This window comes from Pristiophorus japonicus, chromosome 11 (genome assembly GCF_044704955.1).
Source record: "Pristiophorus japonicus isolate sPriJap1 chromosome 11, sPriJap1.hap1, whole genome shotgun sequence".
NCBI lineage: Eukaryota > Metazoa > Chordata > Chondrichthyes > Pristiophoridae > Pristiophorus > Pristiophorus japonicus.
Genome location: NC_091987.1, coordinates 75,222,986 through 75,709,745, shown reverse-complemented (window position 1 = coordinate 75,709,745; position 486,760 = coordinate 75,222,986). Strand labels below are relative to the sequence as shown.

The 486,760-nt window shown below is 46.5% G+C and overlaps 2 protein-coding genes across 2 annotated transcripts; one reads left to right on the top strand and one right to left on the bottom strand.

Annotated features, from left to right (window-relative positions):
* Positions 1-46,879: 46,879 nt before the first annotated feature.
* Positions 46,880-382,304, bottom strand: LOC139276094 (potassium/sodium hyperpolarization-activated cyclic nucleotide-gated channel 2-like). The gene is made up of 11 exons (XM_070893567.1): positions 381,374-382,304; positions 304,564-304,759; positions 239,529-239,636; positions 222,717-222,851; positions 195,802-195,963; positions 131,563-131,656; positions 124,824-124,951; positions 72,069-72,215; positions 62,095-62,332; positions 54,321-54,488; positions 46,880-47,000 (listed from the first exon to the last, which is right to left on the bottom strand). The coding sequence occupies exons 1-11, from the start codon at positions 381,679-381,681 to the stop codon at positions 46,963-46,965; spliced, it is 1,722 nt and encodes a 573-aa protein (XP_070749668.1). The 5' UTR covers positions 381,682-382,304; the 3' UTR covers positions 46,880-46,962.
* Positions 382,305-401,451: 19,147 nt separating this feature from the next.
* cox17 (cytochrome c oxidase copper chaperone COX17) lies at positions 401,452-414,994 on the top strand. Its single transcript, XM_070893566.1, has 3 exons — positions 401,452-401,709; positions 412,690-412,799; positions 414,743-414,994. The coding sequence occupies exons 1-2, from the start codon at positions 401,591-401,593 to the stop codon at positions 412,772-412,774; spliced, it is 204 nt and encodes a 67-aa protein (XP_070749667.1). The 5' UTR covers positions 401,452-401,590; the 3' UTR covers positions 412,775-412,799; positions 414,743-414,994.
* The last annotated feature ends 71,766 nt before the right edge of the window (positions 414,995-486,760 follow it).

Sequence of the window (486,760 nt, the reverse complement as noted above, 5' to 3'; positions counted from 1 at the left end):
CTCAGGGGAATACCCCCTTCGGAGTGGACAGGTACATGGGAACATATCCAACAACTCGACAAGTTTCTTTCTTGAGCATACTTATGACTCAATGCCATAAATACGTTTATTTGCAGTTCCCTTCGGTGGCGTGTCTGTACCCCTGGTATAATCAATAATGCAAAGTAAAACCCTGTCAAGCCCAGCACCATCTGTCCCCATAGTCCATACAGTTCCTTATTCAGTCTTCCTTTTTCTGTTCCTCTGGTTCCTTCTTCTCTTCCTCCTGGTCGGGTGCCCTTTTGTAATGGGACGCATGGATCCATGTTGGTCTTTCCTTTATCTTGATTGCAGTATTAGTCGCCAGCAAGACCTGGTATGATCCTTCAAATCTTGGCTGTAGACTGCTTTTTCTTTTAAAGATTTTGATGTAAACGAATTCCCCAGGCTCCAGGTTATGACACTTCCCTTCCACTGGCTTGACTTGAGCTTCCTTTACCTGTGAATGAAAGCTGGAAATACATTTGGTTAGTGCAATACAATAATTCAACATATTTTCCTCCATTTTGTGGATGTTCATTTGTTTTGCAGTAAATGGTGCTGTAAAAGGTAGTCGTTGGGGACGTCCCATAACTATCTCATGCGGTGACAGGCCTGTTGTTCTGTTGGTTGCAGATCGCATTACCATCAAAGCTAAGGGCAGCAGTTCTGTCCATTTCAGTCCAGTGTCATTGCATAGTTTTGCCAGCTTATTTTTAAGCATTCCATTATATCTTTCAACAAGTCCAGCTGACTGTGGATTATAACTGCAATGAAAACATTGATTAATCTGTAAAGCTTTACACATTTCTCTTATAACAGTTCCCGTGAAATGTGACCCGTTATCACTAGAAAGCTTAGCAGGGATTCCGAAGCGCGGTACGATTTCTTTTAACAAACATTTAGCAACAGTAGTGGCATCGGCCTTTTTACATGGAAAAGCTTCAATCCATCTAGAGAACACATCTACAATAACTAATACATACTTGAATCCCATACACATAGGTAATTCAATAAAATCCATTTGTAAATGTACAAAAGGCCTTACTGGATTTGGGTGGGAGGCAGATTCTACATTTTCCATCTTACCCGGATTCATTGTCTGACAGGTAACACAATTTTCACAGATTTGTTTTGCAATTGCCAAAATACCTGGTGCATACCAAGTTGCCAAAATATAATCTGCCATCCCCCCCCCCCTTTGCCTGCATGTGTGAATGTATGAACACATCGGGCAATCCATGGAAGTAAGGATCTGGGCGCCATCACGCAGCCGTCGTGGTGAACCCATATTCCTTCTTGATTTTTATAACATTGATCCTTCATCCAGGTCACCACCTCCTCTGTACTGGCCTGTGTCTGAAAGGCCAGCACGTCATTAATAATGGGTGGCGGGTCTGAGCAATTATCTTTTCTTCGTGGGAACAATGACACCTGCATCCCCCCTTTTGACAGAGCTGCTGACTTAGCTGCATTATCGGCTCTGGCGTTCCCAAGTGACACTTCATTCGACTGGCCTGTACGTGCTTGGCATTTTATAATGGCAAGTTTCAAGGGGCATTGAATGGCTCACAGGAGATTTTCCACTTGTTCTGCATTTTTGATAGTGGTTCCTGAAGAAGTCAGGTACCCGCGAATCTTCCAAATTTGTCCATAGTCATGTGATACCCCAAAAGCATACCTGGAGTCAGTGTAGATATTAACTGTGTTTCCTTCAGCCAGAATACAGGCTCGAGTTAACGCAAACAATTCGGCTTGTTGGACTGAAAAGGAGTCTGGAAGAGAGGCTGTTTCGACAACATTAAACTGGGTTACAATTGCATAAGCCGCTCTAGGTTGGTCCCTATCATTTCGTAGGGCTGATCCATCAACATAGTACACTAGATCAGGGTTACACATTGGTACACCTGTTAGATTGATACATGGTTTAGTCACTAATTCGGTTACCATTTCACATGAATGGGGTTCACCGTCTTCTTCCGTGGGGAGTAGAGTGGCTGGATTTAAGGTAGTACATCTTTTAATGATAAGGTTCGGATTTGATAACAGTTCGACTTCATACTTAGTGGTTCTTGCAGAAGTTAGATGTTGGGTGGCACATTTAGTAAGTAAAATCTCGACAGAGTGTAGGATGTATAGAATGGTCTGATGATTTAGAGTTATTGTCTGAGCCTGTTGTATAGCATAATAAGCTGCTGCCAACAAAGGAAGACATCCTGGTAGTCTGCGTGCCACTGGGTCTAGTTCGGTACTGAAATACGCTACCGGTCGCTGCCTGTCCCCATGCAACTGAGTCAAAACAGATTGTGCAAAACCCAACTTGTGATGAACAAATAAGGTGAATGGCTTAGTGTAATCTGGTAATCCCAAAGCTGGTGCTGAAGTGAGGGACTGCTTAAGATTCTGGAAAGCATTCCGGGATACTTCATTCCAAATCCTTCTTTAAGCATTGTGAGAATATAGTAGATTCATTCACAGCTCGTAGGTCTTGGACAAATCTCCATGTGTCACTATTGGGCTTCTGAACCGGAAGAATCGGTGTGTTACACGGTCTTCTCATTTATGCTTATAGTGATTCACAGATCACAGAATGTAAAGTACTTGTTTTATAATTTTATTAAAAGGCTTCCAAACCCAAGATTTTTCCAATACACCCAAAGTGTTGATCGAGGAGATCACCTGAAATACCTCAAAATCCCAATTCAAATATTGTACTGCCACTCTTTATCTAAAAAACAAATCCTCTTACTGAGCTAGAAGCTTTCACATCAAGATTTTACGCCAAGGATAATGGGAGCGTACTCCCCCAGCCTGCAGCCTCGAGAGACCCACAAAGGCTTTTTAAAAAAAAAAGGCATTACAACTTCCCTTCCCCGTTCTTTATCTTACTCCTAGACTAAATTTATGTCTTTCATACCAATGTAATCAATGATTGCGTGTCTTCTTTCGACAAGTAAGTGAGCGTGTCAAATAAATTCTCTTTTTTTTAAAAACCGGGACCATGTCTCAACAAACCTATCCTTTGTGCATTTCCTAGCTCCGTAACTTCTCATCCGAATAAATCCACACCTGCGTTTCTAACTTAAAATGTCTTAAACTTCTCACATACAGGACAACACTATGAAGGGTTAAAAAAAACTTCACTCTGTTTGAAAAAGTGGGTGGAGCTAAAACAAACAGGCAGTTCCACCACCTTTCCAAACAGGTTTCCAGACACATGAAAAAAAACACAGAATCACTCTCATTCAAAGACAGACATTCACAAAAATCTCTCTTCATTCAATAAAGCTTTTTTTTTGTTGGCCAGCTTTATTTTTTTTTGAATCCATAAGTCACTATCAGGTTCTCTTTTTTTTTACATATTGATTTACTTCCTCTGTTAATTTTACATGGGCTTGAAGAATCGGAACCCAGGCCTTTTCTATTACTTCCCTTTTTTTCTTTACCTCTTCTACCTGGGTCTCTGTTCATAAGACACTCCTCTAGACATGTTGTCTCTCTAAATTAAATGAACCATCGGGTGGAAATGGCCTGTTTCACCCTTAGTCCACTTTACCCAATTGAAGACTGACCACAATTCTGGAGCATAAAATAGACTGGTGTGCCCTTTTGTGGTGTTTTAACTTGTTCCGGCACCCATTCTGGATAATTAAGATTTTCCACAGTTTCTGATCTCACAATCCTTTCGGCCAACTGAGTTCTCTACGCCCACTTCTCCTGGCCGTTACGTGGCCTGAAAAGGCTCTTAATTCGGGCTCAGTCTGGGTGTGTGAGATATGTTGGCACGAACCAACCGTAGTTGATCAATCAGTTACTGTTTTTTTTCTCAATCAATCCTTGTTTTTTCCGAATCATAATTTTCCCTAGTGACTCTTCCCGTTTCTCTAATTGCAATGTTGCACAAAAGTATTGCACACAACAGTATAACAAGGACAACTAGGACAAACAACATTCACACGAGTACACAAATCATAACCTTAAACTCTATCTAAACAAATAATCAATTCTCAGTTTGCGTTGTACGCCACTACAGACCGAGTCCTTAACTTATCCTAATAAAACTTATAAAACTTATGGCCCCATTACCTTAACTCTTATCACATAAGAACCTTCGATCGATTAGCGCTTTTTTCCCTAATCTTATCACATAAGAACCTTTTTTCCCCTAATCTTATCACATAAGAACCTTCGATCGACTAGCGCTCTTTTTACCTTACCTACTGAAACCTTCCCCGGGCTGTTTCAAGATATTTCCAGAACCAGATCACTTCTGCCTGCGAGCTGAGAAAGATTGCAGTACCTCCCCTGTGGACAACAGATTACATATGCAATTCAACAGTGAAGAAACCTCTTGAGAGCAAAAGGCTCACCTTGTTTTGGCCACTGAAGCCTTTCACTGGAGAGGCACTATGCCTGTATCCGTTTTACTCACAGGGCAGAGAGTATGCATCTCGGTGGAACCTCCAAAAAGTAACTGTCGAAATCTCGACCCCCGATAAACGATTCAGACACCTTCAGCTCCGGCAGAAGTTTCTTTAATTTACTTGCTAGCAAGGGAAAGGTCACACTCAGTCAATGGCTAAGTGAACACCTTCGCAATGGTACAATTTCACGAGATATTTATACAGTAAAACCCAAGTTATGGCCTCTCCCTGTGTATTGGCTCTGTCTCGCAGTCAGTGAATACAGATAAAGATTTAATTACTACATCCTTGTCCTGACATGGTTTCCAGATATTTCCTTTTGTCAGGGTTATTAGTTGGCCAGCCGGCCATTACTCGATTAGAGTGTGATAATGAGCTATTACCTGCCTTGCATTGTGTCAGGATGGTCCAGTTTCCTGGTCAGTTATCTTTTTGCATCAAATGGATGAGGTCTGTACAAGAGATAATGGTTGGTGGTTTGAGTACTTCGAAAAGGGTGGGGTGGAGTGGAACTGGTGTCGTATAGACAATAGGAGAGAACCATGGGTGGTACTTATCTTCAGCAGGACTTGTCTCCTAGCTGTCTGGTGGCTATCAGTCATTTCAAGCCAGGTTTAGCTCTTTATGCAAGCCGACTGCTTTATGCAGAAATTTCTGGAAGGACCAGGACTCCATTTTGTTTTATATTAAAAAGGGCACAAAAATAACATGTGGTACAGCTTAGATAAAAATACATTTCCACATGACTCAGCTGGTGTTGTTCTTTACACTCACGGTTTCTGTCATGTATTCAACTATCATTGCAACCCATGTATAAGCTGACCGAAGTTGTATACCTTGAGAACATTGACCACAAAGGGCAAACTTGTGGGAGACACTCCTAACCTGGACTTTCAGGTATAAAAGGGGAAGCTCCACCCACCTACTTCACTTGAGGTCTTGGTAATAAAGGTAACTGGTCACAGAGTGACCTTCTCTCAAGTATGGGCCTCGTGTGCATTTATACTGTATAGTAAGGACATATCATTGGCGACAAGAAACTGGGATTTAAACCACGCGAGTATGGCCACGCGCAGCACAGAAGAGAGGTACTGTGTTGGTGATGATTGGGACGACTTTATTGAGAGACTACAGCAAAGTTTTGTCACGAAGGAATGGTTGGGAGGATTCAGCCGACAAACGCAGGGCTCATCTCCTGACGGTTTGTGGATCCAGAACGTACTCCCTGATGAAGGATCTTCTAGCGCCAGAGAAGCCGGCGGACAAGACGTTCGAAGAGCTCAGTAAGTTGATCAGGGAATGCCTTAAACCAGCGAGCAGCAGGCACATGGCGAGACACCGGTTTTACACGCACCGGCGGCGAGAAGGGCAAAGCGTTCCAGACTTCATAGCAGATCTCCGGCGACTGGCGAGCCTATGTAAGTTCCCAGATGCATGCAGAGCGGAGATGCTGCGAGATTTTTTTATTGAGCACATTGGGCACGCTGGGGTTTTCACGAAACTGATTGAGACCAAAGACTTGACCTTAGAAGCGGCGGCTCTGATAGCCCAGACATTTATATCAGGGGAGGAAGAGACCAGAATGACATATGACAAAAATCTTGGCTCAAATGTGGCAAACAACCAGGGAGTCAACATTGTTAATGCGGCACACAGTTCTCTAGGCAGACAAGGGCAATCGGACATGCCCCAGCATGTAGTCGAACCCAAAGAGGGAATTCAACAGAGACAATGGCTAGCTGGACGGCAATTCATGCCATCGCAATGGACAATGCAGCCAGTAATGGGGCCATCAACACATGTTAATGGTGCGCTTAAGGACAGTCACAGATACAGTCAGAGACGATTGACTGGTAATGGACCTTTTGTTTCCAACAACGGGGCTTCCAGCTCATGCTGGAGGTGTGGAGGCAAACACCCAGCCAGAGCTTGCAGGTATCAGCAATATCCCTGCAGGAACTGCAACGTTAGCGGTCACTTGGCGCGTATGTGCAGGAAGCCTGCAGCCAGGTTGATGTACGAGGAGGACGGGCCTGATATAAGTCCTACGAGGCCAAATGAATACTGGGGGAAATCGCTGGAAGCTGAAGTTCAGCGAGTTCATGTGGAGCACATATACAGTTCATATACCAGGACGCCACCGATAATGATGAAAGTGCTCCTCAGTGGCATCCCAGTATTAATGGAGCTAGACATGGAGGCCAGCCAGTCCCTGATGAGTATCAAACAGTTCGAAAGGTTGTGGGTGTCCAAGGCCAGGAGGCCAAAATTATTGCCGATTGATGCATCGCTACGAACATATACAAAGGAGATAATTCCGGTGCTAGGCAACGCCACGGTAGTCATGACCCACAAAGATTCAGAGAACAGGTTGCCACTCTGGATTGTCCCGGGGGACGGTCCCGCACTACTGGGGAGGAGTTGACTTGCTGTCATCAACTGGAAATGGGGTGATGTCAATGCAATTTCTTCTGTGGAGCGAGTATCATGCTCACAGATCCTGGACAAATTTCACTCATTATTTCAACCCGGCATCGGCACTTTCATGGGGGCCAAGGTAGTGATTCACATAAACCCGGACGCCAGGCCAGTACACCACAAAGCCAGAGTGGTGCCGGACGTGATGCGGGAAAAGATAAAATGTGAATTGGACCGCCTGCTGAGGGAAGGCATCATCTCGCCAGTCGCATTCAGTGATTGGGTGAGCCCGATCGTGCCAGTGCTGAAGGCGGATGGTCGGTCAGGATACATGGCAATTACAAGGCCACCATCAATCGGGTGTCACTCCAAGACCAGTACCCGCTACCGAGAGCGGAGGACCTCTTTGCAACGCTATCGGGTGGCAAACATTTTTCAAAATTGGACCTGACCTCAGCTTACATGACCCAGGAGCTGGTGAGTGAGTCGAAGAAGCAGGCCATCATCACGAGGGGTTGTTTGAGTATAACAGATGTCCGTTCGGGATTCGTTCGGCCACCGCGATCTTTCAGCGAAATATGGAAAGCCTCCTCAAGTCAATTACAAGGATGGTGGTTTTTGAAGACGACATCCTCATCACGGGTCTCGATACAGAAGAACACCTCCACAACCTGGAGGAGGTGCTACGCAGATTGGACCGGGTAGGGCTGCGACTGAAAAAGGCGAAGTGCGTCTTCTTAGCTCCAGAGGTAGAATTCCTGGGGCGGAGGGTAGCAGCAGATGGGATCAGACATACTGCGTCCAAAACGGAAGTGTTCCAGAGAGCACCCAGACCCCGTAACACGATGGAGTTGCATTCGTTCCTGGGGCTCCTGAACTATTTTGGTAAATTTCTTCCCAAATTGAGCATGCTGTTAGAGCCGCTACACATGCTCCTACGCAAAGGTCACGATTGGGCCTGGGGGGACAGCCAGGAAAGGGCTTTTGGTAGAGCACGCAATTTGTTATGCTCCAACAAACTGTGAACGTTATATGACCGTTTTAATGTGCGATACGTCGTCCTATGGGGTCGGTGTGTGTTGCAGCAGGTGAATGCCAATGGTCAGTTACAGCCGGTAGCTTATGCCTCCAGAAGTCTGTCCCAGGCAGAAAGGGGCTACGGGATGGTAGAAAAGGAAGCGCTAGCATGTATATATGCAGTAAAGAAAATGCACCAGTACCTGATGGGCAGGAAATTTGAGCTGGAGACAGATCACAAACCCCTAACATCCCTTTTGGCCGACAACAAGGCCATAAATGCGAATGCATCGGCCCGCATACAGAGGTGGGCACTCATGTTAGCCGCCTATGACTACACAATTCGGTACAGACCGGGCACTGAAAACTGCGCCAATGCACTCAGCAGGCTCCCACTAGCCACCACTGAAGGGGCAACTGAGCATGATGCTGAGATGGTCATGGCTGTTGAAGCTTTTGAAAGCAAAGGCTCACCTGTGACAGCCCGTCAGATTAAAGTCTGGACAAATAAAGACCCGTTACTGTCTTTAGTTAAGAAATGTGTCCTGAATGGGGACTGGACAGCCACGTACGGGGCATTCCCTGAGGAATTTAAACCGTTTCATAGGCACAAGGATGAACTCTCGATTCAGGCCGATTGCCTATTGTGGGGAAACCGAGTAGTCATGTCCCAGATGGGCAGTGAGGTGTTTATCAGAGAAATTCACAATGAGCACCCGGGCATTGTCATGATGAAGGCAATTGCCAGGTCACACGTTTGGTGGCCAGGGATAGATGCAGACCTGGAACTTTGTGTTCGCAGGTGCAACACGTGTGCTCAGCTGGGCAACGCACCCAGGGAAGCCCCCCTTCGCCCCTGGTCCTGGCCCGCCAAGCCATAGTCACGCATCCATGTGGACTACATAGGTCCTTTCATGGGAAAAATGTTTTTGGTTGTAGTAGACGCCTACTCTAAATGGATTATGTCATGTATCTCACATTACTGTATATAACTGTATCTTACCATGCTATACATGACTGTAACTGGATATGACCTGTAACAATAAGCATACCTTACCACCAGGGGTGCACTTGCAGGAGACACTCCATACCTGTCTCACTGTGGTATATAAAGGGAGGTCTCAGGCAAGTGCAGGACTGGAGAGCTGGAATTAAAGGTGCAGGACCTGAGTGACTTTAACTTCAGCATGTGTCTCGTGTAAGTCAGTACATTAGAGTCAGGACTTAACAGTGGCGACGAGTTACGGAATCACAGAATCCACAGAATGGCTACCAACAGCTCAGTTGAGAAATACAATGCTGGAGACAATTGCGATGACTTTATAGAAAGGCTCCAGCAAAGCTTTGTGACCAAAGACTGGCTGGGCAACGATAAGGCAGACAAGAGAAGAGCCCATCTCTTGACCAGCTGTGGCTCGAAAACATACACTTTAATGAAAGACCTGCTGGCACCCGAGAAACCAGCAAGCAAGTCATTTGAGGAGTTGAGCACACTGGTGAGAGACCACCTGAAGCCAGCAAGCAGCCTACACATGGCCTGACACAGGTTCTACAACTACAGACGCTGTGTGGGCCAAAGCATACCTGACTTCATGGCGGAACTTCGGAGGCTGGCTAGTTCATGTGAGTTCCCCGATGAACTAAGGAGAGAAGTACTGAGAGACTTTTTTATTGAAGGAATAGGCCACGCAGGCATATTCCGAAAGCTTATGGAGACTAAGAACTTGACTTTAGGGGCAGCAGCACTGGTCGCACAGACGTTCTTGGCAGGCGAAGAAGAAACGAGGCTGATCTATACTTCGGGTACAACAACCAACAAGGCATCGGAACAAGGGGTTCACATTGTGAAACAAATTGCTACTCCCACACACAGACAAAGGCAGGAGAGCAGGCCTTCAACAGCAGACAGTGGCGCCAGAAGCCATCAAAATCAAGGGCCACATGAATGGCCGATCACACCTCATCAACCCACAATGCGAGCAATCAACAACAGATTGAGAGAAGCTCAAGAGAGATCAGCCAGACGCAGTTCATCCTTTGGAAACAATGGAAACGGTCTGTGTTGAAGATGTGGAGGAAGGCACTCAACCAGGGTGTGTCAATTTCAGCATGCCGTTTGCAGAAACTGCAACTACAGAGGGCATCTGGCTCGCATGTGCAGAAAAACAGCAGCTCGGCTGGTATACGAATCGGAAGGGTCGGAAAGCGGACTAGAAGATGGTTGGTACAGTGCACGGGACACCGTGGTACAGTGGGTTAACACGATCAATGTCCACTGTTCTTACACCAAGACGCCTCCAATTATGATGAGGGTTCTACTCAATGGGATACCCGTCAACATGGAACTGGACACGGGGGCCAGTCAATCCCTCATGAGCGTTCAACAATTTGAACAGCTGTGGCTGCACAAAAGCAACAGGCCAAAACTCACAAAGATCGACACCAAACTAAGGACCTATACTAAAGAAATCGTCCCAGTCCTTGGCAGCGGCATGCTCTCAGTCACACACAAAGGGATGGTGCACCGACTTTCCCTGTGGATTGTCCCCGGGGATCTCCCAGCCCTATTGGGGAGAAGCTGGCTAGCAGAACTTAATTGGAAATGGGATGATGTTCACGCCATGTCGTCAGAGGAACGGACCTCCTGCTCAACAGTTCTAAGCCATTTTGAACATCTCTTTCAGCCAGGTGTGTGCACCTTCAAAGGGGCTTAAGTTAGAATCTACATCACACAGAATGCCAGACCGGTCCATCACAAGGCTAGAGATGTGCCTTATGTGATGAGGGAAAAGATTGAAAATGAACTGGACTATCTTCTGCGGGAAGGCATAATTTCTCCCGTGGAATTCAGCGACTGGGCAAGCCCCATCGTCACCATCATGAAGCCTGATGGATCCGTGCGAATCTGTGGGGATTACAAGTCTACCATAAATAGAGTCTCCCTACAGGACCAATACCCGCTGCCCAGAGCGGAGGACCTATTTGCCACAATGGCTGGAGGAAAACTTTTCTCGAAACTTGACCTCACATCTGCGTATATGACGCAAGAACTGACCGAAGAGTCTAAGCTACTCACCACCATCAACACACCTCAAGGCCTTTTTGTGTACAATTGATGCCCATTCGGCATCAGGTCGGCAGCTGCTATATTCCAGCGCAACATGGAGAGTCTGCTCAAGTCCATCCCAGGGACGGTTGTGTTTCAAGATGACATGCTCATCACGGGCAGGGACACCAACTCTCATCTCCGCAATCTTGAGGAAGCACTAAGTCGATTTGATCGGGTAGGCCGAAGAGTTCAGAAATCCAAGTCTCTGTTTCTCACACCTGAGGTTGAATTTTTGGGCAGAAGGATTGCCGCTGATGGAATCCGCCCAACCGAATCCAAAACCGAAGCGATTCGCCTGGCACCCAGGCCTCGGAATGTCTCGGAACTGCGCGCCTTTCTCGGGCTACTCAATTACTTTGGGAACTTCATGCAGAACTTGAGCACGCTGCTGGAGCCTCTCCATGTGCTACTCAGAAAGGGGTGCGATTAGTTTTGGGGGTCGCCCAAACGCGCCTTCAATAAGGCACGCAACCTTCTATGTTCCAAGAGTGTCTTAGCCTTTTTTGACCCAGGTAAAAAGTTAATCCTTACGTATGATGCGTCAGCATACGGGGTCAGGTGCGTTTTACAGCACGTCAATGATGCGGGTAAATTACAGCCCGTTGCTTATGCCTCCAGGTCACTTTCGCGGGCGGAGCGCGGGTACGGTATGGTTGAGAAGGAGGCACTCGCTTGCGTGTACGGTGTCAAAAAGATGCACTAATACCTTTTCGGGGCCAAGTTTGCATTAGAAACCGACCACAAACCCCTCACGTCCCTACTATCCGAATGCAAGGCAATCAACGGCAACGCCTTGGCGCACATTCAGCGGTGAGCACTCATGCTGGCGGCTTACGACTACACGATAAGGCACAGACCAGGCACAGACAACTGTGCTGACGCGCTTAGCAGACTACCCCTGGTGACCACAGAAGGGTCCGACGAACAGGACTGTGAGATGGTCATGGCAATCAATGCCTTTGAATCCACAGGTTCGCCCATGATGGCTCGCCAAATCAGAGCCTGGACGACCAGCGACCCCAGGTTATTTCTAGTTAAAAGATGCGTTTTAACCGGTGACTGGGCAGAGGCTTGCGATGCCTGCCCCGAGGAGGTCAGACCCTTCCATAGGTGCATGCATGAACTCTCGCTACAGGGAGACTGCCTGATGTGGGGCAGCTGAGTATGCCCTTACGAGGCAGGGAGACGTTTGTCCGGGAGCTCCATCGCGATCACCCGGAGATCATCCTTATGAAGGCCATAGCCAGATCTCATGTCTGGTGGCCTGGCATGGACAAGAACTTGGAGCTCTGCATCCGTCGGTGCACCATTTGTGGCCAGCTCAGTAATGCCTCCAGGGAGGCCCCCCTAAGCCCCTGGCCCTGGCCCACCAAACCGTGGTCGCGGGTGGATGTAGACTATGCGGGCCCATTCATGGGCAAAATGTTCCTCGTAGTCATCAATGCATTTTCAAAATGGATCGAGTGCACCATTTTAAACTCGAGCACCACCTCCACCACTGTGGAGAGCCTTAGAACCATGTTTGCAACACACGGCATTCCTAACATATTGGTCAGTGATAATGGTCTGTGCTTCACCAGCGCAGAATTTCACAATTTTATAGTTGACCATGGTATAAATCATGTTAAGACGGCACCTTTCAAGCCGGCCTCCAATGGCCAGGTGGAGCGAGCAGTGCAGATCATTAAACAAGGCATGCTCGGAATCCAAGGTCCCACGCTGCAGAGCCGCCTGTCGCGACTGCTGCTGGCATACAGATCACGTCCGCATTCATTGACTGGGGTTCCCCCCGCCCAACTATTGATGAAACGAACCTTGAAGACCAGGCTCTCGTTAATCCTCCCAGACATGCAGAAATTGTTGAGGCTAAGCGTCAAAACCTAACTGAGTACCATGACCGAAATTCGAGGGGAAGGTGGAATGAGATAGGGAACAAAGTGTTTGTGCTAAACTATGGCCGGGGTCCCAAATGGCTTGCAGGGACAGTAACAGACAAAGAGGGAAACAGGCTACTGGTTGTACAAATGGACAATGGCCAAATCTGCCGGAGGTATGTAGACCAAGTAAAAAATAGATTCACTGATAACACTGAAGAACCGGAGGCAGACTACAATGTGGAACTCACACCACACCTGGTGGACAGACAGATGAAACAACCTGAGGAAAGAGCAGTCTCAACAGACAGCCCAGGCGAGATACCAGCAATCACACCGAACGAAACAGACAGCCCAAGCGAGATACCAGCAATCACACCGAACGAAAAACACGCACCAAGGCAAACAACTGAACCACAACTAAGACGCTCCACACGAGAGCGCAGACCACCTGAGAGACTGGATCTATAAAGGCAATAAGACCTTGGGGGAGGGTGATGTCATGTATCTCACATTACTGTATATAACTGTATCCCACCATGCTATACATGACTGTAACTGGATATGACCTGTAACAATAAGCATACCTTACCACCAGGGGTGCACTTGCAGGAGACACTCCATACCTGTCCCACTGTGGTATATAAAGGGAGGTCTCAGGCTGGAGAGCTGGAATGAAAGGTGCAGGTCCTGAGTGACCTTGACTTCAGCATGTGTCTCATGTAAGTCAGTACATTAGAGTCAGGTCTTAACAGATTGAGTGTGCCATTTTAAATTCAAGCACATCCTCTGCCACGGTAGAAAGTCTATGGGCAATGTTTTCCGCCCATGGTCTACTGGATGTCTTGGTCAGCAACAATGGCCCGTGCTTCACAAGCACTGAATTCCAGGACTTCATCGCAGGCAATGGAATCAACCATGTCAGAACGGCACCGTTCAAGCCGGCCTCAAACGGCCAGGCGGAACGAGCAGTGCAGATAATCAAACAGGGAATGCTCAGAATCCAAGGGGATTCCCTACAAAGCCGCTTATCACGCCTCCTGTTGGCCAATAGACCCCGACCACACTCATTTAGAGGGGTTCCACCCACAGAGCTGCTAATGAAAAGGACGCTCAAAACCAGGTTATCCCTTATACACCCTACTATGAAAGAAATTGTTGAGAGCAGGCATCAGTCACAATGTGACTACCATGACAGGAATGCGAGGGCGCGATGTATTGATGTCAATGATCCTGTTTTTGTCCTTAATTACGCTGCAGGGCCCAAATGGCTTGCAGGCACTGTGATTGCCAAAGAGGGGAATAGGGTTTTGGTAGTTAAACTTACCAATGGACAAATCTGCCGCAAACATGTGGATCAAACTAAAAGGAGGTTCAGCAACCCCATAGAAGAAGCAGAGGAAGAACACGACGTAGAGTTTACTCCACCACAGGTGACCGAACACCGGAACCAAGTGGAGGAGACCACAGTCACTGTAGGCAGTCCGGACAGGCCTGAGGCAACGCAAACAGCAGACACTCAGGCCAGTGCCCAACAACCGGAGCCGCAACTCAGGCGCTCTACAAGGCAGCGTAAACCACCAGAGAGACTTAACCTGTGATCCCAATAAGACTTTGGGGGGGAGGTGATGTCATGTATTCAACTATCATTATAACCCATGTATAAGCTGACCTAAGTTGTACCCCTTGAGAACATTGACCACAAGGGACGAACTTGTGGGAGACACTCCTAACCTGGACTTTCAGGTATAAAAGGGAAAGCTCCACCCACCTTCTTCACTTGAGGTCTTGGTAATAAAGGTAACTGGTCACAGAGTGACCACCTCTCAAGTATGGGCCTCGTGTGCATTTATACTGTATAGTAAGGACATATCAGTTTCAGCAGGAAGGAACAAGAATTTTAGCATCCAACCCGATCCGTCGTAGGAAGTTGTACGAAAAATACAAAAAGAAAATAAGGGAAATGGAAAGTGGAAAAAAAGTATTTACTACATCTCTTGCCAGCAGTATCAGGCACTGAAAAATCCTTTCAAAAGACAAATATGTTACGATTTGTTTGACATTGTAATATATCAGCACACCTTATTCTAACTGATTTTTTTCCCTGACAGAATTATTTGTTATTTTCCCAAGTCCAATGTTTTTTTAATATTTAAGTAGTATAAGAGCCCAGAGGGACCCTGGTTCCAAATGATTCAAAGTTGATCCGTATTGGAGACAGTGATTTAATTTTATTCAGCACAAACAAGACTTAATACATTGCAGTATATGAGCAGCAGTTTACAGAGAATAATTGAGACTTATATTACCCCGTTAAACACAACCACAAGTAAGCACCCTATGTCTCTTGTTTCTCGTTTCTGTCTCACAGGTGTCTCCTTGATTCTGCTTGAAATCTTCTACTCTTTCTGAAATCTGCTCTTTGTGGCTGTTGAGATCTCCTTCTTATATCCTTACTCTCATTCAAAACCAATCACTGGCTTACACACAAAACCCAAATCAAACTGTAAAGATGCCATATGTACAACAGCTTGACTTATGCAGGTTCTAGTCTTATGACACCATTACATCATCTATTTTTACCTTCTAGTCTCATACATCTGGGGTAGTTATTGGTATATATGCAACCCAAAGTAACCAGTATTGTACCGCCACCTGAGCACGTACCTGTTGGAGTCCCAAGGGATCCCAGCATCCCTTGGGAGCACTGTATATAAGCAGGCATCCCATGCTGTACAGGCACTCTGGAGTAGAATAAAGGAACTAAGGTCACACTTACATCTACAGTACTCTGTTACACCACTTTATTCTGAACATAACAACTGGCGACGAGATAACGAACCATCACGCGAAAATGCAGAGAACTGTTGGTATCCTGGAGAAATTCTCAGAAGAGGACAATTGGAAGGCCTTTGTGGAGCAACTCGACCAATACTTCATGGCCAACGAGCTGGAAGGAAATGAGAACGCTGGCAAACGAAGGCCGATCCTCCTCACCGTCTGCGGGGCAACAACCTATGGCCTCATGAATAATTTTCTTGTTCCGGTGAAACCAACAACCAAATTGTAAGAAGAACTGTGCACACTGGTCTGGGAGCACCTAAATCCGAAGGAGAGCGTTCTGATGGCAAGGTATCAATTTTATACATGTCAACCGTCTAAAGGCCAGGAAGTGGCGAGCTATGTCGCCGAACTAAGGCACCTTGCAGGTCATTGCGAATTCGATGGATTCCTAGAGCAAATGCTAAGAGACGTTTTTGTGCTTGGCATTGGCCATGAGGTTATCCTTCGCAAACTATTGACTGTTAAAACACCGAACCTGAGCAAAGCCATAACGATAGCCCAGTCATTTATGTCCACCAGCGATAACACCAAATAAATTTTGCAGCATAAAGAGGTTTCAGCTAGTACTGTACACAAAGTAATGTTGTTTTCAGGCAGGAATGCATATGGCAGAACGTACATGCCCGCAGCTGCACGACCTCAGATGACCCAGAGTCCGCCATCAAACATTAATGCGAGGCAGTTAGCATCTTGTTGGCGCTGCGGAGGTGATCATCAAGCCTATCAATGTCGCTTCAACACTATGCGTACAAAGGCTGTGGAACAATGGGACACCTCCAGTGAATGTGCAGATGAGCTGCAAACCCTGCAAACCACCATGTTGCAGAGGAAGATCGATCCATGGCGTATCACACTGAACTAGAGACTCGAACCGAGGAGGCAGAAGTGTACGGGGTACACACCTTCACCACGAAATGTCCACCGATCATGTTGAAAGTCGAACTGGATGGAATTCCAGTATCCATGGAACTGGACATGGTTGCAGGTCAGTCCAACATGAGCAAAAAGGCCTTCGACAGGCTGTGGTGTAACAAGGCACACAGGCCCAAGCTTAGCCCGATTCACACCAGGTTCTGAGCAAGTTTCCGTCGTTGTTTTAGCCAGGCATCAGAAGTTTCTCGGAGGCGAAGGTGCAGATCCACTTGGACCCACCTACCACAAGGCACGGGCGGTGCCATATATGATGCAAGAGAAAGTGGAAATTGAGCTGGACTGGCTGCAATGAGAGGGCATCATCGCGCCGGTGGAGTTCAACGAGTGGGCCAGTCTGATTGTTCCAGTTCTCAAGGGTGATGGCACGGTCAGAATTTGTGGGGACTATAAAGTAACGATTAACTGTTTCTCGCTGCAGGACCAGTACCCACTACCCAAGGCAGATGACCTATTTGCAACCCTGGCAGGAGGAAAGTCGTTCACCAAGTTGGACCTGACCTCAGGCTACATAACGCAGGAGCTGGCAGAATCGTCGAAAGGCCTCACCTACATCATAGAAACATAGAAACATAGGAGTAGGCCATTCGGCCCTTCGAGCCTGCCCCACCATTCAATAAGATCATGGCTGATCATTCCTTCAGTACCCCTTTCCTGCTTTCTCTCCATACCCCTTGATTTCTTTAACCGTAAGGGCCATATCTAACTCCCTCTTGAATATATCCAATGAACTGGCATCAACAACTCTGTGGCAGGGAATTCCACAGGTTAACAACTCTCTGAGTGAAGAAGTTTCTCCTCATCTCAGTCCTAAATGGCCTGCCCCTTATCCAAAGACTGTGTCCCCTGGTTCTAGACTTCCCCAACATCGGGAACATTCTTCCTGCATCTAACCTGTCCAGTCCAGTCAGAATCTTGTATGTTCCTATGAGATCCCCTCTCATCCTTTTAAACTCCAGTGTATAAAGGCCCAGTTGATCCAGTCTCTCCTCATATGTCAGTCCAGCCATATTTGGACTTTCAGAAGGCGTTCGACAAGGTCCCACACAAGAGATTGATGTGCAAAGTTAGAGCACATGGGATTGGGGGTAGTGTACTGACATGGATTGAGAACTGGTTGTCAGACAGGAAGCAAAGAGTAGGAGTAAATGGGTACTTTTCAGAATGGCAGGCAGTGACTAGTGGGGTACCGCAAGGTTCTGTGCTGGGGCCCCAGCTGTTTACACTGTACATTAATGATTTAGATGAGGGGATTAAATGTAGTATCTCCAAATTTGCGGATGACACTAAGTTGGGTGGCAGTGTGAGCTGCGAGGAGGATGCTGTGAGGCTGCAGAGCGACTTGGATAGGTTAGGTGAGTGGGCAAATGCATGGCAGATGAAGTATAATGTGGATAAATGTGAGGTTATCCACTTTGGTGGTAAAAACAGAGAGACAGACTATTATCTGAATGGTGACAGATTAGGAAAAGGGGAGGTGCAAAGAGACCTGGGTGTCATGGTACATCAGTCATTGAAGGTTGGCATGCAGGTGCAGCAGGCGGTTAAGAAAGCAAATGGCATGTTGGCCTTCATAGCAAGGGGATTTGAGTACAGGGGCAGGGAGGTGTTGCTACAGTTGTACAGGGCATTGGTGAGGCCACACCTGGAGTATTGTGTACAGTTTTGGTCTCCTAACCTGAGGAAGGACATTCTTGCTATTGAGGGAGTGCAGCGAAGGTTCACCAGACTGATTCCCGGGATGGCGGGACTGACCTATCAAGAAAGACTGGATCAACTGGGCTTGTATTCACTGGAGTTCAGAAGAATGAGAGGGGACCTCATAGAAACATATAAAATTCTGACGGGGTTAGACAGGTTAGATGCAGGAAGAATGTTCCCAATGTTGGGGAAGTCCAGAACCAGGGGTCACAGTCTAAGGATAAGGGGTAAGCCATTTAGGACCGAGATGCGGAGGAACTTCTTCACCCAGAGAGTGGTGAACCTGTGGAATTCTCTACCACAGAAAGTTGTTGAGGCCAATTCACTAAATATATTCAAAAAGGAGTTAGATGAGGTCCTTACTGCTAGGGGGATCAAGGGGTATGGCGAGAAAGCAGGAATGGGGTACTGAAGTTGAATGTTCAGCCATGAACTCATTGAATGGCGGTGCGGGCTAGAAGGGCCGAATGGCCTACTCCTGCACCTATTTTCTATGTTTCTATGTTTCTATGTTTCTATCCCTGGAATCAGTCTGGTGAACCTTCGCTGCACTCCCTCAATAGCAAGAACGTCCTTCCTCAGATTAGGAGACCAAAACTGAACACAATATTCCAGGTGGGGCCTCACCAAGGCCCTGTACAACTGTAGCAAGACTTCCCTGCTCCTATACTCAAATCCCCTTGCTATGAAGGCCAACATACCATTTGCCTTCTTCACCGCCTGCTATACCTGCATGCCAACTTTCAATGACTGATGATCCATTACACCCAGGTCTCGCTGCACCTCCCCTTTTCCTAATCTGCCGCCATTCAGATAATATTCTGCCTTTGTGTTTTTGGCCCCAAAGTGGATAACCTCACATTTATCCACATTATACTGCATCTGCCATGTATTTGCCCACTCGCCTAACCTTTCCAAGTCACCCTGCAGCCTCTTAGCGTCCTCCTCACAGCTCACACCACCAACCAGTCATCTGCAAACTTGGAGATATTACACTCAATTCCATCATCTAAATCATTAATATATATTGTAAAGAGCTGGAGTCCCAGCACTGAGCCCTGCGGCACTCCACTAATCGCTGCCTGCTATTCTGAAAAGGACCCGTTAATCCCAACTCTCTGCTTCCTGACTGCCAACCAGTTCTCTATCCACATCAGTACATTACCCCCAATACCATGTGCTTTGATTTTGCACACCAATCTCCTGTGTGGGTCCTTGTCAAAAGCCTTTTGAAAGTCCAAATACACCACATCCACTGGTTCTCCACTGGTTCTCCCTTGTCCACTCTACTAGTTACATCCTCAAAAAATTCCAGAAGATTTGTCAAGCATGATTTCCCTTTCATAAATCCATGCTGACTTGGACCAATCCTATCACTGCTCTCCAAATGCGCTGCTATTTCATCCTTAATGATTGATTCCAACATTTTCCCCACCACCGATGTCAGGCTACCCGATCTATAATTACCCGTTTTCTCTCTCCCTCCTTTTTAAAAAAGTGGTGTTACATTAGCAACCCTCCAGTCCATAGGAACTGATCCAGAGTCAATAAACTGTTGGAAAATTATCACCAATGCATCCACTATTTCTAGGGCCTTAAGTACTCTGGGATGTAGACTATCAGGCCCTGGGGATTTATCGACCTTCAATCCCTTCAATTTCACGCACAAAGGTCTGTTCATCTACAATAGATGCCCATTTGGGATTCGATCAGCTGCGGCGGGTTTTCAAAGGAACATGGAGGCCCTGCTAAAGTCAGTTCCGCGCACCGTGGTTTTCCAGGACAACATATTGATCACAGGTCAGGACATCATCGAACACTTGAAGAATCTGGAAGAGGTTCTAAGTCGGCTAGATCATGTGGGGCTCAGGTTGAAACGCTCGAAGTGTGTTTTCCTGGCGCCAGAGGTCACGTTCTCAGGGAGAAAAATCACGGCAGACGGCATCAGACCCACCGACGCCAAGATGGAGGTCATCAAGAACGCGCCGAGACCACAGAACGTGACGGAGCTGCGGTCGTGCCTGGGACTCCTCAATTATTTTGGTAATTTCCTACCCGGGTTAAGCACCTTGCTAGAACCCCGACATGTGTTGTTATGCAAGGGAGATGACTGGGTATGTGGGAAATCACAAGCGGCTGCCTTTGAGAAAGCCAGAAATTTGTTATGTTCCAACAAACTGTTTGTTCTGTATAACTCATGTAACTGTTTAGTGCTAGCTTGCGATGTGTCTTCGTACGGGGTTGGGTGTGTGTTACAACAAGCAAATGAATCGGGAACATTGCAACCGTCGCCTATGCGTCCAGGAGTTTGTCCAAGGCTGAAAGGGCCTACAGCATGATTGAAAAAGAAGCTCTGGCATGCGTTTACGGGTTAAAAAAAAATTGGTCTTAAGTTTGAGTTAGAAACTGACCATAAGCCGCTCATAGCTATTTTCAGAGAGCAAAGGGATTAATACCAATGCCTCTGCTCACATCCAAAGATGGGCGCTCACGCTGTCTGCATACAACTATGTAATCCGCCACAGACCAGGCACAGAGAACTGTGCTGATGCTCTCAGTCGGCTAACATTGCCCATCACCGGTGTGGAAATGGCACAGCTTGCAGACTTGCTCTTGGTGATGGATGCATTTGAAAACGAAAAGTCACCCGTTACAGCCCGCCAGATTAGGACCTGGACCAGCCAGGATCCCCTACTGTACCTTGCAAAAAACTGTGTCCTCCATGGGAGCTGGTCCAGCATCCCAGTGGAGATGCATGAAGAGATCAAGCCGTTCCAGTAGTGTTGATTTCTGGATTCTTTTACCTCAATCTGGTTCAGCAAAATTATTGAAACGAATACCGTTTGTGCTTTAAACAAAGCAAGCTTTTATTTAAAAAGCAAATCCCGATTGGGGACTTTATCAGACAGAAGGAATGCAAGTCTGTTCGAACGCACCCACTTCCTATGGACAAAGTGACGTTACATTGTAAAGGGACGATGGTTATACATTTTCGGCAAAAGATAACAAGATAGGGCTAGAGTGACATCCTAGATCAGCCTATCTCTTTGGATCCCTCTTTCCCTTTGTCCACTCATAAGCCGACCTAAGTATGGTCTGATTTTAAACAAAGACCTTCTGTTAATGTTTCAGGTTAATAACATGATTTAATAAGACCTTGAGGTTTTTCTGCAAGCTGTGGGTTTTGTTTCAATACGTGTTAGTGTTGTAACATTTCGCAGTCTCGAGTCTGAGATGTCATGGCTATTCCGCCATGAATTCTTTGTTAGCTTATACTGTCCCTATACAATTCCCACGTTCTCAACTTCAATGTCTCTATACATTTTTAAACATTCATATTCCCCCCTTTTATCATTCCGTGATAACCCTGGTGACTATTCCAGGAGTATCGCATTCAGCCGTTCGCACTCTTTCCTGATCCATATTGTTGTTATTGTCGAGTAATTCTTTACTTCGTTGGATCATAATTCGGGAGCCCTTGACCACAAGAGGGTTTGCTAACCTTGCCATCATTACTTTACAACAAAGGTTAAGGCAACCAACAATTAGATAGGATCTCCAAGATCCATCTGGTAGCCAATCAAACCAGCTAGATCCTTCTGCTGGTGTGGATAACTTCTTCACCTCCCTTCTTATGTGATCAGCGAGATTGGTTATGTTTTCTGAACTCTCAGGAATGTAAGTGCAACATTCAGACCCTATCAGGGCACACGTTCCCCCTTTCTCAGCTAACAGGTAATCGAGGGCCATTCGGTTTTGTAATGCTACGGTCTTTATTGCTACCATTTCAGCTGTGATGCCCTCCAGAGCTTCAGCAGTATTGTATTGGCACCCCTCCTCTCGTGATAGTTTGGCTCTGAATCCATCTGACAGTCTCAGTTAGGGTTAGTGGAACGGGGCGCAAAGGAATTCCCCCTTTGGAATGTATAGGGAATGTATAGGGAATGTGAACACACCCAACATCTAGAAAAGTTCCCATTTTGCGCATAAACATAAGACATGTACAAAAAGGTGTTTACATGTAGCTCTCGTCTCTGTCTCCCCTCCCATGCGCCGAAATTGTCATATATCAACACTATTATACAGACTGTGGCATACAGACAGTTTCATCTTATGGCTCAGGATTCAGATAAATAGTCCAATTATTTTGCTGATTAAAAGAGTTCAGTTTTCCCGTCTCTCTTCTCAGGTCACCGTCGGTGTAGCTGGCTGTCTATCACTACGGGTAAAAGTTCAAACTGGTCCACATTCCAATTAGGATGCCAACGGCCTTGTTCAGCTATGGAGAAGAGGAAGTCTGGAACAGAAACAGGAGTTAGAATAACCAGTAAAATAGGTTCGTTAGAGGGTGGTGAGCTTGCAGTGGTGCAGGTGAACCCAGGCACTTTTCCCCTCAACCTTGGCTGCAGTGGGGTAAGTGAGTAACACCTGAAAAGGCCCCTCCCATTGTGGCTCTAATCCCTTCCGAATCCATACTTCCCTGGTGCCACGAGGGACAATTCGGGTAAAACTGGGAGGTCGAGGTGAGCATCTTGAACCTGGTTGTGAGCTAGTCGCAGAGCCTGAGTCAGAGAAAGAACATAGGTGGTCATCAGTCGAGCTGAGATACCATATCTAGGAATAATTTCCCTCATTAACACCTTAACAACAGTTTGAGCCTTATTGTCCAGGGTAGGGTAGGCTTCAATCCATCTGCTAAACACATCTACTATTACTAACACATATTTGTAACACTGAACTTTTTGCAACTCAATGTAGTCCAACTGAAATGTCTCAAAGGGACCTTCGGGTAGGGGCGTTTTACCCCAATCACAGGGGACTCCCTTCCCTGGATTATGTTGCTGGCAAACCAGGCAACGACTACTGATGTTCTGGGTGAGCGCCTGGAGTCTAGGGTGCCACCAAGTAGCCAAAAGTGTGTCACTCGTGGTCCTTGCCCACAATGAGTAGCAAAATGCATACATTCAATAACCCATAGAGCCAACTCGTCAGACATACAAGTCTGTTCCGCGGGAGTGGTCCAGAGTTTAGAAACATTGTCATAAGTACATCCATAATATTTCCACAACAGTTTATCTTTTTCAGGAGCGTCCTCCTGTGCTTTGATAACATCTTGGATGGTTGGCATTGGTTTTTCCGAGGCTAACTTATCCTTCGCAGGATTTTTAGTCTGACTCATCATTTTGGGCACTACCATCTGTTGGTCACGAGAGGCCTGTTTAGCCTCTTTGTCAGCACAGTGGTTCCCTATATCAACCGGGGATTTCCGGTAGTGTGGGCGGTACATTTAACAACGGCAATGTGCTTGGGGAGCATAAGGGCTTGCAACAAATCAGATACTAGTTGCTTATGGGATATCTCATTCCCCTGTGAGGTTAGGAATCCCCTATTTTTCCATAATTGTCCGAAATCATGGGCCACCCCAAAGGCATACCTAGAGTCGGTATAGATATTGACTTTGAGGTCTTTAGCCAAGATACAGGCTCGGATGAGGGCGAATAGTTCAGCTTGTTGGGCGGAATAGGCGGTCTCAAAGGCGGCAGATTCCACGGCCTGATTCTCCTGGTTTACTATAGTGTATCCAGAATTTCGTTTGCCTTCTGGGTCAATGGAAGAACTTCCGTCTACCATACATAATACAGTCTGGATCTTCCATTGATACATCAACTAAATCCTCCCTGACTGATGTGGCCTCCTGAATTAAAGATAAACAATCATGACTGGGTTCTTCCTCATCTTGGGGTGGCTCGGTAAGAAAACAGGCCGGATTGATGGCAGTACAGTGCCGAAAGGTCAGCCTTGGATTGCCTGTGATTTCAGTGGGTTCTGTCGGATAGAGGGCCAGTTCACATTGCCCTGCACTGGGATCTCAATTGGATCAATGGGAGTATAACCCACTTGGGAGTGGTCCTCTGCCCACACATGAGGATCCACATAGTCAGGTATTTGCACATCCCGGCTGGTAGGGTCAGCCTCGTCTATAGCCTGGCACACCATAACTTCCAAATCTTTAGCGTGGTGGGGCTCTTTTTTCAACCACGCTGCCCCTCGCTGCAGCAGGAACGCCATCTTGCCTCTGTCCTCGAGGTCGACTGCCTTGATCCTTCTCTCCCGCGATTCTGCCACAACCGCTGGAAGGGTACCTATGAAATTGATCTTCTTCCCCAGGAGTCCTGCCACTGGAGCTGGGAAGGTATTTTTAGATCGTTCCAGTCGGATCATTGCCACGCAGTCGTGATGGATAGTCTGTGCCTCAGGTGCTGCACTGGTCTGATCTCTGGTGCCTGGCCCAAGCAAAGGTGAGGTTTTGCTCTGCCTCTGAGCATGGGGGACATCGATTGCTGGAGTGAAGAGGTCTTCCCATTTCCACTGGGATCGTATGCTAGGGTCACGTGATAGGGTGCCTGCGGCAGGTCCAGAGACCACCACTGAGGGGTTCTAGTGGTATACTGCCGCTTAAGGGTTCCCTGTTTTACAATAATCCCATCGTCTCCACACTCCAAATGCAACTGGAATTTGCAGAGGAGGTCTCTAGCCATCAAGTTACAGTCCAGATTGGTTGTGATAACAAATCGATATTCCACCGATTCTTCCTGCTAACCCATTTTAACCGGTTCTGACACCGGGAATGTAGAGACTTGTCCCAGGAATCCTGAAAGTTCCTGTGTTTCAGTAGAGGCAGGGAGTTTAAGCTTTGATTGTACAGAAGACATGAAGGCTCCCATACCTATCAAAAAGGGTTGCCACTCATTCAGAATTGGTTCGTCGTCCGGGGAGGAACTCTGCACAATCAAGCTGCGTAGTCAATCGGGGGACAATTGACCAAAGGGGTTGTTCTGGGAGAAGTTAGTGTAAGATCCTCCTCTCCCCACTTGCCCCCCTCCTCTTCCTCCTCTTCCTTTTCCATGCTGACGGTAGGGGCAATTTTTATTCCAATGTCCTTCCTGCCCACAATTAAAACAGTTAATTCCTCTTACCCAGTCCCGGCCTCTTCCCATACCATGCCGGGGACAATAGGGAGGTTTATTAGCAGGGCTCGGGCCGTTTGTTTGTTTAGTATAACCGTATCCTTGCTTATCCATCCAATCCTGTATGCAACACTGCGGTTCTATTGGTCCTTCCTCCCGAGATGGCTCTTCCTTTCTAGTCACGTATTCAGTCTTGACCCGGGTTGGGGGCGCACCTCCCCCTCCCCCTTCTTTTCCTGCCAATATCTAACCGCCCTTTCCATCTGGGCTTTACTATTATCTGCCCAATTCATATTATTTGTCCGGATAGCGTGAGCAATCGAATAGGGCAGGCACTGAAGTAGGATAGCGCAGAATTGAGGGGTTTAGTTTCTAATACTGTGGCCATACTGATGGGCTTCTGAAGGGTCGGGGTGAGAGAATTGAAGATAGTGTTTAGGCGATCCTGGATATCGTTAGGGTGAGCAACCAACAATGCATCATGAGTAGCACGTCCTAGGTGAGTTAGAAATCGGGTGTGTTCAGTTGGGCTCAAGGTTTGCTTTACCAAGGCCCACAGGTCCCTTGATTCTGCATTATAAACTGAAATAGTTGTTCGAAGATCACATAGACATCTATAGTGGGGTGGTCTGCAGCTTGTTGTGCATCAGTGTTTGGCATTGGTCTGACAGGGAATTGGTGTCGGGACTTTGGGATCTTGGAAATTATTTCTAGGTCGGAGGATGTTTCGGAGCTGTCTGACTGCTTGACAGTTCTGCGTCTCGATCGGCGGGGGTGTTTGCTATGTCTTTCACAACTTGGACTGGTAGATTGACTAGAAGATTTACGGGACTGTCTGTGATATCGAGATATAGTTCTGCCCTTTCGAGTGTGAGATCTGGTCCTTCGGCTATATCGCTTGTGAACTGGGGATCCGAATCGCTATCAGAGGATGAGGAGTCAGTTTGGGTTTGTTGCTTTGGTGGTATGGGGTTATTTTTAACTCCTCTCGCCGGAGTGTAAGGTGGAGGGTGTTGGGAAGAGGACTGGAGCAAGGGGCCAGGGGGTGCGGGAGGCGCCGTTGGGCGCTGAGTCAGTGACCACTCATCAATTTCATCATCAGCCTCGGTTAACACAAAGCCAGCCATTTGACTACGTAGTCGGTCAATACCTTTCTCAGAGGTCCCAGAGGATCTCTTAGTAAGTTTCTCGTGCGCACATTTTTTTTTAAGACGTCTACAGTTTTAACATGTGTTCCCTCTGTCAATGAGAGTCCCAATTTAATAGCATTTATTTGCCAACTTGACAGAAGTGATGCATCTTTTAATTTTTGACAATCCCTGTGCTTTTTTTGCTACCTTTACACTTCTAGTGCCACCTAGAGGCCACTGGTCATCTCCTAATAATTTGTTCAGGGCTCCTGATAATTTTCTAAAGTCTTCAGCTCTTTCAGGGAATTCCTCACATAACTTTTGTAGCGGACTATCCGCATCCGTTGTTTTATCCAACTGATTACCCATTTGTACGCTGCCCCTCGTATTTAAACTGACTCTAATTGCCGTGTCGTTACGCGTTCGCGCCGTCGTGCGATTTGAACAAACTTAAAATAAACACAGACTTTACTGAAACTAACACTGATTTTGAACAAACTCAAAATAAACAGACTTTACTAAAGCTAACACTGACTTCCGCATCACCCCGCGGTTCACGTCGCCGCGCGATTTGAAACACTTAAAATAAACAGAGACTTTACTAAAGCTAACACTGATTTCCGCGTCGCCCCGCAGTTCGCGTCGCCGCGCGATTTAAAACACTTAAAATAAACACGGACTCCCGCGTCGCCCCGCGGTTCGCGTTGCCACGCGATTTAAAACACTTAAAATAAACACGGACTCCCGCGTCACCCCGCGGTTCGCGTCGCCGCGCGATTTAAAACACTAAAAATAAACAGAGACTTACTGAAACCAGCACTGACTTTGATATCACCCCGCGGTTCGCGTTGCTGCGCGTTCGCGTCGTCCCACGTTCACTCAGCCGCACGCTCGCGCTGCTACGCATTCCACGCTGCTGCGCGTCTGCGTCAGCCCTCCTTCACTCAGCCGCACGCTCGCGCCGCCGCATGTCTCGCGTCGCTACGCATTTTACGCTGCTGCGCGTCTGCGTCAGCCCTCCTTTCGAGTTGCTGCGTGATTTAAATTCAATCAGTGCCTAGACGGGCCAAGTGATATATGAGGTTGATGTCACACCTGACTTGAACACCTATCCTCTATTTAATTCCCCATAAGCCTTACTTAATTCCCTGTGAGCCTAATTTTCTAAATTTGATTTCTTATGAGCCTTATTTAATTTCTTTTAGTCTCCAAATTTCCCTATCCTTTCGCGTCACTGCGCAGTTTAAATCCAATCAGTCAATGAAAGCCCTAATTTAATGGAGTTTTTCTGCCAACTGGACAGGAGTGATTTTTTTTTTTAGACTGCAGTGGAATTTTTCTCATAATTTAAAATCTCAGAACATTTTTTTTTCAGCACCTATTTAGTACGTTACTTTTTTTTTTGTCTTTTCCATAACTAGAGTGAAGTCTGGCACGTAGGCTGTGGACTGCTTTTCGTTATCTCAATTGTTCCAGCCTCAAGGTCGTGTTATTTAATATCATATATTTTTTTAAAAATCCTTTTGAATCCATCTCAGTTGTTTTGCTGTGCCTTCTCTGAATGTTTTCTTTCGACAAGTAAGTGAGCATGTTAAATCCTTTTTTTTTAACCACCGGGACCATGTATTTTTTTTTTACTCAACAAACCCATCCTTTGTGCATTTCCTGGCTCCGTAACTTATCATCCGAATATAAGTAATTCAATAAGGTTCACACTCTTAAACTTCCCACCTACAGGACAACACTACGAAGGGTTAAAAAAAACTTTCATTCTGTTTGAAAAAGTAGGTGGAGCTAAAACAAACCACAACTCCCCGGCTTTTTTTTACAGTAAAAATCACAGAAGCATTTCTCATTTAAACAGACGTTCACAAGAGTCTCTTTTCTTTCCTATTAATTTTTGGATCCATGATTGATCATCTATCCCTATCTAGCTCTAACTATAACCTATCTTTCCAAGTCGCCGCTTGGTTTGTGTCACCGCGCAATTTCCCTATCTCTATCCCTATTCTAAGTTGAAAGGTATTCACCAGATTGTCCTGGATCTCATTTAGACACTACCTGAGAACCAGCGAGTGGCTAAACTTTCCTCAGACTTTTGAAACCGGGGGAAACTGGAGCAGTATTGAAATCATACTCACTCCAGTGGCCACTTTCCCCTCGTCTCGTTCAAGGCTAGTCTGGCTCTTAATTCGCAAGTTTTCGGCAGTCGTCCGTTGAGATCCCACTTCTGACACCAAATGTTGATTTCTGGATTCTTTTACCTCAATCTGGTTCAGCAAAATTACTGAAACGAATACCGTTTGTGCTTTAAACAAAGCAAGCTTTTATTTAAAAAGCAAATCCCGATCGGGGACTTTATCAGACAGAAGGAATGCAAGTCTGTTCAAACGCACCCACTTCCTACGGACAAAGTGACGTTACATTGTAAAGAGACGATGGTTATACATTTTCGGCAAAAGATAACAAGATAGGGCTAGAGTGACATCCTAGTTCAGCCTATCTCTTTGGATCCCTCTTTCCCTTTGTCCACTCATAAGCCGACCTATGTATGGTCTGATTTTAAACAAAGACCTTCTGTTAATGTTTCAGGTTAATAACATGATTTAATAAGACCTTGAGGTTTTTCTGCAAGCTGTGGGTTTTGTTTCAATACGTGTTAGTGTTGTAACATTTCGCAGTCTCGAGTCTGAGATGTCATGGCTATTCCGCCATGAATTCTTTGTTAGCTTATACTGTCCCTATACAATTCCCACGTTCTCAACTTCAATGTCTCTATACATTTTTAAACATTCACATTGGCGTAAAGACGAAATGTCCATACAGGCGGAGTAATCGCATGGTTTTGCCTAAGAAAGGCAGGGAAATGTTCATACGCGACCTACACAGTACCCATCCAGGCATAGTAATGATGAAAGCTACAGCCAGATCCCATGTGTGGTGACCCGGCATCGACTCAGATTTGGAGTCTTGCGTGCGCCAATGCAACACTTGCTCTCAACTGAGCAATGCATCCAGGGAAGCACTGCTAAGTTTGTGGTCATGGCCCTCCAAACCGTGGTCCAGGATCCACGTTGACTTTGCTGGCCCGTTTCTAGGCCAAATGTTTTTGGTTGTTGTGGATGCTTATTCAAAATGGATTGAGTGTATAATAATGTCGGTAAGCACGTCCACTGCCACCATCGAAAGCCTACGAGCCATGTTTGCCACGCAAGGCCTGCCTGATGTCTTTGTCAGCGACAATGGGCCGTGCTTCACCAGTGCTAAATTCAAGGAATTCATGACCCGCAATGGGATCAAGCACATTACATCTGCCCCGTTCAAGCCCGCATCCAACGGCCAGGCAGAACAGGCAGTCCAAACCATCAAGCAAAGCTTGAAACGCATGTTGGAAGGCTCCCTGCAGACCCGCCTGTCCCGAGTCCTGCTCAGCTACCGCACCAGACCCCACTCGCTCATTGGAGTTCCCCCAGCCGAGCTGCTCATGAAAAGGGCGCTCAAAACAAGGCTCTCTCTTGTCCACCCTGAACTCCATTATCACGTCGAGGACAGACGGCATCAACAAAGCATGTATCACGATCGCGCAAATTTGTCACACGATATGAAGTCAATGACCCTATGTTTGTACTCAACTATGGACATGGTCCCAAATGGCTTGCTGGCATGGTCATAGCCAAAGAAGGGAGTAGGGTGCTCCAGGTCAAATTGGCCAATGGACTAACGTGCAGAAAAAATTTGGACCAAACCAAACTGCGATTCACAGACAGCCACGAGCATCCCGAAGAGGACACCACCAGCTTTGACCCTCCGATACATACACAAGTGGCAACCGATATCACAGTTGACCACAAAGCTGAACTCACCATCTCCAGCAACCCAACAAAGAACCAACTACACCTGCATTTGTACTGAGATGATCGACTAGGGAGCGAAAGGCCTCAGATCGTCTCACCCTCCAAATAAGTGTACTATTGACTTTGGGAATGAGTGATGTTATGTATGCAACCCTATGTAACCAGTATTGTACCGCCACCTGAGGGCGTACCTGTTGGAGTCCCAAGGGATCCCAGCATCCCTTGGGAGCACTGTATATAAGCAGGCCCACCATGCTGTATAGGCACTCTGGAGTAGAATAAAGGAACTAAGGTCACACTTACTCACGTCTACAGTACTCAGTTACACCGCGTTATTATGAACATAACAGTTATGGCAACACGAAAGGAACATGTCTCCATGGTGTAAAGATATGGCGCCCTTGCTGTTCCTGTGAAAGGCCTATGTTTTTAGACATCATAACATTCCATCACAATGGCAGCTTCCCAGGCTAACTGCACTCTTATGCCTCATCCTTACTGTTGGCTAATATCCAACCTTCACCCACAGCCTCGCTATTCAACCATAGCAGTCCTCTTTCTCACCCCAGGATGTCTGGTTACAGCTTACTCAAAAGGGTTCCATGTCATATATAATTCAGGTTATGATTGCATACAATTGATGATTGCAAACTGCTACATTCAATTATTATACTGTACAAGATTATAAATCTATTCCTGATGATAAGATATTGAGGATTATAAGATAGTAATGATAAGATATTAAAACAAGTATTCTAAAAATCAACTAATCCATGATAATCTTACAGTCGTGATTAATAGTATTGTAAATAAGTGCAAGCTGAGCTTGTCAAAATCAAATATTTTTGTCTAATAAGCTAAAAGAAATTGGAAAGAAAATCCACCTCCATGAAACCTTCCATTAATTTTCAAAAAGTTACATTTTACAAAGTTTTTATAACAATGTTAGTGTCTATACAAAAACAACCTGAGCATACAGTTCTATCGCTGCTGCCAGGATTATTTTATTTAAAATGGACTGGAAACTGGACTTATGAATTCAAGAGGTCTGTTTCACAATGATCCTGATAGCACCCATGGTCTCAATGAACCTATTTTCAGTCTCTGTTCTTGGATTTCGAAAAGGATGTCAATCAGGTACCCATGGTCCCCTAAATGTCTCAAATGAAGTGGTGACCATCAACCTATCTGCACGTTCAGGAAATTAAATCCCTATGAATTAAGTTGATGGGGCTTTCAAACAGAGCTTTTATAGCTATATAGGCAGCATCAATGGCATCCTCCATTTGTAGCAGTCCAGCCACTTGGAAGAAGTTGATGGCTCTCTCTTTTTGCTTTGATGGGTCCATGAGAAACTGAACACACTCAGAGGCATTCTGAACAGCACATCATGACATGTCCAATGCTGAGATGAACTACTGACTGATTAATATGTCTAATGCCACCAGCGGTCATCTGGAAGCATCCAGGTGCATGGAAGTTAAATACTGCTGTCACCTTAATAGCCAGACAATGCAGTACTCCTGCATTGATTCAAGAAAATCAAGTCTGATTCCAGTAGCTGGCAGATCTGCCATGGTGTCAGGAGAAATGCAACCTTCTGCCTTTAGGAAAAATCCAGATAGGTCCTCCATGGTCTGTGGATCCTACCTGTGGGTTGGTTATTGCCTGCTTGCATGAGGTTACTTGCTTCTAGTTTTCATCCTTTGCTTCTCTATATTCTCATCATCTTTCTCGCACAGAAACAATGCAATCCCCAGAGGGAAATCCATTACAGAGGTCTCTTTAAATTTGCAGCAGGTTTAATTTCAGAGGTTCCTTTAAATGCTCAGAAATTGAGGCACCAGCCTCAGTGCCACCACTTTAATCGGGGCAGTAATTTTCAGGGGTGGTAAGTGAATGGAAATGCGAAGAAATCTCGAGGGACTCTTGATTATACCCTCAATACTTTATTTAAATACGTCAAGCCATGTTTCCACCGGTGGAGCAGAGTCACTGTGAGGTCACAGGAGGAAAATCAAGGTGGCCATTATTAGGGATGGAGTTTTGAAGGGGGGGCCGCTCTGCCCAAATTTACTCACTAGTCTGCCTGAAGATCACCCTTTTAGAAAGAGAATTCAGATCTTGGAGTTAATAATCCTAAGTGTTTTATGGCCGCATTTATAATGGAAACAGCCTATGTAGACTTGCCACTGTCCTGCCAATGGACGTGCTCCAGCACCACCAATGGTGGAAGTCCAATACATCATGAAAAATTTACATTGTCCATTATAAATGTGGACAAAGGAGTTTATAACGGAAAAGTTGACAGAAAGCGCATGCAGCCGTAACATTTTAATATATTATGTAGATGTCAATTTCCTGTGAAAGTGACTTGAAATAACATTTCAAAAAATTATGCCTTACATTGTTTTGATGTTTCTAGATTTAAAAAATTGCAAATTACTGTAGTTAGTTCTAATGTTGGTTCAGTTCCGCGTTTGGGGGAGGGGAGGTTAGTTCGAGTCCTGGACGATCCATAGACCGTAGTCGAGGAGGAGGTTGGGCTTACAAAATTGAATCCTGGCATGCTCTGAATATCGATTAATAGTCTATTTTTAACATCCAAGAGTTGATAAAAAAAAAAATTAAGAAATGTCAAAATACATGGGCCTAGAAATTTGTGAATGCCACCGCGAGCGCTGGGGAATAATTAACAGTGCAACTCCGTCCTGGTGGCGTTTGTCCTAACAGGAAGCCCCAGTGTAGCATGGCAGAAGCGTCATTGCAGCTAGAACAGCCTGCTATTAAAGCGAAGATGTCATTTCGGAAAACATCTCTTAAAGGGGCAATGCCTTCTGAAATGAAAAAAAATGATGTAAATAAGGCAGCTTTTAGCATTTACATGTCTGCACTCCTCAAACTCTGGCCTCTTGAACATCCCTCATTACAACTGCTCAACCATCAGTGGCCGTGCCTTCAGCTGTTTGGGCCCTAAGCTCTGGAACTCTCTCCCTGAATCTCTCCGCCTCTACTTCTATCTCCTCCTTTAAGACGGTCCTTAAACCTACCTCTGTAAACATGCTTTTGGTCATCTGCCTTAAATTCTTCTTTTGGGACTCAATGTCAAATTTATCTGTTTTATCTTGTAACACTGTTGCAAAATGCCTTGGGACATTTTACTACTTTAAAGGCGCTATGTAAATAAAAGTTATTATTATTATTTATAGCTCAACTGCCTTCTGAAAAAAAATTTACATTAAAAAAATTGCCTTCCGTACCTAACAATGGGAAAAGTGCTTCAGTACTAACACAAATGGCTCAGCAAGTCAGAGAAGGGGCATCTGGGGTCTCGCATGTAACAATCCAGCTTTTTACAGGGGGTCAACACTGCAAGAGAGGTCCTCTATCCACAGGGACCAGGAGGCCCTTCAGAAAAACGATGTGGGACCACAACACTGAGGCCATCACTGCCATTAGGGTTGCCCCCACAAACTGGCTCCAGTGTCCAAAGAAGCTTCATGACCTCAGACCAGTAGTCAAGGTCAGTGAATGCATCTCCAACAGCTGCCTCCTACCAATTGGACTATTAGTCTCACACACTGCTGAATGCACAACTCAACCCCCAATCACTCACCTACCAACAATCTGTACCAAACATGAGGCAAATTTCTCATTCCTAGCTTCACCTCACCCCCTTGGAGGAGGCATGGCTGAACCCTTGGCCAGCGGCGGGGGAGAAAGGATATAAGATGTTGGTATTCTCATACGTTACCTTCATTCTGACATACACCTCTTGCTTTCCCACCCTCCCCTCACCATAACTCCACCCTTGTGCCTTCCTCATTTCACACTAAGAAATGTAGTCTGCCCAGACAGTGGATGACCAAGAAGAGGGAGATGAGAGTCACTTAATTTCACACTCCCAGCCAACAGCTCCTCAAGGTCGACCAGCAAGGCCATTTACATCGTTCCCCCACTGAAAGTCATCAGCCTTCCACCAGCCATGCTGCAGCCACTGGGGTAGCACTGTGCGACATCAGTAGGATAGGCAAAAGCACACACAAGACAGTCACTAAAGGAATGCACAAGGATGATGAGTTGATTTCTTGATGTCATATTGGATGGATAAATGTATAAAGTTAGATTGGAAAGTTTGCTTCACAGTGGCTTCTATTTTAGCATTGTGGCCAAGAGGATGCTGTGATGGTCAGTAATAACAGAGGGAAGGTAAGATGTGGGACAAATGTTGAAAGGGGAATTGGGGTTGTAGTCACTGGTACAGCAGGTGGATGATTACATCCCGGAAAAGGGCTGCCTGGGTTGCTTCCTTCCTTCTGCTTCCTCCTCTTCTGCTTCCTCAACTTCTGCGTCTTCCTCTCCCTCTGCGATCAGATGCTGTAAATCTGAAATGAAAGCATAAAATACTCAACAGGCCAGGCAGCATCTTGATGTGAGACGTGAACTCTGTTTCTCTCTCCATCGGTGCTGCCTGACCTGCTGAGAATTTCCAGCATTTTCTGTCTTCTCAGAGGCCTTCCTTCACCATCCGAGGCTCTGCAAGCATCAGCAGCCTACACACTTAAAAAAACATTTAACATGTATTGCACTATGTAAATAAAATTATTCATCATCATAGGTAGTCCCTCGAAATCGAGGAAGACTCGCTTCCATTCTAAAATTGAGTTCTTAGGTGACTGAACAGTCCAATACGGGAATTACAGTCCCTGTCACAGGTGGGGCAGACAGTCATTGAAGGAAAGGATGGGTGGGGAGTCTGGTTTGCCACAAACTGCCTGCACTTGCTTTCTGCATGCTCTTGGCGACGAGACTCGAGGTGCTCAGCGGCCTCCCGGATGCTCTTCCTCCATTTAGGGCGGTCTTTGGCCAGGGTCTCCCAGGTGTCGGGGATGTTGCATTTTATCAAGGAGGCTTTGAGGGTGTTCTTGAAACATTTCCTCTGCCCATCTGGGGTTTGTTATGTATTTAATCCTTGGCAACCTGTATCACATTACCACCAGAGGGCCTACCTGTTGGAGTCCCAAGGGATCCCAGCATCCCTTGGGAGCACTGTATATAAGCAGGCCACCCACGAGGTACCTGCACACTGGAGTCTTATTAAAAGAGCTAAGGTCACACTTACTCATTGCTCACAGTACTCAGTTTCATCCTTTATTATGAGTGTATCAATTGGCAACGAAGTAGCGAACAACCGTGCGAAAATGCAAAGAACAGTTGTTATCCTGGAGAAGTTCTCAGAAGGGGATGATTGGGAGGCCTTCGTGGCCAACGAGCTGGAAGGGGATGAGAACGCTGCCAAACGAAGGGCGATCCTCCTTACTGTCTGTGGGGCAACAACCTATAGCCTCATGAAGAATCTTCTAGCTCCGGTAAAACCAACAACTAAATCCTATGAAGAATTGTGTACGCTGGTCCAGGAGCACCTAAATCCTAAAGAAAGCGTTCTGATGGTGAGGTATCGGTTCTACACGTGTCAACGGTCGGAGGGCAAGGAAGTGGCAAGCTACGTCGCCGAATGAAGGCGCCTCGCAGGACATTGCGAATTTGATGGATTCCTAGAACAAATGCTGAGAGACTTTTTTGTACTTGGCATTGGCCATGAGGTAATCCTTCACAAACTGTTGACTGTTGAAACACCAAATCTGAGCAAAGCTATAATGGTAGCCCGGGCATTTATGTCCACCAGCGACAACACAAAACAAATTTCGCAGCATAAAGAGGTTTCGGCCAGTACTGTGCACAAAGTAACGTCGTTTTTGAGCAGGAATATACATGGCAGAATGTACACGCTGGCTGCTGCATGACCTCAGATGACCCAGAGTCCACCATCAATCGTTAATGCAAGGCAGTTAACACCCTGCTGGCGTGGAGATGATCATCGGGCCCATCAATACTGCTTCAAGCACTATGCGTGCAACGGCTGCAGAACAATGGGACACCTCCAGCAAGTGTGCAGGCAAGCTGCAAACCACCACATTGCAGAGGAAGATCGATCCACTGTGGATCAGGCTGAATTGGAGACTCGAACCGAGGAGGCAGAAGTGTACGGGGTACACACCTTCACCACGAAATGTCCACCAATAATGTTGAAAGTTGAACTGAACGGAATTCCAATATCCAAGGAACTGGACATGGGTGCGAGTCGGTCCATAATGAGCAAAAAGGCCTTCGACAGGCTGTAGTGCAACAAGGCACACAGGCCCAAGCTCAGCCCCATTCACACCAAGCTAAGAACTTACATCAAGGAACTTATCCCTGTAATTGGCAGTGCAGAAGTCAAAGTTTGCAATGATGGAGCAGTGCACGAGCTTCCACTGTGGATTGTGCCAGGGGATGGCCCCACACTGTTTGGCAGCAGCTGGCTGAGAAAAATCCACTGGAACTGGGACAACATCTGAGCGCTTTCGTCCGTCAACGACGCCTCATGTGCCCAGGTTCTGAGCAGATTTCCATCGTTGTTCGAGCCAGATATTGGAAGCTTCTCGGGGGCGAAAGTGCAGATCTATTTGGTTCCCGGTACGCGACCCATCCACCACAAGGCACAAGTGGTACCATATATAATGCGTGAGAAAGTGGAAATTGAGCTGAGAGAAGGCCGGTGGAGTTCATCGAGTGGGCTAGTCCGATTGTCACAGTACTTAAAGGTAGCGGTACGGTCAGAATTTGTGGGGACTATAAAGTAACGATTAACCGTTTTTCGCCAGTAACAGGACCAGTACCCATTACCCAAGGCAGACGACCTATTTACGACCCTGGCTGGAGGGAAGATGTTCACCAAGCTGGATCTGACCTCGGCCTACAGGAGCTGGAGGAATCTTCGAAAGGCCTCAACTGCATCAACACGCAGAAAGGTTTGTTCATCTATAACAGATGCCCGTTCGCGATTCGGTTGGCTGCAGCAATCTTCCAATGAAACATGGAGAGCCTGCTAAAGTCGGTCCCTCGCACCGTGGTTTTCCAGGACGACATACTGGTTACAGGTCAGGACACCATTGAGCACTTGAAGAATCTGGAAGAGGTTCTTAGTTGGTTGGATCGCGTGGGACTCAGGTTGAAACACTTAAAATGTGTTTTCCTGGCGCAGGAGGTCGAGTTCTAGGGAAGAAGAATCACAGCAGACGGCATCAGACCCACCGCGCCAAGAAGAAGGCCATCAAGAACGCGCCGAGACCACAGAATGAGACGGAGCTGCGGTCGTTCCTGGGACTATTCAACTATTTCGGTAATTTCCTACCCGGGTTAAGCACTAGAACCCCTACATATGCTACTGCGCAAGGGAGCCGACTGGGTATGGGGGAATTCACAAGAGTCTGCCTTTGAGAAAGCCAGAAATCTGTTATGTAGTATCCCTGCACCTTACTACAAACTCACACGAGGCATGTATATATTAGACACGGTCACTTTATTCCCAGGACCAAGGAACGCTGACCCTGGGTGGGACCTCCCCTTTTATACCTGGAAACCCAGGTGAGGAGTGTTTCCCGCAAGTTCACCCGCTGTGGTCAGGATGTGCATTTCTAGGGTACAGGTACAGTGTACATGAGTTACAGTTACATGACTATGTCATTGCAAGATGGTTAAATACATGACATCACCTCTCCCCCTAAGTCTTTTTGTTTCAGAGGTTAAGTCTGTCAGGTGGTCGACACTCTCTCGTGGAGCGCCGCAGTTGTGGCTTTGGTGGCTGAGCCTCGGCACGCGTCTCTGTCACTTGAGATGATTCCGGCCTGTCCGGACTGGCCGCAGGGACTGTGCTGAGGACTGTCTTTGTTGCTCGTCCGCTGGCAGTGGTGTGGGTGCCATCTCATGCTCTTCTTCAGGTTCCTCTGTGTCTATGCTGAACCTTTTCTTAACTTGGTCCAAGTGTTTGCGGCATATCTGCCCATTGTTTAGTCGGACCACCATGACTCTATTTCCTTCTTTGCCAATTGTCCTCAAGCCACTTGGGTCCCAAAGCATGGTTAAGAACAAATACCGTGTCATCTACTTCTATATACCTCCCCCTTGAGTTTCGATCATGGAGCTCGGTTTGGGACTGGCGCTTGCCCTCAATAATGTCTGCCAGGGCTGGGTGAATGAGGTACAGCCGCGTCTTGGTGTGTTTCATGAGGAATTCCGCTGGCGGGACTCCCGTGAGCGAGTCTGGGCGGGACCTGTAGGCCAGCAGGAGACGTGATAGGTGGTACTGAAGGGAGGGTCCTTGGATGCGTAGCATGCCTTGTTTTACGACTTGGACCGCCCGTTCCGCCTGGCCATTGGAAGCCAGCTTGGACGGCGCTGTCCGGACGTGCTTGATACCATTGCCCGACATAAACTCCTGAAATTCATGGCTGGTGAAACACGGGCCATTGTCGCTGACCAGGATGTCCGGCAAGCCATGGATCGCGAAAACCGTACGCAGACTCTCCGCGGTAATGGATGTCGTGCACGAGTTCAATATGATGCACTCGATCCACTTCGAGTATGCATCGACAACGATCAGGAACATTTTCCCCATGAACGGCCCCGCATAGTCTACGTGAATACGTGGCCATGGTCTGGTGGGCCAGGGCCACGGGCTGAGTGGGGTCTCCCGGGGGGCATTGCCCAGCTGGGCACATGTCGTGCACCTGCGAACCCATTGTTCCAGATCTGAGTCAATCCCCAGCCACCATACATGTGACCGGGCAATGGCCTTCATTAACACGATGCCAGGGTACTCGCTGTGGAGTTCCCTGATGAATGCTTCCCCTCCTTTCTGGGGCATGACTACCCGGCTGCCCCATAAAAGGCAGTCGGCTTGGATGGAGAGCTGATCCATCCGTCTCTGAAACGGTCTGACTTTCTCGGGGCATGCCCTGTGTGCGGGCACCCAATCCCCAGTCAGGACACATTTCTTTATCATGGATAAAGGGGGTCTCTGTTGGTCAAGAGTTTGATCTGGCGGGCTGTGATGGGGGAGCCAGCAGTGTCAAAAGCCTCAACGGCCATGGCCATCTTGGCACTCTGCTCCGATGCCCCCTCGGTGGTGGCCACTGGGAGCCTGCTGAGCATGTCAGCGCAATTTTCGGTGCCTGGCCGGTGCCGTATGGTGTAGTCATACGCAGCCAGCGTGAGGGCCCAGCACTGTATGTGAGCTGACACATTGGCGTGCACAGCCTTGCTGTCGGACAACAAGGATGTTAACGGCTTGTAGTCCGTCTCTAGCTCAAACTGTCTACCAAAAAGGTACTGGTGCATCTTTTTCACACCGTAAACACACGCGAGTGCTTCCTTCTCGACTATGCCGTATCCATGCTCTGTCTGGGAGAACGACCTGGAGGCGTAGGCCACCGGTTGGAGTCGGCCGTCATCGTTACCCTGCTGTAACACACACCCAACCCCGTAGGATGACGCATCGCATGTTAAGACCAGTTTTTTACAGGGGTCATACAAAGTCAACAATTTGTTGGAGCACAGCAGGTTCCTCGCCTTATTGAAAGCCCGTTCTTGACAGTCCCCCCAAAACCATTCACAACCTTTACGCAGGAGCATGTGTAACAGCTCCAACAATGTGCTTAAGTTCGGCAGAAAGTTCCCAAAATAGTTCAAAAGTCCCCGGAACGATCGCAACTCCAACATGTTGCCGGGCCTGGGCACCCGGCGGATCGTCTCCGTTTTTGATTCAGTGGGCCGGATCCCGTCTGCGGCAACCCTCTTGTCCAAAAACTCGACCTCTGGGGCCAAAAACACACACTTGGCCTTTTTCAGCCGCAAGCCTACCCAATCCAATCGGTGTAGCACCTCCTCCAGGTTGTGGAGGTGTTCTTTGGTGTCTCGACCCATTATGAGAATGTCGTCTTGGAATACGATCGTTCCAGGAATGGTTTTGAGCAAGCTTTCCATGTTTCTCTGAAAGGTGGCTGCTGCCGAACGACTGCCAAACGGACACCTGTTGTAGACAAATAATCCCTTGTGCGTCGTGATGGTGGTCAGAAGCTTGGATTCTTCAGCCAGTTCCTGAGTCATGTAGGCCGGTGAGGTCCAGCTTCGTGAACAGCTTGCCACCTGCCAGCGTGGCAAAAAGGTCCTCCGCTCTCGGAAGCGGGTATTGGTCTTGCAGCGATACTCAGTTGATGGTGGCTTTGTAGTCGCCACAAATCCTAACTGAGCCATCTGCTTTGAGGACGGGAATGATGGGACTTGCCCAGTCGCTGAATTCAACGGCCCAAATTATGCCCTCTCTGAGCAACCTGTCCAGTTCACATTTAAATTTTTCACGCATCACATACGGCACCGCTCTGGCTTTGTGGTGCACTGGTCTGGCGTCCGGAGTGATGCGTGTCATTACTTTAGTGCCCTTGAACGTTCCGACACCAGGTTGAAACAGTGACCCAAATTTTTGCAGGACCTGTGAGCATGAACTTCGCTCCACGGATGAAATAGCATGCACAACCCCCCATTTCCAATTCATCTCAGCTAGTCAACTCCTCCCCAAAAGCACGGGGCCATTTCCCGGAATGATCCAGAGTGGCAGCCGATTCCATAGTCCATTATGTGTTACCACCAAGTTTGCACTGCCCAGCACTAGGATGATCTCTTTGGTGTACGTCCGTAGCTGCGTCTCAATGCATTCCAGTTTGGTTCTGCTAGCTCTGTGTGGCCATAGTCTCTCAAATTGTTGGGTGCTCATGAGTGACTGGCTAGCTCCCGTATCCAGCTCCATGTGCACCGGGATGCCATTCAGTAAGACTTTCATCATCATGGGTGGCGTTTTAGTGTATGAGCTGTGGACATCAGCCACATGAACCCGCTGAACTTCAGCATCTATGGCTTTATCCCAGGCCTCATCCTGCATTGCAGACTCCTCGTCTGGTTCCTCTGTCTCGCAGATTAGCCTCGCTACTGCCTTTTTGCACATCCTGGCCAAGTGTCCACTGACATTACAAATCCTACAGGTATATTGCTGGAACCTGCAGCTTTTCGCAGTGTGTCTGCCCCCGCACCTCCAGCATGAGCTGAGATTGAGATTGATGTTAACAAAAGGGCTATTACCAGGCATTCCTCTCTGATTGCTCATTTGGCTGTTTCTAAGCACTCTGATGGTGGGTGTTAATGGTCCCATCGCGGGACGCATTGTTCCTCGAGATGGCCTTCCCCTTCCCATTGTCCTTGTTGCGGGCCCACCATGGAGCCTGTTACTGCCTGGGTGGTTTCAAAATGCCCTTGCCTACCTGCGGGGTCCCAAGCCGCGTTCACCATGTTAACTCCCTGGTCCATCGCCACGTTTGGACCAGGGCTGCGTGCGTAAATTAGCTTGGTCTCCTCTTCCCCTGCCATAAAGGTCTGAGCTATCAATGCCGCCCCTTCTAAAGTCAAGTCCTTAGTCTTTATGAGCTTCCTGAAAATGCCGGCATGATTAATGCCCTCGATGAAAAAGTCCCTTAACATCTCCCCGCTGCAGGCATCAGAGAACTTACAGAGACTGGCCAAGCGCCGCAGTTCCGCCACAAAGTCCGAGTCGTTTTGTCCCTCCCGACGCCGGTGAGAGTAGAACCGGTGCCGGGCCATGTGTACGCTACTCGCCGGCTTGGGATGCTCACTGATCAGCTGGCTGAGCTCTTCAAAGGACTTGTCCACCGGCATTTGGGGTGCGAGCAGGTCTTTCATCAGCACATACGTCTATGGTCTGCAGCTGGTCAGTAGATGTGCCCTCCGCTTGTCACCTGCTGTCTTTTCTAGCCAGTCCTTTGTGACAAGGCTCTGCTGGAGTCTTTCCACGAAGTTGTCCCAGTCCTCGCCCACACAGTAACGTTCCTCTGTGCCACCGGTGGCCATCCTCGTGGTTCGGTGATTCCCGTTTCTTGTCGCCAAATGTAGTGTCCCTGTACCTTACTACAAACTCACACAAGGCATGTATATATCAGACACGGTCACCCTGTGACCTTCACCTTTATTCCCAGGACCAAGGAGCGCTGACCCTGGGTGGGACCTGCCCTTTTATACCTGGAAACCCAGGTGAGGAGTGTCTCCCGCAAGTTCACCCCCTGTGGCCATGGTGTGCATTTCTAGGGTACAGGTACAGTGTACATGAGTTACAGTTACATGACTATGTCATTGCAAGATGGTTAAATACATGACATGTTATGTTCAAACAAACTGCTTGTCCTGTATAACTCATGTAAATGATTAGTGCTAGCTTGCGATGCGTCTTCATACGGGGTCGGGTGTGTGTTACAACAGGCTAACGAATGGAGGATTTTGCAACCGGTCACTTATGCATCCAGGAGTCTGTCCAAGGCCGAAAGGGCCTACAGCATGATTGAAAAAGAGGCTCTGGCTTGCATTTAAGGGGTGAAAAAAATGCACCAGTACTTGTGTGGCTCAAGTTTGAGCTTGAAACTGACCACAAGCCACTCATAACACTAGTCTCTGAGAGCAAAAGGATTAACACCAATGCCTCTGCCCGGGTCCTTTTCAGAATGGCAGGCAGTGACCAGTGGGGTAACGCAGGACTCAGTGCTGGGACCCCAGCTATGTACAATATACATCAATAATTTAGATGAAGGAATTGAGTGTAATATCTCCAAGTTTGCAGAAGACACTAAGCTGGGTGACAGTGTGAGCTGTGAGGAGGATGCTAAGAGGCTGCAGGATGACTTGGACAGGTTAGGTGAGTGGGCCAATGTGGATAAATGTGAGGTTATCCACTTTGGGGGCAAAAACACGAAGGCAGAATATTATTTGAATGGCGGCAGATTAGGAAAAGGGGAGGTGCAACGAGACCTGGGTATCATGGTACATCAGTCATTGAAAGTTGGCATGCAGGTACAGCAGGCGGTGAAGAAGGCAAATGGTATGTTGGCCTTCATAGCTAGGGGATTTGAGTATAGGAGCAGGGAGGTCTTATTGCAGTTGTACAGGGCCTTGGTGAGGCCTCACCTGGAATATTTTCAGTTTTGGTCTCCTAATCTGAGGAAGGACGTTCTTGCTATTGAGGGAGTGCAGCGAAGGTTCCCGGGATGGCAGGACTGACATATGAAGAGAGACTGGATCGAGTGGGCCTGTATTCACTGGAATTTAGAATGAGAGGGGATCTCATAGAAACATATAAGATTCTGACAGGACTGGACAGGTTAGATGCAGGAAGAATCTTCCCGATGTTGGGGAAGTCCAGAACCAGGGAACACAGTCTAAGGATAAGGGGTAAGCCATTTAGGACTGAGAGGAGGAGAAACTTCTTCACTCAGAGAGTTGTTAACCTGTGGAATTCTCTACCACAGAGCGTTGTTGATGCCAGTTCATTGAATATATTCAAGAGGGAGTTAAATATGGCCCTTACGGCTAAGGGGATCAAGGGGTATGGAGAGAAAGCAGGAAAGATGTACTGAGGTGAATGATCAGCCATGATCTTATTGAATGGTGGTGCAGGTTCGAAGGGCCGAAAGGCCTACTCCTGCACCTATTTTCTATGTTTCTATGTTCAAAGATGGGCGCTCAGGTTGTCGGCATATAACTTTGTAATCCGCCACAGACCGGGCCCAGAGAACTGTGCTGATGCTCGCAGTCGGCTACCATTGCCCATCACCGGGGTGGAAATGGCACAGCCCGCAGACTTGCTCATGGTAATGGATGCATTCGAAAACGAAAAGTCATCCGTTACAGCCCACCAGATCAAGACCTGGACCAGCCAGGATCCTTTACTGTCCTTGGTAAAAAACTGTGTCCTCCATGGCAGCTGGTCCAGTGTCCCAGTGGAGATGCAGGAGGCGATTAAGCTGTTCCACAGACGCAAAGACGAAATGTCCTTGCAGGCAGACTGTCTGTTGTGGGGTAATCGCGTGGTCTTGCCCAAGAAAGGCAGAGAAACGTTCATTTGTGACCTACACAGCAACCACCCAGGCATTGTAATGATGAAAGCCATAGCCAGATCCCATGTGTGGTTGTCCGGCATCGACTCAGATTTAGAGTCATGCATGCGCCAGTGCAACACTTGCTCTCAGCTAAGCAATGCACCCAGAGAGGCACCACTAAGTTTGTGGTCGTGGCCCTCCAAACCCCGTGGTCGAGGATCCACGTGGACTATGCGGGCCCATTTCTAGACAAAATGTTTTTGGTTGTCGTGGATGCTTATTCAAAATGGATTGAATATGTAATAATGTCTGTAAGCACATCCACGGCCACCATCAAAAGCCTACGAGCCATGTTTGCCACACACGGCCTGCCTGATGCCCAAGTCAGCGACAATGGGCCGTGTTTCACCAGTGCTGAATTCAAGAATTCATGACCCGCAATGGGATCAAGCACATCACATTTGCCCCGTTCAAGCCTGCATCCAACGGCCAGGCAGAACGGGCAGTCCAAACCATCAAGCAAAGCTTGAAACGTGTGTCGGAAGACTCCCTGCAGACCCGGCTGTCCCGAGTGCTGCTCAGCTACCGCACCAGACCCCACTCACTCACCAGGGTTCCCCCAGCCGAGCTGCTCATGAAAAGGGTGCTCAAAACAAGGCTCTCTCTTGTCCACCCTGACCTCCATGATCATGTGGAAGGCAGGCGGCATCAACAAAGTATGTACCATGACCGCGCAAATTTGTCACGCGATATTGAGGTCAATCATCCTGTGTTTGTACTCAATTATGGACATGGTCCCAAATGGCTCGCTGGCATGGTCATAGCCAAAGAGGGGAGTAGGGCGTTTTAGGTCAAATTGGCCAATGGACTAACGTGCAGAAAACATTTGGACCAAATCAAATTACGGTTCACCAACAGCTACGAACAACCCGAAGAAGACACCACCAACTTTGACCCTCCAACACACACACAAATGACAACTGACATCATGGTTGACCTCTAAGCCGAACTCACCATCCCCAGCAGCCCGGCAAGACCGGCTGTCCAGCAGCCCAGTGAAGAATTAACCAACTCACCCACACCCGCATTTGTACCGAGACAATTGACAAGGGAGCAAAAAGCCCCAGATCGTCTCACCCTGTAAAAAAGTGTACTATTAACTTTACGAGGGAGTGATGTTATGTATTTAACCCTTGGCAACCTGTATCACACCACCACCAGAGGGCCTACCTGTTGGAGTCCCAAGGGATCCCAGCATCCCTTGGGAGCACTGTATATAAGCAGGCCACCCACGAGGTACCTGCACTCTGGAGTATTATTAAAGGAGCTAAGGTCACAATTACTCATTGCTCACAGTACTCAGTTTCATCCTTTATTATGAACATATCAGGGTTCGCTTGCCATGTAGGAGTACCGAGTAGAGTGCTTGCTTTGGGAGTCTTGTGTCAGGCATGCGAACAATGTGGCCCACCCAACGGAGCTGGTCGAGTGTGGTCAGTGCTTCAATGCTGGGGATGATGGCCTGATCGAGGACACTAACGTTCGTGCATCTGTCCTCCCAGGGGATTTGCAAGATCTTGCGGAGACATCGTTGGTGGTATTTCTCCAGCGATTTGAGGTGTCTACTGTATATGGTCCACATCTCTGAGCCATACAGGAGGGCGGGTATCACTACAGCCCTGTAGACCATTAGCTTGGTGCCAGATTTGAGGGCCTGATCTTCGAATACTCTCTTCCTCAGGCGGCTGATGTCTGCCCTTGCTGATAATAGGCTCCCGAGATATGGAAAGTGGTCCACGTTGTCCAAAGCCGCACCGTGGATCTTGATGACTGGGGGGCAGTGCTGTGTGGTGGGGTCAGGTTGGTGGAAGACCTTTGTCTTACGACTGTTTAGTGTAAGGCCCATGCTTTCGTACCCCTCAGTGAAGATGTTGACTATGACTTGTTCAGCCTCTGAATGTGCGCAGACGCAAGCTTCGTCCGCATACTGTAGCTCGACGACAGAGGATGGGACGGTCTTGGATCTGGCCTGTAGATGACGAAGGTTGAACAGGTTCCCACTGGTTTTGTAGCTTAGTCCCACTCCAGTGGGGAGCTTGCTGAGTGTGAGGTGGAGCATTGCAGTGATTCGTAAACCACATCTAATAACTTAAATTCAAACTTACCTGAAAGATGTGTGTGTCCCTTTTTAAGAGGCGCTGACAGCGACTCTTGTCAGTCTGCTGAATGCTCAGTTTTAAAGTGAGCTTAGGACACAGCACTGAACGCAGCGCTAAGGTTGAAGTTCGCTGAGGAGACATTCAAGTCGGTGTGATTTTATTTACATGTCCAGTACTATCGGCAGCGCTAAGGCCTTCACCAAAATGGCGACCACTGAGTCCTACACGAGAGAAGGTCGCCATTTTTCGCAAGGACAGAGGAGCAAATGGGTGGAGGTAAGTGGCCCAATTTCTAGGCCATTATCCATATGAAGGTTATGTGACCTTATGGCCTTCAGTGTCTTCGTGATGACAGCTATCATTAAGGGGAAGAGCTTTGGAATTTCTACAATTCATGTATATCCAGCTATCAAGCTATAACCATGAATCAGTAAGAGCAACAGTGATGTAGATGAGTTCAGACTTTGGAACATTGTCCAACCTATAACCAAATCATGTTCTTTGCAAAATACTTTTAAGGTTTAATGTAAGATTGCCAATATGATGCCATTCTAGTTGACAACTTAAAATGATCTATTCTTTAAAAAAAACAGTTGTGTTAATAAGGGACAAAGAATAACTATGCAGTTTATTATTTTTATTGTAGTTGATTTTCAAGTGATATACAAATACAAAATATACAGATTTATTAAGTCATCCTGTACGCTAAGGAGGTACTTCAGGCTTCCAGCGATCTATGGCTTCTGACAATGAAATAAAAAAAAAGGCAAATTAGCAAAACCAACAAAGAAACATTGTACGGTAACATAAAATGAAACTAAAAATAGGGAATAATTAAGGGGTGAAATTCATCTTGGGCGGTAGCATAAAATGAGTGAAAGCAATCGACAGCTTGCTTTACACAACGCTTGGCTTTCTTTTCCATTGAACACCAATTTCACTCCCATAATGCTCAGTTTTTAATTTTTTGTTCTCATCAAGGTCAGTGATGTTAGTGCCGTGGATTGAAGGGCATTCTCATTTCAAGCACTCAGTGTCAACATCAAGCACACCCAGGTCAGGTATAGCACAGTCCAGATACACTGTAAAGCTCTTTTTAATCAGTTCCAGTGATATGCCTTAGCTCAAACTTCAGAAGAGCGCCCCTACTGAACTATTATGACATTCCAATTTCTCACATCCTCTCAATTAGTAACAATTAATGCCAAGTTAAGGGAAGTTTTGTTCCGTGGTCTCAGGAACTGGGTTGTAACTGCCTAGTATCATTTCAGATAGCATCCTTACTGCCAGCAGAGGGAAAAAGACTATCCTAATGTCCTGCCTATTATCCTATCAGTCTAAGCTGGATGGAAACCTAGGATCCAAAGTAAAAAGCCAATGTCGAACACATTCCACTACCTAATCTCCAGAGTTTTTGTTTTTAATTTACATTTTAGTTGTTTATTTTAGGATTGAACTGATTTTAATGATATTTTCTTGTCAGGTGAGTAGATGCATTTTGCTCTTTTTAGTGCAGACAAAAAGTGAGGACATCATTGTTAAATGCTAGAAGATCCTGCAATCTATGAGAGATTATACATACAGGCTCTTTTAAAACAAAACGTAATGATCTACTTCAAAGGGTGCTACTCTGCCAAGATACAAAGGGGATGAAATTCAGGTCGTAATGGTTGTGGCGGCTAATCGATTGAAATTCAGTGATTTAAAAAAAAAATGGCACCCAGCGATATTGGCCGGCGGGAATCGGCACTTGCATCAGTGTGGATGGGGAGTTTGGAGCGGAATTTGAACAGGGAAATTCACCTTCTGTTGATTTGGCCTTAACGAGCCAGCTGCTCTCTGGAGAGAGGTAATTGTGGAGGTCTAAGGGACCTCCATTCATGATAGGACCACCACCCAATGCAGAAAAAGGATGTTCCACCAACTGCTGACCTTCCATCTGCAAGCCTCTCCTTCATCCTTCTCTCATTTCCCACCTTCACTATATAGTCACTGAAGCAGAATTTCATTGTTGTGGCCTCTATATATATATATATGTGTGTGTTCTCGCAATGGAGGCTCCCATTCATGTCAGTTACAGTTCCATGTCAGGGACATTGACTTGTGCACTAATTTTTGAAGCCTCATGACACTGCTACTCAGCAACCATTCTTTGTTTTGCAGGCCAAGGTTGTGCACAACCAATTGGAGCGAACATAGAAACATAGAAAAATAGAAATTTTAGCACAGAAGGAGGCCATTTCGGCCCATCGTGTCCGCGCCGGCCGATAAAGAGCCGCACGGCTCTTGGTCAGCAGCCCTAAAAAGGTTACATATAAACCTATGAACAATGACGGAAAGGCAATGAGCACCCAGCCCAACCAGTCCTCCTCACACAACTGTGACACCCCTTATACTGAAACATTCTACATTCCTCCCCAACCGGAGCCATGTGATCTCCTGGGAGAGGCAAAAACCAGTTAAAAACCCAGGCCAATTTAGGGAGAAAAAATTTGGGAAAATTCCTCTCCGACCCATCCAGGTGATCAACTCTGCAGTACTTAGCATTATATCTGCGCCATCCAACAAAAGATCATCCAGTCTAATCCTAATTATCAGCTCTAGGTCCATAACCCTGCAGGTTTCTGCACTTTAAGTGCCCATCCAACCATCTCTTAAAAGTGGAGAGGGTTTCTGCATCCACCACTCTTCCAGACAGCGACTTCCAGATCCCCACAACCCTCTGCGTAAAGAAGCTCCCCCTCAAATACCCTCTAAACCTTCCACCAACCACCTTAAAACTATGCCTCCTCATAATAGATCCCTCCACCAATGTAAATAGACCCTTACTATCCACTATGTCCAGGCCCCTCAATATTTTGTACATCTCAATGAGGTCTCCTCTCAACTTCGTCTGTTCCAATGAGAACAAAACCAGCCTATCCAATTTGTCTTCATAATTAACATTCTCCATTCCAGGCAGCATCCTAGTAAATCTCCTCTGCACCCTCTCTAGCGCAATCACATCCTTCCTATAATACGGCGACCAGAACTGCACGCAGTACTCCAGCCGTGGTCTAACCAAAGTATTATACAATTTACGCATAACCTCCCTGCTCTTATATTCTATGACCCAGCCAATAAAGGCAAGCATTCCGTATGCCTTCTTAACAACCTTATCCACCTGGCCTGCTATTTTCAGGGATCTGTGGACAAGCACTCCAAGGTCCCTTTGTTCATCTACACTATTAAGTGGCCTACCGCTTAATGTATATACCCATTCCTTATTAGCCCTCTCAAAGTGCATCACCTCACACTTCTCTGAATTAAATTCCATTTGCCACTGTTCTCCCCACCTAACCAGTAGATTGATATCCTCCTGCAGCCCATGACTTTCCTCTTCATTATCAACTACACAGCCAATTTTAGTGTCGTCTGCAAACTTTTTAATCATACTCCCTATATTCAAATCTAAATCGTTGATATATACCACAAAAAGCAAGGACCCAGTACTGAGCCCTGCTGAACCCCACTGGAAACATCCTTCCAGTCACAAAAACATCCATCAATCATTACCCTTTGCTACCCACCTCCAAGCCAATTTTGGATCCAACTTGCACTTTGCCCTGGATCCCATGGGCTTTAACCTTCATGACCAGTCTACCATGTGGGACCTTATCAAAAGCCTTGCTAAAATCCATATATACTACATCGTACGCACTACCCTCATCGACCCGCTTGGTTACCGCCTCAAAAAATTCAATCAGTTTAGTCAAACACGATCTTCCCTTAACAAATCCGTGCTGACTGTCCCTAATTAACCTTGCCTTTCCAAATGCAGATTTATCCTGTCTTTCAGGAATTTTTCCAATAATTTTCCCACCACTGAGGTTAGGTTGACAAGCCTGTAATTACTCGGCCTATTCCTTTTTCCCTTCTTAAACAAGGGTACTACATTAGCAGTCCTCCAAACCTCCAGAACCGTGCCCAGATCCAAAGAGGACTGGAAAATGATGGTCAAGGCCTCTACTATTTCCTCTTTTACTTTGCTCAACAGCCTGGGATGCATTTCATCCGGCCTGGGGACTTATCTACTTTCAAAGCTGCTAAACGTCTTAATACTTCCTCTCTCACTATATTTATTTCATCCAGAATATCACACTCCTCCTCGATAGCAATATCTGCATTACCCCTTTCCTTTGTGAAAACCGATGCAAAGTATTCATTAATGTCATGTATGTACATGCTGTTTGTAGCCACCAGATGGTGTCATTGTTGGAGGTTACTGAGCAGCACCCACATGATGCTGCTCTGGTATAAAAGGCCAGTCATTCTGTGAGTCAGGCACTTTGGGCCGTAATAAAGCAGAGCTAAGGATGTACCTTGTTCAGTTAAACAGTAGTCAGTTTGTACCTTTTTTGCATACATAACATTTGGTGATGAGAATACAAGAGCCTTTGTTTGCAAAATGAGCACGATTGGATTTTTAGAGCAATTCATGGAGGGAGAAGATTGGGAAGATTTTGTGAGCCATTTGAACCAGTACTTCGTGACTAACAAAATGAAGGAGATCGGCGCCGGGCCGTGTTCCTCATTGTGTGCGGTTCAAAGATCTACGGTCTGATAAAGAATTTACTCATGCCTAGTGATCCAACAGAGAAAACGTACGAGGAGTTGTGTACATTGATACGGGAGCACGTCAAACCAGACGACAGCATTATCATCGAGATTTGGTTTTATACACACGTTCGATCGGAGGGCCAGAGCGCGGCGGAATTTGTTGCCGACCTGAGACGTCTAGCGGGACCGTTCGGGCAGACATGCTGCGGGATTTCTTCGTTACTGGTATCAACCACGAGGTGATCCTGCACAAACTTTTGGTGGTGGAGGAGTTGAATTTAAAAAGGGCCATCCACATCGCTCAATCATGTACGACAATGGACAGGAGTTTAAAGCAAATATCGGTGAAGAACCGAATCTCGGCAAGTACTGTAAATGCGATTGATTCGGCGTTCGGCAGAGCGGCACGTGGCAGGGCCTATCCGGCTGCATTCGCGAAACCTGTGGCTGCCCAAAGTCCGCCAGCGGGAATGTATCCGACTTCTCCGTGTTGGCGTTGTGGGGGAAATCATTGGCACCAGCAGTGCCGATTTAAGCAATCTAGTTGCAAAGGCTGTCTGAGAGTGGGGCATCTCCAGCGCAAGTGTACACAGATGAGCAAGTGAGCTGCGACACACCATGTGGAGGATGAGAGTCAGACTAGCGCAGATCCGGATACGCAATCCGAGATGCCAGAGGAGGAAGTATATGGACTGTACTCTTTGATAACCAAGAGTAAACCAATTTTGATTAATGTGAAGTTTAACGGGATACTAGTATCGATGGAACTGGACATGGGGCGAGTCAAACGAGAGGGCATTTAATAAGCTGTGGGATACTAAGACTGTGAGGCCCAGGCTGAGCCCTGTTAATGCCAAGCTGCGCACGTACACCAAAGAACTGGTAAAAGTGACTGGCAGTGCACAAATTAATGTGTCATATAATGGTATGGTTCACGAGTTACCGCTGTGGATTGTTCCAGGCAATGGCCCAATGCTGCTCGGCAGGAGCTGGTTGGAGAAAATCAGATGCGACTGGAACGACATAAAAGCGTTGTCATCGGAGGAAGATGCACGTGCCCAAGTATTGAGCAAGTTCCCCTAGTTGTTAAAACCGGGTATTGCCAACTTCACGTGCAGATCCACATGGATGCTGATGCAAGACCCATCCATCATAAAGCTCGGACAGTGCCATATATGATGAGGGAGAAGGTAGAAATTGAAATGAACAGACTCCAGCGTGAAGGGATCATGTCACCGGTCGAATTTAATAAATGGGCCAGCCCCATTGTTCCTGTGCTGAAAAGTGATGGCACAGTCAGAATCTGTGGAGACTACAAGGCTACAATCAACAGGGTTTCGAAACAAGATCAGCACTCATTACCGAAGGCTGATGATTTGTTTGCGATGCTAGCCGGAGGGAAGTTGTTCACAAAACTGGACTTGACGTCGGCCTATATGACGCAGGAGTTGGTCGAGGTGTTGAAGAGATTTACGTGCATTAACACGTACAAAGGACTGTTTATTTACCACAGGTGCCCGTTTGTAATTCGCTCGGCTGCAGCTATATTCCAGAGGGATATGGAAAGTCTACCGAAGTCCATTCCCAGAACCGTCGTGTTCCAAGATGACACCCTGATCACCGGTCGTGACTCTAAGGAACATCTGAACAACCCGGAAGAGGTTCTACTGCGTTTGGACAGAGTGGGACTCAGACTTAAATGCTCGAAGTGCGTCTTCATGGCACCGGAGGTCGAATTCCTTGGGAGGAAAATTGCCGCTGATGGCATCAGGTCTACTGACGTGAAAACCAAAGCCGCAGAACGTGACGGAGCTGCGATCATTCCTGGGTCTACTCAACTCCTTTGGTAACTTCCTACCTAAATTGAGCACCTTACTTGAACCACTGCACATGCTATTGAGAAAAGGTAACAACTGGGTGTGGGGCGCATTGCAAGACAGAGTTTTCGAGAAAGCCACCAATCTGCTTTGCTCGAACAAGCTGCTGGTACATTATGACCCATGTAAACATTTAGTTTTGGCCTGTAACGCATCGTCATATGGAATTGGTTGCGTGTTACAACAAGCCAATGAGTCATGCATCCAAAAGTTTGTCTAAAGCAGAAAGAGCCTACAGTATGGTAGAAAAAGAAACTTTAACATGTGTGTACGGTGTTAAAAAGATGAATCAATACCTGTTCGGTCTGAGGTTTGAATTAAAGACTGATCACAAGCCGCTCATTTTGTTGTTTTCCAAGAGCAAAGGTATCAATACCAACGCTTCATCCCGCATCCAAAGGTGAACGCTGACATTATCTGCCTATGATTATGTCATTTGCCACAGACCTGGCACAGAGAATTGTGCCAATGCTTTGAGCCGGTTGCCGTTGCCCACACTGGAGGTGGAAACGCCACAACCAGCAGATTTAATGTTAATCATGGATGCTTTTGAGAGTCAAGGTACTCCTGTTACGGCTCAACAAGTTAAGACCTGGACCAGCCAGAACCCGATATTATCGGTGGTAAAGGGGATTAGTCTGCCAAACCTAAGCAAATGTGCGAGGAGGCCAAACCGTACATTCGTCGCAAGGACGAACTGTCTATTCAAGCAGATTGCATATTGTGGGGCAATCGAGTTGTAATGCCTAAGAAAGGGAGAGAGAAGTTTGTGCATGAGTTACACAGCACACATCCGGGTATAGTAATGATGAAGTCCAGGTCCCACGTATAGTAGCCAGGAATGATTCTGAGCTGGAAGCATGCGTGAATCAGTGTAACACCTGCATGCAGCTCAGCAAAGCACCAGCGGAATCACTGTTAAGTCTGTGGTCATGGCCATCCAAACCTTGGTCCAAGATCCATGTAAATTTTGTAGGTCCTTTCCTGGGTAAGATGTTTATAGTGGTGGTGGATGCTTATTCACAGTCACCTACGCAATCAGTGATTCATACACCTCCAATATTTAGCCATTTTGATACAAACATAAAAAAAAGAGAGTGAGGTACATCTGACTTAATAACAAAGTGCCACTAATATTATTTCCTCCAAATGCCATGCAAGCATACAGCTAAAATTCAGCCCCATTGAGGATAGGATTCCAGCCAGGATCTTACAAGGAAAGGTGGTTTGTAGTTTAAATAGGTGTTTCAATGATAAAGCTGCATCTTTTTTCCATTTTATTGAACCTGCTCATCCAAAGGTCTGTAATTCCTAGGTCTGACTGATGCACATACATGAACAAACCTATCCATTAATTCTTGCCAATCACATGATACATAGACAGATGGAACATAGTAATATTATTTTGCACGCCTGGTAGGCATATACATACACATATCAATAGATACCATCATTGGTTTGTGCTTCCAGATATCATAGCAGACACAGAAGCATTTTAGATACATCCAGACAGCCACTGGAATTATGGAGTATCCTCCCAGTATCACTTACAATTAACAAACAATGATCTACTGGATTGTCACTTACTTTTGAGGGCTTTTTGCCTTTTGGTTGCCATTATCATTACCTCCTGCCTGACAAAAGGAAATTGCTTCAACAACTCATTAAATTTGTCTGCTCTCAATGAATATAGTTTGCAGACAGTTATTGCTCGTACGGTTGCTTTCCGGTAACCTTTAGTGAGAAGACAGATCTCTGAAAATCAATAAGAATTTTAGTAAATAACATCAGCTATGTTTTATTTTTACAGTTTGTATCAATATTCCTATTGACACACAATACAATTTACAGTTCTGTGGAAAAATGTTATGGGTTTACCTCTGGCTAAAAAGATATTGGCCTGGATTTTGATCTCAGCAGCAAAGGAATGGTTTTTGCCGTTCACCTCGGTATAGTTGCCTAGAGACTTTTTGCGGGCTTGTCAGTGGAGATTTCTACTAATCTAATGCAATGCCCTTTACAGGGCATGTGTGAACAGCGAGGCTTTTTCAACCAATCAGATTGAAGAATCCTCACTGAGCCACGCAGACTGCAAACCAAGAATTAAAAAACAGGATTTACAGGATTACAAATATAATTTACATTTAACTCATGTACAAGAAATGAAATAAAGATTGGGACATACAGATTAGATTAAGGGAGAGAGATAAAAGAGAAAAACAAAAACTAAAAAAAAAAGATTTATATATTTTTTTTAAATCTTCATCATTCATTTTCTTCTGAGCCAATGAGACTCCATACTTGTAAAATTATGTTTACAGGGCCAGGGCGGTTCTTCAGCAGTAATTATTTATTACGCTGATAAAAACTCAATCACTCCCAAATGTGCTAGCCCTAATTTTTCCGCCATTTTTAGTACGAGACTAGTGTATTAATATCCTAAATTTATGCCATTACAGTGATTTCAGTGCCAAGTCTATCGACGAAGACAGCAACAGTGCACCCTGTGGAGGAGCAGAGTATCTCTGACAGGGGCTTCTGGATTTCCGCGTTTAACTGCGCATGTGCAGGCACCAGAAGTTGCTGACTGATTTGCGTTATAACAAGCGCCGTTAGTCTCGCCGTTATTATTTCAGCAAAATCTGGGCCATTATGGGGCCCATTATAGCTATTATTTTAATACATGCAGAAAATATATATTATATCTTAACCTGCACAATTGAGGCATTATAATGCTCAAAATAAATAATACCTTCACTGGAAAGGGAAGGGAGTAACAGTTGGCCCAGTGTGAAGTGCAGGTAAAGGGGACCATGCAATATTATTCCTCCCCAATTTGTGCCAACCTACTGGGAACAAGAGTGCAGGTGTGTATGTAAGAAAGCTTTTTACAATTTAAATGGTTTCAGACAGATATTCCATCTGGAAATAACTATAGCACCCACTTACCACAAGTAAATGATTTTCCAGGTAGTAAGATTATTTTGAGTAGTATTAATGAGCAGCATTAATATCAGTTTATATATTCCAATGTATAATTACCACAGTGATGAATGCTGGTGAACTAAAAACAACAATTTTGCAAATCAAAGATGGAGATGTGATGGAAATGCTTTGTATTCTTTAAATGTACCAAATACAAACTGACTACAGACACCAAACTATGTGAAATGCCTGAATTCTAAAATAGCAAACAGCTTCTTTATTAAGTTAAATTGGACTTCCTGATGCTGTAAAACAGTTGCTCATCATCTAATGTAAAATTGGCTATCATTTTTAAATGTATATAAAGCATTAATGACAGACCATGCCCTGCATGATAGTTGGCTGTGATAGGTAAATACTTAAATTATAATTGAGCAAGTAATTGAATATAACTGATGTCTTGTGATCCTGAATGCCTGCCAAAATTTATATAAGCTAACCATAATTATTTTTGTAATATTGTCTTTATTGAATTAGTCAGGTAAATATTGTCTGGAAATACTAGAAAGTTAGTATCTCTCTGATCGTCCAAGATTAACTGTTTGTTTAAAAAAACTACTTCAGCTGTTAATCTTATTATATTGTAAATCTGCAATATAGAGAGAAATATGAACACCAAATTTGCACAGGCCACAATCCTGGCAGTTGGACCAGGATTGCGCCCGCCGATGTCCTCTAGTGCCAAACCTGCTGGGGTATATGGAGGTCAACGGAACAGCGACTCATCTACATGGGGCTGGCAGATGCCAGAAGAGGGGAACACCGGCATAGGGTATCCCCACCCGTGCCTCCTGACATGGAGAAGTGTTTGCCGTAGTCAAAAGTTTCACCCCAAACACGACTACCCAAATACTCCTGGCATATCCGAGTCCTGGCCTATTTCTGGGTCCTTCCAGAGTTACGAACGGAATACACTAGAAGGCTCATGCAAATTCTGGGCCATCATTTATAAACTGTATGATTAAAGAGAAACCACCGGAGAGATCCATCATGTGGGGATGTGGATTGAAACTATTGTGTTCTTCAATCAATTTTGAGCAGAGGAAATCAGTTTGATATACTATTTACATTTTACTACACCTGTACTCAGTACTGGCACAGCAGGATGTTCCATAAGCATCATCTGTGTTTGAATTCTATGAAATGATAGCCAATCTATTTCATTACAGTATAAATGATAAAAACAGAAAATGCTGGAAATCTCAGTGGGTCAGGCAGCATCTGTGGAGAGAAAAACTGAGTTAACGTTTCAGGTCAATGACCCTTTGTCAGAACTGGTGAATGTTTGAAAAGAACAGATCTTCAGGAGCACTGAAGGGGGGGGGGAGGGTGAAGAATTAACAAAAGGAAAGGTCTGTGAAAGGGTGGAAGGCAGGAGAGATTAGAGACAAAAGGGATGATGGGCCGAATTGAAGTGGTAATGACAGAAGTTAGAAAAAGGTTAGTCTAGAAAGGGTGTGAATGGCGGAATAATGACCAGCTGCCATTGGAGACAGATTAAAAATAACATAAGATCGGGGGGGGGGTGGGGGGGCGGCGGGGGGAAGGGAGCCAAAAATGGGCCACAGGTTATGTTCTGAAATTGTTGAACTCGATGTTGAGTCCAGAAGGTTGTCAAATGCCTAAACGAAAGATGAGGTGTTGTTCCTCAAACTTGCGCTGAGCTTCATTGGAACAGTGTAGGAGACCAAGGACGGAGATGTCAGAGTGGGAGTGGAGCGGGAACTAAAGTGACAGGCAACTGGAAGCTCAGGGTCACATTTACGGACTCAACAGAGGTGCTCCGCAAAGCGGTTACCCAATATAATAACAGTTCTAGTTTGTTTATGTATTTGTGTTGGCAACATCTTGAAAATAAGTTGGTCAAATTATATGGCACCAATCAATGAACCATGCCTGCCTGACGTTCGTGATTTTGATTGACAGCTGTGAGTCAGGCTTGAGAGAAGGGGTGGGCTCAATGATTGGCTACATTTCTTGATTGCCAGCTCTGTGACCATAAGGTATTGATCAGAGGTTGCTTTAACACAACTAGACAGTCAGTTTGCAATTATCAGCTAAACTAGGCTATTTTGATTCCAAGGCAGGGGTGCACTACATAAAGGATTGAACGTTTCCTTTGTGTCTTGATGACCAAAACTGAGCAACAATATCATGGTGCTGTCTGACCAAAGCACTGTGCATTTTAAGCAAATCCTCTCTAACTTATACTACAATGATTTGGTAATATACTTTGTATTCTGTTTACTTTGTAAGTGTTGCTCTAGTGACTTGACATAAGTGTCAAATGGACACATTTTTTTTCAATCTCCCTTTTAGTTATTTCCACATAATATGTATGTCTCCAGTTGTTTCTTCAATGCTGCAGTACCTTATACTTATATTGCTTTTCAACTTTCATCTGTCACTGATCTGCCCATTTACAGATTTTATCTAAGACAAAAAGCAAAATACTGCAGATGCTGGAAATCTGTAAGAAAACAGAAAATGCTGGAAATACTCAGTAGGTCAGGAGAGAGCATCTGTGGAGAGAAAAACAGAGTTAACGGCCGCGATCTCTACACACGTGGCGGGATCGGTGCGGCCGGGGTAGGTGGTGTGTTGAAAGCCTGCTCCTGACTCAAGCCCGCGCTCTCTCCCGAATTTTCTGATGATTGGGCTTGTTAAGCCCGCCCTGCGGTCTTCCCAGCCAATTAAGAGTAAACCAGTCTGATGATGTCATTTGATGACGCGTCATTAGCTGGTTTTCTTAAAGGAACCATGCCCACAATGGTTTTGACAGTTCTTCTGTCACTGCTCTGCAGCATTGAGGCGCTGCAAACACTGAGAAGCACTGCATAGAGGTGCACGGCTGCACCCAGGCTCTCCCATCACTCCCTCCAGATACTTATGGAGAGAGTGACAGCATGCAGGGAGGTCCTCTTCCCTTCCCATGGGCGGAAGGGACCTACCCAGGACACCAACGTAGCCTAGTTGCACATTGCACAGGAGGGCACAAGCAGGGACGTCATCAGGATGACCAGGCTGCAGTGGCACAAACCTAACACTGATCTCAGTAGATCAAGAAGCGTTACTGCAAAGCCACACTCAACCTTATCCTGCTGTGCCACTCATCACATCCTTCCCTACTCTACCCCTGCACATCCTTTATCACACCAACTTACCTTGCACCTCCACCCATCCCTCTCTTTTTCTATCTACATTATCAGTTCCCCATTTCACTAGCCACCCCCCACCCTCATCTTTGTCCAATCATACCAACTAACAACACACAAGGGTAGGCACGGGTCCTTTAGCCGATGTTCATGTATAGTTAATGTTGATGTGTTGTCAAACATTGAAATCTTTATTTTCAGCACTTTGGCTTCTTGGACAGATTTCTGGGCACCTTTGGAAGTGGTTTAGTGAATTGTAGTGAATGGTGAGACATAAGGGTACCCTCACAATGGTGATGAGTATAAAAGGAATGGGTTGGACATTGCAGGGATGCTTTATGGGGCTGGTGTGGGGTGGTGCCAACCTGGCAGTTAGGGTGCACAGCATGAAGTGAAGTAAATGTGGCCATGGTGAGGCAATCCCTGGCCTCCCAGGCAGCAAAGTGGTCGGATGCTGATGCACTGTGTCCTGTGCAGCATCAGGTGATTGCGGAGAAGGTTGGTGTTGCTGTGCTGATGCTGGTGTGTTTAGTGATGTTGGTGATGGGGCTGATCGTGGTGGGATTCTAAGGACCAAGGTGAAATTTGTTCAAGGGCACCGATGCCGCTGGAATAGATGGCAGGTGAGGTTGAGATGACATAAGCGCTTTGTCAATGGTAAGAGAGGTGACAGTGTCCAAGGAGGTGACAGTGAATAGAAAGTTCACTGCAAACACTTCCAACCTGCATACAGCTGAATAGTCTCTTCCAAAACCTGTAGGCATCAGCTTCTGACATTGGAAAGTGAACAGCTGTGAAACTTCTGCAGCTGTCAACCAGCCAAAATGATGGAGAGTCACTGAGAACCCGACTCCATTTGTCTAGTGTGAAACCCGAGGCACGGCAAACCAGTCAAAAGGTTGGTAAAATTGTAATTGCCTGCTTTTAACCATCTTACTACCTTTTAATTATGTAAATGACATGTCCCGCTGCTTGCTGTCAGGTCTGCGATCCGAACGCAGATATGATAGTTTAGAAACTCACATGGAGGCAGGTTTAGAGCGGGATCCCAACTGCTGTCAATCAGGGCCATTTTGACAGCAGGCCCTCCTCCAAACCCGCACTCTTAGGGCTGGGAAGATTCCGGCCAATGTTTCAGGTCTGTGATCCTTCATCAGAACTGGTAAATGTTACAGATTTTAAGCAAGTACAGGTGCAGGGAAATGGTGAGCAGGGGGTGGAGTGTGGTGGAGAGAGGAGGAGGCAAGAACAAAAGGGAAGGTCTGTGATAGGGTGGAAGGCAGGAGTGATTTAAATGACAAAAGTGATGATGGAGCAAGACAAAAGGGGGTGGTAATGAGCAAGTCCAGGACCTGCTGTCCATTAAAATGGGAACAGTGGTTATGATCTGAATTTGTTGAACTCGATGTTAAGTACGGAAGTCTGCAAAGTGCTCAATCAAAAGATGAGGCATTGTTCCTTGAGCTTCCGTTCAGCTTCATTGGAACAGTGTAGGAGGCCGAGGACAGAGACTTCAGAGTGGGAGTGGGACGGAGAATTAAAATGGAAAATGACTGGAAGCTCAGGTTCATGCTTGTGGCTGAAAGGAGGTGTTCAGCAAATTGATCACCCAATCTATGTTTGGTCTCCTTGATGTAGAGGAGACCACATAGTCAGCACCGGATACAGTATACTAAATTGAAAGAAGTACAAGTAAATTGCTGTTTCACTTGAAAGGAGTGTTTGGGACCGTGGATGTTGGGAAGGAAAAAGGTGAAAGGACAGGTGTTGTATCTTCTGCGCTTCCATGTGAAGGTGTCATAGGAAGGGGAGTTGGTGTTCGGGATGATGAAAGAGTGGACCAGGATGTCGCAGAGTGAATGGTCTCTTTGGAATGGTAAAAAGGGTGTAGAATATGCATTTGGTGGTGACATCGTGCTTGAGGGTCACAGATCTAAAACATTAACTAAGTTTCTCTCTCCACAGATGCTGCCTGACCTGCTGAGTATTTCCAGTATTTTCTATTTATATTACAGATTTTATCCAGCTGGCTGTCTTCCCCAACTCAAATTTCCCCTGATTTAATGAACTTGACCATTTTGCATTGAGTCTTGCTCACAAGTAAATTATAAACAGTAAGGGTTTAGCACTGAACCCTGAGGCATTCCACTCATACTTCACTCCACTCCAATACCACGCCCCTAACTGTTACCTATTGCTTCATTTCCTTTAGCTATTTTCTCATCTATTTTCAGGTTTTACCTAGAATTCCCACTGCTTTAAGTTCAGCCTTTTATGAAGAAACTCGTCAAAGGTTTTGGAAATCAAGATACTCAAATATCACAGTCCATTTGGAATGCCACTAAAACGTCAGTAAGGTTATTGAAGCAGCCTTACCCTCCTGTGCTGGCTGCTATTAATTAGGTTAGTATTGCATAGATAATCTACGTATCAAGTTTGGTCCTCAAAGTTTCATATATTAGACTTACACTTTGGTCTAATATATGAATCAATGAAGAATATCGTTTCTGCTGGAGAACCGTCTCTTATTATCGTATCGTCCTTCTGAAAGACTTCATGGCACAGATTTGTGATAATAGCTTTCAAAAAATATAGATCCCCATTTTGAATCTGGGTATTTGGTGCTTGTTTCTACAACAACAACTAGCATTTAGTTTACATCTTTAATGTAGGAAAACATTTCAAGGACCAGTTACCAGGTCTAGATGAGAGCTGCCTCTTGTAGCTTTTAGCTTTCTTCACGCATTAGTTATGAAGCAGTTATGCATTACATTTACCAATTCAGATTTTAAATCACTTGGGCATTACTAATTTATAGTAAGTTGGTTAAAATCGCCTATTACCCATAAATTTTCTGTTTTCATGTATTTATTTCTCCATAAGGTATTATCCTGGTTCTGACTTTTAGTAGTAAATCCCAAATGTTATTTAAACTCTTCTTGAGTTAAAGCAAAATACAAGATGTTAATCCCGAAACTGAGAAGTATGGGGAAAAACAATTATGCACTTTAGATTTGTTTTATTCCCCTAACTCCTTTAACTCCAAGAATCAGGAATGCTGCTCTGAAGTTAGAACAGCCAGAATTGAAATTCGCATTAAAAATCAGAATGCCCCAATTAAATTGATGGATATGAATAGAATTCTAAAATTCTAGTTCAGGTACATTGTACTTCCCAGCCTCTTTAGCATTTTCACCACTGAAGATCTTGTGTTCACAAACCTCCAAAGTAAGCACCATCCGAAAGGTGCTTTTGATAATACGCTGTCTCTACTGAAACGATACCAGACTCAATGAAGAACATCCTTTCTGCCATAGCACCCTCTCTTATTATCACATCGTCCTTCTGAAAGACTTCGTAGTGCAGATTTGTGATAATAGCTTTCAAAAAATTTGGATCTCCATTTTGGAACATCGGCACATTATTGACCAGACTTCTGCATAAGTAACTTAGAACATCCTGGAATAAAATAACAAGGCAAACAACTATTCACAAATATTGCTTTTGAAGAAGAGATCGCAGATAACTTGTGATTGACAACTTGACAGTCAAATAAGTTTTTCATTATTAACATGCCTGTTTTAGTGGGGTGACCTTTTAAATTCTAGACTAGATTGCAAAATGGAACCCTTTATAGAAGTCAAACATTTCATCTACAGAGCAGAGTATATGAATGCCAGGAGCCTAACATCCAGGACATGGCTGCAATGCCAGAAGAAATTCATTCATTCATTTCAATAGCATTGTTAAGGTAAGAATCCAGAGGCTAGATTTTACACTTTTGTGCAGATCGCCCAAAAATGGGCAATATTTCCGGAGTGGGTGGAAAAAATGGGTTTTCAGATCGCCGGCTTGTTGCCCATTCTCAAAGCCCCGAATCTCCATTTTTGAAACTGGGCGTTACTGCGAGCGATATGCAATGGGCGTTAGCGTTAAATCTCTCTGACCTTCTGCCGTAAAGTGTTGCCATCCTTAGTAAATGCATGGCAACGCTCGATTCCTGTGATTCAGGAGATCAAGGGTCATCATGACATGCGCAGAAGAGGAGACAGACAGAGAGGGAGCTGAGAGGGACTGAAAGTGTGTATGGCTGTGATGTGTGCTTGTTTGGCTGAGGGAGATTCACCAGCAGCAAAAAGCCTACTAAGCACCAAGAACATAGTTGGCACCGAGTTTTTGTCCAACAAATAATATATAACATGGAAGGGACGTAGGAGGCCCTGGAGGTGGTAGCCAGGAACTCTGGTGGCAGAGGGCTCCCAGTGGTCCCGGAGCGCGGCACTGCACCCCAAGGTGATGCACCCCCATTGCCAACCACACATGAAAGCCAGCAGCATCATTTTGCTTCTGGCTCGGAGCACGTTCCCATCTCGGGACCGTCATCTTCCGTATCCGTCCAAGCAGCGGTTCGGCCGTCATCCAGCACCCCCCCCCAATGAAGCATCGTCTGAGGAGCTCCTCAGCCAGGCGGCTTGGAGTCAGGAGGGGAAGGGGCAGAGATGGGGAGGAGGAGCAGGGGGGTGGGGGGGTAGGGTTGGTTTTTTCAGAAATACTTATGATTTCAGACAAATGTTCGGTTTAAATGATTTTATTGAACAAAACCTTGTTGCGCATTGGCTCAGATAGCTGCAGCATTACACGCTGGTGATTCCTTAACATCTAAGGGTATAATTACACTTAACTTCAATTAACTTAAATTTTACTGTCACCAAGGTGATGCCCACAATTGATGTATGACCTGCACATCCAGCAGTGTGTCAGCCTTTAAATACCACCAACATTCTTTCAGGAAAAGCGCTCATTTATGAGCTCCTGATGTAAAAATCTTGCAGCTATCATGCCACCATGGCCCTTTCATGCAGTCTACAGGGGGGTGAGGGCATGGCTTCAGCGTCAGCCTGATTGTCTGGCCCGATGTCAGCGTCCGCCTCCTTGTCCTCCTCTTCCTCTCTCTGCTGAGGTGGATTGTCATACTCTTCTGGCAATTCTTATTCCCTCCTGATAGCCAAGTTGTGCAGCATGGAGCACACCACCATGAATTGAGCTACTTGCTCAGAGTGGTATTGGAGCTCGCCTCCTGAGTGGTCCAGACATCTAAAGCACTGCTTAAGCAGTCCAATGGTTTTCTCCACGATATTGCGAGTGGTTCTGTGGCTTTCGTTGTTTCGCTTCTCAGCTTCATTGCGGGTGTTGTGCAGGGGAGGTCATCAGCCAGGTGGCGAGGCCATATCCTTTGTCACCAAGCATCCAGCATTGACCTTGAGGCTGATTGTTAAACAAGATGCTGCCCAGAAATTTAGCATTCACTGCCATAATAATTTGCTGGTTTGACAACGAGTTGCACATTCAGGGAGTGGAATCCCTTGCGGTTCCCGAAAACATCTGCATCCTGAAAAGGTGCCCGCATCGCAATGTGCGTACAGTCTATTGCTCCCTGCACCTTGGGGAAGTTAGCAATTCGGTAGAATCCTAAGGCACTCTCAGTCTGAGCCACCCTGGTCATAGGGAAGCTGATAAAGTCCATCCTGCGTGCGTACAGGGCTTCAATGACCTGTCTAATGCAGCAATGTGTGGCGTGCTGAGACAGACCGCAAATGTCGCCAGCTGAGGCCTGAAAAGAACCCGCGCGTAGAATGACAGTGCAGTACTGATGGTGCTGGCAGGCTGTAGATCTCCCCTTATCAGCTGCCATACCTCAGTGATAACCTCTTTGTGGAAGCGCAGTCTCCGAAGGCAGGTGGCGTCGGGCAAGTTGAGGTAAAACTGCTTCTCCCTGTACTTGCGGCGGGTGTAATGTCTGGTCCTCCTCATCAGTCTGGCATGTCTTACATTGGGCATATAATGCTGTGGAACGTACCTTCTGCCATCTCGAGTCTGCAGCATGTAATTGGTCATCAAGAGAGGGTGAGAAAGGACAGGCCCCATTCCAATAGCTATCTGTTTTCCACCGATTGGTCACAAAGAATGAATGTCCCGACGGAGACCCCTTTTAAATTCCAATCATTCACAGTATGATAAAGATGTTTGTTCAGATGTTCACATCACCTCTAAAGACCTCCAGAGTACATCCGAACTCCTCGAGGTTGAAGCAGAGCAGTCTTTTAAATGACGCGACATGTGATTTAGAACATGGCGTCCATAACGTTGTGAGTAGTCCCGGTTAGTTCCACTTTTTCCCGGCAGTTTTTTGGGCAAGTGATATTGTGGGCGAGATGTGTGCGAGGTGGTGAAAGTGACGCTGGGCGATCTCCTGGGCATTAGTTTCAGCAACTGTGATCTTTACGACAAAATAAAATTGGCGGGCGGTATTATTGAATCTCGATGTTAATTACGTGCGGAAAGTAACGCTGGCCGATATTATGCGTTTTGTCCATTTTGATGATTACGCCCCAAAAAAGTGGGCAGGCGGTATTATTTTTTCCCGCATTACACACATGGGGAAAGTAAAGCTCGGCGATAAGTGTCTGAAAAATGGGCGTCAGTTTCCATTTTGTGGCTAAATGGGCGATATCTGGGCATGATACGTCATTTCAGCGTTAAAATGGATGTTACGTGGGCGTTATGCATGCAGAAAAAGTGGAAAATCTAGCCCCAGCTCTCTTACTCTCACAGCTGTACCACTTACAGCCTCACTAAACATAAGACTCACAGCACTCACAAGACGCCGCTCCCCACTTCCCATCATTCTCCTACAATCACTGCACCATACCTTCTTCATCTCATATTTACTACTTCTACAACCCTCAATTACCCAGCACTCACACCGACTCTCAGCTCTTCCACCATGAGAGGCACCTTCTCCAAACACCTCATAAGATTCTTACTAACACATTCCCTTCTTTCTTGCAGGAGAAGCCGGCACACAATTCAAGACAGAAGGCTGGCACCAGAGAAAGAAGAGCCCATCTGAACACCCAACCCACCTCAAAGAAAATGTGCTTACCATCATGGGCAGGGGCAGAGTTGAGGCCGTGGCGACTGGGAACATTGGAGAAGGCGTTGCACAGGGTTTCTTCATATCCAATCCTCCTTGTCCCTTCTGACCTTCTATCTCTGCATGACAAGCTGCAGAAGCTTTCACCACCCGCTTCTCTCTCTTTGTTCTCCCTTCAAACCACAAGCTAACCCTTGTCCGTCTCTTTCATTTCAGGTGCTGAGAATGTGGATGCCCTTGTGCCAATGCAAGAAAAGCAGGCGAGCCTTCAGGAAGAAGCACCATCACTCGATCTGACTCTCGCAAGCATCAGCTCAAATACTAGCACAGACTTCAGAGGCTAGGTTAGAGCAGGTGTTTACACATGGTGACTCACTTGTTCGCAGGAGCTAGCGCAGGAGGATAGGCCGTCACAAGTGCCAGCTCGCCTGAGCAAAGTTGCATACTAATTCTGCTGTAGAGGACTTAGATGGCCTCAAGGGCCCAAACTACCAAAGAAGTCTGATGAGCATTTATCTATCATTGCCTCCTCACCAGATACCTGGACGGCTTTCTGTCCCCAGGAGGAAGTGGATGTCCTGCCTCTTCTCCACATCCTGCACCATGGAAAACCTTGGTGCATGCTCTCTCCCTACTGTAGCCATTTCAATTGCAAATAGTAGAACAACAGATCTTGTAGCCAAAACCCACCTCCCCTTTAGAGGTGCTGGCTGCCTTTAAGAAATCACACCCCACCTCAAGTGGCATGCAGCCAATAAACAGTGCAGGCAGCACTGAGCACACTCATGAATAATCATAATTTGTGGAGCACGGATCATAATCATAGCACGGATTTTCCATTCTGCCTGTATTCCTCTCAACTGACACAGGTAATCCCCATCCCCGCACACATTTCCACTTGCTCCCGAAATTCTAGGCAGTAGCTGTAAGATGTTGAGTCTATAAGGGGCACATATAATGACAGACATGCAGTCCATTCTATATATAGTAACTGATCGTTAATCATATTTAATGACATTGTGTTACAATATGTCAGTGCGCCAAGGCTTCCAATTCTAAGCTGCAACTTGAATGTGTGTCCTGCATCCATGGTAATCAATGAGAATGCTGTAAAGCTGCTTGAGGGCTTTGCACCATTCAGAGGGCTGATACACATGCATATTAGAGCGTGCACATGGCTTTGCCAGGATAATGCGTTTCTCAGTGGTATAGGGCAGCATTGACTGCTCGCATATGGCTTTGCAGACGCTCCATCTAGATGCTGAGATGTACCACAACTGCAAAAGTTACAACTCGCAGAACGTGCAGTTGTTATGTGACCATGCTCACCACATCATGATGGTGAATACCCAGTATCCTGGCAGCAGTCATGATGCTTTTATTCTGCGCCGTCTGTTGTTCCCTCAGTCTTTGAGCCATCACGACAAACCAGAGGGTGGCTACTGGGCAACAAGGGCTATCTGCTGACCACTGCGCTTATTACTCCGCTCCACAACCCAACCACACGGGGGCAGCATGCGTACAATGAAAGCCATGCTGCCACACGGAATCTAATATAGCAGACCATTGGGGTCTTTAAACAATCTTACGGTGCCTGGACCGCTCTGGAGGAGCCCTGCAGTATTCACCAGAGCGCATCTCAAGATTCAACATGGTCTGCTGCATTCTCCACAACCTCACCATCATGAGGGCACAGCCCTTGCCACCAGACATACAGCGACCAGCTAAGGAGGGCGAGGAACATAAGAAATAGGAGCAAGTTGGCTATTTGGCCCTTTGAGCCTGTTTCATCATTCAATAAGATAATGGCTTATTTTCCACCTCAACTCCACCTTCCCGCATTATTCCCATATCTCTTGATTCCCTTAATATCCAAAAATCTGTTAATTTCTGTCTTGAATATACTCAATGGCTGAGCATCCACAGCCCTCTGGGGTAGAGAATTCCAAAAGATTCACAACCCTTTGAGTAAACAAACAGCGAACTTCAGGAATAAATGGCCAACCCCTTATTCTGAGACTGTGACCCCTAGTTCTAAACTTCCCAGCCAGGGGAAACATCCTCCCAGTATCTACCATAGAAACATAGAAACATAGAAAGTAGATGCAGGAGTAGGCCATTCGGCCCTTCGAGCCTGCACCACCATTCAATATGATCATGGCTGATCATTCAACTTCAGTACCCCATTCCTGCTCTCTCTCCATACCTCTTGATCCCTTTAACCATAAGGGCCACATCCAACTCCCTTTTGAATATATCTAACGATCTGGCCTCAACAACTTTCTGTAGTAGAGAATTCCACAGGTTCACAATTCTCTGAGTGAAGAAGTTTCTTCTCTTCTTAGTCCTAAATGTCTTACCTCTTATCCTTAGACTGTGACTCCTGGTTCTGGACTTCCCCAACATCTAACTTGTACAATCCCGTCAGAATTTTATATGTTTCTATGAGATCCCCTCTTATTCTTCTAAATTTCAGTGAAGCCTAATCGATCCAGTCTTTCTTCATGTGTCAGTCCTGCTATCCCGGGAATCAGTCTGGTGAACCTTCACTGCACTCCCTCAATAGCAAGAATGTCCTTCCTCAGATTAGGAGACCAAAACTGCACACAATATTCAAGGTGTGGCCTCACCAAGACTCTGTACAACTGCAGTAAGACCTCCCTGTTCCTATACTCAAGTCCCCTCGCTATGAAGGCCAGCATGCCATTTGCTTTCTTTACTGCCTGCTGTACCTGCATGCCTACCTTCAATGACTGATGTACCATGACACTCAGGTCTCGTTGCACCTCCCCTTTTACTAATCTGTCACCATTCAGATAATAATCTCCTTCCTGTTTTTACCACCAAAGTGGATAACCTCACACTTATCCACATTATACTGCATCTGCCATGCATTTGCCCACTCACCTAACCTGTCCAAGTCCTCCTGCAGCCTTCTAGCATCCTCCTCGCAGCTCGCACTACCACCCAGCTTAGTGTCATCTGCAAACTTGGAGCTATTACATTCAATTCCATCGTCTAAATCATTAATGTATGTTGTAAATAGCTGGGGTCCCAGCACTGAACCCTGCGGCACCCCACTAGTCACTGTCTGCCATTCTGAAAAGGACCTGTTTATTCCCACTCTTTGCTTCCTGTCTGCCAATCAGTTCTCTATCCACGTAAATACATTATCCCCAATACCATGTGCCTTAATTTTGCACACTAATCTCTTGTGTGGGACCTTGTCAAAAGCCTTTTGAAAGTCCAAATACACCACATCCACTAGTTCTCCCTTATCCACTCTACTAGTTACACCCTCAAAAAACTCTAGAAGATTTGTCAACCATGATTTCCCTTTCATAAATCCATGCTGACTTGGACCGATCCTGTCACTGCTTTCCAAATGCACTGCTATTACATCTTTAACAATTGATTCCAACATTTTCCCCACCACCGATGTCAGGCTAATCAGTATATAATTCCCTGTTTTCTCTCCCTCCTTTTTAAAAAAGTGGGGTTACATTAGCTACCCTCCAACCATAGGAACTGAACCAGAGTCCATGGAATGTTGGAAAATGACCACCAATGCATCTACTATTTCTAGGGCCACTTCTTTAAGTACTCTGGGATGCAGATTATCAGGCCCTGGGGATTTATCGGCCTTCAGTCCCTTCAATTTCCCTAACATCATTTCCTGACTAATAAGGATTTCCCTCAGGTGAGATCACTTCTCATTCTTCAAAATTCTAGGGAATATAGGCCTAGCCTCCTCAATCTCTCCTCAAAGAACAATCCCCCCATCCCAGGAATCCATCTGGTGAACCTTTGTTACACTCCCTCTAGGCAAGTATATCCTTACTTAGGTGAAGGGACCAAAATTGTACATAGTACTCCAGGTATGGTCTCACCAAGGCCCTATATAATTGTAGTAAAATTTATTTACTCTAAACTCCAATCCTTTTGTAATAAAGGCTAACATACCATTTGCTTTCTATTTGCTTGTTGTACTGCATATTAACTTTCAATGATTCGTATACAAAGGCATCCAGGTCCCTCTGAAAACATACAGTTTTGGTCTCCTTATTTAAGGAGGGATATACTTGCATTGGAGGCAGTTCAGAGAAGGTTCACTAGGTTGATTCCTGAGATGAAGGGGCTGACTTATGAAGAAAGGTTGAGCAGGTTGGGCCTGTACTCAGTGGAGTTCAGAAGAATGAGAGGTGATCTTATTGAAACATAAGATAATGAGGGGGCTCAACAAGGTAGATGCAGAGAGGATATTTCCACACATGGGAGAATCTAGAACTAGGGGGCACCTATTTAAAACTGAGTTGAGGAGGAATTTCTTCTCTCAGAGGGTTGTAAATCTGTGGAATTCTCTGTCCCAGAGAGCGGTGGAGGCTGGGTCATTGAATATATTTAAAGCGGAGATAGACAGATTTTTGAACGATAAGGGAGTAAAGGATTATGGGGAGAGAGCAGGGAAGTGGAGCTGAGCCCATGATCAGATCAGCCATGATCTTATTAAATGGCGGAGCAGGCTCGAGGGGCCAAATGGCCTACTCCTGCTTATGTTCTTATTTCCAAATCTCTCACCATTTAAAAGGAAGAGGAGGAGGAGGAAGAAGCAGAAGAGGACAGGGAGGAAGCGGAAGAGGAGGGAGCGAAAGAAGAAGTGTAAGAGGAGAAGTGGTAGTGGAAGAAGCAGAAGGGAGGAGGCAACCCGGACAGACCCTTTCTGCCCAGGCTGTCCGTGATCGACTCATTCAACTGTGGTACCAGTGAACACAACCCCAATTCCCCATTCAACAATAATCCCACACTTTACCTTCCTTCTGTTACTGACCATTACAGCGTCATCTTGGCCAAAATGCTGAAATAAAAGCCACCACAAAAGAAAAATTCCAATCCAACTTTGTACATCAATCCATCTAATATTACATAAAAAAATCAACTAATCATCCTTGTGCATTCCTTTAGTGACTATCTTGTTTGTACCCTTACCACGCCTACGAAGTGCTACACCAGTGGCTGCAGCATGGCTGGTGGAAAGCTGCTGACTTTCAGTGGGGGAAACTGCAGATGGCCTTGCCGGTGACCTTGAGCAGCTCTGGACCTAGTAGGCCCGGTTTCGGACTGCATCACCTCAGCATGGGTGGCAGCAGTCCCCCGGGAGGACAGATTGCTCGACTGGAGTGACACCCTGCAAGCCCCTTTCTACACTGGTAAGCACAGCCATGATAGCAGCAATCTGAGCTTGCTTGGCAGCAAGCTGAATCTGCATGAAAGCAGTCTGAGCTTGCATGACAAAAGTCTGAGCTCCCACTGCAGCACTTAGACATTTCTGCTTGTGCTACAATGGAAGCTGAGACATCAGCCATCAGACACTGCATCATGGTTGGGGTCCACAAGTGCGCTAATGGAGTTGCCCATCACTTCCATGTTGAAAATCATGGGCTCCAAGCTCTGTGCAAAGCCATGCAAAAGATTGGTGCTGGACTTTACCATATTCTTGACGTTGCATTCAGGCTTTCTAACTCATGCGCGATCTCGCCCTCTGGGGAGCTGGCACCTGAGCTACCTTTTTTCCCCTTGCCCTGGCTGCAGGCCACTTGTGCATGGGGTCTCACCATGTGCAGATCCCATCTATTCCTGCAAGTTGCAATCCCAAACAGTTGCAATCTAAACTGAACTTAGACTGGATGCTCATTTTCTAAGTTTAAATATGTAAAAGATACTAATCATTTGTTTTTTTCACTCATACTAGTTGACCAATAACAATTGGTGAATGTTCTCCTGTTAATAGAGAAACACACACTAGTGTTCCAGTACTTCTTAGGCCAGAAACGCATCCATGCCTTGTGGAAGGAGAGGATTTGATGGAATGCTGAACAAATTCATTGGAGCCAAAATAGACCAAGGATTTTTTTTGTGTTGCAACCATCCAATAACATTTAAACAAGGCTTAATGATATAAAACATTACAAAAATCTCAGTTTCTAGTTAATTGTGTGGAAACCAAGAGGTTCAGAGGAAAGGAATAAAATTTAGGGCTCTACAAAAATTAATTCACTGCATAGGTGAACAATAAATGACTCATTATTATCAAAAAATGTCTTAAAAAAATATTATTGTTTCCATGTTATTTTCAAATACAAAGAATTAATTATATTTTAAATGTTATAAATTACTTTAAGTATCATTTTATGCACATTTTTTAAAAACTTACTATTTCCTAGAGGTTCAACATTCTGCATGCATTTTGCCACAGTTCAATACCTCTCTCAGATACTCTGACATCTCAGCAACAATTCCTTCTTGATTAAACCATTTGCCATGATAACGTTCTTTGTAATAGTTTGAAATCTTCAACCGTAGAAGCCGAGGGAATCTCCTATTGCTCATGTACTCTTCTACTTGACACAACTAAATTATAAAATAAAGGATTATTATTTAAACTCTAATCCCTTAGTTAAACACTTCAATCCTTTAAAGTGGCCATAGATCCAATGATGTAATGAACTGGGCCTGTACTTGAGGATGTAACAAATTTGCAATTTTTTGTGTAATATATTTTAACTCTCAGCAAGTACTTGATAAGGTGCCTCAGTGTAGATTTATATCTAAAGTGTAAGGATAAAGGAGAAAGATAATAAACTGGATAAATGAGATTGATTGCTATTGAGATAAAGCATGGTGAGGCCCGCTTATGGTCACTGTACAGCAAATAAGTTTATGCCGTGCATCTTACCATCAGCCATATACTGAGAGGAACTGGCGGGGATTCTCTGATGCAGCACTGGAAGCATTGGTCCAGGAGGTCAACTCTAGTGGAGGGGTCTTTCTTCCACAGGGAGGCCAGGAGGCCCTCCAGAAAATAGACAAGAGTGCAGTGGGAGCAAATAGCCAATGTGGTCAATGCCAACAATATCGTTGCGAGGCTCTGGACTCAGTGCAGGAAGAAGTTTAATGACCTCACATGAGTAGTCAAGGTGAGTGAATTCATCTTCAAATGCCATATCTCACCATCTGCACCACTAGCCTCAAACACTGCTCAATGCACCACACCTCCATTATTCACCTACCAACAATCTCTACCAAACATGACTCATATCTCATGTTCATAGCTTCACCTTACCCTCACACACTTACAACTGCTACAAGACTCACACTCACATCTCACAGCTTGAACAAACTGTCAGCTATTCAACCGTGACAGGCACATCACCCATGCACCACACTTAATGACACATTTTCCTTGCTCTTGCAGGAAAAGGTGGCACATAACCACAGACAGCACAGCTTAACCAGCATGGGACAGGCTCGCTTGCATCAATACACCCCCTTGGAGCAGACAGTGCTGGCCATTCTTGACAGGAGCACGGCTGAGCCTGTGGCCAGCAGCGGGGCTGAAACAATACAAGATGTTGGTTTTCAATATACGTTATCCTCCTTCTCACATTCCACTTGTCCCTCATCCCACAATCTCTTCTGGTTTACAATCTGCACATGGTGTGTTAGAAATTAGGGATAACTAAAATATATATGGTTATGTGAATGAAATTGTGACACAGATAATACTGTGTTTAGCTGATTGTATTTGAGCTTGAGATAAGTAAGGGGTTAATGTATAAATGTTTTACTGGTTACGAAATGAGTATTATCGGACATTACAGTTATCCCAGGTGCAGGGGACTAATGATCTGTGATTAGTCCCAGAAAAGGGGCATGCCAAATGGTGCCTTCAACTAGTATTAGAGTTGCTGACGTACGGCGTGCAGAGACCCAGGAGCAGCGTGGAGGCCCCTACCTGTGGGAGAACACCAGCGGCAGGTCAGGGCCATAAAAGGAGTGGCGTGCGGAGGCCCAGGAGCAGCATGGAGGCATGCAACTTCAGGGAGCAGCGCGAGCTGCGAAGGCAGTGAAGAGTGACGTCATCAAGGTCCAGGTCGGTGATTGGAGCATGGGCAGATACAGCAGGAGTGGCAAGTTTGGGGTGAAGGAGCGGCGAGAGACTGTAGAGCGATGTGATTGGGGCCCAGGGAAGGCGTGAGTTCGGGGCCAGGGGCCCAGGGGTAGCACGGGCCAGCCCACACTGTGATACGTGTGCGCGCTAGGTCCGTGCAGCAGAGCAAGTCTCCAGTTTGTCTTGGGTAATCCTTGCCTGGACCAAGACCGAGCTCTGTCAAGCCCATGTGGTGGCTGGTGTGCAATGGTCACCACACGTTAAAAAAATCCAAGCACAGGCATCTTCCACCCTTCAGGATGTAGTTCAGGATCTGGAACTTTAGGTCCTTCATTGGAACACCTGTGAACTTATCCTTTTTTGGCGTGGAAGCAAGTCATCCTCATTTCGAGGGACTGCCTATGATGATGAGAATAGCTGGATAGATGCTTAAATAAATACCCATATTATAATGCTAAGTTAGGATTTTGACTCTATTTAACAAAATTGCTTGCTAAGATGCATAAGTTAGGCAGTGTGTGAGAATATAATAGAGGGTATGTTTGGGAATTTAATGATTCATTCCATGGTACAATAGTCTGATAATGGATTGAAATAGCTAGTTTCACAGCTAGCTGCATGAACAGCTTTGAACATAAATAACTGATAAGCAGCTACGAACAATCTGAAGGATGGGACTGGTATGTCAGAGTTGTTGACAGATGAGATAAGGAGAAAACAGTCCTCAGTATTTCGTAAGGCCACAAAATTTTCTTTTGTACTGAGCAGGCAACAAACTCCTTTGAGCGTGACCTTTACATCCGTGAGCAAACTTTACAACAACAACTGTCACAATAACAACTTTTACCACAACAACTTTTACAGCAACCACTTAAATGCATATATGCAGTAATGCCATATTATCACCCCACTGTCTCAAATCATGAGACAATCAGACAAGTTCTGTACAAGTTTAACATAACTTCTCTGCTTTTGAAATGAACCCTATGGCTTTTTTAAACTGTGTTGCTACTTTTAATGATTTGTGAATCTATACCCCTAGATCCCTTTGCACCTCTACCACTCCTTGGGCCGAATTTGGTCAAGGCCTCCGCCCACCCAAGTGCCACCTAAAGTGCCGCCGATGGCTGCTGAGGTACTGGACGGTACTTCTGGCAGGGTTTTCATCGCCGAGGTCCCTCGAAGGTCTATGGGTGGCAAATCAACGATGTATGCCGCCAATCTGGGTGACAGGTCTCATTCTCGGCAGTACAGCCGCTTGCTGCCCAAGTGCTGCTGAGGATGGAGTCGGGCCCACTGGAGGGTCGAAGAGGTAAAAATAAAAATCACCAACAAAAAAAAACATCTGAGGACCTTCAGGGGCCCCTATCCAGGTAAGAACCTGTAAAGAAATAATGTCAAAACATTCCACTTACCTCTTTTACAGGATCGTGACACTCACCATTCAGGACAGAGCAGCCTCCACACAACGGTCCACCACCGTCCTGCCGTCGACTCCTGCCAACTCCCGCCCGCACCAATCTGACATCTCAGCAGGCGGGAGTCGACTTACGCGCATCGGCCGTCCGTTGACGTCGGCGGGTGCTTCCCGGCGGCTCTCCCCTCTCGCCCGCTCCAGGTCATGTCGAAAGTGGCACTGGGCAGTTCGAGCAGAGGAATGTCGGCGGCAGTGGGCAGCAGTCGGCGGCAATGGACGGTAAGTTCATCAAAATTAGCCCCCTAGACTATTAGGGGGGAAAATTGCGTATCGCCCCAGTAACAGCTGAGAGGCGGGACTTCCTGTGGCGGGCACAAAAGTCCCGCCCCGGCAGCTAAGTTGGGCTTACCGCCCCCGAGAGGAAGTGGAGTGCAACGTCTCGCGCTCCACTTCCTCTTGGGGGCGTGACTGGGGCACTGACCTCGGGAATTTTCCAGCAAGAATCGGAGAGGTGCATAGCGCTGGCAGGAAAACAGGGTTCCTCCCCTTCCATTAAAGGCATGCTGCAGACTCTGCATTAGGGAGAAGGGGCCACCGCTACACCACTGGGAAGCGGAGTGCCGAGCTGCAACATCGCGGCATGGACCCCAAGATTTGAAAATGGTAAGGCCGTGACCGGTAAGTCAGCCATTTAAAAAAAATGTCAGCGCCGCACCTCCCCTTTAATGTTCGCCCCATGAGCAATCTAAAGCCTGGTATGTGTCCTTCGAAGCTGGCGTGGGCATTGCCCGCGGCGGCCTCACAGGGCACTGTTGAATCTTCGCTCCAAGACAAAAACGGGTCGATCCACATGGTGATGACATTGTCATCGCCAGCACAACGGCCCGGGGCGCTAACGGACAGAGCGGGGCGCTATCGGTTAACACTGCTCCTAAAGTCCCGCGGAATTTCGCAGGAATCAGTAGCGGTGCCTGGGCAAAAAGCCGTTGGCTTCCCGTTAGCGCCCCCTCCCCCCCCCAGGGGTACTAACGGGAGGCGCAGACAACCAGAATTTCTCCCCCTTATTTTCCAAGGATTAGGTAGCCTCCTTATTCCTCCTACCAAAATGCACCACCTCACACTTACGTTATTGAAATTCAATTGTCATATTACATGCCCATTCTGCAGGTTTGTTTATAGTAGAATTAATTAAAAGCTTTCAGTTCGTCATGTACAAATTCTATTTAAAAAAAATAACTGTCAGAAATGACTGGGTTATAAAAGAACTGCATAATACTGCATTAACACTTCAGAAACGTCACTCAGTTACATGGTTATGCATCGGCAAACAATCCAAAGGCCCAAGCTGAGCTGAAAGAGACATATCTATTCATCCAATTTGTAAGAATTTTAAAGTTTTCAACGTATTAGCCCATTCCTCATGTCATTATAGCAATGTACAAGCAGCAGGGGCAGTGGCTTTCCTATAGCACTGACGTATGCCCACATAAATAATTAGAATATTAATCACAATGCAACCAGACAACCAACAAATATAAAGTGCTGCAGTTCTTTAGTTCACAGTATCAAAAAGAATTGTACATAAACAGGTATCCGTATTTTCAACTTCAATCACTTCTTTAATAAATGTTGTCTTCTTGAACCAGCACACCTCCCCCCCCACCCACCCACCACCCCCCCCACCACCACCACCATGTAACATGTCAGAAATGCAGCACTTATTCACAAGTGCAGAAAAACACAAACACAATTTGCATCACCGAATTAAAAATAAAAAGCAGGAAAAACTATGCTTGAACAGAAATCAACATTAATTTTTCTTCCTGGACAGGAGAATCGGTCAGATTGACTTGGAAACTAATATGGTGACGTAAAAATGTTAATTTACAAATGGTTTTCTCTCAAACATTCTCCACAATATTACTCCTTGTTCTTATCACAAAAAGTGTCAAATTATTTTAGGTACTTCGCAATTAAATAGCGGGAAATAAACATCATTGTACTCTCAATTTTTAATCTTCTATTTCAAACATTTATACCAAATTAAAATTGTACATTATCAGTTTAATCAAAGTATTTTCTGTGTCTTTCTCAATAAACAAATACTGGTTTCTTCTAAAGTAGCTTTTTGCAATTTTTATACATCATTACACAACTCTTTTTTCTATTAACACTCCACTAAACGTTTAAGAGGAAATCTATATTTACATTATTCCTGGGACTTGTTCAGATTATAGAACAACAGATAAAATAAAATAGTTTGTGTTTTTCCACTTTTGTGGCTCTCTTCCTAAACGTCTTAATGATATATTATTTTTAAAGTCAATAAAAAGTAATATACAACTCCTACAAATCCTCTCCTGCCTTCCCCATCCTCAACAACATGGTTGCATGTTTGTATAAAGCTATTGGGGCTGAAATTCAGGATCCGGATAAGGCCCATTACTGCCATTTTGCGGCGGCCATGTGGTGGAATCAAGTGGCCGCAGCATTGCAGTCGATTAGCTGCCACAACCGATGTCATGTATTCAATCAGCATTGTAACCCATGTGTAATCCGACCTAAGTTGTACACTGAGAACAATGACCACTAGGTGGTGAACTTGTGGGAGACACTCCTAACCTAGACCTTCAGATATAAAAGGGGAAGCTCCACCCACTTCCAGCACTTGAGTGCTATGAAATGAAGGACAGGTCACAGACTGACCTTCTCTCAAGCATGGGCCTCGTGTGCATTTATACTGTATAGTAAGGACGTATCAATGGCGACGAGGATGGGATCCCAGTATCAATGGAGCTAGACACGGGGGCCAGCCAGTCCCTGATGGGTATCAAACAGTTCGAAAAGTTGTGGGCGTCCAAGGGCAGGAGGCCAAAATTATCGCTGATTGACGCACAGCTACGGACTTACACAAAGCAGATCATTCCGGTGCTAGGCAGCGCCACGGTAGTTGTGACCCACAAAGATTCGGAGAACAGACTGCCACTCTGGATTGTCCCAGGGGACAGTCCCGCACTACTGGGGAGGAGTTGGCTTGCTGTCATGAACTGGAAATGGAGCGATGTCAATGCAATTTCCTCTGTGGAGCGAGTATCATGCTCACAGATCCTGGACAAATTTGACTCATTATTTCAACCCGGCATTGGCACTTTCATGGGGGCCAAGGTAGTGATTCACATAAACCCGGACGCCAGGCCAGTACACCACAAGGCCAGAGCGGTGCCGTACGTGATGCGGGAAAAGATAGAAGATGAATTGGACCGCCTGCTGAGGGAAGGCATCATCTCGCCAGTCGAATTCAGTGACTGGGCGAACCCGATTGTGCCGGTGCTCAAGGCGGATGGGTCGGTCAGGATATGTGGCGATTACAAGGCCACCATCAATCGGGTGTCACTCCAAGACCAGTACCTGCGACTGAGAGCGGAGGACCTCTTTGCGACGCTATCCAGTGGCAAACTTTTTTCAAAATTGGACTTAATCTCAGCTTACATGACCCAGGAGCTGGCGAGTGAGTCGAACAAGCTGACCACCATCACGACACACAAGGGGTTGTTTGAGTACAACAGATGTCCGTTCGGGATTCGCTCAGCCGCCGCGATCTTCCAACGAAATATGGAAAGCCTCCTCAAGTCGATTCCAGGGACGGTGGTTTTTCAGGACGACATCTTCATTACGGGTTACGATACTGAAGAACACCTCCACAACCTGGAGGAGGTGCTACGCAGACTGGACCGGGTAGGGCTGCGACTGAAAAAGGCGAATTGCGTCTTCCTAGCTCCAGAGGTAGAATTCCTGGGGATGAGGGTAGCAGCAGATGGGATCAGCCCTACTGCGTCCAAGACGGAAGCGATCCAGAGAGCACCCAGACCCCGTAACACGATGGAGCTGCGTTCATTCCTGGGGCTCCTGAACTATTTTGGTAACTTTCTTCCCAAATTGAGCACGCTGCTAGAGCCGCTACACATGCTCCTACGCAAAGGTCGCGAATGGGTCTGGGGGGACAGCCAGGAAAGGGCTTTTAATAGAGCACTCAATTTGTTATGTTCCAACAATCTGTTAACGCTATATGACCCATGTAAGAAACTTGTGTTAACGTGCGATGTGTCGTCCTATGGTGTCGGGTGTGTGTTGCAGCATGTCAATGCCAAGGGTCAGTTACAGCCGGTAGCTTATGCCTCCAGAAGTCTGTCCCATGCAGAAAGGGGCTACGGGATGGTAGAAAAGGAGGCGCTCGCATGTGTATATGCAGTAAAGAAAATGCACCAGTACCTTTTTGGCAGGAAATTTGAGCTGGAGACAGATCAGAAACCCCTAACGTCCCTTTTGGCCGACAACAAGGCCATAAATGCAAACGCATCGGCCCGCATACAGAGGTGGGCACTCACGTTAGCCGCCTATGACTACACAATTCGGCACAGACCGGGCACCGAAAACTGCGCCGATGCACCCAGCAGGCTCCCACTAGCCACCACTGAGGGGGCTACCGAGCATGCTGCTGAGATGGTCATGGCTGTTGAAGCTTTCGTAAGCGAAGGCTCACCCGTGACAGCCCGTCAGATTAAAGTCTGGACAAATAGAGACCCGCTATTGTCTCTAGTCAAGAAATGTGTCCTGAATGGGGACTGGGCAGCCACATACAGGGCATGCCCTGAGAAATTTAAACCATTTCACAGGCGCAAGGATGAACTCTCGATTCAGGCTGATTGCCTACTGTGGGGAAACCGCGTAGTCATGCCCCAGATGGGCAGAGAGGTGTTCATCAGAGAACTCCACAATGGGCACCCGGGCATTGTCACGATGAAGGCAATTTCCAGGTCGCACGTTTGGTGGCCAGGGATAGACGCAGATCTGGAACTTTGTGTTCGCAGGTGCAACATGTGTGCCCAGCTGGGCAATGCGCCCAGGGAAGCCCCCCTTAGCCCCTGGCCATGGCCCGCCAAGCCTTGGTCACGCATCCATGTGGACTACACAGGTCCTTTCATGGGGAAAATGTTTTTAGTTGTAGTAGACGCCTACTCCAATAGGATCGAGTGTGATATTTTAAATTCAAGCGCATCCTCTGCCGTGGTAGAAAGCCTACGGGCAATGTTCACCGCCCACGGTCTACCGGACATCTTGGTCAGCGACAATGGCCCGTGCTTCACAAGCACTGAATTCCAGGACTTCATGGCAGGCAGTGGAATTAACCATGTTAGAACGGCACCGTTCAAGCCGGCCTCAAACGGCCAGGCAGAAGGAGCAGTGCATATAATAAAACAGGGGATGCTCAGAATCCAAGGGGGTTCCCTACAATGCCACTTATCACACCTCCTGTTGGCCTACAGATCCCGAACACACTCGCTCACAGGGGTTCCACCCGCAGAGCTGCTAATGAAAAGGACGCTCAAAACCCGGTTATCCCTTATACACCCCACCATGAAAGAAATTGTCGAGAGCAGGCGCCAGTCACAATATGATTACCGTGACAGGAATGCCATGATGTAAATGACCCTGTTTTTATCCTCAACTACGCTGCTGGGCCCAAATGGCTCACAGGCACTCTGGTTGCCAAAGAGGGAAATAGGATTCTGGTAGTTAAACTTACCAATGGACAAATCTGCCGCAAACATGTGGATCAAACAAAAAGGAGGTTCAGAGGAAGCAGAGGAAGAACACGATGTCGAGTTCACTCCACCACAGGTGACCGAACACAGGAACCAAAGGGAGGAGAGCCCAGTCACTGTGGGCAGTCCGGACAGGCCTGAGGCACCGCAAACAGCAGACACTCAGGCCAGCGCCCAACAACCGGAGCCCCAACTCAGGCGCTCTACAAGGGAGCGTAAATCACCAGAGAGACTTAACCTGTGATCCCAATAAGACTTTGGGGGGGGAGGTGATATCATGTATTCAACAAGCATTGTAACCAATGTGTAATCCGACCTAAGTTGTACACTGAGAACAATGACCACTAGGTGGTGAACTTGTGGGAGATACTCCTAACCTAGACCTTCAGATATAAAAGGGGAAGCTCCACCCACTTCCAGCACTTGAGTGCTATGAAATAAAGGACAGGTCACAGACTGACCTTCTCTCAAGCATGGGCCTCGTGTGCATTTATACTGTATAGTAAGGATGTATCAACCCAAATTCAGCTCGGGGATTTTTCGGCCTGTCCCCACTTCCGCCCCACTGCTGCCAACCATCGCAAGCACATCAGTGTGCACTGCCGATCTCCCGCACCTCCAGCACACTCCGGCCCAAATTTACCTGCCAAAATCTTTGCTCTGCCACGTGGTGCCCCCGACAGCTTTTTCTGTCGGTGCACCTTGTTCTGTGTGTGTGCGGCACGGCAGTGCGGCGGCCCTTCAAGGGGAGGGAGCACTGCTGCGGCCGCCATGTTTTAATTTTTGCCAGCTGACTTCCCTATCGGCCAGCCAATTATTGCCCCGGGTTCAGCCAGGCCGCCAACAGGCAGCCTGACAACCCATTTTGGGTGGCCTAGTGGCCGAACCTGCAGAGTCACCGATTCTCACCCCTTTAAATAAGGGGAGAGACGTGGTGACGCACATGCGCAGTGACGTCACTACCGCTCTGCCGCTGAGTGACAGCAGTGGAGACTCGGTCCCGCCCCAACTTCTGCCCCTCACCAGGACTTACCGCTGCACTTCCGCCCCCATTATAACCGACTTCTGGTCTTGTCGGAAAAAACCGACAAAGACCTGAATATCGATCAGGAGGCGACCTCTTCCCATGCGGTGGTAAAGACAGATAAGAAATTGTACATGCGGCAGGTTTCTGGCATGTCTGAATTTTGGCTCCACTCACTTCAGTCGATCGTTCAAAATCAAATATTGAGAAATTTCAATTTTAAAACGTCTTTAACAATTCAGAGCCGCTTTAAAAGCATTTGGACTTCAAAACCTGGTTGATAATTGTTTAGTTGAGGGGAAAATTGATTTTTGGTTGTTTCTACCAAAATCATTTCCGAAACTTACGGGGAAAAAGTTTTTTTATCACAAATTTTTGGTGAAAAGTTCATTAAAAATCTTTAAATTCTTTCAAGTCCCATTGCAGCTTTGACAGAAGAAGTTACTCCAAGTGTTTCTTTCCCTCTTCAATGCTGCCGTTAAACATACAACAAAATATAATAATATAAACTCTAATTCCAAACGGAGCTCAAATGAATAAAGTGGTTAAACTTCCTAAGAAAGCGGTGAGATTATCTATCCCCAGCCTTGGCGATGAGTTGGGATCAGTGTTGGAGAAATTATTTCCTCTCTTTTGAATGCTGTTCCCTCCATCTCTCACAGACTTTTAGGTACAAACGGCGGCACAAACATTTTCCCCTCTCTCATAACATGATTTAAATAACCCTGATAAACTCTTTCAAAAAGGGAACAACACCTGACAAAAATTAACTGAAACTTACTGTGGGACATTCAACATCACTTTTCCATATTTTCTTTCTGGCATTAAACAATATTCCAAATTAAACGTAGCCCTAAAAATTGTTTGCTTTAGCCTCCTTCCATTGTACATGTGCTGCGCCTCCATTTGTGTTGTTCCAAAGTGCAACCGCTGCTCAGTCCCCAGGAACGGACTACACGCGCCTGAAGTGGACCCTCACCCATCTCTCTCTCTCCCTCTTTCAATATATCTCTCTATCTGTCCTTCTCTTCCTCTGTTTCTCTCTCTCTCTGTCTTCCTCTCGTCCAGTCTCTACCTCTGTCCCAGTCTCTCTCCCTCTGTCCCAGTCTCTCTCTCTCTCTCCCAAGTCTCTCTCCCTCTGTCCCAGTCTCCCTTCGCATGCCCCTGTCTCTCACTCTATCTCTTTATGTCTCTGTCTTGCTGTCTCTCTCTGCAAAGAATATTAGAGCAAAACGAGAAGCAAAGAATCAGTGTTGGTTCAGGGGAGAGCTTTCCTCCCATTTTTTTAAACATTTCAAATCTAGTCAATGTTGAAAAATGAACAAAATTCTTTCCCTCTTAGGGGAACCATGTCTTGAGAATCCTTTACTTTTTGTGTTCGTGATAATAAAGGTGCTCATATCAGACATCAGATCCATTAACCTGTTCACAATTAATTGAATGCCCTTAGTGTCCCAGCTCAGTGTAATCCTGAGCGATAACTGCCTCTAGGTTTTAGGAGAAACGATTAAATGAGGCCCTGACAGTGGATGTTAGATTTTTTTTTACCACTATTGTAAGAAGTGCAAGGAATCTCTCTCGATGGTCACTCTCTCCCTCTCTTCCCCAATCTCTCTCTCTCCCCAGTCTCTCTCTCCAGTCTCATAGAAACATAGAAAATAGGTGCAGGAGGAGGCCATTCGGCCCTTAGAGCCTGCACCACCATTCAATAAGATCATGGCTGATCATTCACCCCAGTACCCATTTCCTGATTTCTCTCCATACCCCTTGATCCCTTTAGCCATCAGGGCCATATCTAACTCCCTCTTGAATATATCTAGCAAACTGGCATCAACAACTCTCTGCGGTAGAGAATTCCAGAGGTTAACAACTCTCTGAGTGAAGAAGTTTACATAGAAACATAGAAATATAGAAAATAGGTGCAGGAGTAGGCCATTCGGCCCTTCGAGCCTGCACCACCATTTGATAAGATCATGGCTGATCATTCACCTCAGTACCCCTTTCCTGCTTTCTCTCTATACCCCTTGATCCCTTTAGCCGTAAGGGCCATATCTAACCCCCTCTTGAATATATCCAATGAACTGGCATCTGCGGCAGAGAATTCCACAGGTTAACAACTCTCTGAGTGAAGAAGTTTCTCCTCATCTCAGTCCTAAATGACCTACCCCGTATCCTAAGACTGTGTCCCCTGGTTCTGGACTTCCCCAACATCGGGAACATTCTTCCCGCATCTAACCTGTCCCGTCCCGTCAGAATCTTATACGTTTCTATGAGATCCCCTCTCATCCTTCTAAACTCCAGTGTATAAAGTCCCAGTTGATTCAGTCTCTCCTCACATGTCAGTCCAGCCATCCCTGGAATCAGTCTGGTGAACCTTCGCTGCACTCCCTCAATAGCAAGAACGTCCTTCCTCAGATTAGGAGACCAAAAATGAACACAATATTCCAGGTGAGGCCTCACTAAGGCCCTGTACAATTGCAGTAAGACCTCCATGCTCCTATACTCAAATCCCCTAGCTATGAAGGCCAACATGCCATTTGCCTTCTTCACTGCCTGCAGTACCTGCATGCCAACTTTCAATGACTGATGAACCATGACACCTAGGTCCCGTTGCACCTCTCCTTTTCCTAATCTGCCACCATTCAGATAATATTCTGCCTTTGTGTTTTTGGCACCAAAATGGATAACCTCACATTTATTCACATTATACTGCATCTGCCATGTATTTGCCCACTCACCTAACCTGTCCAAATCACCCTGCAGCCTCTTCCTCCTCACAGCTCACTCCGCCACCCAGTTTAGTGTCATCTGCAAACTTGGAGAAATTACACTCAATTCCTTCATCCAAATCATTAATGTATATTGTAAAGAGCTGGGGTCCCAGCACTGAGCCCTGCAGCACTCCACTAGTCACTGGCTCCCATTCCGAAAAGGACCTGTGTATCCCGACTCTCTGCTTCCTGTCTGCCAACCAATTCTCTATCCACGCCAGTACATTACCCCCAATACCATGTGCTTTGATTTTACACACCAATCTCTTACGTGGGACCGTGTCAAAGACCTTTTGAAGGTCCAAATACACCACATCCACTGGTTCTCCCTTGTCCACTCTACTAGTTACATCCTCAAAAAATTCCAGAAGATTTGTCAAGCATGATTTCCCTTTCATAAATCCATGCTGACTTGGACCGATCCTGTCACTGCTTTCCAAATGCGCTGCTATTTCATCCTTAATAATTGATTCTAACATTTTCCCCACTACTGATGTCAGGCTAACCGGTCTATAATTACCTGTTTTCTCTCTCCCTCCTTTTTAAAAAAGTGGTGTTACATTAGCTACCCTCCAGTCCATAGGAACTGATCCAGAGTCGTAAGACTGTTGGAAAATGATCACCAATGCATCCACTATTTCTAGGGCCACTTCCTTAAGTACTCTGGGATGCAGACTATCAGGCCCCGGGGATTTATCGGCCTTCAATCCCATCAATTTCCCCAACACAATTTCCCGCCTGATAAGGATATCCTTCAGTTCCTCCCTCTCACTAGACCCTCGGTCCCTTCGTACATCCGGAAGGTTATTTGTATCTTCCTTCGTGAAGACAGAACCAAAGTATTTGTTCAATTGGTCTGCCATTTCTTGTTCCCCATTATAAATTCACCTGAGTCCAACTGCAGGGGACCTATGTTTGTCTTCACTAATCTTTTTCTCTTCACATATCTATAGAAGCTTTTGCAGTCAGTTTTTATGTTCCCGGCAAGCTTCCTCTCGTACTCTATTTTCCCCCATCTAATTAAACCCTTTGTCCTCCTCTGCTGAATTCTAAATTTCTCCCATTCCTCAGGTTTGCTGCTTTTTCTGGCCAATTTATATGCGTCTTCCTTGGATCTAACACTATCCTAATTTCCCTTGTTAGCCACGGTTGAGCCACCTTCCCTGTTTTATTATTACTCCAGACAGGGACATACAACTGTTGAAGTTCATCCATGTGATCTATCAATGTTTGCCATTGCCTATCGACCGTCAACCCTTTAAGTATCATTTGCCAGTCTATTCTAGCCAATTCACGCCTCATGCCATCGAAGTTAACTTTCTTTAAGTTCAGGACCCTAGTTTCTGAATTAATTGTGTCACTCTCCATCTTAATAAAGAATTCTACCATATTATGGTCACTCTTCCCCAAGGTGCCTCGCACAACAAGATTACTAATTAGTCCCTTCTCATTACACATCACCCAGTCTAGGATGGCCAGCTCTCTAGTTGGTTCCTCGACATATTGGTCAAGAAAACTATCCCGAATGCACTCCAGGAAATCCTCCACCACCACATTGCTACCAGTTTGGTTAGCCCAATCTATATGTAAATTAAAGTCGCCCATGATAACTGCTGTACCTTTATTGCACACATCCCTTATTTCCTATTTGATGCTGTCCCCAACCTCACTACTACTGTTTGGTGGCCTGTACACAACTCCTACCAGCGTTTTCTGCCCTTTGGTATTCCGTAGCTCCGTAGCTCCACCCATACCGATTCCACATCATCCAAGCCAATGTCCTTTCTTACTATTGCATTAATTTCCTCTTTAACCAGCTTCTCCTCATCTCGGTCCTAAATGGCTTACCCCTTATCCTTAGACTGTGTTCCCTGGTTCTGGACTTCCCCATCATCGGAAACATTCTTCCTGCATCTAAGCTGTTCAGTCCCATCAGAATTTTATATGTTTCTATGAGATACCCTCTCATTCTTCTAAGCTCCAGTGAATACAGGTCCAGTTGATCCAGTCTCTCCTCATATGTCAGTCCCGCCATCCGGGGAATCAGTCTGGTGAACCTTCGTTGCATTCTCTCAATAGCAAGAATGTCCTTCCTCAGATTAGGAGACCAAAACTGAACACAATATTCCAGGTGAGGCCTCACTAAGGCCCTGTACAACTGCATTAAGACCTCCCTGCTCCTATACTCAAATCCCCTAGCTATAAAGGCCAACATGCCATTTGCCTTCTTCACCGCCAGCTGTACCTGTATGCCAACTTTTAATGACTGATATACCATGACACCTAGGTTTGTTGCAACTCCCCCTTTCCTAATCTGCCACCATTCAGATAATATTCTGCCTTCATGTTTTTGCCACCAAGGTGGATAACCTCACATTTATCCACATTATACTGCATCTGCCATGCATTTGCCCACTCACCTAACTTGTCCAAGTCACCCTGCAGCCTCTTAGCATCCTCCTCACAGCTCACACCGCCACCCAGCTTAGTGTTGTCTGCAAACTTGGAGATATTACACTCAATTCCTTCATCTAAATCATTGATGTATATTGTAAATAGCTGGGGTCCCAGCAATGAGCCCTGCGGCACCCCACTAGTCACTGCCTGCCATTCTGAAAAGGACCCGTTTATCCCTACTCTCTGCTTCCTGTCTGCCAACCAGTTCTCTATCCACGTCAATACATTGCCGCCAATACCATGTGCTTTAATTTTGCACACTAATCTCTTATGTGGGACCATGTCAAAAGCCTTTTGAAAGTCCAAATACACCACATCCACTGATTCTCCCTTGTCCACTCTGCTAGTTACATCCTCAAAAAATTCTAGAAGATTTGTCAAGCATGATTTCCCTTTCATAAATCCATGCTGACTTGGACCGATCCTGTCACTGCTTTCCAAATGCGTTGCTATTTCATCTTTAATAATTGATTCCAACATTTTCCCTACTACTGATATCAGGCTAACCGGTCTGTAATTCCCAGTTTTCTCTTTCCCTCCTTTTTTTAAAAGTGGTGTTAAATTAGCTATCCTCCAATCCATAGGAACTGATCCTGAGTCGATAGACTGTTGGAAAATGATCAGCAATGCATCCACTATTTCTAGGGCCACTTCCTTAAGTACTCTGGGATGCAGATTATCAGGCCCTGGGGATTTATCTGCCTTCAATCCCATCAATTTCCCTAACATAATTTCCTGACTAATAAGGATTTCCTTCAGTTCCTCCTTCTTGCTAGACCCTCGGTCCCCTAGTATTTCCGGAAGGTTATATGTGTCTTCCTTCATGAAGACAGAACCAAAGTATTTATTCAATTGGTCTGCCATTTCTTTGTTCCCCATTATAAATTCATCTGATTCTGACTGCAAGGGACCTTCGTTTGTCTTCACTAATCTTTTTCTCTTCACATATCTATAGAAGCTTTTGCAGTCAGTTTTTATGTTCCCAGCAAGCTTCCTCTCATTCTCTATTTTCCCCCTCCTAATTAAACCCTTTGTCCTTCTCTGCTGAATTCTAAATTTCTCCCAGCCCTCAGGTTTGCTGCTTTTTCTGGCCAATTTATATACCTCTTCCTTGGATTTAACACTATCCTTAATTTCCCTTGTTAGCCACGGTTGAGTCACCTTCCCCGTTTTGTTTTTACTCCAGACAGGATGTACAATTGTTGAAGTTTATCCATGTGATCTTTAAATGTCTGCCATTGCCTATCCACTGTCAACCCTTTAAGTACCATTCGCCAGTCTATTCTAGCCAATTCACGTCTCATACCATCAAAGTTACCTTTCCTTAAGTTTCCTTAAGTTCTCTCTCTCTCTCACTCTCTCCAGTCTCTCTCTCCCTACCCCAGTTTCTCTCCTTCTCTCTCCCCCAGTCTCCCTCCCTACCCCTAGTCTCTCTCCCTACCCGCAGTCTGTCTGTCTCTCTCTCTCTCCCCCCACCCCAGTCTCTCTCTCTCTCTCTCTCTCTCTCCCCCACTCTCTCTCTCTCTCTCTCTCTCTTGCATAGACTCTAACTCTCTCTTTCCCCCCTTTCAATCCTTGCTCTCCACCCACCCCACCCTAATGGATACAGTCATTTTGTTGCAAAGCTTGGCCTGTACTGTAGGCCACAATGGTGGGGTACTGTGCGTGTACGCCTTCGGCAAAACCCACGCACACGCAGAAGGGGATTGGGTGCATGCGCATGCGCAGTGGGACACAAGGTCATTGGTGTTTTTATTGGGCCACTCCCCCGCTCCAGCTGATTTCTGGCAATGCGTGGCATTTCAATTCAACTACATGGTAGCTTGAGGATCAGTGCAGCCGTGCACCTTAGAGGGAACAGTGAAAAGAGTATAAACGAGTCCTAAAAAGCCTCCAGCACAGATGGAGTGGAGAGCTCTCAAGTGTGGATCCATGCTGATTTTGGTCTAACACTCTTGGGTAGTTCAAAAAGAGAGAGAGAAGAAGAGCTGTTCGTGCACACAAGCCGTTCTGTCTGACTTGTCACGTTTGTATGTTTTTGCTGTATAACTAGTGTATTATATTCGTCTTAAACTCCGATTAAACACAACACCCCTACCATTTTGGCTGCAGTCGATCCTGATTATTTGAAAGAACAAAGATAAGCTCATCTCAACAGGTGTAAGCAAGCAGCTATTGCTTTACCCCCTCCTCTCATCACAATCATACCCTTGTTGTCATATATGTAACCATTATGCAACAGTAATCTTCATGTAACTGTAACCTTCATGCAACTCCTGTACACTGTACTTATATCCTAGAAATGCACATCCTGACCACAGGGGGTGAACTTGTGGGAGACACTCCTCACCTGAGTTTCCAGGTATAAAAGAGGAGGTCCCATCCAGGGTCAGCACTCCTTGGTCCTGGGAATAAAGGTGAAGGTCACGTAGTGACTGTGTCTGCAGTACATGCCTCGTGTGAGTTTGTAGTACGGTGCAGGGACACCACATTTGGCGACGAGAAATGGGAATCACCAAACCATGAGGATGGCCACCGGTAGCACAGGTGAACGTTACTGTGTGGGTGAGGACTGGGACGACTTCATGGAAAGACTCCAGCAGAGCTCTGTCACGAAGGACTGGCTGGGAGCGACAGCGGCTGACAACTGTACAGGGTATTGGTGAGGCCGCACCTGGAGTACTGCATGCAGTTTTGGTCACCAAGGATATACTATAAGGAATGATATACTAGCTTTGGAGGGGCTACAGAGACGATTCACTAGGCTGATTCCGGAGATGAGGGGGTTACCTTATGATGATAGATTGAGTAGACTGGGTCTTTACTCCTTGGAGTTCAGAAGGATGAGGGGTGATCTTATAGAAACATTTAAAATAATGAAAGGGATAGACAAGATAGAGGCAGAGACGTTGTTTCCACTGGTCGGGGAGACTAAAACTAGGGGGCACAGCCTCAAAAAATGGGGGAGCCGATTTAAAATCGAGTTGAGAAGGAATTTCTTCTCCCAGAGGGTTGTGAATCTGTGGAATTCTCTGCCCAAGGAAGCAGTTGAGGCTAGCTCATTGAATGTATTCAAATCACAGATAGATAGATTTTTAAACAATAAGGGAATTAAAGGTTATGGGGAGTGGACGGGTAAGTGGAGCTGAGTCCACGGCCAGATCAGCCATGATCTTGTTGAGTGGCGGAGCAGGCTCGAGGGGCTAGATGGCCTACTCCTGTTCCTAATTCTTATGTTCTTATGTAAGCATCTACTGACCAGCTGCGGACCACAGGCGTATGCGCTGATGAAAGACCTGCTCGCACCCCAAAAGCCAGCGGACAAGTCCTTTGAAGAGCTCAGCCAGCTGATCAGTGAGCATCTCAAGCCGGCGAGCAGCATACACATGGCCCGGCACCGGTTCTACACACACTGGCGTCGGGAGGGACAATACATCTCGGACTTCGTTGCGGAACTGCGGCGCTTGGCCAGTCTGTGTAAGTTCACAGACGCCTGCAGGAGGGAGATGTTAAGGGACTTTTCCATTGAAGGCATTAATCATATCGGGATTTTCAGGAAGCTCATAGAGGCCAAGGATTTGACTTTAGCGGCGTTGATAGCTCAGACCTTCATGACAGGGGAAGAGGAGACCAAACTAATTTACCCACGCAGCTCTGGTCCCAACGTGGCGATGGACCAGGGACCACACAGGCAGGCGAGGGCATTTCAAAACCGCGCAGGCAGCAATAGACTCGAGGGTGGGCCCACAACAGGGACAATGGAAAGGGGATCGGCAATTCATGCCATCATGAGGAACAATGCGTCCCGCGATGGGACCATTAACACCCACCATCAGAGTGCTTAGAAACAACCAAATGGGCAATCAGAGAGGAATGCCTGGTAACAGTCCCTTTGTTAACAACAATCTCAGCTCGTGCTGGAGATGCGGGGGTAGACATACTGCGAAAAGCTGCAGGTTCCAGAAATATACCTGTAGGATTTGTAACGTCAGTGGACACTTGGCCAGGATGTGCAAAAAGGCTGTGGTGAGGCTAATCTGCGAGACAGAGAAACCAGATGAGGGATCTGCAATGCAGGATGATGCCTGGGGAAAAGCCATGGATGCTGAAGTTCAGCGGGTTCACGTGGCTGACGTCCACAGCTCATACACTAAAACGCCACCCATGATGATGAAAGTTTTATTGAATGCCATCTCGGTGCACATGGAGCTGGATACGGGAGCTAGCCAGTCACTTATGAGCGCCCAACAATTTGAGAGATTATGGCCACACAGAGCTAGCAGGCCCAAACTGGAATGCATCGACACGCAGCTACGGACATACACCAAAGAGATCATCCCAGTGCTAGGCAGTGCAAACTTGGTGGTAACACATACTGGATCACAGAACCGGCTGCCACTCTGGATCGTCCCAGGAAATGGCCCAGCGCTCTTGGGGAGGAGTTGGCTAGCCGAGATGAATTGGAAATGGGGTGATGTGCACGCCATTTCATCTGTGGAGCGAAGTTCATGCTCACAGGTCCTACAAAAATTCGGGTCACTGTTTCAACCCGGTGTCGGAACGTTCAAGGGCACTAAAGTAGTGATACGCATTACTCCGGACACCAGACCAGTGCACCACAAAGCCAGAGCGGTGCTGTATGTGATGAGTGAGAAAATTGAAAGTGAATTGGACAGGCTGCTCAGAGAGGGCATAATTTCGGCCGTTGAATTCAGCGACTGGGCAAGTCCCATCGTTCCTGTCCTTAAAGCAGATGGCTCGGTCAGGATTTGTGGCGATTACAAAGCCACCATGAACCGAGTGTCGCTGAAAGACCAATACCCGCTCCCGAGAGCGGAGGACCTTTTTGCCACGCTGGCAGGTGGCAAGCTGTTCACGAAGCTGGACCTCACTTCGGCCTACATGACTCAGGAACTGGCTGAATAATCCAAGCTTCTGGCCACCATCACGACGCACAAGGGATTATTTATCGACAACAGGAGTCTGTTTGGCATTCTTTCGGTGGCAGCTATCTTTCAGCGTAACATGGAAAGCTTGCTCAAATCCATTTCTGGAACAATCGTATTCCAAGACGGCATCCTTATAACGGGTCGAGACACCGGGGAACACCTGCACAACCTGGAGGAGGTGCTACGCCGACTGGACCGGGTAGGCTTGCGGCTGAAAAAGCCCAAGTGCGTGTTTTTGGCCCCAGAGGTGAAGTTTTTGGACAAGAGGGTTGCCGCAGACGGGATCCGGCTCACTGAATAAAAAATGGAGGCGATCCGCCGGGCGCCCAGGCCCGGCAACACGTCGGAGTTGCGATTATTCCTGGGACTTTTGAACTATTTCGGGAACTTTCTGCTGAACTTAAGCACATTGTTGGAGCCGTTACACATGCTCCTGTGTAAAGGTTGTGAATGGCTTTGGGGGACTGTCAAGAACGGGCTTTCAATAAGGCGAGGTGTTCTAACTGTTGACTTTGTATGACCCCTGTAAAAAACTGGTTTTAACGTGCGATGCATCGTCCTACGGGGTTAGGTATGTGTTGCAGCAGGGTAATGACGACGGCCGACTCCAACCGGTGACTTATGCCTCCAGGTCACTCTCCCAGGATACGACATGGTCGAAAAGGAAGCACTCGCTTGTGTTTACGGTGTGAAAAAGATGCACCAATACCTTTTCGGTAGACGGTTCGAGCTAGAGACGGACCACAAGCCGTTAACATCCCTGTTATCCAACAGCAAGTCAATGCCAATGCGTCAGCTCGCATATAGCGATGGGCTCTCACGCTGGCTGTGTATGACTACACCATATGGCACCGGCCAGGCACCGAAAATTGCGCTGACGCGCTCAGCAGGCTCCCACTGGCCACCACCGAGGGGGCAGCAGAGCAAAGCGCTGAGATGGTCATGGCCGTTGAGGCTTTTGACACCGCAGGCTCCCCCATCACAGCCCGCCAGATCAAACTCTGGACCAACAGAGATCCCCTCCTATCCATGATAAAGAAATGTGTCCTGACTGGGGATTGGGCGCCCGCACACAGGGCGTGCCCCGAGGAGGTCAGACCGTTTCAGAGACGGATAGATGAGCTCTCCATCCAAGCCGACTGCCTGCTATGGGGCAGCTGGGTAGTCATGCCCCAGAAAGGCAGGGAAGCATTCATCAGGGAGCTCCACAGCGAGCACCCTAGCATCGTGCTAATGAAGGCCATTGCCCGGTCACATGTATGGTGGCCAGGGATTGACTCAGACCTGGAACACTGGGTTCACAGGCGCACGGTGTGCCCAGCTGGGCAATGCCCCCAGGGAGGCCCCACTCCGCCCGTGGCCCTGACCCACCAGGCCATGGTCACGTATTCACATCGACTATGCGGGCTCGTTCATGGGGAAAATGTTCCTGATCGTTGTTGATGCATACTCGAAATGGATCGAGTGCATCATATTAAACTCGTGCACGACAGCCATTACCGTGGAGAGTCTGCATACGGTTTTTGCGACCCACGGCTTGCCGGACATCCTGGTCAGTGACAATGGCCTGTGTTTCACCAGCCATGAATTCCAGGAGTTTATGTCGGGCAATGGTATTAAGCACGTCCGGACAGCGCCGTTCAAGCCGGCTTCCAATGGCCAGGTGGAACGGGTGGTCCAAGTCATAAAACAGGGCATGCTACACATCCAAGGACCCTCCCTTCAGTACCGTCTATCGCGCCTCCTGCTGGCCTACAGGTCCCACCCACACTCACTCACAGGAGTCCCGCCAGCGGAACTCCTCATGAAACGCACGCTTAAAACACGGCTGTCCCTCATTCACCCAGCCCTGGCAGACATTGTTGAGGGCAAGCACCAGTCCCAAACCGAGTTCCATGATCGAAACTCAAGGGGGAGGTGTATAGAAATGGATGACCCGGTATTTGTTCTTAACCATGCTTTGGGATCCAAGTGGCTTGAGGGCACAGTAATTGGCAAAGAAGGGGTCATAGTGGTCAGACTAAACAATGGGCAGATATGCCGCAAACACTTGGACCAAGTAAAGAAAAGGTTCAGCATAGACACAGAGGAACCTGAAGAAGAGCATGAGAAGGTCTTACCGCATGAGAAGGATCCACAGCCAGCTAGGGAATGGAAGACCAGCAGGAAGAGTAGTACAAAGAAGGTAGTGCAGGGGTCCCCTGTGGTCATCCCCCTGCAAAACAGATACACTGTTTTGAGTGCTGTTGAGGGAGATGACTCATTAGGGGAGAGCAACAGCAGCCAAGTTCTTGGCACGGTGGCTGGCTCTGTTGTACAGGAGGGCAAGAAAAAGAGTGGGAGAGCGATAGTGATAGGGGATTCAATCATAAGGGGAATAGATAGGCGTTTCTGCGGCCGCAATCGAGAGTCCAGGATGGTATGTTGCCTCCCTGGTGCAAGGGTCAAGGATGTCTCCGAGCGAGTGCAGGACATTCTGAAAAGGGAGGGAGAACAGCCAGTTGTCGTGGTGCACATTGGTACCAACGACATAGGTAAAAAAAGGGATAAGGTCCTACGAGACGAATTTAAGGAGCTAGGAGTTAAATTAAAAAGTAGGACCTCAAAAGTAGTAATCTCGGGATTGCTACCAGTGCCACGTGCTAGTCAGAGTAGGAATCGCAGGATAGCACAGATGAATACGTGGCTTGAGCAGTGGTGCAGCAGGGAGGGATTCAAATTCCTGGGGCATTGGAACCAATTCTGGGGGAGGTGGGACCAGTACAAACCGGACGGTCTGCACTTGGGCAGGAACGGAACCAATGTCCTAGGGGGAGTGTTTGCTAGTGCTGTTGGTGAGGAGTTAAACTAATATGGCAGGGGGATGGGAACCAATACAGGGAGACAGAGGGAAACAAAAAGGAGACAAAAACAAAAGACAGAAAAGAGATGAGTAAAAGTGGAGGGCAGAGAAACCAAAGGCAAGAAACAAAAAGGACCACTGAATATAAAAGGGCTGCAGGGGGGGTAAAAACTAAAAATCATGGTTTAAAAACTAGGATGAAAACACTCTACCTAAATGCACGCAGCATTAGAAATAAAGTAAATGAGTTGACGGCACAAATCATTACAAATGGGTATGATTTGGTGGCCATTACAGAGACATGGTTGCAAGGTGGCCAGGACTGGGAATTAAACGTACAGGGGTATCTGACGATTCGGATGATAGGCAGGAAGGGAAGGGAGGTGGGGTAGCTCTGTTAATAAGGGATGATATCAGGGCAGTTGTGAGGGATGATATTGGCTCCAATGAACAAAATGTTGAATCATTGTGGGTGGAGATTAGAGATAGTAAGGGGAAAAAGTCACTGGTCGGCGTAGTTTATAGGCCCCCAAATAATAACTTCATGGTGTGGCGGGCAATAATCAAGGGAATAATGGAGGCATGTGAAAAAGGAACGGCAGTAGTTATGGGGGATTTTAACCTACATATCGATTGGTCAAATCAAATCGCAGGGGGTAGCCTGGAGGAGGAATTCATAGAATGCATACAGGATTGTTTCTTAGAACAGTATGTAACAGAGCCTACAAGGGAGCAAGCCATTTTGGATCTGGTCCTGTGTAACGAGACAGGAAAAATAAACGATCTCCTCGTAAAAGATCCTCTCGGAATGAGTGATCACAATATGGTTGAATTTGTAATACAGATTGAGGATGAGGAAGTTGTGTCAGAAACGAGAGTACTATGCTTAAACAAAGGGGACCACAGTGGGATGAGGGCAGAGTTGGCTAAAGTAGACTGGAAACAAGGACTAAACGGTGGCACAATTGAGGAACAGTGGAGGACTTTTAAGGAGCTCTTTCATAATGCGCAACAAAAATATATTCCAGTGAAAAAGAAGGGCGGCAAGAGAAGAGATAACCAGCCGTGGATAACCAAGGAAATAAAGGAAAATATCAAATCAAAGACCAATGCGTATAAGGTGGCCAAGGTTAGTGGGAAACTAGAGGATTGGGAAGATTTTAAGCAACAGCAAAGAATGACTAAAAAAGCAATAAAGAAAGGGAAGATAGATTACGAAGGTAAACTTGCGCAAAACATAAAAACAGATAGTAAAAGCTTTTACAGATATATAAAACGGAAAAGAGTGACTAAAGTAAATGTTGGTCCCTTAGAAGATGAAAAGGGGGATTTAATAATGGGAAATGTGGAAATGGCTGAGACCTTAAACAATTATTTTGCTTACGTCTTCACAGTGGAAGACACAAAAACCATGCCAAAAATTGCTGGTCATAGAAATGTGGGAAGGGAGGACCTTGAGATGATCACTATCACTTGGGAGGTAGTGCTGGACAGACTAATGGGACTGAAGGTAGACAAGTACCCTGGTCCTGATGAAATGCATCCCAGGGTATTAAAAGAGATGGCGGAAGTTATAGCAGATGCATTTGTTATAATCTACCAAAATTCTCTGGACTCTGGGGAGGTACCAGCGGATTGGAGAGCAGCTAATGTAACACCTCTGTTTGAAAAAGGGGGCAGGCAAAAGGCAGGTAACTATAGGCCGGTTAGTTTAACATCTGTAGTGGGGAAAATGCTTGAAACTATCATTAAGGAAGAAATAGCGGGACATCTGGATAGGAATAGTGCAATCAAGCAGACGCAGCATGGATTCATGAAAGGGAAATCATGTTTAACTAACTTACTGGAATTCTTTGAGGATATAACGAGCATGGTGGATAGAGGTGTACCGATGGATGTGGTGTATTTAGATTTCCAAAAGGCATTCGATAAGGTGCCACACAAAAGGTTACTGCAGAAGATAAAGGTACGCGGAGTCAGAGGAAATGTATTAGCATGGATAGAGAATTGGCTGGCGAACAGAAAGCAGAGAGTCAGGATAAATGGTTTTTTTTCCGGTTGGAAATCAGTGGTTAGTGGTGTGCCACAGGGATCAGTGCTGGGACCACAACTGTTTACAATATACATAGATGACCTAGAGGAGGGGACAGAGTGTAGTGTAACAAAATTTGCAGATGACACTAAGATTAGTGGGAAAGCGGGTTGTGTAGAGGACTCAGAGAGGCTACAAGGAGATTTGGATAGGTTAAGCGAATGGGCTAAGGTTTGGCAGATGGAATACAATGTCGGAAAGTGTGAGGTGATCCACCTTGGGAAAAAAAAAACAGTAAAAGGGAATATTATTTGAATGGGGAGAAATTACAACATGTTGTGGTGCAGAGGGACCTGGGGGTCCTTGTGCATGAATCCCAAAAGATTAGTTTGCAGGTGCAGCAGGTAATCAGGAAGGCAAATGGAATGTTGGCCTTCATTGCGAAAGGGATGGAGTACAAAAGCAGGGAGGTGTTGCTGCAACTGTATAAGGCCGCACCTGGAGTACTGCGTGCAGTTTTGGTCACCTTACTTAAGGAAGGATATACTAGCTTTGGAAGGGGTACAGAGACGATTCACTAGGCTGATTCGAGAAATGAGGGGGTTAACTTATGATGATAGATTGAGTAGACTGGGAGTTCAGAAGGATGAGGGGTGATCTTATAGAAACATTTAAAATCATGAAAGGGATAGACAAGATAGAGGCAGAGAGGTTGTTTCCATTGGTGGGGGAGACTAGAACTAGGGGGCACAGCCTCAAAATACAGAGGAGCCAATTTAAAACCGAGTTGAGAAGGAATTTCTTCTCCCAGAGGGTTGTGAATCTGTGGAATTCTCTGCCCAAGGAAGCAGTTGAGGCTGGCTCATTGAATGTTTTCAAGTCAAAGATAGATAGATTTTTAAGCAATAAGGGAATTAAGGGTTTACGGGGAGAGGGCGGGTAAGTGGAGCTGAGTCCACGACCAGATCAGCCATGATCTTGTTGAATGGCGGAGCAGGCTCGAGGGGCTAGATGGCCTACTCCTGTTCCTAATTCTTATGTTCTTATGTTCTTAAGAGCATGAGATGTTATTTACACTTACATTTCTGCTGGGCCGAGGCGGAACAATACCAGTAAGCTTCAATCCAGCGAGCTGCATCAGGACAACCATTTGGCGCACCACAACTTGTTTGCTCGATGTTAACGAGGCTGTGGCTCAAAATCATTGCCACTTCTTCACATTGCGTACAGGCTCCACCCGTCGGTCACCCAAAACTCAACATCAATCCCTTGGATAGACACACATGATGGACAGCACATTGTGTCGCTGCCGTAACACTACTGGGCCTCTCCAATGGCATCCAGTGTTCGATTTTTCTTTTTTCTGTGTTGTAGAGTAGCTTCCAGCAGTGTGGAAAATGCAAGGATCTTTCCTCTGGCCTTTCAACAGGCCCCATAGGTACTGAAGGTATCTTGGTAATTGGAGATTGTAGGTCTCTGTCTTTAGCATCACTTGTCCACTACCCAGCATCTTTTCAAGTGTACACCAGAATGGGTTGAATGGTGGGCCAGTTACTGTGATTACTCAGTTGGTAGTTCTTCCAGTCACTGCAGGGATTCCAATAATTCATCATAGGATCACAGAACTTTAGCCATTCGACCCATCGTGTCTGTCCAACCTAATCTCACTTTCTAGCTCTTGGTCCGGAGCCATGTTGGTTACGGCACTTCAAGTGCTTATCCAAGTACTTTTAAAATATGGTGAGCGTTTCTGCCGCTACCACCCTTTCAGGCAGTGATTTCCAGACCCACACCAGCCTCAGTGAAAAAAGTTCTCCTCAACTCCCCTCTAATCCTTCTACCAATTACTTTAAATTTATGCCACCTGGTTATTGACCTCTCTGCTAGAAGAAGTAGGTCCTTCCTATCCACTCTATCTCGGCCCCTCATAATTTTATGCACCTCAATCAAGTTTCCTCTCCGCCAACTCTGTTCCAAAGAAAACAAACCCAACCTATCCAATCTTTCCTCATAGATAAATTCTCCAGTGTTGGCAACTTCTGTGTAAATCTCCTCCAGTGCAATCACATCTTTCCTGTAATGTGGTGACCAAAACTGCACGCAGTACTCTAGCTGTGGCCTAAATAGTATTTTATACAGTTCAAACATAACCTCCTTGCTCTTATAGTCTATGCCTCGGCTAATAAAGGAAAGTATCCTGTATGCCTTCTTCGCCACCTTATCTATCTGTCCTGCTACCTTCAAGGATCTGTGGACATGCACTCCAAGGTCCCTCTGTTTCTCTACACGTCTCAGTATTCTACCATTTATTGTGCATTCCCTTCCCTTGCAAGCCCTCACTCTCCGGATTGACTTCCATTTACCAGTTTTCTGTCCACCTGACCAATCCATAGATATCTTCCTGCAGTTTACAGCTTTCTTCCTCACTATCAACCACACGGCCAATTTTTGCATCATCTGCAAACTTCTTAATCGTGTCCCCTACATTGAAGTCTAAATCATTGATATAAATCACAAAAAGCAAAGGACCTAGTATTGAGCCCTGCAGGACCCCACTGGAAACTGCTTTCCAGTCACATAAGCATCCATCAACCATTACCCTCTGCTTCTTGCCACTGAGCCAATTTTGGATCCAACTTGCCACTTTCCCTTGGATTCCATGGGCTTTTACTTTTCTGACCAGTCTGCCATGTGGGACCTTGTCAAAAGCCTTGCCAAAATCCATATACACTACATCCTACGCACTGCCCCCATCAACCCTCCTTGTTACTTCCTCAAAAAATGTAACCGAGTTAGTCAGACACGACCTTCCCTTAACAAATCCATGCCGACTGTTCTTGATTGATCCGTGCCTTTTTGAATGACGATTAATACTGTCCCTCAAAATTTTTTCAAAACAATTTTCCCACCACCGAGGTTAGGCTGACTGGCCTGTAATTACTCGGTCTATCCCTTCCTCCTTTTTTAAACAATGGTACAATGTTAGCAAGCCTCCAGTCCTCCGGCACCACACCTGCAGCCAGAGAGGATTGGAAAATAATGGTCAGAGCCTCCACTATTTCCTCCCTTCTCTTAAGAGCCAGGGATACATTTCATCTGAGCCTGGGTACTTATTTACTTTCAAAGATGCTAAACCCTTTAATAATTCCTCTCTCACTATGTTTATCTCATCTAATATTTCACACTCCTCCTTAACTAGAATGTCTGCATCGTCCTTCTCTTTTGTGAAGACAGACGCAAAATATTCATTAAGAACCATACCCATGTCTTCCGCCCTACTCTTTCTTTCGTTGTCCTCTTGCTCCTTATGTATTTATAAAACATCTTTGGGTTTTCCTTGATTTTACTTGTCAATATTTTTTCATGCCTTCTCTTTGCTTTCCTAATCTTTTTAATTTCACTCCTGAAATTTTTATACTCCTCTAGGCTTTCTGCAGTATTTAGCTCTTGGTATCTGACATAAGCTTCCCTTTTTTTACCTTATCCTACCCTGTATGCCCCTTGACATCCAGGGGGCTCTAAATTTGTGAGTCCCACCCTTTTTCTTTATGGGAACATATTTGCTCTGAACCCTCACTATCTCCTCCTCGAATGCCTTCCACTGCTCTGACTCAGATTTACCTTCAAATAACTGTTTCCAGTCCATCTGCTAAATCACATCTCGGCTTAGTAAAATTTTTACTCCTGATTTACCTTTGTCCTTTTCCAAACGCTAAATCTAACTGAATTATGATCATTATTAACTAAATGCTTCACTGATGCCCCTTCCACCTGCCCAGCTTCATTCCCTAAAACTAAGTCCAGAACCGCACCACTCTGTTGGTCTTGCCAAGTACTGGCTAAAAAAGCTCTCTTGAATGCATTTTAAGAATTCTGCACCCTCTATACCTTTTACACTGATGTTAGGATAGTTGAAATCCCCTACTATTACTGTCCTATTGTTTTTGCATTTCTCAGAAATGTGCATACATACTTGCTCTTCTATCTCCCTCTGACTATTTGGTGGTCTACAGTACACTCCCAGTAGTGTAATTGCCCCTTTTTTGTTTTTCAGTTCAACCCATGTGGCTTCATTTTGATGATCCTTCTAACATATCATCCCTCCTCACTGTAATTTCACTCCTGAAATTTTTATACTCCTCTAGACTTTCTGCAGTCTTTAGCTCTCGGTATCTGACATAAGCTTCCCTTTTTTTTTAACCTTATCCTACCCTGTATGCCCCTTGACATCCAGGGGGCTCTAAATTTGTGAGTCCCACCCTTTTCCTGTAATTGTTTCTTTACCTAATATTGCGACCCCCCCCTTTTTTATCCCCATCTCTATCTCATCTGAAAACCCTGTAACCAGGAATGTTGAGCTGCCATTCTTGCCCTTCTTTCAACCATGTTTCAGTAATATCTATGTTATCATACTTCCACATGTCTATCTGTGCCCTCAGCTCATCCGCCTTAGTCACTAGATTCCTTGCATTGACGTATATACCATTAAGCACTACCAAACCCCTTTGTTGTCTATTCTCTGGCCTTTGTTTCCTCTGGCTTACAAACTCACTTACTAAATTACTGCCTTCCATTTAAAGCTTTGCTTCTCTATCTTCTGAATCTACGCTCAGGTTCCCATTACCCTGCCAAGCTAGTTTTAAACCCTTCCCACCAGCACTAGCAAATCTCTTGAGGTGCTTAAAAACAGGAAATACACAGCAGGTTAGTCAGCAGCTGAAAATGAAGTTAGGTTAATGTTTAAGGTGGAACCCTTGCTCTTTCAGATGCAGACTGACTTGCTGTACATTGCCAATGTTTGTTGATTCTAGTTCAGAATACCAGCGTTAAAGTGTATGAGTTTTCCTTTTATTCCAATAATTCCACTTGTCTTCTGCCAATGCTTTCCATGATATCCTTCCACATTCCCTCAAAGTACAGCAGACTATCTTCCCTGTGTGCAATGATCTCGGCTAGTTATCCTCTTTTATCTGAATGATGACAGATTAGGAAAAGGGGAGGTGCAACGAGACCTGGGTGTCATGGTACATCAGTCATTGAAGGTTGGCATGCAGGTATAGCAGGCGGTGAAGAAGGCAAATGGCATGTTGGCCTTCATAGCTAGAGGATTTGAGTAAAGGAGCAGGGAGGTCTTACTGCTGTTGTACAGAACCTTGGTGAGGCCACACCTGGAATATTGTGTTCAGTTTTGGTCTCCTAATCTGAGGAAGGACATTCTTGCTATTGAGGGAGTACAGCGAAGGTTCACCAGACTGATTCCTGGGTTGGCAGGACTGACATATGAGGAGAGACTGGATCAACTGGGCTTGTATCCACTGGAGTTCAGAAGAATGAGAGGGGATCTTATAGAAACATATAAAATTCTGACGGGATTGGACAGGTTAGAAGCAGGAAGAATGTTCCCGTTGCTGGGGAGTTCCAGAACCAGGGGTCACAGTCTAAGAATAAGGGGTAAGCCATTTAGGACCGAGATGAGGAGAAACTTCTTCACTCAGAGAGTGGTTGACCTGTGGAATTCTCTACCGCAAAAAGTTGTTGAGGCCAGTTCGTTAGATATATTCAAAAGGGAGTTAGTTATGGCCCTTACGGCCAAAGGGATCAAGGGGTATGGAAAGAAAGCAGGAAAGGGGTACTGAGGTTGAATGATCAGCCATGATCTTATTGAATGGCGGTGCAGGCTCGAAGGGTTGAATGGCCTGCTCATGCACCTAATTTCTATGTTTCTATGTTTCTATGTCACCCACACCACTGCCAGTGGACGAGCAACGAGGACAATCCACAGCATGCACAGTCCCTGCGGCCAGCCCGGACAGGCCGGAATCACCTCAGGTGACAGAGACGCATGCCGAGGCTCAGCCACCAGAGCCACAACTGCGGCGCTCCACGAGAGAGCGTTGACCACCTGAAAGACTTAACCTTTGACACAAAAAGATGTAAGGAGGGAGGTGATGTCATGTATGTAACCATCATGCAACGGTAATCTTCATGTAACTGTAACCTTCATGCAACTCCTGTACACTGTACTTATACCCTAGAAATGCACACCCTGACCACAGGGGGTGAACTTATGGGAGACACTCCTCACCTGGGTTTCCAGGTATAAAAGGGGAGGTCCCACCCAGGGTCAGCACTCCTTGGTCCTGGGAATAAAGGTGAAGGTCATGCAGTGACTGTGTCTGCAGTACATGCCTCGTGTGAGTTTGTAGTATGGTGCAGCGAACGCACACTCGTGCTTTTCTCATTTTAGACATCCAGGAATTGCTGCCTTCCCAGCCAGTAGAGGAAGAGCAAGAGTGAGAGGAGAGTCCAGAAGCAGAAGAAAATCCGACACTTGATTTCACACTCCCAGCCACCAGCTCAGATATGGACACTGCGTATGTTAGAGGATAGGTTAGACATGGGATCTGCACATGGTGAGACACTATGCTCAAGCAGCCTGCAGCCAGGGCAAAAGGAAAGGGTAGCTCAGGAGCCAGCTCCCCAGAGGGCGAGGTCACACACGAGCTCTGATGCGCAGGACTCAGATGAAGACCTCGATGGGGTGGCCTACAGAAGAATGCTGTTGGATATTCATAATGAAATGCTTGGTGCTTTGGCAGGCCTACCAGAAAGCCTGAATTCAATGTCAAGGAGCATGGAGGAGTCCAGCTTCAGCTTTGGGCAGAGCTTGGAGCCCATCCTTTACAGTGTGGAAGGGGTGGGCACATCCATTAACGCAAGTAATGGTCGAAGTCTCAGCTTCCATTGCAGCACAAGCGCAAGCCACCCAACATCTGAGTGCTGCAATGGAAGCTCAGACTGAAGTCATGCAAGTCCAGATTGCTGCCATTATCATTAAGTTTGGCAGTGTGGAAAGGGCCTTGCAGGGTGTCATAGCAGTGCAGCAGTCTGTACTCCTGCAAATTAGTAGAATTGCTGAGGCGCTACACCTGGGGACTGGCAATGGATCCATGGAGACCAACCCTGCTGCCCTCTCTCAGGATGACAGCCTGTGGAGGATACAGCATTCCATGACGAATTAGAACTCCAGCTCCAGTGAGTACTGCAGGGCTCCTCCAGAGCAGACCAGGCACCGTAAGCATTGTTTAAGGAAGCCAATGGTTTGCTCTATGATGTTTCATGTGGCAGCATGCCTCTCATTGTAAGCATGCTGCCCACGTGTGTTTGGGTTACGGAGTGGAGTCATGAGCCAGGTGGGCAAGGGTGTCGCCCAGTAGCCACCCTCTGGTTTGTCTTCGTGGTTCAAAAACTGAGAGAACAGTAGGCTGGTGCAAAATAAAAGAATCGTGACTGCTGCTGGGATACTGGGCATTCACCATCATAATGTTTTTAGCACGGTCGTACACCAACTACAAGTTCAATGAGTGATACCCTTTGTGGTTGTGATACTATTCAACCTTTATATATGGTTCCACAAAGCCACATGTGTGCAGTCGATGGCAGCCTGCATCATGGGAAAGTCCACCATCCTGGCAAAGCCAAGTGCATGCTCCGTCTGCTTCTCAGTGGTCAGAGAGAAGACAATGAAGTCCCCTCTCCTGGCATAATGAGCTACTGTGACCCCTCTTTTGCAGCAGTAGACGGCGAACTGGGAGATGTTGGGGTTTGGGTGGAGATAAGGAATAATAAGGGGGAAAAGTCACTGGTGGGCATAGTCTATAGGCCCCCTAACAGTAGCAACTCTGTTGGTCGGAGCATAAAGCAGGAAATAGTGGGGGCTTGTAAAAAGAGATCAGCAATAGTCATGGGTGATTTTAACCTCCATATTGATTGGACAAATCAAATTAGTCAAGGTAACCTTGAGAAAGAGTTCATAGAGTGCATAAGGGACGGGTTCCTTGAGCAGTATGTAACAGAACCAACCAGGGGGCAGGCTATCTTAGATCTGGTCCTGTGTAATAAACAATCTCCTAGTAAAGGGTCCCCTTGGAATGAGTGATCATAGCATGATTAAATTTTAAATTCAGATGGAGGGTGAGAAAGTTTGATCTCTAACCAGCGTACTAAGCTTAAATAAAGGAGACTATGAAGGTAGACTGGGAAAATAGATTAAAGTGTAGGATGGTTGATGAACAGTGGTGTACATTTGAGGAGATATTTCACAACTCTCAAGAAAAATATATTCCAGTGAGGAGGAAAGGGTATAAGAGAAAAGATAGCCATCCATGGCTAACTAATGAAATAAAGTACGGTATCTGTTGTGTATGTATAATGTATGTATTGTAACATTAGACCACTGAATGTATCTTCACACTGTATACATCATACCTGTACCACCAGGGGGTGCTACTGGTGGAAACCTAAGGGTCACATGCACACTGCAGGTAACCAAGTATAAAAGGGAGCTCACCTCATTGTGTTCTCACTCAGGGAACTACAATAAATGGACTAAGGTCATACGAGTTCAAGTACAATACTCTACCTCGTGGAGTCAATACTAGAGTGCTTGCATACATAACAACTGGCGATGAGATTATGAATTTCCACGCGCAACATGGCTAATCTAAGCAACGTTCAACAATTCGCTGATGGAGAAGATTGGGATGCCTTTGTGGAAAGGCTCGAACACATCTTCATCGCGAACGACCTGGCTGGAGACACACCGACCTCGCTGGCTGATAAGCACTGAGCCATCCTGCTCAGCAGTTGTGGGCCCACTATACATGGCCTCGTCAGGGATCTGCTAGTCCCAGCGAAGACGACAACCAAAACGTACGCGTAGCTCATAACAATAATACAGGAACAGCTCAAACCTAAAGAGAGCATCCTCACAGCCAGACACCGGTTCTACACCCACCGGCGGCCCGAAGGCCAAGAAATTGCAAAATATGCTGCAGACCTGAGACGATTGGCTGCACCATGTGATTTTGGTGACCACCTCACCGAAGCACTGAGGAACATCTTTGTTATTGGAATCACCACGAGGACCTCCTCCACAAGCTGCTCTCTGCGGACACTATGGTCACCCCGCAGAAGGCAATTAAAGTGAGCCAGGCATTCATGATTTCGGCCTGCGATTCCAAGAGGATGATGACTCACCCCCAGGACTCTAACCCGACAAGTACAGTGAACCAAATGGCGCCTTTCAGAGGCAAGGCTGCTACCCCGAGTCCCGCAACCCTGAGTCTGCCACATGGGGCCAACCGTCTAGCCCCATGCTGGCGCTGTGGAGGAAATCACAGGGCCCACCAGTGCCGATACAGAGACTATACTTGCAAAGGCTGTAACACTAAAGGTCATCTCCAGCGGATGTGTAGAAGAAACTTTACTCACCGAGTCACTGAAGAGTTGGCCGATCACCTGGGCTCCAGCGCTGATGAAGATGAAGAGTCTATGAAGCGGCTCAGCCCCTGGAAGAGGTGTACGGAGTGTATACCTATTCCACTAAGAGTTCCCCGTGGAAAATAGAAGTAGAAATCAATGGTGTTCCAGTCTCGATGGAGGTCGACACAGGGGCGAGCCAATCGCTGATGAACCAGACAGCCTTTGAGAAACTCTTTGACAATCCCGCCGAACGACCCAAAATGCTCCCAATCCAGGTGAAGCTGCTCACTTACACAAAAGACACCATTCCAGTTGTTGGCAGAGTGAATGTCCAGGTGTCCCATGGCGGCACGATGCACAAGCTACCTTTGTGGATCATTGCTGGTGATGGTCCAACGTTGCTGGAAAAGCAGATGGATGAAACAAATCCAAAATTGAAACAAATCAACGTCCTACGCGGCCCCAAATTTGGATCCATCACAGCACCTGAAAATCCTACCATCCAACTCAACTGCGTGGCGACGACACAGACTGCACAATTCAACGGCGAGATGATCTAACCCAAACGACCAGACCTCACCTTCCGGGCTCCAGTGGCAGGACTCCGAGGGAAGAAGATCGGCGCAGAAGGTAGATTCTCGGCTTCCGTGGCAGAACCAGGGGAGAAAAGGATCACCGCAGCCTACCTCGTGGAGAGAAAGAAGATGGCGCCCTCATCAGGAGGTGAAGCACCTGAAATCAAGAGGGCCACGACTAGACCACGAGGGGCAGCGTTGAGGGAGCAGCACGTGATGCCAAGCAGCGAACCAGATTGGGGTAAAGATTGCAAGGTCCTTTTAAAGGAAACCAGCAACCCAGCACAATTAAAGGGACAATTCCACTCTTTGTATAGCGATGCTAATGAAAAAGATGTCATTAACAAATGCAAGTATACAAATGTACTGTTGAACAGCGATGCTGTTGATACCAATGAAAGAGATGCAATTAACAAATGCAGGTATCTAAATGTAACCTTGCACAGAGATGCTGATAGTACACAGGAAAGGGATGTAATTGACAAATGCAAAAGTGTAAAGACAAATAACAATGTCGAGTCGGCTGATTGCGGTCGGGGACAATGCATCATGAATGCTAATGATGAAATAAGATGTGATGTCGGGTTCTACATGCACGCCGACAAAGCCAAGGGCAACCTCCCGTGGGAAACACCCAGGTCCAGCGGGCTACCTGATCATGTAGCCTGCGCCTCCGGGACCAATGTGATGCCCCAGGGAGGGTGGCCACACACACAGTGGGAGCATACCCACTGCAAGGCCAGCGATCAATGGATGGCACAGGCACCACCACTGGCACCTTCCCCAGATCGGCCCTACCCCTCTGGCCACCAGGGCCTGCACTAGGAGCAAGAGGTCAGCACTCTCCAGCCCTCCCGATGGGACCTGGGATGACCAGACTCTCACCACCGCTGGAGGGCAGCAGGGAGACCCTGCAGCCCTCAAAGGAGGACAGGGAGGCCACACATTCCTGTGGCTCTGCCCACCACTAAACAACGACTAAGGCCCTGAGACACAGCCAGGTGAGCAAACCGAACCCACCCAGCTGGCAGGGGGCACAGTCCAGTTGCTCCTGAACAAGCATCCTCACCCACCTGCACCCTCACCCCAGGGGCAAGGCTATAATGCCACGTATGTACTTTACCTGTAAAATGTACTTGTTCCACTACTGCTGAACCCAAAAACAGCGATATAACCAATCCTATTCTTTATTCTCTGTACATCTACGCCAATGCAGATGTCAACCCACATATAAGGTCGATGAATGGGGGGACGGGGGGGTGGGGGGGAAATTAATGTATGTAGCCATGGACACACATGGATCACACTCAGAACCCACACAACCCTCACTACAACTTCCAACCGTCCACTGCTGACCATTTCCCAATGTCGTGGCAATAAGGACTTGGGGGTCCACAGGGAGAGAGCCATTCCCAAGAAAAGACAAAGTGCAAGGGCTTTGGGCACTCAACTTAAGGGCCAGAGCACACAGTGCAAAAGCCAGTGGCACAAGACTTATGGGGGAGTGTTGTTGTGCATGTATAATGTATGTACTGTAACATTAGACCACTGCATGTATCTTCACATTGTATACACCATACCTGTACCACCAGAGGGTGCTACTGGTGGAGACCTAAGGGTTATCTGCACACTGCAGGTAACCAAGTATAAAAGGGAGCTCACCTCATTGTGTCCTCACTCAGGGAGCTACAATAAATGGACTAAGGTCACAACAGTTCAGGTACAATACCCTACCTCGTGGAGTCATTACTATAGTGCTTGCATACATAACAGTATCCAATTAAAAACAAGGGCATACAAAGTGGCCAAAACTAGTGGGAGGACAGAAGATTGGGAAGCTTTTAAAAGCCAGCAAATGACTAAAAAAATGATTAAGAAAGGGAAGATAGACTATGAAAGTAAACCAGCATGAAATATAAAAACAGATAGCAAGAGTTTCTATAGGTATATAAAAAGGAAAAGAGTGGCTAAAGTAAATGCTGGTCCCTTAGAGGGCGAGACCGAGGAATTCGTAATGGGGAACATGGAGATGGCAGGAACTCTGAACAAATAATTTGTATCAGTCTTTACGGCAGAGGACACTAACAATATTCCAACAGTGGATAGTCAAGGGACTATAGGGCGGGAGGAACTAAACACAATCACAATCACTAAGGAGGTGATACTCAGTAAGATAATGGGACTATAGGCAGATAAATGCCCTGGACCTGATGGCTTGCATCCTAGGGTCTTAAGAGAAGTAGTGGCAGGGATTGTGGATGCATTGGCTGTAATTTACCAAAATTCCCTGGACTCTGGGGAGGTCCCAGCAGATTGGAAAACTGCAAATGTGATGCCCATATTTAAAAAAGGAGTCAGACAAAAAGCAGGAATCTATAGATCAGTTAGCCTAACATCTGTGGTTGGGAAAATGTTGGAGTCCATTATTAAATAAACAGTAGCAGGACATTTGGAAAAGCAAAATTCAGTCAGGCAGTCAGCATGGATTTATGAAGGGCAAGTCAAGTTTGACAAATATGCGGGGATTTTTTGAGGATGTAACGAACAGGGTGGATAAAGGGGAACCAGTGGATGTGGTCTATTTGGACTTCCAGAAGGCATTTGAAAAGGTGCCACATAAAAGGTTACTGCTCAAGATAAAAGTTCACTGGGTTGGGGGTAATATATTAGCATGGATAGAGGATTGGCTAACTGACAGAAAACAGAGAGTTGAGATAAAAGGTTCATTCTCGGGTTGGCAATCAGTAACTAGTGGTGTGCCACAGGGATCAGTGCTGGGACCCCAACTATTTACAATCCATATTAACGACTTGGAAGAAGGGACTGAGTGTAAAGTAGCCAAGTTTGCTGATGATACAAAGATGGGAGGAAAAGCAATATGTGAGGAGGACACAAAAAATCTGCAAAAAGACATAGACAGGCTAAGTGAGTGGGCAAAAATTTGGCAGATGGAGTATAATGTTGGAAAGTGTGAGGTCATGGAGTTGGGCAGAAAAAAAATCAAAGAGCAAGTTATTGTTTAAATGGAGAAAGATTGCAAAGTGCTATGGTACAGCGGGACCTGGGGGTACTTGTGCATGAAACACAAAAGAATAGTATGCAGGGACAGTAAGTGATTTGGAAGGCCAATGGAATCTTTGCCTTTATTGCAAAGGGGTTGGAGTATAAAAGCAGGGAAGTCTTGCTACAGTTATACAGGGTATTGGTGAGGCCATACCTGGAATACTGCATGCAGTTTTGGTTTCCATATTTACGAAAGGATATACTTGCTTTGGAGCAGTTCAGAGAAGGTTCACAAGGTTGATTCCGGAGATGAGGGGGTTGACTTATGAGGAAAGGTTGAGTAGGTTGGACCTCTACTCATTGGAATTCAGAAGAATGAGAGGTGATCTTATCGAAACATATAAGATTATGAGGGGGCTTGACAAGGTGGATGCAGAAAGGATGTTTTCACTGATAGGGGAGACTAGAACTAGGGGGCATGATCTTAGACTAAGGGGCTATCCATTTAAAACTGAGATGAGGAGAAATTTTTTCTCTCAGAGGGTTGTAAATCTGTGGAATTCGCTGCCTCAGAGAGCTGTGGAAGCTGGGACATTGAATAAATTTAAGACAGAAATAGACAGTTTCCTAAACGAAAAGGGAATTATGGGGAGCGGGCAGGGAAGTGGACCCGAGTCCATGATCGGATCAGCCATGATCATATTAAATGGCAGAGCAGACTTGAGAGGCCGTATGGCCTACTCCTGCTCCTATTTCTTATGTTCTTATGTTCTTATGTTACAGAGATCACATGGTCCAACCTGGAAGGATCCCGACGCAAGAAATTCAGGGCCATGGTCACTTTCACAGCCATTGGCATTGCTGGCGTTGCCCTGGTGTGAGGCAGCAGGTCTGGTTGCAAGAGGTAGCAGAGTTCTGTGAGCACCTCCTTCATAAATCACAGATGTTTCAGACACTGCTCCTGGCTCAGGTTGAATTAAGAGAATTACTCTCTGGAAGACTCTAGGTGGGTAAGACCTCCTGCTGAGAGGCCTTCTCGCACTTCTTCTCCTCCCTCAGCGAGTAGCTTGTCTTCTTTGCTGCCTCTGCTCCATCTCCCTGTCAAGTTGCAGGCCAAGAGGGATAACAACTAGAGCACTCATAACTGGGAGCAAGTGGTCTGACCAGAACCCTTGACTTCAGAACCAAGGCCATCTCCACTTGCAGGACCAATCCCTGTCTTCTCACTAAAGAACTCTAGAAAGTTCCAAAGTGTTCCTCAAACTCAACAGAGCCAATAGAAATCAAAAAGCAAGTTACTTGAAAGTTGTTGATGATCTCTTTAAATAGCACTGGTGGGAGGTCCTTCTTGCTGCTGAACACATGTTCATGAGGAGAGAGGGAGAGCCCTGGGCTCACACCCACCACATCAATACTAGCTCAGGGATGCTTGCCCAATGTACACGTACTGAACATTTGAAAAAAGATTCACTTTCCAATGAGGCAAGACTTGCACCCAGATCCAGAGCAGAACACACCATAATTTGTGGTCTCAGCTCATTTAAACATCCATTGACAGTTCTCTAGCGCAGATCCTAGTTAAAACGGCGGTTCTCTATCGCAGATCCCCGTACTGTGCTAGGGTTGCATGTAAATCAGAATTCAGCTTTTAAATTCAGCTCCTAGCTAAAATTCTCCAGTCCAGGCAACATACTTGTAAATCTCCTCTGTAACCTCTCTAGTGCAATCACATCTTTCCTGTAATGTGGTGACCAGAACTGCACACAGTACTCTGGCTAACTAGTGTTTCATACAGTTTTATACAGTTCAAGCATAATCTCCCTGCTCTTGTATTCTATGTCTTGGCTAATAAAGGCAAGTATTCCGTATGCCTTCTTAAGCACCTTATCTACCTGTTCTGCTATCTTCAGGGATATGTGGACATGCACTCCAAGGTCCCTTTGTTCCTCTAAACTTCTCAAGTGTCCTACCATTTAATGTGTATTCCCTTGCCTTGTTGGCCCTCTCCGAATGCATTACCTCACACTTCTCCGGATTTAATTACATTTGCCCACCTGACCAGTTCATTGATATCTTCCTGCAATCTACAGTTTTCTTCTTCATTATCAACTACACAGCCAATTTTTGTATTCTCTGCAAACTTCTTAATCATACCCCCTACATTCAAGTCTAGGGGTTAGAACCTCCACTATTTATGCATGCTTAAAGCCCACTTAACGCCCATTTTATGGTTGAAATGATGTATAACGCCTATCTATTGCCCATTTTGGCACAAAATGGAAACTGGCGGACATTTTTAGGAAACTCACTGCCGAGCATTACTTTTCCCATGTGCTTAACGCCGGGAAAAAATATTATCGCCCGCCCACTTTTTTGGGCGGAATCATCAGAATGGACGAAATCAATGGCCATAATATTGCTCAGCGTTACTTTTCACAAGGAATTAAAGCCGAGGTTCACTAATAGTGCCCGCCCATTTTTTTTGTTGTAAAGAGCACATCTGGTGAAACTAACACCCAAGAGATCGCCCACCGTCACTTTCACCACCTTGCACACATATCGCCCACAATATTGCTCACCCAAAAAACCACCCAGAAAAAGTGGGACTGTTCTGAACGAACGCCAGCGGTGTGGCTGGCATTTTAAAAATCGCAGGTCGCTTCATTTAAAAAGCTGCCTCAACTTCGGGGGAATTTGCATTGACTCTATAGAGTTCTTCTAAGGTGAAGTGAACATCTCAACAGACATATTTTCAGACTCTGGACTATTGGGGGTTTACTCTAGGTGTATTTAGTGAGGAAATCATTGCTTCTGATCAATCGCTATTATACTTTAAATGCAATGGGGCCACCAAACAATAACTGTGCTTAAGCAGCGCTTCAGATGTCTTGACCACTCAGGAGGGGAGCTACGATACAACCCTGAGCAAGTAGCTAAATTCATGGTCGTGTGCTCGATGCTGCACAACCTGGCTATCAGGAGCGGCCAAGAATTGCCAGTTAAAGTTTACGTTGATTGATGTTAAGTTGTATTTAACCCTTTCATGTTAAGGAATCACAAGTGTGTAACAGTGCAGCTATCTGCGACCATGCACAATAACGTTATGTTCAATAACAAAAATTTTATACCAACATTGGCCTGAAATCATAAGTTTCACAGGCAATAACACGCAGCCCCCGCCCACGCCCCACTTTTTCCACCATTTTCATCAATCAAATGTTCAACATGTCCAGCAACACAGAATACAAAGGCAAAGCAGGAGGGTGGTCCCCAGCCCCCATACATTACAACAAATTGCATACACCCAGATGGAGATATAACACAGCCATCACCTGTGGATAGGCACCTCACTTTCCTTCCCCCCTCCCCTTCTTCTCCCCACCTCTACCCCTTCCCCTCCTCGCTCCACGGCGCCTGGCCGAGGATCTCCTCAGGCGGTGCCTCATTGTGGGGGGATGAAGGCAGATGCGGTCGTTGCATGGGTACAGGAGCGGGGGGTGCCGAGGGGACAACATTCTCTGATGCAGAAGCAGGATCTTGGTCCTTGCTCTCATCTGTCGTTCGCAGTGGTAGTGCGGAACCTAGGGTGGGGTGCCGCGCTCAGGGACCACTGGGAGCCCTGTGCCAGCAGTATTCCTGGCTATCCAGGGCCTCCGCCATGCGCGGAATGTACTCGGTCATGGTGGCCAGCTGTCGGGATATGCCCCCCAATGGTTCGATGAGCTGGTCACCAATGTCTACAGTCGTCCTGGACAATTGTACCATCTCTCCGCTGTCATATGGCGCTCGTGGAACAGACCTGCTGCATCCACGTGACCTCCGCGGGGTCGGCGTTGTCCTGGGGATAAATGGGTGCCCTGTGGCGAGGTGCTTGGGGCCGGTATCTCCAGAGTGGAGGCAGGAATGACCGGAGGACCATTAGAGGGCATTGGGGTGGAATGACTTCTGGAGTGTGGTGATGCAGTTTCCTTGAAATCCACACTCTCATCCATGGAGAACAGAACCAGCGGATTGACAGGCGAGAATCGGAGCTGCTCAGCACCAGATGTTGGATCGCCCGGAGAGTCGGGCCCCGCACCCCCACCCTCTGGCCTCTGTAGTCTTGCCTTGGAATGCGCTGCTGGCTGAGCTGCAAAACACAAATGAGGTTATTAGAAGAGAAGGGGGTGCTAGGGTGACAAGGTGAGTCCAGTGCTACACACAGCATGTGCACGACTAAAGCACAACCGCTCTCAAAATCATCGCAGACATAACATTTCATGACCATCAACACATTTGCATTGCAATGATTTTCATTAGGCCATCATTATCTCTATAACAATTTTAGAAGTCATCTATCATATATGATTGTTGGATATGAGTGGGTGTGGCATCTATTGACTTCACATCGCAATGGTGTAAGCTTTACTCACGTGGCATCACTTCAGGGTCTGCAGATACATCCGTGGCTGTCCAGGGGTGCTTCCCCATGAGTGTGAGCACCTGCTCCTCCATTTCAGTGATGTCGCTGGGGAAGTGGTGGGCCCCCCCACCCACCTGTTTGCCTCTGCACGGATCTCATCATCGATAGCTTCTTCTGTAAAAGGCGACAGGACGACATGGCATGAGATCATTGCGTGATATCATTGTTAGGTACTGTTACAGTGACTGATACAACACAGATGTAATCATGATTATTATGAAAATGATCATTCTTTATCTAAAGACGTACACCGTGACCGCAGGCTTTGAGTAAAACATTCCCGGTAAAAGTGCAAGCCCTCACATCTGATGATAGTCACTCATGACTGTTACAAATCAAATTATTTAAATACATAAATACATGTAAATCAATGTAATACTTACTCTTGTGAATCCCACAATGTCGTTCCATCATTTGTGGCATTGGTTGCCCTCACGCACCTCGTTGGTCGCCGACGAGACCACCTCTGCTATCTCGGTCCATATCCTCTGGTATGCCTTTGGGGTGGGCTTCCCACACCCTCCCTGTGTCAAATCACTCCAGCGTGACTCGACCTCCTGCAGGAGGGAGGCATTTGTCTCGTCCGAGAACCTCCTGGCTCTTTTGCGCCCTCCAATGTGCTCCTCTCCCACCTCACTGTTCTCTCCAGTGTCAATCTCCACAGCACGCTGTGATGTCTCCTCCGCTCTCTCCATTATAGGCTAAATTCGGGCAATTATGTGGCTGGTAACAGCTAATTTGTGTTTGCCTACTTGCTGTGAAGCTCTAAAGTCTCCCTCCTTCCTCCCAAAGCAGCCACACCACACCCAGACACGCCTTCAGTCCCTCTGAGCTCCCTCTCTCTCTGTCTCCTCTTCTGCGCATGTCATGATGACCCTTGACTTCCTGAATTGCGGGAATCGAGGGTTGCCATGCAGTTGCTAAGGAGGGCCACACTTTACAGCAGAAGGTGAAAAAAATGTCATGCTACCGCCCATTTCATATCGCTCGCTGTAACGCCCATTTTCAAAAATGGGGGCCATGTGCTTTGAGAATGGGCGAGAAGCCGGCGATCTGAAAACCCTTTTTTATTGCCCACGCCGGAAATATCGCCCGTATTTGGGCGATAAGCACAAAAGTGGAGGTTCTAGCCCTAACTCATTGATATATACCACAAAAAGCAAGGGACCTAGTACTGAGCCCTGCAGAACCCGTGGAAACAGCCTTCCAGTCACAAAAACAGCCATCAACCATTACCCTTTGCTTCCTGCCCCCGAGCCAATTTTGGATCCAATTTACCACTTTGCCCTGGATCCCATGGGCTTTTACTTTCGTGGCCAGTCTGCCATGTGGGACCTTATCAAAAGCCTTGCTAAAAGCCATATACACTACATCAAACGCACTACCCTCATTGACCCTCCTTATTACCTCCTCAAACAATTCAATCAAGTTAGTCAGACGCGACCTTCCCTTAACAAATCCATGCTAACTGCCCTTGATTAATCTGTGTCTTTCGAAATGAAGATTTATCCTATCTCTCAGAATTTTCTCCAATAATTTTCCCACCACATCGGTATAGCCCTTTCTCCCTTTTTAAACATAGGCACAATGTTAACAGTCCTCCAGTCCTCCTACACAACACCTGCAGCCAGAGAGGATTGGAAAATGATGGTCAGAGCCTCCGCTATTTCCTTTTTTGCTTCTCTTAACAGCCTGGGATACATTTCATCTGGGTCTTGGGATTTATACATTTTCAAAGCTGCTAAACCCCTTAATACTTCCTCTCTCACTATGGTTATTTCATCTAATATTTCACACTCCTCCTCCCTCATTGCAATGTCTGCATCGCCCCTCTCTTTTGTGAAAACAGACGCAAAGTATTCATTAAGAACCATACCCATGTCTTCTGCCTCCACACACACATTATCTTTATGGACTCTAATAGGCCCTACTCTTTCTTTAGTTATCTTCTTGCTCTGAATGTATTTATAAAACATCTTGGGGTTTTCTTTGATTTTACTTGCCAACATTTTTTCACGCTCCCTCTTTGCTTTTCTAATTTCCTTTTTAATTTCACCTCTGCACTTCCTATACACCTCTAGGCTTTCTGCAGTATTGAGCCCTCGGTATCTGTCATAAGCCTCCCTTTTTTTCTTTATCCTACCCTGTATGCCCCTTGACATCCAGGGGACTCTAGATGTGTTAGTCCCACCCTTTTTCTTTAAGGGAACATACTTGCTTTGAACCCTCACGATCTCCTCCTTGAATGCCTCCCATTGCTCTAACACTGATTTACCTTCAAGTAGCTGTTTCCAGTCCATAGTAGATTAATTCTGGTGCCGTGAAAAAGGGCTTCTGGAACCTGGCAGATGCAGGCCCTTGAAGCTCCTTGGTTTATGTTACATAGACCTCACGTAACTGACTAAAAACATCCAGAGCCGCATAATTTCAAGATCATGGTGATCTTGCTCTCCACGGATAATGCCTGCAGCAAGTAAATTGTGGCTTGAGGTCTTCTTGCAGAACTGCAGATAGATGGCCGCTGGTTTCCTTTGTGAAGCCCAGTCTGCAGACACATAGCTCCTCTGATAGGTCCGGAAAGGACATGCACTGCTGATACACACTCTGGGGAAGGGGGTAATAACAAGTGGGATGCTGCCTCCAGCTAAGTGCTTCACTCAGGACCTCCTGCCTCTGTTACTCACCATCTTCTTTCATGATGATGCTGAACAGGGGTATGGCATTTGTGAAGGCTATTAGAGCTGTTGGATCCCTGTAGAAAGTGGGGAGTGTGGAGGATCCGAAAAATATCTGATTCAGAGACTGGCAGCACGTCTCAGTGACAAAATAATCAACAAAAATCAAAAGAAAAATTCCTGCAAGGCTGCAGAAATAATGCTACAAAGTTTGGGGCCTCTTCCAAAGCTGAAACTGCTGAATCACGCCATTATCAGATGAGCTATGTGTTGTGTATCTGTAAAGCATGCACTCCCATGTTCCACCACCAGGAAGCTCATCCCCTGAAGTCCCAAGGGACCCCAGCAACCCTTGGGAGCACTGTATATAAGCTGGCCCCTAAGGCCTATTCCTCACTCTGGAGTGTCTTATTAAAGACTGAGATCACTGTTACTTTAACCTCCATGGGTGCAGTCTCATCTGTGTTAGGAACACAATAACTGCCGACGAGAAAACAAATCCAACGCAAAGATGCAGCAAACTGTGGGCATCCTGGAGAAGTTCTCGGAGGGTGAGGACTGGGAAGCCTATGTCGAACGGCTAGACCAGTACTTTGGAGCCAACGAGCTGGACGGAGAAGGAAGCACTGCAAAAAGGAGAGCGGTCCTCCTCACAGTCTGCGGGGCACCGACCTACAGCCTCATGAAGAATCTTCTGGCTCCGGTGAACCCACAGATAAGTCATATGAGGAGCTGTGTACACCGGTTCGGGAGCATCTTAACCCCAGGGAGAGGGTGCTGATGGCGAAGTATCGGTTCTACACGTGCCAGCAATCTGAAGGTCAGGAAGTGGCGAGCTACGTCGCCGAGCTAAGCCGACTTGCAGGACAATGTGAGTTTGATGGCTACCTGGAGCAAATGCTCAGAGACGTTTTTGTACTGGGCATTGGCCACGAGACCATCCTACGAAAACTTTTGACTGTAGAGACACCGACCCTCAGTAAGGCCATTGCGATAGCACAGGCGTTTATGTCCACCAGTGATAACACCAAACAAATCTCTCAGTACACAAGTGCTAGCAATGTTCATAAATTAACTGGAACTGTGTTTGCGAGCAGAAATGAACAGGGCAGAACCCACGAGTCTGCAACTGCCAGCAGGCCTCAGGTGACCCAGGTGACTCAGAGTCCCCAAAAAAGGATGAATGCAAGGCAATTCACACCTTGTTGGCGTTGTGGAAGCTTCCATTCAGCCTATTCATGCCGCTTCAAAGGGTATGTTTGCAAGAGCTGTGGAACAATTGGGCACCTCCAACGAGCTTGCAAACGAGCTGCAAGCTCTGAAAAACCAACTAACCACCACGTGGCAGAGGAAGATTGGTCCATGGTGGATCAAAGCAATTTCGAGCCTCAGAGAGAGGAGGCAGATGCTTAAGTACATGGGGTGCACACATTTACGACGATTTGTCCACCTATAATGCTAAACTTAAAATTGAATGGCTTACCCGTAGCCATGGAACTGGACACTGGCGCTAGCCAATCCACCATAAGTAAAAAGATGTTTGAGAGACTGGTGCAACAAGGCATTCAGACCAGCCCTGAGCCCCATCCACACAAAACTGAGAACGTACACCAAAGAGCTTATCACTGTCCTGGGCAGCGCCATGGTCAAGGTCACCTACGAGGGCACGGTGCACGAACTGCACTCTAGATTGTCCCAGGCGATGGCCCCACACTGCTTGGAAGGAGCTGGCTGGGCAAAATCCGCTGGAACTGGGATGACATCCGAGCGCTATCACATGTCGATGAGGCCTCGTGTACCCAGGTTCTTAACAAATTTCCTTCCCTTTTTGAGCCAGGCATTGGAAACTTTTCCGGGGTGAAGGTGCGGATCCACTTGGTCCCAGAGGCACGACCCATTCACCACAAGGCGCGAGCGGTACCTCACATGATGAGGGAGAGAGTGGAAATCGAGCTGGACAGACTGCAACGCGAGGGCATCATCTCCCCAGTGGAATTCAGCGAGTGGGCCAGCCTGATTGTTCCAGTACTCAAAAGTGATGGCACGGTCAGGATTTGCGACGATTATAAAGTAACTATTAATCGTTTCTCGCTACAGGACCAATACCCGCTACCTAAGGAAGACGACCTATTTGTGACGCTGGCAAGATGTTCACCAAGCTCGACCTGACTTCGGCCTACATGACACAGGAGCTGGAGGATTCTTCGAAGGGCCTCACCTGCATCAACATGCACAAGGGGCTGTTCATCTACAACAGATGCCCGTTTGAAATTCGGTCGGCTACAGCGATCTTCCAGAGAAATATGGAGAGCCTACTCAAGTCGGTACCATATACGGTGGTCTTTCAGGACGACATATTGGTCACGGGTCGGGACACCGCCGAGCACCTACAAAACCTGGAGGAGGTCCTCCAGCGACTGGATCGCGTAAGGCTGCGGCTGAATAGGTCGAAATGCGTCTTCATGGCAACAGAAGTGGAGTTTTGGGGGAGAAAGATCGTGGCGGACAGCATTCGGCCCACAGACGCCAAGACTGAGGTTATCAGGAACGTGCCCAGGCCACAGAACGTCACGGAGCTGCGGTCGTTCAAGGACTCCTCATCTATTTTGGTAACTTTCTACCAGGGTTAAGCACCCTTTTAGAGCCCCTACATGTGTTATTGCGCAAAGGTGAGAATTGGGTATGAGGAAAAAAACAAGTAATTGCTTTTGAGAAAGCCAGAAACATTTTATGCTCCGACATGCTTGTATTGTATAAGCTGTGTAAAAGACTTGTGCTAGCATGTGACGCATCGTCGTATGGAGTCGGGTGTGTATTACAACAAGCTAATGTTGCAGGGAAGTTGCAACCTGTCGCCTATGCTTCCAGGAGCTTGGCTAAGGCCGAGAGGGCCTACAGCATGATTGAGAAAGAGGCATTAGCGTGTGTGTTCGGGGTAAAGAAAATGCATCAGTACCTGTTTGGCCTCAAATTTGAGCTGGAAACCAATCACAAGCCCCTCACATCCCTGTTCGCTGAAAACAAGGGGATAAATACTAATGCCTCAGCCCGCATACAAAGGTGGACACTCGCACTATCAGCGTATAACTATACCATCCGCCACAGGCCAGGCACCGAGAGCTGTGCGGATGCTCTCAGTCGGCTACCATTGCCCAACACAGGGGCGGAAATGGCACAGCCTGCAAACTTGTTGATGGTGGCGCAGCCCGCAGACTTGTTGATGGTCATGGAAGCGTTTGAAAATGATAAATCACCTGTCACGTCCCGCTAGATTAGGACTTGGACCAGCCAAGATCTTCTGCTGTCCCTCATAAACAACTGTATACTGCATGGGATTTGGGCCAGCATCCCCGTTGAAACGCAAGAGCCAATCAAGCCGTTCCAGCGGCGAAAGGACGAGCTGTCCATTCAGGCAGACTGCCTGTTGTGGGGTAACTGCGTAGTGCTCCCAAAAAAGGGCAGGGAGACATTCACCTCGGATCTCCACAGCACATACCCGGATATAGTAATGATGAAAGCGATAGCCAGATCCCACGTGTGGTGGCCCGGTATCGACTCTGACTTAAGAGTCCTGTGTACGGCAATGCAGCGTATGTGCTCAGTTGAGCAATGCGCCCAGAAAGGCACCACTAAGTTTGTGGTCCTGGCCCTCCAGACCATGGTCGAGGATTCATGTCGACTATGCGGGCCCGTTTCTCGGTAAAATGTTCCTGGTGGTGGTAGGTGCTTTTTCAAAATGGATTGAATGTGAAATAATGTCGGGAAGCACCGCCACCACCACCATTGAAAGCCTGAGGGCCATGTTTGCCACCCACGGCCTGCCTGACATACTGGTCAGTGACAACGGGCTATGTTTCACCAGTGTCGAATTTAAAGAATTCATGACCCGCAGTGGGATCAAACATGTCACCTCGGCCCCATTTAAACCAGCCTCCAATGGGCAGGCAGAGCGGGCAGTACAAACAATCAAACAGAGCTTTAAACGAGCCACAGAAGGCTCACTCCAAACCCGCCTGTCGTGAGTACTGCTCAGCCCCCGGCTGAGCTACTCATGAAAAGGACACTTAAAACCAGACTCTCGCTGGTTCACCCCAACCTGCATGATCACATGATCAGGTAGAGAGCAGGCGGCAGCAACAAAATGTAAATGATGGTCGCGCCACTGTGTCACTGGAAATTGATCTGAATGACCCTGTGTATGTGTTAAACTATGGACATGGTCCCAAGTGGATCGATGGCACAGTGATAGCTAAAGAAGGGAGTAGGCTGTTTGTAGTCAAACTAGACAATGGACAAATTTGCAGAAAGCGCCTGGACCAAACGAGGCTGCGGTTCACAGACTGTCCTGAACAACCCACAGCAGACACCACCTTTTTTGAGCCCACAACACACACCCAAAGGATCAACGACACCACGCCGGACCAGGAAATCGAACCCATCACGCCCAACAGCCCAGCAAGGCCAGGCTCACCCAGCAGCCCTGCAGGGCCAACAACATGCCAGCCCAGCGAGGGCACAGCCAACACACCAGAACAGACATTTGTACGAGGCGGTCCACCAGGGAAAGAAAGGCTCCCGACCGCCTCACCTTGTAAATAGTTTTCACTTTGACTTTGGGGGGGAGTGATGTTGTGTATCTGTAAAGCATGCACTTCCATGTTCCGCCAACAAGCTCATCCCCTGAAGTCCCAAGGGACCCCAGCATCCCTTGGGAGCACTGTATATAAGCCAGCCCCTAAGGCCTGTTCCTGACTCTGGAGTGTCTTATTAATTACTGAGGTCATTGTTACTTTAACCTCCCTGTGTGCAGCCTCATCTGTGTTAGGAACACAATACTATGGATCCTATTTTTAGGCGTAAATCTATGTTAGTGCATTATTGGCGTGAATGCAAGAAACTCAAGTCAACAACTCTTTTGCATTGGGACAGAGCTATGTCAATGATCGGCACAGAGTTTGAGATTCCAGAGTTTTTTTGAGATCGTGAAATATCAAGAATAGAACCAATTTAATTTTTTTTACCTAATTGCATGATGCTAATTATTCAGGCACTTGCATTTCTGGAGAATCATCACCTAAAACTGGAGTCAGTGAGGAAAACCCAAGGGCACTTTGACAAGCATAGATGTCAAGTTTAGATGAAAGACATACAAGACATTGACCATACCCCTCAATAATAGTAGATTCTGGGTAATTTCAATCAGAACTCTATTCAATATAATGTCAACCATGGCTCAGTTGGTAGGACTCTCACCTCTGAGTCAGATGGTTGTAGGTTCATGTCCCACTCCAGTGACTTAAGCACATAATCTAAGCTGACTTTTCTGTGCAGTACTAAGGGATTGCTGCATTATTAGAGGTACCGTGTTTCAGATGAGATGTTAAACCCTCTGGTTTATGTAAAAGATCATGGCACTATTCAAAGAAGAGCAGAGGAATCTCCCTTGTGTCCTGGTCAACATTTATCCCTCAACCAACAGATTATCTGGTCATTATCATTTTGCTATTTGTGTGACCTTGCTGGGTGGAAATTGGCTGCTGCATTTCTTACATTACAACATTGTCTACACTTCAAAAGTATGGAATGGCCACCGAGCCTCTGCAGAGGGCCACCATTTTAAACATTGCCCTTCCTCAGGGTTGGAGCTGTGTAGGGGACCGTTCTGCCCGTTTTGCCTTCGCAGCATGCATGCCCGACCCCTTACCAACTGGCGGCGACGCCTTGCTGACATTGCCCTGCTGGAAATTGCCCTTTTGTGGAATTGCCACGTGGGAGCGACACCACTGCCGGTCGGTGCCACTGACAACTTTTTCTGTCGGTGCACTTCTTGTTGGTCGGCTGCACGGTCACCCTTAAAGGGGAGGTGGCCTGCCGGTGACGCCATTTTATTTTTTATTATGCCCCCGGATTCGGTCGAGCCGCCAACAGGCAGCCTGGTACTTCTTCTTGGGTGCTAGGCCACTGGCCCAGCCGAAACCCTCCCTGGTGGCCCAGTGAACCTATGTGAAAAATATGCAGAGCTTGCAGAGGCCCTCCCCTTTAACTGAAGTGGACGAACGTTGTTACGTGTCAGCGCGGCGCGGCACGTCCACTTCGCGTTGACGCCATCAGCGATGCGCTGATGACTGGTCAGGGCAGACGACCCAGTGCAAGAGCATTTCCGGCCCGCAGCCGCCACAACATCCGCTTCGACCGGAAAAAATTCAAAGTGCCGAAAAACGGAGAGTGCGACTTGTTTTTTGGGCGGAGGGAAATTTCTATCTCACTGTCTTACTGAATAAGTAACTGATATAATAAAAATCATTGTGTCATTGTGTCATGTTTACAAAGGATGAAGTCTGAAAAACATTTTCATCAAGTGTTGCCCTTTAACTCCAACAGAACATTTTTGCATTATTCCCAATCCCAGCAACAACTTAACAGAGTAATTATATGCACAAACATTTTTATGTCCTTCGGCACAGGCGCGCCATGGACTCCGCCCCTTTTTGCGCAGGCGCATTCGATCTGGTCGGGCATGTGCAGTACGATATATGAGGAAGCCGCAAGTGGGGCTGAACCAGGCTGCAGCTCGAGCCTGAGCCTGCTACTGGGGATTTTGGGTTATCTCCAGGACTTTTGCGTGGAATATCGCTGTGATTAGATACACAAAACATTTTCACGGCCTTCTAAGAGAGAGTGGGACAGAGAGATAGACTGGGGGAGAGAGAGAGATTGGGGGAGACTGAGAGAGTAGGGGAGAGAGACTGGGGCAGAGAGAGAGAGAGAGAGGTAGTGGGAAGAGTGAGAGAGTGAGAGAGAGTGGGGGGAGAGAGAGAGAGAGAGAGAGAGTGAGGAGAGAGAGAGAGACTGGGTAGAGAGAGAGAGACTGGGGCAGAGAGTGAGAGGTAGTGGGGAGAGTGAGAGAGTGAGAGAGAGTGGGGGAGAGAGGGGCAGAGAGAGTGGGACAGAGAGAGGCAGAGAGAGAGTCTGGGGGGAGGCAGAGAGAGAGTGGACAGGGGAGAGGGGATTGGAGGGGAGCGACAGAGGGGACGGGGAGAGGGGATTGGAGGGGAGAGAGAAAAAGTGAATTCAGGGAGAGGAGGTCAGGAACTCTCTGGGGGGTGGGGTAAAGAACACGGAGAGCACAGTGGGAATGGGGGAAGAACATGATCCAGGTCCAAAGGTGAGGGGTGGGGGGGATATTGACAGCAAGAACGTGATCCAGATGGCAAGACGGATCATGTTTTTCCAATCCCACCCACTTTGCACCAGCACCATGTTCTCTCTCTCTCAATGCCCCATCTATGGCGGGGGGGGGGGGGGGGGGGGGAGGGGGGGAAGCGAAGGTTAGGAAACCTTGAGGGGGGGGTGGGGGTAAAGGTCATGAATCCGTGGGTGAGGAACTTGGGCAGGGGAGAAGGTCAGGAACCCGGGGGTGGTGAGTGGGAGTAGGTCTTATCCCGTGAGAGCGAGTCCTGTCTGTTCTAAATGAGCTCTGGTCTGCTGGAGTCGGCAATCAGGATGGCTCAAATTACACTTTGCAAAATCATTGATTATAAAGGCAGGACGGTTCTAATTACACATTCCACAGAAACTGTTGGGTATGTTTTATCCTCCAAGGGGACCAATCAGCGATCAGGTCTTGTGATCAACGGGACCTAATCAGAGCTTTAGGTGTTGCAAACTAACGCATCCATAAATTAAGCACCAGCCTTAAATAAATCCGACAATCTCACTGGGGCATATCTTTCTATAGCATCCTCTGAACTAACAAAAATGTTTGGAGAATAGGACACATTCAAAGATGAATTTCTACAGTTTAAATCTGATGGAGAGGGGACGAGTTTAAATGTAAGATATCAATTAAAAATGAAAGTTTACTGTAAGAAAATACTAAGATGACCTAAACTAAAAAAACTAATGAGCTGACATAGACAGAAAACTAAGTTTTGTTGTGCATGTCTATACATTATAACTAGACATAAGCATTTTTCATATTAAACTTCACAAACCTTTTCTTTGTACTTTCGTCCTGGAACATCTGCATTTAATACCAGAGCCGCCATATTTGCCACCATTATTGCATGTATCATAGCTCCAGAAATCATACTGACTACCGTGAATGCAACCTCTGTTAATTCTGTAAGAAAGTTCAATGAAAAATACCTTATTTCATGAATTATAATTACTAAAAAAAATAACCCTTTTAATATTAAATATTGCCTGCAACTTTTAATTTTTTTCCCCCTACTTTTGTTGATACTGACTGTAACAAAGTAGATTTGAGATTGATATCACTATACTGCAGTGCATTGGTGGACTGTAATTAGCATTGAGAGGAGGTTTGGTGCTCCCCTAAAAGGATGGAAGGAACATCGACTTTAATGACAATCCATCCTCAACTATTTTCATGCATGTTAACAAGAGAGCAGACAGGAGGACCTTAGAACAAGTTACTTGCTCACTGCCTCCTCAATTTTCAGTATAGATGCTTGACAATGGTATATGTGTATGTTATTAAAACATCAACCAGTAGGTCCAAATATTTCCATTCCTGAAGAACCTTTAAAGAGAAAATTTTAACTGACAGTCATTTGCTTTTTAGTCCATAAATTGTGTACACTAGTCCATCAGCCATATTTTAACTGTAGCTAATTGAGCTATAGTAATGGGAAGTTATCAGAAAGGGGAGCATGACTGCTACCTTGTGATTCCCTTCTGACTTTCTTGAGGAACGATGTATGGTTGTGTGGGAGGTGACTGCATTAATATAGCTCCACCTAGTGGAATACTATGGTAATGCAATTATTCATGTAAATACAATAAAAGCATCATGTGACAAGATCACCTGACAAGTTCCAGATTGAAGCCATAGAAACATAGAAACATAGAAAATAGGTGCAGGACAAGGCCATTCGGCCCTTCTAGCCTGCACCGCCATTCAATGAGTTCATGGCTGAACATGCAACTTCAGTACCCCATTCCTGCTTTCTCGCCATACCCCTTGATCCCCCTATTAGTAAAGACTTCATCTAACTCCCTTTTGAATATATTTAGTGAATTGGCCTCAACAACTTTCTGTGGTAGAGAATTCCACAGGTTCACCACTCTCTGGGTGAAGAAGTTTCTCCTCATCGCGGTCCTAAATGGCTTACCCCTTATCCTTAGACTGTGACCCCTGGTTCTGGACTTCCCCAACATTGGGAACATTCTTCCTGCATCTAACCTGTCTAAACCCGTCAGAATTTTAAATGTTTCTATGAAGTCCCCTCTCATTCTTCTGAACTCCAGTGAATACAAGCCCAGTTGATCCAGTCTTTCTTGATAGGTCAGTCCCACCATCCCGGGAATCAGTCTGGTGAACCTTCACTGCACTCCCTCAATAGCAAGAATGTCCTTCCTCAAGTTAGGAGACTAAAACTGTACACAATACTCCAGGTGTGGCCTCACCAAGGCCCTGTACAACTGTAGCAACACCTCCCTGCCCCTGTACTCAAATCCCCTCGCTATGAAGGCCAACATGCCATTTGTTTTTTTAACCGCCTGCTGTACCTGCATGCCAACCTTCAATGACTGATGTACCATGACACCCAGGTCTCGTTGCACCTCCCCTTTTCCTAATCTGTCACCATTCAGATAATAGTCTGTCTCTCTGTTTTTACCACCAAAGTGGATAACCTCACATTTATCCACATTATACTTCATCTGCCATGCATTTGCCCACTCACCTAACTTATCCAAGTCACTCTGCAGCCTCATAGCATTCTCCTCGCAGCTCACACTGCCACCCAACTTAGTGTCATCCGCAAATTGGGAGATACTACATTTAAGCCCCTTGTCTAAATCATTAATGTACAGTGTAAACAGCTGGGGCCCCAGCACAGAACCTTGCGGTACCCCACTAGTCACTGCCTGCCATTCTGAAAAGTACCCATTTACTCCTACTCATTGCTTCCTGTCTACCAATCGATCCACGTCAGCACACTACCCCCAATCCTATGTGCTTCAACTTTGCACATTAATCTCTTGTGTGGGACCTTGTCGAAAGCCTTCTGAAAGTCCAAATATACCACATCAACTGGTTCTCTCTTATCCACTCTACTGGAAACATCCTCAAAAAATTCCAGAAGATTTGTCAAGCATGATTTCCCTTTCACAAATCCATGCTGACTTGGACCTATCATGTCACCTCTTTCCAAATGCGCTGCTATGACATCCTTAATAATTGATTCCATCATTTTACCCACTACTGAGGTCAGGCTGACCGGTCTATAATTCCCTGTTTTCTCTCTCCCTCCTTTTTTAAAAAGTGGGGTTACATTGGCTACCCTCCACTCGATAGGAACTGATCCAGAGTCAATGGAATGTTGGAAAATGACTGTCAATGCATCCGCTATTTCCAAGGCCACCTCCTTAAGTACTCTGGGATGCAGTCCATCAGGCCCTGGGGATTTATCGGCCTTCAATCCCATCAATTTCCCCAACACAATTTCCTGACTAATAAAGATTTCCGTCAGTTCCTCCTCCTTACTAGACCCTCTGACCCCTTTATATCCGGAAGGTTGTTTGTGTTCTCCTTAGTCAATACCGAACCAAAGTACTTGTTCAATTGGTCTGCCATTTCTTTGTTCCCCGTTATGACTTCCCCTGATTCTGACTGCAGGGGACCTACGTTTGTCTTTACTAACCTTTTTCTCCTTACATACCTATAGAAACTTTTGCAATCCGTCTTAATGTTCCCTGCAAGCTTCTTCTCGTACTCCATTTTCCCTGCCCTAATCAAACCCTTTGTCCTCCTCTGCTGAGTTCTAAATTTCTCCCAGTCCCCGGGTTCGCTGCTATTTCTGGCCAATTTGTATGCCATTTCCTTGGCTTTAATACTATCCCTGATTTCCCTTGATAGCCACGGTTGAGCCACCTTCCCTTTTTTATTTTTACGCCAGACAGAAATGTACAATTGTTGTAGTTCATCCATGCGGTCTCTAAATGTCTGCCATTGCCCATCCACAGTCAACCCCTTAAGTATCATTCGCCAATCTATCCTAGCCAATTCACGCCTCATACCTTCAAAGTTACCCTTCTTTAAGTTCTGGACCATGGTCTCTGAATTAACTGTTTCATTCTCCATCCTAATGCAGAATTCCACCATATTATGGTCACTCTTCCCCAAGGGGCCTCGCACAACGAGATTGCTAATTAATCCTCTCTCATTACACAACACCCAGTCTAAGATGGCCTCCCCCCTAGTTGGTTCCTCGACATATTGGTCCAGAAAACCATCCCTTAAGCACTCCAGGAAATCCTCCTCCACCGTATTGCTTCCAGTTTGGCTAGCCCAATCTATGTGCATATTAAAGTCACCCATTATAACTGCTGCACCTTTATTGCATGCACCCCTAATTTCCTGTTTGATGCCCTCCCCAACATCACTACTACTGTTTGGAGGTCTGTACACAACTCCCACTTACGTTTTTTGCCCTTTGATGTTCTGCAGCTCTATCCTTATAGATTCCACATCATCCAAGCTAATGTCCTTCCTAACTATTGCATTAATCTCCTCTTTAACCAGCAATGCTACCCCACCTCCTTTTCCTTTTATTCTATCCTTCCTGAATGTTGAATACCCCTGGATGTTGAGTTCCCAGCCCTGATCATCCTGGAGCCACGTCTCCGTAATCCCAATCACATCATATTTGTTGACATCTATTTGCACAGTTAATTCATCCACCTTATTAAGGATACTCCTTGCATTAAGACACAAAGCCTTCAGGCTTGTTTTTTTAACACCCTTTGTCCTTTTAGAATTTTGCTGTACAGTGGCCCTTTTTGTTCTTTGCCTTGGGTTTCTCTGCCCTCCACTTTTCCTCATCTCCTTTCTGTCTTTTGCTTTTGTCTCCTTTTTGTTTCCCTCTGTCTCCCTGCATTGGTTCCCATCCCCCTGCCATATTAGTTTAACTCCTCCCCAACAGCACTAGCAAACACTCCACCTCGGACATTGGTTCCGGTCCTGTCCAGGTGCAGACCGTCTGGTTTGTACTGGTCCCACCTCCCCCAGAACCGGTTCCAATGCCCCAGGAATTTGAATCCCTCCCTGCTGCACCACTGCTCAAGCCACGTATTCATCTGCTCTAACCTGCGATTCCTACTCTGACTAGCACGTGGCACTGGTAGCAATCCCGAGATTACTACTTTTGAGGTCCTACTTTTTAATTTAGCTCCTAGCTCCTTAAATTCGTTTCGTAGGACCTCATCCCTTTTTTTACCTATGTCGTTGGTACCAATGTGCACCACGACAACTGGCTGTTCTCCCTCCCTTTTTAGAATGTCCTGCACCATCTTGAGTGTGATGTCGTAAAGAAGATATTACAACTGTGTTGTGTGGGATTTTTATTTCACTCCCTCTTCAGCCTTTATAAAGGCTGCTAACTGGATTGAGATGCCTTTGGAGCTCTCTAAAAGCTTTCAGAATTTCTGTTCCCAATTGTGACACTCCTTTTTAATTGTCTCCATTCCTAAAAATTGACTTACATGTTATTATATGCCCCCACCATTAGTATCCTATCTAAATTTTCCCCCAAATCATGCTACTGGGCTGACCTAGAAAAACTGGGTGTAACAGCAGCTTTCCATTCGAGTCTATCTAAACCTGCTAACATAAATTACACAAAAAGAGGAAACTCTAGGCTAACTGCTACACAAAATACTGACTATCTTATTGCACCAATGTATTCCTCTGTAGCTACCATGTGCCAACTATATAGTGACCATGCAATAAAGAAATGAAAAGAAAGAACTTGTATTTATATAGTGTCTCTCACAACTTCAAGGTTGCCCAAAGCGTTTCACAGCCAATTAAGTACAGGTTGAACCTCCATTATCCGGCACCCTGTGCCAAATAAGGGATTTTGCCGGATAACGGGAGGTCAGCCCGAGGGTAGAGGAGGCGGCCGAGGTCGGGGAGGCGGGGAGGAGGTTGGTGCCCCGGGCGGGCCGTGAAGTGTCGACAGGCCCTCAGCAGGCAGAGTGTCGGCGGGCCCCAAAGTCGGGGTGGAAGTCGGCCGCGTTCTGTGTATGCGCCCTTGGCCATCAGAATCATGCCAGATGAGGGATGGTGCCGGATAAGGGAGTCCCGAATAAGGGAGGTCCCAACTGTACTTCTAAAATGCAGTCACTGTTGTAATGTAGGAAACATGGCAGCCAATTTGCACACAGCAAGGTTCCACAAACTGCAATGTGATAATGACCAGATTAAGGGCCCAAGTTTCCACATGATTTGCGCCTGATTTTTAGGAGCAACTGGTGGAGAACGGACTATCTTAGAAATCGCAATTCTCCACATTTTTTTTTCTGCAGTTCTAGTCAGGTAGAACAGTTCTACTTTGGAACAGAATTTTTTCTTCAAAAGGGGGCGTTTCCGGCCACTGACGCCTGATTTCAAAGTTTCCACAGTGAAAACGTACTCCAAACTAAGTTAGAATGGAGCAAGTGAAGATTTTTGTAGAACTGAAAAAACCTGTTCTACACATTAAAAAATCAGGCGCAGGTTACAAATTAGGCGTCCAGAACGAGGTGGGGGGGGAGGGGGGGAAGGGAAGTCATTAAATTCTACAATAAATCCTTATTTATACTTCTACAAATATTATACAAATAAATCCAACCTGAATAAACATTTATAACCAAAGAAAAGATTAAATAAACCATCTTCCTACCTGTGTGAAGGCACAGAGAATGCTGCAGTCAGCCTGAGGCGCCCGTTCTTCCCGCGGCGGGGGGGGGTGGAGGGAGGAGGAGGCGCCCGTTCTTTCCTGCGGGGGGGGAGGAGACGCCCGTTCTTCCCGCGGGGGGGTAGGAGGCGCCCGTTCTTCCCCGCGGGGGGGGGGGGGGAGGCGCCATTTCTTCCCGCGGGGGTGGGAGGGGGAAGGAGACAGTGAGAAGGCTGCAAGTGCTGATGTGCTGATGGCATTTATTTTAAAAAATTTCAAAAATTAAACAGCTACAAAGAACTACAAAAATGGCCGAGTGCCAATGCTTTTTTCACACTGCGCGTGCGCGAACGCTCCAACGCGCACGCGCAGCGTTGCCGGCAGGAAAAAAACTAATTTAAATAGTACCCGCCCCCTCCCACTTACAAAATCGGCGCGACTGTAGGCTCCGCCCCCCTGGGCGCCACGCCAGGCAGACAAGGAGCTGCAGAACGCTCCAGAATTGCGATTTTTTTTTTTAGGAGCCGTTTTAGGCGTGAAAAACGGGCGCCCAGCTCGGAGGGGCACCCGTTTTTTATCGTGTGGAAACTTGGGCCCAATCTGTTTTAGTTTTTTGATTGAGAGATAAATATTGGCCAGGACACCAGGGATAACTCCCCTGCCCTTTTTGAATAGTGCCTTGTGATTATTTACGTTCACCTTAGAGAGCCTTGGTTTAACCTTGGTTTAACATTTCATCCGAAAGACAGCACCTCTGACAGTGCAGCACTCCCTTAGAACATGAATGTGCATGAATTGTAGTCCTGTAGATATTGAAGTTAATTCCTGTAATTGGACTACAAATTCCAATATACATAGGAGATTTATTACAGCAACGAATGCACAAGCTGATATTTGGTTTTCTTCATGCAGCAGTGTTCATTGCTCAATAATAAAATATATAAATTTTCTTCAGGGGACTTGGAAGGAAAATACAGCTTATCAGGGTATTTGAATTCTGTTTTAAGCTTAGATCTGATTGCTGATATACTTTGATACATTTTGGTACCTGTAGGTAGGCCTCCTGTCCCATAACTGTTTCCTAGTGTGTGAGAGATAGCACGAAACACTGCCGCTGAATACTGATCAGCCCACCAGGCATTCTGTAAAATAAAACAGAATTCTTCTGTACACAAATTTACAATATTAATATGACATTTAGGATATCTCAAATCAGGGAGTACTGTACAAGTTAACCCAGTTACTTTATATGTATAAAAAGCCTATATCATAATATTAAAAATGTACAGCATCTAATACACCGGATATGGTCGTGTAGTGGTTATGTCACCGGTCTAATAAACCTGGATTAATAATCTGGAGATGTGAGTTCAAGTCCCATCATAGAGTTTATGAATTTGAATTCAGTTTAAAAAAAACTCTGGAGTAAAAACTTAGTATCATTAATAGTGACCATGAAGTTATTGGATTATCACTAACGTCGTTTAGGAAGGAAACTTGCTGTCTGGTCTAAATGTGACTCTAGATCCACAGTAGCGTCAGCTGTGGCTCAGTGAGTAGCACTCTTGCCTCTGAGTTAGAAGGTTGTGGGTTCTAAATCCCACTCCAGGGAGCTTGAGCACAAAAAATCTAAGTTGACACTCCAGTGCAGTGCTACACTGTCAGAGGTGTTGTCTTTTGGATGAGATGTGAAACCAAGGCCCTGTCTGCTCTCAAGTGGATGTAAAAAATCCTATGGTGCTATTTTGAAGAAGAGCAGAGGAGTTATCCCTGGTGTCCTGGCCAATATTTATCCCTCAATCAACATAACAAAAAAACAGATTATCTGGTCATTATCACATTGCTGTTTGACTCCAAAAGAACTTCATTGGCTGTAAAACACTTTGAGACATTCGGTGGTCATGAAGAGCGCTACATAAATCCAAGTCTTTCTTTCTGTGACTCTTAACTGACCTCCGGAATGGCCTAACAAGCCAATCAGTTGTATGAAACTCCAAGAAAAAACTATAACAAGATTAAAAACTCATTACATAACAGCACTGCAGGAGTACCTTCACAACATGAACTGCAGCAGTTCAGAAATACAGCTCACAATCACCTTATCACCTTTTCAAGGTCAACTAGAGATGGGTAATAAATGATAGCCTTGCCAGCGACATCAACAAATAAATCTGTGCCCTCTGGTTACCAACACTTCTGCGACTGGAACCAGTTTCTCCTTATTTATTCTATCAAAATCAATCCTGATTTTCAACACCTCTATCAAATCTCCTCTCAACCTTCCCTGTTCTATGGAGAACAATTCCAGCTTCCCGGTCTCTCCATATAAGTGAAGCCCCTCATCCCTGGTCCATTCTAGTAAATCTCTCTAAGGCCTTGACATTCTTCCAAAAGAGTGGTTCCCAGAGTTGAACACAATACTCCAGCTGAGGCCGAATCAGTGTTTTATAAAGGTTTAGCTTAACATCCTTGCTTTTGTACTCTATGGGGGAGAAATTCATTCACGCCACTGTTGCAGCATTAATCCAGGCAAAGCGGTACTTTTAGCACTGTGAAAAAGTTTGTTCCCCCTGCCCGGAAATTCATCAGAATCGGTCGAAGAGCTGACAGGGACGCTAAATCAGCTATTGCACATCAGAGCTGGGGGGGGTGATTATTGTGTTTCTAACACAGATGAGGCTGCACACAGGGAGGTTAAAGGAACAGTGACCTCAGTCTTTAATAAGACACTCCAGAGTGAGGAACAGGCCTTAGGGGCTGGCTTATATACAGTGCTCCCAAGGAATGCTGGGTTCCCTTGCGACTTCAGGGGATGAGCTCCCTGGTGGCGGAACATGGGAGTGCATGCTTTGCAGATACACAACATCACTCCACCCCCCCCCCCCCCCCCCCCCCCCCCCAAAAAGTCAAAGTGAAAACTATTTACAAGGTGAGGCGGTCGGGAACCTTTCTTTCCCTGGTAGACCGCCTCGGTACAAATGTCTGTTCTGGTGTGTTGGCTGTGCCCTTGCTGGGCTGGCGTGTTGTTGGCCATGCAGGGCTGCTAGGTGATCCTGGCCTTGCTGGGCTGTTTGGCGTGATGGGTTCGATTTCCTGGTCCAGCGTGGTGTCATTGATCCTTTGAGTGTGTGTTGTGGGCTCGAAAAAGGCGGTGTCTGCTGTGGGTTGTTTAGGGCACTCTGTGAACCGCAGCCTCATTTGGTCCAGGTGCTTTCTGCAAATTTGTCCATTGTCCAGTTTGACTACAAACACCCTATTCCCTTCTTTAGCTATCACCGTGCCCGTGATCCACTTGGGACCATGTCCATAGTTTAGCACATACACAGGGTCATACAGATCAATTTCCCGTGACATAGTGGCGCGACCATCGTTTACATTTTGTTGCTGCTGCCTGCTCTCTACCTGATCATGCAGGTTGAGGTGAACCAGCGAGAGTCTGGTTTTAAGTGTCCTTTTTATGAGTAGCTCAGCCGGGGGCACCCCTGTGAGCGAGTGGGGTCTACGACAGGCGGGTTTGGAGTGAGCCTTCTGTGACTCGTTTAAGGCTCTGTTTGATGGTTTGTACTGCCTGCCCATTGGAGGCTGGTTTAAACGGGGCCGAGGTGACATGTTTGATCCCATTGCGGGTCATGAATTCTTTAAATTCGGCACTGGTGAAACATGGCCCATTGTCACGGACCAGTATGTCAGGCAGGCCGCGGGTGGCAAACATGGCCCTCAGGCTTTCAATGGTGGCGGTGGCGGTGCTTCCCGGCATTAGCATCCACCACCACCAGGAACATTTTACCGAGGAACGGGCCCGCATAGTCGACATGGATCCTCGACCATGGTCTGGAGGGCCAGGACCATAAACTTAGTGGTGCCTCTCTGGGCACGTTGCTCAACTGAGCACATATGCTGCATTGCCGTACACAGGACTCTAAGTCAGAGTCGATACCAGGCCACCACACGTGGGATCTGGCTATCGCTTTCATCATTACTATACCCGGGTGTGTGCTGTGGAGATCCGAGATAAACGTCTCCCTGCCCTTTTTTGGTAGCACTACGCGGTTACTCCACAACAGGCAGTCTGCCTGAATGGACAGCTCATCCTTTCGCCGCTGGAACGGCTTGATTGGCTCTTGCATTTCAACGGGGATGCTGGCCCAAATCCCATGCAGTACACAGTTTTTTATTAGGGACAGCAGAGGATCTTGGCTGGTCCAAGTCCTAATCTGGCGGGCTGTGACAGGTGATTTATCATTTTCAAATGCTTCCATGACCATCAACAAGTCTGTGGGCTGCGCTACCATCAACAAGTTTGCAGGTTGCGTCATTTCCACCCCCGTGGTGGGCAATGGCAGCCGACTGAGAGCATCCGCACAGTTCTCGGTGCCTGGCCTGTGGCGGATGCTGATAGTGCGAGTGCCCACCTTTGTATGCGGGCTGAGGCATTAGTATTTATCCCCTTGTTTTCAGCGAACAGGGATATGAGGGGCTTGTGATCGGTTTCCAGCTCAAATTTGAGGCCAAATAGGTACTGATTCATTTTCTTTACCCCGAACACACACGCTAATGCCTCTTTCTCAATCATGCTGTAGGCCCTCTCGGCCTTAGACAAGCTCCTGGAAGCATAGGCGACAGGTTGCAACTTCCCCGCAATGTTAGCTTGTTGTAATACACACCCAACTCCGTACGACGACGTACAGATACACAACAGTGATCATGAAAGTTTGGTCAGTAAATTTTACGGACCTATTGTGCATGCGCTGAATTTCGATTCTGATCCTGGAAAAATCCGAGTCTTAAAGGCGCGACAAGGTAAATTAGCGCATGAGCAGTTTAGGCTCCATAGTGTCTTCAGAGCACGAAAATGGAGGAGCAAGGAGGACGGCAGCTATTTCCCCACGTCGCTTACAATCCTTGATGCCCTGCTGGAGGCAGTGGAGAGTTGTTAGAATGCCCTGCAGCCTGCAGGGGGACGAAGGCCACCGCCTAGGTTTTTGACAAGGCTGTGATGGGAGGTGACACAGCACGTTGCAACCATAATCACAGTGGCCACAACAGCGATACAATGTCTCAATAAATTCAATGACCTTACTAGGGTCATCAGGGTGAGTACCCTTTCCATTCACCTTCCAATGCCTTCATGTGAACCTCACACAATGTAAAGATTTTTCAGTGCCTACCCCTATGCTCCTCCTTGCTAAAGCCAGCCTGAGACCTCTGTATTGCCTCACCAGACATGCCCTGCCCATCCAAGTATCTCTCACCTTCTAGTTCCTTACTCAGTCTGAGCCCACCTAGTAGCACCTTTCAACTCTTCATATGTGGTTACAGGCCTGAGCCTCATACTTACTGACAGTTGCTTGTGCCCCAGACTCACCGTTCACACATCCATTATGCGATGTCACGCAGGATGAAATGCAGATATGCATACTTCCTCATATTACTCGCGAGTACTGCAGACACATGTGGCACACCAGCACCTCCACAGCCACTAACAACATTTTGTTTTTGTCATTGCAGGTCAAACACGTGCATAATATGCGACAGCTGCATCGTTGGGGTGGAGGTGAGCCCTACCTCCAGGACCTCACCGAGGTGGAGGAGCGATGCCCACCCTCATGGGCCCTGCAGTCGTGGCAGTGGAGGGCGGTGAGGCAGAGCCCCCGTTCGACAGTGACGGTATGTGAGTGAGATGGGCATTTTGTGCGAGTCCCCTTAGCCTTGAGGCCAGATCATCTAGTCATTATCACATTGTTATTTGTCGGAGTTTGCTGTGCGCAAGTTAGCTGATATGTTTCCCACATTCCAACAGTGACTACACTCCAAAAAGTACTTCATTGGCTGTAGGCTTTGAGATGTCCAGTGGCCGTGAAAGGCGCTATATAAATGCAAGTTTTTCTTTCTTTTTTCCTGTCCCCTCCCCAGCTGATAAACTCACTTCTGTTGTTTAGTGCATACAGATGATGAGCCAGAAGAGCGGCAGCCTGGCCATGAGCGGACGTTTTCATATGACAGGGAAGAGGAGGAGGAGATGGAGAGCAGTGTGCTGGTACAGCGTGACACATCCTCATTGGGAGCAAGTGGAGAGAGGCCATCTTCCCGGGGTTCGATGAAGCTGAAGCTCCTGACCCCAGTGGCCTGCAGTAACGCCCAGCGCGAGGAGAAGCTCGGGGACCAGCTCTCCGGAGGGTAAGTCAGCCCATGAGTCCTACTCACAGACAGGCAGATGAGGACCTGACTTGGAGGCTATGTCTAGGGAGTCAATACAGATGCACCGCGTGCTAATGGGTGTATTGGCGAGGATCCCGCAGATCGTGGATACACTTTCTTTGAGTGTGGTGGAGGTCGCCTCAACCTTTGCTTTTGTGTCTCAGGAGCCCATCGAGCCCATCCTTGGTAGCTACCAACAAGTGACTATGAGGTCCCAGAGATTATGGCGGGACCATGGCTGATGTGGCAGTAGCATTTGAACGGCAGGCCGAGACCACGCTACACCTGCATTCTGCCATGTCGTCAGTGCGTGGTGGCATCAATGTGCTGCATGCTCTGATACAGGCTCAAATTGATGCCACGCAAGCACTGACTGCTGCCATCGTGTCTGGGGCACCATCAGTCCAACAGAGAGCTAACGGTACCGAAGTAGGGCAGCAATCTGTGCTCCAACAGATTGCTCCTGTTATGTATGCAAACCTCACCAATGTGTAAGACTTGCCACAAGGGGGCACACCTGTGGGAGATCTAAGGGTCACCTGTGCATCCTGGGCAAGCAAGTATAAAAGGCAATCCAGCATGCTGCTTCCTCACTTTGGAGTTACATTAAAGAGACCAAGGTCACTGGTTTGAGCTTACAACACAGTCTTGTGGAGTTATCCTGAACATAATAGCTCCAGATGCTGAGGCTCTGTCCCTGGGAGTGGCAGCCAGTTGGCCGAGATGGAACCCGATGTCCTCTCTCAGGAGAACATCATTCCGGCTCCCAACACTGCCATTCCACCTTTGCACCTGCCGCGGTCTGCATCCCAGCCATCCAAGACTGCTGCTGCCCATTCTCAAGCAGTGCTGTCAGCAGCTGGGCCTTCGAGGCCAAGAGCTAGTCCAGAGCATCGTGTTAGGCCATCTGTCCTGTCTCCCACAGACACATAGCAGCCCTCAAGCGGACCCATTGAGGAGGAGCAGTAGGTGAGGGAGGGGGGGTGAGGGAGAAGGGTGGGAAATGCTAGTGGAAGACCCACTGAGCAAATATGTTCCCATGGGACCTATATACATATGTTGGGAAGTTTCAGTACCTGTTGTGCTTTTTGAAGGGCCATTTTGTTTTATAGAAACATAGAAACATAGAAAAATAGGAGTAGTAGTAGGCCACTCGGCCCTTCGAGTTTGCACCGCTATTCAATATGATCATGACTGATCCTTTTTCTCAACACCATATTCCCGCATTTTCTCCATGCCCCTTGATGCTTTTTGTTTCAAGAAATCTATCCATCTCCCTCGTAAATATATTCAGTGACTTGGCCTCCACAGCCTTCTGTGGTAGAGAAATCCACAGGTTCACCACCCTCTGAGTGAAAGAATTTCTCCTCATCTTTGTAATATACGTAAACTTGTATTTACTTTGTACAGCCACCAGAGGGCTCATCCCCTGGAGTCCCAAGGGATCCCATAATCTCTTGGGAGCACAGGTATTTAAGGAGGCCTCACAGGTTGGAGAGGCACTCTGGAGACCTGCAATAAAACATTAAGGTCACACTTTACTTTGAGCTCACAGTGTTCAGTCTGACTCTTTCTCCATACATAATAACTGGCGATGAGATCCAGATAGCGAACACAAAGATTCAGAGAACAGTGGGTATCCTGGAGAAATTCTCAGAGGGAGATGATTGGGAAACCTTTGTGGAGCGACTCGACCAATACTTCATAGCCAATGAGCTAGATGGGGAAGAGAACGCTGCCAAACAAAGGGCGATCCTCCTCACAGTCTGTGGGGCATCAACGTATGGCCTCATGAAGAATCTGTTCACTCCAGCGAAACCCACGGAGAAATCGTACGAAGATTTGTGCACACTGGTCCGAGAGCATTTGAACTGGAAGGAAAGCATTCTGATGGCGAGGTACCGGTCCTACGCCTACAAAAGGTCTGAAGACCAGGAAGTGGCGCGTTATGTCGCCGAGCTAAGACGCCTTGCAGGACATTGCGAATTTGAAGGACATTTGGAGCACATGCCCAGAGACTTTTTCGTACTTGGCATTGGCCACGAAACCATACTTCGCAAACTTTTGACTGTGGAAACCCCAACCTTGAGTAAGGCCAAAGCGATAGCCCAGGCGTTCATTGCCACCAGTGACAATACGAAGCAAATCTCTCAGCACACAAGTGCTGCTACAAGTACTGTGAACAAAGTGATGTTGTTTTCAAATCGTAACGTACAGGGCAGGTCACATATACCTGCAGCTGCACGTCCATAAATGTCTCAGAGTCCACCATCAAGGGTGATGAATGCAAGGCCATTAACATCTTGTTGGCGCTGCGGGGGTGATCATCGTTTCCATTCATGCCGATTCAAAGAGTACGTTTACAAGGGCTGTGGAACAATGGGACACCTCCAACAAGTGTGCAGGCGAGCTGCAAATCCTGCTAAATCTGCAAACCACCATGTTGCAGAGGAGGACAGATGCACGGAGGATCACGACGAGGAGGCAGAGGTACACAATGCACACATTCACCACGAATTGTCCCCCAATAATGTTGAATGTTGAACTAAATGGACTCCTGATGTCAATGGAGCTGGACACCGACGTGAGCCAAAAGACTTTCAAAAGACTGTGGTGCAACAAGGCCTCAAGGCCAATCTTAACTCCAGTTCGCACGAAACTAAGAACTTACACAAAAAAACTGATTCCTGTCATTGGAAGTACTGCCGTAAAGGTCTCCTACAATGGAGCGGTGCACAAGCTACCACTCTGGGTGGTACCGGGCGATGGTCCCACGCTGCTCGGCAGGAGCTGGCTGGGAAAGATGCGCTGGAACTGGGATGACGTCCGAGCGCTATCATCCGCTGACGACACTTCGTGTGCCCAGGTCTTAAACAAATTTCCTTCGCTGTTCGAACCAGGCATTGGGAAATTCCAAGGAGCAAAAGTGCAGATCCATCTAATTCCAGGGGCGTGACCCATCCATCACAAGGCGAGAGCAGTACCATACATGATGAGAGAAAGGATAGATATCGAGCTAGACCAGCTGCAAAGAGAGGGCATCATTTCACCGATCGAGTTCAACGAGTGGACCAGTCCTATTGTCCCAGTCCTCAAGGGAGACGGCACCATCAGAATCTGTGGCAATTACAAGTAACTATCAATCGTTTCTCTCTGCAGGACCAATACCCACTACCAAAGGCTGACGACCTCTTTGCAACGCTGGCGGGAGGAAAGACGTTCATGAAGCTGGATCTGACTTCAGCCTATATGACGCAGGAACTGGAGGAATCATCGAAGGCCCTTACCTGCATCAACATCCACAAAGGTTTTTTTGTTTATAACAGATGCCCGTTTGGAATCCAATCAATGATGCGATATTCCAGAGAAACATGGAAAGTTGACTGAAGTCGATTCCGCACACCGTGATCTTCCAGGACGACATCTTGGTCACAGGTCGGAACACAGTCGAGCATCTGCAGCATCTGGAGGAGGTTCTTAGTCGACTCAACCGCGTGGGGCTCAGGTTAAAACGCTCAAAGTGCATTTTCCTGGCGCCTGATGTGGAGTTCTTGGGAAGGAGGATTCCGGCGGATGGCATCAGGCCCACCAACGTGAAGACGGAAACAATCGAGAACACACAGTGGCCACAGAACGTGACGGAGCTGTGGTCGTTTCTGGGACTCCTGAACTACTTTGGTAACTTCTTACTGGGTCTTAGCACACTGTTAGAACAACTGCATGTCTCACTACAGAAAGGGGACGAATAGGTTTAGGGCAAAAGCCAAGAAAATGCCTTTGTAAAAACGAGAAAATTGTTATGCTCAAACAAATTGATTGTGTTGTATGATTCATGTAAGCATTTGGTACTAGCATGTGATGCGTCGTCATATGGCATCGGGTGTGTATTGCAACAAGCTAATGATTTTGGGAAACTGCAACCAGTTGCTTATGCATCCAGGAGTCTGTCTAAGGCTGAGAGAGCCTATAGCATGATTGAGAAAGAAGCTTTAGCTTGTGTCTATGGAGTAAACAAAATGCATCAATACCCGTTTGGGCAAAAATTCAAATTGGAAACCAACTATAAGCCACATATATCCCTGTTTTCCGAGAGTAATGGGATAAATACCAACACATTGGCCTGCATCCAGAGATGGGCGCTCACGTAGTCCGCATACAACTACGCCATCCGCCACAGGCCTGGCACTGAAAACTGCGCTGATGCTCTCAGTAGGCTGCCATTGCCCACCACGGGGGTGGAAATGGCGCAGCCCGCAGATCTAGCCATGTTTCTCGAAGCATTTGAGAGTGAGCAATCACCCGTCACTGCCCGGCAGATCAAAACCTGGACAAGCCAGGACCCCTTATTATCGCTAGTCAATAGCTGTGTGCTTCACGGGAGCTGGTCCAGTGTCCCAGTGGAAATCAGGAAGATGAAATGTCTATACAAGCAGACTGCCTTCTATGGGGTAATCGAGTAGTGGTCCCCAAGAAGGGCAGAGACACCTTCATCAATGACCTCCACAGTACCCACCCAGGCATCGTGATGATGAAAGCGATAGCCAGATCCCAGTATCGATGCAGACTTAGAGAGTCCTGCATTCACAGATGTAATACATGCTTGTAGTTAAGCAATGTACCCAGAGTGGCGCCGCTAAGTTTATGGTCTTGGGCCTCCAAACAGTAGTCTAGGGTGCACATCAACTATGTTCCTTGTGGTTGTAGACGCGTATTCCAAGTGGATTGAATGGAGATAATGTCAGCTAGCACGTCCGCTGCCACTACCGTAAGCCCACAGGCCATATTTCCACTCATGGCCTACCCGATATCCTGGTGAGCGACAACGGGCCATGTTTTACCAGTGCTGAGTTCAAAGAATTCATGACCCGCAACGGGATCACACATGCCACATCTGCTTAAACCAGCATCCAATGGTCAGGCAGAGAGAGCAGTGCAAACCATCAAGCAAGGCTTGAAGAGGGTAACTGAAGGCTCACTGCAGACTCGCCTATCCCGAGTCCTGCTTAGCTACCGCACGAGGCCCCACTCACTCACTGGGATCCCACCTGCTGAACTGCTCATGAAAAGAGCACTTAAGACAAGGGTCTTGTTAATTCACCCTGATCTACATGAACAGGTAGAGACCAGGCGGCTTCAACATAGAAACATAGAAAACATAGAAAATAGGTGCAGGAGTAGGCCATTCAGCCCTTCTAGCCTGCACCGCCATTCAATGAGTTCATGGCTGAACATGCACTTCAGTACCCTCTTCCTGCTTTCTCGCCATACCCCTTGATCCCCCGAGTAGTAAGGACTTCATCTAACTCCCTTTTGAATATATTTAGTAAATTGGCCTCAACTACTTTCTGTGGTAGAGAATTCCACAGGTTCACCACTCTCTGGGTGAAGAAGTTTCTCCTCATCTCGGTCCTAAATGGCTTACCCCTTATCCTTAGACTGTGACCCCTGGTTCTGGACTTCCCCAACATTGGGAACATTCTTCCTGCATCGAACCTGTTTAAACCCGTCAGAATTTTAAACGTTTCTATGAGATCCCCTCTCATTCTTCTGAACTCCAGTGAATACAAGCCAGTTGATCCAGTCTTTCTTGATAGGTCAGTCCCACCATCCCAGGAATCAGTCTGGTGAATCTTTGCTGCACTCCCTCAATAGCAAGAATGTCCTTCCTCAAGTTAGGAGACCAAAACTGTACACAATACTCCAGGTGTGGCCTCACCAAGGCCCTGTACAACTGTAGCAACACCTCCCTGCCCCTGTACTCAAATCCCCTCGCTATGAAGGCCAACATGCCATTTGCTTTCTTAACCGCCTGCTGTACCTGCATGCCAACCTTCAATGACTGATGTACCATGACACCCAGGTCTCGTTGCACCTCCCCTTTTCCTAATCTGTCACCATTCAGATAATAGTCTGTCTCTCTGTTTTTACCACCAAAGTGGATAACCTCACATTTATCCACATTATACTGCATCTGCTATGCATTTGCCCACTCACCTAACCTATCCAAGTTACTCTGCAGCCTCATAGCATCCTCCTCGCAGCTCACACTGCCACCCAACTTAGTGTCATCCGCAAATTTGGAGATACTACATTTAATCCCCTCGTCTAAATCAGTTAATTAAATAAATCCGAAATAAAAAGGTGTCCATGAACTACTGATAAAAACTCATTTGGTTCATTAATGTCCTCAGGGAAGAATATCTGCCATCCTTACCCGGCCTGGCCTATATGTGACTCCAGACCCACAGCAATGTGGTTGACTCTTAACTGCCTTCTGAAATAGCCTTGCAAGCCACTCAGTTGTACCAAACCACTATGACAAAGTATAATAAGAATTGAAAAAAGAACGGATGGACCACCTGGCAACGACCTAGGCCCTAACAGCACTTTGGGAGCACCTTCATCACACAGACTGCAGCAGTTCAAGAAGGCACTCACCACCACCTTCTCGAGGGCAATTAGGGATGGACAATAAATGCTGGCCTTGCCAGCGATGCCCACATCCTGTGAACAAATGAAAAAAATAATGCACTTCTGGCCTATTTTCCAATCCAGGAGACCCATTAAAAGGGGTAATTCCAACCTAGCCTTCTATGTTCAAGCCACCAAGTAAGTTCTGTTTTTTCCTCTTAACTTTTTTATATGTGTTTTGCAAAAGGTGGGCAGGTCTTGTGCAGTCTGGAGCCCCTTTCTGGAGCCATATGCAGTAAGAAAAGCCTCGGGCCGAAATTGCCCTCCGCCCCAAACAGGACGCACTTACCGTTTTTTAAAGTGTTTGAGTGGGGAATCCGGCAAAATTCAGCACTTTCCTTTATTTTTTGCAGCGGGACAGTGCTCCAGGCTGGTGCGTGGGTCAGCCACTGCTCCAAGTCATCAGCATTGCTGATGACATCAACGCCACGCGGATGCGCCGCATCGCACTGACGCGTGACGACAACCCTCCCCTTCAGTTAAAGGGGAGGGCCGCTGCGAGCTCTGCAGCCACGTTAGTGGCACCCACTGGGCCACCAGGGAGGGTTTCGGTCGGGCGAACAGCCCGGTACCCAAGAGGGAGTGCCGGGCTGCCTGTTGGCGGCCCGGCCGAATTAATAGCTGCCATTGTCGGGCCAACTTTGGAGTCGGCCGACAATTAAAATAAAATGCCGGCTGAGGCAGTGCACCCTCGCCTTTAAGGGAGGACGCGCTGCCCGGCCACAAGAGCCTTCCCGCCGGGAAAAGCTGTTGGGGGCACCAAACGGTGGCTGATCCGCTCCTGCAGGGCAATTTCCCACGCGGGGTGGAAAGGGGGTCACCGCCGGTTGGTAACAGGTCAGTGCGTGCCCGATGGGGCAGGAAGACAGCCGGGGCGGTCCCGTACACCGTTGCAAAAATATTAGAGGACAATTTTCAAAATGTTGGCCCCTCCGTGCCGACTGAGTGGTGAGTTCTTACCAACTCGTGGCCGCCACTTTGAAGCGGTCACAGTTCTTATAGAAAGGGGCAATTTTGGCCCCCTCATCAATTCCACAACACAGTTTCACTGAAGGAAAGATAGGCTGACAGCAAATATGCCTCGCACTGACATATGTAGGCAAAGGAGGACAGTCCCTGTGCTTCTTTGCTGAGCTACATCCAATTATATCAAATGGCAGCAAAGCAACAGGAAGAGGAAAAGCAAGAGAAGGGAATGCCAGCTTGGACAGAAAAGTAAACTCCAGGGGCTGGACTTTCAGTTCATTGCTGCTTCTGTTTTCGTCCCAGAGGGGCGGTAATGGCGGTGGAAAGCATTTCTGGGCAGGCGACCAGCTTCCAGTGCCTCCGCCGGGACATTCGGTGCCGGGTTTGCAGGGATGTGGAGCAGTACCGCCGGGAGAGGCGAGCCGGTGTGCAATGCCCCCGGTTGTGACAACTGGTCGAAATTTGAAACTTGCCTGATCCGTAGTGCCTTGTGGCGCACTCTAGTGGGGCAGTCCGAGAGGCGGGAGTGCGTGGCGTTGGTGAGGCCTATAAAGGCCCAGGTGTGTGGTGAGGCGAGCCGGTGCAGCTTCAGCGGGGAGAGAAGGCAAAAGAGAAGTAGAAAGAAATCAAAAGGTGACGTCACAGCCAAGGGGGTAAGAGATTGGCTGGTGATTGGTGAGTAGCTTTTCTTTTTCTTTTTTTATATCAGTAAGTAACCTGTTAACATTGTTGTTGCCAATTTAAGTTAATCTAAGGGTTAAGTCATGGCAGGAGAGCTCGGAGACGTGATATGCTCCTCCTGTACCATGTGGAAACTCAGGGACACTTCCGGTGTCCCTGACGACTACATCTGCGGGAAGTGTATCCGCTGCCAACTCCTGACGGACCGCGTTGCGGATTTGGAGCTGAGGGTGGATTCACTCCGGAGCATCCACGATGCTGAGAATGACATGAGTAGCACGTGTAGCGAGTTGGTCTTACCGCAGGTGAAGGGCCCACAGCCAGCTAGGGAATGGAAGACCAGCAGGAAGAGCAGTGCAAGGAAGGTAGTGCAGGGGTCCCCTGCGGTCATCCCCCTGCTAAACAGATGCACTGCTTTGAGTACTGTTGAGGGGGATGACTCATCCGGGGAGGGCAGCAGCAGCCAAGATCATGGCACCGTGGCTGGCTCTGTTGCACAGGAGGGCAGGAAAAAGAGTGGGAGAGCGATAGTGATAGGGGATTCAATTGTAAGGGGAATAGATAGGCGTTTCTGCGGCCGCAACCGAGACTCCAGGATGGTATGTTGCCTCCCTGGTGCAAGGATCAAGGATATCTCGGAGTGGGTGCAGGACATTCTAAAAAGGAAGGGAGAACAGCCAGTTGTCGTGGTGCACATTGGTACCAACAACATAGGTAAAAAAAAGGGATGAGGTCCTACGAGACGAATTTAAGGAGCTAGGAGCTAAATTAAAAAGTAGGACCTCAAAAGTAATAATCTCAGGATTGCTACCAGTGCCACGTGCTAGTCAGAGTAGGAATCGCAGGATAGTGCAGATGAATACGTGGCTTGAGTAGTGGTGCAGCAGGGAGGGATTCAAATTCCTGGGGCATTGGAACAGGTTCTGGGGGAGGTGGGACCAGTACAAACCGGACGGTCTGCACCTGGGCAGGACTGGAACTAATGTCCTCGGGGGAGTGTTTGCTAGTGCTGTTGGGGAGGAGTTAAACTAATATGGCAGGGGGATGGGAACCAATGTAGGGAGACAGAGGGAAACAAAAAGGAGACAAAAGCAAAAGACAGAAAGGAGATGAGTAAAAGTGGAGGGCAGAGAAACCCAAAGCAAAAAACAAAAAGGGCCACTGAATATAAAGGGGCTGCAGGAGGGGTCAAAACTAGAAATCATGGTTTAAAAACTAGGATTAAAACACTCTACCTAAGCGCACGCAGCATTCGAAATAAAGTAAATGAGTTGACGGTACAAATCATTACAAATGGGTATGATTTGGTGGCCATTACAGAAACATGGTTGCAGGGTGGCCAAGACTGGGAATTAAACATACAGGGGTATCTGACGATTCGGAAAGATAGACAAGAAGGGAAAGGAGGTGGGGTAGATAGTAAGGGGAAAAAGTCACTGGTGGGCGTAGTTTATAGGCCCCCAAATAATAACTTCACGGTGGGGTGGGCAATAATCAAAGGAATAATGGAGGCATGTGAAAAAGGAATGGCAGTAGTCATGGGGGATTTTAACCTACATATCGATTGGTCAACTCAAATCGCACGGGGTAGCCTGGAGGAGGAATTCATAGAATGCATACGGAATTGTTTCTCAGAACAGTATGTTACAGAACCTACAAGGGAGCAAGCTATCTTAGATCTGGTCCTGTGTAATGAGACAGGAAAAATAAACGATCTCCTAGTAAAAGATCCTCTCGGAATTAGTGATCACAGTATGGTTGAATTTGTAATACAGATTGAGGGTGAGGAAGTTGTGTCAGAAACGAGCGTACTATGCTTAAACAAAGGGGACTACAGTGGGATGAGGGCAGAGTTGGCTAAAGTAGACTGGAAACACAGACTAAACGGTGGCACAATTGAGGAACAGTGGAGGACTTTTAAGGAGCTCTTTCATTGTGCGCAACAAAAATATATTCCAGTGAAAAAGAAGGGTGGTAAGAGAAGGGATAACCAGCCATGGATAACCAAGGAAATAAAGGAGAGTATCAAATCAAAGACCAATGCGTATAAGGTGGCCAAGGTTAGTGGGAAACTAGAAGATTGGGAAAATTTTAAACAACAGCAAAGAATGACTAAAAAAGCAATAAAGAAAGGAAAGATAGATTACGAAGGTAAACTTGCACAAAACATAAAAACAGATAGTAAAGGCTTTTACAGATATATAAAACGGAAAAGAGTGACTAAAGTAAATGTTAGTCCCTTATAAGATGAGAAGGGGGATTTAATAATGGGAAAGGTGGAACTGGCGGAGACCTTAAACAATTATTTTGCTTCGGTCTTCACAGTGGAAGACACAAAAACCATGCCAAAAATTGCTGGTCACAGGAATGTGGGAAGGGCGGACCTTGAGACAATCACTATCACTAGGGGGTAGTGCTGGACAGGCTAATGGGACTCATGGTAGACAAGTCCCCTGGTCCTGATGAAATGCATCCCAGGGTATTAAAAGAGATGGCAGAAGTTATAGCAGATGCATTCGTTATAATCTACCAAAATTCTCTGGACTCTGGGGAGGTGCCAGCGGATTGGAAAGCAGCTAATGTAACGCCTCTGATTAAAAAAGGGGGCAGACAAAAGGCAGGTAACTATAGGCTGTTTAGTTTAACATCTGTAGTGGGGAAAATGCTTGAAACTATCATTAAGAAATAGCGGGACATCTAGATAGGAATAGTGCAATCAAGCAGACGCAGCATGGATTCATGAAGGGGAAATCATGTTTAACTCATTTACTGGAATTCTTTGAGGATATAACGAGCATGGTGGATACAGGTGTACTGATGGATGTGGTGTATTTAGATTTCCAAAAGGCATTCGATAAGGTGCCACACAAAAGGTTACTGCAGAAGATAGAGGTATGCGGAGTCAGAGGAAATGTATTAGCATGGATAGAGAATTGGCTGGCGAACAGAAAGCAGAGAGTCGGGATAAATGGGTCCTTTTCGGGGTGGAAATCGGTGGTTAGTGGTGTGCCACAGGGATTGGTGCTGGGACCACAACGGTTTCAATATACATAGATGACCTGGAAGAGGGGACAGAGTGTAGTGCAACAAAATTTGCAGATGACACAAAGATTAATGGGAAAGCGGGTTGTGTAGAGGACACAGAGAGGCTGCAAAGAGATTTGGATAGGTTAAGCGAATGGGCTAAGGTTTGGCAGATGGAATACAATGTCGGAAAATGTGAGGTCATCCACCTTGGGAAAAAAAAGTTAAAGGGAATATTATTTGAATGGGGAGAAATTACAACATGCTGAGGTGCAGAGGGACCTGGGGGTCCTTGTGCATGAATCCCAAAAAGTTAGTTTGCAGGTGCAGCAGGTAATCAGGAAGGCGAATGGAATGTTGGCCTTCATTGCGAGAGAGATGGAGTACAAAAGCAGGGAGGTCCTGCTGCAACTGTATAGGGTATTGGTAAGGCCGCACCTGGAGTACTGCATGCAGTTTTGGTCACCTTACTTAAGGAAGGATATACTGGCTTTGGAGGGGGTACAGAGACGATTCACGAGGCTGATTCCTGGAGATGAGGGGGTTACCTTATGATGATAGATTGAGTAGACTGGGTCTTTACTCGTTGGAGTTCAGAAGGATGAGGGGTGATCTTATAGAAACATTTAAAATAATGAAAAGGATAGACAAGATAGAGGCGGAGAGGTTATTTCCACTGGTCGGGGAGACTAGAACTAGGGGGCACAGCCTCAAAATATGGGGGAGCCAATTTAAAACCGAGTTGAGAAGGAATTTCTTCTCCCAGAGGGTTGTGAATCTGTGGAATTCTCTGCCCAAGGAAGCAGTTGAGGCTAGCTCATTGAATGTATTCAAGTCACAGATAGATAGATTTTTAACCAATAAGGGAATTAAGGGTTACGGGGAGCGGGCGGCTAAGTGGATCTGAGTCCACGGCCAGATCAGCCATGATTTTATTGAATGGCGGAGCAGGCTCGAGGGGCTAGATGGCCTACTCCTGTTCCTAATTCTTATGTTCTTATGTTCTTATGACCGCCTGTGAAAGCTGGCGGTTCCAGCTGTAGCGGCCACCATGAGGGAAGGAATGTCTACCTGAGATAAGTGTGATTGTTTTAATTTTTTTTACTTTTGCGATTCATGTGGATGTGGTGTCAGTAAAGTATTAGGAATGTTTTTGGTGTTTTTCTTTTCAGATTTTTTCCATGGAGGCCAGCTGTTTACCTCAGGATTTTCATTTGCTCAGCTAGCCTTGTGCCCTAAAAGAGGTGTGAAACGCCTCCCTTAGTGCTCCACTCCACACTCAGGGCCGAGCTGGTGAATTTTGCGGCTGGAGACGCAAACCATTTCCCGGTGCAAAATTACCGCTCTGCCCAGGTTAACACTGCCATAGATGCATGACCAAATTTATTGTAAGCAATGAGGTAGAAAGGTTCAAAGATTGTAAAATTAAAAAAATCAGGACGTGGCTAGGCAATAAAAGGAAAATTGTCAAACCAAGGGTATACAAATTTAAAAAATGTACGCATATTAGCATATTAGTTTATAAAAAAGGTTAAGAACTAAAATCATAGATTAAAAGAGAAAATCATGATATAATGGCAATAGTTGAAATGAGGGTGCAGCTGGGTCAAGATTGGCAGTTAAATTATCCTGAGTTCGGATAATGAGCAGGAATAAGGAAGAAAGGGAGGAGGAAATCAGAATTCATTATAGATAATGTCATAGCGTAAGAAATTGAATAGAAGTGATCCAAACAGATTACTTTTGTACTGAGCTGAGAACTTGCTGGGAATATATTATGGACCACCAAAAATTAGGAAGAAAATTGAAGATGAAATTTGTATACAAATTAGAGAGATGTGAATTAACAGTCGTAATTGTTGGTGATTTTAGTTATCCATAAACTGAGATCAGAGAAAAGTTTGTGGGGAGAAAGGGAATGTTCCTTTGTAATGTGTTCCAGACTGTTTTCTAAGTCCAACAAGGAAGGAAGCACTTCTTGACCTGGTTCTCGGAAATGAGTAGTTGATCTAGAAGTAGGCAACATTTAAGAAATCAATATCATGTTAAGTTCAGTGTGAGAATAGAAAAGGATAAACATAAGTTGAAGACTCGACCAAAAAAAAGCTAATTATAGCAAGATAAAAGAAACCTTGTAAAGATTAAATGGAAGGAAAAATTGGCACATGGAAGCGTATATCAGCAATTGGAAATATTTAGCAGGAGATGGAAAGGGGTTTTTCTAATAAAGAAAAAAAAGGAGTGTCTCAAAGGCTGGGATTCCATGGAAGAAAGGGAGGTTAGATCAAACTTGAAAATAATTTAAAGTACTTTGAACTTGCAAGGCAGATAATAAATAGAAAAGGCAGGGCAAATATAAAAAAAAACAAGACAGCTACATAAATGGAAGTTAAAAAGACTAAGGGAATTTAGAAGAATGAGAGGGGATCTCATAGAAACATATAAAATTCTGACGGGATTGGACAGGTTAGATGCAGGAAGAATGTTCCCGATGTTGGGGAAGTCCAGAACCAGGAGTCACAGTCTAAGGATAAGAGGTAAGACATTTAGGACTAAGAAGAGAAGAAACTTCTTCACTCAGAGAATTGTGAACCTGTGGAATTCTCTACTACAGAAAGTTGTTGAGGCCAGATCGTTAGATATATTCAAAAGGGAGTTGGATGTGGCCCTTATGGTTAAAGGGATCAAGAGGTATGGAGAGAGAGCAGGAATGGGGTACTGAAGTTGAATGATCAGCCATGATCATATTGAATGGTGGTGCAGACTCGAATGGCCTACTCCTACACCTATTTTCTATGTTTCTATGTTTCTAAATATGAGAGAAATTATGGAAAAAACAAAAGGCAAGCTGTGGGTCAGCTGTGGCTTAGTTGGGAGCATACTCTGAGTCAGAAGGTTGAAGGTTCAAATCCCACTCCAGAGACTGGAGTACAAAATCTAAGCTCACTTTCCAGTGCTGTACAGAGGGAGCCCTGCACAGTTGGAGCAGCTATTTTTCAGATGAGATGTTAAACCGAGGCCCCATCTGTCCTCTCAGGTGGCACTATTTCGAAGAAGAGTGGTGTCCCATCCAATATTTATCCCTCAACCAAGACTTAAAATTGATGATTTTGTCATTTATCTCATTTCTATTTGTGGGACCTTGCTGTATCCAAATTGGCTGCATGTTTCCTATATTACAACAGTGACTATACATCAAAAAGTTCTTCATTGCCAATAAAGTGCTTTGGTATGTACTGAGGTCCTGAAAGGCGTTATATATGCACGTCTTTCTTCCTTTAAAATGCTTTCTATATGAACATTGGTAGTAAATGCATAATCAAGGTTAGTAAGGGATGAAGTGGAGAGTCTCGAAATAGTAGAAATGCTGAACAAGAGGAGGTAGTTATTGAGATTGTACAATTTTCAGAGGAGGATATAGAAGAACAGCAACAGCTTGTATTTATATGTACCATTAACATACTGAAACGTCCCAAGGCGCTTCACAGGAGTATTATGAGATAAAAATTTGACACCGAGCCGCATAATTAGAAATTAGCACAGGTGACTAAAAAAAGAGCTAGATTTTAAGGAGCATCTTGAAGGAGGAAAGTGAGGTAGAGAGGCGGTGAGGTTTAGACAGGGAGTTCCAGAGCTTGGGGCCTAGACAACAGAAGGCATGGCCACCAATGGTTGAGCGATTATAATCAGGGATGCTCAAGAGGGTAGAATTAGAGGAGCACAGCTATTTCGGGGGGTTGTGGGACTGGGGAAGATTACAGAGATAGGGAGGGGCGAGGCCATGATGGGATTTGAAAATAAGGATGAGAATTTTGAACCGGAAGCCAATGTAGGTCAGCGAGCACAGGAGTGATGGGTGAGCGGGAATTGATGCGAGTTAGGACACAGGCAGCCGAGTTTTGGATAACCTCTAGTTTACGTAGGGTAGAATGTGGGAGGCCAGCCTGGAGTACTTTGGAATAGTCAAGTCTAGAGGTAACAAAGGCATGGATGAGGGCTTCAGCGGCGGATGTGCTGAGGCAAAGGCAGAGACGGGCGATGTTACAGAGGTGGAAATAGGTGGTCTTAGTTATGCTGTGGGTATGTGGTCAAAAGCTCATTTCAGGGTCAAATATGACACCAAGGTTGCCAACAGTCTGGTTCAGCCTCAGACAGAAATTGGGGAGCGGAATGGAGTCAGTGGTGAAGGAACGGAGCTTGTGGAAGGGGACTGAAAACAATGGCTTTGGTCTTCCAAATATTCAATTGGAGAAAATTTCTGCTCATCCAGAACTGGATGTCGGAAAAGCAGTCTGACAATTTAGAGACCGTGGAGGGGTCGAGAGAAATGGTATTGAGGTAGAGCTGGATGTCATCAGCGTACATTTGGAAACTGATGCTATGTTTTTGGATGATGTCGCCAAGGAGCAACATGTAGATGAGAAATAGGAGGGGGCCAAGGATAGGTCCTTGGGGGACACCAGAGGTAACAATGTGGGGGCGGGAAGAGAAGCCGCTGCAGGTGATTCTCTTGCTACTATTAGATAGGTAAGAATGGAACCAGGCAATGCAGTCCCACCCAGCTGGACGACAGTGGAGAAGGATAGAGTGGTCAACCGTGTCTAAGGCTGCCGACATGTCAAGAAGGATGAGGAGAGATAGTTTGCCTTTGTCACAGTCACAAAGAATGTCATTTGTGATTGATGAAAGCCATTTCGGTACTGTGGCAGGTGCGGAAACCGGATTGGAGGGATTCAAACATGGAATTACGGGAAAGATGGGCACGGATTTGGGAGGTGACACGTTCAAGAACTTTGGGGAGGAAAGGGAGGTTTGAGATGGGGCAGTAGTTTACAAGGTTGGAGGGGTCGAGGGTTGTTTTTTTGAGGAGATGGGTGATGACGGCAGATTTGAGGGAGAGGGGGAAAGTACCCGAGGAGAGAAAACCATTAACAATGTCAGCTAACAAGGGAGCCAGAAAAGGAAGTTTGGTGGTCAGCAGTTTGGTGGGAATAGGAACAAGAGAGCAGGAAGTGGGTCTCATGGACAAGATGAGCTCGGGAAGGTCATGAGGGGAGATCAGAGAGAAACTGGAGAGAGATGTGAGGTCAGGGCTAGGGCAGGGGGATTCCTTAGAGGATGTTTGGCCCGGTGGGCTAGGGGAAGGAAGGGAAGAGGCAGAGGCTGCTGAACGGATAGTCTCAATCTTAGAGAAAAAGAAGTTCATGAGCTCCTCACACATTGTCGGAGGTGAAGGTAGAGACTGGGGAGAGGGGTATAAAAAGTCGGTTTGCAGTGAATAGAAGCCGGGGTTTATCTTTACATTCCAGAATGATTTTGGAATAGTGAGCGATTTTGGCAGACGAGAGCAGAATCCGATAGTGCTTTATGTGGTCCAGCCAAATCGGGCGGTGAATGGCTAAACCAGTTATCTGCCTTATTTGTTCAAGGCTGCATCCCTTGGACTTAAGGCTATACCAGGGGGAATGGCCAGAGTCAGAGAGAGTAATTGTTTTAACAGGGACTAGGGCATCAAAAGTGGTGGTAAGGGTGTGACTAAAGCAGATTGGTAGCTGTAGGAATGTCATGGTGAATGGAAGGCCAAAGCTGGACAGTATGAAGTTCCTAAGTGCAGTTGAAAGAGAGTCGGGAGAGAGATTTTTCCAGTGGCGGGCACAGAAGAAGGTAGGGTTGGTGGGGGGCGGGGGGCAGCGAGTAGAGAGCGATACGAGGAAGTGGTCAGAGATGGGCTTATCTGAGATTAACATGATGGGAATAACAATGCTACGAGAGAAGCCAACGTCAAGGGGCTGGCCGTGAATATGGGTTGGGGAGTTTACATGAAGGGAGCGATTAAGAGAGGATAGGAGGTTAGTGAACTCAGAGGAGAGAGAGCATGATGAATTGAGATGGAAGTGGAAATCACCGAGGATGAGAAATCGTTCGATGCAGAGGGAGGAAAGTAGTGAAGAAATATCGGTAATAAAATACTTATGGTACTTGGGTGGGCGGTAGAGAACGGGAATTTTAAATGAGAGGCGAGAGTTTGGAATAAGGTGAGATGCTCAAAGGAGAAGAAAGTGCTGGAGGAGTAGGGGGTCTGACCAAGGTGCAATTTGCTGATGAGAGCCACCAAGGCGGTCTGAGCAGGGCAAGTGATGGAAAGCATAGCCAGGCGGAAAGGCTTCATTTAAGGGTAAGGTGTGTCACCACCCCTCAACCAGGTTTCCATCAGGGCCACGATGTCGATGCCATCATCCACTATATGCTCATGGATGGGAAGGGCCTTGTTTGTAAGCGAACGGACATTCTGGAGGGAGACGCAGAGAGGGTCCATGATGGCTGCCCCACTGTATCCACAGGGTCAGCGCTGGGGGGGGGGCGCTGGGTGAGTTGGACTGGGAGGAGATTGGCAAGATTAGCCCCCAGTGGGCGTGCTGGGCAGGAAAGTCGGCGAGAGAGTAGGATGGCACAGTTGGGGTTGCTGCTCGTAAGGAGGCAGCGATGAGTGCCTCAATGGGCCCTTCATAAGATGCCAAGAGAGGCACAAAGGGAGGCAATAGGCTTATCTAGGAGGGAGTTAAGCCTGGGACGGCAGCAGGAGAGTAGGAAGGTCGAAGAGTAATGAAGGATTGGGGTAGGGATTTGGGAGAGCAGAGTATCCGAGAGAGGAAAGATAAAAGGAGGCATGACAACAGGAGAAACGGTCAGAGAGGGATAGAGAGAAAAAGGAAAGAGGGGGAAAAGTGGAAAAGTATTGAATGGCTCGGGTCCGGAGCGGCAGCCAAAGTGCGCACGCGAATGGACAGTGGAAAAGCTCAGGTTACATAGGCCTGTTTAAATGTAGAACATAAAATATTGATCGGTAGGAAACCACCCCACACTTCATGCTGGGTGGAGTATTTCAACTAGACACTTCCTACGTAATCCCTGTCCCGCTCGCACCTGGGAAAAGCACAAAACCAGAGTAAAAACACAAGTTTCGAATAGATCAAAAAATTGCTACATCCAGTACATTCTGTACCAGAATGTTACAATAAAATGTTACTATATATACTTCAGCAACTGTCAGCCCACAGGTGCAGACTTAATTGGAACAACAACCAAACCTTCTCAAAACAAAGACCATGGCCCTGATATCGGTGGCCTTACTGCCCACTGCCGCCAACTGCTGACATGTTTTGCTGCCGGTCTCCCCTCTTTGCCATTTTCCCCTTGGGCTGTATTGGGCGGGAGGCGAGTATCGCCGGGAACCGCCCGCTGACATCCTCTGGCGGCCAAGTAGCGACAGTGGCCTCCCGCTTGCCGAGTTGCCAGATTGGTGCGGGCGGGAGTCGGTAGGAGTAGCCAGCAGGACCTCTGCGTGGAGGTTGTTCTAACCCTGACGGTAAGTATGAAGAACGGAAAAAAAAGGTTAGTGAACATATTTTAAAATTTTTTTTACAGCGACTTACATGGGTCCCTTGAAGGTGTTGCAGTGGGTTTTTTTTGATATGATTTTTATTTGCAGGTCTTCTACTCTCCATGGGCCGTACTCCATTTGCCGCATTTGCTGCCGAGATTGAGAGCTAACGGCCGCCGCCGCCCAGATTGATGGCGTAAGTTGTTGTTTGGCTGCTGGGAGGTACTGCCACCTCTTTTAGAGGAATCTTCCAGGAAAAGTACCGCCCAGTCTCTCGGCGACCATCGGCGGTCCTTTGGGCGGCACTTGGGCGGGCCTTGGCTTCGACTGAGCTCGGGCCCCATAAATCCAACAAAAACTGTTCTTCTGTTTAAGTCATTATCCCTCTGCAGATTCAATGAGCATAGGCACTGAACCCTGATCTACTGATTCTCAGAAGGTTTACAGGATCAGGGAACCTCGGTGTGTAGTTCCCTCCCTCTCCTTCTCTCTCGGTCAGTGTAGCTCTCACTCTCTCTCTCGGTCGGTGTAGCTCTCTCTCTCTCTCCTCAATCAGTGTAGCTCTCTCTCTCTCCTCAATCAGTGTAGCTCTCGCTCTCTCTCCCTCGGTCGGTGTAGCTCTCGCTCTCTCTCCCTCGGTCGGTGTAGCTCTCTCTCTCTCTCCTCAATCAGTGTAGCTCTCGCTCTCTCTCCCTCGGTCGGTGTAGCTCTCTCTCTCTCTCCTCAATCAGTGTAGCTCTCGCTCTCTCCTCAATCAGTGTAGCTCTCGCTCTCTCTCCCTCGGTCGGTGTAGCTCTCGCTCTCTCTCCCTCGGTCAATGTAGCTCTCTCTCTCTCTCTCTCCTCAATCAGTGTAGCTCTCGCTCTCTCTCCCTCGGTCGGTGTAGCTCTCACTCTCTCTCCCTCGGTCGGTGTAGCTCTCACTCTCTCTCTCCTCAATCAGTGTAGCTCTCGCTCTCTCTTCCTCGGTCGGTGTAGCTCTCGCTCTCTCTCCCTCGGTCGGTGTAGCTCTCACTCTCTCTCCCTCGGTCGGTGTAGCTCTCACTCTCTCTCCCTCGGTCGGTGTAGCTCTCTCTCTCTCCTCAATCAGTGTAGCTCTCGCTCTCTCTCCCTCGGTCGGTGTAGCTCTCACTCTCTCTCCCTCGGTCGGTGTAGCTCTCTCTCTCTCCTCAATCAGTGTAGCTCTCGCTCTCTCTCCCTCGGTCAATGTAGCTCTCTCTCTCTCTCTCTCCTCAATCAGTGTAACTCTCGCTCTCTCTCCCTCGGTCGGTGTAGCTCTCTCGCTCTCCTCAATCAGTGTAGCTCTCTCTCTCTCCTCAATCAGTGTAGCTCTCGCTCTCTCTCCCTCAGTCAGTGTAGCTCTCACTCTCTCTCCTCAATCAGTGTAGCTCTCGCTCTCTCTCCCTCGGTCAATGTAGCTCTCTCTCTCTCTCTCCTCAATCAGTGTAGCTCTCGCTCTCTCTCCCTCGGTCAATGTAGCTCTCTCTCTCTCTCTCTCCTCAATCAGTGTAACTCTCGCTCTCTCTCCCTCGGTCAGTGTAGCTTTCTCTCTCTCTCTCCTCAATCAGTGTAGCTCTCGCTCTCTCTCCCTCGGTCAATGTAGCTCTCTCTCTCTCTCTCTCCTCAATCAGTGTAACTCTCGCTCTCTCTCCCTCGGTCAATGTAGCTCTCTCTCTCTCTCTCCTCAATCAGTGTAACTCTCGCTCTCTCTCCCTCGGTCGGTGTAGCTCTCTCGCTCTCCTCAATTAGTGTAACTCTCTCTCTCTCTCCCTCAGTCGGTGTAGCTCTCTCTCTCTCTCTCCTCAATCAGTGTAACTCTCGCTCTCTCTCGGTTGGTATAGCTCTCTCTCTCTCCCTCGGTCGGTGTAGCTCTCTCTCTCTCTCCTCAATCAGTGTAACTCTCGCTCTCTCTCCCTCGGTTGGTGTAGCTCTCTCTCTCCCTCGGTTGATGTCGCTCTCTCTCTCCCTTAATTAGTGTAGCTCTCTCTCTCTCTCTCTCGGTCAGTGTTGTCATGTATCCTACATGGTTACTATTTGTACTATTACAAGGTGTGCCACCAGAGGGCATAGCAGTGGGAAACTTATAGGTTACCTGTACAGGTATGCCTGGCCTAGTATAAAAGGTAGGCCACCATGTGTGATCCTCACTCTGGAGTTATCAATAAAGGACCAAGGTCACTACAGTTCAAGTACAACACATTGCCTCGTGGAGTCATTATCCGAGCATCTAAAGACATAAAAATTGGCAACGAGATTACGGACCTTCACGCGAAAATAGCTACCCTTGGTACGTTGCAGCAGTTCGCCGATGATGATGATTGGAACGCCTACGTGGAGAGGCTCGACCATTTCTTCATAGCAAACGACCTGGCAGGCGACGATCCGGCCACACTGGCTGATAAGCGCATGGCTATCCTGCTAACCAGTGGTGGGCCCACCGTCTATGGCCTCGTCAGGGACTTGCTGGCACCCGCGAAGACAATGACCAAGATGTACGAGGAGCTTGTAACGCTGACCCAAGAACAACTCAAGCCCAAAGAGAGCGTCATCACAGCCAGACACTGGTTTTATACTCACCGACGGCCCGAAGGCCAGGAAATCGCGAAATATGCTGCAGACCTCAGGAGGCTGGTGGCACTGTGTGATTTCGGCAACCACCTCACCGAAACGCTGCGAGATATCTTTGTCATTGGAATCAGCCATGAGGGCCTTCTTCATAAGCTACTGTCTGTGGATACCTATGGATACAGTCACGCTGCAGAAGGCCATCTCCGTGAGCCAGGCATTCATGACCTCGACCTGCGGCTCTAGGCAGATAACTCTTCCTCAGGACTCAAACCCGGCAAGTACTGTGCACAGAGTGGCGCCTTTTAGAAGCTGGACTGTAGAACGTGAACCTTCTCAGGGAAGTGAGAACAGACCCCCGAGTCTTTCAACTCACAGTCTGCCGAGGGGGGCTAACCGAGTAGCTCCATGCTGGCGTTGCGGAGGAAATCACAGGGCTCACCAGAGCCGCTTTAAAGACTATGTGTGTAAAGGCTGCAGCACAAAGGGCCACCTCCAGCAAATGTGTAAAAGAAATATGACTCACTGTGTTGATGAAGAGTCTGCAGATGGCCATGAATCCAGCGGGGATTATGCAACGATAGTCAGAAAGGCAGCTCAGCCTCACGATGAGGTATATGGCATGTTTACCTGCACTACCGAGTGTTCTCCGTTGAGGATGGAAGTCGAGACAAATGGCGTTTCAGTCTTCAAGGAAGTGGTCATGGGGGCGAGCCAGTCAGTAATGAATCAAGAAGCCTTTGAGAGGCTCTGGGACAATCAAACTGAATGACCCGAGTTGGTCCCGGTTCAGGCAAAGCTGCGCACCTACACCAATGAACTTATCCCAGTCGTTGGTAGTGCGGATGTAAAGGTACTCCATGAGGGCACGGTGCACAAGTTACCTCTGTGGATTGTTGCAGGTGATGGACCAACGCTACTCAGAAGAAGGTGGATGGAGAAGATCCATTGGAGCTGGGAAGATTTCATCCCTCCAGCCATCAGCGTCCTCCGCGCTCAGAGGCAAAGCAAGCCCTCAGCTGAGGGTGGATCCGGAACCAGAGAGCAGACCAGCACAGCACCTGAGGCACAGACCGCTCAGCACGACTGCATGGAGATGATCCAGCTGAGACGACCCGAACGCACCCTCCAGGCTCCAGTGCCAGGACTCCGCAGCCGACATCGTGGAGGGAGGAAAGATGGTGCCCAAACCATGAGGTGATGTGCTGAAGAAAAAGATGGCGGCAGCCAGACAACGAGGTGCAGCAATGATGGAGCAACATGTGGCACCAAACGGAGAAGCGGATTGGGGTAAAGATAGCAAGGGTCGCTTAAAGGAGGCCTGCAACCCACCACACTTAAAGGGACAGTTCCACATTCTAAATCAATGTAAGAGCAACTGTGAGTTAGATGTAAAATGTGCAATTGATGATCAGAGTTGAGTACATACAATAAGCAAAGAAAAGTCTCAATGTAACAGCAACTGTGAGTTCGATGTAAAATGTGTCATTAATGATCGGAATTGTGTACATACAATAAGCAAAGAAAAGTTGCGCGATCGCGGTCGGAGCTACAGGTTACTTACCATGAATAGTGAAAAGTTGTGCGATGTAGGATTTCAACTGCATTTAGTCAATGCAGTGGGCAATGCACCCATCGGGAGCACACCGGTCCAGTGAGCTACCCAATGCAGTAGCCAGCGTCTCTGGGACCAGAGTCATGCACTGTCATGTATTTAACCATCTTGCAATGACATAGTCATGTAACTGTAACTCATGTACACTGTACCTGTACCCTAGAAATGCACACCCTGACCACAGGGGGTGAACTTGCGGGAGACATTCCTCACCTGGGTTTCCAGGTATAAAAGGGGAGATCCCACCCAGGGTCAGCACTCCTTGGTCCTGGCAATAAAAGGTGAAGGTCACAGAGTGACCGTGTCTGATATATCTATGCCTCGTGTGAATTTGTAGTAAGGTGCAGGGACACTACATGCACCATGGAGTGTGGCCACAAGCAGCCAATACATACAAGCTGCAGAGCAAGCGATCTCAGGAGGGCAATGGCACCGGTATCGATACCTTGCACCTGATTGGCTCCACCTCTCAGGCATCCGATGGCACCAACCGCCACGAGCCTGAAAGAGCAAACTGTGCCAAGGTGCAGCCCCCAGACCCTATCGCCACCAAGGCCATACCCGGGAACGAAGGGTCACCCGCAACAGTTCTCCCAAATGGGACCGGGACCAGCCAGGATCCCAAATCAAATAACCCCCAGGCATGCGTGTCAACAGTTCCCTGTGCACTGCTAGACGCCTGCCCCTTAGGGAGCAGCAGCGACCCGGGGCGTAAGGAGAGGACAGGGAGGTCACAGATGCCGGTGAACCTGCCCGACTCTAGGAACAATGGCAAAAGCCCTGAGATTAGGCAATTTGAGCCAACCAGGTTCCCACTGCCAGCACTAGGCACCACGCCGTTACCAGACTACCTGGACACCATCCAGCAGTCCTGGCATTAGTTTGTCATCACCAAGAATGTACATTTTTTTTTCTTTGGACATGAATGTAATGAGCCAATGGCACCATCTGTATGTGGGTGTGGGGGGGTGGGGAGTGGTGGCGGGGTGGGTGAGAGAATGGAGTGGTCATGAACACACAAAAGAAACCACCAGCACTCTAATGCCAATGAAACACCACCCACTCACCCAAGTTGGAAACGCCCTGCCTAGGGTCAACCAGATAGAGCTAAGCCCAGAGCACAGTCAATGCAGAGGCGATTTGCACTAAAGGCTTGGGGGAGAGTGATGTCATGTATCCTACATGGTTACTGTTTGCACTATTACAAGATGTGCCACCAGAGGGCATTGCAGTGGGAGACTTGTAAGTTACCTGTACAGGTGTGCCTGGCCTAGTATAAAAGGCAGGCCACCATGTGTGATCCTCACTCTGGAGTTATCAATAAAGGACTAAAGTCACTACAGTTCAAGTTCAACACATTGCCTCGTGGAGTCATTATCCGAGCATCTAAAGACATAACAGGTGTAGCTCTCTCTCTCTCGGTCAGTATAGCTCTCTCTCCCTCAATCAGTGTAGCTCTCTCTCTCTCTCCCTCAATCAGTGTAGCTCTCTCTCTCCCTCAGTCAGTATAGCTCTCTCTCTCTCTCTGACTCTCTCTAGATCGGTGTAGCTTTCTCTCTCTCTCCCTCGGTCGGTATAGCTCTCTCTGCCTTGGTCAGTGTAACTCTCTCCTTCGGTCGGTGGAGCTCTCTCTCTCCCCCTCGCTCTCTCTCTCTCTCTCTCTCCCTCGGTTGGTGTAGCTCTCTCTCATCCTCAGTCAATGAGTAGCTCTCTCTCTCGGTTGGTCGGTGTTGTTCTCTCTCTCTCACTGTCTCGGTCGGTCGGTGCATAGAAACATAGAAAATAGGTGCAGGAGTAGGCCATTCGGCCCTTCGAGCCTGCATCGCCATTCAATAAGTTAATGGGTGAACATGCAACTTCAGTACCCCATTCCTGCTTTCTCGCCATACCCCTTGATCCCCCTAGTAGTAAGGACTACATCTAACTCCTTTTTGAATATATTTAATGAATTGGCCCCAACAACTTTCTGTGTAGAGAGTTCCACAGGTTCACCACTCTCTGGGTGAAGAAGTTTCTCCTCATCTCGGTTCTAAATGGCTTACCCCTTATCCTTAGACTGTGACCCCTGGTTCTGGACTTCCCCAACATTGGGAACATTCTTCCTGCATCTAACCTGTCTAAACCTGTCAGAATTTTAAACGTTTCTATGAGATCCCCTCGCATTCTTCTGGACTCCAGTGAATACAAGCCCAGTTGATCCAGTCTTTCTTGATATGTCAGTCCCGCCATCCTGGGTATCAGTCTGGTGAACCTTTGCTGCACTCCCTCAACAACAAGAATGTCCTTCCTCAAGTTAGGAGACCAAAACTGTACACAATACTCCAGGTGTGGCCTCACCAAGGCCCTGTACAACTGTAGCAACACCTCCCTGCCCCTGTACTCAAATCCCCTCGCTATGAAGGCCAACATGCCATTTGCTTTCTTAACCGCCTGCTGTACCTGTATGCCAACCTTCAATGACTGATGTACCATGACACCCAGGTCTTGTTGCACCTCCCCTTTTCCTAATCTGTCACCATTCAGATAATAGTCTGCCTCTCTGTTTTTACCACCAAAGTGGATAACCTCACATTTATCCACATTATACTGCATCTGCTATGCATTTGCCCACTCACCTAATCTATCCAAGTCACTCTGCAGCCTCATAGCATCCTCCTCGCAGCTCACACTGCCACCCAACTTAGTGTCATCCGCAAATTTTGAAATACTACATTTAATCCCCTCGTCTAAATCATTAATGTACAATGTGAACAGCTGGGGCCCCAGCACAGAACCTTGCGGTACCCCACTAGTCACTGCCTGCCATTCTGAAAAGTACCAATTTACTCCTACTCTTTGCTTCCTGTCTGCCAACCAGTTCTCAATCCACATCAGCACACTACCCCCAATCCCATGTGCTTTAACTTTGCACATTAATCTCTTGTGTCGCTCTCTCTCTCTCTCTCTCTCTTCCTCGGTCACAAGGGAGTCATAGAGACATTACAATTGGCCTCAGTACCCTGGGCTGGGGAAGCATACAAATCAGCAAACCGATCCTGGTCGCTATTCGATGAGACCTACGGAAGTGCGCGCCTACAGATTTCAGGCCAGGATATGATTGGACAGGTTAATATTAGGCTAAGCTGTGAAAATCCATGTAGTTCAATAAGCTTCTGACAATCCCCATCAAGTCCCTTCAGAAGGGAATCAGTCATATACTTGAAAAGGAACCATTTTCAGAGCTATGTGGAAAGAGAAGGGGAGTGGGACTAATTAAACAGTTCTTCCAAGCTTCGACTCTGGGGTGATTTGATTCAGGTCAATAAAATAATTAAGGGACTAAATTGTGTGTGCACTGACAAGTTATTTCAATTCGATAGGTTATGTGGAAAGACTAGAGGAGCCAGGATTGTTCCCTTAATTATTATATTGACCTAAATCAAATAGAGCAGAGATTTGATAGAGATGTTCAAAATTATGGAGGTAATTAATTAGATTGTTCTAAAGAAGGTTCTAAATCAGTTATCCAAACTTAAGTTAGACAGATCACAGGGACATGATGATTTACATCCAGTGACCGAGGGGAAAGTAGGAAAGAAACATCAGAAGCTCTGAATATAATTTTACAAAATTCTTTGGGAAGGAAAATCATGCCAGAGGTAAAGGTGGCAAAAAGGAAATAAGGACATACCAGGAACCAGTTCATCTTACTTCAGTTGTTGGTATACCTGCCACCAGCACCCAACCCCCCAAATCTAGAGCGAGGTGGAATTACCTCAGTCTGGCAGCTGTTGTACTGGTGGAGGCTCCTCTTTCCAGGAAAGCTGCGCTAGCATACTCCAGATGGCAAAAAAGATGTTGAGAGAGCGAAATAAAAATTGGGACACATTCATGGGGTTAAGGTAAAAGCTGAAATATCATAATCAAACTTAAAAATATATATTTTTTATTAATTTAAAAATCTAGTACTTTTTAATCATAATGGAGAAATTTGACATTCCACAAATATAAAATTTGTATTTCAGGGCCAGAACAATTGTTCAGCAGTCAATACACTTAAAACCCCAGTGACACCTCTTTCAACAAGGCTTAAATTTTTATCGGATGTTCAACAGCGATATTAGAGTGGAGAAGGGGAAGTTTTTGTCAGTTCAAGTGATTTCACTGATTGCCGGCTATGGGGAGTTCCACAGCGCAGCCTATGGCGGAGCAGGGAATGACTGACCGCAACTTCAGGATTTCTGCGTTTACCTGCACATGCGCTAAATCCTAAAGGTTTGGTCAGTTTCAGAGGGATAACGATGGCGAATACTGACAGTTTCGCCGTCATTACCACAGCAAAAATGTGTCTCATATCTTGTTTTGCATGGTACTGTATTAAAAAAGGCATGTCAGTGTGACCAAGAGCCAGCATTGCTTGATTAGCCATGCCTGCCAAGATGCGACCAAGCATTTCTGCAGCCCCTGGAACACCTATCTGGGAATTCTTGGAATCTGGATCAGCAAAGAGCCAGATGTTGAGCTGTGCCATTTGCTACAAGGACACCTGTGACTGCAATGCAACAGAGGGCTTGCACATTCCGGATAGTAATGGTCAACTGAAACTTGGCTGCACCTGACTGCAGACATGTTGCACTGTTGACCTATGGAGCTGATGCTGGGAATGGTGCACAGGTGAACCCTTCTCACAAGTACCCCCAGCCAGTGTCAACATTATTTCAGCAGTATAAATAGGAGTTTAGATGCTGGGCTGTTACATGACTTCCCTGCATGATCACACTACATTTAGGGTTCCCTTTCACTTCATTTTTGCCTCCCACGTGTTAATTATTAATCCTTGGCAAAAGCTGCTGATGAAATGAGATACCCTTTTACAATTCTCCAAAAGTTTGCTGAAATTTTCTCCTCCTATTTCAAACTCCCCTTTAGTTGTCAATCCCCTTAAATTTAATTTACACTATTTAACTCTTCTAACACTAATGGCTTTCCTAGACCTATCTGGATATTGCTTTCATGTTTGTGAATAATTATTCAAACTAACTTAGAGATTTTTTTAATCCATTCTTAGGATATGGTTGACATTGGCAAGGCTGGCATTTATTGTATTTTTTAAATTCATTCCTGGGATGTGAGCATCGCTGGCAAGGCCAGCATTTATTGCCCATCCATAATTGCCATTGAGGAGGTGGTGGTGAGCTGCTTTCTTGAACCACTGCAGTTTCCATAGTGCTGTTAGGGAGGGAGTTCCAGGATTTTGACCCAGTGACGCTGAAGTATACACTATGTAATCCTATGTATGTAATTTCCAAGTCAGGATGATGTGTAACTTGGAGGGAAACTTGGAGGTGATGGTGTTCCCATGCACTTGCTGCCCTTATCCTTCTAGGTGGTAGAGATCGCAGGATTGGGAGGTGCTGTCGAAGAAGCCTTGGTGAGTTACTGCAGTCCATCTTGTAGATGGTACACACTGCAGCCACGGTGTGTAGAGGGTGTGAAGGTTTAAGAACATAAGAACATAAGAATTAGGATCAGGAGCAGGCCATTCAGCTCCTTGAGTCTGCTCTGCCATTCAATGAGGTCATGGCTGATCTTCTACCTCAACTCCACTTACCTGCACTATTCCCATATCCCTTGATTTCCTCAATATCCAAAGGTCTATCGATCTCTGTCTTGAATATACTCAAAGATTGAGGGGCCGAAATTGCCCCTTTCTTTAAGAGCCATGACCGCCTCAAAGAGGCGGCCACGGGTCAGCAATGACTCTTTGCCTAGTTGGCGCGGAGTAAATTGCCCTAATCAGAGTCATTTTTTTAATTGCCCTACCTGGGTTTTGCAGCGGTAATCACTACTGCGCCGCCCATGCTCCCACCCCGTCGGGTATGCACGGATACCCCACCAACCAGCGGCGACCCCTTTTCCACCCATGCGGGAAATTGCCCCATAGGAGCGGATCAACCGCCGGTTGGTGCCCCCTATAGCTTTCCCCGGCGCACTGCCACGGACACCATTTTATTTTATTTGTCGGCCGACTGCCAGTTCGTTCCGACAATGTTGCCCACGGATTCGGCTGGGCAACAACAGGCAGCCTGGCACCTGCTTTTGGGTGCCAGGCCGCTGGCCCGACCAAAACCATATCTGGTGGCTCAGTGGATCTAACTAAACCCCAGGCAGAGTTCGCAGCGGATCTCCCCTTTAACTGAAGGGGAGGGATGTTGTGGCACGTCAGTGTGACGCGACACGTCAGCATGACGCGGCATGTCAGCGTGACACGGCACGTCCGCGACGCATTGATGTCATCAGCGACACACTGATGATTGGAAGGGACTGCCGATCCGACCGAAAATTAAGGCACATGGGGGTAATGTCTTGAAGTGGATAGAGAATTGGTTGGCAGATAGGAAGCAAAGAGTGGGAATAAACGTGTCCTTTTCAGAATGGCAGGCAGTGACTAGTGGGGTGCCGCAGGGTTCAGTGCTGGGACCCCAGCTATTTACAATATACATTAATGATTTAGACAAAGGAATTGAATGTAATATTTCCAAGTTTGCAGATGACACGAAGCTGGGTGGCAGTGCGAGCTGCGAGGAGGGGATGCTAGGAGGCTGCAGGGGGACTTGGACAGGTTAGGTGAATGGGCAAATGCATGGCAGATGCAGTATAATGTGGATAAGTATGAGGTTATCCACTTTGGTGGCAAAAACAGGAAGGCAGATTATTATCTGAATGGTGACAGATTATTAAAAGGGGAGGTGTAACGAGAACTGGGTGTCATGGTACATCAGTCATTGAAAGTTGGCATACAGGTACAGCAGGCAGTAAAGTAAGCTAATGGCATGCTGGCCTTCACAGCGAGGGGATTTGATTATAGGAGCAGGGAGATCTTACTGCAGCTGTACAGGGCCTTGGTGAGATCACACCTTGCGTATTGTGTGCACTTTTTGTCTCCTAACCTGAGGAAGGACATTCTTGCTATTGAGGGAGTGCAGCGAAGGTTCACCAGACTGCCCAGGATGGCAGGACTGACATATGAAGAAAGACTGGATCAACTAGGCTGGATTCACTGGAATTTAGAAGAATGAGAGGAGATCTCATAGAAACATATAATTGGACAGGTTAGATGCAGGAAGAATGTTCCCAATGTTGGGGAAGTCCAGAACCAGGGGTCACAGTCTAAGGATAAGGGGTAAGCCATTTAGGACCGAGATGAGGAGAAACTTCTTCACTCAGAGAATTGTAAACCTGTGGAATTCTCTCCCACAGAAAGTTGTTGAGGCCAGTTCGTTAGATATATTCAAAAGGGAGTTAGATGTGGACCTTACGGCTAAAGGAATCAAGGGGTATGGAAAGAAAGCAGGAATGGGGTACTGAAGTTGCATGATCAGCCATGATCATATTGAATGGTGGTACAGGCTCGAAGGGCCGAATGGCCTATACTGCACCAATTTTCTATGTTTCTATGATAGCTGCAAGACTCTTACGTCAGTAGCTCATAAATGAGCGCTTTGCCTGAAAGAAAGTTGGTGGCATTTGCAAGGCTGACGTACTGCTGGGTGTGCAGGTGATACATCAATGGTGGGCATCACCTTGGTAACAGTTAAAGTTTAAGTTGATTGAAGTTAAGTGTAATTATACCCTTTGATGTTAAGGAATAACCAGCATGTAACGGTGCAGCTATCTGAGCCAATGCGCAACAAGGTTTTGTTAAATAAAAACATTTAAACCGAACATTTGTCTGAAATCATAAGTATTTCTGTAAAAAACAACCCTCTCCCCACCCACCCGCCCCCCCCTCCCCCCGCTTCTCCTCCCCACCTCTACCCCTTCCCCTTTCCCTCCTGACTCCAAGCCGCCAGGCGATGCTTCATTGGCTGGGGGAATGACGGCCGAACTGCTGCTTAGACAGATACGGGAGAGGACGGTCCCAAGGTGGGAACGTGTTCCGAGCCAGAAGCATGATGTTGCTCTTGGCTCTCTGTGTCGTTGGCAAACATGGTGCGGCACCTTGGGGTGCAGTGCCGCGCTCCGGGACTACTCGGAACTCTTTGCCACCAGTGTTCCTGGCTACCAGCTCCAGGGCCTCCTCCATCCCTTCCATGTTATATATTATTTGTTGGACAAAAACTTGGTTCCAACTATGTTCTTGGTGCTTAGTAGGCTTTTCGCTGCTGGTGAATCTCCCTCGTTCCTCCCACAACAGCCAAACAAGCACACACTACAGCCACACACGCTTTCAGTCCCTCTCAGCTCCCTCTCTCTCTGTCTCCTCATCTGCGCATGTCTTGCGGTTTTCCAATCTGCTGGGACCTCCCCAGAATCCAGGAAATTTTGGTAGATTACAACCAATGTATCCACTATCTCTGCAGCCTCTTATTTTAAGACCCTAGGATATAGACCATCAGGTCCAAGGGACTTGTCCACCTTTAGTCCCATTATTTTATCGAGTACTTCTTCTTTAGTGATATAGTGATTGTTTTAAGTTCCTTCTTCCATATAGCTCCTTTATTATCCATTATTGGGATGTTTTTAGTGTCATCTACCATGAAGACCGAAGTTTCTACGGACCCGGGAAGGCATCTGAAAAGCAAGGACACTTGCAGGGCAAGATTTCCGATATTTACGAATATCTTGCCCTGCAAATGTGCTTTAAAATCTTGCGCCTGAAAAAGCAGGCATATAGCCTACTTTTACAGGCTCAAGTATTTAAAAATACACAAAAACATAAAAATTAAGTTATAAAAACACATTTTATTGTTAAAAACCCTCCCCACTACAGTAAGTTCATTTTAAGGCTTAATTAAAAAAAACTTTTTAAAAAGTCGGGAAAATATTTCTTTTTATAACAACTTTAATTTAAACGAATGTTAAATATGTAGTTCATTTTCTGTTTTTTATTGTGTTTTGGATGTTTGGGGGGGGTTCTCATTCATCGTAATAGGAGTTCAGGACTTACAGAACTCCTATTACTATGAATGAGAATCTATACTACAGCAGATTGGCTGCTGTCTCCAGCTCCCGGCCTGCGCACGTCCCCACGTGCACACACTGCGACACGCAGTCACGAGAGGCCTCAGGCTCGGAAGTTCCAATGGGCAACATGTAAGTGCGCATCTTTTTTCTCTTTTTCTGTCATTTGCCCACAGGAAGAGCTCAACCGGAATTTAAGGGCCATTACTTCACCAGTCTCATCCTCCAAGGGACCAACATTTACTTTAGCCACTCTCTTCCTTTTTATATACCTGTAGAAACTCTTACTATCTGTTTTTATATTTCTTGCTAATTTACTTTCATAATCTATCTTCCCTCTCTTTATTATATTTTTAGTCGTTCTTTGCTGGTTTTTAAAAGTTTCCCAATCCTCTGGCCTCCCACTAAACTTAGTCACTTTGTATGTCATTGTTTTCAATTTGATACCATCCTTTATTTCCTTAGTTAGCCACAGATGGTTATCCCTTTGTTTTTGTTGAAAGTTATGAAATATCTTCTTAAATGTCCCAGTGAGGTTTACGGCCAATGGAGTACTTTTTGAAGTGTAGTCACTGTTGTAATGTAGGAAACTGGTGCTCTCAGTGCATGAGGTGCTCTCAGACGGGGCACGGGAGATCATTGTTAATCTTAACTCTATTTTCAACTTGTGTTGGTAATTTTAGTGGTTTAAGCATATGAATTTCCAAATCCCTTTGTTCCTTTTGACAATTTTGTTTCTTACCGGTCGGACTGGACTAAAATTTGAGCGCCAAGCGGCCCCGACCCGATCGGCAAGCGGCCCGACCCGAGTGGCCCCTGTCATGTTTGTAACCTTCACATAACTGTAACCTTATGTAACAACACTGTACACTGTTTCCACCTGAGAAATGCACACCTTGACCACAGGGGGTGAACTTGTGGGAGACAATCCTCACCTGGTCATCCAGGTATATAGAGGGAGGTCCCACGCAGGGTCATCACTTCTTGGTCCTGTGAATAAAGGTACAGGTCACAGAGTGACCTTGTCTCCAGTATGTGCCTCGACTACAAGACCACCATCAACCGAGAGCGGAGGATCTTTTTGCCACGCTGGCAGGTGGCAAGCTGTTCACCAAGTTGGACCTCACTTCGGCCTACATGACCCAGGAACTGGCCGAAGAATCCAAGCTACTGACCACCATCACCACGTACAAGGGGCTGTTTGTCTACAACAGGTGTCCGTTTGGCATTCGTTCAGCAGCTGCTATCTTTCAGAGGAACATGGAAAGCTTGCTCAAATCCATCCCCGAAACAGTCGTATTTCAGGACGACATCCTTATCACGGGTCGAGACACTGAGAAACACCTCCACAACCTGGAGGAGGTGCTACGCCGACTGGACCAGGTAGGCCTGCGACTAAAGAAGTCCAAGTGCGTGTTTTTGGCCCCAGAGGTCGAGTTTTTGGGCAGGACGGTTGCCGCAGACGGGATCCGGCCCACTGAATCCAAAACGGAGGCGATTCGACGTGTGCCCAGGCCCGGCAACACATCGGAGTTGCGTTCATTTCTGGGACTATTGAACTATTTCGGGAACATTCTGCCGAACTTAAGTACATTGTTGGAGCCGCTGCACGTGCTCCTGCGTAAGGGTTGCGATTGGTTTTGGGGGGACTGTCAGGAACAGGCTTTCAATCGGGCGAGGAACCTGCTTTGTTCTAATAAGTTATTGACCTTGTACGACTCCTGTAAGAAATTGGTTTTGACATGCGATGCATCATCCTATGGGGTTGGGTGCGTGTTGCAGCAGAGTAATGATAAGGGCCAACTCCAACCTGTGGCTTATGCCTCCAGGTCGCTCTCCCAAGCAGAAAGGGGGTATGGGATGGCTGAAAAGGAAGCACTCGCATGTGTCTACGGGGTGAAAAAGATGCATCAGTATCTTTTTGGCAGAAGGTTCGAGTTAGAAACGGACCACAAGCCGTTAACATCCCTGTTGTCCGACAGCAAAGCTGTCAATGCCAATGTGTCAGCTTGCATACAGCGATGGGCTCTCACGCTGGCTGTTTATGACTACACCATACGGCACCGGCCAGGCACCGAAAATTGCGCTGATGCGCTCAGCAGGCTTCCACTGGCCACCACTGAGGGGGCAGCGGAGCAAAGCGCGGAAATGGTCTCGGCTGTCGATGCCTTTGACAGCGCAGGCTCCCCCATCACAGCCCGCCAGATCAAAATTGGACAAACAGAGATCCCCTCCTATCCCTGATTAAGAAATGTGTCCTGACTGGGGATTGGGCGTCCGCACACGGAGCATGCCCTGAAGAGGTCAGACCGTTCCACAGACAGATGGATGAGCTCTCCATCCAAGCCGACTGCCTACTATGGGGCAGCCGGGTAGTCATGCCCCAGAAGGGAAGGGAAGCATTCATCAGGGAACTCCACAGCGAGCACCCAGGCATCGTGCTAATGAAGGTCATTGCCTGGTCACATGTATGGTGGCTGGGAATTGATGCAGGCCTGGATCACTGTTCGCAGGTGCATGACGTGTGTCCAGCTGGGCAATGCCCCCAGGGAGGCCCCACTCAGCCCATGGCCCTGGCCCACCAGGCCATGGTCACGTATTCACGTAGACTACACGGGCCCATTCATGGGAAAAATGTTCCTCATTGACGTTGATGCGTACTCGAAATGGATCGAGTGCATCATATTGAATTCGTACACGACATCCACCACTGTGGAAAGTCTACGTGCGGTCTTTGCGACCCACGGCTTGCCGGACATCCTAGTTAGCGACAACGGCCCGTGTTTCACCAGCTATGAATTCCGGGAGTTCATGTTGGGTAATGGCATCAAATATGTCAGGACAGCGCCGTTCAAGCCGGCTTCCAATGGTCAGGCAGAACATGTGGTCCAAATCATAAAGCAAGGAATGCTCCGGATCCAAAGACCCTCCCTTCAATACCGTCTATCACACCTCCTGCTGGCCTACAGGTCCCGACCACACTCGCTCACGGGAGTTCCGCCAGCGGAACTACTCATGAAACGTACACTTAAAACTCGGCTGTCCCTCATTTATCCAGCCTTGTCAGACATTGTTGAGGGCAAGCGCCAGTCCCAAAATGAGTGCCACGACCGTAACTCAAAGGGGAGATAGATAGAAATCGATGACCCGATATTTGTTCTCAATCACGCTGTGGGGCCCAAGTGGCTCGAGGGTACTGTAATTGGTAAAGAGGGGAATAGGGTCATAGTGGTCAGGCTCAACAATGGGCAGATATGCCGCAAGCATCTGGACCAAGTAAAAAAAAGGTTCAGCATGGACACTGAGAAACCTGAGGAACATCATGAGATGCTGACCACACCACTGCCAGTGAACGAGCAACAAGAACCATCAGCAGCATGCACAGTCCCTGTGGCCAGCCCGGACGAGCCGGAATCACCACAGGTGACAGAGACACATGCCAAGGCTCAACAACCAGAGCCCCAACTGCGGCGCTCCACGAGAGAGCGTCGACCGCCTGAAAGACTCAATCTTTGACCCAAAGACGTTGGGGGGAGGTGATGTCATGTTTGTAACCTTCACATAACTGTAACCTTTATGTAACAACACTGTACACTGTATACACCTGAGAAATGCACACCTTGACCACAGGGGGTGAACTTGTGGGAGACACTCCTCACCTGGTCATCCAGGTATATAAAGGGAGGTCCCACGCAGGGTCATCACTTCTTAGTCCTGTGAATAAAGGTACAGGTCACAGAGTGACCTTGTCTCCAGTATGTGCCTCATGTTGATTTGCTGTAGTGTGTAAGGACACAACAGCCCTGACCCGAGAGGCACCGACCTCGGTGATTCCGAGAGGCTCCGACCCGAGCACCAAGCGGCCCAGTCCTGAGCACCAAGTGGCCCTGACCCAAGCAGCCCCGACCCGAACAACAAGCAGTCCCAAACCAAGCACCGAGCGGCCCCGACCCAGGCGGCCTCAACCCGAGCACCTAGATGCTCTGATCCAAGCGCCGAGCGGCCCTGACCTTGGTGAATCCGAGCGGCCCCGACCCGAGCGGCCCTGACCTCAGTGAATCCGAGCGGCCCCGACCTCAGTGAATCCGAGCGGCCCTGACCTCAGTGAGTCCGAGCGGCCCCGACCTCAGTGAGTCCGAGCGGCCCCGACCTCAGTGAGTCCGAGCGGTCCCGACCTCAGTGAGTCCGAGCGGCCCCGACCCGAGCGGCCCTGACCTCAGTGAGTCCGAGCGGTCCCGACCTCAGTGAGTCCGAGCGGCCCCGACCTGAGCGGCCCTGACCTCAGTGAGTCCGAGCGGCCCCGACCTCAGTGAGTCCGAGCGGCCCCTACCTGAGCGGCCCTGACCTCAGTGAGTCCGAGCGGCCCCGACCTCAGTGAGTCCGAGCGGTCCCGACCTCAGTGAGTCCGAGCGGCCCCGACCTGAGCGGCCCTGACCTCAGTGAGTCCGAGCAGCCTCGACCTCAGTGAGTCTGAGCGGTCCCGACCTCAGTGAGTCCGAGCGGCCCCGACCTCAATGAATCCAAGTGGCCCTGACCTCAGTGAGTCCGAGCGGCCCCGACCCGAGTGGTCCTGACCTCAGTGAGTCCGAGCGGTCCTGACCTCAATGAGTCCGAGCGGCCAGAGAGTTCGGTGAGTTCGGGAGGCCAGGAGTCCGAGGAGCAGGAGAGCCGGAGGTAGGCGAGGAGTTCACTTCTGGCGAGGAGCTCACAGCCCACATCCGGGCAGGTAAGTGGTTGGCTGTTTGGTTGGTAAGTCTATCACTCTCTTTTTCTTTTTAATTAGATTTTAATTAGATAAGTCTAATTAGGCAGATGGTAGGGCAGCTCAGTCCTGTGGACTGCACATCCTGTGGTCTGTGGAAAGTCCTGGACACTTCGCATGGCCTAGACAACCATGAGCAGGACGTGTCTCCGCGTTTCAGAGCTTCAGCAGCAGCTGGAGTCAATATGGTGCATCCACAAGGCTGAGAGCTACTTGCATAGCACATTTCAGGAGGTGGTCACCCCGCAGCTTAAAAGCATACAGGTAGAAAGGAAGTTAGTGACCATCAGATGGAGTAAGAACGCTAGGCAGGTAATGCAAAAGTCCTGCCATGAGTCCATCTCGCTTTCCAACCAATATTCTTTTCTGAGCACCAGTGAGGGCGATGGTACCTCTGGGGATGTAGCCAGAGCCAAGTCCAAGGCACCACGGGTGGCTCAGCTGTACAGCGGGGAGGGACGAAGAATAAAAGAGCTGTAGTGGTAGGGGATTCAATAGTTAGGGGAATAGAGAGGCGTTTCTGCGGCCGTAGACGTGACTCCAGAATTGTACCTGCCTGGTACCAGGGTCAAGGATGTCACAGAGCAGACACAGGGCATGCTGGGGGAGAGAGGGTAAACAGCTAGAGGTCGTGGTTCATATCGGGACCAGCGACATTGGTAGAAAGAGGGATGACGTCCCGCAGGCAGAATTTAGGGAGCTAGGAGAAAAATTAAAGGGTAGGACCTCAAAGGTAGTAATCTCCGGGTTACTACCGGTGTCACGTGCTAATGAGTATAAGAATAGAAGGATAGAGAGGATGAACGTGTGGCTGGAGAGTTGGTGTAGGAGGGACGGCTTTAAATTCTTGAGGCACTGGGACTTCTGGGGGAGATGGGACCTGTACAAACCGGACGGGTTGCACCTCAACAGCGATGGGACCAATATCTTCGCGGGGAGTTTTGCTAGTGCTGTTAGAACATAAGAACATAAGAATTAGGAACAGGAGTAGGCCATCTAGTTCCTCGAGCCTGCTCCGCCACTCAACAAGATCATGGCTTATCTGGCCGTGGACTCAGCTCCACTTACCCGCCCGCTCCCCGTAACCGTTAATTCCCTTATTGGTTAAAAATCTATCTATCTGTGACTTGAATACATTCAATGAGCTAGCCTCAACTGCTTCCTTGGGCAGAGAATTCCACAGATTCACAACCCTCTGGAAGAAGAAATTCCTTCTCAACTCGGTTTTAAATTGGCTACCCCGTATTTTGAGGCTGTGCCCCCTAGTTCTAGTCTCCCCGACCAGTGGAAACAACCTCTCTGCCTCTATCTTGTCTATCCCTTTCATTATTTTAAATGTTTCTATAAGATCACCCTCATCCTTCTGAACTCCAACGAGTAAAGACCCAGTCTACTCAATCTATCATCATAAGGTAACCCCCTCATCTCCGGAATCAGCCTAGTGAATCGTCTCTGTACCCCCTTCAAAGCTGGTATATCCTTCCTTAAGTAATGTGACCAAAACTGCACGCAGTACTCCACGTGCGGCCTCACCAATACCCTGTACAGTTGCAGCAGGACCTCCCTGCTTTTGTACTCCATCCTTCTCGCAATGAAGGCCAACATTCCATTCGCCTTCCTGATTACCTGCTGCACCTGCAAACTAACTTTTTGGGATTCATGCACAAGGACCCCCAGGTCCCTCTGCACCGCAGCATGTTGTAATTTCTCCCCATTCAAATAATATTCCCTTTTACTGTTTTTATTTCCAAGGTGGATGACCTCACATTTTCCGACATTGTATTCCATCTGCCAAACATTAGCCCATTCGCTTAACCTATCTAAATCTCTTTGCAGCCTCTCTGTGTCCTCGACACAACCCGCTTTCCCACTAATCTTTGTGTCATCTGCAAATTTTGTTACACTACACTCCGTCCCCTCTTCCAGGTCATCTATGTATATTGTAAACAGTTGTGGCCCCAGCACTGATCCCTGTGGCACACCACTAACCACCGATTTCCAACCCGAAAAGGATCCATTTATCCCGACTCTCTGCTTTCTGTTAGCCAGCCAATTCTCGATCCATGCTAATACATTTCCTCTGACTCCGCGTACCTCTATCTTCTGCAGCAACCTTTTGTGTGGCACTTTATCGAATGCCTTTTGGAAATCTAAATACACCACATCCATCGGTACACCTCTATCCACCATGCTCGTTATATCCTCAAAGAATTCCAGTAAATTAGTTAAACATGATTTCCCCTTCATGAATCCATGCTGCGTCTGCTTGATTGCACTATTCCTATCTAGATGTGCCGCTATTTCTTCTTTAATGATAGTTTCAAGCATTTTCCCCACTACAGATGTTAAACTAACCAGCCTATAGTTACCTGCCTTTTGTCTGCCCCCTTTTTTAAACAGAGGCGTTACATTAGCTGCTTTCCAATCCGCTGGCACCTCCCCAGAGTCCAGAGAATTTTGGTAGACTATAACGAATGCATCTGCTATAACTTCCGCCATCTCTTTTAATACCCTAGGATGCATTTCATCAGGACCAGGGGACTTGTCTACCTTGAGTCCCATTAGCCTGTCCAGCACTACCCCCTAGTGATAGTGATTGTCTCCAGGTCCTCCCTTCCCACATTCCCGTGACCAGTAATTTTTGGCATGGTTTTTGTGTCCTCCACTGTGAAGACCGAAGCAAAATAATTGTTTAAGGTCTCAGCTATTTCCACATTTCCCATTATTAAATCCCCCTTCTCATCTTATAAGGGACCAACATTTACTTTAGTCACTCTTTTCCGTTTTATATATTGGTAAAAGCTTTTACTATCTGTTTTTATGTTTTGCGCAAGTTTACATTCGTAATCCATCTTCCCCTTCTTTATTGCTTTCTTAGAAATTCTTTGCTGTCGTTTAAAATTTTCCCAATCTTCAAGTTTCCCACTAACCTTAGCCACCTTATATGCATTGGTTTTTAATTTGATACTTTCCTTTATTTCCTTGGTTATCCACGGCTGGTTATCCCTTCTCTTACCGCCCTTCTTTTTCACTGGAATATATTTTTGTTGTGCACTATGAAAGAGTTCCTTAAAAGTCCTCCACTGTTCCTCAATTGTGCCACTGTTTAGTCTGTGTTCCCAGTCTACTTTAGCCAACTCTGCCCTCATCCCACTGTAGTCTCTTTTGTTTAAGCATAGTACGCTCGTTTGAGACTCTACTTCCTCACCCTCAATCTGTATTACAAATTCAACCATACTGTGATCACTCATTCCAAGAGGATCTTTTACTTGGAGATCGTTTATTTTTCCTGTCTCATTACACAGGACCAGATCTAAGATAGCTTGCTCCCTTGTAGGTTCTGTAACATACTGTTCTAAGAAACAAACCCGTATGCATTCTATGAATTCCTCCTCAAGGCTACCCCGTGCGATTTGATTTGACCAATCAATATGTAGGTTAAAATCCTCCATGATTACTGCCGTTCCTTTTTCACAATGCCTCCCTTATTCCCTTGATTATTGTCTGCCCCACCATGAAGTTATTATTTGGGGGCCTATAAACTACGCCCACCAGTGACTGTTGGGGAGAGTTTAAACTAGCTTGGCAGGGGGATGGGAACCTGAGAACAAATTCAATAGGGAAGGAAGTAAAGCTGAAATGGGATCGCAAGAATTTAGACAGTGAATCTGTAAGACAGAGGAAACAAGGGGTAGTAGGTAGTAATCAAGGAGATCTTCCTGTGCTAAATAGTATATACTTTAATGCAAGGAGTATAGCGAATAAGGCGGATGAGCTAAGAGCACAGGTAGACAATTTGCTAAGTTGAGGAGTGATTTGGCCACAATGGACTGGAAACAGCTACTTGTAGGTAAATCAGTGTGGGAACAGTGGGAGGCATTCAAGGAAGAGATCTGGAGGGCTCAGGCCAAACATGTGCCCTTAAAGAAAAAGGGTGGAAATAATAATTCTAGAGCCCCCTGGATGTCTAGGGACTTACAGGGGAGGATAAATACTGTAGAATCTTTGGAGGAATATATAAAGTTCAGAGGTAAGATTAAAAAGGATATCAGGAATGCTAAGAGAGAGCATGAAAAATTCTTGGCAAGTAAAATTAAGGAAAACCCAAAGATGTTCTATAAATATATTTAGAGCAAGAGAATAACTAAAGCAAGGGTAGGGCCTATTAGAGACCATGAGGGTAATCTTTCTGTGGAGGCGGAAGATGTTGGTATGGTTCTTAATGAATACTTTGCATCTGTTTTCACAAAGGAAAGGGGCAAGGAAAGGAAAGATACTGCTATCGAGGATGAGTGTGAAATTCTGGATGAAATAAACATAGTGAGAGAGGAGGTATTAAGGGGTTTAGCAACTTTGAAAGTAGATAAATCCCCAGGCCAGGATGAAATGCATCCCAGGCTGTTGAGCGAAATAAAAGAGGAAATAGCAGAGGCCTGGACCATCATTTTCTAGTCCTCTTTGGATTTGGGTATGGTGCCGGAGGATTGGAGGACTGCTAATGTGGTACCCTTGTTTAAGAAGGGAGAAAGGGATAGGCCGATTAATTACAGGCCTGTCAGCCTAACCTCAGTGGTGGGAAAATTATTGGAAAAAATCCTGAAAGACAGGATCAATCTACATTTAGAAAGGCAAAGAATAATTAGGGTAAACCAGGAGGGTCGATGAGGGTAGTGTGTAGAGGGTAGTGTATATGGACTTTAGCAATGCTTTTGATAAGGTCCCACATGGTAGACTGGTCATGAAGGTTAAAGCCCATGGGATCCAGGGCAAAGTGACAAGTTGGATCCAAAATTGGCTTAGAGGTAGAAAGCAAAAGGTAATGGTTGCTGAATGTTTTTGTGACTGGATGGATGTTTCCAGTGGGGTTCCGCAGGGCTCAGTACTGGGTCCCTTGCTTTTTGTGGTATACATCAATGATATAGATTTGAATATAGGGAGTATGATTAAGAAGTTTGCAGATGACACTGAAATTGGCTGTGTGGTTGATAATGAAGAGGAAAGTCATGGACTGCAGGAGGATATCAATCTACTGGTCAGGTGGGCAGAACAAATGGCAAATGGAACTTAATTCAGAGAAGTATGAGGTAATGCACTTGGGGAGGGCTAATAAGGAAAGGGTATACACATTAAATGGTAGGCCACTTAAAAATGTAGATGAACAAAGGGACCTTGGAGTGCTTGTCCAGAGATCCCTGAAAGTAGCAGGCCAGATGGATAAGATGGTTAAGAAAGCATAAGGAATGCCTGCCTTTATTGGCCAAGACGTAGAATACAAGAGCAGGGAGGTTATGCTTAAATTGTATAATACTCTGGTTAGGCCACAACTGGAGTACTGCGTGCAGTTCTGGTCGCCGTATTATAGGAAGGACGTGATTGCACTAGAGAGGATGCAAAGGAAATTTACTAGGATGCTGCCTGGAATGGAGAATCTTAGCTGAGGGCAGATTGGATCGTCTGGGTTTGTTCTCATTGGAACAGAGGAGGCTGAGAGGAGACCTCATTGAGGTGTATAAAATTATGATGGGCCTGGATATAGTGGATAGCAAGAGCCTATTTTCCTAGGTGGAAGGGTCAATTACGAGGGGACATAGGTTTAAGGTGGTTGGTGGAAGGTTCAGAGGGGATTTGAGGGGAGGCTTCTTCACGCAGAGGATTGTGGGGCCTGGAACTCACTGCCTGGAAGGGTGGTGGATGCAGAAACCCTCACCACATTTAAAAGGTGCTTGGCTGGGCACTGGAAGTGCCGTAACCTTCAGGGTTATGGACCTAGAGCTGGTAAGTGGGATTAGACTGGATAACCTCTTGTTGGCTGGTGCAGGTACGATGGTAAGTACTGCAGGGAATCAAATATGGTCAGGATGATCTCCTGGACTAGTTTTGATCGCCTTGATTGGTTGGGGAGGAATTTTCCCAGATTTTATTTCCCCAATTGGCCCGGTTTTTTAAAAATCTGTTTTTTGCCTCTCCCAGGAGATCACATGGCTCCGATTGGAGTGGAGTGTAGAATTTTGCGGTGCGGGGGTGTCGCAGTTGTGTGGGACGGACTGGTTGGGCCGGATGCTCTTTACCTTTCCATCATTGTTCATTGTTCATAGGTTTATATGTAACCTTCAGGGCTGCTGATCGAGGTCCGTGTGGCTCTTTGTCGGCTGGCGCAGAGACGATGGGCCGAAATGGCCTCCTTCTGCGCTGTAGATTTCTATGTTTCTATGTCCACCACTGCTCATCAACCGTCCCACTCTTTAATCTATTTTTTCAGTCCACTTTAGCCAACTCTGCCTTCATACCTTTGTAGTCTCCTTTATTTAAGCTTAAGACACTGGTTTGAGATTCAACTTTCTCACCCTCCAACTGAATTTGAAATTCAACCATGCTATGATCACTCTTTCCTACAAAATCCTTTCCTAAGAGATCATTTATTAATCCTGTCTTATTACACAGTACCAGATCTAAGATTGCCTGCTCCCTGGTTGGTTCTGCAACGTATTGTTCATGGGAACTATCCCGGATACCCTCTATGAACTCTTCCTCAAGGCTACCTTGGCCAATTTGATTTGTCCAATCAATATGAAGATTAAAATCGCCCATGATTATGCCGTTCCTTTTTTACAAGCTTTGAACACAACCTTCTAAACTCCCGGTCGCGTCTGCAGAGAACAGTATCTATCCTTCTGACTATACTGTTCTCTACCACAACTAAATTCACTTTCACTCGCCCCACTTGAATGGCCTCCTGCACCATGGTGCCATGATCAGCCTGCTCATCCATCCTGCAGGCATTTCTTTCACTCACACAGGCAGCAAAGACTTCTTACCTGTTGGATAACGGCAAAGGCTGAGGCTCCTCTTACCTGAGTTGCAGTCACACTCTTCTGTCCCTGAACACTAACAAGACCTGCACCACTATCTAATCCAAGGGGTGTGACTGCCTCCTGGATCCCCCTCCCTGATACCCCACAATGTCTTCATCTCAGACTCCAGCTCACCAACTGTGAGCTGAAGTTCCTCAAAATGCAGGCACTTACTGCAAACGTGGTTGTCCAGGATCACAATACTCTCCACAATCTCTCACATGCTGCAGCTGCGGCACACCACCTACACTGACATCCCTATGTGACATTGTTCTATTTAATTTAATGTAATTAATTTTGCATTTAAGTAACTTAGTTTATAGTTTAGTTCACAGTTTAGTTCCTTGACTTCTTAATTGATCTGGATTAATTAATGGATAATGAAATTAAATATCTACCTGTAACACAAAGCACTATAAATAATCTGGACAAAAAGCTGCAACTCGTTCCCCTGCTCCGAATTCCCACTCTTTCCAAATTCCCAAATAAACCACTCTTTAAGTCCACTCTGTGCAGACCAAGGTGGTGGATGCGGTGTCAATCGAGCAGTCTGTTTTACCCTGGAAGGTATCAAGCTTCTTGAGTGTTGTTGGAGCTGCTCTCATCCAGGCAAGTGGAGAGTATTCCATCACACTCCTGACTTGCGCCTTGTAGATGGTGGAAAGGCTTTGGGGAGTCAGGAGGTGAGACAGTCGCAGCAGAATACCCAGCCTCTGACCTGCTCTTCCTGCCACAGTATTTATGTGGCTAGTCCAGTTAAGTTTCTAGTCAATGGTGACTCCCCAGGATGTTGATGGTTGGGGATTCAGTGATGGTAATGCCATTGAATATCAATGGGCAGTGGTTAGACTTTCACTTGTTGGAGATAGTCATTGCCTGGCATTTGTGTGACGTGAATGTTACTTGCCACTTATCAGTCCGAGCCTGAATGTCATCCAGTTCTTGTTGTATGCGGGTATGGATTGTTTCATTATCTGTGGAGTTGCAAATGGAACTGAACACTTTGCAATCATCAGCGAACATCCCCACTACATGACCTTATGATGGAGGGAAGGTCATTGATGAAGCAGCTGAAGATGTTTGGGCCTAGGGCACTGCCCTGAGGAACTCCTACAGCAACATACTGGACTGATATGATTGACCTCCAACAAACACAACCATCTTCCTTTGTGCTCGGTATGACTCCAGCCAGTGAAAAGTTTTCCCCTGATTCCCATTGACTTCAATTTTACTAGGGCTCCTTGATGCCACACTCGGTTAAATGCTGCCTTGATGTCAAGGGCAGTTACTCTCACCTCGCCTCTGGAATTCAGCTATATTGTTTATTTTTGCAACAAGGCTGTAATGAGGTCTGGAGCTGAGTGTTCTGGTGGAACCTAAACTGAGCATCAGTGCGCAGCTTATTGGTGAGTAAGTGCAGCTTGATAGCGCTGTCGACAACACTTTCCATTACGTTGCTGATGATTGAGAGTAAACTATTGTGAGGGTAATTGGATGGATGGGATTTGTCCTGCTTTTTGTGGACAGGACATACCTGGGTGATTTTCCACATTGTCAGGTAGATGCTGTGATATATGCTTACGACCATTAAGAAACACACTATACAAGATGGATCTAACAAAAACTGTCATCATGTGACCTTGCCACAAGATCCTTTATTATTTACATCAGTAGTTGCATACCACAGTAGACCACTAGGTGGAGCAGTAGTCCACTAGTGGGAGCTCTATTACACTTCTCCCTCCTTAATGAAAAAGTAATCACAACAAAATAATCATTATACATAACTTGCATGGTATACATAACTAAAGATTTGGGGCTCAATTTTCCCCATTGCCATTTTTTGGCGTATTTGAAAAATTACGGCAGTTTTATTTTTGGGCCCGACTATGCCAAAAAAAACTTGAAAGTTTCCCCATTCTAATTTTTGAAATTGATGCCGCACAGCCTGTCCTTTAGCTTTGGGGGGTGGAGCCTAAGGTCTGCGCCGAAAAAAGGATGCCTCTCCTTCTGTGCATGCGCGGGAAAAAAATTATGTTTTTTACATGACTGGTATGGACGCATTTGCCCAGTATACCTCCCAGTCTGCATTCAGCCATTTTTAAAAAGCCAGTTGTGTATGAGAACTTTGAATGGCGTGTGAGAACTGTAATTCTGAGTGGGAAAAATCAGAGCGATTCAAGAACCTAGAATTTCTCACAGGACAAAGTGGAGGCCCTGGTTACTGTAATTGAGGCCAGATGACACGAGCTGGACACCAGCAGAGGTCAAATAAAAGTTTCACCAAAAGAAATGAAGAAACACTGGAACCAACTTTCACAAGATTACTGTGCAATGGTGACCACCCCGAGGTCCGAAGGCCAGTGCACAAAGAACTGCTTGGTTAAGCAGTTAGTGTAAGTAATATTTTCATTTATTCACTGGAATTGCAATTGTAAATGTGACCATCTGTATATGTCCTACCCAGCAGAAAGACACCCTCTCTAAAATGTTATATTTTCATCTTTGCAGAGGAAGGTGGCACACAACAAAAGAGAGAACTCGAACAGGAGGAGGCCTGCACCCACTGATACACTTGGAAGAGAGGGTTGCTGCTTTGATGGGTCCTGCCTGGAGAAAAGCAACCACCACTGCACAAGCTGGGCCCACACTTGAGGGAGAGGGTAAGTCCTGCAAATTCCAATCTGGCTTTGCTAAATGTTAAGTACTGTGCGGACTAGCCATGCTTCGGTTCATGGGGATGTCTCCATCAGCTACGCTTCGGTTGATGCAATATTCATTGTGGTGCTTAAAATGAGCCTGCTGCCTGCGCTGTGTGACCCTATTCATGCCACCCTGCCCCCTCCTCTGCTGCTAAACATTTGTCTGTTCTGTTATATTTAGCAGAACTTGAGGCCAACCATGACGAGACTGAAGCCGATGCAGAAGAGGATTCAGACATGGAGGAGCCTGAAGAGGACAACATCTTCCAATCTGACCTTCCACACCAACAGAATGGGGGTGAGTGGGAGGGTGAGGTGGAGGATGAAGCCCCCACTGTTGTACTCACTCTGAAGGAGGTGCTGGTGCCGGCTATTGAGGTGCCAGTCCTTTTCCTGAGAGGTGTGAGTGTTGGGACATTTCCTGGTTTCACACAGTCCAAGACTGCGGGTTCCAGTGGGGTGCAGCAAGCCACATCCAGGGCCCCACCGTCCGAGGCTGTGGGTCCCAGTGGGGTTCAGCGAGCCACACACAAGGTGAGGAGGAGAAGGAGAGCTCAACAGCGCATTCCTGAGGTGCAGGATGTAACAGATGTGGTTCAGATGATGGCAATGAGTGGGGAGAGCACTGCCCTTACGTGATCACTCGTGGACACCATCAGCGGGGTGGGTGATGAGCTTTTGGGACTGTCAAGAGAGGTAACACCACTCTCGCGAGAAATGGGAACACTGTCCAGGCACATTAGGGAGGGAATGCCGCAGGTAGCTGATACACTGTCGGTGAACATTCGGGAGGGAATGTCGCAGGTAGCTGCTGCAATAAGGAAACACGCCCAGACCCAGCAGCCATTGATGGAATCAACTGGAGAAAAATTGCAAACTGCTGCAGTACAGAGGGACCTGGGGGTCCTTGTGCATGAAACACAAAAAGTAAGTATGCAGGTACAAGTAATCAGGAAGGCAAATGGAATGCTGGCCTTTATTGCAAGGGGAATAGAGTATAAAAGCAAAGAAATCCTGCTACAATTGTACAGGGTATTGGTGAGGCCACACCTGGGGTACTGCGTACAGTTTTGGTCTCTGTAGTTAAGGAAGGATATACTTGCATTGGGGGCTGTTCAGAGAAGGTTCACTAGGTTGATTCCAGAGTTGAGGGAGTTGATTATAGATTGAGTAGGTTGTACACATTAGAGTTCAGAAGAATGAGAGGTGATCTTATCAAAACATATAAGATAATGAGGGGGCTCGACAAGGTGGATGCAGAGCGGATATTTCCACTCATAGGGGAAACTAAAACTAGGAGACTTCGGGCTAGAACCTCCACTTTTTTTGCCGGCTTAACGCCCACTTAATGCCCATTTAACCGCTGAAATGACGTATAACGCCCAGATATCGCCCATTTTGGCACAAAATGGAAATTGACGGGCTTTTTTAGGAGACTTATCGCCGAGCGTTATTTTCCCGATGTGCTTAATGGCGAGAAAAAATATTACCGCCCGTCCACTTTTTTGGGGCGGAATCAGCAGAATGGGTGAATTCAAAGCCTATAATATCGCCCAGCGTTACTTTCCGAACGGAATTAATGCCGAGTTTCAATATTAACGCCCAGCGACTGTTTTTTGTCGTAAAGAGCATATTTATCCAAACTAGCCGCCCATCCACAATTTCACCACCTCGCACACATATCGCCCACAATATCGCTTGCTCAAAAAACTGCCCACAAAAAGTGTAACTAACCGGAACGAACGCCAGTGGTGTGGCTGGCATTTGTTAAATCCCACTCTTACGTAAGGAGCTGATATCAGAAAGATTTGACTGAAAGAGCGCTGATGTGAGTGACAACGCTGACACACTGCTGTGTGTGTGCAGCTCAGACATCAATGGTACCCATCACCTTGGTACCAATTAAAGTTTATGTTGATTGATGGTAAGTTGTATTTAACCCTTTCTTGGTAAGGAATCACCAGTGTGTAACGGTCCAGCCATCTGAGACAATGCGCAACAAGGTTATGTTCAATAACAAAAGTTTAATACCAACATTGGTCTCAAATCATAAGTATCACAGCCAATAACACCCAACCCTCGCCCACATCCCACTTTTTCCACCATTGACATCAATCACATGTTCAACATGTCCAGCAACATAGAATACAAAGGCAAAGCAGGAGCGTGGCCCCCAGCCCCTATACATTGCAACAAATTGCATACACCCAGATGGAGATATAACACAGCCATCACCTGCGCAAATGCACCTCACTTTCCTTCCCCCCTCTCCTTCTCCCCATCTCTGTCCCTTCCTCTCCTCGCTCCACTACACCTGGCCGAGGAGCTCCTCAGGCAGTGCCTCATTGGGGGGGATGAAAGTAGATGCATTGGTTGGACGGGTATGGGAGCGGAGGGTGCCGAGGGGGCAACATTCTCTGATGCAGAAGCGGGATCTTGGTCCTTTCTCTCATCTGACGTTTGCAGTGGTGGTGTAGAACTTAGGGGTGGAGTGCCACGCTCTGGGACCACTGGGAGGGCTGTGACAGCAGTGTTCCTGGCTATCGCATCCAGGGACTCCGCCATGCGTGGAATGTACTCGGTCATGGTGGCCAGGTGTCGGGATATGCCCCCCAAAGCTTCGATGAGCTCCTGGACAACTGTACCATCGCTCCGCTGTCATGTCGCGCTCGTGGAACAGACCTGACGCGTCCACGAGACCTCCGCGGGGTCGGCGTTGTCCTGGGGACAAATGAGGTGCCCTGTGGAGAGGTGCTTGGGGCCGGCACCTCCAGAGTGGAGACGGAAATGACCGGAGGATCAATAGATGGCCTCGGGGTGGAATGGGTTCAGGAGTGTGGTGATGTAGGTTCTTCGAAGTCCGCGCTCTCATCCGTCGAGAACAGACCCAGTGGATTGACGGGTAACAATCGGAGCTCCTCAACACCAGATGTAATATGATCGTCCGCCAACTCCTGCCCCGCGCCCCCACCTTCTGGCCTCTGTGGTCTTGTCTGAGGCCGTGCTACTGGCTGAGCTGCAAGACACAAATGAGGTTGTTAGAGGAGAAGGGGGTGCTAGGGTGACATGGTGAGTCCAGCGCTACACACAGCATATGCACAACAAAAGCACCACCGCTCTCAAAATCATCGCAGACATCACAGTTTCATCACCATCAACACATTGTGCATTGTAATGATTTTCATTAAGCCAGCATTATTTCTATGACACTTTTAGAAATAATCTATCATATAAGATATGAATTGGTGTGGCATCTATTGACTTTACATCATGCAATGGTGTAAGCTTTACTCATGTGGCATCACTTCAGGGTCTGCAGATGCATCTGTGGCTGTCCGGGGGTGCTTCCCCACCAGTGCTAGCACTCACTCCTCCATCTCTGTGATGTCGCTGGGGACTGGTAGCTTCTTCTGTAAAAAGTGACAGGACGATATAGCATGAGACCATTGCGGATATCATTGCTAGGTACTGTCACAGAGACTGATACAACACATAACCGACAGATGTAATCATGATTATTAAGATTATCATTCTTTACCTAAAGACTGTGACCGCAGGCTTTGAGTAAAACATTTCTAGTAAAAGTGCAAGACCTCACATCTGCTGATAGCCACTCATGATTGTTACAAATCAAATTATATAAATACATAAGTATATGTAAATCAATGTAATACGTACTCCTGCAGATCCCACAAGGTCGTTCCATCGTTTGCGGCATTGGTTGCCCTCATGCACCTCATTGGTCGCTGACGAGACCACCTCTGCTATCCTCTGGTAGGTCTTTAGGGTGGGCTTCCCACGCTTTCCCTGTGTCAAATCACCCCAGCGTAACTCGACCTCCTTCAGGAGGGAGGCATTTGCCTCATCTGAGAACCTCCTGGCTCTTTTGTGGCTTCCAATGTGCTCCTCTCCCATCTCACTGCTCTCTCCAACGTCAGTCTCCACAGCGTACTGTGATACCTCCTCCTCTCCCTCTATTATAGGGCAAATTCGGTCAAATATGTGGCTGGTAACAGCTAATTTTTGTTTGCCTACTTGCTGTGAAGTTCTAAAGTCTCCCTCCTTCCTCCCAAAGCAGCCACACCACACCCAGCCACACCTTCAGTCCCTCTGAGCTCCCTCTCTCTCTGTCTCCTCTTCTGCGCATGTCATGGTGATCTTTGACCTCCAGAATTACAGGAATCGCGCATTACCATGCCATTGCTAAGGATGGCCACACTTTATGGCAGAAGGTCAAAAAAATGTAACACTACCGCCCATTTGATATCACGGTAACGGCCATTTTCAAAAATGTAAACTAGGTGTTTTGAGAATGGGCGAGCAGCTGGCGATCTGAAAACCATTTTTACCACCCATGCCGGAAAATAACACTCATTTTTGAGCGATAAGCTCAAAAGTGGAAGTTCTAGCCCATAGTCTCAGAATAAGAGGCCGCCCATTTAAAACTGAGATGAGGAGGAATTACTTCTCTCAGAGGGTTGTAAATCTGTGGAATTCTCTGCCCAGAGAGCTGTGGAGGCTGGGTCATTGAATATATTTAAGGCAGAGATGGACAGATTTTTGAGCGATAAGGGAATAAAGGGTTATGGGGAGCAAGCAGGGAAGTGGAGCTGAGTCGATGATCAGATCAGCCATGATCTTATTAAATGGCGGAGCAGGCTCAAGGGGCCAGGTGGCCTATTCCTGCTCCTATTTCTTAGATTCTGATGTTCCTGCCCATCATCCTACATGCTCTGGGGTTCCTCAGGTGATGCTGCCTAATCAATCTTCTCCTCCACAGCACCATCATGCAGAAGGCTTGCACGAGGTATGGCATTGTCAATATTGCTCTCATAATTAAATTGTAGCTTTGCAGCACAAAGCACTCACACCTCTTCTTCCCTCTCTCTCTCCAAGGTGGATACCCTAGTATGAACCAAACCCTGGTCTGTGCATGCGCAATAGACTTGCTTAGAACGGGGAGCTAGGTATTCAATGAAGACATTTGGGGCAACAAAGTCTAATGCAATTCTTGAATTTTTGAACTTTTTTCAAAGTATCACCCCACCACTCGAGGGTCGGAGCGTCGGCCGGCAGAATCGTTCCCTCGCCCGGACACTGGGGCTCGGGGCTCAGCTTCCACACCCCCTCTCCCGGTCTTCTTTTGAACCTGCTGAGGTATGACAGTATTGAGGATGAAAACAAAGCTTTTAGAAATTGATAATTTATAGCCTAAGGGTTCTCATCTCTTATATAAGTGGCTGGCAGTTCAGTTTCACCCCACCCCTGGGCTTCTTTTGAAGCTGAGCTTTTGTGTCCGGGCGAAGGAGCGATTCTGCCGGCCGTCATTCCGACCCTCAAGCCCGCTGAGGAGACATTCAGTGGTGGGGTGGTACTTTGAAAAAAGTCAAAAATTCAAGAATTGCATTAGACTTCCAATTTCTCCCTTTTGACTTTGAAAAAATTAACATTTATTATGAATACTCTCTGACTTCTTGACTCCCTCCAAAACTTCGGCTAAAAACAATGGCGTCTTTCTGAGCCAATTTTGCAATGTGCGGTGCTTTTTCTTAAGTGCCCAGAAAGTTTTTTGGAATTGGTCGCATATGCCGCCCTCGGAAAAATGTAAATTGGCCAAACTTGCTTAAATGTGAAAAACTGGCACGGACATCAGGTCCCCTATGACGCAAAAAAATCATAACCTAAAAAAATCGTAACTAACTGAATTACACTGGTGCAGAAACTTTGAGGAAACTTGGGAGATTTTTTTTACTGCAAAAAAAAAACAGTGCATGCCAAAAAAACGACACAGATAATTGGGGAAAATTGAGCCCATGAACGTATTTTTCCATATTTACAAATCAAACTGAACCACTGGTTTTCTGTTTCACTCTTGAACAGAACCTTGCAAACTTGATGTTGAACTTAGACTAATTCTAGAATGAGCCTGAGAAGAGTTTTTCTCCAAGAACAATCCTTGATCTACATTTGGGCTCTTTACAACTTCAGACTGTTTGGCTGCCTGATTTGGACTCAGTCTTAAATTCTGACTTTCTCTTGGATTTGTTTCTAGAATATCTGATGTAGACTTTGTTACTGGTACTCTACTTATAACAAGACTATCTGACGCATCAAAAATAATTGAATCATTCCAACTTTCAACTCCTTCCACATCTTTGATAAAATATGATCAATATGAACAAACCTAACCTTTCCATGATCAAACATCTTGACCAAATATGCGCGAGGGCCACATATCTTCACTATTCTTCCTGGTAACCACTTTAACCATTTATGGTGATGGTTCTTCACTCTAACCTTCTGATATAATTTCACACTTCTCTCTCTTACTCTATCTCTATGATGATTCCCTTTCTGTCTTAATTGTTTCTCTTCTACTGACTATGCCAAGTTTGGCTTTAACAATGAGAACCTGGTTCATGGCTGTCGTTTGAGAAACAACTCTGCTGGTGTTCTACCAGTAGTTGTATGAGGATTATTACGATAAGTAATTAGAAAATTTGTCAATGTGTGGTCCAATGACAACTGCCATTTCTTTAGATTTGGATCCAACATTTGCTTGATGAGAGCACATTTTACAATTTGTACTGTGCGCTCTGCTGCACCATTTGAAGCAGGGTAGTATGGTGGAACTTTGGTATGTTTCACACCATTTCTGCTGATGAACTGTTCAAATTCCTCTGAACAAAATTGTGGCCCATTATGTGACACAATTTCTTCTGGGAGACCATATGAAGTAAACAATGGGGCCGAAATTCACCATCCCCGAATGGACTGCTACCGTGGGGTTTGGGCAGCCGATCGCAAAAATTGATCAGCCACCACAGTGAGGTACTTTTCCGAGCCATATTCAGCTCTGGGTGGTCGGAGGGGCGGTTGAGTGGTGCTCACTTCCACCGGAAACAGCGGGGTGAAGCCGCTATAAAGGTAAGTTTCCAGTGTTGAGGTCTGCAGCGTGTGGGCCGCTAAAAAGCGGCCAGGACAGAGATTTTAGCTCCAAAAAGGTAGGAGTTCTTCAGGCAGTGCCCCTGCAAGGTATTCGAGTCGGTGCTCGAACTCAACAGTGGTGGAGTGTTGCCTCGATTGGGGCACTTTGGTAGGGAAATAGTTTTATTAATTTTATTGTTTTTATGTCAGATTGCATCATCCACAGTATTTATGTTTTCATATCGTTTTATTAATGATTAGTGTTTTTATGTCAGATTGCATCATCTGCAGTATTTTGTTTTTTAAATAGTTTTATTAATTGTTTTGGCTCCATTAAACCTGCTGAGTACTGCTCAGAGGTTTTCACATACATTTGTACAACTTTCAGGTCCTGTGGGCTGCAGAGACCTGCTTGGCAGGGTTCACCCTGAGGATGGGAGGAGTGTTGGGAGGGCGGCACCTGGTACACCTGGTCAGAAGCAGGGAGGTACACAGGAGAAGGCGTCACCGTCAGCGTCGTGCAGACAGGCAGTGGGCAAGGGAGGCAGCAGCCATGATTTGTTCATTCTGCACCAGACCAGTGTGCCCACTGTCTTCACTGGCCCGAATCAGGATTGCGGTTAGCTGCTTGGGGATAAGGGATATCCCCTGTCCACTTGGCTGCTCACTCCACTGCGGAACCCCTGGACAGCGCCAGAGCATGCATACAATGATGCTCATTGTGCCACCAGGTGCATCATCAAGCAGTGCATAGGCATCCTTAAGCAGAGGTTCCAGTGACTGCACCGCTCTGGTAGAATCTTGCAGTACTCTCCTCAACGGGTCTCCAAAATCTGGCCATCATGAGGGGACAGCCGCTGGAGGTCATGCCAACAGTACCACTTGAGGAGGAGGTGCAGGAGGAGGAGGATCCCCATCGCCTTAGACCTAGAAGGCATGGGGCTATCACCATCCTGGAAGGGCTGGGTGCAGACAGGCCTGCACCCTCCTGGGAGGGTGCGTCCTTACGTACATGGAGGTGTTTGACACCTCCCCTGCAATCTCCCTCAATGCATTATGCACTGCCTGTCTGCCAGGTCTCCCCACGTCAGGAAATAGTATTCTTCTTCTGACCGCCACACCATCCATTAGTGTCTCCAGCTCCATATCAGTAAACCTGTTGGCTCTCCTTGCACCTCTTACACCAGCCATCCTTCAAAACTCCTTCCCCCCTCAGGGCCTTGCTGCAAACCCTGGCCTTTAAAAAGACCAGGGAGTAGCTGGCTCATTAGAAACCCTTACCTGCAAGCTGAATTTCTCAGTGGTGATATCGCTCAAATTAAGACAACCACACCGCTGAAAAATCCACTTTGGAAGGATTCATTAGTGCTGGAACCCATTTGTTCACTTTTGGAGCTGAATATGGGGTGGCCCAGCCACGAAAATTTTTTGGCACTAATGGCCACAAAAAGATGCGGGGAGCACCAGCTTTCCAGCGGTACTGAATTTCGGGCCCGATCTTTACAATTTGTCTAGTGTTTTACTTGTTATTTTCCGCATCGGAAACACCTCTACCCATTTCGAATGACTATCAAACACAATGAACAATTGTTGTCCTAGCTCAGCAAAATCTACATGTAACCTTTGTCACACCCTGGGAGGCCATTTCTATGGCTGTAATGGTGCTGATGGTGGTTTCTTGCTTACCGATTGACATGTTGTACACTGACTAACGATGTACTCTATATCTTTATCTAAACCTGGACACCATAAATAACTGTGTGCAAAACTCTTGGTTAAGCACATTCCCAGATGCTGGTCATGAAGATCTCTTAACAATTTGGACCTGAATTTATTTGGGATTATTACTTTTGTACCCCACATGATACAATCTTTATCCATTGATAATTCATTCCTACAAACGAAGTATGGTTGAATATCTTTCTCTGATACCTAGTTTGGCCATCCATTTGCTATATAATCATACACCTTTGACATAATTGGGTCACATTTGGTTGGTCTACCAATCTCTTCAGCTATGACTAGCAGCTCAGGAAAAATAGAACACTTCTTCTACCTTAGAGATAATGTTCTCAGTTTTTAGTCTTTTGAGTTCTTGCTCAACTTTCCCCTTGAGTGTATGGTACGGGATGCAGTAAACTGGTCTAGCATCCTTCTACACTCTGACACATGCCTTGAAGTCTTGGATCGGACTGCCTTTTTCATGGAACACCTTTGGATACTGCTTGATGATGTCATTTTTCGATGCAAATTTCGTTTCCACACGAGAAATCTCATTCAAATCACGCTTCAGTGATCCCAACCAATTTCTACCTATCAAGGCAGGCTTGTCTACTGCCACTACTATGAGAGGCAAGCTCTGAAGCTGATCCTTGTATTCACCAGAATGGTGATATCTCCCACAATAGGAATTTGCTCTCCTGAGTAGCCTTGCAGCTCTATCTTTGATTTCTCCAGTGGAAAATCACTCAACTTGTCGAGATATAACAATTCTGGTACTATGCTCACAGATGCACCAGTGTCGATTTCCATGGGCCTCCTGGTTCCTGCAACATCTCCTTCGATGATGATACATCATGAATTGTTGTTAGATACCCTCGTGCTCCTGATGACATGTATCTCCAGAACCTCCTCATCCTGTTGCTTCCCTTGAACGTTATGTAGTGTCTGGAAATTTCTACTTCGAGCATTGAACATTGGTTTACTCTTCAGTCAGCATGCCTTTCAAAGAGCCCAGTTTTCTTGCAGTAGAAACACTCTGTCTTCACATGTGGACAGCTTTGAGTGATGTATTGTCCAAGGCCCCTATATCATGACTTCAACGTACTGACTGCCTTTACTTACATGCGATTCTGACGACTGGAAATGTCGCAAAATTCTCTGGAGTATTGGTCAGCCATATCCAACAACATAGCTGTCTGATAAGCTAAATCAAAAGCCAAGTTAGGGGTTGTCAACAACTGATTGCTTAATTTTTTATCCCATAAACAAAGCGGTCACGCAATGCTCGGTCATGAAAGTTTCTGAAATGACAGTGAATGGACGGCTTTTTAAAATCTACAGTGTACTCACTGATAATGAATTGATCTTGTATTCCAAAACGATAACTTTCAGCAATTTCCAGGGGCTCAGGATTGTAGTGCTGTTTGTTCTCTGCATCAGTGGTGTATCCTTTGGCTTGACGGGAACAAGCAACTTTTTCACCTCGGGGCCGGCTTCAGTCAAGAAAATAGTCCGTTTTCTTTCTAAAACCACCTGGTTATGGTTTTCATCATTGGAGACTTCAACGATACTATTTGCAGTGAAAAATATTTCTACCCACTCCACATACACTCCGAAAGTCTCTCGGTCATGATGGAACTCACCCAAGTGCCCTATTATTTCCATAGGTAGGGCCATCTGGACTCTGAAATGTCAACAGTTCAGCCAAGTGTGCTTGAAATTTAGCTTGGATTTTTAGTTGTTCTCCAAAACAAAGAACCTCTCACAGTCTCTTTGTTGGTTGGCTGGATTATCCACCAACAAAAATTTCAGTTAGGGAATCCAGAAATCTTATCCTCATCACCAATGTGATATATTCTTATGATACCACTAAGAAACTACATAATATGGCTCTAACAGAAACTGTCATCATGTGTGATCCTTTATTATTTACATCAGTAGTTGCATTACTACAGTAGTCCATTAGGTGGAGGAGTAGTCCACAAGGGGGAGCTCTATTACAGATGGCAGTGCTGTAGCTGTACTGGAACAGCTTGGCTAGAGGCGCAGCTAGTTTTGGAGCACAAGTCTTCAGCACGACAGCCGGGATGTTGTCGGGGCCCATAGCTTTGCTGTATCCAGTGCACTCAGCATTTTCTTGATATCACGTGGAGTGAATCGAATTGGCTGAACACTGGCTTCTGTGATGGTGGGGATTTCAGCAGGAGGCTGAAATGGATCATCCACCTGGCACTTCTGGCTGAAGATGGTTGCACTCGTGTGCTGAGCTCTGCCATCATTGAGAATGTGGGTATTCACGATGCCTCCTCCTCCAGTTAGTTGTTTAATTGTTCACCACCATTCACGATTGGATGTGGCAGGACTGCAGAGCTTTAATCTGATCTGTTGATTGTGGGATCGCTTTTCCCTGTCTATAGCAAGCCACTTCCGCTGTTTAGCATGCATGTAGTCCTGTATTGTAGCTTCCCCAGATTGGCAATTCATTTTTAGGTACACCTGGGGCTGCGCCTGGAATGCTCTTCTGTCCATCCCTAGTTTCCCTGACAAAGTTTGAGACAACTGAATGGCATGGTAGCTCACTTCAGAGGACAGTTAAGAGTCAACCAGGTTGGTGTGAGACTGGAGTTACATATATGCCAGACCGAGCAAGGACAGTAGGCTTCCCTCCCTAAGGAACATTAATGAACCAGTGGGGTTTTTACGACAACCCATTTTATTTGGTCACTTTTTACTGATACCAGCTTTTATTTTAAAATTGTTAAACTGAATTCAAATTCTCAAACTGGCATAATGAGATTTTAATTTATGTTCTCTAAATTTTAGTCCAGGCCAATGGATTACTAGTCCAATAACATAACCACAACACTATCATATCCGATGAGTGGGAGTTTGAGTACTACTTGCACTAGGGAAGAGTGATCATAGCATGTTAGAATTTCAAATTCAAAATTCATCCCCGACAGTCTAGAACATGGAATTAAATTACTAAACATAAATTAATCTGGGTCAGTCGGCATGAATTTTTAAAAGGAAGGTCATGTTTGACTGACTTTATAGAATTATTTGAAGAAATAACAGAGAGGATCAGTAAAGGAAATACAATGGAAGTAGTTTATGTAAATGTTTTAAAAAGTATTTGATAAGGTACTACATACAAGACTCATGGCAAATATAATGGCACATAGACAATGTAATCACAAGGATAGAGAAATGGTTGAAGAGCATAAAGAAAAGTATAGAGGTAAAATTCAGTTTTGACAAGAGAGTGGTGTTCCACAAGGGTCTGTGTTGAGGCTACCCTTGTTTACTACATACATGATCTGCACTGAGAATTTAAGGGAAAAATATCAACATTTGTTAATGACATCAAATTGAAGAGGGTATGACAAAGGGCGCATCTGTCAGAGTAGAACTCGTCTGATTTCCAGCCCATTGAAATGATTCTACAACAGGTGGGCAATCTGCTCTGCCAGCTTACCACCCTAGGAATGAAGGTAACAATTTACCACCGTTGTATGGCAAAAGGGTATAAGGAGCAAGCAAGAGAATGGGATTAGACTCATGTGGAGATAAACACCTACATAGCTTTCATAGGTCAGATGGCCTGTTTCTGTGTCGTAACTTTCTATAGGGCCCATTTTAACTCGGCCTGCCTGGTGGAAATTTAGTGGCCCTAAATATGCCGTGCTGCACTTATTACCTCAATCCCCCTTGGACTAATCTATTAGTATATATAACTATGCCAGCAGACCTCTCCTATTGATGTAGCTGTCATATTTGGATTCAAGGTACAGAATACTGACAATAGTATTTTATTCTGAGATGTTTCTCTTAGTTTCTACTTGTCACCCCAGTCTGATGTGTGCTCCCAGTAAGCAATCTCTTTTGGCTGCCCTCCTGGGCTTTTCTTACATTACAAATAACTAACATAACCCTATATCATAAGTGGATAATTATACAATATGCCCCTTTAAATACTGTGGAAGTAAATTGAGCATATGCAACAACGTATAAACCAGCAAAAAAAAAATGGGGAAACACGCCATATTACTTATTTATTCTAAGAACTTTATTAAAGTTATGTAACCAACACAGTATCAAGAAACCTGTGCAGAACTTTGTTTAAACAAGAAGAAATATGGAAATAAAATATTAAATTCTTCAAGCTATATTTTATTGAACCAAGTACTTCAGACAATTTTCACAACTTCTCATCAATTTCCCAAGCATGCATATTAACTATTAAAAATTAATCTACCACATTTGATATATTCAGAAAATCTTCATATTGTTAATTAATTTTGTTTCAAGAATTTAGATTGAATCAGAGCTTACAAGAAGGTTGTGCAATATAATTCACCCACACAATACTGAGGTGAGAGTCTGGTGCTGTCACTAGGTATAACAATAGAAAATATTCCAACTAGTAGTGCTGTTATCTCTGACAAGAATCAGTTTAGATAATCAAGATATTACTTACTGTGAGATTTGCTTTCACCACCCAGCTATCCTTAGGAAATCCTTGTATCATAGGAATGAAAAACTGAAGGCAACCGTTCCAATGACACACGATTAGCATAATAAAGCAAACAGACATGGCACGCAGAAGCAACAGTAAAGGTTCCAGATTTAGGTTTGTTGCCTAAAGAAAACAAAAACACATTTTTTGAAAATTAGTGAAGCTCTACAGGAAAGTTTACCATTTTAGTCTATTCTGGTAAGGTTTTAATCAGTACCACATGTAATGCTAACTATCTGTAAATATAGCTCCTGAAAAGGAAAAGGAGATATAGAGCTGCTCAGAAAAAAGTCCATAGTATCAATTGTCCAGTTTCCTGGAAAGAAGCTGCAAAATTAATAAGCGTTTATTTATTAGTATTATTTCTATCAATATTAATTTCAGTTTATATCTTTCGGCACTGGTGGCACAAAGGTACAGTAGGTTGGCCCTAGAGTTTGTTCATCTAATGAGTTTCTGATCTCATTAATTCCATCAAGTGTAGATGCTGGGGACAAGCCAAGTGCTTTTCCAAAAAGAAGGAAAGAAAATTGAAAAACAAGTGATCTTAGGACAAGTTTGCATTCTTCCTAGTGGCCGGTTAAGGAGCAATATTGACAGAAGCCAATAAATAGATTGCCTGTTTGGGCAGGAAACTCTGAAAAAAGTTGAAGGTATGTGAAGCTGATAAAGTATCCAGCACCCATAGGGCTGATACGCATCAGGTGCCGACTTCCTACATTAGGGTGTGCTGAAGCTTGTGGCCTGTTCAGACATGTATGCACAGCATGCTAGAACCTACTTGTGAACCACTCAAAGCCACTCCTGTGCACTAGTCTTATTATGGCTCTTAATTTTATTCAGATTAGGAGATTGCCTCATAGTGTGCTTGGGGTACCTGAACAGCACTCTAAACACTCAGTGCTCACGTGAAATGAGCGTTGCAGAAGAATCCTGATTTCTCTTCAATACTCTTATGAATGACTCCACGAGGTCTAGTATTGTACTTGAGCTGTTGTGACCTTCGTCCCATTTATTGTAACTCCAGAGTGAGGCACAAGCATGGTGGGCAGCCTTTTATACTGGGCCCTGCACACCCATGCAGGTGACCCTCAGGTCTTCCACCGCCGAGCCCTCTGGTGGCACACCTTATGTGACTATACAGTTAGTATACATGGTCTACATACATGACAAATCCCTTTCCAACATGCTGACTTCTTGGTTTCACAGCAATGACTTGCTACCAGTAGCTACATTTGTCTCCAGCTATTTCTGTGATTCTTCCATTATATTTGTTTCCAGCTATTTCTGTGATTCCTTGGTGTTCTATCCAATTATTTTGTTTAGATACTTTGCAAAAATTCTAGAACACTATCAACCTCCATGCCGATGTGAGGTTTTTGAAATTTTGCTGTTCCCATTTAGGGGCAACCTGCAGCCCTTTATGAGGTTCTAGCACACCCTTTGTCTCTTTGGTGTGCCAGCATGTCAGATACTACACAACATGAGCACTGAATATTCAGATTAGGAGATTGCCCCATAGTGTGGTTGGGGTATCTGAACAGCACTCTCAACACTCAGTGCTCACATGAAATGAGTGTTGCAGAAGAATCCCTTTCCAACATGCTGCCTTCTTGGTTTAACAGCAGTGACTTGCTACCAGTAGCTACATTTGTTTCCAGCTATTTCTATGATGAGTAGACCTCACATTATGGAAGGTCATAATGTGAGGCCAACTCATTTCATTAAATATTCATTGTTCCTGGTGCATATTCATGTCCTGCATGTTCCTATTCATCGCGTCCTGCTGGAGTCAGCCCCTAAATATCTATTACTAAGCTGATGCTATCATACACATTTCTTCCTCGGACCTCTTATGACTTTATTGATTATGAGATCACAGCTGCACAATGTAAGTGAAGTTAATGTTTTAGAGTCAGAGTCACATTTTCTCCTTCCCACATGCAAATATGAATCTCTGTGCAGTCATATCCAATTATTTTACAAATTTGTGCAAAGTTATTATTTTCCTCAGTGTATATCACCGATTCTACATGTACCAGTAGAGAATCAAGATGTGAACTTTGGTATAATGATCTCACAAAGTGTTGTCAAACACCTGTAGGACATTCAATCTACATGTTGCTTAAGTTGTAGCGTAAATCACTGTGAGCTGTCAAGTATCTAAATGTGGTCCCAGAAACTTCCGTTCCTGTATTTCCCCAGCTTCCACAAATGGAGAAGTCTTCACAGTCAGATGAGTGCTCAATTGTCTAACATCTCTTTAGAACAGAAGAAAAAAATGTGAAACATCCAAAGGGATCAGTCTCAAGAAAAAAGTCAATGTAACCCTGAAAATAAGATTCAAAGGGCCCAAATTTCCCCACAAAGATAAAATGGCGCACCTCCGAGCCCCCCGCTGACATTGTAGAGCAAAAGCAGCGCCAAAAAATTACTTGCAATTATGGCCAATTCTCGGGCCGTCTGTCGAGGTAGCGTGGCGCAGAACACAGAGAGGGGGCAGAGCTAGGTCCGTGCTGGCCGCGCAGAGTGGGCAGGAGGCGGGGCCTAATCGGAGTGCCTGTGAGAGTGCCGGCAGCACACGCATGCGTGTTGCAGTGTTTGCGCATGCTCAGTGGGGCAATAACATTGGCAATCAGCCATTTTTAAAGGGAGAACCTCTCATTTAGTTTTGGATGCCTGCTATAGGAGTGCTGTTCGGAGTACTCTGCAAGAAATCAGCTGCTAAACTTTCACAAGGAGTGCTGCATAGGTGAGAATCATTCATTGCTGCAAGCAAAATAAGGACTTCGTGTTTTGAAAAATCACTGAGTGTCAATTCAATAGAGCAATGCAACACCGTGCGCCAAGAACTAAGAATTTCACGCATCACGAAGTGGAGGTACTAGTGAATGTAATCGAGGAAAGATGGCAGGAGCTGGATACGAGCAACAGAGGTCGCACAAAAGTGCCACCCAAAGAAATTAATGAACGCTGGAACAAAGTTGCAGAAGATAACTGCGCAGTGGTGAATACCATGAGAAGTGGAAGGCAGTGTAAAAAGAAATGGCAGGACCTTGGTCAAGCAGTTAGTGTAAGTAATATTTTCATTTGTCAATGGAATTGCATCTGTAAATGTGACCATCTGTATCTGTCCCACCCAGCAGAAAGACACCCTCTCTAACAAGTTATGTTTTCATCTTTGCAGAAGAAATTGGCCCGCAACAAAAGGGAAAGAACTCGAACAGGAGGAGGCCCAGCAAATCTGCACCCACTGACATCCTTGGAACAGTGAGTCGCTGCTTTGATGAGTCCTAGCTGGAGAAAAGCAATCAGTATTGCACAAGCTGGGCCCACACGCGAGGGAGAGGGTAAGTACTGAAAATTACTTGTGGCCCTTCAACCTGCTGCCTGGCCTGCTATGTGTGAGCCTACTCATGCCACCCATCCTGCCCCCTCCTCTGATGCTAACCATTTGACTGTTCTGTTATATTTTGCAGAACCTGATGCCAATCCTGAAGATACAGAAGAAGATTCAGACGCGGGCGAGCCAGATCAACTTTGTAGGAGGGAGGGGGTGGCCATGGAGAGGTATGAAGGGGAGAATCTTGAACTTGCATTACCAAGCACTTCCATGATTTCTGATTCCGTGGTTTGAGCACGGCCCAGTCCCTGCATAGTGGTTTAGGGTCTGGTTCGACATTCCGTGGTTTCAGCTCGTCCCAGTCCCTGCATAGAAGTTTAAGTTTTGGTCCAACATTGGATGCTTTCGAAAGTCCAGAGATTGCGGGTTCCAGTGCTGCTGAACTGCAGTATGGAACAATCAGTGCCCCAATATCCCAGCCTGCGCCTCCCGGGGTGTTGCAGGAATGCAGTATGGATTGTTCAGTGCCCCAATATCTCAGCCTGAGCCTCCCATTGCTGCTGGAATGCAGTATGGATCATTCAGTGCCCCAATATTCCAGCCTGCGCCTCCCAGTGCTGCTGGAATGCAGTATGGAACAATCAGTGCCCCTCCGTCCGAGGTTCCGGGTCCCACTCCTGCTGGAATGCAGTATGGAACACTCAATGCCCTATCGTCCGAGGTTTCGGATCCCAGTGCTGCTGGAATGGAGCATGGAACACCCAAGGCCCCACCGTCCCAGCCTGCAACTCCCAGTGCTGGTGGAATGCAGCCTGTAACATGCATGGCCACACCGTCCCAGCCTACGCCTCACACTGGAGGGGTTCCGCAAGACAGACCCAGGGCGAGGCCAAGGAGAAATGTACCACACTGTCCTGAGATGGAGGGTACAACAGATGTGGCTCAGGTGATGGCATTGGGTGTGGAGACCAATGAGCTTATCCGATCACTCATGAACACTGTCAGTAGGGTGGGTGATGAGGTGACGGCACTTGCTTACTTATGATGGACACGGGACATGAGGGAGGAAATTTCAGAGGCAGCGGGAACGACGGCACAGGCCATCAGGGAGGGAATGTCACAGGCAGCTGAAACAACGGCACAGGCTATCAGGGAGGTAGCTGCTGCAATAAGGGAACACAGCCAGGCCAATCCACTGCCACTCCCACAGCAATCCTCGCACTAGTCTCTGTAGAGACTATTGTGTCCTTAGATGCTCTAGTAATGACTCCACGAGGCAATGTGTTGTACTTGAACTGTAGTGACCTCCAGAGTGAGGATCACGCCTGGTGGCCTGCCTTTTATACTAGGCCGGACACACCTATACAGGTAACTTACAAGACTCCCACTGCTGTGCCCTCTGGTGGCACACCTTGAGATAGTACCAACAGTAGCCATATAGGATACATGACATCACTCTCCCCTGAGTCTTTAGTGCAAATCGCCTCTGCATTGACTGTGCTCTGGGCTTAGCTCTATGTGGGCTCTATCTGATTGACCCTTGGCAGGTCATTTCAATCTTGGGTGAGTGGTTGGCGCAGTAGATTGCTGGTGCTTGCTGTTTGTGTGTGTCCCTGACCACTCCATTCTTCCCTCCCCGCCACATATAGATTATGTTGGAGGCTCATAGCATTCATATACAGTCAAGTTCAGGGAAAATGTTGCATTTGTGGTTCCGTTGTGAGACAAGTACATTAGACTGGTGAGATGCCTTATTGATGCAGTGACCGGTGCGTGAGGACAAACTAGTTCCAGGACTGCTGGATTCAGTCCCTGCAGTCTGGTGGTGGCTCAGTGCCCAGTGTTGGCAGTGGGAGCCCGGTTGGCTCGAGTTGCCTGTTCTTGGGGCTGTTGCCGTGGTCCCTAGCGGTCGGGCCAGTTCACAGGTGCCTGTGACCTCCCTGTCCTTTCTTTGCGCCCTGGGTCACTGCTGCTTCTTGAGGAACTGTCGCCTAGCAGTGCACAGGGGACTGCTGACTCGCTGGCCTGGGCGTTGTTTGGTTTGGGATCCTGGCTAGTCCCAGTCCCCTTTGGGGGAGCTGTGGCGGGTGACCCTTCGTTTACAGGTATGGCCCTGGTGGCGATGGGGTCTGGGGGCTGCGCCTTAGCACAGTCTGCTCCTTCAGGCTCGTGGCAGTCGGTGCCATCGGGTGCCTGAGAGGTAGAGCCGATCAGGGGCATGGTATCGATACCGGTGCCATTGCCCTGCTGAGTTCGCTTGCTCTGCAGCTCGTGTGTGTTGGCTGCTTGTGGCTACACTCCATGGTGCATAACTCTGGTCCCAGGAATGCAGGCTACAGCATTGGGTAGCTCGCTGGACCTGTGTGTCTGCCTGCTGCATTGGCTGCATGCAGTTGAAATCCTGCATCGCACAACTTTTCCTTACTTATGATGGACACTCTGTGGGTCCGATCGTGATCACGCGACTTTTCCTCGCTGGTTGTATGTGCACAATTCAGGTCATCAATTACACATTTTACATAATCGCGTGACTTTTCCTCGCTGGTTGTATGTGCACAATTCAGATCATCAATTACACATTTTACATAATCGCGCGACTTTTCCTCGCTGATTGCATGTACACAATTCAGATTATCAGTTACACATTTTACATGATCAGTTACACATTTTGTCTCTGACTTACAGTTACTATTATATTGCTTGGGTGTGTGGAACTGTTCCTTTAATCTTCTCAAACTTCCTCGCCGCCATGCTCCACCTCACAATACACAAGCTCCCCGCTGGAGTGGAATTAAACTACAGAACCAGTGGGAAGCTGTTTAACCTACACCGCCTCCAGGCCAGGTCCAAGATCACACCAATCTCTGTCATTGAGCTGCAGTATGCAGACGATGCCTGCGTCTGTGCACATTCAGAGGCTGAACTCCAGGATATAGTCAATGTATTCACTGAGGCATATGAAAGCAATGGCCTTACGCTTAACATCCGTAAGACAAAGGTCCTTCACCAGCCTGTCATCGCCACACAGCACTGCCCTCCAATCATCAAGATCCACGGCGCGGCCCTGGACAACGTGGCCCATTTCCCTTATCTCGGGAGCCTCTTATCAACAAAGGCAGACATTGATGCAGAGATTCAGCATCGCCACCAGTGCACTAGGGCAGACTTCGGCCGCCTGTGGGAAAGAGTGTTTGAAGACCAAGCCCTCAAATCTACCACCAAACTCATGGTCTACAGGGCTGTAGTAATACCCACCCTCCTGTATGGGTCTGAAGCATGGACGATGTACAGAAGACACCTCAAGTCGCTGGAGATATATCACCAACGATGTCTCCGCAAGATCCTGCAAATCTCCTGGGAGGACAGGTGCACCAACATCATTGTCCTCGTCCAGGTTAACATCCCCAGTGTTGAAGCACTGACCACACTCGATCAGCTTTGCTGGGCAGGCCACATAGTATGCATGCCAGATACGAGAGTCCCTAAGCAAATGCTTTATTCGGAGCTCCTTTATGGTAAATGAGCCAAAGGAGGACAGCGGAAACGTTATAAGGACACCCTCAAAGCCTCCCTGGTAAAGTGCAACATCACTATTGACACCTGGGAGACCCTGGCCGCAGACCGCCTGTTGTGGAAAAAGTCCATCCGGGAGGGCGTTGAGCTCTTTGAGTCTCGACGCAAGGAGCATGAAGAGGCCAGGCGCAGGCAGCGGAAGGAGCACGCGGCAAACCAGCCTTACCGACCCCGTCCCCTGACGAATGTCTGTCCCACCTGTAACAGGGTCTGTGGCTCTCATATCAGACTGTTCAGCCATCAAAGAACTCACTTTGGGAATGGAACCAAGTTTTCCTCAATTCCGAGGGACTGCCTATGATATGATGATGAGTGGGTTGCAGGCCTCCTTTCAGAGAGCCTTGCTTTCTTTACCCCAATCCGCTTCTCCGTTTGGTGCCACGTATTGCTCCATCAGCGCTGCACCTCGTGGGCTGGCCGCGGCCATCTTTTTCTTCAGCGCCTTACCTCGTGGTTTGCGCGCCATCTTTCCTCCATCCACAATGTCAACTGCTGTGATCCTCTTCTCCCCTGGTTCTGCCACTAAAACTGGTAAGTCACCTTTGGATCTGAATTTCTTCCTCTGGAGTCCTGCCACTGGAGCCTGGAAGGTACGTTCGGGTCGTTTCAGCTGGATCATCTCCACGCAGTCGTGCTGAGTGGTCTGTGTCTCGGGTGCTGTGCTGGTCTGCTCTCCGATGCCGGATCCAACCTCAGGTGAGGGCTTGCTTTGCCTCTGAGCGCAGAGGATGTTGATCGCTGGAGGGGTGAAGTCTTCCCACTTCCAATGGATCTTCTCCATCCCCCTTCTGCCGAGCAGCGTTGGTGCATCACCTGCAACAATCCACAGGGGTAACTTGTGCACCGCGCCATCATGGAGTACCTTGACATTCGCACTACCAACGACTGGGATGATTTCATCAGTGTAGGTACGCAGCTTTGCCTGAACCAGGACCAACTTGGTCGTTCAGCTTGATTGTCCCATAGCCTCTCAAAGGCTTCTTGATTCATCACTAACTGGCTCGCCCCTGTGTCCACTTCCATGAAGACTGTAACGCCATCTATCTCAACTTCCATCTTCAGCGGGGAACACTCGGTGGTGCAGGTAAACATGCTATGTACTTCCCCGTGGGGCTGGGCTGCCTCTCTGCCTATCGATTCATAATCCGCGCTGGATTCCTGGCCATCTGCAGACTCTTCATTGACACAGCGAGTCATATTTCGTTTACACATTCACTGGAGGTGGCCCTTTGTGCTGCAGCCTTTGCATACATAGTCTTTAAAGCGGCACTGGTGAGCCCTGTGATTCCCTCCGCACGCCAGCATGGTGCTACACGATTAGCCCCCCTCGGTGGACTCTTGAGTTAAGAGACTCGTGGGCCTGCTCTCTCTTCCCTGAGAGAATTCGCGCTCTACAGTCCAGCCTCTATACGGCGCCACTCTGTGCACAGCACCTGCCGGGTTTGAGTCCTGAGGGTGAGTCATCTGCCTAGAGCCGCAGGTCGAGGTCATGAGTGACTGGATCATAGAGATGGCCTTCTGCAGTGTGACTGTGGTATCCGCCAACAGTAGCTTATGAAGAAGGCCCTCATGGCCAATTCCAATGACAAAATTTCCCGCAGCGCTTCGTTCAGGTGGGTGCCGAACTCGCACGGTGTCGCCAGCCTCCTGAGGTCTGTGGCGTACTTCGCGATTTCCTGGCCTTTGGGCCGTCGGTGGGTATAGAACCGGTGGTCTGGCTGTGAGGATGCTTTCCTTGGGCTTGAGTTGCTCATGGATTAGGGTTACGAGCTTCTTGTACATCTTGGTCGTGCCAGCAAGACCCTGACGAGGCCATAGACGGTGGGATCCACAACTAGTTAGCAAGATAGCTCTGCGCTTATCAGCCAGTGTGGTCGGGTTGTCTCCCGCCAGGTCATTTGCTGTGAAGAAATGTTCCAGCCTCTCCAAAAACGTGTTGCAATCATCACCATCGGCAAACTGCTGCAACGTACCAAGGGTAGCCATTTTCGTGTGAAAGTTCGTAATCTCGTTGCCAATTATTGTGTCCTTAGATGCTCTAGTAATGACTCCACGAGGCAATGTGTTGTACTTGAACTGTAGTGACCTTAGTCCTTTATTCGTTAACTCCAGAGTGAAGATCACACCTGGTGGCCTACCTTTTATACTAGGCCAGGCACACCTATACAGGTAACCTACAAGTCTCCCACTGCTGTGTCCTCTGGTGGCACACCTTGAGATAGTACCTGTCATGTATGTAACCACAATGTAACACCACTGTATTACTGTATACACTCAACCTAGATGCACACCTTGACCACAAGGGGTGAACTTGTGGGAGACACTCCTTACCTGATTACACAGGTATAAAAAGGGAGGTCCCACGCAGGGTCATCGTCTTTGGAGTCCTGTGAATAAAGTGTTAAGTGCACAGAGTGACCTTGTCCCCAGAATGTGCCTCGTGTGGTTTCATACTGTAAGGACTTTACATTGTCGACGAGAAACGGGAATTCACGACCCACGAGAATGGCCACCGGTAGAACAGAGGAGCGGTACTGTGTTGGGGAAGACTGGGACGATTTTGTTGAGAGGCTTCAGCAAAGCTTCATTACGAAAGATTGGCTGGGGGATGCAGCGGCCGACAAGCGAAGGGCTCATCTTTTGACCAGCTGCGGACCAAAGACTTACGCGCTCATGAAGGACTTACTAACACCCGAAAAGCCAGCGGACAAAACTTTTGAAGAACTTAGCAAATTGATCGGGGAGCAACTCAAACCAGTGAGTAGCATACATTTGGCCCGACACAGATTCTACACCCACCGACATCATGAAGGACAGAGCATACCGGACTTCGTACCGGACTTCCGTCATTTAGCCAGCCTCTGTAAGTTCACAGATGCCTGCAGGGGGGAGATGCTCAGGGACTTCTTTATCGAGGGCATAGGTCATGCGGGAATTTCCCGCAAATTAATTGAGACCAAAGATTTGATCTTGGAAGCGGTGGCGTTGATAGCTCAAACTTTCATGGCGGGGGAGGAAGAGACGAAAATAATATACGTGCGCAATTCTGCCTCTAACGCGGCGATGGATCAGGGAGTCAACATCATCAATGCGACACAGAGCCCCGCAGGCAGGCAGGAGCAGTCCGACACTTCCCAGGCAGCAATAGACCCCAGAGTAGGACTTCCAACAGAGACAATGGCAGGCTGAACGGACATTCACGCCATCACAGTGGACAATGCGGCCTGGGATGGGCCATTGACACCCACTAATAGGGTACTTAAGAGCAGTCAAAGGGACAGTCAGCGCGGAATGCCTGGCCATAGTCCCTTTGTTCCCAACAATGGAAACTTTAACTCATGCTGGAGGTGTGGGAGAAAACACTCAGCTAGATCTTGCAGATTTCAACCGTTTGTCTGCAGGAGCTGCAATCTCAGTGGCCACTTAGCTCGAATGTGCAGGAAGTCTGCAACCAGACTAATTTATGAGGCGGAAGGATCAGAAGAGGGTTCTTTGAGGCAGAATGACTTTTGGGGCAAACCGATGGACGCCGAGGTTCAGCGGGTCCATGTGGCGAATATTCACAGTTCATGCACCAAAAGCGCTTCCTTTATTAAACGGTGTCCCAGTATGCATGGAGCTGGACACTGGGGCCAGCCAGTCACTCATGAGCATTCAGCAATTTGAGAAGCTATGGCCACTTAAAGCCAGTAGACCCAAATTAGCACGTATTGAGACACAATTACGGACTTACACTAAATAAATCATTCCGGTGCTAGGCAGTGCAATGTTGGCTGTCACACACAATGGGTTAGTGAATCGGCTGCCGCTCTGGATTGTCCCGGGCAATGGTCCCGCACTGTTGGGGAGGAGCTGGTTAGCCGAGATGAACTGGAAATGGGGGGATGTTCACGCAATGTCATCTGTGGAGCGAAGTTCGTGCTCACAAGTCCTACAACAATTCGATTCACTATTCCAACCTGGCATCGGGACTTTCAAAGGCACTAAAGTAGTGATACACATCACCCCGGACGCCAGGCCAGTGCACCACAAAGCCAGAGCGGTGCCGTACGTGATGCGGGAAAAGATCGTGAGCGAATTGGACCGGCTGTTGAGAGAGGGCATCATCTCGCCTGTTGAATTCAGCGACTGGGCGAGCCCCATCATTCTCGTCTAAAAGCGGATGGCTCTGTCAGGATCTGTGGCGACTACAAGGCCACCATCAATTGGGTGTCCCTACAAGATCAATACCCGCTCCCGAGGGCGGCAAGCTGTTCACCAAGTTAGACCTCACTTCAGCCTATATGACCCAGGAACTGGCCGACGAATCTAAACTACTGCCCACCATCACCACGCACAAGGGACTGTTCATATATAACAGGTGCCCGTTTGGCGTTCGATCAGTGGCCTCGATTTTTCAACGAAACATGGAAAGCCTGCTTAAATCCATTCCTGGAACGACATCCTTATCACGGGTCGAGACACCGAGGAACACCTCCACAACCTGGAGGAGGCGCTATGCCGACTGGACCGGGTAGGCCTGCGACTCAAGAAGTCTCAATGTGTGTTCTTAGCTCCTGAGGTTGAGTTTCTGGGCAGGAGGGTTGCTGCAGATGGGATTCAGCCCACCGAATCCAAAACAGAGGCGATTCGATGAGCACCAAAGCCCTGCAACACATCAGAGTTGCGTTCATTCCTGGGACTGTTGAACTATTTCGGGAACTTTCTGCCGAACTTGAGCACGTTGTTGGAGCCGCTACACGTGCTCCTGCGTAAGGGTTGCGATTGGTTTTGGGGGGACTGTCAGGAACGGGCTTTTGATCGGGCGCGAAACCTACTTTGTTCAAACAAGTTGTTGACCCTGTACGACACATGTAAAAAATTGTTTCTGACATGTGATGCATCGTCCTATGGGGTTGGGTGCGTGTTGCAGCAGGGCAATGCTGAGGGTCAACTACAACCTGTGGCTTATGCCTCCAGGTCGCTCTCTCAAGCAAAACGGGGATATGGGATGGTCGAGAAGGAAGCGCTTGCATGTGTCTATGGTGTAAAAAAAATGCATCAGTACCTCTTTGGTCAGAAGTTTGAATTAGAGACGGACCATAAGCCATTAACATTCCTGTTGTCAGACAGCAAGGCCATCAATGCCAATGCATCAGCTCATATACAGCGATGGGCTCTCACACTGGCTGCTTATGACTACTCCATCCGGCACCGGCCCAGCACTGAAAAACGCTCAGCAGGCTCCCACTGGCCACCACTGAGGGGGCAGCAGAGCAAAGCGCTGAGAGGATCATGGCTGTCGATGCCTTTGACAGCGAAGGCTCCCCCATCACAGCCCGCCAGATCAAAATCTGGACAAACCAAGATCCCCTCCTATCCTTGATTAAGAAATGTGTCCTGTCTGGGGATTGGGCGCCCGCACACGGAGCATGCCCTGAGGAGTTCAGACCGTTCCACAAACGGATGGATGAGCTCTCCAACTAAGCCGACTGCCTACTATGGGGCAGCCGGGTAGTTATGCCCCAGAAGGGCAGGGAGGCATTCATCAGGGAACTCCACAGCGAGCACCTAGGCATTGTGCTGATGAAGGCCATTGCCCGGTCACACGTTTGGTGGCCTGGAATTAATTTAGACCTGGAACACTGTGTTCACAGGTGCACGATGTGTGCCCAGCTGGGTAATGCCCCCAGGGAGGCCCCGCTTAGCCCATGGTCCTGGACCACCAGGCCATGGTCACGCATTCATGTTGACTACGTGGGCCCATTCATGGGAAAGATGTTCCTTATTGTGGTAGATGCGTACTCGAAATGGATCACGTGCATCATTCTGAATTCATGCACGTCATCCACCACCGTGGAAAGCCTACGTGCGATCTTTGCAACACATGGCTTGCCGGACATCCTGGTTAGTGATAATGGCCCATGTTTCACAAGCTACGAATTCCGAGAGTTTATGTCGGGCAATGGCATCAACCACGTCAGGACTGCGCTGTTCAAGCCAGCCTCCAATGGCAAGGCGGAACGTGCGGTCCAAATCATTATGCTCAGGATTCAAGGACCCTCCCTACAACGCCGCCTATCACGTCTCCTGCTGGCCTATAGATCCCGACCGCACTCGCTCACAGGGGTCCCGCCCGCAGAGCTACTAATGAAATGGACACTCAAAACTTGGTTGTACCTCATTCACCCAGTCCTGACAGACATAGTTGAGGGCAAGCGCAAGTCACAAAACGAGTACCATGACCGTAATGCGAGGGGGAGATGTATGGAGATAAATGATCCTGTAATCGTCCTCAATCATGCCATGGGGCCCAAATGGTTTGAGGGCACTGTAATTGACAAAGAGGGAAATAGGGTCATCGTGGCAAAACTCAACAATGGTCAGATATGCCGTAAGCATCTGGACCAAGTAAAAAAGAGGTTCAGCATCGACACGGAGGAACCTGAAGAAGACCATGAGATGGAGCTCACAACACCGCCAGTGAATGAGCAACAAGAGCAATCAGAAGAATGCACAGTCCCTGCGGTCAGCCCGGACAGGCCAGAATCACCACAGGTGACAGACACTCACGTCAGTGTCCAACAACCAGAGCCCCAACTGCAGCGCTCCACGAGGGAGCGTAGACCACCTGAAAGACATAGAAACATAGAAACATAGAAAATAGGTGCAGGAGCAGGCCATTCAGCCCTTCTAGCCTGCACCGCCATTCAATGAGTTCATGGCTGAACATGAAACTTCAGTACCCCCTTCCTGCTTTCTCGCCATACCCCTTGATCCCCCGAGTAGTAAGGACTTCATCTAACTCCCTTTTGAATATATTTAGTGAATTGGCCTCAACTACTTTCTGTGGTAGAGAATTCCACAGGTTCACCACTCTCTGGGTGAAGAAGTTTCTCCTCATCTCGGTCCTAAATGGCTTACCCCTTATCCTTAGACTGTGACCCCTGGTTCTGGACTTCCCCAACATTGGGAACATTCTTCCTGCATCCAACCTGTCCAAACCCGTCAGAATTTTAAACGTTTCTATGAGGTCCCCTCTCACTCTTCTGAACTCCAGTGAATACAAGCCCAGTTGATCCAGTCTTTCTTGATAGGTCAGTCCCACCATCCCGGGAATCAGTCTGGTGAATCTTCGCTGCACTCCCTCAATAGCAAGAAAGTCCTTCCTCAAGTTAGGAGACCAAAACTGTACACAATACTCCAGGTGTGGCCTCACCAAGGCCCTGTACAACTGTAGCAACACCTCCCTGCCCCTGTACTCAAATCCCCTCGCTATGAAGGCCAACATGCCATTTGCTTTCTTAACCGCCTGCTGTACCTGCACGCCAACCTTCAATGACTGATGTACCATGACACCCAGGTCTCGCTGCACCTTCCCCCTTCCTAATCTGTCACCATTCAGATAATAGTCTGTCTCTCTGTTTTTACCACCAAAGTGGATAACCTCACATTTATCCACATTATACTTCATCTGCCACGCATTTGCCCACTCACCTAACCTATCCAAGTCACTCTGCAGCCTTATAGCATCCTCCTCGCAGCTCACACTGCCACCCAACTTAGTGTCATCCGCAAATTTGGAGATACTACATTTAATCCCCTCGTCTAAATCATTAATGTACAATGTAAACAGCTGGGGCCCCAGCACAGAACCTTGCGGTACCCCACTAGTCACTGCCTGCCATTCTGAAAAGTACCCATTTACTCCTACTCTTTGCTTCCTGTCTGACAACCAGTTCTCAATCCACGTCAGCACACTACCCCCAATCCCATGTGCTTTAACTTTACACATTAATCTCCTGTGTGGGACCTTGTCGAAAGCCTTCTGAAAGTCCAAATATACCACATCAACTGGTTCTCCTTTGTCCACTTTACTGGAAACATCCTCAAAAAATTCCAGAAGATTTGTCAAGCATGATCTCCCTTTCACAAATCCATGCTGACTTGGACCTATCATGTCACCATTTTCCAAATGCGCTGCTATGACATCCTTAATAATTGATTCCATCATTTTACCCACTACTGAGGTCAGGCTGACCGGTCTATAATTCCCTGCTTTCTCTCTCCCTCCTTTTTTAAAAAGTGGGGTTACATTGGCTACCCTCCACTCGATAGGAACTGATCCAGAGTCAATGGAATGTTGGAAAATGACTGTCAATGCATCCGCTATTTCCAAGGCCACCTCCTTAAGTACTCTGGGATGCAGTCCATCAGGCCCTGGGGATTTATCGGCCTTCAATCCCATCAATTTCCCCAACACAATTTCCCGACTAATAAAGATTTCCCTCAGTTCCTCCTCCTTACTAGACCCTCTGACCCCTTTTATATCCGGAAGGTTGTTTGTGTCCTCCTTAGTGAATACTGAACCAAAGTACTTGTTCAATTGGTCTGCCATTTCTTTGTTCCCCGTTATGACTTCCCCTGATTCTGACTGCAGGGGACCTACGTTTGTCTTTACTAACCTTTTTCTCTTTACATACCTATAGAAACTTTTGCAATCCGCCTTAATGTTCCCTGCAAGCTTCTTCTCGTACTCCATTTTCCGTGCCCTAATCAAACCCTTTGTCCTTCTCTGCTGAGTTCTAAATTTCTCCCAGTCTCCGGGTTCACTGCTATTTCTGGCCAATTTGTATGCCACTTCCTTGGCTTTAATACTATCCCTGATTTCCCTTGATAGCCACAGTTGAGCCACCTTCCCTTTTTTATTTTTACGCCAGACAGGAATGTACAATTGTTGTAGTTCATCCATGCGGTCTCTAAATGTCTGCCATTGCCCATCCACAGTCAACCCCTTAAGTATCATTCGCCAATCTATCCTAGCCAATTCACGCCTCATACCTTCAAAGTTAGCCTTCTTTAAGTTCTGGACCATGGTCTCTGAATTAACTGTTTCATTCTCCATCCTAATGCAGAATTCCACCATATTATGGTCACTCTTCCCCAAGGGGCCTCGCACAACGAGATTGCTAATTAATCCTCTCTCATTACACAACACCCAGTCTAAGATGGCCTCCCCCCTAGTTGGTTCCTCGACATATTGGTCCAGAAAACCATCCCTTATGCACTCCAGGAAATCCTCCTCCACCGTATTGCTTCCAGTTTGGCTAGCCCAATCTATGTGCATATTAAAGTCACCCATTATAACTGCTGCACCTTTATTGCATGCACTCCTAATTTCCTGTTTGATGTCCTCCCCAACATCACTACTACTGTTTGGAGGTCTGTACACAACTCCCACTAACGTTTTTTGCCCTTTAGTGTTCTGCAGCTCTACCCATATAGATTCCACATCATCCAAGCTAATGTCTTTCCTAACTATTGCATTAATCTCCTCTTTAACCAGCAATGCTACCCCACCTCCTTTTCCTTTTATTCTATCCTTCCTGAATGTTGAATACCCTTGGATGTTGAGTTCCCAGCCCTGATCATCCTGGAGCCACGTCTCCGTAATCCCAATCACATCATATTTGTTAACATCTATTTGCACACTTAATTCATCCACCTTATTGCGGATACTCCTTGCATTAAGACACAAAGCCTTCAGGCTTGCTTTTTTAACACCCTTTGTCCTTTTAGAATTTTGCTGTACAGTGGCCCTTTTTGTTCTTTGCCTTGGGTTTCTCTGCCCTCCACTTTTCCTCATCTCCTTTCTGTCTTTTGCTTTTGCCTCATTTTTGTCTCCCTCTGTCTCCCTGCATAGGTTCCCATCCCCCTGCCATATTAGTTTAACTCCTCCCCAACAGCAGTAGCAAACACTCCCCCTAGGACATTGGTTCCGGTCCTGGCCAGGTGCAGACTAAACCTATGATCCCAATAAGACTTTGGGAGGTGGGGGGGGAGGTGATGCCATGTATGTAACCACAATGTAACACCACTGTATTACTGTATACACTCAACCTAGATGCACACCTTGACCACAAGGGGTGAACTTGTGGGAGACACTCCTTACCTGATTACAGGTATAAAAAGGGAGGTCCCATGCAGGGTCATCGTCTTTGGAGTCCTGTGAATAAAGAGTTAAGTGCACAGAGTGACCTTGTCCCCAGAATGTGCCTCGTGTGGTTTCATACTGTAGCTTTACAGTACCAACAGTAGCCATGTAGGATACATGACAGAGACCCAAGCCGTAAAACCCCCCGCCCCGCAACTACCACCACCACAGCCCCCCCACGCCCCCCCCACCCCACCTCCATGAAGCAGTGCACATTCACTGAAATGTGGATCTGTGATGGGTGCAGCCTTTATTTGCTGCTGTTGTTTTTTTTGTTGTTGTTGTTGTTTTACTCTTGTAACTGTTATGAAATGTAAATTGTTTTATAAGTGATGTCACTTTACAAGACTATAAGCGACCTTAAAGTTTTTAAGTGATCTTGCAGTTTTTTCGAATGGAAATTGTTTTGTAAGTTTTGTAACTTTACAACTTATAAGTGATCTTAGGATTTTTAAGTGATCTTAGAGTGTAAATGTTCTCACATTTTGTAAGTTATTTAATTTTGCACCAAAAAAGTGATCTTGAAATTTAAGTGATCTTAGAGTGTCAGATTTTTCACATTGAAATTGTTTTGTAACTTTTGTAACTTTGCAAGTTTATAAGTGATCTTAAAGTTTTTAAGTGATCTTAAAGAGTTATATTAAAGTATAGTTTGATAAAAAAAAATTATTACAATAAAGTGAAGTACATTCTAAAATTTTCAATAAAATATTTTTTACATTGAAACTGAATCATGTTCCATTAACACAACATTTAGGAACAGCTACATAAAATAGACATGTCAAAGCGGAACAGTTGTCGCTGAGCCCTCAGGCATCAGTAAAGCAATCACGGATGAGTTGCTGGCGCAAGGCTCGAGCAATCGTTAAAGGAGCACGATTGTTATATATGTAAACCTGTAAATACCTTGTTTAACCACCAGAGGGCTGATCCCCTGGAATCCCAAGGGATCCCACAATCCCTTGGGAGCACCTGTACTTAAGGAGGCCTCACAGGCTGGAGAGGCACTCTGGAGATCTGTAATAAAAGACTACGGTCACACTTTACTTTGAGCTCACAGTATCTGGTCAGACTCTTTATTCATACATAACAACTGGCGATGAGATACAGATGACGAACCCCACCGCAACGATGCAGAGAACAGTGGGCGTTCTGGAGAAATTTTCAGAGGGAGATGATTGGGAAACCTTCATGGAGTGACTCGACGAATACTTCGTGGCCAACGAGCTAGAAGGAGAAGCGAACGCTGCCAAACGAAGGGCGATTCTCCTCACCGTTTGCGGAGCATCAACATATGACCTCATGAAAAATCTGCTTCCTCCAGCGAAACCCACAGAGAAATCGTATGATGATTTGTGCACACTGGTCCGGGAGCATCTTAACCTGAAGGAAAGCATTATGATGGCGAGGTACCGGTTCTACATGTACAAAAGGTCTGAAGGCCAGGAAGTGGCGAGCTATGTCGCTGAGCTAAGACGCCTTGCAGGATATTGCGACTTTGAAGGACATTTGAAGCACATGCTCAGGAACTTCTTTGTACTTGGCATTGGCCACGAAACCATACTTCACAAACTTTTGACAGTAGAGACCCCAACCTTGAGTAAAGCCATAGCGATAGCCTAGGCATTCATTGACACCACTGACAATACCAAGCAAATCTCTCAGCACACGAGTGCTGCTACAAGTACTGTCAACAAAGTAATGTTGTTTTTGAATCGCAACATACAGGGCAGGCCTCACATGCCTGCAGCTGCACATCCACAGATGTCCGAGTCCACCATCAAGGGTGATGAGTGCAAGGCCATTAACACCTTGTTGGCGCTGCGAGGGTGATCATTGTTTCCATTCATGCCACTTCAAAGGATATGTTTGCAAGGGCTGTGGAACAATGGGACACCTCCAACGTATGTGCAGGCGAGCTGCAAACCCTGCTAATCCTGCAAACCACCATGTTGCAGAGGAGGACATATCCATGGCAGATCACGGTGAACCAGAGCCTCAGGCCAAGGAGGCAGAGGTACATGGGGTGCACGCATTTACCACAAAGTGTCCCCCGATAATGCTGAAAGTTGAATTAAATGGACTCCCAATGTTAATGGAGCTAGACATTTGCATGAGCCAGTCCATTATGAGCAAAAAGACTTTTGATAAAATGCCACTCAAGGCCAGTCCTGACTCCAATTCGCACTAAACTAAGAACGTACACAAAGGAACTGATTCCCATAATCGGCAGTGCTACCGTAAAGGTCTCCTACGATGGACCGGTGCACAAGCTACCACTCTGGGTGGTACCGGGCGATGGCTCCACACTGCTCGGCAGGAGCTGGCTGGGGAAGATACGCTGGAACTGGGACGACATCCGAACGCACTCGTCCGTCGACGATGCATTGTGTGCCCAGGTCTTAAACAAGTCCCCCTCACTGTTTGAACCAGGCATCGGGAAGTTCCAAAGAGCAAAAGTGCAGGTCCACCTAATTCCAGGGGCGTGACCCATCCATCACAAGGCGAGAGCGGTACTGTACATGATGAGAGAGAGGGTGGGTATCGAGCTGGACCGGCTGCAACGAGAGGGCATCATTTCGACGATTGAATTCAACGAGTGGGCCAGTCCGATTGTTCCAGTCCTCAAGGGAGACGGCACCGTCAGAATCTGTGGTGATTACAAAGTAACTATCAATCGTTTCTCCCTGCAGGATCAATACCCACTACCAAAGGCAGATGACCTTTTTGCGACGCTGGCGGGAGGAAAGACGTTCACGAAGCTGGACTTGACCTCGGCCTACATGATGCAGGAGCTGGAGGAATCATCGAAGGGCCTCACCTGCATCAACACGCACAAAGGTCTCTTCATTTACAACAGATGCCCGTTTGGAATTTGATCAGCCGCGACGATTTTCCAGAGAAACATGGAAAGCTTACTGAAGTCGGTCCCGCGCACCGTGGTCTTCCAGGACATAGAAACATAGAAAATAGGTACAGGAGTAGGCCATTCGGCCATTCAAGCCTGCACCACTATTCAATAAGATCATGGCTGATCATTCACCTCAGTACCCCTTTCCTGCTTTCTCTCCATACCCCTTGATCCCTTTAGCAGTGAAGGCCATATCTAACTCCCTCTTGAATATATCCACAACTCCCTGCGGTAGGGAATTCCACAGGTTAACAACTCTCTGAGTGAAGAAGTTTCTCCTCATCTCAGTCCTAAATGGCTTACCCCTTATCCTTGGACTATGTCCCCTGGTTCTGGACTTCCCCAACATTGGGAACATTCTTCCTGCATCTAACCTGTCCAGTCCCGTCAGAATTTTATATGTTTCTATGAGATACCCTCTCATCCTTCTAAACTCCAATGAATACAGGCCCAGTCGATCCAGTCTCTCCTCATATGTCAGTCCTGCCATCCCGGGAATTAGTCTGGTGAACCTTCGCTGCACTCGCTCAATAGCAAGAACGTCCTTCCTCAGGTTAGGAGACCACAACTGAACACAATATTCAAGGTGAGGCTTCACTAAGGCCCTGTACAACTGCAGTAAAACCTACCCCTACTCCTATACTCAAATCCTCTAGCTATGAAGGCCAACATACCATTTGCCTTCTTCACCGCCTGCTGTCCCTGCATGACAACTTTCAATGACTGATGTACCATGACACCCAGGTCTCGTTGCACCTCCCCTTTTCCTAATCTGCCGCCATTCAGATAATATTCTGCCTTTGTGTTTTTGCCACCAAAGTGGAGAACCTCACATTTATCCACATTATACTGCATCTGCCATGCATTTGCCCACTCACCTAACCTGTCCAAGTCACCCTGCAGCCTCTTAACATCCTCCTCACAGCTCACACCACCACCCAGCTTAATGTCATGTGCAAACTTGGAGATATTACACTCAATTCCTTCATCTAAATCATTAATATATATTGTAAATAGCTGGGGACCCAGCACTGAGCCCTGGGGCACCCCCTAGTCACTGCCTGCCATTCTGAAAAGGATCCATTTATCCTGACTCTCTGCTTCTTGTCTGCCAACCAGTTCACTGTCCACATCAGTACATTACCCCCAATACCGTGTACTTTAATTTTGCACACCAATCTTTTGTGTGGGACCTTGTCAAAAGCCTTTTGAAAGTCCAAATACACCACACCCACTGGTTCTCCCTTGTCCACTCTACTAGTTACATTCTGAAAAAATTCTAGAAGATTTGTCAAGCAGGATTTCCCTTTCATAAATTCATGCTGACTTGGACTGATCCGTCACTGCTTTCCAAATGCGGTGCTATTTCATCTTTAATAATTGATTCCAACATTTTCCCCACTACTGATGTCAGGCTAACCGGTCTATAATTACCCGTTTTCTCTCTCCCTCCTTTCTTAAAAAGTGGTGTTACATTAGCTACCCTCCAGTCTGTAGGAACTGATCCAGAGTCCTTAAGTACTCTGTAGACTACCAGGCGCCGGGGATTTATCGGCCTTCAATCCCATCAATTTCCCTAACACAGTTTCCCGCCTAATAAGAATTTCCTTCTGTTCCTCATTCTCACTATTTGTGTCTTACTTCGTGAAGACCGAACCAAAGTATTTGTTTAACTGGTCCATCATTTCTTTGTTCCCCATTATAAATTCACCTGAATCTCACTGCAGGGGACCTATGTTTGTTTTCACTAATCTTTTTCTCTTCACATATCTATAGAAGTTTTTGCAGTCAGTTTTTATGTTCCCAGCAAGCTTCCTCTCATACTCTATTTTCCCCCTCCTAATTAAACCCTTTGTCTTCATCTGCTGTATTATAAAATTCTCCCAGTCCTCAGGTTTGCTGCTTTTTCTGGCCAATTTATATGCCTCTTCCTTGGATTTAACACTATCCTTAATTTCCCATCTTGGTTACAGGTCAGGACACAGTCGAGCATCTGCAGAACCTGGAGGAGGTTCTTTGTCGACTCAACCACGTGGGGCTCAAGTTCAAACGATCGAAGTGCGTTTTCCTGGTGCCGGAAGTGGAGTTCTTGGGGAGAAGAATCGTGGCGGACGGCAATCGAGAATGCACTGAGGCCACAGAATGTGATGGAGCTGTGGTCGTTTCTAGGACTCCTGAACTACTTTGGTAACTTTTTACCGGGTCTCAGCACACTGTTAGAATCACTGCACGCCTTACTGTGTAAAGGAGACGAATGGGTATGGGGTAAAAGCCAAGAAAATGCCTTTGTAAAAGCTACAAAATTGTTATGCTCAAACAAATTGCTTGTGTTGTATGATCCATGTAAATGTTTGGTACTAGCATGTGATGCGTCGTCATACGGTGTTGGGTGTGTATTGCAACAAGCTAATGATTTTGGGAAATTGCAACCGGTTGCTTATGCATCCAGAAGTCTGTCTAAGGCTGAGAGGGCCTACAGCATGATTGAAAAAGAAGCGATAGCGTGTGTGTATAGGGTAAAGAAAATGCATCAATATATGTTTGGGCTGAAATTTGAATTAGAAACTGACCATAAGCCGCTGATATCCCTCTTTTCTGAAAGTAAAGGGATGAATACGAATGCATCGGCCCGCATCCAGAGATGGGCGTTCACGTTGCCTGCATACAACTACGCCATCCGCCACAGGCCAGGCACAGAAAACTGTGCCGATGATCTCAGTAGGCTGTCATTGCCCAACATAGGGATGGAAATAGCACATTCCGCAGATTTAGTCATGGTAATGGAAGCATTCGAGAGTGAGAAATCACCCGTTACTGCCCAGTAGATTAGAACCTGGACGAGCCAGGACCCCTTACTGCCCTTAGTAAAAAACTGTGTGCTTCACAGGAGCTGGTCCAGTGTCCCATTAGAAATGCAGGAAGAGATAAAGCCGTAACAGCGGCGCAAAGATGAAATGTCTATACAGGCAAACTGCCTTCTGTGGGGTAATCGGGTAGTGGTATCCAAAAAGGGCAGGGACAATTTCATTAGTGATCTCCACAGTACCCAACCAGGCATTGTAATGATGAAAGTGATAGCTAGATCCCACGTGTGGTGGCCCGGTATCGATGCGGACTTAGAGTCCTGCATGCACAAATGTAACACATGTTCCCAGTTAAGCAGTGCATCCAGGGAGGTGCCACTAAGTTTATGGTCCTGGCCCTCCAAACCGTGGTCTAGGGTCCATGTCGACTATGCAGGCCCGTTCTTGGGTAAAATGTTCCTAGTGGTCATAGATGCGTACTCCTAATGGATTGAATGTGAGATAATGTCAGCAAGCACATCCGCTGCCACCACTGAAAGCCTGCAGGCCATGTTTGCCACACACGGCCTGCCTGATGTGCTTGTGAGTGACAACGGGCTGTGTTTCACCAGTGCCGAGTTCAAAGAGTTTATGACCTGCAATGGGATGAAACATGTTACATCTGCCCCGTTCAAACCAGCATCCAATGGTCAGGCAGAGAGAGCAGTTGCAAACAATCAAACAGAGATTGAAGAGGGTAACTGAAGGCTCACTGCAGACTCGCCTATCCCGAGTCCTGCTTAGTTACCGCACAACACCCCACTCGCTCACTGGGATTCCACCCGCTGAACTGCTCATGAAAAGGGCACTTAAGACAAGGCTCTCCTTCGTCCACCCTGATCTACACGAACAGAGCAGGCGGCTTCAACAAAATGCATATCATGATAGCGCAAATGTGTCATGCGAAATTGAAATTAATTATCCTGTATTTGTGTTGAACTATGGACAAGGTCCCAAGTGGCTTCCCGGCACTGTCATGGCCAGAGAGGGGAGTAGGGTGTTTTGGGTCAAACTTTCAAATGGACTCATCTACAGGAAACACTTGGACCAAACCAAACTCAGATTCACGGACTATCCAGAGCAACCCACATTAGACCCTACCTTTTTTGACCCCCCAACACACATGCACCAGTGGCAACCGACACAGCGGTTGACCGCGAAGCAGAACCCATCACCCGCAGCAGCCCAGCAAGACTCACCACACCAGGCAGCCCCGCAAGGCCAGCTGCACAGCAGCCCAGCGAGGGCCCAACAAACAACTCACCAAAACCAGTATTTGCATCGAGACGATCAACCAGGGAAAGAAAGGCTCCAGATCGACTCACCTTGTAAATAGTTACTCTATTGACTTTGAGGGGGGGGGGCGGGGTGGTGTTGTTATATATGTAAACCTGTAAATATCTTGTTTAACCACCAGAGGGCTCATCCCCTGGAGTCCCAAGGGATCCCACAATCCCTTGGGAGCACCTGTACTTAAGGAGGCCTCACAGGCTGGAGAGGCACTCTGGAGACCTGTAATAAAAGACTACGGTCACACTTTACTTTGAGCTCACAGTATCTGGTCAGACTCTTTATTCATACATAACAACGATGGTCCGCCCTCCTCCGATGTCGTGCTCCAGCCTCAGGCACTTGCATGGTCTCCTAATCCTCGTCATCATCCTCCTCCAGCTCCTCCTCCTCCTGCTTGACACCTGCATCTCCCACATCGTTATCATCAGACACTCTCACTGCAGGTGGGTCTTCTTCCACTATCAGCTGCTGCTGCCTCATGATGGCTAAGATATGCAGCATGCAGCACACAACAGTGAAGTGACCGGCCATCTCAGGGGAATATTGCAAGTTGTCTCCGGAATGGTCCAGACATCGGAATCAAGATGCCAATGGTCCTCTCTATGATGCTGCATGTCTTAATGTGCGACATGTTGTATTGATGGTCAGCTTCCATCCGGGTTATTCATAGGGGCGTCATGAGCCAGATGGTGAGGCCATACCCTTTGTCTCCCAGTAGCCAGCTCTGCCCTTCTGGCTGCTGCTGAAACATGTCAGATATAGCGCTGTCACATAGGATGAACGCATCATGGGTGCTGCCAGGATATCTTGCATTGACTAACATGATGCGATACTTGTGGTCACACACGAGCTGCACATTAATGGATTGGAATCCTTTTCTATTTCTGAACTGCTCGGCATCCTCCACAGATGCTCGCAAGGCAATGTGGGTACAATCAATGCAGCCCTGTACCTTTGGGAAGCCAGCAATCCTCGAGAACCCCACAGCCCTGTCTCACATTGCTTGTGCGGTCATTGGGAACTTGATGAAGTTATTCCTCCGCGCATACAGTGCAGCCGTGACCTGGCGAATGAAGATCTGTATTTCACCTTGAGAGATGGCGCACACATCTCCAGTTGTACCTTTTAACAATCCCGAGGCATAGAAGGAAAGTGCAACTGTAACCTTCTCTGTAAGAGACAAGGCAGTCCACCTGCTGCTTCTCGGCTGCAACTGTGGTCTCACCAACTCACAGATCTCACGGACAACTTCTCTGCGGAAACGCAGCCTTCTGACTCAATCTGCCTCACTCAGGTCCAGGTAGGAACACCTGACTCGAAATCTCTGAGGTGTATAACCCGTCCTGCCCAGCAGCCTATGGGCTCTGATGTTCCTGATGCGATGAGCTCTAATCAATTCTCTCTTATGTAGCACAGTGACGCATAACCATTGAATAATCCGCAGCATTGAGATTGATGCACCCATCCTTAAAGTAAAATTTAAACTGTCAAAGGTTAAAGGTGGTGCAAAATGGCAACACAGCCCAGCTCTTCTCACTCCCCAAACAGGGTAAGAAACCCAAAGGTCTTTTGTTCTCTCCCCATCCCCCTTTCAGTCATGTGACTTCTCTATCCCTCCTCGTCTGCAACCCCACCCCTCTCCAAGCCTGCAGAGTTCAGCCTTCTACCATCCCCCACCACCACCAGCCCGCCCCCCCCTCCCCACCCACAGCCTGCCGTGTTCTCCGTTGATTCTACCCGCCGTCCCCCACAGCCTGCCGCCTTCTCCGTTGATACTCTTCCCCCACCCCCACAGCTTGCCGCATTTTCCGTTGATACCGACTCCCACCACATTCTCCGTTGATACTCTTTCCCCTCCCGCACAGACTGCTGCGTTCTCCGTTGATACTCCTCCCTCCTACAGCCCCGGTATGACATGTTCTCCCGATTCTTGCCCTGGCCGAAGGGCTTGCCGTTGTCCCGCACCTTGTCCTGGCTGAACGGACTCCCGCATAGCCAGCCGCTGCATAGTTCAGTTTAAGGTAGGATTTGATTCAGTACTTTTATTTGTTAATTTAATTCTTTGCTTCACTTCTTTATTTTTTATTGAATTGTTATTACTGCTTGTGCTTTGTTTGGTGCTTGGTGGTGCTTGAAATGTTGTTACTTGCGCCGATTCCTTAACTGTAAGTAAGGTCTTTCTGTGCGGGCAAAAGTGGACACATACGCTGCCCTAAGTTAGTTTAGTACAACTTTTTTATGGCCAAATTGGCATAAATGGTGTAAGTGGCTGGGAACGCCCCCTTTTGAAAAAAAAACTGACCTAACAAAAAAACCTAACTAACTCTCTTACACTGGTGCAAATTAAATGGTCATATTTACAACTTAAAAGATACACCAGAAAAATCAAGTTACACCAAAACAACTGGTGCAACTCATGGGGAAATTTGGGCCCAAAGTATTCGGGTTTTTTTTTTAAGTGCAAATGCCCTTTAATTTTTCTTCCCATTTTCTCCCCTTGGCCTTGTAACAATTGCAGTTAAACGGGTAGGTGGACAAACCACTTCTCAGCTTCTGTTAATACTACTCAAAACTTATTACTGGGAGCTGACAAAAACAGATCTCTCTCCAATTTATTTTCAATCTCTTGCTATAATTTATTTGCTGTCCCAAGCATGGCACAGCTGAGATCGGTAAATCACCATGTACAGGACTGCAGGTGCAAAACCATGTTCAAATACTGTGCCAGCATACCACCTCTTAGCATTTCAAACTCAAATTTTATGTTGTATTTTTAAAAATTAATTGAAATTCCAATCATGTAAATGAGAAAGTATGGTTCTTACCAGTGACAATTACAGATGCAGTGAAAGGCAGAAAGTTATTTATAAGGCTCAATTATAAATGTTCCAAAAATTACATCTAATTAATACATGTTACTTTTGGTGTAAAATTCCTTACTAGTTCCCATTCTTTAAAGCACCTCATCATACTGGAGGCTCGCAGAAGTCGTACCAAGCTTACTATTCGACCGAAGTACAGAAATCTTAGAAATTTGGAGAAAGTGTATGACAGGAAACTATGATACCCAGAAACCTGAAAAACAAAACATTTAATATAGTATAACTTATTTTGATACTACATGTTATTTTAGGTTTTTGCATTGTAATGTTGGGCTATTACTGCTGATACAATATCTGTGTAGAATGTTAGGATGTATACTTATCACATATTCTTCCAATATAAATAAATTGAATAATTATAGTATATTTGAATACAAGTCTTTGATAAATAATTAATATATTCTGTCAAGAAAACCATTTATAGAGTGTTTCTTTTTGTATATATTAGATAATACAAAAGACCAATGTTCCCTCTAATTTTCTTTCCCTGTGCAGGCCCTTTAAGTTTGCTGCGCGGCCGTGCTCTTCTGGCGATAGCACTGGTAAGCGGCCTGCGCGAGACCTCCACATTGGTGTACGGCCTTAAAATACTACTGAAATAGTTTTCATCACCACACATGAAAGTTTTCACTCTCTTGAGTTTAGTTTTCTGGTGGATCTCTTGTAGAGTTGATCATGGTGAGTCAGAGGATATGCTGTAATAGGGAAGCTTATGATACATAGGGATAACATGAGGGTTACTAATTAACACTGATTAAATAAGTCAAATTCAAATTTTTATTAATTGGTATTCTGGGATTTTTACTGATTGAATATTGAATTTCGTAACACTGCATAATTCTATGAAGGCAGTAAATCAGTCACACTAGGAAATCTCCTATGGCATTGTTCACAGTGAGTCAGAAAATACGGGGCTGAAAATTCGATAGCCCCCAAAAATGGGCGCAGGAATCATGATGCGTGATTAACCCATGCCTGTTTAAAGTAATGCAGGCAGCACGCAAACTTGGTGCTGCCTGCTAATTTAAATGATAGTGGCGTGCAGCACAGAGCGAAACACACTGCTGAGTGACTACATGCTCAGCAGGGGGCCCAAGTTCGTGCAAAGCTTGCATCAATTAAAGCCAGCCTACACCTCTTAAAGGGGAGGTGCAGTTTGACGTGGCCAGGTACTGGAAGACATTCCAGAAGGCAGTTTCAACTGGGAAACATTCAACAATGGCACAACAGGCCAGACAGAGGGCTCCAAGGTTCTCCAACGCAGCATTGGAAGCCTTAGTATGGGAGGAGGAGAGGAGGAGAGAGGTCCTGTTTCCACAGGGGGCCATGAGGCCCTCCAGACAGACACTGCAAAAGCAGCAGTAGCAGATAGCCATGAGGCATGAGCCATGACAGTGTTGCCCTGTGGACCTGAATACAGAACAGAAAGAAGTTCAATGACCTCACACGAGTAGTCAAGGTCAGTGAAAATATCTTCAAATGTCATATCTCACAAACTGCACCTCTAGCTTCATAAACTACTCAATTCACCACATCCCCATTACTCACCTAACAACAATCTCTATCAAACACAACTTATACCTCACATTCATATGCTCTATCTTACCTATCTTACCACTGCTGCAAGCCTCGCACCCACATCTCGTAGCTTGCACACACTGCCAACTATTCACCCATGACAGCCACATTAGCCAATTGAACCTCACCCATTGACACATTTCCATCTCTCTTGCAGGACAAAGTGACACACAACCGTAGGCAGCGGCAGCTAGCCAGAGGGGGACAGACATGCTTCCATATGCTGACCCTACTTGAGCAGATGGTGCTTGGCATAATTGGAGTTGCTGTGACTGAGGCCATGGCTAGCAGCGGCACTGAAACCACTGAACATGATGGTATGCTCATACCAAATCATCCTTCTCACATCCTACTTTCCCCTCTGTCTATAATCACTTGTGACTTACAGTGTAAGTATGCACCTCTTGCTTCTCAACCCCTTACTTCAACACAACCCTACCCTTGTAGCTTTCTCATTTCAGAGACCCAAGAAATCCAACAAGGCCAGGCAGTGGTGAAAGAGGAAGAGAAGAGTGATGATGAAGAAACAACACCGTCACTTGATCTAACACTCACAGCCACCAGCTTGGATACTGACACTGCGCAGACTTTAAAGGGTAACTTAGAGGTGGGATCTACATGTGGTGAGTCACCGAGCACAAATGAGCTGCAGCCAGGGCAGGGGGAAAGGTTAGCGCAGCTCCCCCGAAGGTGAGGTAGTGCACGAGTTCTGCTGCACAGAACTCAGATGTGGATTTCAATGGGGCGACCTACTGATGTGTATACACAACAAAATGCTTGGTGGATTGGCAGGCCTACCAGAAAGCCTGAATGCAATGCCAAGGAGCATGCAGGAGTCTAGCTCCAACTTTGCACAGGGATTTTCACACAGCTTGGAGAACATCCTTTCCAGTGTGGAAGGGGTGAGGAGATCCATTGGTGCACTTGTAGAACCAACTATTATACAGCGTCTGATGCCCGATGTCCCAACTTCTATTGTAGCACAAGCAGAAGCTGTAATGTATGCAACCCTATGTAACCAGCATTCTACCACCACCAGAGGGCGTACCTGATGGAGTCCCAAAGGATCTCAGCATCCTTTGGGAGCACTGTATATAAGCAGGCCTCCCATGCTGTACCAACACTCTGGAGTTAGAATAAAGAAACTAAGGTCATACTTACTCACATCTGCAGTACTCAGTTACATTGCTTTATTTGAGACATAACAACTGGCGACGAGATAACGAACCACCACGCGAAAATGCAGAGAACTGTTGGCATCCTGGAGAAATTTTCAGAAGGGGACGATTGGGAAGACTTCGTGGAGCGACTCGACCAATACTTCGTGGCCAATGAGCTGGAAGGGAGCGCGAACACTGCCAAACAAAGGGTGATCCTCCTCACCATCTGCGGGGCAACAACCTATGGCCTCATGAAGAATCTTCTTGCTCCGGTGAAACTAACAGCCAAATCGTATGAAGAACAGTGTACGCTGGTCCGGGAGCACCTAAATCCGAAAGAGAGCGTTTTGATGGCAAGGTATCGATTTTACACATGTTAACGGTCTGAAGGCCAGGAAGTGGTGAGCTACATCGCCGAATTAAGGCGCCTTGCAGGACATTGCGAATTTGATGGATTCCTGGATCAAATGCTAAGAGACTTTTTTGTGCTTGGTATTGGCCATGAGGTTATCCTTCGCAAACTATTGACTGTTGAAACACTGAACCTAAGCAAAGCCATAATGATCAGGCATTTATGTCCACGAGCGATAACACCAAACAAATTTCGCAGCATAAAGAGGTTTCGGCAAGTAATGTACATAAAGTAACGGCGTTTTTATTATGTATGTAGGCACCTTGTTAATGACTCCACGAGGCAGAGGTATGGTACTCAAACTGTGTAGACTGTAGTCCTTTACTTGCAACTCCTCGAGTGAGGACACCAAGAGGTGAACTCCCTTTTCTGCTGGGTTACTTGCAGTGTGCAGGTAACCCTTCGGTCTCCAGTAGCAGCACCCTCTGGTGTACAGGAAGGGTGTGTACAGGATGAAGGTACATTCAGTGTTACAGACATCATATAACAATACAAGCATGCATACATAACAATTTTCAGGCAGGAATGCATATGGCAGAACATACACGCCTGCAGGTGCACAACCTCAGATGACCCAGAGTCCGCCATCAAGCGTTAATGCGAGACAATTGACACCTTGTTGGCGCTGCGGAGGTGATCATCGAGTCCATCAATGCCGCTTCAAACATTATGCGTGCAAAGGCTGTGGAACAATAGGACATCACCAGCGAATGTGCAGGCGAGCTGCAAACCCTGCAAACCATCACGTTGCAGAGGAAGACTGATCCATGGTGGATCAAACTGAACTAGAGACTCAAACCAAGGAGCAAGAAGTGTATGGGGTACACGCCTTCACCACGAAATGCCCACCGATCATGTTAAAAGTTGAACTGAACGGAATTCCAGTATTCATGGAACTGGACACAGGTGCGAGTCAGTCTATCATGAGCAAAAAGGCCTTCGACAGGCTGTGGTGCAACAAGGCACACAGGCACAAGCTGAGCCCTATTCATACCAAGCTGAGAACTTATACTATAGAGCTGATCCCTGTAATTGGCAGCGCAGCAGTAAAAGTCTCCTATGATGGAGCAGTGAACGAACTCCCACTATGGATTGTACCAGGTGATGGCCCCACACTGTTCGGCAGAAGCTGGCTGGGAAACATCCGCTGGAACTGGGACGACATCTGAGCGCTTTCGTTCGTCGATGACGCCTCATGTGCACAGGTTCTCAGCAAGTTTCCGTCGTTGTTTGAGCCAGGCATCGGAAGTTTCTCGGGGGCGAAGATGCAGATCCACTTGATTCCGTGTACACGAACCATCCACCACAAGGCATGTGCAGTGCCATACATGATGCGAGAGAAAGTGGAGATCGAGTTGGACAGGCTGCAAAGAGAAGGCATCATCGCGCCGGTGGAGTTCAATGAGTGGGCCAGTCCGATTGTTCCAGTCCTCAAGGGCGATGGCACGGTCAGAATTTGTGGGGACTATAAAGTAACGATTGACCGTTTTTCGCTGCAGGACCAGTACCCGCTACCCAAGGCAGACAACCTATTTGCGACGCTGGCAGGAGGAAAGACGTTCAGCAAGTTGGACCTGACCTCGGCCTACATGACACAGGAGCTGGCTGAATCTTTGAAAGGCCTCACCTGCATCAACACACACAAAGGTCTGTTCATCTACAATAGATGACTGTTTGGGATTCGGTCGGCCGCGGCTATTTTTCAAAGGAACATGGAGAGTCTGCTAAAGTCGGTTCCGCGCACCGTGGTTTTCCAGGACGACATATTGATCACAGGTCGGGACACCATCGAACACTTGCAGAACCTGGAAGAGGTTCTAATTCGGCTAGATTGTGTGGGACTCAGGTTGAAACGCTCGAAGCATGTTTTCCTGGCTCCAAAGGTTGAGTTCTTAGGGAGAAGAATCGCGGCAGACGGCATCAGACCCACCGATGCCAAGACGGAGGCCATCAAGAACGCACCGAGACCACAGAACGTGACAGAGCTGCGGTCATTCCTGGGATTCCTCAATTATTTTGGTAATTTCCTACCCGGGTTAAGCACCTTGCTAGAACGTCTACATGTGTTGCTACGCTAGGGAGATGGCTGGGTATGGGGGAAATCACAAGAGGCTGCTTTTGACAAAGCCAGAAATCAGTTGTGTTCCAACAAACTGCTTGTTTAGTATGACCCATCTAAATGTTTAGTGCTAGTTTGCGATGCGTCTTCGTACAGGGTCGACAGGGTTACAACAAGCAAATGAATCGGGAACATTGCAACTGGTCGCTTATGCGTCCAGGAGTTTGTCCAAGGCCAAAAGGGCCTACAGCAGGATTGAAAAAGTAGCTCTGGCATGCGTTTACGGGGTAAAAAAAATGCACCAATATCTGTTTGGGCTTAAGTTCGAGTTAGAAACTGACCATAAGCCACTCATATCGTTATTTTCAGAGAGCAAAGGTATTAATACCAATGCCTCTGCTCGCATTCAAAGATGGGTGCTCATGCTGTCTGCATATAACTATGTAATTTGCCAAGACCAGGCACAGAGAACTGCGCTGATGCTCTCAGTCGGCTACCATTGCCCACCACCGGGATGGAAATGACACAGCCTGCAGACTTGCTCTTGGTGATGGATGTAGTTGAAAACGAAAAGTCACCCGTTATGGCCCGCCAGATCAGGACCTGGACCAGCCAGGATCCTTTACTGTCCCTTGTAAAAACTGCGTCCCCCATGGGAGCTGGTCCAACGTCCCAGCGGAGTTGCATTAAGAGATCAAGCCGCTCCAGCGGCACAAAGACGAAATTTCCATACAGGTGGTCTGTCTTTTGCGGGGTAATCGTGTGGTTTGCCTAAGAAAGGTAGAGAAACGTTCATATGCGACCTACACAGTACCCACCTAGGCATAGTAATGATGAAAGCTCTAGCCAGATCCCATGTGTGGTGGCCCGGCATCAACTTCAATTTGGAGTCTTGCATGTGCCAATGCAACACTTGCTCTCAACTGAGCAATGCACCCAGGGAGGCACCGCTAAGTTTGTGGTCATGGCCCTCCAAACCGTGGTCTAGGATCCACGTTGACTTTGCTGGCCTGTTTCTAGGCAAAATATTTTTGGCTGTTGTGGATGCTTATTCAAAATAGATTGAGTGTGTAATAATGTCTGTAAGCACATCCACGGCCACCATCGAAAGCCTACGAGCCATGTTTGCCACGCACGGCCTGCCTGATGTCCTTGTCAACGACAATGGGCCGTGCTTCATCAGCGCTGAATTCAAGGAATTCATGACCCGCAATGGGATCAAGCACATCACATCTGCCCCGTTCAAACCCGTATCCAATGACCAGGCAGAGCAGGCAGTCCAAACCATCAAGCAAAGCTTGAAACGTGTGTCGGAAGGCTCCCTGCAGACCCGCCTGTCCTGAGTTCTGCTCAGCTACAGCACCAGACCCCACTCGCTCACCGGGGTTCCCCCAGCCGAGCTGCTCATGAAAAGGGTGCTCAAAACAAGGCTCTCTCTCGTCCACCCTGATCTCTATGATCACGTCGAGGGCAGGCAGCATCAAAAAAGCATGTACCATGTTCGCGCAAATTTGTCATGCGATATTGAAGTCAATGACCCTGTATTTGTACTCAACTATGGACATGGTCCCAAATGGCTTGCTGGCACTGACATAGCCAAAGATGCGAGTAGGGTGTTTCAGGTCAAACTCGCAAATGGACTAACTTTCAGAAAGCATTTGGACCAAACCAAATTGCGATTCACAGACTGCCACAAGCAACCTGAAGAGGACACCACCAACTTCGACCTTCCGACACACACACACACAAGTAGCAACCGGCATTACAGTTGACCATGAAGCTGAACCCATCATCGCCAGCAGCCCAGCAAGGCCAGCTGCGCAACAGCCCAGCGAAGAACCAACCAACTCACCTGCACCTGCATTTGTACCGAGACGATCGACTAGGGAACAAAAGGCCCCAGATCGTTTCACCCTGTAAATAAGTGTACTATTGACTTTGGGAGGGAATGATGTTATGTATGCAATTCTATGTAACCAGCATTTTACCGCCACCAGAGGGTGTAGCTGTTGCAGTCCCAAGGGATCCCAGCAATCCTTGGGTGCACTGTATATAAGCAGGCCTCCCAAGCTGTAACAAAACTCTGGAGTTAGAATAAACATAGAAACATAGAAAATAGGTGCAAGAGTAGGCCATTCAGCCCTTCGAGCCTGCACCACCATTCAATAAGAACATGGCTGATCATTCACCGAAGTATCCCTTTCCTGCTTTCTCTCCATACCCCTTGATCCCTTTAGCCGTAAGGGCCATATCTAACTCCCTCTTGAATATATCCAATGAACTGGCATCAACAACTCTCTGCGGCAGGGAATTAAACAGGTTAACAACTCTCTGAGTGAAGAAGTTTTTCCTCATCTCAGTCCTAAATGGCTTACCCCTTATCCTTAGACTGTGTCCCCTGGTTCTGGACTTCACCAACATCGGGAACATTCTTCCTGCATCTAACCTGTCCAGTCCCGTCAGAATTTTATATGTTTCTATGAGATCCCCTCTCATCCTTCTAAACTCCAGTGAATTCAGGCCCAGTTGATCCAGTCTCTCCTCATATGTCAGTCCTGCCATCCCTGGAATCAGTCTAATGAACCTTCGCTGCACTCCCTCAATAGCAAGAACATCCTTCCTCAGATTAGGAGACCAAAACTGAACACAATATTCCAGATGAGGCCTCACCAAGGCCCTGTACAACTGCAGTAAGACCTCCATGCTCCTATACTCAAATTCCCTAGCTATGAAGGCCAACATACCATTTGCCTTCTTCACCACGGGCTGTACCTGCATGCCAACTTTCAATGGCTGATGTACCATGACACCCAGGTCTCGTTGCACCTCCCATTTTTCTAGTCTGCCGCCATTCAGATAATATTCTGCCTTCGTGTTTTTGCCACCAAAGTGGAGAACCTCACATTTATCCACATTATACTGCAACTGCCATGCATTTGCCCACTCACCTAACCTGTCCAAGTCACCCTGCAGCCTCTTAATGTCCTCCTCACAGCTCACACCGCCACCCAGCTTAGTGTCATCTGCAAACTTGGAAATATTACACCCAATTCCTTCATCTAAAATCATTAATGTATATTGTAAATAGCTGGGGTCCCATCACTGAGACCTGCGGCACCCCACTAGTCATTGCCTGCCATTCTGAAAAGGACTCGTTTATCCGAACTCTTTGCTTCCTGTCTGCCAACCAGTTCTCTATCCACTTCAGAACATTACCCCCAATACCATGTGCTTTGATTTTGCACACTAATCTCTTGTGTGGGACCTTGTCAAAAGCCTTTTGAAAGTCCAAATACATCACATTCACTGGTTCTCCCTTGTCCACTCTACTCGTTACATCCTCATAAAATTCCAGAAGATTTGTCAAGCATGATTTCCCTTTCATAAATCCATGCTGACTTGGTCCGATCCGGTCACTGCTTTCCAAATGCGCTGCTATTTCATCTTTAATAATTGATTCCAACATTTTCCCCACTACTGATGTCAGGCTAACCAGTCTATAATTACCCGTTTTCTCTCTCCCTCCTTTTTTAAAAAGTGGTGTTACATTAGCTACTCTCCAGTCCATAGGAACTGATCCAGAGTCGATAGACTGTTGGAAAATTATCACCAATGCATTCACTATTTCTAGGGCCACTTCCTTAAGTACTCTGGGATGCAGACTATCAGGCCCCAGGGATTTATTGGCCTTCAATCCCATCAATTTCCCAACACAATTTCCCGCCTAATAAGGATTTCCTTCAGTTCCTCCTTCTCACTAAACCCTCGGTCCCCTCGTATTTCCGGAAGATTATTTGTATCTTCCTTCGTGAAGACAGAACCAAAGTATTTGTTCTACTGGTCTGCCATTTCTTTGTTCCCCATTATAAATTCACCTGAATCTGACTGCTATGGACCTACGTTTGTCTTCACTAATCTTTTTCTCTTCACATATCTATAGAAGCTTTTGCAGTCAGTTTTTATGTTTCCAGCAAGCTTCCTCTCATACTCTATTTTCCCCCTCCTAATTAAACTCTTTGTCCTCCTCTGCTGAATTCTAAATTTCTCCCAGTCCTCAGGTTTGCTGCTTTTTCTGGCCAATTGATATGCCTCTTCCTTGGATTTAACACTATCCTTAATTTCCTTTGTTAGCCACGGTTGAGCCCTTACGGCTAAAGGGATCAAGGGGTATGGAGAAAATGCAGGAAAGGGGTACTGAGGTGAATGATCAGCCATGATCTTATTGAATGGTGGTGCAGGCACAAAGGGCCGAATGGCCTCCTCCTTCACCTATTTTCTATGTTTCTATGAGCCACCTTCCCTGTTTTATTTTTACTCCAGACAGGGATCTACAATTGTTGAAGTTCATCCATGTGATCTTTAAATGTTTGCCATTGCCTATCCACCGTCAACGCTTTAAGTATCATTCGCCAGTCTATTCTAGACAATTCACGTCTCATACCATCGAAGTTACCTTTCCTTAAGTTCAGGACTCTAGTCTCTGAATTAACTGTGTCACTCTCCATCTTAATAAAGAATTCTACCATATTATGGTCACTCTTCCCCAAGGGGCCTCGCACAACAAGATTGCTACTTAGTCCTTTCTCAGTACACATCACACAGTCTAGGATGGCCAGCTCCCTAGTTGGTTCCTTGACATATTGGTCTAGAAAACCATCCCTAATACACTCCAGGAAATCCTCCTCCACCGTATTGCTACCACTTTGGTTAGCCCAATCTATATGTAGATTAAAGTCGCCCATGATAACTGCTGTACGCATCCCTAATTTCTTGTTTGATGTTGTCCCCAACCTCACTACTATTCTTTGGTGGTCTGTACACGACTCCCACTAAAGAAACTAAGGTCACACTTACTCATGTCTACAATACTCAGTTACATTGCTTTATTTGAGACATAACAGAAGCCACCCAACGTCTGAGTGCTGAATGGAAGCTCAGGCTGAAGTCATGCAAACTCAACTTGCTGCAAAGCAAGCACAGACTGCTGCCATCATGGCTGTGGTTAGCAGTGTTCAAAGCAGCTTGCAGGGTGTCACAGCAGTTCAGCAATCTGCCCTCCAGCAGAGTACTAGGATTGCTGAGGTCCCACCCTGAGGGAGTGGCAGTGGCTCTGTGGAGCACGAACCTGCTGTCATCTTTCAGGATGACAGCATTCATCCTCCCACTACTGCCACACCCTTGCTGTTACCTGTCATCCAGCCAGCCCAGACTGCTGCCGCCCATGCTGAGATGGTGCAGTGTGAAGCCGGGCAATCAAGGCCCAAAACTGCTCGCGGTCACCTTCCAAAGCCATCTACAGTCTTCCCCACTGAAAGTTAGCAGTCTTCCACCAGCCATGCTGCAGCCACTGGGGTAAAACTGCATTGGAGCACCAGGACAGGCAAAGGCACACGGAAGACAGGCACTAAGGGAATGATTTTTGAATGAAATAATTCAATGGTTTGATTGATAAAATTGGTTTGGAATGTTTGTTTTGTGGTGGGTTTTATTGTAGCATTGTGGCCAAGAGGATGCTGTGATGGTCAGTAACAGAGGGAAGGTAAGGTTTGGGTCTATTAGTGAATGTGGAATTGGGGTTGCATTCACTAGTACTGCAGTTGAATGTTTCGATCACGAACAGCCCGGGCAAAAATGGGCTGTCCGGGTTTCCTCTTCCCTTCCTCCTCTTCCGCTTCCTCCTCCTCTTCTTCCTCCTCCTCCTCAGCTGGTTCACGTATGCCTGGTGGCAAGGGTTGTGCCCTCATGATGGCGAGATTGTGAAGTATGCTGCAGGCCATGACGAATTTTGAAATGTGCTGTGGCGAGTACTGCAGAGCTCCTCCAGAGCGGTTCAGGCAGCAAAAGCACTGTTTAAGAACGCCAATGGTCTACTCTATCAGATTACGGGTGGCAGCATGACTTTCATTGTATGCATGTGGCCCATGTGTGCATGGGTTGCGCAGCGAAGTCATGAGCCAGGTGGTCAGCAGATAGCACTTGTCGCCCAGTAACCACTCTCTGATTTGTCATGGTGGCTCAAATGTTGATGGTAAAGCAGATTGCCACAGAATGGAGGCACTGTGACTGCTGCCAGGGTACTGAGCACTGATCTGAATGATGCACTGAGTATAGTTGCACACCAGTGGGATATTAAGGGAGTGGAATCCCTTCCAGTTGCAGTACATATCTGAATTGAGATGCAGTGCCCGTAAAGTGACATTCGTCCAATCAATGGCATCCTGCGTCATAGTAAGCCTGCTATCCTGGTGAAGCCGTGTGCTCGCTCTGCCTTCTTCTCTCTGGCATGAGAATGAAATGTATTCAGCTCACTTTGCATACAAAACCTCACTCATCTTCCTTTTACAGGTGTGGATGACAAACTGGGAGATGTTATGGATGTCTCCTGTTCCAGCCTGAAAGGAACCCGACGCAAAGAAGTTCTAGTCCATGGTCACCTTTACAGCCATTGGCAATGCCATCCTTGCCCTGCTCTGAGGCTGCAGTTCTGCCTGCAACAAGTGGCAGATTTCAGTAAGCACATCCTTAGTGAAGCAGAGGTGTCACATGCACTGTTTCTCGCTGAGGATGATGAAGGAGAATTGCTCCCTGAAGACCCTTGGTGGATATGACCTGCCGCTCAGAGCCCTGCTCCCCTTCCTCCTCCTGCCTCTTCTAGAGCTTGTCCTACTCTGTATCACTTCTGCTCATACTTCCTGTCATGGTGCGGACCGAGGGGGATACAGACTACTACACCCATGTCTGGGAGCAATTGGTCTGTGCAGACCCCTTGCAAATCAGTACCAACTTCTTAAGCATGTGCCACACCACTCCTTGTACACTTTAGGCAAATTTAAAGAAAGCACCAAACACTTCCACAAACTCAACAAGAGCTAGTATAAATTAATTAGCAAATAACCTCTAACTAGATGATGATCCCTTTAAATAGCGCTGGAGGAGTGGTGGGCGGAGTCCTTCCTGCGCTGAATGCAAGATCAGTTGTATGAGGTTAAGAGAGGGCTTTAGCTCCAGCATTGAGGTAAAAAATGGCAGCGCTAGCATCAAATCAGCATTACACGCTGATTGATGTCACAATCTGCATACTCTGCATACTTTCGGCACACGCTCCCAGTGGCATCGCTAACGCCTTCACCAAAATTCCATCCGCCGCACCAGAAGTGTGCAGGTGCTGCTCAGACGCCCATTTACGACCCAAAACTGCACACCAATTGCCCAAACAACGGGCGCTATGCAATAGAATTTTTAGCCCATGTTATTTTAAAACTAGGGAGACCATCAGTGACTGAGCAAGACAAATTCCATTTTTATTCAAATGTATTCTGGGGTATTTACTGGTGCTTTGGGGATTGAGTTCCATGCCTCTGTCTATTATTCTGTAAAAAACATTAATGCTTTGTTAAATATGTTTATTCCTTTACCTTAATATTTAATTTCTATTCTATACCAGTTGTAAAGTTTATAATACACAGCAAAGTGGCATGCAAGATGCATCAGTTAGTTAGGGTTAGGGTTAGGAGGATTAAAAATCCCATGGTGCCACTGCGTTGCCAAAAGTGTGAGAGAGGTATTTCCACCCACCATTTTCACCTGGGATGGAGTCATTTAAATAATGGGGACCAAGTGCCCGCGCCTGTAGCTAGTGGTAACTACACTGTGGGCACACCGAAATCCCAGAATGGTTCCCTGTCACCCCAAGAGGGTGGGCCTGAGGCCACTTGGGCCAAAGAGGTAAGAATGAAAAACTTCTTTCACTTTTTCTATATCAATGTCAGGCCCTTATTCCAATGGTAATTGATTTCAATCAATGCCTCGAGGTTGCCATTTACTTTAGTGATGTGATGCCCATTTTAAGCCCAGAACAAAATGTATGCCAGCTGTCAGCAGATGTAGGTCCCATTGAGCCTATCTGCTCAAATTCGTAGGGTAAATGGATAGAACGAAGAAGAAACAGCCTGATCATTCCCAGAGCAAGAGTTTCTGTGGCTACATCAATGGAGTAGAAACCTGTCAGATCTAGGTTCCAGCTTCTAGCCCCCATTTTCCAGCCCACAGCCATAACTGCAACAGAATAGTTCCCCTGCAGGAAGAATTTCTTGGCTCTGATATTTAATCGTACTTGGCCTTTAGGTGCTTGGGGGCAGGCCTGCAATTTAGTAACACTGGGGACTGTACTTTGGTAGTACTAGGGATGGTTCTGTGGTTTAGCAGATCTGTGTGAGGCTGCTGGGGTTTGACACCATGGGGAAGATCCTTTGGGTTGGTATCACTGTGGAAGGGGAACATTGGGTTTGGCAGAACTATGGTGCGAGAATATTACATCTGGCAGAAATTTGATTCACTGGTGGATTCCTGGGCCAAGAAATAGAGTGATGCTGCACTCGACGCCAAAGCTTCCAATATAGCAGACAATGTGCAGCAAACATTCCGCACTGGAAGTGTGCTGCCTACCATATTGGTAAAGGGAGAAAAAAAGAAAGCCTGGGTTGGTGCCTGAACACAGGCTGATCCCTACTTTAAAATCGGGCCATCTGTCTTACTCATCTAGCACTCTGTTTCTCTCTCTCTTTCCCACAGGTACCAGTGATTAGAATGTTTACATTTTCTAGCTATCATTAGAGGCTTTTTGTTTGAAAATCTACTGATTTTTTTAAAAGAACTCGAATAAGGACGAGGAAAGACACTGATGAGGAAAGTATCCCGGCCTCTCTTCCTCAGCTCAATACGCTTTTTCAAGTTTCCAGAACATAACTCAAGCAACAACTAAAACTAGAACAGAAGTTTAATTAGTCAGCCATATTTCTCTGGCATGTATACACACAAACAAACACACAGCCTCTCTGTTTAAAAAACACAAGTTAAATTTTATCTGAATAAAGCTATTGAAATTTCTCCTCTAGTTTTTGTTCCAAAAATATGAAAAAATCAACAAAATGGACTGAGACTGAAAGAGAAAAATATTCTTTTATTTTTGTAGCTTATATATTGAAACATCCTAGGAAATTGTGCACATTACATACTTTTAGACTGCAGGATCAGCCTTCAGTGAACAGAGTCACTGCCTGAGGCAAAATATTAAGTTAAGGCTTTTGAGGTTGAAGCATTCAAGTATTAGTATTAGGCAGTCCCTCATATCGAGGATGACCCGCTTCCACACCAAAAAGGGATAAGTTCACAGGTGTTTCAATGAAGGAATTGACATTCTAGGTCCCGAACTACATAATGAAGGGTGGAAGATGCCTGTGCGTGGATTCTTTTAACGTGGGGTGGCCGTTGCACACCAGCCACCAGAGCATTCAAGTAAAAACTTGCTGGAGAGGCTACTACTCCACAGACAAACCTCCATCATTAAGCCAACCATTCCTAAGGAACAAGCAGGCTTCCGGAACGGCCGTAACTGCTGCAACCAAGTGTTAGCTTTAACAACGCACATCGAAGCAGGCTTCCAGCACCAGCTTAAGACTGCCGTAGCACTCATGGACCTGACAGCAGCGTATAACACAGTATGGAAGCATGGAATGCTTTTCAAGCTCTCCACCATTTTACCCTGCAGAACAACGATCCATGCTTACTCCATGCTTAGCAATCGATTGTGTGTACTCTGACATGGTTCATCAGTCATTGAAAGTTGGCATGCAGGTACAACAGGCGGTGAAGAAGGCAAATGGTATGTTGGCCTTCATAGCTAAGGGATTTGAGTATAGGAGTAGGGAGTTCTTACTGCAGAGCCTTAGTGAGGCCTCACCTGAAATATTGTGTTCAGTTTTGGTCTCCTAATCTGAGGAAGGACTTTCTTGCTATTGAGGATGTGCAGCGAAGGTTCACCAGGCTGATTCCAGGGATGGCTGGACTGTCATATGAGGAGAGACTGGATCAACTGGGCTTTTATTCGCTGGAGTTTAGAAGGATGAGAGGGGATCTCATAGAAACCTATAAGATTCTGACGGGACTGGACAGGTTAGATGCGGGAAGAATGTTCCCGATGTTGGGGAAGTCCAGAACCAGGGGATGTAGTCTTAGGATAAGGGGTAGGCCATTTAGGGCTGAGATGAGGAGAAACTTCTTCACTCAGAGAGTTGTTAACCTGTGGAATTCCCTGCCGCAGAGAGTTGTTGATGCCAGTTCATTGGATATATTCAAGAGGGAGTTAGATATGGCCCATTCAGCTAAGGGGATCAAGGGGTATGGAGAGAAAGCAGGAAAGGGGTACTGAGGGAATGATCAGCCATGATCTTATTGAATGGCGGTGAAGGCTCGAAGGGCCAAATGGCTTACTCCTGCACCTATTTTCTATGTTTCTATGACACTCAGAAGAGCAGATCTAGGACATTGAACAATGCACTCCCACAAGGTTTTGTCTGGCACCCACATTATTCAATGTTTACACCAGAGGCCTATCTGAAACAGAGTCCTGCAAGTTCGTATATGCTAATGACATTGTCTTGGTCACGCAAAACATGAATCTGTCCATCACCGAATAGACCCTGAGCAGTGATTTACAACCTGATCCAGAAACTTGCCGGATCCATATGGGGAGCAGACGCTCAAACCCTCCATACGGCAGCACTCGCCCTGGTGTACTCTACAGTGGAGTCCGGCATGACTATCAAGTCCACATATCAAATCCGTAGATGCCCAGTTGAATTCTACTACAAGAATTATCACCGGTAGGCTTTTAGCGACACCAACACCTTGGCTGCCCATGCTTGCAAACGTCGCACCGCCACACCTACGCCACAAATATGCAGTCTCCAGAGAATACAACCTCTACACCAGCAAAGACATGCAGATCCAGACTGACTTGAACAATCTACCACCAACCTGTCTCAAATCTAGAAGGCCATTTTGGACTGTCACTGAAGCCCTTCAGCGATCTCTCCTCAGCCTTGATGACTGATGGCGAAATGCTTGGAAGAACTTGGACATATGGAATGGATTCCTTATAGAGGACCCCACAGCACAACCTGAAGGATCAAACCTTTCTCGCAAACAGTGGACAACTATCAATCACCTCAGAACTGGTCATAGTAGATGCTGCCATCTTCTCCATAGATGGACGAGTAAAGCATCTCCATCATGCGACTGTGGAGCTCCTAATCAAACCCTGGAGCATATTGTTGAGCACTGCCCTCAGAGGAAATTCGCAGGCTGCTTACAAGATATCCACACTGTTACACCGGAAGCTTTGGCCTGGATATCTGACTTATATATTGACATTTGCTTTGCTTTGCTACTACCATATGAAAGAAGAGAAGAAGAATGGATACATTTTATGTTATTGTGAAATGTGTAATTTTGTGACTTTTGTATTTTGTTTAATACTTTATTTATGACATTAGGATTTTCAGTTATTGAAAAAAGGCAGACTAAATGCTTTTAAAAATCATTTTCATTGATTTAATTGGTCCACCAACAAACCATGATGGTGAAATGTTTGTATACAGTTTTCTCATTATAAATTACTCACATACTATTATAAATGTTGACATAGGAAGATTCCATTATAAATATTGACATAAAAAGTATTACAATAACTAACATTTGTGGACAGTAAGAGCACACATGCACAAGATTTTTTAAAAGTAACATATATAGATTTGTAGCCTGAAGAAATTAATTAACTTGTTACGTAAATGTTTTTGAGTAAATCCAGCTCAGTATTCTTACCATAATCAGGTACAATATAGAGTCCAGAGGAAATGCTGCAGCCAGGTCAATCAGAAGCCAAGTTTTAATATAATGTATTGCAATATCTTTTGGATTCAAGATCACAACCTGTAGGTAAAGATACAGAATCAGGTTACTGTAACCTAGATCCACATTAGGAAAACTGACTAATGTAAAGAATCATTTCCGTGCAACAATATAAAATTGAAATTTGTCAGGCTGAGCAAATACTAATTCGAATACTTTTCGGTTTCTTGTACTGTAACCAAATAGCTGCCTTAGAATGTAAAAGGCAAAACCAAATCTGAAACAAAGCAAACATTTATAAATCAATGCTTTAAAAAAAACTTTTGCAAAATATGCATAGCAGAAAGTACAAGAATCCAACAAGAAATACAAATATGACAGAAACTTAAAAAATCACATGAACAAGACTGAACAATGTCATGCTGATCAACTACTAATTAGAATACTCTTGAAGTTCAGGGTTATTATCCTGCTCTTATCACGTCCTGTCCCTCTATTCAATTGCACGTATGCATAGTCAACCACTGAAACATCACTCAAAGGGGCCAAAATTCAGGACTGCTGGAAACCTGGCGTCCTCCCAAGTTTTTGGGGTCATTACCGCCAAAATATTTTCGTCAGTGGCCCGATCCACATTCAGCTCCAAAAGTGAAAAAATGGGTTCCAGCTCTAAGGAACCCTTCCAAAGTGCATTTTTCAGCGGTGTGGCTGTCTTAATTGGAGTGGAATTCCCACGCAGAAATTCAGCATGCAGGTAAGTGTCTCAAATGAGCCAGCTGCTTAAAGGCCAGGGTTTGCAGCTAGACCCTGAGGGTGGAAGGAGTTAGATTGAAGGATGGCTGGTGTGAGAGCAGGAAGGAGGGCGAATAGTTTACCGATGTGGAGCTCGAGACCCTAGTGCAAGATGTGGAGAGTAGATGGCGAGTGACGTTTCCAGACGTGGGGAGACTAAGCAGATAGGTCATAAATAATGCATGGAATGAGATAGCACAGGAGATGTCAGGCACCTCCATATATCAGAGGACAGTGCAGGAAGAGATTCCACAACATCATCTGGCTTATGAAAGTGAGTACCTCTTCCACCAACTGCTGACCTTGCATCTGCGACATTCTCCTTCAACATGCTCTTATCTCCCATACTCACTGTTTAGTCACTCAAGCAGCATTTCATTGTTTACGTTCTCGCAATGGAGGCTCCCTTTCGTCTCACACTTTCAGCTGCATGTCACAGACAAACAATTATTCATTTATTTCTAATACGTCATCACAGTCGTACTCACCAAACATGCTTTCTTTTGCAGGCTAAACTGGCACACAATAGAACCAAGCTAAGGATGACCGGGGGGTGGCGACACAGATACACAGGTGCTCACACCTCTGGAGCAAAGGGCTCAGGCGTTGGTCGGTGGCCATGCTGCATTCCCTATGGCCGACGGTCATGCTGATGCTAATGTGGGTAAGTGAAGGCCCTCCTTTAATGCTCTCTTCTTCAATGTGCCAGCGCCTACTGTAACTTTCCTTCATGGAAGTCTGCTAGTTGCATCCTCCATGCTTTCATCCCCCACCTTCCCCTCACGGCAGCCCTTCTCCCATTTATTCTTGCAGATGACATGCCCATCCCCGCCCCCCCACCTCCCGTGGTCAGAAAAACTGCCGACAACGATGTGGGCAGCATTGCTAAATGAGGCCGTCGTTGAATGTGCTCACTACTTGAATGCGCTAGCGCCTACTGTGCTTTTCTGTCCAAAAGTGTCCTAGTTGTAGGCTCCATGCATCAATCCCCCACCTCCCCCTCACAGCAGCCCTTCTCCCATTTATGCTTGCAGATGAAATTGAGTGGTAGCACAGCACAAACGGACACAGCACCTGTGAAACCACCTGCAGGCCTGAAGCACAGGCATGTGAACAGAAGCCCTCCAATCTCAACAAGCACTGATGACATTGAGGCCTCAAGCGATGAAGAGACCATTGTCAGCATTCCCAGCTCATCCAGACAACTGATGAGGAAGAGGAGGAAAATACAGATGGCACAAGTGCGTCACTGCTTCCACCCACACGCGCCAGCTCACATACTGGTGGCAGTGCGCGGTCTGAAGTAGTTGACGTGGTAGGTGGGGCGGCACTAGGTATTGCACCGGGGACTAGCGGGCTGCAGTATGGTGACGGGGCTAGGTAACCTCAGGTGCCACCTCTTCGGGGGGGGCGGGGGGCGAGTCCACACCAGAGTTCTGCCAATGAGGACTTACATGATGCCATCGACGTAGCGGCTCACGAGAGAAGGGTGGAGGCCATGCATTCCTAGATGTTGGGGGCACTAACAAGGGTGCCAGAGAACCTGTCAGAAGTGGTCAGAAGTGTGGAAGAGCCTGCCTCCCGCATAGTCGACAGCTCTGCGCACACCATGGAGCCCATCATTGCCAGTGTGCAGGCGATGGTGGATTGCTAGAGTGTCCGTGCGGATCCACCTGTGATGCCGCGACCCACAGGTGATGTGGCAGCTGCCATTTCTGCACAGGCGCAAGCTGTCATGTATGTACATTCTGTTTGTAGCCACCAGATGGCGTAATTGTTGGAGGCCACTGAGCAGCATGCACATGGTGCTGCTCAGGTATAAAAGGCCAGCCATTTTGAGAGTCAGGCATTTTGGGCCTAAATAAAGCAGAGCCAAGATTGTACCTTGCTTAGTTAAACAGTACTCAGTTTGAACCTTTATTGCATACATAACACAAGCGAAAGATCGCATCGGTGCTGGATTGGAGAGAATGGCCGTGACCCTGGAAGCTCAGAATGCTCTTATGCTCTCTGGGCAACAGGCCACGGAGCATCTTAGTGCTGCCATGGAGCATCAAATTGCTGCCACCTCTGGTAGATTTGAGACTCTGACTGCTCACAGGCAGTCTCAGCTCAATGCCACCAGACACCTCAGAGTTGCATTCGCGACTGGGTCCAACACGGGGGACCTTCTGGTGTTGAGTCACCGCACCGACCTGACCTCCCTCAGCTTGGTGGTGGTGTTAAGGTGCTGCCCCCGGAGAATGACGCAGGCTCTTCGGACCAGGATCCTGATGATATGCTCTCTCAGGATCTCTTCTCTCTTAGGCGGTCCCTCGTATCGAGGATGACTTGCTTCCACACCAAAAAGGGATGAGTTCACTGATGTTTTGATGAAAGACCTGATATTCCCGGTCCCGAACTACATGTTAAAGGGCGGAAGATGCCTGTACCACACGGGCTTGACAAAGCTAGGTCTTGGTCCAGTGGCAAGGATTAACCAAGACTACTGGAGACCAGCTCTGCTGCATGGACCTAGTACGCACACATATCACAGTGTGGGCTGGCCCATGCTGCCCCAGAGCCCTCACCTCTGCTGAGCCCCGAACTTATGCCTCTCCTTGACCCCGATCATGTCGCTCCACGATCACTCGCCGCTCCTTCACACTGACCTCGCCGCTCCTGCTGTACCTGCCCACGCTCCAATCACTGACCTGGACCTTGGTAACATCCAATCCAGTCACTGCCATCGCCCTCTTGCACCAGCTTGCGCTGCTCCAGGAGCCACTCGGCGCTCACCTTTTATGGCCCCGACCTGCCGCTGGTGTTTCCTCGCAGATCGGGGCCACCACGCTGCTCGCCTTTTATGGCCCCGACTTGCCGCTGGTGTTTCCTCGCAGGTCAGGGCCACCACACTGCTGCATGGGCCGCTCGCCGCTCACCTTTTATGGCCCCGCCCTGCCACTGGTGTTTCCTTGCAGGTCAGGGCCACCATGCTGACCTTCTCTCAGGATAACAGCATTCGTGGTCCCAGACCTCCCACTCCGCCAATGCCTCCACGCATGGTTCCATCCAAGCCAAGCCAGACTGCACCTGGCCCTTCCAGGCCCAAAGGTGCTCGAGGGTGGCCTAAAACCTGTAGCTCCCACCCAACAACCATAGCAGCCTTCCCAGACCCATGATGCAGCCACGGGGAGACACGTAAGCATAGTATGAGGGTAGGCACACGTAAGAGGTGTTTATAAGGCCATGCACAGGGGTAAGAGAGGATTATTGGTGTTAGTTAATGGGAGTTTTTTTGCTGATGTGTTTTTGCACTGAATTGAATATTTTGATAAACCTTTATTTTTGGCACATATCTAGTCAGGTGTTTCATTTGGGAGTGGGCAATTGTGCGTGAAGGCACTCATTGTGATGGCCATTGAGCTGAAGGGTCATGCGTGGGTGGGATTATCTGAAGTGAGCAGCTATGAGACGCAGCTGTACCTCCCTTGCAGGATTGTGTTGGGGACGACGTCTCCTAGCTTGGTGGCGACGGGGATCCTCCTCCTCCTCCTGCGCCTCCTCCTCCTCATCAGGTGGTACTGCTGGCTCGACCTCCAGTAGATGTGCCCTCATGATGGCCAGGTTGTGCAGCATGCAGCAGACCATAACGAATATGCAGACCCGTTGAGAGTACTGCAAAGCGCCACCAGACCGGTGCAGGCAACAGAACCTCTGCTTAAGGATGCCTATGCAGTGCTCGATGATGTACCTGATGCCACAATGAGCATCATTGTAGGCATGCTTTGGCGCTGTCCTGGGGTTCCACAGTGGAGTGAGCAGCCAAGTGGACAGGGGATATCTCTTGTCCCCAAGCAGCCAACCACAATCCTGATTTGGGACTGTGAAGAAGGAAGGCACACTGGTCTGGCGCAGAATGAAGGAATCATGGCTGCTTCCTGGGTACCTCGCATCAACTGCAAGGATCCGATACTGGTGGTCACACACGAGCTGGATATTCAGTGAGTGGAACCCCTTGCGGTTCACAAAGATCTCGGGGTGAAGTTGTGGCGCCCTTAGCCCGTGTGTGCAGTTAATGGCACCCTGCACCCTCGGGAAGCCTGCAATTTGGACAAATCCGCCCTGCCGCTCCACCTGTTTGTAACTTGTCATGGGGAAGATGTACTGCACCCTTCTTGTGTAAAGTGCCTCGCTGACCTTCCGGATGCACCGATGTGCGGAGAATTGCAAGATGTTGCCAATGTCTGCAGTGGAAGACTGAAATGACCCTGTGGCTTAAAAATTCAACCCGATTGCAACCTTGGTCTCTACTGTCAGGGCAGTCCTCAGCGTTGTTTAAGGCTGGAGATCTTCGCGCAGGACAGTGCAGAGCTCCCTTAGTATGTCTTTCCTAAATCTTAGCCTTCGCAGGCATTGCTCATTACTGAGCTGGAGGAAGGAGAACTGAGGTCTGTAGACCCTTTGAGGGTAGGGCCTTCTTCCCCCACCTCTGCGATGGCTACCTCCCCTGGAAGCTGGATGATGCCCATCTCCCAGGTCCTTCTGGTTGTCGGGTGCCTCTGGAGGTTGTTGTGGCAAGGCTCCTGACCCATTATTTGCTGGGGCATACCTCACTCTCCTCCTGACACCATCTCCCTCTGGGTCAACCTCTCTAGCTGCAGGTCTGCGCACATCTGCAGGCCCTTCTCTCTGTTGGCCAGCCAAGGCCGCTGCCTCCCTTGCTTGCTGCCTATCTAGACGTTGTTGACGGTGACACCATCTCCTGCATGCCACCCTGTGTCTGCCCAGGTATACCAGGTGTTCTCCTGCCAGCACTGATCCCATTCTTTTTCAGGCTGCACCCTGCAAAGCAGCCTCTGGAGCACAAAATTAGGCCTACAGGCCTGCACTAAAGAATGAGAGCTGAAAGTGTTCAGAACTCCCTCAAAACCTCTGAAGACCACTCAGCAGGTTCAATGTAGGCAAAAAACAAAAGCCAAACCTTCCTCTAAAAATCGCCCTGATCGTGGGAATAGTTCGTTGAGCTCTTCCAGTGGTGTCACGTTCCACGGCAAAGTGGACCGACACAAAAACCTGGCGGGGTCACTACCTAATAAAAACCTCTCTTTTAAATGCTAAAAATGGGTGGCGTGGCCGCGTAGCAGCGGTGTGCACCCTGAAGACGTCACCACGGCCCAATTCCCTTTTGTTATGTCTTGAATAAAGAATATTGACTAGATACTGTAAGCTTAAAGTAATGTGTGACCATAGTCCTTTATTACAGGTCTCCAGAGTGCCTCTCCAGCCTGTGAGGCTTCCTTATGCACAGGTGCTCCCAAGGGATTGTGGGATCCCTTGGGACTCCAGGGGATGAGCCCTCTGGTGGTTAAACAAGGTATTTACAGGTTTACGTATATAACAACACTCCCCCTGCTCCCCCCCTCCCCCCCGCCAAAGTCAATAGTGTAACTATTTACAATGTGATTCGATCTGGGGCCTTCCTTTCCCTGGTTGATCGTCTCAGTGCAAATGCTGGTTTTGGTGAGTCTTTTGTTGGGATCACGCTGGGCTGCTGCGCAGCTGGCCTTGCAGGGCTGTTGGGTGTGGTGAGTTCTGTTGGGCTGCTACAGGTGATGGGTTCTGTTTCGTGTCAACCGCTGGGTCGGTTGCCACTTGTGTCTGTGTTGGGAGGTCGAAAAAGGTAGCGCCTATTGTGGGTTGTTCTGGATAGTCCGTGAATCTGAGTTTGGTTTGGTCCAAGTGTTTTCTGCAGGTGAGACAATTTGAAAGTTTGACCAGAAACACGCTACTTCCCTCTTTGGCCATGACAGTGCTGGGAAGCCACTTAGGAACTTGTCCATAGTTTAACATAAATACAGGATCATTAATCTCAATTTCGCGTGACACATTTGCGCGATCATGATATGTATTCTGTTGAAGCCGCCTGTTCTCTACCTGTTCGTGTAGAGCCTTGTCTGAAGTACCCTTTGCTTGAGCAGTTCAGTGGGGGGAACCCCAGTGAGCGAGTGGGGTCTTGTGCGGTAACTCAATGCGAGGAGTATTCGTAATAAGATGGATGAATTAACTGCGCAGGCAGCTATGAATGATTATGATATAATTGGGATTACGGAGACACGTCTCCAGGGTGACCAAGGCTGGGAACTCAACATCCAGGGGTATTCAACATTCAGGAAGGATAGACAGAAGGGAAAAGGAGGTGGGGTAGTGTTGCTGGTTAAAGAGGAAATTAACGCAATAGTAAGAAAGGACATTAGCTTGGATGATGTGGAATCTGTATGGGTAGAGCTGCGGAATACCAAAAGGGCAGAAAAAGCTAGTGGGAGTTGTGTACAGACCATAATACAGTAGTAGCAAGGTTGGGGATGGCATCAAACAAGAAATTAGGGATGCGTGCAATAAAGGTACAGCAGTTATCATGGGCGACTTTAATCTACATCTAGATTGGGCTAACCAAGCTGCTAGCAATGTGGTGGAGGATGATTTCCTGGAATGTGTTAGGGATAGCTTTCTAGACCAATATGTCGAGGAACCAACTAGAGAGCTGGCCATCCTAGACTGGGTGTTGTGTAATGAGAGAGGACTAATTAGCAAGGCCCCCTGGGGAAGAGTGACCATAATATGGTAGAATTCTTTATTAAGATGGAGAGTGACAGTGTTAATTCAGACACTAGGGTCCTGAAATTAAGGAAAGGTAACTTTGATGGTATGAGACGTGAATTGGCTAGGATAGACTGGCGAATGATACTTAAAGGGTTGATAGTGGATAGGCAAAGGCAGACATTTATAGATTACATGGATGAACTTCAACAATTGTATATCCCTGTCTGGAGTAAAAATAAAACGGGGAAGGTAGCTCAACCGTGGCTAACAAGGGAAATTAGGGATCATGTTAAATCCAAGGAAGTGGCATATAAATTGGCCAGAAAAAGCAGCAAACCTGAGGACTGGTAGAAATTTAGAATTCAGCAGAGGAGGACAAAGGGTCTAAGTAGGAGGGGGAAAATAGAGTATGAGAGGAAGCTTGCAGGGAACATAAAAACTGACTGCAAAAGCTTCTGTAGATATGTGAAGAGAAAAAGATTAGTGAAGACCAACATGGGTCCTTTGCAGTCTGAATCAGGTGAATTTATAATGGGGAACAAAGAAATGGCAGACCATCTGAACAAATACTTTGGATCTGTCTTCACTAAGGAAGACACAAATAACCTTCCGGAAATACTAGGGGTTCAAGGGTCTGGCAAAAAGGAGGAACTGAAGGAAATCCTTATTAATCAGGAAATTGTGTTAGGGAAATTGAAGGGATTGAAGGCTGATAAATCCCCAGGGCCTGTTCGGCTGCATCCCAAAGTACTTAAGGAAGTGGCCCTAGTGGATGCATTGGTGATCATTTTCCAACATTCTATTGACTCTGGATCAGTTCCTATGGACTGGAGGGTAGCTAATGTAACACCACTTTTTAAAAAATGAGGGAGAGAGGAAACAGGGAATTATAGACCTGACATCGGTGGTGGGGAAAATGTTGGAATCAATTAGTAAAGATGTAATAGCAACGCATTTGGAAAGCAGTGACTGGATCGGTCCAAGTCAGCATGGATTTATTAAAGAGAAATCATGCTTGACAAATCTTCTGGAATTTTTTGAGGATGTAACTAGTAGAGTGGACAAGGGAGAACCAGTGGATGTGATGCATTTGGACTTTGAAAAGGTTTTTGACAAGGTCCCACACAAGAGATTGGTGTGCAAAAGTAAAGCACATGGTATTGGGGGTAATGTTTTGACGTGGATAGAGAACTGATTGGCAGACACGAAGCAGAGAGTCAGAATAAATGGGTCCTTTTCAGAATGGCAGGCAGTGACTACTGGGGTGCTGGAGGGATCAGTGCTGGGACCCCAGCGATTTACAATATACATGAATGATTTAGATGAAGGAATTGAATGTAATATCTCCAAGTTTGCAGATGACACTAAGCTGGGTGGCAGTGTGAGCTGTGAGGAGGATGCTAAGAGGCTGCAGGGTGCCTTGGACAGATTCGGTGAGAGGGCAAATGCATGGTAGATGCAGTATAATGTGGATAAATGTGAGGTTATCCACTTGGGTGGCAAAAACAGGAAGACAGAATATTATCTGAATGGTAACAGATTAGTAAAAGGGGAGGTGCAACGGGACCTGGGCGTCATGGTACATCAGTCATTGAAGTTTGGCATGCAGGTACAGCAGGCGGTGAAGAAGGCAAATGTCATGTTGGCCTTCATAGCTAGAGGATTTGAGTATAAGAGCAGGGAGGTCTTACTGCAGTTGTACAGAGCCTTGGTGATGCCACACCTGGAATATTGTGTTCAGTTTAGTCTCCTAATCTGAGGAAGGACATTCTTGCTATTGAGGGAGTACAGCGAAGGTTCACCAGATTGATTCCCGGGATGGCAGGACTGACGTATGAGAGACTGGATCAACTGGGCTTGTATCCACTAGAATTTAGAAGAATGAGAGGGGATCTCATAGAAGCATATAAAATTCTGACGGGATTGGACAGGTTAGAGGCAGGAAGAATGTTCCCGTTGCTGGGGAGTTCCAGAACCAGGGGTCACAGTCTGAGAATGAGGGGTAAGATATTTAGGACCAAGATGAGGAGAAACGTCTTCACTCAGAGTGGTTAACTGTGGAATTCTCTACCGCAGAAAGTTGTTGAGGCCAGTTCGTTGGACATATTCAAAAGGGAGTTAGATGTGGCCCTTACGGCTAAAGGGATGAAGGGGTATGGAGAGAAAGCAGGAAATGGCTATTGAAGTTGAATGATCAGCCTCTTATTGAATGGCGGTGCAGGCTCGAGGGGCTGAATGGCCTGCTCCTGCACCTAATTTCTATGTTTCTTAGCAGGACTCGGGATAGGCGAGTCTGCAGTGAGCCTTCAGTTCCCCTCTTCAAGCTCTGCTTGATTATTTTCACTGCTCGCTCTGCCTGACCATTGGATGCTGGTTTAAACAGGGCAAATGTGACATGTTTGATCCCATTACGGGTCATGAACTCTTTGAACTCAGCACTGGTGAGCCACGGCCAATTGTCACTCACAAGGACATCAGGCATGCCGTGCATGGCAAACATGACCCACAGGCTTTCAATGGTGGCAGCCGATGTGCTTGCTGACATTATCTCACATTCGATCCATTTGGAGTACACATCTACAACCACAAGGAACATTTTTCCCAAGAAATAATCGGTGAAATGATACCCTCTCGTTGCGGCCGGTCCAGCTCGATCTCCACCCTCTCTCTCATCATGTACGGTACCACTCTCGCCTTGTGATGGATGGGTCGCGTCCCCGGAATCAAGTGGATCTGCACTTTTGCTCCTTGGAACTTCCCGATACCCGGTTCGAACATTGAGGGGAACTTGTTTAGGACCTGGGCACATGAAGTGTTGTTGACGGACGAGAGCTCTCGGACATCGTCCCGGTTCCAGCATATCTTTCCCAGCCAGTTCCTGCTGAACAGCGTGGGGCCATCGCCCGGTACCACCCAGAGTGGTAAATTGTGCACCACTCCATCATACGAGACCTTTACAGTAGCACTGCCGATTACGGGAATCAGTTCCTTTGTGTACGTTCTCAGTTTAGTATGAATGGGAGTCAGGACTGGCCGTGAGGCCTTGCTGCACCACAATTTATCGAAAGTCTTTTTGCTCATTATGGACTGGCTTGCGCCCGTGTCCAGCTCCATTGACACCGGGAGTCCATTTAATTCAACTTTCGGCATTATCGGGGGACACTTTGTGGTAAATGTGTGCACCCCATATACCTCTGCCTCCTTGGACTGAGGCTCTGGTTCATCATGATCCACCATGAATCTGTCCTGCTCTGCAACATGGTGGTTTGCAGGATTAGCAGGGTTTGCAGCTCGCCTGCACATACATTGGAGGTGTCCCATTGTTCCACAGCCCTTGCAAATGTATCCTTTGAAGCGGCATGAATGGAAATGATGATCACCTCTGCAGTGCCAACAAGGTGTTAATGACCTTGCATTCACCACCCTTGATGGTGGACTCTGAGGCAGCTGCAAACATGCAGCTGCAGGCATGTGAGTCCTGCCCTGTACATTACAATTCAAAAGCAATATTACTTTGTTCACAGTACTTGCAGCAGCACTCGTGTGCTGGGAGATTTGTTTGGTATTGTCACTGATGGGGATGAACGCTGGGCTATTGCTATGGCTTAACTCAAGGTTGGGGTCTCTACTGTCAAAAGTTTGCGAAGTATTACTTTATGGCCAATGCCAAGTACAAAGAAGTCCCTGAACATGTGCGCCAAGTGTCCTTCAAATTTGCAATGTCCTGCAAGGCGCCTTAGCTCGGCGACATAGCTCGCCACTTACTGGCCTTCAGACATGTAGTGTAGAATCGATACCTCTCCATCAGAATGCTTTCCTTCAGGTTTAGATGCTCCCGGACCAGTGTGCACAAATCATCGTACGACTTATCTGTGGGTTTCACTGGAGCGAGCAGATTTTTCATGAGGCCATACGCTGGTGCCCTGCAAACGGTGAGGAGGAGCGTCCTTCTTTTGGCAGCGTTCGCTTCTCCTTCCAGCTCTTTGGCCACGAAGTATTGGTCGAGTCGCTCCATGAAGGTTTCCCAATCATCTCCCTCTGAAAATTTCTCCAGGATACCCACGGTTCTCTGCATTGTTGTGGTGGGGTTCGTGATCTGTATCTCGTCGCCAGTTGTTATGTCTTGAATAAAGAATCTGACCAGATATTGTAAGCTTAAAGTAATGTGTGACTGTAGTCCTTTATTACATGTCTCCAGAGTGCCTCACCAGCCTGTGAGGCCTCCTTATGTACAGGTGCTCCCAAGGGATTGTGGGATCCCTTGGGACTCCAGGGGATGAGTTCTCTGGTGGTTAAACAAGATATTTACAGGTTTACATATATAACACCTTTACCATTGATTCACCCTGCCGATTCCGACTGAAGTGTGCACTGCTATAAACCCCCCACCCCACGACTGAATATGCTTCGGTGGAGACAAAACACTGAAATGCGGCGGTGAATCGATTTTTCCGATCGGCCACCGAAAACCCACATCAACGGTCCCTCCAAAGACACTGAATTTCAGCCCCTATAGTATATTGCAATGCACACTTGTTTGAAGGTGGAGAAAGCATACCATATATATTTCTTGTAGGCTTGGAAGAACAGTATGCCAGGATTACCAGTGGACTTGACCATGACAGCACCTTCCATCATTCTCATTAAATGTTGCAAGCACCAAAACTATCTACAGCCTCACTAGCTCTCCCACCCTTTCATATCTCTCTCCCTATCAATGTATTCTTACCTCTGAGTTAGTAGCCACGCTATGTTCCAGTTATTAAGTGCATAATCTCGGCTGACATTTCAGCGCACCAATGACGGAGCGCTGCATTGCTGGAGGTGTTATCTTTTGGGTGAGACACTAAATCAATAAGCCTGGTCTATTTTTTTCAGGTGCAAAATATCCTATGGCACTTTTCTGAAGAAAAGCAGGGTGGTGTTCTAGCCAACATTCATCCCTCAACCAACACTACCAAAACAGATTAACTGACCATTCATCACACTGCTGTTTGAGTTTTTGTTATGTGCAAATTGGCTGCTGCGATTACCTCCAGAAATAGCAATGATGACAGCTCAAAGTAAATTTGTTGGTTGTAAAGTGTTTTGGGATGTCCTGGGGACATGAAAGGTGCTAAATAAATCAATAACTGGAATTTCCTCAGGGATTATCCTGATCAGCCCCCATAACTTCGTCAGATCAGTAAAATCCCTGGATACATGCGGAAACGTAGATTCTGCCAATCTTCCACTGAAGTTATGATGGCTATTCGGTAGATCCCAAGAGAAAATTCCCGGTGCAAGTCTTTCATCCTCTCTCTGTCTCTCAGTCAATAAGTAAATAAATAACTATCAACAAACCACACATTTTAACTAGCTGATAATTAGAGGAGTTATGTTTGCTTTCAAAATACAACACTTTTTAAAAAAGTAAACTGACATGAGGATGAATAAAGTCACTCTGCACTTTATGTTTTTCTCTCTTTCTCAGCTTAATACTTTCTGAAGTTTATAAAATATTTATAATTCAGACATCAACTAAAACTATAACAGGTGTGTAATCAGTAAAGTCTATCATATTTATTTCTCTTGCTTTGTCACACATGTTTAAAAAGCTCAATTAAAATATTACCCGAATATAACTTTTGAAATTTGTCCTCTAGTTTAACTTCACATAATTTTAAAAACAATCAAATAGATTTTGTTAGAGAATGAGGGAGAAGCATTTTATCATTTGGTTAGATGCAAATGCTACTGAAACATCCTGGGAAATTGTGCACGCGCACATGAGAAGGACGAACCATCCGTGGCTAACTAAGGAAGTAAAGGATGATATCAAATTGAAAAAAAGGCATACAATGTTGCAAAGATTAGTGGAAGGCCAGACAATTGGGAACATTTTAGAAACTAGCAAAGGACGACTAAAAAAATAGAAGATAGATTATGAGAGTAAACTAGCAAGAATTTATAAAAACAGACAGTAAGAGCTTCTACAGGTATATAAAAAGAAAGAGCATAGCTAAAGTAAACGATGGCCCCTTAGAGGAAGAGACTGGGGAATTAATAATGGGAAACAGGTAAATGACAGAGGCTTTGAACAAACATTTTGTATCGGTCTTCATGGTAGAAGACACTAAAAACATTACAAAAATTGATAATCAAGGGGTTATTGGGAGGGGGAACTGAAAACAATCACTATTACGATTGAAAAAGTACTAGGCAAACGAATGGAACTAAAGGTGGACATGTCCCCTGGACCTGATGGTCTGCATCCTAGGGTCTTAAAAGAAGTGGCTGCAGAGATAGTGGATGCATTGGTTATAATCTACCAAAATTCCCTGGATTCTGGAGAGGTCCCAGTGGATTGGAAAATCGCAAATGTAACGCCCCTATTTAAGAAAGGAGACAGAAAGCAGGAAATTATAGACCAGTTAGCCTAACATCTGTCATTGGTGTTATGTATGTAAATTTTACTAGTGTGTAAGACTTGCCACCAGGGTGCACACCTGTTGGAGACCCATAGGGCCACCTGCACACCCCGGGCAAGCAGATATAAAAGGCAGTCTATCATGCTGCTTCCTGACATTGGGGTTACATTAAAGAGATCAAGATCACAACAGTTTGAGCTTATAGTATACAGTCTTGTGGAGTTATTCTGAACATAACAATTGGTGACGAGTAACAGATCATAAACTTTTATGCGGTTATGGCTGCCGTTGGTATTCTTGAGAGACTTGTTAAGGGTGATGATTGGGAAGCCTTCGTTGAGCGTCTTGACCAGTACTTCGTGGCCAATGAGCTGGATACGGAAGATACCGTGGTCAAGCGCAGGGCGATTCTCCTCACCGTTTGTGGGTCCATGATATATCGCCTCGTCAAAAATCTGCTAGCACCGCCGAAACCAATGGACAAGATATATGCAGAGTTGTGCATGCTGGTTGGGGAACACCTCAAGCTGAAGGAGAGCATCTTAATGGCCAGGTATCGCTTTTATACGCACCAATTCTCCGAGGGCCAGGACGTGGCGAGCTATGTCGCCGACCTAAGACGCCTTGCGGGACCATGCATATTTGCTGGATTTTTGGGGGAAATGTTGTGGGACTTTTTCGTGCTTGGAATTGGCCATGAGGTCATTCTTCACAAACTGCTGTCTACCGAATCCCTAGATCTGAGCAAAACCATCATGATAGCCCAGGCTTTTATGTTCACAAACAATATCTTTGCAGCATCGAAGCTTACCAGCAAGTACTGTGCATAAAATAACACCTTCAGCAGGCAGAACTGTACATGGCAGGGCCTACACACTTGCAGATGCCAGACCAAGGATGACTCAGAATCCACTGTGGGGCATGAATGTGAATCCATTAACATCATGTTGCCGCTCCAGGGGTGTTGTAGAAGGTAGGCACCTTTAGAATATACCAGAATACTAGGCATTAGGCACCTGCTAGATATATCTAAACGCATATAAGTTTAAAGTGGCCACACATAAAATGGCTGCCCAGGCATGATGGGAAATCAGGTAGTCAAGCTATGAACTGTTGAATGTTCAATGACCGAGCAATAACCCTGTGAGGCCCACTATAGGAATGCCTTGGATGCAGGATAAGAATAATGAGGAGAGAACCCATCTCCCGTATTCAAGGCCATAAACCAATTAATTCCCCAAGAAGAAAGAGATAAGAGAACCCATCTCCTGTAAACAAGGTTATAAACCAATTATTTCTCCAAGAAGAAAGAACTAGTGAGAGAACCTATCTCCTGTAGTAAAGTTATCAATCAGCCCAAGCTGACAAGAGACAAACACATGGTTCCTGAGACATAAGGGGAATTCTATTGGGTTAAAAGAACCTATATGTAATCTATAATCGTTGTGATTGGCTTGTGTCCAGCCGTGATGGGCTGTGTAACTGTAGTAAACTGTTTGTAACTGTTGTGAAACATATAAAAGTGAATGTAACCCTTTGTTCTGTGGAGAGAAACCTGGATACGGTCCTGAGTTTTCCTCCCCGCTAAGCGTAATAAAGACCGCGACGGCATTGGAACCGACTCTGAGTGTTGAGTGATTCTTCAAAGGAAACACTAACGCTAACAAGGGGTAATCATCGGGCCCATCAATGTTGATTCAAGAACGTGTGCAAGGGCTGTGGAACAATGGGGCACCTCCAGCGAATGTGCAAACATACTGCGACACACCACTTGGCAGAGTCGGCAGAAGATGATCGATCCGGCGCGGATCACGCTGAACGAGTACGAGAGGAAACTCAACCTGAGGCTGAAGAGGAAGTGTATGGGGTACACACCTTCACCACCAAAAGCCCTCCGATAATGTTGAAAGTCAAATTAAACAGCATTCCAGTTTCCATGGAATTGGACACGGGGACGAGTCAGTCAATTATGAGCCAGAATGCTTTTGTGAAACTGTGGAGCAACAAGGCACAAAGGCCAAAACTAAGTCCGATTCACACAAAGCTGCGCACTTACACCAAAGAGCTCATACCAGTCATTGGCAATGCGGCAGTGAAAGTATCATATGATGGAACTGTGCATAATTTATCACTATGGATTGTACCAGGTGATGGCCCAACGCTGTTCAGCAGAAGCTGGCTAGGAAAGATCCAATGAAACTGGGACGATATCAAAGCACTGTCTTCGATGGATGATGCCTCATGCGCCCAAGTGCTAAACAAATTCCCATCATTATTTGAGCTAGGCGTCGGCAACTTCACAGGCGTCAAAGTGCAGATGCACGGCCCGTTCATCATAAGACCCGAGCGGTTCCATATATGATGCGAGAGAAAGTCGAGATCGAGCTGGACAGACTTCAATGAGAGGGAATCATATCGCCAGTTGAGTTCAACGAGTGGGCCAGTCCAATTGTTCCGGTGTTGAAAAGCGATGGGATGGACAGAAGCGATGGGACTACAAGGTAACGATCAACCAAGTCTTGTTACAGGACCAGTACCCACTACCCAAAGCGGATGACCTGTTTGCAATGCTAGCAGGGGGGAAGTCGTTCACCAAGCTGGATCTAACCTCTGTTTACATGACACAGGAGCTGGCTTAACCTTCGAAAAAATTGACGTGCATCAACACGCACAAAGGACTGTTCATGTACCACAGACACTCTTTTGGGATTCGCTCGGCTGCAGCCATATTCCAGAGAAACATGGAGAGTCTGCTGAAATCGGTTCCGTGTACTGTGGTGTTTCAAGATGACATCCTGATCACTGGTCGCAACACCACCGAACACTTGACCAACCTGGAAGAGGTTCTAAAGCGACTGGACAGAGTGGGACTCGGGTTGAAACGCTCCAAGTGTGTTTTTCTGACGCCAGAGGTCGAATTTTTGGGGAGAAAGATTGCGGCGGATGGCATCAGACCCACGGACTCCAAGATGGAGGCCGTCAAGAATGCACCCAGACCACAGAATGTGATGCAGCTGCATTCGTTCCTGGGACTCCTCAACTATTTTGGTAACTTTCTAACGGGGTTGAGCATTTTGCTGAAATCTTTCCATTTATTGCTACGCAAGGGTGGTGACTGGGTTTGGGGTAAATCTCAAGAGACAGCCTTTATTAAGACCAGAAACCTGCTATGTTCTAACAAGTTACTTGTATCGTATGACACGTGTAAATGTTTAGTACTAGCTTGTGATGCATCTTCGTACATGGTCGGTTGCATGTTACAGCAAGCTAATGTGCCAGGCAAACTGCAACCAGTTGCATATACGTCCAGAAGTTTAGTTAGGCTGAAAGAGCCTACAGTACAATTGAGAAAGAAGCATTAGCATGCGTATATGGGGTAAAGAAAATACACCAATACCTATTTGGACTTCGGTTCGAGCTCGAAACCGACCACAAACCGCTCATTTCACTGTTCTCAGAAAGCAAAGGTATTAACACCAATGCTTCGTCCCGCATCCAAAGATGGGCACTAACATTATCTGCGTATAACTATGTAATCCGCCACAGACCAGGCACTGAGAACTGTGCTGATGCCCTCAGTTGGCTACTATTGCCCACCGCCAGGGTGGAAATGGCGCTAGCCGCAGACTTGCTTCTTGTAATGGATGTTTTTGAGAGCGAGGGGGTCACCTGTCAAGGCTCGCCAGATCAGGACCTGTACCTGTGCTATCACTAGTAAAAAGCTGCATCCTTAATGGGAGCTGGTCGGCTGTTCCCGGGGAAATGCGAGATGAAATTAAGCCATTTTACTGACGCAAGGATGAAATGTCCATCCATTTGGATTGTTTCCTATGGGGGAATCGCGTGGTTTTGCCAAAAAAAGGCAGGGAAACGTTTATATGCGACCTACACAGTACCCACCCAGGCATAGTCATGATGAAGGCTATCGCCAGGTCGCACGTTTGGTAGCCCGGCATTGACTTGGAATTGGAGTCATGCGTACACCAATGTAACACATGTTCACAGTTGAGCAATGCACCAAGGGAGGCTCCACTGAGTCTGTGCTCATGGCCCTCCAAACCATGGTCCAGGATCCACGTAGATTTCACTAGCCCCTTTATAGGAAAGATGTTCCTTGTAGCAGTGCCGCTTACTCTAAATGGGTTGAATGTATAATAATGTCATCGTGTACGTCCACTGTCACCATTGAAAGCCTACGGGCCATGTTTGCCACCCATGGTTTGCCGGACGTCCTTGTTAGTGACAATGGACCATGTTTCACCAGCTCGGAATTCAATTAATTCATGACCTGCAATAGTATCAAGCATGTCAGGTCTGCACCGTTTAAGCCCGCATCCAATGGTCAAGCGGAATGGGCAGTCCAAATTATCAAACAGAGCTTGAAACGCGTGACGGACAGTTTCTTGAAGACCCGCTTATCTCGGGTTCTGCTCAGCTACCGGACGTGACCCCACTCTCTTACTGGTGCTCCCCCTGCAGAATTGTTAATGAAGAGAGCACTTGAAACCAGGCTCTCCTTAGTCAACCTGGATCTCAATGATCATGTAGAAACCAGGCGTCACCGCCATAACATGTACCATGATTGCGTGGCTGTATCGCATGACATTCAGGTTAATGACCCTGTGTTTGTTCTTAATTACGGTCATGGTCCCAAATGGGTTGCTGGCACTGTTTTAGCCAAGGAGGGGAAAAGAGTGTTTGTTGTCAAACTTTTGAATGGACAAACGTGCAGAAAGCATTTGGATCAGACCAAACTGCGATTCACTGACAACCAAGAACAGTTTGAGGAGGACATTACCATCATTGATCCACCAACACATACCCAACCAGCAACCGACCTCGCTGTCAACAATAAGGATGAACCCATGCCTGACAGTCCGATCAGACCAGCCGCGCTGCAGTGCAGCAATGATCCGACCAACTCGCCCATGCCAGGACTTCAACGGAGTGTATAAGGGATGGTTTTGTAGACCAATATGTTGAGGAACCAACTAGAGAACAGGTACCATCCTAGACTGCGTCTTGTGTAACGAGAGAGGATTAATTAGCAAACTGGTCGTGCGGGACCCCTTGGGGAAGAGTGACCATAATATGGTAGAATTCTTCATTAAGATGGAGAGTGACACAGTTAATTCAGAGACTAAGGTCCTGAACTTAAAGAAATCATGCTTGACAAATCTTCTGGAATTTTTTGAGGATGTTTCCAGTAGAATGGATAAGGGAGAACCAGTTGATGTGGTATATTTGGACTTTCAGAAGGCGTTCGACAAGGTCCCACACAAGAGATTGATGTGCAAAGTTAGAGCACATGGGATTGGGGGTAGTGTACTGACATGGATTGAGAACTGGTTGTCAGACAGGAAGCAAAGAGTAGGAGTAAATGGGTACTTTTCAGAATGGCAGGCAGTGACTAGTGGGGTACCGCAAGGTTCTGTGCTGGGGCCCCAGCTGTTTACACTGTACATTAATGATTTAGATGAGGGGATTAAATGTAGTATCTCCAAATTTGCGGATGACACTAAGTTGGGTGGCAGTGTGAGCTGCGAGGAGGATGCTGTGAGGCTGCAGAGCGACTTGGATAGGTTAGGTGAGTGGGCAAATGCATGGCAGATGAAGTATAATGTGGATAAATGTGAGGTTATCCACTTTGGTGGTAAAAACAGAGAGACAGACTATTATCTGAATGGTGACAGATTAGGAAAAGGGGATGTGCAAAGAGACCTGGGTGTCATGGTACATCAGTCATTGAAGGTTGGCATGCAGGTGCAGCAGGCGGTTAAGAAAGCAAATGGCATGTTGGCCTTCATAGCAAGGGGATTTGAGTACAGGGGCAGGGAGGTGTTGCTACAGTTGTACAGGGCATTGGTGAGGCCACACCTGGAGTATTGTGTACAGTTTTGGTCTCCTAACCTGAGGAAGGACATTCTTGCTATTGAGGGAGTGCAGCGAAGGTTCACCAGACTGATTCCCGGGATGGCGGGACTGACCTATCAAGAAAGACTGGATCAACTGGGCTTGTATTCACTGGAGTTCAGAAGAATGAGAGGGGACCTCATAGAAACATATAAAATTCTGACGGGGTTAGACAGGTTAAATGCAGGAAGAATGTTCCCAATGTTGGGGAAGTCCAGAACCAGGGGTCACAGTCTAAGGATAAGGGGTAAGCCATTTAGGACCGAGATGCGGAGGAACTTCTTCACCCAGAGAGTGGTGAACCTGTGGAATTCTCTACCACAGAAAGTTGTTGAGGCCAATTCACTAAATATATTCAAAAAGGAGTTAGATGAGGTCCTTACTGCTAGGGGGATCAAGGGGTATGGCGAGAAAGCAGGAATGGGGTACTGAAGTTGAATGTTCAGCCATGAACTCATTGAATGGCGGTGCAGGCTAGAAGGGCCGAATGGCCTACTCCTGCACCTATTTTCTATGTTTCTATGTTTCTATGTAACTTCGACGGTATGAGACGTGAATTGGCGAGGATAGACTGGAGAATGATTCTTAAAGGGTTGACGGTGAATAGGCAATGGCAGACATTTAAATATCACATAGATGAACTACAAATATACATCCCTGTGTGGCGTAAGAATAAAAAAGGGAATGTGGCTCAACAGTGGCTAACAAGGGAAATGAGGGAAAGTGTTAAATCCAAGGAAGAGGCATATAAATTGGCCAGAAAAAGCAGCAAACCTGAGGACTGGGAGAAATTTAGAATTCAGCAGAGGACTAAGGGTTTAATTAGGAGGGGGGAAATAAAGTATAAGAGTAAGCTTGCATAAAAACTGACTGCAAAAGCTTCTATAGATATGTGAAGAGAAAAAGATTAGTGAAGACTAATGTAGGTCCCTTGCAGTCAGAATCAGGGGAATTCATAATGGGGAACAAAGAAATGGCAGACCAATTAAATAAATACTTTGGTTCTATCTTCACTAAGGAAGACACGAACAACCTCCCAAAAATACTAGGGGACCGAGGGTCTAGCGAGAAGGGGGATCTGAGGAAAATCCTTATTAGTCAGGAAATGGTGTTAGGGAAATTGAAGGAATTGAAGGCCGATAAATCCCTAAGGCATGATAGCCTGCATCCCAGAGTAGTTAAGGAAGTGGCCCTAGAAATAGTGGATGCATTGGTGGTCATTTTCCAACATTCCATAGACTCTGGTTCAGTTCCTATGGATTGGAGGGTAACTAATGTAACCCCACTTTTTAAAAAAGGAGGGAGCGAGAAAACAGGGAATTACAAACCAGTTAGCCTGACATCGGTAGTGGGGAAAATGTTGGAATCAATTATTAAAGATGTAATAGCAGCGCATTTGGAAAGCAGTGACAGGATTGGTCCATGTCAGCGTGGATTTATGAAAGGGAAATCATGCTTGACAAATCTTCTAGAATTTTTTGAAGATGTAACTAGTAGAGTGGACAAGGGAGAACCAGTGGATGTGGTGTATTTGGACTTTCAAAAGGCTTTTGACAAGGTCCCACACAAGAGATTAGTGTGCAAAATTAAAGCACATGGTATTGGGGGTAATGTAATGACGTGGATAGAGAACTGGTTGGCAGACCGGAAGCAAAGAGTAGGAATAAACGGGTCCTTTTCAGAATGGCAGGCAGTGACTAGTGGGGTGCTGGAGGGTTCAGTGCTGGGACCCCAGCGATTTACAATATACATGAATGATTTAGATGAAGGAATTGAATGTAATATCTCCAAGTTTGCAGATGACACTAAGCTGGGTGGCAGTGTGAGCTGTGAGGAGGATGCTAGGAGGCTGCAGGGGACTTAGGTGAATGGGCAAATGCATGCAGATGCAGTATAATGTGGATAAATGTGAGGATATCCACTTTGGTTGCAAAAACAGGAATTGTGACTGATTAGTAAAAAGGGAGGTGCAACGAGACCTGGGTGTCATGGTACCTCAGTCATTGAAGGTAAGCATGCAGGTGCAGCAGGCAGTAAAGAAGACAAATGGCATGCTGGCCTTCATAGTGAGGGGATTTGAGTTCAGGAGAAGGGAGGTCTTACTGCAGTTGTACAGGGCCTTGGTGAGACTACACCTTGAGTATTGTGTGCAGTTTTGGTCTCCTAATCTGAGGAAGGACATTCTTGCTATTGAGGGAGTGCAATGAAGGTTCACCAGACTGATTCCCGGGATGGCAGGACTGACATATGAAGAAAGACTGGATCGACTAGGCTTATATTCACTGGAATTTAGAAGAATGAGAGGGGATCTCATAGAAACATATAAAATTCTGACAGGATTGGACATGTTAGATGCAGGAAGAATGTTCCCGATGTTGGGGAAGTCCAGAATCAGGGGTCACAGTCTAAGGATAAAGAGAAAGCCATTTAGGACTGAGAGGAGAAGGAACTTCTTCACTCACAGAATTGTGAACTTGTGGAATTCTCTACCACAGAAAGTTGTTGAGGCCAGTTCATTAGATATATTCAAAAGGGAGTTAGATGTGGCTCTTACGGCTAAAGGGATCAAGAGGTATGGAGAGAAAGCAGGGAATGGGGTACTGAGGTTGCATGATCAGCCATGATCTATTGAATGGTGGTGCAGGCTTAAGGGCCGAATAGCCTACTCCTGCACCTACTTTCTATGTTTCTATGTTTGAACTCAGGGAACGTAGCGCCCCGTATCACCTCAACTTGTAAATTACTTGTATCTAAGGTTTTTGGGGTGGAGTGATGTTATGTATGTAAACTTTACCAGTGTGTAAGACTTGTCACCAGGGAGCGCACCGGTTGGAGACCCAAGGGTCACCTGCACACCCTGGGCAAGCAGGTATAAAAGGCAGTCTACCATGCTGCTTCCTGACTCTGGAGTTACATTTAAGAGACCAAGGTCACAACAGTTTGAGATTACAGTATACAGTCCTGTGGAGTTATTCTGAAGATAACAATTTGGAAAATGCTGGAGTCCATTATTAAGGAAGTAATAGCCGGACATTTAGAAAATCATAATAGAGTCATGCAGAATTAGCATGAAAGACAAATCATGTTTGACAAATTTGCTGGAGGATGTAACGAGCATGGTGGATGAAGGGGAACCAGTCGATGTCATGGATTTGGATTTCCAGAAGGCATTCGATAAGGTGGCACATAAAAGGTTACTGCACAAGATAAGAACTCACGTGGTTGGGGTAATATATTAGCATGGATAGAGGATTGGCTAACTAACAGAAAACAGAGAGTTGGGATAAATGGGTCATTTTCAGGTTGGCAAACTGTAACCAGTGGGGTGCCATAGGGATCAGTGATGTGGCCTCAACGATTTATAATCTAGATTAATGACTTGGATGATGGGACCGAGTGTACTGTCACCAAATTTGCTGATGATACTGTTGTGTATCTGTAAAGCATGCACTCCCATGTTCCGCCACCTGGGAGCGCATCCCCTGAAGTCCCAAGGGATCACAGCATCCCTTGGGAGCACTGTATATAAGCCGGTCCCTAAGGCCTGTTCCTCACTCTGGAGTGCCTTAATAAAGACTGAGGTCACTGTTACTTTAACCTCCCTGTGTGCAGTCTCATCTGTGTTAGGAACACAGTAACTGGCGACGAGTATACGAATCCAACGCAAAGATGCAGCAAACTGTGGGCATCCTGGAGAAGTTCTCGGAGGGTGAGGACTGGGAAGCCTATGTCGAATGGCTAGACCAGTACTTTGTAGCCAACGAGCTGGATGGAGAAGGAAGCGCTGCAAAAAGGAGAGCGGTCCTCCTCATGGTCTACATAAGAACATAAGAATTAGGAACAGGAGTAGGCCATCTAGCCCCTCGAGCCTGCTCCGCCATTCAACAAGATCATGGCTGATCTGGCCGTGGACTCAGCTCCACTTACCCGCCCGCTCCCCATAACCCTTAATTCCCTTATTGGTTAAAAATCTTAACTATCGATGATTTGAATACATTCAATGAGCTAGCCTCAACTGCTTCCTTGGGCAGAGAATTCCACAGATTCACAACCCTCTGGGAGAAGAAATTCCTTCTCAACTCTGGAGACTTTGCTGGAAACACTTGCAGCCTGCAGAAAGTTAAATCTGTGCTGGCAATATAGTCAGTAACAGCTTCTGCCGGCGAAAAGTGATCAGATGTGAGGTCGGAGCTATTACTTTACATTTGATGCTGTCAATTAATCAGCTGGCCCAATGGCCATTCATAGAAACATAGAAAATAGGTGCAGGAGTAGGTCTTTCGGCCCTTTGAGCCTGCACCGCCATTCAATGAGTTCATGGCTGAATATGCGACTTCAGTACCCCATTCCTGCTTTCTCGCCATACCCCTTGATCCCCCTAGTAGTAAGGACTACATCTAACTCCTTTTTGAATATATTTAATGAATTGGCCTCAACAACTTTCTGTGGTAGAGAATTCTACAGGTTCACCACTCCCTGGGTGAAGAAGTTTCTCCTCATCTCGGTCCTAAATGGCTTACCCCTTATCCTTAGACTGTGACCCCTGGTTCTAGACTTCCCCAACATTAATAAGAACATAAGAACATAAAAATTAAGAACAGGAGTAGGCCATCTAGCCCCTCGAGTCTGCTCCGCCACCCAACAAGATCACGGCTGATCTGGCCGTGGACTCAGCTCCACTTACCCGCCTGCTCCCCATAACCCTTAATTCCCTTATTGGTTAAAAATCTATCTATCTGTGATTTGAATATATTCAATGAGCAAGCCTCAACTGCTTCCTAGGGCAGAGAATTCCACAGATTCACAACCCTCTGGGAGAAGAAATTCCTTCTCAACTCGGTTTTAAATTGGCTCCCCCATATTTTGAGGCTGTGCCCCCTAGTTCTAGTCTCCCCAACCAGTGGAAACAACCTCTCTGCCTCTATCCTGTCTATACCTTCATTATTTTAAATGTTTCTATAAGATCACCCCTCATCCTTCTGAACTCCAACGAGTAAAGACCCAGTCTATTCAATCTATCATCGTAAGGTAACCCCCTCATCTCCGAAATCAGCCGAGTGAATCGTCTCTGTACCCCTTCCAAAGCTAGTATATCCTTCCTTAAGTAAGGTGACCAAAACTGCACGCAGTACTCCAGGTGCGGCCTCACCAATACCCGGTACAGTTGCAGCAGGACCTCCCTGCTTTTGTACTCCATCCCTCTCGCAATGAAGGCCAACATTCCATTCGCCTTCCTGATTACCTGCTGCACCTGCAAACTAACTTTTTGGGATTCATGCACAAGGACCCCCAGGTCCCTCTGCACTGCAGCATGTTGTAATTTCTCCCCATTCAAATAATATTCCCTTTTACTGTTTTTTTTTCCCAAGGTGGATGACCTCACACTTTCCGACATTGTATTCCATCTGCCAAACCTTAGCCCATTCGCTTAACCTATCCAAATCTCTTTGCAGCCTCTCTGTGTCCTCTACACAACCCGCTTTCCCACTAATCTTTGTGTCATCTGCAAATTTTGTTACACTACACTCTGACCCCTCTTCCAGGTCATCTATGTATATTGTAAACAGTTGTGGTCCCAGCACCGATCCCTGTGGCACACCACTAACCACCGATTTCCAACCTGAAAAGGACCCATTTATCCAAACTCTCTGCTTTCTGTTAGCTAGCCAATTCTCGATCCATGCTAATACCTGTGGAATTCTCGACCACAGAAAGTAGTTGAGGCCAATTCACTAAATATATTCAAAAGGGAGTTAGATGAGGTCCTTACTACTAGGGGGATCAAGGGGTATGGCGAGAAAGCAGGAAGGGGGTACTGAATTTGCATGTTCAGCCATGAACTCATTGAATGGCGGTGCAGGCTAGAAGGGCCGAATGGCCTACTCCTGCACCTATTTTCTATGTTTCTAATACATTTCCTCTGACTCCGCGTACATTTATCTTCTGCAGTAACCTTTTGTGTGGCACCTTATCGAATGCCTTTTGGAAATCCAAATACACCACATCCATTGGTACACCTCTATCCACCATGCTCGTTATATCCTCAAAGAATTCCAGTAAATTAGTTAAACATGATTTCCCCTTCATGAATCCATGTTGCGTCTGCTTGATTGCACTATTCCTATCTAGATGTCCCGCTATTTCTTCCTTAATGATAGCTTCAAGCATTTTCCCCACTACAGATGTTAAGCTAACCGGCCTATAGTTACCTGCCTTTTGTCTGCCCCCTTTTTTAAACAGAGGCGTTACATTAGCTGCTTTCCAATCTGATGGTACCTCCTCAGAGTCCAGAGAATTTTGGTAGATTATAACGAATGCATCTGCTATAACTTCCGCCATCTCTTTTAATACCCTGGGATGCATTTCATCAGGACCAGGAGACGTGTCTACCTTGAGTCCCATTAGCCTGTCCAGCACTACCTCTCGAGTGATGGTGATTGTTTCAAGGTCCTCCCTTCCCACATTCCCGGGGCACCGACCTACAGCCTCATGAAGAACTTTCTGGCTCCGGTGAAACTCACAGATAAGTCGTATGAGGAGCTGTGTACACTGGTTCGGGAGCATCTTAACCCGAGGGAGAGCGTGCTGATGGCGAGGTATCGGTTCTACACGTGTCAGCGATCTGAAGGTCAGGAAGTGGCGAGCTACAACGCCGAGCTAAGGCGACTTGCAGGGCAATGTGAGTTTGATAGCTACCTGTGTGGATATCTGAACGGAATATATGGAATTAAGGACAGTAAAGTAAACGGGATATATGAAAATATATAAGCCATGGAAGAATAGCTGGGAGAATGTCAGATTGCAAATAGTGCAACATCAGCATAGCTAACAGTCTGTCTCAAGGTTTCAAGTCACTAATCCTGCCAATAATATATAATTGTAACATGAAATACATCTGCAGAATTGCAAGGTCTCAGTAAATAGTCACACCATTAGATTGAAACATTTGGAGGCAATACTTGAGCTTTCAAGAAGAACATCTCATATAGATTGACTAATGAGTGGCTGAGTTAGACTGTCAATCCATTTGTATTTTGTTATCTGATTTCAAAACTGTATAACTGTTAACGCTTTACGATGTAACTTCACCTATCCGTAGGGAGTGTGTACGCTCTATCCAGAGAGTATATCTTCTGTCTGATAGGTCTTACTGGCCGGTAATAAAGACTGCTTTGTTCAAAGCACAAGAGGTATTCGACTCAGTAATTTTACTGAACCAGATTGAGGTAAAAGAATCCAGGAATTAACATTTGGTGTCAGAAGTGGGATCTCAACGGACGACTGCCGAAAACTTGCGAATTAAGAGCCAGACTAGCCTTGGACGAGACGAGGGGAAAATGGCCACTGGAGTGAGTATGATTTCAATACTGCTCCAGTTTCCCCCGGTTTCAAAAGTCTGAGGAAAGTTTAGCCACTCGCTGGTTCTCAGGTAGTGTCTGAACGAGATCCAGGACAATCTGGTGAATACCTTTCAAACTTAGAATAGGGATAGAGATAGGGAAATTGCGCGATGACGCAAACCAAGCGGCGACTTGGAAAGATAGTTAGAGCTAGATAGGGATAGATGATCAATCATGGATCCAAAAAAAAAATTAATAGGAAAGAAAAGAGACTCTTGTGAATGTCTGTTTAAATGAGAAATGCTTCTGTGACTTTTACTGTAAAAAAAAAGCCGGGGAGTTGTGGTTTGTTTTATCTCAAACAGAATGAAAGTTTGTTTTAACCCTTCGTAGTGTTGTCCTGTATGTGGGAAGTTTAAGAGTGTGAACCTTATTGAATTACGTATATTCGGATGATAAGTTGCGGAGCCAGGAAATGCCCAAAGGATAGATTTGTTAAAAAAAGAAAAAATTACATGGTCCCGGTGGTTAAAAAAAAAAGAAAAACTTGTTGAAAGCAAACATTCAGAGAAGGCACAGCAAAACAACTGAGAGGGATTCAAAAGGATTAAAAAAAAATTATATTAAATAACACGACCTTGAGGCTGGAACAATTGAGATAACGAAAAGCAGTCCACAGCCTACGTGCCAGACTTCTCTCTAGTTATAAAAAAAAGTAACGTACTAAATAGGTGCTGAAAGAAAAAAAAAATGTTCTGAGATTTTAAATTATGAAAAATATAAAATCACTCCTGTCCAGTTGGCAGAAAAACTCCATTAAATTAGGGCTTTCATTGACTGATTGAATTTAAACTGCGCAGTGACGCGAAAGGATAGAGAAATTTGGAGACTAAAAGAAATTAATTGAGGCTCATAAGAAATCAAAATTAGAAAATTAGGCTCACAGGGAATAAAATGGGGATTTAAATAGAGGATAGGTGTTCAACTCAGGTACGACGAAGGGACCTTGAATATCACTTGGCCCGTCTAGGCTCTGATTGAATTTTTAAAAAAAACCCCGCAGCAACTCGGAAGGTAGGGCCGATGCAAACGCGCAGTGAAGCGAACGCGCAGTGACGTCAACGCGCAGTGACGTAGACGCGCGGTGACGTAAACGCGCAGTGACGCCAACGCGTAGTGACGCAGAGGCGCAGCAACGCGAATCGCGAAAGTCAGTGCTAATGGCAGTAAGTCTGTAAGTCTTAAAGTGTTTAGAGTTTTAAGTAAGGTTTTAAGTATCATGCGGCGATGCGGATGCGGTAATGCGGGTAATGCGGGTAAGTGTTAGAAGTCTTTGTCTATTTTGTAGATCATGCGGCGATGCGGATCATGCGGTAATGCGGGTAAGTGTTAGAAGTCCTTGTTTACCTTTTAAAGTTAAAGTATCTTAACTCGCGCGGCGACGCGAGCCACGGGTCGACGCGGATTGCGCGGCGACGTGAACTGCGAGGCAACGCGGATTGCGCGGCGACGTGAACTGCGAGGCGACGTGGTAGTTTAGTATTGAGATCGTGCGGCGACGTGGACCGTGCGGCGATGCGGGTAAGTGTTAGCATTAGTAAAGTTTGGTTATTTGGAGTTAGTTAAAGTCCGTGTTAGTTCTGTAAAGTCTGTGTCTATTTGTAAGTTTGTTTAAATTGCACGACACGAACGCGTAGCGACACAGTAATACGAGGGGCAGTGTGAAAATGGGTAATCAGTTAGATAAAACCACGGATGCGGATAATCCGCTACAAAAGTTATGTGAGGAATTCCCTGAAAGAGCTGAAGACTTTAGAAAATTATCAGGAGCCCTGAACAAATTATTAGGGGATGACCAGTGGCCTCTAAGTGACACTAGAAGCGTAGAGGTAAAAAAAAAGCACAGGGATTAATTTGGAGAAGGGGACGAGGAAAAGGGGATAAAAAAATTTAATTGCAACCTGGCGACATTATTGTCAGAAATTAAAAGATGCATCACTTCTATCGAGTTGGCAAACAAATGCTATTAAATTAGGACTTGCATTGACAGAGGGAACACATGTTAAAACTGTAGACGTCTTTAAAAAAAAAGAAGAATGAATGTGCGCACGAGAAACTTGCTAAGAGATCCTCTGGGACCTCTGAGAAAGGTATTGATCAACTACGTTAAAATGGCTGGCTTTGTGTTAACCGAGGCTGATGATGAAATTGATGAGTGGCCACTGACTCAGCGCCCAACGGCGCCTCCCGCACCCCCTGGCCTCTTGCTCCAGTCCTCTTCCCAACACCCTCCACCTAACACTCCGGTAAAAAGAGTTAGGAACAACCACATATCACCAAAGCAACAAACCCAAACTGACTCCTCATCCTCTGATAGCGATTCGGATCCCCAGTTTACAAGCAATACAGCCGAAAGGACCAGATCTCACACTCGAAAGGGCAGAACTATATCTCAACATCACAAACAGTCCCGTAAATCTTCTAGTCAACCTACCAGTCCAAGTTGTGAAAGACATAGCAAACACCCCCGCCGATCGAGACGCAGAACTGTCAAGCAGTCAGACAGCTCTGAAACATCCACCGGCCTAGAAATGATTTCCAAGATCCCAAAGTCCCGACACCAATTCCCTGTCAGACCAATGCCAAACCCTGATGCACAACAAGCTGCAGACCACCTCTCTATAGGTGTCTGTGATCTTCAAACAACTATTTGATTGCTCACGCTATCCGGACAGATGGAAAGGGCAGTTAGATATTATTGGCAGAAAAAGAAAGGGGAGGGGGGAGGTGCGCCCCCAACCCGGGTCAAGACTGAATACGTGACTAGAAAGGAAGAGCCATCTCGGGAGGAAGGATCAATAGAACCGCAATGTTGCATACAGGATTGGATGGATAAGCAAGGATACGGTTATACTAAACAACCAAACGGCCCGAGCCCTGCTAATAAACCTCCCTATTGTCCCCGGCATGGTATGGGAAGAGGCCGGGACTGGGTAAGAGGAATTGACTGTTTTAATTGTGGGCAGGAAGGACATTGGAATAAAAATTGCCCCTACCGTCAGCATGGAAAAGGAAGAGGAGGAAGAGGAGGGGGGCAAGGGGGGAGAGGAGGATCTTACACTAACTTCTCCCAGAACAACCCCTTTGGTCAATTGTCCCCCGATTGACTACGCAGCTTGATTGTGCAGGGATCCTCCCCGGACGACGAACCCATTCTGAATGAGTGGCAACCCTTTTTGATAGATACGGGAGCCTTCATGTCTTCTGTACAATCAAAGCTTAAACTCCCTGCTTCTACTGAAACACAGGAACTTTCAGGATTCCTGGGACAAATCTCGACATTCCTGGTGTCAGAACTAGTTAAAGTGGGTTACCAAGAAGAATTGGTAGAACATCGATTTGTCATCACTACCAATCTGGACTGTAACTTGATGGCTAGAGACCTCCTTTGCAAATTCCAGTTGCATTTGGAGTATGGAGATTATTGTAAAACAGGAAACCCTTAAGCGGCAGTATTATACCACTAGAACCCCTCAGTGGTGGTCTCAGGGTGCCTGCGGCAGGTCCAATCACGTGACCCTAGCATACGATCCCAGTGGAAAGAATCAGGACCTGCAGAACTTTTATCAGGATCACGAAGGGGAAGTGAAGGGAATTCTATTAAGGGCTAGAGTGACTGGACTGGAAAGAGAGGCAGATTTTGTGGAAGTGGATAAGAATCTGTGGAAACAGCCCCTAACAATGGCACCGCATACTGCTCGTGAAGTATTAGCCCCTCACCATGCTAAAGATTTGGGAGTTATGGTACACAAGGCCATAGATGAGGCTGACCCTACCAGCCGGGATGTGCAAATTGTAAAACATGGCCGAACAGTCCAATTTCATGGGGACCCCGAGAAGGTCTTAACGACTCTACAGCATCATACTGGCTCTGGCATACCTGACTATGTGGATCCTCATGTGTGGGCAGAGAACCCCTCCCAAGTGGGTTATACTCCCATTAATTGAGATCCCAGTGCAGGGCAATGTGGACTGGCCCTCTATCCGACAGAACCCACTGAAATCACAGGCAATCCTAAACTGACTTTTCGGCACTGTACTGCAATTAATCCGGCCTGTTTTCTTACTGAGCCACCCCAAGATGAGGAAGAACCCAGTCATGATTGTTTATGTTTGTTGACGGAAGTACTTCTATTAATCCAGAAGATACACAAATCTCAGGATACGCCATAGTAAACCAGGAGAATCAGGTCTTGGAATCTGCTGCTTTGAAACCGCCTATTCTGCTCAACAAGCTGAACTATTCGCCCTCACCCAAGCCTGTATCTTGGCCAAAGATCTCAAAGTCAATATCTATACCGACTCTAGGTATGCCTTTGGGGTGGCGCATGATTTCGGACAATTATGGAAAAATAGGGGATTCCTAACCTCACAGGGGAATGAGATATCTCATAAACAGTTAGTATCTGATTTGTTGCAAGCCCTCATGTTCCCCAAACGCATTGCCATTGTCAAATGTACCGCCCAACCTACGGGAAATTCTCTGGTTGATATAGGGAATCGTTGTCCTGACCAAGAGGCCAAACAGGCCTCTCGTGACCAACAGATGGTAGTGCCCAAAATTATGAGTCAGACTAAAAATCCTGCGAAGGATAAGTTAGCCTCGGAAAAACCAATGCCAACCATCCAAGATGTTATAAAAGCACAGGGGGACGCTCCTGAAAAAGATAAACTGTTGTGGAAATATTATGCATGTACTTATGACAATGTTTCTAAACTCTGGACCACTCCCGCGGAACAGACTTGCATGTCTGACGAGTTGGCCTCATGGGTTATAGAATGTCTGCATTTTGCTACTCATTGTGGAGCAAGGGCAACAAGTGATACACTTTTGGCTACTTGGTGGCACCCTAAACTCCAGGCGCTCACCCAGAATATCAGTAGTCGTTGCCTGGTTGGCCAGCAACATAATCCAGGGAAGGGAGTCCCCTGTGATTGGGGTAAAACGCCCCTACCCGAAGGTCCCTTTGAGACATTTTAGTTGGACTACATTGAGTTGCAAAAAGTTCAGTGTTACAGATATGTGTTAGTAATAGTAGATGTGTTTAGCAGATGGATTGAAGCCTACCCTAACCTGGACAATAAGACTCAGACTGTTGTTAAGGTGTTAATGAGGGAAATTGTTCCTAGATATGAGATCTCAGCTAGACTGATGACCGCCTATGTTCTTTCTCTGACTCAGGCTCTGCGACTAGTTCACAACCAGGTTCAAGATGCTTACCCGAATTGTCCCTCGTGGCACCAGGGAAGTATGGATTCGGAAGGGATTAGAGCCACAATAGGAGGGGCCTTTTTAGGTGTCACTCACTACCCCCACTGCAGCCAAGGTTGAGGGGGAAAGTGCCTGGGTTCACCTGCACCACTGCAAGCTCATCACCATTTAAACAAATTTTGCTGGTTAGTCTAATTCCTGTTTCTGTTCCAGATCTCCTCCTCCCTATAGCTGAACAAGGCAGTTGAAGGAGGATCAGTTTGAACTCTTGCCTGTCAGACAGCCAAATACACTGACGGAGACCTGAAGGGAAACGTGAAAACAGAACTCTTTTTATCAGCTAAATAATTGGACTATTTATAAGATGAGACTGTGTCTGTATGCTACTGTCTGCATAATAGTGTTGATATATGACAGTTTTGGTGCACGGGAAGGAAGACAAAGGCGAGAGCTCCATGTAAACACCTTTTTGTATATGTCTTACGTTTATGCGGAAAAAGGGCACTTCACTAGATGCTGGGTGTGTTCACATATCCCTATACATTCTAAAGGGGGAATTCCTTTGCGCACCGTTCCCCTGATCCTAACTGAGACTGTTAGATGGATTCAAAGAAACGATATTGGAACAGGTAGCTAACCGCACTGCTGAGGCTCTGGAGGGCATCACAGCTGAAATGGTAGCGATAAGGACCGTAGCATTACAAAACCGAACGGCCCTCGATTACCTGTTAGCTGAGAAAGGGGGAACGTGTGCCCTGATAGGATCTGAATGTTGCACTTACATTCCTGATAGTTCAGAAAACATAACCCACCTTGCCGATCACATAAGGAGGGAGGTGAAAAAGTTATCCACACCAGCAAAAGAACTTAGCAGGTTTGATTGGTTTCTGGGTGGATCTTGGAGATCCTATCTAATACATGGGGCAATTGTTCTCATCATAATAATTACCTGCTGTTTGATTGTTGGTTGCCTTAACCTCTGCTGTAAAGTAAGGACAAGGTTAGCAGACCCTCTTGTGGTCAAGGGTTCCCGGGTTATGATCCAACAAACTAGAGAACTACTCAACAATGCAATACTCATAGAATGATCCTAAATGTTATCATAGAATGATAAAAGGAGGGATGTGGATATCTGAACGGAATATATGGAATTAAGGACAGTAAAGTAAACGGGATATATGAAAATATATAAGCCATGGAAGAATAGCTGGGAGAATGTCAGATTGCAAATAGTGCAACATCAGCATAGCTAACAGTCTGTCTCAAGGTTTCAAGTCACTAATCCTGCCAATAATATATAATTGTAACATGAAATACATCTGCAGAATTGCAAGGTCTCAGTAAATAGTCACACCATTAGATTGAAACATTTGGAAGCAATACTTGAGCTTTCAAGAAGAACATCTCATATAGATTGACTAATGAGTGGCTGAGTTAGACTGTCAATCCATTTGTATTTTGTTATCTGATTTCAAAACTGTATAACTGTTAACGCTTTACGATGTAACTTCACCTATCCGTAGGGAGTGTGTACGCTCTATCCAGAGAGTATATCTTCTGTCTGATAGGTCTTACTGGCCGGTAATAAAGACTGCTTTGTTCAAAGCACAAGAGATATTCGACTCAGTAATTTTACTGAACCAGATTGAGGTAAAAGAATCCAGGAATTAACACCTGGAGCAAATGCTCAGAGACTTTTTTGGAGTGGACATTGGCCATGAGACTATCCTATGAAAACTTTTGACTGTAGAGACACCGACCCTCAGTAAGGCCATTGCGATAGCATAGGCATTTATGTCCACCAGTGATAACACCAAACAAATCTCTCAGCATACAAGTGCTAGCAATGTTCATAAATTAACTGGAACTGTGTTTGCGAGCAGAAATGTAGAGGGCAGAAACCACGAATCTGCAACGGCCTCAGGTGACCCAGATGATTCAGTCTGCAACAAAGGATGAATGCAAGGCAATTCACACCTTGTTGGCGTTTTGGAGGCTTCCATTCAGCCTATTCATGCCGCTTCAAGGGGTATGTTTGCAAGAGCTGTGGAACAATGCGGCATCTCCAATGAGCTTGCAGCTCTGCAAAACCTGCTAACCACGTGGTAGAGGAAAATTGGTCCATGGTGGATCAAAGCAATTTCGAGCCTGAGAGAGAGGAGGCAGATGCTGAAGTACACGGGGTGCACACATTTTCGACGAAATGTCCACCTATAATGCTAAATGTAAAATTAAATGCCTTACCCGTAGCCATGGAACTGGACACTGGCACTAGCCAATCCAGCATGAGTAAAAAGATGTTTGAGAGACTATGGTGCAACAAGGCACTCAGACCAGCCCTGAGCCCCATCCACATGACACTGAGAACGTACACCAAAGAGCTTATCACTGTCCTGGGCAGCGCCATGGTCAAGGTCACGTATGAGGGCACGGTGCACGAGCTGCCACTCTGGATTGTCCCGAGCGATGGTCCCACACTGCTTGGAAGAAGCTGGCTGGGCAAAATCCGCTGGAACTAGGATGACATCTGAGCGCTATCACATGTCGATGAGGCCTCATGTACCCAGGTTCTTAAAAATGTCCTTCCCTTTTTGAGCCAGGCACTGGAAACTTTTCAGGGGCGAAGGTGCGGATCCACTTGGTCTCAGAGGCATGACCCATCCATCACAAGGCGCGAGCGGTACCTCACACGATGAGGGAGAGAGTGGAAATTAAGCTGGACAGGCTGCAACACAAGGGCATCATCTCCCCAATGGAATTCAGCGAGTGGGCCAGCCCGATTGTTCCAGTAGTCAAAAGTGATGGCATGGTCAGGATTTGCGGTGATTATAAGGTAACTATTAATCGTTTCTCGCTACAGGACCAATACCCGCTACCTAAGGCAGACGACGCTGGCAGGAGGCAAGACGTTCACCAAGCTCGAACTGACTTCGGCCTACATGACGCAGGAGCTGGAGGAACCTTTGAAGGGCCTCACCTGCATCAACACGCACAAGGGACTGTTCATCTACAACAGATGCCTGTTTGGAATTCGGTCAGCTGCAGCAATCTTCCAGAGAAACATGGAGAGCCTACTCAAGTCGGTACCACGCACGGTGGTTTTTCAGGACGACATATTGGTCACGGGTCGGGACACCGTCGAGCACCTACAAAACCTGGAGGAGGTCCTCCAGTGACTGGATCGCTGAGGGCTACGGCTGAAGAGGTCGAAATGCGTCTTCATGGCAACAGAAGTGGAGTTTTTGGGGAGAAAGATCGCAGCGGACGGCATTCGGCCCACAGACGGCAAGCCAGAGGCTATCAGGAACGCGCCCAGGCCACAGAACTTCACGGAGTTGCGGTCGTTCCTTGGACTCCTCAACTATTTTGGTAACTTCCTACCGGGGTTAAGCACCCTCTTAGAGCCCCTACATGTGTTATTGCGTAAAGATGAGAACTGGGTATGGGGAAAAAAACAAGTAATTGCTTTTGAGAAAGCCAGAAACATTTTATGCTCCAACAAGCTGCTTGAATTGTATAACCCATGTAAACGACTTGTGCTAGCATGTGATGCATCGTCGTACAGAGTCGGGTGTGTATTACAACAAGCTAACATTGCGGGGAAGTTGCAACCTGTCGCCTATGCCTCCAGGAGCTTGTCTGAGGCCAAGAGGGCCTACAGCATGATTGAGAAAGAGGCATTAGCGTATGTATTCGGGGTAAAGAAAATGCATCAGTACCTGTTTGGCCTCAAATTTGAGCTGGAAACCAATCATAAGCCCCTCATATCTCTGTTCGCTGAAAACAAGGGGATAAATACTAATGCCTCAGCCTGCATACAAAGGTGGGCACTTGCGCTATCAGCGTATAACTATGCCATTCGACACAGGCCAGGCACCGAGAACTGTGTGGATGCTCTCAGTCGGCTACCATTGCCCACCACGGGGGTGGAAATGGCGCAGCCTGCAAACTTGTTGATGGTGGCGCAGCCCGCAGACGTGTTGATGGTCATGGAAGCATCTGAAAATGATAAATCACCTGTCACGGCCCGCCAGATTAGGACTTGGACCAGCCAAGATCCTCTGGTGTGGTTAGTAAAAAACTGTGTATTGCATGGGAGCTGGGCTAGCAACCCCGTTGAAATGCAAGAGCTAATCAAGCCGTTCCAGCGGCGAAAGGACGAGCTGTCCATTCAGACAGACTGCCTGTTGTGGGGTAACCGCGTAGTGCTAACCAAAAAGAGCAGGGAAACGTTCATCTTGGATCTCCATAGCACACACCCAGGTATAGTAATGATGAAAGCGATAGCCAGATCCCATGTGTGGTGGCCGGTATCGACTCTGACTTAGAGTCCTGTGTACGGCAATGCAGCTTGTGTGCTCAGAGAGGCACCACTAAGTTTGAGGTCCTGGCCCTCCAGACCATGGTTGAGGATCCATGCCGACTGTGTGGGCCCGTTTCTCGGTAAAATATTCCTGGTGGTGGTGGATGATTTTTCAAAATGGATTGAATGTGAAATAATGTCGGGAAGCACCGCCACAGCCACCATTGAAAGCCTGAGGGCCATGTTTGCCACCCACGGCCTGCCTGACATACTGGTCAGTGACAACGGACCATGTTTCACCAGTGTCGAATTTAAAGAATTCATGACCCACAATGGGATCAAACATGTCACCTCGGCCCCATTTAAACCAGCCTCCAATGGGCAGGCAGAGCGGGCAGTACAAACAATCAAACAGAGCCTTAAACGAGTCACAGAAGGCTCACTCCAAACCCGCCTGTCTCGAGTACTGCTCAGCTACTGCACGAGACCCCACTCGCTCACAGGGGTGCCCCCGGCTGAGCTACTCATGAAAAGGACACTTAAAACCAGACTCTCGCTGGTTCACCCCAACCTGCATGATCAGGTAGAAAGTAGGCGGCAGCAACAAAATGTAAACAATGGTTGCGCCACTGTGTCACGGGAAATTGATCTGAATGATCCTGTGTATGTGCTAAACTATGGACATGGTCCCAAGTGGATTGCGGGCACGGTATTAACTAAAGAAGTGAGTAGGGTATTTGTAGTCAAACTAGACAATGGACAAATTTGCAGAAAGCACCTGGACCAAACGAGGTTGCGGTTCACAGACTGCCCTGAACAACCCACAGCAGACACCACCTTTTTCGAGCGCACAACACACACCCAAAGGATCAATGACACCACCCCGGACCAGGAAATCGAACCCATCATGCCCAACAGCCCAGCAAGGTCAGGCTCACCCAGCAGCCCCGCAGGGCCAACAACACGTCAGCCCAGCGAGGGCACAGCCAACACACCAGAACAGACATTTGTACCGAGGTGGTCCACCAGGGAAAGAAAGGCTCCTGACCGCCTCACCTTGTAAATAGTTTTCACTTTGACTTTGGGGCGGAGTGATGTTGTGTATCTGTAAAGCATGCACTCCCATGTTCCGCCACCAGGGAGCACATTCCCTGAAGTCCCAAGGGATCCCAGTATACAAGCCGGCCCCTAAGGCCTGTTACTCACTCTGGAGTGTTTTAATAAAGACTGAGGTCACTGTTACTTTAACCTCCCTGTGTGCACTCTCATCTGTGTTAGGAACACAATAGATACAAAGATAGGTGGGAAAGCATCTTGTGAGGAGGATGCAAAGAATTTGCAAAGAATTTGCAAAGTGATATAGACAGACTAGGGAGTGGGCAAAAATTTGGCAGATGGAGTATAATGTGGGAAAATGTCAGGTTATCCACTTTAGCATGGGGAGAGATTACAGAATGGGGAGAGATTACAGAATGCTGCGGTATAGAGAGATCGGGGGGTCCTTATACATGAAACACAAAAAGTTAGCATGCAGGTACAGAAAATAATTAGGAAGGAAAATGGAATGTTGGCCTTTATTATAAAGAGGATGGAGTCTAAAAGTAGGGAAATCCTGCTACCACTGTACAGGGTACACACCTGGAGTACTGTCTACAGTTTTGGTCTCCTTATTTTAGGAGGGATATACTTCCATTGGAGGCAGTTCAGAGAAGGTTCACGAGGTAGATTCCTGAGATGAAGGGGTTATCTTATGAAGAAATGTTGCGCAGGTTGGGCCTATACTCATTGGAGTTTAGAAGAATGAGAAGTGATCTTATTAAAATGTATAAGATTCTGAGGGGGCTTGACAGGGTAGGTTCATAGAGGATGTTTCCCCTGGTGGGAGAATCTAGAACTAGAGGGCATATTTTCAGAATAAAGGGTCACCCATTTAAAATGGAGATGAGGAATTTCTTCTCTCAGAGGGTCGTAAATCTTTGGAATTCTCTACCCAAGAGAGCTGTGGAAGCTGGGACATTGAATATATTTAAGGTGGAGATAGACAGATTTTTGAATGATAAGGGAGTCAAGGGTTATAGGGATCAGGCAGGGAAGTGGAAACATAGAAACATAGAAAATAGGTGCAGGAGTAGGCTATTCGGCCCTTCTAGCCTGCACCGCCATTCAATGAGTTCATGGCTGAACATGCAACTTCAGTACCCCATTCCTGCTTTCTCACCATACCCCTTGATTCCCCTAGTAGTAAGGACTTCATCCAACTCCTTTTTGAATATATTCAGTGAACTGGCCTCAACAACTTTCTGTGGTAGAGAATTCCACAGGTTCACCACTCTCTGGGTGAAGAAATTCCTCCTCATCTCGGTCCTAAATGGCTTACCCCTTATCCTTAGACTGTGTCCCCTGGTTCTGGACTTCCCCAACATTGGGAACATTCTTCCTGCATCTAACCTGTCTAAACCCGTCAGAATTTTAAACGTTTCTATGAGGTCCCCTCTCATTCTTCTGAACTCCAGTGAATACAAGCCCAGTTGATCCAGTCTTTCTTGATAGGTCAGTCCCGCCATCCCGGGAATCAGTCTGGTGAACCTTCGCTGCACTCCCTCAATAGCAAGAATGTCCTTCCTCAGGTTAGGAGACCAAAACTGTACACAATACTCCAGGTATGGCCTCACCAAGGCCCTGTACAACTGTAGCAACACCTCCCTGCCCATGTACTCAAATCCCCTCGCTATGAAGGCCAACATGCCATTTGCTTTCTTAACCGCCTGCTGCACCTGCATGCCAACCTTCAATGACTGATGTACCATGACACCCAGGTCTCTTTGCACCTCCCCTTTTCCTAATCTGTCACCATTCAGATAATAGTCTGTTTCTCTGTTTTTACCACCAAAGTAGATAACCTCACATTTATCCACATTATACTTCATCTGCCATGCATTTGCCCACTCACTTAACCTATCCAAGTCACTCTGCAGCCTCATAGCATCCTCCTCGCAGCTCACACTGCCACCCAACTTAGTGTCATCTGCAAATTTGGAGATACTACATTTAATTCCCTCGTCTAAATCATTAATGTACAGTGTAAACAGCTGGGGCCCCAGCACAGAACCTTGCGGTACCCCACTAGTCACTGCCTGCCATTCTGAAAAGTCCCCATTTACTCCTACTCTTTGCTTCCTGTCTGACAACCAGTTCTCAATCCAAGTGGAGTTGAGACCAAGATCAGATCAGCCATGATCTTACTGAATGGCGGAGCAGGTTCGAATGGCCTACTCCTGCTCCTATTTCTTATGTTCTTATGTTCAGACTGCAGGAACTGCGTTCAGCTGACAAAGTCGTCGTTCTGGGTAAATGCATCAAGTCCAAACTCAAGCTTTTGAGAGGCTAAGGCCTTTTCGGTAAAAGCTTGAATTAAGGTATTAAAATACAGTACATTAAAAAATAGATACATTTAATCATGGTATTGTAATGTACGTGATTTTGTCACTTTTTAAATTTGTTTACAACCTTATTATGGACATAGAGGGGCTGAAATTGATCTCTTGTGCGCCTCCCATTAGCGCCTCCGAGAGCGCTAACGGGGTGCAAATCTGTTTTCACCCAGGTGATCACCCTGAGCAAAGTTGGCCTCGGTTCTTGTAGAAGCGCTACTAGGTGGAACCACGCTCCTGCCAGCAGCGCCCCACTTGGGTGCGCCCGGCGATGATGATGGCATCGCCGTGTGCAGTGCCTCGTTACCGCCCCCAACATCCTCTCTCCCTCAGCTCCCACCTAGCGCTGACAACGATAGCTTCAGCTGTTGAGTTGCAGGCAGGAGTCGGCTGGAGAAGCGCTATGTAAAGGCAACATCTTGTCAAAAAAAATTCTGGCAGCCATTATTATTTCCAGTTTGCTGACAGATAGGCAGAGTGCCTGTTGCAAAGATTGTAGCGACTTTGACCTCAATTATTGATCTGGCTCTTAATCATTGCTTTGTTTAATTCAGGGCAGATTTGACTCGCCAACATTTTTCTCATTTCATGGGGGCTGTGTGGGCACTCGACCTGCTGCTCCGACGTTACTGTTGGAGGTGACTTAGGCAGAGATGAAGGTGGAGGGAAACGCAGAGAGAAAGAGAGGCAAAGAGAGAGAGAAGGCGAAAGACAAGGACAGCAAGTTGTGGCCAGAGGGAGATGGCACAACAGGCCTGACAACAGGAGACCTTACCCTCCCAGGGTATTCTGGCAGCAGTTCTCATACATCAATTTCACTGAGGAGCAGTGTGTTCGAAGACTGCGCTTCTGCAAGGAAGTGGTCACAGAGCTCTGCCATATTCTGCAACCACGTTGCTTTGTGGGCACCGCATCACAATCCTGAGATCTTCTGTAATCGCAAAGGCTCCGATTTGCTAAATGTGCAGTTGGTTTGCGACCACACACGCAGAATCCTCACCGTCAATATCCACTATCCTGGCAGCAGCCATGATGCCTTCATCCTGCACCAGACCGGTTTTCCAACTCTCTTCCAGCCACCACTTTAAGCTCATGAATGGCTGCTTGGAGACAATTGCTATCCGCTCTCCACCTCTCCTCCGCAACCCACCACTCCTGCCCAGCTCTCATACAATGAGAGCCATGCCGCCATCAGGAACATCATTGAGCAGACCATCGGAGTGCTCAAGCAATGGTTCTGCTACCTTGACCGCTCGGGAGGAGTCCTCCAGTACTCGCCAAAGTGGATGTTCCTATTCATCATTGTTTGCTGCATGCTGCACAACCTGGCCATCATGAGGGCACAACCATTGCGACCAGGCATAGCCACACCATTCAAGATGAGGAGGACCAGGAGGAGCAGGAGAAGAAGCAACAGCAGGAGGACGTGGAGGAGCAGAAGCAGCAATACACGCAACAGAGGAGGCAGTGACTCCAGCACAATCCTGCAAGGGAGGTCCACGACCGTCTTATTAGAGCTCGTTTCCACTGTTTTCCATCCCACTTCCTGGTTTCTCTGGACATCCCCATCACCACATTAATTTGTCCTTCCATACCAAAGCCGCAAAACTGAAATGAGAGACAACAGCAAACATTAAATATTCCAATCAAAATTTATAAAACAACAATAAAATGTATAATTGTGCATTTATGAATCACCCTTGTGCAATTCCTTATATCTCCTCTTTCGTTTACCTATTCCACTACTCCTCCGCAGCGTGTCTCCTGGCGCTGCAGCACAGCTGGTGGAAGGCTGCCATGTGTCAGGGCCAGAGACTATACAGATGGCCTTGCAGGATGCCCTTGACCAGCTTTAGGCCTGGAAGGCCCAGCTGTAGACTGCACCACATCAGGCTGGGTGGCGGCAGTCTGGGCTGGCTGAGTGACCGCCAGCGACAAGTGCAATGGCGGAGTGGCAGTGATTGGATCAGGTGAGAGAGAGGATAGCAGGTTCCTGCTCCACTAACCCAGTGCCACTCCCCCGGTGCAGCACCTCAGCATCCCCACCAATCTGCTGCAGGACAGATTGGTGGGCTGCTGCAACACCGTGAGATTCCCGGTGGACTGTGGTGGACCCAGCAGTGACGGCAGCAGTCAGAGCTTGCGTGACATCTAGCTGAGAGTGCATGAGAGCATTCTGAGCCTCGATGCCAGCAGTCATTGAATGCATGACAGCAGTCAGACCATGCGTGGCATCATGCTGAGACCACATGAGAACAGCCGGAGACTTGATGCTAGCAGTGACTGAGTGCATGATAGCACCAAGATGTTCGATGGCATACAGCTGAGACTGCAGGAGAACAGTTTGAGCTTCCATGCTGCCAACCATAGTCTGCATTACAGCACCAAGACGTTGCGTTGCTTCCATCTGTGCTGTAATGGAAGCTCATTATCATCATAGGCAGTCACTCGAAACGAAGATGACTTGCTTCCATGCCAAAAAAGGATGAGTTCATAGGTGTTTCAATGAAGGACATAATATTCCAGGTCCTGAACTACATCCTGAAGAGTGCAAGATGCATGTGCTTGGATTTTTTTAACGTGTGGTGGCCATTGCACACCAGCCACCACACGGACTTGACAGAGCTAGGTCTTGGTCCAGCGGCAACATAAGAACATAAGAACATAAGAAATAGGAGCAGGAGTAGGCCATAAGGTCCCTCGATCCTTCTCCGCAATTCAATAAGATCATGGCTGATCTGATCATGGCCTCAGCTCCACTTTCCTGCCCACTCCCCATAACCCCTTATCGTTTAAGAAACTGTCCATTTCTGCCTTAAATTTATTTAATATCCCAGCTTCCACAACTTTCTGAAGCAGCGAATTCCACAGATTCACAACCCTCTGAGAGAAGAAATTTCTCATCTCAGTTCTAAATGGGCGACCCCTTATTCTAAGATCATGCCCTCTAGTTCTAGTCTCCCCTACCAGTGGAAACATCCTCTCTGCATCCAACTTGTCAAGCCCCCTCAGAATCTTATACATTTCTATAAGATCACCTCTCATTCTTCTGAATTCCAATGAGTAGAGGCCCAACCTACTCAATCTTTCCTCATAAGTCAACCCACTCATCCCCGGGATCAACCTAGTGAACCTTCTCTGAACTGCCTCCACAGCAAGTATATCCTTTTGTAAATATGGAAACCAAAACTGCACGCAGTATTCCTGGTGTGGCCTCACCAATACCCTGTACAGCTGTAACAAGTCTTCCCTGCTTTGAAACTCCATCCCCTTTGCAATAAAGGCCAAGATTCCATTGGCATTCCTGATCACTTGCTGTACCTGCATACTATCCTTTTGTGTTTCATGCACAAGTACCCCCAGGTCTCGCTGTACTGCAGCAGTTTGCAATCTTTCCCCATTTAAATAATAACTTGCTCTTTGATTTTTTTCTGCCAAAGTGCATGACCTCACACTTTCCAACATTATACTCCATCTGCCAAATTCTTGCCCACTCACTTAGCCTGTCTATGCCCTCCTGCAGCCTCTTTATGTCCTCTTCACACTTTACCCTTCCTCCCATCTTTGTATCATCAGCAAACTTGGCTATGTTACACTCAGTCCCCTCTTCCAAGTCGTTAATATAGATTGTAAATAGTTGGGGTCCCAGCACTGATCCCTGCAGCACCCCAACTGTTACTGATTGCCAACCAGAGAATGAACCATTTATCCCTACTCTCTGTTTTCTGTTTGTCAGACAATCTTCTATCCATGCTAATATATTACCCCCAACCCCGTGAACTTTTATCTTGTGCAGTAACCTTTTGTGTGGCACCTTCTGGAAGTCCAAAGATACCACATCCACTGGTTCCCTTTTATCTATCCTGTTTGTTACATCCTCAAAGAATTCCAGCAAACTTGTCAAACATGACTTCCCCTTCATAAATCCATGCTGACTTTGCCTGACCAAATTTTGCTTTTTCAAATGTCCTGTTACTGCTTCTTTAATAATGGATTCCAACATTTTCCCAACCACAGATGTTAGGCTAACTGGTCGAAAGTTTCCTGCTTTTTGTCTGCCTCCTTTTTTGAATAGGGGCGTTACATTTGCAGTTTTTCAATCTGCTGGGACCTCCCCAGAATCCAGGGAATTTTCGTAAATTACAACCAATCCATTCACAATCCCTGCCGCTACTTCTCTTAAGACCCTAGGATGCAATCCAGCAGGTCCAGGGGATTTATCTGCCTTTAGTCCCATTATCTTACTGAGCACCGCCTCCTTAGTGATTGTGATTGTGTTAAGTTCCTCCCCCCACAGCCCCTTGACTATCCATTGTTGGAATATTGTTAGTGTCGTCTACCGTAAAAACTGATACAAAATACTTGTTTAGAGTTTCTGCCATCTCCATGTTCCCCATTACTAATTCCCCGATCTTGTCCTCTAAGGGACCAACATTTACTTTAGCCACTCTTTTTCTTCTTATATACCTATAGAAAGTCTTACTATCTGTATTTATATGTTGTGCTAGTTTACTTTCATAGTCTATCTTCCCTTTCTTAATAATTTTTTTAGTCATTCTTTGCTGGCTTTTAAAAGCTTCCCAATCTTCTGTCCTCCCACTAGTTTTGGCCATTTTGTATGCCCTTGTTTTTAATCGGATACCATCCTTTATTTTTTTAGTTAGCCACAGATGGCTTTCTTTTCTCTTGCACCCTTTCCACCTGATTGGAATATATTTTTCTTGAGATTTGTGAAATATCTCTTTAAATGTTCATCAACCGTCCCCCACTTCAATCTGTTTTCCCAGTCCACTTTAGCCAATTCTGCCCTCATACCTTCATAGTGTTCTTTATTTAAGCTTATTACGCTGGTTAGAGATCCAACTGTCATGTATGTAACCTTCATGTAACTGTAACCTTCATGTAACAAGACTACACTGTATACACCTAAGAAATGCACACTTTGACCACAGTGGGTGAACTTGTGGGAGACACTCCTCACCTGGTCATCCAGGTATATAAAGGGTGGTCCTTCTCAGGGTCATCACTTCTTGGTCCTGTGAATAAAAGTGTAGGGTCACAGAGTGACCTTGTCTACAGAATGTGCCTCGTGTGATTTACAGTAGTGTGTAAGGACACAACATTTGGCGACGAGAAACAGGAATCAACGACTCACGAGAATGCCCACCGGTAGCACAGAGGAACGGTATTGTGTTGGTGAGGACTGGGACGATTTCATTGAGAGGCTCCAACAGAGCTTTGTCACGAAGGACTGGCTGGGAGCGGCAGCGGCTGACAAGCGAAGGGAGCATCTACTGACCAACTGTGGACCTAAGACGTACGCGCTGATGAAAGATCTGCTCGCACCCAAGAAGTCGGTGGACAAGACCTTTGAGGAGCTCAGCAAACTGATCGGTGAGCACCTCAAACCGACGAGCAGTATACACATGGCCCGACACCGATTCTATATGCACCGACGTCGGGAAGGGCAGAGCATACCGGACTTCGTTATGGAACTTCGGCGCTTGGCCAGCCTCTAAGTTCACAGACACCTGCAGGGGGGAGATGTTACGGGATTTCTTCATTGAGGGCATTGGTCATGCAGGGATTTTTAGTAAGCTAATTGAGACCAAGGACTTGACCTTGGAAGCAGCGGCTTTGATGGCTCAAACCTTCATGGCGGGGGAGGAGGAAACCAAGATCATATTCGCACACAACTCTGCTCCCAATGTGGCGATGGAGCAGTGAGTTAACATGGTAACCGCAGGCAGGCAAGGGCAATTCGACATCAACCAGGCAGTAACAGACTCTAGTGTGGGTCCTCAACAGAGACAATGGCAGGTTGAATGGACATTTACACCATCACAAGGGACAATACGTCCCGGGATGGGGCCTTTGACACTCACTAACAGAGTGCTCAAGAGTAATCAAACAGACAATCAGAGAGGAATGCCTGGTAACAGCCCTTTTGTTCACAACAATCTCAGGTCATGCTGGAGGTGCGGGGGCAGACATGCTGCGAAAACCTACGGGTTTCAACAATTTATCTGCAGAAATTGTAACTTCAGTGGGCATTTAGCCAGGATGTGCAGGAAGCCCGTAGCGAGGCTGATTTACGAAGCGGATGAACCACAAGAGGGGTCTGCAAGGCAGGGTTATGCTTGGGACACAGCAATGGAGCTGAAGTTCAGCGGGTTCAGGTGGCAAACATCCACAGCTCATACACAAAAACGCCACCTATGATGATGACTGTTAAACAGCATGGAGCTGGACACAGGAGCCAGCCAGTCACTTATGAGTGTCCAATAAATCAAGAAACTATGGCCACTCAGAGCTAGCAGACCCAGGCTAAAACGCATTGACACGCAATTACGGACGTACACCAAAGAGATCATCCCAGTGCTAGGCACTGCAATGTTGGTGGTCACACATAATGGGTCAGAGAACCGGCTGCCACTCTGGATTGCCCCGGGAAATGGTCCCGCGCTTTTTGGATGTGCACGCCATTTCATCTGTGGAGCGAAGTTCATGCACACAAGTCCTACAAAAGTTTGAGTCGCTATTTCAACCTGGCGTCGGGACTTTCAAAGGCACCAAAGTAGTGATACACATCACCCCGGACGCCACACCAGTGCACCATAAAGCCAGGGCTGTGCCGTATGTGATGCGGGAGAAAATTGAGAGTGAGTTGGACAGGTTGCTAAGAGAGGGCATAATTTCACCCGTTGAATTCAGCGACTGGGCAAGCCCCATCGTCCCTGTTCTAAAAACGGATGGCTCGGTCAGGATCTGTGGCGACTACAAGGCCACCATCAACCAAGTGTCACTACAAGACCAATACCCGCTTCCGAGAGCGGAGGATCTTTTTGCCACGCTGGCAGGCGGCAAGCTGTTCACCAAGTTGGACCTCACTTCGGCCTACATGACGCAAGAACTGGCCGAAGAATCCAAGCTACTGACAACCATCACCACGCACAAGGGGCTGTTTGTCTACAACAGGTGTCCATTTGGCATTCGTTCAGCAGCCGCTATCTTTCAAAGGAACATGGAAAGCCTGCTCAAATCCATCCCTGGAACAATCGTATTTCAGGACGACATCCTTATCACGGATCGAGACACCGAGGAATACCTCCACAACCTGGAGGAGGTGCTACGCTGACTGGATTGGGTAGGCCTGCGACTAAAGAAGTCCAAGTGTGTGTTTTTGGCCCCAGAGGTCGAGTTTTTGGGCAGGAGGGTTGCCGCAGACAGGATCTGGCCTACCGAATCCAAAACGGAGGTTATCCGTCGCGCACCCAGGCCCAGCAACATATCGGAGTTGCGTTCATTTCTGGGACTATTGAACTATTTCGGGAACTTAAGCACATTGTTGGAGCCGCTACACGTGCCCCTGCGTAAGGGTTGCGATTGGTTTTGGGGGGACTATCAGGAACGGGCTTTCAATCGGGCGCGGAACCTGCTTTGTTCTAACAAGCTGTTGACCCTGTCCAACCCTTGTAAGAAATTGGTTTTGACATGTGATGCATCATCCTATGGGGTTGGGTGCATGTTGCAGCAGAGTAATGATGAGGGCCAATTCCAACCTGTGGCTTTTGCTTCCAGGTCGCTCTCCCAAGCAGAAAGGGGATATGGGATGGTTGAAAAGGAAGCACTCGCATGTGCCTACAGGGTGAAAAAGATGCACCAATACCTTTTTGGCAGAAGGTTTGAGCTAGAAATGGACCACAAGCCGTTAACATCCCTGTTGTCTGACAGCAAAGCTGTCAATACCAATGCGTCATCTCGCATACAGTTATGGGCTCTCACACTGGCTGCGTGTGACTACACCATACGGCACCGGCCAGGCACCAAAATTGCGCTAACGCGCTCAGCAGGCTTCCACTGGCCACCACAGAGGGGGCAGTGGAACAAAGCGCTGAGATGGTCATGGCTGTCGATGCTTTTATCAGCGCAGGCTCCCCCATCACAGCCCGCCAGATCAAAATCTGGACCAACAGAGATCCCCTCCTATCCCTGATTAAGAAATGTGGCCTTGGTGAGGCCACACCTGGAGTATTGTGTACAGTTTTGGTCTCCTAACTTGAGGAAGGACATTCTTGCTATTGAGGGAGTGCAGCGAAGGTTCACCAGACTGATTCCCGGGATGGCGGGACTGACCTATCAAGAAAGATTGGATCAACTGGGCTTGTATTCACTGGAGTTCAGAAGAATGAGAGGGGACCTCATAGAAACGTTTAAAATTCTGACGGGTTTAGACAGGTTAGATGCAGAAAGAATGTTCCCAATGTTGGGGAAGTCCAGAACCAGGGGCCACAGTCTGAGGATAAGGGGTAAGCCATTTAGGACCGAGATGAGGAGAAACTTCTTCACCCAGAGAGTGGTGAACCTGTGGAATTCTCTACCACAGAAAGTAGTTGAGGCCAATTCACTAAATATATTCAAAAGGGAGTTAGATGAAGTCCTTACTACTCGGGGGATCAAGGGTTATGGCGAGAAAGCAGGAAGGGGGTACTGAAGTTTCATGTTCAGCCATGAACTCATTGAATGGCGGTGCAGGCTAGAAGGGCTGAATGGCCTGCTCCTGCACCTATTTTCTATGTTTCTATGACTGGGGATTGGGCGCCCGCACACGGAGCATGCCCTGAAGAGGTCAGACCGTTTCACAGACGGATGGATGAACTCTCCATCCAAGCCGACTGCCTACTATGGGGCAGCCGGGTAGTCATGCCCCAGAAGGGAAGGGAAGCATTCATCAGGGAACTCCACAGCGAGCAGCCAGGCATTGTGCTAATGAAGGCCATTGCCCGGTCACATGTATGGTGACCGGGAATTGACTCAGACCTGGAACACTGTGTTCGCAGGTGCACGACATGTGCCCAGCTGGGCAATGCCCCCAGGGAGGCCCCACTCAGCCCGTGGCCCTGATCCACCAAGCCATGGTCATGTATTCACATAGACTACATGGGCCCATTCATGGGGAAAATGTTCCTCATTGTCACTGATGCGTACTCGAAATGGATCGAGTGCATCATATTGAATTCGTGCACGACATCCACCACAGTGGAGAGTCTGCGTGCAGTCTTTGCGACCCACGGCTTGCCGGACATCCTGGTTAGCGACAACGGCCCGTGCTTCACTAGCTATGAATTTCGGGAGTTCATGTCGGGTAATGGCATCAAACATGTCAGGACAGCACCGTTCAAGCCGGCTTCCAATGGCCAGGCGGAACGTGTGGTCCAAATCATAAAACAAGGCATGCTCCGGATTCAAGGACCCTCCCTTCAATGCCGCTTATCGCGCCTCCTGCTGGCCTACAGGTCCCGACCGCATTCGCTCACTCATGAAACGTACTCTTAAAACTCAGCTGTCCCTCATTCATCCAGTCCTGTCAGACATTGTTGAGGGCAAGCGCCAGTCCCAAAATGAGTGCCATGACTGCAACTCCAAGGGGAGATGTATAGAAATCGATGACCCTGTATTTGTTCTTAATCATGCTTTGGGGCCCAGGTGGCTTGAGGGTACTGTAATTGGTAAATAGGGGAATAAGGTCATAGTGGTCAGACTTAACAATGGACAGATATGCCGTAAGCATCTGGACCAAGTTAAAAAAAGGTTAAGCATGGACACTGAGGAACCTGAGGAAAATCATGATGCTGCCCACACCACTGCCAGTGAACGAGCAACAAGAACCTTCAGCAGCATGCACAGTCCCTGCGGCCAGCCCGGTCGATCTGGAATCACCACAGGTGATAAAGACGCATGCCAAGGCTCAACAACCAGAGCCCCAACTGCGGCGCTCCAAGAGAGAGCGTTGACCACCTTAAAAACTCAATCTTTGACCCAAAGACGTTGGAGGGGCGGTGATGTCATGTATGTAACCTTCATGTAACTGTAACCTTCATGTAACAACAATGCACACCTTGACCACAGGGGGTGAACTTGTGGGAGACACTCCTCACCTGGTCATCCAGGTATATAAAGGGAGGTCCCACGCAGGGTCATCACTTCTTGGTCCTGTGAATAAAAGTGTAGGGTCACAGAGTGACCTTGTCTGCAGAAGGTGCCTCGTGTGATTTACAATAGTGTGTAAGGACACAACACCAACTTTCTCACCCTCCATCTGAATTTGAAACTCAATCATGCTATGATCACACATTCCAAGGGGATCCCTTACTCGGATATTGTTTATTAATCCTGTCTCATTACACAGGACCAGAGCTAGGATAGCCTGCCCCCTGGTTGGTTCCGTTACATACTGCTCAAGGAACCCGCCCCTTATGCACTCTATGAACTCTTCCTCAAGGCTACCCTGACCAATTTGATTTGTCCAATCAATATGGAGGTTAAAATCACCCATGATTATTGCTGTTCCCTTTTTACAAGCCCTTTTTACAGGCAAGGGTTATCCAAGCCGACTGGAGACCTGCTCTGCTGCACAGACCTAGTGCGCACACATATCGCAGTGTGGGCTGGCCCGTGCCCCTGGGCCCCTGGCCCCAAACTCACACCTCTCCTGGGCCCCGATCACATCCCTCCAGTTTCTCGCTGCTCCTGCTGTACCTGCCCGTGCTCCAATAACCGACCTGGACCTTGATGATGTCACTTTTCGCTGCCGTCACCCTCCTGCACCAGCTTGCGCTGCTCCCTGAAGTGGCATGCCTCCACATCGCTCGGAAGCTACCACATCGTCCTTGACACGCGTCATGAGGTCTGGACCTGCATGGTCTGTCTGGGAGTCCACCATCGTCTGCGGACTGGCAATGATGAGCTCCATGATGTGCGCAGAGCTCTGTGAAATGCTGGAGGCTGACTCCTCCACACTCCTTACCACGGCCAAGAGACTCTCGGGCACCCTTGCCATTGCACCTATCATGTTGAAGTGCATGGCCATCACCCTTTATGTGAATGCCTCCCCATCGAGGTCCTCATTTGAGTCCTGTGGAGCAGAACTCGCGTGCGAACATGCCCTCAGGGGAGATGGCTCCTGAAGTTCCCTTTCCCCGTGACGATGCTGCAGCCCACTAGGCCCCGATGCATTACCCAGTGCAGACCCCTCTACTAACCTAACCTTTGAGGACCATGTGGTGCCAGTATCAGAGCTTGTCCTGCAGGTAAGAGAAGCAGTGATGCATTGTTTGGATCCTCTTCCTCCTCCCCCTCGCCGCACTCTTCTCCCTCGTGACTCTGTTGGGGAGTCTCAGGGACTGGCTCGTCATCTGCTTGCTGATTATCTGAAAGCATAAATGGCACACGAGTTGTGTTGTGAGAGCAATGAGGGCAGGAATGGAGCAAGGAAGGCAAACAGAATGAGGAGCTGGAAAGTGATAAAGCCTTGTGGTTTAGCGGGGAATGAGATGAGGAGAGGATAAAGATACCATTGTGGCCCCCAGGGTGCTTGACATCTCCACTGGCCACCACCTGCGGGCCAATGAGCCGCAGCACTTGCTCCTCCAGGTCACTCAGGTCACGCAGTTCAGCTTCTCCCCCTCCAGTCCGCTGCTGCTCCCTCCTATTATGTGCCACCATGGCCTGCAAAAGAAACGTGTGAGTAAGAGTCCAGCTATGTATGTGGAAGATATGCCTACCGTGGTTGAATAGCTGTGAATGTAGACAAGACATGAAATGAGGATATGACTGTCAGTAAGTATGGTGCTTGGTGGTTGCCTGATGGGTTAATTGCTGGTGTGCACAGACAGAGGCTCAGAGGGTGGTATGTAAGAGTTGTGGAAGCTGACCACTCGACTGAGGCCATTGATTTTTTTCAAATCCAGCACTGTGTTGGGGTTCTATCGACCACGGAGCTGGCCGACATCTCCGTGGCCATTTCTCCCCACATGGCCCTAAAAACCTGTGATGTTGACCTTCTCCCAGATCGATGAAACAGTGCATCCCACCTTCTCTTCACTGCCCCGACCAATGTGTTCAATGCCACCTCATTGAAGCGAGTGGCCTTTGTAGCAGGATTTGGACCAGCAATATCAGATGTTGCTTCCAGCTCTGAGTAAAGTCCAGCAATGATGAAAAAAACAGCTGCTGCCTAAAACAACATCCCCTTTAAGAACTGGAATGAGCTAGAGGCTGCTGATTGCTAAATGAAAGTCACCTGAAATTGGGTAGAGCTCTGGCAATAGCGCTGCAGCAGTGCCCCACTGAGGCCACTAGTGCCTCAGATGCCGCCCCCTTCCTTTCCGAGAAAAAACAGCCACTTTTCCAGAATTTGGCAGCCCATCTTGCCGTTTAATTTCGCCACCAGAGATTTCAGTTACTTAGAAAAATGGTGGATAAAAATGTCAAAAAGCAATTTGAGTGATTCAAATGGTTTATTGATAAACCATGACAAGCAACTGTTTACATGTGGAAATGTCAAAATGAAATGTGTGAAACATAGAAAATAGGTGCAGGAGTAGGCCATTCGGCCCTTCTAGCATGCATCGCCATTCAATGAGTTCATGGCTGAACATGCAACTTCAGTACCCCATTCCTGCTTTCTCGCCATACCCCTTGATCCCCCTAGTAGTAAGGACTTCATCTAACTCCTTTTTGAATATATTTAGTGAATTAGCCTCAACAACTTTCTGTGGTAGAGAATTCCACAGGTTCACCACTCTCTGGGTGAAGAAGTTTCTCCTCATCTCGGTCCTAAATGGCTTACCCCTTATCCTTAGACTGTGTCCCCTGGTTCTGGACTTCCCCAACATTGGGATCATTCTTCCTGCATCTAACCTGTCTAAACCCATCAGAATTTTAAACGTTTCTATGAGGTCCCCTCTCATTCTTCTGAACTCCAGTGAATACAAGCCCAGTTGATCCAGTCTTTCTTGATAGGTCACTGCACTCCCTCAATAGCAAGAATGTCCTTCCTCAGGTTAGGAGACCAAAACTGTACACAATACTCCAGGTGTGGCCTCACCAAGGCCCTGTACAACTGTAGCAACACCTCCCTGCCCCTGTACTCAAATCCCCTTGCTATGAAGGCCAACATGCCTATTTAAATCTGGGTGTACCAGAGATAGCTTGGTCTTAAGACCTCTTTTCATCATGAGTTCAGCAGGCGAGACCCCTGTGAGTGTGTGGGGTCTTGTCCCGTAACTCAGCAGGACAAGGAGGTCTGCAATGACCCTTGGGTTACTCTCCTCATGCTTTGTTTGATAATTTGTACTGCATGTTCAGCTTGCCTGTTGGACGCAGGCTTGAACGGTGCTGACCTTACATGTTTTATGCCATTAAGTTTCACAAACTCCTGAAACTCCTGACTGGTGAAGCACGACCCATTGCCGCTCGCCACTATGTCAGGCAGACCATGTGTCGCGAACATGACATTGAGATTCTCTATGGTTGCCGTGGATGTGCTGGATGACATGATTATGCATTCTATCCACTTCGAATAAGCGTCCACCACCACTAAAAACATCTTGTCCAGGAAGGGACCTGCAAAATCTACATGGATCCTGGACCAAGGTTTGGATGGCCACGACCACAGACTCAGCTGAGCTATATGCAAGTATTGCACTGATACACGCATGTTTCCAGTTCAGAATCAATTCCTGACCACCATACATGGAACCTGGTGATGGCCTTCATCATCACTAGACCAGGATGTGTAAATCACGCACGAATTTCTCTCTCCCTTTCTTGGGCATTACAACACGATTGCCCCACAATATGCAATCTGCTTGAATAGACAGTTCGTCCTTGTGATGAATGTATGATTTGGCCTCCTCGCACATTTGCTTAGGTATGGCAGACCAATCCCCTTTGAGGATGCAACCCTTCACCACCGATAAAATTGGGTCCTGGCTGGTCCAGGTCTTAACTTGTTGAGCCATGACAGGGGTTCCTTCACTCTCAAAAGCATCCATGAGTAACATTAGATCTGCCAGTTGTGGCGTTTCCACCTCCAGTGTGGGCAACAGTAACCGGCTCAAAGCATCGGTACAATTCTCTGTGCCAGGTCTGTGGCGAATGACATAATCGTAGGCAGATAATGTCAGCGCCCACCTTTGGATGCGGGATGAAGCGTTGGTATTGAATTGCTCTCGGAAAACAATGAAATGAGCGGCTTGTGATCAGTCTCTAATTCGAACCTCAGACCGATGCATCTTTTTAACACCATACACACACGCGAAAGCTTCTTTTTCTACCATGCTGTAGGCTCTTTCCGCTTTACACAAACTTTTGGATGCATACGTGACAAGTTGAAGTTTCCCCAACTCATTGGCTTGTTGGAGTATGCAACCAATTCCATATGACAATGAGTCACAGGCCAAAATTAATGTTTACATGGGTCATAATGTACCAGCAGCTTGTTCGAGCAAAGCGGATTGGTGGCTTTTTCGAAAGTTCTGTCTTGCAATGCGCCCCACACCCAGTTGTCGCCTTTTCTCAATAGCATGTGCAGTGGTTCTAGCAGTGACAGGATTGGTCCAAGTCAGCATGGATTTATGAAAGGGAAATCATGCTTGACAAATCTTCTAGAATTTTTTGAGGATGTAGCTAGTAGAGTGGACAAGGGAGAACCAGTGGATGTGGTGTATTTGGACTTTCAAAAGGCTTTTGACAAGGTCCCACACAAGAGATTAGTGTTCAAAATTAAACACATGGTTTTGGGGGTAATGTATTGACGTGGATAGAGAACTGGTTGACAGACAGGAAGCAAAGAGTAGGAATAAATGGGTCCTTTTCAGAATGGCAGGCAGTGACTAATGAGGTACCACAAGGTTCAGTGCTGGGACCCCAGCTATTCACAATGTACATGAATGATTTAGACAAAGGAATTGAATATTATGGCCCCAAGTTTCGCCATGATTTGCTCCTGATTTTTAGGAGCAACTGGTGTAGAACGGAGTATCTTAGAAATCGGAATTCTCGCCATTTAGTTTGCTCCAGTTCTAGTCAGTTAGAACAGTTTCACTTTGGAACAGAATTTTTTTTTCAAAAGGGGGTGTGTCCAGCCACTTATGCCTGTTTTCAAAGTTTCGTCAGTGAAAACTTACTCCAAACTAACTTAGAATGGAGTAAGTGAAGATTTTTGTACGCTCGAAAAAACCTTGTCTACATTTTAGAAAATCAAGCGTAGGTAACGAGGTGGGGGGGGGGGAGGGAGGGGGAAGGGAAGTAATTAAATTCTACAATCAATCCTTAGTTATACTTATACAAATATTATACAAATAAATCCAACCTGAATAAAAATTTATAAGCAAAGAAAAGATTAAATAAACCATGTTCCTACCTGCGTGAAATAGCAGCAGCCTTCGAGCTGCTGTGCTTCAGGCAGGCCTTTAATGTTGGAGACAGGCAGGGGTGTGGCGTCAGTGTCTCGACGGCAACGGCAGCAAGCTTCGAGCTGAGCTGCGGTGCTTGAGGCAGGCCTTCATTCTCTTCGTGGCTGGCCGCGAAGAAGCAACACCGGACGGACCCGAGGCCATTTGGCCATGAGATATCAGTGGCATTAGTGGCTGGCCAGCAGCCGAAGAATCAGCAGCGGACCGACGTGAGGCCATTTGGCCATGAGATAGCAGCGGCATCAGTGGCTGGCCTGCAGCCAAAGAATCAGCAGCTGACGGACGTGAGGCCATTCGGCCATAGGATATTAGCGGCGTCAGTGGCTGGCCGGCAGCCGATGAATCAACACCTGACACACGCAGCTCTTTATGGTGCTTGAGGCCACTCGGCCACGCTTTAGGGGTGGCATCAGTGGCTCGACAGCAGCCGAAGATACAGCAGCAGCCTTCGAGCTGTGAGGGGGACTGAGGCCATTTGGACAGGGAGAGGCAGCCACAGCGACAGTTTTATATTTAAATTTGCAGAATGGGTGCTGCATTGTCAACACCACGTATTATGCAATGGTGGACGTTAATCCATTGCAAAGTTGAATTGGCACTCTTATTTCTCCAAACACACAGTCCTTAATTTGCATGCACCAATACAGCACCAGTTCTGCAAGTTTAGCAGTGAAAAGCTGAACTCACTGATTTCAGGTGATTTATTCAGCAGTGCTGCTAAAAGCACTCCCTTACACACAGAAATATCAAAAAAATTAAATTACAAGCCTTTGCAGGGGTCCAAGAAACAAATCTTCACTTTTTCTGCAGTCCTTTTAAAAATGGCCGAGTGCCAATGTTTGTTTGAGACTGCGCATGCGCGCACGCTCCAACGCGCACGCGCAGGGTTGCCGGCACCACTAAGGCTAATTTAAATTGTATCCGCCCCCTGCTACTTAGAAAATCGGCGCGACTGTTAGGCTCCGCCCCCTGCTGCAAAGAGCGCGCAAGAATATCGGAGTTTTTTTTAGGCGCAGTTTTCGGCGCGAAAAACAGGTGCCCATCTCGGACTTGCGCCGTTTTCGCCGCGGGACGAAACTTGGGGCCAATATCTCCAAGTTTGCAGATGACACTAAGCTGGGTGGCAGTGTGAGATGTGAGGAGGATGCTATGAGGCTGCAGGGTGACTTGGACAGGTTAGGTGAGTGGGCAAATGCATGGCAGATGCAGTATAATGTAGATAAATGTGAGGTTATCCACTTTGGTGGCAAAAACAGGAAGGCAGAATATTATCTGAATGGTGACAGATTAGGAAAAGGGGAGGTTCAACGAGACCTCGGTGTCATGGTACATCAGTCATTGAAAGTTGGCATGCAGGTACAGTAGGCGGTGAAGAAGGCAAATAGCATGTTGGCCTTCATAGCGAAAGGATTTGAGTATAGGAGCAGGGAGGTCTGACTGCAGTTGTACAGGGCCTTGGTGAGGCCACACCTTGAATATTGTGTACAGTTTTGGTCTCCTAATCTGAGGAAGGACATTCTCGCTATTGAGGGAGTGCAGCGAAGGTTCACCAGACTGATTCCCGGGATGGCAGTACTGACATATGAGGAAAGACTGGATCGACTAGGCTTATATTCACTGGAATTTAGAAGAATGAGGGGATCTCATAGAATCATGTAAAATTCTGACGGGATTGGACAGGTTAGATGCAGGAAGAATGTTCCCGATGTTGGGGGAGTCCAGAACCAGGGGTCACAGTCTAAGGATAAGGGGTAAGCCATTTAGGACCGAGATGAGGAGAAACTTCTTTACTCAGAGAATTGTGAACCTGTGGAATTCTCTACCACAGAAAGTTGTTGAGGCCAGTTCATTAGATATATTCAAAAGGGAGTTAGATGTGGCCCTTACGGCTAAAGGGATCAAGGGGTATGGAGAGAAAGCAGGAATGGGGTACTAAAGTTGCATGATCAGCTATGATCATATTGAATGGTGGTGCTGGCTCGAAAGGCCGAATGGCCTACTCCTGCATCTATTTTCTATGTCTCTAAGGTGCTCAATTTATGTAGGAAGTTACCAAAGTAGTTGAGTACACCCATGAACGAACGCAGCTCCATCACATTCTGCGGCTTGGGAGTGCATTCTTGATGGCCTTGGTTTTCACGTCAGTAGGTTTGATGCCATCAGCTGCGATTTTCCTCCCCAGGAATTCGACCTCTGCTGCCATGAAGACGCACTTCGAGCATTTCAGTCTGAGTCCCACTCTATCCAAACGCAGTAGAACCTCTTCCAGGTTGTTCAGATGTTCCTTAGAGTCACGACCGGTGATCAGAATGTCATCTTGGAACACGACATTTCTGAGAACGGACTTCAGTAGACTTTCAATATTCCTCTGGAACATTGCTGCAGCCGAGCAAATTCCGAAAGGGCACCTGTGGTAAATAAACAATCCTTTGTGCGTGTTAATGCATGTAAGTCTCTTCGATGTCTCGACCAACTCCTGTGTGTCATATAGACCGATGTCAAGTCCAGTTTTGTGAACAACTTCCCTCTGTCGCAAACAAGTCATCAGCCTTCGGTAACGGGTACTGATCTTGTTTCGAAACCCTGTTGATCGTAGCCTTGTAGTCTCCAGAAATTCTGACTGTGCCATCACTTTTCAGCACAGGAACATGGGGCTGGCCCCTTCATTAAATTCAACCAGTGATATTATCCCTTCACGTTGGAGTATGTCCAATTCAATTTCGACCTACTCCCTAATCATATACAGCACTGTCCGAGCTTTATGATGGACGGGTCTTGCATCTGAGTCCACGTGGATCTGCACCGTGGCTCCCGTGAAGTTGCCGATACCCGGTTCAAACAGCAACGGGAACTTGCTCAATACTTGGGCACATGTATCTTCCTCCGATGGCAATGCCTTTATGTCGTTCCAGTCGCATCTGATTTTCTCCAACCAGCTCCTGCCGAGCAGCGTTGGGCCATTGCCTGGAATAATCCACAACAGTAACTCGTGAACTGCACCGTTACATGACACATTAATTTTTGCACTGTCAATCACCTTTATCAGTTCTTTGGTGTACGTGTGCAGCTTGGCGTTAACAGGGCTCAGCCTGGGCCTCACAGTCTTAGTATCCTACAACTTATTAAATGCCCTCTCATTGATGATCGATTGACTCGCCCCCTTGTCCAGTTCCATCGATACCGGTATCTCATTAAACTTCACATTAATCAAAATTGGTTTACTCTTGATTATGAAGGAGTACGGTCCATACACTTCCTCCTCTGGCATCTCGGATTGCGCATCTGGATCCGCGCAACTATATTGCTTAAATCGATACTGCTGGTGCCAATGATTTCCCCCACAATGCCAACACGAAGAAGTTGGATACATTCCTGCTGGCGGACTTTGGGCAGCTACAGGTTTAGCGAATGCAGCCGGATAGGCCCTGTCATGTGCCGCTCTGCCGAACGTCAAATCAATCACATTTACAGTACTTGCCGAGGTTCGGTTCTTCACTGCTATTTGCCTTAGACTCCTGTCCGTCGTCATACATGATTGAGCAATCTGGGTGGCCCTCCTCCACCGCCAGAAGTTTGCGCAGGATCACCTCGTGGTTGATACCGATAACAAAGAAGTCCCGCAGCATGTCTGCCAACACCGTCCCGAACTTGCACGGTCCCGCTAGACGTCTCAGGTCAGCAATGAATTCCGCCGCGCTCTGGCCTTCCGATCGAACGTGTGTATAAAACCTGTATCTCGAGATGATGATGCTGTCGTCTGGCTTGAGGTGCTCCCGTACCAATGTACACAACTCCTCATACGTTTTCTCTGTTGGATCACTAGGCATGAGTAGATTTTTAATCAGACCGTAGATCTTTGAACCGCACACAGTGAGGAACACGGCCGTGCCGATCTGCATCGTCGAGCCCCTTCATTTTGTTGGCCACGAAGTACTAGTTTAAACGGCTCACAAAGTCTGCCCAATCTTCTCCCTCCACGAATCGCTCTAAAAATCCAATCGTGCTCATTTTGCAGAGGTTCTTGTATTCTCGGCGCCAAGTTTTATGTATGCAATAAAGGTTCAATTTGAGTACTGTTTAACTAAGCAAGATACAACCTTGGCTCTGCTTTATTTAGGCCCAAAGTGCCTGACTCTCAAAATGGCTCGCCTTTTATACCTGAGCAGCACCATGTGCGTGCTGCTCAGTGGCCTCCAACAATGACGCCATCTGGTGGCTACAAACAGAATGTAAATACATACAGGCCAGGAGGCCCTCCAGAAAGAACCATGTGGGACCACATCACCGAGGCCGTCAGTGTCGCCCCAACCACTTGGCTTCAGTGCCCAAACCAAAGATACTTCTTGACCTCATACCACTTGTCAAGGTCAGTGAATGCATCTTCAAAAGCTGTCGCCTGCAACTGCATCACTAGCCTCACACACTGCTCAATGCATGACTCCCCCCACCCCCCAATTACTCACTTACCAACAATCTGTACCAATCATGAGGCACACCTCCCATTCCTAGCTTCACCTCACCCTCTTGGAAGATACGGTGCAGACCATTTTTGGCAGGGTCATAGATGAGCCCTTGGCCAGCGGCCAGGCTGAAAGGACACAAGATGCTGGTATCCTCATACGTTATCATCCATTTGGCAAGCACCTCTTGCATTCCCACCCTCCCCTTCGCCATAACTCCACCCTTGTACCTTCCTTGTTTCATACATTTAAAAAATGCAGCCTGTCCAGCCAGCAGTTGGCCAAGAAGATGGATAAGAGTGTGACGAAGATTGATTTGACACACCCAACTACCAGCTCCACCAGGGTAATTTTTCCCCCCGGACACTGCAAATGGTCGATCAGCAAGATCATTTGCAGTGTCCCTCACTGAAAGTCAGCAGCCTTCCACCAGCCATGCTGTAGCCACTAGAATGGCACTGCATGACATCAGTAGGATAGGCAAAGGCACATAAAAGACAGTCACTGAGAATACATATGACTTGATTTCTTGATGCCATATTAGATGGATAGATGTATAAAGTTGGATTGGAAAATTTGCTTTGTGGTGGCTTTTATTTCAGCATCATAGCCAAGAGAACGCTGTGATAGCCAGCAACAGAGGGAAGGTAAGATGTTGGACAAATGTTGAAGGGGCAATTGGGGTTGTGGTCACTGGTACCGCAGGCGGATGATTCCATCCCGAATATCCCGGCCAGAAAGTGGCTGTCTGGGATGCATCCTTCCTTCTGCTTCCTCCTCTTCTGCTTCCTCCTCTTCGGCGTCTTCCTCTTCTGCGACTTCCTCTTCCGTCGGTGAGGGGATGCTGTAAATCTGAAATGACAGCATAAAATGCAGGAAATACTCAGCAGGTCAGGCAGCATCTTGACCAGAGACATGAACACTGTATCTCACTCCATGGATGTTGCCTGACTTTCTGAGTATTTGCAGCATTTTCTGTCTTCTAAAAGGCCTTCCTTTACCATCTGAGGCCTTGCAAGCACCCAGCAACACTCCCTACACACTTAAAAACCTTTTAACATGCATTGCAGCAACCTAAATCTTAAATTAAAAAAAAAATTAAAATCCAGTCCAAAAGTTTAAATGCAAACTTACCTGAAAGATGTGTGTCCCTTTAAGGGATGCTGACAGTCAGTCTGTTTGCAAGCTGGGCTTCACTGGCATGGCTATGACCCAGCGCTGAACTCAGCGCTCGGGTCGAAGTTGGCCGTGGTGATGTTAAGTCAGCTGACATCATCACTCCGCCATTTCTTTCGCAGGGCATTACAACTTATCGGCAGCGCTACTGGGCCATCGAAAGTGCTACCGGGTCATTGCAGTGCTACTGAGACCCACCACCAGCGAGAGAAAGAGTGGCCGCTGCTGCTCCTTCTGTTGTGTCCTTAGATGCTCTAATAATGACTCCACGAAGCACTGAACTGTAGTGACCATAGTCCTTTATTAGTTAACTCCAGAGGATTACACCTGGTGGCCTGCCTTTTATACTAGACCAGGCACACCTGTACAGGTAACCTACGAGTCTTCCACTGCTGTGCCCTCTTGGTGGCACAACTTGATATAGTACCAACAGTGGCCATGTAAGATACATGACATCACACCCCCCTGAACCCTCAGTGCAAATTGCTTCTGCATGGACTATGCTTTGGGCTATGCTTGGTTTCTGTCTGATAGACCTCTAGCGGGCCGGCTCAACTTTGGGTGGGTCGTTGGCGCAGTAGCATCTTGGTGGTTGCTGTTTGTGCATGTGTGTTTTTGACCATTCCATTCTCTCCCCTTCCCACGTTGGTGTGGCGGGGGCTCCTGGCATTCATGTACCTACAAGTTCAGGTGAGTGGGTTTTGCGTTTCTTTTTTTTGGTTCCGTGCAGTGACTGATGCCTAAGGACGACTAGTTCCAAAGCTGCTGGGTGGTGTCCCTGCAGTCTGGTAGTGGTTCAGTGCCCGGTGCTGGCAGTGGGAAGCCGGTTGGCTCGCATAGCTTGCTCTCGGGGCTGTTGCCATGGTCCCTAGTGACAGGCAGGTCCACGGATGTCTGAAAGCCCCCGCTCCCCTCTGTCCTTTCTTTACGCCCTGGGTCCCAGCTGCTCCCTGAGCAGCTGTCGTCTAGCAGTGCACAGGGAACTGCGGGCTCGCTGAACTGAGCGTCGCTTGGTTCGTAATCCTGGCTGGTGCTTGTCTCCTCTGGGGAAACATTGGCGGGTGACCCTACATCTAGGGGTATGGCCTTGGGGCAGTCTACTCCTTCAGGCTCGTGGCTGTTGGTGCCATCGGTTGCCTGAGAGATGGAGCCGACCCAGGGCATGGTATCACTGCCGGTGCCTTTGCCCTGCAGAGATCACTTGCCTCGCAGCTCGTGTGTGTTGGCTGCTTGTGGCCACACTCCGTGGTGCCTGACTCTGGTCCTCGGGATGCAGGCTACAGCGTTGGGTAGCCTGCTGGACCTGTGTGCACCCGACGGGTGTCTGCCCGCTGCTTTGGCTGCGTGCAGTGGGAATCCTGCATCGCAGGATTTTCCTTGCTTATGATGGACACTTTAGGGGTCCGAACACAATTGCGTGACTTTTCCTCGCTGGTTACATACGCACAGTTCAAATCATCAATTACACATTGTATATAATTGCGCGACTTTTCCTCGCTGGTTGCATGTATATGATTCCGATCATCAGTTACACATTTTACATGGTCAGTTACTTTTACTCTCTAACTTACAATTCTTGTTACATTGCTTAATTGTGTGGAACTGTCCCTTTAATTGTAGTGGGCTGCTGGCCTCCTTTAAGAGAGCCTTGCTTGCTTTACCCCAATTCGCTTCTCCGTTTGGTGCCACGTGTTGCTCCATCAGCGCTGCACCTTGTGATCTGATCGCGGCCATCTTTGTCTGCAGCGCATCGCCTCGTGGTTCGGGCGCCATCTTTTCTTCATCCACGATGTCGACTGCGGTGATCCTCTACTCCCTGAGTTCTGCCTCCGCAGTTGAGAAGTCGCTGCTGGATCCGTTTTTCTCCCTCCTGAGTCCTGCCACTGGAGCCTGGAAGGTGCGTTCGGGTCGTCTCAGCTGGATCATCTCCACGCAGTCGTGCTGAGCGGACTGTGTCTCGGGTGCCGTGTTGGACTGCTCTCCGGTGTCGGGTCCACCCTCAGGTGAGGGTTTGCTTTGCCTCTGAGCACAGAGGGCTTTGATCGCTGGAGGGGTGAAATCTTCCCACTTCCACTGGATCTTCTCCATCCACCTTCTGCCGAGCAGCGTTGGTCCATCACCTGCAACAATCCACAGAGGTAACTTGTGTACCGCTCCATCATGGAGTACTTTTACATTCACACTACCAAAGACTGGGATGATTTCATTGGTGTAGGTGTGCAGTTTTGCCTGAACCGGGGCCAACTCGGGTCGTTCAGCCGGATTGTCCCATAGCCTCTCAAAGGCTTCTTGATTCATTACTGACTGGCTCGCCCCCATGTCCACTTTCATGAAGACTGGAACGCCATTTATCTCAACAGGGAACACTCGGTGGTGCAGGCTACATACCTCATGCTATATACCTCATGCTATATACCTCATCGTGGGGCTGAGCTGCCTCTCTGTCTAACGATTCATAATCCACATTGGATTCATGGCCATCTGCAGACTCCTCATCGACACAGTGAGTCCTATTTCCCTTACACATTTGCTGGAGATGGCCCTTTGTGCTGCAGCCTTTGCAAACATAGTCTTTAAAACGGCACTGGTGAGCTCTGTGATTCCCTCCACATGGGGCTACTCGGTTAGCCCCACTCAGCGGACTCTAAGTTAATGGACTCAGGGGTCTGTTCGCTCTACCCTGAGAGGATGCGCGCTCTACAGTCCAGCTCCTGAACGGCGTCACTCTGTGCACAGTACCTGCTGTGTTTGAGTCCTGAGGGTGAGACATCTGCCAGGAGCCGCAGGTCGAGGTCATGAATGCCTGGCTCACAGAGATGGCCTTCTGCAGTGTGACTGTGGTGTCCGCCGACAGCAGCTTTTGAAGAAGGCCCTCATGGCCAATGCCAATGCCAAAAATGTCCCGCAGCGCTTCGTTGAGGTGGGTAGCGAACTTTCACGGTGCCGCCAGTCTCCTGAGGTCTGCAGCATGCTTCGCGACTTCCTGGCCTTCGGTGAGTATAGAGCCGGTGTCTCTCCTTGGGCTTGAGTTGCTCCTGGATCAGGGTTAGGAGCTCCTTGTACGACTTGGTCGTTGTCTTCGCTGGTGCCAGCAAGTCCCTGATGAGGCCATAGACGTTGGGCCCACAACTAGTCAGTAGGATTGCTCTGCGCTTATCAGCCAGCACGGCCAGGTCGTCTCCTGCCAGGTTGTTCGCTGTAAAAAAAGTGTTCTAGCCTCTCCACAAAGGCGTCCCAATCATCACCATCGGCGAACTGCTGCAACATACCAAGGGTAGCCATTTTCGCGTGAAAGTTCGTATTCTCGTCACCAGTTGTGTCCTTAGATACTCTAACAATGACTCCACGAGGCAGTGTGTTGTACTTGAACTATAGTGACCTTAGTCCTTTATTAGTTAACTCCAGAGTGAGGATCACACCTGCCTTTTATACGGGCCAGGCACACTTGTACAGGTAACCTACGAGTCTCCCACTGCTGTGCCCTCTGGTGGCACACCTTGATATAGTATCAACAGTGGCCATGTAAGATACATGACACTTTCGCCATTTTTTGCCGATAACAGGTGGCATTAAGGCCCCTAATTTTTAGCCGCCTGTTTTCTCCCTTATATTGACAGTGAGCATTTGGTGCTCATTTTAGGTGCTCTAAATGCATTATGGGCGCAGTCCCTAAATTATGTAAAAAAGAACCGAACTGAGCCTAGCATCCATAATTGGTCCCATTATGATGCATTTAGAAGGCCTCAGGAATCAGGCCCAATAATGTAAGAAGCTCCTGATGCACAGCAGTGCTACAAGTGGGAAAAGATTGCATTATTGCCCCTACAGTTTGCTGGTTCTGAGTTAGATTAAGGGAATAGCTGATTAAAGCATAATATAATAGGACAAGCACAATTACATATAACTTATAGTAGACAAGTCAATTTCTGTAATGTATAACTTTGTAATTCACTGTGTTCTATCAATATAGAGGTCTACTTAGAAATAGCATCTGCTGTCAAATCAATTGAATTGCTGGCTTTTCACTAGTTATATAGTGATGTACATTTATGACATTTGTATTTCTTACCTCACGATCTTCAGTAAAGATGCCCACTCTGAAATTTAGAATGATGTCAGCAAGGTACAGCATGTCAGACACAAAACTGAAGGCTCTCCATCCATATGTTTTAGCGCCTTGATCATGGTCAAAGAAAGTAATTCCAAGTGGTGTAATAATAAGATTGGCAAACGTAAGCATCAACATAAACATGACATAATAGCTCCTGTAAATGGAAAAGCAACCACTCTATTTAATTATGTCACCAATAATAGCTTTCTCAGTCAATCAAAAACAATAACATCAAAGAAATAAAAACTGCAATTATTCTGAAACGATAAGTACTTACTAATCAATTTTTCTCCATTTCTGTGGGGTAGCTTAGTGTCCCAGTTTTAAATCATATCACAAAATTATATTATAAATTAATTGTTCACTTAAAATGTCTTACAGAGCATGCTGATGATGCCCAAATTCTCCTTCTCCACCATTACACCTCTGTGCCATTACACCTCTGAATGACATCACATCTTGGATGAGTCAACATTTCCTGATACTATACATCAAGAATACTGAAGCCATTATTTTTCAGCTCCAACATCAACACTGAACTCTTGCCACTGACTGCATCCCTTCCCTGGCCACAAACTGAACCAGACTGTGCAAAATCTTGGCATCCTGTTTGGCCCAGAACTGAGCTTCAAACCACATATCCTTTCCATCACCAAGACTTTTCACTTACACGTCTATTAAATCACCCGCCTCCATCTTTACCTCACCCCACTGCTGCTAAAACCCTTACTCACACTTTTGTCATCTCTAGATTTGATTTCCCCAATGTCCACCTTGCTGGCCTTCATAAACTTCAACTTGTCCAAATGTCAGTTGTCCATACTCTGTCCCGCATTAAAGTCTTACTTCTTAATCATTCCATTCCTCATCAACCTACATTTGTTCTCTGTTGTCCCTTCCCCATGCATTAGATTTATCATCCTCGTCTTCAAATGTCTCCAACCTATAACCCTGTCCTATCTCTGTAGCCTTACATCCCCTTTCACACCCTTTGGTCCTCTGAATCTGTTTTTTGGTGAATCCTCATTTCCTGCTGTCCCATCATTGGTGGCAGAGCCTTTAACCGTCTTGGCCCTATTTTCTGTTACTCCATGTCTATACCTTTCCAGCTCTCCATCATTCTCTATACATTTAAAAATCTTCTCAAAACCCATCTTTCCACCAGCTCCTATTTTTTTGCACCATACCTCACTGTCTGATGATGGCACGGACTACAGTTTTGGCAGCAAGGGCTGGAGAATGATGATGATGTAGAGGTCAAAGAAATTAGTCTTGGAAAGAGAGAAGATGTTGGGGGAGAAGCTAACATTGGATTCAGGCACCACATCAAGGCTCCACATCTTCTGATTCAGCCTGAGAAGGCAGCTAGAGAGGTTGACTAAGTCAAAGTCAGGGGCATGTAGGTGCTGGCAGGAGCCAAAAAAATGAGGGCTTCATTTGTTCAGTTTTGCTAACATGAAGGCAGAAGAAATTTGGCTCATCCAGGTCTTGATTTCTGACAAGCAGTTGAATATACCAACAACCTTTCAATGTAACAAGCACAAAAATAAAGCTAGATACATGGGAAGCTGATTATGCTTCCTGATAATGTCATCATGGGGTGGTATGTAGACAGTAAAGAGGAAGGGACAAGAATGGACCTTTGAGTTATAACAAAGGTGACTATGTGGGCAAAGAAGAAGCTACTGGAGCTAATGTAGTGCATGCATTGCGACAGGTGTGAGCCAAACCAGGAGAGAAGATTGCTACAGAGGTGGGCTACAGAGAGACACTGGTGCAGTAACAGCATTGAAGGCGGTAGAGAGGTTGAGAAGGATGAAGAGATACAGAAAGCTACATAAGATGTTGTTTCTGACTTAGACCAATGTGATCTCAGAGCTATCTGCAGCACAAAATCCTTATCCTGTGTTAGGAGGTTGCTTGTCCTTTATCTTAAGGGGCACAATGAGCAGAATAGGCTTTTCTCATAGTTGCCTTTTGTCTTTATGAGCCAACATTGAATGAGTAAGAGATAACCAGTTCAGATTGGGCTGCATTGCTCACCCATATTAACAGATCCTGAAACCAACCTGAACTCTCTGTACGACCAGGCATACCTGCAACAATTCTACAGGATGTCCTGACTGAGGTTGGGTGCAGGAGCTGCCAACATAGAGGGAGCTCTGCCCCGGCTCCATGCCCCCTTACATCAATAACCTTGTAGGGGAAGCAGACGCTCCACATCCACAAATCCATTCCAGAATTTCACCCTCAGCCAGAACCCAGCATATCTGGATCCCAGTAGAATTTGCAGCAGGTCGAGTAGACTTCCACCAAAGTCCGCAGGAATGGCTACAGATTTTGATGCCATTTTTACTAAGATCTGTTTTGAATTTAATTTTTACTAATTTAAATTTATGTCCTCTTGTTCTACAAACCTGACTGCATTTGTGCAAGCCGGTAACTCCCTCTCCAGTCCTGCTCCTATCTATGCCCTGCTTCTAATCAAAGTGTTTCCAGCTGCTGCATACTGTAGGTGGGATTTCTCTTGAGAACAGCTGTTCCTGCCTAACATATGGAACTGCCAGAATCACTTCCACTAGAAGCAATACTCAGGTAAAAGCAGCACAAAGGGGAGAGTGAAGGGTGGAATGGATGTCTCTTAAATTGCAGCAGTCTGTAAAGTGATACCAGAACTGAGAGGTTATACCTATCAGGAAAGATTGAACATGCTGGGGCTCTTTTCTCTAGAAAAGAGAAGACTGAAGAGTGACCTGATAGAGGTATTCAAGATTATGAAAGGTTTTGATAGAGTAGATGTGGAGAAGATGTTTCCACTTGCAGGCGAGACCAGAACTAGGGGCCATAAATATAAGATAGTCACTAATAAACCCAATAGGATATTCAGGAAAAAAACTTCTTCACCCAGGGTGGTTTGAATGTGGAACTCGCCACAGGGAGTAGTTGAGGCGCACAGCATAGATGCATTCAACAGGAAGCTGGATAAGCACATGAGGGGAAAAGAAATAGAAGGATATGTTGATGGGGTTAAATGAAAGGGAGTGGGAAGAAGCTTGTGTGGAGCATAAACACCGGCATGGACCTGTTGGGCCAAATGGCCTGTTTCTATGTTGTAAATACTTTGTAATGATATTCTATAAGCACTTGCTTATAGATCCCATACAATCTGGGGAATACCATTACTGCCCAACTCGCACCAAGTCGAGTTCACCCATCACCCTGTGCTTTCTGATCTCCATTGGCTCCCAGTTAAGCAATGCCTCAATTTCAAAATTCTCATCATTGTTTTCAAATCCCTCCATGGCCTTGCCCCTCCCTATCTCTGTAATCTCCTCCAGCCCCACAACCCCCCATGCAACCACCTCCCCCCCCCCACCACCCCACATCCCCGCACCCCGAGATATCTGCACTCCTTTAATTCTGCCCTCTTGAGTATCCCTGATTAGAATTGCTCAACCATTGGTGGCCATGCCTTCTGTTGCCGAGGCCCTAATCTCTGTAATTCCATGCCTAAACCTCTCTGCCTCTCTTTCCTCCTATGAGACATTCCTTAAAACCTACCACTTTGGTCACCTGCACTAATGTTTCTTTATGTGCCTTGCTGTCAAATTTTTTGTCGTATAATACTCTTGTGAAGCACCTTGGACGTTTCACTTGTTAAAGGCGCTATATAAATGCAAGTAGTTGCTGTTGTTGTTGGACTTACCCTATGAAATCTGACTTGTGGAAGAATATAAAATGAAGAGTATTGTGAAGTAGGCCAAATTTTAACAGCCGTCATCACAACCACAAGAATTGTCCCAGTTAGGCGTGGGTGGCATATAGCTTTGCTCTTAAACAGCTTGTAAAATATCTAACGTCCCATCAACTCTATGAGACATTTCTATAGAAACCAAGAGTTTCAAGGCAAAACATAAAGGATTTATTTAATATTTACTTAATAAAGGATTCAAAATATTGTATTACACATTGGATATTACTTATACAATTAGTTTTGTAACATTTAAAGGCTTACATTTATATAGTGCCTTCACATCCCAAAGTGCTTCACAGCCAATTATTATGTAGACAATGTGGCAGCCAATTTGCACACTGCATAGCAGATAAATGAGCAGTTAATCTGTTGCTGGTGATGTTGGTTGAGGGTTAAATGTTGACCAGGACACCAGGAGAACTCCTCTGCTCTTCTTTGAATAGTGCCATGGAAACTTTTACGTCCACCTGAGCAGACAGACGATACTTGATTTAACATCTCACCTGAAAGATGGCACCTCTGACAATGCAGCCCTCCCCCAACACTGCACTAAAGTGTCAGCCTAAATTATGTGCTCAAGTCCGTAGTGAGGCAGGTGGAGTATTTTCTCTCTTCCCTCACCCACGGAATCCTGAAAGAACCAGATTTAGAATATTGGGCCTGAATTTGCAGTCAGTGGCGATGATAAAAAGTGCGCCGCCAACATCGCAAGTACCTCGTGCGATCCACCCTGCGAGAACTTCCTTTAAAACGCTGCAGGAGCACGCCGTTGTGCACATGAGAACCTGGGATTACGTTTACATCCTCATTCTTAGCCTATAAGCTGCAGCTGAGCCCTTAAGTGTGAAGTGACAAGAGGAGGGATTCACTCATAATGGGTAAGAATGGAAATGAAACCTTCACAAATACATTTATGACAGTAGAACATGGTCAGCAATAAGACATAAATATCAAAGTGTTGATCGAGTGAAAAAATGGAACGCTTAGGTAAATGAAAATAAATGGGGAGAATTCTTTTGTTTAGTCACTTCAAGGTGCAATTGCTGTAAGAGAAACATAACCAATCTCAAGAACTTAAATATCATGGCTTATGATATGTTTAAGCTTTCCACTTTAACTCTTTTAACAACAGAAATTTGGCTGTGATTTTACAATTATTTACCACCTCAAGATGGGCTCGATTATCATTTGGTCACTTGTTTTAACAGTGTTGCAGTCTAATTCATACAGGTTCCAAATATATAAAGGCAATTTTGTAATGTTCTTATTAAACAAAATTTTAGTAAACAAGTTGTGTAACTTTGTTAAAATTATTTTTTTCATTGTAATAAGATCTTTGAACAGCTCTATGGCCAAAATGTTAAGACAAAGTAACAGAATATAAGTAAGTATGCAACAAACAAAAGTCATTCAATTTATAAATACCCATTGGGGTAAATTTTCAACTTGAAATCAGTATAAATTCAAATTGGGCTTTTTTTATGATGAGCAATTTACCCCAGGTGGCAAGTTGGAAATCTACCCCATTCTTTCCAATTGGTGAAGCACAATTCACATTATAAAAGGACTATCCTAACTTATTTAATCTCACATAAATGATGACCATTGTCACAAAAACATGATTAAATTTATACATAGAATTGTTTTTTTGTATTTTAAAGCCTTCATTACAGTTTTTACCTCTCCCAAAACCTTTTGCTCAGAGCTATGGCGTGAGAACTGAATTTGGATTGTCCACCCAATGTACAGTGTACCTACTTTCCTAGCATGCATCAGCACAGTTCAGTCAGCTATACTTATAGGATATTTAAAACTGAGATGAGGAGAAATTTATTTTCTCAGAGGGTTGTGGATCTGTGGAATTTGCTGCCTCAGAGAGCTGTGGAAGCTGGGACATTGAATAAATTTAAGACAGAAATAGACAGTTTCTTAACCGATAAGGGAGTAAGGGGTTATGGGGAGCAGGCAGGAAAGTGGACCTGAGTCCATGATCGGATCAGCCAAGATTGTTTTAAAATGGCAGAGCAGGCTTGAGCGGCCGTATGGCCTACTCCTGCTTCTATTTCTTATGTTCTTATGATATTTTTCTTTAGCTACTAGCTGATCTGCTCAGTTTTTTTTTTATTTGGAAAAAAAGTTACATCACAACTTCCAAAACCTTTATTTTGGCAAAGTTTACATAGCGTGATTTTTATTAGAAGTTTTTTTTAAGTAACAGTGGTGCTGTGTATGCAGGTAGATTATTAATTGTATACCTGCTGTAGCTTTTACTTTGTATTCTACAACGCCTAGAACCATTCTCCAGTACAGGTAGAGCGTCCGAAATCCGGAAAACTCAGGACCGAGGCCGTTCTGTATTTCGGATATTTCCGAACGTCTTTCCGCCATTCCAAATCCGGAAACGACTGGGTCAAGGTGGGGGGGGGGGCAGCTAGGGTAAGTGGGGGGGGGGGGGGAGGGCCGAGATAAGGGGGGGAGGGGGGTGGCGGCAGAGGTCCGGTAAGGTGGGGCGGCAGGGATGGGGGGGGGGTCCGGCAAGGCCCCAAGGTAGCTGAGGTCCGGCAGTGGCCAAGGTCCAGCAAAGTCCCGAGGCGCCCAAGGTCCGGCGAGGTCCCGAGGTGGGCAAAGTCCGCGGAGGTCCCAAGGCGGGCAAGGTCCCGAGGCGGGCAATGTCCCGAGATGGCCTAGATTCGATGAGGTCCCGAGGAGGGCAAGGTTCTCCGAGGCCCCGAGGGAGACGAGGTCCGGCGAGATCTCAAGATGGACGAGTTGGCCGACGTCTGGCGAGGTCCCAAGGCGGGCAAGATCCAGCGAGTTCCCGAGGCGAGCGAGGTCCGCGGAGGTCCCAAGACGGGCGAGTTCCAGTTAGGTCCTGAGGCGGCCGAGGTCCGGCGAGGTCCCGAGGCAGGCGAGGTCCAGAGGCAGGCGAGGTCTGGAGGAGGCGCAGAGTGGGGGAGTCCGGTGGTGGGTCTGGATTTCGGAACATTTCGAATTTCGTAACTCTGGATTTCGGACGCTCAATCTGTACTACCAAAGTCTATGACCATACCCAATGGTACTATAGTGCAGAATGGACCCAATTGCAGCTAAATCTCATTCCTCATCCCCAGTACTGCTGTAAGACTGGCGAGAGAGCGGTGAAGCCATTTATGTCATCTCGCTGGGGGCTTTGCTGGTCTCCGATAGAGTTATGGCAGGAGACCAGTAGAATTTTTACGGAATTTCAGGGCTCAGTCATGTCCTTCCACATCATCCTAGTGTTTATTCTCAGTTTTTAAACTAGTAAGGGATAAAATGTAAACATAAAGAAATTTTTATGAAACAAAGGCCCCACTCATTCAGCTTTCACAGAATAATGAATAGAGTTGTGGAATTTAATCTCAAAACAGCAAAAATTCTAGGGTACCATTTAATAGAAATTGAAGTTGACACAGTCACTGAAAATTAGGAGCCATGATAAGGCATAAATACCCCTATTATTATAAAACATTTAAATGCAAAGCATTTAGGGGCCGAAATTGCCCCTTTCCTTAAGGCCTGTAACCACCGGATATCGGCGGCCATGCTGCAGAGTGGTGTGGCTGCCAACTTTTCATGAAATAGCCCAATTGCTCTTCTGTGGTTTTCCGCTGTTGACCATCACCACCCCACTTCCCCCCCACTTCCGCGGTGCTGCTGGCCAGCACTCCACGCATTGCCGAGGTCCCAGGCCGGAAGCCACATTCCACTATAAAAGTTGTCCCACCGCTCTGCGGTGCCAAGAGTTGTTTTTTTCAGGTGGTGCATAGTTACTGATGCACACCGCCGGAGTGCCTTAAAGGTGTGTTATTTTGCGGTAATTTAGTGTCGGCGACTTTTTCCCGTTGTTTGACTAGCAGTGCAAGGATACAGTGCGCGCTGCTTTGCGAGTGCTGGGAGCGCCTTCCACCTGCAGAACAGGGAGGCCACTTCGAGGACGCTGGGCTTTGAAATGGGGGCCAATTGGCTTGCAGGCCAATGCTTCCTGCTCATTGTGCGTGCCGCCGAGGCACAGAGGAGAAGGCGGCGCCGAGAGCAACGGCTGCAGAGGCAGCGGGCAAGGGCGGCAGGCATCATTGCGGCCCAGCAGGGAGATGGCAATAGAGGGGAGGCAAGAGAGGTACCACAGAAAGGCCCTCAACAAGAGAGCCCCTTAAGGAGGAGAGTGAGGTACGCGGACCAACAGGCAGAAGCCAATGAGCCACATGACAGAGCAAGACAGCTACACAGATGTGGGGGCGCTAGGTCATATCGAGATAGGGTCTTCCGCCAGCAATTCTCATACAGGGATATGAATGATGACCAGTGCCTGTGCAGATTGAGATTCCAGAAGGATGTCGTGACGGAGCTCTGCAATCTCCAGCAGGCAGAATTGGAGCCACAAGCACGGGTGATAACAGCCCTGAGCGTGGCATCCAAGGTGACTATCGCCCTGAACTTCTATGCGATCCTACCAAGCTGCCACTGTGGACATGTGCAACCTCTCGCAGTTTGAAGTCTACACATCGATACGGGAGGTCACAGATACTCTGTATAGGAGGAGAGTCGATTACATCTCATTTCCCATGACCAGGGACAAGCAGTTGGAGCGGCAGACTACATTCCTGCGTATTGCAGGCTTCCCCAGAGTCCAGGGGGTCATTGACTGCACCCATGTCACTCTCAGGGCACCCCAACAAACTCCCAAGAAATTCAGAAACCGCTTCCTCTCCTTCAATGTTCAACTCGTTTGCGACCACAACCGGAAGATTATGGAAATGGATGTCCGGTTTCCTGGTAGCAGCCACGACTCTTTCATACTGCACCAGAGCGGTGTGCCACGCCTCTTCACTGGTCTCAATGAAGATTGCGGCTGGTTCCTTGGTGACAAGAGATACGTGCTGAGCACTTGGCTCATGACTCCTCTTTGCGACCCTAGAACTGCTGCGCAGCTTGCGTACAATGAGTGTCATGTATGTAGGCCATGTATATTAACTGTATAGTCACATAAGGTGTGCCACCAGAGGGCACTGCGTGGGAGACCTGAGGGTCACCTGCATAGGTGTGCAGGGCCCAGTATAAAAGACTGCCCACCATGCTTGTGCCTCACTCTGAAGTTACAATAAATGGGACTAAGGTCATAACAGCTCAAGTACAATACTAGACCTCGTGGAGTCATTCATAAGAGTATTAAAGACATAACAACTGACGATGAGATTACGAACTTTCACGCAAAAATGACTAACGTTGGTGCATTAGAAAGGTTCTCAGAGGGTGAAGATTGGGAAGCCTTTACGGAGCGGCTCGAGCAATATTTCGTAGCAAACGACCTGGTAGGCGATGATCCGGCCACGCTGGCAGATAAGCACAGAGCTATCCTGTTGACCAGTTGTGGGCCCGTGGTCTACGGCCTCGTCAGAGACTTGCTTGCACCAGAGAAAACAACGACCAAGTCATACGAGGAGCTGAAAGTGCTAATTCGGGACCAACTCAAACCGAAGGAGAGCATCCTCACGGCCAAGCATTGATTTTATACACACCGCCACCCCAAGGGCCAGGAAATCGCAAAGCATGCTGCCGACCTCAGGAGGCTGGCAGGACTGTGAATTCGGCACATCCGCGCCGATGTGTTGCGGGACGTCTTCGTAATTGGCATCGGTCATGAGGCCCTTCTTCACAGGTTACTGTCTGCCGAAACCACCGTCACTCTGCAGAAGGCCATCAGCATCAGCCAAGCGTTCATGACCTCAAGCTGCAGCTCCAAGCAGATGATGACTCACTCTCAGGACTCAAACCCGGCAAGTACTGTAAATAGAATGGCGCCTTTCACAGGCAGAATTGTTGAATGTGAATCTGCCCAGGACAGAGCGTACAGGCCCCTGAGTCCTTTAACTCAGAGTCCGCCGAGGGGTGCAAACATAAGTCGAGTAGCACCATGCTGGTGTTGCAGAGGTAATCACAGGGCTCAGCGGTGTCGGTTCAGAGACTATGTGTGCAAAGGCTGCAGCACAAAGGGCCACCTCCAGCGCATGTGCAAAAGAGCTGTGACTCACCACGTGGAAGAGGAGTCAGCAGCATATGGCTGTGGCAGTTTCAAGAGGCCTTGGCAATGAATGCAAGTCTGGGTTGATTACATGCAGCTGTGAATCTCAGGTGCAAGGCATCCTCCATTGTGAGTGTGCACACATACAGGCCTAGCAATCAACAGGCACTTCAGCTGTCATGTAGTGTTGGTGAGAAAGAAGTTAAGGTGAAGGAAAATCTGGCAGATGTAATGTGAGGAGCCAGGGAAACGTACTCACTTTCATCAGTCGAATAAGGTCAGTTAGCCTTTTCCTGCATGTGGCAGCTGGTGTGCAATGGCCATCACACGTTAAAAAAAAATCCACACACAGGCATCTTCCACCCTTGAGGATGTAGTTCCGATTCTTCTTTCGAAACACCTGTGAACTCATCTTTTTTTTTGGCGTGGAAGCAAGTCATCCTCGTTTCGAGGGACCACCTATGATGATGATGATGCATTGGTTGGGGATCCTCTGGTGAATTGACGTCCACGAAACCTCCTCTGCAATCTCCCTCCAGGCCTCAGTGAAGACGGCCCGACTTGGTCTTTCACCACTGTCAGGGATGTCCCTCCACAGCTTCCACCAGTCTCCAGCTCCGTGCAGCTGAAGCAGTTGGCCCTCCTCAAACCTCTCCTTGCAGCCATTTCCTCGGGTGCAAGTCACAACGCAGTCAAGACACAGCTGCAAAACCTGCCCTTGAAGATGACCAGGGAGCAGCTGCATCGTTACCATCAATTGCTTAGGAACGGAATTTCGCGGGCAAATGCCGCTCGACTGCCACACCGCTGAAAGCAGCCCATAATGCCAGTTATTACCACGCTGTTCTGTTTTGGGCCCAAAAAAGCAGAATTTCCCTCTTAAAACCATCCCATCCATTTTGACGGTAAGTGCAGCCCGTTTCGGACGGAGGGCAATTTCGGCCCCTTAATTTTCTCACTCACTGTGAGTAATGCCACCAAAGATCTATTAGCAATTTATTCAAAGTCTTGCATATGGCAAGCACTTCCTGCACACATTTCATATTACTCCTGTGTTGCAATTTTTTGAGTCATGCAATGGGTATTCATTTTAACCTCTAAAAGAAAATAGCTATCTATAAATGCTGTTATATTTAAATTTCAGTCCTCCCACCACTATGTGGCACTGCTGCTTCATCTCCCATATCTTGTCCTCTATGAGTATCTATAAACTGGTTTTATTAACTTGACTTTTAAAACTTACTTACCTGAGTGTTCCTCCCTATTTTCAAGGCTTCAGGGCATCAAGTTCCCATGGTCCTTCTTGTCAACTTCCCATTGTCGCTCAGTTGACTGTTGTTCCCACCTTTTTGTCCATTTTCACTGGGTTAACTGCCTGGTTCTGGTGCTTGAGGGATCGAAGCCTGGCTTAGCTGATCTTTTCAGCCATCCCAGCCATTTCAATTTTTCTTTGCATGACCCAGCCTTCCTTCTGCAGCAATCTCAGCGACTTCAATTTTTTCTTTGACGTTTCTGGTCAGCCCCACATAGGAACAGGAGTGGGCCATTTTGTCCCTCGAGTCTCTTCCGCTATTCAATGAGATCATGGCTGATCTGTAACCTAACTCCATTGGTCCATATCCTTTAATAAGCTTTTATTAACAAAAGTCTACCAATTTCAGATTTAAAATTAACAACCTCTTTGGCCATCCCCCAGCCTTTTGTCCATCCAGGCTGTTTGCATCTTTTACATAAGGACATAAGAAATAAGAGCAGCAGTAGGCCATACGGCTCTTCGATCCTGCTCCACCATTTAATACGATCATGGCTGATCCAATCATGGACTCCATAACACCTTATTCCCTTATCGTTTAAGGAACTCTCTATTTCTGTCTTAAATTTATACAATGTCCAAGCTTCCACAGCTCTCTGAGGCAGCGAATTGCACAGATCCACAACCCTCTGAGAGAAGAAATTTCTCCTCATCTCAGTTTTAAATGGGCGGCCCTTTATTCTAAGATTATGCCCCCTAGTTCTCGTCTCCCCTATCAGTGGAAACATCCTCTCTGCATTCACCTTGTCAAGCACCCTCATAAGCTTATACGTTTCGATAAGATCACCTCTCATTCATCTGAACTCCAATGAGTAGAGGCCCAACCTACTCAACCTTTCCTCATAAGTCAACCCCCTTATTAAGTATGCAATAAAGGTACAAACTGAATACTGTTTAACTGAACAAGGTACACCCTTGGCTCTGCTTTATTACAGAGTGCCTGACTCACAAAATGGCTGGCCTTTTATACCAGAGCAGCACCATCTGCGTGCTGCTCAGTGTCCTCCAACAATGACACCATCTGGTGGCTCCAACAACATGTACATACAGGACAATACCCTCCTCTGAGATCTTATCACAGTCTTTCACAGGTTGAGACGGTCCGGTGCTTTACACTCCCGGGTTCACCGTCTCAGTTCGATTCCGGCCTTGGGTAAATGTTCGGAGTCTGTTGTGGCTGGTGGCTGGATGTCTGACTTGTTGGGGGTGGCAGTAGCCATGTCAGAAATTGCAAATTGCAAGTCCATTTTTATTGAACAAGTCCGTGGTAGAAATTCCGGGTTCACTGATGACCCTTGAGTCCACTGAAGGCTGCTGGTAGGTTGGTTGGTCGTCGACGGTTTCTTCGTCCGACTGCTGTGGCTCGTCTGTGTGCCTCAGCTTTGTCTGATCCATGTGTTTCCTGCAAGTTTTCCCATTCTTGAGCTTAATAAGAAATACTCTGTTGCCCTCCTTGGCCATGACCGTACCAGCGATCCATTTGGGACCCTGACCATAATTAAACACATATACAGGATCATTCACAGAAATCTCACGTGACACAGTTGCGCGATCGTGCTACCCTTGTTGACTCTGTCTTCTGTATTCAGCATGATTACTTAAATTCGGGTGTACAAGAGATAACTTGGGCTTAAGACCTCTTTTCATCATGAGTTCAGCAGGCGAGACCCCTGTGAGTGTGTGGGGTTTTGTCCTGTAACTCAGCAGTATGCAAGACAAGCGGGTCTGCAGTGATCCTTGGGTTACTCTCTTCATGCTTTGCTTGATAATTTGTACTGCACGTTCTGCTTGACGGTTGGACGCAGGCTTGAACGGTGCTGACCTTACATGTTTTATGCCATTAAGTTTTACAGACTCCAGAAACACCTGACTGGTGAAACACGACCTATTGTCACACACCACTATGTCAGGCAGACCATGTGTTGCAAACATGACATTGAGATTCTCTATGGTTGCCGTGGACATATTGGACGACATGATTATGCATTCTATCCACTTCAAATAAGCATCCACTACCACTAAAAGCATCTTGCCCAGGAAGGGACCTGCAAAATCTACATGGATTCTGGACCAAGGTTTGGATGGCCATGACCACAGACTCAGCGGCGATTCTGCTGGGGCTTTGCTGAGCTGCATGCAGATGTTGCACTGATGCACGCATGCTTCCAGCTCAGAATCAATTCCTGGCCACCATACATGGGACCTGGCGATGGCCTTCATCATCACTATACCAGGACGTGTACTGTGTAACTCACGCACAAACTTCTCTCTCCCTTTCTTAGGATTACAACGTAATTGCCCCACAATATGCAATCTGCTTGAATACACAGTTTGTCCTTGTGACAAATGTACGGTTTGGCCTCCTCATACATTTGCTTAGGTATGGCAGACCAATCCCCTTTGAGGATGCAACCCTTTACCACCGATAATATCGGGTCCTGGCTGGTCCAGGTCTTAACTTGTTGAGCCATGACAGAGGTACCTTCACTCTCAAATGCATCCATGATTAACATTAAATCTGCCGATTGTGACATTTCCACCTCCGGTGTGGGCAAAGGCAACCGGCTCAAAGCATCGGCACTGTTAAGTCCTGACTCTAATGTACTGACTTACACGAGACACATGCTGAAGTCAAGGTCACTCAGGACATGCACCTTTAATTCCAGCTCTCCAGTCCTGCACTTGCCTGAGACCTCCCTTTATATACCTCAGTGGGACAGGTATGGAGTGTCTCCTGCAAGTGCACCCCTGGTGGTAAGGTATGCTTATTGTTACAGGTCATATCCAGTTACAATCATGTATAGCATGGTAAGATACAGTTATATACAGTAAAGTGAGATACATGATATCACCCTCCCCCAATGTCTTACTGCCTTTATAGATCCAGTCTCTCAGATGGTCTGCGTTCTCGCGTGGAGCGTCTTAGTTGTGGTTCAGTTGTTTGCCTTGGTGCGTGTTTTTCGTTCGGTGTGATTGCTGGTATCTCGCCTGGGCTGTCCGTTTCGTTCGGTGTGACTGCTGGTATCTCGCCTGGGCTGTCTGTTGAGACTGCCCTTTCCTCAGGTTGTTCCACCTGTCTGTCCACCAGGTGTGGTGTGAGTTCCACATTGTAGTCTGCCTCTGGTTCTTCAGTGTTATCAGTGAATCTACTTTTTACTTGGTCTACATGCCTCCGGCAGGTTTGGCCATTGTCCATTTGTACAACCAGTAGCCTGTTTCCCTCTTTGTCTGTTACTGTCCCTGCAAGCCATTTGGGACTCCGGCCATAGTTTAGCACAAACACTTTGTCCCCTATCTCATTCCACCTCCCCCTCGAATTTTGGTCATGGTACTCAGTTAGCTTTTGACGCTTAGCCTTAACAAGTTCATGCATGTCTGGGAGGATTAACGAGAGCCTGGTCTTTAAGGTTCGTTTCATCAATAGTTCCGCGGGGGGAACCCCAGTCAACGAATGCGGACGAGATCTGTATGCCAGCAGCAGTCGCGACAGGCGGCTCTGCAGCGTGGGACCTTGGATTCTGAGCATGCCTTGTTTAATGATCTGCATTGCTCGCTCTGCCTGGCCATTGCAGGCTGGCTTGAAAGGTGCCGCCTTAACATGATTTATACCGTGATCAACTATAAAATCGTGAAATTCTGCGCTGGTGAAGCACGGACCATTATCACTGACCAGTATGTCAGGAATGCCGTGCGTTGCAAACATGGTTCTAAGGCTCTCCACAGTGGTGGAGGTGGTGCTCGAGTTTAAAATGGTGCACTCGATCCATTTTGAAAATGCATCGACGACTACGAGGACCATTTTGCCCATGAATGGGCCCGCATAGTCTATATGCACCCGCGACCACGGTTTGGTGGGCCAGGGACAGGGGCTTAGGGGGGCCTCTCTGGGGGCATTACTGAGTTGGGCACAAATGGAGCACCGACAGATGCAGAGCTCCAAGTCCGCGTCAATGCCAGGCCACCAGACATGAGATCTGGCTATGGCCTTAATAACGACGATCCCGGACAAATGCCTCCCTGCCATGTAAGGGCATAACTACTTGGCTGCCCCACATCAGGCAGTCTGCCTGTAATGAGAGTTCATACATGTACCTATGGAAGGGTTTCACCTTCTTGGGGCAGGCATCGCGAGCCTCTGCCCAGTCACCGGCTAAAACGCATCTTTTATCGAGAGATAACGTGGGGTCACTGGTCATCCAGGCTCTGATTTGGCGAGCCGTCATGGGCGAACCTGTGGATTCAAAGGCATTGATTGCCATGACCATATCACAGTCCTGTTCGGCGGACCCTTCTGTGGTCGCCAGGGTAGCCTGCTAAGCGCGTCGGAACTGTTGTCTGTGCCTGGTCTGTGCCTTATCGTGTAGTCGTAAGCCGCCAGCATGAGTGCCCATCGTTGAATGCGCGCCGAGGCGTTGCCGTTGATTGCCTTGCACTCGGATAGTAGGGACGTGAGGGGTTTGTGGTCAGTTTCTAATGCAAACGTGGCCCCGAAAAGGTATTGGTGCATCTTTTTGGCACTGTACACGCACGCGGGCGCCTCCTTCTCAACCATACCGTACCCGCGCTCCACCCGCGAAAGTAACCTGGAGGCATAAGCAACGGGCTGTAATTTACCCGCATCATTGACGTGCTGTAAAACGCACCCGACGACCCCGTACGCTGACACATCACATGTAAGGACTAACTTTTTACCTGGGTCAAAAAAGACTAAAACACTCTTGGAACATAGAAGGTTGCGTGCCTTATTGAAGGAGCATTCTTGGGCGTCCCACCAAAACCAATCGCACCCCTTTCTGAGTAGCACGTGGAGAGGCTCCAGCAGCGTGCTCAAGTTCTGCATAAAGTTCCCAAAGTAATTGAGTAGCCCAAGAAAGGCGCGCAGTTCCGAGACATTCCGGGGCCTGGGTGCCAGGTGAATCGCTTCGGTTTTGGATTCGGTTGGGCGGATTCCATCAGCGGCAATCCTTCTGCCCAAAAATTCAACCTCAGGCGCGAGAAACAGACACTTGGATTTCTTAACTCTTAGACCTACCCGATCCAATCGACTTAGTACTTCCTCAAGATTGCGGAGATGAGAGTCAGTGTCTCTGCCCGTGATGAGTATGACATCTTGAAACACAACCGTCCCCAGGATGGACTTGAGCAGACTTTCCATGTTGCGCTGGAATATAGCAGCTGCCGACCTGATGCCGAATGAGCATCAATTGTACACAAAAAGGCTTTTATGTGTGTTGATGGTAGTGAGTAGCTTAGACTCTTCGGTCAATTCTTGCATCATATACGCAGATGTGAGGTCAAGTTTCGAGAAAAGTTTTCCTCCAGCCAACGTGGCAAATAGGTCCTCCGCTCTGGGCAGCGGGTATTGGTCCTGTAGGGAGACTCTGTTTATAGTAGACTTGTAATCCCTACAGATTTGCACGGATCGATCAGGCTTCATGACGGGGACGATGGGGCTTACCCAGTTGCTGAATTCCACGGGAGAAATTATGCCTTCCTGCAGAAGCCCGTACAGTTCATTTTCAATCCTTTCCCTCATCACATAAGGCACAGCTCTAGCCTTCTTATGGACCGGTCTGGCATTGTGTGTGATGTAGATTCTACCTTTAGCCCCGTTGAAGGTGCCCACACCTGGCTGAAAGGGATGTTCAAAATGGCTTAGAACTGTTGAGCAGGAGGTCCATTTCTCTGACGACATGGCATGAACATCATCCCATTTCCAATTAAGTTCTGCTAGCCAGCTTCTCCCCAACAGGGCTGGGAGATGCCCGGGGACAATCCACAGGGAAAGTCGGTGCACCATCCCTTTGTGTGTGACTGAGAGCATGGCACTGCCAAGGACTGGGATGATTTCTTTAGTATAGGTCCTTAGTTTGGTGTCGATCTTTGTGAGTTTTGGCCTGTTGCTTTTGTGTGGCCACAGCTGTTCAAATTGTTGAACGCTCATGAGGGATTGACTGGCCCCCATGTCCAGTTCTATGTTGACGGGTATCCTGTTGAGTGGAACCCTCATCATAATTGGAGGCATCTTGGTGTAAGAACAGTGGACATTGATCATGTTAACCCGCTGTACCTCGGCATCCTGTGCACTGTATTATCCATCTTCTGGTCCGCTTTCCGACCCTTCCGACTCGTATACCAGCCAAGCTGCTGTTTTTCTGCACATGCGGGCCAGATGCCCTGTGTAGTTGCAGTTTCTACAAATGGCATGCTGAAATCGACACACCCTGGTTGAGTGCCTTCCCCCACATCTCCAACACAGACCGTTTCCATTGTTTCCGAAGGATGAGCTGCGTCTGGCTGATCTTCCTTGAGCTTCTCTCAATCTGTTGTTGATTGCTCGCATTGTGGGTTGATGAGGTGTGATCGGCCGCTCATGTGGCCCTTGATTTTGATGGCTTCTGGCGCCACTGTCTGCTGTTGAAGGCCTGCTCTCCTGCCTTTGTCTGTGTGTGGGGGTAGCGGTTTGTTTCACAATGTGAACCCCTTGTTCCGATGCCTCGTCGGTTGTCGTACCCGAAGTATAGATCAGCCTCGTTTCTTCTTCGTCTGCCAAAAACGTCTGTGCAACCAGTGCTGCTGCCTCTAGAGTCAAGTTCTTAGTCTCTATAAGCTTTCGAAATATGCCTGCGTGGCCTATTCCTTCAATAAAAAAGTCTCTCAGTACTTCTCTCCTTAGTTCATCAGGGAACTCACATGAACTAGCCAGCCTCCGAAGTTCCGCCACGAAGTCGGGTATGCTTTGGCCCACACAGCGTCTGTAGTTGTAGAACCTGTGTCTGGCCATGTGTAGGCTGCTCGCTGGCTTCAGATGGTCTCTCACCAGTGTACTCAACTCCTCAAACGACTTGCTTGCTGGTTTCTCGGGTGCCAGCAGGTCTTTCATTAAAGAGTATGTTTTCGAGCCACAGCTGGTCAAGAGATGGGCTCTTCTCTTGTCTGCTTTATCGTCGCCCAGCCAGTCTTTGGTCTCAAAGCTTTGCTGGAGCCTTTCTATAAAGTTATCCCAATTGTCTCCAGCATTGTATTTCTTATCTGAGCTGTTGGTAGCCATTCTGTGGATTCTGTGATCCCGTAACTCGTCGCCACTGTTAAGTCCTGACTCTAATGTACTGACTTACACGAGACACATGCTGAAGTCAAGGTCACTCAGGACCTGCACCTTTAATTCCAGCTCTCCAGTCCTGCACTTGCCTGAGACCTCCCTTTATATACCACAGTGAGACAGGTATGGAGTGTCTCCTGCAAGTGCACCCCTGGTGGTAAGGTATGCTTATTGTTACAGGTCATATCCAGTTACAGTCATGTATAGAGCATGGTAAGATACAGTTATATACAGTAATGTGAGATACATGAGAGGCACAATTCTCTGTGCCAGATCTGTGGCGAATGACATAATCATAGACAGATAATGTCAGCGCCCACCTTTTGGATGCGGGATGAAGCATTGGTATTGATACCTTTGCTCTCGGAAAAAAACAAAATGAGTGGCTTGTGATCGGTCTCTAATTCGAACCTCAGACCGAACAGGTATTGATGCATCTTTTTAACACACATGCTAAAGCTTCTTTTTCTACCATACTGTAGGCTATTTCTGCTTCAGACAAACTTTTGACTGCATACGCGACAGGTTGAAGTTTCCCCGACACATTGGCTTGTTGTAACCCGCAACCAATTCCATATGACGATGCTTCACAGGCCAAAACTAAATGTTTACATGAGTCATAATATAGCAGCAGCTTGTTTGAGCAAAGCAGATTGGTGGCTTTCTCGAAAGCTGTCTTGCAATTCACCCCACACCCAGTTGTTATCTTTTCTCAATAGCATGTGCAGTGGTTCAAGTAAGGTGTTCAATTTAGGTAGGAAGTTACCAAAGTTGTTGAGTCGACCCAGGAATGAATGCAGCTCCGTCACGTTCTGCGGCTTGGGTGCATTCTTGATGGCTTTGGTTTTCACGTCAGTAGGTCGGATGACATCAGCAGCAATGTTCCTCCCGAGGAATTCGACCTCCGATGCCATGAAGTCGCACTTCGAGCATTTAAGTCTGAGTCCCACTCTGTCCAAATGCAGTAGAACCTCTTCCAGATTGTTCATATGTTCTCGGAGTCACGACCGGTGATCAGGATGTCATCTTGGAACACGACGGTTCTGGGAACGGACTTCAGTAGACTTTCTATTTTCCTCTGGAATATTGCTGCAGCCGAGCGAATTCCAAATGGACGTTGTTATATATGTGGACTTGTATTTACTCTGTACAGCCACCATAGGGCTCATCCCCTGGAGTCACAAGGGATCCCATAATCCCTTGGGAGCACAGGTATTTAAGGAGGCTTCACAGGTTGGATAGGCACTCTGGAGACCTGCAATAAAAGACTAAGCTCGCACTTTACTTTGAGCTCACAGTCTTTAATCTGACTCTTTCTCCATACACAACAACTGGCGACGAGATACAGATAGCGAACCCAAAGATGCAGAGAACAGTGGGCATCCTGGAGAAATTTTTGGAGGGAGATGATTGGGAAACTTTTGTGGAGCGACTCGACCAATACTTCGTGGCCAACGAGCTAGATGGGGAAGAGAGTGCTGCCAAACGAAGGGCGATCCTCCTCACCGTCTGTGCGGCACCAACGTATGGCCTCATGAAGAATCTGTTCACTCCAGCGAAACCCACGGCGAAATCATACGACGATTTGTGCACACTGGTCCGAGTTCATTTGAACCCGAAGGAAAGCGTTCTGATGGCGAGGTACCGGTTCTACACGTACAAAAGGTCTGAAGGCCAGGAAGTGGCGAGTTATGTCGCCGAGCTAAGACGCCTTGCAGGACATTGCGAATTTGAAGGACATTTGGAGCACTTGCTCAGAGACTTTTTCGTACTTGGCATTGGCCATGAAACCATATTTCGCAAACTTTTGACTGTAGAGACCCCAACCTTTAGTAAGGCCATAACGATAGCCCAGGCATTCATTGCCACCAGTGACAATACAAAGCAAATCTCTCAGCACACAAGTGTTGCTACAAGTACTGTGAACAAAGTGATGTTGTTTTCGAGTCGTAATGTACAGGGCAGGTCACATATACCTGCAGCTGCACATCCGCAGATGACTCAGAGTCCACCATCAAGGGTGATGAATGCAAGGACATTAAGACCTTGTTGGCGCTGCGGGGGTGATCATCGTTTCCATTCATGACGATTCAAAGAGTACGTTTGCAAGGGCTGTGGAACAATGGGACACCTCCAACAAGTGTGCAGGTGAGATGCAAAGCCTGTTAAACCTGCAAACTACCATGTTGCAGAGGAGGACTGATCCATGGAGGATCACGACAAACCAGAGCCTCAGACAGAGGAGGCAGAGGTACATGGGGTGCACACATTCACCACGAATTGTCCCCCGATAATGCTGAATCTTGAACTAAATGGACTCCCGGTGTCAATGGAGCTGGACATGGGCAGGAGCCAGTCCATCATGGGCAAAAAGACTTTCGAAAGGTTGTGGTGCAACAAGGCCTCAAGGCCAGTCTTAACTCCAGTTCGCACGAAACTAAGAACTTACACTAAAGAACTGATTTCTTTAATCGGCAGTACTATCGTAAAGGTCTCCTACGATGGAGCGGTGCACAAGCTACCACTCTGGGTGGTACCAGGCGATGGTCCCATGCTGCTCGGCAGGAGCTAGCTGGGAAAGATACGCTGGAACTGGGATGACGTCCGAGCGCTATCGCCCGCTGACGACACTTTGTGTGCCCAGGTCTCAAACAAATCTCCTTCGCTGTTCGAACCAGGCATCGGGAAAGTCCAAGGAGCAAAAGTGCAGATCCACCTAATTCCGGGGGTGCGACCCAGCCATCACAAGGCAAGAGCAGTACCGTACATGATGAGAGAAAGGGTAGAGATCGAGCTAGACCGGCTGCAAAGAGAGGGCATCATTTCACTGATCGAGTTCAGCGAGTGGGCCAGTCCTATTGTCCCAGTCCTCAAGGGAGATGGCACCGTCAGAATCTGTGGCGATTACAAAGTAACTATCAATCGTTTCTCCCTGCAGGACCAATACCCACTACCAAAGGCCAACGACCTCTGTGCAACGCTGGCAGGAGGAAAGACGTTCACGAAGCTGGATGTGACTTCAGCCTACATGACCCATCAGCGGCGGCGATATTCCAGAGAAACATGGAAAGTTACTGAAGTCGGTCCCGCATACCGTGGTCTTCCAGGACGACATCTTGGTCACAGGTCGGAACACAGTCGAGAACCTGCAGAACCTGGAGGAGGTTCTTAGTCGACTCAACCGAGTGGGACTCAGGTTAAAACACTCGAAGTGCGTTTTCCTGGCGCCTGAAGTAGAGTGCTTGGGAAGGAGGATTGCGGCGGATGGCATCATGCCCGCCAACACGAAGACGGAGTCAATCAAGAACGCACTGAGGCCACAGAACGTGACGGAGCTGCGGTTGTTTCTGGGACTCTTGAACTACTTTGGTAACTTCTTACCAGGTCTCAGTACACTGCTAGAACCACTACATGTCTTTCTACGAAAAAGGGGCGAATGGGTTTGGGGCAAAAGCCAAGAAAATGCCTTTGTAAAAGCGAGAAAATTGTTATGCTCAAACAAATTGCTTGTGTTGTATGATCCATGTAAGCGTTTGGTACTAGCATGTGATGCGTCGTCATATGGCGTCGGGTGTATATTGCAACAAGCTAATGATTTCGGGAAACTGCAATCGGTTGCTTATACATCCAGGAGTCTATCTAAGGCTGAGAGAGGCTACAGCATGATAGAAAAAGAAGCATTAGCGTGTGTCTATGAGGCAAAGAAAATGCATCAATGCCTGTTTGGGATAAAATTCGAATTGGAAACTGACCATAATCCACTTATATCCCTGTTTTCCGAGAGTAAAGGGATAAATACCAATGCATCGGCCCGCATCTAGAGATGGCGCTCACATTGTCCGCATACAACTATGCCATCCGCCACAGGCCAGGCACAGAAAACTGCGCCGATGCTCTCAGTAGGCTGCCATTGCCCACCACGGGGGTGGAAATGGCGCAGCCCACAGATCTAGCCATGGTTATGGAAGCATTTGAGAGTGAGCAATCACCCGTCACTGCCCGGCAGATCAAAACCTGGACAAGCCAGGACCCCTTATTATCTCTAGTCAAAAGCTGAGTGCTTCACGGGAGCTGGTTCGGTGTCCCAGTGGAAATGCAGGAAGAGATAAAGCCATTCCAGTGGCGCACAGATGAAATGTCTATACAGGCAGACTGCCTTCTGTGGGGCAATCGAGTTGTGGTCCCCAAAAAGGGCAGAGACACCTTCATCAATGACCTCCACAGTACCCACCCAGGCATCGGAATGATGAAAGTGATAGCCAGATCCCACGTGTGGTGGCCCGATATCGATGCGGACTTAAGAGTCCTGCGTTCACAGATGTAATACATGCTCGCAGTTAAGCAATGTACCCAGGGAGGCGCTGCTTAGTTTATGGTCTTGGCCCTCCAAACCATGGTCTAGGGTACACGTCGACTATGCAGGCCCGTTTGTGGGTAAAATGATCCTTGTGGTTGTAGACGCGTACTCCAAGTGGATTGAATGTGAGATCATGTCGGCTAGCACGTCCGCTGCCACTACTGAAAGCCTGCGGGCCATGTTTGCCCCACACTGCTTACCAGATGTCCTGGTGAGCGACAACGGGCCATGTTTTACCAGTGCTGAGTTCAAAGAATCCCGTAACGGGATCAAACATGTCACATCTGACCCATTTAAGCCAGCGTCCAATGGTTATGCAGAGATAGCAGTGCAAACCATCAAGCAAGGCTTGAAGAGGCTAACTGAAGGCTCACTGCAGACTTGCCTATCCTGAGTCCTGCTTAGCTACCGCACAAGACCCCACTCACTCACTGGGATGCCACCTGCTGAACTGCTCATGAAAAGAGCACTTAAGACAAGGCTCTCGTTAGTTCACCCTGATCTACATGAACAGGTAGAGAGCAGGCGGCTTCAACAAAGTGCATACCATGATAGCGCAAATGTGTCACGCGAGATTGAAATCAATGATCCTCTATTTGTATTAAATTATGAACAAGGTCCCAAGTGGCTTCCCAGCACTGTTATGACCAAAGAGGGAAGCAGGGTGTTTCGGGTCAAACTTTCAAGTGGACTCATTCACCGGAAACACTTGGACCAAATCAAACTCAGATTCACGGACTATCCTGAGCAACCCACCTTGCACTCTACCTTTTTTGATCCCCCAACACACACACCAGTGGCAATCGGCACCACGGTTGACCACGAAGCAGAACCCATCATCCACAACAGCCCTGCAGGGCCCAACACACCAGGCAGCCCAGCAAGGCCAGCTGCACAGCAGCCCAGTGAGGGCCCAACAAATGATTCAACAATACCAGCTTTCACACCAAGACGATCAACCAGGGCAAGAAGGGCCCCAGATCGACTCACATTGTAAATAGTTACACTATTGACTTTTGCGGGGGAGGGGGGGGGGTGGGGAGTGTTATTATATATGTGGACTTGTATTTACTCTCGACAGCCATCAGAGGGCTCATCCACTGGAGTCTCAAGGGATCCCATAATCCCTTGGGAGCACAGGTATTTAAGGAGGCTTCACAGGTTGGAGAGGCACTCTGGAGACCTGCAATAAAACACTACAGTCACACTTTACTTTGAGCTCACAGTGTTCAGTCTGACTCTTTCTCCATACACAACAGGCACCTGTGGTAAATAAACAGTCCTTTGTGCATGTTAATGCATGTAAGTCTCTTCAACGTCTCGACCAAGTCCTGCGTCATATAGGCCGACGTCAAGTCCAGTTTTGTGAATGACTTCCCTCCGGCTAGCGTCGCAAACAAGTCATCAGCCTTTGGTAACAGATACTGATCTTGTTTCGATACCCTGTTGATCGTAGCCTTGTAGTCTCCACAGATTCTGATTCTGCCACCATTTTTCAGAACAGGAACAATGGGGCTGGCCCATTCATTAAATTCGACCGGTGATATGATCCCTTCACGCTGGAGTCTGTCCAGTTCAATTTTGACCTTCTCTCTCATCATATACGGCACTGTCCGAGCTTTATGATGGACGGGTCTTGCATCTGAGTCCACATGGATCTGCACCTTGGCTCCTGTGAAGATGCCGATACGTGGTTTGAAAAGCGAGGGGAACATGCTCAACACTTGGGCACATGTATCTTCCTCTGACGACAACGCCTTTATGTCCTTCCAGTTGCATCTGATTTTCTCCAACCAGCTCCTGCCGAGCAGCGTTGGGCCATTGCCTGGAACATTCCACAGCAGTAACTCGTGAACTGCACCGTTATACGACACATTAATTTGTGCACTGCCAATCACCTTTATCAGTTCTTTGGTGTACGTGAGCAGCTTAGCGATAACAGGGCTCAGCCTGGGCCTCACAGTCTTAGTATCCCATAGCTTATTAAATGCCCTCTCATTCATGATCGATTGGCTCGCCCCTGTGTCCAGTTCCATCGATACCGGTATCCCGTTAAAACTTCACAATCAAAATTGGTTTACTCTTGGTTAGAGAAGAGTACAGTCCATACACTTCCTCCTCTGGCATCACGGATTGCGTATCCGGATCCGCGCTAGTCTGACTCTCATCCTCCACGTGGTGTGTCGCAGCTCGCTTGCTCTTCTGCAGACACTTGTGCTGGAGATGCCCCACTCTCAGACAGCCTTTACAACTATATTGCTTAAGTCGGCACTGCTGGTGGCAATGATTTCCCCTACAAAGCCAATACAGAGAAGTTGGATACATTCCCTCTGGTGGACTTTGGGCAGCCACAGGTTTCGTGAATGCAGCCAGATAGGCCCTGCATGTGCCACTCTGCCGAACGCCGAATCAATCGCATTTGCAGTCCTTGCCGAGGTATGGTTCTTCACCGATATTTGCTTTAAACTCCTGTCCGTCGTCATACATGATCGAGCGATCTGGATGGCCCTTTTTAAATTCAACTCCTCCACCACCAGAAGTTTGTGCAGGATCACCTCGTGGTTGATGCCGATAACGAAGTAGTCCCGCAGCATGTCTGCCAACACCGTCCCAAACTTGCATGGTCCCGCTAGACGTCTCAGGTCAGCAACAAATTCCGCTGCGCTCTAAGCCCTCCGATCGAACATGTGTATAAAACCTGAATCTCAAAATGATGATGCCATCGTCTGGCTTGAGGTGCTCCTGTACCAATGTACACAACTCCTTGTACGTTTTCTCTGTTGGATCACTCGGCATGAGTAGATTCTTTATCAGACCGTAGATCTTTGAACATAGTGAGGAAGACGGTGTGGCGCCGATCTACATCGCCGACCTTCTTCATTTTGTTGGCCACGAAGTACAGGCTCACAAAGTCTTCCCAATCTTCTCCCTCCACGAATTGCTCTAAAAATCCAATCATGCTCATTTTGCAAACAAAGGTTCTTGTATTCTCGTTGCCAAATGTTAAGTATGCAATAAAGGTACAAACGGAGTACTGTTTAACTGAACAAGGTACACTCTTGGCTCTGCTTTATTATGGCCCAAAGTGCCTGACTCACAAAATGGCTGGCCTTTTATATCAGAGCACCACCATGTGCGTGCTGCTCAGTGGCCTCCAACAATGACACCATCTGGTGGCTACAAATAGCATGTACATACATGACACCCCTCATCTCTGGAATGAACCTTGTGAACCTTCTCTGAACTGCCTCCAAAGCAAGTATATCCTTTCATAAATATGGAAACCAAAACTGCACGCAGTATTCCAGGTGTGGTCTCACCAATACCCTGTACAACTGTATCAAGACTTCCCTGCTTTTATACTCCATCCCATTTTGCAATAAAGGCCAAGATTCCATTGATCTTCCTATTCATTTGCTGTACCTGCATATTAACCTTTTGTGTTTCATGCACAAGTACCCACAGGTCCCGCTGTACTGCAGCACTTTGCAATCTTTCTCCATTTAAATAATAACTTGCTCTTTGATTTTTCTTGCCAAAGTGCATGACCTCACACTTTCCAACATTATACTCCATCTGCCAAATTTTTGCACACTCACTTAGCCTGTGTATGGCCTTTTGAAGATTTTTTGTTCTTCTCACACATTGCTTTTCCTCTCATCTTTTTATCATCGGCAAACTTGGCTACGTTACACTCAGTCCCTTCCTCCAAGTCGTTAATATAGATTGTAAATAGTTGGGGTCCCAGCACTGATCCCTGCGGCACCCCACTAGTTACTGATTGACAATCCGAGAATGAACCATTTATCCCTACTCTCTGTTTTCTGTTCGTTAGCCAATCTTCTATCCATGCTAATATATTACCCCCAACCCCGTGAACTTTTATCTTGTGCAGTAACCTTTTATGTGGCACCTTGTCAAACGGCTTCTGGAAGTCCAAATACACCACATCCACTGGTTCCCCTTTATCCACCCTGTTTGTTACATCCTCAAAGAATTCTAGCAAATTTGTCAAACATGACTTCCCCTTCATAAATCCATGCTGACTCTGCCTGACCGAACTTTGCTTTTCCAAATGTCCTGCTACTGCTTCTTTAATAATGGACCCCAACATCTTCCCAACTACAGATGTTAGGCTAACTGGTCTATAGTTTTCTGCTTTTGTCTGCCTCCTTTTTTAAATAGGGGCGTTACACTTGCAGTTTTCCAATCTGCTGGGCCAGCCTGTAGATTACGAGAAGAGCCAAGAAAGTTGCAGTTCCCATCATGCCCTTGTCACAAAGATCTGACTGAAAGACATTCATAAAAAATTCACAAGGGCCAATTTTCTGTGAAGATGAGCAACAGTAATATAAATATTCTACAGTGTTGGGAAAAGGCAAGTATACTCTGCCAAGAAAACACCAGAAATATTAATAAATTGGTCAAATTATGTCGAATCTTTTTGTGCCAGATCATAAAAATCAGTCAAATCTAACATTGCTTCTAGTTTTAATGGCTGCAGCTTTCTTGGCCAAAAGTGTAGTACTAAAGGGACTGCAGAACACTGTTCTGAATTAAATAATGAGGCAGGGTGATTTAAAGGGTTTCAACACCATAGATACTATAAAGTTCAAAAACCATCATGGCTATTTAAAATAAAACTCAGTGTACACCAATGAATTGCGTGATTTATGTAGTAGTTTAGGATTTCGAGACATTACTATACCATTTAGAATTATAGGATGCCAAAAGCGAGGAAGGAAAGGCTTTCATTGTAACAAATGCACACAAGTATCACACAAGTGAATGATATAGTGAAAAAAAGTAAACCAGATTCCCAGTGTATATTTGTGGAATAATATATTTCAGCTTAATCTTTTCCCTCACTGGTGTTCCTTTGCCTCCATTAACCCACTCACATGCAATGACAACAGTCAGTTTGATCTGATGAAAGATAAATGTTGCCTGCTCAATAGGAGCAACCCTTTGAATGCTGAATTGGGTCCAGCATATTTTCATTACAACATTCTTTTTCTTCACTATCCAGAGCAATTCTTCTGGAAATTTTATGGTAAGATTACATTTTTGAATTTGCCCAGAATTATCGAGATTTCAAAAATAATAGTGGAGTGTGAATTTCTATTGCAATCTTTCTTTGGAAGATTTGTCTAGATTGGGAGCAGATATAATGTGAGGACTGGAATGTTTTTTTCTCTGTCCTCTCAGTAACGGCTCTAAGTGCTTATGTATTAGATCAGAGCATGGGCAGGAACATCAGCGGGGCCCAGGCACAGTGGAGGAGCGGGAAGGTCACGGCAGATGAGCGGCAAGAGATCGTGGCGGAGGTGCGGTGAATGATTGAGGTGGAGGCGTGGTGAGAGATCGTGGCTGAAATGTGACAAGAGATGATTGGTGAGAGATCGTGGCGGAGGTGCGGCAAATGTTTGGTGCGGAGGTGCGGTGAGAGATCGTGGCGGAGGTGCGGCGAATGTTTGTGGCAGAGAAGCAGCGAGAGATCATGGCAGTGGTGTGACAAATGAGGGTGCGGGGCCTAGAAGAGCCGAGGGCCCAGGGGCAGCACAGGCCAGCCCACACTACGATATGTAGGCGCACAAGATCTGTGCAGCAGAGTAGGTCTCCAGTCATCTTTATTTACCTTTGCAACTGGATAAAGGCCTAGCTCTGTCAAGCCCGTGTGTTGGCTGATGTGCAACGGTCACCTTACGTTAAAATAATCCATGCACAGGCATCTTCCACCCCTGGAGTTCAAGATTGATAGTGCGATATCGGAGGGGAGATAGAGGAGCGAGAGCCTACCCGGGAGATTCAAACAGCGCAAGATCGGAGGGGAGATGGAGGAGCGAGAGCGGACCTGGGAGATTCAAACAGCGCAAGATCGGAGGGGAGCTAGAGGAGCGAGAGCGGACCCAGGAGATTCAAACAGCGCAAGATCGGAGGGGGAGATAGAGGAGCGAGAACCGACCTGGGAGATTCAAACAGCGCGAGATCGGAGGGGGAGATAAAAGAGTGAGGGCTGGGAGATTCAAACAGCGCAAGTTCGGAGGGGGAGATAAAGGAGCTAACTGGGAGCAGCGCAACAGACCTGTGAGGGGAGGGAAGTAAAAAGAAATCAACGCGTGACATCACAGGAAAACATCCATTACAGTGGCATGGTTTCAAGGTGACCAAGTCGGAGGAGCCAGCTGGTGCAGGGGCAGAAGGTAAACAAAGAAGTAAAAATAAATCGCAGTGTGACGTCACAGCCAAGAGGGTAAGTGGTTGGCTGGTGGATTAGCATTTAATCTTTTTCTGTTTGTTTTCTGATCAGTAAGAAACCTTTGGCATGTTAACAATTAGGTTAATTTAAGGGTTAAGTCATGGCAGGAGAGCCCAGACCCGTGTCATGCTCCTCCTGTGCTATGTCGGAAATCAGGAATGCTTGCAGTGTCCCTGATGGCTACACGTGCAGGAAGTGTATCCAGCTGCAGCTCCTGACAGACCGCATTGTAGCACTGGAGCTGCGCATGGATTCACTCTGGAGCATCCGCGATGCTGAGGATGTCGTGAATAGCACGTTTAGTGAGTTGGTCACACCGCAGGTAAAGGTTACACAGGCAGATCGGAAATGGGTGACCATCAGTAAGAGCAGTGGAAGGAAGGTAATGCAGGGGTCCCCTGCGGTCATCTCTCTCCAAAACAGATACACCGCCTTGGGTACTGTCGGGGGAGATGACTCATCAGGGGAAGGCAGCAGCAGTCAAGTCCATGGCACCAGGGGTGGTTCTGCTGCACAGGCAGGCAGCAAAAAGAGTGGGAGAGCTATAGTGATAGGGGATTCTATTTTAAAGGGAATAGATACGCGTTTCTGCGGCCGCAAACGAGACTCCAGGACGGTATGTTGCGTCCCTGGTGCAAGGGTCAAGGATGTCTCCAAGCGACTGCAGCACACTCTGGAGGGGGAGGGAGAACAGCCAGCATTCATGGTACATATAGGTACTAATGATATAGGTAAAAAATGGGATGAGGTCCTACAAGCTGAATTTAGGGAGCTAAGAGCTAAATTAAAAAGTAGGACCTCAAAGGTAGTAATCTCAGGATTGCTACCAGTGCCACGTGCCAGACAGAGTAGGAATTGCAGGATAGCTCAGTTGAATACGTGGCTTAAGGAATGGTGCAAGGGGGAGGGATTCAAATTCCTGGGACATTGGAACCGGTTCTGGGGGAGGTGGGATCAGTATAAACCGGACGGTCTGTACCTGGGCAGGACTGGAACCGATGTCCTAGGCGGAGTGTTTGCTCGTGCTGTTGGGGAGGGTTTAAACTAAAAAGGCAGGAGGATAGGAATCTAAAAAGGGGGCAAAAGCAAAAGGAAGGAAGGAGAAAGGCAAGAGTGGAGGGCAGAGAAATCGAGGACAAAAATCAAAAAGGGCCACATTACAACATAATTATAAAAGGACAAAGAGTGTTAAAAAAACAAGCCTGAAGGCTCTGAGTCTCAATGCGAGGAGCATTCGTAATAAGGTGGATGAATTGACTGCGTAGATAGCTGTTAACGGATATGATGTAATTGGGATTACGGAGACATGGCTCCAAGGTAACCAAGGCTGGGAACTCAAAATCCAGGGGTATTCAATATTCAGGAAGGACAGACAGGAAGGCAAAGGAGGTGGGGTAACGTTACTGGTTAAAGAGGAGATAAACGCAATAGTAAGGAAGGACATTGGTGTGGATGATGTGGAATCTATATGGGTAGAGCTGTGAAACATCAAAGGGCAGAAAATATTAGTGTGAGTTGTGTACAGACCACCAAACAGTAACAGGGAGGTTGGGGATGGCATCAACAGGAAATTAGGGACGCGTGCAATAAGTGTACAGCAGTTATCATGGGTGACTTTAATCTGCATATTGATTGGGCTAACCAAACTGGTAGCAATACTATGGAGGAGGATTTCCTGGCATGTATAAGGGATGGTTTTCTGGACCAATATGTCGAGGAACCAACTAGAGAGCAGGCCATCCTAGACTGGGTCCTGTGTAACGAGAGAGGATTAATTCGCAATCTGGTCGTGCGGGGCCCCTTGGGAAAGAGTGACCATAATATGGTAGATTCTTCATTAAGATGGAGAGTGACACAGTTATTTCAGAGAATAGGGTCCTGAACTTAAAGAAAGGAAACTTCGATGGTATGAGACGTGAATTGGCTAGGATAGACTGAAGAATGATACTTAAAGGGATGATGGTGGATAGGCAATGGCAGACATTTAAATATCACGTGGATGAACTACAACAATTGTACATCCCTGTCTGGCGTAAGAATAAAAAAGGGAATGTGGCTCAACAGTGGCTAACAAGGGAAATGAGGGAAAGTGTTAAATCCAAGGAAGTGGCATATAAATTGGCCAGAAAAAGGAGCAAACCTGAGGAGTGGGAGAAATTTAGAATTCAGCAGAGGAGGACAAAGGGTTTCATTAGGAGGGGGAAAATAAAGTATGAGAGTAAGCTTGCAGGGAACATAAAAACTGACTGCAAAAGCTTCTATAGATATGTGAAGAGAAAAAGATTAGTGAAGACTAATGTAGGCCCCTTGCAATCAGAATCAGGTGAATTCATAATGGGGAACAAGGAAATGGCAGACAAATTGAACAAATACTTTGGTTCTGTCTTCACTAAGGAAGACACAAATAACCTCCAGAAAATACTAGGGGACAGAGGGTTGAGCGAGAAGGGGGAACTGAGGGAAATCCTTATTAGTCAGGAAATGGTGTTAGGGAAATTGAAGGAACTGAAGGCCAATAAATCCTTAGGGCCTGATAGTGCTTAAGGAAGTGACCCTAGAAATAGCAGATGCATTGGTGGTCATTTTCCAACATTCTATAGACTCTGGTTCAGTTTCTATGGATTGGAGAGTAGCTAATATAATCCCACTTTTTAAAAAAGGAGGGAAGAGAGAAAACAGGGAATTATAAAGCGGTTAGCCTGACATCGGTAGTGGGGAAAATGTTGGAATCAATTATTAAAGATGTAATAGCAGCGCATTTGGAAAGCAGTGACAGGATCGGTCCAAGTCAGCATGGATTTATGAAAGGGAAATCATGCTTGACAAATCTTCTAGAATTTTTTGAGGATGTAACTAGTAGAGTAGACAAGAGAGAACCAGTGGATGTGGTGTATTTGGACTTTCAAAAGGCTTTTGATAAGGTCCCACACGAGAGATTAGTGTGCAAAATTAAGGCACATGGTATTGGGGGTAATGTATTGACGTGGATAGAGAACTGGTTGGCAGACAGGAAGCAAAGAGTGGGAATTAGCGGATCCTTTTCAGAATGGTAGGCAGTGACTAGTCGGGTGCCGGAGGGTTCAGTGCTGGGACCCCAGCTATTTACAATATACATTAATGATTTAGACGAAGGAATTGAATGTAATATCTCCAAGTTTGTAGATGACACTAAGCTGGGTGGCAGTGCAAGCTGAGCGGAGGATGCTAGGAGGCTGCAGGGGGACTTGGACAGGTTAGGTGAATGGGCAAATGCATGGCAGATGCAGTATAATGTGGATAAGTGTGAGGTTATTTACTTTGGTTGCAAAAACAGGAAGGCAGATTATTATCTGAATGGTGACAGATACGTAAAAGGGGAGGTGCAACGAGATCTGGGTGTCATGGTACATCAGGCATTGAAGGTAGGCATGCAGATACAGCAGGCAGTAAAGAAGGCAAATGGCATAGCGAGGGGATTTGAGTATAGGAACAGGGAGGTCTTACTGCAGTTGTACAGGGCCTTGGTGAGACCACACCTTGAGTATTGTGTGCCGTTTTGGTCTCCTAATCTGAGGAAGGACATTCTTGCTATTGAAGGAGTGCAGCGAAGATTCACCAGACTGATTCCCGGAATAGCAGGACTGACATATGAAGAAAGACTGGATCGACTAGGCTTATATTCACTGGAATTTAGAAGAGTGAGAGGGGATCTCATAGAAACATATAAAAATCTGACGGGATTGGACAGGTTAGATGCAGGAAGAATGTTCCCGATGTTGGGGAAGTCCAGAACCAGGGGTCACAGTCTAAGGATAAGGGGTAAGCCATTTAGGACCAAGATGAGGAGAAACTTCTTCACTCAGAGAATTGTGAACCTGTAGAATTCTCTACCACAGAATGTTGTTGAGGCCAGTTTGTTAGATATATTCAAAAGGGTGTTAGATGTGGCCCTTACGGCTAAAAGGATCAAGGGGTATGGAGAGAAAGCAGGAATGGGGTACTGAAGTTGCATGATCAGCCATGATCATATTGAATGGTGGTGCAGGCTCGAAGGGCCGAATGGCCTACTCCTGCACCTACTTTCTATGTTTCTATGCTGCAGTGCATCTTGTTGATGGTGCACACTGCAGCCACGGTTCACCGGAAATGAACGGAGTGAATGGTTAAGGTGGTGAAAGGGGAGCCAATCAAGTGGACTACCTTGTCCTGGATGGTGTCGAGCTTCTTGAGTGTTGTTGGACCCGCACTCATCCAGGCAAGTCACACTCCTGACTTGTGCCTTGCAGATGGTGGACAGGCTTTGGGGAGTCAGGAGGTGAGACACTCACCGTAGAACTCCCAGCCTCTGACCTGTTCTTCTTGTCACGGTATCTATGTGGCTGCTCCAGTTAATTTTCTGGTTAATAGTGACCACCGGGATGTTGATGGTAGGGGATTTGGTGATGGTAATGCCGTTGAATGTCCAGGGGTGGTGATTAGAATTTCGCTTGTTGGAGATAATCATTGTCTGGCACTTGTGTGGTGCAAATGTTACTAACCACTTATGAGCCCAAGCCTGAATGTCGTCCACATCTTGCTGCATACGGGCATGGACTGCTCTATTATCTGAAGAATTGCGGATGGCACTAAACACTGTGCAGTCATCCGCAAACATCCCTATCTCTGACCTTATAATGGAGCGAAGGTCATTGATGAAGCAGCTGAAGATTGTTGGGCCAAGGACACTGCCCTGATGAACTCCTGCAACGATGTCCTGGGCTGTGATGATTAACCTCCAACAACCACAATCATCTTTCTTTGTGCTAGGTATGACTCCAGCCAGTGGAAAGCTTTCCCCCTGATTCCCATTGACTTCAGTTTTACTAGGGCTCCTTGATGCCATATGGTGAAAGACTGCCTTGCTGTCAAGGGCAGTCACTCTCACCTCACCTCTGGAATTCAGCTCTTTTGTCCATGTTTGGACCATGGCTGTAATGAGGTCTGCATCGGTGAGCAGGTTATTGGTGAGTAAGTGCCGCTTGATAGCACCGTCGACGACACCTTACATCACTTTGCTGATAATTGAGAATAGACTGATGGGGTAGTAATTGGCTGGATTGGATTTGTCCTGCTTTTTGTGGCCAGGACCTGCCTGGGCAGTTTTCCACATTGTCTGGTAGATGCCAGTGTTGTAGCTGTATTGCAACAGCTTGGCTAGAGGCGCGGCTAGTTCTGGAGCACAAGTCTTCAGCACAACAGCCGGGATGTTGTCCTTGGGGTCTATAGCCTTTGCTGTATCCAGTACGCTCAGCTGTTTCTTGATATCACATGGAGTTAGTCGAATTGGCTGAAGACCGGCTTCTGTGACGGTGGCGAATTCAGGAGGCCAATATGGATCATCCACTCGGCACTTCTAGCTGATATGGTTGTAAACGGTTCAGCCTTGTCTTTTGCACTCACGTGCCCCCTCCTCTCGTTAGTTGTTTAATGGTCCACCACTATTCACGACTGGATGTGGCAGGACTGCAGAGCTTTGATCTGATCCGTTGATTGTAGGATTGCTTAACCCTGTCTATGGCATGCTGCTTCTGCTTTTTAGCATGCATGTACCCCTGTGTTTCAGCTTTCCCAGGTTGCTATCTCATTTTTAGGTACGCCTGGTGTTGCTCCTGGCATGCTCTTCTACACTCCTCATTGAACCAGGGTTGATCCCCTGGCTTGATGTTAATGGTAGAGTGAGGGATATGCCAGGCTATGAGGTTGCAGATTGGGGTGGAATACAATTCTGCTGCTGCTGATGGCCCACAGCGCATTATGGATGCCCAGTTTTGAGTTGCTAGGTCTGTTCTGAATCTATTCCATTTAGCACGGTGGTAATGCCACACATGACGGAGGGTGTCCTAAGTGTGAAGGCGGGACTTCGTCTCCACAATGACTGTTCGGAGGGCACTTCTACCAATGCTGTCATGAATAGATGCATCTGCAACATGTAGATTGGTGAGGATGAGGTCAAGTAGGTTTTACCTCATGTTGGTTCTCTCACCACCTGCCGCAAGTTCACTCTGGCAGCTATGTCCTTCAGGACTCGGCCAGCTCGGTCAGTAGTGGTGCTAACAAGCCACTGTTGGTGATGGACATTGACGTCCCCCACCCAGAGTATATTCTGTGCCCTTGCTACTCTCAGTGCTTCTGCCAAGTGGTGTTCAACATGGAGGAGTACTAATTTAGTAGCTGAGAGAGGGCGGTGGGTAGTAATCAGCAAGAGGTTTCTTTGCCCATGCTTGACCTGAAGCCATGAGACTTCATGGGGTAGCAAGATGGTATTGGAAAAGTGCAGCCTCAAGATGATTTAAGTGTGGATTAAGATTTCTAATGCAGAGAGGAGAGGTAGGGGCAGAGGTAGGTGATGTGCCAGAGGTGAAACAAAGCAAAGTTAGTGGCGGAAGAAGCAGATCTCAGGATTAAGCAAGATACCAAATTTCTGCATGTCTGGACAGCGACTGAGATAGAAAATGGAAAGAATGATGAAGAAGAGACTAAAGACATTGAATTAACCATGTCTTTTTCCATCTGCCACCTTTTGGCCCAGTTCCTAAAAGATCAAAATTCTTCTAAATCTGGTTCCATTCCTCTGTAAGAATACTGATTATTTCTAACATAGACAAAACAGTAATGTAGACCGAATTGATTTAAACTGTGTTCTCAAAAAGCCTGTCCTTTCCCCTCAATGATGATGATAACGTTAGAGAAGGATGAATTTCAAGACCAAGGATATTATATTGTAAAGATAGGCACATATAAATGAATACGCTCGATGGAGAAATATTGAGCTTAAAGAAGTATTAAGAGTGAAACAAATAAGCAAATAACAAAACACAGATTTTTCATCACAGTAGGGGATAGGTAGTACATAAGAACATAAGAAATAGGAGCAGGAGTAGGCCATTTGGCCCCTCGAGCCTGCTCCGTCATTCAATAAGATCATAACTGATCTGATCATGGACTCAGCTCCACTTCCCTGCCCACTTCCCATACTCCCATATTCCTCAAACATCTGTCTATCTCCACCTTAAATATATTCAACGACCCAGTCTCCACAGCTCTCTGGGACGGAGAATTCTATAGATTTACAACCCTCTGAGCAAGGAAATTTCTCAGCTCAGTTTTAAATGGGCGGCCCCTTATTCTAAGACTATGTCCCCTAGTTTTAGTTTCCCCTATGAGTGGAAATATCCTCTCTGCATCCACCCTGTCGAGCCCCCTCATTATTTTATAAGTTTCAGTAAGATCACCTCTCATTCTTCTGAATTCCAATGTGTATAGGCCCAACCTACTCAACCTATCCCCATAAATCAACCCCATCATCTCCGGAATCACTCTGAACCTTCTCTGAACAGCCTCCAATGCAAGTATATCCTTCCTTAAATATGGAGACCAAAACTGTATGCAGTATTCCAGGTGTGGCCTCACCAATACCCTGTACAGTTGTAGCAGGACTTCTCTGCTTTTATACTCTATCCCCCTTGCAATAAAGGCCAACATTCCATTTGCCTTCCTGATTACATGCTGTACCTGCATACAAACTGTTATGTTCAGAATAACTCCACAAGACTGTATACTGTAAGCTCAAACTGTTGTGACCTTAATCTCTTTAATGTAACTCCAGAGTGAGGAAGCAGCATGGTAGACTTCCTTTTCTACTTGCTTGCCCAGGGTGTGCAGGTGACCCTTCGGTCTCCCACAGGTGCGCCCTCTGGTGGCAAGTCTTACACATTGGTAAAGTTTACATACATAACATAATTTTGCCCCCCCACCCCCAAAGTCTTAGATACAAGTTATTTACAAGTTGAGGCGATCCGGAGCTCTGCGTTCCCGGGTTGATCGCCTGAGTTGAAGTCCTGGCATGGGTGAGTCAGTCGAATCATTGTGGCAATGCGGCGCGGCTGGTCTGATCGGACTGTCGGGCATGGTGGGTTCATCCTCGTGGTTGACCGCAAGGGCGATTGCTGATTGGGTGAGTTTGGGTGGATCATTGATGGTAATGTCCTCTTCATGGGTGACTTTAATCTACATATTGATTGGGCTAATCAAACTGGTAGCAATACTGTGGAGGAAGATTTCCTGCAGTGTATAAGGGACGGTTTTCTAGACCAATATGTCGAGGAACCAACTAGAGAGCAGGCCATCCTAGACTGGGTCCTGTGTAACGAGAGAGGTTTAATTAGCAATCTGGTCTTGCGGGGCCCCTTGGGGAGGAATGACCATAATATGGTAGAATTCTTTATTAAGATGGAGAGTGACACAGTTAATTCAGAGAATAGGGTCCTGAACTTAAAGAAAGGAAAATTCAACAGTATGAGACGTGAATTGGCTCGAATAGACTGGAGAATGATACTTTAAGGGTTGACGGTGGATAGGCAATGGCAGACATTTAATTATCACGTGAATGAACTACAACAATTGTATATCCCTGTGTGGCATAAGGATTAAAAAAGGGAAGGTGCTTCAACTGTGGCTAACAAGGGAAATTAGAGAAAGAGTTAAATCCAAGGAAGAGGCATATAAATTGGCCAGAAAAAGCAGCAAACCTGAGGAGTGGGAGAAATTTGGAATTCAGCAGAGGAGGACAAAGGGTTTCATTAGGAGGGGGAAAATAGAGTATGAGAGTAAGCTTGCAGGGAACATAAAAACTGACTGCAAAAGCTTCTATAGATATGTGAAGAGAAAAAGATTAGTGAAGACTAATGTAGGTCCCTTGCAGTCAGAATCAGGTGAATTCATAATGGGGAACAAGGAAATGGCAGACCAATTGAACAAATACTTTGGTTCTGTCTTCACTAAGGAAGACACAAATAACCTCCCGAAAATACTAGGGGACAGAGGGTTGAGCGAGAAGGGGTAACTGAGGGAAATCCTTATTAGTCAAGAAATGGTGTTCGGGAAACTGAAGGGACTGCAGGCCGATAAATCCCCAGGGCTTGATAGTCCACATCCCAGAGTACTTAAGGAAGTGGCCCTAGAAATACTGGTTGCATTGGTGGTCATTTTGCAATATTCCATGGACTCTGATTCAGTTCCTATGGATTGGAGGGCAGCTAATGTAATCCCACTTTTTAAAAAAGGAGGGAAAGAGAAAACATTGAATTATAGACTGGTTAGCCTGACATCGGTGGTGGGAAAAATGCTGGAATCAATTATTAAAGATGTAATGGCAGCGCATTTGGAAAGCAGTGACAGGATCGGTCCAAGTCAGCATGGATTTATGAAAGGGAAATCATGCTTGACAAATCTAGAATTTTTTGAGGATGTAACTGGTAGAGTGGATAAGAGAGAACCAGTGAATGTGGTGTATTTGGACTTTCAAAAGGCTTTTGACAAGGTCCCACACAGAAGATTAGTGTGCCAAATTAAGGCACATGGTATTGGGGGTAATGTATTTACGTGGATAGAGAACTGGTTGGCAGACAGGAAGCAAAGAGTGGGAATAAACGGATCCTTTTCAGAATGCCAGGGTTCATGCTGGGACCCCAGCTATTTACAATATACATTAATGATTTAGACAAAGCAATTGAATGTAATATCTCCAAGTTTGCAGATGACACTAAGCTGGGTGGCAGTGCAAGCTGCGAGGAGGTTGCTAGGAGGCTGCAGGGGAACTTGGACAGGTTAGCTAAATGGGCAAATGCATGGCAGATGCAGTATAATGTGAATAAGTGTGAGGTTATCCACTTTGGTGGCAAAAACAGGAAGGAAGATTATTATCTGAATGGTGACAGATTAGTAAAAGGGGAGGTGCAACGAGACCTGGGTGTCACTGTACATCAGTCATTGAAGGTAGGCATGCAGGTACTGCAGGCAGTAAAGAAAGCAAATGGCATGCTGGCCTTCATAGCGTGGGGATTTGAGTATAGGAGCAGTGAGATCTTACTGCAGTTGTACAGGGCCTTGGTGAGACCACACCTTGAGTATTGTGTGCAGTTTTGGTCTCCTAATCTAAGGAAGGACATTCTTGCTATTGAGGGAGTGCAGCGAAGGTTTACCAGTCTGATTCTCGGAATGGCAGGACTGACATATGAAGAAAGACTGGATTGACTAGGCTTATATTCACTGGAATTTAGAAGAATGAGAGGGGATCTCATAGAAACATATCAAATTCTGACAGGATTGGACAGGTTAGATGCAGGAAGAATGTTCCTGATGTTGTGGAAGTCCAGAACCAGGGGTCACAGTCTAAGGATAAGGGTAAGCCATTTAGGACCGAGATGACGAGAAACTGCTTCACTCAGAGAATTGTGAAATTCTCTACCATAGAAAGTCGTGGAGGCCAGTTCGTTATATATATTCAAAAGAGAGTTAGATGTGTCCCTTATGGCTAAAAGGATCAAGGGTTATGGAGAGAAAGCAGGAATGGGATACTGAAGTTGAATGATCAGCCATGATCATATTGAATGGCGGTGCAGGCTCGAAGGGCCGAATGGCCTCCTTCTGCACCTATTTTCTATGTTTCTATGTTTCAAACTGTTCTTGGTGGTCAGTGAATCGCAGTTTGGTCTGATCCCAGTGCTTTCTGCACGTTTGTCCATTCAAAAGTTTGACAACAAACACTCTATTTCTCTCCTTGGATAACACAGTGCCAGCAACCCATTTGGGACCATGACCGTAATTAAGAACAAACACAGAGTCATTAACCTCAATGTCACGCGATACAGCCGCGTGATCGTGGTACATGTTATGCCTGTGATGCCGGGTTTCTACATGATCATTGAGATCCGGGTGGACTAAGGAGAGCCTGGTTTTGAGTGCTCTCTTCATTAGCAATTCTGCAGGGGGATCCCCGGTAAGCGTGCAGTAGCTGAGCAGAATCCGAGATAACCAGGTCTGCAGGGAACTGTCCGTCACGCGTTTCAAGCTCTGCTTGATGGTTTGGACTGCCCATTCCGCTTGACCATTGGATGCGGGCTTAAACACCGCAGACCTGACATGCTTGATGCCATTGCAGGTCATGAACTCGTTGAATTCCGAGCTGGTGAAACATGGTCCATTATCACTAACAAGGACATTGGGCAAACCATGGGTGGCGAAAATGGCCTGAATGCTTTCAATGGTGGCAGTGGACGTACATGACGACATTATTATACATTCAATCCATTTACAGTTAGCGTCCACTGCTACTAGTGACATCTTTCCTAGAAAGGGACCAGCGAAATCTACGTGGACCCTGGACCATGGTTTGGAGGGCCATGAGCACAGATTCAATGGGGCCTCCCTTGATGTATTGCTCAACTGTGAGCAAGTGTTACATTGGTGTACGCATGACTCTAATTCCAAGTCAATGCCAGGCCACTAAACGTGCGACCTGGTGATAGCCTTCATCATAACTATGCCTGGGTGGGTACTGTGAAGGTCGCGTATAAACGTTTCTGTTATGTATGTAAACCTGTAAATAGCATGTCTAAGCACCAGAGGGCTGCGGTCGTTTCGAGGACTCCTGAACTATTTTGGTAACTTCTTATCAGGTCTTAGCACATTGTTAGAACCCCTGCACTGTTTACTGCATAAAGGAGATGAATGGTTGTGGGGTAAAAGCCAAGAAATTGCCTTTGAGAAAGCTAGGAAGCTGTTATGTTCAAACAAATTGCTTGTGTTGTACGATCCATGTAAACGTTTGGTACTAGCATGTGATGCGTCGTTGTACGGGGTCAGGTGTGTATTGCAACAAGCTAATGAATCTGGGAAATTGCAACCGGTTGCTTATGCATCCAAAATTCTGTCTAAGGCCGAGAGGGCCTACAGTATGATCGAAAAAGAAGCGTTAGCATATGTTTACGGAGTAAAGAAAATGCATCAATATCTGTTCGGGCTCAAATTTGAATTGGAAACCGACCTTAAGCTGCTTATATCCCTTGTATCTGAAAATAAGGGATAAATACGAATGCATCGGCCCACATCCAGAGAGGGGCGCTCACAACTACGCTATCCGCCACAAGCCAGGCACAGAAAACTGTACCGATGCTCTCAGTAGGCTGCCGTTGCCCACCACCGGGGTGGAGCTGGCACAGCCTGCAGATTTAGTCATGGTAATGGAAGCATTCGAGAGTGAGCAATTCCTGTTACCGCCCGACAGATTAGAACCTGGACGAGCCAGGATCCCTTACTGTCCTTAGTAAAAAATACTGTGTGCTCCACGGGAGTTGGTCTAGTGTCCCATTAGAGATGCAGGAAGAAAGAAAGCCGTACCAACGGCGCATAGATGAAACGTCTATACAGGCAAACTGCCTTCTGTGGAGCAATCGAGTAGTGGTCGGGTAATTGTGACAAAAAAGGGCAGGGACACTTTCATTAGTGATCTCCACAGTACCTACCCAGGCATTGTAATGATAAAAGCGACAGCCAGATCCCACGCGTGGTGGCCCGATATCGATGCAGACTTAGAGTCCTGTGTGCAGAAATGTAATACATGTTCCCAGTTAAGCAATGCACCCAGGGAGACGCCACTAAATTTATGGTCCTGGCCCTCCAAACCGTGGTCTAGGGTTCATGTCGACTACGCAGGCCCATTCTTGGGAAAAATGTTTTTAGTGGTTGTAAATGCGTACTCCAAATGGATTGAATGTGTGATAATTTCGGCAAGCACATCCACTGCCGCCATTGAAAGCCTACGGGCCATGTTTGCCAAGCATGGCCTGCCTGATGTCCTTGTAAGTGACAATGGGCCGTGCTTTACCAGTGCCGAGGAATTCAAGGAGTTCATGACCCGCAATGGGGTCAAACATGTCACGTCTGCCCCATTTAAGCCAGCGTCCAACGGTCAGGCAGAACGAGCAGTTCAAACAATCAAGCAGAGTTTGAAAAGGGTAACTGAAGGCTCACTGCAGACTTGCTTATTCCAAGTCCTGCTTAGTTACTGCACAAGACCCCACTCGCTCACCGGGGTCCCTCCCACTGAACTGCTCATGAAAAGGGCACTTAAGACAAGGCTCTCGTTAGTCCATCCTAATCTACACGAACAGGAAGAGAGCAGGTGGCTTCAACAGAATACATATCATGATCGCACAAATGTGTCACGCGAAATTGAAGTAAATGATCCTGTATTTGTGTTGAACTATGGACAACGTCCCAAGTGGATTGCTAGCACTGTTTTGGCCAAAGAGGGAAGTAGAGTGTTTGTGGTCAAACTCGCAAATGGACTCACCTGCAGAAAACACTTGGACCAAACCAAACTCAGATTTACAGACCATCCAGAACAACCCACAATAGACTCTACCTTTTTCAACCCTCCAACACACACACAAGTGGCAACCAACCCAGCGGTTGACCACGAAGCAGAACCCATCACCCGCAGCAGCCTAGCAAGACTCACCACCCCCAGCAGTCCAGCAAGGCCAGCTGCGCAGCAGCCCAGTGAAGGCCCAACAAACGACTCACCAAAACTAGCATTTGCACCGAGATGATCAACCAGGGAAAGGCAGGACCCAGATCGACCCACGTTGTAAATAGTTACACTATTGACTTTGGTGGGGAATGCTGTTATGTATGTAAACCTGTAATTACCATGTCTAACCACCAGAGGGCTTATGCCCTGGAGTCCCAAGGGATCCCACAATCCCTTGGGAGCACCTGTATATAAGGAGACCTCACAGGCTGGAGAGGCACATGAGATCTGTAATAAAGGACTACGGTCACACTTACTTTAAGCTTGCAGAATCTAGTCTGACTCCTTATTCAAGACCCAACAATTGCCCAGCCTTTTTTTGGCAAAACTACACGATTCCCCCCATAGGAGACAGTCCGAATGGATCGACACTTCATCCTTGCGTCGGTGGAACGGCTTAATTTCGTCTTGCATTTCATGGGAACCACCGGCTAGCTCCCATTGAGGACGCAGCTTTTTACTAGTAATAGCACAGGGTCCTGGCTAATTCAGGTCCTGATCTGGCGAGCCATGACGGGTGACCTCTCGCTCTCAAAAGCATCCATTACAAGAAGCAAGTCTGTGGGTAGCGCCATTTCCACCCTGGTGGTGGGCAATGGTAGCCGACTGAGGGCATCCACACAGTTCTCAGTGCCTGGTCTGTGGTGGATTACATAGTCATATGCAGATAACGTTAGTGCCCATCTTTGGATGTGGGACGAAGCATTGATGTTAATACCTTTGCTTTCTGAGAACAGCGAAATGAGCGGCTTGTGGTCGATTTCGAGCTTGAACCGGAGTCCAAATAGCTTTTGGTGCATTTTCTTTGTTATGTTCAGAATAAATCCACAGGACTATATTGCAAGCTCAAACTGTTGTGACCTTGGTCTCTTTATTCAGACTCCAGAGTGCAGAAGCAGCATGGTGAATCACCTTTTATACCTGCTTGCCCCAGGATGCACAGGTAACCCTTGGGTCTCCCATAGGTGTGCCCCCTAGTAGCAAGTCTTACATTTTGGTGAGGTTTACATATATACATAACATTCTTAACCCCGTATACGCATGCTAATGCTTCTTTCTCAACCATACTGTAGGCTCTTTCAGCCTTAAACTTCTGGACGCATATGCAACCGGTTGCAGTTTGCCTGACACATTGGCGTGCTGTAACACACAACCAACCCCGTAAAAAGATGCATCACAAGCCAGTACTAAATGTTTATACGGGACATACAAGACAGGAACTTGTTAGAACATAGCAGGTTTCTGGCCTTATTAAAGGCTGTCTCTTGAAATTTACCCCAAACCCAGTCATCACCCTTGCGTAGCAATAAATGCAAAGATTTCAGCAAAGTGCTCAACCCCGTTAGAAAGTTACTAAAATAGTTGAGGAGTCTCAGGAACAAACGCAGCTCCGTCACATTCTGTGGTCTGGGTACATTCTTGAAGGCCTCTGTCTTGGAGTCTGTGGGTCTGATGCTGTCCGCCGCAATCTTTCTCCCCAGAAATTCGACCTCTGGCGCCAGGAAAACACACTTGGAGCATTTCAGCCCGAGTCCCATTCTGTCCAGTCTCTTTAGAACCTCTTCCATGTTGGTCAAGTGTTCAGTGGTGTTGCGACCAGTGATCAGGATATCATCTTGAAACACCACGGTGAGCGGAACCGATTTGAGCAGACTCTCCATGTTCCTCTGGAAGATAGCCGCAGCCGAGCGAATCCCAAAGAGGCATCTGTGGTATATGAACAGTCTTTTCTGCGTGTTGATGCACATCAATTTTTTCGAAGGTTCAGCCAGCTCCTGTGTCATGTAAGCAGAGGTTAGATCCAGCTTGGTGAACGACTTCCCCCCTCTAGCATTGAGAACAGGTCATCTGTTTTGGGTAGTGGGTACTGGTCCTGTAACGAGACTCGGTTGATTGTTACCTTTTAGTCCCCAGAGATTCTGACCATCCCATCGCTTTTCAACACCGGAACAATTGGACTGGCCCGCTCGTTGAACTCGACTGGCAATATGATCCCCTCTGGTTGAAGTCTATCCAGCTTGATCTCGACTTTCTCTCGCATCATGTATGGAACTGCTCGGGCCTTGTGGTGAACGGGTTGTGCATCAGGGTCTAGATAAATCTGCACTTTGGCGCCTGTGAAGTTGCAGATGCCTGGCTCGAATAACGACGGGCATTTGTTCAGCACTCAGGCGCACAAGGCGTCATTCACCGAAGATAGTGCTTTGATGTCGTCCCAGTTCCATCGGATCTTTCCTAGCCAGCTTCTGCCGAACAGCATTGGGCCATCGCCTGGTACAATCCATAGTGGTAAATCATGCACAGCTCCATCGTACGATACCTTCACTGCCACACTACCAATGACTGCTATGAGGTCTTTGGTGCGCAGCTTGGTGTGGATCATGTGCATTAAGTTCCTCCCTACCTATAGCCCCTTGATTATCCACTATTGGGATGTTTTTAGTGTCTTTTACCATGACGACTGATACAAAATATTTATTCAACGTCTCTGCCATTTCCCTGTTCTCCATTATTAATTCCCCAGTCTCATCCTCCAGGGGACCAACATTTATTTTAGCCACACTTTTCCTTTTTATGTACCTGTAGAAACTCTTACTATCTTTTTTATATTTCATGCTAGTTTACTTTCATAATCTATCTTCCCTCTCTATCATTTTTTTAGTCATTCTCTGCTGACTTAAAAAAATTTACCAATCCTCTGGCCTCCCACTAGTCTTGGCCACATTGTATGCCTTTGTTTTCAATTTGATACCCTCCCTTATTTCCTTAGTTAGCCACGGATGGTTATCCCTTCTCTTACAGTCTTTCCTTTTCATTGGGATACATTTTTGTTGAGAGTTATGAAATATCTCCTTAAATGTCTGCCACTGCTCATCAACCGTCCCATTCTTTAGTCTATTTTCCCAGTCCACTTTAGCCAACTCTGCCTTCACACCTTTGAAGTCTCCTTTATTTAAGCTTAGCACCCCGGTTTGAGAGCCAACTTTCTCACCCTCCAACTGAATTTGAAATTCAACCATATTATGGTCACTCATTCCTAGAGGATCTCTTACTACGAGATCATTTATTAATCCTGTCTCATTACACAGTGCTAGATCTAAGATAGCCTGCTCCCTGGTTGGTTCCGCAACGTGCTAGGAAACTATCCCGGATACACTCTATGAACTCCTCCTCACGGCTATCTTGGCCAATTTGCTTTGTCCAATCAATATGAAAGTTAAAATCACCCATGATTATTGCCGTTACTTTATTACAAGCCTCCATTATTTCTTGATTTATACTCCGTCCAACGGTGTAGCTACTCTGTTAGGGGGCCTATAGAATATGCCCACCAGCGACTTTTTCCCTTTATTATTCCTTATCCCCACCCAAACTGATTCGACATCTTGATCCTCGGAGCCAATATCATTTCTCACTAACGCACTGATCCCATCCTTTATTAACAATGCTACCCCAAATCCTTTTCCTTTCTGTCTGTCCTTCCGAATTGTCAAATGCCCCTGAATATTTAGTTGCCAGTCCTGGTTACCTTGCAACCACGTCTCTGTAATGGCTATCAGATCATTTGTATCTATTTGTGCCGTCAACTCATCTATTTTGTTATGAATGCTACGTGCATTTAGACAAAGAGCTTTTAAATTTGTTTTTTTACCCTTTTTTCCTGCTTGTTTCCTCTGTCCTTCAAACTCACTTTCGACATTTTTGCTTTCTGATTGCAGCTTTACTCCCCTCCCCACTGAATCTATTCTCAGGTTCCCATCCCTTGCCAAGCTATTTTAAATCCTCCCCAACAGCACTAGCAAACCCCACCCCCCCAAAAGGATATTGGTCCCGGCTCTGTTGAGGTGCAACCCGTCCAGCGGGTACAGGTACCACCTCCCCCAGAAGCGGTCCCAATGCCTCAAGAATCTAAAGCCCTCCCTCCTACACCATCTCTCCAGCCACGCGTTCATCCTCTCTATCCTTCTATTCTTGTACTCATTAGCATGTGGCATAGGTAACCCGGAGATTACTACCTTTGAGGTCCTACCCTTTAATTTTCTTCCTAGCGCCCTAAATTCTGCCTGTAGCACCTTATCCCTCTTTCTACCTATGTCATTGGTCCCGATATGGACCATGACCGTTGGCTGTTCACCCTCTCCCCCCAGAATGCCCTGCAGCCGCTTGGTGACATCCTTGACCCTTGACAAGAGCAGGAGATTGCTGCAGTATAAAAGGCTATATGCTGCTTTGAGAACATGCATCAAAGATTATTTTCAACAAAGCTATGGTTTGGGGAAAGCAATCATAGAAGTAACAGTATGGTGTGAGTGGATGAACTGGTAATGTGATTGTTAAATCTTTGTTAATAAACCAACTAATTCTTAATAGCAATGTGTTGTTATGAATTCTTAAGCAAGAATGCATGAAGCAAATACATTACATGAGCTTGCAAAGCCATAAATTACAGGCAAATAAATTACAGTGTGAAAAGGCATGGAGCCTCTCATCTGTTTGGTAATCAGTTGAGACAACTTGATGGTCATAAAGCATCAGATAGTGTTACATTCAATAGGAAGAAGGCCATAAAGGAAAATGGTTTAAAGAGATGCCATATTTTTACTTAATTAGAAAGAGACTGTTGCTGCACATCCTCACATCCAACAATGCGAAGAGCTCATGGATTTCTTTGTCACTATGATTGAGACCATTCATTCAGTTGTTGCCACCGCTTCCCTCCCTTCCCGTAATTCACCGGGCCAAACTTCCTCTAAGGTTCCCCCCCCCACCCACCCACCCCGCCCTTCCTTCTTCACACATCTTTTTCTAGTTTCTCTTCTAGCTTCCTTCATGCCCTGAGTGTCAGCTGTGGCTCAGTGGGTAGCACACTTACTTCTGAGTCAGAAGGTTTTAGGTTCAAATCCCACTCCAGGGACTTGAGCACATAAATCTAAACTGACACTCCAGTGCAGTGCTGAGGGAGTGCTGCAATGTGTGAGGTGCTGTCTTTTGGATGAGACATTAAACCGAGGTCCTGTCTGCTCTTGCAGATGGATGTAAAAGATTCCATGGCACTATTTAAAGAAGAGCAGGGGAGTTATCCCCGCTGTTCTGGCCAATATTTATCCTTCAATCAACTTAACAAAAACAGATTATCTGGTCATTATCACATTGCTGTTTGTGGGAGCTTGCTGTGCGTAAATTGGCTGCCGCGTTTTCCACATTACAGCAGTGACTGTACTTCATTGGTTGTAAAGCGCTTTGAGACGTCCGGTGTCGTGAAAGGCACTATATAAATGCAAGTCTTTCTTTCTTTTGCCCTCTCCAAGCTTATCTTGTCCACGAGTCCCACCTCCTGCTCCCTCAACCCTATTCCCATGAAACTACTGACCCAACTTCTCTTCCTGGCCCCATGTTAGCTGATATTAATGGTTCTCTCTCCTCGGGTACGGTCCCCCTCCCCTTCATCAATCCTCTCCTCAAAAAAACAATCCCTGACTCTTCTGTCTTTGCAAATAATCACCCAATCTCCAAGCTCCATTTCCTCTCCAAAGTCCTTGAATATACTGTCGCCTTCCAAATCCGTGCCCATCTTTTCCAGAACTTCGTATTTGAATCCCTCCAATTAGGTTTCTGCCCCAGAAACAGTACCAAAATGGCTCTTATGAAAGTCACAAATTACATCCTATGTAACTGTCACCATGGTAAACTATCCCTCCTCGTCCTTCTCTACCTGTCTGCAGCCTTTGACAAGGTTAACCACACTATCATCCTCCCAACACCTATCCTCCATCGTCCAGCTGGCTGGGACTGCACTCGCCTGGTTCCATTCTTTTCTAGCCAATTGTAGCCGGAGAATCACCTGCAATGGCTTCTCTTCCCGCTCCCACACTTACCTTTGAACTCCCCGAAGGATCTATCTTTGGGCCCCTCCTATTTCTCATCTACATGCTGCCCCACGGCAACAATATCCGAAAACACGTCAGGTTCCACATGTACGCTGACAACATCCTCACCACCATTTCGCTTAACCCCTCCATTGTCTCTAAATTGTCAATGTTGTATATAGGAGAACTCCACGAGGCTGAGTACTGTGAGCTAAACTTAGTGTGACCTTAGTCTTCATTATTACAACTCCAGAGTGCCTAACCAACATGGCAGCCAACCTTTTATACTGGCCCTGCACGTATGTGCAGGTGACCATTAGGACTCCAACAATCACACCCTCTGGTGGCAAGTATTACATCGTTACATACATGACATCACTTCCCCGCCCTCCCGTCCCCCCAAAGCCTTCGGTACAAGTTATTTACAACTTGAGGCAATCCGGAGCCCTTCGCTCCCTGATTGATCGTCTAAGTTCAAAACCTGGCGTCTGTGAGTTGGCCGGACCATTGCTGCACTGCACCGCGGCTGGTCTGACCAGATTGTCAGGATCAGTGGGTTCATCCTCGTGATTGACAGCAAGGTCGATTGCTGGTTGGGTGTGTGTTGGTGGATTGTCGATGGTGATATCTGTCATGTACTTAACCATCTTGCAATGACATAGTCATGTACACTGTACCTGTACCCTAGAAATGCACACCCTGACTACAGGGGGTGAACTTACGGGAGACATTCCTCACCTGGGTTTCCAGGTATAAAAGGGGAGGTCCCACCCAGGGTCAGCACTCCTTGGTCCTGGGAATAAAGGTGAAGGTCACAGAGTGACCGTATCTGATATATATATGCCTCGTGTGAGTTTGTAGTAAAGTGCAGGGACACTACATTTGACGACGAGAAACGGGAATCACTGAACCACAAGGATGGCCACCGTTGGCACAGATGAACGTTACTGTGTGGGCGAGGACTGGGACAACTTTGTAGAAAGACTCCAGCAGAGCTTTGTCACAAAGGACTGGCTGGAAGAGACAGCAGCTGACAAGCGGAGGCGCATCTACTGACCAGCTGCGCACCACAGACGTATGCGCTGATGAAAGACCTACTCACACCCCAAAAGCCGGCGGACAAGTCCTTTGAAGAGCTCAGCCAGCTGATCAGTGAGCATCTCAAGCCGGCGAGTAGCGTACACATGGCCTGGCACCGGTTCTACTCTCACCGGCGTCGGGAGGGACAAAACGTCTCGGACTTCATGGCGGAACTGCGGCGCTTGGCCAGTCTCTGTAAGTTCTCCGATGCCTGCAGGGCTGAGATGTTAAGGGACTTTTTCATCGAGGGCATTAATCATGCCGGCATTTTCAGGAAGCTCATAAAGACTAAGGACTTGACTTTAGAAGGGGCGGCGTTGATAGCTCAGACCTTCATGGCAGGGGAAGAGGAGACCAAGCTAATTTACATACGCAGCCCTGGTTCAAACGTGGCGACGGACCAGGGAGTTAACATGGTGAACGTGGCTCGGGACCCCGCAGGCAGGCAAAGGCATTTTGAAACCGCCCAAGCAGCAACAGGCTCCAGGATGGGCCCGCAACAAGGACAATGGAAAGGGGATCAGCAATTAACGCCATCTCAAGGAACAATGCGTCCCGCGATGGGACCATTAACACCCACCATCAGAGTGCTTAGACACAGCCAAATGGGCAATCAGAGAGGAATGCCTGGTAATAGCCCTTTTGTTAACAGCAATCTCAATCTCAGCTCATGCTGGAGGTGCGGGGGCAGACACACTGCGAAAAGCTGCAGGTTCCAGCAATATACCTGTAGGATTTGTAATGTCAGTGGACACTTGGCCAGGATGTGCAAAAAGGCAGTAAGCGAGGCTAATCTGCGAGACAAAGGAACCAGACGAGGGGGCTGCAATGCAAGATGAGGCCTGGGGTAAAGCCATAGAAGCTGAAGTTCAGTGGGTTCATGTGGCTGACGTCCACAGCTCATACACTAAAATGCCACCCATGATGATGAAAATCTTACTGAATGGCATCCAGGTGCACATGGAGCTGGATACGGCAGCTAGCCAGTCACTCATGAGCGCCCAACAATTTGAGAGACTATGGCCACACAGAGCTAGCAGTCCCAAACTTGAACGCATTGAGACGCAGCTACGGACGTGCACCAAAGAGATCATCCCAGTGCTGGGCAGTGCAAACTTGGTGGTAACACATAATGGACTACAGAACCGGCTGCCACTCTGGATCGTTCCGGGAAATGGCCCTGCGCTTTTGGGGAGGAGTTGGCTAGCTGAGATGAATTGGAAATGGGAGGATGTTTCATCCGTGGAGCGAAGTTCCTGCTCTTAGGTTCTGCAAAAATTTGGGTCACTGTTTTAACCTGGTGTCGGAACGTTCAAGGGCACTAAAGTAGTGAGACGCATCACTCCGGACACCAGACCAGTGCACCACAAAGCCAGAGCGGTGCCTTATGTGATGCGTGAAAAAATTGAATGTGAACTGGACAGGCTGCTCAGAGAGGGCATAATTTCGGCCGTTGAATTCAGCAACTGGGCAAGTCCCATCGTTCCCGTCCTCAAAGATGTCTCGGTTAGGATTTGTGGCGACTACAAAGCCACCATCAACTGAGTGTTGCTGCAAGACCAATACCCGCTCCCGAGAGCGGAGGACCTTTTTGCCACGCTGGCAGGTGGCAAGTTGTTCATGAAGTTGGACCTCACTTCGGCCTACATGACTCAGGAACTGGCTGAAGAATCCAAGCTTCTGACCACCATCATGACGCACAAGGGATTATTTGTCTACAACAGGTGTCTGTTTGGCATTCGTTCGGCAGCAGCAATCTTTCAGAGAAACATGGAAAGCTTGCTCAAATCCATTCCTGGAACAATCGTATTCCAAGACGACATTCTCATAACGGGTCGAGACACCAAAGAACACCTCCACAACCTGGAGGAGGTGCTACGCCGATTGGATTGGGTAGGCTTGCGGCTGAAAAAGGCCAAGTGTTTTTGGCCAGAGGTCGAGTTTTTGGGCAGGAGGTTTGCCGCAGACGGGATCCGGCCCACTGAATCAAAAACGGAGGCGATCCGCCGGGCGCCCAGGCCCGGCAACACGTCAGAGTTGTGATCATTCCTGGAACTTCTGAACTATTTTGGGAACTTTCTGCCGAACTTAAGCACATTGTTGGAGCCGTTACACATGCTCCTGCGTAAAGGTTGTGAATGGTTTTGGGGGGACTGTCAAGAACGGGCTTTCAATAAGGCGAGGAACCTGCTGTGTTCCAACAAACTGTTGACTTTGTATGACCCCTGTAAAAAATTGGTCTTAACATGCAATGCGTCATCCTACGGGGTAGGGTGTGTGTTACAGCAGGGTAACGATGATGGCTGACTCCAACCGGTGGCTTACACCTCCAGGTCGCTCTCCCAGGCAGAGCGTGGATATGGCATGGTCGAGAAGGAAGCACTCGTGTGGGTTTACGGTGTGAAAAAGATGCATCAGTACCTTTTTGGTAGACAGTTCGAGCTAGAGACGGACCACAAGTCGTTAACATCCTTGTTGTCCGACAGCAAGGCTGTGAACGCCAATGTGTCAGCTCGCATACAGCGCTGGGCCCTCACGCTGGCTGCGTATGACTACACCATACAGCACCGGCCAGGCACCGAAAATTGCACTGGCGCGCTCAGCAGGCTCCCACTGGCCACCACCGAGGGGGCGGCGGAGCAGAGCGCCGAGATGATCATGGCCATTGAGGCTTTTGACACTGCGGGCTCCCCATCACAGCCCGCCAGATCAAACTCTGGACCAACAGAGACCCCCTCCTATCCATGATAAAGAAATGTGTCCTGGCTGGGGATTGGGTGCCCGCGCACAGGGCATGCCCTGAGGAAGTCAGACCATTTCAGAGACGGATGGATGAGCTCGCCATCCAAGCTGACTGCCTGCTATGGGGCAGCTGGGTAGTCAGGCCCCAGAAAGGAAGGGAAGCATTCATCAGGGAACTCCATAGCGAGCACCCTAGCATCGTGTTAATGAAGGCCATTGCCCGGTCACATGTATGGTGGCCGGGGATTGACTCAGACCTGGAACACTGGGTTCGCAGGTGCACGACGTGCGCCCAGCTGGGCAATGCCCCCAGGGAGGCCCCACTCAGCCCGTGGCCCTGGCCCACCAGACCATGGTCACGTATTCACGTAGACTATGCGGGGCCGTTCATGGGGAAAATGTTCCTGATCGTTGTTGATGCATACTCGAAGTGGATCGAGTGCATCATATTGAACTCGTGCACGACATCCATCACCGTGGAGAGTCTGCGTATGGTTTCCGCGACCCACAGCTTGCCGGACATCCTGGTCAGTGACAATGGCCCGTGTTTCACCAGCCATGAATTCCAGGAGTTTATGTCGGGCAATGGTATCAAGCACGTCCGGACAGCGCCGTTTAAGCCGGCTTCCAATGGCCAGGCGGAATGGGCGGTCCAAGTCGTAAAACAGGGTATGCTACGCATCCAAGGACCCTTCCCTTCAGTGCCGCCTATCGCGCCTCCTGCTAGCCTACAGGTCCCGCCCGCACTCGCTCACGGGAGTCCCGCCAGTGGGACTCCTCATGAAACGCACACTCAAGACGAGCTGTCCCTCATTCACCCAGCCCTGGCAGACATTGTTGAGGGCAAGCGCCAGTCCCAAACTGAGCTCCATGATCGAAACTCAAGGGGGAGGTGTATAGAAGCAGATGGCCCGGTATTTGTTCTTAACCATGCTTTTGGACCCAAGTGGCTTGAGGCCATGTAATTGGCAAAGAAGCAAATAGAGTCATGGTGGTCTGACTAAACAATGGGCAGATATGCTGCAAACACTTGGACCAAGTAAAGAAAAGGTTCAGCATAGACACGGAGGAACCTGAAGAAGAGCATGAGATGGCACCCAAACCACTGCCAGCGGACGAGCAACAAAGACAGTCCTCAGCATGCACAGTCCCTGCGGCCAGTCCGGAATCACCTCAAGTGACAGAGACCCGTGCTGAGTATTCAAACAGGCTCATTTCGACAGACTGTGAAAAATCACAGACCCCCAAGTCAAGGCTGCTACGTGCTGCTCAGCATGTTGCATTAACTCATCAATCACCTTGACATTTTCGAACCTTGGGTAGCGAGCCAATTAAAACGTTAAAAGAATATTGATTGAGCCAATAAGGTCAAAGAAGGTGAGTTCTTTTCTGTAAATTGATCCAAGTATAAAGTACAGCCATTTTGACCATGTGCCTCAGTAAGAATAAAGACCTGGCTTGAAGCCAAGAAGTTTGTTGCTCTCTGCCGAGATTAAAAAGTTAAAATTACCATCGGAGTTCGTATTTCATTGGAAATTAGGAGATCTAACAATTTTGGCGCTGCGAGCAGGGTCGCTGAGGAAAGAAACTGAATTTTGGACATCGGACCTACATACTGAGGTAAGGACTCCTCTTTTTTAAAAAAAAGTCCTCGGTCAAAAGTCTAAATTCACCTCTCCTTCTACGCAATTCCGAAAGCCTCTGGTTTGCGAACCCTCCAGTTGGTAGTCGGCTCGAGGTCCCATAGACGTCTAAACTTCGGCGGTGTGTTCGTTAATTAATCACTGACCTATTGATCGGCTAACAGGCCTACGACTCGAGACCCCAGTAAAGAACTCAGTAAAGAAATGGCGGCAGGAAATAAAGGCAAAGAATTGCCTACAACTGTTAAAGGTGGGCAGGCACCACCTCAAGTTTTGCTAGATTTAATTCTCGAACAGTTGAAAGAATACATAGAGCAACAATTCAACTTATCTAAAAGCTGTATTAAGATCGAACAAAAGTACGGAACCTCCAAAGGACAATGGTCCTTGGACGAGATTAAAAGGGTCTGGGGAAAAATGACCCGTATGGAAAATAAAGAGTGAACTAGATGGTCCCTAGTGGTTATGGGCTAGATCCGAAACCGGAATGAAATTATAATGCGTTCCCAACATGATCGAGAACTGACCAGTACAAAGGATCAATTGCAAGCTGTTTGTGCACAGCTGCGACAGAAAAAGCTTGAACTTGAAAAGCTGGAAGCGGAAGTTAAAGATCTTAAAGGTGAAATTAAAGAATGGAAAAAATCATTAAGTCAAGAGACAGTAATAGGAAAAGGAAAATGTATTGATCAATTCCCAGGGTACCCATGTTTGGATAAATTAAAAGCGCAAACCCGAAGACACGACCGAGGAATAGATACAGTGTCGGAGGAGGATGACGAATTAGGGGTGCGCTTTGCCCCATTTAAAAAAAGACGAGTTGTAGTCAAATCAGAAAAGACTGCGGATGAGGGCGGAACCAAAAAAACAAAGAGAAGGGTGTATGGAGAATACTTAGTTCAAGATCCGGCAGACCCAGAGAAAATTGATAAATGGTCCAAAGAATTGCCCAATCCAAAGAAAGGGGGAGTAAAAACGTGGGACCAATTGGACCGCTTAAGAAATATATATCAACTTCATCCCTGGGACGGAGTGCAAATTTTGACCATAATGGTGCCAAAAACACAGGAAAGAAAATTGCACGACAAGGTAGATGAAGCTTTGGGGCAGAATGAGCAAGAATTAGACGCAGGATGGGAGGCGATTAAAAACTGGCTGCAAGCCTTCAGTCCAGCTAAGACAGACTGGGGAAAAATTGCAGCCTGCCAACAGAAAGGAACAGAGGAGGTCCTGGAGTATGACGAGCAGTTTAGATGCACGTGGCTAAAACATTCGGGTATGAACAATACGGATGAGGAAATGGATGAACAAGTGTTTGGACCCCTGAAAGCAGCTTTCGTGGCAGGTCTAAAGCCAGAACTGTCCAAAATGCTTAAGGTAGTGTTACCGGACTGGGAAGGCAGAGGAACTACCTTTGCAGCATTGGTGGATCGATGTAACCAATTAGATCGGGATATGGGAGCTAAAGTCCGAGTTGTACAGGCTATGGGATGGAAATCCCAGGATTCCGATAAACAGTCATTAGGAAAATTACCCGGAAAATGTCATTATTGTGGGAAAGAAGGTCACTGGGCCAAGACGTGCAGGGCAAAACAGAAAGGTAGTGGCTGGGGAAGAGGACGCAGCCAGGGATACAATTCAGCCAACAAGCCAGGCTTGTCACAAGATAACGACCTCATAGAAGCATTTAAGCGACTGACAATACAACAACAGAAGGAGTTACTTGGGATAGCAAAAAACGATTAGAGCCCACCCTGGCCCCCCTCCTCGCACTAATACAACAAAGGGGAGATGGGCTATATATAACTGTGAGGGTGGGCGATAAGGATGTGGACTATCTTTTAGACACAGGGGCGGAATTAACATGCTTACCCCTACAATATGGAGACTTTTTGCCGTTGGATGGTAGGGCACGTACAGCCTATGGAGTTGGGGGCCATAAAATGGAAATTAAAAGGACAACACCGGTACTTATAGGGCTGGGTCCACATGAACTAACCACGCCGGTCTGGATAGGCCCAGTAGATCAACCCCTTTTGGGAATGGACGTTCTAATCCAAATAGATTCATCGTTGCATTTCGAGGATGGTCAGGTGACATGGTCAATTAGAACTTTGAAGAAAGAAGAATTGAAGGAACACCCGATATGGGCTAAAGATAAGAACGATTGTGGCCTACTCCAGATGGAGCCTGTGTCATTTACAGGGACCAAGCCTCCATGCACTAAACAATATCCCATCAGTCCAACTGCCATCGCGGGAATCTTACCGGTTATTCAGCAATTGGAGAAACAAGGGGTGCTTATTAAAACGCATAGCTCCTCCAATAGCCCCGTGTGGCCGGTACAGAAATCTAATGAGACTTGGCGTTTGACTGTCGATTATAGGAAAGCTAACCAGTGTATTGATCAAAAAGCTCCTTTGGTCGCAGATCCCTCCACCATTTTTAATGCCCTCAAACCGGAACATAAATATTTCTCGGTTATAGATATGGCCAACGGATTTTGGTCGGTGCTTCTGGCACCGGAGGTTCGACAGTGGTTTGCTTTCACGGTCCAAGGACAACAGTATACTTGGACCCGGTTACCGCAGGGTTTCCACAACAGCCCTACGGTATTCCACATGGCTTTACAAAGCCATTTGCGAGAATTACCTCCCCTGTCATCCACAGTCATCCAATATGTAGACGATATCCTGCTAGCTTCAAACACGGAAGAACAGCATGAACAAGATTTACGAGCTTTGCTGGATCACCTTTGGCTGAATGGACATAAAGCCAGCATCGACAAAGCACAAATATTCCAAGAAGAGGTTGTATACCTGGGACAAAAGATTTCACAAGGAAAGAGAGAACTTACCCAGGATAGAACTGCAGCCATTCGGGCTGCTAAAAAACCCACCACTATTCAGGAACTAAGGTCTTGTGTAAGGATTACATTCCCTGATGGGGAGTTCCGAGTAGCATTGACTCAGATCAGGGAACACACTTCACAGGTGCTGTCTGCCAAGAAGTCTGTAGGTTACTGAACATTACATGGGATTTACAGTCCTTATCATCCACAATCATCAGGACAAGTAGAGCGAATGAATCGAACTCTGAAACAACGGCTTGCCAAACATCACCAAGAAGGAACACCATGGCCCCAGGCATTACCAATAGTGCTATGTAGCATTAGGGCAACCCCGAACAGAACTACAGGTCTAAGCCCATTTGAAATTATAACAGGAAGATCCATGTCGCTGCCAGGAACTATCGATTTACGGAAAGCTGATGTTCACTTAATGAGTGACACTTTGTTATCATACTGTCAGAACTTAACCAATGCTATTAGTTCTGTTTCCCGGCAGGTATCGGCAGCTTGGGGTAATCCACCCAAAGGAGGGCATGACACCATCCCGGGAGTCTGGGTATATGTGAAAAAGTTGCATAAAGAACCTTTGGGTGCCAAGTGGGAGGGACCTTATCAAGTGTTATTGACCACCCAGGCAGCTGTTAAAGTCCAAGGAAAGAAAGCCTGGATCCACGCTTCACACGTTAAACGAGCACCCGTAACTGAAGCTGAAATCTAATAAAGACAATTACTTTTCGCGAAAATGTATAAATTTACTGTATTATTGATTGTAGGTATTATAGGCATAGGCCTACTTCTTTAGCTGACCTTCTGCACCAAAGGGGAATAGTAGGGTAGCAAGGGAATTACATGTAAATACCTTTTTATATATGTCATACATTTATGCCAAACAAGGTAACATTTCTAGTTGTTGGGTGTGTACGCATATTCCTATTCACTCAAAGGGAGGGATTCCCTTGAGGCCAGTTCCCTTGAATATCTCGGAAATGGCTGAGTGGATAATTAATCAAAACAAAACAGGCAATGCGTTTCAGGATACGGAAAACTGGGCACGTAAATGGAAGTCAGCAGGTTACAATCTGACTACCTTTGAAGGGGGATACCAACCGTGGTACAATAATTCCAAACGGCCCCCATTTTTTGTTATCACTAATACAATGGGAATAGGAAGACCGGGGGAATCGTCTGTCTGATTAGAAACATCAAAGGAGGCCAAAATATGGGGTATAGTAACCGCTCCCGAAATTATAATATAATCAAACCACGGAACCGTCCAAACTGGGCCGATGTGGGAATTTTTAACGTAACGGGGATTCTGAATAAAACAGATAGAAAAGCCTGGACAGGCCCCGGAGTGTTGCTGACAAAGAAACATCTAACATTCATTGCATATAATGGCACCTATTGGGTGTGTGGCCACAAGGCCTACCCTTGGCTGCCCCAGAATTAGATGGGATCCTGCTATTTAGCCTACATTGTGCCTTATATGTATCATATAAAGTCACTGTCAGAACATTTACACCGTCCTAAGAGAGCTATCACAGAAACAGAGAGGTTCTTTGCCATCCTGATCCCTGGGTATGGGACCGCCAAACTGGCAAGGGAATCCATTAACATGGCATCCGTTGTGGAACGGGTAGCCAATGATACCTCAGAGGCCCTAGTTAAAATCAATGCAGAAATGGTAGCAATCCGCACAGTAGCCCTATAGAATAGACTGGCCCTTGATTACATCCTGGCTGAAAAGGGAGGTACTTGCACCCTACTCGGAACTGAGTGTTGCACATATATCCCAGATAGCTCCAAAGAAATTACCCACTTAGCGGAGCATATCCAAAAGGAGGTAGAAAAACTTAAGCAACCCCCATCATTCACTTTGTGGAGCGGAGCCACTAAATGGCTAGGTTCAATAGGAACTTCATTGGTGGAAGGTTTAATTCTATTTGTTGTAATTGTTTTACTTTTATATTGTTTGTTTATGTTGATTAAATGTTGTTGCGACCAGGCGGCTGTAGCTGCTGTCCCGCAGGTGAGACACCTTGCAGGTCCCAGCAGACCGTCTGTACGTGGCACAGGGGTATGTTATGCTTAAGGAAAGGTTGTTTACTGGTTGAATTAAGGTATTGATTTGGATTAAATTGGAATAAGGTTAATTAACCTATTAAAACCAGACTTCCATTGTGGCCAGGATGGAACTTGGGTTGGTGTAAATTTGTGTGAAAGCTACTAGTCCGGACATGTGGCGAAACACATCAACAAATTTTAGAAGGAAACTCTATTAACATGTATGAAATTATTTTGTAGAATGTTTAACCAGTGATACCTGAAGTTTTATGATTCAGTTTGTGAAAGAATCAAAGGGGGGATTGATAGAGTATTCAAACAGGCTCATTTAGACAGACTGTGAAAAATCACAGACCCCCAAGTCAAGGCTGCTACGTGCTGCTCAGCATGTTGCATTAACTCATCAATCACCTTGACATTTTCGGACCTTGGGTAGCGAGCCAATTAAAACGTTAAAAGAATATTGATTGAGCCAATAAGGTCAAAGAAGGCAAGTTCTTTTCTGTAAATTGATCCAAGTATAAAGTACAGCCATTTTGACCATGTGTCTCAGTAAGAACAAAGACCTGGCTTGAAGCCAAGAAGTTTGTTGCTCTCTGCCGAGATTAAAAAGTTAAAACTACTATCGGAGTTCGTATTTCATTGGAAATTAAGAGATCTAACACGTGCCGAGGCTCAGCCACCAAAGCCACAACTGCGGCGCTCCACGAGAGAGCGTCGACCACCTGACAGACTTAACCTCTGAATCAAAAAGACTTGGGGGGGGGAGGTGATGTCATGTATTTAACCATCTTGCAATGACATAGTCATGTAACTGTAACTCATGTACACTGTACCTGTACCCTAGAAATGCACACCATGACCACAGGGGGTGAACTTGCAGGAGATACTCCTCACCTGGGTTTCCAGGTATAAAAGGGGAGGTCCCACCCAGGGTCAGCACTCCTTGGTCCTGGGAATAAAGGTGAAGGTCACACACAGAGTGACCGTGTCTGATATATACATGCCTCGTGTGAGTCTGTAGTAAGGTGCAGGGACACTACAATGTCCTCTTCAAGTCGTTCCTGGTTGTCAGTAAATTGCAATTTGGTCTGAGCTAAATGCTTTCTCACGTTTGGCCATTTAACAGTTTGATTATAAACACCCTATTCCCTTCCTTGGCCAAAACAGTACCAGCAACCCACTTAAGACCATGACCGTAATTCAGGACAAACACAGGGTCGTTAACATCAATGTCACGTGAAACAGCCGCGCGATAGTGGTACATGTTCTGCCGGTGTCGCCGGGTTTCCACGTGTTCATTAAGATCCGGGTGGACTAGGGAAGAGCCTGGTTTTGAAGGCTCTCTTCATTAACAATTCTGCCGGGGGAAACCCGGTGAACAAGTGGGGTCGTATCCAGTAACTGAGCAGAATGCGAGACAAGCGGGTCTGCAGGGAGCCATCCGTCACGCATTTCATGCTCTGCTTGATTGTTTGGACTGCCCGCTCTGCTTGACCGTTAGACGCGGGCTTAAAGGGAGCAGACCTGACATGCTTGAAGCCATTGCGGGTCATAAACTCGTTGAATTCCAAGTTGGTGAAACACGGTGCATTGTCGCTGACAAGGACGTCGGGCAAGCCATGGATGGCGAACATGGCCCAGAGGCTTTCAATGGTGGCTGTGGACATGCTAGATGACATGATTACACATTCAATCCATTTGGAGTAAGCGTCCACAACTACTAAAAACATCTTTCCTAGAAAGGGGCCGGCAAAATCTACGTGGATCCTGGACCACGGTTTGGAGGACCATGACCACAGATTCAATGGAGCCTCCCTTGGTGCATTGTTCAGTTGCAAGCAAGTGTTGCACTGGTGCATGCATGACTCTAAGTCCAAGTCAATGCTGGGCCACCAAACATGCGACCTGGCAATTGCCTTCATCATGACAATGCATGGGTGGGTACTGTGTAGCTCGCCTGTCTTTCCCTGTCTTTTTTTGGCAAAACCACATGATTACCCCATTAGGGACAATCCGACTGGATGAACATTTCATCTGTGCGTCGGTGAAATGGCTTAATTTCATCTTGCATTTCCCCGGGAATGGCTGACCACTTCCCATTTAGCATTCAACTCTTTACTAATAATAGCACAGGTTCTTGACTGGTCCAGGTCCTGATCTGGCGAGCTGTGATGGTGACACCGTTTTGGGTACTGTTGAGGAGGATGACTCATCAGGGGAGGGCAGCAGCAGCCAAGTTCATGGCACCGTGGCTGGCTCTGCTGCACAGGAGGGCAGGAAAAAGAGTGGGCGAGCAATAGTGACAGGGGATTCGATTGTAAGGGGAATAGATAGTCATTTCTGTGGCCGCAACCGAGACTCCAGGATGGTATGTTGCCTCCCTGGTGCAAGGGTCAAGGATGTCTCGGAGCGGGTGCAGGACATTCTGAAAAGGGAGGGTGAACAGCCAGTTGTCGTTGTACACATAGGTACCAACGATATAGGTAAAAAAACGGGATGAGGTCCTACGAGACGAATTTAGGGAGCTAGGAGCTAAATTAAAAAGTAGGACCTCAAAAGTAGTAATCTTAGGATTGCTACCAGTGCCACATGCTAGTCAGCGTAGTAATCGCAGGATAGCTCAGATGAATACGTGGCTTGAGTAGTGGTGCAGAAGGGAGGGATTCAAATTCCTGGGGCATTGGAACCGGTTCTGGGGGAGGTGGGACCAGTACAAACCGGACGGTCTACACCTGGGCAGGACCGAAACTAATGTCCTAGGGGGAGTGTTTGCTAGTGCTGTTGGGGAGCAGTTAAACTAATATGGCAGGGGGATGGGAACCTATATGCAGGGGGGCAGAGGGAAATAAAAGGGAGACAGAGGCAAAAGATAGAAAGGAGAATAGTAAAAGTGGAGGGCAGAGAATCCCAAGGCAAAAAACAAAAAGGGCCACATTACAGCAAAATTCTAAAGAGGCAAGGTGTGTTAAAAAGATAAGCCTGAAGGCTTTGTGCCTCAATGCGAGGAGTAAGGTGGACGAATTAACTGCGCAGATAGCAGTTAATGGATGCAATGTAATTGGCATCACAGAAACATGGCTCCAGGGTGACCAAGGCTGGGAATTCAACATCCAGGCGTATTCAGCATTTAGGAAGGATAGACAGAGAGGAAAAGGAGGCGGAGTGGCGTTGCTGGTCAAAGAACAAATTAATGCAATAGTAAAGAAGAACTTTGGCTTGGATGATGTGGAATCGGTATGGGTGGAGCTACAGAATACCTAAGGGCAGAAAATGCTGGTGGGAGTTATGTACAGGCCACCAAACAGTAGTAGTGAGGTTGGGGAAAGCATAAAACAAGAAATAAGGGATGTGTGCAATAAAGGTACAGCAGTTATCATGGGCGACTTTAATTTATATATAGATTCGGTTTACCAAACTGGTAGCAATGCGGTAGAAGAGGATTTCCTGGAGTGTATTAGCGATGGTTTTCTTGACCAATATGTGGAGGAACCGACTAGAGAGCTGGCCATCCGAGACTGGTTGATGTGTAATGAGAAGGGACTAACTAGCAATCTTGTTGTGAGATGCACCTTGGGGAAGAGTGACCATAATATGGTAGAATTCTTTATTAAGATTGAGAGTGACACAGTTAATTCAGAAACTAGGGTCCTAAACTTAAGGAAAGCTAACTTCGGTGGCATGAGGCATGAATTGGCTAGAATAGACTGGCAAATGATACTTAAAGGGTTCACGGTAGATAGGCAATGGCAAACATTTATAGATCACATGGATGAACTCCAACAGTTGTACATCCCTGTCTGGAGTAAAAATAAAACAGGGAAGGTGGCGCAACTGTGGCTAACAAGGGAAATTAAGGATAGTGTTAGATCTAAGGAAGAGGCATATAAATTGGCCAGAAAAAGTAGCAAACCTGAGGACTGGGAGAAATTTAGAATTCAGCAGAGGAGGACAAAGGGTTTAATTAGGAGGGGGAAAGTAGAGTATGAGAGGAAGTTTGCCGAGAACATAAAAATTGACTGCAAAAGCTTCTATAGATATCTGAAGAGAAAAAGATTGGTGAAAACAAATGTAGGTCCCTTGCAGTCGGACTCAGGTGATTTAATAATGGGGATCAAAGAAATGGCAGACCAATTGAACAAATACTTTGGTTCTGCCTTCACGAAGGAAGACACAAATTACCTTCCGGATGTACTAGGGGACCGAGGGTCTAGTGAGAAGGAGGAACTGAAGGATATCCTTATTAGGCGGGAAATTGTGTTGGGGAAATTGATGGGATTGAAGGCCGATAAATCCCCAGGGTGTGATTGTCTGCATCCCAGAGTACTTAAGGAGGTGGCCCTAGAAATAGTGGATGCATTGGTGATAATTTTCCAACAGTCTATTGATTCTGGATCAGTTCCTATGGACTGGAGGGTAGCTAATGTGACACCACTTTTTAAAAAAGGAGGGAGAGAGAAGGCGGGTAATTATAGACCGGTTAGCCTGACATCAGTAGTGGGTCAATTGTTGGAATCTATTATTAAGGATGAAATAGCAGCGCATTTGGAAAGTGGTGACAGGATCGGTCCAAGTCAGCATGGATTTATGAAAGGGAAATCATGCTTGACCAATCTTTTGGAATTTTTTGAGGATGTAACTAGTAGAGTGGACAAGAGAGAACCAGTGGATGTGGTGTATTTGGAATTTCAAAAGGCCTTTGACAAGGTACCACATAAGAGATTGGTGTACAAGATCAAGGCACATGGTATTGGAGGTAATGTACTGGCATGGATAGAGAATTGGTTGGCAGGCAGGAAGCAGAGAGTAGGGATAAACGGGTCCTTTTCAGAATGGCAGGCAGTAACTAGTGGAGTTCCGCAGGGCTCAGTGCTGGGACCCCAGCTCTTCACAATATACATTAATGATTTGGATGAAGGAATTGAGGGTAATATCTCCAAGTTTGCAGATGACACTAAACTGGGTGGCGGTGTGAGCTGTGAAGAGGATGCTAAGATGCTGCAGGGTGATTTGGACAGGTTAGGAGAGTGGGCAAATGCATGGCAGAGGCATTATAATGTGGATAAATGTGAAGTTATCCACTTTGGTGGCAGAAACACCAAGACAGAATATTATCTGAATGGCGGCAGATTAGGAAAAGGGGAGGTGCAACGAGACCTGGGTGTCATGGTTCATCAGTCATTGAAAGTTGGCATGCAAGTACAGCAGGCGGTGAAGAAGGCAAATGGTATGTTGGCCTTCATAGCTAGGGGATTTGAGTATAGGAGCAGGGAGGTCTTACTGCAATTGTACAGGGCCTTGGTGAGGCCTCACCTGGAATATTGTGTTCAGTTTTGGTCTCCTAATCTGAGGAAGGATGTTCTTGCTATTGAGGGAGTGCAGCGAAGGTTCACTAGACTGATTCCAGGGATGGCTGGACTGACATATGAGGAGAGACTGGATCAACTGGGCCTTTATACACTGGAGTTTAGAAGGATGAGAGGGGATCTCATAGAAACGTATAAGATTCTGACGGGACGGGACAGGTTCGATGCGGGAAGAATGTTCCCGATGTTGGGGAAGTCCAGAACCAGGGGACACAGTCTTAGGATAAGGGGTAGGCCATTTAGGACTGAGATGAGGAGAAACTTCTTCACTCAGAGAGTTGTTAACCTGTGGCATTCCCTGCCGCAGAGAGTCGTTGATGCCAATTCATTGGATATATTCAAGAGGGAGTTAGATGTGGCCCTTACGGCTAAAGGGATCAAGAGGCATGGAGAGAAAGCGGGAAAGAGGTACTGAGGTGAATGATCAGCCATGATCATATTGAATGTGGTGCAGGCTCGAAGGGCCGAATGGCCTACTCTTGCACCTATTTTCTATGTTTCTATGACCCCTTGCTCTTAAAAGCTTCCATGACCAGTAGCAAGTCTGCTTGCTGCGCCATTTCAACCCCAGCGGTGTGTAATGGTAGCCGGCTGAGAGCATCGCCACAGTTTTCGGTGCCTGGTCTGTGGCGGATAACATAGTCATAAGCGGATAATGTTTGTACCCATCTTTGGATGCGGGACAAAGCATTGGTATTTATACCTTTGCTCTCTGAAAACAGCAAAATGAGCGGCTTGTGGTCAGTTTCAAGCTCAAACCGAAGTTCAATTAGGTATTGGTGCATTTTCTTAACCCCATATACACATGCTAACGCCTCTTTCTCGACCATACTTTAGGCTCTCAGAGCCTTAGACAGACTTCTAGACGCGTATGCAACCGGATGGAGGTTGCCCGATACATTGGCTTGCAGTAACACACAGCCGACCCCATACGATGAGGCGTCATAAGCTAGGGCTTACATGGGTCAAAGTGTACAAGTAACTTATTTGAACATAACAGGTTCTTGGCCTTTTCAAAAGCTGTGTCTTGAGATTTGCCCCAAACCCAGTCATCATCCTTACGTAGCAACATGTGCAAAGGCTCTTAGAACGTGCTCAACCCGGGTAGAAAGTAACCAAAATAGTTGAGGAGTCCCAGGAACCAACACAGCTCCGTCACATTCTGTGGCCTGGGTGCATTCTTGATGGCCTCTGTCGTTGAATCCGTGGGCCTGATGCCGTCTGCTGCAATCTTTCTCCCTAAAAATTCGACTTCTCGCACCAGGAAAACACACTTGGAGCATTTCAGCCTGAGTCCCACTCTGTCTAGGCGACTTTAGAACCTCTTCCAGGTTGTTGTAGATGTTCGATGGTGTTATGACCAGTGATCAGGATGTCGTCTTGAAACACAATGTTGTGCGGAACAGATTTCAGCAAACTCTCCATTTTTCTATGGAAAATGGCTGCAGCCGAGCGAATCCCGAAAGGGCACCTGTGGTATATAAACAGCCCTTTGTGTGTGTTGATGCATGTCAGTCTTTTTGAAGATTCATGCCATCGCTTTTCAACACCGGAACAATTGGACCGGCCCACTCGTTGAACTCGACTGGCGATATTATTCCTTCGCATTGGAGTCTGTCCAATTCAATCTCGACTTTCTCCCTCATCGCGTATGGAACCGCCCATGCCTTGTGATGGACGGGCCGTGCATCGGGGCCTAGATGGATCTGTACCTTGGCGCGTGTGAAGTTGCTGATGCCTGGTTCGAATAGCGAGGGAAACTTGCTCAGCACTTGAGCACACGAGGCGTCATCCACTGAAGATAATGCTTTGATGTCGTTCCAATTCCATCTAATCTTTTCTAGCCAGCTTCTGCCGAAGTTGGGCCATTGCCTGGAACAATCCTCAAAGGCAGGTCATGCACAGCTCCATCATACGATACCTTCACTGCCGCACTTCCAATGACTGGTATGAGCTCTTTGGTGTAGGTACGCAGCTTTGCATTAATCGGGCTCAGTTTGGCCCTTTGTGCTTTATTGCCCCAGTTTCTCAAAAGCCTTCTGGCTCATTATTGACTGACTCACACCCGTGTCCAACTCCATGGATACTCCATGACTTTCAGCATTATAAGAGGGCTCTTGGTGGTGAAGGTATGTATCCCATACACTTCTTCCTCGGGTGAGTTGCCTGTGCTGCGTGATCTGCGCCGAATCGATCATCCTCTGCCACGTGGTATGTCGTAGCACGTTTGCACATTCGCTGGAGGTGCCCCATCGTTGTGCAGCCTTTTCACACGTGGTGCTTGAATCGACATTAATGGGCCCGATGATTACCCCCACAGCGCCAACATGATGCTAATGGATTCACATTCACTCCCGCTGGCGGACTCTAAGTCATCACAGGTCTTGCAGCCACAGACGTATAGACCCTGCCATATGCAATTCGGCCTGCTAGCGACGTCATTTTATGCACAGTACAGCCAGTGAGCTTCGATGTTCAGAAGATGTTATCGTGCTATCGTCCGTGGTCATGCCTGGGTGATCGCGATGGTCCTGCTCAGGTCCAGGGTTTCGGCAGCCAGCAGCTTTCGAAGAATGACCTCGTGGCTGATGCCCAGCATGAAAAAGTCCCGCAGCATTTGCCCCAATGCAGCTCCAAAATCGCAAGGTCTCATGAGGTGTCTCAGGTCGGCGACATAATCCGCCACGTCCTAGCCCCCGGAGCGATGGTGCGTGTAAAAACGATATCTGGCCATGAGGATACTCTCCTTCGGCTTGAGGTGGTCCCGAACTAGCGTGCACAACTCTGTATATTTCTTCTCCATTGGTTTTGTCGGTGCGAGCAGATTCTTGATGAGGCCGTATATTTTAGGCCCACAGACGGTGAGGAGAACCGACCTGCACTTGGCCGCGTTTGTGTCTCCTTCCAGCTCGTTGGCCACGAATTACTGGTCGAGACGCTCGACGAAGGCTTCCTAATCATCACCTGTACGAATCTCTCTAATATTCCAACGGCAGCCATGGTTGCGTGAAGGTTTGTATTCTGTTACTCGTCGCCAATTGTTGCATATAGAAGAACTCCACGAGGCTGAGTACTGTGAGCTAAACTTAGTGTGACCTTAGCCTTCTTCATTACAACTCCAGAATGCCTAAACAACATGGCAGCCAATCTTTTATACTGGCCCTGCACGTGTGTGCAGGTGACCATAAGGACTCCAACAGTCTGATGGCAAGTATTACATAGTTACATACATAACAGTAAAACCACATATCTGACATCCAGTACTGGATGAATAGAAATTTCCTCCTACTAAATGTTGGGAAAACTGAAGCGATTGTCTTCAGTCCCTGCCACAAACTCCGTTTCCTAGCCACCGACTCCATGCCTCTCCCTGGCAACTGTCTGAGGCTGAACCAAACTGTTTGCAACCTTGGTGTTGTATTTGATCCCGAGATGAGCTTCTGACCACATATTCGCACCATCACTAAGATCGTCTAAATCCAGCTCTGTAACATTGCGTGACACCACCCCTGCCTCAGCTTATCTGCTACTGAAACCCTTGTCCATGCCTTTATTACCTCTGGACTTGACTATTCCAACGCACCCCTGGCTGGCCTCCCAACTTCCATGCTCCATAAACTTAAGCTCATCCAAAATTCTGCTGCCTGTAACCTAACTCGCATCAAATCTCAGTCACCCATCACCCCTGTGCTCGTTGATCTACATAGATCAGTTAAGCAATGGCTCGATTTAAAATTTTTCATCCTTGCCTTCAAATCCTTCCATCGCCTTGCCCCTCTTTATCTCTACAACCTGTTCCAGCCCAACAACCCTCCAAGATATTTGCGCTCATCCAATTTTGCCATCTTGTACATCCCCAATTATAATCGCTCCATCATTGGTGGCCAATCCTTCAGCTGCCGAGGCCCTAATTTCTGGAATTCCCTTTCTAAACTTTTCCTCCTCTCTACCTCTCTTTCCTCCTTTAAGACGCTCCTTAAAACCTACCTCTTTGATCAAGCTTTTGGTCATCTGTCCTAATATCTCCTTACGTGGCTCGGTGCTAAATGTTGTTTGATAACGCTCTGTGCAGTGCGCCTTGGGACATTTTACTACGTTAAGGGCACTATATAAATGCAAATTGTTTTGTTGAAGTTTTCTCATTTATGGCTATACTGTTTCCTATTTTATCTATATATTTCACTTCAAAATTTTATGCAAAGTCTAAGATTTTATGCCCAGGACAATGGTTATCTAAGTGTTAATTGGTTAATCAGCCCAGGGCTGTTATTTGAAATTGCAAACATCTTTGCCATTGTCTAAGATTGCATGCATTCAATATTAATGAATGACTGCTGATCCAATATTGATACGAGACATACAATCATTTGTAAATAGGTTCAACACAAATATAGAAAATTCTACAAACACTCAGCAGGTCAGTAAGCATCTATAGGGAGAACATTTCAGATATAACGCTTCATCAGTATTTGGAAAAGTGAAATATAAACAGTATTTTAAAAAGACAGAATAAAGGGAAGAGGAAGACACATACAAGAGAGGAGGTATGTGCAGCATGTTTTGTAATGTGATTAAAAGAAAAAGGTGGTTAAATAGCTGAAGTAACATGAAAATGAGACGATAGGAAGAAGCATAAGAAAATAAATAAAAGATATTGAAGAGGCACAGAGAATGTATGAATAGCTGAGCCAGGGGTGTGTGTGTGTCTATGTGTGTGTGTCTGTGTGTGTGTGTGTGTGTGTGGGGGGGGGGGGGGCGGTTGTAAAGTAGGTATGAAACAGAAATAGGAAAACCTGGTAAGGCAGAACAGAGTCTAGCAATATGAAGAGACAAAATAGCAGGCCAACACCAAGGGCGCATGATGTCCTCCGCTGCCTCCAGCGCAAACCCACCTCCCCTCCCTGAAACATCAACACGACCATCCAACATCATCAGTGGGAGCTATTATTAAGGTATGCAGTTATTAGTCAGTGTTAAGGTTGCAAAGTTCATAATAAAAAGATACAATGCTTGAGCTTGCGTTGAATTTTAGTGGAACAGTGAAGAAGGCCAAAGATATAGCGGTTACAACGGGAATCTTTGATTTTGTTCATTAAGGCATCAACCTTGGTAGCACTTTTGCCTTTGAGTCAGAAGGTTGTAGGTTCAAGCCTCACTTCAACTGTACAAATTAAAGACTGCTCTCTCAAGTGAACGCGAAGATCCAATGGCACTATTTGTGGAAGAGCTGAGGGTTCTCCTGGTGCCCTGCCGAACATTTATCCCTCAACCAACACCACTAAAACAGATTATCCAGTCATCTGCATCACTGCCATTTGTGGCATTTTGCTGTGTGCAAATAGGTTGCTTCATTTCCCCATAGTGCCTATATTCCCTAACAGTGAGTCCCATATGGTCCAGTGTGATTTGTCCTTACTATACATTATAAATGCACACGAGGGTCATACTTGAGAGAAGGTCACTCTGTGACCAATTACCTTTATTACCAAGACCTCAAGTGATGAAGGTGGGTGGAGCTTCCCCTTTTATACCTGAAACGCCAGGTTAGGAGTGTCTCCCACAAGTTCGCCCCTTGTGGTCAATGTTCTCAAGGTGTACAACTTAGGTCAGCTTATACATGGGTTACAATGATAGTTGAATATATGACATCACCTCCTCCCCAAAGTCTTATTGGGATCACAGGTTAAGTCTCTCTGGTGGTTTATGCTCCCTTGTAGAGTGCCTGAGTTGGGGCTCCGTTGTTGGGCGCTGGCCTGAGTGTCTGCTGTTTGCGGTGCCTCAGGCCTGTCCGGACTGCCCACAGTGATGAGCTCTCCTCCACTTGGTTCCGGTGTTCGGTCACCTGTGGCGGAGTAAACTCTACGTCGTGTTCTTCCTCTGCTTCTTCTATGGGGTTGCTGAACCTCCTTTTAGTTTGATCCACGTGTTTGCAGCAGATTTGTCCATTGGTAAGTTTAACTACCAAAACCCTATTCCCCTCTTTGGCAATCACGGTGCCTGCAAGCCATTTGGGCCCTGCAGTGTAATTAAGGACTAAAACAGGGTCATTGACATCAATACATCGTACCCTCGCATTCCTGTCATGGTAGTCACATTGTGACTGACGCTTGCTCTCAACAATTTCTTTCATAGTAGGGTGTATAAGGGATAACCTGGTTTTGAGCGTCCTTTTCATTAGCAGCTCTGCGGGTGGAACCCCGTGAGCAAGTGAGGTCGGGATCTATTGGCCAACAGGAGGCGTGATAAGCGACTTTGTAGGGAACCCCCTTGGATTCTGAGCATCCCCTGTTTGATTATCTGCACTGCTCGTTCCACCTGGCCGTTTGAGGCCGGCTTGAACAGTGCCGTTCTGGCATGGTTGATTCCATTGCCTGCCATGAAGACCTGGAATTCAGTGCTTGTGAAGCACGGGCCATTGTCGCTGACCAAGACATCCGGTAGACCATGGGCAGCGAACATTGCCCGTAGACTTTTTACCGTGGCAGAGAATGTGCTTGAATTTAAAATGGCACACTCAATCCAAAAACATTTTTCCCATGAAAGGACCTGCGTAGTCCACATGGAGGCGTGACCATGGCTTGGCAGGCCAGGACCAGGGGCCAAGAGGGGCTTCCCTGGGTGCGTTGCCTGCATCTATCCCTGGCCACCAAACGTGTGACCTGGCAATTGCCTTCATCATGACAATGCCCGGGTGCTCATTGTGAAGTTCTCTGATAAACACCTCTCTGCCCAGCTAGGGCATGACTACTCGGTTTCCCCACAGTAGGCAATCCTTGCGCCTATGAAATGATTTAAATTCCTCAGGGCATGCCCCATACGTGGCTGCCCAGTCCCCATTCAGGACACATTTCTTAACTAAAGACAGTAGCGGGTCTTTATTTGTCCAGACTTTAATCTGACGGGCTGTCACAGGTGAGCCTTCGCTTTCGAAAGCTTCAACAGCCATGACCACCTCAGCATCATGCTCAGTTGCCCCCTCAGTGGTGGCTAGTGGTAGCCTGCTGAGTGCATTGGCGCAGTTTTCAGTGCCCGGTCTGTGCCGAATTGTGTAGTCATAGGCGGCTAACGTAAGTGCCCACCTCTGTATGCGGGCCGACGCATTCACATTTACGGCCATGTTGTCGGCCAAAAGGAACGTTAGGGGTTTGTGATCTGTCTCCAGCTCAAATTTCCTGCCAAACAGGTACTGGTGCATTTTTTTTACTGCATATACACATGCTAGCACTTCCTTTTCTGCCATCCCATAGCCACTTTCTGCCTGGGACAGACTTCTGGAGGCATAACCTACCGGCTGTAACTGACCATTGGCATTCAAAATGCTGCAACACACACCCGACCCTATAGGATGGCGCATCGCACGTTAAAACAAGTTTCTTACATGGATCATATAACATTAACAGTTTGTTGGAGCGTTAACAAATTGTGTGCTCTATCAAAAGCCCTTTCCTGGCTGTCACCCCAGACCCAATTGTGACCTTTGCGTGGGAGCACGTGTAGCGGCTCTAACAGCGTGCCCAATTTGGGAAGAAAGTTACCAAAATAGTTCAGGAGCCCCAGGAACGAACACAGCTCCGTCGTGTTACGGGATCTGGGTGCTCTCTGGATCGCTTCCGTTTTGGATGCAGTCGGTCTGATCCCGTCTGCTGCTACCCTCCTCCCCAGGAATTCTACCTCTGAAGCCAAGAAGACGCACTTCGCCTTTTTCAGTTGCAGCCCTACCCGGTCCAGTCTGCATAGCACCTCCTCCAGGTTGTAGAGGTATTCTTCAGTATCGCGACCCGTGATGAGGATGTCGTCTTGAAAAACCACCGTCCTTGGCATCGACTTGAGGAGGCTTTCCATATTTTGCTGAAAGATCGCGGCGGCCGAACGAATCCCGAACGGACATCTGTTATACTCAAACAATCCCTTGTGTGTCGTGATGGTGGTCAGCTGCTTCGACTCACTCTCCAGCTCCTGGGTCATGTAAGCTGAGGTCAGGTCCAATTTTTTTTAAAGTTTGCCACAGGATAGCGTCGCAAAGAGGTCCTCCGCTCTAGGTAGTGGTTACTGGTCTTGGAGTGACACGCGATTGATGGTGGCCTTGTAATCACCACATATCCTGACCGACCCATCCGCCTTGAGCACCGGCACGATCGGGCTCGCCCAGTCACTGAATTCGACTGGCGAGATGATGCCTTCCCTCAGCAGACGGTCCAATTCGCATTCTATCTTTTCCCGCAGCACGTACGGCACCGCTCTGGCCTTGTGGTGTACTGGCCTGGCGTCCGGGTTTATGTGAATCACTACCTTGGCCCCCATGAAAGTGCCGATGCCGGGTTGAAATAATGAGTCAAATTTGTCCAGGACCTGTGAGCATGATACTCGCTCCACAGAAGAAATTGCATTAACATCACCCCATTTCCAGTTCATGACAGCAAGCCAACTCCTCCCCAGTAGCGCGGAACTGTCCCCCGGGACAATCCAGAGTAGCAACCTGTTCTCCGAATCTTGTGGGTCATGACTTCCGTGGCGCTGCCTAGCACCGGAATGATCTCCTTTGTATATGTCCGTAGCTGTGCGTCAATCGGCAATAATTTTGGCCTCCTGGCCTTGGACACCCACAACCTTTCAAATTGTTTGATACTCATCAGGGAATGGCTGGCCCCCGTGTCTAGCTCCATTGATAATGGGATGCCGTTGAGGAGCACTTTCATCATTATTGGTGGCGTCCTGGTATATGAACTGTATATGTGCTCCACATGAAATCGCTGAACTTCAGCTTCCAGCGATTTCCCCCAGTATTCATTTGGTCTCGTAGGGCTTACATCAGGCCCGTCCTCCTCGTACATCAACCTGGCTGCAGGCTTCCTGCACATACGTGCCGAGTGACCGCTGACGTTGCAGTTTCTGCAGGGATATTGCTGATACCTGCAAGCTCTGGCTGGGTGTTTGCCTCCACACCTCCAGCATGAGCTGGAGGCCCCGTTGTTGGAAACAAAAGGTCCATTACCAGTCGATCATCTCTGACTGTCTCTGTAACTGTCCATGAGCGCACCATTAACAGGTGTTGATGGCCCCATTACTGGCCGCATTGTCCATTGCGATGGCATGAATCACCGTTCAGTTAGCCATTGTCTATGTTGAATTCCCTCTTTGGGTTCGACTACATGCTGGGGCATGTCCGATTGCCCTTGCCTGCCTTGAGAACAGTGTGCCGCGTTAACAATGTTGACTCCCTAGTCGTTTGCTGCATTTGAGCCAAGATTTTTGTCATACATCATTCTGGTCTCTTCCTCCCCTGAGATAAATATCTGGGCTATCAGAGCCACCGCTTCCAAGGTCAAGTCTTTGGTCTCAATCAGTTTCCTGAAAACCCCAGCGTGCCCGATGCACTCAATAAAAAAGTCTCGCAGCATCTCCGCTCTGCATGCATCTGGAAACTTACATAGGCTCACCAGTCGCCGGAGATCTGCTACGAAGTCTGGAACGCTGTGCCCTTCTCGTCGCCGATGCATGTAAAACCGGTGTCTCGCCATTGCCCTACATAGTAACAGTGACTACACTTCAAAAGTATTTCATTGGCTGTAAAGTGCTTTGGGACAGACACTCTTAGGTTATGAAAGATACTAAATAAATGCAAGTTCAAATAGCAGCATATTTGGAAAGCAGTGACGTGAAATAACAGCACATTTGGAAAGCAGTGACGGGATCGGTCCAAGTGAGCATGGATTTATGAAAGGGAAATTCTGCTTGACAAATCTTCTGGAATTTTTTGATGTAACTGGTAGAGTGGATAAGGGAGAACCGGTGGATGTGGTGTATTTGGATTTTCAAAAGGCTTTTGACAAGATCCCACACAAGAGATTGGTGTGCAAAATTAAAGCACATGGTATTGGGGGTAATGTACTGACGTGGAGAGAGAACTGGTTGGCAGACAGGAAGCAGAGAGCCAGGATAAACGGGTCCTTTTCAGAATGACAGGCAGTGACTAGTGGGGTGCCGCAGGGCTCAGTGCTGGGACTCCACCTATTTACAATATACATTAATCATTTGGATGAGGGAATTGAGTGTAATATCTCCAAGTTTGCAGATGACACTAAACTGGTGGCAGTGTGAGCTGTGAGGAGGATGCTAAAAGGCTGCAGGGTGACTTGGACAGGTTAGGTGAGTGGGCAAACGAGTGGCAGATGCAGTATAATGTGAATAAATGTGAGATTATCCACTTTTAAACACGAAGGCAGAATATTATCTGAATGGCGGCAGATTAGGAAAAGGGGAGGTGCAACGAGACCTGGGTGTCATGGTACATCAGTCATGGAAAGTTGGCATGCAGGTACAGCAGGCGGTGAAGAAGGCAAATGGTATGTTGGCCTTCATAGCTTGGGGATTTGAGTATAGGAGCAGGGAGGTCTTACTGCAGTTGTACAGGGCCTTAGTGAGGCCTCACCTGGAATACTGTGTTCAGTTTTAGTCTCCTAATCTGAGGAAGGACATTCTTGCTATTGAGGGAGTGCAGCAAAGGTTCATCAGACTGATTCCCGGGATGGCGGGACTGACATATGAGGAGAGACTGGATCGACTGGGCCTGTATTCACTGAAGTTTCGAAGGATGAGAGGGGATCTCATAGAACCATATAAAATTCTGACGGGACTGGACAGGTTAGATGCAGGAAGAATGTTCCCGATGTTGGGGAAGTCCAGAACCAGGAGACATAGTCTAAGGATAAGTGGTGAGCCATTTAGGACTGAGATGAGGAGAAACGTCTTCACTCAGAGAGTGGTTAACCTGTGGAATTCCCTACCGCAGAGAGTTGTTGATGCCAGTTCATTGGATATATTCAAGAGGGTGTTAGATATGGCCCTTACGGTTAAAGGGATCAAGGGATATGAAGAGAAAGCAGGAAAGTGGTACTGAGGTGAATGATCAGCCATGATCTTATTGAATGGTGGTGCAGGCTCGAAGGGCCGAATGGTCTACTCCTGCACCTATTTTCTATGTTTCTATGATGCTTCTTCCTACTGTTTCATATTAATATTACTTCAGCCATTTAACCATCGCCTAAGCAATTTACAGGTCATGTATACTTCTTCCCTTTCCTTTGTTTTTTTCCTTTTAAATGCTGTTCAACTGTTCCTTCTCTACACAGATGCTTACTGATCTGCTGAGTGTTTCCAGCATTTCCAGTTTTTATTTCAGATTTCCAACATTTGCAGTTTTTTGCTTTGAATTTCCATAGGTTTAAATATATCACAACCCTGTCAACCATAAATCTCATTTTGAATATTTTCCCAGGTGGTGGAAATTCTAAAGTAATATTCCATGGAATAAGGTGAACACTAACACTTCAATGCGTTGTTATTTTCGTTCGCTCTTTTGACTTTTAACATTTCCCCCTAGCGGTAAAAGAAAGGCTTTCATTTATATGGTGCCTTTCACAATCTCAGGACATCCCACCGTAAACAGCCAATAAAGTACATATAGAGTGTTATAACGTAGGAAACACAGCCAACCTCAGGACATCCCACAACGCTGCGAAGCCAATAAAGTACTTATGAAGTGTTGGAATGTAGGAAAAACAGCAACTTGTACTTATATAACATTTAAGTAGTGAAACATCCCAAAGCACGCCACAGGAGCGTTATAAAACAAAATTTGACACTGAACCACATAAGGAGATATTGGGACAGCCAATTTGTGCAAAGCAAGGTCCCACAAACAGCAACGTGATAATGAACAGATCATCTGTTTTTGGTGTTGGTTCAGATACACACCAGCGGCCGTGTTCTGACTTTTACAGAAACAGCAGCAACTATGATTTATTTAACATTAATTTGATGAATACAAATGCTGCATCAAGAAATCTAATTTTGCTACTAGTTCTAATACACATGACCCAACGCTGATGTGCTTATTTGTACTGCAAAAATGGCCAACATGCTCCACCCTTTGTTTCTGATTGGTCCCCTTGGAGAATAAGTCACACCCTGAAGTTTCACAGGAAGTTTCACAATAACTGGAATCGCGCATCCCAAGGTCCCACTGACTTTGCAAATTGTAACTCAATCCACTTTGACTTCCTGAAGCGACAGAGGACAGAGCTCCCCAGAAGACAGCAAGGGCCAGCCGAAGTAACTTACCTCAGTCCAAGTACATCCCTCCTCCAGCCAGTGCCTTACCCCAGTCCAAGTGTATCCTTCCCCCAGCCAAAGTGCCTTACCCCAGTCCAAGTGCATGCCTCTCCCAGCCGAAGTGCCTTACCCCAGTCCACGTGCATGCCTCTCCCAGCCGAAGTGCCTTACCCCAGTCCAAGTACAACCCTCCCCAGCCAAGGTGCCTTACCCTAGTCCATCCCTCCCCCAACCAAAGTGCCTTATCCCAGCACGTGTATCCTCCGCCCCCCCCCCCCAACCATAGATGGGGCAGGTATTGTGTACGGATTGTTAACAGGTTTATTGGGTATGAAGTAAATAGTGACAGTGCCGTAACTTCTGGGCACTCCACTCCAACGATGTCCCTTGTAGAGGGTTGGAAGAATATGATCCATCTCCCCCCCCAGTGTCTATCCCCTAGCATCTCTCCCTCTCTTCCCCCCCCCCCCCCAGTTCTCTCGCTATCGGACCCCCCTCCCCGCTTGGGCCCGGGACCGCCTCTATCGGCCCCTCGCGGGGGGGGGGTCAGAGTGTCAGGTCCTGCTTCTCGGCACCCACGTGGATGGAATGATTAGGGCGGGGAGGGGAGGATCTTGACAGGGGCGGGGTTTTCGCCTGTCTGTCAAAAAAGTACAGTACAAATAGTTATAGAAAAAATTAACAGTAACGGAACGTTTCAACAGAGTAGTTGCAGTTTAGATTGACCGCACAGTATTAAGCTCTGACCAATTTGCAGCACTTTTCCAAGCTAGATTCACGTAGCGGTTTGGATTACATTTGGGCGGATTAATATGGAGTTGTATGTTTACCTGAGTGTGCTGTAAGGGTGAATGATGAAGGCTTTTATATTTTTAGCGCGCTCACATTCTTTCAATACCGCGTCTTCACTGCCAAAAATGTACAATGTCAGTCTATTTACTTGAGGTTGTTGTAGGCGCTCAATTAGTTTGAAATGCCACGTAATCGTTTTATGGCGAATACCCGGTGCAGTGTGAGTTTTAATCGGTTCCTCTTCATCGGCCACAACCTCTACACACACTGAATCTGGTTTGTCCGTGTCCGTGCCGATATTGCTTCTTTCAATCATTTCCACTTCAACATCTGAACTGCTTTTCATTTTGACTTGTTCCTCGCTTTCTGTTCCCTTGTCATTTCCGGCCACCTGGTCCTCACTCTGACCACGATCGCCTTCGATATTCTCAACTCTCCCACCAGGTTCTTCCCTTCCCGCGCCCTCACCCTCTGCTCTCTGACCATCTAATTCCCTTCCCGCGCCTTCACTCTCTGCTTTCTGACCATCTTCTTCCCTTACCGCGCCTTCACTCTCTGCTCTTTGACCATCTTCTTGCCTTCCCGCGCCGTCACTCTCTGCTCTCTGACCATCTTCTTCCCTTCCCGCGCCGTCACTCTCTGCTCTTTGACCATTTTCTTCTCTTTGACCATTTTCTTCTCTTTCCGCGCCTTCACTCTCTACTCTCTGACCATCTTCTTCCCTTCCCGCGCCTTCACTCTCTGCTCTTTGACCATCTTCTTGCCTTCCCGCGCCGTCACTCTCTACTCTCTGACCATCTTCTTCCCTTCCCGCGCCTTCACTCTCTGCTCTTTGACCATCTTCTTCCCTTCCCGCGCCTTCACTCTCTGCTTTCTGACCATCTTCTTCCCTTCCCGCGCCTTCACCCTCTGCCCTCTGACCATCTTCTTCCCTTCCCGCGCCTTCACCCTCTGCTCTCTGACCATCTTCTTCCCTTCCCTTGCCAATTTTGCCCTCTGACGCACGCTCGCCATTTTGGTTCTGTCCCAGATCCATTCGACTCGCGTCCGTTCTGTCGCTCGAGAGCGGCTGCTCGCGCCCAACTGTAAGGGCCAATCCGTTTTTTGAAAAACTAAACCATTCTAAAACGGAGACTACAGTCATTATTGTTACAAATCTTATTTTAGATGTTAGAAATTGATGTTACTGAAGGGAAAGAAAATGGAGAATGAAAGGATTATGAAAAATTTAGGTTGGTTAAGTTTCATGTCTGGTCGATTTTTATGAATCTTTATAATTACAGGTGGATACAGAGAGTGAGATGTGATTTTTTTTTTAAATTCAGCCAATCATAAATTGTGACTCCAGAGCAGGACACGAGTGCAATGCTAGAGTGTTATGGGCAGGAATATCGTGGTACCTATACCTATTCGGCAACAATCTCCTGTGGCATTGCATACAGGAACTAAAGATGAAGTATGGTATTCAGGTCATGCAGGATTAGAGGGAGGATGCTCACGGAGTAATTTTGTCAGGAATAAATTTAGTTCTGAGAGTAGGGGATTCATTTCCGTCCAGGGATAATTTGCTGCTTAGTGGGGTTGGAGCAGTTTAGCATAGGTTGGATTTGCTACTTGGTGGGTGGGTGAAGCTAATTTTCACTGGGTTGCCTTTGATGTTCAGTGGGGGTGGGTGTTTGGACTCGAGACTTTCAGCGTAGATTTATCTCATGGAGGGGGTGGGTGTAAGAATTCAGTTCCTTAAAGTGTAACTAGAATGTTGTGACCCAACTAATTGATCCATGGCAAACATGGAGTCAAGACCAAGTGCAGTATTTAGAGGGAAATAGGAGGTGGGTGGGGTGGCTTGACCCATCCACCTCCATGGCACGAACCTGGTATTGCAGTACTTCCAGGAACGGTGCTTGGGCTCTAGGCCTTTTGGCTAAGAGCATTGGCGCAGAGTGATCCTTGACAGGTGCAAGGTGACCTCTGGTGTTTGTGATCTGACAAAGAATTGGAAAGATTGGCAACGAATTAAAAAAAAATTTAGACCAAATACAGGTGGAGGCAGATATGAGGAGGGAAAGGAAGGGATCAACATAAATTGTATTCACTAACCCTCAATTAGGTTACCATCAAGTTGCTGAGCGATGAATTAACTTTCTTACCAAGTCATCAAGGAAGAAACCAAACCACAGGTCATGTGCTAAACATTATTTATTGGTTACAAATCACAATTTAAAGCTAAAGATGGGTACACAAACACTTAATAGACATGTATAAATATAATCAGAATTACTTAGCCGATGGTAGCAAATCATTAATGGATAGAGTTACTTAACAACAACTTGTATTTATATAGCATCTTTAACATAGTGAAACGTCCAAAGGTGTTTCACAGGAGTATTATGCGATTAAAAATTTGACACCGATCCACATAAGTAGAAATTAGCAGAGGTGACCAAAAGCTTGGTCACAGAGGTATGTTTTAAGGAGCATCTTGAAGGAGGATAGAGCGGTGAAGAGGTTTAGGCAGGGAGTTCCAGAGCTTGGGGCCTAGGCAACGAAAGGCATGGCCGCAGGGGGGGGGTGGTAGTTGTGGAGCTCGAGGAGATTACAGAGATAGGGAGGGGCGAGGCCACGGCAGGATTTGAAAATAAGAATGAGAAATTTGAAATTGAGGCGTTTCCTAACTGGAAGCCAATGTAGGTCAGCGAGCACAGGGATGATAAGTGAGCGGGACTTGGTGCGAGTTAGGACACGGGCAGCTGAGTTTTGGATCACCTCTAGTTTACGTAGGGTAGAACGTGGGAAGCTAGTCAGGAGTGCGTTGGAATAGTCACGTCTAGAGGTAACAAAGGCATGGATAAGAGCTTCAGTGGATGAGTTGAGGCAAGAGCGGAGATGGGCGATGTTACGGAGGTGGAAATCGGCGGTCTTAGTTATGCTGCGGATATGTGGTTGAAAGCTCATTTCAGGGCCAAATATGACACCAAGGTTGCGAACAGTGTGATTCAGCCTCAGACAGGAGTTGGGGAGAGGGATGGAATCAGTGTCCAAGGAACGGACTTTGTGGCGGGGACTGAAAACAATGGCTTCGGTCTTCCCAATATTCAATTGGAGAAAATTTCTGCTCATCCAGAACTCGATGTCGGACAATTTAGAGACCATGGAGGGCTCAAGAGAGAGAAAGGTAAAGCTGGGTGCCATCAGCATTCATGAGGAAACTGACGCTGTGTTTCCGAATGATTTGCCAAGAGGCAACATGTAGATGATAAATAGGAGAGGGCCAAAGATAGATCCTTGGGGGACACCAAAGGTAACGATGCGGGGGGCAGGAAGAGAAGCTGTTGAAGGTGATTCCCTGGCTACGATTAGATAGATAAGAATGAAACCAGGCAAGTGCAGTCCCACCCAGCTGGACGACAGTGGAGAGGTGTTAAGAAGGATAGAGTGGTCAACCGTCTCAAAGGCTGCAGACATGTCAAGAAGGGCGAGGAGAGATAGTTTGCCTTTGTCACAGTCACAAGGGATGTCATTTGTGACTGATGAGCGCTGTTTCGGTACTGTGATAGGCATGGAAACTGAATTGGAGGGATTCAAACATGGAATTGCGGGAAAGATGGGCATGGATTTGGGAGGCGACAACATGTTCAAGGACTTTGGGAGAGGAAAGGGAGGTTGGAGATCGGGCGGTAGTTTGCAAGGACGGAGGGATTGAGTGTTGGTTTTCTGAGGAGAGGGGTGATGACGGCAGATTTGAGGGAGAGGGGGACAGTACCTGAAGAGAGTAAACCATTAACAATGTCAGCTAACATGGGAGCCAGAAAAGGAAGTTGGGTGGTCAGCGGTTTGGTGGAAATAGGGTCAAGGAGGCAGGAAGTGGGTCTCATGGACAGGATGAGTTCAGAAAGGTCATGGGGAGAGATCGTAAAGAAACTGGAGAAAGATGTGAAGTCAGGGCTAGGGCAGGAAGTTTCCTTAGAGGAAGTTTGGACCAGTGGGCTCGGGGAAGGGAGGGAAGAGGCAGCCGAATGGATGGTCTCAATTTTAGAGGCAAAGAAGTTCATGAGCTCCTCACACTTATTGTCGGAGTTGAGGGTGGAGACTAGGAAGAGGGGTATAAAAAGGCGGTTAACAGTGAAGAATAGAAGCCGGAGTTTATCTTTACATTCCAGAATGATTAGTAGCATAGGTTACACCGGCAATTCAGTATCACTGTAAATCAGCACTAATGTATGCTGAATAGTAACTACAGTATAACAGTGACCAGAGTCTGAGGTTATAAATTAGTGAGATTAGTTTAAGGGTAATTTCTCATAACTAACAAGTTAGCAGCTTTGCACGGCTAGTCTATCAAATAGCTCAAGTCTATGTCTAATTGACAAGGTGTTTCAATGAAGGACCTATTTCCAGGTCCCGAACTACATGTTGAAGGGTGGAAGATGCCTGTGCGTGGATTTTGTTTTAACATGTGGTGGCCGTTACACACCAGCCACCACACGGGCTTGACAGAGCTAGGTCTTGGTCCAGTGGGCAGGATTAACCAAGACAACTGGAGACCAGCTCTGCTGTACGGACCTAGTGCACACACATATTGCAGTGTGGGCTGGCCCGTGCTGCCCCTGGGCCCTCGCCTCTTCTGGGCCCTGACCTTGCTGTACCTGCCCCCGCTCCATTCACCGACCTGGAATATGATGACATCCAATCCAGTTGCCCTCTTTACTGCCATCACCCTCCTGCATCAGCTCGCAGTGCTCCCTGCAGTGGCTTGCCGCTCTTTTTAAGGCCCTGACCTGCCACAGATGTTCCCTCGCAGGTCGGGGCTCCCGCTCATAAGTGGTGTGGTTGGATCAACCTCTTCTTTTCTTTGGAATGCAGGGATTAGCTCTGGAGTGTTGAGTTGATGAACTCCTTCGTGGTGAAGTTATCTGTTTCACTTGGACCTTTGGTTCTGAGAAACAAAAACTCCACGTGGCTAACTAAAGAAGTTAAGTATAGCATTAGATTGAAAGAAGCAGCTTATAATATTGCCAAAAAGAGTATTAAGCCCGAGGATTTTAGAATTCAGCAAAGGAGGACCAAGAAATTGATAAAGAAAGGGAAAAAACAATATGAGAGTAAACTAGCCAGAGACACAAAAATAGACTGTAAAAGCTTCTATAGGTATGTAAAAAGGAAAAGATTAGCAAAAGTAATTGGGGTGTCTTACAAGCTGAGATAGTTAATTCAGAGACTAGGGTCCTTAACTTGGGGAAAGGTAACTTCGATGGTATGAGACGTGAATTGGCTAGAGTAGACTGGCGAGTGATACTTAAAGGGGTGATGGTGGATAGGCAATGGCAAACATTTAAAGATCACATGGATGAACTTCAACAATTGTACATCCTTGTCTGGAGTAAAAATAAAACGGGAAAGGTGGCTCAACCGTGGCTAACAAGGGAAATTAAGGATAGTGTTAAATCCAAGGAAGAGGCATATAAATTGTCCAGAAAAAGCAGCAAATCTGAGGACTAGGAGAATTTTGTAATATAGCAGAGGAGGACAAAGGGTTTAATTAGGAGGGGGGAAATAAGAGTATGAGAGGAAGTTTGCTGGGAACATAAAAACTGACTGCAAAAACTTCTATAGATACATGAAGAGAAAAAGATTAGTGAAAATAAACGTTGGTCCCTTGCAGTCAGATTCAGGTGAATTTATAATGGGGAACAAAGAAATGGCAGACCAGTTAAACAAATACTTTGGTTCTGTTTTTACGAAGGAAGACACAAATAACCTTCCGGAAATACTAGGGTCTAGTGAGAAGGAGGAACTGAAGGATATCCTTATAAAGCGGGAAATTGTGTTAGGGAAATTGATGGGATTGAAGGCTGATAAATCCCCGGGGCCTGATAGTTTGCATCCCAGAATACTTAAGGAAGTGGCCATAGAAATAGTGGATGCATTGGTGATCATTTTCCAACAGTCGATCAACTTTGGATCAGTTCCTATGGACTGGAGGGTAGCTAATGTAACACCACTGTATAAAAAAGGAAGTAGAGAGAAAACAGCTAATTATAGACCGGTTAGCCTGACATCAGTAGTGGGGAAAATGTTGGAATCAATTATTAAAGATGAAATAGCAGCGCATTTGGAAAGCAGTGACAGGATCGATTTAAGTCAGCATGGATTTATGAAAGGGAAATCATGCTTGACAAATCTTCTGGATTTTTTCAGGATGTAACTAGTGGAGTGGACATGGGAGACCCAGTGGATGTGGTGTATTTGGACTTTCAAAAGGCTTTTGACAAGGTCCCACACAAGAGGTGGGTACTGACGTGGATAGAGAACTGATTGGCAGGCAGAAAGCAGAGAGTCGGGATAAACGGGTCCTTTTCAGAATGGCAGGCAGTGACTAGTGGAGTGCCGCACGGCTCAGTGCTGGGACCCCAGCTCTTTACAATATACATCAATGATTTAGATGAAGGAATTGAGTGTAATATCTCCAAGTTTGCAGATGACACTAAACTGGGTGGCAGTGTGAGCTGTGAGGAGGACGCTAAAAGGCTGCAGGGTGACTTGGACAGGTTAGGTGAGTGGGCAAATGCATGGCAGATGTAGTATAATGTGGATAAATGTGAGGTTATCCACTTTGGTGGCAAAAACACAAAGGCAGAATATTATCTGAATGGCGGCAGATTAGGAAAGGGGAGGTGCAACAAGACCTGGGTGTCGTGGTTCATCAGTCATTGAAAGTTGGCATGCAGGTACAGCAGGCGGTGAAGAAGGCAAATGGTATGTTGGCCTTCATAGCTAGGGGATTTGAATACAGGAGCAAGGAGATCTTACTGCAGTTGTACAGGGCCTTGGTGAGGCCTCACCTGGAATATTGTGTTCAGTTTTGGTCTCCTAATCTAAGGAAGGACGTTCTTGCTATTGAGGGAGTGCAGCGAAGGTTCACCAGACTGATTCCCGGGATGGCGGGACTGACATATAAGGAGAGACTGGATCAACTGGGCCTTTATACACGAGTTTAGAAGGATGAGAGGGGATCTCATAGAAACATATAAAGGTTTTGACGGGACTGGACGCGGGAAGAATGTTCCCGATGATGGGGAAGTCCAGAACCAGGGAACAGTCTTAGGATAAGGGGTAGGCCATTTAGGACTGAGATGAGGAGAAACTTCTTCACTCAGAGTTGTTAACCTGTGGAATTCCCTACCGCAGAGAGTTGTTGATGCCAGTTCATTGGATATATTCAAGAGGGAGTTAGATCCAGCCCTTACGGCTAAAGGGATCAAGGGGGTATGGAGAGAAAGCAGGAAAGGGGTACTGAGGGAATGATCAGCCATGATCTTATTGAATGGTGGTGCAGGCTCGAAGAGCCGAATGGCCTACTCCTGCACCTATTTTCTATGTTTCTAAATTATAACGGGGAATAAGGAAATGACAGAGAAATTAAACAAATACTTTGTTTCTGTCTTCACGGAAGAAAATGCAAAAAACCTGCTGGAAATAGTGGAGAATGAGAAACTGAAAGAAATTACTATTTAAAAAATGGTACTGGAGAAATTAATGGGACTAAAAGCTGATAAATTTCCTGGACCTGATGGCCTACATCCTGGGATTTTGAAAGAGGTGAATTAGTGGATGTATTGGTTGTCGTCTTCCAAAATTCCATAGATTCTAGAACGGCTCCCGCAAATTGGAAGGTAGCAAATGTAACCCCATTATTTAAGAAAGGAGTGAGAGAGAAAACGGAGAACTAAAGACCAGTTAGCCTTACGTCAGTAGCAGCAAAAATGCTAGAGTCTATTATTAAGGACGTGGTAACAGGGCACTTAGAAACTAATAAGATTGGGCAGTGTCAACACAGATTTATGAAAGGGAAATCATGTTTGACAAATCAATTAAAGAATAGATAAGGGGGAACCTGTGGATGTGGTATATTTGGATTTTCAGAAGGCATTCGATAAGGTGCCACATGAGGTTATTAAACAAAATTAGGGCTCATGGGATTGGAGGTAATATACTAGCATGGATTGAGGATTGGTTAACAGACAGAAAACAGAGAGTAGGAATAAATGGGTAATTTTCACGTTGGCAGGTTGTAACTTGTGGGGTACCGCAAGGATCAGTGCTTGGGCCTCAGCTATTAACAATATATATCAATGATTTGGATGAGGGGACCAAATGTAATATATCCAAGTTTTCTGATGATACAAAGCTAGGTGGGAATGTAAGTTGTGAGGAGGATGCAAAGAGGCTTCATGGGGATCTAGATAGGCTAAGTGAGTGGGCAAGAACGTGGCAAATGGAATATAATGTGGAGAAATGTGAAGTTATCCACTTTGATAGGAAAAATAGAAAGGCAGAATATTTTTAACTGGTGAGAGATTGGGAAATGTTGGTGTTCAAAGGGACCTGGATATTCTTGTACTACACGAATCACTGAAAGTTAACATGCAGGTACAGCAAGCAGGTGGAATTGAGGTAGAGGATCAGCCATTATCTCGTTGAATGGCGGAGCAGGCTCGTGGGACCAAAAGGTTCCTATTTCTTATGTTCTTATATGCTGGATTTTCATCATTTAGTCCTACCACTGGTTTTCCAGTGGTATTTCAGTGCTATTTGTTTTACCACCGAAATACCGCTATGACTGAAGGCCACTATTTTCGTCAAATATGACTGGTGGTAGGGCTAATTGTATTTCTATCTTATTTCTGATTGTGCAAGACTCAAACTAAAATGTGTGGAATTTTTGTGCATGTGCGGTATTTCTGCGCATGCGCGATGCGATTTTTTTTTTCCCCAGATGAGTTCTTTCCTGCGATTCTTGTCAAGTGACAGGGTCAGGGGGCGCAGAAAGAGAAGGAGATTGAAAGAGAGAGAGGACATCATTATTGAAGGCGGGAGATGAAGGAACAGTTTAAAATCAGTATTCCAATCAAATTAAATATGCAGCATTCGGAGCAACCCCACCAGAGCTTCAACCTCGTATGGTGGGCCGTCAAAGTGCTCGAAAATTTAGTTTGGACGCCCTGGAGGCACTGGTAGCGGAAGCCGAGGCGTGGTGGGGACAATTGTCCAGGGGTGGCAGGGGAAAGCCCTCACCACCTGTAGGGCGCAGAATTTGGTCTGCAATAGCTGAGGCTGTGTCCTCAGTTGATCACATCCACCGGGTGGGGGGGGGGGGAGGGGCCAGTAGTGCCGGAAACGGTGGGGTGACCTAGTTGCGTTTTTCGAGTGTAAATATTTTTATTCATGTACTCCTTGCACATGTTTATGTAGGTAGGATTAGTGTTGCACTTTATTTGGCTTGAATGATTTTTTTTAAGCTGGTTTTCTGAGATATTAAAAGATATTTTCTGCACTTCGATGTCTTTCTCATGAACCACGTGCAGCTTAATGGGACAGATTTTTAAATGATTTATTAAGTGCTTTGATGGCTATCTGTGTGTGCCACAACAGCAGAAGGACAATTTGCTTAAACATTGCTATTGTCAGTTTTGCAGAGGAAACTATCTACAAATCGGGCCGAGCAGCTGCGCACAGGGGGGTGGACCACCCAAAGTCATTGAATTCACCGAAGCAGAGGAACGTGCGGCAGCCGTGGTGAGTGCCCCCATGGGGGTGCTGATCCTGCAGCTGAAGGTAAGTGATGAAAAATCCACCGGCTGTGTTGGAGTCATGTAATTTAATGTTTGTATCATGTAATAGAATGTCATGTAGTGGATGTGAATTCGGCTTAGGGTAATTTAGGGTTAGGGTAATTTCATGTAGTGTCTCTCGACAACATATAATGCAGTACTGGTGGTCCTTCAAATAGGCTATGTGACCGAATTCATATCATCCTTCCCTCTCCCCTGCTGCTAACCACTCGTATGTTGTTTTCTGTTTTGCAGATGAGGAGGCGCATACGTCTCAACAGATTGAACAAACTTTGGTACAAGACGAGAACCAAGAGGAAGATCAGGGGCTTGTTCATTATCTGGAAGAAATAGATGTAGAAGCTGTTGGGGGCGTGGGGGGGGGGCGGTGGGGGGTGCGGGAGGAGGAGGGTTTGGGACCATTTGTTTTTAGCGGGACAAGCAGAGGATATTTTACCTGCAGCCAACACTCCCTTGAAAGGCTCCACCTTCCATGGGTTCCCCGTCACAGATGCAATGGAACCAAGTGGTGTGCAGCAACGCACCCCAAGCGCACGACACCGTATGTCGCCTCCACGGAGGTTGAGACGGCAAGGCGGGAATGCTAACAGACAGCCAGGCGCAAACCTGGACATGGTGGGACTGTCTAGGGAGAGCGTCGATCTCAGTCAAGAGCTCCTCCAGGCCCTGGATAGAATTTCCAGCAACATCAACGCACAATCTGCCCGACAATCGGCGGACATGTCGGAACTGTCTGCGGTGATGAGGGAAGTGAGCGAGTCTGTCAATGCCCTGTGCAATTGATGGTCTCGCATTTTGGCACTGCACCCCCAAGTGCCATGCCACCCAGACCGACATCACCTGTGGGTGGGGAGGTAGAAATGCCTTCTGACTCAGAAGACGGATCTTCTTCCACAACCCGAGCTTCTCAATGTGGATCCACATCTGGTGTCGTCATTCTCTCCGCCGACAATAGCAGCACTCCGGATGCCTTGCTGCACAACGTTCTGGTCCCAACGCGGGTAGAGGTACCGGGGGAAGCATTCGGGGGTGAAGATTAGAGGGGGTAAAGGCAGTTGGGAATCTTGCCTGCAGGTAAAAGAAGTGCAGGGTGGGGGCTGATGTTTTATTGTTGTTTTTGTTCTTGCTGCTGATGTTGTAGTTTTTGTTGTGTTATTGTTGTTGCAAAAAAAAATTAATCGTTGGAAGTAAAAAAAATATATTTATTGACTTCTACATTTTTCAAAATTTACAACCTTTTATAAAATGTTAAACTTAACCATTCTTGTACTATGTCTAACTTTTAGAAAATGAAGGGTAAAACTCAACGATAAGAGTGCGCGGTAAAGGTGAAACGTAAATCTCACTGTTCAAGCAAAGCGTTGATTTATGAGTTGCTGACATAACACTTTTGCAGTGGCGAAAGCTCCACGATGTTTCCGCTGTGGTGTTCGGGGTGGTAGTGTCATGGGTTCATCACCAGACTCCTCATCCTCATCCCCCCTCCTCCTCATCTCCCCCTCCTCCTCCCCCTCCCCCCTCTCCTCAGGTGTCCCCTAATTTTCTTAAATATCCTCATATGTTCTCAATGACCTCCAATTTTCTTATATATCCTTAAAATGTCCTCCAATTTTCTCAAATAATCCACTAAAAGCCTCAAATAACCTTAAAATCTAACTCTGAACGCACATAAAGATATCTGTGTAAAACTCAGCCTTCTCTCATGTGGAATAGACTGCAGCTTCGTTTTCAAAAATGGCATCCGTAGCACTGGGTTCCAATCAGATAAGACTGCACTTTTACTTGTTGGTATTTTAGGCCAATGGTAAAAATTGGAAAGCAGCGACAGGATCGGCATGGATTTACGAAAGGGAAATCATGCTTGACAAATCTTCTAGAATTTTTTGAGGATGTAACTAATAGAGTGGACAAGGTGGAACCAGTGGATGTGGTGTATTTGGACTTTCAAAAGGCTTTTGACAAAGTCCCACACAAGAGATTGGTGTGCAAAATTAAAGCACATGGTATTGGGGGTAATGTACTGACGTGGATAGAGAACTGGTTGGCAGACAGGAAGCAGAGTCGGGATATACAGGTCCTTTCAGAATGGCAGGCAGTGACTAGTGGAGTGCCACAGGGCTCAGTGCTGGGACCCCAGCTATTTACAATATACATCAATGATTTAGATGAAGGAACTGAGTGTAATATCTCCACGTTTGCAGATGGCACTAAGCTGGTGTGAGCTGTGAGGAGGATGCTAAGAGGCTGCAGGGTGACTTGGACAGGTTAGGTGAGTGGGAAAAAGCATGACAGATGCAGTATAATGTGGATGTGAGGTTATCCACTTTGGTGGCAAAAACACAAAGGCAGAATATTATCTGAATGGTGGCAGATTAGGAAATGGGGAGGTGCAACGAGACCTGGGTGTCATGGTACATCAATCATTGAAAGTTAGCATGCAAGTACAGCAGGCAGTGAAGAAGGCAAATGGTATGTTGGTCTTCAGAGCTGGGGGATTTGAGTATAGGAGCAGGGAGGTCTTACTGCAGTTGTACAGGGCCTTGGTGAGACCTCACCTGGAATATTGTGTTCAGTTTTGGTCTCCTAATCTGAGGAAGGACGTTCTTGCTATTGAGGGAGTGCAGCAAAGGTTCACCAGACTGATTCCCGGAATGGCAGGACTGACATATGAGGAGAGACTGGATCGACTGGGCCTGTATTCACTGGAGTTTAGAAGGATAAGAGGGGATCTCATAGAAACATATAAAATTCTGACGGGACTGGACAGGTTAGATGCAGGAAGAATGTTCCCGATGTTGGGAAAGTCCAGAACCAGGGGACATAGTCTAAGGATAAGGGGTAAGCCATTTAGGACTGATGAGGAGAAACGTCTTCACTCAGAGAGTTGTTAATCTGTGGAATTCCCTACCGCAGAGAGTTGTTGATGCCAGTTCGTTGGATATATTCAAGAGGGAGTTAAATATGGCCCTTACGGCTAAAGAGATCAAGGGGTAAGTAGGAAAGGGGTACTGAGGTGAATGATCAGCCATGATATTGAATGGTGGTGCAGGCTCGAAGGGCCGAATGGCCTACTCCTGCACCTACTTTCTATGTTTCTATGGTGGTATTGATGAATTTACCACTGGTGGTATTTCGATGCTAAATTATGAAATCGGCAGTATTTTGGTGGTAATTTGTGGTGAATTTACCATCGGTGGTAAATGATCGAAAAAATGACAAAAATCCAGCCCTATGTTATGTACTCTATTGAATCCCTTTATTATTTTAAACACCTTGATTAGATCACCCCTCAACCTTCTAAACTCAAGCCAATACAAACCAAGTCTATGCAACCTGTCCTTATAATTTAACCATTTAAACCCAGGTATCATTCTGGTGAATCTACGTTGTATCCCATCAAGGTCAATATATCTCTATATACTGAACACAGTACTCCAGATGTAGGTTTAAAGTAATGTTCTCTGGTATACTTTAGTATTTGGGAAAGATGGGAAATTCATTAAAGAAATAACACGGTATGAGCATAAATAATAAACATGCCTGGTTCAGGAGAGATGGGCTACATTTAAATCAAGTAGGGGCAAAAACAATGGAAGTGGCAGCAGAAGATTATGCTAAACTGTGGCAGGGATAAAACAGGATCCTAGATAAGACAGATAGGGTTGAAGCTAATCGGGTTTGGACTCAGAAACTCAAGAGAGACATACATGAACTAGAGACCAGGAATAAGCAGACTTGGGGTTGTTGGGAGGAGGGAGAACTATAATGAGGTATATCCATAAATGCCAAACTGGAGGCTGTTGTAGCAGTAATGAACTAAAATGTGGTAGGACTATCGGAAACCTGGCTAAATCTAGAGGATGAAAAACATTTAGGAGTATAGAGTGTTTAGCAAAAGGAGCTGGTGTAGGAGATGGAGTTTAGTAGCACGCCAGTGCTACTTAGCAATAGAAAATATGCAAAGTAAGTATAGAAATCAATTCTCGGGTTAAATGTATTTCTAGGCATTACTCAAGTATGACAACATCATAAATGTACACAAAATGAAAGTCATAAAAACACAATTATAAAATTTAACATCTTCTGGGATTCAGAAATATATAGATCAGGAGCCAAGTACAGAACTTTCAAATGACTACATTCAATGAAATGAAATAAACCAAATATATTATGGAAGGTTGTTCAATAAAGTTTCAGTAGAATACAAAATACCTTTTAAAGAGGTTATAGTGCTGAGCATACAGGTTAAATACATTCTCAGACTAAGCAAATGTAATTAAGTGGATGAATGAACAAATTAAAGGTAAGATAAAGAGGTAAATGGGAAAAACATTTTTATGCGGCGAGTGATTAGGATCTGGAAAGCATTGCCTGAAAGTATGATGGAAGCACACGCAATTGTAGCTTTCAAAAGGGAATTGGGGATAAATGCCTGAAGGAAAACAATTTACAGGGGTACCGGGAAAATGCACTTTCCGAGAGCTGGCACGGGCCGAATGGCTGTAACCATTCTATGATTCTGTGGTGTGTACAAATCCAACGGGGAGAAAGAAAAAGGGACTTCACTGGAATGAATAAGAAAATGCAAAACATGTTAAAATGGGTGATCAATGGGTGAAAGAGAGACCTGCAAAACAGCCAAATAGCTGAGGCTAATAATAACAGTAAAAAAGATATTTCATTTTAATAACGCAAGAGGGCAGTCAGAGAAAAAGTGAATACCATAAAAGATGCAAACCGGAGTGATATGAGTGCAAAACAGTAAATATTCTGAATTCGCAAAAGATATGAGCAATGTGCCCTCTCCAGACAAAGATAACCTATAAAATCAATGCTTCATAATTGATGGGATGGAATGCTAAACTGGCTCAAAACAATTAAATCCCCAGGGAATAAGTGGCATTTATCCCAGAGTGCTGAGAGAGATTAAGGAGAATTGTAAGGTACTGGCATTCATGATCAGGGAGTCAATAGACATTGGGGAAGTTAACAATAAACAGGCTAATATGATGCCCATATTCAAATACAGGATGTTGACAAGATACTGGTAGCTATTACCAGTCCATGTGAAATAATCTAATTGATTATCAGGAGTAAACTTGAGGATGAGCTGTATAATAACCTAGCTAACAATTGTCAGCATGAATTCAGAAAGGGAAGATCTTGCCGAACCAACCTCCTTGAATTCTTAAAAAAAATTATAATTTAAATTAAGCCCTATGATGTGGTGTACATCAACTTTCAAAAAACTTTTGATAGCTTCACACAAAAGGCTGTTAATTAAACTCAAAGCTATGGGCATTCCGAGTAAATCCGAGAAATGGATAAGAAACTGAAGGGTAGGAAACAAACAGTGCTCATTAGATGAGTTGTGTTGTGGGATTGGGGGTATACTGAGTGGGTGCCTCAGGGCTCGGTGTTGGGACCATTATTGTTTCTAGTTTACTTCATTGATCTGTACTCAGTAACTCAATGCAAATTGGTCAAATTTGCAGATGATATCAAAGTAGAAGGAGTGAGTCAATTGGAAAGGCAACTTCAACATTACAAAATATGTAAATGGGAAGAACAATGGTAGTGGAGGCAGTGCACAAAAAGCATTAAGGCTGATTCCTCGTGTCAAAAATTCAAAAGACCGCCTATTTCCACCTCCGGAACATCACCCGACTTTGTCCCTGCCTCAGCTCGTCTGCTGCTCGAACTCTCCATGCCTTTGTTACCTCTAAACTTGACTAGTCGTCTTGGACCCCCTTGCTACTGGACCAAGACCTTGCTCAGCTAAGCCCATGTGGTAGCCGGTGTGCAACGGCCACCCCATGTTAAAAGAACTCACGCACAGGCATCTTCAACTCTGTTTGACTATTCCAATGCACCCCTAGCCACCCTTCCACATTCTATCCTCCGTAAACTTGAGGTAATTCAAAGCTTTGCCGCCATGTCCTAACTCGCACCAAGTCCTGTTCACCCATCACCCCTGTGCATGCTGACCTACATTGGCTCCCGGTTAAGCAATGCCTCAATTTTAAAATTCTCATCCTTGTTTTCAAATCCTTCCATGGCTTCGCCCCTCCCTATCTCTCTCATTTTGCTAATCCCACAACCCTGTGCTCCTTTAATTCTGCCCTCTTGAGCATCCCCGATTTTAATCATTGGTGGCCATGCCTTCAGCTGCCAAGGCACTAAGCTCTAATTCCCTCCCTAAACTTCTCCACCTCTCTACTTCTTTTTCCTTCTTTAAGACGCTCCTTAAAATCTACCTCTTTGACCAAGCATTTGGTCATCTGCCCTAATATCTCCTTATGTGGCTCGGTGCCAAATTTTTTGTTTTATAATGCTCCTGTGAAGCACCTTGGGACGTTTTACTATGTTAAAGGTGCTATATAAATACAAGTTATTATTGTTTAATAAAGTACCACAAATGGGAGCCCATAGTATTACAGGTAGAGCGTCCGAAATCAGGAAACCTTGAGACCGAGGCCGTTCCAGATTTCGGGTATTTCCAGATTTCAGAACGTCTTTGCCTGCGTTGAGGTAGATGGGGGGGGCCGGACGGCTGAGGGAGGGTCGGACGACCGAGGTAAAGGGGGGCGGGGGGGGGGGTCGGGCAGCCGAGGTAAGGGGGGGGGTCGGGCAGCCGAGGTAAGGGGGGGGGGGGCTGAGGTGGGGGTAAATCGGGGGGCCGGAAGTCGGGAGGCGGGGGGAGGTCAGGCGGCCGAGATGGGGGCGGCCGGTGGTTGAGCGGGTGGTGGTTGGGCAGCCGAGGCGGGCGAGTCCGGATTTCAGAACTTTTTCCAGTTTCCAGATGACCCCGCCATGGATCGGTCCGGATTCTGGAACATTCCGAATTTTGGAACTCCGAATTTCAGACGCTCAACCTGTATAGGGACAGTGGCAGTGTGGATATAAAATTGGCTAAGGAACAGAAAGCAGAGAGTAGTGGAGAACGGTTGGTTTTCAGACTGGAGTAGATATACAGTGGTGTTCTCCAGGGATCAGTATTAGGCTCAATGTCCCCCATAAACTGCTCTGCCTTCTGTGCTGCCCATTAAAAATTTTTCGGATGCACAGTATCTACAATGGATAAGTCAGTGAGCGGTCTGCGCGGGACCTTACAGATGACTGCCCGGCCGCACAGCTTAGCGAGTACAATGATTAGGACCACTGCTCATTTTGATGTATATTAATGACCTGGACTTGGGTATAGCGGGCAGTTTCAAAATTTGCAGATGACATGATGCATGGAAATGTAGTAAACAATGAGGAGCATAGTAACAAACTTCAGGAGGACATACAGAGATTGCTGAAACGGGCAGACATGGCAGATGAAATTTAACACAGAGAAGTGTGAAGTAATGCATTTTAGTAGAAAAAAAAATGAGGAAAGTCAAACAAATTTTAAATAATACAATTTTAAAGTGGGTGCAGGAACAAAAAAGACTTGGGGGTGTATGTACATAAATCTTTGATGGTGGCAGGACAAGATAAGAAGGCTGTTAAAAAAGCATATGGGATCCTTGACTTTACTTCTCGATGCGCTCGGAGCGAAGGGGCCCAATAGCACGCGTGAAACTCCACAGCGTGCGTCTTTTGTCATTGACAGGTTCCCCACCCAGAAGTCAGCATGATTGACAGGCTTGGCTTCCAGTCAGGTGGGGAACACTCCAGAGGAGGCCGCAGGACCAGGTAGGTACAATCGTCGACTCTGGAGAGGTGTGGGGCATATGATTCCATGGGGTGGTCGATCTCCGACCCTGAAGGGTCAAATCCTGGAGTGGGAGTCTGATGGGGGAGCTTGAGAGGCAGGGAGGAATCACTCCTGCTCCTCCTAGCCCACAAGGAGTGCTCCCCGAGGCTGTCTTCGCTTCTCTGCAGCTGCCAGGTTTCCCGAGGCCAGGGAAACCTGGCTGGCCACAATTAAACCTGCAAAGCATGTTAAATCCAAGGCGTCCAGCTTTAATATATTTAAAATGCCAACTCGCCTCCTGGGAGCAGATTGGCTGCTCGCGTGCCCCTTGTCCCACCTCAGTAAAACCCAGAAGTCAGCAGGTTGGAGCCGGCTGTCCAACAATTTTTTGCCCAGTTAACTCCCATTTGCTCACCCATGTTAAAATTTCCCCCATAGAATACAAAAGCAAGGAAGTTATGCTAAACCTTTATAAAACACTAGTTAGGCCTCAGCTGAAGTATTGCATTCAATTGTGGGAGTCACACTTTATGAAAGACATCAAGGCTTAGATAGGGTGCAGAAGAGATTTACTAGAATGGTACCAGGGATGAGGGACTTCAGTTATGTGAAGACTAGAGAAGCTGGGGTTGTTCTCCTTAGAGCAGAGAAGGTTAAGAGATTTGATAGGGGTGTTCAAAATTATGAAGGATTTTGATAGAATAAGGAGAAGGGTCAGTAACCAGAGGACACAGATTTAATTGAAGAAAGAACCAGAGGCGACATGAGGAAATGTTTTTTTATACAACAAGTTGTGATCTGGCATGCACTGCCTGAGTAGTGAAGGTAGGATAGCCATTACTTCAGGATTGTTTTGGAGCCTCCAGAAGTTAAAGATTAATCTGCTGGACACTGTTGCAAGCAGCCCAGATGAAAAATCTTCGGGCCATTAAAAAGATGGTGATTTAAAAAAATATTTCTTAGAACATTTCCATTTATTAGTTTTAAAAATATTGGAGATAGGGGAGAAATGGGCAGGTGGTTGAAGGCGAGAGCTCATGTGATGATACCTCCAGGAATACGTCCAAACAAAGTTAACACCCCTAAGTGGAAGTGAAAACCCTGGAATCATTTAATAAACAATTGTATGTTACAATGGGGCAGGGGACATTTGGGTGAATCAATAAAGGTGGACCAAATGGCCTTCCTCATCCAGAATTATCTTGTGATCTTCTCAGTAGTGTTCTTCTGGGGTGCAAGGGGATTTTGACCATAATTGATGTCATGGTTCCTACAACAATAACTTCCATTTAAATAGTGCCTTTAACATAGTAAAACATTCCAAGGTGCTTCACAGGAGCATTAACAGACAAAATTTGACACCAAGCTGCAAATGAAGGTAATAGGACAGGTGACTAAAAACTTGGCTCAAAAGGTAGGTTTTAAGGAGTGTGTTAATGGAGGAGAGGCTTAAGGAGGGAATTCCAAAGGTTAAGGCCTTGACGGCTGAAGGAACGGCAGCCAATGGTGGGACGAAGGAAATTGGGGATACAGAAGGAGCCAGAATTGGAGGAACGCAGTTCTCGGAGGGTTGTAGGGCTGGAGATCGGAAGGCCTCCTCATAGGACTGCTCCTGGGCATGGCCAAAGAGGCCATCACCCGGTCCAAGCAGTGGGCGGTCGAGGGGGTCATTCAGCCCGACTGCCTGCCTCTCTTCCACGGTTCCATCTGAGCCAGAGTGCCCCTGGAGATGGAGCATGCGGTGCCCACCGGTACGCTCGCGGCCTTCCGCGAGAGGTGGGTATCGGAGGGACTGGATTGCATCATCACCCCCGGCAACCAAATTTTAATTTGAACCACGTGTCTAAACTTTAATTTGTTTAAGTTTGTCGGTTTTAGTGCGCCCCCCCCCCCCCCCACTTTTTAGCCAGGGGGCACTTGTATAATTTGTGTTTTTGGTGGCCTCAAAAAAAACAAGGGGGCACTTGATTGAAAGTTTTTGGAGTGTGATCACCCCCCACCCCTCCCTTTAACCAGGGAGCACTTGTTTACAGATACAACAAAAATAGTTGTAGGGCTGGAGAAGGTTACAGAGATATGGAGGTGCAAGGCCAAGGAGGGATTTGAAAACAAGGATGAGAATTTTAAATTTGAGATGTTGCTGCACCGGGAGCCAATGTAGGTCAGCGAGCACAGGGGTGATGAGTGAATGGGACTTGTGCAAGTTAGGATACTGGCTACCAGGGATCTCCATATTTGCAATAACATAGATTTTTCTTAAAATGTGAACAAATTTATGGAACCCTATTGTCTCTTATTAAAAAGGGCGTATTCTGAGAAACAATTATTGTGTACCGACTTTCCCCTTGCTTTTACATACTGGAGTGTGGAACTGGGTGAATTCTGGGGAGCTGTTCAACTGGTAAAAGTCAATGCTTTAAAAGTATCCGACAGAGGTAATGTTCCTACAAATGATTACAAAGTATTTACAGCACAAAAACAGGCCATTCGGCCCAACAGGTGAAATGCCGCACGAGTCTTCTCTCACCCCATATCTAACCCCATCAACTCTCATTTCCAAAAGTAAAATCTACTTTTACTTTAAGGACTAATAAAAGAATTATCTAATCTCATCTCATTCCTCTTTGAACAGTAAATATCTGTATATAGTACCATCTATAATTGCGGATATCCGTGCAAGCAAAGCGTCCCGTCTGGGGCGGTGTGTTCTGGAATTTGTAGTTCGTGTTCTGACGTTCAATTACTGGTCCGGACTGAAGGAGAACTACAAATCCCAGGGTGTCTCACGCCTTCACACCGATCGCAACGAAGCGCCGGATTCAACGTGTATTGCGTAGGATTACAGCTGTCGGCGAAAGGACGCGTGAAGGTGGAAGGCGAATGAAACAATTTCGTTCAGAACAAAAAAAACAAGCAATTAAAATTAACTTAAGACGAAGATGTCTGAATTAAGCGCCGCTACATCCTTGGGGACGGCGCCCGCTGGACAGGCTGGGGAGAAAAAGCCTTTGAAACCATGTTGTGCGTGTCCGGAGACCAAGAAAGTCAGGGATGTCTGGTAATGGAGAACTTTTTAGTGCCTCTATTTATATCTTGATCTCACTGTTGAAAGTTAGTCTGTTCTAGAACGGTCTCTACATCTCACACTTTCCGATCAGACACACACACAGGTCTAATTTGATGCCAAGCTTCAGCCGCAGCTGCCGACTCACTTCCCCCGCGGGGGAAGCAATGGCAATTGTACGGATTCAACCCTCACAATTGCAGAGAATTAGACGGGTGGGAGGAAATATCCTACTTTCCAAATGGCACGCTTTAAAGTTTATCTCTGAAATGTGAACTGTTTGGGTCAGTGCAAAAAAAGTTCCTCATTATGTCCTCAGCAACTTACACCGAGATTACGACATCAACCATTACTTCTGCAAAACAGCTGCGAAGTTTATGTAACAATTGCGGATCTCCCATAGCATTACTTATCAATGGAGACTAAGAGCATAGCTCGGGGACTAGAAATATAGAAAACAAAATGAACATTTTCAACAACACAAGTTTTATCTCCTGTGGTATTACACATGGGGAATCAAGACCACATGTAATATTCAGGTCAACAACGACATAGGCAAAAAAAGGGATGAGGTCCTACGAAACGAATTTAAGGAGCTAGGAGCTAAATTAAAAAGTAGGACCTCAAAAGTAGTAATCTCGGGATTGCTACCAGTGCCACGTGATAGTCAGAGTAGGAATCGCAGGATAGCGCAGATGAATACGTGGCTTGAGCAGTGGTGCAGCAGGGAGGGATTCAAATTCCTGGGGCATTGGGACCGGTTCTGGGGGAGGTGGGACCAGTACAAACCGGACGGTCTGCACCTGGGCAGGACTGGAACCAATGTCCTAGGGGGAGTGTTTGCTAGTGCTGTTGGGGAGGATTTAAACTAATATGGCAGGGGGATGGGAACCAATGCAGGGAGACAGAGGGAAACAAAAAGGAGCCAAAAGCAAAAGACAGAAAGGAGATGAGGAAAAGTGTAGGGCAGAGAAACCCAAGGCAAAGAACAAAAAGGGCCACTGTACAGCAAAATTCTAAAAGGACAAAGGGTGTTAATAAAACAAGCCTGAAGGCTTTGTGTCTTAATGCAAGGAGTATCCGCAATAAGGTGGATGAATTAATTGTGCAAATAGATGTTAACAAATATGATGTGATTGGGATTACGGAGACGTGGCTCCAGGATGATCAGGGCTGGGAACTCAACATTCAGGGGTATTCAACATTCAGGAAGGATAGAATAAAAGGAAAAGGAGGTGGGGTAGCATTGCTGGTTAAAGAGGAGATTAATGCAATAGTTAGGAAAGACATTAGCTTGGATGATGTGGAAACTATATGGGTAGAGCTGCAGAACACCAAAGGGCAAAAAACGTTAGTAGGAGTTGTGTACAGACCTCCAAACAGTAGTAGGGATGTTGGGGAGGGCATCAAACAGGAAATTAGGGGTGCATGCAATAAAGGTGTAGCAGTTATAATGGGTGACTTTAATATGCACATAGATTGGGCTAGCCAAACTGGAAGCAATACGGTGGAGGAGGATTTCCTGGAGTGCATAAGGGATGGTTTTCTAGACCAATATGTTGAGGAACCAACTAGGGGGGAGGCCATCTTAGACTGGGTGTTGTGTAATGAGAGAGGATTAATTAGCAATCTCATTGTGCGAGGCCCCTTGGGGAAGAGTGACCATAATATGGTGGAATTCTGCATTAGGATGGAGAATGAAACAGTAATTTCAGAGACCATGGTCCAGAACTTAAAGAAGGGTAACTTTGAAGGTATGAGGCGTGAATTGGCTAGGATAGATTGGCGAATGATACTTAGGGGGTTGACTGTGGATGGGCAATGGCAGACATTTAGAGACCGCATGGATGAAGTACAACAATTGTACATTCCTGTCTGGCGTAAAAATAAAAAGGGGAAGGTGGCTCAACCGTGGCTATCTAGGGAAATCAGGGATAGTATTAAAGCCAAGGAAGTGGCATACAAATTGGCCAGAAATAGCAGCGAACCTGGGGACTGGGAGAAATTTAGAACTCAGCAGAGGAGGACAAAGGGTTTGATTAGGACAGGGAAAATGGAGTACGAGAAGAAGCTTGCAGGGAACATTAAGGCGGATTGCAAAAGTTTCTATAGGTATGTAAAGAGAAAAAGGTTGGTGAAGACAAACGTAGGTCCCCTGCAGTCAGAATCAGGGGAAGTCATAACTGGGAACAAAGAAATGGCGGATCAATTGAACAAGTACTTTGGTTCGGTATTCACTAAGGAGGATACACACAACCTTCCGGATATAAAAGGGGTCAGAGGGTCTAGTAAGGAAGAGGAACTGAGGGAAATCTTTATTAGTCGGGAAATTGTGTTGGGGAAATTGATGGGATTGAAGGCCGATAAATCCCCAGGGCCTGATGGCCTGCATCCTAGAGTACTTAAGGAGGTGGCCTTGGAAATAGCGGATGCATTGACAGTCATTTTCCAACATTCCATTGAATCTGGATCAGTTCCTATGGAGTGGAGGGTAGCCAATGTAACCCCACTTTTTAAAAAAGGAGGGAGAGAGAAAACAGGGAATTATAGACCGGTCAGCCTGACCTCAGTAGTGGGTAAAATGATGGAATCAATTATTAAGGATGTCATAGCAGTGCATCTGGAAAATGGTGACATGATAGGTCGAAGTCAGCATGGATTTGTGAAAGGGAAATCATGCTTGACAAATCTTCTGGAATTTTTTGAGGATGTTTCCAGTAAAGTGGACAAAGGAGAACCAGTTGATGTGGTATATTTGGACTTTCAGAAGGCTTTCGACAAGGTCCCACACAAGAGATTAATGTGCAAAGTTAAAGCACATGGGATTGGGGGTAGTGTGCTGACGTGGATTGAGAACTGGTTGTCAGACAGGAAGCAAAGAGTAGGAGTAAACGGGTACTTTTCAGAATGGCAGGCAGTGACTAGTGGAGTGCCGCAAGGTTCTGTGCTGGGGCCCCAGCTGTTTACATTGTACATTAATGATTTAGACGAGGGGATTAAATGCAGTATCTCCAAATTTGCGGATGATACTAAGTTGGGTGGCAGTGTGAGCTGCGAGGAGGATGCTATTAGGCTGCAGAGTGACTTGGATAGGTTAGGTGAGTGGGCAAATGCATGGCAGATGAAGTATAATGTGGATAAATGTGAGGTTATCCACTTTGGTGGTAAAAACAGAGAGACAGACTATTATCTGAATGGTGACAGATTAGGAAAAGGGAAGGTGCAACGAGACCTGGGTGTCATGGTACATCAGTCATTGAAGGTTGGCATGCAGGTACAGCAGGCGGTTAAGAAAGCAAATGGCATGTTGGCCTTCATAGCGAGGGGATTTGAATACAGGGGCAGGGAGGTGTTGCTACAGTTGTACAGGGCCTTGGTGAGGCCACACCTGGAGTATTGTGTTCAGTTTTGGTCCCCTAACTTGAGGAAGGACATTCTTGCTATTGAGGGAGTGCAGCGAAGGTTCACCAGACTGATTCCCGGGATGGCGGGACTGACCTATCAAGAAAGATTGGATCAATTGGGCTTGTATTCACTGGAGTTCAGAAGAATGAGAGGGGACCTCATAGAAACGTTTAAAATTCTGACGGGTTTAGACAGGTTAGATGCAGAAAGAATGTTCCCAATGTTGGGGAGGTCCAGAACCAGGGGTCACAGTCTGAGGATAAGGGGTAAGCCATTTAGGACCGAGATGAGGAGAAACTTCTTCACCCAGAGAGTGGTGAACCTGTGGAATTCTCTACCACAGAAAGTAGTTGAGGCCAATTCACTAAATATATTCAAAAGGGAGTTAGATGAAGTCCTTACTACTCGGGGGATCAAGGGTTATGGCGAGAAAGCAGGAAGGGGGTACTGAAGTTTCATGTTCAGCCATGAACTCATTGAATGGCGGTGCAGGCTAGAAGGGCTGAATGGCCTGCTCCTGCACCTATTTTCTATGTTTCTATGTTTCTATGAGAGTGGAAAAAGGTGGAGGATGGGGAAAGTGACAGAAGAGAGAATAGGGCACTGAGGCGAAAGGCAAGGGTGGACGGATAAGAGGGGGGCTGGTAGCGTGCCAAACTGATTTAGCGGGGAAGGAACCAAGGTCAATAAAGTCGGTGGGTGAAAGGTGGTGACCAAGGGCAGGTGGCAAACCCGAACAGGGAAGGTTGAAGGACAGAAAATGTCAGTGATTTGGGGGAAGTATCCCAAAATAAAAGGTTAGCAGGAAAGAGTGACATGGCCACGGGGGTGGGGGGGGGGTCGTTGTCAGGAAATGTTTTTAAGACCATTTTAAGAAGGAAATATTTTTAAGACCATTTTAAGTCCAATACGGGACCTGCAGTCTCTGTCACAGTTGGGGCAGATGGTGATTGAAGGAACGGGTGGGTGGGGTGCCTGGGTTGCCGCGTGTTCCTTCCGCTGTCATCACTTGGCTTCAGCTTGCTCTCGGCATGGTCTTCAGTTACTGTGCACAATTATCAGCACTCATGAGGGCATCGAGTGACTGCTGATGGTGTAGTTGTGCAGCAATTTCCATCGGGGACTGGCAGGGTATGGCAACAAAGTCTTACAAGGTGGGAATGGATGCTGCTTCACCATCTTACTGGTCAACACTACCATGCATGTAAGGGAATTCTAAAGTAGTACCTGGGAATACTCCAAACTGTTTTGTTGTGGGAGGAAAAATCTGTATCTCCAGTAGGACAGGTAATAATTAAGGAGCAGGCTGTGACTCAGGAAGAACTCTGTGTCAGTAGTGGAGACCACATTCCAGCTTGAGTAAAGGTGCATTGTGTACCCAAAAAAAGCAACTGCTTAAAAACATTTCAAAAATTGTTTGAATTTTGATGATGTTGGCCATGGCTCAGTGATTGTACTCTCGTCTCTGAGTCGAAGGTTGTGGGTTCACGTCCAACTTCAGTGCAAAATCTAGGCCTTCGAAGGTGCTGTCTTTTGGATGAGACATTAAACCGACATTAAACCAAGGCCTATCAGGTAAACAGTCCCATGGCATTTTTAAGACAAGCAGGATAGTTCTTCCTGCTATCCTGCCCAATATTTATCCCTTAACCAACATCACTAAAACAAGAACTGGTCAATATAATATTGCTGTTTGTGGAAGCTTGCTGTGCGCAAATTGGCTGCCATGTTTCCTACATTCCAACAGTGACTATACAGTATTTCAAAGGTAATTTATTGGCTGTAAATTGCTTTGGGACATACTGAGGTCGTGAAAAGCATTCTATATCAATCCACATCTTTCTTTCTTGTATTGCCACCTTGTGCTTCAAGTAAACCTGTTGCTGCAAAGCCACTCAGAGGTTCAGGGTCTGGAAAGGTATGTAGATTTAGATGCTCAGTTTACTCTGTGACTTTTCCAAACTAACTTTGTGACCGGTCTTTTTATCATTGTACAGCCCAATCACACGACATGCACAAGCATACTGCATCCAAATGGCTTTAAAACAGAGCCTGGCATAGGAGTTTTCAATGCCTTTCAGAATGAAATGTTGTGACCCACTTTAGCTTTTTAAATCTGTAATCAATATTTAGGCCTACCAAACAATCACTGCAAAGTAAATCTTTTCAAAATAAAGTATCTGTATTTTAGTTAAAGCGACGATGTTAATTCTGTAGTGTATTTGTTAGCAAAACCTTTTTTGGGGGCGGGAAGAAAAATGCATTTGTGTACTACAGAAAAACATCTGGGAATAAATCACACAAAATTAATCTGGGGATTAGATTATGTCAGATTCAGTTCTTAAGTGACTAATAAATGCCCTCTGAACTCTGATTAGGTTTATAGCATTTAATCCACTATTTGTGGATTTTTTTACATTAAAATCTTCAGATTATTGTAAAGATTCTAGTATTTCTTGCAGTTTCAAGAAGTCTGAATGCTGGTTAAAGAAAGCTGATGTCTTTATTACATGTCTATTCAAAATTATTTCTGGTACTTAATTACATTTCTCTATATGAATCCTCAGACACAATGTCATTTAATCTCTCCTGCCTTCCATCCTGTCACATCTTTTCCCTTTTCCCTGCCTCTGTACTTGCTTAAAACCTGTTACATCTCTAACTTTTTCCAGTTCTAATGAAAGGTAATCGACCTGAAACATTAACTTTGTTTCTCCATCCACAGATGCTGCCTGACCTGAGTATTTTCAGCATTTACGTTTGTTTCAGATTTTCAGCATCTGCAGTATTTTGCTTTTGCTAAAGAGAAACAATAATGGAGCAAGTTAGGGGAGACAGTCGAAGACTTGCCTCAGTGCCTCCTAGTGGTCCCAAGTTTCCAATGATGGTGAACTGTTTACATCCCAAATCGCACCCCCCCCCCCCACCCACAAAAAAAAGGTTTATATAGTCAGTTTCAATATTAGTGCTGACTTAAAGAAGCATCACCAAAAATTATAACAGGAAATGTGACATATATATGATTTTACAATTATTTAGATATTCCTTTAGCTATATATTTTTTATCTACATTTCTAAAGCTGATGTAACACAGCAAGTTGATGTGCAGGCTGTACCATTTGGAGAAAGATGGCTGTATTTTTGCTAGTACTGGGAGGGTGGGCTTTATCTTCACTGGGTGGATGGCCCTGAGCTCTGGAAAAACTGGAATGGAGTTTCTAAAGTTTGGCAACATTGAGATGGAGGTGTTGGGGGTTGGCAGAGCTATGGAAGGAAACCTGAGGTTTGACAGATAGTGGTGTTTGCTTACAGGTAGATTGCTGATGTCTGTTACCAATGAGGGAAAGGAGAAGGCACTGATCTTACAGCATTGGGCAGCGGGTATCACTGGTCCAGTAAGACTGATTTGTAACTTTTTAAAAGGTCTCCATATATTGAATTCAGTGATTTGTGATTAATTCTTGGACACACACCTACTTATATATGTGTATGTGTGTGTGTGTCACTAATTTGAATGTTTATATTTTCTAACTATCAACTAAACACTGGTGACAGTAATCAGAGCTTTTCTATTTGCCTGTTCACCTTCAAAGCTTCTTGTACAGTGAAACTTTTGAAACTCCAGTTGCTACTGGCTTCAAAGTGGCAATATACAAAAACAAATCAAGAGCCACTGTACAGCTCATCAAGCCTACTTCTCCCACAAACCATATAAAATGTGTCATATTATGGGTTATGTAGCATCTATTTAATCTCTTGAGGAAAGTTTTGACGAATTGTTCCATTGGACCTCCCCACTTCTCCCAGAATAGTCTGACAAAACTGTGTTGTTTATGTTTCTACCTCCATTACTGAAATCTAGCCAGTGGTATATTTATAGAGATTATTATGCCCCCAATCAGAAGAAGGAAATTTGGACCAGGATAAAACTGGTTACTTGTTTGTAACTTTCTAAAAGGTTTCCAAACATTGAATTCAGTGTTTTGTGATTTGTTCTTGGACAAACACTCACACAAAGGGTTCAATTTTCCCCAGCGATTTGCGCCGTTTTTTTGGCCTAAATTTTTAAAATCCAAATTTCCCCAAAGATTGTGCGCTACCGTAACTCAGTTATGATTTTTTTAGGTTCGTTTTTTTATCTGTGTCATAGGAGGCATAACATCAGGTTTTCACATTAATGCACGTTTGGCCAGAAATAGTAGTGTTTGATTACAGGTAGATGGCGTATGTGACCACGCCGAAAAAACCTTCTGGGCACTTAAGAAAAACCAGCCCACATCAAAAAATCGGCGCAGAAAGACACCATTGTTTTTATGCAAAGTTTTGGAGGGAATCAAGAACACACATTAAATAGGCATCATCAAGCTTAATTTTTTCCAACTGAAAACACAGAAAATGGAAGTTTCATGCAATTCTTTAATTTTGGATTTTTTTTTTTAAAGTGCCATGCCTGGGAGAGGTGGGGTGGGTGGGTGTAGAAGCCGAACTGAAGGGATGAGAGCCCTTGCACTATGCAGCAAGCAGCATCAGATGAAGCCCGGGGAGGGGTGGGTGTTTCCTGATCTAAGCAAGCCTATTGTGCATGCTCAGACCTGGGTGTGGTCCATACTAGGGGCATCGACCTTGAGGGAGAGACAACAAAGAAGCTTACCTGCCTGCTGTTTTGAGCTTCTTGAAAAGGTACAATTTAATCATGGGGACAATACTGACAATGCCATACTTCGTGCAAGCCTTCTGCACGATGATGGTGCTGAGGAGGAGACGATTGATTTGAGATCATCGCTTGAGGAACCTCAGAGCATGTAGGATGATGGGCTGGAGGCCTTACCCACGTCGGGTATATCGAGACAGGCGTTCATACCTGCACCTGAGTGATGCAGACTGTGTCAGAAGGCTGCGTATCCGCAAATAAGTTGTAACTGAGATCTGTGAGTTAGTAAAAGCAGACCTGCAACCTAGAAGCGTCAGGAGGACTGCTTTGTCAGTTGAAGTGAAGGTTGCAGCTGCACTTTCATTCTATGTATCTGGATCATTCCAGGACACAACTGGGGATGTTTATGCCATTTCTCAACATGCAACACATATCTGCATTCGGCAGGTGACTGCTGCACTATATGCCTGGAGGAATGACTACATAAAGTTCCCCATGACCGCCCAGGCAATGCGTGACAGGGCTCTGGGCTTCTCCAGGATTGCTGGCTTCCCAAAGGTACAGGGCTGCATTGATTGTATCCGCATCGCAATGCGAGCACCTTTGGAGGATTCCGAGATGTACAGGAACAGAAAAGGTTTCCACTCCATTAATGTGCAACTCGTGTGTGACGACATGCATTGCAACATGTCAGTTGATGTAAGATACCCTGGGAGCACTCATGATGTGTTCATCCTACACGAGAGCGCTATATCTGCCATGTTTCAGCAGCAGCCAGAAGGGTACAGCCTTGCCACCTGGCTCATGACACCCCTACGTGTAACCCAGACGGAAGCCGACCAGGAATACAACATGTCGCACATTGCGACACACAGCATAATAGAGAGAAGCATTGGCATCTTGAAACAGCGTTTCCGATGCCTGGACCATTCTGGAGGCTACTTGCTGTACTCCCCTGAGATTGTCGGTCAGTTCACTGTTATGTGCTGCATGACTTCGCCATCGTGAGGCAGCAGCAGCTGGTAGTAGAAGACCCATCTGAGGTGAGAGTGGGTGACGATGAGGAAGAAGATGCAGGTGACGAGGAGGACAAGGATCTACCTGAACCCGGAGCACGACAGCGGAGGAGAGCGGGCTGTTATGCTCCTTTAATGATTGCTTGAGCCTTGCGCCAGCAGCTCATCCGTGAACACTTTGCTGCCTGAAGGCTCAACGGCAACTATTCAAATTGGACCATGTTTACTGTTTGGACCTGTTCCGTAATGTTGTGTTGTGTTAATGGAAAATATAATGGAAATTAATCTTATTTACTTCACAAAATTGTGTTAATAATGGAACAAATAATGGAAATGATTCAGTTATAATTTAAAATATATTTTATTCAAAAGTTTAATAAACACTTGTTTGTACTTAACTTTAATATAAATATTCTTGTATCAAACTTTAAAGTTTCCAGATAAGATCACTTACAAACTAATCACTTAAAAACTTTTAAACTTGTAAATTTACATAACTTACAAAAAACTTTTAATTTGAGAACAGTTACAACAGTAACAACAACAGCAGCAAAGAAAGGCTGCACCGATCTCTCCTCCACCTATACTAAGACCGCCCGCTGCGCTTGGTCTTGTTGAGTTCACTTTTGCCCGCAGGCTATGGCGCAGCGTTTCTCGGGTTGGTACCAAGTGGTAATGTGGAAGGCACGGCTTTGGAATTGGGGTGGCAGTTGAGTATGTCAATGGCCACGGGGTCTGGACGTGTTCCCTTATTGCAGCAGCTAACTCCGACATTCCCTCCCTTGTACCCTGACAGTATCTCAACTACCTGTGACATTCCCTCCCTCATGTTCACTGACAGCGCATCAGCTACCTGCGACATTCCTTCCCTCATGTTCCCAGACAATGTTCCCATTTCTCGCGAGAGTGTTGTTACTTCTCCCGAGAGTCCTGATACCTCATCATCCACCCCGCTGATGGTGTCCAGGGGTGATCGTGTATGGTCAATGCTCTCTGCACTCATTGCCATCATCTGAACCACATCTGTTAGATCCTGCACCTCAGGAGAGTGCTGTCGAGCTCTCTTTCCCCTCCTCACCCTGGGTGTGGCTCGCTGCATCCTACTGGGACCCGCAACCTCGGACAGTGGCAATATGTCAAAAAATGGCATTGGGAAAAATTGAGCCCTATATGTGTGTGTCACTAATTAGAATGTTTTAAAACTGAAAGTTACAAGCCCAAATTTTCCACATCATAACATATAAATGTTATTTTGAGAATTAATTTACATTGATTGTTGTCGCACATCTGGGTGCTCTCGAGTACAGTGGTAGTGACTGGTTTTGTTGCTTAATCGTGTTTTGATTCTGTTTCCTTTTTATTGTACGTCCTAATGAAATACTGTTCTGGTGGAGTTTTCATTGAAATAATGGTAAATGCCAAAATAAAGATCTGAATTTTATTTTTAATTATCTGCAGTGAAACCAGTTTAAGATTATACAATAGATGGTACCTTCAGGTCCTTTTTAACAAAACGTACAGAAACTCCAAAAACAGGAATGGAGACAGGCTGAATGGACTGTTCTGGGTATGATTACACTTCTCCATTTTTTGTGGTACCCTGTACAGTGATTCAATAATTCCCCTGCCCCAAAACTAAACCCAGAAATGTTTACTTAAGAGTAGTTGTACAAAATTATTTCTCAAACAAACAGTTTTACTAAAAAAAAATCTTTATTCCATTCCCAAATGCAGATCTATTCAAAAGTGAATGTGCTTATAGCCACACAAAACAACACTTGTGGGAGCTAAGAAGTGAGCACTATTTACTAACTTTGAGTCTCCAATAATAAAAGTAATACATCGGGGAAAATTTTTGGTAATAATTTGAACCAACCTCCTTACCATTAATTCTATTTGCAGTATAATTGAGAAAGGAGAGGAGAACTGCAAAGACCTGATTGAAGCTCACAAAGAATGCATGAGGGCATTGGGATTCAAGGTCTGATGAGGCAGCACTTCGGAAGTGTGTGGTGAGTATTAATCCTCTCCCAGCATTTTTTCTAATATTTTTAAAATTTGCCTAAACTGTACTATTTACAGTGACTTATGTGAGCAGGTAATAGATTGTATGCATAGCATTTAGCTTTTGTGAGAGTATGTGTAATCGTGTTGATTTTTCCCCAGACATAGGCACAGGATATTTTAGCAATACTTCCTGACTTAGATACGAACCAGTTATTAAGGATGCGATATCCTCTCAGTTTTATTACACTCATAATTTATAATATTTAACTGTTTTTTTGTTTTTAAAGTGGAATACAAGTGTGCTAGTATTAACCGGAATACTAGTCTCAACTAACATTTGTATTTGGATTTTTTTTAATAAATGTTGCTGTGTTTGGGTATATTGTCTGAAGTAATGAAGCTAGTTTGGGTCTCCTGGCTTTTTATCCCATTCTGCTTCAGCAATTTCCTGTTTGAAAGACTAGAGGGAGAGAAGAGGAGCCAAACTTAGGGTGGAAGACAATGGAGAAAATAGCTATCAGATTTTAGTTTACAGTGTGTAATTAAGTTTTATGCAGTGAGTGGAGCAGGCTCGAGGGGCCAAATAGCCCACTCCTGCTTCTATTTCTTATGATACAAGTTTATTTTAAAGGGTTGAAATATTCAGGAAAAATCAGCTCTTGTGCTTGTAAAATTTAAATACCATTTCCTTCTAATGTCATCATAGGCAGTCCCTCGGAATCGAGGAAGACTTGCTTCCACTCCTGAAGTGAGTTCTTTGGTGGCTGAACAGTCCAATACGAGAGTCACAGACTCTGTCACAGGTGGGGCAGACAGTCGCCGAGGGAAGGGTTGGGTGGGACTGGTTTGCCACACGCTCCTTCTGCTGCCTTCGCTTGACCTTTTCACGCTCTCGGCGTTGAGACTCGAGGTGCTCAACGTCCTCCCGGATGCACTTTCTCCTCCTAGAGCGGTCTTTGGCCAGGGATTCCCAGGTGTCAGTGGTGATGTCGCACCTTATCAGAGAGGCTTTTAGGGTGTCCTTGTAACGTTTCCGCTGCCTACCTTTGCCATGAAGGATCTCCGCATAGAGCATTTGCTTTGGGAGTCTCGTGTTTGGCATGCGAACTATGTGGCCTGCCCAGCAAAGCTGATAGAGTATGGTCAGTGCTTCAATACTGGGGATATTAGCCTGGACGAAGACACTGATGTTGGTGCGCCTGTCCTCCCAGGGGATTTGCAGGATCTTGCGGAGACATCGTTGCTGATATATCTCCAGCGACTTGAGGTGTCTTCTCTACATCGTGCATGCCTCTGAGCCATGTAGCTTCCTTTTGAAAGCATTGATTCTCTTGACCTCCATTTCTAGTTGTATATTTCACAAGTGACTAATCATTCTGCGGTAGCTATTTGGAGACAAAATGATTCCTGCCTGTGTCACCTTGGAATCAGGGGGAAGTAGTGTAGTAAGAGAGAGAAACTTTTGACTTTTAAAATAAGAAGCATAAATTATTTTTCCAACCCTCTGGGTGCTCCCTACATCCATTGGATATTGGGTTCCCTGTTAGAGATCAGACCAGGATCTTATCAATCCACAGTTTTACAATATGCCCATTAAATTTTAAAAGCGCAATCCATCTTAGATCTTTAATATCGTGAATCTACCATTAACTGTCCCTGTTTACTTAAAATCCAGTAAAATTAGAGAAGTGCTCCACTGCAAGTGGAACTTTTTTGATTTAAGGTGGTGTTCCTTACAGTAGCCTCCCTGTTGTGCCGGATTGCACTTCACTTGGAAACTAATGAGACCAGGTGGTTTGAGGTTACACTGATTTGGTCGAATAAATCATGTGAATTCAATACCTACAGGAATGTTGGGGTATTTGTACTATATATATTTTTGTGATAATCCAATTTAACCAGAACACAGCTATTTTTCTTAATTTTTGTATTTTTTTTCACTAAACAGGATTGTGTTTGGGAATAAATTTTGTGTGCTGTTCTGCCTGAAGGTGAATGAAGATGAGTTGTATGTGAATACATTGCTATACAAATGAACTGTTATGACAAAAGCTGGAACTGAAAACTCATCTTCAGTGATTTGTTACAGAACTTAGTCAGATGATCACTATCTTTTCTGCCTTTTCTTATCCACAGTTATTTAAAATCAGAGATACTTGCAAATTTGTATGATTTATCCTTTATTAAAAGTTTGAAAATATGTCACTTGATCCTACTTCATTTTGTATGGGGTTGGCAAACCTGCAGTTTATCAGTATACTGAGATTCTAGTTTCAAGTTGCACACAATGGGCCCAAATTTCCCCAGCTGCTTAGAGCGGTGTAGTTAGACACGGTGCGCGACTTTGTGGTGGCGAAAAAGGCGCCGAAAACTCAATTCCCTTATCTAAATCATTCATGTATATTGAACCATGCTATTTACAATGAGCCCTGCGGCACCTCACTAGTCACTGCCTGCCATTCTGAAAAGGACCCGTTTATCCCGACTCTCTGCTTTCTGTCTGCCAACCAGTTCTCTATCCACGTCAGTACATTACCCCCAATACCATGTGCTTTAATTTTGCACACCAATCTCTTGTGTGGGACCTTGTCAGAAGCCCTTTGAAAGTCCAAATACACCACATCCACTGGTTCTCCCTTGTCCACTCTACTGGAATTTTTTGAGGATTTAACTAGAAGATTTGTCAAACATGATTTCCTTTTCATGAATCCTGTCACTGCTTTTCAAATGCGCTGCTATTTCATCTTTAATAATTGATTCCAACATTTTCCCCACTACCGATGTCAGGCTAACCGGTCTATAATTACCCGTTTTCTCTCCCTTTTTTTAAAAATGGTGTTACATTAGCTACCCTCCAGTCCATAGGGAATGATCCAGAATCGACAGACTGTTGTAAAATGATCACCAATGCATCCACTATTTTTAGGGCCTCTTCCTTTAGTACTCGTGGATGCAGATTATCAGGCCTCGGGGATTTATCGGCCTTCAATCCCATCAATTTCCCTAACACAATTTCCCGCCCAATAAGGATTTCCTTCAGTTCCTCCTTCTCACTGGACCCTCGGTCTCCTAGTATTTCCGAGGTTATTTGTGTCTTCCTTCGTGAAGACAGAACCAAAGTATTTGTTCAACTGGTCTGCCATTTCTTTGTTCCCCATTATAAATTCACCTGAATCTGACTGCAAGGGACCTACGTTTGTCTTCACTAATCTTTTTCCCTTCACATATCTATAGAATCTTTTGCAGTCAGTTTTTATGTTCCCGGTAAGCTTCCTCTCATACTTTATTTTCCCCCTCCTAATTAAACCCTTTTTCCTCCTGCTGAATTCTAAATTTTGCCCAGTCCTCAGGTTTGCTGCTTTTTCTGGCCAATTTATATGCCTCTTTCTTGGATTTAACACTATCCTTAATTTCCCTTGTTAGCCACGGTTGAGCCACCTTCCCTGTTTTATTTTTTACTCCAGACAGGGATGTACACTTGTTGAAGTTCATCCATGTGATCTTTAAATGTTTGCCGTTGCCTATACACCGTCAACCCTTTAAGTATCATTTGCCAGTCTATTCTAGCCAATTCACATCTCATACCATCGAAGTTACCGTTCCTTAAGTTCAGGACCCTCGTCACTCTCCATCTTAATAAAGAATTCTACCATATTATGGTCACTCTTCCCCAAGGGGCCTCGCACAACAAGATTGCTAATTAGTCCTTTCTCATTACACATCACCGAGTCTAGGATGACCAGCCCTCTAGTTGGTCCCTCGACATATTGGTCTAGAAAACCATCCCTAATACACTCCAGGAAACCCTTCTCCACCATCTTGCTACCAGTTTGGTTAGTCCAATCAATATGTAGATTAAAGTCGCCCATGATAACTGCTGTACCTTTATTGCAAGCATCCCTAATTTCTTGTTTCATACTGTCCCCGACCTCACTACGACTGTTTGGTGGTCTGTACATAACTCCCACTAGCGTTTTCTGCCCTTTGGTATTCCGCAGCTCCACCCATAAAGATTCCACATCATCCAAGCTCATTTCCTTTCTTACTATTGCGTTCATTTCCTCTTTAACCAGCAACGCTACCTCACCTCCTTTTCCTTTCTGTCTAACCTTCTTGAATGTTGAATACCCCTGGATGTTGAGTTCCCAGCCTTGGTCACCCTGGAGCCAATTATATCATATTTATTAATTGCTGCCTCTACAGTTAATTCGTCCACCTTATTCAGAATACCTCCTCGCATTGAGGCAAAGAGCCTTCAGGCTTGTCTTTTTAACACACTTTGCCCCTTTAGAATTTTGCTGTAATGTGGTCCTTTTTTGATTTTTGCCTTGGGTTTCTCTGCCCTCCACTTTTACTTTTCTTCTTTCTATCTTTTGCTTCTGCCCCCATTCTACTTCTCTCTGTCTCCCTGCATAAGTTCCCTTCCCCTGCCATATTAGTTTAACCCCTCCCCAACAGCATTAGCAAATACTTCCCCCTAGGATATTGGTTACGGTCCTGCCCAGGTGCAGACTGTCCATTTTGTACTGGTCCCACCTCTCCTAGAACCGGTTCCAATGTCCCAGGAATTTGAATCCCTCCCTTCTGCACCACTCTTCAAGCCACGTATTCATCTGAGCTATCCTGCGATTCCTACTCTGATTAGCATGTGGCACTGGTAGCAATCCTGAAATTACTACCTTTTGAGGTCCTACATTTTAATTTAACTCCTAGCTTCCTAAATTCAGCTGTAGGACCTCATCCTGTTTTTTACCTATATCGTTGGTACCTATATGCACCACAACAACTGGCTGTTCACCCTCCCCCTCCAAATGTCCTGCAACCGCTCTGAGACATCCTTGACCCTTGCACCAGGGAGACAACATACCATCCTGGAGTCTCGATTGCGGCCGCAGAAACGTCTTATCTATTCCCCTTACAGTAGAATCCCCTACCACTATAGCTCTCCCACTCTTTTTCCTGCCCTCCTGTGCAGCAGAGCCACCCACGGTGCCATGGACTTGGCTGCTGCTGCCCTCCCCTGATGAGTCATTCCTCTCCCCCGCCCCCCCCAGCAGTACCAAAATGGTGTATCTGTTTTGGAGGGGATGACCGCAGGGGACCCCTGCACTACCTTCCACTGCTCTTCCTGTTGGTCTCCCATTCCCTATCTGTCTGTGTAACCTTTACCTGCGGTAAGACCAACTCAGTAAACGTGCTATTCACGGCATCCTCAGCATCGCGGATGCTCCAGAGTGAATCCACCCGCAGCTCCAGTGCCACAATGCGGTCTGTCAAGAACTGCAGCAGGATACACTTCCTGCAAATGTAGTCGTCAGGGACGCTTCCAGTGTCCCTTCGTTCTCACATAGCACAGGAGGAGCATGACATGTGTCCAAGCTCTCCTGCCATGACTTAACCCCTAGATTAACTTAATTTGGCAACAACAATGATAAAGTTACCTACTGATAAATAAAAAGAAAAATAAAATTTACTCGCCAATCACTTACCCCCTTGGCTGTGATGTCACCTTTCGATTTCTTTCTACTTCTTTGTTTACCTTCTGCCCCTGCCCCTGCGCCAGCTAGCCTCTCCGACGCCTCCCTGGACTCCCGCTGCTCGAACTCCCGCCTCCGCCGACTGTTGGGCCTTTCATAGGCCTCTCCGACGCCTCCCCGGACTCCCGCTGCTCGAACTCCAGACCAAGGCGAGTGAGGGGAGGAGGGGCCCATGGATCTGTGTTTACAGGAGAATGCTGATTGTGATATGGATCAGTCCATGGTACAGGGCATCACTTTGCCAGACACCTCCATGAGCTCTGCCACGACATTCCTTGGTTTCACACCTTCCAAGGTTGCGGGTCCCAGTGGCGGTGGTGGAATGCAGGTTGGAACACCCAGGGCCCCATCGTCCCAACCTGTGTCTCGTACTGGAGGGGTGCCGCTACGCAGACCCACGGCGAAGGGAAGGAGAAGCCGACCAGTCTCTCCTGAGATGCAGCCTTCATCAGATGTACATCAGGTTATGTCATTGGGTGAGGAGACCAATGCCCTTACCCGATCACTCGTGGCCACCGTCAGTCGGGTGTGTGGTGAGGTTGCGACACTGTCGGGAGAAATATCAGCACTGAGGTGGGAACTGAGGGCCGGTATGTCAGAGGGAGTGCAAACAATGGCAGAGGCCATGAGGGAGCTAGCTACTGCAATAAGGGCACACAGGCCTGACAATCAAATGCCACTCCCACTGCAATCCCTACACTAGCCTCTGTTGAGACCCAAGCTGGGCCCCCAGCATCCCCCATCATCATCACCGCCCCTATGAGGAAGTGCACATTCCCCGATATGTGGGTGAGAGATGAGTGCAGCCTTTCTTTGCTGCTGTTCTTGTTGTGGAAGTGCATTGTAAACTTTACAATAAAAGATTTTTTGCATTAAAACTGAATCATGTTCCATTATCACCACACAACATTTAGGAACAACTGTAAAAAAAAAAACATCCTCACCCCCACAGTCATGTGTGCCTGCCGCCCCTAAGCCTGACCAAAGGGCTAGCCGGTGCATTCTGCAGTCGGCAAGGCAGGACTGCTGTATTTTCAGTAGCTGATTTATCTTTCATTTATTTTTGATGATGTCGTGAAGATGTGCTGAAGTTGTTTTTGTGTTTTGCTGATGCTGTGAAGGTGTTTAGTGCTTTAGAATCCTCTAACTCACCTTCACACCACCCCCCCCGCCCCCTTTCTCTGGCTACCTACGCTGATTTCTTAAATGTAGGTAAGGTTTATCTGTGCCTACAAAAGTGGCCACATGCACTGGCCTAAGTTAGTTTGGAGTAACATTTAGCTGGCCAAAATTGCTTCTATGGCCAAAACAGACATAATTGGCTGGTCACGCCCCCTTTTGGAGAAAAAAAAACTAAACTAAAATAAACCTAACTGACTTACACTGGAGCAAGTTAAATGGCGAAATTTTCCATTTTTAAGTTACTCCAAAAAAAGCTACTTGCTCTAAAAAAAGCGGTGCAACTCCTGGGGAAATTTGAGCTCTTAATGTGGTAGGCTTGTTTTGCAAAATTCAGCAGCTAGACTACATAGAATCCTTACCTGTACATTGCAGTACTGTACCTAGGCTGAGAATGGATAGTTAATGAGCCAGGTATTTATACTATAGAAGAGAAAATCCCAGAAGTCAGTTAATTTCAATCTATATGTGCTAGCTACATTATTAATAAAACGCTAATGGATTCTGTTACCCAGTGCAGTAGTTTTGAGTTATACTGCAGGTGGTGTGCCTTTAAAATAATGTGAGAATACCTCCTCAAGACAATCTGACGCCAAATTACAAACTTGCGGTTCAAAGGGGGGTATAATGCAATTTGTGTGATGCAGAATGTGCAGTATTACTGCCCTGTTTTTCAAATCTAGATAGGTTTATTGTATCTAAACTAATTCTCTACATAACCTGCCTCTTAAATACTTGAAGGAGAAAAAATTGCAGGGATATGGGGAAAGAGGAGTGGGATGAACTGGATTGTTCTTCGAAAGAGCCGGCACAAACTTAATGGGCTGAATGTGCTGTACTATTCTGTTATATATGCATGCCTACAATGTTATGATGTAATGTTATATGTACCTTCACCTGTACACACCTTACCTGTACACCAGAGGGTGCTGCTGCTGCTGGAGACCTAAGGGTTACCTGCAGTGTGCAGTGTGCAGGTAACCCTTAGGTCTCCAGCAGCAGCAGCACCCTCTGGTGTACAGGTAAGGTGTGTACAGGTGAAGGTACATATAACATTACAGTGTGCAGGTAACCCAGTATAAAAGGGAGCTCACCTCTTAGTGTCCTCACTCTAGGAGCTGCAGTAAAGGACCACAGTCTTCACAGTTTAAGTACCATACCTCGTGGAGTTATTAACAAGGTGCCTACATACACAATATATTCTATGACTGTGACACTTTTTATAAATTGTTTTGCCTTAGTATTTTTATTTAATACTTGGTTCTGAAAAATAACCTGCCATCATTTTTATGTTGTAGTGAAGTCTTGTGCCTGTTGGATCTTGTAGATTGGTTATAACTTGGAATCCTGTAATTTGAATACAGGTCTGAATATGCAATCAACAACAGTATAATAACTCCATGTTGGCATGACTAGTTAATTTCTACCACAGCAAGCTTCAACAGCAATATAATGGATTAAAAATGGTATTAATTTTAGATGTTTAATTCTCCAAAGTATGTTGTAATTTTGTTTTGGAGCCATTTAAGGTAACCAAAGCTTACCGGTGGTTTAATACTGGTCAGTTCTTCAAGCTTTGGCTATTATCAAATGTCATCTCATTACAAATTAATGTTTGTGTTGGTGTGAAATGAAAGAGGAACTTGCAGAACCTGAGGACATGTTCATGTAATCAAATTATAAGCCATTGCAAGATCCTTTATCAGTTTTTCCCTTACAGTCTGGCCCAATATGTTTATGGTATAATGATTTTTAAAAAGGTTGAATTCATATGATTGCAGTTCAATATGGAAAAGTTAAATCATGAAATTATTTGGTGCCGTAAGCCCCATAAGTTACATTGTACCATCTTCATAAAGTATCAAAAAGAATGTAAAATGAACTATTCAATTAACTTAAAAAGGATAAAAATGCAAATCGGGAAATCTGAAAAACAACAAATGCTGGGAATATGCAGGAGGCATCTGCAAAGGGGAAAAAAACACATGAACTAGGAGCAGGAGTAGGCCATTTGGCCCCTCGAGTCTGCTCCGCCATTTCATAAGATCATGGACTCAGCTCCACTTCCCTGCTCGCTCCCCATAGCTCTTTATTCCCTTATCGCTCAAAGATCTGTCTATCTCCGCCTTAAATATATTCAATAACCCAGCCTCCACAGCTCCCTAGGGCAGAAAATTCCATAGATTTACAACCCTCAGAGAAGAAATTCCTCCTCATCTCAGTTTTAAATAGGCGGCCCCTTATTCTACGACTATGGGCTCAATTTTCCCCAGTATTTGCACCATTTTTCTTTGGAGCAGGCTGCTTTTTCTGGCCTAACTTAAAAATTCCCAGTTTCCCCAATCAATTTGCACCAGCATAACTCCATTCCGAATTTTTTAAGTCAGTTTTTTTTTCAGCCAACGGGGGCGTAACCACTTCTGGCCATTTAGGGTAGTTTGGCCAGCTGAGAATTACTCCAGTTCTGAGTAGGCCAGCGTATGTGGCCTGTCCTGAAAAACCTTCCCTAGTGTTAAGGAAAGCGGCGCAGGCAAGGAAAGCTGCGCAGCAGATGCCCGGGCACATTGAAAGAATTGAAAAACACACAGCAGCAACTTGTCTCCAACCCCGCCCGAAGGCTGTCCGGTCCCATTCACTGTCCCTCTTCTCACACACAGTCCGGTCCCATTCTCTGTCCCTCTTCTCACACACAGTCCGGTCCCATTCTCTGTCCCTCTTCTCACACGCAGTCCGGTCCCATTCTCGGTCCCCGGTTCTCACACACAGTCCGGTCCCATTCTCTGTCCCTCTTCTCACACACAGTCCGGTCCCATTCTCTGTCCCTCTTCTCACACACAGTCCGGTCCCATTCTCGGTCCCCGGTTCTCACACACAGTCCAGTCCCATTATCAGTCCCCGGTTCTCTCTCTCATTCCGGTCCTATCCTCAGTCCCCGGTTCTCACACAGAGTCTGGTCGCATTCTCAGTCCCCACACACAGTCGAGAGAGACCGAGAAGACTGGACAGCCTTCGGGCGGGGTTGGAGTTAAGTTGGTGCTATGTGTTGGGAGGTGGCTGTATGCTTTGCAGTGTCAGCTCGCATTGTGTCCCTGGTTACCATGGCAGCCCGATCGTTTTGGCGCAGATCAAGGCTCCACCCCCAAAACTAAAGGTCCGGTTAGGCCAAGCCAAAATGAAGCAATGCAATGGGGAAATTTACAGCACTTTTTTTGCCGTACTTGGGGCCCCAAAAAATCGGGCGTAACTCTTCAAGTACGCCAAAAAAATGCTTTGGGGAAAATAGAGCCCTATGTCCCCTAGTTTTCGTTTCCCCTATGAGTGAAAATATTCTCTCTGCATCCACCTTGTCGAGCCCCTTCATTATCTTACATGTTTCAATAAGATCACCTCTCATTCTTCTGAACTCCAATGAGTATAGACTCAACCTTTCTGCATAAGTCAACCCCCTCATCTCCAGAATCAACCGAGTGAACTTCTCTGAACAGCCTCCGCTGCAAGTATATCCTTCCTTAAATATGGAGACCAAAACTGTATGCAGTACTCCAGCCTCACCAATACCCTGTACAGTTGTAGCAGGACTTCTCTGCTTTTATACTCTATCCCCCTTGCAATAAAAGCCAACATTCCATTTGCCTTCCTGATTACTTGCTGTATGTGCATACTCATTTTTTGTGTTACATGCACAAGGGCAAATTACGACTTTTCAGGAGTGTACCCTTCATTAGAACTCATCAATATGTCTTTTAGAAAAGTCATCAATCTGATACGTTAACTCTGTTTCTCTCTCCACAGATGCTGCCTAACCTGCTGAGTATTTCCAGCATTTTCTGACTTTATTTCAAATTTCCAGCATCTGCAGTGTTTTGTTTTCCTACATTTTTGGAATGATTTTATATGGAGTTGAATGTGGGTGACATTCTGCAGCAGCAACATCCCACAAACAGCAATTTAATAAAATATTTGAAAAGTACACAGCTGAAATATTGGACCGTAAATTGCGGCCTCTCCGGGTGCATACGATGTGTGCACGTGCCCGATGAGGCTCCGCAAGTTCCAGGTTTGGGCATGCACTGTGCCTAAACCCGGCACTTGCAATCTGTCAAAATTTCTTTTGACGGATCGTACGATGCGAAAGTAAAGGGCATCCGCGGGCGGAAAGTTGGACTATTTCCCCAACTCCTGCCCACTGAATGTCCTTAAAACTCTTACACCTAGTAAAAGCAGGCATAAGGCTTGCTTTTAGCAGCGCCAGAGTTTTAAAAGATAGAAAATATAAATTTTATGACTAATTTTATATTAAAAACCCTGTCCATTAAGGCAAGTTTATTTTTAACTCTTTAAAAAAATTCCAAAAAAAATTTTTTTTCTAAAACATTTAATTAAATTTCTATTAATTTTAAATAAGTGTTTTTTTATTTATGTAAAGTGTTTTCTTTGTTTTGGGGGTATTCCAATTCATAGTAATGGCAGCTCCGTACAACAAGACTGGAGTTTTTTTTTAAATCAGAGGCTTGGCCTATTCAAATTAACTTTTTTGACAGAACTTGTGGGCGGTACTATTTTGCGAACAAAGCCACAGGCTGACGGTTCCTGGGCGGAGTGACATCATGAGCTGCCCAGGACTGCTGGTTCAAAGTGGAATTCTCTGTATGCACAGGGACTGCAGGTAGGTGCGGATCGTATTCAGTGATTGGAGACTTACATCCGCGGGAAGCCTCTGACCGCAATTTTTGGCCCAAGTTATAACCTGCCTTTTTTCTTTACAGATGCTGACTGACCTGGTCTCCATTTCCAGCATTTGCATTTTTTAGCAAACACTGAATACAGCCATATGCTATAAGTAGCATATAATGGGCTCAAATTTGGCGCACTTACCAGAGATACGCGCTTTTCTCCGTTTAATAAGTGCGCTGAAAAAAATCGCTCCTCACTTTGGGCGCTGTCCGGCCTCTCCTCCGTCGTCGCGCAGCGTGGCCAGTCGAGTCGGGGGCAGAGCCAGCATCCTGCGCTGAAAACAGTGCCGGGACGTATGCATATGCGCAGTGGAGTGCCCGCGCATGTGCAGTAGCTCCTCGCCCCCGGCCTCTCTGTGTGCGTGCTGCAGCCGCTGTGTGTGAAACCCGATGCCGGCCCGCCCTTATCCCTGGCCAAGTGTCCTCCCGGTGCAATTGACCTCAGGTTTGAAATTTTATGCACTGTAGCTATTTTTTAACTTTCTTAATGGCTTGTCATTTTCCTGGACTTTTGGATACTTTGAAAAAAATTATGTAAATATGTTTTGTCTCTTGTGAATAGTGGTGACCGACCAGTTGTCAAGCCTATTCACCTGGTGCTATTGTGAAAGAAATAAGTGACGGAGGAACACTGAGAGAATATCTTATTTAGACTTTATTTAGATAATATGGGCTCAATTTTGGCCCAATATAATCATTGCAAACAAATAGTTGTTTAAATTAGTTGTGAGATTAGGGCAATTTAATTCAAGTATCTTTTACTTTTATTTTTGTAGTTTAAGCTTCCATGAATGCTTCTGTTGTATAGTAAATTAACTTTGTGAAGTTTGTCATATGATGTCCTGTATAATTGTTTGATCCTATTCACATTATTTAGTCAAGTCATTAAGTTCTGCTGGCCTCCGATGTATCTACCTGCGCTGATTTCTTAACTCTCCGCAAGGGTTTTCTGAAGTGGCCACATATGCTGGCCTAAGTAGATTTGGAGTAACTATTAGCTGGCCAAAATGACTTAAATGGCCAAAACTGGCATAGGTGGGTGGTAATGCCCCCTTTTGAGAAAAACAAAACTAAAAAAATCGTAACTCTCTCACTTACCCTGGTGCAAATTTAATGTGCAAAATGGGGATTTTTGAGATACTCCAGAAAAATCAAGTTGCTCCAAAAAAAAACGGAGCAACTCCTGGCCAATTTTGAGCCCAATGTAACATGTAGCAACTTTGTAACAAATGATACTGTTGATGGATATAGCTGCTGGTTATACATTTGGTCAACTCTAATTAGGAACCACAGACTAAACGTTAAATGGCCAAAATAGTTTGTTGCTGATGAAATGATCAACTAAAAATATTCTCTAGCTTCCAAGGATGGATTACAGTGATCAGAGTTCCTCAGTGTCTGTGGTAAGCTTGTAGAAGTCACAAATTTAACTTAGTTAAACCTGTGACCCTCATTATGAGTCTTTCACTGTGCCTCATATACCAAATAACAGTTTTTATTTAAGTGGATGCTAATAACATCTGTCTCATCATAACACAAATGATCTTTTATTCTGGCAGAAGTACAGCAGGTAGAATCACACCTGGGCAAAAAGACACTTCAGAGAAAGGGCTATATTGGAAGTACAAATTTCGCAAGTTACATGAATAGATTTGCAATAATTGCTTCCTATAATAATTGAAATGGGGAACAAGAGGACATCTCATCATACTGGAATTCCTTTTGTAATTCTGATTAAAAGTGAGGTGTGCAGATATTACATAACTATAAACCCACTGATGAGCAAAAATGTATAAAGGGATTTATATTGGAGATCCTCCAATGGATATGCAAATGAGCTGATCCTGAATATTTGGCGCAACACCTGATTTACTGGCACAAATCCAGCACAACTGGAATTTCAGAGCCATGGTTTTAAACTTCAATTTGTGACATTAAGAAATAAGCCAATCCACAATACATCTTAGACAAATGTTTCATTTTTTTTCACAATCCTTTATTTACAGCATTGTGGCCAATGCAATGCCCTTTACTAAATATTCCATCTTTTTTTTATTTGAATGAATACTTATAAAGAAATAAATTACTTACAATGAATTACTTTATAGAACTATCACTTGTATACAAAAATATATAGGTATAAATAGAACTGCAATGTGCTGAATGGCCGGTTAAATTAATTTGATTGAAACTGAAATACTTGGAGAATGCGTTGCTCCTCAAATAGTGCAGTGGGATATTTAATGTCCATCTGAACCACTGAAACAGGCAACGGAGCCTCTGAGTAACATCTCCAACGATCAACACGTGACAATACAACGCTCCTTCAATACTGTACTGGAGATACAGGAACTTGAAGCCTAGATCAGGGGTGTCCAAACTACAGCCTATGAGCGTCAGTAATCTAGCCCACACAGTCCTTACAACTCCGTTCTATTTATACCTATATATTTCTAATTCACTAGTTTATCCTTTTTGAATTTTATGCACCTTGGGGTTTGTAAAGGTCTGTTCTTAGCCCTGTTACCTTATTGGATGATAGATCCTGAATTAAAGCATCAGCAATTTGATGCATGCAAATTAATGAGAACATTTATTTAAACCTTATATATGATCCACATAGTTCTATAACGTAAACCAAAACAGTCCCTCAAGTCAAAAACCTTGGACATTAGAATATGGGCTTCAGTTTTCGAGTAGGGCATGAATCCACAACTTTCTGACTCGTAGGCTACCAACTGAGCCAAGCTGACATGCTTGTATAAATTATATACAAATATTTATGATTTTTTTTTTCTTTGGAGGGTTTGATGAGGCACATCAGTATTGTAAATCTAGAGCTGAGAGTGTGAAATAAAATTAATACTTGCATTGAAAATCATCTGATTTTTGGTTGTGCAGTCGGTAATTCTGTACCTAATAAGATGTCCTCTATTTGAATATGTCCTAAATCTGGAGTCAATTAACATAGTCCCATAGTGTACATTGGCTATTTTCTCCTCCACTTAATTGATTTCTATATCTCGAGCATTTTATAAGTTTTAGTATAACATCTATTAACCACCAGCCCAGTTTCAAATTCAGACCCACAATCATCCAGAGCCTGACTTCAAGATTTATCAACTTATATTCTGAAAAGTTTCATTAGTTCTGAACTGTGCTTCTAGCCTCAGTATTTTATGATAGTCAAGGTTCGGTGCAGAGAAAGGTTTTTTTCCACTCTTGATTGCTAATCACAATGCAATATTTGCACGTCATTAAGAAGTCACACAAAAATACAGCCATCTATTCAACATTAATAATATTGGTGTGCCAATGGCACTAATGCTAGATTAACCCAATCACAGGAAGTTATTTGGAAAACACAGGCATTTTGCCCAGTGTGCCATCTATTCTCTGTGTATTAAAGTTACCCTTTGCTCCATGTGCTGTCCAGTGTGTCCCCTGTGCCATCTGCTGTTTAATAACGGTCACACCCACTATCAGTTAGTATTTTCATCACCCTCCCACAATTCCCCCCCCCCGGCCTAGGAATGGTTGGTTCTAGCAGTACTAAAAGCAGTTAGTAATGCTGTGGATACTTCTGAGACTATTTGACATCTGGTAATTATAAGAACATAAGAAATCGGAGCAGGAGTAGGCCACCTGGCCCCTCAAGCCTGCTCCACCATTTAATAAGATCATGGCTGATCTGATCATGGACTCAGCTCCACTTCCCTGCCCGCTCCCCATAACCCTTTACTCCCTTATCGCTCAAAAATCTGTCTATCTCCAACTTAAATATATTCAATGACCCAGCTCTCTGGAGCAGAGAATTCCATAGATTTGCAACCCTCTGAGAAGAAATTTCTCCTCATCTTAGTTTTAAATGGGCGACCCTTTATTCTGAGACTATGTCCTCTAGTTTTAGTTTCCTTTATGAGTGGAAATATCCTCTCTGCATCCACCTTGTCGAGCCCCCTCATTATCTTATGTTTCAATAAGATCAATATAGTTGATGTTAAATGCTTCTCCAGTTGAATGACTCCTTAGGAACAGTAAACTAAGGTGTTTTTATGTTGGAATTAACTCCACAATTGCATGCTTCAATTGTGAGATTAGAAATGTTGATTATCTGTGGCAAACCTGGTAATGTAATACCTGAGTCAGTCAGATATGCAGTACGTCAGTGTTATTGATCATTGATCAGCCAGCATGGGTCATTCATGAGACTCTATCCATTTAGCTCCAGCAGCCACTGCCCTAATGAATAGTGTAGGAAAGCTGGAGTTTCTAAATCCCACTACAGAAATTCTGTAAAACGGGTTAATCCTTGAACGCTGCAAAACTGAAATTCATATCTATTCATCCTCAAGTTACCAGAAGGTTTCAGTGAGAATAGTACCTGCTTGGCTGGGTTTGCATGATACCTCTCCAGATTGTAGGACTGATAACTGAGTAATATGCTATGGATCTTTAAAAAAAAATTAATGAGCAAGAGAACCTTAAAACATTTGGCGGTCTCGGCCTAAGTGTGTTGGTCATGAACAGACAACTAGCATAGACAAGGTCCCGCACAAGAGATTCAAAGCACATGGTATTGGGGGTAATGTACTGACGTGGATAGAGAACTGGTTGGCAGACAGGAAACAGAGAGCTGGGATAAACAGGTTCTTTTCAGAATGGCAGGCAGTGACTACTGGGGTGCCGCAGGGCTCAGTGCTGGAACCCCAGCTCTTTACAATATACATTAACGATTTAGATTACACTCAAGGAATTGAGTGTAATATCTCCGAGTTTGTAGATGACACTAAACTGGGTGGCAGTGTGAGCTGTGAGGGGGACGCTAAGAGGCTGCAGGGTGACTTGGACAGGTTAGGTGAGTGGGCAAATGCATGGCAGATGCAGTATAATGTGGATAAATGTGAGGTTATCCATTTTGAGGGCAAAAACATAGAAACATAGAAAATAGGTGCAGGAGTAGGCCATTCGGCCCTTCAAGCCTGCACCACCATTCAATGAGTTCATGGCTGATGTATTCCCTTCCTGCTTTCTCACCATACCCCTTGTTCCCCCTAGTAGTAAGGACTTCATCTAACTCTAAAAACACGAAGGCAGAATATTATCAATGGCGGCAGATTAGGAAAAGGGGAGGTGCAACGATACCTGGGTGTCATGGTTCATCAGTCATTGAAAGTTGGCATGCAGGTACAGCAGGCGGTGAAGAAGGCAAATGGTTTGTTGGTCTTCATAGCTAGTGGATTTGAATATTGGAGCAGGGAGGTCTTACTGCAGTTGTACAGGGCCTTGGCGAGGCCTCATCTGGAATATTGTGTTCAGTTTTGGTCTCCCAATCTGAGGAAAGACGTTCTTGCTATTGAGCGAGTGCAGCGAAGGTTCACCACACTGATTCCAGGGATGGCTGGACTGACATATGAGGAGAGACTGGATCAACTGGGCCTTTATTCACTGGAGTTTAGAAGGATGAGAGGGGATCTCATAGAAACGTATAAGATTCTGATGGGACTGGACAGGTTAGATACGGGAAGAATGTTCCCGATGTGGTGGAAGTCCAGAACTGGGGGACATAGTCTTAGGATAAGGGGTAGGCCATTTAGGACTGAGATGAGGAGAAACTTCTTCACTCAGAGAGTTGTTAACTGTGGAATTTCCTGCCGCAGAGAGTTGTTGATGCCAGTTCATTGGATATATTCAAGAAGGAATTAGATATGGCTCTTATGGCTAAAGAAATCAAGGGGTATGGAGAGAAAGCAGAAAAGGGGTACTGAGGGAATGATCAGCCATGATCTTATTGAATGGTGGTGCAGACTCGAAGGGCCGAATGGCCTACTCCTGCACCTATTTTCTATGTTTCTATGTATAGCACCCAGCTAGTTGACATCTGCAAATTATAGTTGCTGTTACATGCTTCTCCAGTTGAATGATACCTTAGAAAGGATCCATGTTAATCCTTTTAATTTGGTCATTATTGTTTCGGTCCTGTTAATAGGATTGTCTTAGCAAAAATTAAGATATAAAACCATGCTTTTCCCACTCCTACCTTGGAGGAAAGAGGGTTTCTGAGAAGCTTCAGAAAATTACAAGAATGCGTTAGAAAACATTTCTGGAAAGGACAGAAAGTAAAGAACTTTTGAAACAATTCCGAAAAAAGCAGAGATTGTTAAAAGTAAAAGTTGAAAAATTTTAACATTTATAGAGTTTAATCAAACAGAGGTAAAACTTAGCTCTAAACCCAAAGAGAATAAAGCAACTAACAGTACAGAGAGATAACATGCATGCGAGGTTAGTTAAGCTAGGATGAGAAGATGACTGTGAAAGGAGACAGCGGTCACAGACAATGACATGTTAAATATACCTCAGAGGAGATATGAGTATCCCGAAGGAAGTCTGAACTGCCTAATGCCACAGCACCCAGCTTACTAAAAGTTATAGGTCATATGTTTTATGTTCGTATTTTAGAGGAATCTTCTTCTTAGGCAGTCTCTCAGAATCGGCGATGACTTGCTTCTACACTAATATGGGTTCTCAGGTGATTGATGAGTCAGACCTGCAGTCTCCATCATAGGTGGGACAAATGGTGGTTGAAGGAACAGGTGGGTGGGGTGCTTGGGTTGTCGTGTGCTCCTTCCGCTATTTGCGCTTTTTTTCCACTTGCTACCAGCAAAGAGTTGCGAGGTGTTCGACGCCTTCCTGGATGCTTCTCCACTTTGAGCAATCTTGAGCCAGGGATTCCCAGATGTTGGTGGGGATGTTGCATTTAAGGCGGTTTTGAGGGTGTCCTTGAAGCATTTCCTCTGCCTACCTGGGACTTGCTTGCCGTATCGGAGCTCTGAGTAGAGCATTTGTTTTGGAAGTCTAGTATCGGGCATATGGATGATGTGGCCCGTCCATCGGAGCTGATCGAGTGTGATCAATGCTGGGGATGTTGGCCAGAGCGAGAATACTAACGTTGGTGCGCCTATCCTGCCAATGGATTTGTAGGATCTTACGGAAGCAGTGTTGGTGGTCTTTCTTCAGTGCTTTGAGGTGCCTGCTGTACATAGCCAATGTCTCTCAGAAGTATATAGGATTGAATGTTGGAAACTTGACCATTACAAGTTGGATCTGATCTGTTGGATTAATCTTGGATATTGACTAATGCTCTGTAACAATGTTATAAAGGAAACCGAACTAATGCTGAGAGACTGATGCACTTAAACCATTCTGGCTGCAGTGATTCAGACTCAGTTAAAATGGATACATAAGTTCTTTGATTGCCTTTTAGAAGTTTAATCAGCGTCATTCTGCATCTCTCCGTGATAGGTTTGGCTTTTATAACTTAATATCATTTGGACAGAATATGTAAAATGGTTAAATTGCAAGCTAGTTTAATCATCTTTCAAACTTTAGATATAATGATAGATCACCAACCCAATTCTCTGATGTGACCATAAAAACATAGAAAATAGGTGCAGGAGTAGGCCATTCGGGCCTTCGAGCCTGCACCACCATTCAATAAGATCATAGCTGATCATTCCCTCAGTCCCTTTCCTGCTTTCTCTCCATACCCCTTGATCCCCTTAGCCGTAAGGACCATATCTAACTCCCTCGTGAATATATCCAATCAACTGGCATCAACAACTCTCTGCGGCAGTTAATTCCATAGGTTAACAACTCTCTGAGTGAAGAAATTTCTGCTCATCTCAGTCCTAAATGGCCTACCCCTTCTCCTAAGACTGTGTCCACTGGTACTGGACTTCCCCAACATCGGGAACAATCTACCTGCATCTAACCTGTCCAGTCCCTTCAGAATCTTGTATGTTTCTATGCGATCCCCTCTCATCCTTCCAAACTCCAATGTATAAAGGCACAGTTGATCCAGTCTCTCCTCATATGTCAGTCCAGCCATCCCTGGAATCAGTCTGGTGAACCTTCGCTGCACTCTCTCAATAGCAAGAACGTCCTTCCTCAGATTAGGAGACCAAAACTGAACACAATATTCCAGGTGAGGCCTCACTAAAGCCCTGTACAACTGCAGTAAGACCTCCCTGCTCCTATATTCAAATCCCCTAGCTATGAAGGCCAACATACCATTTGCCGCCTTTACCGCCTGCTGTACCTGCGTGCTCACTTTCAGTGACTGATGAACCATGACACCCAGGTCTCGTTGCACCTCCCCTTTTTCTAGTCTGCCGCCATTCAGATCATATTCTGCCTTCGTGTTTTTGCCCCCAAAATGGATAACCTCACATTTATCCACATTATACTGCATCTGCCATGTATTTGCCCACTCGCCTAATCTGTCCAAGTTACCCTGCAGCCTCTTAGCATTCTCCTCACAGATCACACCGCCACCCAGTTTAGTGTCATCCACAAACTTGGAGATATTACACTCTATTCCTTCATCCAAATCGTTAATGTATATTGTAAAGAGCTGGGGTCCCAGCATTGAGCCCTGCGGCACCCCACTAATAACTGCCTGCCATTCTGAAAAGGACCCGTTTATCCCGACTCTTCTTCCTGTCTGCCAACCAGTTCTCTATCCATGTCAGTACATTACCCCCAATACCATGCACTTTGATTTTGTACACCAATCTCTTGTGCGGGACCTTGTCAAAAGCCTTTTGAAAGTCCAAATACACCACATCCACTGGTTCTCCCTTGTCCGCTCTGCTAGTTACATCCTCAAAAAATTCCAGAAGATTCGTCAAGCATGATTTCCCTTTCATTAATCCATGCTGATTCGGTCCGATCCTGTCACTGCTTTCCAAATGGGCTGCTATTTCATCCTTAATGATTGATTCCAACATTTTCCCCACTACTGATGTCAGGCTAACCGGTCTGCAATTACCCGCTTTCTCTCTCCCTTTTTTTAAAAAGTAGTGTTACATTAGCTATCCTCCAGTCCATAGGAACTGATCCAGAGTCGATAGATTGTTGGAAAATGATCACCAATGCATCCACTATTTCTAGGGCCACTTCCTTAAGTACTCTGGGATGCAGAGTATCAGGACCCGGGGATTTATCGGCCTTTTTATCCCATCAATTTCCCTAACACAATTTCCCACCTAATAAGGATATCTTTCAGTTCCTCATTCTCACTAGACCCACTGTCCCCTAGTACATTCGGAAGGTTATTTGTATCTTCCTTTGTGAAGACAGAACCAAAGTATTTGTTCAATTGGTCTGCCATTTCTTTGTTCCCCATTATAAATTCACCTGAATCCGACTGCAAGGGACCAACGTTTGTCTTTACTAATCTTTTTCTCTTCACATATTTAAAGAAGCTTTTGCAGTCAGTTTTTATGTTCCCTGCAAGCTTCTTCTCGTACTCTATTTTCCCCCTCTTAATTAAACCCTTTGTCCTCCTCTGCTGAATTCTAAATTTCTCAGGTTTGCTGCTTTTTCTGGCCAATTTATATGCCTCTTCCTTGGATTTAACACTATCCTTAATTTCCCTTGTTAGCCACGGTTGAGCCACCTTCCCAGTTTTATTTTTACACCAGACAGGGATGTACAATTGCTGAAGTTCATCCATGTGATCTTTAAATGTTTCCCGTTGCTTATTCACTGTCAACCCTTTAAGTATCCTCTGCCAGTCTATTCTTGCCAATTCACACCTCATACTGTTGAAGTTACCTTTCCTTAAGTTCAGGACCCTAGTCTCTGAATTAACTGTGTCACTCTCCATTCTAATAAAGAATTCGATCATGTTATGGTCACTCTTCCCCAAGGGGCCTCGCACAACAAGATTGCTCATTAGTCCTTTCTCATTACACATCACCCAGTCTAAGATGGCCAGCTCTCTGGTTGGTTCCTCGACATATTGATCGAGAAAGCCATCCCTAATACGCTCCAGGAAATCTTCCTCCACCGCATTGCTACCAGTTTGGTAAGCCCAATCAATATGTAGATTAAAATCACCCATGATAACTGCTGTACCTTTATTGCACGCATCCCTAATTTCTTGTTTGATGCTGTCCCCAACCTTACTACTACTGGTTTGGTGGTCTGTAAGCAACTCCCACTAGCGTTTTCTGCCCCTTGGTATTCCGTAGCTCCACCCATACCAATTCCACATCATCCAAGCTAATGTCCTTCCTTACTATTGCATTAATTTCCTCTTTAACCAGCAATGCCACCCCGCCTCCTTTTCCTTTCTGTCTATCCTTCCTAAATGTTGAATACTCCTGGATGTTGAGTTCGCAGCCTTGGTCATCCTGGAGCCATGGATCCATGATGCCAATTACATCATACCCGTTAACTGCTATCTACGCAGTTAATTCGTCCACCTTATTCCGAATACTCCTCGCATTGAGGCAAAGAGCCTTCAGGCTTGTCTTTCTAACACACTTTGCCCCTTTAGAATTTTGCTGTAATGTGGGCCTTTTTGCTTTTTGCCTTCGGTTTCTCTGCCCTCCACTTTTACTTTTCTTCTTTCTATCTTTTGCTTCTGCCCCATTCTACTTCCCTGTGTCTCCCTGCATAGGTTCCCATCCCCCTGCCATATTAGTTTAACCTCTCCCCAACAGCACCAGCAAACACTCCCTCTAGGACATTGGTTCTGGCCCCCCTTCAAAATGTCCTGCAGCCGCTCAGAGACATTCTTAACCCTTGCACCAGGGATACAACATACCATCCTGGAGTCTCGATTGCGGCCGCAGAAACGTCTCTCTATTCCTTTCTATCTTCTATTTTCTTTCTATCTGTAAATGTAGGAAAGGGGGGAGATTCATCTGATACTTTTGGTTAATATTGATTGAATATTTTTCAGACTTGCGATTCATCAACCTTACCATAGGATGATCCCAACTGACCTAAACAGCCAGAAGCTTACCAGAATTCTGTGTTGGTAAGCTATGATTTTAGCCAGTCAAACTCTAGCAGACACTATGTTACAGTTTGGGATTTTTATTCCTAACACTTCTGTCTTGTGGTCATGGCTAAAGGCAATTTCATAAGCAATGTGTGTCTCCTATTGTAATGTGTTTTCTATGTATTTGCTTCATGGATTTGCTTAAGAATTCATAGCAACACATTGCTATTAAGAACTAGTTAGTTTATGAGCAAAAGATTCAACAATCACATTATACATTACCAGTTCATCCACCAGGCTCACAACCACCTGCCTCGTCGTGGATCCCCCGAACCCAGCTGGCTGGGGTTTTATTTAGTCATGTGACTGGCTAAGCCACTCCCAACTCAACAGCTCTACAACTATTTTGGTATCAACAGTTCTACAAAAGTTCATCACCATTCTCCGCCTGCTCCATGACGACATGCAGGCTGTGATCCTTACCACAGACCCAATCCACATCTGGATCGGGGTCAAACAGGGCTGCATCATTGCCCCAACCCTCTTCTCAATTTTCCTCGCTGCCATGCTCCACCTTGCAGTCAACAGGCTCCCCGCTGGAGTGAAACTAAACTACAGAACCAGTGGGAACCTGTTCAACCTTCGCCATCTCCAGGCCAGGTCCAAGACCACCCCAACCTCTGTCGTCGAGCTACAGTACACGGACGACGCCTGCATCTGCACACATACAGAGGCTGGACTCCAGGACATAGTCAACGTATTTACTGAGACATACGAAAGCATAGGCCTTACACTAAACATCCATAAGACAAAGGTCCTCCACCAGCCTGTCCTCACTGCACAGCACTGCCCCCCCCCAGTCATCAAGATCCACGCGCAGCCCTGGACAATGTGGATCATTTCCTTTACCTTAGGAGCCTCTTATCAACAAGAGCAGACATTGACGACGAGGTTCAACACCGCCTCCAGTGCAGCCTGAGAAAAAGAGTGTTTGAAGACCAGGCCCTCAAAACTGCCACCAAGCTCAAGGTCTACAGGGCTGTAGTAATACCCACCCTTCTGTATGGCTCCGAGACATAGACCATGTACAGTAGACACCTCAAGTCGCGAGAGAAATACCACCATCGATGTCTCCGCAAGATCCTACAAATCCCCTGAGAGACAGAAGCACCAACATTAACGACCTCAACCAGGCCAATATCCCCAGCATTGAAGCACTGACCACACTTGATCAGCTCCGCTGGTCAGGCCACATTGTCCGCATGCCAGACACGAGACTCCCAAAGCAAGTGCTCTACTCGGAACTCCTTCACGGCAAACGACCCAAAGGTGGGCAGCGGAAACGTTACAAGGACTCCCTGATAAAGTGCAACATCCCCACTGACACCTGGGAGTCCCTGGCCAAAGACCACCCTAAGTGCAGGAAGTGCATCCGGGAGTCTCATCGCTGAGAGCATGCAGAATACAAGCGCAGGCAGCGGAAAGAGCGTGCGGCAAACCTGTCCCACCCACCCTTTCCCTCAACGACTAAATTTCCCACCTGTGACAGAGTCTGTGGTTCTTGTATTAAACTGTACAGCCACCTAAGAACTCATTTTAAGAGTGGAAGCAAGTCTTCCTTGTGGTGACAGGATTGGTCCAAGTCAGCATGGATTTATGAAAGGGAAATCATGCTTGACAAATCTTCTGGAATATTTTGAGGATGTAACTAGTAGAGTGGACATGGGAGAACCAGTGGATGTGATGTATTTGGACTTTCAAAAGGCTTTTGACAAGGTCCCACACAAGAGATTGGTGTACAAAATCAAAGCACATGGTACTGATGTGGATAGAGAACTGGTTGGCAGATAGGAAGCAGAGAGTCAGGATAAATGGGTCCTTTTTCAGAATAGCAAGCAGTGACTAGTGGAGTGCCGCAGGGCTCAGTGCTGGGACCCCAGCTATTTACAATATACATCAATGATTTAGATGAAGGAATTGAGTGTAATATCTCCAAGTTTGCAGATGACACTAAACTGGGTGGCAGTGTGAGCTGTGAGGAGGACGCTAAGAGGCTGCAGGGTGACTTGGACAGGTTAGGTGAGTGGGCAAATGCATGGCAGATGCAGTATAATGTGAATAAATGTGAGGTTATCCATTTTGGGGGTAAAAACACGAAGGCAGAATATTATCTGAATGGCGGCAGATTAGGAAACGGGGAGGTGCAACGAGACCTGGGTGCCATGGTTCATCAGTCATTGAAAGTTGGCATGCAGGTACAGCAGGCGATGAAGAAGGCAACTGGTATGTTGGCCTTCATAGCTAGGGGATTTGAGTATAGGAGCAGGGAGGTCTTACTGCAATTGTACAGGGCCTTGGTGAGGCCTCACCTGGAATATTGTGTTCAGTTTTAGTCTCCTAATCTGAGGAAGGACGTTCTTGCTATTGAGGGAGTGCAGCGAAGGTTCACCAGACTGATTCCCGGGATGGCAGGACTGACATATGAGGAGAGACTGGATCAACTGGGCCTTTAAACACTGGAGTTTAGAAAGATGAGAGGGGATCTCATAGAAATTTATAAGATTCTGAAGGGACTGGACAGGTTAGATGCGGGAAGAATGTTCCCAATGATGGGGAAGTCCAGAACCAGTGGACACAGTCTTAGGTTAAGGGATAGGCCATTTCGGACTGAGATGAGGAGAAACTTCTTCACTCAGAGTTATTAACCTGTGGAATTCCCTGCCGCAGAGAGTTGTTGATGCCAGTTCATTGGATATATTCAAGAATGAGTTAGATAAGGCCCTTACGGTTAAAGAGATCAAGGGGTATTGAGAGAAAGCAGGAAAGAGGTACTGAGGGAATGATCAGCCATGATCTTATTGAATGGCGGTGCAGGCTCGAAGGGCCGAATGGCCTACGCCTGTACCTATTTTCTATGTTTCTATGATTATATAGTGCATTTCACAATCATCAGTTGTTTCAAAGTGCTTTACAGCCAATGAAATACTTTTGGAATATAGTCCCTGTTGTAATGTGGGAAACGCGGCAGCCAACTTGCGCACAGCAAACTCCCACTAACAGCAATATGATAATCACCAGATAATCTGGTTCTGTTCTGTTGATTGAGGGCTAATTATTGGCCAGGACACCGGGGATAACTCCCCTGCTCTTCTTTGAAATAGCGCCATGGGATTTTTTATGTCCTCCTGATTAACTAACTGACTTTCAATCACTGTGGCTTCTTTGAATGAATTCAATTAGCAAGTTAATGGCAGCTAGATCCAGATCTTAAGGAAATACTGGACATACTCAGCTTGTCAGGCAGCATCTGTGGAACAAGAAACAGAGTTATTGTTTCAGGTCTGTGACCTTTTGTCAGAACTGGAGAATGTTACAGATGTAACTTGTTTTAAGCAAGTACAGAGGTAGGGGCAGAGAAGGAAAGAATTAAGGGGTAGGTCTTTGATAGGGTGGAAGGCAGGAGGGATTAAATGGCAACAGGGATGATGGTGCTCAGAAAAAGGAGGTGGTAATGGGACAAGTGAAGAAACAAACGATGTGTCAAGGAGAGCTGTAAATGGCAACAGTAGAACCACTACCAGCACCTGCTGTCTGAAAAGATGGGAGCATTGGTTATGATCTGAGATTGTTGACTCAATGTTGAGGTTGTAGAGTACCTCATTGAAAGCTGAGGTGCTGTTTCTCGCGCTTTCCTTAAGCTTTAATGGAACAGTGTAGGAGACAGGGACTGAGAGGTCGGAGTGGGAGTGGGGTGAAGAGTTAAAATGGCAAGCGGCCGGAAGCTCAGGATCACGCTTGCGGACTGAACGGAGATGTTCCGCAAAGTGATTTTACCCAATCTGTTTTTATTCTCCCCAGTGTAGATGAGACTACATTGTGAGCAGTGAATACTGTATACTAAATGGAAAAATTTACAAGTATATTGCTGTTTCACCTGGAAGGAATGTTTGGGGCCCCGAACAGTGGAAAGTGAGGATGTGAAAAGGCAGGTGTTGCATCTGCTGTGGCTGCATGGGAAAGTGCGGTGGGAAGGGAAGGGAGTGTTCGGGGTAATTGAAGAGTGGACCAGGTTGTCATGGAGGGAACAGTCCCTTCGGATTGCTGAAGGGAATGGGGAGGGAAAGATGTGTTTGGTGGTGGCATCGCGCTGGAGGTGGTGGAATTGGCAGAGGATGATCATTGAATGTGGAGGTTGGTAGGGTGAAAGATGAGGACAAGGGGTACCCTATTGTGGTTCTGGGAGGAAGGGGAAGTGGTGAAGACAGAAGTGCGGGAACTGGGTTGGCCACATTCGCGGGGCCTGTCAACCATGGTAGAGGGGAATATTCAGTTGAGGAAAAAGGAAGACGTATCGGAAACATTGGTATGGAACGTGGTATCGTCAGAATAAATGCGACAGAGACGGAGAAACTGGGAGAATGGAATAGAGTCAATACAGGAAGCAGGATGGGAAGAAGTGTAATCAAGATAGCTATGGGAGTTAGTGAGCTTAGAGTAGATTTTGGATGACAGCCTATTCCCAGAAATGGAGATAGAGAAGTCGAGGAAGGGAAGGGAAGAGTCAGAGATAGACCATGTGAAGGTGAGGGTGGAATGGAAATTCGAAGCAAAGTCTACTGGGAACTAAACTCAGCTCAAGCATACTGGGAATCATTGACTGAGCTCATTTCAGTTGAGAGGATTGTTTTTATAACTTTGCTGAGCAGAGAATCTATATTAAACTATTTAAAGACTATTAAAGTACCATTTTTATTAATTGCTCAAAAATACATAAAAACTGACCCACATCATTTTTTGCACTATATTAGCATATCACTCATTTTCCAGATATGCTATTTTAGCCTAAGTTATTTTTAGCAGGGTGGTATTCAATCTTGCAAAAGTTCCGGCGCTTTTGAAATTGCCAATTATTTGCGTTACTAGCCAAAGATGTTCACTTGAAGTGGCTGCACCAGTTGTGAGTGTGTCTTGCAATTACTTTTGTCATACCTGTAAACAGGCTAGGCTGTGATTTCCATGCCATGAGTGTTCATGTCCAATCTGGGATGACTCTAATGCATCATTGGGCATAATTTCAGTTTTCAGCTTTAAAAATCCTGTATATCTTGTATTGCCTGGATAGGTACACAGCTTGGAGGTAGTCTGGACAGGTAGAAGACTCTCCTCTCACTTCATAGATTGTAAATATTATATTTTGACTGATTTGCACAAGAGTCAGAGAGTGGACATTGAGCTGTGGCTCATACACATAGCTCAGACCTGGAATTAATAATTAAAAATTAATGGCCACATTCAAATAGCCTTGGGGTGGGTGGGATGGGGTGAACTTTCTCACCACCTTCCACAGGCCCAGTCTGGTAGCTATGTCATTCAGTACTGGGCCAGCTTGGGGAGTTAGTGGGCTTAGAATAGATATTTGATGACAGCCTATTCCCAGAAATGGAGATAGAGAAGTCAAGGAAGGGAAGGGAAGAGTCAGATCATGTGAAGGTGAGGGTGGAGTGGAAATTTGAAGCAAAGTCTACTGGAAACTAAACTCTGGTCAAGCCTACTGGGAATCATTGACTGAGCTCATTTCAGTTAAGAGGATTGGTTTTATAACTTTGCTGAGCAATTTATTCATATTGCTGATGGGTAAGGGACTAGATTAGGTTTTGGTGGAAAAATGGACAGAATCATGGAATTTGATCCCTAAAACACTGATTTAAAATGAAATTTGACTTATTCAGTCACCTTAAACCAATGGCCATAATCATAAATGGATATCATCACAAAATTAAATTAAAAAAAACACTGATTTAAAAAAAAAAGGCAGAATTTGACTTATTCAGTCATTGTAAATGAGTGGCTCTGGATCTAATAATTGAGCGTGGAAATTAATACAAATTCACAATTGGAAATGTTGGTGCAGCTAATAAAATGTTGTTATTATACAGTGAAATATGTTGCTTTGTGCATACAATGACTCAATTGAGTTCACAATCGCATTATCACAAAACCACTCCAGTATTTTATCAATTTTACTTTGACTGTTCAAATTTTATTAAGAACAAATAGGGGGGAAAGAGTGTGGTACCACAACAAAGGGAATGATAGCATAGTGGTTATGATACTGGACTAGTAGACCATAAGCTTGGTGCCAGATTTGAGGTCCTGGTCTTCAAACACTCTCTTCCTCAGACGACCGAAGGCTGTGCAGGCACACTGGAGACGGTGTTGGACCTTGTCGTCGATGGCTGCCCTTGCTGATCGTAGGCTCCTGAGGTATGGAAAATAGTCCACGTTGTCCAAGGCCGTGCCGTGGATTTTGATGACCGGGGGCAGTGCTGTGAGGCAGGGTCAGGTTGGTGGAGGACTTTTGTTTTATGGATGTTTAGTGTAAGGCCCAAGCTTTCGTTCGGCTCGGTGAAGATGTTGACGATAGTTTGGAGTTCGGCCTCTGAACGTGCGCAGATGCAAGTGTCGTCTGCATACTGTAATTCGATGACAGAGGATGGGACAAGAGTGTTTGAAGACCAGGACCTCAAATCTGGCAGTCGTGATACCCGCCCTCCTATATGTCTCAGAGACGTGGACCATATACAGTAGACACCTCAAAGTACTGGAGAAATACCATCAGCGCTGCCTCCGTAAGATCCTGGAAATCCACTGGGGGGATAAATGCATCAACGTCAGTGTTCTCGATCAGGCCAACCTCCCCAGCATCGAAGCACTGACCACACTCGACCAGTTCTGTTGGGCGGGCCACATCATCCATGTGCCCAACACGAGACTCCCAAAGCAAGCACTTCACTCGGAACTCCTTCACGGCAAGCGAGCCCCAGGTGGGCAGAGGAAATGTTTCAAGGACTCCCTCAAAGCCTCCTTGATAAAGTGCAACATCCCCACCGGCACCTGGGAATCCCTGGCCCAAGACTGCCTTAAGTGGAGGAAGAGCATCTGGGAGGGTGCTGAGCTCCTCGAGTCTCGTCGCCAAGAGCATGCAGAAACCAAGCGCAGACAGCGGAAGGAGTGTATGGCAAACCACCTTTTCCTTCAACCATTGTCTACCCACCTGTGACAGAGACTGTAATTCCCATATTGGACTGTTCAGTCACCCGAGAACTCACTTTTAGAGTGGAAGCAAGTCTTCCTCGATTTTGAGGGACTGCCTATGATGATGATGATGATGGACTAGTAATCCAGAGGTTGGGAGTAATAATCCAGAGATGAGTTTAAATCCCACCACCGGAGCTGGGGAATTAAATTCAGTTAGTTAAATGAATCTGGATTAAAAAGCTACTTTCTGTAATGGTGACCACGAACCTATCAGATTGTTGTAAAAGCCCATCTGGTTCCTAATGTCCTTTACGAAAGGAAATCTGCTTTTACCCGATCTGGTCTACATATCACTCCAGACCCACAGCAATGTGGTTAACTCTTAACTGCCCTTTGAAATGGCCTAGCAAGCCATTCAGTTGCAACAAACCACTATGAGAAACAATAATAAGAATAAAACCGGATGGATTGACCTAGGCACATGACAACGGCACACCCAGCCCAGTCGAACCTGCAAAGTCCTTCTTACTAATATCTGGGGACTTGTGCCAAAAGGTGCTGTTGACGGTGCTATCAAGTGGCACTTACCGATAACCTGCTCAATGATGCCCAGTTTGGGTTCCTCCAGGACTACCCGGCTCCAGACCTCATTACAGCCTTGATCCAAACATGAACAAAAGAGCTGCATTCCAGAGGTGAGCTGAGAGTGACTGCTCTTGACATCAAGGCAGCATTTGACCGAGTGTGGTATCAAAGAGCCCCAATAAATTTGAAGTCAATGGGAATCGGGGAAAACTCTTCACTGGCAGGTGTCATATCTAGCACAAAGGAGGGTGGTTGTTGGAGGTCAATCATCCTAGCCCCAAGACATCACTGTAGGAGTTCATCAGGGCAGTGTCCTAGGCCCAACCATCTTCAGTTGCTTCATCAATGACCTTCCCTCCATCATAAAGTCAGAAGTGGGGATTCGCTGATGATTGCACAGTGTTCAGTTCCATTCGCAACTCCTCCGATAATGAAGCAGTCCATGCCTACATGCAACAAGACCTGGATGACATTCAGGCTTGGGTGGATAAGTGGCAAGTGACATTCGCGCCACACAAGTGCCAGTCAATGACTATTCAACAAATGAGAGTCTTCAATGGTATTACCATTGCCGAATCCCTCACCAGCAACATCCTGGGGATCACCATTGACCAGAAACTTAACTGGAGCAGCCACATAAATACTATGGCAACAAAAGCGGGTCAGAGGCTGGGTATTCTGCGGCGAGTGTCTAACCTCTTGACTCCCCAAAGCCTTTCCACCATCTACAAAGTACAAGTCAGGAGTGTGATGGAATACTTTTCATTTGCCTGGATGAGTGGAGCGCCAACAATACTCAAGAAGCTCAACACCATTCAGGACAAAGCAGCCAGTTTAATTGGCACCCCATCCACCACCTTAAATATTCACTCCCTCCACTACCAGCATATTGTGGATGCATTGTGTGCCATCTACAAGATGCACTGCAGCAACTCACCAAGGCTTCTTCGACAGCACCTCCCAAACCCGTGACTTCTACCACTTAGAAGGACAAGGGTGCAGCAGGCACATGGGAACACCATCACCTGCAAGTTCCCCTCCAAGTTACAAACCTTCCTGACTTGGAAATATATCAGCATTCCTTCATTGTCACTGGGTCAAAATCCCTCCTTCCTAACAGCACTGTGAGAGTACCTTCACCACATGGACTGCAGCGGTTCAAGAAGGCAGCTCAACGCTACCTTCTCAAGAGCAATTAGGGATGAATAATAAATGCTGGCCTTGCCAGCGAAGCCCATAACCCAGCAACAAATGAAAAAAAATCTCTACAGTGTAAGTTATTTCACTGAATGGATAATAGTGGCTATTTAAGTTGTTTCTGGCTGGTTCAGGAACTAGATCAGTAATCAGAACTCAGAAATATATAGCCCATTTATAAGCAGTTTTAATGTAGATTAACTTTGTGATCACTCCAAGAAGTACAGCCAGAAGCAGATGTTCATCAGTAACCAGGGGGTAATTTTTCAGGGGTTCAGCGGGCACGTTTGGTAGCGGGTCAGGTGGGAAAGTATATTTTTTTTACAGTGGGTCAACCCTCGGCCACGCACCTTTCCCAGCGCTGAACAGACCCGACACACAGCGGCACGGGAGGCAAATGAGCCAATTATTGGCTTTTTTAGAAGCCGCTAGCAATGATATTTTGCTCACCTTTTAACTTTACCAGGTCGCCCATGGATTTCACATTGCTTCTGCACCTCATCGGTTCATCTGAGGTGGAGTTTGAGTGGCCATTGAAGCAGATCATTGGTGATGACATTAAATCTTGGTGCGTCTGACCTCCCAGGGGATTTGCAGGATCTTGCAGAGGCATTGTTGGTGGTACTTCTCCAGTGATTTGAGATGTCTACTGTATATGGTCCACATCTCTGGGCCATACAGGAGGGCGGGTATCACTACAGCCCTGTAGACCATAAGACCACACTCGACCAGCTCTGTTGGGCGGGCCACATTGTCCGCTTACCGGACACGAGACTCCCAAAGCAAGCGCTCTACTCTGAACTCTTACACGGCAAGCGAGCCCGAGGTGGGCAGAAGAAATGTTTCAAGGATACCCCCAAAGCCTCCTTGACAAAGTACAACATCCCCACCAACACCTGGGAGTCCCTGGCCAAAGTGGAGGAGGAGCATCCGGGAGGGCGCTGAGCACCTCGAGTCTCGTCGCCAAGAGCATGCAGAAAACAAGTGCAGGCAGCGGAAGGAACGAGCGGCAAACCAGACTTCCCACCTACTCTTTCCTCCAATGACTGTCATCCCACCTGGGACAGAGACTGTAATTCCCGTATTGGACTGTTCAGTTATCTGAGAACTCACTTTTAGAGTGGAAGCAAGTCTTCCTCGATTTCGAGGGACTGCCTATGTTGATGATGATAAAACTTGTATATAACCTCACAATTTACACCTGCACACTTTCTAAACCCAGAGACTCTTTGTTTTCCCCCCCTCGGAAGACAGATTGTGCTTTATGCAGGCTGCAAGTCTTTGTAGAAAACTCTCCAGTCAGGCTCAACTCATTGCAACAACCTCTCTCACTTTTGACAAAGTGCTTCTTTCATCTCACCTTCAACTGGTATCTACTCCATCAGGATGGGAACCATTTACACTCTCTGAGCTTGGCACTCAGAATTTGACCACAATGAACCCCAACCAGCATCACCAGGCACACCAACAGCACCAACCTTCTCGGCAATCAACTGATGCTGCACCCAACCACATTGCTGCTCGGGAAGCCATGGGTGGCCTCACCATGGCAAAAATTACTTCACATGATCCTGTACACCCTGGCTGCCATAAGATGCATCAGGTTGGCACCCCACACCAACACTATAAAGCATCCCTGCAATGGCCAAGCCATTCCTTTCACACTCATCACCACAGCGAGAGGTACCGTTATGTCTCACCATTCACTGCAACTCATTAAGCCACTTCCAAAGGTGCACACAGATGTGTATAAGAACGCAAAGTGTTCAAAATAAAGGTTTCAATTTTTGACAGTACATTAATAGAAGCTTTACATGAACATAAATAGGAGCAGGGGTAGGCCATTTGGCCCCTCGAGCCTGCTCTGCCATTTAATATCATGGCTGATCTGATCATGGGCTCAGCTCCACTTGTCCGCTCCCTGTAGAAATAAGCGAAGCAACCGTCACCTAGGCAATTGAATGTTATCACACAGTACGAGGTGGTGTATTTCAAGGGCTAAAGCCTGTGAGTGTCAAAACAGCATGTTCTTGTAAAAGAGATGTGAGGGAGGGACACCAAACCCTAACTGTGCTGATTCTGAGCAATTAATCTGTCACCGTTGAAACAGACCTAAGAAAGGAATGTGATAACCGCTGTAAGACAAGGATAACTCAGGCACCAGTAACTCGGGCAAGGCCGGGGGCCACCGAAAACCATAGGGGAGATAGATAGATCGCGTGAGTTTTTGCACGTAAGCACCGGAAATCATGGGGTTCGAAGCTAGCTGCTGGAGCGGGTTCTGATCAATTCCAGGGACCGGGTAATATAATACTTAGTAGGAATACAGCTTTTGTATTACATGTGTGTAACCTTAAGGTAGTGATAATAAACTAGTTTGCCTTAAATCACAGTCATTTGTGTCTTTGTTCTGACCAATGTGTGAACCTTATAAGTTAGTTGCAAACCTACTTGTTTGACCCAGTCGAACATTTAGCGAAATAGTCAACAATTGGCGACCCAGATAGGACGAAATTGACTGAATTATTTAGGATTGGTCTTAACAAATCAACAAACTAACATTTTTGTTTTGAAGGGTTAGAGTTCCTGTATTTTTGCAAGTTTGGGTTTGAGTTAATGCAAATGATAAGGGAAAGGGGTTAGAGTCCCTATAACTAACATGGCAAGTGAGTAAGGGAATGGGAAGAACACTTCCACAAATTAATGGTTACAAAATATAAAAGCTGGACAACAATGGTCGGCGGTCAAAGTCAAAAGGGAGATCAGACCTTCTATGACGACAATGACGGTAAAGGGAAAATGAAACGTAAGGATTTTAAATACTTCCTCATGGCAACGTGTTATGCAGAATTAATGAAAGAGCGTCACCATAACGATAATCAAACAATTGTCATGGAGGTTAATCAGGAACAAATATTAAAAATGAAAAAGGAGATAGAGGATTTGAAAGGTGAAAGATGACTTCACACGGTGCATATGGCCTCTAGTTTGAATGCCATGGACGCACAAGTATACGAAATAAATAGATTAAAAGAGAAATTAAAGGACTCACAGAATCGCCAGCAGATATTACAAGGACAATGTGAGGATTTAAAATCCACACTCCGGGTTTTATAACGCACCCACCAATCAGATAAATACGATAAGACAGTCAGTGCCGAAGTGAAATTAAGAGCCTGCAAGCTCAATTAGGGTCCCTTAAAGGGGCAGACATGCATTTTCAGATGGAGGCCCGGTAGACATAGATTATAATGATTTAGCTGAAGCGGCCAGAGACTATGAACGAGAGAGAGAGAGGGGGTGATTACGGGCCAACGTCCAAGAGTGCATGGGATAAACCTCTGCCCTATACTCCCAAACAGTCGGACAGTACTGCTAATAAGACACAACCAGATGCTCCACCGGTACTCCCTGTGCATCCCTTGATCACCACTAGAGTGGGTTCTGACGGTGCAAACCCAATAATTTATTCCACCCCGTTCACCTTGACCTAACTTAATGAGATTGCAAAGGATATCGTTAAGTATGATGGTAAAATGAATTTTGAACTCTGGAAGGCAGCCAACTTGCAGGCCTCGGAAACGCAGGGACTGGGCCAGGCAGAGAGAAGGAAGTTGGTGACCCTTTGCTTGGGCCCCATCATTTTTGGGGCTATGCCCCAAGTACAGAGAACGGGTGGGTGTACATTAACGGGAATGTGGACCGCTATCCAAAATGCGGCCGGGGTTAACAATAAAGATCAAGTGATGAAATTGGCCAACTTTAAACAGGCGGCCAGGGAATATCCGTGTGCCTACATGGAACGATTATGGGTGGCATTCTGTAACCTCATGGGAACCCTGGATCGTACTGCTGCCAGTTGGGCAGACCACGAGGCACACCCGAAGTGGCTTAAGTCCATCATTTCGCATGCCTCCGAATCCAGCCAAAACGCCTGTAGGCACTTTGATCCGTCGGACACCACCCACAATGAGGCGTGGATCACCCGACGGATGATCATGGCCTGGCAGGATAACCAGAATAAGCCCAAGCCCAAGAAAGGAAAAGTTCATGCTTTTCAATCCGGACAATAAAGAGGCCCTACTTGGCAAGCTGAGGGCCTGGACCAACACTGGTCGGGACCTCAGCGCGGGGGACAAGGGTCCTTGGGATCATGCTTTAATTGCGGACGTCTGGGCCACTGGTCCAAGGAATGCCCGGCACCAAGGCAAAGTAATAGGTTAGGGGTGGAGGAGCCGCCGGTCGCATGGCACCCTATCATGAGTCTCCATAACTGAGTCACGGGGACCCGCAATGATGGGGCCCAACCTCGGAATGGGTGCGTGAGACGCGTAGACGAACACGGACGACCCACCGTGTCCGGTGCTGTTGGAGGTCACGGTACCGCATTCGTATGGGACACGGGGGAGGTCTAGGACGTGTTTGGGGAATCAACACGTCCTCCCACACCAGGATTTAACCAATCAGACTTTTGCTCAGTGGGTTCACCAGGCACGGACAATGTGCACGGGTGACTTGACCATTAGAGATCTAATTGGGAAATTTTAAATTTACACATACCTGCCTCTCAGTGCCGCAGATGCAAGGGGAGTCGGCCATACTCGGGGTTGACTTTATGAAAATCTATAATCTGGTCTATGATCCTGCGAATCGGTGTATATGGAAAATGCAGGAGACTTGTACTGATGGTCGGATCCCCACTGGAGCCAATCTGGAACGGGTATGCGCCATAAAGGTTTTCTCCTTTGATTATTCCACCCTTGCAGATGATCCAGAGGTGTAAAGTATTTTGTTTCGACACCCGCGAGCGTTTGCGAGACATAAGCATGAATGTGACCAAATGGACAGACAGGCCCTCATTGTGGGTCCTGATCCCCCGCCACAAAAACAATACCGCATCTTTCGACAGGCCGAGGCCGATTTAGATGATATCATCACCAGCCTGTTGCAGCAGGGGATCCTCCGACCCACCGCATCCACTAATAATTCGCCTATCTGGCCCGTGCAAAAGCCTGATAATTCCTGGCGCATGACAATCGATTACCATGCCCTCAATAAAGTTACCCCGGTGGTGGCACCCACAGTTGCCATGGCCCCTGACGCAGCGGTCAGGCTCTCCCCCAGTGCAATGGTTTTCACCGTCCTGGACATTAGCAACGGCTTTTGGTCCGTCCCCCTTGCCCAGGAAAGTCAATATAAATTCGCCTTCACGCATCGAGGACAACAGTACACATGAACATGTTTACCCCAGGGCTTCCACAACAGTCCCTCCATCTTCTCTAATATGATGGCATATGGTTTGAAATGGTTTTCCAAACCACTGGCACTTGTTCAGTACGTAGATAATATCCAAACAGAAACAATGGAGGAACATAAGATCCTACTGGAAGAGTTGTTGACTGTTGTGTATGCACACCTGTTTACTGTGTGATGTCTGTAACACTGTTATGCAACACTGAATGTACCCTTACACTGTACACACCTTACCTGTATACCAAAGGGTGCTGCAGGTAACCCAGTATAAAAAGGAACTCACAGCTTGTTGTCGTCACTCAGGAGCTGCAAATAAAGGACTACAGGTCTACACAGTTTAAGTATCATACCCTGCCTCGTGGAGTAATTACTAAAGGTGCCTACATACGCTACAACTGGCGACGGGAATATGAGGTCACGAACCACAAGCTCAGCATGTCGAATTTCAGCATCTTTCAGCAATTTACCAATAGGGAAGATTGGGATGCTTTTGTAGAAAGATTGGAACACTGAAGGAGACTGGCTGCATCGTGACTTTAGCGACCACCTAAATGAAGCAGAAAGGGACTCTAAACCGATGAGACCAGTGCACCGCATTGATACTTCTAAGTGCAGAAACGCTGCCCCGAGTCCCACAACCCCGAGTCCGCCACATGGGGCAAACCGGCTAGCCCCATGCTGGCACTGTGGAGGAAACCACAGGGCCCACCAGTGCCGCTACAAAGACTATGCATGCAAAGAGAAAAGGCACCTTCAAAGGATGTGCAGAAAAAGCTTTACTCACCGCATCTCTGATGAGTTGGCTGATCACCAGGGTTCCGACACAGATGAAGGTGAAGTTGCTCAACCCTTGGAAGAAGAGTATGGAACTCATACCTGCTCCACCAAAAGTTCTCCGTGGACGATGAAAGTAGACGTCGACAGGGTCCCAGTTTCTATGGAGAGTGACACAGGGGTAAGCCAGTCTGCGATGAGCCAAGCGACCTTTGAAGAACTTTGGATGAATTCCGCCAATCGACCACAACTGCATCCTGTCCAAGCGAAGCTGCTCCCAGGCTTCTGGGCTCCGGCAATTGACCTCGAACATGGATCCATCGCTGCACATTGGTGGCTGTACAGTCCAATACGAGAACCACAGTCCCGGTCACAGGTAGGACAGAAAGTTGTTGAGGGGAAGGGTAGGTGGGACCGGTTTGCCGCATGCTCTTTCCGCTGCCTGTGCTTGATTTCTGCATGCACTTGGCGACGAGACTTGAGGAGCTCAGTGCCCTCCCGGATGCACTTCTGCCACTTAGGGTGGTCTTTGGCCAGGGACTCCCAGGTGTCAGTGGCGATGTCGCACTTTATCAGGGAGGCTTTGAGGGTGTCCTTGTAACGTTTCCGCTGCCCACCTTTGGCTCGTTTGCCGTGAAGGAGTTCTGAGTAGAGCACTTGCTTTGGGAATCTCGTGTCTGGCATGCGAACAATGAGGCCTGCCCAGCAGAGCTGATCAAGTGTGGTCAGTGCTTCAATGCTGAAAATGTGGGTCTGGACAAGGATGCTAACGTTGGTACGTCTGTTCTCCCAGGGGATTTGTAGGATCTTGCAGAGACATCGTTGGTGTTATGTATGTAACTATGTAATACTTGCCACCAGAGAGCACGACTGTAGGAGTCCTAATGGTCACCTGCACACACGTGCAGGGCCAGTATAAAAGGTTGGCTGCCATGTTGTTTAGGCACCCTGGAGTTGTAATGAAGAAGACTAAGGTCACACTAAGTTTATCTCACAGTACTCAGCCTCGTGGAGTTCTTCTATACACAACAATTGGTGACGAGTAACAGAATACGAACCTTCACGCAATCATGGCTGCCATTGGAATTTTAGAGAGATTCGTACAGGTGATGATTAGGAAGCCTTTGTCGAGCGTCTCGATCAGTAATTCGTGGACAATGAGCTGGAAGGAGACACTAACGTGGCCAAGCACAGGGCGGTTCTCCTCACCGTCTATGGGCCTAAAATATACAGCCTCATCAAGAATCTTCTCGCACCGACAAAACCAACGGAGAAGGAATATATAGAGTTGTGCATGCTGGTTCAGGACCACCTCAAGCCGAAGGAGACAATCGTCATGGCCAGATATCCTTTTTACACGCACCCTCGCTCCGGGGGCTAGGACGTGGTGGATTATTTCGCCGACCTGAGACGCCGCGCGGGACCTTGCGATTTTGGAGCTGCATTGGGACAAATGCTGCGGGATTTTTTCATGTTGGGCATCAGCCACGAAGTCATTCTTCGAAAGCTGCCGAACCCCTAGACCTGAGCAGGACCATCGCGATCGCCCAGGCATGCATAGCCACGGACGATAACACCAAACAGATATTTTTCTTAACATTGAAGCTCACCGGCAAGTACTGTGCATAAAATGACGTTGCTAGCAGGCCAAACTGCATATGGCAGGGTCTATACGTCTGCAGCTGCAAGACCTGTGATGACTCAGAGTCCGCCATCGGGAGTGAATGTGAATCCATTAGCACTGTGTTGGCACTGTGGGGGTAATCATTGGGCCCATCAATGTTGATTTAAGCATCACGTGTGCAAAGGCTGCGCAATGATGGGGCACCTCCAGTGAATGTGCAAACGTGCTGCAACATACCACGTGGCAGAGGATGATCAATCCGGCGCGGATCACGCAGCACAGACAAATCAACCTGAGGAAGAAGTGTATGGGGTACATACCTTCACCACCAAGAACCCCTCCTATAATGCTGAAAGTCAAATTAAATGGAGTTCCAGTATCCATGGAGTTGGACACGGATGCGAGTCAGTCAATAATGAGCCAGAAGGCTTTCGAGAAACTGTGGGGCAATAAAGCACAAAGGCCCAAACTGAGCCCGATTAATGCAAAGCTACGTACCGACACCAAAGAGCTCATACCAGTCATTGGAAGTGTGGCAGTGAAGGTATCGTATGATGGAGCTGTGCATGACCTATCATTGTGGATTGTTCCAGGCAATGGCCCAACGCTGTTCGGCAGAAGCTGGCTAGAAAAGATTAGATGGAATTGGAACGACATCAAAGCATTATCTTCAGTGAATGACGCCTCGTGTGCTCAAGTGCTGAGCAAGTTTCCCTCGCTATTCGAACCAAGCATCGGCAACTTCACAGGCGCCAAGGTATAGATCCATCTAGGCCCCGATGCACGGCCCGTCCATCATAAGGCTCGGGCGGTTCCGTACATGATGAAGGAGAAAGTCGAGATCAAAATGGACAGGCTCCAACACGAAGGAATAATATCGGCAATCGAGTTCAACGAGTGGGCCTGTCCAATTGTTCTGGTATTTAAAACCGATGGCACGGTCAGAATCTGCGGAGACTACAAGGTAACGATTAACGGAGTCTCACTACAGGACCATTACCCACTGCCCAAGGCGGATGACCTATTCACAACGTTAGCAGGGGGGAAAGTCATTCACCAAGTTGGACCTAACTTGCGTCTACATGACACAGGAGCTGGCTGAATCTTCAAAAAGACTGACGTGCATCAACACAAAGGGCTGTTTATATACCACAGGTGCCCTTTTGGGATTCGCTCGGCTGCAGCCATTTTCCAGAGAAACATGGAGAGTTTGCTGAAATCTGTTCCGCGCACCTTTGTGTTTCAAGACGACATCCTGATCACTGGTCGTAACACCATCAAACATCTACACAACCTGGAAGAGGTTCTAAGTCACCTAGACAGAGTGGGACTCAGGCTGAAGTGCTCCAAGTGTGTTTTCCTGGCACAGAAGTTGAATTTTTGGGGAAAAAGATTGCAGCAGACAACATCAGGCCCACGGACTCAAAGACAGAGGCCATCAAGAATGTACCCAGACCACAGAATGTGACGGAGCTGCGTTCGTTCCTGGGACTCCACAACTATTTTGGTAACTTTCTACCCGGGTTGAGCACGTTGTTAGAGCCTTTGCACATGTTGCTACGTAAGGGTGATGACTGGGTTTGGGGCAAATCTCAAGACACAGCCTTTGAGAAGGTCAGGAGTCTGCTATGTTCAAATAAGTTACTTGTACACTATGACCCATGTAAACGTTTAGTGCTAGCTTGTGACGCCTCATCGTACAGGGATAACTGTGTGTTACAGCAAGCCAATGTATCGGGCAACCTCCAACCGGTTGCATATGTGTCTAGAAGTCTGTCTAAGGCTGAGAGAGCCTAAAGTATGGTCGAGAAAGAGGTGTTAGCATGTGTATATGGGGTTAAGAAAATGCACCAATATCTATTTGGACTTCGGTTTGAGCTTGAACCTGACCACAAGCTGCTCACTTTGCTGTTTTCAGAGAGCAAAGGTATAAATACCAATGCTTTGTCCCGCATCCAAAGATGGGCACTAACATTATCCGCTACAGACCAGGCACTGAAAACTGTGCCGATGCTCTCAGTCAGCTACCATTACCCACCACTGGGGTTGAAATGGCGCAGCCTGCAGACTTGCTACTGGTCATGGATGCTTTTGAGAGCAAGGGGTCACCCGTCGCAGCTTGCCAGATCAGGACCTGGACCAGCCAGGGTCCTGTGCTACCATTAGTAAAGAGTTGCGTCCTAAATGGGAACTGGCCGGCCGTTCCCGGGGAAATGCAAGATGAAATTAAGCCATTTCACCGACGCAAAGATGAAATGTCCATCCAGTTGGATTGTCTCTTATGGGGTAATCGCGTGGTTTTGCAAAATAAAGGCAGGGAAACATTTATATGCGACCTACACAGTACCCACCCAGGCATTGTCATGATGAAGGCAATTGCCAGGTCACATGTTTGGTGGCCCGGCATTGACTCGGACTTGGAGTTATGCGTGCATCAGTGCAACACTTGCTCGCAATTGAGCAATGCACCAAGGGAGGCTCCACTGAGTCTGTGGTCTTGGCCCTCCAAACCGTGGTCCAGGATCCACGTAGATTTTGCCGGTCCCTTTCTAGGAAAGGTGTTTTTAGTAGTTGTGGACGCTTACTCCAAATGGATTGAATGCGTAAACATGTCATCCAGCATATCCACAGCCACCATTGAAAGCCTCTGGGCCATGTTCACCACCCATGGCTTGCCCGACGTCCTTGTCAGCGACAATGGGCCGTGTTTCACCAGCTTGGAATTCAACGAGTTCATGACCCGCAATGGTATCAAGCATGTCAGATCTGCTCCATTTAAGCCCGCGTCTAATGGTCAAACGGAGCAGGCAGTCCAATGGTATCAAGCAGAGCATGAAATGCGTGATGGATGGCTCCCTGCAGACCCGCATGTCTCGCAGTCTGCTCAGTTACTTGACGCAACCCCACTTGTTCACCGGGGTTCCCCCGGCAGAATTGTTAATGAAGAGAGCCCTCAAAACCAGGCTCTCCCTAGTCCACCCGGATCTTAATGATCACATGGAAACCCGGCGACACCGACAGAACATGTACCACGATCGCGCGGCTGTTTCACGTGACATTGATGTTAATGGTCCTGCGTTTGTCCTGAATTACGGTCATGGTCGGAAGTGGGTTGCTGGCACTGTTTTGGCCAAGGAAGGGAATAGGGTGTTTATAATCAAACTGTTAAATGGCCAAACGTGCAGAAAGCATTTAGATCAGATCAAATTGCGATTTACTGACAACCAGGAACGACTTGAAGAGGACATCACCATCGACGATCCACCAACACACACCCAGCCAGCAATCGACCTCGCTGTCAATCGCGAGGATGAAGCCACCGTTCCTGACAGTCCGGTCAGACCAGCTGCGGTGCAGTGCAGCAATGGTCCGACCAACTCACACACACCAGGGTTTGAATTTAGAAAATCAACCAGGGAGAAGGGCTCCGGATCACCTCAACTTGTAAATAACTTGTACCGAAGACTTTGGGGGGGGGGGGAGTGATGTTATGTATGTAACTATGTAATACTTGCCACCAGAGGTCGCGATTGTTGGAGTCATAATGGTCACCTGCACACACGTGCAGGGCCAGTATAAAAGATTGTCTGCCATGTTGTTTAGGCACTCTGGAGTTGTAATAAAGAAGACTAAGGTCATACTAAGTTTAGCTCACAGTACTCAGCCTCATGGAGTTCTTCTATACACAACAGTTGGTGGTATTTCTCCAGCGATGTCATTACAAAGGATAAGGCTCATGCAGAAACCATCCTGTGATGAAACTAGCTGGCAGACAAGACAGCAAAACAAGGAGCCATTGAGGGTTTCGTGTGGGACCCCTGACCAGGACGAGCTGAGAATGTTATGGCTATCCAGGTATCCAGTAAAACAGTGATAGACCTGAAGGGAAGTCAGAGGGATGACCCAGAACTAAAAGCCATCCAGTTGGGCAAGTCCTACCCTCAATCCTATAGTCTTTACAAGAACGACATGATGATACACGAAGGAGTGGTACTAATGAATGGGAAGTATGTGGTCCTCGAAGCAGAAAGGACAGAAATGATTTACCAATTTCATGATGTGGGTGGACACCAAGGAACTGACCAAACTGTGACAAAAATAAAGGAGGTGTGCTGGTGGCCTGGCCTTCGGGCAAATGTGGACAGGTATGTGAGAAATTGTCTCATATGTGCCCAGAATAACCCCGGTAAATCTAAGAACCAGGCCGAATTGGGAGACACTCGACAAGGGAAGGGCCCTTGGATCCAACTCCAGATAGATTACATAGGTCCTTTGCCTCCCTGCCTGGGGGAAAGAAATATGTTCCAGTAATTGTGGATGTATTCTCAAAATGGATTGAGGCCTTCCCCACCAACAATAATTCGGCAGCTACTACCGCAAAAATTCTGATGGAAGAAGTTTTCTCTAGATGGGGCCTACCAGAATGTATTGAATCAGACCAGAGGACCCATTTCATCGGCCAGGTAATGAAAACTGTCATGCAAGGGGTAAAACAGAAATTCCACATTGCATACCACCCCGAATCGAGTGGGGTGGTGGAAAGAATGAACAGGACCCTGAAAACTATGTTGAAAAAGATGGTTCAACAGAATCATACGTTCTGGAACTGAGTCCTCCCCTATGTGTTGATGGCTATACGCAATACCGTAGCTCCCTCTACCAGCTATTCACCCCATGAGTTAATGACGGGTAGAATCATGAGAGACATTGGGGCCTTCATGGGTTTAGATCTGAACGAAATGTAGAAAACATCGCTGTCCTGTGCAAAATATATGTCCAATTTGGCAAAGCACTTGGGAGCAGCTAAAATGGTGGCCATTGTAAAAATGGGCAATAGGCATCAGGAAAGTAAAGCCTACTTCGATGGAAAAGTGCACCCTTGGGACTTGAAATTGGGGGATCAGGTTATGGTTAAGGTCCAAAGGGGAGGAACCTACCTGAGCCCCAGGTATGCGGGACCCTTCAGTGTTATGGAAAAGGCTAGTGCCTCGGTGTATAAGATAATGGACGGACAAAGAAAGTATAGGTGGCACCACATTAATCAGTTAAAGGCCTTTGGGAAAATTAGCGTGTACCACATGCAGCATGTTATGTTAGACGCAGGAGAAGTGGACCCCATGGGACCGGCCAAAGCATGTCTCATGGAGGCTGCTGGGTCAGGACATGGTGGACCCTCAGGAGAGAGAACCGGTGTTGGCTCACGAGATCCTGGTCATATTGCCTCAGAAGAAAAACCAGATTTAAGAAGGGATTGCCCACAAGTGGGTCCGGACGGTCCCTTGGAAGGGCTGACCGGAAGTCTACAGGCCATGTTCTTGGACTCCCCAAGTCCCACTTCACGCCACGATGTGTCAGTAACATCTCACACCCCCCTGGCCCCGGTATGGACTAGACACCACACAATGTACCCAACCCCGGGAAAAGGGAAAATAGCCCAACTGCGGCGACTGTCCCCCTAAACGTTAAAACTGAACATAAGAACATATATTACCCTGATCTGTTCTTTTTCAGGAGCAATAAAACCAAGCGGAGATGACGTCGGGATGGTCGATCATTGTAGCAGCACTGCTGGTGGCCTTCAAGGAGAAAGGTATACTGGGTAACTCCATCTTGCGTAACGACATAGAGGCACACTGCCCAGACGGCCATCAGGGGATCTTCTGCGGAGAATGCAAAAGGACAAGAGCGGTGTACCAATCAGGGACATGCATGAATAGCTTGGACGAAGAAACCTCATATAAAACTTCATATAATTGTGTGCAGAATGGGTCCTTATGGTTAATATTAGTGTGTAAGAAAGAGATCCCAACCCCAAGTCCAGAACCCGAATGGGATTGCCCCATGTCGGAAGAAGGACCAAAGGGAGGGGTGGTATTAAGACATACTAACAAGGTTGTTTATGATAATGTACCATATGAATGAAACAGTTAATTCAGAGACCATGGTCCAGAACTTAAAGAAGGCTAACTTTGAAGGTATGAGGCGTGAATTGGCTGGGATGGATTGGCGAATGATACTTAAGGGGTTGATTGTGGATGGGCAATGGCAGACATTTAGAGACCGCATGGATGAACTACAACAATTGTACATTCCTGTCTGGCATAAAAATAAAAAAGGGAAGGTGGCTCAACCGTGGCTATCAAGGGAAATCAGGGATAGTATTAAAGCCAAGGAAGTGGCATACAAATTGGCCAGAAATAGCAGCGAACCTGGGGACTGGGAGAAATTTAGAACTCAGCAGAGGAGGACAAAGGGTTTGATTAGGGCAGGGAAAATGGAGTATGAGAAGAAGCTTGCAGGGAACATTAAGACGGATTGCAAAACTTTCTATAGATATGTAAAGAGAAAAAGGTTAGTAAAGACAAACGTAGGTCCCCTGCAGTCAGAATCAGGGGAAGTCATAACGGGGAACAAAGAAATGGCGGACCAATTGAACAAGTACTTTGGTTCGGTATTCACGAAGGAGGACACAAACAACCTTCCGGTTATAAAAGGGGTCGGGGGGTCTAGTAAGGAGGAGGAACTGAGGGAAATCCTTATTAGCCGGGAAATTGTGTTGGGGAAATTGATGGGATTGAAGGCCGATAAATCCCCAGGGCCTGATGGACTGCATCCCAGAGTACTTAAGGAGGTGGCCTTGGAAATAGTGGATGTATTGACAGTCATTTTCCAACATTCCATTGACTCTGGATCAGTTCCTATAGAGTGGAGGGTAGCCAATGTAACCCCACTTTTTAAAAAAGGAGGGAGAGAGAAAACAGAGAATTATAGACCGGTCAGCCTGACATCGGTAGTGGGTAAAATGATGGAATCAATTATTAAGGATGTCATAGCAGTGCATTTGGAAAGAGGTGACATGATAGGTCCAAGTCAGCATGGATTTGTGAAAGGGAAATCATGCTTGACAAATCTTCTGGAATTTTTTGAGGATGTTTCCAGTAGAGTGGACAAGGGAGAACCAGTTGATGTGGTATATTTGGACTTTCAGAAGGCGTTCGACAAGGTCCCACACAAGAGATTGATGTGCAAAGTTAGAGCACATGGGATTGGGGGTAGTGTGCTGACATGGATTGAGAACTGGTTGTCAGACAGGAAGCAAAGAGTAGGAGTAAATGGGTACTTTTCAGAATGGCAGGCAGTGACTAGTGGGGTACCGCAAGGTTCTGTGCTGGGGCCCCAGCTGTTTACACTGTACATTAATGATTTAGATGAGGGGATTAAATGTAGTATCTCCAAATTTGCAGATGACACTAAGTTGGGTGGCAGTGTGAGCTGCGAGGAGGATGCTGTGAGGCTGCAGAGCGACTTGGATAGGTTAGGTGAGTGGGCAAATGCATGGCAGATGAAGTATAATGTGGATAAATGTGAGGTTATCCACTTTGGTGGTAAAAACAGAGAGACAGACTGTTATCTGAATGGTGACAGATTAGGAAAAGGGGAGGTGCAACGAGACCTGGGTGTCGTGGTACATCAGTCATTGAAGGTTGGCATGCAGGTGCAGCAGGCGGTTAAGAAAGCAAATGGCATGTTGGCCTCATAGCAAGGGGATTTGAGTACAGAGGCAGGGAGGTGTTGCTACAGTTGTACAGGGCATTGGTGAGGCCACACCTGGAGTATTGTGTACAGTTTTGGTCTCCTAACCTGAGGAAGGACATTCTTGCTATTGAGGGAGTGCAGCGAAGGTTCACCAGACTGAATCCCGGGATGGCGGGACTGACCTATCATGAAAGACTGGATCAACTGGGCTTGTATTCACTGGAGTTCAGAAGAATGAGAGGGGACCTCATAGAAACATTTAAAATTCTGACGGGGTTAGACAGGTTAGATGCAGGAAGAATGTTCCCAATGTTGGGGAAGTCCAGAACCAGAGGTCACAGTCTAAGGATAAGGGGCAAGCCATTTAGGACCGAGATGCGGAGGAACTTCTTCACCCAGAGAGTGGTGAACCTGTTGAATTCTCTACCACAGAAAGTTGTTGAGGCCAATTCACTAAATATATTCAAAAAGGAGTTAGATGAGGTCCTTACTACTAGGGGGATCAAGGGGTATGGTGAGAAAGCAGGAATGGGGTACTGAAGTTGAATGTTCAGCCATGAACTCATTGAATGGCGGTGCAGGCTAGAAGGGCCGAATGGCCTACTCCTGCACCTATTTTCTATGTTTCTATGTTTCTAATACCTGTAGTGCTTAATATGACAGACATAGAATTGCCCGAATGGTGTCCCACAGGCATACGAATGTTGGATCAGGATTTAATTTCAGTGTTGCTTCGAAGGGAGTTAGGAAAAGATGAGTCGAAAGGGACCAAGGAAGGAAAGAGTAGGAAGAGAAGGGGTCTGATCAATTATGTAGGAACAGTGTATGGAGCAGGGATGGCCACGGTGAACACCTTGGATTTGGTTAATCTAAATTCAAAGGTTAGAACTGTCATGTATTCAACCAGCATTGTAACCCATGTATAATCTGACCTAAGTTGTACACTGTGAGAACAATGACCACTAGGTGGGAGACACTCCTCACCTGGACCTTCAGGTATAAAAGGGGAAGCTCCACCCACCTTCATCACTAGTGTGCTAAGGAATAAAGGACAGGTCACAGACTGACCTTCTCTCAAGCATGGGCCTCAAGTGCATTTATACTGTATAGTAAGGACGTATCAATGGCGACGAGAAATTGGGATTTAAACCACGCGAGCATGGCCACTAGCAGAACAGACGAGAGGTACTGTGTTAAAGAATGGTTGGGACAGAAATTCAACATTGTTAAAGCAGCACACAGTTCTCCAGGCAGACAAGGGCAATCGGGCATGCCCCAACATGTAGTCGAACCCAGAGGGGGAGTTCGACAGAGACAATGGCAAGCTGAACGGCGATTCACGCCATTGCAAGGGACAATACGGCCTGTAATGGGGCCATCAACACCTGTTAATGGTGCATTCAAGGACAATCACAGGGGCAGTCAGGGATAATCGACTGGCAAGGGACCTTTTGTTTCAAACAACAGCTCAGTTGGAGGCATGGAGGCACACACTCAGCCGGAGTTTGCAGAGATGAGCAAAATACCTGCAGAAATGGCAGAAGTGAACGCTGGAGGAAATCGCTGGAAGCTGAAGTTCAGCGAGTTCATGTGGAGCATGTATACAGTTCATACACCAGGACGCCACCGATAATGATGAAAGTGCTCCTCAATAGCATCCCAGTATCAATGGAGCTAGACACGGGGGCCAGCCAGTCCCTGATGGGTATCAAACAGTTCGAAAAGTTGTGGGCGTCCAAGGCCAGGAGGCCAAAATTATCGCAGATTGACGCACAGCTACGAACTTACACAAAGCAGATCATTCCGGTGCTAGGCAGCGCCACGGTAGTCATGACCCACAAAGATTCGGAGAACAGGTTGCCACTCTGGATTGTCCCAGGGGACGGTCCCGCACTACTGGGGAGGAGTTGGCTTGCTGTTATGAACTGGAAATGGGGCGATGTCAATGCAATTTCCTCTGTGGAGCAAGTATAATGCTCACAGATCCTGGACAAATTTGACTCATTATTTCAACCCGGCATCGGCACTTTCATGGGGCCAAGGCAGTGATTCACATAAACCCGGACGCCAGGCCAATACATCACAAGGCCAGAGCGGTGCCGTACGCGATGCGGGAGAAGATAAAAGAGGGAAGGCATCATCTCGCCAGTCGAATTCAGTGACTGGGCGAGCCCAATCGTGCCGGTGCTCAAGGCGGATGGGTCGGTCAGGATATGTGGGATTACAAGGCCACCATCAATCGGGTGTCACTCCAAGACCAGTACCCGTTACCGAGAGCGGAGGACGTCTTTGCGACGCTATCCGGTGGCAAACTTTTTTCAAAATTGGACCTGACCTCAGCTTACATGACCCAGGAGCTGGCGAGTGAGTCGAAGAAGCTGACCACCATCACGACACACAAGGGGTTGTTTGAGTACAACAGATGTCCGTTCGGGATTCGCTTCGGCCGCCGCGATCTTCCAATGAAATATGGAAAGCCTCCTCAAGTCGATTCCAGGGACGGTGGTTTTTCAGGACGACATCCTCATCACTGGTTACGATACTGAAGAACACCTCCACAACCTGGAGGAGGTGCTACACAGACTGGACCGGTAGGGCTGTGACTGAAAAAGGCGAAGTGCGTCTTCCTAGCTTCAGAGGTAGAATTCCTGGGGATGAGGGTAGCAGCAGACGGGATTAGACCTACTGCGTCCAAGACGGAAGCGATCCAGAGAGCACCCAGACCCTGTAACACGATGGAGCTGCGTTCGTTCCTGGGGCTCCTGAACTATTTTGGTAACTTTCTTCCCAAATTGAGCAGGGTGTTAGAGCTGCTACACGTGCTCCTACGCAAAGGTCGCGAATGGGTCTGGGGGGACAGCCAGGAAAGGGCTTTTAATAGAGCACTCAATTTGTTATGTTCCAACACTCTGTTAACACTATACGACCCATGTAAGAAACTTATGTTAACGTGCGTTGCGTCGTCCTGTGGTGTCGGGTGTGTGTTGCAGCATGTCAATGTCAAGGGTCAGTTACAGCCAGTAGCTTATGCCTCCAGGAGTCTGTCCCAGGCAGTAAGGGGTTACGAGATGGTAGAAAAGGAGACACTCGCATGTGTATATGCTGTAAAGAAAATGCGCCAGTACCTGTTGGCAGTAAATTTGAGCTGGAGACAGATCACAAACTCCTAACGTCCCTTTTGGCCGACAACAAGGCCATAAATGCAAACGCATCGGCCCGCATACAGAGGTGGGCACTCACGTTAGCCGCCTATAACTACACAATTCGGCACAGACCGGGCACCGAAAACTGCTCCGATGCACTCAGCAGGCTCCCACTAGCCACCACTGAGGGGGTTACCGAGCATGCTGCTGAAATGGTCATGGCTGTTGAAGCTTTCGGAAGTGAAGGCTCACCCGTGACAGCCCGTCAGATTAAAGTCTGGACAAGTAGAGACCCGCTATTGTCTCTAGTCAAGAAATGTGTCCTGAATGGGAACTGGGCAGCCACGTAAAGGGCATGCCCTGAGGAATTTAAACCATTTCACAGGCACAGGGATGAACTCTCGATTCAGGCCGATTGTCTACTGTGGGGAAACCGCGTAGTCATGCCCCAGATGGGCAGAGAGGTGTTCATCAGAGAACTCCACAATGAGCACCCGGGCATTGTCATGATGAAGACAATTGCCAGGTCACACGTTTGGTGGCCAGGGATAGATGCAGATCTGGAACTTTGTGTTCGCAGGTGCAACACGTGTGCCCAGCTGGGCAATGCGCCCAGGGAAGCCCCCCTTAGCCCCTGGCCATGGCCCGCCAAGCCTTGGTCATGCATCCATGTGGACTACGCAGGTCTTTTCATGGGAAAAATGTTTTTGGTTGTAGTAGACGCCTACTCCAAATGGATCGAGTGTGTCATTTTAAATTCAAGCACAGCCTCTGCCACGGTAGAAAGTCTACAGGCAATGTTCGCCGCCCACGGTCTACCGGACGTCTTGGTCAGCGACAATGGCCCATGCTTCACAAGCACTGAATTCCAGGACTTCATGGCAGGCAATGGAATCAACCATGTCAGAACGGCACCGTTCAAGCCGGCCTCAAACGGCCAGGCGGAACGAGCAGTGCAGATAATCAAACAGGGGATGCTCAGAATCCAAGAGGGTTCCCTACAAACCCACTTATCACGCCTCCTGTTGGCCAATAGATCCCGACCACACTCGCTCACAGGGGTTCCACCCACAGAGCTGCTAATGAAAAGGACGCTCAAAACCTGGCTATCCCTTATACACCCCACCATTAAAGAAATTGTCGAGAGCAGGCGCCAGCCACAATATGACTACCATGACAGACCTCCAAACAGTAGTAGTGATGTTGGGGAGGGCATCAAACAGGAAATTAGGGGTGCGTGCAATAAAGGTGCAGCAGTTATAATGGGTGACTTTAATATGCACATAGATTGGGCTAACCAAACTTGAAGCAATACGGTGGAGGAGGATTTTCTGGAGTGCATAAGGGATGGTTTTTTAGACCAATATGTCGAGGAACCAACTAGGGGGGAGGCCATCTTAGACTGGGTGTTATGTAATGAGAAAGGATTAATTAGCAATCTCGTTGTGCGAGGCCCCTTGGGGAAGAGTGACCATAATATGGTGGAATTCTGCATTAGGATGGAGAATGAAACAGTTAATTCAGAGACCATGGTCCAGAACTTAAAGAAGGCTAACTTTGAAGGTATGAGGCGTGAATTGGCTGAGATGGATTGGCGAATGATACTTAAGGGGTTGACTGTGGATGGGCAATGGCAGACATTTAGAGACCGCATGGATGAACTACAACAATTGTACATTCCTGTCTGGCATAGAAATAAAAAAGGGAAGGTGGCTCAACCGTGGCTATCAAGGGAAATCAGGGATAGTATTAAAGCCAAGGAAGTGGCATACAAATTGGCCAGAAATAGCAGCGAACCTGGGGACTGGGAGAAATTTAGAACTCAGCAGAGGAGGACAAAGGGTTTGATTAGGGCAGGGAAAATGGAGTATGAGAAGAAGCTTGCAGGGAACATTAAGACGGATTGCAAAAGTTTCTATAGATATGTAAAGAGAAAAAGGTTAGTAAAGACAAATGTAGGTCCCCTGCAGTCAGAATCAGGGGAAGTCATAACGGGGAACAAAGAAATGGCGGACCAATTGAACAAGTACTTTGGTTCGGTATTCACGAAGGAGGACACGAACAACCTTCCGGTTATGAAAGGGGTCGGGGGGTCTAGTAAGGAGGAGGAACTGAGGGAAATCCTTATTAGCCGGGAAATTGTGTTGGGGAAATTGAAGGGATTGAAGGCCGATAAATCCCCAGGGCCTGATGGACTGCATCCCAGAGTACTTAAGGAGGTGGCCTTGGGAATAGTGGATGCGTTGACAGTCATTTTCCAACATTCCATTGACTCTGGATCAGTTCCTATGGAGTGGAGGGTAGCCAATGCAACCCCACTTTTTAAAAAAGGAGGGAGAGAGAAAACAGGGAATTATAGACCGGTCAGCCTGACATCGGTAGTGGGTAAAATGATGGAATCAATTATTAAGGATGTCATAGCAGTGCATTTGGAAAGAGGTGACATGATAGGTCCAAGTCAGCATGGATTTGTGAAAGGGAAATCATGCTTGACAAATCTTCTGGAATTTTTTGAGGATGTTTCCAGTAGAGTGGATAAGGGAGAACCAGTTGATGTGGTATATTTGGACTTTCAGAAGGCATTCGACAAGGTCCCACACAAGAGATTGATGTGCAAAGTTAGAGCACATGGGATTGGGGGTAGTGTACTGACATGGATTGAGAACTGGTTGTCAGACAGGAAGCAAAGAGTAGGAGTAAATGGGTACTTTTCAGAATGGCAGGCAGTGACTAGTGGGGTACCGCAAGGTTCTGTGCTGGGGCCCCAGCTGTTTACACTGTACATTAATGATTTAGATGAGGGGATTAAATGTAGTATCTCCAAATTTGCGGATGACACTAAGTTGGGTGGCAGTGTGAGCTGCGAGGAGGATGCTGTGAGGCTGCAGAGCGACTTGGATAGGTTAGGTGAGTGGGCAAATGCATGGCAGATGAAGTATAATGTGGATAAATGTGAGGTTATCCACTTTGGTGGTAAAAACAGAGAGACAGACTATTATCTGAATGGTGACAGATTAGGAAAAGGGGAGGTGCAAAGAGACCTGGGTGTCATGGTACATCAGTCATTGAAGGTTGGCATGCAGGTGCAGCAGGCGGTTAAGAAAGCAAATGGCATGTTGGCCTTCATAGCAAGGGGATTTGAGTACAGGGGCAGGGAGGTGTTGCTACAGTTGTACAGGGCATTGGTGAGGCCACACCTGGAGTATTGTGTACAGTTTTGGTCTCCTAACCTGAGGAAGGACATTCTTGCTATTGAGGGAGTGCAGCGAAGGTTCACCAGACTGATTCCCGGGATGGCGGGACTGACCTATCAAGAAAGACTGGATCAACTGGGCTTGTATTCACTGGAGTTCAGAAGAATGAGAGGGGACCTCATAGAAACATATAAAATTCTGACGGGGTTAGACAGGTTAGATGCAGGAAGAATGTTCCCAATGTTGGGGAAGTCCAGAACCAGGGGTCACAGTCTAAGGATAAGGGGTAAGCCATTTAGGACCGAGATGCGGAGGAACTTCTTCACCCAGAGAGTGGTGAACCTGTGGAATTCTCTACCACAGAAAGTTGTTGAGGCCAATTCACTAAATATATTCAAAAAGGAGTTAGATGAGGTCCTTACTGCTAGGGGGATCAAGGGGTATGGCGAGAAAGCAGGAATGGGGTATTGAAGTTGAATGTTCAGCCATGAACTCATTGAATGGCGGTGCAGACTAGAAGGGCCGAATGGCCTACTCCTGCACCTATTTTCTATGTTTCTATGTTTCTATGAATGCGAGGGCGCGATGTATTGATGTAAATGATCCTGTTTTTGTCCTCAACTACGCTGCAGGGCCCAAATGGCTTGCAGGCGCTGTGATTGCCAAAGAGGGAAATAGGATTCTGGTAGTTAAACTTACCAATGGACAAATCTGCCGCAAACACGTGGATCAAACAAAAAGGAGGTTCAGCAACCCCAAAGAAGAAGCAGAGGAAGAACACGATGTAGAGTTCACTCCACCACAGGTGACCGAACACCGGAACCAAAGGGAGGAGAGCCCAATCACTGTGGGCTGTCTGGATAGGCCTGAGGCACTGCAAACAGCAGACACTCAGGCCAGCGCCCAACAACCGGAGCCCCAACTCAGGCGCTCCGCAAGAGAACGTAAACCACCAGAGAGACTCAACCTGTGATCCCAATAAGACTTTGGCGGGGAGGTGATGTCATGTATTCAACCAGCATTGTAACCCAAGTTGTACACTGTGAGAACAATGACCACTAGGTGGGAGACACTCCTAACCTAGACCTTCAGGTATAAAAGGGGAAGCTCCACCCACCTTCATCACTAGAGTGCTAAGGAATAAAGGACAGGTCACAGACTGACCTTCTCTCAAGCATCGGCCTCGTGTGTATTTATACTGTATAGTAAGGACGTATCAAGAACCTTAACCTACCAGTTAAAGAAAAGATTGAAGGGAATGAATGACAATCAGAGAGACTCCTCAAAGGGAGGACAAGCAGGAATGGACATCCAGTTACAACAGGTGGTGGTATTAGAAGGACATGCTAGGACTATTAATGAGATTATCGGAACAGTGGAACAAACGACGAATATTGCCCAGAACCGATTGTTGTGCACTGTGTATGGCAATTGGATGATGGATCAGCTGAGAGAGAATTTAATGCTGGCCATCCATGGGGAAATCCCTACCTGGATCAACAACACCCAGGTGCGGGGTCTGATAAGGAGAGGTTTTTCCATGTCCCTTAATGATTGTGAGCTAAGGAAGTTGAGTAAGGTATAGTTCAACAAGGGATGTGTGGGTTATAGTGGGAATGCAGCTTTGGGGATGGCTATCGGGGTACCAATAATAGGGCAGCAGAAAGGGATGAAGCTATCAGAGGTACAGAACATAGGCACGATGCAAGACATGATATGGGTAACTGTGGAAGGAATTAAGCCTTATGCTGTGGAACAAAATGGTACTCTGGTGGGGACTGCTTTAGCTCAGTGTTCTATCACTGTCCAGACTATAGTCTGTCTATATAAGATTTACCCCATCAATACGGCATTGTGTGGATTCAAGGGCAGCTCAGCGGTTAATTGCTCCCTGATAATGGAAACTGCAGTGTATAAGCACATCACTCAAAATGCCTATATGGGAAACGGAACCTACTGTCACTACCACGGAGAGCAGTTATCACTATGGGAACCAAGACTGTCGCATCAAAACACCAACTTTTTGTAATAACCCCATGATACCTATGAGAGTAGGAAATTAAGAGATCATTAGCATCGAAAAATGCACCACGGTCACTATTGATGTGCTCATAGAGTTAAAGGAGCAATTGCAGAGCTATTTTGAACAATTCAACTTTAATATCCAATTGGAAAAGGAACATCTAATGGAAATCCGACACAAAATTGACCTCGTCCACAGATGGTAGAAATGCATACGAGGGACATAGAGGAGAAGATCAAACGGATTAAAGTGAGCACGTAATGGGATGACATCTGGGACTGGGGTGAGAATGTGAATATCCAACCCTGGGTACAAATTGTGTCGCATCTGACGGTGATTCTAATTGCCCTGGTATTCATATGCCTATGTATTACCTGCGTTAGCATGATACGACTAGAGAAAAGACTGAAGTTCCGAGTTGAGTCAGTGGAAGTGTATCAAGCATTGAGACAGTCTCAAAGTTCAAGAGGAACCTATGAGAAATGATAGTCAAAACCCAGGCCAACAACGAAGGAAACGGACAATGAATACGATGGTATGAGGGTGTAAAGAGGAGGAAGGGTCTGTAACAGTAAAAGGGAAAGATGCGGATGATTTAGAGGTAGTGCGATGATCCGATATCTATTACGAGAACTTGCTAACCTGAAGAATTCTGCCAGACCCAAAACCATGATGATCAGACAATTTTGGAAATAGTTATGATCAAAGGGAGGAATGTGGAAATAAGCGAAGCAACCGTCACCTAGGCAATTGAATGTTATCACACAGTACGAGGTGGTGTGTTTCAAGGACTAAAGCCTGTGAGTGTCAAAACAACATGTTCTTGTAAAAGAGACGTGAGGGAGGGACACCAAACCCTAACTGTGCTGATTCTGAGCAACTAATCTGTCACCGTTGACAAACAGACCTAATAAAGGAATGTGATAACCGTCTAAGACAAGGATAACTCAGGCACCATTAACTCAGGCAAGGCCAGGGCCCACCGAAGACCATAGGGGAGATAGATAGATCGCGTGAGCTTTTGCATGTAGGCACCAGAAATCATGGGGTATAAGGATAGGACCCCCACAGACAGGGTTAATGGAGACCTAGGACCAACATCTGACAGAGGGACCTCGGGCTAAGAGTTCAAAGCTAGCAGCCGGAGCGGAGCCTGATCAATTCCAGAGACTGGGTAATATAATACTCAGTAGGAATACAACTTTTGCATTACATGTGTGTAACCTTAAGGTAGTAATAATAAACTAGTTTGCCTTAAATCACAGTTATTTGTGTCTTTGTTCTGACCAATCCGTGAACCTTATAAGTTAGTTGCAAACCTACTTCTTCGACCCAGTCGAACATTTAGCGAAATAGTCAAAACTCCCGATAACCTTTTACTCTTTTATCACTCAAAAATCTGTCTATCTTCACCTTAAATATATTCAATGACCCAGCCTCCACCATTCTCTGGAGCAGAGAATTCCACAGATTTACAATCCACTGAGAGAAGAAATTCCTCCTCATCTTAGTTTTAAATGGGCGACCCCTTATTCTGAAACTATGCCCCCTAGTTCTAGTTTCCCCTATGAGTGGAAACATCCTCTCTGCATCTACCTTGTTGAGCCCTCTCATTATCTTATATGTTTCGATAAGATCACCTCTCATTCTTCTGAACTCCAGTGAGTGTAGGCCAAACCTACTCAACTTTTCTTCATAAGTCAACCCCCTCATCTCAGGAATCAACCTAGTGAACCTTCTCTGAACTGCCTCCAATGCAATTATATTCTTCCTTAAATAATTAGACCAAAACTGTATGCAGTACTCTAGGTGTTGGTCTCACCAATACCCTGTACAGTTGTAGCAGAACTTCTCTGCTTTTATACTCCACCCCCCTGTGCAATAAAGGACAATATTCCATTTGCCTTCCTGATTACTTGCTGTATCTGCATACTAAATTTTGTATTTCATGCACATGGACTCCCAGGTCCCTTTGGACTGCAGCACTTTGTAATTGTTCTCCATTTAAATAATAATTTGCTTTTTTATTTTTTCTGCCAAAGTGGATAATCTCACACTTTTCCACATTATATTCCATCTGCCAAATTTTTGCCCACTCACTTAGCTTGTCTATATCCCTTTGCACATTTTTTTGAACTTTGCATAAAACACCTAAGTGTCTACCTTTGTGTGTTATTAGTTGATATGAGTGGATGAGGGTAAGTGTGAGGGGTGGCTAGTGGGATGGGGAAGTGATATTGTTGATAGAGAGAGATGGGTGGAGATACAAGGTAAGTTGGTGTGAGTAAGGATGTGCAGCAGTATGTTAAGGAAGGCAGAATGATGGTGATGGGATGAGTGGCACAGCAGTATGAGGTTGAATGTGGCTTTGCAGTAACATTTGTGATCTACTGAGATCTACTGGTTTACGCCACTGCAGTCAGATCCTTCCGACGACATCCCTGCTTGTGCTCATATGGAGGGAGTCATGGGAGAACCTGGGTGCAGTCCTGTATCTCTATGTAGTGCTTGTCAGTGTTTGCAGCACCTCAATGTTGTAGAACACTGACAGTATAACAAAATTTGTGCATGGTCCCTTTAAGGAAAACAGTTGATGACGCGTCATCGAATTACATAATCAGAGCCACTTCCTTCAATTGCCTGGGAAATGCGCTGGACAGGATTAGCAATCCCAATCAATGTAAAATCATTTTGAACAGCGGGCTGGAGCTAGCAGCGAGGTCGGGACCCGCCAGCGACTTCGCCCACCAAGATAGGGGAAATCATGGCCCATGTATTGGATGCATAGCAGAGAATCTGACTGGTAAACATATTCTCAGGCATAAGCTGCAGGCATTTTTGTGGTGCACCTAAAAAAGTGTTGCCTTTGTTTAACATAACATATGTAAGACTCTCTTTGTGAGATCTTTGATTCCAAGTGATTCGGCATTGACTCGTATTGGTGGCAGAGGTTAAAAGTTTATTCAGGACAAGCAAGGATCAACACAATGACTGTATCAAGCAGCAGTTTACAAGGTATAATTAAGAGTCATACTACTCCTTTTGTGTCTTGGGTAAAAGTCGCGGTCAGAGTTATCTGCACCCTTCTATAGCCATGCTCCTGTCCCGTTTTACCTCTGAGTGTCCCCGAGAATTACTTGAATGCTTCTCTGAAAACTTCTACACTTAACCCCTGCTGGTGTTCCTTTCTTTCAATTCAAATCTATGGAGCTTCACTCATATCTATCACACAATTTCCCTTTCTCTCCAGATAGGTTCTCTCTTTTGTCCTCTGATCTCACACCGTCCCTCCCCTTCTGTTACTTTCCACTGAAAAACACCTATTTCAAGAGATGTTATTGTGGAACACGGGCCCCTTCTTATCTATCTAGTGAACCTCCCTTATCAGTCTGGTTCCTGTGGTTGCATAGATTCTAGCCCCTGCTGCACCTTGTTTTCCCCAAGTTATTAAACTTCTGTCTTTTTAAGGTCTGTGACTTCATGGCTTTTACTGTGTTTCATTCAGTTATAGTCTACTCGAATAGAAATTCAACTTGGTGAGCATTTTTCCCAATAGTCTTTTTGCTCAGTTGGTTATGATTGGTTACTTTGCTTTGTAAACTAATTCTAATTATATATATATTATATGTTTGTGTGTATAAGTGTTAATAAACAAATTAATAAGTAAATTGACTATAATCTTAAACATTGTGGCCCTGAAATCCCGGGTCCTGCTTCCCACGGGCGTTCGACTCAATTCTAGAGAAAAGATGCGCACTTACTTTTTGCTGCTGCGCCCACCAGAGATCCCGGTCCTGAAGTCTCCTCTCCCTATACATTGGAGCACGTGCACATCTGGACGGACGTAGAGCTGGAACTGGAGTCACATGGCACTGGGCAGCCAATCCAGGTAAAGTATTTTCTCATTCTTAATAATGGAAACTCCATAAGTAGGAGTTCTCATTATTATGATTGAGAAACAACCCCCCAACACCAAAACACAATTAAAAATAGAAAAAAAAAATCACATATTTAACATGAATTTAAATTAAAGTTAATAAATGTCTTAGAAAAATATATTTTTCCAATTTTTTTAAAGCTTTTCAATTATGGTTTAATATAAACTTACCTTAGTGGGCAGGGTTTTTAACATTAAAATGCATTTTTCAACTTTTATTTTCGTATGTTGTTGTATGTTTTAAAACTCTTACACTGTTAAAAGTAGGCTATGCGCCTGCTCTTACCAAGCACAAGCGTTTTAAGGATATTCGCAGGGCAAGAGATGGGCAAATACTGCAATCTTGCCCTTGCGAATGTCTTGGCTGCCGAGATGTGTGCGATTTGTTAAGCCAGCACTTGGCAGATCGGAAAAGCCTGTTTTTGGCACATGCGCATTGCGCGCTGAAAACTGGCTTTTGCGATGCCTTCCAAGTCCGTACACACCCCGTACGGACCCGGGGAGGCCGGGTTTTCAGGGCCATTCCTACTAACAGAAATCTTAATCAATGTTTGCAAGTAAATAAGATGTTCTTGGTGAAGAATTTGTAAAAGAGTAAAATTCCTAAGTGAAGATTGAGGCCCAACTGACATTCTGTGGAGAATGTTGCCATTGGTGCAGGGCCTCGCATGCAATAGGCACAGATCTGTAAAATTAGGTGCCAGACTTAACACATTTGGTTCACAGTCATCCGATTTTCCAACCAGTGTCTCGGTTTATGTTCAAGCAGCATTTGACGACAGAAACATTATTATGCAAGATAGTGGCTGTTATCCAGAATGGAACCATGATGATTGTTTATCAGTCCACGAAGCCAACATTATTTGAAGATAAAACATTGAGTGGATGGCTCTAACATAACAGGGCCATCCACTGCACCATGGATGTCAACCCCAATGAGAAATCACCTGAAAGCAGAGGAACACCTCAGCTTGGACACCTCAACATTTGTTTGCTGTACCTTACGAGCTATCTCCACCTTCAAGAAAAGTGGGCCGCACAGCTTTTTCCCCACCAAATGCAATGGATGATCTGCCATCAGCTTCCTACTCCCACCCACCGGCTAGGTAGTGGACTTGGCCAGGTTCAGTCAGGTCACTGGGAAAATTTATGGAAATGAGGTCCGACCATTAATATCAGCCAGGCCTCCAGGTCCCTGGACACCCCGGTCAGGTTTGCCACCCACTTCAGGGCTGCCGTGCACCATAACCGCACCTCCGTTTACATAGAATATACAGCACAGAAACAGGCCATTTGGCCCAACAGTCCATGCTGGCGTTTATGTTCCAATCCAGCCTCCTCCCGTCTTTCCTCATTTAACTCTATCAGCATAACCCTCTATTCACTTCTCCCTCATATGCCTATCTAGCTTCCCCTTAAATTCATCTATACTATTCACCTCAACCACTCCCTGAAGTAGCGAGTTCCACATTCTCACCACTCTCTGGGTAAAGACGTTTCTTCGGAATTCCCAATTTGAACACAATACAAATGTCATCTAACCAAAGTTTGATAAAGGTTCAGCATACTTTTCAATTATATCCCTCTATAAATAAACTCTAGTGCTTGATTTGCTTTTTTTATGACTTTATTAGCCTGCATCGCTTCTTTTGTGATGTGACCTCCTTATTTTTCTTGGGTTTTTTATTCATTCATGTGATGCAGGCAATGTTAGCAAGACCAACAATTATTGTCCACCCCTAATTAACCTTGAGAAGGTGATGGTGGACTGCCTTCTTGAACTGCTGCAGTCCTTGAGTGTTGTTAGATAGAGTTCCAGGATTTTGACCCAGCGACGCTGAAGGAATGGCAAGATATTTCTAAGTTAGAATGGTGTATGACTTGGAGGGGAACTTGCAGATGGTGGTGTTCCTTGCACCTGCTTACCTTGTCTTTCTAGGTGGTAGAGGTCACGGGTTTGGGAGGTGCTGCTGAAGAAGCCTTAGTAAGTTGCTGCAGTGCATCTTGTAGATGGTACACACTGCAGCCACAGTGTGCCAGTGGTAGAGGGAGTGAATGTTTAAGGTGATGGATGGGGTGCCAATCAAGCGGGCTGCTTTGTCCTGGATGGTGTTGAGCTTCTTGAGTGTTGTTGGAACTGCATTCATCTAAGCAAGTGAAGAGTATTCCATCACACTCCTGACTTGTGCCCTGTAGATGTTGGAAAGGTTTTGGGGAATCAGGAGGTGAGTCACTTGCCACAGAATGCCCAGCCCCTGATCTGCTCTTGTAGCCACAGTATTTATGTGGCTGGTCCAGTTATGATTCTGGTCAATGGTGACCCCCAAGATGTTGTTGGTGTTGAAAATGTAATACCTCACAATTATCTGTGTTGAAATTCATTTGCCAAATATATTCCCATTCTACAAGTTTATTAATGTCTTCTAATTTGTTGCAGTCCTCCTCAGCATTGATTACCCTCCAATTTGATGTCATCTGTAAAATTTGAAATTGTGTTTTTGATTATATTAAATCATTAATATAAATTGTGAACAATGGTGGTCCCAGCACTGATCCTTATGGGACCCCACTTTCCACCGTCTGCCACTTTGAATAACTATCCTTTATCCCCTGCTCCCTACTTTTTATCTTGCAGCTAGCCAGCTATCCATTCAACTAATTGTCCCCTGACACTGCATGCTCTGAACTTATTCATTAGTCTATTATGTGCCACCTTATTGAAGGTCTTTTGGAAATCCAGATAAATTACATCCACTGCATTAACCTTGTCTACACTCTCTGTTGCCTCTTCAAAGAATTCAATGAGGTTGGTAAAACAATACTTTCCCTTTTGAAATCGATGTTGACTATTCATTATTATATTTTTGGTTTCTAGATGTTTTTCTATTTTCTCCTTTAGTAGGGATTCTATTATTTTTCCTACCGCCGATGTTAAGCTGACTGGGCTATAATTCCCTCGACATGTTTTATCTCCCTTCTTAAATATAGGTAAAATGTTAGCTATCTGCCAGTCTTCTGGCACTACACCTTTTTGTAATGAATTATTAAATAATACTTTAGAAAAAGGTGCAGTAATGCTTCTGCTAGCTCTTCTCTACAATGCTCATTTAAAATGGGTGGATGCAATCTGTCTGGATCAGTGGATTTATCCTCCTTGAGTTTGATTAGTTTATGTCTCCTCTTTTTATTTAAAATGTGGTTATATCATTTCTAATCTCATCTTCATGTCCACCTGTTCTGTCTCCCTGGTAAATACTGAAGCAAAGTAATTATTTAATATTTCTGCCATTTCACTATCAGCTGCCCATGATTTTATCTTGTGTATCTCTTAGTAGATTATTCCCATCCCGACTTTCTATTTCTATTTATGTGCTTGCAGAATATTTTATTATTTTGTTTTATATTCCTTGATAATTTAAATTCATAGTTCCCCTTTGCCTTTCCATTCTCTCCTAATCTCTTTGTATTCTCCCTTGTCATGCTCTCCCCTGCAGTCTATTTACTTAGTGCATGCCTCTTTACTTACCCTCAATATTTCCCTTATGTTTTATCCATCCATGGTGTCTCATTAGTGTTTAGTTTGTTCTTGTTTTTTAGTGAAATATATTTTTCTAACCTTTGTTAAACACAGTTTTAAATGTTTCCTGTTGCTGTTCTACATCATTGTATGCCAATATTGTTGTCCATTTTATTTTCCCAAGTTCTATTCCCAGCCCCTTGGAGTTAACCTGGTCTTTATAATGCTTCAATTAGTATCCTTCAATTATTGTCCTTCTCAAATATTATCTTAAAAAGTATTATATTATGGTCACTATTGCCTGGATGTTCCTCAACTTTAAGATCTTTAAGATTGGGCATTTAGTATCAGCAAACTATTTGGTCATTGGAGGCGTTACAGCCAAGCTCAATGCTGTCCTCACCCTATATCTGCACATCATTACTGCCAGAAGGGATTGTTTAATAATGATCAGGAGCAGGAACTCTTTTGTAATTTAACAAAAAAATATTAGCTATACAGGTATAATGGTGGTGCAAATTTTGGCTCTGTCCTAAATATTCTGTTTCTTTTTTTGCTGGAGGGCAAGGCAAAGGCTTTACCTATGACCCTCAGATGTCCTGTCCAGAGATTTGACAGTTCAGCTGACATTCAAACCAATTACTGCCCTTCTAGATGAATACTTCCCTGGCAACTAACCCTACTAAGCTCCAATGGATAGGGCCATTCCAACATATCATGTAAGGATGTTTCTAGGAGGTGTTGGAATGTGTTAATGATTGCTCCCGTTGTCTCAAACTGATATGCTTTTGATGGCTGGCCCATTCCTTTCGGGAGAGCTCATGAATTTGTCTCATTCTCCTTGTGAAACTGCTTCAGTCTTTTTTCCCTGTCAAGTTATAAAAAGATATTGGGCCTTTGGGAATCAATCCTTAGAAACTTAAATCTGTCTTCATAGCAAAACCATATTATAACTTAAACTAAAATTCCCTTCTAAGCCAAATAGTTGAAAAATATGAAACACAACAGAGGCCTATTAGAAAGCAGTATTATAATCTAGGGGTTTCTTATAACTGTACAGTTTGTAAGAACAAAGACAGCTGAACTCCTGTATTAGATTACAGCTGTGTAGTCACTGCATACAGTATACAGTTTCAATTTTTAAGGGAGTTATTTTGCTTTTGGTCCTGTTTTGTGATAGCAGCAGCTGCCAATGCAGACAGCAGCTGCCTGAGCACTCTATATCCTTAATATGTGAGGTCTTTTTAAACCCAACAGTTGTCTTTTTTTTAATGAGTCTATTTCTGCGTATTCTGTGGGCAAAGGCACTGCCCCCTAGTCCGTCTGGATTCACTAAAAGGTTATTGAGTAAAGCCATCTCTGTGTTTCATCATCATAGGCAGTCCCTCAAAATCGAAGAAGACTTGCTTCCACTCTAAAAGTGACTCTCAGGTAAATGTACCCTCCAATGTGGGAATTACAGTCTCTGTCACAGGTGGACAGACAGTCGTTGAAGGAAAGGGTGGGTGGGGGAGTTTAGTTTGCCTGCGCTTGGTTTCTGCATGCTTTCGGCGATGAGACTCAGGTGCTCAGCACCCTCTTGGATACTCTTCCTCCACTTAGGGCAGTCTTGGGCCAGGACTCCCAGGTGTCGGTGGGGATGTTGCACTTTATCAAAGAGGTTCTGAGGGTGTCCTTGAAATGTTTCCTCTGCCCGCCTGGGAATCGCTTGCCGTGTAGGAGTTTCGAGTAGAGTACTTGCTTTGGAAGTCTTGTGTCGGGCATGCGGACGATGTGGCCCGCCCAACGGAGCTGGTTGAGTGTGGTCAGTGCATCGATGCTGGGGATGTTGGCCTGATCGAGAACACTGACGTTGGTGCGTCTATCCTCATAGGGGATTTGCAGGATCTTGCGGATTCAGTGTTGGTATTTCTCCAGCGATTTGAAGTGTCTACTGTATATGGTCCACGTCGCTGAGCCATATAGGAGGGAGGGTATCACTACAGCCCTGTAGACCATAAGCTTGGTGCCAGATTTGAGGTCCTGATCTTCGAACTCTGTCTTCCTCAGGCGACCGAAGGCTGCGTTGACACATTGGAGGCGGTGTTGGTACCTCATCATCGATGTCTGCCCTTGCTGATTGTAGGCTTCCGAGGTATGGAAAGTGGTCCACGTTGTCCAAGGCCGCACCGCGGATTTTGATGACTGGGAGGCAGTGCTATGTGGCGGGGTCAGGTTGGTGGAGGACCTTTGTGTTATGGATGCTTTCGTACACCTCGGTGAAGGTGTTGACGATGGCTTGGAGTTCAGCCTCTGAATGTGCGCAGATGTAAGCGTCGTCCGTGTATTGTAGTTCGATGACAAAGGATGGGATGGTCTTGGATCTAGCCTGGAGGCAATGAAGGTTGAACAGGTTCCCACTGGTTCTATAGTTTAGTTCCACTCCAGCGGGGAGCTTGTTGAGCATGAGATGGAGCATTGCAGCGAGGAAGATCGAGAAGAGGGTTGGCGCGATGACGCAGCCCTGCTTGACCCTGTCCGGATGTGGATTGGGTCTGTGGTGGATCCGTTGGTCAGGATCATGGCCTGCATGTCGTCGTGGAGCAGGCGGAGGATGGCGACAAACTTTTGGGGGCAGCCGAAACGGAGGTGAATGCTTGCGGTTAACAGTGTCAAAGTCCTTTTGAGGTCAAAGAGGGCCATGTACAAGGGTTGGTGCTGTTCCCTGCATTCTCTTGTAGTTTTCATGCCATGAAGATCATGTCCGTTGTACCCCGTAGTGGACGGAATACGCATTGTGACTCTGGGAGGAGCTCTTTAGCCACAGGGAGAAAACAATGTTTTGCTCTTTGAAGTCAATGTGTATCTCTGTCTCAGTCAGTGTGTATCTCTCTGTCTCTGTTGGTGTGTATCTCTCTGTCTCTCGGTGTGTATCCCTTTCTCTGTAGGTGTGTCCCTCTGTCTCTGTCTCTCTCAGTGTGTATCTGCCTCTCTCAGTGTGTATCCTTCTTTCTGTCTCTCTCAGTGTGTATCTTTCTGTCTCTCTCAGTGTGTATCTCTCTCTCTCAGTCAGTGTGTATCTCTCTGTCTCTCAGTGTGTATCTCTCCCTCAGTCAGTGTGTAATTCTCTGTCTCTCAGTGTGTATCTCTCCCTCAATCAGTGTGTATCTCTCTGTCTCAGTCAGTGTGTATCTCTCTCTCTCAGTGTGTATCTCTCTGTCTCTCAGTGTGTATCTTTCTGTCTCTCTCAGTGTGTATCTCTCTCTCTCTCAGTGTGTATCTCTCTCTCGGTGTGTATCTCTCTGTCTCAGTCAGTGTGTATCTCTCTCTCTCTCTCAGTGTGTATCTCTCTCTCTCAGTGTGTATCTCTTTGTCTCAGTCAGTGTGTATCTCTCTCTCTCTCAGTGTGTATCTCTCTGTCTCAGTCAGTGTGTATCTCTCTCTCTCAGTGTGTATCTCTCTCTCTCTCTCAGTGTGTATCTCTGTCTCTCTCAGTGTGTATCTCTCTGTCTGAGTCAGTGTGTATCTCTCTCAGTGTGTATCTCTGTCTCTCTCAGTATGTATCTCTCTCTCTCTCAGTGTGTATCTCTCTGGCTCAGTCAGTGTGTAATTCTCTGTCTCTCAGTGTGTATCTCTCCCTCAATCAGTGTGTATCTCTCTGTCTCAGTCAGTGTGTATCTCTCTCTCTCAGTGTGTATCTCTCTGTCTCTCAGTGTGTATCTTTCTGTCTCTCTCAGTGTGTATCTCTCTCTCTCTCAGTGTGTATCTCTCTCTCGGTGTGTATCTCTCTGTCTCAGTCAGTGTGTATCTCTCTCTCTCTCTCAGTGTGTATCTCTCTCTCTCAGTGTGTATCTCTTTGTCTCAGTCAGTGTGTATCTCTCTCTCTCTCAGTGTGTATCTCTCTGTCTCAGTCAGTGTGTATCTCTCTCTCTCAGTGTGTATCTCTCTCTCTCTCTCAGTGTGTATCTCTGTCTCAGTCAGTGTGTATCTCTCTCAGTGTGTATCTCTCTGTCTCTCTCAGTGTGTATCTCTCTGTGTCAGTCAGTGTGTATCTCTCTCAGTGTGTATCTCTCTGTCTCAGTCAGTGTGTATCTCTCTCTCTCTCTGTGTATCTCTCTCTCTCAGTGTGTATCTCTCTCTCTCAGTGTGTATCTCTCTGTCTGAGTCAGTGTGTATCTCTCTCAGTGTGTATCTCTGTCTCTCAGTGTGTATCTCTCTCTCTCTCAGTGTGTATCTCTCTGGCTCAGTCAGTGTGTATCTCTCTCAGTGTGTATCTCTCTCTCTCTCAGTGTGTATCTCTCTCTCAGTGTGTATCTCTCTCTCTCAGTGTGTATCTCTGTCTCAGTCAGTGTGTACCTCTCTCAGTGTGTATCTCTCTGTCTCAGTCAGTGTGTATCTCTTTCTCTCTGTGTGTATCTCTCGCTCTCTCTCAGTGTGTATCTCTCTCTCAGTGTGTATCTCTCTGTCTCAGTCAGTGTGTATCTCTCTCCGTGTGTATCTCTGTCTCTCTCAGTGTGTATCTCTCTCTCAGCGTGTATCTCTCTGGCTCAGTCAGTGTGTATCTCTCTCACTGTGTATCTCTCTGTCTCAGTCAGTGTGTATCTCTTTCTCTCTGTGTGTATCTCTCTCTCTCAGTGTGTATCTCTCTGTCTCAGTCAGTGTGTATCTCTCTCAGTATGTATCTCTGTCTCTCTCAGTGTGTATCTCTCTGTCTCAGTCAGTGTGTATCTCTGTCTCTCTCAGTGTGTATCTCTCTCTCCCTCAGCGTGCATCTCTCTGGCTCAGTCAGTGTGTATCTCTCTCAGTGTGTATCTCTCGCTCTCTCATTGTGTATCTCTCTCTCTCTCAGTGTGTATATCTCTGTCTCTCTCAGGGTGTTAAGTCCTGACTCTAATGTACTGACTTACACGAGACACATGCTGAAGACAAGGTCACTCAGGACTTGCACCTTTAATTCCAGCTCTCCAGTCCTGCACTTGCCTGAGACCTCCCTTTATATACCTCAGTGGGACAGGTATGGAGTGCCTCCTACAAGTGCACCCCTGGTGGTAAGGTATGCTTATTGTTACAGGTCATATCCAGTTACAGTCAAGTATAGCATGGTAAGATACAGTTATATACAGTAATGTGAGATACATGACATCACCCTCCCCCAAGGTCTTATTGCCTTTATAGATCCAGTCTCTCAGGTGGTCTGCGCTCTCGCGTGGAGCATCTTAGTTGTGGTTCAGTTGTTTGCCTTGGTGCCTGTTTTTCATTCGGTGTGATTGCTGGTATCTCGCCTGGGCTGTCTGTTGAGACTGCCCTTTCCTCAGGTTGTTCCACCTGTCTGTCCACCAGGTGTGGTGTGAGTTCCACATTGTAGTCTGCCTCTGGTTCTTCAGTGTTATCAGTGAATCTACTTTTTAATTGATCTACATGCCTCCGACAGGTTTGGCCATTGTCCATTTGTACAACCAGTAGCCTGTTTCCCTCTTTGTCTGTTACTGTCCCTGCAAGCCATTTGGGACTCCGGCCATAGTTTAGCACAAACACTTTGTCCCCTATCTCATTCCACCTCCCCCTCGAATTTCGGTCATGGTACTCAGTTAGCTTTTGACGCTTAGCCTCAACAATTTCATGCATGTCTGGGAGGATTAACGAGAGCCTGGTCTTTAAGGTTCGTTTCATCAATAGTTGCGCGGGGGGAACCCCAGTCAACGAATGCGGACGAGATCTGTATGCCAGCAGCAGTCGCGACAGGCGGCTCTGCAGCGCGGGACCTTGGATTCTGAGCATGCTTTGTTTAATGATCTGCACTGTTCGCTCTGCCTGGCCATTGGAGGCCGGCTTGAAAGGTGCCGTCTTAACGTGATTTATACTGTGGTCAACCATAAAATCGTGAAATTCTGCGCTGGTGAAGCACGGACCATTATCACTGACCAATATGTCAGGAATGCCATGCGTTGCAAACATGGTTCTCAGGCTCTCCACAGTGGTGGAGGTGGTGCTCGAGTTTAAAATGGTGCACTCGATCCATTTTGAAAATGCATCGACGACTACGAGGAACATTTTGCCCATGAATGGGCCCGCGACCACGGTTTGGTGAGCCAGGACCAGGGGCTTAGGGGGGCCTCCCTGGGGGCATTACTGAGTTGGGCACAAATGATGCACCGACGGATGCAGAGCTCCAAGTCTGTGTCAATGCCAGGCCACCAAACATGAGATCTGGCTATGGCCTTCATAAGGACAATCCCCGGGTGCTCGCGATGGAGCTCCCGGACAAACGACTCCCTGCCTCGTAAGGGCATAACTACTCGGCTGCCCCACATCAGGCAGTCTGTCTGTAGTGACAGTTCATGCATGCGCCTATGGAAGGGTTTAACCGCCTCGAGGCAGGCATCACGAGCCTCTGCCCAGTCACCGGTTAAAACGCATCTTTTAACTAGCGATAACGTGGGGTCGCTGGTCGTCCAGGCTCTGATTTGGGGAGCCATCATGGGCGAACCTGTGGATTCAAAGGCATTGATTGCCATGACCATCTCACAGTCCTGTTCGGCGGACCCTTCTGTGGTCACCAAGGGTAGCCTGCTAAACGCGTCGGCACAGTTGTCTGTGCCTGGTCTGTGCCTTATCGTGTAGTCGTAAGCCGCCAGCATGAGTGCCCACCGCTGAATGCGTGCCGAGGCGTTGCCGTTGATTGCCTTGCACTCAGATAGTAGGGATGTGAGGGGTTTGTGGTCAGTTTCTAATGCAAACTTGGCCCCGAAAAGGTATTGGTGCATCTTTTTGACACCGTACACGCACGCGAGCGCCTCCTTCTCAACCATACCGTACCCGCGCTCCGCCCGTGAAAGTGACCTGGAGGCATAAGCAACGGGCTGCAATTTACCCGCATCATTGACGTGCTGTAAAATGCACCCGATCCCATACGCTGATGCATCACACGTAAGGACTAACTTTTTACCTGGGTCAAAAAAGGCTAAAACACTCTTGGAACATAGAAGGTTGCGTGCCTTATTGAAGGCGCATTCTTGGGCGTCCCACCAAAACCAATCGCACCCCTTTCTGAGTAGCATGTGGAGAGGCTCCAGCAGCGTGCTCAAGTTCTGCATAAAGTTCCCAAAGTAATTGAGTAGCCCGAGAAAGGCGCGCAGTTCCGAGACATTCCAGGGCCTGGGTGCCAGGTGAATCGCTTCGGTTTTGGATTCGGTTGGGCGGATTCCATCAGTGGCAATCCTTCTGCCCAAAAATTCAACCTCAGGCGCGAGAAACAGACACTTGGATTTCTTAACTCTTAGGACTACCCGATCAAATCGACTTAGTACTTCCTCAAGATTGCGGAGATGAGAGTCGGTGTCCCTGCCCGTGATGAGTATGTCATCTTGAAACACAACTGTACCCGGGATGGACTTGAACAGACTCTCCATGTTGCGCTGGAATATAGCAGGTGCCGACCTGATGTCGAATGGGCATCGATTGTACACAAAAAGGCCTCGATGTGTGTTGATAGTGGTGAGTAGCCTCGACTCTTTGGTCAGTTCTTGCTTCATATACACAGATGTGAGGTCAAGTTTCGAGAAAAGTTTTCCTCCAGCCAACGTGGCAAATAGGTCCTCCGCTCTGGGCAGCGGGTATTGGTCCTGTAGGGAGACTCTGTTTATAGTAGACTTGTAATCCCCACAGATTTGCACGGATCCATCAGGTTTCATGACGGGGACGATGGGGCTTGCCCAGTCGCTGAATTCCACGGGAGAAATTATGCCTTCCCGCAGAAGCCGGTCCAGTTCGTTTTCAATCCTTTCCCTCATCACATAAGGCACAGCTCTAGCCTTGTGATGGACTGGTCTGGCATTCTGTGTGATGTAGATTCTAACTTTAGCCCCTTTGAAGGTGCCCACACCTGGCTGAAAGAGATGTTCAAAATGGCTTAGAACTGTTGAGCAGGAGGTCCGTTCCTCTGACAACATGCCCTGAACAGCATCCCATTTCCAATTAAGTTCTGCTAGCCAGCTTCTCTCCAACAGGGCTGGGAGATCCCTGGGGACAATCCACAGGGAAAGTCGGTTCACCATCCCTTTGTGTGTGACTGAGAGCATGGCGCTGCCAAGGACTGGGACGATTTGTTTAGTATAGGTCCTTAGTTTGGTGTCGACCTTTGTGAGTTTTGGTCATTTGCTTTTGTGCGGCCACAGCTGTTCAAATTGTTCAACGCTCATGAGGGATTGACTGGCCCCCGTGTCCAGTTCCATGTTGACAGGTATCCTGTTGAGTAGAACCCTCATCATAATTGGAGGCATCTTGGTGTAAGAACAGTGGACATTGATCGTGTTAACCTGCTGTACCTCGGCGTCCCGTGCACTGTTCCAACCGTCTTCTGGTCCGCTTTCCAACCCTTCCGATTCGTATACCAGCCGAGCTGCTGTTTTTCTGCACATGTGAGCCAGATGCCTGTGTAGTTGCAGTTTCTGCAAACGGCATGCTGAAATCGACACACCCTGGTTGAGTGCCTTCCCCCACATCTCTAACACAGACCGTTTCCATTGTTTCCGAAGGATGAGCTGCGTCTGGCTGATCTCCCTTGAGCTTCTCTCAATCTGTTGTTGATTGCTCACATTGTGGGTTGATGAGGTGTGATCGGCCGTTCATGTGGCCCTTGATTTTGATGGCTTCTGGCGTCACTGTCTGCTGTTGAAGGCCTGCTCTCCTGCCTTTGTCTGTGTGTGGGGGTAGCGGTTTGTTTCACAATGTGAACCCCTTGTTCCGATGCTTCGTTGGTTGTCGTACCCGAAGTATAGATCAGTCTCGTTTCTTCTTCGCCTGCCAAGAACGTTTGTGCAACCAGTGCTGCTGCCTCTAGAGTCGAGTTCTTAGTCTCTAAAAGCTTTTGGATTATGCCTGCGTGGCCTATTCCTTCAATAAAAAAGTCTCTCAGTACTTCTCTCCTTAGTTCATCGGGGAACTCACATGAACCAGCCAGCCTCCGTCACGAAGTCGGGTATGCTTTGGCCCACACAGCATCTGTAGTTGTAGAACCTGTGTCTGGCCATGTGTAGGCTGCTCGCTGGCTTCAGGTGGTCTCTCACCAGTGTGCTCAACTCCTCAAACAACTTGCTTGCTGGTTTCTCGGGTACCAGCAGGTCTTTCATTAAAGAGTATGTTTATGAGCCACTGCTGGTCAAGAGATGGGCTCTTCTCTTGTCTGCCTTATCATCGCCCAGCCAGTCTTTGGTCACAAAGCTTTGCTGGAGCCTTTCTATAAAGTCATCCCAATTGTCTCCAGCATTGTATTTCTCATCTGAGCTGTTGGTAGCCATTCTGTGGATTCTGTGATTCCGTAACTCGTCGCCACTGTTAAGTCCTGACTCCAATGTACTGACTTACACGAGACACATGCTGAATTCAAGGTCACTCAGGATCTGCACCTTTAATTCCAGCTCTCCAGTGCTGCACTTGCCTGAGACCTCCCTTTATATACCTCAGTGGGACAGGTATGGAGTGTCTCCTGCAAGTGCACCCCTGGTGGTAAGGTATGCTTATTGTTACAGGTCATATCCAGTTACAGTCATGTATAGCATGGTAAGATACAGTTATATACAGTAATGTGAGATAATTGACAGTGTATAACTCTCTCAGTGTGTATCTCTCTGTCTCTCAGTGTGTATCTCTCTGTCTCAGTCAGTGTGTATCTCTTTCTCTCAATGTGTATCTCTCAGTCAGTGTGTATCTCTCTCTCAGTGTGTATCTCTTTCTCTGTCTCAGTGTGTATCTCTCTCTCTCAGTGTGTATCTCTCGTCTCAGTGTGTATCTCTCTGTCTCAGTCAGTGTGTATCTCTCTCTTTGTCTCAGTGTGTATCTCTCTGTCTCTCAGTGTGTATCTCTGTCTCTCTCAGTATGTATCTCTCTCAGTGTGTATCTCTCTCTCTCAGTGTATATCTCTGTCTCTCAGTTAGTGTGTATCTCTGTCTCACAGTGTGTATCTCTCTCTTAGTCAATGTGTATCTCTCTGTCTCTCTCAGTGTGTATCTCTCTCTCTCTCAGTGTGTATCTCTCTGTCTCTCTCAGTGTGTATCTCTCTCTCTCTCTCAGTGTGTATCTCTCTGTTTCTCTCAGTGTGTATCTCTCTCTCTCAGTGTGTATCTCTCTGTCTCTCAGTGTGTATCTCTCTCTCTCAGTGTGTATCTCTCAGTCAGTGTGTATCTCTCTGTCTCTCAGTGTGTATCTCTCTCTCTCAGTGTGTATCTCTCAGTCAGTGTGTATCTCTCTGTCTCAGTGTGTATCTCTCTGTCTCTCAGTGTGTATCTCTCTGACTCAGTCAGTGTGTAGTTCTCTCTCTCAGTCAGTGTGTATCTCTCTCTCTCTCTGTGTAGCTCTCTCTCAGTCAGTGTGTATCTCTCTCTCTATAGGTACATAGCTCTCTCTCTCTATTAGTGTATAGCTCTCTGTGTCTGTTGGTGTGTAACCATCAGAAGCTTACATTACATTTGTAAATTTTAACAACCATAGGTGACCTGACTCTATTGTTTGCTGATAATTACTCCACCTTCTTACAAGAACAGGGCTTCCTACAAGGGACAGTTATTCAAGTGAGGCTGTTACAGTACAGTCTTCTTCTTCTTAGGTGGTCCCTTGAACCGAGGATGACTTGCTTCCACGCAAAAAGGGATGTGTTCAATGAGTTCACAGGTGTTTCAAAGAAGGACCTAATATTCCAGGTCTCGAACATAGAAACATAGAAACATAGAAAATAGGTGCAGGAGTAGGCCATTCGGCCCTTCAAGCCTGCACCACCATTCAATATGATCATGGCTGATCATGCATTTCAGTACCCCAGTCCTGCTTTCTCTCCACACCCCTTGATTCCTTTAGCCGTGAGAGTCACATCTAACTCCCTGTATATTGAAGGGTGGAAGATTCCTGTGCGTGGATTTTTTTAACGTGTGGTGGCCATTGCATACTAGCCACTACACGGGCTTGATAGAGCAAGGTCTTGGTCCAGTGGCAAGGGTTAACCAAGACGACTGGAGACCAGCTCTGCTGCATCGACCTAGTGCACACACATATCGCAGTGTGGGCTGGCCCGTGCTGCCCCTGGACCCTCGCCTCATCTGGGCCCCGAACTCACGCCTCTCCTGGGCCCCGATCACATCGCTCTGCAATCTCTCGCCACTCCTATGCTCCGACTTCGCCGCTCCTGCTGTACCTGCCCACTCTCCAATCACCAACCTGGGTTATGGTGACATCCAATCCAGTCGCCCTCTTCTCTGCTGTTGCCCTCCTGCACCAGCTCGCACTGCCCCCTGGAGTGGTATGCTCCTTTTAAGGCCTCGACCTACCGCTGATGTTCCCATGTAGCTCGGGGCTGCTACGCTGCTCCCAGGCTGCCGCTCGCTGCTCCTTTTTAAGTATTAGTATACTAATAACACAGTATTTTAACACCCATCGTGTCTATTATTTTTGTGAAAATGGGATCAAATTATGAAAGAAAGCGCACAGATCGCAAATTGAGCCACAAGTATGAAATTAGCAATGCTCTGGACTAAAAGTCAAAGTTATAGACTGAATTTGTAAATTAATTTGGTGTCACTCAGGCAGCCATCAGTAAAATCTGCAAAGACTGACGGGATTTCTGTCTTGAAATGGGTCAGAAGCGGAAATTTCAGAAATGATATGAAATGGTTATGCACTTCTAAACTCAATGACATTGGATCAGATTTCTTGAATGGTTCAAGGCAGCATGCAATAAAAATCTCCCTAGAATTTCATAACAAATTTTAGTGGATCTGCTCCATAACCAAGTTCCATCTCTGTAACATCGCCTGACTCTATCCTTGCTCAGCTCATCTGCTGCTAATACCCTCATCCATGCCTTTGTTACCTCTAGACTTGATTGTTCCAATGCTCTCCTGGCTGCCTCCCATCTTCCACACTTCATAAACTTGA

Coding starts and splice junctions, on each gene's coding strand:
- LOC139276094 (XM_070893567.1), bottom strand. CDS start 381,681: ATGAAAAGCAGTTCAGATGTTGAAGTGGAAATGATTGAAAGAAGCAAT. Junction 304,760..381,373: donor CACCCTTACAGCACACTCAG/GTAAACATACAA, acceptor TTCCATTTACAG/GAGCTATTATGTCATGTTTA. Junction 131,657..195,801: donor TGGTGAAAGCAAATCTCACA/GTAAGTAATATC, acceptor TTTATTTTACAG/AATGCCTGGTGGGCTGATCA.
- cox17 (XM_070893566.1), top strand. CDS start 401,591: ATGTCTGAATTAAGCGCCGCTACATCCTTGGGGACGGCGCCCGCTGGA. Junction 401,710..412,689: donor AAGAAAGTCAGGGATGTCTG/GTAATGGAGAAC, acceptor TTCTATTTGCAG/TATAATTGAGAAAGGAGAGG.